This window comes from Oncorhynchus mykiss, chromosome 25 (genome assembly GCF_057628025.1).
Source record: "Oncorhynchus mykiss isolate SJ-2025 chromosome 25, ASM5762802v1, whole genome shotgun sequence".
Lineage (NCBI taxonomy): Eukaryota > Metazoa > Chordata > Actinopteri > Salmoniformes > Salmonidae > Oncorhynchus > Oncorhynchus mykiss.
In genome coordinates, this window is record NC_143046.1 from 56,798,676 (window position 1) to 57,375,391 (window position 576,716).

Below are 576,716 nucleotides of genomic sequence, written 5' to 3' on the forward strand. Positions count from 1 at the left end.
GCGCACCGAATCCTTGTCTGCCAGCCTGGGGTCGGCTGAGACCCTGTGTGACGATAATGTTCCTCAGATACCTCTGGATGTACGCAGGGACAGTAAGTCTTGCTCTTTATTCTTTTTCTGTGACAAGTGTTTTTTATGTATGATACTGGTTTCGTACAGCAAATTCATTTCACGTTCCTTACACATATCCCTTTCATTGTCTATCCTCTCTGTTTCTCCTTCCCATTTTTCTCTGCCTCCCCCAGCCCCAGTTCCTGCTCTAGCCCCCAGCCCCTCCTCTACCCCAGCCCCAGCAGACCCTCGCTCTCTGGGGGAAGATGAGCTGGTATTCACCCTGGGGTGTGAGGAGGGGCTGGATGTCCGGGGCCTGCTGGAGAGTGGCGGTCGTCCCACTAGCATCATTAGCTTCACCAGCGACTGTTCCGTCACCGCCCTGGCCTCGGGATCCCGCCCTGTCTCCATCATCAGCAGCATCAGCGATGACCTGGAGTGCTATGGAAACAACACTACTGTCATTGCTACGACCACCGGAATGGTCACAATGACAAGCGCCTCAGTTGCCGGGGTGATCGCCATGGCGGAAGTCAGCATGGCGAAGCTTCGCATGGAAGGAGAGGCGATGGCGGCGCTGCCTAGCTGCCGGTCGTCCATCTCATCATGGCTGAGTGAGCTGAGTGCTGGGAGTGACGGGGATCAGTCCCTGCACAGTTTCGGCCAGTCCTATGGACATGGGGAGGCTCTGGCCGAGCTAGACCCCCCACAGGTGCCTCTCTCTGGGGCAGAGGAGCAAGATGAGGTGTCCCTGGGTTCTAGAGGAAGGAAGACTCCTGACAGCGACGTAGTGTTGTGTGGAGATGAGAAAGGAACGGAGAAGGAGAAGAGCACCCTGACTAAAGAGAGGCTGAAGAGACTGTCTCCCTCCATGGGTAAGACCAACATCACCGTCTCCAACATCCAGACCCTGGGGGCCTCCAGCAACTTCATCTCCTTCAAGACCAACATCACAGTCCACCCCTGTGTGGCCGTCAAACCCATGGTTATACAGGAGCCCACTATACTGTCCTCCCCTACCAAGACTCACCTGTTGTCCAAGGACCCAGCCAAGCTTGCCCCAGCCCAAGCCCTGGTCCTGGCCTCCATGTCCAGCGATCTCAGCTTCGACGACCCCTGGATGAAGAGAGATGGAGGCGATGTGAGGCCTAAGGAGCTGGTGTGTGAGGTGAAGCCGGAGAAGAGGGTGGTGGAGCCACCAGTCAAGACAGACCCAGCTAAGACCCAGGCCTGGCCCCAGGGTGACAGGGCCAGCAGGGTGGACAGTGGCTACGGAGGGGACCGTTGCAGCTCCAGCAGCGGTGAGACCGTCTCCTCTCCAGACTCCTGTAAGAGGGTGGTGGACGGCTGTGAGATGGTGCTGGTCAGCTCTGGGGAGTGTCTGATGACTCCCGTCTACTCTGCCGACATCCTGCGCACCGCCAGTCTTCCCCGCGGCTGGCACCGGATCAACCGCCACGACGGCCTGGACGAAGACTCACTCCGCTACGGCGCTAATGGAGGAGGGGCAGGGGGGGAGTACCGGGGCCTAGGGATCACCACCTCCACCCCCTGTAGTCCGAGGGCAACACTGGACCGACGGGGGTCATCCGGGAGACAAGGCCTGTTCTCCCGCCAGAAAGGGATCCCACCGCTGCCACCAGTACGCAAGTCCAGTCTGGACCAGAAGAACCGGGCAGGAGGCCCCCTCAGCCCCCTGCACGCACCCATCCATGGCCTCTCCTTCCTGGGGAGCACCCCGGAGGACCTAGATGGACTTGGTGGAGGGAAACAGAAGGGGTCTAATGTGGAGAGCAGTAGGTTGTTCAGTGCTAAACTAGAGCAACTGGCTAACAGAACCAACTCTCTGGGGCGGTCCCATGGAGGTCACAGCTCTCTTGGCCCCCACTACGACTGCCTCTCCCTGGAGAGGGGAGAGAGCCTCAGCTCTCTGGGCTGGAAGGGGGCAACCGGAGGGGGGAGGGGGGACTGCAATATGCCCCATCCCGGACGTAGCATCCGCTGTGGCTCAGTGTCATCCTCCTCCCCTAACGGAAACGGTTCCGGTAACAGCCCCGGCAGTGCTCCCAAGTCGCCCAAGTCGAGCCAGTCAAAGATCTCAGCGGTCAGCAAGCTGCTGATGGCCAGCCCTAAGACCCGCAGCCTTTCGGCCTCCAGCACCAAGACACTTAGCTTCTCCACCAAGTCTCTTCCCCAGTCTGTCAACCGCAGCTCCAGCTTGCCTCCCAACGGCAAGACCCAGCCCCAGGGTCAGACCTCCAGCCAGGCCCTGGGACAAAACAAGGAACCCAGCTCTGGCTCCTGGGCCACCCAGTCTCTGAGTCGCAGCCGAGGGGGAGGCCTGGCCGCCAAGCTGCCTCTGAGAGCCGCCAACGGACGCATCTCCGAGCTGCTTCAGGGCAACGGAGGCTCTCGATCCACCAGTCACAACCGAGGAGGAGGCTCCGAAGCTGGGGAGGAGAGGGGTGCCGGAGGAAGTGGAGGTGGAGCAGGTGGTGGAGGGGCACAGGGAGAGGAGAGACCAGTGATGGTCCACACTCTGCCGTCTCCCTACAGTAAGATCACAGCCCCCAAGCGGCCCCAGCGCTGCAGCAGCGGCCATGCCAGTGACAACAGTAGTGTTCTGAGTGGGGAGCTGCCCCCGGCCATGGGGAAGACAGCCCTGTTCTACCACAGCGGGGCCAGCAGTGGCTACGAGAGCATGCTGAGGGACAGCGAGGCCACAGGAAGCACCTCCTCTGCCCAGGACTCTCTGAGCGAACATAGCTCAGCCACCAGCAGCAGCCGCCGTAGCCTCAAGAACAACAAGAAGAGGAACAACAACACAGGTCTGCCCCTTATGCTGCATCCCAGTGAGCACAATACATTTTTTCAACATCTTTTCAACCCAAAATACATACTTTCAACGTTATTTTAACGTATTTTGCTCACAGGGTTTCCCTTCCTTTGTGCTTAGTTTTCCTGGTCCATTTATACACTACACAAAACAGTACAGAAATGTATTTAAAGGGTAGCACTATAGATGTTCAATTACCTTTGTTCAACTAACTATAACCGTAGTCACGTAGCTTACATCCCTCATACTCAACCTCCAGTTCATGCTCTGTCCTGAGTAGAATAAAACCTTTGAATATGAAACAAGCCGTCAGGTAAGTAAGGTGACCAGCCAGGCAGTCAACCAGGCAGGCAAGGAGGGAGGCAGGCAACCAGGCAGGCAACCAGGCAGGCAAGGAGGGAGGCAGGCAACCAGGCAGGAAACCAGGCAGGCAAGGAGGGAGGCAGGCAACCAGGCAGTCAACCAGGCAGGCAAGGAGGGAGGCAGGCAACCAGGCAGGCAAGGAGGGAGGCAGGCAAGGAGGGAGGCAGGCAACCAGGCAGGCAGGCAACCAGGCAGGCAACCAGGCAGGCAACCAGTCAGGCAATCAGGCAGGAAACCAGGCAGGCAAGGAGGGAGGCAGGCAACCAGGCAGGCAAGGAGGGAGGCAGGCAAGCAAGCAGCCAGCCAGTCAGGGAGGCGTGTGATAGTGAAAGAATTCAAGAGTCATTCTCTTAAAGTCAGCCATGATGAATCTCCACATTAGGCTGTCACCTTCTCCCAGGATGAGCCTATGCTCCTCAGCCCCACTGCCCAGAACCAGCCCAGGCATGGTTAAAAACACTGATGAATGAACCCTCTATTCCAGATAACATGTTTGGTTAATAAACTGCCCCATTTCGATATGAATCGCAGCAGCAGCGAAATGTAGCTCACAAGACTTCCATTTATATATATAAAAAAACAAATTTGGAAATAAATAAATAAATCAGGTTTCAACCCCTCCTTTCTCCTCACCTCTCATCATATCCCCCTCCCTCCCTCTCCCCTCACCCCCGAGAGGTTGGTAGTGAGAGTGGTCTTGTTGGGCAGACAGATGGCCATTGTCAGGGAGTTCTGTGGGTGGCCTCAAGAAAGCAGTGCACTCTTTAACCCCTGTACCCTCTCCATTCCTCCCTCTCCTCTCCCTTATCCTCCCCCCCTCCCTTCTATGCTGGGACCCCTTTTCATCCCCCTTGCCACCCCCTACCTCTCCAAAGCTACCCTCCATTCCCTTTACTCTCCCTCTCCACTTACACTCCACTTGCCCTCCACCTCTCCCTCTTTCTCTCCCCCCTCCCGTCCAGAGAGGCAGTAAGAGGGAACAGTGATCAGGCTTATCTATGGCTGACTTGGAACCGCAGAACCCGGGCCAACACAGCCCGGCCTGTGGCTGCTCCAGCAGAGAGAGGGAGAGAGAGGAAGTGGGATGGAGGGAGAGAGAGAGAGAGAGAGGCTTGCTTGGGAAAAAACACTTTTTAATCAGGTTTCCAGTTGAGGGTCTCATGTTTGGTTGCTCTTTACTGTAATATTGGATTTTCCATTGCTTGGTTTCTCTCTCTCTCTCTCTACTGTGTCCTGATGCAGCAGGCAGTAATAAGGTACAAATGGGTGACTCGAAGGTGACTTAGAGCAGATCTGTCTTTGTGACCTTTCTGTTGCGCACGGAGACAAAGAGACAGACGGAACCTTATTAACGTCACCTCTCGCCTCCCCCCTCTCCCTTCACCCTGTCCCTGTGTGTGAATCTGATCAAAAAAACGTGTCTGCTGACATAGCTGCCAATTTCTATGCAAATGGAAAGTGTGTGTGCGTGTGCGTGTGCGTGAGCGTGTGCGTGTGTGTGTGCGTGCATTCCAGCACGCTGGTCAGATAAGAGGGACTGACCTGCTAGGCTTATCTCTCCACCCACCAAATGCTCTTCTCGCTCTCCACTCTTTTTCTGTTCTCTTCTCCTATCTCTTTCTCTGTTCTCTTCTCCTATCTCGTTCTCTGTTCTCTTCTCCTATCTCGTTCTCTGTTCTCTTCTATCTCTTTCTCTGTTCTCTTCTCCACTCTCTCTGTTCTCTCTCCCCTCTTTCTCTGTCCTCTCTCCCCTCTTTCTCTGTTCTCTCTCTCCCCTCTTTCTCTGTTCTCTCTCTCCCCTCTTTCTCTGTTCTCTCTCTCCCCTCTTTCTCTGTTCTCTCTCCCCTCTTTCTCTGTCCTCTCTCCCCTCTTTCTCTGTCCTCTCTCCCCTCTTTCTCTGTTCTCTCTCTCCCCTCTTTCTCTGTTCTCTCTCTCCCCTCTTTCTCTGTTCTCTGTTCTCCCCTCTTTCTCTGTTCTCTCTCTCCCCTCTCGTTCTCTGTTCTCTCTCTCCCCTCTCGTTCTGTTCTCTCTCTCCCCTCTCGTTCTCTGTTCTCTCTCTCCCCTCTCGTTCTCTGTTCTCTCTCCCCTCTCGTTCTCTGTTCTCTCTCTCCCCTCTCGTTCTCTGTTCTCTTCTCCCCTCTCTTTCTCTGTTCTCTCTCTGTTCTCTCTCCCCTCTTTCTCTGTTCACTCTCTCCTCTTTCTCTGTTCACTCTCTCCTCTCTTTCTCTGTTCTCTCTCTCTCCCCTCTCTTTCTCTGTTCACTCTCCCCCCTCTTTCTCTGTTCACTCTCCCCTCTCTTTCTCTGTTCTCTCTCTCCCCTCTCTTTCTCTGTTCTCTCTCTCCCCTCTCTTTCTCTGTTCACTCTCCCCCCTCTTTCTCTGTTCACTCTCCCCTCTCTTTCTCTGTTCTCTCTCTCCCCTCTCTTTCTCTGTTCTCTTCTCCCCTCTTTCTCTGTTCTCTCTCTCCCCTCTTTCTCTGTTCACTCTACCCTCTCTTTCTCTGTTCTCTCTCTCCCCTCTCTGTTCTCTTCTCCCCTATCTGTTCTCTTCTCCCCTCTTTCTCTGTTCTCTCTCTCCCCTCTCTTATCTTCTGTTCGGTTCTGCTGCGTTTTCTCCCTGTCTCTTCTCTCCTCTTTGCTGCTTTCCCCATCTCCCCTCTCAACCGTTCTGTTTTTTCTCTCCTCTCTCCCCCATCCTCCCCCAGGAACTCATGCTAAATACTGGATTGTTGTCGTTGCCAGAAGTCCTACTCACCCCCCCCCCCCCCCCCCAAAACCTAGGCCCCTCTCTCCAACCCCTACTCCAATGCTAGACCTAACCCCAGCTCCCACCCCAACGCCAGCCCCTGACAGAATGGCAGTGTAGGACTCTTGGCGCTGTCATAAGCTATCTGTCCTGGTTTGGTTATCAGCTATTTGCCCTGATGTTTACTCCTGCTGCCTTTGTCAAACTAAAGCCTACGTCCTTGTCAGCAGAACAGAAAACAACACGTCAGTATGCTGTTCTCCTGACCCAGTCACAGGTGTAGAGTTGCACTGGGGCTGCGTTTACACAAGCAGCCCAATTCTGATCTTTTGCCAAATATTGGACTTTTGAACAATCAGTTGAATAATTGGACAAAATTTCAGAATTAGGCTGACTGTGTAAACGCAGCCTACTGTATGTTTCTTATTTGTCCTGTAGGTGATAAGCAAGAGAGATAGATCCTACTGAATTCTACACATTCCAATGAATGTTTCTTAAAGGCAAACTCAACCCACAAAGGCTCTTTTGGTGTTTGTTTCATTAGTCTATTGTTGACACAGTACCAAAATGTTTTGCTTGTCAGCAATCAAGTGGCATACAGTACACTCTGAATGACCTAAAATTATAAATCCAATATTGGTGATTCACAGTCAGGAAACCCAATCTGTACTGTGCTAGTAGTCTAATAGTAGGACTACTATTGAAACAAATAAACTGAGTCGGACATTCACAGGTTTCAGATTTTCCCCAAAAAGTCACACTTTTTTCCAGAAAAACAACAAAATTGAATGTTCTAAGTCCATAACAGTGCTTAGACCACATCAGGAGATCACTTTGAGGTCTGGGCTTTTGGCTCTGTTATAAAAAAAAAGAAGATCTAATACATTTAGATTTTTGAGAGTAAGTACCCTTTAATTCAAGTGTGCAGGCACTTAGCACAATTGTTTGCTTAGCCATGTTTCTGTAGCACATGAGATGGAGTTTGAAAAAGAAATGGCCACTGGATTGACACAAATAATCATGATATCATTCTGACAGGTACTTTGTAGCTAGTTAACATTTAATAGAGAAGGTTTTTGGGAAAGCCTTTCCATCTACCAGAAGACGGTTAAGCCTATTATTAGCATTCCTATATTTTGCCTGTTCCTCAATTTTTTGAAACCTGAATGTTTTACTTCATATTCTGAGGCATGTCTTACCTTGCTTCAAAGTAGGATGGAATTAAGAATATATAGATATTTGGACGAGCAATGTCGGAGCGGCATAGTCTAAGGTACAGTAGAATAGAATAGTGTACGGTATATACTTATGAGATTAGTAATGCAAAATATGTAAACATTATTAAAGTGGCCAGTGATTTCAAGTCTATGTATATAAGGGCAGCAGCCGCTAAGGTGCTACTGATGGATATTTAACAGTCTGATGGCCTTGAGATAGAACCTGTACTGACCTCGCCTTTTAAAAAATGTTTTTTTATTTATTTAACCAGGTAGGCTAGTTGAGAACAAGTTCTCATTTACAAGTGCGACCTGGCCAAGATAAAGCATAGCAGTTCGACACATACAACAACACAGAGTTACACATGGAGTAAACAATAACCAAGTCAATAACACAGTAGGAAAAAAAAAGTCTATATACATTGTGTGCAAAAGATATGAGGAGGTAGACGAATAATTACAATTTAGCAGATTAACACTGGAGTGATAAATGATCAGATGGTCATGTGCAGGTAGAGATGCTGGTGTGCAAAAGAGCAGAAAAGTAAATAAATAAAAACAGTATGGGGATGAGGTAGGTAAATTGGGTGGGCTATTTACCAATGGACTATGTACAGCTGCAGCGATCGGTTAGCTGCTCAGATAGCAGATGTTTAAAGTTGGTGAGAGAGATAAGTCTCCAACCAGCGATTTTTGCAATTCGTTCCAGTCACAGGCAGCAGAGAACTGGAAGGAAAGGCGGCCAAATGAGGTGTTGGCTTTAGGGATGATCAGTGAGATGCTGGAGCACGTGCTACGGGTGGGTGTTGCCATCGTGACCAGTGAACTGAGATAAGGCGGAGCTTTACCTAGCATGGTCTTGTAGATGACCTGGAGCCAGTGGGTCTGGCGACGAATATGTAGCGAGGACCAGCCGACTAGAGCATACAGGTCGCAGTGGTGGGTGGTATAAGGTGCTTTAGTAACACAATGGATGGCACTGTGATAAACTGCATCCAGTTTGCTGAGTAGAGTAGGAAGCTATTTTGTAGATGACATCGCCGAAGTCGAGGATCGGTAGAATAGTCAGTTTTACTAGGGTAAGTTTGGCGGCGTGAGTGAAGGAGGCTTTGTTGCGGAACAGAAAGCTGACTCTAGATTTGATTTTAGATTGGAGATGTTTGATATGAGTCTGGAAAGAGAGTTTACAGTCTAGCCAGACACCTATGTACTTATAGATGTCCACATATTCTAGGTCGGAACCATCCAGGGTGGTGATGCTAGTCGGGCTTGCGGGTGCAGGCAGCGAACGGTTGAAAAGCATGCATTTGGTTTTACTAGCGTTTTAGAGGCCACGGAAGGAGTGTTGTATGGCATTGAAGCTCGTTTGGAGGTTAGATAGCACAGTGTCCAAGGAAGGGCCGGAAGTATACAGAATGGTGTCGTCTGCGTAGAGGTGGATCAGGGAATCGCCCGCAGCAAGAGCAACATCACTGATATATGCAGAGAAAAGACGCGGCCCGAGACTTGAACCCTGTGGCACCCCCATGGAGACTGCCAGAGGACCGGACAACATGCCCTCTGATTTGACACACTGAACTCTGTCTGCAAAGTAGTTGGTGAACCAGGCAAGGCAGTCATTAGAAAAACCGAGGCTACTGAATCTGCCGATAAGAATATGGTGATTGACAGAGTCGAAAGCCTTGGCCAGGTCAATGAAGACGGCGCACAGTACTGTCTTTTATCGATGGCGGTTATGATATCGTTTAGTATCTTGAGCGTGGCTGAGGTGCACCCGTGACCGGCTCGGAAACCAGATTGCACAGCGGTGAAGGTACGGTGGGATTCGAGATGGCCTTCTGGATGATAGCGGGGTGAATAGGTAGTGTCTCGGGTGGTTGTTGCCCTTGATGATCTTTTTGACCTTCCTGTGACATCGGGTGCTGTAGGTGTCCTGGAGGGTAGGTAGTTTGCCCCCTGGTGATGCATTGGGCAGACCACACCACCCTCTGGAGAGCCCTTCAGTTGCGGGCGGTGCAGTTGCCGTACCAGGCGGTGACACTCTCAATTGTGCATCTGTAAACGTTTGTGAGGGTTTTAGGTGTCAAGCCAGGTGCTGTTGCGCCTTCTTCACCTCACTGTCAGTGTGGGTGGACCATTTCACTTTGTCAGTGATGTGTACGACGAGGAACTTGAAGCTTTCCTCCTTCACCACTGCTGTCCTGTTGATGTGGATAGGGGGGTGCTCACTCTGCTGTTTCTTGAAGTCCACGATCAGAAGTATAAGTAGGGGTTAAGAAGTGAGTATACACAATGCCCAGTGAAAGTGGGTATACCGTGTATACCTGCGTATAGCCTCCACTACACCACTGGTTACATATCTTGAAAACATGATTTGCTGACTAGCAAAACATTTTGGAACTATGTCAACAATGGTCTAATGAAACTAATACCAAAATATTAGTTTTCCTTTATTGTGATATGTTTTTCAATGTTGAATTGTTCAACATTGTTGCTTTGGCAACACAATAATGTGAATAAAGCATATACATGGAAATTGAAATTGGAACAACAATACCAAAAAGTATTCTTCTCCCGGTGTCCCCATTAACTGTGTGCGTGCATGCGTCTGTGTCTTTTGCTGTGTGTGTGTGTGTGTGTCTTTCTCTGTATGTGTGCGTGTGTCCAGGTACCCAGCGTCGTCGTCTGATTCCCAGCCTGACCCTGGACTCGTCCTCTCTGATCAGGAAGCCCGCCATCAGCTCCAGCGTACGCTGGGTAGACGGCCCGCTAAGCCCCGCCCCCAGGGGAACCACAGAACCCTTCGAGATAAAGGTCTACAAGATAGACGACGTGGAGCGCCTGCAGAGGAGGAGAGAGAAAGGAAACAAGGTGAGAGAGAGGGATGGCGCCGAAGAGTTAAGATGGCGGGATGTCTAACGTTTTACATGCACCCAATTGCAATTGTGCTATTTTGTTAGTTTTTTTGCGTTGTTTGTAACTTTATTTTTTAATCTTATTTTGTACATAATGTTGCTTCTACCGTCTCTTATGACTGAAAATAACTGCTGGACATCAGAACTGGAATGACTCACCACCGACTGGAAGAAGCTTTCTCCTTTAACAAGTCCGGCAAGAAGGATATACTGCTCTCCCGGGAACAGGCCCAAATTCAAGTCATTTGCGTGAAGAAATGACGACGCAGATCGGGCTGCCTTCTGAGAATCCGTAGGCGAGCGAGTAAACTCCCACTGCCTTCCATTCTACTTGCTAACATGGAATCATTGGAAAATGAAATTGATGACCTACGATTACGATTATCCTACCAACGGGACATTAAGAACTGTAATATGTTTCACTGAGTCGTGGCTGAACGATGACACAGATAATATAGAGCTGGCTGGATTTTCCATGCACCGGCAGAACAGAGGTGCTACGTCTGGTAAGACGAGGGGTGGGGGTGTGTGTCTCAATAACAGCTGGTACGCCATGTCTAATATTAAAGAAGTTTCGAGGTATTGCTCGCCTGAGGTAGAGTACCTTATGATAAGCTGTAGACCACACTATTTAGCAAGGGAGTTCTCATCTATATTATTCGTAGCCGTCTATATACCATCACAGACCGATGCTGGCACTAAATAAATGCTCATCCAGAAGTTTAATGCAGGCATACTTAAATCAGTTTTACCATATTTTTACCAGCATGTCACATGTGCAACCAGAGAAAAAAAAACTCTAGACCACCTTTACTCCACACATAGAGATGCATACAAAGCTCTCCCCCACCCTCCATTTGGCAAATCTGACCATAATTCTATCCTCCTGATTAACTAAAGCAGGAAGTACCGGTGACTCGCTCAATACGGAAGTGGTCAGACGACGCAGATGCTATGCTACAGGACTGTTTTGCTAGCAGACTGGAATATGTTCCGGGATTCATCCAATGTCATTGAAGAGTATACCACTTCAGTCATCGGCTTCATCAATAAGTGCATCGACGACGTCGTCCCCACAGTGACCGTACGTACATATCCCAACCAGAAGCCATGGATTACAGGCAACATCTGCATCGAGCTAAATGCTAGAGCTGCCACTTTCAAGGAGTGGGACACTAATCCGTACGCTTATGAGAATCCCGCTATGCCATCAGACGAACCATCAAACAAGCAAAGCATCAATACATGATTTTAATTGAATCTTACTACACCGGCTCTGATGCTCGTCGGATGTGGCAGGGCTTAAAAACTATTACGGACTACAAAGGGAAACCCAGACGCGAGCTGCCCAGTGACGTGAGCCTACCAGACAAGCTAAATGCCTTCATGCTCACTTCGAGGCAAGCAACTCTAAGGCATGCACGAGAGCATCAGCTGTTCTGGATGACTGCATGACAATGCTCTCGGTAATCGATGTGAGCAAGACCTTTAAACAGGTCAACATTCACAAAGCTGCGGGGCGAGATGGATTACCAGGACGTGTATTCAAAGCAAGCACAGACCAACTGGCAAGTGTCTTCACTGACATTTTCAACCTCTCCCTCAATGAGTCTGTAATACCTATATGTTTCAAGCAAACCACCATAGTCCCTGTGCCTAAATGATTACCACCCCGTGGCATTCACATCGGTAGCCATGAAGTGTTTTGAAAGGCTGGTCATGGTTCACATCCTCCCGGATACCCTAGACCCACTCCAATTCGCATACAGCCCCAACAGATGCACAGATGATGCAATCTCAATCGCCACTGCCCTTTCCCACCTGGACAAAAGGAAAACTCAGCGTTCAACACCATAGTGCCCATGAAGCTCGTCACTAAGCTAAGGACCCTGGGACTAAATACCTCCCTCTGCAACTGGATCCTGGACTTTCTGATGAACGACCCCCAGGTGGTAAGGGTAAGGAACAACACGTCTGCCATGCTGATCCTCAACACTGGGGCCCCTCAGGGGTGTGTACTTAGTCCACTCCTGTACTCCCTGTTCACCCACGACTGCGTGTCCAAACACAACTCCAACCTCTCCCTCAATGTGAACAAGACGAAGGAGCTGATCGTGGACTACAGGAAAAGACGGGCCGAACAGGCCTCCATTAACAACAACGGGGCTGTATTGGAGTGGGTTGAGAGATTGGTCCACATCATGGTCCAATCACATCAAGACAGTCGTGAAGAGGGCATGACAAAAACCTTTCCCCCTCAGGAGACTGAAAAGATTTGGCATGGGACCCCAGATCCTCAAAAAGTTCTACAGCTGCACCATCAAGAGCATCCTGACCGGTTGCATCACCGCCTGGTATGGCAACTGCTCGGCATCTGACCGTAAGGCGCTACAGAGGGTAATGCGTATGGCCCAGTACATCACTGGGGTCAAGCTTCCTGCCAACCAGGACCTATATAATAGGTGGTGTCAGAGGAAGGCCCATAAAATTGTCAGAGACTCCAGTCACTCAAGTTATAGACTGGGTGACAAGTCTGGGGCAAGCGGTACCAGAGCGCCAAGTCTAGCACCAAAAGGCTCCTTAACAGCTTCTACCAGCATCCCCAAGCCATAAGACTGCTGAGCAATTCATCAAATGGCCACCGGACTATTAGATTGACCCCACTCCATTTGTTTTGTACACTGCTGCTACTTGCTGTTTATTATCTATGCATAGTCACTTCACCCCTACCTACATGTACATATTACCTCAACTAGCCTGTACCCCCGCACACTGACTCGGTACCGGTACCCCCAGTATATAGCTTCATTATTGTGTTACTTTTTACATTTATTTATTTTTTTACTACTTTAGTTTGTTTTGGTAAATATGTTGGTTAAGGGATTGTAAGTAAGCATTTCACAGTAAGGTCTACACTTGTTGTATTCGGCACATGTGACAAATAAAGTTTGATTTGGATGGATATGGTAAAGATGGATGGTGAGAGAGAGGTGGAGGAGAGGGAGCGAGAAAGGGAACACACAAAGGGGGAGGGGGAGAGAGAGAGTGAGAGAGAAGGATGATGAGCGAGATGATGATGTTGGTGGAGGAGGAAAGAAACATTTCAGAAAAATCTTGGAATGGAAAATGTATCCAGGACATTTAGGCCCGGATTAAATCTGATCACAGATCATGTGCTGTGTGTCTTTTAAAGGCAATTTCCAACTGAGCAGACATATGCAGCGTTTACCGTGAAGGCGAATGAAACATTACCTTTAAAAGCTGCATTGCTTATAACGCGCGACCAGATTGAATCACGGCCTTAGCTCAAAACACAGGAAGGTTTAACAACCTCATCTTCTTCTTGCTGTTAAATAGTTTCCTAGTAGTAGATTTAGAAGTAGTTGATTTTAGGAGTGACGTGGACTTGGTGCCAGGCCTTTCCTGTGGACTGTATTTATCTACCTGGCCAACATGGCACTCCTATCCTCTCACAACACTCTCTTTCCAGACCCACAGTCTGGCTGAACGCCTGAGACGCACTCAACTCAATGTCTCTCGCTCTCTCTCATACCCCTCCTCCCTCAATCCCTCTCTCTCTGACCCCTCCTCCCTCAATCCCTCTCTCTGACCCTCTCTCTCTCTCTCTTAACCATTCTCTCTGACCCTCTCTCTCTCTGACCCTCTCTCTCTCTGACCCTCTCTCTCTGACCCTCTCTCTCTCTGACACTCTCTCTCTCTGACACTCTTTCTTTCTCTCCCTCTCTCTCTGACCCTCTCTCTCTGACACTCTCTCTCTCTGACACTCTTTCTTTCTCTCCCTCTCTCTCTGACCCTATCTCTCTTTATTCAATTTTTATTTTATTTCTCTCTCTCACCTTTTCTTTCTTTCTTACTTCATTTCTTTCTTTAAAATCCCCCGACATCTCGCTCTCCTTTTCAATCTCTCCCTCTCTTCTTTCTCTCTCTCTCTCTTTCTCTCCCTTCTCCCCCTCTCCTCTCTGTGTCTCCATCAGGAGGTGGTTTATCTCAGTGCTAAGCTGAAGACCTTGGAGCACAGGCAGCAGCGGATCTCCGAGGTCCGAGCCAAGTACGACTGGCTGAAGAAAGAGCTGGAGCAGACCAAGCAGCACCTGATGTTGGAGCCAGAGAAATGGACCACTGAATGTAAGTTTATGCAAGTGTGTGTGTGTGATACTTGTACTGCAGTCACACACAAAACCTTGACACCTACAGTAATCTTGTTGATAATACCTTCTGTCTGGCTACACAGTCAAAGCCCCTACCTCGCTATAATATGGCTGTGGTGCACGCACGCACACACGCAAGCACGCACGCACACACACACACACACAATCTCCCCCTTGTCTCCAATATCAAATCTCTGTTCCATTGCTCAGACCTGTCAGACGGAGCATCATATAACACATAAGTACATCTCATAGCTGACATACCAGCTGATATTGATCCGTCTAATAAACTCATAAAGGCACATATGGCAGAGTTGGATTACACTCATAGCTGCTGGTGATATTTGTCAACAGAAGAAGTGGCACGCAATATTGGTTCAGTGCATTCGGAAAGTATTCAGACCCCTTCCCTTCTCCACATTTTGCTACGTTACAGCCTTAATCTAAAATAGGTGAAATATTTTCTTTCCCTCATCAATCTACACCTTTTCGCAGTGATTACAGCCTTGAGTCTTCTTATGACGCTACACGCTGCAGATCCTCTCAAGTTCTGTCAGGTTGGATGGGGAGGTTCACTGCACAGCTTTTCCCAGGTCTCTCAGAGATGTTTCTATTGGGTTCAAGTCCAGGCTCTGGCTGGGCCACTCAAGGACATTCAGAGACTTGGTTATGTGCTTAAGGTTGTTGTCCTGTTCATTCGCCCCAGTCTGAGGTCCTGAGCGCTCTGGAGCAGGTTTTCATCAAGGATCTCTCTGTACTTTGCTCCGTTCATCTTTCCCTCGATCCTGACTAGTTTATCAGTCCCTGCAGCTGAAAAACATCCCGACAGCATGATGCTGCCACCCCCATGCTTCACCGTAGGGATGGTGCCAGGTTTCCTTCAGAAGTGACACTTGGCATTCAGGCCAAAGAGTTCAATCTTGGTTTCATCAGACCAGAGAATCTTGTTTCTCATGGTCTGAGAGTCATTTAGGTGCCTTTTGGCAAACTCCAAGTGGACTGTCATGTGCCTTTTACTGAGGAGTGGCTTCTGCCAAGCCACTCTACCATAAAGGCCTGATTGGTGGAGTGCTGCAGAGATGGTTGTCCCTCTGGAAGGTTCTCCCATCTCCATAGAGGAACTCGGAACTCTGGAGCTCTGCCAGAGTGACCCGCATGTTCTTGGTCACCTCCCTGACCAAGGCCCTCTCCCCCGATTGCTAAGTATGGCCGGGTGGCCAGCTCTAGGAAGAGTCTTGGTGGTTCCAAACTTCTTCCATTCAAGAATGATGGAGTCCACTGTGTTATTGGGGACCTTCAAGGCTTCAGAATTGTTTTGGTACCCTTCCCCAGATCTGTGCCTTGCACAATCCTGTCTCGGAGCACTACGGACAATTCCTTCAACCTCATGGCTTGGTTTTTGCTCTGACATGCACTGTCAGCTGTGGGACCTTTTTATAGGTGTCCAAACAATTGAATTTACCACAGGTGGATTCCAATCAAGTTGTAGAAACATCAAGGATGATCAATGGAAACAGGATGCACCTGAGCAAAGGGTCTAAATAAGGTAAATAAGGTATTTCTGTTTTTTATTTTTTCGCTTTGTCATTATGGGGTATTGTGTGTAGATTGATGAGGGAAAAAAGGATTGAATAAATTTTAGAGTAAGGCTGTAACGTAACAAAATGTGGAAAAATGAAAGAGGTCGGAATACTTTCCACATGCACTGTAGATCTAGGAGCCTGGATCCTCTCCTCACATTTCAAGGCAGCATTAAGATATTGACTGACAGACCGAGCCCCGCTCAGGTAATACCTCCCATTCGTTCTATGCGTTATTGCCGCACTGCTGTCTATACTTCCAGGGGTATTGTCAGCTGTAATCTTGTACCCATTCATTTGAACTCCACTCTTAGATCTGCTATTGTTAGCTCAAAACAGAAGCCAACTGTGGTCTACTCACCCAGTGCTTTTGGTTCAAATGGGAATTCCACAAACTTGAATACCCCTCGGTTTTCAAATCAGGGCCTTGGCTTTTGCGCGATAGAAACCAAATCCCATGTAAGTCCGTTTATAGCATTTCATCATTGGTTACTCTGAGTTCCTCATATTGACATTGGCTGCGGCCTCAGGCCCTGTGGTGCTAACCTTGGAAAAGTAATTCCAATTTCTACTCATACTAATAGGGATAGACCGACCAAATGATGCAGTTCTATGCATTCTTATAGCCTTACCAACTATATCTATCATCAGACAGGGCCTGCAACCGCCTATTTAACGTAGATTGTTTGAGTTTCCATGTGACATTAAAAATCGTAAAGGACTTGGGTTGATACATCTGAACTTTAGGAGCTTACTTCCTAAACTGGATTACATCAAGATCTGGGCTATGCAGACGAATCCGGACATTCTGGTATTGACTAAAACTTGGCTCTCTGGGGACATTCTGGACTCTTTTTATTTAAAAAAATATATAATAAATAATATCTTTCCCTTGACAATTTTTTTGTTGTTACTATCTTTAAGACTTTTTGCACTCGAAAAGTTAACTAGTGTGTTGTCTTCTTTTACTAAATCAGAAGTTATTATCCTGGGTGACTTAAATTATGATTGGGAAATGCAAGCTTCAGACAATCTAAAAGATGTGTAATGATCTAAACCTGACCCAACTGGTGACTAAGCCTACACGGCCCAACCCAAAATAATCCCTCAAAGTGAACTCTAATTGAGCTTATTTTAACAAATACACCTAAGAAATATGTTCCTACTGTTGCCTTCACCCAAGACATTAGTGCCCATTGCGCAGTTGTTCGTGTTACAGATGTGAGAATAGAAAAATCTAAGCCTTGAGTCATCACAAAGAGGAACTTTAAAAACGTCAATGAACAGGCTTTATTTTAGTGACCTTCAGTTATCCCTGAAGTTGATTTAGCTTTGAGTCTTCAACACTATTGTGGATAATCATGTGCCCTTCAAAAAATGAAAGGTTAAAGGTAGATTTAATGCCTGGTACACTATGGAATTTTCAGAAGTCATTCATAAGAGAGGATACTTGGGTCAAGGCCAGGAACACAGGCTTAGGTCTGGGACTGGCAAGCTTTTAAGCAACTGAGGAATCATTGTGTAAGACAAACCAGAAAGGCTAAATCTGATTATTATGTAACCACTCTTTCGGGTTGTAATGGGAAACTGGCTAAATTCTGAAGGGCTCTACTTTCTCCTCTCTGCCACAACAAATTAATTCAGACACTTGCCTCATTACGGAAAAAAATGTCATCACTGATGCATTAAGCACCATTTTATTTCAGCGGACTATCGCTTTGAAAGAACGTCTAGCCTATTCAGAATGATATTGGGCTGGATGCTGATAGTGGAAATTAAATCAAATCACATTTTATTGGTCACATAAAATGTAGCGAAATGCATGTGCTTCTAGTTCCGACAGTGCAGCAATATCTAACATGTAATCTAACAATTCCACAACAACTACATAATACACACAAATCTAAGAATAATATATACAGTGCCTTGCGAAAGTATTTGGCCCCCTTGAACTTTGCGACCTTTTGCCACATTTCAGGCTTCAAACATAAAGATATAAAACTGTATTTTTTTGTGAAGAATCAACAACAAGTGGGACACAATCATGAAGTGGAATGACATTTATTGGATATTTCAAACTTTTTTAACAAATCAAAAACTGAAAAATTGGGCGTGCAAAATTATTCAGCCCCTTTACTTTCAGTGCAGCAAACTCTCTCCAGAAGTTCAGTGAGGATCTCTGAATGATCCAATGTTGACCTAAATGACTAATGATGATAAATACAATCCACCTGTGTGTAATCAAGTCTCCGTATAAATGCACCTGCACTGTGATAGTCTCAGAGGTCCGTTAAAAGCGCAGAGAGCATCATGAAGAACAAGGAACACACCAGGCAGGTCCGAGATACTGTTGTGAAGAAGTTTAAAGCCGGATTTGGATACAAAAAGATTTCCCAAGCTTTAAACATCCCAAGGAGCACTGGGCAAGCGATAATATTGAAATGGAAGGAGTATCAGACCACTGCAAATCTACCAAGACCTGGCCGTCCCTCTAAACTTTCAGCTCATACAAGGAGAAGACTGATCAGAGATGCAGCCAAGAGGCCCATGATCACTCTGGATGAACTGCAGAGATCTACAGCTGAGGTGGGAGACTCTGTCCATAGGACAACAATCAGTCGTATATTGCACAAATCTGGCCTTTATGGAAGAGTGGCAAGAAGAAAGCCATTTCTTAAAGATATCCATAAAAAGTGTTGTTTAAAGTTTGCCACAAGCCACCTGGGAGACACACCAAACATGTGGGAGAAGGTGCTCTGGTCAGATGAAACCAAAATTGAACTTTTTGGCAACAATGCAAAACGTTATGTTTGGCGTAAAAGCAACACAGCTCATCACACCATACCCACTGTCAAACATGGTGGTGGCAGCATCATGGTTTGGGCCTGCTTTTCTTCAGCAGGGACAGGGAAGATGGTTAAAATTGATGGGAAGATGGATGGAGCCAAATACAGGACCATTCTGGAAGAAAACCTGATGGAGTCTGCAAAAGACCTGAGACTGGGACGGAGATTTGTCTTCCAACAAAACAATGATCCAAAACATAAAGCAAAATCTACAATGGAATAGTTCAAAAATAAACATATCCAGGTGTTAGAATGGCCAAGTCAAAGTCCAGACCTGAATCCAATCGAGAATCTGTGGAAAGAACTGAAAACTGCTGTTCACAAATGCTCTCCATCCAACCTCACTGAGCTCGAGCTGTTTTGCATGGAGGAATGGGAAAAAATGTCAGTATCTCGATGTGCAAAACTGATAGAGACATACCCCAAGCGACTTACAGCTGTAATTGCAGCAAAAGGTGGCGCTACAAAGTATTAACTTAAGGGGGCTGAATAATTTTGCACGCCCAATTTTTCAGTTTTTGATTTGTTAAAAAAGTTTGAAATATCCAATAAATGTTGTTCCACTTCATGATTGTGTCCCACTTGTTGTTGATTCTTCACAACAAAATACAGTTTTATATCTTTATGTTTGAAGCCTGAAATGTGGCAAAAGGTCGCAAAGTTCAAGGGGGCCGAATACTTTCGCAAGGCACTGTACATATACATATATGGATAAGCAATGACAGAGCGGCATAGGCAAGATGCAATAGTTGGTATAAAATACAGTATATACATATGAGATAAGTAATGCAAGATATGTAAACATTATTAAAGTAGCATTATTAAAGTGACTAGTTATCCATTTATTAAAGTGGCCAATGATGTCAAGTCTGTATTCAAGCCAAATATCTTCAGCCTCCTGAAGTTGAAGAGGGGCTGTTGCGCCTTCTTCACCACACTGTCTGTGTGGGTGGACCATTTCAGTTTGTCTGTGATGTGTACGCCGAGGAACTTTCCACCTTCTCCACTGCTGTCCCGTAGATGTGGATAGGGGGTTCTCCCTCTGCTGTTTCCTGAAGTCCACGATTATCTCCTTTGTTTTGTTGACGATGAGTGAGAGGTTGTTTTGCTGACACTACACTCCGAGTGCCCTCACCTAATCCCTGTAGGTAATCAAGCCTACTACTGTCGTGTCGTCTGCAAATTTGATGAACAGGGAGTACAGGAAGGGGCTGAGCACGCACCATTGTGGGGCTCCAGTGTTGAGGATCAGCAAAGTAAGAGATGTTGGTACCTACCTTCACCACCTGGGGGAGGCCCATCAGGAAGACCAGGACCCAATTGCACAGGGTGCCGTGGAGACCCAGGGCCTCAAGCTTAATGATGAGCTTGGAGGATACTGTGGTGTTGAATGCTAAGCTATAGTCAATGAACAGCATTCTTACATAGGTATTCCTCTTGTCCAGATGGGATAGGGCAAATTGAAGTGGGTCTAGGGTGACAGGTAAGGTGTAGGTGATATGTCCCTTGACTAGCCTCTCAAAGCACTTCATGATGACAGAAGTGTGTGCTACGGGGCGATAGTCATTTAGTTCAGTTACCTTTTCCTTCTTGGGTACAGGAACAATGGTGGCCATCTTGAACAGGATGTACCCGTGCATCCTGGGATAGGGAGAGATTGAATATGTCCGTAAACACACCAGCCAGCTGGTCTGCGCATGCTCTGAGGACGCGACTAGGGATGCCGTCTGGGTCGGCAGCCTTGCGAGTGTTAACACGTTTAAATATCTTACTTACGTCGGCCAAGGAGAAGGAGAGCCCACAGTCCTTGGTAGCTGGCCGCGTCGGTGGCAGTGTTATCCTCAAAGCGGGCAAAGAAGATGTTCAGTTTGCCTGGAAGCAAGACGTTGGTGTCCGTGGCGTGGCTGGTTTTTCCTTTGTAGTCCGTGATTGTCTGTAGACCCTGCCACATATGTCTCGTGTCTGAGCCGTTGAATTGCGACTCCACTTTGTCTCTATACTGACATTTGGCTTGTTTGATTGCCTCGCGGAGGGAATAACTACACTGTTTTATTCGGCCATATTCCCAGTCACCTTTCCATGGTTAAATGTGTTGGTTTGTGCTTTCGGTTTTGCGCGAAGGCCGCCATCTATCCACGGTTTCTGGTTAGGGTAGGTTTTAATAGTCACAGTGGGTACAACATCTCCTATGCATTTCCTTATAACTTCACTCACCAAATACCTCAATATTATTATCTGAGGCTACCCGGAACATGTACCAGTGCGTGATCAAAATAATTTTTAAGCGTTGATTCCGATTGGTCAGACCAGCGTTGAATAGTTCTTAGCATGGGTACATCCTGTTTGAGTTTTTGCCTATAGGAAGGAAGGAAGGAGCAAAATTAAGTCGTGGTCAGATTTGCCGAAAGGAGGGCGGGGGAGGGCCTTGTATGCATCTCGGAAGTTAGAGTAGCAGTGTAGAGTTTTGCCAGTGTGAGTGCTGCAGTCAATATGCTGATATAATTGAAGCAGCCTTGTACTCAAATTTGCTTTGTCAAAATGCCCAGGTACAATGAATGCAACTTCAGGATATTTGGTTTCCATTTTGCATAAAGTCCAGTGAAGTTCCTTGAGGGCCGCCATGGTATTGGCTTGAGGGGGGTATACATGGCTTTGACAATGACCGAGGATAATTATCTTGGGAGATAATACGGTCGGCATTTGATTGTCAGGAATTCTAGGTCAGGTGAACAAAAGGACTTCAGTTTCTGTATGTTGTTACAATTACGCCATGAGTCGTTAGTCATGAAACATACACCCCCGCCCATCTTCTTCCCGGAAAGATGTTTATTCCTACCAGCACAACGTACAAAGAATCCAGGTGGCTGTACTGACTCCGACAGCATATCCCGAGAGAGCCATGTTTCTGTGAAACAGAGTATGTTACAATCCCTTAGGTCACTCTGAACATGGCAATTTACAGAAATTAAAGTCTTTGATAGCAATAGACAACAAGAAATCTACAGGGACCGACCAATTGGATCATGGTCTGCTTAAGTGTGCAGCGCCCATCATTGTTGTCTCAATAACCCACATTTTGTATGTAACATTATCAGGAAATATTCTAATAGTATGGAAAATCAGCTCGTGCTCCACGCCATAAGGGCTGTTAAAGTAGTGACCTTATTGCCTCATTTCAAGGCTTCCTTGTTAAGCTAAGATTCTTGAATCCTTGGTAAATGTACAACTTTGCTGTTTTTTTATCTGAGAAATGTATTTAGAATGTAAACCAATCAGGGTTTAGGCCTGGGCATAGCACTATTACAGTAGTCAATGCTTTAGACACAATAGTCACAGTGAGTCCAGCTGTGGTAAATTCAATTGATTGGACATGGTTTGGAAAGGCACACACCTGTCTATATAAGGTTCCACAGGTGACCAAGAACCCGATGGTCACTCTGACAGACCTCCAAAGTTCCTCTGTGGAGGAAATATATATATATATATATATATATACACATACACATACATATTTTGGGGAAATTGTTCAAATAAAAAACTGAATAACTGAAACATAATTAGTCAGACTATATATATATATATATATATATATATATATATATATATATATATATATATATATATATATATATATATATATACACACACACACATATATACACACACACACACATATATACACACACACACACACACACTGGGGCAAAAAAGGGGCAAAAAAGTATTTAGTCAGCCACCAATTGTGCGAGTTCTCCCACTTAAAAAGATGAGAGAGGCCTTTTCATCATAGGTACACTTCAACTATGACAGACAAAATGAGAAAAAAAAATCCAGAAAATCACATTGTAGGATTTTTTATGGATTTATTTGCAAATTATGGTGGAAAATAAGTATTTGGTCAATAACAAAAATGTATCTCAATACTTTGTTATATACCCTTTGTTGGCAATGACAGAGGTCAAATGTTTTCTGTAAGTCTTCACAAGGTTTTCACACACTGTTGCTGGTATTTTGGCCCATTCCTCCATGCAAATCTCCTCTAGAGCAGTGATGTTTTGGGGCTGTTGCTCGGCAACACGGACTTTCAACTCCCTCCAAAGATTTTCTATGGGGTTGAGATCTGGAGACTGGCTAGGCCACTCCAGGACCTTGAAATGCTTTTTACGAAGCCACTCCTTCGTTGCCCGGGCGGTGTGTTTGGGATCATTGTCATGCTGAAAGACCCAGCCACGTTTCATCTTCAATGCCCTTGCTGATGGAAGGAGGTTTTCACTCAAAATCTCACGATACATGGCCCCATTCATTCTTTCCTTTACACGGATCAGTCGTCCTGGTCCCTTTGCAGAAAAACAGCCCCAAAGCATGATGTTTCCACCCCCATGCTTCACAGTAGGTATGATGTTCTTTGGATGCAACTCCGCATTCTTTGTCCTCCAAACACGACGAGTTGAGTTTTTACCAAAAAGTTATATTTTGGTTTCATCTGACCATATGACATTCTCCCATTCTTCTTCTGGATCATCCAAATGCTCTCTAGCAAACTTCAGATGGGCCTGGACATGTACTGGCTTAAGCAGGGGGACACGTCTGGCACTGCAGGATTTGAGTCCCTGGCGGCGTAGTGTGTTACTGATGGTAGGCTTTGTTACTTTGGTCCCAGCTCTCTGCAGGTCATTCACTAGGTCCCCCCGTGTGGTTCTGGGATTTTTGCTCACCGTTCTTGTGATCATTTTGACCCTACGGGGTGAGATCTTGCGTGGAGCCCCAGATCGAGGGAGATTATCAGTGGTCCTAATAATTGCTCCCACAGTTGATTTCTTCAAACCAAGCTGCTTACCTATTGCAGATTCAGTCTTCCCAGCCTGGTGCAGGTCTACAATTTTGTTTCTGGTGTCCTTTGACAGCTCTTTGGTCTTGGCCATAGTGGAGTTTGGAGTGTGACTGTTTCAGGTTGTGGACAGGTGTCTTTTATACTGATAACAAGTTCAAACAGGTGCCATTAATACAGGTAACGAGTGGAGGACAGAGGAGCCTCTTAAAGAAGAAGTTACAGGTGTGTGAGAGCCAGAAATATTGCTTGTTTGTAGGTGACCAAATACTTATTTTCCACCATAATTTGCAAATAAATTCATTAAAAATCATATAATGTGATTTTCTGGATTTTTTTTATTCTCATTGAAGTGTACCTATGATGAAAATTACAGGCCTCTTTCATCTTTTTAAGTGGGAGAACTTGCACAATTGGTGGTTGACTAAATACTTTTTTGCCCCACTGTACATACACACACACACATATATATATATATATATATATATTTTCTTAATTCTTTATTTTATTTTCATATTGTATTATTCAGGGCACATTTAAACAAAAGACCTAGGTTTCAATATGTCCTCCCTGTTAAAGTAAAGGTTACATTTTCTTCTTATACAAAGATGCGGCTACAATGTGGATCAGATCAAATATGCATGCTTGTGCTTGTAAATAGTGTTTTTATGTACAGATGACAAAATTATGAAAATATATATTTTAGAAAGTGCCCATGTTGTACAGTATAATCTTGTAATTGTAATTTACCTGGAGCACCAGGTATAAACAAGGCTTCTGTCCCTGTCTCTATAACATGGGTTGTAACAAATGTCCTTCTTTCTGTCTCTGTCCGTCTCTCTGTTCCTGTCTCTGCCCCTGGTTGTAACATATTGTCTCTCTGTCCTCTCCCCATAGTTGACCTGCAGCAGACGTTTGAGGTGGACTCTCTGGAGTACCTGGAGGCTCTAGAGGTGATGACAGACAGACTGGAAACCAGGGTCAACTTCTGCAAGGCTCACCTCATGATGGTCACCTGCTTCGACGTCACCTGCTGCCGCAGGTAGACCCACGGACGGACCACACCTCCGCTAGGACTGTTAGGACTCAAGGGACTTGGAGCAGCTCGGATACAACAGCAGAGAGAGGGATGGAGCGGAGGGAGGGATTTCCTTGAGGAGGTGCAGAAGAACAAAGGCAGACACTAAAGATGAATATTTTTTTAAGCAGCGGGACAGGGAGCGAGGGAGAGAGAGGAAGAGAATTAAGAGGAGGAAGAGAGGGTGTTTTTTTTATTTTTAAATGAGGAGTATATCTCCCACCTGACAGGAAGAGCACTTTTACTGAGGAGTTGTTGGGGATGAAGTTTGTAAATAAAGTTGTGCTTGCTTTGAATAAGGACTGGCTGACAGACGGCTATAGACACGTAGGGAAAAAAAGAGAAAAGAACGACAGAAAAGAAAAGAAAACCAACCTTGTGTGTGAAAGACAAGTGCCTTGCGAACACTTCAAAATCGGAACCATTGCTCCTGTATTTGTGTACAGATGGTGCTAGCTGAAAAAAAGAAGAGATCTCAAAAGTAAAAAGAAGAAATAAGTTGTGGAAAGTAAAAACCACAGCTCCGTTTTACTCGGTGTTTCCTCCCCTGACTAGCTGTTCTCAGTGGCTTGTATTGTTCTGCACTAGTTAGGATTCAACTTTAGGAACTGCTACGTGTACGTTTTCTATACCTCTTTTAAAAAATTCTCTGAAGACAGTGACACCACACAGAGTGCTTTAGGGGATAGGAAATTATGTATAAGGACGGACAAGACCCGGGGAAGGGAGGTGGTGGTGGTGGTTTATCTTATGACCCATTGATTTCATTGTCATCCCTCAGGCTATGGTAACTGAAGTATTCAGTCGGGGGTTCAGGCCTAATACACACCCACCACCCACCCGTCCCCTAACGATGATCAAGAGGTGCAGAGAGACATCAGCTAGAAAGGAGGGGAGATGGAGGGATGAACAAAGGCTAAAAGAAAATGTTACCATTAGGGGAACATCATAATAACGACCATAGAAGGGGATGGGTGTGACCATGTGATTAATGGGTTAAAGGGACACTGCTCTATTCTACAGGTCAAAAAAATGGGGGACATTGAGTTTAAATATGAGTGTAGAGGAAAATGTCCCATTCACTCTGCTTGGTGCCACTGTCGTGGTGCATTCACTTTCATAATAGTTTGGTGCTTGAGACAGTTTCAGATCTAAATGTTTGTATACACATACATACATATATATACACATATACACACACATACATACATACATATATATATATATACACAGTTGGAGTTATTTTCACTCGTTTTTCAAACACTGCACAAATTTCTTGTTAACAAACTATAATTTTGGCAAGTCGGTTAGGAAAACTACTTTGTGCATGACACAAGTCATTTTTCCAACAGAAGTTTACATACCCTAAGTTGACTGTGCCTTTAAACAGCTTGGAAAATTCCAGAAAATTATGTCATGGCTTTAGAATCTTCTGATAGGCTAATTGACATAATTTGAGTCAATTGGAGGTGTACCTGTGGATGTATTTGAAGGCCTACTTTCAAACTCAGTGCGTCTTTGCTTTACATCATGGATGATTTCTTCTGTTATTCCCAACACCTCAGAAAAACAATTGTAGACCTCCACACGTCTGGTTCATCCAATTTCCAATCGCATGAAGGTACCACGTTCATCTGTACAAACAATAGTACGCAAGTATAAACACCATGGGACCACACAGCTGTCAAACCGCTCAGGAAGGAGACGCATTCTGTCTCCTAGAGATGAACGTACTTTGGTGCGAAAAGTGCAAATCAATCCCAGAACAACAGCAAAGGACCTTGTGAAGATGCTGGAGGAAACGGGTACATAAGTATCTATATCCACAGTAAAACGTGTCCTATATCAACAAAACCTGAAAGGCCGCTCAGCAAGGAAGAAGCCATTGCTCCAAAACCGCCATAAAAAAGCCAGACTACAGTTTGCAACTGCACATGGGGACAAAGATCATACTTGTTGGAGAAATGTCCTCTGGTCTGATGAAACAAAAATAGAACTGTTTGGCCATAATGACCATCATTATGTTTGGAGGAAAAAGGGGGAGGCTTGTATGCCGAAGAACACCATCTCAACCGTGAAGCACGGGGTTGGCAACATCATGTTGTGGGGTGCTTTGCTGCAGGAGGGACTGGTGCACTTCACAAAATAGATGGCAGAATGAGGGAGGAAAATTAGGTGGATTTACTGAAGCAACATCTCAAGACATCAGTCAGGAAGTTCAAGCTTGGTCGCAAATGGGTCTTCCAAATGGATAATGACCCCAAGCATACTTCCAAAGTTGTGGCAAAATGGCTAAAGGACAACAAAGTCAAGGTATTGGAGTGGCCATCACAGAGCCCTCACCTCAATCCTATAGAACATTTGTGGGCAGAACTGAAAAAGTGTGTGCGAGCAAGGAGGCCTACAAACCTGACTCAGTTACACCAGCTCTGTCAGGAGGGATGGGACAAAATTCACCCAACTTATTGTGGGAAGCTTGTGGAAGGCTACGCGGAACGTTTGACCCAAGTTAAACCATTTAAAGGCAATGCTACCAAATACTAATTGAGTGTATTTAAACTTCTGACCCACTGGGAATGTGATGAAAGAAATCAAAGCTGAAATAAATCATTCTCTCTACTATTATTCTGACATTTCACATTCTTAAAATAAACTGACCTAAAACAGGGTATTTTTACTAGGATTAAATGTCAGGAATTGTGAAAAACTGAATTTGACTTAGGTTGTATGTAAACTTCCGACTTCAACTGTATATATACACATATGTATGTGTGTGTATATATACACACATATGTATGTGTGTGTATATATACATATATGCAAATGTATGTGTATATATATATGTATGTATATATATATATATATATATATATATATATATATATATATATACACATACGTATGTGTGTGTATATATACATATATGCAAATGTATGTGTATATATACACATTTGTAATGTGTGTATTTACAATGGGGCAAAAAAGTATTTAGTCAGCCACCAATTGTGCATGTTATCCAACTTAAAAAGATGAGAGGCCTGTAATTTTCATCATAGGTACACTTCAACTATGACAGACAAAATGAGAAAAAAAATCCAGAAAATCACATTGTAGGATTTTTTATGAATTTATTTGCAAATTATGGTGGAAAATAAGTATTTGGTCACCTACACACAAGCAAGATTTCTGGCTCTCACAGACCTGTAACTTCTTCTTTAAGAGGCTCCTCTGTCCTCCACTCGTTACCTGTATTAATGGCACCTGTTTGAACTTGTTATCAGTATAAAAGACACCTGTCCACAACCTGAAACAGTCACACTCCAAACTCCACTATGTCCAAGACCAAAGAGCTGTCAAAGGACACCAGAAACAAAATTGTAGACCTGCACCAGGCTGGGAAGACTGAATCTGCAATAGGTAAGCAGCTTGGTTTGAATAAATCAACTGTGGGAGCAATTATTAGGAAATGGAAGACATACAAGACCACTGATAATCTCCCTCGATGTGGATCTCCACGCAAGATCTCACCCTGTGGGGTCAAAATGATCACAAGAACGGTGAGCAAAAATCCCAGAACCACACGGGGGGACCTAGTGAATGACCTGCAGAGAGCTGGGACCAAAGTAACAAAGCCTACCATCAGTAACACACTACGCCGCCAGGGACTCAAATCCTGCAGTGCCAGACGTGTCCCCCTTCTTAAGCCAGTACATGTCCAGGCCCGTCTGAAGTTTGCTAGAGAGCATTTGGATGATCCAGAAGAAGAATGGGAGAATGTCATATGGTCAGATAAAACCAAAATATAACTTTTTGGTAAAAACTCAACTCGTCGTGTTTGGAGGACAAAGAATGCGGAGTTGCATCCAAAGAACACCATACCTACTGTGAAGCATGGGGGTGGAAACATCATGCTTTGGGGCTGTTTTTCTGCAAAGGGACCAGGACGACTGATCCGTGTAAAGGAAAGAATGAATGGGGCCATGTATCGTGAGATTTTGAGTGAAAACCTCCTTCCATCAGCAAGGGCATTGAAGATGAAACGTGGCTGGGTCTTTCAGCATGACAATGATCCCAAACACACCGCCCGGGCAACGAAGGAGTGGCTTCGTAAGAAGCATTTTAAGGTCCTGGAGTGGCCTAGCCAGTCTCCAGATCTCAACCCCATAGAAAATCTTTGGAGGGAGTTGAAAGTCTGTATTGCCCAGCAACAGCCCCAAAACATCACTGCTCTAGAGGAGATCTGCATGGAGGAATGGGCCAAAATACCAGCAACAGTGTGTGAAAACCTTGTGAAGACTTACAGAAAACGTTTGACCTCTGTCATTGCCAACAAAGGGTATATAACAAAGTATTGAGAAACTTTTGTTATTGACCAAATACTTATTTTCCACCATAATTTGCAAATAAATTCATTCAAAATCCTACAATGTGATTTTCTGGATTTTTTCTCATTTTGTCTGTCATAGTTGAAGTGTACCTATGATGAAAATTACAGGCCTCTCTCATCTTTTTAAGTGGGAGAACTTGCACAATTGGTGGCTGACTAAATACTTTTTTGCCCCACTGTATATATATATATATATATATATACACATATATAGCCTGTTTCCTAAAAATAACTTTCAGACATAAATGCTTCTTCTTCATCTTACCATCATATTTAATGACGTAGTGTCCTTGGCTGTTTTGAAAGGCATTTATAAATAAAATGTATTATTTTTATTATCATCCTCATCATTCCCTCTCCCTCCCTTTCGTGAGAGGTCATGCCCCTTGCCCTTTCACCTCTCCCCTATGTCATGGTCATGAATGAAGGATCTTATTTATTTAACTCAGGAGGCATGCTGGAACAGAGAGGTGCTGGAACCGAGAGTTGCTTGTATTGTATAATGCATTATCCACACACCTTTTGGTCTGCAAAGTTACTATGCATTCAAAAAAAGACAAAATAATGTACATATGCTGAGCCCATTTCATATATAGATAGATTACAACATATACACTATTGTCTTTATTTGAGATTAGATTTTTTCTATTTTGGTTTGTTACTTCCTCCTTTGAGATGGGAATTGTACGATTTGATGGGGGTAGGAAGAAGTAGTCCCCTAATGGTTAAGATATGATTCAGGATAGGTAATCTGATCCTAGATCTGTTCCTAAGGGCAGCTTCTACCTGGAGCCTGTTGAAGATAGTACTCTCCAGAGTCACGTTCGGCTGCAACATTACAAAACCTGCGCGTAGAAACGTGTTGTGGATAAAAAAAGATGATTGTCTTGAAGGCTAGGGAATCGAGTCTGCTCTATTCGTAACATTTCTATCTGCGAAGTTTGAACATCTCACCTTCCTGAATACACCCTGGTCACGTCTGTGTTTGTCACCATGGAAACGTCCCACTCCGCTGTCATGGGGTCGGATGTGTTGTAAAGAGATCTATTCCTCTGGTTGCACAGTCTCTGAGAGGAGTGAGAGAGGTAGCCTACTGTAGATAGCAGGATTGGACACAACTTAATTTAGTCCATTTCGGGAAGGGAACAAATCCTCACTGAACAAAACAGCAGGCTTCAAATCTTGAAATGGTATTCAGCCAAAACGTCTCCTGAGAAGACGGAATAGAAATGGAATTTACCCGTAGTCCCATCCCGTGCTAGCTAGGCCTTACGGTGCTTTGGCTGGGCTAATTTGTGTGTGTGTTTTGAGAGAGACAGATGCACAGACCAGAGAGACAGACTATGGTTGTGTTCAGAAGGCACAAAACGGGGAGAAATAAACCAGTTTGAAATGGGAAATGAAAAAAGTTGGACCAACAATGTTTCTTCCTAATTGTGCCTGCTTGAACCCGACCCATGTCTGTTTGTAACTGTCAGAAAGGAACACTTCGAACAGAGAAACGGACTGAAGAATCTGACAGTGACGCAAGGATTGCTGTAAATAAAGGATTGTATTGGAGGAGATGAGTTGTCAATTTATTCTCTCAATTTCTTCTACACATCCACCCAGTTACCGTGCTCAACAATCCTCAGATTGAATATGAGTGTTAGTAAACCAACCATCGTCCCACAAAGCAATATGGGCACAATCATAATGTAGATAAGATCAGAACAAAGGACTTACTAAACGGGGCTAGTAAGAGTAATATTACGAACTGAGCATTTGAACCAATTTCTACCATAGATGGAACCCACTTAGTGAAACCAGGCTCCATCCACCCAGGTTTAGCTGCAGTGTCTGTCATGTAACAGATTGTCTACGTTGTAACACATCATTCCTTCTCAGGTCCTCCCCAGTGGCGGTATTAGCATACAACAGCAGAGAGCCATCCTTCTCTTTGCCTCTACATCTCACTGGGTGTTACTTCTACTGTGTGCGTGTAGGCCTACAATAGTCATTTATCTTGCCCAATGGAGGAGAAGCAGTATCAGTGCCTGCGACCGCGACCAAATGAGCCTTTTGTTGTCATTAGAATGTATTTGTAATATTAATGTCGCTCCGCAAGTACAATAACTTTGCCACTGACAGAGAGAGAGAGAGAAAGGCTACTAGGGTTCTATATTCTCAGCCCCTGGATGAAACGTTGCTCCTGACACCCTGCTTTGAACACCCACACGAGGGGAGAGGAGAGAAGGGGGGAGAGGCCTGTCCATGGGCGCATGAAAGGGGGTGAGGGGCCCAGGAGAGAGGAGAGAACAAATCCCATTGGTGGATGAAGAATAGGAGCTTTCCCTCCCTCTCTTTCCCTGTCTTACTGTATCCACAGTACTTCCCCATTGTCTTTACACATGGACACATCTGTAAATCTCAGCACCCTGACCCAACCCTTTGGTATAACTCACAAACATGGTAACGTGTGACTGTGGATGTTTCTCCTAAGGTATCTGTGTGTGTGTTCTCCCTCTCTCTCTCCCTTCTTCTCCCTCCGTCTGTCTCTGAAGTGGAAACCAACCAGTCCCTGATCATCTACTCTCCCACAGCTCGCAGCCATTTGATCCACGACGCAGTTCATTAACAGGATAGTCGTGCGATAAGATATGTTCAGACAAGGAAGAAAACGATTGAGGTTTTGTATCCGACTGTATCTCGCCATATCACTGTCTCTGATCAGCACTGAGGGAGGTTTACTGTGGGCTGGGAGACTCACTCTTCTGCCTCTTCCACAGGACCTGGATAGCAGGCTTTTAAATGGTAAGTAGCCTTTAAATGGGGGAAAGAAGCATTTACACCGCTGGAACACTGGTTTATACCAGTGTGTGAGAGAGAGCGAGAGAGAGAGAGAGAGAGAGAGATAAAAAGGGAAGAAAAATGTCCCTAGGAGAAAGATGCCTTGATAGGTGGAGAGGCAGACAGGCGGTGTAGAGAGGGATGGAGGGAGGGAGAGAAAGAAAGAGAGGGATGGGCGCGGGGGTGAAACATCTCTGATGTCCCTTTGATTATCTCTGGCTCTCCTGCTGGGCTCTCAGACGCCACTCATCACAGAGAGAGAAAGAGAGAGGGGGGAGGGAGGGCGAGAGAAAGGGGGAGGGCGGGAGAGAGTGACGGGAATAAAGAAAGCCAAGCCTATCAAAATGGAAGCTGAAGAGATGATCGTGAATCCAATCTGAGAGTAATAGATGATTTAGAAATGGTCTGTTCATTGTATAGTTCTCTGCAGAGAGAGGGGGGGGGGGGGGGGGGGGGGGTGATATCTAGTTCTCTCATTGTCCTCCACAGACAGACAGACAGACATTTCAGACTGACTGGGTTCGAACCAGAGTTTCCCCGCGTGCCACAAAACTGTTAGCCTGCAGAGCTAAAGCATATAGGCATCGACACCAATCGGTCACATATACAGTACACCTCAAGTCATATTAGCTAGACACGGCTGGATCAAATCGGAGTGTTGGACTAGTAACTGAAAGGTTGCAAGTTCAAATCCCCGAGCTGACAAGGTACAAATCTGTCGTTCTGCCCCTGAACAGGCAGTTAAACCCACTGTTCCTAGGCCGTCATTGAAAATAAGAATTTGTTCTTAACTGACTTTCCTAGTTAAATTAAGGTAAAATAAAATAAAAAATTCCATAAAAACCTGAGAGTTCATCTGTCAGTGGACAAATTGACGGTTATGCGAAAGCAATAATATGAGGGCGTGTGTTAGTGCCATTACCGGCACGCCGTGACGCAGTCGCTATAGGGCGGAGCCGAAGTCATCCTTTTGAGACTCAAATCACTAGAGAGACCTGGTAAGATGGCTGTGGAAGTAACACCATCACTAGGGTTGCACAATTCCAGTAATTTCCCCCAAATTCCCCGGTTCCCAGAAATCGCAGTTGAAGGATACCAGTAATCAGGAGAGAATAAGCAGGGAGTCAGGGAGCCTCCAACCGGAGGTTCAGGGAAAGATCATCCTTAACAAAGAGCCATACAAACCCCCAGCTAGAAGCTACATCAGGAACACCCGAGAGAGTGACCAATTAGAAATCATCCAAAGAGCCATACAAACCCCCCAGCTAGAAGCTACATCAGGAACACCCCGAGAGAGTGACCAATTAGAAATCATCCAAAGAGCCATACAAACCCCCCAGCTAGAAGCTACATCAGGAACACCCGAGAGAGTGACCAATTAGAAATCATCCAAAGAGCCATACAAACCCCCCAGCTAGAAGCTACATCAGGAACACCCGAGAGAGTGACCAATTAGAAATCATCCAAAGAGCCATACAAACCCCCCAGCTAGAAGCTACATCAGGAACACCCCGAGAGAGTGACCAATTAGAAATCATCCAAAGAGCCATACAAACCCCCCAGCTAGAAGCTACATCAGGAACACCCCGAGAGAGTGACCAATTAGAAATCATCCAAAGAGCCATACAAACCCCCCAGCTAGAAGCTACATCAGGAACACCCGAGAGAGTGACCAATTAGAAATCATCCAAAGAGCCATACAAACCCCCCAGCTAGAAGCTACATCAGGAACACCCCGAGAGAGTGACCAATTAGAAATCATCCAAAGAGCCATACAAACCCCCCAGCTAGAAGCTACATCAGGAACACCCCGAGAGAGTGACCAATTAGAAATCATCCAAAGAGCCATACAAACCCCCCAGCTAGAAGCTACATCAGGAACACCCCGAGAGAGTGACCAATTAGAAATCATCCAAAGAGCCATACAAACCCCCAGCTAGAAGCTACATCAGGAACACCCCGAGAGAGTGACCAATTAGAAATCATCCAAAGAGCCATACAAACCCCCCAGCTAGAAGCTACATCAGGAACACCCCGAGAGAGTGACCAATTAGAAATCATCCAAAGAGCCATACAAACCCCCCAGCTAGAAGCTACATCAGGAACACCCCGAGAGAGTGACCAATTAGAAATCATCCAAAGAGCCATACAAACCCCCAGCTAGAAGCTACATCAGGAACACCCCGAGAGAGTGACCAATTAGAAATCATCCAAAGAGCCATACAAACCCCCAGCTAGAAGCTACATCAGGAACACCCGAGAGAGTGACCAATTAGAAATCATCCAAAGAGCCATACAAACCCCCAGCTAAAAGCTACATCAGGAACACCCCAGAGTGACCAATTAGAAACGCCATCCACAGCTTAGACCGCACAGTCAGTCCATCAGCAGCCGAATGCCACGTTGTGTTCCCACTGTCACAGTGGGAAATACAGTCATCAGTGTACACAAGGTTTACCTAAGGTTTATGTAAGGTTTAACAGCGGAAGTAGATGGTTAGGACTAAGTGAGAGAGACATGCAGAGAGATGAGATGGTATAACTGATAGGCCACTGCTAAACACACACACACACACACACACACACACACACACACACACACACACACACACACACACACACACACACACACACACACACACACACACACACACACACACACACACACACACACACAAAAGCAGCGATGGTACAACTGATAGCCCTCTCTATTAAACCCACAAAGACAAGACTAGGGTTCTCCTGAACACAACAGTGCCTTCCATTCTCTGCTATAATCGCCCAACAAGCATACAGCACCGGGTTATGCCGACAGACACACACCCAGGGTGCTATTCCCTCCCAGCAGGTGACATCACTCTGCAGGATGCTATCTGAGGGAGGAGGGGGGCAGGAGCCCTAATCCATGTCTCTCTAGTCACAACGCTGGCCAGTTTTAGGGGGAGTTAACTAGCAAAACACTGTGTGGCCATATCCGGAGATAAGTGTGTACACACACACACACACACACACACACACACACACAAGTACACAGGAACCAGCTCAGACAAGGAGACAGATCTGAATCCAGCTCACACGCAGTTAAAGAGGTTGTTTCAGTGTGTTTAATGGGTTATGAAGAATGACAGGGAACAAAATGAAAACTAAAATGAAGCTCTAGAAATGATTCAATATCAACCAAATAACACTTCACCGTCCTTACACTAAAAACAGGTGCTACTTTCCGAACAGCCATGGGCTTCTCGAATCCCCTCGGGTGGCTAGGGCAGGTTGCTAGGCACGGTCCAACTCCGCCCGACACTCCTCCAACCTCCTGATGAGGTCAGAGGTCAGGGGGTGCTGGTTGCCGTGAGTAACCTTCATGATGTCATAGGCCTGCAGGGGAGACAGGAGAGAGCAGGGGTGTATTCAGTGATGTGTTCATTACCTTACCCGTACAAATATGTTGACTACAGCTGACATGACTCTCTACATGCTACCAGCCTGAAACTCATACTGTATCTGTTGTACAAAGTCTATCTAAACCAGGATTATTCCAATCTTACCCTACAAGGCCTGGAGTACGGCTGTTTTTCAGTTCCACCTGATAATTAATTGCACCCACCTGATGTCCTATGTCTAAATCAGTCCCTGATTAGACAGGAAGAAAGACAGCAGTGGAACTGGCTGGAGGTCTAGATTAGAGTGTGAGGGACCTAAATGTTCTGTAACGTTGCAACCCCCTGAACCGAGCCCTGAGATAGATGAGGGGAGACGGGGATAGGGCAGCCATAACAATGGTTCACTGCCCAGCTCACCAGTCTCAGTGTGTGCTGTGCGTCCCCCAGGTGAACCAGAAAGTGCTGGAGCTTGGCGACTCTCATCAGCTGGATGGCGTGGGCAGGGTGGGGGTCTGGGTAGTACTGCCTGGGGACAGAGGGGGGAGGGGTGATTAGTGGGGTGGGAGTACAGCCAGTTTGAAGAAGACGGCAACTTTCATATCAGCAAAATCTGAGCATTCGAACACGCCTGACTGGAGTGTCAGGTGGGCAGGTTTTGCAGTTCAGGGACGGTTCCATTAGTTCCACTTCGCAAGACAAGCTGACGTAAGTGTGGCTCTCAAGTATTTGGAGGAACACAAATACTATTTGAACCCAGGTCTGTCTCACAGTGCTCAAAGACAGTTATACTAGACAGACAGGAGAGAGTAGCGCTTCGTTTCCACTCCACTGTTCTTCTGTTAAGGAATCATTTTTCTTCCAGTGGTAAACGAGAAAGAGAAAGGGGTGCAGATAGAGGAGGAGGTTGGTAAAATGGAGAGAACACAAGAAGAGTGTTTTCTGGCATCAAAATATACCAAATGTGGTGCACTAACTGGTACACTATCTGGGTAAATATGACCATTGGTTTATCTCTGGAAATAAGCATTTACTTCGCTCGACTTTACACTCTTATCATAGAGCCGTGAGGGTTAGAACGGCACTATCATGTCATATATAAACACGCACAGAGAGATCATGTCAGACAGAGAGAGTGAGGGAGAGCGAGCGAGAGAGCGAGAGACTATACCAGTATTCCCCTCGAAGGTATGAGACATGATAATATCTATCGACATTTGGGATAGCTAATCAGGGGGCTGATTAAAACTGTACCCCAACAGCTTTTTAAATACACATGTCAAAACGTGTGTGTGTGTGTGTGTGTGTGTGTGTGTGTGAGTGAGTGAGTGAGTGAGTGAGTGAGTGAGTGAGTGAGTGAGTGAGTGAGTGAGAGAGAGAAGAGTGTGTCTGTGTGTCTGTGTTAAAGTGGAGCAGAGAGTGCCCTATCCAAATAGGTCAGAGAGCAGAGAGTGCCCTATCCAAATAGGTCAGAGAGCAGAGAGTGCCCTATCCAAATAGGTCAGAGAGCAGAGAGTGCCCTATCCAAATAGGTCAGAGAGCAGAGAGTGCCCTATCCAAATAGGTCAGAGAGCAGAGAGTGCCCTATCCAAATAGGTCAGAGAGCAGAGAGTGCCCTATCCAAATAGGTCAGAGAGCAGAGAGGGCCCTATCCAAATAGGTCAGAGAGCAGAGAGTGCCCTATCCAAATAGGTCAGAGAGCAGAGAGTGACCTATCCAAATAGGTCAGAGAGCAGAGCCTCATGCCCCTGGTTGAATTATGAAGAATCTACACTCCCACGGATAATACATACTCTTACAGAACACAAACTCACTTACAGAAAGGATACACACTCGTACGGGTAGTTTACACTAGGAAGCGATATCGCGCTGTGAAACAATGGAAGACATTCAATTCCAATGGCAGGAAAGCAAGAGAAGAGAAGTGGGCGGGGGACTGTTGAGTGATGCGAGCATGGGCGAGGGAGCTAAACAGGGCGGGACTAAAGTTGGGGAAAACTGAATTTTATTCAAATCCTCTGCGATATCGCCACTCGAGTGACCATTTTCCCAATAGCTTCCAACCACTACTGGATTGACTGACAATGGCTGTTGATATATAGCACTACCTAGCTTGCTTGCTAGCACCCACATGAGGCCGGGGCTAGTGTGGCTAGGCGAGTGCCGCTCGTATAGTGTAAACGCACTGTTAGAGAACACACACACACAGAGAATACACTCACTCTTAGAGAACACACACACACACACACATAGAGAATACACTCACTCTTAGAGAACACACTCTTAGAGAACACAGAGAATACACAGATAATACACACACTCTTAGAGAATACACACAGAAAACACACACACTCCTTGAGAATAGACACACACACACAGAATACACACACTCTTAGAGAATACGCACACACTAAGATATTACACATACAGAGAACACACACACAGATAATACACACACTAAGAGAATACACACAGAGAATACACAGTCTTTGAGAATACATCCACTCTTAGAGAATACACAGATAATACACACACTCTTAGAGAATACACACACACACAGAATACACAGAGAATACACACACTCTTAGAGATTACACGCAGGCTTAGAGAATACACACACTCTAAGAGAATGCACACAGAGAATACACACACACACACACAGAATACACACTGTCTTAGAGAATACACACACTCTAGAGAATACACACAGAGAATACACACACACACACAGAGAATACACACTCTTAGAGAATACACACACACAGAGAATACACACACAGAGAGAATACAGACACACAGAGAATACACACACACAGAGAATACTGACACACAGAGAATACACACACAGAGAGAGAATGCACACTGTAAGAGAATACACTTGCAACACTACACAACAGGTTTGTGTGGGGAACGGCTCTTGAACCCAAACCAACCAATGTTGTTGTTGTTTATGGTGAACAGACAAACGGTAGTTTATATGGACATCTTGAGACAGGAGAGCAGAGCGACACCAGATGCCATAGAATTGGGTAACTCCAAAACAGTCCCTTCCTCATGGTTTATTCACGTCAACTTGATTGCAGTTGAAAGTGTTGGTTTTACAACAGCGGTGGCCCACCTTTCTCCTGGAAAACCACTGGGTGCAGATTTTGCTCTAGCCCTCTTGGAGGAGGGTTGGCCACCCCTGAATTACACAATGTGTCACCGGGACAGATGGAAGCCACCTGACATTTATAGAAAAGTTCATCCAGAATCAAATGGACTATAGATCATTTGAGTGACATCTTTCTGATGAGTGCCAACCGAACGACAACAAATAAAGAGAGGCAGACAGTGGAACACTAAATGTCAACATTAAAGTAGGTTTTTCAGAGCCATATTATTTCTTATCACGTCCAGCCATGGGTTCATTAATATCACAGTAATTGGTGTACTGCTCAATAGGCCAAAAACACACAGAGTGCCGTGGAGCACTCACCACGCCTCAATGACTTATTGAGAGGAGCTCAGACACACAAGCTCACGCACGCACACACACACACACTTTCTCTGCCTCAAGCATTTATCAACAAAAACTGTTTGGCTATAACGCACTCAAGGAGAGAACTATCCAATTAAATCTCCAATTACAAGTCAATGCTGGGGTGGTTTCTCATATTACACACACACACACACACACACACACACACACACACACACGTTTTCTCAACTTTAACTTGGAACCAAATCTCTCTCTGGCAGAGGGAGACTGGGAGAGATCACACTGTGGAGAAATCTTTGGGAATGTTTGCAATTTGGGAGACAGAAGAAATGGGTTTAATTAAACAGTAATGACATGTATCTTTTGCTCAGGTGGAGCAGACACACACACATAACACACGCACACCGAGAAAAAAGAGGTCTGCATTAGAGAGTGAGCACAGAAACACAGACAGATAGATAGACAGACAGACATCACATGGCAAGTCAAGACTCCATCTAGCCCAAACCAAAGCTGTCTGATTTTACGAACCATCAGCAAGCCAACTAAAACAATCCACAAACATGTAAACAACTACACCAAAGACCAAACAACGTCTTAGATGCCCTAGAAAGACAAAGTACCTTCCATGAGAAACTACTTTTGTAAGAGATGAAGGCTGAACGTGGTGGTAGATCATTCTTAGGGGATTCTTCAAAAGAACTGGAATCATCCATTGGTCTCATCAAGATCCATTCAGGTAATTCAGCTAATTCCACTATTCAGATCAACCGCTCTATTGTAACTAATACAGCATGTAGAGTAGTGTATGGTTGATTTGGTTGATTTCTGGTTGATTTCCTCCCAGCATTCAAACATGTGTGCTAGATGACTGACTTTATCAGTAACATAAATGTCCTAAGGGTAAAGCCATGGTGTCATGTCTACATTTGTAAAACCTACTGCAGTCAATACTGTATGCAGGCAGGGTTGCCCACGCTGCTTAAGGCAGTGTGTGTGTGTGTATGTGTGTTTTTAAAAGTCAAATCAAATCCAGTTTAATTTATACAGCACAATAACTAGAGGCTGCCTCTCCATGCCTCTTGGTCCTAGGCTTTGGGATAGTTAAAAGGCCAGTGACAGAGGACCTGAGGAACCTACTGGGTACATAACTTAAAAGCATGTCTGACACGTATTGGGGTGCACAATCGTGGATTGATTTAAAAACCAATAGAATAATCATAAAATGTATTCTAAAACTGCAGAGACCTTAAGACCGATGTAATGTAATGTAATGCTCTCCGTCTGGTCTTGGTCCGTACCCGTGCTGCAGCATTCTGTATGTTTTGCAGTTGACCAATCGCTTTCTTTGGTAGACCAGACAGGAGAGCATTACCTGGTGTTTTATCTTTATTACCCGTGAATTCAAATGTGAGGCCAGATTCTCTGTCTATGCTTTGACTCCAACAATAAGTACCTTGGTCTTGTCTTGATTTAGCTGGAGGAAGTTGTGAGCCATCCACGTATTTAAATCACTAATACAGTCTAATCATGTATCAATCGAGCTAAAATCCTCGGGTGATACAGAAATGCAAAGTCGTGTATCGTCTGCGTAGTAGTGAAAATCTAATCCTGTGCTTTCTGATAATGCTGCCAAGGGGTAACACAGAGCCGTTGGACAATAAACAGTGCACTCAAAGATTTCAGACCCCTTGACTTTTTCCTCATTTTGCTACGTTACAGCCTTATTCAAAAAATTGATTGCATAGTTTTTTTCCTCATCAATCTACAAACAAAACCAATAATGACAAAGCAAAAACAGGTTTTTAGAAATTGTTGCTAATAAAAAAATATTAAAAAATATCACATTTACATAAGTATTCAGACCCTTTACTCAGTACTTTGTTGAAGCAGCTTTTGGCAGAGATTACAGCCTCGAGTCTTCTTGGTTATGATGCTACAAGCATGGCACACCTGTATTTGGGGAGTTTCTCCCATTCTTTTCTGCAGATCCTCTCAAGCTCTGTCAGGCTGAATGGGGAGAGTTGCTGCACAGCTATTTCCAGGTCTCTCCACAGATGTTAGATCGGGTTCAAGTCCGCTCTCTGGCTGGGCCACTCAAGGATATTCAGAAACTTGTCCCGAAGCCACTCCTGCGTTGTCGTGGCTGTGTGCTTAGAGTCGTTGTATTATTGGAAAGTGAACCTTCGGCCCAGTCTCAGGTCCTGAGCGCTTTGGAGCAGGTTTTCATCAAAGCTCTCTCTATACTTTGCATCGTTCATCTTTGCCTCAATTTTGACTAGTCTCCCAGTCCCTGCCGCTGAAAAACATCCCCACAGCATGATGCTGCCCCCACCATGCTTCACCGTAGGGATGGTGCCAGGTTTCCTCCAGACGTGACGCTTGGCATTCAGGCCAAAGAGTTCAATCTTGGTTTCACAAGACTAGGGAATCTGGTCTGAGAGTCTTTAGGTGCCCTTTGGCAAACTCCAAGTGGGCTGTCATGTGCCTTTTACTGAGGAGTGGCTTCTGTCTGGCCATTCTATCATAAAAGGCCTGATTGGTGGAGTGCTGCAGAAATGGTGTGTGACCATCGGGTGACCACCGGGTGACCATCGGTGACTATCGGGTTCTTGGTCACCTCCCTGACCAAAGTCCTTCTCCCCCGATTGCTGAGTTTGTCCGGGTGGCCAGCTCTAGGAAGAGTTTTGGTGGTTCCAAACTTCTTTATTTTAAGAATGATGGAGTCCACTGTGGTCTTGGGGACCTTAAATGCTTCAGAAATCTGTGCCTTGACACAATTCTGTCTCAGAGCTCTACGGACAATTCTTTCAATCTCATTGGATTGGTTTTTGCTCTGACATGAATTGTCAACTGTGGGACCTTATATATAGACAGGTGTGTGCTTTTAAAAATAATGTGAAATCAATTGAATTTACCACTGGTGGACTCCAATTAAGTTTTAGAAACATCTCAAGGATGATCAATGGGAACAGGATGTACCTGAGCTCAATATCTAGTCTCATTGCTAAAGGCTCTGATAACTTATGTAAATACGGTATTTCAGTTTTTAAAACATTTGCAAATATTTCTAAAAAACAGTTTTTGCTTTGTCATTATGGGGTATTGCGTGTAGATTGCTGAAGATTTGTATTTATTTAATCCATTTTAGAATGAGGCTATAACTTAACAAAATGTGGATAAAGTCAAGGGGTCTGAATATTTTCCCAATGCACTGAACAATACCGGATCCAAAATTGAACCTTGTGGAACGCCATGTTTTATGCATTTTCTCTGAATTGTGTTCACCAAGGGTTACAAAAAAACTCTCGACCGGTTAAATAGATCCAAAACCAACATAGAACTGGGCCTAGCCAGCCCACCTCTCTAGTCTGTCCAGAAGGACATTATGGTCAACATTCGAATTCAGCACTAAAATCCAAGAGTACAAGGACAAAGAGCCGTTCAGCATCTGTATTGGCACTAAGATCATTTACCACTAACTTAGCCTGTCTCTGTGCTGGGCACAAAAACGTTTTTAGTGCAGTGGGGAAAGTCCCTGTTAACAGGGAGTGATTAACAATAGCTTGCACTACTTCAGATATGGAATTCAATTTTTTAAAGAAGGTGGTGGGGATAGGTAGAGGCTTAAATTGTATTATCACTTTCCTGAGCATGTCTGTGTCAACCAGGGAAAATAAATCTATCGTGCATTTGTCTGGTAGGCTAGGGTACATATCATCAAACTTCTCATCAGGTCTTGCTTGACTGATACCCAGCCTAATGTTTGTTATCTTATCTCTAAAAATGGTAGGATTTATCAATCCATGGTTGAGAAGAGCGCTCTGGAATTATTCTGGATTATTAGTGACCCAGCTAGAAAAATTAGCCTGTCTGCCATTTCTAATTGTCTTGTTATAAATGCCAAGTTGCTCGCTCAGAAGATCATAATGGACCTGCAACTTTGACTTTCTCCACTTCTGCTCTGCCTTTCTCCAATTGTTCCTTAATTGATTCGTATCCACACTCATCCAAGGGGCACTCCATTTGGATGTGGCCTTATTAAACTTTACTGTAGCTATGGCATCAATGGTTGTCCTTAATTTTCTATGGAGTCTCTGGACCTACTCACTGTCACAGTCATACTCTGGACCTAGTTTTGTCCCATGGAATACATTTTGTGGATCTTAATGTTTTTCCTCATAATCCTGGACTATCGGACCACCATTTTATTACGTTTGCATCAAAAGTCGTGCTATAAATTCACAGACAACACAAAGATTCCTTGATGCCCTTCCAGACTCCCTCTGCCTACCCAAGGACGTCAGAGGACAAAAATCAGTAAACCACCTAACTGAGGAACTCAATTTAACCTTGCGCAATACCCTAGATGCAGTTGCACCGCTAAAAACTAAAAACATTTCTCATACGAAACTAGCTCCCTGATATACAGAAAACACCCGAGCTCTGAAGCAAGCATCCAGAAAATTGGAACGGAAATGGCCCCACACCAAACTGGAAGTCTTCCGACTAGCTTGGAAAGACAGTACCGTGCAGTATTGAAGAGCCCCCACTGCTGCTCGATCATCCTATTTTTTCAACTTAATTGAGGAAAATAAGAACAATCTGAAATGTCTTTTTGATACTGTCGCAAAGCTAACTAAAAAGCAGCATTCCCCAAGAGAGGATGGCTTTCACTTCAGCAGTAATAAATTCATGAACTTCTTTGAGGAAAATATCATGATTATTAGAAAGCAAATTATGGACTCCTCTTTAAATCTGCGTATTCCTTCAAAGCTCAGTTGTCCTGAGTCTGCACAACTCTGCCAGGACCTAGGATCAAGAGAGACACTCAAGTGTTTTAGTACTATATCTCTCGACACAATGATGAAAATAATCATGGCCTCTAAACCTTCAAGCTGCATACTGGACCCTAACTAAACTACTGAAAGAGCCGCTTCCTGTGCTTGGCCCTCCTATGTTGAACATAATAAACGTCTCTCTATCCACCGGATGTGTACCAAACTGACTAAAAGTGGCAGTAATAAAGCCTCTCTTGAAAAAGCCAAACCTTGACCCAGAAAATATAAAAACTATCGGCCTATATCGAATCTTCCATTCCTCTCAAAATATTTAGAAAAGGCTGTTGCGCAGCAACTCACTGCCTTCCTGAAGACAAACAATGTATACGAAATGCTTCTGTCTGGTTTTAGACCCCATCATAGCACTGAGACTGCACTTGTGAAGGTGGTAAATTACCTTTTAATGGCATCAGACCGAGGCTTTGCATCTGTCCTCGTGCTCCTAGACCTTAGTGCTGCTTTTGATACCATCGATCACCACATTCTTTTGGAGAGATTGGAAACCCAAATTGGTCTACATGGACAAGGTCTGGCTGGTTTAGATCTTATCTGTCGGAAAGACAGTTTGTCTCTGTGAATGGTTTGTCCTTTGACAAATCAAATGTACATTTCGGTGTTCCTCAAGGTTCCATTTTAGGACCACTATTGTTTTCACTATATATTTTTACCTCTTGTGGACGTCATTCGAAAACATAATGTTAACTTTCACTGCTATGCGGATGACACACAGCTCTACATTTCAATGAAATATGGTGAAGCCCCAAAATTGCCCTCGCTAGAAGTCTGTGTTTCAGACATAATGAAGTGGATGGCTGCAAACTTTCTACCTTTAAATTTGGACAAATCAGAGATGCTTGTTCTAGGTGCCAAGAATCAAAGAGATCTTCTGTTGACAATTAATCTTAATGGTTGTACAGTCGTCTCAAATAAAACTGTGAAGGACCTTGGCGTTACTCTGGACCCTGATCTCTCTTTTGACGAACATATCAAGACTGTTTCAAGGACAGCTTTTTTCCATCTACGTAACATTGCAAAAATCAGAAACTTTCTGTCCAAAAATAATGCATAAAAATTAATCCATGCTTTTGTTACTTCTAGGTTAGACTACTGCAATGCTCTACTTTCCGGCTACCCGGATAAAGCACTAAATAAACTTTAGTTAGTGCTAAATACGGCTTCTAGAATCCTGACTAGAACCCAAAAATGTGATCATATTACTCCAGTGCTAGCCTCCCTACACTGGCTTCCTGTTAAGTCAAGGGCTGGTTTCAAGGTTTTACTGCTAACCTACAAAGCATTACATAGGCTTGCTCCTACCTACCTCTCTGATTTGGTCCTGCCGTACATACCTACACGTACGCTATGGTCACAAGACACAGGCATCCTAATTGTCCCTAGAATTTCTAAGCAAACAGCAGGAGGCAGGGCTTTCTCCTATAGAGCTCCATTTTTATGGAATGGTCGGCCTACCCATGTGAGAGACGCAGACTCGGTCTCAACCTTTAAGTCTTTACTGAAGACTCATCTCTTCAGTGGGTCATATGATTGAGTGTAGTCTGGCCCAGGAGTGTGAAGGTGAATGTAAAGGCTCTGGAGCAACGAACCGCCCTTGCTGTCTCTGCCTGGCCGGTTCCCCTCTTTCCACTGGGATTCTCTGCCTATAACCCTATTACAGGGGCTGAGTCACTGGCTTACTGGTGCTCTTTCATGCCGTCACCTAGGAGGGGTGCGTCACTTGAGGGGGTTGAGTCACTGATGTGATCTTCCTGTCTGGGTTGGCGCCCCCCCCTGGGTTGTGCCGTGGCAAAGATCTTTGTGGGCTATACTCGGCCTTGTCTCAGGATGGTAAGTTAGGGGTTGAAGATATCCCTCTAGTGGTGTGGGGGCTGTGCTTTGGCAAAGTGGGTGGGGTTATATCCTTCCTGTTTGGCCCTGTTCAGGGGTATCATCGGATGGGGCCACAGTGTCTCCTGACCTCTCCTGTGCTGACTTGCTGCACCCTCGACAACTACTGTGATTATTATTTTTTGACCATGCTGGTCATTTATGAACATTTGAACATCTTGGCCATGTTCTGTTATAATCTCCACCCAGCACAGCCAGAAGAGGACTGGCCACCCCTCATAGCCTGGTTCCTCTCTAGGTTAATTCCTAGGTTTTCCTAGGTTTAAAACCTGTAGCAACTTCAGAGGTCAGATAGCGTTTCTTAATAATGCGTTCAGTATTAGCCTGTAGTATGGTTAAAAAGGTGGTAAAAAAAATCCACAGTGGTGATCAGATAAAGCAACATCAACAATAGAGGAGGCTTCAATATAAAGCCCCTTGGTAATAACCAGGTCCAGAATATGTCCGTGGTTATGGGTGGGCCCAGTAGAAAGCCCCTTGGTAATAATCAGGTCCAGAGTATGTCCGTGGTTATGGTTGGGCCCAGTAGAAAGCCCTTTGGTAATAACCAGGTCCAGAGTATGTCCATGGTTATGGGTGGGCCCAGTAGAAAGCCCCTTGGTAATAATCAGGTCCAGAATATGTCCGTGGTTATGGATGGGCCCAGTAGAAAGCCCCTTGGTAATAATCAGGTCCAGAGTATGTCCATGGTTATGGGTGGGCCCAGTAGAAAGCCCCTTGGTAATAATCAGGTCCAGAATATGTCCGTGGTTATGGATGGGCCCAGTAGAAAGCCCCTTGGTAATAACCAGGTCCAGAATATGTCCGTGGTTATGGGTGGGCCCAGTAGAAAGCCCCTTGGTAATAATCAGGTCCAGAGTATGTCCATGGTTATGGATGGGCCCAGTAGAAAGCCCCTTGGTAATAATCAGGTCCAGAGTATGTCCGTGGTTATGGTTGGGCCCAGTAGAAAGCCCCTTGGTAATAACCAGGTCCAGAGTATGTCCATGGTTATGGATGGGCCCAGTAGAAAGCCCTTTGGTAATAATCAGGTCCAGAATATGTCCATGGTTATGGATGGGCCCAGTAGAAAGCCCTTTGGTAATAATCAGGTCCAGAATATGTCCATGGTTATGGATGGGCCCAGTAGAAAGCCCTTTGGTAATAATCAGGTCCAGAATATGTCCATGGTTATGGATGGGCCCAGTAGAAAGCCCCTTGGTAATAATCAGGTCCAGAATATGTCCATGGTTATGGATGGGCCCAGTAGAAAGCCCCTTGGTAATAATCAGGTCCAGAATATGTCCATGGTTATGGATGGGCCCAGTAGAAAGCCCTTTGGTAATAATCAGGTCCAGAATATGTCCGTGGTTATGGTTGGGCCCAGTAGAAAGCCCTTTGGTAATAACCAGGTCCAGAGTATGTCCGTGGTTATGGATGGGCCCAGTAGAAAGCCCTTTGGTAATAACCAGGTCCAGAGTATGTCCGTGGTTATGGATGGGCCCAGTAGAAAGCCCCTTGGTAATAACCAGGTCCAGAGTATGTCCATGGTTATGGATGGGCCCAGTAGAAAGCCCCTTGGTAATAATCAGGTCCAGAGTATGTCCGTGGTTATGGTTGGGCCCAGTAGAAAGCCCTTTGGTAATAACCAGGTCCAGAGTATGTCAATGGTTATGGTTGGGCCCAGTAGAAAGCCCCATGGAAATAACCAGGTCCAGAGTATGTCCGTGGTTATGGGTGGGCCCAGTAGAAAGCCCCTTGGTAATAATCAGGTCCAGAGTATGTCCGTGGTTATGGGTGGGTCCAGTAACATGTTGGATAATGTCCACAGAGCTCAAAAAACTCATTACTTCAATGGAGTCAGTGTCTTTGTCAACATGAATACTAAAATCGCCCAACAATTTTATCATAGCTCAAGAACAATATTTCAGAGAAATCAGGAAAGAAAGTGGAGCAATGCTTTGTTGGTCTATACAGGGTTAGAGCCAGCACTGGTGGCTGACATTTAAACAGTATAGCATGATGCTCAAAAAAAGATGAGAGCATTAGTAAAAATAGAGGCTGTCCCTCCACCCCTTTTCCCATTTCTGTAGTCCGGGGGCGAGGCTTCAATAAGAGCAACACAACAGTCTGAAGACAGCCATGTTTCAATGAGAAACATGCAATCAACTTTGCGCTCAGTAAGGAGGTCATTCACAAGAAAGGTTTTACTAGTGATTGCTCTGACATTATAAGCGCCCTATTCATTGAGTGCGGGCCACTCTGCCCCTAGGGCATCTGCCTCAAGGTAACCAACGGAATAACAACCAAATTTTGAATACTAGAAACCACATTTTCTGACAGTCTCCAATCTATCAAAATGGTAGGAGATGGCCATTTGTATAAACTCACTAGAGTTAAAGGAACATAAATTAGGCTACTCACAATAACCATAGTGCCATTTCTACAGGAGTTGATATGCTTTCCAAGTCATCTGTTGCTTATTCTGACAGGGAGGACTGAATCACTACCAGACCCTGTCTGTCAGTCTGACAGGGAGGACTGAATCACTATCAGACCCTGTCTGTCAGTCTATCAGGGAGTACTGAATCACTACCAAATCCTGTCTGTCAGTCTGACAGGGAGGACTGAATCACTACCAGACCCTGTCTGTCAGTCTGACAGGGAGGACTGAATCACTACCAAACCCTGTCTGTCGGTCTGACAGAGAGGACTGAATCACTACCAGACCCTGTCTGTCAGTCTGACAGGGAGGACTGAATCACTACCAGACCCTGTCTGTCAGTCTCTAAAACAGGTTGTGATTTTGCTGGAAATAATCCCGGAGCCACTGCGGTTAGGGTGAATCCTGTCTCTTTAAAAAAACGCTGGTTGCTCCCACAGCAGATCAAAGTGGTCAACAAAAAGAGACATTCCTGTCGTTGCAAAGTTTCTCCAGGTACTCGTCTAGGGCAAAATGCTCTGAACCCCTTCGGTGGCACGGGAGGGGGGCCAGGGATAATTATTCTCTTCCCTGTGCCAGCGAGGATGTTTAAACCGACTCATCGACAGCTCTACTATAGGAGGCGTATTCCAACAGATTTGGTTTGCCAGGGTCACAGCAAGGTCGGTGCAGTTAGAAAACAGGTCATCCTCTTCTGGCAGCCGAGCTAACAGCTGGAGGATCTCTTCCCTGAGCTGCTTGATGGTGGTGCATTTTCCAGAATAACAGCACGATAAACTGGACAAGAAAACACATATCGATATGAGATTAACCACATGAGAAAACTCACACACACATATGGAATTGTGCTGTGTGTTGCCATGGTAAGTAAGGGGAGGGTGTGTGTTGGGGGATGTTCTCTCTCCTCCTCTACATTAGTGTTCCCCGGCATGATCATTACCAAGAACAAAGAGCTGTCTCTCCACTGGGACCACTTTACTGGAATATTAAATCACTCACACACACACACACACACACACACACACACACACACACACACACACACACACACACACACACACACACACACACACACACACAAACACACACACACAAAGCACGTGGCACACACATTCATGCCACGCAAACACACACATACTCCCTACTCAAAAGCGCTAGGGAATGCCAAGGATGCGGTTCGCTCGGTAAAGACACTCATTATTAATCTGCCTTTATAGACAAAAACAGAACGCTCTCTCTCTCCCTCTCACATGGATTTAGAGCTCTTGTCCGTCACACTCTGATGCCTGGCGTAATCAATCCCAGATCCCTCCTGCTGGACTCTGGGACCTGCTATAGATCCTGACGCCACTATGAGAGTTAGCCAATACTCTGATCAGCCTGATCAATGGCTTTGACCAGACCCTCATATCCCACCGCTGACACCAGTAACACATGGAAAGGTGAGACAAACCTCATAGAACACTGGTGAGAGGGGAGACAGTTGGAGGGAGAGAGAGAGAGACTTAGAGACACAGAGAGAGAGAGAAAGAAAGGAATTATGATTCCTTCCTTATATTCATCAACAGCTTGTATGTAAAACAGCCTCCCTCCCTCTCTCTCCTCTCCACCGAGCACGCTCCTGGGAGTCGAGTCTCTTTCCTGGCCCCTTCCTTACCTCTCTCCCCCACTCCTCACCCCCACTACTTTTAACAGCAGTGACAGAGGGTGCTACAGACTGTATGCCGTTACTCTCTGCCACACCTCGCTGGCATGCTGGCCATCACCCAGCACCAGGGCTGGAATTAACTTAATACATTACGTTTGAAAAAATCCAAATCATTTTTTTGAAAAATCCTCATAGAAAACATTGGGCACTGTTCAATTCATGCGTTTCAATGCACTTCCTGAAATGAACTGCCCCTTACTCTGCTGTACACTGCACTTCCAGCATGGCAGTTATTGTCTCTTTCTGCAGCTCCGATTTTGACAGAAGTGTATCATGAATCAAAGCTACACCCGTCCTAGCAACCTCTGGGACATTTTTACTGACTGCTCCTTTCCATTCAACTGTCTACAGTCGCTTACTGTGATCTGCTATGTAGCACAGAGCAGTCTTTCATAAGCAATAACACGCCCACTGATAGGTCTTCCACTGGCCTTCAACTTGCTGTTGTCTACTGTCTCCATGTTTTATTGGACTGTAGGTGTGTGTGATCATGTGTTGGTAACCTGTACAAGACCTGGCGAGAGAAATCCCCCTGGAGGGGAATATTCTATTCGACCTGTTCCTCTGTATTTTTTCATTCTCTCCCTCCCTCTTTCTTCAGAACCTCAAAGAACTCAGAGAGGGGAGGGTGTGTGTGTGTGTGTGTGTGTTTGTGTGTGTGTTGTGTGTGCGTGTTGTGTGTGCATGTTGCGTGTGAGGAGGAGGACGAGTGCATCGCCTGACTGCGACCCTCAGCTACTGGTTCACAGAAGGTTCCGGAGAGTATTCATCCAGAGTTCAAGTCTTCCATCCCTCTTTTTCTTTTCCTTTAACAGCCAAGTCGTAATAAAGAGAAGACCTCCATCCCTCACACGCACACGCACATACACACGCACACACTGTAGCTGTGAAACATACTGTAAGTAAAATACCCTGTCCATCTCCCTTTCTCTCCATAGCAGAGCAGTCTGTATTGGCATGTACTGGTGACATGTTCTATGCTTGGATATTGGCGTGAGGACATTTGTCATAGTATCAAAAATGAATTCACACCGGCCACTGCAGCGTGTTGGCTCAGTGTACTAAGGCTTGTAACCATGGGTGACACACACACACACCCCAAGCACAAGTACGTGCACAAGCACACACACATTGGCAGCTCATGACAACAAGCCCCGTATCCCCAGGTGACAGGTGTCAGCAGGTAAAACAGAGAGCAAATCACTGCAGAGTGTTGGAGAAACGACAGAGGAGATGGAGGAGAGGGAAAGAGAAGGAGAGAGGGGGAAGGCAGAGAGAGAGAAGTAATGAGATGAGAGGTGTTTTGACAATGGACAGAGGGTAAGAGGTAAGAGAGGATGGGAGAGAGAGAGACAGAGGGGAGAGAGATGGAAAGTGAGTGTGTTAGGGAAAATGAGAGTTAGGGTAGATGAGAGGGCTTTTGACAGAGGGTGAGAGGTCGTGTGAGTAACAAACAGCACAGCAGAGAACTGCAGAGGATGGAGTTACTTTACTTTACTGCACTCAGTCAGCCTACTGGTTTTCAAACCTCTCCTCGGGACCCCCATCCGTTCCCTGTAGTTGGTCTGTCCCAGAGCTAGCACACAACACCTGATTCCAATTGTCAACTAATCATTAAGCCATTGACTACAGCAGGTGAATAAAGCGAGCTAGTTCAGGGCTACAACAGAATGATGAAGCCTCTGGGTTTCCCTGGGGAGAGCTTTGAGAACCCCTACCCTATTCAGCCAGTGGAGGCTCCTCAGAGGAGGAAGGGGAGGACCATTCTCCTCAGCGAATTTCATGAAAATAACATTACAAAAATGTATCCTTTATAGATACAACTATACTAAATATATTCAGTTGAACAGTTTTTAAATGAAAACATTTCTTCAAAAATGAAGGAGAATCAAGAGAGAGAGAAAACTATCTATCTATTTTTTTCCCTTTCACTTACTTAGCTAGCGAAAACAGCTAGCTAGTTTAGCTTATTCAAACATCTGGCTCAAACAGAGAGGGATGCTATGATACCTAGTTGGCTATGGCTAGCCAACGCTGGAACTCCAAGTCAAGGTAAGCTTTTGGTTTTATTGATTTATTGCCACGGGACCCGCCAATGTAACTGCTTTACTGCTTGCTAACTGTACATTGTACTGCATGATTGTAGCGGGTTTACTAACGCGTTAGTTCTAGTAGCTATGTTGACTTGACGTTTGCTAATATGGTGACAACGATGTAGGTTGTGTGTAGCGGTTAGTGGTTATGATATGAAGGTTTGGCTTGGATGGGTTTTTTCACCAGGTCACAGACAGCTGATATGTTGTGCACTGAAGTCCAACAAACAAAAGGAAAATGTCAGAGGAGGATAGCGTGTAAATGCGGAAAGGAATTATCCAACGGTCAAAAGGATCATGCTGTTTATATGTGGCTGCTATGAAAGTTAACTGTGTTTGCGTGTGATCAGGGGTATATTCATTCTGCTGAAAACCTTATTTTTTTTAAACAGAAGCAAACAGAATGAAATGGGGATAAACCTAAATTTGTCCAATAGAAACTCTCGTTTGCAACTGTTGGACTAATGATTACACCCTAGATCAGCTAGATGCAGGCAAGATTGTGAAAGGCGTTAACGAATGTGTCAATGTTGATCACCTTACTCAAATTTATCTTGTCCTCTGCACCTACATTTTAAACGTTCATTCATAGGCTAGGTTGTAGCAACCTCATGATGGGTATAGGGAAAATGTGACTATCATGTAGTAGCCTAAACATATTGATGTTACATTGAGCTGGGTGAATGGAATATGAATGACAGTCATCCAATATGCTGTAATAGAAATAAAGGCCATGCTCACAAAAAAATGTATCGTCCTCCCTCATCTTAAACGGCACCGACCACCACAGTATTCAGCATACAGAAACCTACTGCAGTTAGCAGTCTGTGATCCACTGCAATACATGTGAAAAACACAACCAAACAGACAGAACTCTCAGACTAGAATTAAGTATGAAAGGCATACATTTTCATTGTCCCTCGGTATGTGATGATGTGTTGCGTGTATAGAGAGACCGTGAGATCCAAGAGGAAGTCAGTTTGGCCTTCAGTTGTCTTAGAGGAATTCAGGACACAGCTCGTGTGATCCTCGTCATCGAATCCTGCCAACAGAGACACACACACAGATATACACAACAGACATACATGCGCACAAGCCTGCCCGTCCGCACGCAAACAAAGGCACACACTGGGATCTACCGCAAACACACATCGGAAAACTCTGGGAAGTAGCTTTGTTGTTGCTAAACACAAGACTTCCGAACGCATCTCTCCCTCTCCCTCGCTCTGGGAAGACAGGATGACAAATGGAGGAGTGTGTTTGTTGATGTTTTCTGTGGCTTTACTCTGGTTGAGTTTCTCTTCCTGTAACTGTCCTATTAAAAATACAACAAAAAGCACCCTTCTCTTATTCCAAACGATTGGGCATTTGGAATATTCATAAACATTTGGAAGCACACATGGACCCACAAAGGCAAAACACACACACACACACACACACACACACACACACACACACACACACACACTAAAGATCCGTGGCACGGATTCATAGATTAATCGTTGGAGCCATGCATCCCACTGCCATCGATATAACAGGCACAACTTACAACATCTGATTCCAGAATTCTCAATGTAGTTATCTATTGTAACATTACATGGCACAGCCCCCCATCGGCTACAGTTGAACATATTGGGAGTTAGAAGTCCACAGATCCTGAGACGATGGCCTCCTCCACTCCATTGTGGTAGCCCCATGTGTGTTTGGGACAAGGGATGTGTGTGTACAGATGTAGGATCTTAATTTGATCACCCTGTCGCAGGAGCAGCCAGAATTCTTACGATTGACTTTGAAATTGGACGTCTGTCCGTGTCCTGGGGATGACGGAAAACGCTTTCAAAACCAGCCACTAGGGGCAACAGCGCGCTATTACCATGAAGTAGGCTTGGATTTTTTTGTAATCATATGACTCCGGATTCAAAGGTCACGTGTTCAATCCTAGTGGTAGACACTCATTTTGTATTTTTGGTTTTAACCCTATCCCAAACCTTAACCCTTAAACGTAAACATTCAGAATGAATGCCTGAACATAATGTTTTAACCCAAACTTCTAAATTTGACGTTTGGTGCAATTTTGAAATATGACTTTTAGAGAAAGGTAGATCAACATCCGAATCGGAGTAGTAGTTACATTAGTAAAACAGTGAATCTTGTTTTGCAGGAAAACTTTTCAGCAATTTAGAAAAGTAGTGTATTTGATGTTTAAAAAGGCTTCTGAAGACCAAAAATGTCCATCAATTATAAACCACAAAATATTTCAAATTTCCTGTTACTGCAGGATGGAGTTGAAGACCTATATATGTTTTCAATTGTGTGTGTGTGTGTGTGTGTGTGTGTGTGTGTGTATCTGGAGCCGTGTGAATGGTACAAGGAGCATTGCCCCTTTCCTAAGGTGTCGCCATGAGTCCAGTGCATTGTGGGAGCTCTCAGCTGTGAACTGAGTCTGAACCCACGGCCCAGTTAGATTTCTAATATGGGTGTCGGTCCGGGTGTGTGTGGTGTGTGTGTGCATCCGTGCATGCATGTGGGTCGGCAGGTAGCCTAGTGGTTAGAGCATTGGGCCAGTAACCCGAAAGGTTGCTAGATGGAATCCCCGAGCTGACAAGGTAAAAATCTGTCGTTCTGCCCCTGAACAAGGCAGTTAACCCACTGATCCTAGGCCGTCATGGTAAATAAGAATATGTTCGTAACTGACTTGCTTAGTTAAATTAAGTTTCAAATAAATAAATGTAAGTGTGTGTGTGGCACATCTAAACATAAGTGTGCCATTGTGAAGTGTAATTTCCATGAAGTCTATTAAGTAAGCTATTGTAATTGATGGACATTTTTGGTCTTCAGTAGCCTGCAAAACAAGATTGATAAAAAAAACAACCAAGAAACAGTGCACGTGTGGTTGGAAGTACAAAAAAAACAACATAACAAAACCTACTAATTATAAATGTTTAACCTCATTAATCAGTAATCACAAAACAAACAAAAAATGTTTTTGTTTAAATGTGTGTGTGCATGTGAGTGTTAGGCTATATGGAGGAGATTACTGAGTCGTTTGGTTCATCAGGCTGACCCCCCAGTCTTAACTTGAAGTTATTGAGGGATGATGATGTTTTGGCAATGTGAAGATAAGAATTCCAGAGTATGGTACCTCTACATCTGATAGAGAACGGACTATGTGAGCTGCGCCAGTGGTGAGTGGGACGGTTACCACAGTGACTTGTGTTATTTTCTGCAGATGGATTTCAGAATGAACCTGGAAGAATCCATTGAAGGGTTTAGGTAAACTGTTTGGGAGATATGAGTATGTGTAGATGAAAGTGCATAATTGGCGTACATTATTGTTGTAAATAGACAAGATATTGAGTTTCTTAAACAAAGGTGCAGACGGAGCCAGGAAATTTGAGGTGGCTATTCTTGCAAATGTATTTTTGTATGATGAGTCATTTGTGTAGGTAGGAGGCATATGTACTGGCCCACCCAGACAATATTACAGTAAATGAGATATGGGTCAATTAAACTATGGTATAGAGTTAGGAAGCAAACCTGGTGAACCAAACCACTAATCTTACAGGTGATACCAACCGATTTCATCACTTTGCTGCAGACAAATTGAATGTGATCTAGAACTCCGAGGAATCTAGTGGATGTGACTTGTTCCATTTTATTCCCACCAATTGAGATTCTGGCTCTTTTTTTTGTTTTTTTGTCTTATTCTTACCAGTAAACACAATAAAGTTAGATAAAAAAATTTTTTAGATTTAAAGATAATTTGTTCAGAAAATTTGGCCATGCCTGAGTTGGCTTCATTAATTAGTGAATCGAAATTCTTGTGTGATAAAATCTAATTGGTTTCATCAGCAAGGAGAAGGGGAAGTATGGTAGAAGACCCTTCAGCAAGGTCATTGATATAGATGAGGAATAACAAAGGTCCAAATATCCAACCCTGTGTCACGCCACAGGATGTCTTGGCTCTGGTAAATGAAGAGCCGTTAACAAATGATTCTCCGCCACAAACATAACTATGTAGCCGGTTATATGTGATCCTGATGTCATTGCATCTGAATGTATAAACTGTTTTTGTGTATTATATGTACGATCATGAAAACCGTAATAATACAATTTAGAAAGTCATATTTAATGATCAACACTTTGGATAAATCTAAAAAGATGCAAAATGAGTATTCATTGTTATTCAGGGATGTAAAGATTTGATCCACAAGTTGCAAGAGAGACATATCTGCGGGGCTGCGCAACAACTCACGACTCTAGGAGCTCTGAAAGGGAAGACTAAATAAATATTCCACCATAGATATTGACGCTTATACAACCCATTCCCATCACTTCAAATACCCCGATAAGAACCTCTACGAGGACATCCATTACGTACTAGGAAGAAGCACAGACAAAGGAAGGAGGTCCTACTCCTGAAGGAAGTGTACTGACCCACACACACAGCCCTGGACCTTGTAGTTGGCTGAGCAGAGGAATGCTCCAGTGGGTTGCTTTAACCACCTTCATTGACATATGTTAATTCATCCGGGACTGTTTAGCTCGTTAGGCCATAACGTAACACTCAGTCCACCCTGTAGTCCCCGCAGGGCACACGTGCGCGCACCCGCAGGGCACACGTGCGCGCACCCGCACACACGAGACACACACACACACACACACACGAGACACACACACACACACACACACGAGACACATAGGGTCACCTTCCGGTCAATGACATTTGACCACCAACTGACCCCATATGAATAATGGCCAAATCTTATCCCTCTCTCAGGTCTCTGCCCTATTCCCCATACAGTATAGAGCAGTACTTCCAGCCACAGACATAGAGAGACTAATGACAACTAGAGAGTCATTTGGGACACAGTCAATTCCCTGTACCGGCCTGAGGTGGCTAGGTTTGTCTTTTAGAATGGGGTCTACCTTCAGTCTACAGACAGTGGATATGTTAGTATTATTGCTCTATAGTCCAGGCCCCCACAGACTTGGCTTTTTCTGAAAATGGATCAGTAGAAAGGCTGTTGAGGCCTGGGTCTACACCCCTGGTTATACTACCTCTGCTCTAGATAGTAGAGTCTATTCCCTATTCGATTCGCTCATCAATGAGAGGTTCCATCCCTTAATAACACACACTGGGATGTTTTAAACAGCACTGCATGACTCAACCGTATCTAGACATTGGAACGTCGCAGACATCGCTTACTATAAGTCACCAGTAAACAAATAAGATAACGGTAAGCAGATGTAAAACGACCTGTAAAACTAGCAGCTCTTACTGGTCTGTTCATCTACAACTCCAAACATGACTTTCCACATCTTCTTCTTCATTCACACGCCTCACAATTACCCTAATCATTCTGGATCCTGCAGTTACATTTTAATCGTGGCATTAAAAAGGAGGTTCAAAGTGTAAGCGCTCTGTAAGTGCAATAAGCTCATGAATAATAAAACGCTGCGATGTTGATTTAATCACGGAGTGAATGATGCTACCACGGACCTGAAAAACAACAGCCTCAAATTATTTTATTGTTTGCGTAAAGCACATTGAGCGGTAAAGCAATTAAAATCATTTCGTTTACTTTTTTTTTCTTTCTCTCGGCGCTCTCCTCCGGTCTCGTTGTTCCATGAGGAAATGAAACGTAAACAAACGCCTCCGCGTTGTTAATCTGGTGCCGATAGCCAAAGGGTGTGAGAAAGGAAGAGGGGTGTGAAAAAGAGAAAGAGTGAAACATTTTATAAATGAACAGTTTTAAAAATGCTAAATTCCATTTCCTTGCCAAGGCAGTGGGATAAATTTGCCTAACTGTAAAACCACTACAGAGAAGTCTGGACTCTTCTTTTTCTATGGGGTGCAGATTATCTCTGTTTTATTTATTTCCTTCCTTCCCCTCTTCTCTCTATCTTACTCCATACACAGGTATAGGAGATGCCTGGGCGATGCTCCATCACTAAGATAATGTTCAGGAGAGCAGGTCCCGGTCTAGAGAACAGCTGGAATACAAGAGAGAGTGACAGAAATACGTCTGCTCCTCTAGAATCTCATACACACAGACACATTCCTCCGTTTTCAGTCAGAGAATAGCTTAGAGGCATGGGAGAGAGTGAGCGAGAAAGAGAGAGAGAGAAGGAAAGAGTGAGAGAGAAAGAGAGAGAGAGAGAAGCAGAGAGACCGACACAGACAGACAGAGAGAGATGGAGATGTATTCTTCTCTTTTTCTCTCCTTTTCAGGATATTAGGAATCAGTGAAGCTTAACCATTTGCCATTAGTGTGTGTTTGTGAATTGACATCTGCAGGAGTGTGGAGTCAATAAGCTCTGTGCCTAGTGTGTATTATTCTCTGGCCTACAGGGAAAACAGCCTTTCCTACTGACAGAAATTTGAATTTTACAAAGAAAGAAAGAAAGAAAGAAAGAGAGATGAAACCTCTTTGAAAAAGAGGGAGAACATTCCCTCAGTCTTTTCATCTCCTGTCATCTGAAAAGTCAATCCCAGAGGAGAGGGACAAAGAGAGGTGCAGGATATTCTCTTTCTTTTTTAAAAATTCTCTCACTTCAGCTCTCGCTCATTCTCTCTTTCAATCGTTCTCTGGCTCTTTTTCTCTCTTTCCACTGTACCACTCACAACCCCCTCTTTTCTTTGGATCTCAATCCATCTCCCATTTATCTTCCCCTCTTTCCTCCTCCTCTCTCTCTCCCCACCCTCCCCTGCGGTTAGTTATTGATGAAGTGATTTTCTGTGTTGCTGTATTTCTCTCCTGTGGAGATGTTTGCATACACTGTGTGTGTGTGTGTGTGTGTGTGTGTCCGTGATAGAGCCCTTATCCAGTCTGGGGCAAGCCACCAGAGTCCTGCCCTTCACACTGGATCAATTAGTCTCACAGTCAAAAACACACGCAGGCACACACACACACAGTCAAATCAAACTACCAATATCTTCTGTCTCTGATCGTGTTGATTGGTTATATTATGCAGAGTTAAATCATTATTGGCTGAGAGTGGGTGGAGCAGTCAACACAGGTCACGGTCACCGCACGCACGCGCACGCGCACACACACACACACACACACACACACACACACACACACACACACACACACACACACACACACACACAATGTGTAGTTGTAGCCTGAGGCAGAAAGACTGTTAACCACATCCATCATAAATAACAAACATCACAAACATAATGGAACGCTCTCGTACAGGAAACAGCTCCACTGCCACATACAGGAAATATGTACAGTGGGGCAAAAAAGTATTTAGTCAGCCACCAATTGTGCAAGTTCTCCCACTTAAAAAGATGAGAGCGGCCTGTGATTTTCATCATCGGTACACTGCAACTATGACAGACAAAATGAGAAGAAAAAAATCCAGAAAATCACATTGTAGGATTTTTAATGAATTTATTTGCAAATTCTGGAGGAAAATAAGTATTTGGTCACCTACAAACAAGCAAGATTTCTGGCTCTCACAGACCTTAAGAGGTTCCTCTGTCCCCCACTCATTACCTGTATTAATGGCACCTGTTTGAACTGTTATCAGTATAAAAGACACCTGTCCACAACCTCAAACAGTCACACTCCAAACTCCACTATGGCCAAGACCAAAGAGCTGTCAAAGGACACCAGAAACAAAATTGTAGACCTGCACCAGGCTGGGAAGACTGAATCTGCAATAGGTAAGCAGCTTGGTTTGAAGAAATCAACTGTGGGAGCAATTATTAGGAAATGGAAGACATACAAGACCACTGATCATCTCCCTCGATCTGGGGCTCCACGCAAGATCTCACCCCGTCGGGTCAAAATGATCACAAGTACGGTGAGCAAAAATCCCAGAACCAGCATGACAATGATCCCTTTCAGCATGACAATGATCCCAAACACACCGCCCGGGCAACGAAGGAGTGGCTTCGTAAGAAGCATTTCAAGGTCCTGGAGTGGCCTAGCCAGTCTCCAGATCTCAACTCCATAGAAAATCTTTGGAGGGAGTTGAAAGTCCGTGTTGCCCAGCAACAGGCCCAAAACATCACTGCTCTAGTGGAGATCTGCATGGAGGAATGGGCCAAAATACCAGCAACAGTGTGTGAAAACCTTGTGAAGACTTACAGAAAACGTTTGACCTCTGTCATTGCCAACAAAGGGTATATAACAAAGTATTGAGATAAACTTTTGTTATTGACCAAATACTCATTTTCCATTTCATTTTCATTTTCATAAAAAATCCTACAATGTGATTTTCTGGAGAAAAAAAATCTAATTTTGTCTTGTCATAGTTGAAGTGTACTTATGATGAAAATTATAGGCCTCTCTCGTCTTTTTAAGTGGGAGAACTTGCACAATTGGTGGCTGACTAAATACTTTTTTGCCCCACTGTACATACTGTATGTACTACTACTACCCATAATAGCAGGTCTGCGTGTGTGGAAAGTAAAGGGCTTCTTGCATGGTTTCTTCCTCAGAGGCAGTAGAGAAGGCTGGAAATGGCCATTCATATCCAAGCCTGAGGAGCATTCACAATAGTAGTACTGATTCTGGGAGACTCTCCTTTCTGCTATACAGTCTTACCTCTTCAGGTAGTTGCCTAGCAGTATGCCTACAAAATCAGCCAAAGAAACTGTTATACGGTTATTACCGTTTATGCCATCTGTTATGTAACCGTTTTAAGGCATTACCCAGCAAGCAAGGACTTTAGGTGACATTCCCATTAGGTCCTTTTAAGGGTTTCGGGGAAATGTTATCTCACGGACATTCTGTGAACGTTCTGGGAACCATAAAACATGACGTTAGCCTGGCGTTAATTTTGACGCACGGGACATTCAATGACCACAAGGGGACATTTCATAGGGCTGGGACGTTCAACGTTGTAATTGTACGAATAGCAAAAAAGTGTGCCCTGTTTTTGGTAAACCCTTGGGTGCATGTAAGTGTAAATGCAAATGTAAGCAAGGTTTGAAATGATTGTGTGTCAGTCAAACATTATATCTGTTTGGGCTTCTTGCGGTCAATTTTCTGTCAACAAATTATTCGTAATATGTTCCGGTCCCCGGTCCATCCGCTCAAAAAATAAATCGTCCCGCGGAATCTAGCTGATGATACCTGTCTTACTGTAGATATGGACTTCTAGTCCGCTCATGCATTCTCATTTTGACGCCAAACCTACCGCTGGGATCCCATGTGGCTCAGTTTGTTGAGCATGGTGCTTACAATGCCAGGGTTGCGGGTTCAATTCCCAAGGGGAACCAGTATGAAAAAAAGTACAAAAATGTATCCCATTCTACTGTCATGACATTGGCCTGGGGGGTAGGTTTATGACAGTCATAAATACCTCATCCTCACTCTACCATACTGAGGTTACATTTGCAAAACCCTTGGTTAACATAGAGATTCTGGGAACATCAGTAGGTGGGGGAAATGAACTATATTCTGGTAATCCGAACAATTGAACATATGTGGTGATACTTAATGAATATGATGTCAGTTCGGTTGTCATCTGAGACATTCTCATCAATGATAAGATGACAAACTCTACAGTGGAAAGTCTACACATCAGGGTTATCGGATTCACATGGAATTGTTGTTCAATTTAAATGTTTGAATATGAAATTATTTGTGAGAGATGTGGGCTTTCATAAGATAGGGCTGCTCAATCAGTGGCCCGCCCTGTGAAGGGACATGGGCTATAAAACTTTTCAAACACGCCCTCCTCTCCTTTCCTATATAAAACCTTGACGACAAGAGAACTTCCTGCTCCGGGGGTGTAGGACGACGGTCCTATGTCAGAATGGTTCAGATAATAACTACAGAACGAAGCCAAAATCAGGGTGAGCTTTGGTTGCGAATGGTATGAACTTTGAACTCTTATTCACTACAGAAGTGATACCTCTTAGCCGTTGAGTTAGCAACCGCAGCTGCAAACGTAGGTTAGGAAGGAACAGACAGAGTATACCTTCTACCACACAATGCCGTTACTACAACGTATCCAATTGACCACCAGAGACATTCTTCAAAGGACTCGGTTGGGCAACACGGCCTTCCATCTACCACCAACCTACCGAAGCGTAGCTCAGAGTAAATATTTATTGCATTTTCCAAGTGGCCGGTAATTTAGAATGCATAAGATACTGTATTTACGATAGCACAGCTTCTTCCCTTTGTTCCTCAGTCTTCCCGCTCTTTCACTCAAACCCAACCCCTTTTCTTTTGTGTAACAAGCGGTCATATCTGTTCCGCCCGCTAGGGACGTTTTCTTTTATGACGTAAATCGTAATCAAGTTATGATTAATTTTGTGTATGTGTAATTCTGTGTGATTAGTTAAGTATTTAGTAAATAAATAATTAAACTTTTCTTTTGATTACTGTCACCTTTCTTTTTGTAGCTGCTGCTTTTTTGGAATGATACTCGTTCTTTACAGAAGGTTCATTCACGGTAATTGATTTTAAGGGCTTTTTTGACATGGGGTTAATTCTGTGTAGCTTACTTTAGCTGATTCAAATTGTTAGCCAGGGTTCTTGCAGATAACCAAGAATTTACAACTTTCAGATGAGACTGAAGTAAGATGATGATTGATATTGACTGCTATTGATGTAAAATATTACTAGGTCTTTAAGACTTTATTCGGAAGATAACAGCTCTATAAATATTATTTTGTGGTGCCCGACTCTCTAGTTAATTACATTTGCAGGATTAGCTCAATCAGGTGATATTAATTGCGGATTAATATTTTATAGAATAGCATGTCATATCACTTAATCCGGCATAGCCAAAGACGCGACACTACTATAGGTCATTCTGGATAACATCGTCTGGTACTTGACTCAAATGTAAAAACAAATGGTGTGCGTGGCCATAGAGCTCTATTTTCACGTCATCCAACAACACTTAATGTAAAACGGCATTGGCACTTCAAATCAAATCAAACTTTATTTGCCACATGCGCCGAACACAACAAGTGTAGACTTTACTGTGAGACGCTTACTTACAATCCCTTAACCAACAGTGCAGTTCAAGAAATATAAAATATTTACCAAGTAGACTAAAATAAAAAGTCATAATAAAAGTAACACAATAAGAATAACGAGGCTACAAAAAGGGGGCACTGGTACCAAGTCTGAGAATACATGAGTAGAAAATAAGTCCATACCTAATGTAAAATATGCTGGTGGATCTTTGACGTTATGGGGCTATTTTTTTCCCACTTGTTTCCAAGGATGGTGAAGGATTCTGTATGGAAGAATGGTCTAAGATCACTAACAATGTGTTCTCAAACTCATAAAACATTTTAGAAAGAGGCTCGGTGCTGTTACCTCACAAGGTGAGGTATTGAAAGTTATTGAAAACAGGGATGTCAATCATTTTGACTCCTACTTTTTAGAAATAAAAAAATATTTTAACTAAATACGTTTCTCAGAGCAATTGTATCAGTTAGTATAAAATAATATAATTTCCCAATTTTTTTTGGAGCATGCAAGACCCAGTGTTTGATACTGTTGGTAGTTGAAGATATCCCTCTAGTGGTGTGGAGGCTGTGCTTTGGCAAAGTGGGTGGGGTTATATCCTTCCTGTTTGGCCCTGCCCGGGGGTGTCCTCGGATGGGGCCACAGTGTCTCTTGACCCCTCCTGTCTCAGCCTCCAGTATTTATGCTGCAGAAGTTTATGTGTCGGGGGGCTAGGGTCAGTTTGTTATATCTGGAGTACTTCTCCTGTCCTATTCGGTGTCCTGTGTGAATTTAAGTGTGCTCTCTCTAATTCTCTCTTTCTCTCTTTCTTTCTCTCTCTCGGAGGACCTGAGCCCTAGGACCATGCCTCAGGACTACCTGGCATGATGACTACTTGCTGTCCCCAGTCCACCTGGCCGTGCTGCTGCTCCAGTTTCAACTGTTCTGCCTTATTATTATTTTGACCTTTCTAGGGAGTTTTTCCTAGCCACCGTGCTTCTACACCTGCATTGCTTGCTGTTTGGGGTTTTAGGCTGGGTTTCTGTGTAGCACTTTGAGATATCAGCTGATGTACGAAGGGCTATATAAATAAATTTGATTTGATTAGATTTGAACTATTTATTTTATACAGTAATTTTTGCTAATCTTCATCAAGGGTGTCAATAATTATGGACGTCACTGTATATGGTTCTTCTGTAGGATTCAAGTAATAGAAATGGAATGTGGGTTTTAAGGTGAGGTACAGTACTGTAGGTGTGACACTGTTCAGCTAAAATAGTGTAAAAAATACAGTTGAAGTTGGAAGTTTACATACACTAGGTTGGAGTCATTAAAACTTGTTTTTTAACCACTCCACAAATGTATTGTTAACAAACTATAGTTTTAGCAAGTCGGTTAGGACATCTACTTTGTGCATGACACAAGTAATTTTTCCAACAATTGTTTACAGACAGATTATTTCACTTATAATTCACTGTATCACAATTCCAGTGGGTCAGAAGTTTACATACACTAAGTTGACTGTGCCTTTAAACAGCTTGGAATTCCAGAAAATTATGTCATGGCTTTAGAAGCTTCTGATAGGCTAATAGATATACTTTCAATCAATTGGAGGTGTACCTGTGGATGTATTTCAAGGCCTACCTTCAAAATCAGTGCCTCTTTGCTTGACATCATGGGACAATCAAAAGAAATCAGCCAAGACCTCAGAAAAAAATTGTAGACCTCCACAAGTCTGTTTCAAATGCCTGAAGGTACCACGTTCATCTGTACAAACAATAGTACGCAAGTATAAACACCATGGGACCACGCAGCCGTCATACCGCTCAGGAAGGAGATCTGTTCCGTCTCCTAGAGATGAATGTACTTTGGTGCGAAAAGTGCAAATCAATCCCAGAACAACAGCAAAGGAACTTGTGAAGATGCTGGAGGAAACAGGTACAAAAGTATCTATATCCACAGTAAAACAAGTCCTACAGTGCCTTGCGAAAGTATTCGGCCCCCTTGAACTTTGCGACCGGTTGCCACATTTCAGGCTTCAAACATAAAGATATAAAACTGTATTTTTTTGTGAAGAATCAACAACAAGTGGGACACAATCATGAAGTGGAACAACATTTATTGGATATTTCAAACTTTTTTAACAAATCAAAAACTGAAAAATTGGGCGTGCAAAATTATTCAGCCCCCTTAAGTTAATACTTTGTAGCGCCACCTTTTGCTGCGATTACAGCTGTAAGTCGCTTGGGGTATGTCTCTATCAGTTTTGCACATCGAGAGACTGACATTTTTTCCCATTCCTCCTTGCAAAACAGCTCGAGCTCAGTGAGGTTGGATGGAGAGCATTTGTGAACAGCAGTTTTCAGTTCTTTCCACAGATTCTCGATTGGATTCAGGTCTGGACTTTGACTTGGCCATTGTAACACCTGGATATGTTTATTTTTTAACCATTCCATTGTAGATTTTGCTTTATGTTTTGGATCAGTCTTGTTGGAAGACAAATCTCCGTCCCAGTCTCAGGTCTTTTGCAGACTCCATCAGGTTTTCTTCCAGAATGGTCCTGTATTTGGCTCCATCCATCTTCCCATCAATTTTAACCATCTTCCCTGTCCCTGCTGAAGAAAAGCAGGCCCAAACCATGATGCTGCCACCACCATGTTTGACAGTGGGGACGGTGTGTTGCTTTTACGCCAAACATAACGTTTTGCATTGTTGCCAAAAAGTTCAATTTTGGTTTCATCTGACCAGAGCACCTTCTTCCACATGTTTGGTGTGTCTCCCAGGTGGCTTGTGGCAAACTTTAACCGACACTTTTTATGGATATCTTAAGAAATGGCTTTCTTCTTGCCACTCTTCCATAAAGGCCAGATTTGTGCAATATACAACTGATTGTTGTTCTATGGACAGAGTCTCCCACCTCAGCTGTAGATCTCTGCAGTTCATCCAGAGTGATCATGGGCCTCTTTGCTGCATCTCTGATCAGTCTTCTCCTTGTATGAGCTGAAAGTTTAGAGGGACGGCCAGGTCTTGGTAGATTTGCAGTGGTCTGATACTCCTTCCATTTCAATATTATCGCTTGCACAGTGCTCCTTGGGATGTTTAAAGCTTGGGAAATCTTTTTGTATCCAAATCCGGCTTTAAACTTCTTCACAACAGTATCTCGGACCTGCCTGGTGTGTTCCTTGTTCTTCATGATGCTCTCTGCGCTTTTAACGGACCTCTGAGACTATCACAGTGCAGGTGCATTTATACGGAGACTTGATTACACACAGGTGGATTGTATTTATCATCATTAGTCATTTAGGTCAACATTGGATCATTCAGAGATCCTCACTGAACTTCTGGAGAGAGTTTGCTGCACTGAAAGTAAAGGGGCTGAATAATTTTGCACGCCCAATTTTTCAGTTTTTGATTTGTTAAAGTTTTAAATATCCAATAAATGTCGTTCCACTTCATGATTGTGTCCCACTTGTTGTTGATTCTTCACAAAAAAATACAGTTTTATATCTTTATGTTTGAAGCCTGAAATGTGGCAAAAGGTCGCAAAGTTTAAGGGGGCCGAATACTTTCGCAAGGCACTGTATATAACCTGAAAGGCTGCTAAGCAGGAAGAAGCCACTGCTCCAAAACCGCCATAAAAAAGCCAGACTATGGTTTGCAACTGCACATGAGGACAAAGATCATACTTTTTGGAGAAATGTCCTCTGGTCTAATGAAACAAAAATAGAACTGTTTGGCCATAATGACCATCGTTATGTTTGGAGGAAAAAGGGGGAGGCTTGCAAGCCGAAGAACACCATCCCAACCGTGAAGCACAGGGGTGGCAGCATCATGTTGCCTTGAAAGACATGAAGTAGCTTTTCAGACCTTTTGCCTCAGATTTGGCTTCGTTTGTCATGCTTCAGGTAGCAAGAAGCACATCTAGGGCCTTGATGATCGACGGTAAATGAGTTGCCACTGGTCGGACCACAGCACTACCTGCACTCCATCGTGTGACTGAAAGGCGGTTAAGACAGCAGCCAGTCTTTTACTTGAGAATGGCCCATCGCTCTGGGCTGGCACTGAACAGATTGTAAAGACGATTCACACAGCCAAAAAAGGTGGATACTTCTGGGCATGACTGAGCTGCATGTACACCCACAAGATTAAGAGTATGGGAGGTACAAGGTGAGTATGTGGCCAGTGGATTATTTTTCCAGTATGTGTGCTTGAACTCCCTTAACTTTCCCTGACATATTTGCACCAGTATCATAGCCTTGACCATGTCAGTCTGCTATGTCAATGACATGCCTTTCCAATGCACTCAAAATAATTTCAGAAATGTCACTGCCTGTCGTTCCAGCAAAGTCTTTAAATTCAAGAAAACGTTCAATTATTCCCCATTCACCTGCTCCCTGAACTTTATCTCTGTGTACATATCCCACCAATAATACATTTAGCTCAGCATGGGAAATGTCTGGAGGTACATCACAAATAACCGAGTAATAGATTGCATCTTCTCTGTCATAAAGTATTGAGTAATAGATTGCATCTTCTCTTTCATAAAGTATTGAGTAATAGATTGCATCTTCTCTGTCATAAAGTATTGAGTAATAGATTGCATCTTCTCTTTCATAAAGTATTGAGTAATAGATTGCATCTTCTCTGTCATTAAGTATTGAGTAATAGATTGCATCTTCTCTGTCATAAAGTATTGAGTAATAGATTGCATCTTCTCTTTCATAAAGTATTGAGTAATAGATTGCATCTTCTCTTTCATAAAGTACTGTTTTCAAAAACCCTTTGACCACATATTCCTATGAAGTCTCTCAGGGCTGAGGTAATGAGTCAGCCGTGCTCCATTCTTTTTGTCCCAGACTTTCTGTAAGTGCTCACGTAATAGCGGGTCATAATTTGACAACAGTTCCAGTAAGCCTAGGTAATGTCCATTATGCGCATCATCAAGACTGAGTGATTTCCCCCGGAATGGCAGATTCGTAGATGCTAAATACTCACATCCAAAATACTTTCTAGAAGTCTCTTTTTTTATACATTTCTGGCTGGATTTGTTTCTGCAGCTGACTGTCTATACCTGTAGCTGTTGTTACGGTTTGCTGCAGATATGTCCATTTCCAGAAACACTTATTGTGAGACACACCATCCTCATGCTCTGGTAGTTTGTCATACATTCTCCGCCATTTTCCTGATGATATCTTACAACCATCCTTACTATTCAGAGAACTGGATGATGGTGAACTTTGCACATGAGAAAAAAAGAACACATGGAATGCAATATAATGCCTTGATACTGTTGCTATAAATAAGCCAGTCTCTCTGCACCTTTTCTCTTCCGTTTGCTGACTTACTGTCAAATCAAATCAAAGTGTCTATGTCACGTGCGCTGACCTTACAGTGAAATGCTTACTTACAGATATCTACATGTACATACTACCTCAATCAGCCTGACTAACAGGTGCCTGTATATAGCCTCGCTACTGTTATTTTTCACTGTCTTTTTACTGTTGTTTTGTTGGCACACAATACAAATAGTCCGGGTAGCCATTTGATGACCTGTTCAGGAGTCTTATGGCTTGGGGATAAAAACTGTTGAGAAGCCTTTTTGTCCTAGACTTGGCACTCCAGTACTGCTTACCATGCGGTATCAGAGAGAACAGTCTACGACTGGGGAGGGATAGGTTGTTATTCTGGCACCACCCGGCCAGGTCTCTGACTTCCTCCCTATAGGCTGTCTCGTCATTGTTGGTGATCAGTTCTACCACTGTTGTGTCGTCTGCAAACTTAATGATGGTGTTGTAGTCATGCCTGGCCATGCAGTCTTGGGTGAACAGGGAGCACAGGAGAGGGCGGGGGGGCTCCAGGATCTGGGGTGGGCCGTCAGGAAGTCCAGGATCCAGTTGCAGAGGGAGGTGTTTAGTCCCAGGATCCATAGCTTAGTGATGAGCTTTGAGGGTACCATGGTGCTGAACGCTGAGCTATAGTCAATGAATAGCATTCTCACGTAGTTGTTCCTTTTGTTCAGTTGGGAAAGGGAAGTGCGGAGTGCAATAGAGATTGCGTCATCTGTGAGATTGCATTGTCCTGCAAATAGCTGGGGAATGGCTGCCTTCTGAGTCTGGGGGCATGATTTTATACAGTTCTGTCTCCTCAACACACCTGTTGGCTAGTCTGCGAACAATAGCTTCTCTTTCATGGTCTTGTACTTTCTCTGGCCACAGTGCTGGATCATCTAAAACCTCATCTTCCTCACTTCGAATCTGTCCATACTCTTCCTTTCCCTTATTACTTGCTTGTTCAGTCTCTTCTGTCACTCCTTCAATGGTACTGTTGCTGCTCTTTAAAACTTCTTAGGGCTGCAATCCCGTTAACGGGATGATATGACAACTGCCAGTGAAAGTGTAGGGCGCCAAATTCAAAACAACAGAAATCTCATAATTAAAATTCCTCAAACATACATGTATCTTATACCGTTTTAAAGGTAATCTTGCTGTTAATTTCAAATAGGCTTTACAGCGAAAGCACCACAAACAATTATGTTAGGTCACCACCCAGCCAAAGAGAGGAGTCACAAAAAGCACAAATAGAGATAAAATGAATCCCTAACCTTTGATGAGCTTCATCAGATGACACTCATAGGACTTTATGTTACACAATACATGTGTGTTTAGTTTGATAAAGTTCATATTTATATAAAAAAATCTGAGTTTACATATGTTCACTAGTACCAAAAACATCCAGTGATTTTGCATAGCCACATCGATTCAACAGAAATACTCATCATAAATGTAGATGATAATACAAGTTATACACATGGAATTATAAATATATCTCTCCTTAATGCAACCGCTGTGTCAGATTTCAAAAAAACTTTACGGAAAAAGCAAACCATGCAATAATCTGAGACGGCGCTAAGAACAATAATAAAATTAGCCGCCATGTTGGAGTCAACAGAAACCAGAAATCACATTATAGATATTCCCTTACCTTTGATGATCTTCATCAAAATGCACTCCCAGAAATCCCAGTTCCACAATAAATGCTTGATTTTTTCAATAATGTCCATTATTTATGTCCAAGTAGCTATTTTTGTTAGCGCGTTATGTACACATATCCAAACGCTCGTGCAGATTGAGCATTACTTCGGACAAAAATTTCAAAAAGTTATATTACAGGTCGAAGAATCATTTAAAAATAAGTATAGAATCAATCATTAGGGTGTTGTTATCATAAATCTTCAATAAAGTTCCAACCAGAGAATTCCTTTGTGTCTAGAGGAGCAATGGAACACAGGTCGATATCATGTGGAATGCACGTGATCAGGAAATGGCTCTCTGCCAGTAACCTGACTCATTCAGCTGTTATTCAGTCCCACAACACAGTAGAAGCATCATTCAAGTTTCTAAAGATGGTTGACATCTAGTGGAAGCCCTAGGATAGTGCAACTTCATTCATATCCCACTGTGAATTCAATACGGCCTGGGTTGAAACCTCAGATTTCTCACTTCCTGTTTGGATTTCTTCTCTGGTTTTTGCCTGTCATATGACTTCTGTTATACTCACAGACATCATTCAGAGTGTTTTCTATCCAATACTAATAATAATATGCATATATTAGCAACTGAGACTGAGGAGCAGGCCGTTTACTCTGGGCACCTTTCATCCAAGCTACTCAATACGGCCCCTGCAGCCATAAGAAGTTAACTCCTCTTCCTCTTCCCTGCTCTCCACTGCATCAGAGTCTGTCTGACAGCTTTCTGCTGAGATTCTGCCAACATGGGGCGCTCTGGGCACTAGGAAGTGAGTAAACAAAGGGAATTTTAGGTTAAATGTTCGCTCCTTCAAAAGGTTACGATTCTAAAAATCTACTACTGAAAGAAAACACTTTTGAATAGTATACATAACAAATAGAATACGCATTTAAGAGTGTCTAAGTCATCATGTGCCTAATTTTTCAATAAAAAATGGTCTAGTTATGCTGCTGCTGCTACAAAACAACTGCCTCACCTCCAAGGTCCGCTGTTTCAACTTCATGTAGTAGACACACGTTGGGATCTTTGTCTACAGCAGCAGTAGTAGTATTAGTAGTAGTAGTAGTAGTAGTAGTAGTAGTATCATCTACAGTATGGATAGGTAGGCTACATGTTAGGTTTTAATTTTAGTCTAGCTAGCTAACAAATATCACGCAAATATTGGGGAATACAGTTGTAATATCTAAATAATAGCTCATTTGTTAGCCATAGCTGGTAGTGGTAGCTCGTCATCATCATGTTAATAATTACTGCTCTGACCGAGCCAAGTGAGTCCATGTTATATTGGCTCGCTAGGCTACTCAATTCAGCAGGCCGTCTGCACCGACTTACATTTCAAATCCTTCAAATCCTCCTCTTTTTTTTCCAGAAAAAAACGTAGTGAGTCATTTTTTTCCAGAATATGTCTGTATCTGTCTCTGTTTCCTTTCTTTCTTTTTCTGGAAACCAGATTTTGTTTTTTGAGGGGGGCATAGTGGTCATCTCTCGTGAATTCTTAGGATACATGCCGGAGCAACTGTCAGATCAGGCTTATTTTTTTCCCTCCTCGTGGAGAATGGACCAAACCACGTGCATTAATGGGCCCTTGACCATGACAGAACGTTCTAAGAGTGTCTGATAACCGTCCTTGGGGATATCCTGGAACAAACATTCAGAGGACCAATGAAAAAGCGTTCTACTGAATGTCCTATAAAACATCCATGGGGAACCGGGGAACCAGACAAAAACCTCCATGCGACCATGATACAACATCCTGACGACTTAGGCGACCATTTCGTGATGTTCCGGGGATGTCCTAAAGACACATTTTTTTCTTGCAGGGAATGTAGCCATGACAGAGTTGAAGTGAGTTTAAGCGGAAACCCTCCACATCAGTAAGTGATTAAGAAGCACAGTTGCACAATACATTAGCTACTAGAGTACCACTACAGTTTATTATGCGTTGAGCATTAGGTAACATTGTCTGGCAGCGGCCACGTTATCTAAGGCTCAATTTATGAATAAACATTAGGAAGTGGAGGCAATGTTCCATTCACAGCCTTGAGCAGTAACAATGACGTTAGCAGCACAGAAGAGGCTACATGTACGGCACAGAAAACACACTGCTCGAAAATGATTCATTCAGCTTAATCACATGAAATGGTTTGCCCATTTTCTCCCGTAATCAAAGCCGATGAGCTTGAAAAACATAGATTTAATAGCAGAGACAATTACCCCAAATAAAAGGCAAATTATTCTCCAAAACTCTGAGACTGGTAGGGGTGTGTGGGGAAAGTAGTCATCAGAATAAGCAGGAGTGTGGAAATCAAATAGAGACGGTTTAAATTAGCATAACATGAGCTTGTTTAGTGTTAAGCATAGTTAACGCCTCACATCTAGTCCACCCGTTAGCCACTTAGCATTGCTAATGCTCCTGCTGCAGCCAAAACAGTAGGACCAAGCCTCACAGCTACACAGCTCTGGTGGAGAACATAACTTTGTTCAGTTAGAATGTAATAGAAATGAACTAAAGTTTCAGGACACTATAGAATTCTGGAACACATTATCTTAAACAACATTAGCATTGTAGCTAAGGCACAAAAGACAGTTTACACTAAAGATGATGGGACAAAGACAATATTCAAGAGATTTGAATGTTGGAGTATATTCAGTTGTAGCCGCAAACACTGGGGCATAAAATGGGGCATGAAATGTGGTTTAACCCATTTATGTTGCATAACATAGTGTTTTGTCAACAATTCAAATGACCTTATTTTTAGTCCAACATATGTTTTACTGACAGCAACTGCCTTCCTTTTTAACAATATATTTACATATTCCTACTCTTCAAGGTCTCTACTAACAGGAATGCTACAGAAGGATAGAACATACATATTCTGCTGTTCCTAATAGTTTTAGCAAATTCATGAAATTGAAAGAAAAGTCAATATATTATCAGAAAACTGAAATCGTCTTCCATCTTTCGCCCCCAGAAATGTTCATTAGCATTTCTGGTTCCATCCATTTCTTTCATCTGAGCTACACTGTGTGGTAAGTCTATTTCGTTTCATTGTATGTTTTCAGAACCAATCAATACTGTACCTCACAAGACTAGCTTAGATGCATGCGTCATTTCCAACATTTAAATACTTATTGTATGTAGAAGTTTCTAAATACACAAACGTGGGCCTTAAAAAAAAAAAAATCTGACCTCACTACTATGTGTGATATGGGTAGAGTCGCAGATTGTTTAGCTGTTTGGAGTTTGTGTAGGGTTGTCTAGACAAGAGATACACTCCACAAGTTACTAAAAGATGTTAAGAATCTATTTCAAAAGGGTACTTTGATAGGGCTCTGGTCAAAATAAGTACACTATATAGGGAATATGGTGCCATTTGGGATGCTGGGTAGGAATCAGTGACACGTTCAGGGGATGCCATGGTGACATTACCAGTGGGTGCCAAGGTTATTACTCCCAAGGTGTTGACATAGCAAAGATCCCAGGAGGATGTGGAGCTACCACAGAACAGATCAACATTCAGCTTAATCACATGAAATGTTTTGCCCATTTTCTCCAGTAATCATGGGATACAAAATGTATTTGTCAACATATGAAAACAAGGAACTCCTTACTGTAAAACTTTCTCTGCTAAATCTAACGAGGCCCTGCTGTAAATCAAGCAGACAACAACAGACGATCAACACCAATTCGCTAGGGATATTAGATCCAACGTGGATCCAGGTACAACGGTCTTCACTGGTAACAAATGAGACACAAAATATTCTGGACATTCCTCGCAAACACATTTGTCCCCCAGCACTTTGGCTGTTGTTGCATTGCATGCGCCATCACAACAGCTGTTTGTCACTTGGCTGACATTCAGAAAATTCCTTCCTGGATCAGATGATGATGATGATGATGTATCCCGGCGTAGTTAAACAGCTGTATTATGCATAAATATTGAAGAGCCACGTTAATGACACTATCGATTTAGGTTTGAAGTATCAAGGTAAGGTGACTCTTTCGGGTTAGAAGCATTTGATGTTTCAATCGCATTTATTATTTGGGATTTGTGTGACCATGAAAACTGTTTTCAACCCATAATATTAGGAGACACTAAATGTTACACAGTTACACTGCAGTTCTAAGATCTCTATACAAAAAACTGTCCGACAGCTAGATCCAGAATTCTTACAGGGTTGAAGTTCAATCTCTAATTGAACTGATTAATGCTTAATATATGATATAACGAACGCAGCCATAAATGCAAGGACGGAAAAGGTATGTTTTATGTCACACAATTTTGGACAAATCAGTCAAGACACCAACCACGATAAAGGGTTTTAAACATAGGTTTTAAACTCGAGAATTGTATTGACGATAGCTATGTTCCCGCCTTATATCTTAAGAATGTAATAACATTCTAAAAAAAAAATATTATTATCAATGACTTATCAACAGCTGTAACAAGTTGTCCAGTGTAGGAGATCCTCACGGGTACCCTAGTTTATAGAAAGACCCTTAATACTGTGTGTCATATGGTCTGATCATTATGATCAGGCTAAGTCACAGGTTGAGCAATGAAACGCCCCTGGGTCCTCAGCCCTAACGCAAACCCTTACCACCGACTGTTAACTGACATGCTTCACTTGTGAGCTTATTACTCACCCCAATGTAATGTCTGTGTTTGTTCCAGATCATTGTGCCCAGGGTCATGCGCCCATCTTCAACAAGGCCCTCTTCAACAAGACTTGAGAATAACCCTGAACCCTAACCCTATCCCCAACTCTAACCCAATCCTTCTAACCCTCGACCCCAAACCCTGTTTAATAAATATACTTTGCACTACAACTTACACTACATCTATTTCCCTCTGGACATGGAAACAAGATTAGGAACTCAAACAATCTTTAGTCTGTTACGTCCTCTGTGTAAAAATGATCAGATATTTTGTGGGCTAGCTACGTCTACTAGAATGTATTTTATATATATATATATATATATATATATATATATATATATATATATATATATATGCTAATGCCCTGGGCCCAGTTTTTTCAAATAATTTAATCCAGATCAAAATGATCCTGTGTTGTCTCAATCCTGTTCCCCCTTTTCATTTTATTTCCCCCCTTCATTTTTAGAAAGATAGAGAGAGAATACTTCAACCGAGTGTCATTGGATATAGCATGATCTTGGTTGTAGCATCTGATGTGATATGTTAGAGATTTGGTCAAAATATGCCAAGCTGCCAAAAGGCAGCTGCGTCTTTTGTGACTCCCACCAACACAGAAACAAACCAGCCCTGCGTATTGTTCCAGACTTGCCACACCAGTTGCCAACTAACAAAAGCACCGTCTGGCTTTTTCTTTTTTTTACACGTTTTCCCGAGAGCATCCGTACAGTCAGTATGCTTACAAATGACACAAAGAAAGATAAATAAAAGTGTGTGATCTCTGAGCAATCCGAAATCAGGCTCTGATGAAGGCAAGGCATCTGAAGCCGAAACGCAAGCCTGTCTGTTTGGTCCCGTGAAAACACAAAGATCAATGCAGACACAGAGCGCTCCCTTTTGGGATAGTCACATGTGGAAGTGTCCTGGGCTAAGGACAGCTTTTTTTGGATTATCAAGTGCGTCAGTCGATTGATTGATTCCCCTTTTTGTTCAAGCTGGGCTGAAGTGCGTTTGGATATGCTTTCATTGTATGAATTCCTCTGTGTGTTTAATGTCTGGTAGAGACTGAAACAGTGTAACCATGCAATACGGAGCAGAGTGTATCATGGGTCACTCGATGACATTGGCTACAACACACAGACTTACCACCTTTATTGACTTTACACAACATGTCATTTCTGACATTCACACACCCACCTGTAAGGCTCCAGGGTGATGGTGCCATAAGCCAGTGCTCTGTCCCATTGGGCCAGGTTGATGCAGGCGTCCAGGGCTAAGTCAGTCACCCTGAGACGGTACACATTACCATCAGGGACTGCGGGGACAGCGCCACCCATTGGAGCCAGCAGAGAACTACACTCTTGTAAGAGCTCTTCCCAGTCTGGAGACGGAGTTAAGGGTACACCAGGAGGAGAGGGAGGAGAGGGAGAAAGAGAGAGCGGGAGGAAAGGGAGAAAGAGAGAGCGGGAGGAGAGGGAGAAAGAGAGAGCGGGAGGAGAGGGAGAAAGAGAGAGCGGGAGGAGAGGGAGAAAGAGAGAGCGGGGGGAGAGGGAGAAAGAGAGAGCGGGAGGAGAGGGAGAAAGAGAGAGCGGGAGGAGAGGGAGAAAGAGAGAGTGGGAGGAGAGGGAGAAAGAGAGAGCGGGAGGAGAGGGAGAAAGAGAGAGCGGGAAGAGAGGGAGAAAGAGAGCGGGAGGAGAGGGAGAAAGAGAGAGCGGGAGGAGAGAGAGAAAGAGAGAGAGGGAGGAGGGGAAGGATGAGAGAGTGGGAGGAGAGGGAGAAAGAGAGAGCGGGAGAAAGAGAGAGCGGGAAGAGAGGGAGAAAGAGCACTAGAGTGACAGAGATAATTATGACTGGACTAAAATAGAGAGCATAAAATGGACAGATGAGATGTGGTGTGTGTGTGTACGCGTCTGTGTGTGTGTGCGAGCGCATATTTGTTTAATCATACATTTTAACGTTGTGACATATTGGTCATGGGTGATTCCTGTGTAAAGGATACCACCATGTGTCTGTAGGTTCTCCAACCTGGAGATGGCTTCTCTCAGGGGGGTCCAGGCCTCCTCCTCCCCACACAGCATCATAGGGTCCTGGCCATGGAGAGAGGAGGAGAGAGGGTCAGGGACCATATAGTTACAGTACATGCTATTAGCATCATGAGACAATTAGTGTTTGTATTTGTATTTATTAGGGATCCCCAGGGCAGCAGCTAGTCTTCCTGGGGTCCAAACACATTAAAACACTTACATTACATATAAAACAAAATATAAAACATTATTACACCACTACATCCCCACAATACACGATGTATAATACCAACATACAACGATATTACAATGTATATGTGTCTGTACTTGTGTGTCTCTTCACAGTCCCCGCTGTTCCATAAGGTGTATTTTGACCTGTTTTTTCCATCTGATTCTACTTCTTGCATCAGTTACCTGATGTGGAATAGAGTTCCATGTAGTCATGGCTCTATGTAGTACTGTGCACCTCCTATTCTGGACTTGGGGATTGTGAAGAGACCGCTGGTGGCATTTCTTGTGGGGTATGCATGGGTGTACAATGCTGTGGGTTATTAGTTTACACAGACAGCTCGTTACATTCAGCTTGTCAACACTTCTTACAAAAATAAGCAGTGATGACAATCTCTCTTCCACTTTGAGCCATGAGAGATTGAAACGCATATCATTAATGTTAGCTCTCCGTGTACTTTTAAGTGCCATGCCCTGTTCTGAACCAACTGCAATTTTCCTGCAAAGTCCCTCTTTGTGGCACCTGACCACACTACTGAACAGTAGTCAAGGTGCGACAAAACTAGGCCTGTAGGACCTGCCTTGTTGATAGTGTTGTTTAGATGGCAGAGCAGTTCTCCCCATCAACATGTTTTGACCATGACAGTCACCTCAACTTGCTCAATGTCCACATTATTCATTACGAGATGTAGTTGAGGTTTAGGGTTTAGTGAATGATTTGTCCCAAATACAATGCTTTTAGTTTTAGAAATATTTAGGACTAACTTATTCCTTGCCACCATACCGAAACTACCTGCAGCTCTTTGTTAAGTGTTGCAGTCATGTCAGTTCCTGTAGTAGCTAACGTGTATAGTGTTGAGTCATCCACATACATAGACACACTGGCTTTACACAAAACCAGTGGCAATTTGTTAATAAAGATTTAAAAAAGTAAGGGTCCTAAACAGCTACCCTGGGGAATTCCTGATTCTACCTGGACTTTGTTGGAAAGGCTTCCATTAAATAACACCCTCTGTGTTCTGTTATCTTTACTCTTTATCTACAATATATCAGGGGGTATAAAGCCATAACACATACGTTTTTCCAACAGCAGACTATGATCGAAAATGTCAAAAGCCGCACTGAAGTCTAACAAAACACTCATTCTATCATCAATTTCTCTCAGCCAATCATTAGTCATTTGTGTAAGTGCTGTGCTTGTTGAATGTCCTTCCCTATAAGCATGCTGAAAGTCTGTTGATCATTTGTTTACTGTAAAATAGCATTGTATCTGGTCAAACACAATTTTTCCAGAAGTTTACTAATGGTTGTTACCAGGCTGATTGTTTTTCTATTTGAGCCAGTAAAGGGGGCTTTACTATTCTTGGGTAGCGGAATGACTTTTTCTTCCCTCCAGGCCTGAGGGCACACACACTTTCTAGTGGGCTTAAATTGGAGACGTTGACGAAAGGCTAGCTGCTTATAAATGTCTTATAAACATAAACATGATCAAAACACTAAACACTCAGCGTGCTTCTTCAGAACTTTTGACTATATATAATCTATTACTATAAACTATTTACTACTATTTAAGAATGTCCAGATAGCAGTCCCCTGTGGCACTCAAGGTTGACAGACTTAGTAACATTTATTTTGTTTTGTTTTATGTGGTCAAATGGGTCTTGAAGGACAACATGAAAATGGAAAATGCTAAACAATTCTGCAAACAATTGTGGACTAATGGAAAACACTGGCTGTATGTTAACTTGGAGCCCATGTTTGGCTGAGAGCTCACGGCAGCTTGTCATCACCACCATACACTGCAGGCAGAACGCATCTTCGCCTATTTCTCTTCATCTTCCCTGTCTGTCTCTCTCTCCCTCTATCCTTCCCACTCTCTACTTCTTCCTCAAACCCGAGGCTGTCAGCAAGGTGTCAAAGAACCAGAACCACAATACTGACTGACTATCTGTGGTCACGGCGAACCCAAGCAATCTGCGTGTGTGGTGTGTTTAAAGCTGCTCTAGGCCTGCTAGTGTAAAGAGGACAATAACAGACACTGACAGCCACAGTCAGAACCGGGCACCGTGGAGCTGCTTCATATTAAATGATCATCTGGGTTTTAGAGCTCTTTCCATGGTATGGGGGTGACTCCCTACGTTATGGGGATGATGGCTGAGGCAGACTAACACTACAGTCTCAGTTGGACCAAATATTGAGAAGGTTTTGGTATTTGGGAATGGGGCACTGGCGGTCATGAAATGTTTAATTAATCATGTTCAGCATCTCCAGGTCTCCACGCATACAAGCCGCTGATGGGCGCCTATATAACATATACATTTTTTTTAAATTTAAGTTTCATAATATCCAGGATTTATTTTAGGCAGGTCTAAAGAAATATTATGATATGAAGAAAATGTATTTCAGAAGAACAGAATATGAGTTAGCCTACTGTATGGCTATGTTGAGTGTAAAAGTGACCATTTGAAACAGGTCCTATACTAGATTTAAAGTCATTTGGCAACTTCAGTTGTGAACAACACACACCTTAGAATGCCTTAGAAATCAAAACATACATGGGCTGCATGATGCCACTATAGGCTATTGATGATTTGACAAAGGCACAACAAAAAAATCTGGAACTAGGTTCCTTGCGTCGGGCTACACACCCTGTTCTCTCATCAAGTGATCATATTTTCACCCATCGGACTATAGGCAAATTACATTTTCTTTACTAATATGTAACATTGGTTTAGATTTAGATAGGTCCATTGTCAAATGGGCAGGAACAGAAGCATGGGAAGCATGTTATCTGTATGCACTCCTATAGCGAACGGAGGCCACTGCCCCTCTGGTTCATTTCCTACTTACGTAGGCTTTAAACCTCTTCACAACAGTATCTCGGACCTGCCTGGTGTGTTCCTTGTTCTTCATGATGCTCTCTGCGCTTTTGATGGACCTCTGAGACTATCACAGTGCAGGTGCATTTATACGGAGACTTGATTACACACAGGTGGATTGTATTTATCCTCATTAGTCATTTAGGTCAACATTGGATCATTCAGAGATCCTCACTGAACTTCTGGAGAGAGTTTGCTGCACTGAATGTAATAATAATAATTTTGCACTCCCAATTTTTCAGTTTTTGATTTGTTAAAAAAGTTTGAAATATCCAATAAATGTCGTTCCACTTCATGATTGTGTTCCACTTGTTGTTGATTCTTCACAAAAAAATACAGTTTTATATCTTTATGTTTGAAGCCTGAAATGTGGCAAAAGGTCGCAAAGTTCAAGGGGGCCGAATACTTTCGCAAGGCACTGTAAATACAGTATGTCGGCCTATGAATTATGACAACCAAATACAAATTCACCATACTTGTAGGCTAAATCTGAATTTGTTTAATTTAGGCTAGAGCAATTATGTACCCAAGACATTAAATCTGTATATTTTTTTGTGTCTTTCAGCTGTGTGTAATATGCGGTAGGCATTGTATAACAGCACATTCATTAATTTAATTCAGGTTTTCTTTTGGTTTTGGGTTCATATATAGGCCTATGTTTATGCATAAGCCCTAATATGCATATGGCTGTTTTGAATTATTCATCAACTTAGAAAGCGCTGCCCATTTCGCTGTGTTAAGGCTTTGAAACAGCATACACAATGACACGTTTTCCACTCAGTTTTCAAACTGTTTCTTCTTTCTTCCAATTGCTCCATCATAGTGAGGTGAGTTTTAAAAACGCAAACCGTTTTGATGATTTATTTTGCATTCATAGAGGCATCAATAGAGCCCTGACACCTGATAACCGGTAGTGAGTTTTGTACTACTAACACATGTCAGGAGTGCATGAGACAGGATCAGCTTGACTCAATGGTCATGTAGAATTTTACTGCGGTCCTGACTCATGACTGCCAGGGTCGCGGTAATATGGTCGCAACAGCCCTGCATGGGACTCATTTTACTGAAGTAATGATGTATTGTAAAAATGTTACCAAACTAGAGCCTGGCTGCAAACACACAAGACAGAGAAGGTAGTGCTGGGTACCTGCTAGCATACACTGAACAGTTAACAGACATACACACACACAGAGAGAAGGTAGTGCTGGGTACCTGCTAGCATACACTGAACAGTTAACAGACATACACACACACACAGAGAAGATAACAGAGGCGACAGCTAAAATCCCCAGGCCTGCTTCCCTGTTTTTGAACTGACATCGATGCGTGTCAGCTTTGCAATATTCATCACCCTGTGCTGTGCTGTGTGTGTCTTCTGAAAGTGTCATAGACGAATGCGGAAAGAGAGGGAGCTGCCAGAATGATCTTGTTCCTTTGTCTAGTTTGACAGACAGAAACAACAACAACTCATATGTGCGTTGATCCTCTGACTAGTTTTGAGTCCGTTACAATTGCCAGTGTTTAGTGAACCTTAACCCCAATGTGATATATATCACAGAGACCGGTGTTAAACCTAGGGCTGTTGCGGTGGCCATATTACTGCCACACACGCAGTCGTGACCGCAGTATAAGTGTAGTGTCCCAGGAAATCTCCTTTTAAGTACTCTGGACTTTGGTAGTACCCAACTTGCTAACTACCATCTGGTCCTAATGGCCTGGTACTCTGGGCTCTATTGTCCCTCTAACCACTCTGACATGAATGCAAATACAACAAAAATCACATCAAACACTTATTAGTTGAACAGCAGGTTGAAACAGTGGAAAACATGGCTGCTGTAGATGTTTCAAAAGGCTGCTCACTTTTACACTCATCCTAGCCATTTCATATGGGCCCTCTCCTCCATAATGGGAAAAATATCCTGTCCATTCTATTCAGCTAAGTTCAATTATATTCTTCTTACTATAAAAATCTATAATGTTAAATAATGGCACGGGACTTATAAGCATATCTTGTCTGCTAAATGAACTATGGAGAATAGCCAGATAACATACAGTAGGCCAACTCCTATTCTGATTTATTGTGACGGTGTATATTACATTGATTTATTAGACTTAAAAAAAAATGCAGGTGTTCCAAAGGCGTGCATCAGTGGTTTGTATGCTCGGAGGCCTGGAGATGCTCAACACGTTGATGTTAATTAACGGTCAATTACCGGGAGACCGGTGGTCTTTTGCATGACAATAACCGGCTGACAAAATGTCATGACCGCCACAGCCCTAGCCACACCTAATGAACTATTGACCATGGAAAGACAGAGGGAGGGAGAGAAAGAAAGAAAGAAAGAGAGAGAGAGATAGGGAGGAGAGACAAGTAGGGAGAAGGAACAAGGGATGGAGAGAGGCGAGAGAAAGTGAGGGAGACGGGACGAGAGAGATTGTGAAAGAGAGGGAGAAAGAGTGAAAGAGGATGCCGGTGATTGTCATTCTCTCAGGGAAGAACAATGGAAGTTGCTGATAATGATGTCTGCAGTGTGTGTGTCCTGCTGTGCGTGCGTTTGTGTGTGTGTGTGTGCGCGCGCGTGTGTGTGTGTGTGTGGTTTGCAGCCTGTCAGTGGGATTGGCGACATGAGAATGTGATCCGAGACAACACGTATGTTTCTCTACTGCTTTGGTCAGTGTGTGTGTATGTATGTGTGTGACAGGCTTTGGGGACAGATTACATTGGTGTTGACTCAGAAGAAATCCCATCATGCCTTGTGTCTTGAATGTTGTTAATTGCAGTGTCTGCCAAGTGGCAGCTTCTGAAGCCAAACATTATGCAAATCAAGGCTTTTAAGGTGTGTGTGTGTGTGTGTGTGTAGACGTATTATAGTGAGGCGTTGTTTTTTCTGTGCCTCCTACAATAAATCTGTGTGTGACAGCACTGTTGGCTACTGTTAGTGTTTCTCTGTGCAGGTGAACAATAGCTCACAAAGAGATCTGCCTGCAAGCCTTAGGCATCACATCACTACACACACACTCACGCTCGCACACACACACACTACAAAGACTGAGGAAGACAATACGAGTCAATCTCAAAAGCCAACTTTCCAGTAGATTGAAAAGCTTTTTCCTGATAGAAAAATGGGGAGAGGGTGAGAGATAGAAAGAACAAGAGAGAGAGATCAAGTGAGAAGGGGGGGGGGGGGGGGGGGGGGTAGAGAAGAAATGAGCGAGAGAAACAACTTGAGCAAATCAAATCACTATCCATCAACGAATACCCTGGAGATGCGTGTTCTTCTGATCCCTCACACCAGCTTCTACCAAGAGGACTGGCTGCAATGCATGGTGTTGCTGGTTCAAGCCCTGCTACAGCTGCTCCACTTCAATCGCTACACTGAGATAGATGATGAGATGGGTGGTCCTGTGTATGATTCAACGGGGCTCATTATAGAAAACACTGTTCAATCTTCTCCCCCCTGCCTTCTTCCTGTCCTCTTTCGCTCTCTCCATCTCCTCACTTCCATCGTTTTAATACCTCGACTCCATTGCACATCCCAGCCTAGTCTCCGTGGCCTGGAGATGGCCTTGGAGCATGAAATTATACTTCTTAATTACAGCCTTTCACGGATGGTGGGAGCGTGTGTGTGTGTGTGTGTGTGTGTGTGTGTGTGTGTGTGAGATCAAATCAAATCAAATTGTATTGGTCACATACACATGGTTAGCAGATGTTAATGTGAGTGTAGCGAAATGCTTGTGCTTCTAGTTCCGACCATGCAGTAATATATAACACAACAACTACCTTTTACACACAAGTGTAAAGGAATGAATAAGAATATTACATATAAATATATGGATGAGCGATGGCCAAACGGCATAGGCAAGATGCAGTAGATGGTATAGAGTACAGTATATACATATGAGATGCGCAATGTAGGGTATGTAAACATTATATAAAGTGGCATTGTTTAAAGTCACTAGTGATACATTTATTACATCCAATTTTTAATTATTAAAGTGGCTAGAGATTAGAGTCAGTATGTTGGCAGCAGCCACTCAATGTTAGTGATGGCTGTTTAACAGTCTGATGGCCTTGAGATAGAAGCTGTTTTTCAGTCTCTCGGTCCCAGCTTTGATGCACCTGCACTGACCTCACCTTCTGGATGATAGCGGGGTGAACAGGCAGTGGCTCGGGTGGTTGTTGTCCTTGACGATCTTTTTGGCCTTCCTGTGACATCGGGTGGTTTAGGTGTCCTGGAGGGCAGGTAGTTTGCACCATCTTCACCACACTGTCTGTGTGGGTGGACCATTTCAGTTTGTCCGTCGAGGAACTTCAAACTTTCCACCTTCTCCACTACTGTCCCGTAGATGTGGATAGGGGGGTGCTCCCTCTGCTGTTTCCTGAAGTCCACGATCATCTCCTTTGTTTTGTTGACGGGGCTGGTTTTCTTTTTGTAGTCCGTGATTGACTGTAGACCCTGCCACATACAGTGCCTTGCGAAAGTATTCGGCCCCCTTGAACTTTGCAACCTTTTGCCACATTTCAGGCTTCAAACATAAAGATATAAAACTGTATTTTTTTGTGAAGAATCAACAACAAGTGGGACACAATCATGAAGTGGAACGACATTTATTGGATATTTCAAACTTTTTTAACAAATCAAAAACTGAAAAATTGGGCGTGCAAAATTATTCAGCCCCCTTAAGTTAATACTTTGTAGCGCCACCTTTTGCTGCGATTACAGCTGTAAATCGCTTGGGGTATGTATGTCTCTATCAGTTTTGCACATCGAGAGACTGAATTTTTTTCCCATTCCTCCTTGCAAAACAGCTCGAGCTCAGTGAGGTTGGATGGAGAGCATTTGTGAACAGCAGTTTTCAGTTCTTTCCACAGATTCTCGATTGGATTCAGGTCTGGACTTTGACTTGGCCATTGTAACACCTGGATATGTTTATTTTTTAACCATTCCATTGTAGATTTTGCTTTATGTTTTGGATCATTGTCTTGTTGGAAGACAAATCTCCGTCCCAGTCTCAGGTCTTTTGCAGACTCCATCAGGTTTTCTTCCAGAATGGTCCTGTATATGGCTCCATCCATCTTCCCATCAATTTTAACCATCTTCCCTGTCCCTGCTGAAGAAAAGCAGGCCCAAACCATGATGCTGCCACCACCATGTTTGACAGTGGGGATGGTGTGTTGCTTTTACGCCAAACATAACGTTTTGCATTGTTGCCAAAAAGTTCAATTTTGGTTTCATCTGACCAGAACACCTTCTTCCACATGTTTGGTGTGTCTCCCAGGTGGCTTGTGGCAAACTTTAACCGACACTTTTTATGGATATCTTTAAGAAATTGCTTTCTTCTTGCCACTCTTCCATAAAGGCCAGATTTGTGCAATATACGACTGATTGTTGTCCTATGGACAGTCTCCCACCTCAGCTGTAGATCTCTGCAGTTCATCCAGAGTGATCATGGGCCTCTTGGCTGCATCTCTGATCAGTCTTCTCCTTGTATGAGCTGAAAGTTTAGAGGGACGGCCAGGTCTTGGTAGATTTGCAGTGGTCTGATACTCCTTCCATTTCAATATTATCGCTTGCACAGTGCTCCTTGGGATGTTCAAAGCTTGGGAAATCTTTTTGTATCCAAATCCGGCTTTAAACTTCTTCACAACAGTATCTCGGACCTGCCTGGTGTGTTCCTTGTTCTTCATGATGCTCTCTGCGCTTTTAACGGACCTCTGAGACTATCACAGTGCAGGTGCATTTATACGGAGACTTGATTACACACAGGTGGATTGTATTTATCATCATTAGTCATTTAGGTCAACATTGGATCAATCAGAGATCCTCACTGAACTTCTGGAGAGAGTTTGCTGCACTGAAAGTAAAGGGGCTGAATAATTTTGCACGCCCAATTTTTCAGTTTTTGATTTGTTAAAAAAGTTTGAAATATCCAATAAATGTCCTTCCACTTCATGATTGTGTCCCACTTGTTGTTGATTCTTCACAAAAAAATACAGTTTTATATCTTTATGTTTGAAGCCTGAAATGTGGCAAAAGGTCGCAAAGTTCAAGGGAGCCGAATACTTTCGCAAGGCACTGTACCTGTTGTGTCTGAGCCGTCGAATTGCGACTCTACTTTGTCTCTATACTGACACTTAGCTTGTTTGATTGCCTTGCGGAGGGAAAAGCTACACTGTTTGTATTCGGTCATGTTTCCGGTAGCCTTGTTCTGATTAAAAGCAGTGGTTCGCGCTTTCAGTTTTGCGCGAATGCTTTCATAAATCCATGGTTTCTAGTTGGGGAAGGTTTTAATAGTTGCCGTGAGTACAACATCACCGATGCACTTGCTAGTAAACTCGCTCACCGAATCAGCGTATACATCAATGTTGTTGTTCGACGCTATCCTGAAAATATCCCAGTCCACGTGATCGAAGCAATCTTGAAGCATGTAATCAGTTTGGTCGGACCAGCGTTGAACAGACCTGAGCACGGGTGTTTCCTGTTTTAGTTTCTGTCTATAGGCTGGGAGCAACAAAATTGAGTCGTGGTCAGATTTGCCGAAAGGAGGGCGAGGGAGAGCTTTGTATGCGTTGCGGAAGTTAGAGTAACAATGATCCAGAATTTTTCCAGCCCGGGTTGCGCATTCGATATGCTAATCAAATTTAGGGAGCCTTGTTTTCAGATTAGCCTTGTTAAAATCCCCAGCTACAATAAATGCAGCCTCAGGATATGTGGTTTCCAGTTCACATAGGTCAGAGAGGAAGAAATGAATACTTCTCTATGTCTTGCTGCTCCTTGGAGTGAGAATGATATTTTTCTTCTGAAAAGAAATGTCTTTATGTTCACATTCACACAAACACTTTATTATGCTGATAAAGTGTATGTGTTAATTACAGAGCAGAAAGCTGAACAGGCCGTGAAATTACAACTGACATACTGTTGATACTAGATCATTATCTGTTTATGAGAGAGCTGTGTGTGTGTGTGTGTGTGTGTGTGTGTGTGTGTGTGTGTGTGTGTGTGTGTACGCGTGCATGAGTGTACGTGTGTGCGTGTGAGAGAGAGAGAGCTGAATAAATGTCAGGTTAATCACATGTTCATTAATAGAGTGAAAATTGAAAGCAGCCAATCTAAAACGTCTAGAGAGCACTGACTCTGTGTCATAAGAAGCTGGTTCAAGTCCACAGCATGCCTCAGAGCTGACAGGTGGAGGGCAGAGGGGGAGAAGGGGGGGGTGGAGAGGGATGGTGGACGACTGACAGACTGAAAGATAAGGAGAGAGAGAAAGGGAGAATAAGACGGATGGAGATCGGTATTGAAGTAGAAAGTGGTGGATGTATTATTTTCCCTCTTCCCCTGATAAGGACGGGGAACTTAGAGACAGGTGGAGGGAGAGAGGGCGAGAAGAGGCAGAGCATGAAAGAGAGGGCGAGGAGAGTGGGGAAATAAGAAGGGACGACAGAGTGAGAGGAGGAGATGAGAAAGCTGCAGGTACACAGACACACGACAGGCTTCAGTGGTCACACCGAGACCATGCTGACACAGTGAACAGCGAGTGCGTTTGTGTGTGTGGCTGTAGTCTTACCATGTCTGCAGTGGTGCATCGTTGACACTGGCAGGTGAAATGGTACTGCTCCTCTAGCTGAGTCTGTCTGTCTCTGGTAGGAGCCAACGAACCAATGTAACTAATAGTCAACTATTTAGAGAGAGAGAGAGAGAGAGAGAGAGAGAGAGAGAGAATAGAGAGAGAGAGAGAGAGAGAGAGAATAGAGAAAGAGAGAATAGAGAGAGAGAATAGAGAGAGAGGGAGAATAGAGAAAGAGAATAGAGAGAGAGATAGAGAGAGAGAAAGATAATAGAGAGAGAGAGAATAGAGAGAGAGAATAGAGAGAGAGAGCGAGAGAGAGACAGAGAGAGAGAGAATAGAGAGAGAGATAGAGAGAGAGGGGAGAGGATAGAGAGAGAGAGAATAGAGAGAGAGAATAGAGAGAGAGAATAGAGAGAGAGAGATAATAGAGAGAGAGAGAGAGAGAGAGAGAGAGGGAGAGAGAGATAATAGAGAGAGGGAGAGAGAATAGAGAGAGAGGGAGAGAGAATAGAGAGAGAGAGAGAGAGAGAGAGAGAGCGAGAATAGAGAGAGAGAGAGAGAGATAGAATAGAGAGAGAGAGAAGAGAGAGAGAGACAGAGAGAGAGAGAATAGAGAGAGAGAGCGAGAGAGAATAGAGAGAGAGAATAGAGAGAGAGAGAGAATAGAGAGAATAGAGAGACAGAGAGAGAGAGACAGAGAGAGAGAGAATAGAGAGAGAGAGAGAGAGAGAGAGACAGAGAGAGAGAATAGAGAGAGAGAGAGAGAGAGAGAGAGAGAGAGAGAGAGAGAGAGAGAGAGAGGGAATAGAGAGAGGGAGAGAGAATAGAGAGAGAGAGCGAATAGAGAGAGAGAGAGAGAGAGAGAGAGAATAGAGAGAGAGAGAGGAGAGAGAGAGAATAGAGAGAGAGAGAGAGAATAGAGAGAGAGAGAGAGGAGAGAGAGAGAGAGAGAGAGAGAGAGAGAGAGGTCACCGTTTTTTTATTTGCATCCTGCCTCAAGTTGACTAAAATCACACACCGTACCTCCTCAGCAGGTCGCATGTCTCTGGCGGCTCGGAGGTGGAGTGTTTCCCCCTCAAACAGCATCACACAGCTGGGCCTGCAGTCATGGTTCAGCAACGACATACTGGAGACGGAGAGAGGAGGTTAGCGCGTGTGTGACAGAGTCCAAGAGATTGAGAAAGAGAGATTGAAGTGATGTCATTAACACACTCATCACAATGTTGGTTCTTCTCACAATCAGACAAACAGTCTTAGAGGGCCGTTTAGCACTCTGTGTGTGTGTGTGTGTGTGTGTGTGTGTGTGTGTGTGTGTGTGTGTGTGTGTGTGTGTGTGTGTGTGTGTGTATGAGAACCGGTTAAAGTGAGCATCAGTAATACTGTAGATAGGTTGGTTGTGTAGCAGGGCTGGTTTACATGCAGATATGATCTTTAAGTAATGCCACACAATCTCCCGTCCCCTCCTCTCCTCATCCCTCCCGTCCTCTCCTCTCTCCTCTCTTCAAGATGTTCTTATGGTTACTGTTCAGAGAAACTGGAACAAAGAGCTTTGAAAGTCACCCAAATAGCCTGCACCCCACACACACCCAATCACACCACGGTGATGTAACAAGAAATGACAAGGTGACAATGAAGTGACAGACAGCGATGAGGCGTGAGTGATGTGTCACGATGATCCGTTTTGACTGGTCTGTGTCATTGCTCCTCAACCCCGTCGCAGAGGTCCACCAGACAGCGCACACTTTTTGTTCAAGCCCTGCACGAACACACTGATGACCTCATCACAAAGCCCTTGATTAGCTAGATCAGTGTTTCGACTGTCAGGTGGTCCCCTAGTTGAAGGTTTGGGTAGCACTTCCGTCTGCCAATGCCTTCCTCTCTGCGTCTGGCCAGTGTTGACATTAGGCATCCGTGTTTACGTCTAAACAACACTTGGATGCTCTTACGTCTCTGTTTGGTCTTTTGTGAATCTATACACTCACACACTAATGCAGGCACACACACACACACACACACACACACACACACACACACACACACACACACACACACACACACACACACACACACACACACACACACACACACACACAGACTTAATGATAGGGTGTGTGTATCATTACACCTCTCCTAAAACATCCATTACCAACCAACCAGGACTGTGGGAAATGTAATGGTCTGTGTTTCTATACCTGTGTTGATCTGTTCAGTGGTACTAACTCCACCTCCTCCTGGGTTCATTACACATAGTGTAGAGGCTCTCCCGCGGTGTTTCTAATGTTTCTGCTAACCCTTTCTAACCACGAACCTAATCATTTACACCAACCATTCAGTATATTATAATCAAAACATGGGCTTTCTTTCTTTGAAGCTCGATCATTTGACAAAACAGGGTACTTGTCCTTTTAGATACTTATGGACCCTCCATCTTGATGCTAGAATCCTTAGTTGCTACATCCATTTCCGGGTGTACAAATTAATATTTACAAATGTATTCTGGCAGAATATAACTTATAAATGCCTCATGAGCGGAGCTCAACTGTCATACCCCATCAGAATCCCAAACATAAGCTTGTTTTTACTCCACATTGTTTACATTTACGTTGTCTACAAACAAACACTATACAGCCTCAAAACATTTTAGGGAAGTACATCTCTCCTTTCATGAACGATTTGTTTATGCATCTAGAATGCATGGGCATCCGATACAGGAACGATACGTCTAAGTTTGAAATGATTCGGTGTGATTCGGGTTTGATTAGAGCAACGAATTGATGCGATTCTGATAAACTGTTTTGTTGTTGTTGAATGAACACATTCATTTTCCATTTTAAATGAACATCTGCTGCTGAAGGGAAATCAGGAGCTGGGCCTCTGAGCTAGACCTGTCTGAAATTAAACTAGACCTGTCTGAAATTAAACTAGACCTGTCTGAAATTAAACTAGACCTGTCTGAAATTAAACTAGACCTGTCTGAAATTAAACTAGACCTGTCTGAAATTAAACTAGACCTGTCTGAAATTAAACTAGACCTGTCTGAAATTAAGATAGACCTGTCTGAAATTAAGATAGACCTGTCTGAAATCAAACTAGACCTGTCTGAAATTAAGATAGACCTGTCTGAAATTAAACTAGACCTGTCTGAAATTAAGCTAGACCTGTCTGAAATTAAACTAGACCTGTCTGAAATTAAGATAGACCTGTCTGAAATTAAGCTAGACCTGTCTGAAATTAAGATATGTTTTGAACTAGTACTATGTCCATATTTATATGGATCGATCCAAGATCGCATAGCAGTTCAGACGTCTTTTGTCCTCGTCTTGTCGTGTCCTGTATATATATATATTTACAACTTTTTTCACATACATTTTATTTTTATTTTCCATCAACTCATCTTCTAAACACTCTCCTGCAACCAGCCTCACCAATTTATATTTATAAAAAAGTATTATTTACCTCAGATCTGCAATCCTTCAGGAAGCTAGCCAGAAACTCCAGGAGGCTGGCCAGAAACTAGCCAGAAGCTAGCCAGGAGCTAGCCCAGAAGCTAATCAGAAGCTAACCACGGTTTGTGGTCATCGGCTGTCCTTTAGCTCGAAAATCTATCGAAAATCTATCGCCAGTTTTGTACGGCGCAGCGCGGCTCGGAACGGAACATACCGGACCAATTTTTCTCTCCATGTCCCTGGATTTCAACTGCTCTCTGGACATTCATACCCGGATCTCACAGCTAGCTAGCTGCTATCCGTGTGACAGTCGGCTTTCGTCGATTCCGGAGCAAACATCGATTGTTCCGGTGCTAGCCAGCTCCGTCAATCACGCCTGAGTTCCATCATTCACTCCTGGGCTGCAGTCACCTATCCGGACCCGTTTCACTGCCTACGCGGAGCCCCACCGGGCCTTCACAACCGGACTGCCGACGTTATCTACCTGAAGGAGATCCGGCTGGCTCCTCTGTCGCGACGTTACCGGAACGCCCATCTGCGGCCCGCTAACCGTTAGCTGTCTTTCCGGCTGCTATCTGAATAGACAATCGGACAATTTATTTATTTGAATTATTATGTTTTCTTCTCGGGCCTCTGTAACTATATCTATTGTTCTTATTTTTGTTGTTGTTGTGTGATTTGGATTAATCCCCTCTACCACACGGAACCCCACTAATCTACTGACCGAACGCAAGAGGTGGCTAACAACAGACTCCATCCTATGCTAGCTTGCTACCGGTTGGCTTGGCTAGCTGTCTAAATCGCCGTGACCCTAAACCAACCTCTCCACTCACTGGACCCTTTTGATCACTCGACTAAGCATGCCTCTCCTTAATGTCAATATGTCTTGTCCATTGCTGTTCTGGTTAGTGTTTATTGGCTTATTTCACTGTAGAGCCTCTAGTCCTGCTCACTATACCTTATCCAACCTATTAGTTCCACCACCCACACATGCAATGACATCTCCTGGTTTCAATGATGTTTCTAGAGACAATATCTCTCTCTTCATCACTCAATACCTAGGTTTACCTCCACTGTATTCACATCCTACCTTACCTTTGTCTGTACATTATACCTTGATGCTATTTTATCGCCCCCAGAAACCTCCTTTTACTCTCTGTTCCAGACGTTCTAGACGACCAATTCTTATTGCTTTTAGTCGCACCCTTATTCTACTCCTCCTATGTTCCTCTGGCGATGTAGAGGTGAATCCAGGCCCTGCAGTGCCTAGCTCCACTCCTATTCCCCAGGCGCTCTCTTTTGACGACTTCTGTAACCGTAATAGCCTTGGTTTCATGCATGTTAACATTAGAAGCCTCCTCCCTAAGTTTGTTCTATTCACTGCTTTAGCACACTCTGCCAACCCGGATGTTCTAGCTGTGTCTGAATCCTGGCTTAGGAAGACCACCAAAAATTCAGACATTTTAATTCCAAACTACAACATTTTCAGACAAGATAGAACTGCCAAAGGGGGCGGTGTTGCAATCTACTGCAAAGATAGCCTGCAGAGTTCTGTCCTACTATCCAGGTCTGTACCCAAACAATTTGAACTTCTACTTTTAAAAATCCACCTTTCTAAAAACAAGTCTCTCACCGTTGCCGCCTGCTATAGACCACCCTCTGCCCCCAGCTGTGCTCTGGACACCATATGTGAACTGATTGCCCCCCATCTATCTTCAGAGCTCGTGCTGCTAGGCGACCTAAACTGGAACATGCTTAACACCCCAGCCATCCTACAATCTAAACTTGATGCCCTCAATCTCACACAAATTATCAATGAACCTACCAGGTACCTCCCCAAAGCCTTAAACACGGGCACCCTCATAGATATCATCCTAACCAACTTCCCCTCTAAATACACCTCTGCTGTCTTCAACCAAGATCTCAGCGATCACTGCCTCATTGCCTGCATCCGTAATGGGTCAGCGGTCAAACGACCTCCTCTCATCACTGTAAAACGCTCCCTGAAACACTTCAGCGAGCAGGCCTTTCTAATCGACCTGGCCGGGGTATCCTGGAAGGATATTGACCTCATCCCGTCAGTAGAGGATGCCTGGATATTTTTTAAAAATGCCTTCCTAACCATCTTAAATAAACATGCCCCATTCAAGAAATTTAGAACCAGGAACAGATATAGCCCTTGGTTCTCCCCAGACCTGACTGCCCTTAATCAACACAAAAACGTCCTATGGCGTTCTGCATTAGCATCGAACAGCCCCCGTGATATGCAGCTGTTCAGGGAAGCTAGAAACCATTATACACAGGCAGTTAGAAAAGCCAAGGCTAGCTTTTTCAAGCAGAAATTTGCTTCTTGCAACACTAACTCAAAAAAGTTCTGGGACACTGTAAAGTCCATGGAGAATAAGAACACCTCCTCCCAGCTGCCCACTGCACTGAAGATAGGAAACACTGTCACCACTGATAAATCCACCATAATTGAAAATTTCAATAAGCATTTTTCTACTGCTGGCCATGCTTTCCACCTGGCTACTCCTACCCCTGTCAACAGCACTGCACCCCCAACAGCAACTCGCCCAAGCCTTCCCCATTTCTCCTTCTCCCAAATCCATTCAGCTGATGTTCTGAAAGAGCTGCAAAATCTGGACCCCTACAAATCAGCCGGGCTAGACAATCTGGACCCTTTCTTTCTAAAATTATCTGCCGAAATTGTTGCCACCCCTATTACTAGCCTGTTCAACCTCTCTTTCGTGTCGTCTGAGATTCCCAAAGATTGGAAAGCAGCTGCGGTCATCCCCCTCTTCAAAGGGGGGGACACTCTTGACCCAAACTGCTACAGACCTATATCTATCCTACCATGCCTTTCTAAGGTCTTCGAAAGCCAAGTCAACAAACAGATTACCGACCATTTTGAATCTCACCATACCTTCTCTGCTATGCAATCTGGTTTCAGAGCTGGTCATGGGTGCACCTCAGCCACGCTCAAGGTCCTAAACGATATCTTAACCGCCATCGATAAGAAACATTACTGTGCAGCCGTATTCATTGATCTGGCCAAGGCTTTCGACTCTGTCAATCACCACATCCTCATCGGCAGACTCAACAGCCTTGGTTTCTCAAATGATTGCCTCGCCTGGTTCACCAACTACTTCTCTGATAGAGTTCAGTGTGTCAAATCTGAGGGTCTGTTGTCCGGACCTCTGGCAGTCTCTATGGGGGTGCCACAGGGTTCAATTCTTGGACCGACTCTCTTCTCTGTATACATCAATGAGGTCGCTCTTGCTGCTGGTGAGTCTCTGATCCACCTCTACGCAGACGACACCATTCTGTATACTTCCGGCCCTTCTTTGGACACTGTGTTAACAACCCTCCAGGCAAGCTTCAATGCCATACAACTCTCCTTCCGTGGCCTCCAACTGCTCTTAAATACAAGTAAAACTAAATGCATGCTCTTCAACCGATCACTACCTGCACCTACCCGCCTGTCCAACATCACTACTCTGGACGGCTCTGACTTAGAATACGTGGACAACTACAAATACTTAGGTGTCTGGTTAGACTGTAAACTCTCCTTCCAGACCCATATCAAACATCTCCAATCCAAAGTTAAATCTAGAATTGGCTTCCTATTTCACAACAAAGCATCCTTCACTCATGCTGCCAAACATACCCTTGTAAAACTGACCATCCTACCAATCCTCGACTTTGGCGATGTAATTTACAAAATAGCCTCCAATACCCTACTCAACAAACTGGATGCAGTCTATCACAGTGCAATCCGTTTTGTCACCAAAGCCCCATATACTACCCACCATTGCGACCTGTACGCTCTCGTTGGCTGGCCCTCGCTTCATACTCGTCGCCAAACCCACTGGCTCCATGTCATCTACAAGACCCTGCTAGGTAAAGTCCCCCCTTATCTCAGCTCGCTGGTCACCATAGCATCTCCCACCTGTAGCACACGCTCCAGCAGGTATATCTCTCTAGTCACCCCCAAAACCAATTCTTTCTTTGGCCGTCTCTCTTTCCAGTTCTCTGCTGCCAATGACTGGAACGAACTACAAAAATCTCTGAAACTGGAAACACTTATCTCCCTCACTAGCTTTAAGCACCAACTGTCAGAGCAGCTCACAGATTACTGCACCTGTACATAGCCCACATATAATTTAGCCCTATCAACTACCTCTTTCCCAACTGTATTTAATTTATTTATTTATTTTGCTCCTTTGCACCCCATTATTTTTATTTCTACTTTGCACATTCTTCCATTGCAAAACTACCATTCCAGTGTTTTACTTGCTATATTGTATTTACCTTGCCACCAAGGCCTTTTTTTGCCTTTACCTCCCTTCTCACCTCATTTGCTCACATTGTATATAGACTTGTTTATACTTTATTATTGACTGTATGTTTGTTTTACTCCATGTGTAACTCTGTGTTGTTGTATCTGTCGAACTGCTTTGCTTTATCTTGGCCAGGTCGCAATTGTAAATGAGAACTTGTTCTCAACTTGCCTACCTGGTTAAATAAAGGTAAATAAATAAAATAAATAAATTTATATTTATAAATTAGCATGGCATTTAGCCAATTAATATAATGCAGCTTTGGATTTTACCCCAGTCTCGAAAGCTAATGTTTTAGACTGTTTGGAATTTTACGGAGAGCGTCTCCCGCTGCGACCAATTCATGCGAAATGATTGCTGTCCTTTATGAAATTAACCTGTTCATGTAAACATGACTAAATACACTGACTGTTTAAAGCAAAACTTCCAAAACTATTTATTTTGGTGAACCTGAACAATCTAAATAAAATCTGAATAATTGAAAACCCCAATCAGCAGTTAGATGTGAGTTGGGCCCCATTCCGGTAGGCTGTACAACTCCGGTAAAACCAGTGGTGTGTATTCATGTACGCCATGAATACAAATAAATATATAATAATAAAACATTTTTTTTTTTACATCTTTTGTCTCTCTGTGTTTCATCATTATCCTTCAGCTCACTAGAGGCTGAATCACAGGAGAAAGCAACCGAGCGAGGGAAACAGCGCCCCTCTGTTTCTCTACATGTAGGCCATCTCAAATCAAATCACATTTATTTGTCACATACACATGGTTAGCAGATGTTAATGCGAGTGTAGCGAAATGCTTGTGCTTCTAGTTCCGACAATGCAGTAATAACCAACGAGTAATCTAACCTAACAATTCCAAAACTACTACCTTATACACACAAGTGTAAAGGGATAAAGAATATGTACATAAAGATATATGAATGAGTGATGGTACAGAACGGCATAGGCAAGATGCAGTAGATGGTATCGAGTACAGTATATACAGTACATATGAGATGAGTATGTAAACAAAGTGGCATAGTTTAAAGTGGCTAGTGATACTAACTAGATGTATTACATAAAGATGCAGTAGATGATAGAGTACAGAAAATACATATACATATGAGATGAGTAATGTAGGGTATGTAAACATTATATTAAGAAGCATTGTATAAAGTGGCAAGTGATACATTTGACATCAATTCCCAATATTAAAGTGGCTGGAGTTGAGTCAGTGTGTTGGCAGCAGCCACTCAATGTTAGCGGTGGCTGTTTAACAGTCTGATGGCCTTGAGATAGAAGCTGTTTTTCAGTCTCTCGGTCCCTGCTTTGATGCACCTGTACTGACCTCGCCTTCTGGATGATAGCGGGGTGAACAGGCAGTGGCTCGGGTGGTTGTTTTCCTTTATGATCTTTGTGACCTTCCTGTGACATCGGGTGGTGTAGGTGTCCTGGAGGGCAGGTAGTTTGCCCCCAGTGATGCACTGTGCAGACCTCACTACCCTCTGGAGAGCCTTACGGTTGTGGGCGGAGCAGTTGCCGTACCAGGCGGTGATATAGCCCGACAGGATGCTCTCGATTGTGCATATGTAGAAGTTTGTGAGTGCTTTTGGTGACAAGCCAAATTTCTTCAGCCTCCTGTGTGGGTGGACCAATTCAGTTTGTCCGTGATGTGTATGCCAAGGAACTTAAAACTTACTACCCTCTCTACTACGGTCCCATTGATGTGGATAGGGGGGTGCTCCATCTGCTGTTTCCTGAAGTCCACAATCATCTCCTTTGTTTTGTTGACGTTGAGTGTGACTTCCGGTGCCAACAGAGATGGCCGCCTCGCTTCTCGTTCCTAGGAAACTATGCAGTATTTTGTTTTTTTATGTGTTATTTCTAACATTGGTACCCCAGGTCATCTTAGGTTTCATTATTTACAGTCGGGAGGAACTACTGAATATAAGAGCAACGTCAACTCACCATCAGTACGACCAGGAATATGACTTTCGCGAAGCGGATCCTGTGTTCTGCCTTCCACCCCAGGACAATTGAATGGATCCCAGCCTGCGACCCAAAACAACGACGTCGTAAAAGAAGCAAATGAAGCAGTCTTCTGGTCAGGCTCCGGAGACGGGCACATCGCGCACCACTCCCTAGCATACTACTCGCCAATGTCCAGTCACTTGACAACAAGGTTGATGAAATCCGAGCAAGAGTAGCATTCCAGAGAGACATCAGAGACTGTAAAGTTCTTTGCTTCACGGAAACATGGCTCACTCGAGAGACGCTAATGGAATCGGTGCATTCAGCTGGTTTCTTCACGCATCGCGTCGACAGAAACAAACATCTTTCTGGTAAGAAGAGGGGCGGGGGCGTATGCCTTATGATTAACGAGACGTGGTGTGATCACAACAACATACAGGAACTCAAGTCCTTCTGTTCACCTGACTTAGAATTCCTCACAATCAAATGTCGACCGCATTATCTACCAAGGGAATTCTCTTCGATTATAATCACAGCCGTATATATTCCCCCTCAAGCAGACACATCGATGGCCCTGAACCAACTTTATTTGACTCTTTGCAAACTGGAAACCACATATCCTGAGGCTGCATTCATTGTAGCTGGGGATTTTAACAAGGCTAATCTGAAAACAAGACTCCCTAAATTGTATCAGCATATCGATTGAGCAACCAGGGCTGGTAAAACCTTGGATCATTGCTATTCTAACTTCCGCGACGCATACCAGGCCCTCCCCCACCCTCCTTTCGGAAAAGATGACCACGACTCCATTTTGTTGCTCCCTGCCTACAGACAGAAACTAAAACAAGAAGCTCCAGGGCTCAGGTCTGTTCAACGCTGGTCCGACCAATCCGAATCCACGCTTCAAGACTGCTTCGATCACGTGGATTGGGATATGTTCCGCATTGCTTCCAACAACAACATTGACGAATACGCTGATTCGGTGAGCGAGTTCATTAGAAAGTGCATTGATGATGTCGTTCCCATAGCAACGATTAAAACATTCCCAAACCAGAAACCGTGGATTGATGGCAGCATTCGCGTGAAACTGAAAGCGCAAACCACTGCTTTGAACTAGGGCAAGGTGTCTGGTAACATGACCAAATACAAAGTGTAGCTATTCCCTCCGCAAGGCAATCAAACAAGCTAAGCGTCAGTATAGAGACAAAGTAGAGTCACAATTCAACGGCTCAGACACAAGAGGTATGTGGCAGGGTCTACAGACAATCACGGATTACAAAAAGAAAACCAGCCCCGTCACGGACCAGGATGTCTTGCTCCCAGGCAGACTAAATAACTTTTTTGCCCGCTTTGAGGACAATACAGTGCCACTGACACGGCCCGCAACCAAAACCTGCGGACTCTCCTTCACTTCAGCCGACGTGAGTAAAACATTTAAACGTGTTAACCCTCGCAAGGCTGCAGGCCCAGACGGCATCCCCAGCCGCGTCCTCAGAGCATGCGCAGACCAGCTGGCTGGTGTGTTTACGGACATATTCAATCAATCCTTATCCCAGTCTGCTGTTCCCACATGCCCCTGTTGTTCCCAATGTCCCTGTTCCCAAGAAAGGTAAGATAACTGAGCTAAACGACTACCGCCCCGTAGCACTCACTTCCGTCATCATGAAGTGCTTTGAGAGACTAGTCAAGGATCACCTCCACCCTACCTGACACCCTAGACCCACTACAATTTGCTTACCGCCCAAATAGGTCCACAGACGAGGCAATCTCAATCACACTGCACACTGCCCTAACCCATCTGGATCTATCTGATGCTGTCTGGTCCAAACGAGTATGACATTGTTGCCGTCCGTAGCATTGAAGGCAAGGGAAGACAGTTTGGATTTGGCGTCACTCCTATCAAATCCCATTGAGAGCATACGTCATTGACAGAAAAAACTTAAATTGTTGCATCTCGTTGTGTTGTTGTCCTCCGGTGACTAGCTGGCTAAAATAGCCCCTTTCCTAAATTGGCAATGGATGGAGATAGGGATTTGGACTCATGGTTTTACTTAATTCTCTGTACCGGCCAATGATTATAACGGTAATTCTGATCCAACCATTAATTCATACATTGTTGTGCCCCTGGCCTGAGAGGATGGAAGTTCAACATGTAGCTAGGAGTAGAAGGCTAATGTTAACTAACTAACGTTGCCCATGAATGGAAGTTAGGCTAGCGAGCAAGCATTTTAGCCAGGTAGACTAGGACAACAAAAACTAAAACTGTGTACTGTATGACAGTGTGTCATCAACATGAAAGAGAGGAGGATGGCATTCTCTACAAGTAGGGTGAGTCAACAGGTTTTTCCTACTTGCACAAAACGCGCGCACAAACACACACACACGCGCACACGCACGCGCACAAATCAGAACCATGGACAGCCACATCATATTTGGCTTACGTTGATTGGACTAAATTGTTATTGGTATCTTTTAGTTGTCACTCTATTAGACTAAGCAGAGGTGATTTGATGATGTTGAAATGGTGCTGGAATGGTGCTGAAATGGTGGAGGCATCTCCTGTTTTCTTTGCGACTTGCGTTAATTCTCTGTGGTTCTAAATCAATAGTTGTTTAGGGGTCCGAAAATGTGGGAAACATTAACTTGCTCGACCATGCTGCAGGTCATGCAACAGACTGTTACTGTACATGCAATATGTTTTGTTAACTCCACCAGAGAGAGGTTGCTATCTGGTTTTGTGATAAAACATAAAGTTGTGGTTCAATTTATTCTACCACTATCTTAATGTCTTGGCCTTTAGGCCTAACAAAGGCATCTGAATTAACAGGTTATAGAGCAAACAACGCAATTATCACAACACATAGGTTGTAATATGGATTTTTTGGGGGCGGGGGCTTGGCCTCCCCTGTTATTTAACCCACGCACCGCTACTGGGTAAAACACCATTTTCTACAGCGCATTTGGGAACAATTACCCAGCAAATTACATTTTCACTCAACAAGTAAAGCCTATGATTTGACATTGGGAATGCCATTTTACAAGCATCTGAATGCTGAAGGTGCAATATTTACGAATAGCCTATCAGAACAGGCCTCTCGTTTGCACACACAGCTGTGCTTCCCGCATTTTGGGCATCAGTGACTCATACAGTGCACTAAGAAAGTGTTCAGACCCCTTGACTTTTTCCACATTTTGTTACATTTCAACCTTATTGTCACGCCCCGACCTTAGAGAGCCTTTTTATTCTCTATTTTGGTTAGGTCAGGGTGTGACTAGGGTGGGTATTCTAATTTTGTTATTTCTAACAATCTTTGTCCCCATGTGCATTTGCAAACCGTAGTCTGGCTTTTTTATGGCCGTTTTGGAGCAGTGGCTTCTTCCTTGCTGAGCGGCCTTTCAGGTTATGTCGATATAGGACTCGTTTTACTGTGGATATAGATACTTGTGTACCTGGAAATTGCTCCCAAGGATGAACCAGACTTGTGGAGGTCTACAATTGTTTTTCTGAAGTCTTGGCTGATTTATTTAGATTTTTCCATGATGTTAAGCAAAGAGGTACTGAGTTTGAAGGTAGTCCTTGAAATACATCCACAGGTACACCTCCAATTGACTCAAATGATGTCAATTAGCCTATCAGAAGCTTCTAAAGCCATGACACCATTTTCTGGAATTTTCCAAGCTGTTTAAAGGCACAGCCAACTTAGTGTATATAAACTTCTGACTCACTGAAATTGTGATACAGTGAATTATACGTGAAACAATCTGTCTGTAAAGAATTGTTGGAAAAATTACTTGTGTCATGCATAAAGTAGATGTCCTAACCGACTTGCCAAAACTAAATTTTGTTAACAAGAAATGTGTGGAGTGGTTGAAAAAAAGAGTTTTAATAACTCCAAACTAAGTGTATGTAAACTTCCGACTTCAACTGTATATAAAATAAATATATCGGAAATATCAAATCAATTTTTATTTGTCACATGCGCCAAATACCTTACAGTGGAATACTTATGTTAACCAACAAAACCCTAACCAACAATGCTTTAAGAAGTTAAGAAAAAAATAAGTGTTAAGTAAAAAATAGATAAGAAGAAAATATAAAATAAAAGTAACAAATAATTAAAAAGCAGCAGTAAAATAACTAGTGAGGCTATATACAGGGTGTACCGGTACAGAGTCAATGTGGAGGCTATATACAGGGGGTACCGGTACAGAGTCAATGTGGAGGCTATATACAGGGGGTACCGGTACAGAGTCAATATGGAGGCTATATACAGGGTGTACCGGTACAGAGTCAATGTGGAGGCTATATACAGGGTGTACCGGTACAGAGTCAATGTGGAGGCTATATTCCGGGGGTACCGGTACAGAGTCAATGTGGAGGCTATATACAGGGTGTACCGGTACAGAGTCAATGTGGAGGCTATATACAGGGTGTACCGGTACAGGGTCAATGTGGAGGCTATATACAGGGTGTACCGGTACAGAGTCAATGTGGAGGCTATATTCCGGGGGTACCGGGTACAGAGTCAATGTGGAGGCTATATACAGGGTGTACCGGTAGAGAGTCAATGTGGAGGCTATATACAGAGTGTACAGGTACAGAGTCAATGTGCAGGGGAACCAGTTAGTTTAGGTAATTGAGGTAATATGTATATGTAGGTAGAGTTAAAGTGACTATGCATAGATTATAAACAGAGAGTAGCAGCAGAGTAAAAGAGGGGCCTGTAAAGCCCTTTGATTAGCTGTTCAGGAGTGTTATGACTTGGGGGTAGAAGCTGTTAAGAAGCTTTTTGGACCTCGACTTGGCGCTCCAGTACCGCTTGCTGTGCAGTAGCAGAGAGAACAGTCTATGACTAGGGTGGCTGGAGTCTCTGACAATCTTTTGGGCCTTCCTCTGACACCGCCTGATATAGAGATCCTGGGTGGCAGGAAGCTTGGCCATAGTAATGTACTGGGCCGTACGGACTACCCTCTGTAGTGCCTTGCGGTCGGAGGCCGAGCAGATGCCATACCAGGCAGTGATGCAACCAGTCAGGATGCTCTCGATGGTGTAGGTGCAGAAACATTTGAGGATCTGAGGACCCATGCCAAATCGTTTCAGTCTCCTGAGGGGGAATAGGCTTTGTCGTGCCTTCTTCACAACTGTCTTAGTGTGTTTGGACCATGACAGTTTGTTGGTGATGTGGACACCAAGGAACTTGAAGCTCTCAACCCACTACAGCCCTGTCAATGAGAATGGAGGTGTGCAGTTACATGCATATAAGTTCAATAGGCTACTGAACTAAAAGGGAGGATGCATCAATTCAGTCACAACAGATACGTATTTTCTGAATAAAACAATAGGAGTAAAAAACATTAGTGAACCTGCGATTTGGAATGTTTTGATTGGTTTTCTGATCAATGCATGCTTAATTTTAGATTGGTTTGGGCTCATATGTACTCATACCTTAAACATTTGCACAGGGAATCGTTCCATCCCTAATACATTTGATATCATGGATGGTCAGTCCTCGCATCCATGGAGCCGTCTATGAATTTCAGAGTGGTTACATTTCTCCAGCCCCATCCCTTAGTTGTTTTTTTTTTTAGCAAAATAGGGGCAGGGAGTTCGCTTTGTTATTGTTTCAATTAGGGATTCTAGCTTTAAATGAGATAATACATGTATTGTCAACAGCACTTGACACAGATAATTAGGCAGTGTGTGGTGTCAGCTATCGCTTGACTGCAGCAGTTCATTACTCTGCTTTCTATGAAGCGCTCCTTATCTTGTATCATATTCAGTGTGTGTGTGTGTGTGTGTGTGTGTGTGTCAGTAAGCCCGTGGCATTGTTCTATGTAAAGGCATGTGATGAATATCAATGAAAAATCTAACAGCGCAACTTCTTTTCAAATGGATATTCCGCATTAGCATATTAACTGGATTAATTAGCTAAACTTGATCAAACATGCTAATAATGACTCCATAGTACAGCCTACGTCCGATTATCTGTTGCAACGCAGTGCTGTAGAAACAATAGATCTGGTGTGTATGTGTGTGTGGGTGTGTGTGCCAACCTTCTCAAGATCAAGACTGATTCAATACTTTTTTGGTTTGCTAACTTTATCAGACCTCATAAGCAAACACAAAACACACCGGGGCACCCCAAAAATCTGAGGGGGCACAAAGTACATGTGGTTGGCTGAGAGGTGGTGTTTATTTTTCTCCATATCTAAGCATACCTTTTGACCTGCCTGTATCCTCCTGACTGGTTGTTCTTTTTTCTTTTTTTAAATAAACTAAATATGCATCTCTGGTAAAATCTGGATAAAAGATTTAAAGGAATGTGAATTTTATTCAGTATAATCAGTAAATGCTGGCTTTTCTAAAGCCTACCAACAGGCATGCCAGCTAAGATAAGTTATTTATACAAGCTAGCTACTACTCTATCTCCCTCACTAGCTTTAAGCACCAACTGTCAGAGCAGCTCACAGATTACTGCACCTGTACATAGCCCACCTATAATTTAGCCCAAACAACTACCTCTTTCCCTACTGTATTTAATTAATTAATTTATTTTGCTCCTTTGCACCCCATTATTTTTATTTCTACTTTGCACATTCTTCCACTGCAAATCTACCATTCCAGTGTTTTACTTGCTATATTGTATTTACTTTGCCACCATGACCTTTTTTGCCTTTACCTCCCTTCTCACCTCATTTGCTCGCATCGTAAATAGACTTGTTTATACTGTATTATTGACTGTATGTTTGTTTTACTCTATGTGTAACTCTGTGTCGTTGTATCTGTCGAACTGCTTTGCTTTATCTTGGCCAGGTCGCAATTGTAAATGAGAACTTGTTCTGAACTTGCCTAGCTGGTTAAATAAAGGTGAAATAAAATAAATAAAAAACTGAATTGATAGCCCGAAATGGCTTCTTGGTAGCAAGTTTAGCTAGCTGGGCAAGCTAAACCTCATAAAATGAGTTTGTGGCAAGTAATATTACAGAGAAATATATATATATAGTGCCTCCGTAAAGTATTCAAACCCCTCCACTTTTCCCACATTTTTGTTACAGCCTTATTTTCCTCCCCAATCTACACACAATTCCACATAATGACAAAGCAAAAACAGTTTTTTAGAAATTGTTGCTCCTTTATAAAAAAAATGTCAAACTAAAATATGACATTTACAAAAGTATTCAGACCCTTTACTCAGTACTAATGTCGAAACACCTTTGGCAGCTATTACAGCCTTGAGTCTTCTTGGGTATGACACTACAAACTAGGCACACCTGTATGTGGGGATTAGAGATTAGAGATGTTTGAAAGCGTTCAAGTCCGGGCTCTGGCTGGGCCAATCAAGGACATTCAGAGACTTCTCCCGAAGCCACTGCTGCGTAGTCTTGGCTGTGTGCTTAGGGTTATTGTCCTTTTGGAAGTTGAACCTTCGCCCCAAGTCTGGTTCATCCTTGGGAGCAATTTCCAAATGCCTGAAGGTACCATGTTCGTCTGTACAAACAATAGTACTCAAGTATAAACACCATGGGACCATGCAGCCGTCAAACCGCTCAGGAAGGAGATGCGTTCTGTCTCCTAGAGATGAATGTTCTTTGGTGTGAAAAGTGCAAATCAATCCCAGAACAGCAAAGTGAAGATGCTGGAGGAAATAGGTACAAAAGTATCTATATCCACAGTAAAACGAGTCCTATATCGACATAACCTGAAAGGCCGCTCAGCAAGGAAGAAGCCACTGCTCCAAAACCGCCATAAAAAAGCCAGCTTGTCAAGACCAAGTTATTGTAGAAAGTAACAGTAACATAGTAACATTGTAGCAGTAACATGCCAGCACATTACAGGGAATACTAGATTAAACAGGACCTAGATAATAAATAATTTAAAATAAATAGAAAGTGAATGTGAGAATAGAGGTAGAGACTTGTCAGGAGAAACCCCCTCTCTTCTGCAAACCGGTGGAAGCACTGTCCATTGCTAGGCAACCCAGAAATATCAATAGGCAGGGCATAGTCAAGTAGAAGCCCATCTTTTATGGATGTGACTCAGACAGACAGACAGACAGACAGACAGACAGACAGACAGACAGACAGACAGACAGACAGACAGACAGACAGACAGACAGACAGACAGACAGACAGACAGACAGACAGACAGACAGACAGACAGACAGACAGACAGACAGACAGACAGACAGACAGACAGACAGACAGACAGACAGACAGACAGACAGACAGACAGACAGACAGACAGACAGACAGACAGACAGACAGACAGACAGACAGACAGACAGACAGACAGACAGACACAGACACAGACACACAGACACAGACACAGACACACAGACACACAGACAGACACACAGACACACACACACACACACACACACACACACACACACACACACACACACACACACACACACACAGGTGTTAGCAGTGTAGGAAGGCCTGGCTAAGCCGTGCTAAACCCTCTCAGACCATCTGACAAGCTGCCTTAGCCAGATATACAACCAGGGTTAGAGACTACCTGCAGAACCCTCTGTGTGTGTGTGTGTATACGCAGTGTGTGTATGCAGTGTGTGTCTGTGATCTGTGTGTATGTGTACGCGATGTGTGTGTTTGTGGTGTATGTACGCAGTGTGTGTGTGTGTGTGTGTGTGTGTGTAGTCAGTATAACATGACGCGTTGCGACAGCCCTGATCCCTCATATTCATCAGACCTGAACAGTGGGATTAGCCTGAACCACGCTTCAGAATACCACTATGCTGTCCTGTGTGTGTGTGTGTGTGTGTGTGTGTGTGTGTGTGTGTGTGTAACTGCTTTAGAAAACCACTCCTCTCCTCCACTCAAACATAAGCCACGCCCAAGTCAGCATATTCTACAGTGCACGCATCCATGTGAGCACACTAGGGCTGTGCCCGACTAAAAAAAATCTTGGTCGATAGATAGTCGTCTGTTCTTTCGACCAATTGATTGCTCGAAAATGTTTAAACATGTATTTTTTCCATTTATAGACACACCCTATGTGTTTTAATAAAATCATTTATGTTCATTTAGCATGTCTGATGCTTTAAGCTTATGGTTTGATGCCTCAAGAGGGCGCCAGAGATTTAGATAACCAGAATAATTTTTTTTTAACCTGACCCAACTATTGTCCTCCCGCTCTCCTGCTGGCTTTCACAGATTCTGCCATTACTCTCCTGAAGTTGATGGTAATCTGCATGCCAGTTATGGTTTTTACACGCACATTTTCGTGAAAGAGTTTAATTTCCTTTGTAATAATGTCTTCATATCTCCAAATCGTTGCCATGCAGTCCAAATCTAAATGAAAATGATACAAACCTAAAAAAGTACCTTCTATTGCCATTGCCAACTATGTAAAAATAGCCTACATGAAGCCAAACACATGGCCTGTCTGCAATGAACTTGAAACAATGTATCCACTATTAAGTTGGGTTCAGCCCCGAAGCTTGCACTAGCGATTTTGCAACATTGCATAAAATATTCTCTAAGTCAAGCACTAATACGAAGCCTATTTAATGACGTTTCCACTGGATCAGAGCATGACATTTTTCCCATTCACGCTGAGTGGTTATTGAAAGGGAGAAAGCTGGAAAGATTTTTCAAATACATTGAGTAACTATTGTCATTCAAAATGGACGTAAAAACAGACTTTGTTTGCTTGTTGTGAAGAAAACATTACTCTGAGAAGCTCCACAGGTCATTAGCGACCTGATATACCGGATGTACCGCCCCCACCTACCGTCAACCAATCACGTCAATGTGGAGCTATACAGAGCCCTCCGCATTGTGACAACATTTGGGAGGCGAATGGCGCTGTGGTACAGCGCTGGATTTGGCCTCTGTATGCCTCTGCAGGCTCCGCAATTGCGTCACACCCTCTATATGAAGCCTCCAACCACATTTTAGAATCAAGCATGAATTTGCTTTTGGACTAGGCCTCCGCAATGGATTAGTTCACTGACAATAACACACACACCTATCACTTCTCTTTTTTTTCTCTCACAACCTTCTCCCCCTCTTCCTCTCTCCCTCCCCGTGGGACAGAATGCGCCTTCCTAGCGCCTGTGTCTGAACTACATAATTATCTGACATGTCAACACTGAAAAACATATAATTTAACAACCATTCATTCCTCTCACTGAGCGGTCAGTTGTCAGTCACGAAGCAGAGAGAGAGAGAGAGAGAGAGAGAGGTCTAGGGATGGAGAGCGCGAAAGAGGGTGACAGACAGAAAGAGAGAGACAGACAGAGAAAGAGAGAGACCGATGATGGAGAGACAGATTTGAGTATAAGGTCTTCATCCTAGAGACGAGGTAATTGAACAAGCTTTTAAATGATGCCCACCTGACCCAGATTGCGATTTATACATTTTTGGATTGCGTAAACAACAACCGTAATTGTGTAAAGGCAGAGGATTGAAGGGTTGTGTTCCAAACAAATCAACCAAAGGTGTGTTTGCTCTAGTTCCTCCACGGCACAGCTAGGAGAGCTCAAAAAAGCACCTTGTAGTTGAAGACTCTTCTTTGAGTCATACAAATGCATTGAAATGACATAGGAACAGGCACACTTTGGAGAAGTGTGTAGCCCCTTGGAAACACCTGTTTAAACCTCTCGTTTTTTTTTGTCTTATGTTGCACCTACCCCAAGAATATTATTATCCTGTTCCTGAATGTATCCAGAGTATTTTCAGATTTTGTTATCCACAAATGTGGCGAAAAGTACAGTAAATGTCAAATGCATATAAAATCAACAGTGTAATGTTTGGATTCAGTCTTGTGTCAGGTGAACTGTTGTGCCCTCACCTTTAGTCAAATATGTTTCCCATTATCTCCAAACTGTTCCCTTTCAACTGCTACCATGGTTATGCATATGCATTTCACGTGTTCTGCAAGAATTCAATAAGAATTCAATTTAGCTCCCCATCCATATAGGCCAATTCCCACAAGTGTAAGGGGTTAATGGTGATGCCTCCCCCATTAAGAGCCAATGATAGGCCCTAACACGTCAGGATCTAACCACTAAACACTGCTCTCTGGTAATTACATGGCTTTGTCAGGAAGCACTGTATGTTGCTGTGTGAGTGTGTGTGTGTCTGTCTTACCTGGGGTAGAGTCCCACTCCGATCTCTTGTAGCTCCCCGTCGCTGACGGTGAAACAATTACATGTTAGCTGCAGAAAAAGAACACGGAACAAATTAGTCACATGCCTACACCACGGTTCAGATACTGACAACACTCCCACGGCCACAGATTTGTTTTAAATAAAGAAAGAAACCCGATTGAAATGATCCCACTGCAATAAAACGAGACTAGGCGCTGCCTGGCTGTCATCCCTCATAACAGAAATAGGATATGTAGATCAAAGACAGAACAGATGGAGGTAATAGAAGAAATATAGAAATGTCTGCAGGTAGTGTCCAATCTCTCTCTCTTCATGCTGTCTGCCAAATAAGGAGAAAATGGCTCCGGGAGAGATTGTTTAAAGAGTGTGTCAGTGAGTTTATAATGAAGACACACTGCTGCCGTCCGGAGACAGACAAGAGTGAAGGAGCGGAGGGGAGTATGTCTGCTTGTGTCTTTAGAGACTCAAATACGAAGTGTGTGTGTGTGTGTGTGTGTGTGTCACCCAGAAACATATCCTGTTCATGTGTGTCTGCTGTCCATCTATGGATATGAACGTATATTCCTCCTCTGTCATTCCTTCAGGTCTGGTTCTTGTCTAACTCACTATCTGTTTCCTGTCTATCCGAACCAGTTCTGTGTTTCAAATTGTGTGTGTGTATTCGTGTGAGAGAAAGAACAAGCGCAAAAGAGAGAAGAGGGAAGAATGTCGACTTCAAACTTTAGAGAGACTCACAGACACGGTGCTTGATACTGCCAGTAACATGCTGTACTGAAGTTCCTGAGTCCTAATATCAGTAACATGCTGTACTGAAGTTCCTGAGTCCTAATATCAGTAACAAAGGCAAGTCTTTTCAAAGCCTAAAGACACAGACACAATGTTGATCTACATACTGAGCTGTTTGAAACACTGTTTCAAAGAAAAGACATTTGAAAAGGTGGGGAGACCAGACTGAGAGAAAACACATTTGAAAAGGGGGGAGACCAGACTGAGAGAAAACACATTTGAAAAGGGGGGAGACCAGACTAAGAGAAAACACATTTGAAAAGGGGGGAGACCAGACTGAGAGAAAACACATTTGAAAAGGGGGGAGACCAGACTGAGAGAAAACACATTTGAAAAGGGGGGAGACCAGACTGAGAGAAAAGACATCTGAAAAAAGGGGGAGACCAGACTGAGAGAAAATACATTTGAAAAGGGGGGAGACCAGACTGAGAGAAAATACATTTGAAAAGGTGGGAGACCAGACTGAGAGAAAAGACATTTGAAAAGGTGGGAGACCAGACTGAGAGAAAATACATTTGAAAAGTGGGGAGACCAGACTGAGAGAAAATACATTTGAAAAGGGGGGAGACCAGACTGAGAGAAAATACAGTTGAAAAGTGGGGAGACCAGACTGAGAGAAAATACATTTGAAAAGGTGGGGAGACCACACTGAGAGAAAATAGACTTGAAAAGGTGGAGAGACCAGACTGAGAGAAAATAGACTTGAAAAGGTGGAGAGACCAGACATAGAGAAAATAGACTTGAAAAGGTGGGGAGACCAGACATAGAAAATACATTTGAAAAGGGGGGAGACCAGATTGAGAGAAAACACATTTGAAAAGGGGGGAGACCAGACTGAGAGAAAACACATTTGAAAAGGGGGGAGACCAGACTGAGAGAAAACACATTTGAAAAGGGGGGAGACCAGACTGAGAGAAAATACATTTGAAAAGGGGGGAGACCAGACTGAGAGAAAACACATTTGAAAAGGGGGGAGACCAGACTGAGAGAAAACACATTTGAAAAGGGGGGAGACCAGACTGAGAGAAAACACATTTGAAAAGGGGGGAGACCAGACTGAGAGAAAACACATTTGAAAAGGTGGGAGACCAGACATAGAGAAGATAGACTTGAAAAGATGGGGAGACCAGACATAGAGAAAATACATTTGAAAAGGGGGGAGACCAGACTGAGAGAAAAGACATTTGAAAAGGGGGGGAGACCAGACTGAGAGAAAACACATTTGAAAAGGGGGGAGACCAGACTGAGAGAAAACACATTTGAAAAGGGGGAGACCAGATTGAGAGAAAATACATTTGAAAAGGTGGGAGACCAGACTGAGAGAAAACACATTTGAAAAGGGGGGAGACCAGACTGAGAGAAAACACATTTGAAAAGGGGGGAGACCAGACTGAGAGAAAACACATTTGAAAAGGTGGGGAGACCAGACAGAGAAAATAGACTTGAAAAGGTGGAGAGACCAGACTGAGAGAAAATAGACTTGAAAAGGTGGGGAGACCAGACATAGAGAAAATAGACTTGAAAAGGTGGGGAGACCAGACATAGAAAATACATTTGAAAAGGGGGGAGACCAGATAGAAAATACATTTGAAAAGGGGGGAGACCAGACATAGAAAATACATTTGAAAAGGGGGGAGACCAGACATAGAGAAAATAGACTTGAAAAGGTGGGGAGACCAGACATAGAGAAAATAGACTTGAAAAGGTGGGGAGACCAGACATAGAGAAAATAGACTTGAAAAGGTGGGGAGACCAGACATAGAAAATACATTTGAAAAGGGGGGAGACCAGACATAGAGAAAATAGACTTGAAAAGGTGGGGAGACCAGACATAGAAAATACATTTGAAAAGGGGGGAGACCAGACATAGAGAAAATAGACTTGAAAAGGTGGGGAGACCAGACATAGAGAAAATAGACTTGAAAAGATGGGGAGACCAGACATAGAAAATACATTTGAAAAGGGGGGAGACCAGACTGAGATAAAACACATTTGAAAAGGGGGGAGACCAGACATAGAGAAAATAGACTTGAAAAGGTGGGGAGAACAGACATAGAAAATACATTTGAAAAGGGGGAGACCAGACATAGAGAAAATAGACTTGAAAAGGTGGGGAGATCAGACATAGAGAAAATAGACTTGAAAAGATGGGGAGACCAGACACAGAGAAAATAGACTTGAAAAGGTGGGGAGACCAGACATAGAAAATACATTTGAAAAGGGGGGAGACCAGACTGAGAGAAAACACATTTGAAAAGGGGGGAGACCAGACTGAGAGAAAACACATTTGAAAAGGGGGGAGACCAGACTGAGAGAAAACACATTTGAAAAGGGGGGAGACCAGACTGAGAGAAAATACATTTGAAAAGGTGGGGAGAACAGACATAGAAAATACATTTGAAAGGGGGGGAGACCAGACATAGAGAAAATAGACTTGAAAAGGTGGGGAGACCAGACATAGAGAAAATAGACTTGAAAAGATGGGGAGACCAGACATAGAAAATACATTTGAAAAGGGGGGAGACCAGACTGAGAGAAAACACATTTGAAAAGGGGGGAGACCAGACTGAGAGAAAACACATTTGAAAAGGGGGGAGACCAGACATAGAGAAAATAGACTTGAAAAGGTGGGGAGACCAGACATAGAGAAAATAGACTTGAAAAGGTGGGGAGACCAGACATAGAAAATACATTTGAAAAGGGGGGAGACCAGACTGAGAGAAAACACATTTGAAAAGGGGGGAGACCAGACTGAGAGAAAACACATTTGAAAAGGGGGGAGACCAGACTGAGAGAAAATACATTTGAAAAGGTGGAGAGATGAAGAGAAATAGAGAAACTCAAAACACAATCAACACCTCTATTGTGTTGATCTGTGACTGAGAAAGCAATCAGTGCAAAAACAACAGTCAAAGCACTGGGTGTGTGTGTGTGTGTGTGTGTGTGTGTGTGTGTGTGTGTGTGTGTGTGTGTACACGTGTCTATTCTCTAAACAGGCCTATAGCTCCTCCTCAGGCATATATAAAAAAATATCAGTATCAATATTCATCTCAATGATCGGGCTCTCTGACAACGAAACCAGCTAGAAAACTACACGAGTCTCAATGATTCTGATGTGGTTCACTGATAAAAGCGACATGAGGTGTCATGGAAAAAGGAGTCCTTTATCAATCCCCCAGTTTGTCATCTAGTGCTCACTAGCTAGCTTACTCATAACAGCTACATAGACACATTGACCGGTTGTAGCGCTGTCGTACTAATGGACCAGGCCACATTGGCACGTTGACCCCGATATTCAATGCCATACCAAAATGTCTTACGGTTTAAGGCACACGCACACACAGTCGAGCTAAACCGATGGACAACAATCTTGGGTAGGAGTGTGTGCATACGAGATAGCGATATTTGGTCAATAACCAGATATCTGTCAAAACCTGTCAAAGTAGACAAGAGGCGACAAATAAAACACACACACACACACACACACACACACACACACACACACACACACACACACACACACACACACACACACACACACACTTTCCTGGGGCTGAGCTTTATTACAACCTCTGTAGTGCTGTCAATCACAGAAACACCCATAACTCACTATGCCACAGAAGACCCCCCCCCCCCCTCTCTCTCACACTCTCTCCCGTTCTCTATCTACCTCTGTGTTCACACATCTCTCTCTCTTTCTGGGACCTGGTCTCGTCTATCTTCCACTCAAAACCTGAGAGGTGAAATGCAGAAGAGGGGAAAATGAAGATGAGAGGAGAAGAAGAGGAGTGTACAAACAAACCCGGGGCCCCCATCATGCTCTACACGACAGAGCTGGGAGTTGGACTCCACCCCCGTCTCTCTCCATCCCTTTTCCTTCCCATTCCCTCCATCCTTCTCTCAGCTCTCTCCCGCTCTCCCTCCTAGCAGTGGAATACCGCAGACCTTCTCCACTGTGACTCGTAGAGTTTTCCTCTGATTGCAAATTACAAGAACTGAGCGTCCACTTCTGCGCTGCTCCCATCCTCATCTTTAACCAAAGCCCGTCCTCAGCCTGCCAGTGGAGCCTCAGTACAGTAATCCATACGTGACACAATGTAACCTTTAGTGAGACATTAGGCTTCGGGCCTGGTACCATTTCTATTCTCGGTCCCTTGTCGGTCTGTCTGTCATCCATTTTGATGCCTCAGCACACAAAGACAGAGAGGATGGAGTGTGTGGTTTTTGTTCTTTTACACACACACACACACACACACACACACACACACACACACACACACACGTTCTGTTCAATGTCAGTCTGCCTGTTGGTGAAGGTCTGTTATAATCCAAACAGAAAGTTTCACCTTATTAGGCAACATGAGCACTGTTAAACGACTACGGCAGAGGGAAGGAGGGAGGGAAATAGGGAAGGAGGGAGGATTTTAATTTTTTTTACAAACAATGGTATGGGCACTAAGCTAGTGTGCAGGTATGGAATGCTTCTCAGACTTTCCTCTCCCCTCGTCCTCTAATTCAGTCTCTCGCTATGTCTGTCATTCTCTGTCTCTCGTTCACCCACTTCCTCTCATTCAGTCTCCCTCCCTTTGTCTCTGGGCAGAGCCAGTCAGGCAGTACATAAAACATCTGCAGTCCTGGCTGGTGAACGATCCATGCATCCCAAATCAACACACGCACACACACACACACACTCTCTCTTTGCCATATTGACCATCTGCCACTAGATGTAAGAGAATGGGCAGTAGTTTTTCTCTTCTGGGTTTACACTCCAGCCACCTGTAGATGGTTACTGTCCTCCATGTTAGAATAAACACACTGTCCACACACATCCCCAAACCATAGCCTTATTTAGGACCAGAGCAACTGGGTCAAACAGCCTACGTGGAGACATCAGAGAGATCAACGGGGATATCTCCGGCTCTCTCTCCCACCTGTCTCTCTGGTCTGGTGAGACGGAGGTACGTCTGGCTCACGCCTGGTAGGAACGGATCACTGTAGAAATCACATCACACACACGCACAAACAAACACCTGTGCTGACACACACCGTGAGGAAGGTCAGTTCAGGAGTGATCTCCTCTGCAGGAACCCTGTGTGCATGTGTGTTTGTGTGTGTGTGTGCGTGCAAGCCAATAGGAACTAGTTCTGACTGAGTGAAAGAACACACACACACACACACACACACATACACACACGCACACACGCACACAACACCCCAGATGTCAGGGATTAAATAGAGAGCTGGTTCAGAAACGGCTGTGTTGACGGAAATACTAACTTTTAAAGAAACAAAATAAGTCCATAACATGACAGAGCTTGGCATTAAAACGTACAATCTGTGAGAGAGATGGGGAGAGATTGAGAAGGTGTAAGATAGAAAGAGAGAGAGGTATAGAAGACAGAGATACTATAGGCCAAGAGAGAAGAAAGAAAGACATATATATCTCTTTCTTTCTCTCTCTCGGAGGACCTGAGCCCTAGGACCATGCCCCAGGAATACCTGACATGATGACTCCTTGCTGTCCCCAGTCCACCTGGCTGTGCTGCTGCTCCAGTTTCAACTGACCTGAGCCCTAGGACTATGCCCCAGGAATACCTGACATGATGACTCCTTGCTGTCCCCAGTCCACCTGACTGTGCTGCTGCTCCAGTTTCAACTGTTCTGCCTTATTATTATTCAACCATGCTGGTCATTTATGAACATTTGAACATCTTGACCATGTTCTGTTATAATCTCCACCCGGCACAGCCAGAAGAGGACTGGCCACCCCACATAGCCTGGTTCCTCTCTAGGTTTCTTCCTAGGTTTTGGCCTTTCTAGGGAGTTTTTCCTAGCCACCGTGCTTCTACACCTGCATTGCTTGCTGTTTGGGGTTTTAGGCTGGGTTTCTGTACAGCACTTTGAGATATCAGCTGATGTACGAAGGGCTATATAAATAAATTTGATTTGATTTGATATTATAGGCCAAGAGAGAAGAAAAAATAAAGAAAGACAGAGATACTATAGGCTAAGAGAGAAGAAAGGAGAAAGACAGACAGAGATATTATAGGCTAAGAGAGAAGAAAGAAAGACAGAGATACTATAGGCTAAGAGAGAAGAAAAAAGAAAGACAGACAGAGATGGAGTAGTGAGTAGTCACTCCCCATCTGTCCCTCTTTCACTTTCTCTCTCCATCTCTCTACTTTCCACAGGGCAAATATAGCTATATTCTTACTGTAGAGTCCTTCAGTATAAATTACTTTTAAAATAGACAGGCAGGGTCGGAAATCACTCTGTTACACTTTGGCCCTGTGTGGGAGAGACGAGTCCAACTGTCACTTCACTGAAATTAATGGCTTCAGGGTAAGCAACTTTCTCCCTTCATATCTATAACTCTCTATGAGATGTGTGTGTGTGTGTTAGTGTGTATTATACTATAACTCCCTATAACTCTCTTAGCGCTGCTCTCAGATTTACCATCCCCTGCTACAGTCTGATAGAGTTTGCAGTGACAAGAGATTGGAATTTAAATGACAGAGAGGAGAGGGCAGGAGCTGCTGTTGAATACTAAGTGAGACAAGAGGTGTGTGTTGGTGCGTGCGTACGTGTGTTGGTGCGTGCGTGTGTGAAATGGAGAGATTAAATCTTACTTCGGGACAGCCAACACACACACACACACACACACACACACACACACACACACACAACAAGCAGCTCCCTGGGACACGAGGGGATGCAGCCACCATTTTAGCTTAAACAAGCGTGAAGGTAACAGAGTAAATGAAGAAGGGAAAGAGAGGAAGGGTGGGAGTGGGGGGGGGGGGGGGGGGGGGCGTTTTAGAGGTGTAAGCTCGTTAGTCTCCTCGTTAGGCATAAATGAGAGTGGGCCCGCTGAATTAAAGAGGTACACCCTGGGAAGATACAGGTGGAAAGGAGGAAGAGGAGATACATTTGTCTGAACAAACACCTGTCTCTCTCTCCAGGAGGGACTCATGGGGATTCATAGTCACAGCTGTTTCACTGACATGTCCTGAAAGAGTATTCATTTCTCAACCCCCGAAAAAAATCCTTGAGGTAAATTTGAATGGTGAAATAATTAAGTTTGAAAGTGAGCATATCTATTAACTACTGATCACTGGTGATCATTCTTTAGGCAATAACTTAAAACCTCGAGAAGTCTACACTGTTGGGAGGTGGGTTCTACTAAGAATAATAGTGATAACAAAACTATGAAATAACACATATGGAATCATGTACTAACCAAACAAGTGTTAAACAAATCAAAATATATTTTAGATTTGAGATTATTCCAAGTAGCCCCCATTTGCCTTGATAACTTTTGTTATTGACCAAATACTTATTTTCCACCATAATTTGCAAATAAATTCATAAAAAAATCCTACAATGTGATTTTCTGGATTTTTCTTTCTCATTTTGTCTGTCATAGTTGAAGTGTACCTATGATGAAAACTACAGGCCTCTCATCTGTTTAAGTGGGAGAACTTGCACAATTGGTGGCTGACTAAATACTTTTTTTGCCCCACTGTATATCGATAAAAAAAAACATTTGACACATATTTAACACTTGTTTTTTGTTTGCACAAAAGTATATCCATAATTTCATTTTTTTTTCTCACTGGTACTGGGTTACCTTCAGACGAGTCCAGTGACATCCAAAACAAGAGAACACCGTTGTGTTTGTGAGAGTCTCATCTTTCCATAGAGGGGTCATATTATTTTGTAGGCCAAACCGTTCGGACGCTACAGACAGATTCATCGGGATGTCTTCTGGTTTGACAAACAGCGCTGCAGCTCTGCCACTTTCCACCGCAAAAGGCCGACGGGCGGATTTATGGCCGATTGAGACGCAGCCCATATCTCTAGCTCAAACAGGATTGTGATGGGGATTTTTGCATTATGTTAATTCACTTAATCGACTCAAGTTAATTAACATTTTATGAGACGATACTCTTTGACCCAAATGGCATCCTATTCCCTACAGGGTGCAATTTGGGACATAACCACAGTATGTCTATGACAATGGCTCCATGCTGTCTCAGTAGTGAGAACTCAAACCACAGACAGATTTGCTTTGGGCCCCACGTGTTCTCATTATGTTTCTTATCAGTCACAAAGCAATGTTTTAATTAATGTTGTAATGTTATAAAAGTCATTACTGACAACGAACCTCTGATTCCCCTCAGAGAGCGAGGGAGAGATGTACCCGGAGAGAGAGGGAGAGCTGAAGAAAGAGATAGCTAGAGAGGCGGAAAGAGAGCGAGAGGTGAGAGAAAGAGATGAGGAAAAGAGATACACATTAACAGAGAGAGGGAGAGAGAGAGAGAGCGAGAGAGAGAGAGAGATAAAGAAGTGGAAGAGATACACCTAGACAGAGAACGAGAGTGAGCGAGCGAGAGCAAGGGAACAAGAGAGAGCGTAAATCTCCACAGTAGCTGCAGCAGTGGGAGAGGCGGAGTAATATCCCTTAAACGGTAATCCCTTTTACAGATGAGACCGTGTCACCATGCAGATTAGCTCATACACACACAGATCCATGCAGGGAGAGCCAGGATTGGCAGGCAGACAGGCAGGCCTGGGCCAGGGACAAGCCCAGGATCAGCTGCACTACGCTGGGGAGAGAGAGGTCTGAGCTGGGCCTGTCTGGAGGTCCTCTCGACATGACTGGTTATGGCTGGCAAGAAGAAAACAGGGACTGGAGGTCAGACAAGGCTAAAAGAAAGGCTGTACACACATATTTCTCTCTCAAACACACAAAAAGTCGGTCTCTTCCATGTCTCAGGAAATATTCCGCCACGCATTAAGAAAAAGGACGACAGAGCGAGCGAGAGAGAGAGCGAGAGAGAGAGAGAGAGAGAGAGAGAGAGAGAGAGAGAGAGAGAGAGAGAGAGAGAGAGAGAGGGGGAGAGGGAGGATGAGTGTGAAGTGATAGAAGGAGTGTTCCGGACAAGTCATGTCACTGTCACACCTAGAGTTGCTTCTCCTCACTCTCAGACACGCAGGTTCTAGAGGGCTGTTTAGCACTCACCGTGTGTTTGGTGTGTGTGTGTGTGTGTGGTGTGTGTGTGTTAAGCAGAACAGCCTGGGAGAAGGTACGAGATGAAGAGACGACGACAGAGATACACACACCAACACTGTAACAGATGGTTATTACCGTGGGGCTCAGGGGAGACAGATGAATACTGTCCCAACCTTCATCTCATCTTCCCTCTCTCACCATCCCATCCCCTCTCCCCTTCATCTATCCTTCTTTCCCCCCTATATCACCATCCCTTAGCCCACGCATATCGCACAGCTCTTCCCTGGCCTCTCCCCATGGCCTCCCCCATCCTCTCTCTCATGAGTAGCTGTGGATGAGAGGAAAATAACAAACCAGTGAATTATCACAGCCCCTGTACCACCCACTGTACCAGCCCCTGTACCACCAACTGTACCAGCCCCTGTACCACCAACTGTACCAGCCCCTGTACCAGCTACTGTACCAGCCCCTGTACCATCTACTGTACCAGCCCCTGTACCATCTACTGTACCACCCACTGTACCAGCCCCTGTACCACCCACTGTACCAGCCCCTGTACCACTCACTGTACCAGCCCCTGTACCACCAACTGTACCAGCTACTGTACCAGCCCCTGCAACACCCACTGTACCACCCACTGTACCAGCCCCTGTACCACCAACTGTACCAGCCCCTGTACCACTCACTGTACCAGCCCCTGTACCACCAACTGTACCAGCCCCTGTACCATCTACTGTACCAGCCCCTGTACCATCTACTGTACCACCCACTGTACCAGCCCCTGTACCACCCACTGTACCAGCCCCTGTACCACTCACTGTACCAGCCCCTGTACCACCAACTGTACCACCCACTGTACCAGCTACTGTACCACCCACTGTACCAGCCCCTGTACCAGCCACTGTACCAGCCCCTGTACCAGCTACTGTACCAGCCCCTGCAACACCCACTGTACCAGCTACTGTACCAGCCCCTGTACCACCCACTGTACCAGCCCCTGTACCACCCACTGTACCAGCCCCTGTACCAGCCCCTGTAACACCCACTGTACCAGCCCCTGTACCAGCCCCTGTACCACCCACTGTACCAGCCCCTGTACCAGCTACTGTACCAGCCCCTGTACCAGCTACTGTACCAGCCCCTGTACCAGCTACTGTACCAGCCCCTGTACCAGCTACTGTACCAGCCCCTGTACCAGCCCCTGTACCAGCTACTGTACCAGCCCCTGTACCACCCACTGTACCAGCTACTGTACCAGCTAATGTACCAGCCCCTGTACCAGCTACTGTACCAGCTACTGTACCATCCACTGTACCATCCACTGTACCAGCCCCTGTACCAGCTACTGTACCACCTACTGTACCAGCCCCTGTACCAGCCCCTGTACCAGCTACTGTACCAACCCCTGTACCACCCACTGTACCAGCCCCTGTACCAGCTACTGTACCACCCACCGAACCAGCTACTGTACCACCCACTGTACCAGCTCCTGTACCAGCCCCTGTACCACCCACTGTACCAGCTCCTGTACCACCCACTGTACCACTGTACCAGCCCCTAACCACCCACTGTACCAGCCCCTGTACCAGCCCCTGTACCAGCCCCTGTACCAGCTACAAAAGCCTCACTAGAAGACCACTACGGCACCCTCTCCTCCGGTGGCGTTGTTTTGGGTTGGCTTCTGGAATCAGTTCAAATGCCCTGAGAGGTGCAGATAAAGGATCCGCTTGGGAAAGTCGTATTCCTGGTCGTAGTGCTGGTTGTGCTGGTAAGTTGATGTGTCTCTGATGTCCAATAGTTCTGCCCGGTTGTATGTAATAACACTTAATGTTTTCTGGGCTAACAATGTAATAAATAAAACATAAAAAAACGAAATACTGCACAGTTTCCAAAGGACTACAAGAGAAGCTGCCATCTCTATCGGCGCCATCTTGTATCACGGTACCAGCTACTGTACCGGCTACTGTACCACCCACTGTACCACCCACTGTACCAGCCACCGACTACAGCTCAGCGTTCAACACCATATTACCCTCAAAGCTCATCACTAAGCTAAGGACCCTGGAACCCCCGACTGTGTGGCTAAGCACGACTCCAACACCATCAGTAAGTTTGCTGACAACACAACAGTGGTAGGCCTGATCACCACCAACGATGAGACAGCCTCTTGGGAGGATGTCAGAGGCCTGGCAGTGTGGTGCCAGGACAACGACCTCTCCCTCAATGTGAGCAAGACAAAGGAGATGATAGTGGACTACAGGAAAAAGGAGGGACGAACAGGCCTCCATTAACATCGACGGGGCTGTAGTGGAGCGTGACGAGAGTTAAGTTCCTTGGTGTCCACATCACCAACAAACTATCATGGAAGAGGGCACGACAACACCTTTTCCCCCTCAGGAGACTGAAAAGATTTGGCATGGGTCCCCAGATCCTCAAAAAGTTCTACAGCTGCACCATCGAGTGCATCTTGACCGGTTGCATCACCGCCTGATATGGAAACTGCTCGGCATCTGACCGTAAGGCGCTACAGAGGGTAGTGGCGTACAGCCCAGTACATCACTGGGGCCAAGCTTCCTGACATCCAGGACCTATATCCTAGGCAGTATCAGAGGAAGGCCCCAAAAATGGTCAAAGACTCCAGTCACCCAAGTCATAGACTGTTCCCTCTGCTACCGCACGGCAAACAGTTCCGGAGCGCCAAGTCTAGGACCAAAACGCTCCTTAACAGCTTCTACCCCCAAGCCATAAGACAGTTGAACAACTAAACTAATCAAATGTTTTTGTTTTTACACTGCTGCTACTCGCGGTTGATTATCTATGCAGTCACTTTACAAATGACCTGGACGAACCCTCGCACATTGACTCGGTACCGGTACCTCCTGTATATAGCCTCGTTATTGTTACGTACATTTCTTGATTAGATTTTGTAACTTTTAGTTGATTTGGTAAATATTTTCTTAACTCTATTTCTTAGACTGCATTGTTGGTTAAGGAAGGGCTTGTAAGTAAGAATTTCCCAGTAAGGTCTACGCCCGTTGTATTTGGCACGTGACAGATACAATTTGATTTGATTTATCTCTTGAATTGAGGTGTAATAGTTGACACACACACACACACACACACACCTCTGAGAAGGAGCACTGAATTCACTCTGAACCCACTGAACACGGAGAGAGGAGAGGGAAGGTGAGCCGCTTACAGCACACTATTCCCTAGGTGGTGCACTATTTCGGTCAGAGCTCTATGTGGCTCGGGTCAAAAGTAGAACAACGGTTTATGTAATAACTTTTACACATAATATAGTCCATGCAGTATATTTCATCACATATTCTTAGTTCCCAGATCAGATGATATTAAAACTATGGGTGGATCAAACTACATGTTTTCTATATTCCTGATGTGTAAGCTACACACGCTGCATTAGGCACATACTGTGCACACACATACTGTGCACACACATACTGTACATACACACACACACACACGCACACACACACACACACACACACAAACACACACACACACATACATACTGTACACACACACACACACACACACCAGACCCAACGAGCTCTCACAGAATTCTCACTGCAGAATTAAAATGGTTGTCCACAAACATCACAGTTCTAAGGTTAAGATTAGACATTCATTCTGAACGGGTTAAATTATGGGTTAAGGTTTGGGATAGGTTTCAAACAAAACAACAAGGTTAAGATTAGACATTCATTCTGAACGGGTTAAATTATGGGTTAAGGTTTGGGATAGGTTTCAAACAAAACAACAAGGTTAAGATTAGACATTCACTCCGAATGGTTAAGGTAAGGGATAATGGGATACTTCGTGATTTTGTAAATGAAGCACTTTATCTACTTCCCCAGAGTCAGATAAACTCACGGATACCATTTCCAAGATTTCCTCTTGGATCACTGAGATTAGGATCTGTACTAATCTATTTCATAATTATTATTGTGTTTTTTGATCAGATATTATGCATTTTACCACAATTTCCACAAAATTCTCATTACCGCAACAGTACCCCAAAAAGTTAGAAAATCAATTTCTAATATATTAAACATTGTTTCCATAATGAAAAGGCTAAACATAACACTGAAAAAAAATGTCCTGAGAAATTAATCTGGACACATTTTGGTAATGTGAATTATGGGGTGAAAATAAACAAAGTTCAGGTGAAAATGTAAAATGTATTTAAAACAAGACACTTTTTAGTCCTCAGAATGACAGTTGATTTTTGCAGATGCATCATGGTTTTGTAACTCAATTTGCTACAGACATGTTTAAAACTGGTTTCATGAGAATCACCCGCCCACACACACGCCCACACACCCGCCCACACACACACACACACACACACACACACACACACACACACAGTGTACATTAGCCACAGGCTGAGAATTGTAATGGAACAGGAGATTGCTTCCTTGTCGTTAATGACTCATTTCCATTTTGGGTTATAGCCAGCTGACAGGGTTATAGCGTGTGTGTGCATGCGTGCGTGCGTGTATTCGAGGTTGTGTGCCTGTGTGCATGCGTGTCTGAAATAGCCAATCATTTGTCAGGGGCCAAAGCCATCTTGCGATTTTGTTTAGTTGGCAGATTTTCTTTCGATTAGCCTGTGTATCCAATCTCTCCGTAGCATGTACAGTTCCTTCAGTATTCACACCACCTGATCTTTTCAATATTTTGTTGTGTTAGAACCTGAATTTAAAATGAGATGAATTTAGATTTTGTGTCACTGTCTTACACACAGAATGTTTTACAAATTAACTAAAAATGAAAAGCTGAAATGTCAATAAGTATTCAACCCTTTTGTTATGGCAAGCCTATATAAGTTCAGGAGTGAAAATATGCTTAACGAGTCACATAAGTTGCATGGACTCACTCTGTGTGTAATAATAGTGTTTAACATGATTTTTGAATGACTACCTAATCTCTGTACCCCACACATACAGATATTTGTAAGGTCCCTCAGACGAGCAGTGAATTTCAAACACAGATTCAACCACAAAGACCGTTGAGGTTCTCCAATACCTCACAAAGAAGGGCTCCTTTTGGTAGATGGGTAAAAAAAAGCAGACCTCGAATATCCCTTTGAGCATGTTGAAGATATTCAATATACTTTGGATGGTGTATCAATACACCCAGTCACTACAAAGATACAGGCATCCTTCCTAACTCAGTTGCCAGGGAGGAAGAAAAGCGCTCTGGGATTTCAGTGAGAAGCCAATGGACATTAAAACAGTTACAGTTGCAGAGTTTAATGGCTGTGATAGTAGAAAACTGAGGATGGATCAACCACATTGTAGTTACTCCAAAATACTAACCTAATGGACAGAGTGAAAAGAAGGAAGCCTGTACAGAATAAAAATATTCTAAAACCTGCATCATGTTTGCAACAAGGCACTAAAGTAATAATACAAAAAATGTGGCAAAGCAATCCAACATATTATTGAGTATCGCTTTCCATATTTTCAAGCATAGTGGTGCATCATGTTATGGGTATGCTTGTAATCGTTAAGGACGGGGGAGCTTTTCAGGATAAAAAATAAATGGAATGGAGCTAAGCACAGGCAGAACACTAGAAGAAAACCTGGTCAGTGTGCTTTCCACCAGACACTGGGAGATGAATTAATCTTCCAGCAGGACAATAGCCTAAAACACAAGGCCAAATATACTGTACACTGGAGTTGCTTACCAAGATGCCATTGAATGTTCCTGAGTGGCCTAGTCACAGTTTTTACTTAAATCGGCTTGAATGATCAACGACCAACTTTACAGAACTTGAAGTATTATAAAAAATTAAAAAAAATTAAGAAATATTGTACAATCCAGGTTTGCAAAGCTCTTAGAGACTTACCCAGAAAGACTCACAGCTGTAATCGCTGCCAAAGGTGATTCTAACATGTTTTAGAATCACATAAGTGAATACTTAGGTCAATTTGATATTTCTGTATTTAATTTTCAATACATATGCAAATATTTCTAAAAAACCTGCTTTAACTGTCATTATGGGCTATTGTGCGTAGATGGGTGAGAGAAAACATATACAGTGCCTTGCGAAAGTATTCGGCCCCCTTGAACTTTGCGACCTTTTGCCACATTTCAGGCTTCAAACATAAAGATATAAAACTGTATTTTTTTGTGAAGAATCAACAACAAGTGGGACACAATCATGAAGTGGAACGACATTTATTGGATATTTCAAACTTTTTTAACAAATCAAAAACTGAAAAATTGGGCGTGCAAAATTATTCAGCCCCTTTACTTTCAGTGCAGCAAACTCTCTCCAGAAGTTCAGTGAGGATCTCTGAATGATCCAATGTTGACCTAAATGACTAATGATGATAAATACAATCCACCTGTGTGTAATCAAGTCTCCGTATAAATGCACCTGCACTCTGATAGTCTCAGAGGTCCGTTATAAGCGCAGAGAGCATCATGAAGAACAAGGAACGCACCAGGCAGGTCCGAGATACTGTTGTGAAGAAGTTTAAAGCCGGATTTGGATACAAAAGGATTTCCCAAGCTTTAAACATCCCAAGGAGCACTGTGCAAGCGATAATATTGAAATGGAAGGAGTATCAGACCACTGCAAATCTACCAAGACCTGGCCGTCCCTCTAAACTTTCAGCTCATACAAGGAGAAGACTGATCAGAGATGCAGCCAAGAGGCCCATGATCACTCTGGATGAACTGCAGAGATCTACAGCTGAGGTGGGAGACTCTGTCCATAGGACAACAATCAGTCGTATATTGCACAAATCTGGCCTTTATGGAAGAGTGGCAAGAAGAAAGCCATTTCTTAAAGATATCCATAAAAAGTGTTGTTTAAAGTTTGCCACAAGCCACCTGGGAGACACACCAAACATGTGGAAGAAGGTGCTCTGGTCAGATGAAACCAAAATTGAACTTTTTGGCAACAATGCAAAACGTTATGTTTGGCGTAAAAGCAACACAGCTGAACACACCATCCCCACTGTCAAACATGGTGGTGGCAGCATCATGGTTTGGGCCTGCTTTTCTTCAGCAGGGACAGGGAAGATGGTTAAAATTGATGGGAAGATGGATGGAGCCAAATACAGGACCATTCTGGAAGAAAACCTGATGGAGTCTGCAAAAGACCTGAGACTGGGACGGAGATTTGTCTTCCAACAAGACAATGATCCAAAACATAAAGCAAAATCTACAATGGAATGGTTCAAAAATAAACATATCCAGGTGTTAGAATAGCCAAGTTAAAGTCCAGACCTGAATCCAATCGAGAATCTGTGGAAAGAACTGAAAACTGCTGTTCACAAATGCTCTCCATCCAACCTCACTGAGCTCGAGCTGTTTTGCAAGGAGGAATGGGAAAAAAATTCAGTCTCTCGATGTGCAAAACTGATAGAGACATACCCCAAGCAACTTACAGCTGTAATCGCAGCAAAAGGTGGCGCTACAAAGTATTAACTTAAGGGGGCTGAATAATTTTGCACGCCCAATTTTTCAGTTTTTGATTTGTTAAAAAAGCTTGAAATATCCAATAAATGTCGTTCCACTTCATGATTGTGTCCCACTTGTTGTTGATTCTTCACAAAAAAATACAGTTTTATATCTTTATGTTTGAAGCCTGAAATGTGGCAAAAGGTTGCAAAGTTCAAAGGGGCCGAATACTTTCGCAAGGCACTGTATTTAATCCATTTTGAATTCAGGCTGTAACAACAAAATGTAGAATAAGTCAAGGGGTGTGAATACTTTCTGAAGGCACTGTATGTACACACACACTCATTCTATTTGTTCTGTACGGGTCACTGTTACTGTATCCTCTGATTGGTTTGGTCAGCAGTAGTACTTTATCGGTCAGATTCAATGAAGTGATCGGTTCATGATGATCCTGAACTGCAGAATCTGACTACATGCAAATATAACTGTAAAGCACATAACCACAAACCTCACCTGTTTCTGAAAGCAAGTTAACAGGTCGTTTTGCATGTAGTACAGTTCACTGTTATTATTATTTACATAGAAATACAGTAGAACACGCATCAACTGTCAGGGGGAGAGTATGGCTGACTGCAGAGTAGAGCACGAGAACGCTGAGCTTGGAAAGAAGTGTGGAGGAAAAGATGGAGGTCAGGGAGGAGGACGGGGGTGACAGGAGTGCTAGTCAGACGCTAGGTGAAGGCAGAACAGCAGACGATAAGAAGCATACTACGAGCAGATCATTGAGTGCGTGTGTGGTGACCGTTAAATCCACTATCAGCCTCCTGCTGTCATCCCACCATGCAGTGCACTGTGACCTTTACCCTCCCTCTTTGTGGCACATCGACACGGCACTGATGTTCAACACGTGGGCCTGACACACACACACACTCCTGCAGTCTCATTGCCCCTCTACTCTACCGCTGACTGAGCGCGTTCACAGCTGGGCAGGCCACATTCCATCTGGTCATCTGACCCTACGGCTGACCCACCACACACACACACATTTCAAACCCTCACCACAAAGGCAAAAGAAAGCACCTAAATTCCAGTCAAATACTGGGCTAATTCTCTTTCACTTCCAGTGGTGGAAAGGACAGAGAAAGGAGAGGAGAGGAGAAGAAAATAACAGAGAGGAAACTGAAGGCCCCCTTCGTGAGATGAGATGAAGAGGTGAAGGAGAGAATGGGGGGGGATGAGAGAAGGGATGAGAGGTGTTAATGTAGAGTTTGTCTGTGTTTTCTGTTCTGTATAAGAGCTGTGTGTGTGTGTGTGTGTGTGTGTAAAGAGAACAGGCCCAAGGGCAGTGTCCCGTTAATATTGGTCACCCATCTGATTGACAGGCTGAAGGCAGGGGGGGGGGGGGGGGTAAATGTGGGTGGACCAGAATCAGAGAGATTAGTTTGAAAAGATAAGAAACGTGAGATACATTCTTAGGTAGGTTGTGTGTGTGTGTAACCGTCTGGCCTATCTGTCAGGTGTCGTAATGAAGTAACAAGACAGCCAGACAAAATGTTCATGCACACGCACACATACAGACAGCCATTTATCTCATCATGGCCCTTATCTTGTATCTCATAAACCCATAACACTGTCCAGTCCAGTCTAGTTTAATCTTGTCTATGTCTGTCTGTCGGTAAGTGTGTGTGTGTGTAGTTTCAGACTGTTTGGAGTTAGGTTTTTAAGTAGGCCACAGATGTTGATATTGAGTGAGAGAGTGCAGATGTTTCTGCTTCAAACAAAGGAGCACAGTGTTTGTGTGACGAGAAGAGACACAGAGTGCAGTGTTTTGTCGGCAGGGCGTCTCTGATCAGATGATATGATTGACTGCTGGAGCGTGACCAGTGTTCGTTCGCTCGCTCACTCGCTCACTCACTCACTCACTCACAACACAACACAACACAACACAACACACACAAACTCCTTGGCCTTTCTCCTGCTCTCTCCTACTCTCCTCAACTCCTGTCATGTTCTCCCTTCTTTTCACATCCTTTCTTTCTCCTCACCTCCTCCATTCACCCCCTCTTCTCCCCTCCCCTCATTCCCTTTCATTCCTCCTTTCCTCACCTATTCCTCCCGCTAACCACTCCTCTTCTCCCAACTCCTCATACCAGTGTGTCTTTATGAGGTCAGATCATTGATCCACCGGCTGTGGAGGTTACGGTCGAAGTAATGAATGATGTTCTGCAGTGGTCATTTCATTTAACCTGGCGGGGCCATGGGAGAGATGAAGGCAGATTTACACACTGAGAAGCTGAGTAGGATTTATGTTGCCTCTCCTTTAAGTCAACCACCCTAACCCTATTACACTGCTCTGTTCTTTACCCCTGTCCCTCCCTCGCTTTACCCCCGTCCCACCCTCTCTTTACCCCCGTCCCTCCCTCTCTTTACCCCCGTCCCTCCCTCTCTTTACCCCTGTCCCTCCCTCTCTTTACCCCCGTCCCTCCCTCTCTTTACCCACGTCCCTCCCTCTCTTTACCCCCGTCCCTCCCTCTCTTTACCTCCGTCCCACCCTCTCTTTACCCCCGTCCCACCCTCTCTTTACCCCCGTCCCTACCTCTCTTTACCCCTGTCCCTCCCTCTCTTTACCCCCGTCCCTCCCTCTCTTTACCCCCGTCCCTCCCTCTCTTTACCTCCGTCCCACCCTCTCTTTACCCCCGTCCCTGCCTCTCTTTACCCCCGTCCCTCCCTCTCTTTACCCCCGTCCCACCCTCTCTTTACCCCTGTCCCTCCCTCTCTTTATCCCTGTCCCTCCCTCTCTTTACCTCTGTCTCACCCTCTCTTTACCCCTGTCCCGCCCTCTCTTTACCCCTGTCCCGCCCTCTCTTTAACCCTGTCCCTCCCCCGCCTGAAGAAGAGTAATCAGACATCAGAGAGACATGGAACTATCCCTGGTGGATCCGTCACTCATCCTGGGAAGTTCTCTTCCTCTCAAATTTCGAAAGTAAACTATGAGATCTTGTTGCTCTCGCACACACAAACTCTCTGCTTTATGCATATCAGTTCCTGAGCACAATATTTTTTTTATGTTCCATAAAATTTGAATTCCAAATGTATCTGTGTTCAGAAGCATGTGAATGTGCTACAGTTTGATGAGAACAAATGAACAATATGAAAAGAAAACAGCTAAAAACAACAATAACAGACAGACAGACAGTGTATCTAACTATCGATCTACAGTGGTCGGTGCTTTAAAAGTTGGAGCGTACTGCAGCACAGCTTGCATGGTGCTTCTGTGGCACGTTATTATTTAAGTGTCACTCAATGTAACCATTAAAGCTAGTTAGTGCTAGTTTGACTACCAGAGGGCATCTATGAGAAGCATTTGATAGCCTTCAATAGTGGCTGTCCTAAAGAATTTCAATACCTTTTTGTTAAAGAACATATTCATTTGATTAATATTAACAGTGTTTCTATTCCAAGAAAAATTAACCTCTAGCGTCGAGCAATCCCGTATCCGGGAGCGTAATCATAGCCTCAAGCTCATTACCATAACGCAACGTTTCCTATTCATGAAAATCGCAAATGAAATGAAATAAATATATTGAAACACAAGCTTAGCCTTTTGTTAACAACACTCATCTCAGATTTTCAAAATATGCTTTAACCAAAGCTACACAAGCATTTGTGTAAGAGTACTGATAGCCTAGCATAGCATTAAGCCTAGCATTCAGCAGGCAACATTTTCACAAAAACAAGAAAAGCATTCAAATAAAATCATTTACCTTTGAAGAACTTCGGATGTTTTCAATGACGAGACTCTCAGTTAGATAGCAAATGTTCATTTTTTCCAAAAATATTATTTGTGTAAGAGAAATAGCTCCGTTTTGTTCATCACGTTTGGCTAAGAAAAAAAAACGAAAATGCAGTCAACACAACGCCAAACTTTTTTCCAAATTAGCTCCATAATATCGACAGAAACATGGCAAACGTTGTTTAGAATCAATCCTCATGGTGTTTTTCACAATTCTATTCGATGAAAAATCATTCCTGGCAGTCGGTTTCTCATCAAAGGCAAACGGAAAAATACTGCAGCTGGAGATTACGCAATAATTGCGACGGAGGACACCAAGCGACCACCTGGTAGATGTAGTCTCTTATGGTCAATCTTCCAATGATATGCCTACAAATACGTCACAATGCTGCAGACACCTTGGGAAAACGTAGAAAACGTAAGCTGACTCCTAGCTCCTCCACAGCCATATAAGGAGTCATTGGAATGATGCGGTTTCAAAAAATGCGGCACTTCCTGATTGGATTTTTATCTGGGTTTCGCCTGTAAAATCAGTTCTGTGGCACTCACAGACAATATCTTTGCAGTTTTGGAAACATCAGAGTGTTTTCTTTCCAAAGCTGTCAATTATATGCATAGTCGAGCATCTTTTCGTGACAAAATATCTCGTTTTTCATCCAAAAATTAAAAGAGCGCCCCCTATATCGAAGAAGTTAAAAACCCTCAGGGTTTCTGTTAGGATGGAATGGAAAATAGGGCACTGTACAACGTGACGGTCGGGAGTAGGCTACAGTACTAAGAGCATAACATTTCCACACCCTACATGTATAATTGTAGTCTAACCAATACCCAAATGGAGATTCAGTGAAAATAAAAATCTCATTGATTTATCAAGACCAGTCCCTATGCTTGTCTCAGAGCAGCGTGAAATGGTGCTAAAATAGATGACAACAGCGGGTAGGCTATGGCTTCAAATCCTATTGCTTCTAACTTCAATATGCTCTTTAAATAAATAAGACCTACACCACTTTTAACAGCACATTACTCAACACTAGTGAGGCTCATGTCGCCTATGGTAGGCCTACTGTATATCAAAAAATATAATTATTGGCGTTATTATTGGCCGGCACGGGTATCAAACCTGCATCTGCAGCAACACATTTTGCACTGCGATGCAGTGTCTTGGACCGCTGTGCCATTCGGGAAGGCCCCATCCACAAAGTATCAAAATACAGAGAGGTGTTGGTAAAGGTATATTGTCCTGCTAATAGCCCATAATGGGCTATTATAATACTGTATATGGTGTCCAGGTTAGGTTGTTTAGTCTTTTCTGGTGGATTAAACTGAAATTGCAACCAATCAAGGCCGGTTGTGATACAGTCATTCTAACTAAGAAATACATTCGATGATAGAACTCTCCCCCTACCCTCCATCTAGGCAAGTCTATTGTCCAGCTAATAGCCATAATGGCGCTGTACAATGTGTCTGTGTGTGTTTGAAAGAGTATTTTCCAGTAAGCAACTATTTGCTTACCTTCATTAGACAACTTTGTTCCAATATTTCTGTAAATCCGTGATATTTATTCCCATAGTAATTCATTATGGATCCATAACTAAATAAACATCTGCATTTTGAAAGAGAATTTGTATCATTATTTTATTAACGAAAGCATAAAGACGCTGATGAAGAAACACAGTAATGTACTGTATATGCTTTAACATTTGGATAATAAAGCATTTTGAAGATATAAGCCACCTGCATTTGTTTAATAGGCTACTGTGCAGTCTGACAAGTAAACATAGCCTCCAGTACATACTGTAGTAAACATGGGAAAGAGCCTAATTCCTTACATAAGGGGGAGCAGGCCAAGTCCAGACTTTCTCAGTGACCTCAAGTACTCATTAACTCCGTCTTTAATACTTTTTCGGGTTGCATCAGTCATGGACAGAAACTTCTGAGACACAGTATTAATGATGAACACCCGGAGGTTCACTGGTAAGTCACATTAACCTTGGTTAAGTTCTGTAGTCAGAAGAGGAATGGAAATGTCAGGGTGAACCGATGACCTCGCCAGGTATGTTGACTCTGCCTGTCGGAGGCGGAGTTCCAGAGCTCACAGGTGTGCCTGGAATGGATGGTGACTCCGTCTCGTTCCTCGCTCTGAACCAAGGCATCAGCTGTCGCCCGTATCTCCGCCCTCAGATAATGTTTCTCTTTCTGCTGGTCTGCCTTCAATGACTCGATCTCAGTCTTCAAAGTTTGAATCTGATCCATGTGCACCTGCATCAGACGAGCAGAATGTTACCTCCCTTGAGCCCCCATCGATTACAGCGGCCTATGATAGGAAAGGTAGATCAATTAAGAATTAAAAGTGACTCCAACACACAAATGATAGATAAACAATGGTAACTGTGTTAAGGGCAGAGTTTGGGGCGGGGTGAGGAGTACTGGAAAGGTGTGACTTTCAGCTTACAATAGGCCATAAGTATACAGCAGATCGCCGATTGTCCTCACTTTGATTATGCTGCTATTCGAGCAACAAGTGTTTGAAAACCTGTTTTCAAAATGCCACCAGCTGTCCATCACTACTGGTAAATAAAATGTAATATTTAATAATATCTGCCCCCTGAATATCTGCCCCCATATCTAAGGGGCATTTTTCACATCATTATTAGTTATATTGTTTTAGTTTGAACGTGCAGACTGGCACTGAGAATGGCAGGAATGTTTCCCTAGTCAGCGCCATTATTAGTGCAATGCCCCTTAAAGTGCTGCTCTGTGCTACCCAGTGGGGTGGGGGTCCACCCCCCCTTCCCCATGGACTAGGTCCGTCTTCTGTGAACCGCTCTGTGGCCCATCCCGTGCCCCCTGCCCTCGTGCCATGAACCTTGCACGCCCACCGCTATTTCAGTGGATACAGCTGGAGAACTGCAAGGCAATCCCATTGTGCGCCACTCAGGAACCATGACTAATATGACCAATATATATTGTCCTGCTTATAACAGGGTTAATAATATATATGTGAGAATATCCAAGGTGCTTTTATATCATTCTAAATTAATAATAATAATAATAAATCGCTTTGTTTAAAAAAAAAAGGCCATTCTTGAACATGGGGTGAGACATTGTTACTAATTTGTAAATAAAGCCAGTTAGTTATTTAGAATAATTTTGTTTTTGTTTTTAGAGGGAGAGAAACCAAAAACCTACATTCATCTCATGGGTCTCCCAGTCGAGACCGGCACGCGTATTGAACCAGCATCTGTAGCAACACAGTCTGCACTGCGATGCGGTGTCTTAGACCACTGCGCCACTCAGGCGCTGTACAACGTGACCGGTCGGGAGTAGGCTACAGTAAGAGCAAAATAATCCTAACATTTCCACATCCTAATTGTAGTCTAGGTTTCTCTTAGAATAAAACCTTAGTGTAACAACAACTTTCGCAAGTAATACTGAAGTCGTGCACAATTATCCGTTTCTATTTAGGTTTATGTCGCCCATTCATTGTCAGTTAGAGACACATTAGCGCCTTGGGACCGAAAAGCCCAATCAGTGCTCTAACTCCCCCTTGCGGTGGTCTGGAGCAATGAGGTGGTGACGCAGGGTACCGTACTAAACCACAAATGTCCTCTAAATCAAGTCACTGTATCTTAAACTGTCTTGACATGAGAGTCCAACTCTTTTTCTCTCTCTCTCTTTCTTCATCCATCCAATACTATCTGACATGAGATAGAGCGAGTGAGAGAGACTTGGGCTCAGTGACACTCGTCAGGTGTCAATCACAGACTCAGTTGACAAGCTAGCTTCAAACACACAAACATGACGCAACTCATTAGCTGCAACAATCTGATAAGACACCTCAGAGCTCAAAAAGGTGTGTGTGTGTGTGTGTGTGTGTGTGTGTGTGTGTGTCTGAGTGAGTGAGTGTCCACTAATGAAGACACGATTGATTTAACGTTTAGGGTGGAAAAGAGGGAAAGAAAAAAATGGGAGAGGAAGAGAGGGCTGGAGGGAGAGAAGAAAAAGTCAACAAAAGCAATAAAATCAGTAAGAGTAAAAGCCAGAGTGGGAACCAAATGCGGAAAATGGGTAATAATAAATAAATGCGTAAAATGGGTAATACATTTGAATTATTCAATTATTTATTGATATAATATAAAGAGGCCATTTAATTTAGTGGCAGTTTAGTGTTAAACTCTCAGGCGATGGTCACGCATGAGCACAAACTGGGCCCTGACACAAACGCACATGGTTTTTGGCACTTGAACGCAGGCTCGTGCTGGTGCCAATATGGAGCCAGGATGAGCATCTAAGCAGAAATTTCCCTGAAGGCTTTCCTCGACACACACACACACAAACAAACACACACAGTCTGTCGAGTAAACCAGCACCGCGCAACATTCTATCATTTAAGTCCCTGTGTTCTCACACACAGACACACACACACACACACACACACACACACACACACACAATCTCTGGTGGAATCACACCGTTAGAAAGACGTTACGCAGCTTTAACAGAGATATTCAATCTACATCGGTGTCACAGTGGGGGAACAGCGGGTGTCACAGACACACAATATCTCAGATGGAATCACACCGTTCTAGAGATGTTACGCTGCTTCAACAGAGAGATTCAAGCTACATCACATTGGGGGAACACACACACACACACACACACAGAAGGGTAATATATCATTGAATGGCAGAAGGCTGAAGGGTTTGGCTTGAAGGATTATAACATCACCCAACGCTATTACACATTACATTTCTCTTCCATCCCACTCAACTTCCTCCCTCCTCCACCCCTCACTCTACTTCCTCCCTCCTCCACCCCTCTCTCTACTTCCTCCCTCCTCCACCCCTCTCTCTACTTCATCCCTCCTCCACCCCTCTCTCTACTTCCTCCCTCCTCCACCCCTCTCTCTACTTCCTCCACCCCTCCACCCCTCTCTCTACTTCCTCCCTCCTCCACCCCTCTCTCTACTTCCTCCCTCCTCCACCCCTCTCTCTACTTCCTCCATCCCTCTCTCTATTTCCTCCCTCCTCCACCTGTCCATCCCACTCGCCTGCTGAGTGATTTGCAGGGGGTTGTGAATGGGAACGGGGAGGGTGGAGGGATGAATAGAACCCCAGTAGTAGTGTTAATGGTTCTGATGGCAATAGTGGGCTGGTGTGGTGTGGAGGGCTTCCAGCTTCCAAAGCATTACTTGACTGGCAAGGATCACTAAACAATCCTCAGCCATATACCGAGTCCTGATTTGTATTTTTTTCAACAACCCCCTCCACCCCACACCCACACCCACCCACCCACAAACAAAGATAGGATCTGAGGTAGCAGACGTGTTGTCAATGGTTGTTATGATCTGAGCAGTGTATTAGCAGCAGTAACAGTAAAACAGTAGACTGGTAGCAATATTATTGGAGAAACGCTATCGGAGGCTCTGCCATTAAAACCTAATGGTCTGAGCTTCTGGACCAGGCCAGGGTCATGAAACTGGCCTTCTGTAGACTACTCTCCTATTTCACTGGGGTCACACACACACACTAACTAGACCTCACAGTCTCACTACAGAATTAAACGTTGGTCCAACTGGACAGGGTTATAACACCACACCAGCCCACCATAGCCACTAAAGTTAAATGGAATCGAAACAGGCAACCTTCTGATTCAGAGTCATTAGGCCGATCCACAAAGCCCTGGCAAAACCCAAGCCTACTTGATGGTAATAGTGCTCACTTTTGCCCCTAGTAACCGGTTTTGAACAATTCCCAACATCCTCAGGACATGGATAGGCATCCAATTTCGAAGTCACTCTTGAGCGATCTACCCACGCATGCACACGCACACACACACACACACATACACGGTGATAGACAAAACATTTGACCTGTTTCCCCTAAGGGAATATCTCTAAATGCAGTGCTACAACCTCAACATATGCACATGTGTGTGTGTGTGTGTGGTCAGAACATGCATTTTCAAGCTCCTCTGATGTGCGACTCACTTTGCGGATGAGGTGAAGTGGATTATGGGATTTAGAGTTGACAGATGTCAGCTGATTATCATAATCCTCCTGTTACATAAAAACAAGAAAATAGTATAGCAGACAAACACACACACTCACTCAGACACACACACACACACACACACACACAGAGACTGACTGTGACTCATCCTCAGGCAACCGTAACTGGAGAAGGCAAAATAACATACACGCACTCAGAGAGTGGTCACAGAAAGCTTTGAGAAAGCCACTCACGTCACAACACAATCACCTACAGCACACACAGCAAAGGTTTGTGTGTGTGCATGTGTTTGTCTGCTATAGTCTTTTCATGTTTTTATGTAACAAGAGGATTACAATAATCAGATGACATCTGTCAACTCCAAATCCCATAATCCACTTCACCTCATCAGGGAAGTGAGTCGCACATCAGAGCAGCTTGAAAATGGATGATCTGACCACACACACACACAACCTGGAAATAGGTTGAAAGTTGTACCTCGGGGCTGTGTGTGTGTGTATAGGCAGACTGCTCAAGAGTGACTTCGAAAGTGTGTGTGTGTGTGTGTGTGTGTGTGGTGGGTTACAGCCGTATTCTAAAATGTATTAAACAGTGTTTTCCCCTCAATCTACACACAATACCCCATAACGACAAAGTAAAAACATGTTATTAGAAATGTTTGCAAATGTATAAAAATAAAAACCAGAAATATAAAATTTACATAAGTATTCAGACCCTTTACTCAGTACTTTGTTGAAGCACCTTTGGCAGCGATTACAGCCTTGAGTATGACGCTACAAGCTTGGCACACCTGCATTTGGGGAGTTTCTCCCATTCTTCTCTGCAGATCCTATCAAGCTCTGTCAGGTTGGAAGGGGAGCGTCACTGCACGACTATTTTCAGGTCTCCAGAGATGTTCGACCGGGTTCAAGTCCAGGCTCTGGCTGGGCTGCTCAAGAGCATTCAGCGAATTATCCCGAAGCCACTCCTGTGTTGTCTTGGCTGTGTGCTTAGGGTCGTTGTCCTGTTGGAAGGTGAACCAGTCTGAGGTCCTGAGCGCTCTGGAGCAGGTTTTCATCAAGGATCTCTCTGTACTTTGCTGCATTCATCTTTTCCCAGATGCTGACCAGTCTCCCAGTCCCTGCCACTGAAAAACATCCCCACAGCATGATGCTGCCAACACCACGCTTCACCGTAGGTGTGGTGCCAGGTTTCCTCCAGATGTGACGCTTGGTATTCAGGTCAAAGAGTTTAATCTCGGTTTCATCAGACAAGAGAACATTGTTTCTCATGACCTGAGAGTCTTTAGATGCCTTTTGGCAAACTCCAAGCGTGCTGTCATGTGCCTTTTTTTAGGAGTGGCTTCTATCTGGCCACTCTACCATAAAGGCCTGATTGGTGGAGTGCTGCAGAGATGAGAGAACCTTCCAGAAGGACAACCATCTCTAAAGAGGAACTCTGGAGTTCTGTCAGAGTCAGATTCTTGGTCACCTCCCACCTCCCGCACCAGCCTGCTCTAGGAAGAGTCTTGATGGTTCCAAACTTCTTCCATTTGAGAATGATGGAGGCCAGTGTTATTGGGGACCTTCAATGCTGCAGAAATGTTTTGGTACCCTTCCCCAGATCTGTGCCTCAACACAATCCTGTCTCTGAGCTCTACGGACAATTCCTTCGACCTCATGGCTTGGTTTTTGCTCTGACATGTACTGTCAACTGTGGGACCTGTGTGCCTTTCCAAATCATGTCCAATCAATTGAATTTACCACAGGTGGACTCTAATCAAGTTGTAGAAATATCTCAAGGATGATCAATGGAAACAGGATGCACCTGAGCTCAATTTCGAGTCTCATAGAAAAAGGTTGATAATAAAAAAAGGTATTTCTGTTTTTCATTTGTAATAAATTTGGACAAATGTCGACAAAAGTGTTTTCGCGTCGTCATTATGGGGTATTGTGTGTAGATTGATGAGGATTTATTTTATTTTATCCATTTTTAGGTGTAATGTAACAAAATGTGGAAAAAGTCCAGGGGTCTGAATACTTTCCAAATGCACTGTATGTTCACTATAAGATGTAGTGCTGAGCGATTAACCAACATTTGTTATTTTTCAGTTTTTAAACATTTCCTTTTTTATTTGGTGAGCTCAATGCGCAATGCGTTAAGATGCAGTTAAAATAAGATCCAGCCTGAACTATGCGATGTAGTAGGGCGTTGTTTCCAACAGGCTAATATTCAACATAATTTAGCGCATACATTGATGTAATTAACTACAATGACCATAATCCTTTGCTCATATACCGGTTTCTTTTTAGGCCTGCTACTGAAGAGAGAAGAATGCGCGATCATGAGGTGATATAGAGTTCAGCTGTTGCTTCACGAGGGCATCTCTATCTGAAAATATATGATCCAAGTGATTGATAGTTGGTATTCAGCAGTCATAAAGGTATGACTTAAGACCTACAAAACTGGGATTTTGTCAGACAGCAGCTCTATAGAGATGAGATAAGGAATTAAATATTAAAACAAATGTAATATGCACTAAAACTAAAGTATTTTATTAAAGTAATGTGAATAAATTATGATTAATACGTGGGCAGTCACTACCATCTTGGGACTTCTGTAAATTGTTTTATTCTGTGTTGTTACAGAATTCAACCCACATAATGCATTTAATGTTATTTAAAATAATCGAAAAAATTAATAAAATAATGATTTTTTTTATTTTTATAATCGAACCTAAACCGAACCGACCTCAAAAAGCACCAGTCATTCAGCACTAAGATGAGAACATTAGTCACACATACAGTACGCTGGGTCCTTCCTTACGCATGGCTACATTCTAATAAAGCTAATATAGGACTCCATTAGAACAGCCCATCTACCCCCTAGGAAACATATCACACAATTAGAAACATTTAAGACAGTAATACATAATATAAATCACTCAATCAGAGTGAGGCCCTCCAATAACAGATCTCTCCATTTAAGGCAGATGGATGGATGGATTCTCCCACTTCCTCTCTCTCCTTCCATATTTCATACGGCACCCTTCCCTCCCTATTTCCCTGCCTCTTCCTCTTCCGCAGCCCCCTCCCGATCTCACCTTCTTCCCTCTCCCCGCCACATCCCTCTCTGCCTCAACCCGTCCCCATCTCTCTCTGCCACCCTAGCCAGTTCTATCCATCTCTCCTTCCCTCTCTCCCTTCATCTCTCCCTCCAGCTCTCTGCTGCAGAGGCAGTAGAGTAGAGAGGTGATGTGGAGGTCAGAGCTCGCACTTTGAACATTTATGGCTGAACCATAGCATGGAATACAATACCAGTAGAATGAGAGGGGGAGCGGGAGAGAGAGCGGGAGAGCGGGAGAGAGAGAGAGAGAGTCCTTGCTTTGTGTTAGGGAGACTGTTGCCGAAGGGAACAGTGAGGAGGCAGACAGGAGAGTAGAGTGCTCACCATTTACAATGTGTTGAAGGTCCAGGATTCACAAAGACAACGTGCACCATTTACAATGTGTTGAAGGTCCAGGATTCACAAAGACAACGTGCACCATTTACAATGTGTTGAAGGTCCAGGATTCACAAAGACAACGTGCACCATTTACAGTGTGTTGAAGGTCCAGGATTCACAAAGACAACGTGCACCATTTACAGTGTGTTGAAGGTCCAGGATTCACAAAGACAACGTGCACCATTTACAGTGTGTTGAAGGTCCAGGATTCACAAAGACAACGTGCACCATTTACAGTGTGTTGAAGGTCCAGGATTCACAAAGACAACGTGCACCATTTACAGTGTGTTGAAGGTCCAGGATTCACAAAGACAACGTGCACCATTTACAGTGTGTTGAAGGTCCAGGATTCACAAAGACAACGTGCACCATTTACAGTGTGTTGAAGGTCCAGGATTCACAAAGACAACGTGCACCATTTACAGTGTGTTGAAGGTCCAGGATTCACAAAGACAACGTGCACCATTTACAGTGTGTTGAAGGTCCAGGATTCACAAAGACAACGTGCACCATTTACAATGTGTTGAAGGTCCAGGATTCACAAAGACAACATGCACCATTTACAGTGTGTTGAAGGTCCAGGATTCACAAAGACAACGTGCACCATTTACAATGTGTTGAAGGTCCAGGATTCACAAAGACAACGTGCACCATTTACAATGTGTTGAAGGTCCAGGATTCACAAAGACAACGTGCACCATTTACAGTGTGTTGAAGGTCCAGGATTCACAAAGACAACGTGCACCATTTACAGTGTGTTGAAGGTCCAGGATTCACAAAGACAACGTGCACCATTTACAATGTGTTGAAGGTCCAGGATTCACAAAGACAACGTGCACCATTTACAATGTGTTGAAGGTCCAGGATTCACAAAGACAACGTGCACCATTTACAATGTGTTGAAGGTCCAGGATTCACAAAGACAACGTGCACCATTTACAATGTGTTGAAGGTCCAGGATTCACAAAGACAACGTGCACCATTTACAGTGTGTTGAAGGTCCAGGATTCACAAAGACAACGTGCACCATTTACAATGTGTTGAAGGTCCAGGATTCACAAAGACAACATGCACCATTTACAATGTGTTGAAGGTCCAGGATTCACAAAGACAACGTGCACCATTTACAATGTGTTGAAGGTCCAGGATTCACAAAGACAACGTGCACCATTTACAATGTGTTGAAGGTCCAGGATTCACAAAGACAACGTGCACCATTTACAATGTGTTGAAGGTCCAGGATTCACAAAGACAACGTGCACCATTTACAATGTGTTGAAGGTCCAGGATTCACAAAGACAACGTGCACCATTTACAATGTGTTGAAGGTCCAGGATTCACAAAGACAACGTGCACCATTTACAATGTGTTGAAGGTCCAGGATTCACAAAGACAACGTGCACCATTTACAATGTGTTGAAGGTCCAGGATTCACAAAGACAACGTGCACCATTTACAGTGTGTTGAAGGTCCAGGATTCACAAAGACAACGTGCACCATTTACAATGTGTTGAAGGTCCAGGATTCACAAAGACAACGTGCACCATTTACAGTGTGTTGAAGGTCCAGGATTCACAAAGACAACGTGCACCATTTACAGTGTGTTGAAGGTCCAGGATTCACAAAGACAACGTGCACCATTTACAGTGTGTTGAAGGTCCAGGATTCACAAAGACAACGTGCACCATTTACAGTGTGTTGAAGGTCCAGGATTCACAAAGACAACGTGCACCATTTACAGTGTGTTGAAGGTCCAGGATTCACAAAGACAATGTGCACCATTTACAATGTGTTGAAGGTCCAGGATTCACAAAGACAACGTGCACCATTTACAGTGTGTTGAAGGTCCAGGATTCACAAAGACAATGTGCACCATTTACAATGTGTTGAAGGTCCAGGATTCACAAAGACAACGTGCACCATTTACAATGTGTTGAAGGTCCAGGATTCACAAAGACAACGTGCACCATTTACAATGTGTTGAAGGTCCAGGATTCACAAAGACAACGTGCACCATTTACAATGTGTTGAAGGTCCAGGATTCACAAAGACAACGTGCACCATTTACAATGTGTTGAAGGTCCAGGATTCACAAAGACAACGTGCACCATTTACAGTGTGTTGAAGGTCCAGGATTCACAAAGACAACGTGCACCATTTACAGTGTGTTGAAGGTCCAGGATTCACAAAGACAACGTGCACCATTTACAATGTGTTGAAGGTCCAGGATTCACAAAGACAACGTGCACCATTTACAGTGTGTTGAAGGTCCAGGATTCACAAAGACAACGTGCACCATTTACAGTGTGTTGAAGGTCCAGGATTCACAAAGACAACGTGCACCATTTACAAATATATACAAAATAAAGAAAGGCTAGAATCAAAATGTCGACATGACTCAATATTTTAGTCAAGGCCTTAGCTCTGGCCTGGCATACCCTCTCTGTCCCCAGCCAAATGGCAAATGACTGGTTCTTATACCCTACAGAAACCACCTGACAGGAAGCATATCCAGAATCCGCCTATCAATAATTAATGTAACCAATAATAGAAATAAATGCACATACACAGGCAATACAATAGTAATGAATGTGCACATTTCATTAATAGCATGAAACCTTGTCAAAAGGACTACAAGTTAGACAATACAAATGATCTGGTGCCGTGCGCCGTGACACTGGGTAAACGTGCGCGTCTCCAAAACCCTCGGTTTGTCAGCTGACACCCAAACCAGGAGGCGCCAGAACCCTCCTCGACACAAGAGACAAAAGTGAGGACTCTTAAAATTACTCACACAAACCTTTACAATTATAAGGCATAGCATTTCGTAAGCAACCTCGGACATCTTTACATTGTCAATAACAAAAAAAAAATGGAGGTAAACTTCCACTGCTCACACAGACAAATGCCCCTGCGTAATGATAAACAGAGAATGCAGGGTTCCTCAGGCATGATCTACAATCAAAGTGCTCCAGGTATTAATAAATTAAAAAAATATAATAATACAATTACGTTTATAGGTGACGGGCTCACAGCTTCATCACAGTATGACACAAATCAATTCTAAAAGCTTTAATAAAAGAAAGGTGTTGTGTTTCATTTGAAACCAGCATAACTTTAAGTAAAAGCTGAACATTTTAATCAACGTCAACGTCAACGTGAAGTCCGAGAGATGAGAGGAATGGACAATTTGAAAGATTCACCACAAAGCCTGTTGAACTTCCATCACAAGAGGACAGAATGCCTTGGGAGGATGTATGTGAACGCAAGCATGTGTGTGTGAGGGCAGACATTTGTGCCCTTGTACAGTTAGTATGTGTGTCTACAAATGTGTGTGTCCTAGTGCGTGTGTGTAGAAATGCCCTATGATTTAAAGCCCTCTGTTTCCTGGTGATATAGTGCTGCCTGAGGCCATGGAAATTACCCTCATCCATCTCCTACAGCTGCTAGTGCCACTGGCCTGGCCATGGCTCCAGCTCGACACAATATGGCCGCCATGAAAATTACCCCCATCCATCGACCCATTGTTGCTACTGCTCTGGCTGCAGCTCAACACACAATATGGCCACAGCACTAATTGGCCAATAGAATGACTATTAAATATAGATGCTATTCACCCCCTCATCTTAGTAGAGGTACAGTGCCTTCAGAAAATATTCTTATGCCTTAACATATTGCACATTTTGTTGTGTTAAAGCCTGAATTAAAAAAAAACATAATGACAAAGTGAAAACGTGTTTAGATATTTTTGCAAATTTATTGAAAATGTAATACGGAAATATCAAATTTACATAAGTATTCACACCCGGAAGCCCGGAAGCGATTGTAGCTATGAGTATTTTTGGGTAAGTCTTCGAGTTTTGCACACCTGGATTGTACAATATTTACACATCATTTTTGTAATTCTTCAAGCTCTGTCAAATTGGTTGTTGATCATTGCTAGACAGCCATTTTCTAGCCAATTTGAGTAAAAACTGTAACTAGGCCACACAGGAACATTCAATGTCATCTTGGTAAGCAACTCCAGTGTATATTTGGCTTTGTGTTTTACGTTATTGTCCTGCTGACAGGTGAATTTGTCTCCCAGTGTCTGTTGGAAAGAAGACTGAACCAAGTTTTCCTCTAGGATTTTGCCTATTCTATTTCATTTTATCCTAATAAACTGCCTTGTCCTTGCCGATGACAAGCATACCCATAACATGATGGAGCCACCATCATGCTTGAAAATATGAAGAGTGGTACTCGGTAATGTATTGTGGTGGATTTGCCCCAAACATAATGCTTTGTATTCAGGACCCAAAGTTTGCCGTTTTTGCAGTTTTACTTTAGTGTCTTATTGCAAACAGGACACATGTTTTGGAATATTTTTTATTCTGTACAGACTTCCTTCTTTTCACTCTTTTATTTAGGTTAGTATTGTGGCGTAACTACAATGCTGTTGATCCATCCTCAGTTTTCTCCTACCACAGCCTATCACAGTTTTCATCCTCTCTGGCAACTGAGTTAGGAAGGATGCCTGTATCTTTGTAGTGACTGGGTGTATTGATACACCATCAAAAGTGTAATTAAATAACTTCACCATGCTCAAAGGGATATTCGAGGTCTGCTTTTTTAAAAACCATTTACCAAAAGGTGCCCTTCTTTGCGAGGCATTGGAAAACCTCCCTGATCTTTGTGGTTGAATGTGTGCTTTAAATTCACTGCTCCACTGAGGGACCTTACGTATGTGTGGGGTACAGAGATGAAGTAGTCATTCACAAATCATGTTAACCATTATTAATGCAAACAGTGTGGCTTGTTAAGCACATTTGTACTCCTCAACTGCATGTGTGTATGTGTTGTGTTGCTGCAGTAACATCCAAAATAGACAGAACCACACAGGGCCAATACAATTAAAGTGACATTAGCATGACAGAGAAGTATTGGTGTGTCAGAGAGCAATTAGAGAGTACCTTAACATAGGCAGATGACGGTGTGTGTGTGGCTGAGTGCTTGTCAGAGAAGGGGATTATTTTTAACACATACAGATGAGGACAATTACACGGTGCAGCGTCAGCACAAAATGGCCACCTCATTCGCTCGCCTCACAAAGATATACACTGAGTGTAGAAATCATTAGGAGCACCTGCTCTTTCCATGGCAGGATGACTAGTTGAATCCAGGGGAAAGCTATGATTCCGTGTTGATGTCACCTGTTAAATCCACTTCAATATCAGTGTAGCTGAAGGGGAGGAGACAGGTTAAAAAAAATGAATTTAAGCCTTGGAGACAATTGAGACATGGATTGTGTATGTGTGTCATTCAGAGGGTGAAAGGGCAAGACAAAAGAGATTTAAGTGCCTTTGAAAGGGGTGTGGTAGTAGGTGCCAGGCACAACGGTTTGAGTGTGTCAAGGACATCTAGCCAACTTGACACAACAGTGGGAAGTATTGGAGTCAACATGGGCCAGCATCCCTGTGGAACGCTTTTGACACCTTGTGTAGTCCATGCCTGACGATTTTAGGCTTTTCTGAGAGTAAAAGGGGGCGCAAGTCAATATTAGGAAGGTATTCCGAATGTTTTGTACACTTCAGTGTACATCAGGTAGTCATCCCTAATGATTCCCTCATACTCCTGCATATCGGCTCGGTACTGGTACCCTGTGTAAATAGCCAAGTTATCATTACTCATTGTATATTTATTATTTATTTGTCTATTTTCTGCATTTTTGGGAAGGGTCCGTAAGTAAACATTTCATTGTTAGTCCACACCTGTTGTTTACGAAGCACATGACGAATAACATTTTATTTGATTTACCCTCACATAGATATAGATCAGATAGAGTCCTCCTTTAACCTCACATCGATATACAGGTAACTGCCAAAATATAGAAACACCAACATAAAGTGTCTTAATAGGGCGTTGGGCCGTCACAAGCCGCCAGAACAGCTTCAATGCACCTTGGAATAGATTCCGTCTGGAACTCTATTGTAGGGATGCGACACCATTCTTCCACAAGAAATTCCATAATTTGGTGTTTTTTTTTTAATAATGGTTGTCGTGACGTGACTATCAATAATGTGATGACATGCTATTTATCGAATAATTACCTACTACATTTAATTATTACTTGATTAAATTAATCATGAAACAATTAATTCATTGGTAATTTGAGGCACCACGGGAAAAGATTATTTAACGAGTAACTCAAGAATATTTCGATGTCATACCAGTCATCAATCAATAATTTCCTCATATCGGTCTCATACTGAACGTTGCATAATCCTTGGAAATCTGCACGAACACTAGCCTAAGTGATGAATCAGCGATACACAAAAATTGGATTAATTATTTATTTACTAACTAACTAAATAATAACACACAATTACATAAACACACGATATAGGTTATATTGATACTAACATAATGCAATGAAAAGTCCCTAATGGACTAACCTGATATGATGGATTTTTACACAATGGAAAGTTTGGTGGGGAAAGACAAAGAGCGGGAGAGACAAAGATTGGACTTGTCGTACGTACATGTGGAAGCAGTCCTCATGGGAATATGAATACTTTGCACATAAACAACCGCTCAGTCAAAAACAATTGCAATGTATTTTTTATGCGTCTTTGTCTCCTCTCTGTTGAACTCGATCAGTCATGGGAAGTGGTTCAATGTAAGTCTCTGGTATCCACCAGAAGTCACAATGTCCTTCTTAGTTGTAGGCTTCTTTCGTTCTGAAGTGTCCTTAGAATGGATACATCAGGGGTGTTCAGAGGGATCTGTGTTTCCCTATGTTCGTTAGATAGATACCTCAGAGAAACCTATGATGGTCTTGGTCAACTGTCCTAGACTACGTTACATGCAGAGCTGCAGGCGGTGCACGTTTTAGCCTGGTCTTCCCCTTCATCACTCGTCGAGAGTTTCAGAGGGTCTTACCATTTTCTGGTCTTGCAGTTTTAACCATTTCCAGCTGTGTAGCCACCGCTCCATGCTGTCTGATCTAATATGTTAATTCTTCAGCGAGTCCTTTTAAGCACTCTGGTCAGAAAGGCGGTTCCATCATGTTGACACAATGTCTGTGCTCACGTGGGCGTGGTTACTGACTTGGCCCAGGTTTATATGAAAAGCCAAGTATCTCATTTTGACGGCTAAAATCACATTTTTGTCTTTTCAAAAGTATTCTTATACTTTATCATTTATTTTATACAACATTTAGATGCAAACCTGATCACTAGGACGTGTACAATTACAGTTCTTGTTATACAGCCTTTCTGATACATTTGAATGACATCACAAAATATAGATACATTTTCCATATTACATCTGTCATAATTCCCAACATTTGGATATTGAAATATATTGTCCCAATGTTTGATTGTTTGATGTTTGAAGTTTTGTAAAAGTCTCTCTCTGTTGTAACAAAGGGATTTTTAACTTCTCCATACTGCAGTTGCAATAGAGAGAAAGTTTACGACCGGTTGTTTAGTCACAAAACCAGGCCAACTCCCCAAGGGGAGAGAGAGAGAGTTTGGCTATCTGTCAGCCATTGTCCTAGCTGATCCAGCACCTTTGATCCTCACCAAGGAGAAAGAGTCATGACATAGTGAAAAACACTGTCTCAGGCACCCTTACAGAATTCTCCCATAAGTGTTCAATTGGGTTGAGATCTGGTGAAAGACAGACACAGTACACACACACACACACACACATTCACTTTTAAACCCTCTATGCTCCTATGAGTCCCCTCTTTCAAAGTCACTGAGATCTCTTCTTCTGGCCATGGTAGCCAAAATAATGGGCATCTGGGCATTTTTATACATGACCCCACCCATAACCATGATGGGATGTTAATTGCTTAAAGGTCCAATGCAGCCACTTTTATCTCAATATCAAACCATTTCTGGCAATAAATAAGTACCTTACAGTGACTGTTTCAATCAAAATGGTCAAAAAGAAACTAAATAGCTTCTTAGCAAGAGCAATAACTTAAGCAAGAATTTTGCTAGGGCTGTCTGGGAGTGGTCTGAGTGGGGAGGGGAACATTGAAAACTCGCTGTTATTGGCAGACGTTTGTCCTATTAACTAATTTACTGCCTGGTGATGACACCAGGAAGGCCAAGACTCCATCCCACCAAAACAGGCTGACAATTCAGGCAGTCTTTTCAAACAGAATTATCATAATTTTCACAATTTCGTAGTATTATTCCAACCTCATACTGTGGAAATTATATAAAACACAGGCATATCACGTTTTTTGACTGCACTGGGCCTTTAACTTAGGAACAACACCGGTGTGGAAGCACCTGCTTTCAATATACATTGTATTCCTCATTTACTCAAGTGTTTCCTTTATTTTGGCAGCAACCTGTACATCAGATAAAACGAAGGTCAATAAGCCACTAGCATTAAGATCTACTTAAATCCTGGAGTTTGTTTGTGACTAAACAAGTACAGATCCATGTTCGTAACCAAAACCCTTTTCAGCTACATTTTAGCAAGGGCTTCAAATCTGAGAGCCAGAGTTGGTCCCAGTGATCTTATCCTACTCCGGGCCCCTAGTTCAACAGTCCTGCTGGGATTTGGTTTCTCCTGGGTACTTGATGTGATTGATTGGCCAGAGTGGTGTCCCTGAAGGAAATCCGTCCCCATTTAAAAGGCCAAGTGAAAATAAGCAGGACGGTGGACTTGGAGAACTGGATCCTGGGAGCCTGGGCGTGCATGAGGGTAAGGGAATATAAACAATATCATATGTACATTTCTCTGTAACTGCTGGGCAGATTGATAACTGGAAGTTTAACAGTTACTATTTGAATCCGCAAATGATTGTCGATATGTATGTGTGGGTGGGTTTGTGGGTGGGTTTGTATCTGCAAGCATGAAGTCAAACTGTATTTTATGTGGGTCTCTGTGTGTGGGAGGGAACAGTGTGTGTTTTGTGTAAATAATTCAGGACTGGATGCCGCAGCGTGTGGAGTGTGTGTGTTCTGCAGGGTGAAATATTTATCCTCATATAATAACACCATCAGGGGGGTGACCCTTCTGTTCCTCTGTCAGCACACACACACACACACACACACACACACACACACACGCCGGTGCCTGCAAGCGTGCATGCGGACACACACACAAATCAATCTCTGCATAACTATGAGTGAACGATAACTCAAGTACAACACCATCTTCCAGCAAAAATAACCAACCGGTCACCACCATCCTCAGTCAGTGAATACTATACATATCAGGGGGCAATATCATGTTTATAATATGGTCATCTATTATACTGAACAACACATTTTATGCAACATGTAAAGTGATGGTCCCATGTTCCATGCGCACAAAAAAAAGCTTATTTCTCTCAAATTTTGTGTACACATTTGTTTACATCCCTGTTAGTGAGCATTTCTCCTTTGCCAAGATAATCCATCCACCTGACAGGTGTGGCATATCAAGAAGCTGATTAAACAGCATGGTCATTACACAGGTGCACCTTGTGCTGGGGACAATACAAGTCCACTCTAAAATGTGCAGTTTGTCACACACCTCAATTCCACAGATGTATGAAGTTGAGGGAGTGTGCAATTGGATTCTGACTGCAGGAATGTACACCAGAGCTGTTGCCAGAGAATTGAATGTTAATTTCTCTACCATAAGCAACGTCGTTTTTGAGAATTTGGCAGTGCGTCCGACCTGCCTCACAACCGCAGACCACATGTAACAACGCCAGCCCAGGACCTCCACATCCGTTTTTTTCAGCTGCAGGATCATCTGAGGGAGGGGAGGGAGTGCTGAGGAGTATTTCTGTCAGTAATAAAGCCCTTTTGTGGGGAAAAACTCATTCTGATTGGCTGTGCCTGGCTCCACAGTGTGTGTGGGCCTGGGAGGGCACAGGCCCACCCACTTGGGAGCCGGGCCCACACACACACGACTGCACTCCTGCCCAGACAGACTAGGGCCAAATGAATTTATTTCAATTTACTGATTTCCTTATATGAACTGTAACTCAGTAAAAGCTTTGAAATGTTTGCATTTATATTTTTGTTCAGTGTAGTAGTTGTATTCAATGCACATAACATCCAAAGCACAAAAATCAAGTTAGTATATGATGACCATGCCAGAATCAAACCCTTAATGGACCTCCAACAATCAATGTAGCCAATAGAACAAGTTCAAACCAAGAAGTTAACAAAAAGCTCTAAAACAACGAGTCATCAGTGACACAGTAGTTGTGTTATTGTGTGATTTTCTCTAAAGGGACACTCTCTCATATATCATTCATAGCATCCAAGTTGTTTACTAAACCGAGTAGTCTATGAGTTGTTTACAAAACGAAGCAGCCTATTGAGTTTAGCTGTAAATAGAACAAAACACACTTTTATTTATCTACAGACAGAGGAGACTGACTGACCCATATTAGCTAACAAACACACTCTCCCCTGAGCATTCTTGCTTAAAGCTTTTATAGAACAGATATTTAGAGAAATATTATGACCAAGATTCTGTTTTAATGTCAGTCTGACACCACACAGAGACAGTAGCAGATGGAGAGAGAGGGGAGAGGGATAGATAGCAACGGGGGCATTGTCATGCTGCACGTCACTTCCTGTTGAACGCGGAACGAGGAAGAGCTCGGTTTTGTTTGTTTGAAAATGTTGTTGTTTGAAAGTGTATTGGAAAGTTCTTGGTAGCTATCAAGCTTCTTAGTTTGGATCCCGCGACGCAGTTGGCATTAGTTGCTGGGAATGCTTGCCATTTTCCAGTGATCCTGTCGACCAAGAACGGGTCTAAGGAGCTATTTGGCATCGCAGCTAACCTAGCTGCTAGCTAGCTGCATATCAAGCTAGCAGGGTTTTCTTGAACGCAGCCCACGACGCGGTTAGCCATTATGGCTGGGATCACGGATTGTTCCGGATTTGTGGCTGTCTAGATCCCTGCTGTTTGTTGTTTTCAATTTTCCCCATGACTTGCCCTGTCTGGAACTGCGAGAAGTAACAGTGTGACCTACTTTGCTACCATGACAAAGACCAAAGCTGGTGGGAGTACCGTTGAGGACAGTGGTGTCTATCACACTTGAAGGATCTATCACACGTGAAGGAACGAACAAAAAGAGACCTCCCAGCAGTTGTTAAAACAACAAGAAAATAGCTTCAAGAGTTGTCCAAATACTTGTGGATTCTACTAATAAAAGAATGGACGACCTGACCAGAGGTCCAGGACCTGAAGAACAGTTTGCAGTTCTCCCAGGGTCAGTTCGATGAGTTGAAACAGGAGAACAGCAAGATGACAGTAATCTGTAAGTCATTGAGAGAGGACATCGGTTCTGTGTGTGAATCCATGATAACAATGACAGATAAATCCGACTATCTCAAGGGACAATCAAGGCGGAACAACATGGTTGTGGACAGAATTGTAGAATCTCCACATGAGTCTGAGGATAAAGTGAGGGAAATGATCTCTGAGAAATTGAAGATGGACCACAGGAAGATTGAGGTGGAGCACACCAACAGGACTGGAAAACCCACCACCGGCCCAGGTGATAGTGGTCAAGTTCCTGAGGTTCAAGGACAAGGTAGCTGTTCTGGGAAGAGCCAAGAACTTGAGAGGAGCGTATATCTTCCTCAACAAGGAATATCCCAAAGCTGTGCGCTAGAAGAGGGAAGAACTTATCCCAGCCATGAAAGCTGCCAGAGCGCGTTCGGACATTGCTTACATCTGCTATGACAGGCTCATTGTCCACCCTCCCTCCCTCAAGCCTGGAAGGGATGAGAAAGCCAAGCCTATGGGTTCGTAGCTTCAACCCCACAGCACACACACCAATTTTTGTATTTATTTTTTTACCTTTATTTAACATGGCAAGGCAGTTAAGAACTAAATCTTATTTTCAATGACGGCCTAGGAACAGTGGGTTAAACTCCTTGTTCAGGGGCAAAACAACAGATTTTTACCTTGTCAGCTCCGGGATTCGATCTTGGAACCTTTCGGTTACCAGTCCAACGCTCTTACCACTAGGCTACCTGAACTGCTGAATGTATATTTATTTCCTCTTGCTTTGTTTTCTCTTTTTCATTATTATGTCTCTCTCTGATAAGCTACCCAGGAAAGGGCTGAAAATAGCCCATATTAATACATGTAGCCTAAAAATAAGGGTAATGATATCAATAACTTGCTAACATCAGATAACATTCATATATTAGCCATTACTGAGACTCACTTGGGTAATTAATTTGATGATACGGCAGTAGCAATACAAGGATATAACATCTATAGAAGAGACAGAAATGCTTATGGGGAAGGTGTTGCTGTATATATTCAGAGCCATATCCCTGTAATGCTTAGAGAAGATCTCATGTCAAGTGTTATTGAAGTGTTGTGGCTGCAGGTTCAGCTGCCTCATCTAAAGCCTTTTCTTTTTGGGTGTTGCTATATACCAAGTGCTAACAGTCAGTATCTAAATAATGTGTGTGAAATGCTTGATTGTGTATGTGATGTAAACAGAGAGGTATACCTTCTTGGGGACCTGAATATTGACTGGCTTTCATCAAGCTGTCCGCTCAAGAGGAAGCGTCTTACTGTAACCAGTGCCTGAAATCTGGTTCAGGTTATTAATCAACCTACCAGGGTGTTTACAAATACTACAGGAACAAGATCTTCCACATGTCAATCACATTTTTACTAATGATACAGAACTTTGTTCTGGGGCTGTATCTGTACCCATTGGATGCAGTGATCACAATATAGTAGCTATATACAAGAAAGCCAAAGTTCCAATAGTTGGGCCTAAAATAGTGTATAAGATATCATACAAAAGATTTAGCTATGATTCTTATGTGGATGACGTAAAACATATTTGTTGGTCTGATGTGATTAATGAGGGGCATCCAGACACTGCACTTGATTAATTTATTAAATTGCTTCTTCCAATTATTGATAAACAAGCATCTGTTAAGGAACTGACTGTTAGAACTGTTAAGGCTCCATGGATTGATGAGGAATTGAAAAACTGTATGGTTGAAAGAGACGGGGCAAAAGGAGTGGCTAATAAGTCTTGCTGCACATCTGACTGTTTTACTTACTGCAAATTGAGAAATGATATGACTAAACTCAACAAAAAGAAGAAGAAACTTCATTATGAAGCCAAGATCAATGATATGAAGAATGATGGAAAAAAAACTTGAGTACTTTAAAGGAAATTATGGGCAGAAAGACAAATTCATCTCCATTTTATCAAATCAGATGGCTTATTCATCACAAAACCATTTGATGTTGCCAACGATTGCTTCATTGGCAAAGTGAGAAAACTTAGGCAGGAAATGTCAACAACGAACAGTGAGCAATTGTATTCATGCATAAAAAAAACAAATAATGAAAGAAAAGCATTGCAAGTTTGAGTTTTGTAAAGTTAGTGTGGGAGAGGTGGAAAAATTATTGTTATCGATCAATAATGGCAAACCCCCTGGCATTGACAACTTAGATGGAAAGCTACTGAGGATGGTAGCTGACTCTATAGCCACTCCTATCTGTCATCTTTTTAATCTGAGCCTAAAGGAAAGTCTTTGTCCTCAGGCCTGGAGGGAAGCAAAAGTAATTACGCTACCCAAGAGTGGAAAAGCGGCCTTTACTGGTTCTAACAGCAGGCCTATAAGCTTTCTGCCAGCTCTTAGCAAACTGTTGAAATAAATTGTGTTTTTTAATTTTATTTTTATTTCACCTTTATTTAACCAGGTAGGCTAGTTTAGAACAAGTTCTCATTTACAACTACTACCTGGCCAAGATAAAGCATAGCAGTGTGAACAGACAACAACACAGGCAGGGCAGGATGGATATAGGTCTGTAGCAGTTTGGGTCCAGGGTGTCTCCCCCTTTGAAGAGGGGGATGACTGCAGCAGCTTTCCAATCCTTGGGAAGTTACACATGGAGTAAACAATAAACAAGTCAATAACACAGTAGAAAAATAAAAAAAGAGTCTATATACATTGTGTGCAAAAGGCATGAGGAGGTAGGCGGATAATTACAATTTAGCAGATTAACACTGGAGTGAAATTATCAAATGGTCATGTGCAGGTAGAGATACTGGTGTGCAAAAGAGCAGAAAAGTAAATAAATAAAAACAGTATGGGGATGAGGTAGGTAAATTGGGTGAGCTATTTACCGATGAACTATGTACAGCTGCAGCGATCGTTAGCTGCTCAGATAGCAGATGTTTAAAGTTGGTGAGGGAGATAAGTCTCCAACTTCAGCGATTTTTGCAATTCGTTCCAGTCACAGGCAGCAGAGAACTGGAAGGAAAGACGGCCAAATGAGGTGTTGGCTTTAGGTATGGTCAGTGAGATGCACCTGCTGGAGCGCGTGCTACGGGTGGGTGTTGCCATCGTGATCAGTGAACCGAGATAAGGCGGAGCTTTACCTAGCATGGACTTGTAGATGACCTGGAGCCAGTGGGTCTGGTGACGAATATGTAGCGAGGACCAGCCGACTAGAGAATACAGGTCGCAGTGGTGGGTGGTATAAGGTGCTTTAGTAACAAAACGGATGGCACTGTGATAAACTGCATGCAGTTTGCTGAATAGAGTATTGGAAGCTATTTTGTAGATGACATCCCCGAAGTCGAGGATCGGTAGGATAGTCAGTTTTACTAGGGTAAGTTTGGCGGCGTGAGTGAAGGAGGCTTTGTTGCGGAATAGAAAGCCGACTCTAGATTTGATTTTAGATTGGAGATGTTTGATATGAGTCTGGAAGGAGAGTTTACAGTCTAGCCAGACACCTAGGTACTTATAGATGTCTACATATTCTAGGTCGGCACCATCCAGGGTGGTGATGCTAGTCGGGCGTGCGGGTGCAGGCAGCGAACGGTTGAAAAGCATGCATTTGGTTTTACTAGCGTTTAAGAGCAGTTGGAGGCCACGGAAGGAGTGTTGTATGGCATTGAAGCTCGTTTGGAGGTTAGATAGCACAGTGTCCAAGGAAGGGCCAGAAGTATACAGAATGGTGTCGTCTGCGTAGAGGTGGATCAGGGAATCGCCCGCAGCAAGAGCAACATCATTGATATATACAGAGAAAAGAGTCGGCCCGAGAATTGAACCCTGTGGCACCCCCATAGAGACTGCCAGAGGACCGGACAACATGCCCTCTGATTTGACACACTGAACTCTGTCTGCAAAGTAGTTGGTGAACCAGGCAAGGCAGTCATTAGAAAAACCGAGGCTACTGAGTCTGCCGATAAGAATATGGTGATTGACAGAGTCGAAAGCCTTGGCCAGGTCAATGAAGATGGCGCACAGTACTGTCTTTTATTGATGGTGGTTATGATATTATTTAGTACCTTGAGCGTGGCTGAGGTGCACCCGTGACCGGCTCGGAAACCAGATTGCACAGCGGAGAAGGTACGGTGTGATTCGAGATGGTCAGTGATCCGTTTTGTCGAAGACCTTAGATAGGCAGGGCAGGATGGATATAGGTCTGTAGCAGTTTGGGTCCAGGGTGTCTCCCCCTTTGAAGAGGGGGATGACTGCAGCAGCTTTCCAATCCTTGGGAATCTCAGACGATATGAAAGAGGTTGAACAGGCTGGTAATAGGGGTTGCGACAATGGCGGCGGATAGTTTCAGAAATAGAGGGTCCAGATTGTCAAGCCCAGCTGATTTGTACGGGTCCAGGTTTTGCAGCTCTTTCAGAACATCTGCTATCTGGATTTGGGTAAAGGAGAAGCTGGGGAGGCTTGGGCGAGTAGCTGCGGGGGGGGGGGGGGGGGGGAGCTGTTGGTCGAGGTAGGAGCAGCCAGGAGGAAGGCATGACCAGCCGTTGAGAAATGCTTGTTGAAGTTATCGATTATCATGGATTTATCAGTGGTGACCGTGTTACCTAGCCTCAGTGCAGTGGGCAGCTGGGAGGAGGTGCTCTTGTTCTCCATGGACTTTACAGTGTCCCAGAACTTTTTTGAGTTAGAGCTACAGGATGCAAATTTCTGCTTAAAAAAGCTGGCCTTTGCTTGACTGACTGCGTGTATTGGTACCTGACTTCCCTGAACAGTTGCATATCGCGGGGACTATTCGACGCTATTGCAGTCCGCCACAGGATGTTTTTATGCTGGTCGAGGGCAGTCAGGTCTGGAGTGAACCAAGGGCTATATCTGTTCTTAGTTCTGCATTTTTTGAACGGAGCATGCTTATCTAAGATGGTGAGAAAGTTACTTTTAAAGATTGACCAGGCATCCTCAACTGACGGGATGAGGTCAATATCCTTCCAGGATACCCGGGCCAGGTCGATTAGAAAGGCCTGCTCGCAGAAATGTTTTAGGGAGCATTTGACAGTGATGAGGGGTGGTCGTTTGACTGCGGACCCGTAGCGGATGTAGGCAATGAGGCAGTGATCGCTGAGATCCTGATTGAAGACAGCGGAGGTGTATTTGGAGGGCCAGTTGGTCAGGATAACGTCTATGAGGGTGCCATTATTTACAGATTTAGGGTTGTACCTGGTGGGTTCCTTGATGATTTGTGTGAGATTGAGGGCATTAGATTGTAGGACTGCCGGGGTGTTAAGCATATCCCAGTTTAGGTCACCTAACAGAACAACTCTGAAGCTAGATGGGGGGCGATCAATTCACAAATTATTTACAGATTTAGGGTTGTACTTGGTGGGTTCCTTGATGATTTGTGTGAGATTGAGGGCATTAGATTGTAGGACTGCCGGGGTGGGGGGGGGGGGGGGGGCGGTAGCAGGCGGCAACAATGAGAGACTTATTTCTTTAGAGAGTAATTTTTAAAATTAGTATTTCAAACTGTTTGGGTATGGACCTGGAAAGTATGATATTACTTTGCAGGCTATCTCTGCAGTAGACTGCAACTCCTCCCCCTTCTATCTTTTTTTTTTTTTGAATTTTACCCCTTTTTCTCCCCAATTTCGTAGTATCCAATTGTTGTAGTAGCTACTATCTTGTCTCATCGCTACAACTCCCGTACGGGCTCGGGAGAGACGAAGGTTGAAAGTCATGCGTCCTCCGATACACAACCAACCAAGCCGCTGCTTCTTTAACACAGCGCACATCCAACCCGGAAGCCAGCCGAGGAAACACCGTGCACCTGGCCACCTTGGCTAGCGTACACTGCGCCCAGCCCGACACAGGAGTCGCTGGTGCGCGATGAGACAAGGACACCCCTACCGACCAAGCCCTCCCTAACCCGGGCGACGCTAGGCCAATTGTGCGTCGCCCCACGGACCTCCCGGTCGCGGCCGGTTACGACAGAGCCTGGGCGCGAACCCAGGACTCTGATGGCACAGCTGGCGCTGCAGTACAGCGCCCTTAACCACTGCGCCACCCGGGAGGACTGGCAGTTCTATCTTGACGGAAAATGTTATAGTTGGGTATGGAAATCTCCAAATGTTTGGTGGCCTTCCTAAGCCAGGATTCAGACACGGCAAGGACATCAGGGTTGGCAGAGTGTGCTAAAGCAGTGAGTAAAACAACCTTAGGGAGGAGGCTTCTGATGTTGACATGCATGAAACCAAGGCTTTTTCGATAACTGAAGTCAACAAATGAGGGTGCCTGGGGACATGCAGGGCCTGGGTTTACCTACACATCACCCGCGGAATAAAGGAGGAGTAGTATGAGAGTGCGGCTAAAGGCTATCAAAACTGGTCGCCTAGAGCGTTGGGGACAAAGAATAAAAGGAGCAGATTTCTGGGCATGGTAGAATATATTTAGGGCATAATGCACAGACAGGGGTATGGTGGGGTACGGGTACAGCGGAGGTAAGCCCAGGCACTGGGTGATGATAAGAGAGGTTGTATCTCTGGACATGCTGGTTGTAAATTGGTGAGGTCACCGCATGTGTGGGAGGTGGGACAAAGGAGGTATCAGAGGTATGAAGAGTGGAACTAGGGGGTCCATTGTAAACTAAAACAATGATAACTAACCTGAACAACAGTATACAAGGCATATTGACATTTGAGAGAGACATACAGCGAGGCATAAAGTAATCGCAGGTGTTGATTGGGAGAGCTAGCTAAAACAACAGGTGAGGTAGCTAATCAGCTAACACAACAACAGCAGGTAAAATAGGCAGAGAGGGTCGGATTAACTACACACAGAGCCTGAGTTCGCGTCTGGTGCCGACAGATAAAAAAGAAATAACAGAATGGAGTACCGTGATTAATAGACAATCCAGCAGGCATCAGCTATGTGGCCAAGTGATCATAGTGTCCAGAGGGCAGCAGTAGATGGAACAGGGGAGCCGCCACTACGCTAGCACTCGGGCGACACGGCGTTTAAAGTTAGTAGCGTCTGCTCCGACGGAGGTCGGATGAAGGCACAGTGGATGGAGTATTCGTCGGCAGACCAGTCGTGGTGGTGCGGCAGGGCGCCGTGTCGACAGAGAATCCAAGCCAGATGGCGAAAGAGGTATTGTACAATTTAGTTTGCTAGCCGGGAGATGCGCCTGGCTCACGGCTAACTGGTGCTAGCTTTGTGGCAGTGGCGTTAGCCACTATAGCCAATTGGTAGCAGCAGTGAACCGGTGCCAAGGTCCAGAGTTTACAGCAAGGATCCGGTGGAGTATTGGGCTCTAGCCGTGTATGAGTGGGGTTCGGGTGAACAGCTGAGTAGGCCGTGAGGTGGGCCTCAGGGATAGCTTCGATACTGGATGCCATGGGGAGTGCAAACTAGCTGTGAGCTAGCTAGCTGCAAGCTGTGAGCTTGCTAGCTGCAAGCTAGCCGTGAAGATCAGAAGTAATGGTCCAGGGATTACGGCAGGAATCCGGCATTGTTGTGGAGAGACAGTCCGATACTGGTAGACTGGCGAGTATTATCCAGGCTAAAAACAGGGCTGGTATCTGTGCAGAAGGTAAAAGCCGCTAGCAGTGGCTAACAATGACTAATAAATAGCTTGTAGCTAATTAGATGGTTAGCTTCTGGAGGTTCTAGAATGTGGTCTAAAGTTTTAAAAAAATTGAAAATAATAGCGATACCGTATCTCATTGGGTGAGGCAGGTTACCCGGAAGGTATAATCGAATAAAAAATCGAAAGGAGATTGAAAATAAAGTTGAAATATAAATACGAAAAATACACAAGACACGAACAAAACACGTCTTCACTGCTACGCCATCTTGACCAAATACAATGTTATTTCTCTGTAAACAAATTTAACAACAGACTTTCAGCATGCTTATAGAGAAGGGCACTCAATATGTACTGCACTGACACAAATTACTGATGATTGGTTGAAATAAATTGATAAGAAGATTGTGGGAGCTGTGGTGTTCAGTGCAGCCTTTGATATTATTGACCATAACCTATTGTTGAAAAAAGGTATGTGTTACGGGCATTTCAACCTCTGCCATATCATGGATTCAGAGCTATCACTCTAATAGAACTCAAAGGGTTTTCTTTAATGGAAGCTTCTCTAATGTCAAACATGTGAAGTGTGGTGTACCACAGGGCAGCTCTCTAGGCCCTCTACTGTTTTCTATTTTTACCAATGACCTACCACTGGCATTAAACAAAGCATGTGTGTCCATGTATGCTGATGACTCAACCATATACGCATCAGCAACCACAGCTAATGAAGTCACTGAAACCCTTACAAAGAGTTGCAGTCTGATTTGGAATGGGTGGCCAGTAATAAACTGGTCCTGAACATCTCTAAAACTAAGAGCATTGTATTTGGTACAAATCATTCCTGAAGTGCTAGACCTCAGCTGAATCTGTTAATGAACGGTGTGGCTATTGAACAAGTTGAGGAGACTAAATTACTTGGCGTTACCTTAGATTGTAAACTGTCATGGTCAAAACATTTAGATTCAATGTTCGTAAAGGTGGGGACAGGTCTAGCCGTAATAAAGAGAGGCCCTAGTTTTGTCTGATCTTGATTATTGTCCAGTCGTGTGGTCCAGTGCTGCAAAAGAAAAAGGAAAGACCTAGTTAAGCTGCAGCTGGCCCAGAACAGAGCGGCATTTGCTCTAAATTGTATTCAGAGGGCTAAATACTATGCATGCCAATCTCTCTTGGCTAAGAGCTGAGGAGAGACTGACTGCATCACTTCTTGTTTCTAGAAAAAACATTAAGGCGTTGAAATCCCAGATTGTTTGCATAATCAACTGACACACAGCTCTGACACACGCACGTATGCCACTAGGGGTCTTTTCACAGTCCCCAAATCCAGAACAAATTCAAGACAGTGTACAGTATTATATAGAGCCATTATTGCATGGAACTTCTTTCCATCTCATATTGCTCGAATAAACAGCAAACCTGGTTTTAAAAAACAGATAAAGCAACACCTCACGGAACAACGCCTCTCCCCTATTGGACCTAGATAGTTTGTGTGTGTATGTATTGATATGTAGGTTACTTGTGCCTTTTGCATTTGTATTTTTTATCTATGTAGTTCTATCCTTGAGCTGTTGACATAATACTGAACATTCATAGACATGTTTCATGTTTTGTGTGGACCCCAGGAAGAGTAGCTGCAGCTTTTGCCACAGCTAACAGGGATCCTAATAAAATACCAAATACCAAAGAGTGAGAGAGGAGAGGGAGAGAAAGAAAGAGGATGGGGGCAGGGAGATATGGATATAGACACATAACTATTGTCTTTTGTAACCAGAGAAAAAGGCTTGGAGTCACAGTGGAGAAGGTCTGAGGGTATTCCACTACTAGCAGGAGCCTGTGTGTGACTATCACCCTCGTTCAGAAGGATGGTCAATGCCTGTGCTCCTACATGGCATCTGGCTAGTATCATACCTGAAATAGAGGGATGGAGACTGAAAACGATAGAGAGAGACAGAGAACCAGTTGCCCAGCAACAGTCATCAAAGCTTGCAGTCTCACCTCGGCCACCTCGATGACTCCCAGAACATCAAAAGAGATCCTGTGACCCCCCCCCCCCATCTCCTTCCTACACGAGAGAGAGAGAGAGATCAGTTCCAGTGTTTCTGTTCTAAGAGAGGGATTGGGGAGGTTTAAGGTAGTGACACCGCAGCTGAACTAGTCACAGCAAGGTCACCACGACAAGCTTTCATCTTTTCATTCTACCTCTACTCCTCCTCTGCCTTTCGTGTTCTCAGTCATTAGCACCAGTAAGTGTGTGTGTGTTCCTTCCCTCACCAGCTCTGAGAGCACCTGAACATCATATCAGCAAATACCTCCACCCATCCCTGACACCCGACCTTTTCCACTGTACCTCTGAAGAACAGCCTGTCATGTTGACTGTGTATAGGATCAATACACCCCCCCTACACACACACACAAACACTAGTGATGATTACACCATTAGACACAGGAGAAATACCACAGGACATGTCTTCTTCAGTTGTCTGATGCTAACGGCTAACTGCTAACAACGAGGCTGGCATGTCACCACTAATATTAGCAACACGGCAGCCTAGCCACCCTAATGATGTATCAATATTACTCGACTTCAGATTCAACAAAATATACATTTGTTTTGAGAACAAGCTTGTGAACATTAAGTAGGATTTAGGAAAATACACTAGCATCTCAGAGAAGCATCCCTGCTTTTAATGAACTGACAAGTACACTACAGTACACGCACCATAAAAACATGGGTCATGTTTTAATTAGTTGTAATCCCACAGTACCTTCACTGTGGCACACTGCCCTTCTATAGATGTCTTAGAGGCTGTTTGGGTAACCACACACACAGGTCTCACTACACATTTACAGTTCAGGGAATTTCTTTTTTTAAATACACAGAGCTTTGAAAGTATTCAGACCACTTGACTTTTTTCACATTTTGTTACATTAGTCTTGTTCTAAAATAGATTAAATAAATACAAATGATCAATCTACACACAATAACCCATAATGACAAAGCAAAAACTTTTTCTTTTTTTTCTCCCCACAAATGAAAAACAGAAATACGTTATTTACATAAATATTAAGACCCTTTGCTTTGAGACTCAAAATTGAGCTCAGGTGCATCCGGTTTCCATTGATCATCCATGAGATGTTTCTCCAACTTGATTGGAGTCCACCTGTGGTAAATTCAGTTGATTGGACATGTTTTGGAAAGGCACACACCTGTCTATATAAGGTCCCACAGTTGACAGTGCATGTCAGAGCAAAAACCAAGCCATTAGGTCGAAGAAAGACAGGATTGTGTCGAGGCACAGATCTGGGGAAAGGTACCAAAAATGTCTGCAGCTTTGAAGGTCCCCAAGAGCACAGTGGCCTCCATCATTCTTAAATGGAAGAAGTTTGGAACCACCAAGACAAGGGATGCACCGGTATTACATTTTTGACCGATATCCAATATTTTCCTTGCCCCCCCCAAAAAACAGATACCGATAACCAATGTTTAAAATGTTTGCGGCCTTTTAAGCATTCTACTACAGTTGAATAGCTAACACACACACGGACACAGCAGTCTAAGGCACTGCATCTCAGTGCAAGAGGCATCACTACAGTCCCTAGTTCGAATCCAGTCGGTATCACATCCAGCCGTGATTGGGAGTCCCATAGGGCGGTGCACAATTGGCCCAGCGTTGACCAGGTTTGGCCAGTGTAAGCCGTCATTGTAAACAATAATTTGTTCTTAACTGACTTGCCTAGTTGAATAAAGGTTACACACACACACCACACTGACCAAAAAGTTATTTTGTTGGCATTTACAGTGCCTTGCGAAAGTATTCGGCCCCCTTGAACTTTGCGACCTTTTGCCACATTTCAGACTTCAAACATAAAGATATAAAACTGTATTTTTTTGTGAAGAATCAACAACAAGTGGGACACAATCATGAAGTGGAACGACATTTATTGGATATTTCAAACTTTTTTAACAAATCAAAAACTGAAAAATTGGGCATGCAAAATTATTCAGCCCTCTTAAGTTAATACTTTGTAGCGCCACCTTTTGCTGCGATTACAGCTGTAAGTCGCTTGGGGTATGTCTATCAGTTTTGCACATCGAGAGACTGACATTTTTTCCCATTCCTCTTTGCAAAACAGCTCGAGCTCAGTGAGGTTGGATGGAGAGCATTTGTGAACAGCAGTTTTCAGTTCTTTCCACAGATTCTCGATTGGATTCAAGTCTGGACTTTGACTTGGCCATTCTAACACCTGGATATGTTTATTTTTGAACCATTCCATTGTAGATTTTGCTTTATGTTTTGGATCATTGTCTTGTTGGAAGACAAATCTCCGTCCCAGTCTCAGGTCTTTTGCAGACTCCATCAGGTTTTCTTCAAGAATGGTCCTGTATTTGGCTCCATCCATCTTCCCATTAATTTTAACCATCTTCCCTGTCCCTGCTGAAGAAAAGCAGGCCCAAACCATGACGCTGCCACCACCATGTTTGACAGTGGGGTTTATCTCAATTAAGTTTATCTCAATACTTTGTTATATACACTTTGTTGGCAATGACAGACGTCAAACGTTTTCTGTAAGTCTTCACAAGGTTTTCACACACTGTTGCTGGTATTTTGGCCCATTCCTCCATGCAGATCTCCTCTAGAGCAGTGATGTTTTGGGGCTGTTGCTGGGCAACACGGACTTTCAACTCCCTCCAAAGATTTTCTATGGGGTTGAGATCTGGAGACTGGCTAGGCCACTCCAGGACCTTGAAATGCTTCTTACGAAGCCACTCCTTCGTTGCCCGGGCGGTGTGTTTGGGATCATTGTCATGCTGAAAGACCCAGCCACGTTTCATCGTCAATGCCCTTGCTGATGGAAGGAGGTTTTTACTCAAAATCTCACGATACATGGCCCCATTCATTCTTTCCTTTACACGGATCAGTCGTCCTGGTCCCTTTGCAGAAAAACAGCCCCAAAGCATGATGTTTCCACCCCCATGCTTCATAGTAGGTATGGTGTTCTATGGATGCAACTCAGCATTCTTTGTCTTCCAAACACGATGAGTTGAGTTTTTACCAAAAAGTTATATTTTGGTTTCATCTGACCATATGACATTCTCCCAATCTTCTTCTGGATCTTCCAAATGCTCTCTAGCAAACTTCAGATGGGCCTGGACATGTACTGGCTTAAGCAGGGGATACGTCTTGCACTGCAGGATTTGAGTCCCTGGCGGCATAGTGTGTTACTGATGGCAGGCTGTGTTTCTTTGGTCCCAGCTCTCTGCAGGTCATTCACTAGGTCCCCCTCATGTGGTTCTGGGATTTTTGCTCACCGTTATTGTGATCATTTTGACCCCACGGGGTGAGATCTTGTGTGGAGCCCCAGATCGAGGGAGATTATCAGTGGTCTTGTATGTCTTCCGTTTCCTAATAATTGCTCCCACAGTTGATTTCTTCAAACCAAGCTGCTTACCTATTGCAGATTCAGTCTTCCCAGTCTGGTGCAGGTCTACAATTTTGTTTCTGGTGTCCTTTGACAGCTCTTTGGTCTTGGCGATAGTGGAGTTTGGAGTGTGACTGTTTCAGGTTGTGGACAGGTGTCTTTTATACTGATAACAAGTTCAAACAGGTGCCATTAATACAGGTAACGAGTGAAGGACAGAGGAGCCTCTTAAAGAAGAAGTTACAGGTCTGTGAGAGCCAGAAATCTTGCTTGTTTGTAGGTGACCAAATACTTATTTTCCACCATAATTTGCAAATAAATTCATAAAAAAATCCTACAATGTTTTTCAGGATTTTTTCCCCCTCATTTTGTCTGTCATAGTTGAAGTGTACCTATGATGAAAATTACAGGCCTCTCATCTTTTTAAGTGGGAGAACTTGCACAATTGGTGGCTGACTAAATACTTTTTTGCCCCACTGTACACCAGGTACAAACAAACAAAGGTGTACTAAAATGTGTTGTTTTACAGGGTCAGCCATAGTAGTACGGCACTGCTGGAGCAAATTAGGGTTAAGTGACTTGATCAAGGGCACATTCAGATTAATAAAAAAAATAAAAAACATGGATACATAGTAAAACGAAATACACAGACACAGAGCCTCCTTGTCCCCGGCCCTCCTCCCAGATATGGGTCCAGGGCACCTTGAGAAAGAATCAATGAGATGTGACGCACACACACACCAGCTGCACAGGTCACCCTGACTAACCCTGCCACACTGTGAAATGGGGTGCATAACAACCCAACGTGTACCTGATTGTGGTGTGTGTGGTGTGTGTGTGTCACATCTCATTGATTTTTTCTCAAGGTGCCCTGGACCCATATCTGGGAGAAGGGCTGGGACAAGGAGGCGGTGTGTCTCTCTGTGTGTATTAGGTAGGGGTTAAGGTTACGTTTAAGGTTAGGGTTAAGGAAAATAGGATCTGGGAGCAATACGGCCACAACTCCAGTCAGCCTATGAGAAAGCAAGGTGAGACGATAACCATATTGTAGGTAGGGGCTAGGGGATAGAGTGGGAGGAGAGAGGGAAAATACATGGGTTGGAAATGGAGGGAAAAGAGAGGGAAGATACAGACAGGAGTTGGAAATGGAGGGAGGAGAGAGAATATCGCTTCTGTTTATCTCTAACGACAGATCACTAACGAACAGAAAAGATCTGACGTGATGTCATCAAGCTCTGATGTGATCCTCATCAGAGACAGATTCTTTCCATCACTCTCCTTCAGACAGGAGTTGGAAATGGAGGGAAGAGAGAGACCATCACTTCTATTTAACTCTAATGACAAATCACTAATGAACAGACAAGCTCTGATGTGATGTCATCAAGCTCCGATGTGATCCTCATCAGAGACAGATCAAAAGGAGGGAGGAGGGGAAGGAGGGAGAGAGAGGAGGAAGATATGGTGAAGGAGGGTAATGGGGAAAAATAAGGGCAGAGAGGCCCTTCCCAGTTTAAAACAGCTGAGTGAACTGCAATGGTTTGGATGTGACTGACTAGAGGGAGCAAAGCCTCATTTAAAACTCACACACATTTACTATCACAGCTGTTCTCGTGGTGTGTATATATATATATATATATACATATATATATATATATATATATATATATATATATATATATACATATACATATATATATATATATATATACATATATATATATATATATATATATATATATATATATGACTCTGATGATATATACAGTACCAGTCAAAAGTTTGAACATATTCACTAATTCAAGGGTTTTTCTTTATTTGACTATTTTCTAAATAGTAGAATAATAGTAAAGACATCAGCACTTTTAAATAACACATGTGAAATCATGTAGTGACCAAAAAAAGTGTTAAACAAATCAAAATACATTTAGATTCTTCAAAGTAGCCACCCTTTGTCTTGATAACAACTTTGCACACTCTTGGCATTCTCTCAACCAGCTTCATGAGGAATGCTTTCCAACAGTCTTGAAGGAGTTGAGTGTTCGCTGCTTGTCCTTCCCTCCGTGGTCCAACTCATTCCAAACCATCTTAAATGGGGTTGACGTCAGGTGATTGTGGAGGCCAGGTCATCTGATGCAGCACTCCATCACTCTCCTTCTTGGTCAAATAGCCCTTAAACAACCTGGAGGTGTGTTGGGTCACTGGCCTGTTGAAAAACAAATGATAGTGGGACTAAGGGCAAACCAGATGGCATATCACTGCGGAATGCAGTGGTACCCATGCTGGTTAAGTGTGCCTTGAATTCAAAATAACTCACCTACACTTCATCACACCTCCTCCTCCATGCTTAACGGTGGGAACCACACCTGTGGAGATCATTTCTTCGCAGCAATTCGACCATGAAGGCTTGATTTACGCAGTCTCCTCTGAACAGTTGATGTTGAGATGTGTCTGTTACTTAAACTCTGTGACGCATTTATTTGGGCTGCAATCTGAGGTGCAGTTAACTCAAATGAACTTATCTGCAGCTGTGTCTTCTTTTCCTGTGGCGGTCCTCCTGAGAGCCAGTTTCATCATAGCACTTGATGGTTTTTGCGACCGCACTTGAAGAAACTTTCAAAGTTCTTGACATTTTCAGGAATGACTGACCTTCATGTCTTAAAGTAATGGACTGTCATTTCTCTTTGCTTATTTGAGTTGTTCTTGCCATAATATGGACTTGGTCTTTTACCAAATAGGGCTATCTTCTGTTTACCACCCCTACATTGTCAAAACTGATTGGCTCAAACACATTAAGGGAAAGAAATTCCACAAATGTATTTAACAATGCACAACTGTTAATTGAAATGCATTCCAGGTGACAACCTGATGAAGCAACCTTGTCAGCTCGGGTATTCGAACCAGCAACCTTTCGGTTACTGGCCCAACGATCTAACCGCTAGGCTACCTGAGTAGGGCACCACTCTCACTGTGGCACACTGCCCTTCTATGGATCTTATAGCAGGGGTGGGCAATTCCAGTCCCAAGGGCCTGATTGGTGTCACAGTTTTTCCCCAGCTAACACACCTGACCCCAATGATCACAGAATCATGATCTTCGGGTTAGAATGCAATTTGATTGCTGTGTTTGCAAGGGGTGGAGAAGTGTGACACCAAATCAGGCCCTCAAGGAGTTGCCCAACCCTGTCTGGGTAATAATCACACACACACTTTGGGTGGCATACAGTAGTCTTAATTAAATTGCTCTAATTAGAACAGATGAAGACATTCCTCCAAGCAGATAGACAGACCAAAAAACTGTGTACTAGTGTACTGCACAGGCTGACAGTTTCTCTCAGAGTTGTGTCTGTGAGAACCCCCGCCTCCGTGTGTGTGTGTGTGGTAGCCGTACACATACTGTACGGGTGTGAAAATAAACACCGCCTGCTGTAGAGATGGTGACTGTCCAGAGGCTACCTTTCAGCTTCAAAGAGTCTCTCTCTCTCTGGTTGAAGGTTGAAGGGCAGCAACACTAGTCAGCTAAAACGAGGCCAACCACAGGTGACTGTGTGTACAGTGTGCTTTTTCTGCTCAGTGGAGCTCACACACACCAGCTGCACAGGTCACCCTGCCTAACCCTGCCACCCTGTGAAATGAGGTGAATAACAACCCAATGTGTACCTGATTGTGGTGCGTCAGTGTGTGTGCGCGCAATATGGCCACAATTCCAGTCAGCCTATGAGAAAGCAACGTGAGACAGTAACCATATTGTAGGTAGGGGCTAGGGGATAGAGTGGGAAGAGAGAGGGAGGAGAGGGTTGGAAATGGAAGGAGGAGAGCGGGAGGAGAGGGTTGGAAATGGAAGGAGGAGAGCGGGAGGAGAGGGTTGGAAATGGAAGGAGGAGAGCGGGAGGAGAGGGTTGGAAAAGGAAGGAGGAGAGCGGGAGGAGAGGGTTGGAAATGGAAGGAGGAGAGCGGGAGGAGAGGGTTGGAAATGGAGGGAGGAAAAGGAGAGGGTAAGCAGAGAGGAACTTTCCCTTCTGAGACTATCGCTTCTGTTTAGTGCTAACGCCAGATCAATAACGAACAGACAAGCTCTGATGTGATGTCAGAGACAGATCAAAAGGAGGGAGGACGAGGGGAGGGAGAGAGAGAGGTAGGGATGGGGAAGGAGGGTAATGGGGAAAAAGAAGGGCAGAAAGAGGCCCTTCCCAGTTTGAAACATCAGAGTGAACTGCAATGGCTTTGGATGTGACTGACTAGAGGGAGAAAGGTGAGGAGAAAGAGAGGTGTCACCTTCTGTTTCGGTCTCTCTGTCCCCAAACAAAGAAAAGCCTCATTTAAAACTCACACACATCGACCATTACAGCTGTGCTCACGGTATGTGTGTGTTTGTGTGTCGGTGAGGGTAGGGTACCACTGTCTGTAGGCTCTCACTGTGGCACACTGCCCTTCTATAGATGTCTTAGAGGATGTCTGGATAATCACACACACAGTGCCCCAGTTTGGGTGACATTCAATCGTCTTAAATTGGTCTAATTAAGAACAGATGAAGACTACAGAAGATAGACAGACCAAAAACGGTGTACTCGTGTACTGCTCTGGCTGACACGGTGTTGGGTTGCAGTGTTAGAGGTGTGTGTGTGTCTGTGTGTTCGTGAGCGTGTAACTCCAAGAAATGAAAGCAGGATAGTAGAAACCCTTATTGGTGTTCTTTGGGGGTTTGAAGTCTTCCTTTTGCTTTTATTCGTCCCTCCCCTAGTACCCCCTCCCTGAAAGGTACAGAAATAGCTTGTGTTATTTTACCTGAGAAGCTAAGGTTTGTCCTTGACTTGGAAGGACTAAACAGCAGTGTTTTCGTGTGTGTGTGTACGCGCGCGTCGCCCTGGATACAGTTAAAAAAATAAAAAAAAAATTAAAAAAGCCTTGTGAAACATTCAAACTACATTCAAGACACAGACAGGCAGATAGAAGTATAGATATAGAGACAAAAAACAAACAGATAAGACAGAAACACAAAGCCTAGAGCAGAGACACAGCATCTGCATATCACCCCTATCGATCACAGTGTCCAGAGTGTGCACACGTACACATTGCACCGACCAGGACCTAGAGACAAGTCGCGGAGTCAATTCATTTTCCCCACTTCCGAGTGTAATTACTCTGTGTGTAGCCACTGTTTCAGGACTAGGGCATGCGTGATTACCCAGAGGACTGAGAAATTTCTCTCTCTCACACACACACACACACACACACACCTCTAACTCTGCATCCCCTAACATGGATGCGAAAAGTGCTGACAAGAAAAATCAAGCCTGGCTGAGGGAAAGATCAACACACACACACACACACGAGGGAAATGTTTATTCCAGATAAGAGATATTCTACATTGGAATTACTGCTCATCAATGAGAGCGCCAACGAGCAGGAGATAGAAAGATGGAGACTTTATTTAAGTTCTAAAAAGCAAAGAGAGAAAAAAAAAAGACTTCCTCAATGTCTTTGATGGACAGATCTCCATGGAAACACTGGTCATGGACCAATGAGTGGGCGGGAAGTTGGACTCAAGACCGAAACACTTGAAAAGGAGTTGCGACGGGAGAGAGGGGGAGGGAAGGAGGGTTGTGACGTGACCTTCAGAGAGGAAGAAAGAGTTGTTAGTCTAAATATGAAGGAGTACAGAGAGAAAGGGAGGAGGGAGAGATCCCCCCGCTCTCTCCATTCATGCATGTGCACACACACACACACACGGTACTGAATAACAGTCCTTCTAATCATGATAACCTAATTATTATAAGACTGAAGAGAGGAACAGCAGGAAGAGAATGGGAGAGAAAGAGGGAGAGTGAGAGAAAGAGAAAAAGAGGGGGGTGAGATAGGAAGAGAGAAAGAGGGTGAGAGAAAGTGTTCTGTTGCCGTGGAGATGGAAGAAAGGAGAGAGAAAGAGATATATATATATATATATATATCGGCCACTCAGGAGGACAAATTGTTTGACGCAACGGAAAACAGCGGACGTGTGCAGATTCTACAACTGGGGAGCTTTCTCTCTGTGTGTGTGTGTGTGTGTGTGTGTGTGTGTGTGTGTGTGTGTGTGTGTGTGTGTGTGTGTGTGTATATATATATATATATATATATATATATATATATATATATATATACACACACACACACACACACATTACCGTTCAAAAGTTTGGGGTCCCTTAGAAATGTCCTTGTTTTTGAAAGAAAAAAAATGTGCTTGTCTATTAAAATAACATCAAAATGATCAAACACGGTGTACAGTCGTGGCCAAAAGTTTTGAGAATAACACAAATATTAATTTCCAAAGTTTTCTGCTTCAGTGTCTTTAGATATTTTTGTCAGATGTTACTATGAAATACTGAAGTATAATTACAAGCGTTTCATAAGTGTCAAAGGCTTTTATTGACAATTACATGAAGATGCAAAGAGTCAATATTTGCATTGTTGACCCTTCTTTTTCAAGACCTCTGCATTCCGCCCTGGCATAATGTCAATTAACTTCTGGGCCACATCCTGACTGATGGCAGCCCATTCTTGCATAATCATGCTTGGAATTTGTCAGAATTTGTGGGTTTTTGTTTGTCCACCCGCCTCTTGAGGATTGACCACAAGTTCTCAATGTGATTAAGGTCTGGGGAGTTTCCTGGCTTAGGACCCAAAATATCAAAATGTTGTTCCCAGAGCCACTTAGTTATCACTTTTGCCTTATGGCAAGGTGCTCCATCATGCTGGAAAAGGCATTGTTCGTCACCAAACTGTTCCTGGATGGTTGTGAGAAGTTGCTCTCAGAGGATGTGTTGGCACCATTCTTTATTCATGGTTGTGTTTTTAGGCAAAATTGTGAGTGAGCCCACTCCCTTGGCTGAGAAGCAACCCCACACATGAATGGTCTCAGGATGTTTTACTGTTGGCATGACACAGGACTGATGGTAGCGCTCACCTTGTCTTCTCCGGACAAGCTTTTTTCCGGATGCCCTAAACAATCGGAAAGGGGATTCATCAGAGAAAATGACTTGACCCCAGTCCTCAGCAGTCCAATCCCTGTACCTTTTGCAGAATATCATTCTGTCCCTGATGTTTTTCCTCTAGAGAAGTGGCTTCTTTGCTGCCCTTCTTGACACCAGGCCATCCTCCAAAAGTATTCTCCTCACTGTGTGTGCAGATGCACTCACACCTGCCTGCTGCCATTCCTGAGCAAGCTCTGTACTGATGGTGCCCCGATCCCGCAGCTGAATCAACTTTAGGAGACGGTCCTGGTGCTTGCTGTACTTTCTTGAGTGCCCTGAAGCCTTCTTCACAACAATTGAACCGCTCTCCTTGAAGTTGATGATCCGGTAAATGGTGGATTTAGGTGCAATCTTACTGGCAGCAATATCCTTGCCTGTGAAGCCCTTTTCGTGCAAAACAATGATAATGGCATGTGATTCCTTGCAGGTAACCATGGTTGACAGAGGAAGAACAATGATTCCAAGCACCACCCTCCTTTTGAAGCTTCCAGTCTGTTATTCAAACACAATCAGCATGACAGAGTGATCTCCAGCCTTGTCCTCGTCAACACTCAAGCCTGTGTTAACGAGAGAATCACTGACATGATGTCAGCTGGTCCTTTTGTTGCTGGGCTGAAATGCAGTGGAAATATATTTTGGGGATTCAGTTCATTTGCATGGCAAATAGGGACTTTGCAATTAATTGCAATTCATCTGATCACTCTTCATAATATTCTGGAGTATATGCAAATTGCCATCATACAAACTGAGGCAGCAGACTTTGTGAAAATTAAATTTGTGTCATTCTCAAAACTTTTGGCCACGACTGTACACATTGTATTTACATGTTGTAAATGACTATTGTAGCTGGAAACGGCAGATTTTTAATGGAATATCTACATAGGTACATTATCAGCAACCATCACTCCTGTGATCCAATGTGTTAGCTAATCCAAGTTTATCGTTTTTAAAAGGCTAACTGATCATTTGAAAAAATTGTGCAATTATGTTAGCACAGCTGAAAATTATTTTGCTGATTAAAGAAGCAATAAAACTGGCCGTCTTTAGACTAGTTGAGTATCTGGAGCGTCAGCAATTGTGGGTTCGATTGCAGGCTCAAATTGGCCAGAAACAAAGAACTTTCTTCTGAAACTCATCAGTCTATTCTTGTTCGGAGAAATGAAGGCTATTCCATGCGAGAAATTGCCAAGAAACTGAAGATCTCGTACAACGCTTCACAGAACAGCACAAACTGGCTCTAACCAGCATAGAAAGAGGAGTGGGAGGCCCCGGTGCACAACTAAGCAAGAGGACAAGTACATTAGAGTGTCTAGTTTGAGAAACAGATGCCTCAAAAGTCCTCAACTGGCAGCTTCATTAAATAGTACCCGCAAAACACGAATCTCAATGTCAACAGTGAAGAGGCGAGTCCGGGATGCTGGCCTTCTAGGCAGAGTTGCAAAGAAAAGATGAGATTGGGGAAAGATTGGGGGGGGGGGGGGAAAGTGTTGTGGACAGACGAATCGAAGTTTGAGGTGTTCGGATCACAAAGAAGAACATTCGTGAGATGCAGAAAAAATGAAAAGATGCTGGAGGAGTGCTTGACACCATCTGTCAAGCATGGTGGAGGCAATGTGATGTTCTGGGGGTGATTTGATGGTGGTAAAGTGGGACATTTGTACAGGGTAAAAGGGATCTTGAAGAAGGAAGGCTTTCACTCCATTTCGCAACGCCATGCCATACCCTGTGGACGACGCTTAATTGGAGCCAATTTCCTCCTACAACAGGACAATGACCCAAAGCACAACTCCAAACTATGCAATAACTATTTAGGGAAGAAGCAGTCAGCTGGTATTCTGTCTATAATGGAGTGGCCAGCATAGTCACCGGATCTCAACCCTATTGAGCTGTTGTGGGAGTAGCTTGACCGTATGGTGCGTAAGAAGTGCCCATCAAGCCAATCCAACTTGTGGGAGGTACTTCAGGAAGCATGTCGTGAAATCTCTTCAGATTACAACAAATTGACAACTGGAATGCCAAAGGTCTGCAATTGCTGCAAATGGAGGATTCTTTGACAAAAGCAAAAGGACAAAATTATTATTTAAATTAAAAATCAATATTTATAACCTTGTCAATGTCTATATTTCCTATTCATTTTGCAACTCATTTCATGTATGTTTTCATGGAAAACAAGGAGATTTCTAAGTGACCACAACTTTTTAACAGTAGTGTAGATTTGTGATTACTCGATTTAAAAAGATCTTGGTCAACCAAACAATTGACAAATGGGATCAGCTCTAGTAAGTAGGTGTGTGTGTGTCCTTGATGCCGTGGTAAAGTTTGAGAAGTTCAAATAGGTCATTTGTATTTGGCTAAGGTGTATGTAAACTTCCGACTTCGTACGTACGTTTACATACACATGAGCCAAATACAAATTCCTGACATTTAATCATAGTAAAAATACCCTGTCTTAGGTCAGTTAGGATCACCACTTTATTTTAACAATGTGAAATGTCAGAATAATAATAATTTCTTTCATGACATTCCCAGTGAGTCAGAAGTTTATATCTACCAAATACTAATTGAGTGTCATTGCCTTTAAAATGGTAGCCTTCCACAAGTTTCCCACAATAAGTTGGGTGAATTTTGGCACATTCCTTCTGACAGAGCTGGTGTAACTGAGTCAGGTTTGTAGGCCTCCTTGCTCGCACACACTTTCAGTTCTGCCCACAAATTTTCTATAGGATTGAGGTCAGGGCTTTGTGATGGCCACTCCAATACCTTGACACTGTTGTCCTTAAGCCACTTGCCACAAATTTGGAAGTATGCTTGGGGTCATTGTCCATTTGGAAGACCCATTTGTGACCAAGCTTTAACTGATGTCTTGAGATGTTGCTTCAATATATCCACATAATTGTCCTGCCTCATGTTGCCATTGATTTTTTAAAGTGCACCAGCCCTCCTGCAGCAAAGCACCCCTGCAACATGATGCTGCCACCCCCGTGCTTCACGGTTGGGATGGTGTTCTTCAGCTTGCAAGCGTCCCCTCTTTTCCGCCAAACATAATTAGGGTCATTATGGCCAAACAGTTCTATTTTTGTTTTATCAGACCAGAGGCCATTTCTCCAAAAAGTACGATCTTTGTCCCCATGTGCAGTTGCAAACCGTAGTCTGGCTTTTGTTAATGGCGGTTTTGGAGCCGTGGCTTCGTCCTTGCTGAGCGGCCTTTCAGGTTTCGTTGATATAGGGCTCGTTTTACTGTGGATAGAGATACTTTTGTTCCTGTTTCCTCCAGCATCAAGGTCCGTTGCTGTTGTTCTGGGATTGATTTTCACTTTTCACACCAAAGTAGGTTCATCTCTAGGAGACACAACGTGAACCAGACTTGTGGAGGTCTACAATTTTTTTCCTGAGGTCTGGGCTTATTTCTTCTGTTATTCCCATGATGTCAAGCAAAGAGGCACTGAGTTTGAAGGTAGGTCTTGAAATACATCCACAGGTACACTTGCAAATGACTCAAATTGTGTCAATTAGCCTATCAGAACCTTCTAAAGTTATGACATCATTTTCTGGAACTTTCCAATTTGTTTAAAGGCACAGTCAACTTACTGTTTGTAAACTTCTGACCCACTGGAATTGTGATACAGTGAATTATAAGTTAAATAATTTGTCTGTAAACAATTGTTGGAAAAATGACTTGTGTCATGCACAAAGTAGATGTCCTAACAGACTTGCCAAAACTATAGTTTGTTAACAAGACATTTGTGGAGTGGTTGAAAAACGTATGTGTATATAAAGTGTATGTAAACTTCTGACTTAAACTGTACATATTTTATTATAATAATTTTTTTTTTTTTTTTTACATACATTTTTTAAATAATATACCTACAAATATATATTTTATTTTTTCCAGCTTCACTCCCTAAACCTGCACCTGAGAGAGTTTAAAGTTTGAATAGCAACAGCAGGACTCCACTACTGTGGCCAGAAGCTACCTCTCTCTCAACTTAATTGGATCCTAGTTTGGTCACCATTTGGGGAAGTTGCTAAAACCTCAAGACAAGTGACTGTTGAAGTAAGGAATTTGTTAACTTGAAGAGATTTGAGATTTGGGGAAAGTGAATTCCATATGATGCCCCAACCGGTGTTGTTCCTGAAACCTTGACTCTACCAGTGGGTACTATAGTCAGTGTCGAGTTGATCCATCAGATGGTCTAATGGGAGGTCATATGATGGGAAAGTCCATTAAAGTCTACAGTTTCTCCTGTCTCCCCAGGGCATCTCTCCATGGTCCTCCAGTAAAACTCTGAGCTGCTTGTTTCGGCCATGCTCTATGCCGTTCTGCGATCCCCCTCACCTGGCATTTCCATTCCTACCAACGACCCCAGACACACTGGGAAAGACATCTGTAGATTCACTCTGGGAGAAAGGGGAGAAGGCTGGAAAATCCTGATTATATCCCCTTATTTATGGATTGGATGGATTTTGTCAGAGAGGAAAAGGTCTGCGCCTACCACAAATTTCTCACTTCGCTAAGTCCGCCGTATTATACACGGTTATCCGTTACTCTTTTCTTGTATGGTAATTAGCAGAGAAAACATGATCCCTATTTTAAGATGCCAGCAATTTGAAAAACCAAAAAAGTAGATTGTGCTGATTTACTGGCACATTGAACCATGTCGCGCGCCGTAGTTTCAAAACTCAGCGGATAGTGTTACAACAATGACGTCATATCTGAATTCTGCCATCTTGCTGCACGTTCGCCATTGACCCTCTGTTGAGCGAACAGGCCTGACACCTTTGTTTAACCAGGTAGGTTTACTCAGAACATTTAACTGAAAAATAGCTAAATGTGTTGCCAGTTCTAGACAGTAGGCACTGTAAGTAGGCACTTCTCTCAGAGCAGTAACTAGAGAGGTTAAGGTTCATTTAGAAACATGCACACACTGTGGAAGTGAAAAGAACAAGCATAAAGAAATAGGCAGACACACACGCACACACACACACAAACAAACAAACAAACAAACACATCAACTAGCCCTCATTAGCATCGCTGATCAGCCCTGGGTCATTAGCGAGGCTGGTGAGAGGAAGCTCAGCGGCATGGACGACCATAAAAGGAAAACGAACACATAGAAATGCTACGCCACGGTAACCGAACGCCGCTTCACTCAGTTGACTTCTTTCCAACCGCCTCAAGAGTGTTTTAACCACAACCAGACAAACAACCACAGATTCCCCATCAATCAACTATAGTTTGGCTCCAATGAATGTATTCTCCATACAGTACATGAAAACACACACGGTGAGTGTGTTTGGCTCTATTCCCAGTATGAAACACCATGTCCTTCACAGGGCCGCATGGGTTCTCGTTTTGGCCTCTGACAAGACCAGGAAGTGATAGAAGATAGAATAGAGAAACAAGCCATGGAGCAGAGCTCCAGCACCAGGAACCTTCCATATTGATAGAGCCAACCCAGAATGAATAGAATATCAGCATTGAAGTAGCTTTGTCAGATCTCAAAACAACTTTGTTTTTATCTAACAACGTGTTGGATTACAGTGATCCAAATACAGATAGACGTCCCACTGAGTCTGTGTCGATAACTCCAAAGGGGAGTCATTCGCATTCCTCATCCTGCCTGTGTGCGGTTTTACAGATGTCTGTCAGGTTGAAGGTTTATGACACAAGCATGCGCACACGCACGCACACACACACACAGATGTGCATGCTAATAATACATCCTCTCCCTGCAAGCCTGCCTCAGACCAAAGGACAGCAATTACTGTAAATGTTGGAGTGAGAGAAAAGCGAAGAGCAATATAGAGGGAATAGCTTGGTTGTCACTGCTAGAGCCAATTTCTATTAAAACATCCCTCTACCCACCATCATTTCTAACAAATAAGCAGGGACACACACACACCCCTACAGTACATCTCTTCTCCTCAAACCCTCCACCCTCCCCTCCTCCACATGAATTCTTCAGTCTAGTAAACACTATAACAAATGGGACTACATTCCATTTCAGCAGAGTAACAGCATGGAAGGGGGTAGGCTGTTCTGATACATTAACATTATTTCACACACACGCACCACGACAGTAAGTCAATACAACTAATGTGTTCCTCCATCTGTGTCTTAAACCATATGTCTGCCGACACACTGGTCCTGTAATCATTACACTAATATGTGGATAAACTAATTAGCAGAGGATCCATGGTAGTGTCTGGGTGGGATGACTGGCATGGGCTGGGGCAGAACATGCTAGTGAGATAACGCTACACACACACACACACTACTGTGACACACAGGGCAGGATTAAGACATTTCTGACTCCAGCTGATAGAGTATAATTACAGTGCTGCATATTCTCTCCTCCATTCATCCGTTCTCTCCTTCCCTCCATTGTCTGGCTGACACCCATAATGACTCCCTCCTCGGTTTCGCATTTCTTTCCCTTTGTTACTAAACTACTGTCAGGATCATATTATGTATTTTATTGTACACATGTATATAATACATATATTTGTATAATTGAGGAGACCCTCGTATCCAGAGCGACTTACAGTTTGTGCATTCAATTTAAGATAGCATAGGGATGACGTGGCAGGCCGGCGGGCGGGGGGGGGTCAAGTGCAAGTGCTGGTTCAGGTTTCGAGTTGAGGACGAGGATTATTTAAGATACTGTTTGAAGAGGTAGGGTTTCAGACGTTTTCAGATGATGGACAGGGACTCTGCTGTCCTAGCTTCAGGTGGAAGCTTGTTCCACCATTTGAGTGCCAGGACAGAGAAGAGCTTGGACTGGGCTGAGCAGGAGCGGACCTTCTGTAGGGGTGAGAGGTCCAAAAGACCTGAGGTTGCTGGGATGTAGGGTTTGAGCAAAGCCTGAAGGTAGGCAGGGGAAGTTCCTCTTGCTGTTCCATAGGTAAGCAACATGGTCTTGTAGTGGAGGCAAGCTTCAACTGGAAGCCAGTGGAGTGTGTGGAGGAGCGGGGTAACATAAAAGAAATTGGGAATTTTGAAAACCATGCAGGCTGCAGCGTTCTGGATAATTTGCAGGGGTTTGATGGCACAAGCAGGGAGCCCAGCCAACAGCGAGTTGCAGTAGTCCAGACAGGAGAGGATAATGCCTGGATTAAGTCCTACGCCCTATCCTGTGTGAGGTAGGGTTGTACTCTACCAATGCCGTAGAGCATAAACCTGCAGGAATGAGTAACTGCTTTGATGTTTGCAGAGAACAACAGGGTGTTGTCAGGGAAGACGCCAAGGTTCTTTGCACTCTGTGAGGGCGACACTGTGGAGTTGTCAACCGTGATGGAGAGGTCTTTGAGCGGGCAGACCTTCCCCGGGAGGAAGAGCAGCATGGTCTGGTCGAGGTTGAGCTTGAGGTGGTGGGCCGACAGTTGAGATACTGTATTTGCCAGGCACACAGAGATGCGTGTCACCACTTGGGTGTCAGAAGGGGGAAGGAGAAAAGTAGTTGAGTGTCATCCACATAGCGATGATAGGAGAGACCATGTGAGGATATAACGGTGCCAAGTGACTTGGGGTATAGAGAGAAGAAGAGAGGGCCTAAAACCGATCCCTGTGGGACACTAGTAGCAGCAGAGATGCCCAGCCCTGAGAGGGTGGAGAGGAGGATCTGATGGTTCACAGTGTTTAAGGCAGTAGATAGATCTAGGAGGATGAGAACAGAGGATAGAGAATCAGCTTTGGAAGTGCAGAGAGCCTCCGTGACACAGAGAAGAGCAGTCTCGGTTGAGTGACCCATCTTGAAGCCTGGTTAGGGTCAAGAACATCATTCTGAGAGAATTCCACATGGGTTGTGCGCGTGGGGTACACTAAATTAAAATGGATGCAGCCAAGGGGTGGGGAGCATCTGTAAAGCCTACAGGGAGATGAATTTGCATGGAAAAAGGAATGGGGTGGTGAAATAATTTTCTGACATGGACAAAGGAACTCAAAGGGTGTGATGATATTAATTTAAAAACATGTCGATCTGAATGTGCAAATAATCAGGAATGATTCGCAAGGAAGGTGGATCCTTTTGAATATGAAAGTGGACGAAAAAGAGATTTGGCTCATTAATCTATATGGTCCAAATTAGGATGATCCATACTTCTTCGAAAACATTTATACCAATTTATTGAACTTACAGGCAACAAATGATCTAATCATTACGGTAGGAGACTATAACAGTGTTTTGTACCTCATCACCGTGCCCTTAAGGAAATCACAAATATTATGGACACATTAGAAATAGTGGATATTTGGAGACTAAAAAACCCCCGACCTAGTGAGATATACATGGAGGAGTCTTAATCAAGCTAGTCGTCTTGACTACTTTCTTGTCTCTTTCATCAAAGGTTAATAGGAGACAGAATGCGATCGGATCATCATCTAATTGGCATTCACATAACTCTTATAGAGTTTCCACGTGGACGGGGATATTGGAAATTTAATCAAAGTTTACTGGAGGACAGCTTATTTTTAACTAAGACAAAATCATTTATAACTGAATTTTTCCAGTATAATACAGGTTCAGCAAATCCCCTTATTGTTTGGGATACCTTTAAATGTACCTTCGGGTGTCATTCAATTCAATATTCATCAATAATAAAAAAGCAGTTGCTGGCTAAAGAAACCAGACTAACAAGGGAAATCCATGAACTAATAGTACAGGTAGATAGCACAGAGATACAAAATAAGTTAGAGGAAAAACAAAAAGAACTTGAGGAACTTATTCAAGAACGATGTAATGTAATCTATTACAAAAATAAAGCAAACTGGATGGAATATGGAGAAAAATGCACACAATTCTTCCTGAATCTCCAATACAGGAACAAAAATAATTTGAAGAAACTCGTTACTGAAGACAGAGTCATCTATGATTCTCTGAATGATATTTTAGAAGAGGAAGCTAATTATTTTAGGCAGATGTTCTCTTTTCCGTCTCATCCTCTCCCACTGAATGAAGATTACGGTAAGGAATTCTTTCCATATAATATTAAAAAAATGGAAAATTTACAAATGTACAGAAAGAATAGTGCGAAGGCCAAATTACAGAGGAAAAACTTTGAGGCTATTAAATCCTTTCAGTCTGGAAAAACCCCAGGGCTTGATGGCATACCGGTAGAGGTACAGTGCCTTGCGAAAGTATTCGGCCCCCTTGAACTTTGCGACCTTTTGCCACATTTCAGGCTTCAAACAAAGATATAAAACTGTAACAAGTGGGACACAATCATGAAGTGGAACGACATTTATTGGATATTTCAAACTTTTTTAACAGATCAAAAACTGAAAAATTGGGCGTGCAAAATTATTCAGCACCTTTACTTTCACTGCAGCAAACTCTCTCCAGAAGTTCGGTGAGGATCTCTGAATGATCCAATGTTGACCTAAATGACTAATGAGGATAAATACAATCCACCTGTGTGTAATCAAGTCTCCGTATAAATGCACCTGCACTGTGATAGTCTCAGAGGTCCGTTAAAAGCGCAGAGAGCATCATGAAGAACAAGGAACACACCAGGCAGGTCCGAGATACTGTTGTGAAGAAGTTTAAAGACGGATTTGGATACAAAAAGATTTCCCAAGCTTTAAACATCCCAAGGAGCACTGTGCAAGCGATAATATTGAAATGGAAGGAGTATCAGACCACTGCAAATCTACCAAGACCTGGCCGTCCCTCTAAACTTTCAGCTCATACAAGGAGAAGACTGATCAGAGATGCAGCCAAGAGGCCCATGATCACTCTGGATGAACTGCAGAGATCTACAGCTGAGGTGGGAGACTCTGTCCATAGGACAACAATATTGCACAAATCTGGCCTTTATGGAAGAGTGGCAAGAAGAAAGCCATTTCTGAAAGATATCCATAAAAAGTGTTGTTTAAAGTTTGCCACAAGCCACCTGGGAGACACACCAAACATGTGGAAGAAGGTGCTCTGGTCAGATGAAACCAAAATTGAACTTTTTGGCAACAATGAAAATCGTTATGTTTGGCGTAAAAGCAACACAGCTGAACACACCATCCCCACTGTCAAACATTGTGGTGGCAGCATCATGGTTTGGGCCTGCTTTTCTTCAGCAGGGACAGGGAAGATGGTTAAAATTGATGGGAAGATGGATGGAGCCAAATACAGGACCATTCTGGAAGAAAACCTGATGGAGTCTGCAAAAGACATGAGACTGGGACGGAGATTTGTCTTCCAACAAGACAATGATCCAAAACATAAAGCAAAATCTACAATGGAATGGTTCAAAAATAAACATATCCAGGTGTTAGAATGGCCAAGTCAAAGTCCAGACCTGAATCCAATCGAGAATCTGTGGAAAGAACTGAAAACTGCTGTTCACAAATGCTCTCCATCCAACCTCACTGAGCTCGAGCTGTTTTGCAAGGAGGAATGGGAAAAAATGTCAGTCTCTCGATGTGCAAAACTGATAGAGACATACCCCAAGCGACTTACAGCTGTAATTGCAGCAAAAGGTGGCGCTACAAAGTATTAACTTAAGGGGGCTGACATATCCAATAAATGTCGTTCCACTTCATGATTGTGTCCCACTTGTTGTTGATTCTTCACAAAAAATACAATTTTATATCTTTATGTTTGAAGCCTGAAATGTGGCAAAAGGTCGCAAAGTTCAAGGGGGCCGAATACTTTCGCAAGGCACTGTATATCAAGTATTTTTTTGATATACTAAAAGCTCCATTGTTAGATTGTTTTAACTACTCCTATAGAAATGGTAGTCTGTCAGGTACTCAGCAGGAAGGTCTGATTTCTCTATTATTAAAACATGGCAAATATAAAGACTGTCTATCTAAAAAACTGGTGGCCCCTTCCACTTCAATGTTGTGATGCAAAAATACTAGCAAAATGCATAGCGCTCAGAATTAATAGGGTTTGACCAGGTATTGTTCATCCTGATCAGACAGGTTTTTTTACATGGACAATAATATACGACAACTACTAGAAATAATAGAACATCATGAAACATATAAGAAACAAGGAATGGTATTTATAGCATTTGATAAAGTAAGACTGGATTTTATTTATAAAAGGTCTGGATTTTTAGAATTTCAGTAATTCTCTTTTAAAATGGGTAGAAAATGTGTATAGCAACCCCAGGTGAAAAATAGTAAATAACGGCTACTTCTCAGAGAGTTTTGAATTGTCAAGAGGAGTTAAACAATGCCGATGACTCAAGTTTTATGTTAAGTCCGCAAGCTAGATCCCTGCAATGTCTCATTAAAGATTCATCATTAAAGATTCTCATTAAAGATTTTCTGTATTCTCTGGACTAAAACCTAATTATGATAAGTGTAGGTATTGGATCCTTAACAAAAATACAACTTTTACAGCTTACCTACAAAATAGGCTGATGGTGAAGTAGACGTACTCGGTATTCAAATCACAAAATATATAAATAAGCTTTCCCCAATGAATTTCAATAGAAAACTTGTAAAAATAGACAAGATCCTGCAACCATGGAGAGGTAAATACCTGTCTATTTATAGAAAAATGGCCCTGATTAACTCCTTAGTCATATCTCAGTTTACTCACTTACTTATGGCGCTGCCTACTCCTGATGATTTGTTTTTTCAAATCATATGAGCAAAAAATATGTAGCTTTATCTGGGACGCTAAACCAGACAAAATAAAATGAGCCTATCTATATAGTGAATTTGAACTGGGTGGGTTGAGTTTATTAAATATTAAAGCACTAAACCTCTCTGAAAGCTTCACTCATTCAAAAGGTTTATTTGAACCCTAAATGGTTCTCAAGTAGATTAATAAGAAAAGCTCATCCATTGTTTAAAAATTGCCTTTTTGCCTTTGTGCAGACTGCCATGTCTCATTTTTATTTATTGAAAAATGACACTTTGAAAAAAAGTATCTGCCTTTTTCAAACGAGCATTGCAGAGCTGGATACAATTTCAATTTCATCCCCCTGAAAAGATAGAACAAATGTTACAACAAATATTATGGCTGAACTAAAATGTGCTGGTTGATAAAAGACCTGTATTAATGGGATAGATGTTTGAAAAGGGTATTTTGTTCTTAAATGATATTGTAAATTGTAATGGTAGAGTTATGTTCTTCATGGAGTTATCAGAATTGTACGGGAATATATAAAACATAATAAAAGTACATTTGAATGACACTAAGTGGCAGTGTTTTTACAACTAATGCCGGTTTGCCTGAGGCTGATGCCGTGCAGGTGTTTGTAGTCATGCACACACACACACACACACACACACACACACACACACACACACACACACACTCACATTCAAATAAACACATACAAGAACACACACGTAATAGTGCCAGACATGCACACAAACACAAAGTAGGCATTGCTGTTATGATTTCAGTTGTCCTAGATGACCTTTTGTGTGTGTTTTTTTTTGCATATATTTTATATCACTATCATGCACATGCACCCTCACACAAGGATGGCTCTGCTGCAGAAAGACTGATACATGTTTGATAGTGTCTTGATGCGGTAGTGTTTGTCCTTCATGTTCTAATACTTTGTTACCCCTTCCTTGGGTTTTTCTGTAATAAATAATACAATTTAAAAAGCCTACAGGGAGAGGTGCAAATACAGTGCCTTGGGAAAGTATTCGGCCCCCTTGAACTTTGCGACCTTTTGCCACATTTCAGGCTTCAAACATAAAGATATAAAACTGTATTTTTTTGTGAAGAATCAACAAGTGGGACATAATCATGAAGTGGAACGACATTTATTGGATATTTCAAACTTTTTTAACAAATCAAAAACTGAAAAATTGGGCGTGCAAAATTATTCAGCCCCCTTAAGTTAATACTTTGTAGTATTAACTTGGGGTATATCTCTATGTCTCTATCAGTTTTGCACATCGAGAGACTGACATTTTTTCCCATTCCTCCTTGCAAAACAGCTCGAGCTCAGTGAGGTTGGATGGAGAGCATTTGTGAACAGCAGTTTTCAGTTCTTTCCACAGATTCTCGATTGGATTCAGGTCTGGACTTTGACTTGGCCATTCTAACACCTGGATATGTTTATTTTTGAACCATTCCATTGTAGATTTTGCTTTATGTTTTGGATCATTGTCTTGTTGGAAGACAAATCTCCGTCCCAGTCTCAGGTCTTTTGCAGACTCCATCAGGTTTTCTTCCAGAATGGTCCTGTATTTGGCTCCATCCATCTTCCCATCAATTTTAACCATCTTCCCTGTCCCTGCTGAAGAAAAGCAGGCCCAAACCATGATGATGCTGCCACCACCATGTTTGACAGTGGGGATGGTGTGTTCAGCTGTGTTGCTTTTACGCCAAACATAACGTTTTGCATTGTTGCCAAAAAGTTCCATTTTGGTTTCATCTGACCAGAGCACCTTCTTCCACATGTTTGGTGTGTCTCCCAGGTGGCTTGTGGCAAACTTTAAACAACACTTTTTATGGATATCTTTAAGAAATGGCTTTCTTCTTGCCACTCTTCCATAAAGGCCAGATTTGTGCAATATACGACTGATTGTTGTCCTATGGAAAGAGTCTCCCACCTCAGCTGTAGATCTCTGCAGTTCATCCAGAGTGATCATGGGCCTCTTGGCTGCATCTCTGATCAGTCTTCTCCTTGTATGAGCTGAATGTTTAGAGGGACGGCCAGGTCTTGGTAGATTTGCAGTGGTCTGATACTCCTTCCATTTCAATATTATCGCTTGCACAGTGCTCCTTGGGATGTTTAAAGCTTGGGAAATCTTTTTGTATCCAAATCCGCCTTTAAACTTCTTCACAACAGTATCTCGGACCTGCCTGGTGTGTTCCTTGTTCTTCATGATGCTCTCTGCGCTTTTAACGGACCTCTGAGACTATCACAGTGCAGGTGCATTTATACGGAGACTTGATTACACACAGGTGGATTGTATTTATCATCATTAGTCATTTAGGTCAACATTGGATCATTCAGAGATCCTCACTGAACTTCTGGAGAGAGTTTGCTGCACTGAAAGTAAAGGGGCTGAATAATTTTGCACGCCCAATTTTTCAGTTTTTGATTTGTTAAAAAAGTTTGAAATATCCAATAAATGTCGTTCCACTTCATGATTGTGTCCCACTTGTTGTTCATTCTTCACAAAAAAATACAGTTTTACATCTTTATGTTTGAAGCCTGAAATGTGGCAAAAGGTCGCAAAGTTCAAGGGGGCCGAATACTTTCACAAGGCACTGTATGACAGATAGGAGTGTCTATTAACTCAGCTACCAGCCTCAGAAGCTATCCATCTAAGTTGTCAATTGTCAATATTGATCAATATATAATTTTTCCACCTCTCATATGGAATCATGTAGTAACAAAAAAGTGTTAAACAAATCTAAATATATTTGCCTTGATGACAGCTTTGCACACTCTTGGCATTCTCTCAACCAGCTTCGCCTGTAAAGCTTTTCCAACAGTCTTGAAGGAGTTCCCTCATATGCTGATGTAACGGATGTGAAACGGCTAGCTTAGTTAGCGTGGGCGCTAAATAGCGTTTCAATCAGTGACGTCACTTGCTCTGAGACCTTGAAGTAGTAGTTCCCCTTGCTCTGCAAGGGCCGCGGCTTTTGTGGAGCGATGGGTAACGATGCTTCGAGGGTGACTGTTGATGTGTGCAGAAGGTCCCTAGTTCGCGCCCGGGTATGGGCGAGGGGACGGTTTAAAATTATACTGTTACATTGATGCTGTTGACCCGGATTACTGGTTGCTGCGGAAAAAGGAGGAAGGTCAAAAGGGGGGTGAGTGTAACGGATGTGAAACGGCTAGCTTAGTTAGCGTGGGCGCTAAATAGCGTTTCAATCAGTGACGTCACTTGCTCTGAGACCTTGAAGTAGTAGTTCCCCTTGCTCTGCAAGGGCCGCGGCTTTTGTGGAGCGATGGGTAACGATGCTTCGAGGGTGACTGTTGATGTGTGCAGAAGGTCCCTGGTTCGCGCCCGGGTATGGGCGAGGGGACGGTCTAAAATTATACTGTTACACTGAGCACTTGTTGGCTGCATCCCAAACCATCTCAATGGGTTGAGGTCGGGTGATTGTGGCGGCAAGGTCATCTGATGCAGCGCTCCATCACTCTGCTTCTTGTTCAAATAGCCATTACACAGCCTGGAGGTGTGTTGAGTCATTGTCCTGTTGAAATGATAGTCCCACTAAGCGCAAACCAGATGGGATGGAGTATCGCTGCAGAATGCTGTGGTAGCCATGCTGGTTAAGTGTGCCTTGAATTCTAAATAAATCACAGACAGTGTCACCAGCAAAGCACCCCCACACCATCACACCACCACCTCCATGCTTCATGGTGGGAACCACAAGTGGAAATCATCAGTTTACCTACTCTGTCTTTTACAAGGACACGCCGGTTGGTACCAAAAATCTCAAATTTGATCTCATCAGACCAAAGGACTGATTTTCACCGGTCTAATGTCCATTGCTCATGTTCCTTGGCCCAAGCAAGTCTCTTCTCCTTTAGTAGTAGTTTTTTTGCAATTGAACCATAAAGGCCTGATTCACGCCGTGAACAGTTGATGTTGAGATGTGTCTGTGACTTGAATGCTGTGAAGCATTTATTTGGCTGCAATTTCTGAGGCTGGTAACTCTAATGAACTTATACTCTGCAGCAGAGGTAACTCTGGGTCTTCCTTTCCTGTGGCGGTCCTCATGACAGCCAGTTTCATCATGGCGCTTTATGGTTTTTACAACTGCACTTGAAGAAACTTTCAAAGTTCTTGAAATTCTCCGGATTGACTGATCTTCATGTCTTAAAGTAATGATAGACTGTCGTTTCTCTTTGCTTATTTGAGCTGTTCTTGCCATAATATGGACTTGGTCTTTTACCAAATATGGCTATCTTCTGTTTACCACCCCTACCTTGTCAAAACACAACTGATTGGCTCAAACACATTAAGGAGGAAAGACATTCCACAAAATTAATTTCACATGGCACACCTGTTAATTGAAATGCATTCCAGGTGACTACCTCATGAAGAGGGTTGAGAGAATGCCAAGAGATGATGCAAAGCTGTCATCAAGGCAAAGAGTGACTACTCTGAAGAACTGAAACATAAAATATATTTTTGATTTGTTTAACACTTTTTTGGTTACTACATGATTCCATGTGTTATTTCATAGTTGAGGTCTTCACTATTATTTTACAAATGTAGACAATAGTAAAAAATAAAGACAAACCCTGGAATGAGGAGGTGTGTCCAAACTTTTGACTGGTACTGTAGATCACTGCATCCAATTAAACAGGTCTAGATCTTAAGAACAGTTATTCAGTGTTAGAAAAATGTGATGAATACATCAATACATCTTGTTCCTGTAGTGTTTGTAAACACCCAGGTAGGTTGATTAATAACCTGAACCAGATTACCAAAGCCCCATATACTACCCACCACTGCGACCTGTATGCTCTCGTTGGCTGGCCCTCGCTTCATATTTGTCGCCAAACCCACTGGCTCCAGGTCATCTAGAAATCTCTGCTAGGTAAAGCCCCGCCTTATCTCAGCTCACTGGTCACCATAGCAGCACGCGCTCCAGCAGGTATATTTCACTGGTCATCCCCAAAGCCAATTCCTCCTTTGGCCGGTTTTCCTTCCAGTTCTCTGCTGCCAATGACTGGAACGAATTATCACTGAAGCTGGAGACTTATATCTCCCTCACTAACTTTAAGCATCAGCTGTCAGAGCAGCTTGCCGATCATTGCACCTGTAGACAGCACATCTGTAAATAGCCCACCCATCTACCTCATCCCCATATCGTTATTTATTTTTTGCTCCTTTCTCTACTTGCAGATTCATCTTCTGCACATCTATCACTCCAGTGTTAATGCTAAATTGTAATTATTTCGCCACTATGGCCTATTTATTGCCTTACCTCCCTAATCTTGCTACATTTGCACACACTGTATATAGATTTTTCTACTGTATTATTGACTGTACGTTTGTTTATCCCATGTGTAACTCTGTGTTGTTTGTGTCGCACTGCCTTCCTTTATCTTGGCCAAGTCACAGTTGTAAATGAGAACTTGTTCTCAACTGGCCTACCTGGTTAAATAAAGGTGAAATAAATTTTAAAAATACAAAATTACAGGCACTGGTTACAGAGAGAAGCTTCCTCTTGAGAGGACAGCTTGATGAAAGCCAGTCAATATTCAGGTCCCCAAGAAGGTAGACCTCTCTGGTTACATCACATACACTATCAAGCATTTCACATACATTATTTAGATACTGACTGTTAGCACTTGGTATATAGCAACACCCAAAAAGAAAAGGCTTTAGATGAGGCAGCTGAACCTGCAACCACAACACTTCAACTTGGCATGAGATCTTCTCTAAGCATTACAGGGATATGGCTCTGAATATATACAGCAACACCTTCCCCATAAGCATTTCTGTCTCTTCTATAGATGTTATATCCTTGTATTGCTACTGCCGTATCAAAGGAATTGAGTCTCAAATGGCTAATATATTAATGTTAGCAAGTTATTGACTTCATGAACCTTATTTCTAAGACAACCTATATTAATATGGGCTATTTTCATCCCTTTCCTGTGTAGCTGATCAGAGATGGACATAATATGGAAAGACATAATATGGAAAAGGATGGTGCTGAAAGAGTCTGTATACCTCTCTACTCTCCTCTATTCCACAGTATCTCCCCCTCATCCCTCGCTCACTAAATCTGTGCCTCCATCCCTCCAGAGAGGGAGAGAGAGGTAGAGATATTTACACAGAGCAATAGCGAGAGGAAGAGAAAGAGCGAGAGAAAGAGCAAGGGGGGGAGTGATAGAAGTAGAGAGCGACAGATATAGAAAGTGGGAGTTCAGGAGATAGGAGGAGAGGCTCTATGTCGTTCACTGGGTTACATGCCGACCGTTGTGCGAGCGCGCGTCGGTGTGTAAAATGGTTCCCAGTCCAGGGGGAGGTGAAGCAGCATAACAATAAGGCATGTTGACGGGAAGTTCAAGGGGAAGCAATAAAACATAGCATGGCCAGATGTAATCTGACCCTGCTTATTGCACCACAGCAGAGCACAGACACACCAACACGCTCTCACAGCCTCACCTCAGAGTCCGACGTTTGGCCATAAACATCACAATTCGAAAGTTTAGGCATTAATTCTGAACAGTTAAGGTTTGGGATAGTGTTAAAAAATAAATATATACACTGCTCAAAAAAATAAAGGGAACACTAAAATAACACATCCTAGATCTGAATGAATGAAATATTTTTATTAAATACTTTTTTCTTTACATAGTTGACAACAAAACCACACAAAAATGATCAATGGAAATCAAATTTATCAACTCATGGAGGTCTGGATATGGAGTCACACTCAAAATTAAAGTGGAAAACCACACTACAGGCTGAACCAACTTTGATGTAATGTCCTTAAAACAAGTCAAAATGAGGCTCAGTAGTGTGTGGCCTCCACGTGCCTGTATGACCTCCCTACAACGCCTGGGCATGCTCCTGATGAGGTGGCGGATGGTCTCCTGAGGGATCTCCTCCCAGACCTGGACTAAAGCATCCGCCAACTCCTGGACAGTCTGTGGTGCAACGTGGCGTCGGTGGATGGAGCGAGACATGATGTCCCAGATGTGCTCAATTGGATTCAGGTCTGGGGACCGGGCGGGCCAGTCCATAGCATCAATGCCTTCCTCTTGCAGGAACTGCTGACACACTGAGGTCTAGCATTGTCTTGCATTATGAGGAACCCAGGGCAAACCGCACCAGCATATGGTCTCACAAGGGGTCTGAGGATCTCATCTCGGTAACTATTGGTAGTCAGGCTACCTCTGGCGAGCACATGGAGGGCTGTGCGGCCCCCCAAAGAAATGCCACCTCACACCATGACTGACCCACCGCCAAACCGGTCATGCTGGAGGATGTTGCAGGCAGCAGAAAGTTCTCCACGGCGTCTCCAGACTCTTGTCACATGTGCTCAGTGTGAACCTGCTTTCATCTGTGAAGAGCACAGGGCGCCAGTGGCGAATTTGCCAATCTTGGTGTTCTCTGGCAAATGCCAAATGTCCTGCACGGTGTTGGGCTGTAAGCACAACCCCAACCTGTGGACGTCGGGCACTCATACTACCCTCATGGAGTCTGTTTGACCGTTTGAGCAGACACATGCACATTTGTGGCCTGCTGGAGGTCTTTGTGCAGGGCTCTGGCAGTGCTCCTCCTGCTCCTCCTTGCACAAAGGCAGAGGTAGCGGTCCTGCTGCTGGGTTGTTGCCCTCCTATGGCCTCCTCCACGTCTCCTGATGTACTGGCCTGTCTCCTGGTAGCGCCTCCATGCTCTGGACACTACGCTGACAGACACAGCAAGCCTTCTTGCCACAGCTCGCATTGATGTGCCATCCTGGATGAGCTGCACTACCTGAGCCACTTGTGTGGGTTGTAGACTCCGTCTCATGCTACCACTAGAGTGGAAGCACCGCCAGCATTCAAAAGTGACCAAAACATCAGCCAGGAAGCATAGGAACTGAGAAGTGGTCTGTGGTTATCACCTGCAGAACCACTCCTTTATTGGGGGTGTCTTGCTAATTGCCTATAATTTCCACCTGTTGTCTATTCCATTTGCACAACAGCATGTGAAATTTATTGTTAATCAGTGTTGCTTCCTAAGTGGACAGTTTGATTTCACAGAAGTGTGATTGACTTGGAGTTACATTGTGTTTTAAGCACTGGGATCGAACACAACCCATCCCTGCTCCCAACACCCTAGCAAACCACAAGCCTATTTGATGGTAACAGGCTGGAATGGCATCGCATTTCTTGAGCGATCTGCCTGGACACACACCCACACACACTGCCATTGAAATCCTTGGGTGGACTGCATACACGTTTTTTGGGGAAGCCCAGGTCCCCAATTGTTTTATTTGTACTTTTCGGGATGGAAGAACGCTATCAATGTAAACTTAAACAACTAAAAACAGATAGGAAGTGTGTAGAAAAGATAGAGGACATTCACTACTTGGCCAAAAGTAAACTTGTCAGAAGCCGAGCAGCTGCTGCCATACCAGGCAGTGATGCAACTAGTCAGGATGCTCTCGATGGTGCAGCTGTAGAACCTTTTGAGGACCTGAGGACCCATGCCAAATGTTTTCGGATGTGTTGTTACCTACCCTTACCACCTGGGGGCGGGCCATCAGGCAGTCCAGGATCCAGTTGCAGAGGGAGATGTCTAGTCCCAGGGTCTTTAGCTTATTATTGAGCTTTGTATGCTCTGTATGCTCGATCGTTAAGATTTCCCTTCACTGGAACGAAGGGGCCTAACCCAAACCATGAAAAACAGCCCCAGACATCCTCCATCAAAATGTACAGTTACCATGATGCAAATCGGGCAGGTAGCGTTCTCCTGGCATCCGCCAAATCCAAATGCGTCTGTCGGACTGACGGATGGTGAAGTGTGATTCATCACTCCAGAGAACACGTTTCAACTGCTCCAGAGTCCAATGGCGGCGAGCTTTACACCACTCCAGCCGACGCTTGCCATTGTGCATGGTGATCTTATTCTTGTTTGCAGCTGTTCAGCCATGGAAACCCATTTCATGAAGCTCTCGACAAACAGTTCTTGTGCTGCCGTTGCTTCCAGAGGAAGTTAGGAACTCGGTAGTGAGTGATGCAACAGAGGACAGATGAGTTTTACCCTCTAAGCACTTCAGTGGTCCCGTTCTGTTAGTTTGTGTAGCCTACCACTGCGTGGCTGAGCCATTGTCACATCCAGACGTTTCCACTCCACAATAATAGCCCTTACAGTTGACCGGGGCAGCTCTAGCAGGGCATACATTTGACGATCTGCCTCGTTGGAAATGTCACTGAGCTCTTCAGTAAGCCCATTCTACTGGCAATGTTTGTCTATGGAGATTGCATGGCTGTCTGCACAATTGTATACAACTGTCAGCAAAGGGTATGGCTGAACTAGACAAATCTACTAACTTCGAAGGGGTGTCCATACTTTTTTTATATATAGTGCACATATATTTTTTATAAACTTTGCCAGTTGAGAACAAGTTCTCATTTACAACTGTGACCTGGCCAATATAAAGGAAAGCAGTGCGACAAAAGCAAAAGAGTTACACATAACAAACGTACAGTCAATAACACAATAGAAAAAACTATGTACAGTGTGTGCAAATGTAGCAAGATTAGGGAGGTAAGGCAATAAATAGGCCATAGAGGCAAAATAATTACAATTTAGCATTAACACTGGAGTGATAGATGTGCAGAAGATGAATCTGCAAGTAGAGAAAGGAGCAAAAAATAAATAACGATATGGGGATGAGGTAGATGGGTGGGCTATTTACAGATGTGCTGTCTACAGGTGCAATGATCGGCAAGCTGCTCTGACAGCTGATGCTTAAAGTTAGTGAGGGAGATATAAGTCTCCAGCTTCAGTGATAATTCGTTCCAGTCATTGGCAGCAGAGAACTGGAAGGAAAACCGGCCAAAGGAGGAATTGGCTTTGGGCATGACCAGTGAAATATACCTGCTGGAGCGTATGCTATGGGTGGATGTTGCTACGGTGCCCAGGGAGTTGAGATAAGGCGGGGCTTTACCTAGCAGAGACTTATAGATGACCTGGAGCCAGTGGGTTTGGCGACGAATATGTAGTGAGGGCCAGTCAACGAGAGCATACAGGCCGCAGTGGTGGGCAGTATATGGGGCTTTGGTGACAAAACGGATGGCACTGTGATAGACTGACTCCAGTATGCTGAGTAGAGTGTTGGAGGCTATTTTGTAAATGACATCGCCGAAGTCAAGGATCGGTAGGATAGTCAGTTTTACGATGGTATGTTTGGCAGCATGAGTGAATTAGGCTTTGTTGCAAAATAGGAAGCCGATTCTAAATTAAATTTTGAATTGGAGATGCTTAATGTGAGTCTGGAAGGAGAGTTTACAGTCTCACCAGACACCTAGGTATTTGTAGTTGTCCACATATTCTAAGTCAGAACCATCCAGAGTAGTGATAGTCGGGCAGGCAGGTGCGGGCAGCAGTCGGATGAAAAGCATGCATTTAGTTTTACTACATTTAAAAACAGTTGGAGGCCACAGAAGGAGTGTTGTACAGCATTGAAGCTCGTCTGGAGGTTATTTAACAAGGTGTCCAAAGAAGGGCCAGAAGTATACAGAATGGTGTCGTCTGCGTAGAGGTGGAACAGAGAATCATCAGCAGCAAGACTGACATCATTGACATACAGAGAAAAGAGTCGGTCCGAGAATTGAACCCTGTGGCACCCACATAGAGACTGCCAGAGGTCCAGAGACAACAGGCCCTCCGATTTAACACACTGAACTTGATCTGAGAAGTATTTTGTGAACCAGGCGAGGCAGTCATTTGAGAAACCAAAGCTATTGAGTCTGCCAATAAGAATGTGGTGATTGAGTCGAAAGCATTGGCCAGGTCGATGAAGACAGCTCCACAGTCTTTCATCGATGGCGGTTATGATATTGTTTAGGACCTTGAGCGTGGCTGAGGTGCACCCATGACCAGCTCGGAAACCAGATTGCATAGTGGAGAAGGTACGGTCTAGAGTGTTTCCCCCTTTGAAGAGGGAGATGACCGCGGCAGCTTTCCAATCTTTGGGGATCTCAGGCGATAGAGGTTGAACAGGCTAGTAATAGGGGTTGCAACAATTTCAGCAGATACTTTTAGAAAGAGAGGGTCCAGATTGTCTAGCCCATCTGATTTGTAGGGATCCAGATTTCGCAGCTCTTTCAGAACATCCGCTTTTTGGATTTGGATGAATGAAGGAGAAGCCGGGGGGGGGGCAAGTTTGCTGTTGGACGGGGTAAGGGTAGCCAGGTGGAAAGCATGGTCAGCCTTATAATTTTTTTAATTATCGATTATCGTAGGTTTATTGGTGGTGATAGTGTTTCTTAGCCTCAGTGCAGTGGGCAGCTGGGAGGTGGTGCTTTTATTCTCCATGGTCTTTAGTGTCCCAAAACTTTCTGGAATTAGTGCTACAGGATGCAAATTCTGTTTGAAAAAGCTAGCCTTAGCTTTCCTAACTGACTAAACTGTGAGAACTAACAATCAATCAAATATAAAAACTAGACAGTCACAGAGAATTGAAAATTCACAAAATATTGAATTTAGCAGTTTTGATTTTGTTATTATGTTTGAGCAAAAGAACACCATTAGCCATGGAAAAATGTATAGAATTGCAGTAAATTAGCATTAAAACTGCTAATAAATCTCTCAGCTCCATGGAGAAATTTGTACAATTCCAGGAAATTTGCTTAAAAAGGCAAAACAAAAAATTATCTACACCACCATTATGGGGGCCTCTAAAATACAGCCACGCAGACTGGCCAACGTCAGCATGCGTAACTACTCAACCAAAGTCAATACTTTGTAGAGTCACCTTTTGCAGCAATTAACGCTGCAAGTCTCTTGGAGTATGTCTCTATAAGCTTGGCACATCTAGCCACTGGGATTTTTGCCCATTCTTCAAGGCAAAACTGCTCCATCTCCTTCAAATTGGATGGGTTCCGCTGGTGTACTGCAATCTTTAAGTTATACCACAGATTCTCAATTGGATTGAGGTCTGGGCTTTGACTGTGCCATTCCAAGACATTTAAATGTTTCCCCTTAAACCACTCAAGTGTTGCTTTAGCAGTATGCTTAGGGTCATTGTCCTGCTGGAAGGTGAACCTACATCCCAGTCTCAAATCTCTGGAAGACTGAAACAGGTTTCCCTCAATAATTTCCCTGTATTTAGCGCCATCCATCATTCTGACCAGTTTCTCAGTCCCTGCCGATGAAAAACATCCCCACAGCATGATGCTGCCACCACCATGCTTCACTGTGGGGATGGGTATTCTCGGGGTGATGAGAGGTGTTGGGTTTGCGCCAGACATAGCATTTTCCTTGATGCAGCTCCTTCAGGGTTAACTTTGGTCTCTTTGTCGTCTCTGATTAATGCCCCCCCGTGCCTGGTCCGTGAGTTTTGGTGGGTGGCCCTCTCTTGGCAGGTTTGTTGTGGTGCCATATTCTTTAAATGTTTGAATAACGGATTTCAAAAAAAGTTTTGAATATTTTTGTATAGCCCAACCCTGATCTGTACTTCTCCACAACTTTGTCCCTGACCTGTTTGGAGAGCTCCTTGGTCTTCATGGTGCCGCTTGCTTGATGGTGCCCCTTGCTTAGTGGTCTTACAGACTCTGGGGCCTTTCAGAACAGGTGTATGTATACTGAGATCATTTGACAGATCATGTGACACTTAAATAAAGTCCACCTGTGTGCAATCTAACTAATTATGTAACTTCTGAAGGTATGCGGTGGCACCAGAACTTATTTAGGGGCTTCATAGCAAAGGGGGTGAATGCATATGCACGTATCACTTTTCTGTTTTTTTTCTTTTTTTTTTCTTTTTTTAAACGTATTTTAAAAAATTTCACTTCACCAATTTGGACTATTTTATGCATGTCCATTACATGAAATCCAAATAAAAATCCATTCAAATTGCAGGTTGTAAAGCAACAAAATAGGACGCCAAGGGGGATGAATACTTTTGCAAGGCACTGAACATTACAATGATGAGGCTTAATTTTAAATGGGCAGTAGGACATGGGTAAGGGAAGGTAGTATTGTTAAGATGAAGAATGATTAACTAGTGCTCACACACACAAACACACCAAATAAGGCTCTCTGCAACTGAGTGGAATCTTAAATGGGGCATTTTACAGCTAAAACCCACTAGCCTTTCACCAGAGCCTTCTACCACCCACCCACACACACACACACCTTCAGCTCATATAAAGTGCCTATACACGGAACATTCCAAAAACATGGTACCTAATCATATCTTTAAAACATGTTTTCTTAGCCCTCCTTCCCTCTTGCCCCATCCACCTATGCATTATTCATCTACTCTACCCATTCCAGCAGGAGAGAGAGAAAAAGAGACAAATGGGGGGAGAGAGAGAAGAGAGTTAAAACAAGAGAGTGGGCTCATACCTGAGAACACAGTGCCCCCTGTTAGTGGCATAGAGAATGGCAGGCTGCATTACAATACATGTGAAACCACAGAGATATAGGTTACTAGTACAAGGTCACCGTAACACTGATGTCATGCCTCTTCAACCTCAGGAGGCTAAAGAAATGTGGCTTGTCACCTAAAACCCTCACAGATTTTTACAGATGCACAATTAAAAGCATCCCGTCGGGCTGTATCACGGCCTGGTATGGCAACTGCACCGCACGCAACCGCAGGGGTCTCCAGAGGGTGGTGCAGTCTGCCCAACGCATTACCGGGGGCAAACTACCCGCCCTCCTGGACACCTACAGCACCCAAAGTCACAGAAAGGCCAAAAAGATCATCAAGGACATCAACCACCCAAGCCATTGCCTGTTCACCCCGCTATCATCCAGAAGGCGAGGTCAGTACAGGTGCATCAATGCTGGGACCGAGAGACTGAAAAACAGCTTCTATCTCAAGGCCATCAGACTGTTAAACAGCCATCACTAGCACATTAGAGGTTGCTGCCTATAGGTATAGACTAGAAATCACTGGACACTTTAAGGAATGGAACACTAGTCACTTTAATAATGTTTACATCTGGCATTACTCAGCTCATATGTATATACTGTATTCTATACTATTCTACGTTATCTTAGTCACTTAATAATGTTTACATCTGGCATTACTCATCTCATATGTTAATACTGTATTCTATACTATTCTACGTTATCTTAGTCACTTAAAAATGTTTACATATCTGGCATTACTCATCTCATATGTATATACTGTTCTCTATACTTCTCCAGTAATCTTAGTCCGTTCCGCTCTGACATTGCTCATTCATATACGTATATAGTCTTAATTCATTCCTACATAGATTTGTGTGTGTGTGTGTGTGTGTGTGCGTGCGCGCGCTAGGTCAGTGGGGCGAGAAGGAGAGGTTGATGGGACAGCGGAGGTGCATAATTTCCTCTCCCACAGGAAGTCACTGTGGAACAATGCACATCGCCTTGGTCCCGATGTGTGTGTGTGTGTGTGTGTGTGTGTATGTGCAAACTACTACCTACGGCCCTCAGCTCTCTTGAACGTTTTCAGTGTCTCTTCATAGAGAGGATTTAATATCAGTGAATTATCATGGTCATAAGCCTAGCATTGGCTACAACTACATAATAATATGATGGTGTATTGCATTCATGTTACATTCAGCTACTATCAGGTGAAGTTTCCCTCCCTATACCGAGGTGCTACCTAGCACCTGGGATCAATTGACAGGGAGGCCAGGGAGCAGTGTTGCTCAGCCTGCGGTCCGGGGCCACTACCGGTCCCTAGGATAATGCTGAGCGGTCCCTGAGATAGTCAGAAGCCTGACACTCGTTTAATTGGATCTATAGTGTTAGATGTAATATAAACCCAAGGAGGAAGGGCCATAGCTTGCCTGTTCCTTGCCCAGAAAAGACCATGGCAGTCCCTGGAATAAAAAAAAGGTTAAGAAACACTGCCATGGAATACTGGACAAACCATAATAAACTATGAGAATTAGTGGTAATTCCATGGAGCTGAAACAGTGTAGTATTCCATCCAACAGCCATCATTCCCAGGTGCTGTGGTTCTCTCCCACTGTCAACTCCACGTTCCCATAATGGGATTATCAGGAATACTGTGTGTGCTATGTGTCTATACCAGTATATGATTTTGGTGGTCTGCCGTATGGCCATTGACCTCAATGACCTCAAGGGTAATTATGAGTGTGTCTGCACTGGCCCTCCCTCAGGCAGCCACACCCACACACAATATTATTATTGAATGACCAAAAGCAATATTCAGCCTGGGGGAAGAGAGAGATGAAAGGAGGGAAAAGTGAAAGGGAGTGAGTGATGAGGAGGAGTGTCTCAGACCTGATGCCAACATATGTCACACGTATGTTCAAAGGGCAAAGTGCAAAAGGCCAGACACCACGCGCACATACACACACACACACATCTGAGTGGGTGGTCTCTCTCCCCGACTCTCCAGCTCTCTTTTACTCCCGGGGTAGATGGATACAGACCTGTCATTTTCTGTCTGCCACTTCATCGCTCTCTCCATCCATCTCTGGTTCACCCTCGCCAAGTATGAGATATCAGTTATTGACCAAAACCAAAATAAGTCTGAGCTGTATGTTCATCCAGTCAGCACCCCATTGCATAGGGTAATTTACTCAGTTATTCTTCAGAAACTAAAAGAAACCAAGCAAGTCAAACAAGAGCTGAAAGATTCCAACAGTAACAGAACCTTACAGAAGAATATATTCTATCTGTGCTCATGAATGCATGAGGAGTATTCTGTTTCAATAACTCTCTCACACATACAATCTCCTTCTCTCCCGCTCCCTTTCTCCAGGGTGACAACCAACCCTCGCTCCGCAACTTTAATTAAACGAATCGATACTCCTCTCTCCATCGCTCTTTTCCTCCCTCGGAATGTTAGAGGTCCCATCGGAGCATTCCTGTTTAAAAATCAGGGTTTTCCAGTTCTCATCTCCACAGACACTTTTTCTATCCCACACTAATTGGGAATTCCTCCTCCACACCAGTCAAGGCCGAGGATAATTTTGACTTAATAACGAATAAATAAATACAATAATAGTGAAAACACACACAAAACACCCACTTATCCCAGAGTGTGTGCATGTGTTATCCCAGGGCCGGTGTGAATCCTGTTTGATATTGAACTATTCGTTCGGGGAAGAGACTACACTAAGTGGAGAAACAGCCCACTCACTCATTTGTAATGGAGATTATACCTTCCTTCCATGACGCCTCAGCCTAATCAGACCAGTTCTGTCCGCCTGTCGGTCTGTACCGCTCTCCCTTTTGCATTATGTACTATAGGATGTGGAGTTCCACAGAAGGACTCACTGTAGAGAGCGTCTTTGTCTCTCTCTGACACACACAGTTTATGTTTGCTATTTGAACAGTGATGGTTATCAGAACCAGGTCTTGGTGTGAGATGGTTTATAAAGACAGAGATGGGCCCAGGAGGCTAGCTAGCCATGTAATGTAAAACAGCTGTTGCTTTTTATAACAGTTCATCTCTCTCACACACACACACACAAATGTACATTCACACAACAGTTGTTTGTGCGTCCCTGACAAGACCATCACCTTAACTAACCTCCTCTCTGGTTCCAATTCTAGTCTGGGATAACACACAAAATTCTAACAAATCACGCAACTGTAAATAAAGAATTTAAACAAGACATTCATTTAAATGCGCTCACTCACACACACAACAAAAAAACACACACACACACACAACACACACACACACACACACACACCTGACTAGAGAAGTACATGAGTGGAGAGCAGCTGCAAGTTGAAGACCTGGGAGGAGTGAGTTCCGGTTTCATGCTGAGAAACACAACGAGATCATCAGGAATACCAGGAACAACACACTAACTGTGTACAAAAACATACAAATCAGAGGGGCGTATTACGACACGGGATAGAGGAGTTTGACGAGCTAGCTTTGGTAAATTCTGAGTTCAACTCGGAATACCCGTTGACACAAAAGTGGATCACCTTTTAGCCAGTGTCATGGCTGTCTTGTGAGGATCACATTGGGTCAGATCAGTTTGGCAATGGCTGACAGTAACCAGACCTTCTCTCACCCGCAGAGGGGAGGAGAGACCTGGTGTGTGGATTTTGACACCTCACCCGGTCGTAATTAAGCAGGAGAGGACTCTTGCTCTACGCTCCGATATTGCCTAAAGGAATGTCTTGTCTCCAGACTTTTGCCCACCCAAAGCTATAATGTCCAAAAAAGTAGATAATGGAACAATAATTCTAACAAAGAATGTCCTGAATGGTCAGTGGGGAGTTATAGAAATCTGATGTCACATTGTTTTTAAATTTTGTGATGTCATTAAAAACTGTATGGACAAAATACTAAATTGAAAAGGATACCCCCTTTACCTGTCAAGTTTCCATCCAATGCGTTGTGCATAGGATATGAAAAAATGCTGAAAAATTTTTGTTATGATATTAATGTGATTTTAGGAGTCATAAGAGAACTTCCAATCATATCCTTTGCACATTAAGTTGCCACGCCCCGAGTGAGGTCAGAAAACGTGTTAGACGGAAGGAGACGTCCTCTTTGGCCAGTGTGCATAAAAAGCCTTGGTAACGAAATTAACTTTAGACCAGAAAAGTGTGCCGCAATAGCTACATGTCTGAAATGGTTGGAACTTTGAACCTCAACATGAGGTGAAGAAATAAACTCACCTTTCTTTAGAACAGGAAAGACGTGGTCTAAATCCTGACTATCAACACGAGGAGGAAGAGGCGTAAAACTCCCCTCTCAGACAATCGCTGGTACCTCAAACTCTTCAAACCATCCCATCCTACTACGAGTCTCAAACCATCGCAGTACACTACTCTCCTCACCGCACTGGAACCATCATCACGACTGGCTTATCTTCAAATAAGCAGCTTCAGGAGCGAATGGAAGAGTGAACTCTGTAGTTCTGTTCAGGACTACACAACGGACAAGAGCACCCACACGTAAATACATTTATGATTTCTTATTTCCAATGGGCAGCGGTTCGTGTGCAAACTATATGATTGTGAAAATAGTTACAGAATGTATCCCCGATACGTGTCCCTTTCTCAATCCCCATGTCGTTGGGTAAAATGCCATAGTGTCAGTCCGCTAGGGACCTTTGTCTCATGTAAAGGTTGTATGTTTATTCTGTGTTATTATTTAGTTAGCTAGTAAATAAATAATTAAAACCAATTGGTGCAGTACTAAATCATGCTGTGGTTTTTGCAGATGCATGTGGCTATGACTGTCAGAATGAGGATATGATAAGATTTATAGGATGACTGTTTATCGATGTAATAGACCTTAGAGTTTAATTCAGATGGTGACTCTTTAAAACAACCTCTTCCGTGGTGCCCCAAATCCTAATGAGTTAAGTGTTACATGATTAATTTCAATTGGATAACAATTAAACATCGTTAGTGGATTAAATAATTAATGAATGTAAAGTCACGACACCAGGTAAATTTCTATGGTAACGAATCCTTCGAATGTAACCTGCTCTGGGGCAGGCTAACTTCACTTTATCCTAAAAATAAGAGTCTGAGCCTTGAGTTGAGGACCAATCAAATCAGATTCCCTCCCTCTCGCAAAGAGTGCATCATAATTTCCTTCATTCTCCGGACCATTTGAGGAAGACGATTGATTAAACATTTTATTAATCAAATTACTGTGTTAGTAATATTCTATTTTTTAATCATACTTAGTGGACTGTTTATTAGGTACACCACCCCGTTAATGAAAATGGTTAAAGCAGGCTGACAGGCATCAAGGCATTCAGTTACTGTTCGATTCAACGATAGAATTGGCAAAATGAGTGACCTAAGCGGCTTTGAGCGTGGTATGATAGTCGGTGCCATGCGCGCTGGTTCCAATATCTCAGAAACGGCAGGTCTCCTAGGCTTTTCAAGCACGACAGTATCTATGGTTTACCGAGAATGGTGCGACAAACAAAAAACATCCAGTCAGCAGCAGTCCTGTGGGCGAAAACAGCTCATTGATGAGAGGTAAAAAAGGAGAATGGCAAGAATCGTGCAATCTAATAGGCGGGCCACAAACAGGAAAATAACGACGCAATAAAAACAGTGGTGCGCAGAACGTTATCTCGGAACACACAACTCGTGCCCGCGGACGGGCTATTGCAGCAGACGACCACACCGGGTTCCACTCCTATCAGCTAAACACAAGAAGCAGCTCCAGTGGGCACATAATCACCAACACTGGACAATTGAGGAGTGGAAAAACATTGCCTGCTCCGACGAATCCCGATTCCAGTTGGGTCATGCTGATGGCAGAATCAGGATTTGGGCCCATGGCCCCATCCTGCCTGGTCTCAACAGTACAGGCTGGTGGCAGTGGGGAATGGTTTCCTGTTGCTCGTTAGACTCCTTGATACCAATTGAGCAATGTTTCCATGCACCAAATAATTCAGTCTGTTCTGGAGGCAAAAGGGGTTCTGACCCAGTTCTAGATGTACCTAATAAACTGTCCTTCCTAATAGCGTTTTTTACCCCCTTTTGCTCTCAGAACAGCCTCAATTCACATGACACATTTTTTTTTATTAAAGTGAAACACATCCCATTCATCACTAAAGAGAGCCCTTCTTTCCAAGGGACTAGCTAGGTGTGTGTGTTGGTGTGTATGTGTGTTATCCCAGGGGCAGTGTGAATCCTGTCTGATATTAAAAATGTCATTCAGCTATTTTTGTCTGCCTGTCTGTCTGTCAGTCCAGCAGTCTGACGGTCTCATTGTCCGTCGGTCCATCCCCGTCTGTCCACCCCACCCCCTTCCTCTCTCCCCTTAACTCACCTTCTCTGTCCAGGAAATCTGGACTTGGACTGATTTGCATTATGTAGATGTGGAGTTCCACAGAAGGATTCACTTTAGAGAGCATCTGTCTCTCTCTGACACACGAGTGACGCACACACACACACGTGTTTATGTTTGCTATTTGAACAGTGATGGTTATCAGAACCAGGTCTTGGTGTGAGATGGTTTATAAAGACAGAGATGGGCCCAGGAGGCTAGCTAGCCATGTAATGTAAAACAGCTGTTACTTTTTACAACAGTTCATCTCACACACAAACGTATACTCATGCGACACACACACCTGATTAAGAGACAGAAACAGCCTAGAGAAGTACATGAGTGGAAAGCAGCTGCAGGTTGAAGACCTGGGAGGAGTGAGGTCCGGTTTCATGCTGAGAAACACATTGAGATCATCAGGAATACCAGGAACAACACACTTTTACTGTCTACAAACACACACCATTTACACATCAGGCCTGCTGGGAATCTTTTAGACATATGTGAAGGTATGACCAGCCCACCAACAGCGCAGAGAAACAGGCTGCAGTGAGAGAGACTGGGTACTATAGTGTGGGCCCTGCCTCTTCACTACTCCATCTTGTTTCACATCATTGGGACAACACATCGTTCTATGTCTGTCTGTCTCGCATGCATGCAAGCCACACACAAACACACAGCTGCAGTGATCTACCTTGGCCAGCAGGCTGAGGGGGTCCACAGCAGGTAGTTCCTGCATGATGTTGGGGACTTCCTGTTGGATGTAGAGCTGGAGCATGGAGCTCAGCTGAGAAAGACCCTCCCTCCTCTCCTCTCCCATATCACACAGGTCTGTATAGGAGAAAGAGCGGTCAGTGGAGCCTCACGAGCACAGTGACACGGCCGGTCTTTGTTTTCGCATTATTCATATTTCCTGCTAAGTAATCAACATGTAAGTATGAAGAAAAAAAAAGAAATCTACGCTATATTTGTTGCTGAGAGGAAGACCGGTAACGATCCACACAGACAAAGAGAGGTGCGCACAACATTGGCTATCCTATAAGTAACTACTACAAATGACACTTGATTTACAGAAATAAATATGACCTGATTCAGAATGGTGTCAACAGTATATCAAGAAAAGATCAATGTATTGGGCAGATCAATATTCCGTGCTATAGTGATGTGTTGAAGTATATTACAAAATGTTTATACTTATGCGGGCCTCATTATCATGAAAAGAATGAAGTAATGTCAAATAAATACAATCAATCCCCACATCAGAAACGATCAAAATGTCTGTTGACTATTCTCTATGGTCCAACTCCAGTACCTCCAGTACCCCCAGTACCCCCCAACATCACACATTTTTATTGTAGCCCCCAGACAAGCACACCTGATTCAACTTGTACATTAATCATCAAGCCCTCAATGAGTTGAATCAGGTGAGTTTGTCAGAGGCTACAACAAAAATGAGTGCTGTTGGGGGTTCTCAAGGAGCAGAGTTGGGAAACACCGGTCTAACAGGTTTCTGTTCAGTGACGTTTAAGTCCCTGCTACTGTGTTGTTTGTGGTGGGTAAATGAATATACGTGGCTCACCAGTCTACTGTAAACTCTACAGTCTGGGATAAAACAATTGAACGCTCATATATTTTGGAACACTTGAAAACATAAAATACACAAAGAATATATGATATACACATGAGACGATCAACAACCCAAAACTGACGAGCTGCAGTTCGTTGATCACAGTTTAATACACAGAACACACATAAAATCAGGCCTATATGAAATGTACTTCAGCTATGGATATCACATGAGATTCTATATAGAAGACAAGATGCACAACACAAATGACACTCAGAACTTCTCACAAACTTGTACTCTAAAATAGAAATGGAGCATACGTCATACCCAATGACTCCTCAGATATGGTATTCTGTGCTGGGGAAAAAACCTGGAATACTTAAGATCTCCTGAACATGAATAGTCACTCAAAGAGTTTTCGAAGCGACCATTGATTTCATATTGTACTGTGTTGCTCTGCCTGCTATCTATGTGGCTAGCTATACTCTGTTACGTCGGAGCTACTAACGTGGCTCCTGTTATATTTGTCATCCATCTTCTCATCTCAGATCTCATCTGGGTCTTCAATCAGGGCTGTGCATTTCATAACCAGGGGACAACCGTTAGGATTTACTCAAACATTCTACGTACATTTCTTTCTCTTATTCTTTGTCAACATTTTCTTGATGATGTGCATCCCCCTGGAGCGATATGTGATGAAAGCGCTGTGGTACCAGAGTAATCGCTCCATTAGGAAATCCAACTGACTCTCCATTGCTGCGTGGGTGCTCTCCGTCACCGTGACATTACTGAAAATGCTTGAAGTGCTTTCGGAAAGTAATCAGACCCCTTGACTTTTTCCATATTTAGTTACATTACAGCCATATCATCTACAACTGATTAAATTGTTTTTTTTCACTCATCAATCTGCACACAATACACCATAATGTCAAAGCAAAAACAGGTTTGTAGAAATGCATTACAAATACAAAACTGAAATATCACATTGACATAAGTATTCAGACCCTTTACTCTGTACTTTGTTGAAGCACCTTTGGCAGCGATTACGGCCTCGAGTCTTCTTGGGTATGACGCTACAAGCTCGGCACACCTGTATTTGGTGGGTGTTTCTCCCATTCTTCTCTGCAGTTCCTCTCAAGCTCTGTCAGGTTGGATGGGGAGCATTGCTGCACAGCCATTTTCAGGTCTCTCCAGAGATGTTCGATCGAGTTCAAGTCTGGCTGTGTGCTTAGGGTTGTTGTCCTGTTGTTGTCAACAGGTTGTTGTCCTGTAGTCTCCCAGTCCCTGCCGCTGAAAATCATCCCCACAGCATGATGCTGCCACCACCATGCTTCACCGTAGGGATGGTGCCAGGTTTCCTCCAGACATGACGCTTGGCATTCAGGCCAACGAGTTCAATCTTGGTTTCATCAGACCAGACAATATCGTTTCTCATGTACTGGTTCCTTTAGGTGCCTTTTGGCAAACTCCAAGCGGGCTGTCATGTGCCTTTTACTGAGGAGTGGCTTCCGTCTGTCCACTCTACCATAAAGGCCTGATTGGTGGAGTGCTGCAGAGATGGTTGTCACCTCCCTGACCAAGGCCCTCTCCCCCGATTGGTAGTTTGGCCGGGCGGCCAGCTCAGGAAGAGTCTTGGTGGTTCCAAACTTCTTCCATTTAAGAATGATGGAGGAGGCCACTGTGTTCTTGGGGACCTTCAATGCTGCAGAAATGTTTTGTACCCTTCCCCAGATCTGTGCCTCGACACAATCCTGTTTCGGAGCTCTACAGACAATTCCTTCGACCTCCTCGCTTGGTTTTTGCTCTGACATGCACTGTAAGCACTAGAGCTCATTTTCGAGTCTCATCGCAAAGGGTCTGAATACTTACGTAAATAAGGTATTTCTGTTTGTATTTGTAATACATTTGCAAACATTTCTAAAAACCTGTTTTCGCTTTGTCATTATGGGATATTGATGGGCTATTGTGTGTAGATTGATGAGGAAAACCACATACATTTTAGAATAAGGCTGTAACGAAACTAAATGTGGAAAAAGAGAAGGGGTCTGAATACCTTCCGAATGCACTGTAACTGCACTTGTGTTGACGGATGTGTAATTGTATCTGCTGCTTTCGAATTGCATTTGTTCTAATGTGTAATTGTAAATGTACAGTGTTGTATTGAGACTGACCATGTTGATGTATTGTTCCTAGGGCACCCTTGTAAAATGAGACCCTGATCTCAATGGGTTTCCCCTGGTTAAATAAATTGTGGGGGAACAAAATGAAAAGAAAAATCTTCAAAAAACCATAATCTAGTGGTGGTGCCTATTATTTTCCTTCCCTTTCCCTTCCTAGTGGTTTCCACAGTAGGTACTTGGAGGGGTCTCTCTGCCGCCATCTTAGTTTCTGATAATTACAAGTGAAATAACCTGGGTCCATTAATACTGGTTACGGTCACCGACACCATACTGTTTCTACCATATACAGTATCTGCATGTTAGTCGACCAACATAGTCAAAACAGAGACTTCATGATCACCGTTATAATGAGAAGAATGCTTTGGTCACATCTGAGCTGCCTTGTTGACCGCTTCCTGTACATTTCATGAGGAGTGATGCTCTGGTTATATTCCCATGTTGTGGGAAGCTGCTAGCTAGACTAAGAGACTGGAAGAGAGCCACAGGTTTTAGCCAGACAGATATAAATATCTTGTCTAATATCCCCATTATGTCTGACACTGTCCTTATCATATCTAATGTCCCCATTATGTCTTTCACTGACCAAACTATGTCTGAAACGGTGTCTGGTACCGTCTCAACTAGGTATGATGTCCCCAATATGTCTGACAATGTCCCTGTGTCTAATACTGTCCCCACTTTGTCTGTCACGTCTAACCAACACCTGGTCCTGTAGCTGACGTTGTGTACTTAATCTGAGACCTGGGGACAACATGTAAACACCACCTGCAGATGCACGGCCATGCCAGGCTAGAAAGGACTTCTCCTGCTGTCTGAGTTGATGTTTGTGTTTGGAGGATATTGTGATTGACTCTGTATCTTTCCATAAGTATTTTTGTTGTTTTGTTAGAAGAGAAAGGCAAAACAAGTATTGAATGTCACTTTTGTAGGGGAGGTGGGAGAGACTTACGTGACTCATGCTCCTCTAAAGAACACAGCCCTGGAGAAGTCTGCGATGGACTCAACTAAAGGAAGAGAAGAGGGAGAGAGAGGGGGAGGAGGGAGAGAGATGTAGGAAGTAGAAATGGTGGAAAAACAAAGAGGAAAATGGATAAAAGACGAAGAAGTGTAAAACTAGACGAGATCAATTATTTATCACGAGAACCGTCTAAAAACGAAACAACCTTTCTCATCCAGGTCTGTTAACCCTAGTAAAGGGTTGGGCTCAATTCCATCTTCATTTTCTGTGAGGATTTTTCAACTTCTGAAATGAGTTTCAAATCACTTCCTGAAATGACTGGATTGAAAAACGGATTGACCAGACAATTCAGAACATTGAACCAATCGTTGAGCGAGTCAGGGGAGGCGTACCAATCTAAAGATGATCCTGGCTGCCAGACGGACAGAGTCAGTGGGGATTCTGGGATGGAGGCTGCGGAGACATTTACACTCCCTCTTATGGTCCGACCATGCCTGTTTCTGGAGAGAAAACACATCATTTAAAAAATATTTGATTTGTATTCATATGGGTAGAAAAGATATAGGAATAGGACCAGTACAAACTGAAAAGGCGTCGAGAGAATTGGAAAAAAAACTGAAGGGAATGAATTCTTGAAAATAAAAGTTAAGGCAACGTGAAGTGGAAGAGAGGGGAAAAATTGTGTGCACTTTACAAACACACACAGGCAGATGTGCATAGTGTGCATGTGTGTATGGCTGTGTGCGTGCATGCGTGTGCGAGTGAGTGGGTTGGGAAGTCAGAGGCGTTTGTTAGCTGGAAATCAGAGGTGAATGGTGACGTGTCATATCAGAGAGGAGCGGAGGAGGCTACACTAGGGTTAGGGGTTACCCTATCAGTATAAGGTCACAGTTGGGGGGATTAAAAGCACAAGTCAAATTTCGATAGGACCTTGTGTGCAATTGACCAATAAAGTGACCTTAAATGTAAAGGTTAGCGTCGATGTGAAAGAAAGATGGCTAAAAGGTGAATATATCGTGTTGGCTTGAGATCTGTGCATGTCCGATTCTAATTTACACAGAAGCAGTGTTTGCACTATACAAGACTTCTGTTGATTTCAATTTTGGTGCAACAGGGGCTGGATGTTGCTTTGCACCATGCCTGGAAATACTCTAGGGGAAACACTGCCCAGAAGGATGAGATAGATGAGCACACACACATTTGTCACAAACGCACACCTGTTGTGTAATGGAAACCAGTTTATATGGGGAGCAGCAGTGGACAGCATTGTGTCATTCATTTCATTAGGTGACATCATGTGCTGATGTAGGAATTAGGTCAGTCTCAGATGTTACACTGCACACACACACACATCCCTAGGTCTATTGTTCCCCTACAATATGGTTATCTTCCCTTTCTTTAGGTACTTGAATGAGTGGAAACAGCAATGGACAAAATGAGAGAACTTCTAGTTGGGCTGCTTACCTGGCAGGTGACGTCACAATACCGCGCTACCTTACACTGAGAACATCTCAGGAGGGTTTCACGCCTAAAGAGACAGAAAGAGCGTGGGAGACAGAGAGAGAGAGAGACAGGGGAGGGGAGAGGTAGACCGAGAGAGAGAAACAACATTAACTCACAGTTGATTTGGGGAGTTTTTCCTCTGAGGCAGTGCCCCACATACAGTGCCTTCAGAAAGTATTCGTCACTCCCCTTGACTTTTTCCACATTGTTGGGGTACAGCCTGAATTTTAAATTGAGATTTGTCGTCACAGGCATACACTGAGAATGTGACATACAATAATGTCAAAGTGGAATTGTTTGACATTATTACAAATTCATTAAAAAAATAAAAGCTTAAGTAACTATGCAAATGTTTACTCATGAACTTGAGGCTTTCCATAACAAAATGGGTGAAATACTATTGACTCAAGACGTCAATAGTACTAAACCCCTTTGTTATGGCAAGCCTAAATAATGTCTTGCAAAGGCGAACCTATTGAATATCTATACACTCAGTCACTACAAAGATAAAGGCGTCCTTCCTAACTCAGTTGCCAGAGAGGAAGGAAACCACAACGAGGTCAATGGTGATTTTAAAACAGTTTGCGTTTAATGGCTGTGATAAGAGATAACTGAGGATGGATCAAAAACATTGTATTTACTATACTATACTAACTATACTATACTAATGTACAATACTAACCTAAATGACAGAGTGAAAATAAGAAATCCTGTACAGAATAAATCAATATTCCAAAACACGCATCCTGTTTGCAACAAGGCCCGAAAGTAATACTGCAAAAAATGTGGCAAAGCAATTAACTTTTTGTTCTGAATAAAAAAAGTGTTGTTTGGGGCAAAACCAATACTACATATTGCAGAGTACCACCATATTTATTGAGTACCTCCATATTTTCAATCATAGTGGTGGCTGCATCATGTTATGTGTATGCTTGTAATCGTTGGGGAGTTTTTCAGGATAAAAACAAACAAAAAAGGAAATGGAATGGAGCTAAGCACAGGAAAAATCCTGGAGGAAAACCTGGTTCAGTCTGCTTTCCACCAGACACTGGGAAATTAATTCACCCTTCAGCTGGACAATAACCTAAAACATAAAGCCAAATCAACACTGGAGTTGCTTACCAAGAAGAGGGTGAATGTTCCTGAGAGGCCGAGTTACAGTTTTCAATAAAATCTGTTTGAAAATCTATGGCAATATCTGAAAGTGGTTGTCTGGCAATGATAAACAACCAATTTGACAGAGCTTGAAGAATTTTGAAAATAATAATGGGCAAATCCAGGTGTGGAATCGAGAAATATTAGTGTTGTATTTGACATTATTTTTTTATATATTTTTTTTTACAAATGTTAGAATTGTTCTTCCACTTATTTGTTCTTCCACAGTATTTTCTTTAGATTGATTTAATTGTCATATTTTTTTGTCAACAATTTTAATTCCAACTTCCAACAACAAAATGCCAAAAGGTCAAGGGTTGTGAATACCCTCTGAAAGCACTGTATCTCAGATACCCAGATCATGAAATATGGTGTCTTCAAATGAAGAATCTGTGCCGTTGGGGGTAACTCGAGGACCGGAGTTGGGAAACACTGCCCTAAATGACACCCTATAACCTAGTCCTAGATAATACACTACCTTTGACCTGGGACACATTAGGGGTGGTAAGTGGCCACAGTAGTGCACCAAAGGTAATAGGGTAGCATTTGAGACACAGGTTTTGTTTCTGAACCTGAAGAGGATCCACTGAAACCAGTCACTGGTGTACAGTATGCCCCCAAGACATAACTTGAATGGCATGACTAACCACACTTTCATCAGCAGTATGTATCAAGCAGTAAGTGTGTGTGTGTGTCTACTTAACATATTTCTTCAAATCTCTCAGTCTCCTGAATTGTGTGTGCATGATGTCTGACAACGGATAGACACGACCCCTGGGTATATCTGGTTAATAGCTTGCTCCAGTCAAATCAACATGACTCGCTCAATGTTCTGTGTTCAGCATTTCTACGTCGGTCTGTGCCTGAGGCTTGTGTGCCTGTGTGTGTGTGTGTGTGTGTGTGTGCACATGTTTTATTTTCTCCCTTTGTAAAGTAATTCCAACAGAAAGCTGCAGGTCCTACAATCCAAACATATGTAATCTAATCATGAAGTATTATGAGTGGTCCTTATGATTTTGCCACTGACGCATGAGAATGTGACATTAAGGACGTAATCTTAGCTCACATTACTAGGCTGCACACACACAAGCACACACACTGCTGGCAGCGGCCTGCTTCCTCTCAGCATGAAAGACATTGAGTGTTTCCTATCCATTCATTTGTCAGAATGGTTCAAATACTTTGCAGTTGTTTTTGGCTCTCGGAGACGCAGCTAACACACTTACCCTCCCTATTCCCTAATAACCTCCTCCTAACACGCACACACACACACACACACACACACACACAACTATATATGGGGGTCAGAACCACTTAAAATCTTCCAACAGGCATTTCCTGGGTCTGTTTCTATAACATGCAGAGAGATAAGGGAAGTCAGAGGAGAGAATGATGAAAAGCTACAGACTTGACTGTAAAAAACATTCAATGGTCTGTGAAGTCTATAAGAGTGATTCTTCATGAAACCAGGAAAAAAAAGACATGGCATATTTATGACATTGTTGCCTCCTTTAAGACTCCATAATGTTTAATCCGTAGGTGCTACAAAGTAAACATTGGTGTCATATGAAGCTTTACCACTTTCTCTGTGATATGAGTAGTATTTTAACTTGAATAACAATTTTCTTACATTTATTTGTGCATATAAAAAAGAAACATGAATATTGAAAATAAAACAATGTAGATTTGGCAAATGTTTGTATATATTGTTGAATATAATATACTCTAGGGGAATGTCACAGTTCCAGAGGGGGATCTCTGCCAGTTTTAAAGTTTAGGCCCATTTTAAACAGAGAAACAGGACTCCAACGGGCCACGCACCTCTTCCCGTGGTTATACCGTATTTCCAGAACTGACATGCCACATACCAATTTCAACAACATGCTCGTTACTGTGGTTCCAAATGTTGAATAGGTTTTTAAAAAAAATATCTATATATTATTTTTTATTTTTTTTTTACCTTTTCAACATAAACACACACACACACACACACACACACACACGGGGTGAATCATATATTAAAATATACAAATCGCTTTAATTAAAAAGCACTCTGTTTTATGAAAGAAAAAAAAGTTGTGTACAAGACCGTGTACATACCAGAATTAGGGGGCAAACAAACTACTCATCCCACACAGCACTGCGGTTTGTATTGTCCAATCCCAGAACATATACAAGTCACGTGACCACTGGCATTCTTGAAACATGGCGGTTGTTTAAAATTTCTAATTAGCTTGCTAAGTAACCGTACACAGTAGCATCAAAGATACTGATAACTAAAGGTTTCCCCTTTTGTCTGTGCTAGCTTTAGTCTTCTCTACTAGGCGGAAAACAACCACTAGAAAGCTTGTGATGTTTATTAACATAATATAAGGATACTTCTATTTTTTATGAATCGAACACGCATACACACGACACTGCTGTGCTGCTGACTGCTCATTTTATAGAGAATGCATTTCACACTTCTCTTCGTCCCGAAAATAAACCATGACATCTGTTAACGAACATATATGACGGCACTCGCGATAGCACCGTCACAGACGCAAACTGAACTTGTCGTGTGCGTTAGAACAGACCCAGGATCTGTTTCTGTGGCGGCAGAAACACTTAGGCTCATGGTTAGTGTAGTTTTTGGTGCTAATTTGAAACCAGAAATTGACAGTAAAAACACGACTTCAACACAGAGGTTGAAACAATCATAACCGATGGGCACTACATGAACATACGAATTGTTTTGCAATATTAGGAGAAAATAGAACGTCTACGTTGCGCAGTAATATTGCTAATATTTAATATCACCACGGTTTATGAAGATTGAGAACACAGTTACAGAACCACTCCTTGGAGCCCTATTGGCATAGTAGGCCATCTAACCAATCACAGCCCTCCTTTTACTTGTATCATTGTTTGTCCTGCAAATTTCCAGCAGAGGGCGACCATTTTGAATCCATTTTCACATTCACTCTGTTGGTAATGCTTACAAATTGGATCATAACTCTAAAAGTAGCAGAGACCCCACTCTGGGACTTTGATATGCCCATAAAGAATATTATGTTAAACAAAAAATTGAAAAATATCCAAATCAAACATTTCCTATTTTTTAAATCATGTTTATATTTTTATATAAATAAATGAATGTAAGAAAATTGTTAGAAATCCAAATACGACTCATATCACAGAGAAAGTGCTAATACTTCATATGAGACCAATGTTTGCTTTGTAGCACCTACAAAGCAAAGTCTTAAAGGAGGCCTGGGTAGGCCACAATGTCATAAATATGATGAACTATTTCTCAATGATGCTTTTAGATAAAAATTTCACAAAGACGTCAACAATCTTTCCTACTAAGGACCATTTTAGAGATTACATCTTGTGAAATACCCCCAAAATCATAGTATTTTTTTGTCCTGGTGGTGGTTTTGTGAAGAATCAAGTCAAAGCTAGGAGCTGAAACATACACCAGAGACTACTCCAGTATCCTGATCAGATACATAGTAAATCAAACAGAATGATAAAACCTACAGCCTTCCAGTTGCATTTCAGATACAGCAGTGGGCTATCTCATGCCATGGCTCTGTTTATTATTCAGTTCACCCATGAACGCTTTCCCCAACACAACTTTTACAGGACTTGAACTACTTTTATCTCTATTTATCTTGGGCAGGATATAGGCTCTGTGTAATGACATCACTCAGAGCATTTTCCTTAACAGCTTGGACTGGACTTCCTCTGGATAAGGACCTGGCAAACACTGGGATTTATACCTTGTGTGTGTGTGTGTGTGTGTGTGCGCGCATGCGTGCCTGCGTCCTTGGCCAGTACTGCTTTTGTTCAAAGATGACCAATAACATTATCGATGTAGAATGACAGAGAAACAGAGACAGAGCGAGAAGCATCTGTTAATGATATGCCGGACATGCAGATAGCTAATCGTTCTGAGATCCTATGGCGAGAAAGAGAGCCAGTCAGAGAAAGATGGACATCTACACTAACCATGGGGTTCTCTCAACACACACACACACGAGAACAAAGAGCCTTCATCTCAGTCCTGTAATTACTGGGCCTGGCTACAGGTTGTGGAATAAACCAGTGCACGCACACACAAGGAATGCTGGGATACATTTGGAACCATCAGATCAACAGTGAGTGTGAATAATCCGGTCTGCTCTACTGACCTCATATGCTTTCACACATACATACCATGTAGACACCCCGACAGACTCACACTATTGTGTTGACCTCAATCAGTCTACTTTCTCTGTAAATATCAGTATTACAGTACACAGATTGACTACTGCTGTTATTGGGTTAATTCATTGGCCTGGTCCTGTTAAGACCTATTTTATTGAGTCGATTAGATCTCTGTTATGTTCTCTTTCTCCAGTTCAAGGCAAGGACTACTGTAGATATGTCCATCTTCGGGGTCTGTACCCAAAATGTGCATCTTCTCCTCTCATCTGAATCTTTATTTTTCTCCCCCCCCACCACATCTCATGACTTTCATCTCTCTCTCTCTCTAGGTCATTTTGTTACCAAACTTCGTATCTGCACCGTTCTTCAAGTAAATGTGTTTTTGCTAAATGTTCTGTGGAAATAGTTCAACTATATGCGCAAGGACTACATTTATCTTTGCAATCATTGGTTTTTGTTTGGTATACATTTTAAAGGGAAAAATCACAACAACAAAAAAAGCCCCTGCCTGTCCCTCTCTCCCTCTCTCGTCTGAGCGTATTTTAGTTGACTTAGCAGGTGATGACGTTCCGCTTGAGAGAATCCGTATCCTGGCACCTAATCAATATTCATGACTATGTTAAAGTGAGTTTATTAAGAAAAGTTGACAAGCAATATAGAATTAAAGTACCTTTCTCTCTCTCTCTCTCTCTCTCTCTTACTCTCATCAGATGGAATACTGGTACTGTACATGATGAATGAAGATGGAAGTGTCCTTTGATGGAAGTGTGTGCATGGTAATTCATTTCCTCAGTAAGCTGTATAGCGATGGTTCAGTGTTAGGTAGTAATTAGCGGGGCCCTTTTCCACGGGCTGCCCATCGTGCCTGACTGATTTTCTCATTTCCAGGCCTCTGATCTGACAAGTCTGTGTGTGCATGCGCAAGGTTTAAGATGGTATATAGCAGGTTGTAATGCCTGGAGCATTCTAATGTAAGCTGCTGTGTGACCAAAGCCCACATTTGATCTTCTGACCAGGGACACGGCAGGATAGAAGAGGCCGTCTTGGGAAAAGAGAGGCTTTGGACGGTAGGCTTGAGCGATGTACAGTTGATATCGTTTACCGGGGTATTGTGAAATAGCGATAGATGAAGACTCGGAGGCTGCAGGGGTGCATGCTACTTATAAAGTTCAATCTAAGATGTGTCCAATAAACGGAATCCAGATCAGGGTTCCAGCTATACATTTGGTTTGCTAACGTGCTATTTAAAAAGTGTGCAGATCAAGCTTCTTGGTTACAGCAGAGACATTCAATCCCCTCCTGGATCAAGATCCCGGTTGACTAAATTGTTTTGTGTATAAAAAAATATATAAAAAATCGTTTTCACCCCCCTTCTCAAATAGGGCCCCTTGCGTGCACTTCCGGTAATACCGTACAGAAACGGTATGATGGTATGAAAATGTGGACAAAGACCAACCCTACTCGACACACAAATGATTATTATTAAGGCCACAACAAATAATGTATTGTCAATCCTTCTATACCACGAAAACTCTAGGTTTGATGGCGACAGAAGATAAACTTTTCAAACACAGTGAAACAGGTACTTGCCTAAATAAACGCACATTTTGTTTTCCATTTCGCTATAGCGGACAAGACCGTGGTGTCCGAGTGATAATGTCACTATGATGCTAATCAAGATTTGACTAGATTCTAACCGCTACAGCTGCACTGGTCAATAAAAATCACATATGACCTATATGACCACATATATTTGAACGTCTAAAACTTTACCACGGCATCGATGACACACACACACACACCTACTTACTAGAGCTGACCCCATTTGTCAATTGTTTGGTTGACCAATATCTTTTTAAATCGAGTAATCACAAATCTACACTACTGTTAAAAAGTTGTGGTCACTTAGAAATCTCCTTGTTTTCCATGAAAACATACATGAAATGAGTTGCAAAATGAATAGGAAATATAGTGAAGACATTGACAAGGTTATAAATAATGATTTTTAATTTAAACAATAATTGTGTCCTTTGCCTTCGTCAAAGAATCCTCCATTTGCAGAAATTACAGCCTTGCAGATCTTTGGCATTCTAGTTGTCAATTTGTTGAGGTAATCTGAAGAGATTTCACCCCATGCTTCCTGAAGCATCTCCCACAAGTTGGATTGGCTTGATAGGCACTTCTTACGTACCATATGGTCAAGCTCAATAGTGTTGAGATCCGGTGACTGTGCGGGCCACTCCATTATAGACAGAATACCAGCTGACTGCTTCTTCCCTAAATGGTTGCATAGTTTGGAGCTGTGCTTTTGGTCGTTGTCCTGTTGTAGGAGGGAATTGGCTCCAATTAAGCGCTGTCCACAGCGATGCAAAATGGAGTTGCAAAATGGAGTTACAGCGTTCCTTCAAGATCCCTGTACAAATCTCCCACTTCACCACCACCAAAGCACCCCCAGACCATCACATTGTCTCCACCATGCTTGACAGATGGCGCCAAGCACTCCTCCAGCATCTTTACATTTTTTCTGCGTCTCACGAATGTTCTTCTTTGTGATCCGAACACCTCAAACTTAGATTTGTCTGTCCGTAACACTTTTTTTCCAATCTTCCTCTGTCCAGGGTCTGTGTTCTTTAGCCCATCTTAATCTTTTATTTTTATTGGCCAGTCTGAGATATGTCTTTTTCTTTTCAACTCTGCCTAGAAGGCCAGTGTCCCGGAGTCACCTCTTCACTGTTGAGACTGGTGTTTTGCGGGTACTATTTAATGAAGCTGTCAGTTGAGGACTGGTGAGACGTCTGTTTCTCAAACTAGACACTCTAATGTACTTGTCCTCTTGCTCAGTTGTGCACCGGGGCCTCCCACTCCTCTTTCAATTCTGGTTAGAGCCAGTTTCCGCTGTTCTGTGAAGGGAGTAGTACACAGCGTTGTACGAGACCTTCAGTTTCTTGCCAATTTCTCGCATTTCTCGCCTTCATTTCTCAGAACAAGAAAAGACGGACGAGTTTCCGAAGAAATGTCTTTGTTTCTGGCCATTTTGAGCCTGTAATCGAACCCACAAATGCTGATGTCCCAGATACTCAACTAGTCTAAAGAAGGCCCGTTTTATTGCTTCTTTAAAATCAGAACAACAGTTTTCAGCTGTGCTAACATAATTGCAAAAGGGTTTTCTAATGATCAATTAGCCTTTTAAAAACGATAAACTTGGATTAGCTAACACAACGTGCTATTGGAACACAGGAGTGACACGGAACCCAAACGGGCTGCATGAGTGCGCCATCGTGCATAAATGTATTTTGTCCCCCTACACCAAACACGATCATGACACACAGGTTGAAATATCAAAAACTCTGAACCAATTACATTAATTTGGGGACAGGTCGAAAAGCATTAAACATTTCTGTAAATGTAGCTAGTTAGCTTGCACTTAATGACTAATTTGTCCTATTTAGCTAGCTTGCTGTTGCTACCTAATTTGTCTTGGGATATAAACATTGAGTTGTTATTTTACCTGAAATGCTTGGTCCTCTACTCCGACAATTAATCCACACATTAAACGGTCAACCAAATCGTTTCTAGTCATTTTGCCTCCTTCCAGGCCTTTTCATGTTTGAACTTATATGGTGATTGGCATCTAAACCTTCATAGTATTACTACACCAACCGGCAACACAGTTCGTCTTTCAATCACCCACGTGGACATAACCAATGAGGAGATGGCACGTGGGTACCTGCTTCTATAAACCAATGAGGTGATGGGAGAGGCGGGACTTGCAGCGCGATCTGCGTCAGAAATAGGAATGACTTCTATTTTATCCCTTAGCAATGCAGACACTCGTTGACATGCGAGAGCAGTGTGGGTGCAATAATTGAGTAACATAGATTCATAAACTTATTTTGCAACGCTCACGAGTGGTGTGGTTAGCCTGTGACAGTTGCTGATAACGGGCCTCTGTACGCCTATGTCAATATTCCATAACAAATCTGCCATTTCCAGCTACAATAGTCATTTACAACATTAACGTCTACAATGTATTTCTGATCAATTTGATGTTCTTTTAAAATGGACAATTTTGGGGGGATTTTCTTTCAAAAACAAGGACATTTCTTAGTGACCCCAAACTTTTGAACGGTAGTGTATCTTTTATTTTAAAGCACATGAGACACCTGTCTGACTCACGCCTTGTAGACTATATTGATTTCTGGCTCGTATTTAGTAGTTGTGTTTTCATTTTTAATAGCAGTGCTTAAAGCACCAGACAAGCTTAGTAGCCTACATATAATTGATTTTATTCAAACATAGGGTGTGTCTATATGGGAAAAAAAACACGTTTCAAAATTTCTAAACAATCAATGGTTCGAAAGAACAGACAACTCTCGGTCAGCCAAGATTATTTTTTTGGGATGGGGAAAGCCCTACTACTTACACACACGGATCGACCCAGGCTGTAAAAGAGAGATGTTGCGCTAAATGCTATGGTGCTGAGCTCATGGTTTCGTGTGAATGGGTGTGTTGTTTAGGATGTTTTAACTCTCTAATTTGACTCATTTAAAAGTCAAACCTAATAGCCATTGTAATGGTGGTGACTAATTCATCTGGTGGTCTCTTTGAACAGTGTGTGTGTGTGTGTGTTTCCCATAAGCAACAACAGACTCATTGTCAGCCGGCTACTTTTCCACTTCATTAACTAGGCTTCTTTTCAATTAAAAGTTTCAATTCGTAAGTCAGAAAGGTCTGTATATCCTTCTCCCGCTAGAACAAACGATAGACTCTACGCATCTTCTAGTGACCTATTGATAGGACAGGCGCGCGCGCTGTGGTCGGCTGCGGTCAAATTTATTTTCACGGATGAGGGAGAGAGAGCATGAGGAGTTTCATGTGAGTGAATTAGCACGTCCCATGTAAATGGTAACGATGAGTTGAAATCCACTTAAATTTGTTTTGTGGCACATTCATTTCATTTTCTTCTGCGTGTTTCATAGGCCTATATAGCCAGCCACGGAGTCGGGGCACATTGGCTATTTATTGTCGAACTGACTGAAAAAGGTCTACCTGCTATATCCCTTTGCTATTCATACAACGTAGTCATACAGCCATGGTATAGCTCCTGATAATATAGGCCTAGACATTATCCAAAACAACAACTAACACCACACTGTATTCATCATACATTTGCAGTCATTCTAATTGCAAAGACATGTCTTTCTACTCAAAACCACAACTCATTTGACCGATCTGAGAGGTGACGTTGCTAAAGTATTCAATAACTTAGCTATGCATTTCGGATGGAATGAAGGCATTAGATTTTACCTGGAGGGAGACAGAGAGACAGCGAGAGAGAGAAAAGAGGATGGAGAGGAATGCTGACAAGCCTGTCAACAAATCCCCCTGTTCTCATCTCGACTTTGCGTTGGAGATTTTCTGTGAACATTGCATCTTTCCCCTCTTATCTAAAGTAGGTATTTGTATGCTTCAGGACAGACTGCATACAGTCAGCTCTTTTCCTCATATCGGAGGATTATTAAATCGGTCTGTGTGGCGCGCGTGTGAAGAATAATTTGCTCTAGTAAACTATTCCTGAGCGATTCCACACCTGCGTAGCCAAAAACCATATCACATTGTTCTGGCAATTATTATCAATATGACCCAAAGTTAGAAATTAGACCCACATCTCGTGCTTGTAATTAGGCCAGGCGTTGTCTCTGCCAGGAGATGTTGCTGTGATTTTAGTTTAATGTGGGTCTAAATTCTAACATTAGGTCATATTGATAATAATCACACACACAAGTAACCACTGATAACACAGCTAAACACTCCCTTTGAACTGTCAGACATACCAATCACTATGATCATAAACACACAAACACACTTTCTCTCCTTCTATCCCCCCTCCCTCTTCTCTCCTGTGACTGGAGGAACTGCAAATTATTTGTTTGTTTGTTGACCTGTGGCTAGCAAGACAACGCTGTGTTGAGTGTGTGTGTGTGTGTGTGTGTGTTTGTCAACTGCACCCCTAGCGATTAGCTCTCATTAAAAACAAACAGCAGAGAGAGATCAGCCAGGCAGCAATTACCTCCAGCTTTGATGTGGCTTTAATTCCTTTAAAAACGCCCCTCTGGCTAGTTTAAATCACAGACACACGCTTGCACATTTACAGACCAACATAGGCCTTTACTTAGGAAGATAAGAGTCTCAGGGGGGGGGGGGGGGGGTTACTGGTCACGCAAGCTGACACCATCATCACACTCACACACTATAACTCCACGACTACAGATCCTTTTGGGACAGTAATGGAGAACATGTTGGACAGAGGAGGGGTTGGGTGTTGGGGTGTCTGAAACAATGTGTAAAGTACTTCAGATAGGCCTAACCTAGTCAATAGAAATACCTGGTACAAAACAGTCTAGCAGCACTGGTGTATAGTATAGCTATGTAGATCACTGTGTGTAGAAGCTAAGAGAGACAGACAGGTTTATCGGAGTGCATAGTGTGCGACAAGAACTTGAGCATATGGGTCATTCCACCTCAAAAAACACAATAAAAGAGGATTTACACCCACCATCTCAGATTGTTCTGAAATTGTTTCTGTTAGTAAAAACAGATAAAATTAGCATTACAGCAACATTATTGTGGTTGTAATATGATTTGATCTCTAAGAAATTAAGCTAATTGAATGCACCCAAATTGCCAATTTTAAATTTATAGGATTCATATAATATAGTAACTAACATCCGATTTGTACCAAACTTGACCAAAATAGTCAAAAGCCACACCCAAACCCCTAGGCCAATCCCACCCCAACAAGTATATAAACTCTGCAAAAACAGAAACGCCCCTTTTTCAGGACCCTGTCTTTCAAAGGTGATTAGTAAAAATCCAAATAACTTCACATATCTTCATTGTAAAGGGTTTATTAAACACTGTTTCCCATGCTTGTTCAATGAACCATAAACAATTAATGAACATGCACCTGTGGAACGGTCGTTAAGACACTAACATCTTACAGACGGTAGGCAATTATGGTCACAGTTATGAAAACTTAGGACACTAGAGGCCTTTCTACTGACTCAAAAACACCAAAAGAAAGATGCCCAGGGTCCCTGCTCAGCTGCGTGAACATGCCTTATGCATACTGCAATGAGGCATGAGGACTGCAGATGTGGCCAGGGCAATAAATTGCAATGTCTGTACTGTGAGACGCCTAAGACAGCACTACAGGGAGACAGGACGGACAGTGGCAGACCACGTGTAACACCTGCACAGGATCGGTACATCCGAACATCACACCTGCAGGACAGGTACAGGATGGCAACAACAACTGCCCGAGTTGTCCATCAGTGCGCAGGCTGTCCGCAATAGGCTGAGAGAGGCTAGACTGAGGGCTTGTAGGCCTGTTGTAAGGCAGGTCCTCACCAGACATCACCGGCAACAACATTGCCTATTGCCTACCGTCGCTGGACCAGACAAGGACTGGCAAAAAGTGCTCTTCACTGACGGGTCGCGGTTGTCTCACCAGGGGTGATGGTTGGATTCACGTTTGTCATCTTAGGAATGAGCATTACACCGAGGCCTGTACTCTGGAGCGGGATTGATTTGGAGGTGGAGGGTCCATCATGGTCTGGGGCGGTGTGTCACAGCATCTTTGGATTGAGCTTGTTGTCATTGCAGGCAATCTCAACGCTGTTCGTTACAGGGAAGACATCCTCCACCCTCATGTGGTACCCTTCCTGCAGGCTCATCCTGTCATGACCCTCCAGCATGACAATGCCACCAGCCATACTCCTCGTTCTGTGCGTGATTTCCTGAAAGACAGAAATATCAGTGTTCTGCCATGGCCAGCGAAGAGCCCGGATCTCAATCCCATTGAGCAAGTCTAGGACCTGTTGGATCGGAGGGTGAGGGCTAGGGCTATTCCTCCCCAGAAATGTCCGGGAACTTGCAGGTGCCGTGGTAGAAAAGTGGGGTAACATCTCACAGCAACAATTGGCAAATCTGGTGCAGTCCATGAGGAGAAGCACTGCAGTACTTATGCAGCTGGTGGCCACACCAGATACTGACTGTTACTTTTGATTTTGACCCCCCCTTTGTTCAGGGACACATTATTCCATTTCTGTTAGTCACATGTCTGTGGAACTTGTTCAGTTTATGTCTCAGTTTTTGAATCTTATCTTCATACAAATATTTACACGTTAAGTTTGCTGAAAATAAACGCAGTTGACGTTCCTTTTTTTGCTGAGTTTAGTATCAGTTGCCTATGTTTGACAAGTAATATGGCGCTGCGGCTTAGGGTATTGTTTCTTCATTCTATGTAATGAATTCCCAGTGAATTTAGTAATGTTATTTTCCCATATTCAGAGAAATTAGCCATTGACGTTTAGGTTTATGTCCCAACCTACATATTACATATTACCAGGTTCTGACAACTATAAATCACCGTTGCAGGTAATATATTTTTTAAATTATCACCCCCCCTTTTCCCTCCTATAATTCACACCCATGTCCGCCCGCTTACAGAGAGAAGGTACGCATCTCAGTGAAAATGTCCTACTTGTCTAAATTGAATATGAGATCTGTCAACATAAAGCGTGAAAGCTCTGAAAAGGCCAGAGATGTCCAATAAAATATGACTGAACCAAACACGCAGGAAAATATTTCAATGAAAATACCTATAGACTTTTCTACACTAAGGGGGATGAATATTAATCAGTGGGTTTCCTGTTTGTTTATCTCTATGCCATCTGGACACACACTCTCTCTCTCTCTTTTGGACTAGCAGTATCTAATAGATGGAGCAGACAGAATGGAGGTGGGAGGTGATGATGTCATGATGAGCAGAGGGGACAGGGGTCGGCTTAGACAAGCTTTTGTTTTGGTTCTCAAACATTTCCGCCTGCATTCCGTTGTGGATGTGAGCATAATAAACCACTTTGCTCTCAGGTCAGTGGCTCATCATTTCGGACACACACACTTGCTGTGAGTGAGTGAGTGAGTGAGTGTGTAACTGAATGCTGGGGTAAAGTCATTTCTTAAAGTGATGGGTGTTCAGTGTTAAGCAGCTAACAACATCAATAAGACCCCATAAACACGTCAACAACACACACACAGGGGCGCCTGAGCAATGTTGCAAATGGAGAAGCTGCATCCCCACTTACAAAATAGGGCTGCAAAGTATTATGATCCATTGGATAATTTGTCCTTTTTAATGATTAGAAATATTTTGAGCTACTCTGTATTAACAGAGATATGTCCATTTTATACAGTACCAGTCAAAGGTTTGGAAACACCTACTCATTCAAGGGTTTTTCTTTATTTTTACTATTTTCTACATTGTAGAATAATAGTGAAGGCATCAAAACTATAAATAACACATATGGAATCATGTAGTGACCAAAAGTGTTAAACAAATCAAAATATATTTTATATTTGAGATTCTTCAAAGTAGATACCGTTTGCCTTGATGACAGCTTTGCACACTCTTGGCATTCTCTCAATCAGCTTCACCTATACAAGCATTTCGCTATATCCGCAATAACATCTGCTAAAACACGTGTATGTGACAAATAAAATTGGATTTGACCTGGAATGCTTTTCCAACAGCCTTGAAGGAGTTCCCACATATGCTGAGCACTTGTTGGCTGCTTTTCCTTCACTCTGCGGTCCAACTCATCCCAAACCATCTCAATTGGGTTGAGGTCGAGTGATTGTGGAGGCTAGGTCATCTGATGCAGCACTCCATCACTCTCCTTCTTGGTCAAATAGCCCTTACACAGCATGGAGGTGTGTTGGGTCATTGTCCTGTTGAAAAACAAATGATAGTCCCACTAAATCAGATGGGATGGCGTATCGCTGCAGAATGCTGTGGTAGCCATGCTGGTTAAGTGTGCCTTGAATTCTAAATAAATCACAGACAGTGTCACCAGCAAAGCACCCCCACACCATCACCTCCATGCTTCACGGTGGGAACCACACATGTGGAAATCATCCGTTCACCTACTCTGTCTTTTACAAGGACACGCCGGTTGGTACCAAAAATCTCAAATTTGATCTCATCAGACCAAAGGACTGATTTCCACCGGTCTAATGTCCATTGCTCATGTTTCTTGGCCCAAGCAAGTCTCTTCTTATTGGTGTCCTTTAGTAGTGGTTTCTTTGCAGCAATTCAACCATTAAGGCATTCACGCAGTCTCCTCTGACCAGTTGATGTTGAGATGTGTCTGTTACTTGATCTCTGAAGCATTTATTTAGGCTGCAATTTCTGAGGCTGATAACTCTAATGAACTTATCATCTGCAGCAGAGGTCTCTCTGTGTCTTCCTTTCCTGTGGCGGTCCTCATGAAAGCCAGTTTCATCATAGTCCTTGATGGTTTTTGCAACTGCACTTAAAGAAACTTTCAAAGGTCTTGAAATGTTCCAGATTAATTGACCTTCATGTCTTAAAGTAACAATGGACTGTTGTTTCTCTTTGTTTTTCCCATAATATGGACTTGGTTTTTACCAAATAGGGCTATCTTCTGTATACCACCCCTACAGTACCTTGTCACAACACAACTGATTGGCTCAAATGGATTAAGGAAAGAAATTCCAGAAATGAACAAGGCACACCTATTCATTGAAATGCATTCCAGGTGACTACCTCATGAAGCTGGTTGAGAGAATGCCAAGCGTGTGCAAAGCTGTCATCAAGCCACAGGGTGGCTACTTTGAAGAATCTCAAATCTCAAATATATTTGGATATCGTCACTATTATTCAACCATGTAGAAAATAGTAAAAAATAAAGAAAAACCCTGGAATGAGTTTGTCTCCAAACTTTTGACTGGTACATTTTACAACCCCTCCTCCGTAACCTCAAGATAAAGGATTTTGCCCACTGGAAAGTTTTGCTTCTCTCCTGTGCACCACAGCTTTAGTTCCGTGCAGTTAGAAAGACAGTTGCACCACAGTTTTAGTTCCGTGCAGTTAGAAAGACAGTTGCACCACAGATATAGTTCCGTGCAGTTAGAAAGACAGTTGCACCACAGCTTTAGTTCCGTGCAGTTAGAAAGACAGTTGCACCACAGCTTTAGTTCCGTGCAGTTAGAAAGACAGTTGCACCACAGATATAGTTCCGTGCAGTTAGAAAGACAGTTGCACCACAGATATAGTTCCGTGCAGTTAGAAAGACAGTTGTACCACAGCTTTAGTTCCGTGCAGTTAGAAAGACAGTTGTACCACAGCTTTAGTTCCGTGCAGTTAGAAAGACAGTTGTACCACAGCTTTAGTTCCGTGCAGTTAGAAAGACATAGTTGCACCACAGCTTTAGTTCCGTGCAGTTAGAAAGACAGTTGCACCACAGATATAGTTCCGTGCAGTTAGAAAGACAGTTGCACCACAGATATAGTTCCGTGCAGTTAGAAAGACAGTTGCACCACAGATATAGTTCCGTGCAGTTAGAAAGACAGTTGCACCACTGATGTACAAATGAAAAGGCACCTGCAAAATAACATGTTTTATCTATTTTGTTGTGCTGTTAAAATGTGTATCATGTCCGATGTCAGGGAGTTGTTTCATATTATTTGAGCTGTGAGTCATTTCACTTTTCCTTTAAAAAAATATATGTTGATGAGCACAGGCATGTAACAGTTGGCCTAATGTATTATTTGTAAGATCCCCCAGCTGAGCAGTGAAATTCAACCACATTTTCAACCACAAAGACCAGAGGTTTTCCAATGGTCCGCAAATTAAGGGCACCTATTGGTAGATGGGTAAAAAATAAAAAAGACACTAAATATCCCTTTGAGCATAGTGTAGTTATTAATTACACTTTGGATGGTGTATCAACACAACCAGTCACTACAAAAATACAGGCTTCCTTCCTAACTCAGTTGCCGGAGAGGAAGGAAACAGTTCAGGGATCCAATTGTGATTTTAAAACAGTTACAGAGTTTAATGGCTGTGATAGGAGAAAACTGAGGATGGATCAACCACATTGTAGTTACTCCACAACAGTAACCTAATTGACAGAGGGAAAAGAAGGGAGCCTGTACAGAATAGAAATATTCCAAAACATGCATCCTGTTTGCAATATGTCACTAAAGTAAAACTGCAAAAAAAACAGCAAAGAAATTAACTTGATGTCCTGAATAGAAAGTGTTATGTTTGGGGCAAAACCAACACAACACATTACTGAGTACCACTCTTCATGTTTTCAAGCATGGTGGTAGGTGCATCATGTTATGGGTATGCTTGTCATCGGCAAGGACTAGGGAGTTTGAGGGAAAAATAAATGGAATAGCGCAGACCACAGGCAAAATCCTAGAGGAAAACTTGGTTCAGTCCTCTTTCCCAACAGACACTGGGAGACACATTCACCTGTCAACAGGACAATAACCTAAAACACAAAGCCAAATATACACTGGAGTTGCTTACCAAGATGACATTGAATGTTCCTGAGTGCTCTAGTTACAGTTTTGACTTAAATTGTCTTGAACATATATGGCAAGACCTGAAAGTGGTTGTCTGGCAATGATCAACAACCAATTTGACAGCGCTTGAAGAATAATGTGCAAATATTATACAATCCAGGTGTGCAAAGCTCTCAGAGACTTACCCAGAAAGACTCACAGCTGTAATCACTGCCAAATGTGATTCTAACATGTTTTACTCAGGGGGTTGAATAATTATCTAATTAAGATATATTAGTGTTTAATTTTCCATGAATAAAAAAAAAAGTTGGAATTGTTCTTCCACTTTGACAGAATATTGTGTAGATAATTGACAAAAAAATATCAAATCTATTTTAATCCCACTTTGTAACAACAACATGTGGAAAAGGTCAAGGGGTGTGAATACTCTGAAGGCACTGTATGAGGATTCAGGCCTAGGATTGATATGCAAACATTGCAATTAGCAAATTACCCAGTTGGCCAATGTCTCTATTAAAAATATATAATTTACAATTGGGTTCTTAGTGAAGATCTTTATGGAAGTGTGCTCTCTGAGATGAGTGAGAACTAGCCCCTTATCATACATAATTAACTCGATCACCTGTAAATCTCATAGCCTACTGCTACAATAGATTCCGATACACAAAGATTGTCTAGAGCTGAAGAAAATGGAAAAGCAACACTGCCATCTAGCGTCCAGTTTGAGTACATCAGCAAAGCTCACGTCAGCCCAGTGGTAGTGTATCAACGTTGTTGTACTGTTGTAGTTGATTCTACACTCCGTTTCGTTGGAAATTAATAATAAGAGCCGTTTATGGCTGTGTTGGTGAGCTATAAAAAGGCATTTAGCTATCTGTTAATTATATAGCAGTATCTGACAACAACCCGACCAACAAGGGTCCAGAACGCAATAACGAAGAAATTGTACGTAGGCACGGATAGAGGGTCAGTTTATCCTCCACAAATCCTATTGGGTAAAACGCAAAAACTTACTTTAGATAAGTGTCAAGTCAGAACGAAAAGGTCAACAGCTTACCGTGAGAAGCAGCTGTGACAGAAGTATTTGGCGCATGTGTTGGACACGCAGTATGCTAGAGGTTCCGCCGTATACAGGAGTTCACCTGCGTGTATTTCGTGTGTCGCTCGTAAACCATTCCCTTTCCCTGCAGAGGCAAAACGTTCGAACTTTGACGCCATCCCGATCTCGCACGCATGTGGAACTGGGGAAATTGTGTTTACATCCGCAAATGGCCGTCAGACCAAAGATGGTGGATAAATTAAGATGTCTTACTCATGCCGTTTACCATTGAAAAATGGTCATGGTTCCGGTCTGCTTAGAAGCGGGGTGTTTTCGCCTGTTTGACTGGAAATGAAAAAAAATACATACATTATATATATATATATACACACACACACACATATTTCTCGTATCACTTTCACCAAACTGAGAACACCAATAATTGCGAAATCAAATATTAATTTGGTTTCGCCTAAAACGTGTATTGTCTGCGCAACTGCGGTGCAGCTGTTCAAGGCTGACTCTAATGGCTGTCCCCTAAAAGAGTGTCGTTCAGAAAGAAGTGTTTTGTATTTGGTCTCTGGCTTTTGTATCTGGGTTTATCAGACTATTGTGAATGATTAACAACTTACAAACGTAATAACAACTTAACAGCTGTATGACTAACTTAATGGAACTTTATAACAGTATACAATTGTCAGACCAGTCCCCACAATAAGGTTTATTATTATCAGAGAGAAACAGGTGTTTAAAAGTACCCACCACACAGTAATCCCTCCAGACTGTAAAGACAAATCTAAACCACGATGACAAACGTGAAAAAATGAATCTACGATACCCACAACAAGCCAAAACTAGAGAAACAACAGAAAAAGACATGCACATAAAGATTAGATTTGATCGTTTGTTTTCTCTCCCCCTACATTGTGCAGCTATATAAATACTTCAGATTCCAAGAGTAAGATAGTCATCTGAACCAGCCAGAGGACGAGTGAAAATAACATTTAAATTAAAACAAGGCTGCATCTCAATAGTCTACAGTGGCTTCCTGTCCTCGTCTCCATCCCATCTGCACACCTATGAATTAAAACAAGGCCGCATCTCAATAGTCTACAGTGGCTTCCTGTCCTCGTCTCCATCCCATCTGCACACCTATGAATTAAAACAAGGCTGCATCTCAATAGTCTACAGTGGCTTCCTGTCCTCGTCTCCACTCCATCTGCACACCTCTGAAAGTACAAGAGACTAAAGTCAATCTCCTGGCATTCTTCCAAGCTAATTAATGAATCTACAGTTTATTGTGCATTTTACAACAGATCTGAATATGATTATATTTTGCTGTTGGTTTCACCGGTCTTGTGTTTTCAGATCAGAGTAAACGAGGTGAGGGAGGAGGGTCAACGGGGAGTGGGAGGAGAGTAGACGAGGAGAGGGAGTAGACGAGGAGAGGGAGGAGAGTAGACAAGGAGAGGGAGGAGAGTAGACGAGGAAAGGGAGGAGAGTAGACGATGAGAGGGAGGAGAGTAGACGATGAGAGGGAGGAGAGTAGACGATGAGAGGGAGGAGAGTAGACGATGAGAGGGAGGAGAGTAGACGATGAGAGGGAGGAGAGTAGACGATGAGAGGGAGGAGAGTAGATGAGGAGAGGAAGGAGAGTAGGTGAGAAGAGGGAGGAGTGGAAGGAGAGTAGACGAGGAGAGGGAGGAGAGTAGACGAGAAGGAGGAGGAGAGTAGACAAGGAGAGGGAGGAGAGTAGACGAGGAGAGGGAGGAGAGTAGACGAGAAGGGGGAGGAGATTAGACGAGGAGAGGGAGGAGAGTAGACGAGGAGAGTGAGGAGAGTAGACGAGGAGAGGGAGGAGAGTAGACGAGGAGAGGGAGGAGAGTAGACAAGGAGAGGAAGGAGAGTAGGTGAGAAGAGGGAGGAGTGGAAGGAGAGTAGACGAGGAGAGGGAGGAGAGTAGACGAGGAGAGGGAGGAGAGTAGACGAGGAGAGGGAGGAGAGTAGACGAGGAGAGGAAGGAGAGTAGGTGAGAAGAGGGAGGAGTGGAAGGAGAGTAGACAAGGAGAGGAAGGCACTTGACATTTGGGATGTAGCCTGAGAGTCACTGCCCAGCCTGCGCCATCAAATCATCCACGTCTACAGAACTTTTCCTAACGAAACTAAGACACACTGACTTTGTGCATTTCCACCAACTGTCACAAAAAAAATATAACAGCTCATTGATTAAATAGACTAGAAGTCCAAAAAATAAGAAAAAAAGCACAAATAAAAAATTTACATGGAAAAGAAATAAATTGAGTCCATTGATCGCAGGAGGTAATGAACTGTAGTAAGACTGATCATGACAATCCCACGATTGATGCCCATAATTATTTGACAATAAAGATAAATATATAGATATGCCTGAGCAGGCCTCCGGAGTGGTGCAGTGGTCTAAGGCACTGCAGTGCTAGCTGTGCCTCTAGAGATTCTGGGTTCGAGTCCCGGCTCTGTCGCAGCCGGCACACAATTGCCTCAGCGTCGTCCGGGTTAGGGGAGGGTTTGGCCGGCAGGGATGTCCTTGTCCCATCGCGCACTAGCGACTCCCGTGGCAGGCCGGGTGTAGTGCACGCTGACACAGTCGGCAGGTGTACTGTGTTTCCTCCGACACATTGGTGCGGCTGGCATCCGGGTTAAGCGGGAATTGGTTGGATTGTGCGTCCTTCGCCTCTCCCGAATACGTACGGGAGTTGCAGCGATGAAACAAGACTGTAACTACCAATTGGATACCACGAAATTGGGGAGGGAAAGGGTTTACTTTTTTTTTTTTTTTTTTAAGAACGAAATAAATAAAACAACATTCTTTAACGCACATGATTACAGACATGTATTGCTTTCTTGTCTGTGTTGCATATATCTCTGTCTGACACACACTAAGGGTCATCAAGGGGCCAACGCTACAATCAGGCTGAACAGAAGGGGTAGCAGATTCCCCTATCCACTGATACAGGGTCAGATATTTCATCCCCCTCCTGGTTGAGGATGCGGTTAAGATATGATCTTAGATCTGTGATTCGGGGCAACTTCTATCCTCAGCCCAAAGAAACACCTACAACATAAAAATACTCAATAGTGAGGAACGTAAAGAAAAGTCAAATCTGGTTCATTACAACAAAACATTCATTATTAGAAGATTATTTTAAAGACATTATTTAATGTTTCTGACCACAGCAGAATTGTTCATATTTTTGAGGTGTAGATGAGATTAAAAATGGCGGCAGTAAACAAAGAGCTGTGCCGGTTTCTGAAATGGCTACACAAGCACTTCCTGTCTGCGCAGGTGAGCAGTTCTGTCCATGCCTGAAGGACCCAGAGGACAGGTCCATGTAGTAGTGAGCAGGTTCAAGGTCAGTGGTAATGAATATTATCCATTCCTCTGGGCTGACTTCGAGTCAGTCCACGTCCAGTAGTGTACATTTGACGTCTATGGGTGGTCCAGTATACTACAGGTCCTAGGTCAGTCCTACCAGGCAGCACTGCAGATGTCTTAGGGAACTTTTAGTGTGGATGCAGCCTACCAGTACCACACAGACATCGTTCAATCACTCTCTCCCGCCACACAAACATCGTTCAATCACTCTCTCCCACACAAACACACTAACTGGCCAGCCAGTAAAGACAGAAAGACTGACACAGAGAGAGAGAGAGAGAGAGAGAGAGAGCGAGAGAGAGAGAGCAAGAGAGAGAGAGAGAGAAAGACTCACAGAGAGAGGAGAGAGAGAGAGAGAGATTAAAACAGGGCAGGACATAAAGAGAGGCGAGTATCCACTCTGCAAAACGAGGAAGTTTTCCTCCTCTGTCCCCTTCTTCTCCCCCTCTCCTTTCCTTCCCTCCCCCTATTTCTCTTCTCCTCCCCCTCTCTTCTCCTCTCCTCTTGGGGGTCAGCTAAGACGCGGGGGTTAGCCAGTTTTGGAGCTGATCCATCCCACGATGCAGCTGTGCGAGGTAGAAGTCAGCGTTACGGGAGAAGTCGGTGCAGACAGTGGACTGGGCATCGCCCAGGGCACAGTAGAGGGCGGTGCCTCCCAGGCTGATCACCACGGTGACCAGGCAAAGCAGGAAGAGGAGCAGGCAGGAGTCTCCGCCCACCTCGTCTGCAGGAGGGAAAAGGAAACACGTTTAGATGTTTATTCTATTTTATCTGACCTTTATTGAACTATTTCTTGTCTGGAGAAGGGAGAGGACAGAGGGAAGAAGGGAGAGGACAGAGGGAAGAAGGGAGAGGACAGAGGGAAGAAGGGAGAGGACAGAGGGAAGAAGGGAGAGGACAGAGGGAAGAAGGGAGAGGACAGAGGGAAGAAGGGAGAGGACAGAGGGAAGAAGGGAGAGGACAGAGGGAAGAAGGGAGAGGACAGAGGGAAGAAGGGAGAGGACAGAGGGAAGAAGGGAGAGGACAGAGGGTGACATGGTAGGAATGCAGACAGACACACATAGCAGTATAATACTGTATGTGCACAAACATACACATGCAATTGATCATAACCATTGTTGGGTATACATATACTCACTCACACTCACACACACACACTTACCGTGGTCAAAGCCGTCGTCAGGTACTTTGAAACGGACCCTGCGTTTAGCAGGGCGTTTGTGTTTGAGTGGTGCCGAGAAGGGAGCCACACACACATCCTCCACACACACACTCCTCCTCTTCAGTATGGACACAAGGCCAGGGACAGGGGTCATCTGGAGGTCAGCGGGACATGGTCAAAAGGTCAGGGCCAGGTCAACTGATTAACATGCACATACTGTACACAATAAACACATACACATTACATATATATCAATACACACACATACAGTACACCATGCAGTACACACACACACACACACACACACACACACACACACACACACACACACACACACACACACACACACACACACACACACAAAGGTAGTAATAGACATAGTATCCCCACTAGGTGTCAGCGTACACTGCCCTCTCATGTCAACCTCAAACCTCTGAGAAACTGGGTGTTTGAGTTGTAAGCCGACTGCAGACGAAGCCGACTGCAAACAAAGCCGACTGCAAACGAAGCCGACTGCAAACACAGCCGACTGCAGACGAAGCCGACTGCAAACGCAGCCGACTGCAGACGAAGCCGACTGCAAACGAAGCCGACTGCAAACGCAGCCGACTGCAGACGAAGCCGACTGCAGACGAAGCCGACTGCAGACGAAGCCGACTGCAGACGAAGCCGACTGCAGACGAAGCCGACTGCAGACGAAGCCGACGAAGCCGACTGCAGACGAAGCCGACTGCAGACGAAGCCGACTGCAGACGAAGCCGACTGCAGACGAAGCCGACTGCAGACGAAGCCGACTGCAAACGAAGCCGACTGCAAACGAAGCCGACTGCAAACGAAGCCGACTGCAAACGAAGCCGACTGCAGACGAAGCCGACTGCAGACGAAGCCGACTGCAGACGAAGCCGACTGCAGACGAAGCCGACTGCAGACGAAAGTCAGCGAGTGAAGTCGACGGAGGCACATATGTGACAGCCGAAAGTCAGACTCTGTAGTGGTTTTCCAACAGTAAGTCTCAGATCCACATGGCAGTGTCAACATAGCTGCTATTGTTCATAAAATATTTTCTGAATAAATGTAGAAATACAATTTTCTATACCCCTATATCACACACTCACAAACTGAAAACATTAAGTGTGAACAATTCATTGGTTAGAGAGAGGTCTCATATCAGTTTCATTTGTAGCTTTAGAATTGAGAAACAACTACAGCGACTTGAAGACGACTTCATCAAGAAAACTGCATGACCTTTGATCTCAGGGTTCGTGTAAAGTTCACGCAGTCGACGTGTAAGCGCAAGTCAGACAATTGTTATCCCCATAACGCAACACACTTTGAAAGGCAGATTACCAACGATGGTCACCGACTAGACAAAGTAGATCCGCTTGACCACGCCCTATGTCTTAGGTGCTGGTGACCGCTGGTGTCATCTTATCAAGTGACATCGGCTGATGCCATCATATCATCTCATCCAGTGACGTCACCTGGTGACATCACCTCCTTTCTGAACAATCAGCTAGAGAGGCTCAGGTTCACAACATTCGCTTGATCGGTTTCACCCTTCAGTCACACTCTTGTCAGGCCTGACAGAAGAGAGAGGGAGAGAGGTGAAAACAGAAGATGGAGGAGAGTGGGAACGGGGGGGGGGGGGGGGGGGGGGGGGGAGCATGCCGCTTGCACCGCCAGGGTTGTGGGTTCAATTCCTGGGGCCACCCGTAAGTCGCTTTGGATAAAAGCGTCTGCTAAATGGCATATAAAGATGAGAGAGAGAGAGAAGAAGAGAACGATGAAAAGCCCCTCCAGTTTTAATGAGGTTATTATTGTAGCTGTTCAGAGATCAACTCTACTCTCACCTAAACCATTATGTACAGAGCTCTTCAGTTGTTTGTCATAGTGGCCCAGACCTGACTGGTGGGCATTCCATTCCAATACGGCCACCGCATCGCCAAAGAGGTTTAAATGGCCAAAGTAGGCTTGTGAATCGCGTGCACCCACCCCCTCCTCACCCTCAGTGTGACTCCACGACGTAGGCTTGTGAATCGCGTGCACCCACCCCCTCCTCACCCTCAGTGTGACTCCACGACGTAGGCTTGTGAATCGCGTGCACCCACCCCCTCCTCACCCTCAGTGTGACTCCACGACGTAGCCTTGTGAATCGCGTGCACCCACCCCCTCCTCACCCTCAGTGTGACTCCACGACGTAGGCTTGTGAATCGCGTGCACCCACCCCCTCCTCACCCTCAGTGTGACTCCACGACGTAGGCTTGTGAATCGCGTGCACCCACCCCCTCCTCACCCTCAGTGTGACTCCACGACGTAGCCTTGTGAATCGCGTGCACCCACCCCCTCCTCACCCTCAGTGTGACTCCACGACGTAGGCTTGTGAATCGCGTGCACCCACCCCCTCCTCACCCTCAGTGTGACTCCACGACGTAGGCTTGTGAATCGCGTGCACCCACCCCCTCCTCACCCTCAGTGTGACTCCACGACGTAGCCTTGTGAATCGCGTGCACCCACCCCCTCCTCACCCTCAGTGTGACTCCACGACGTAGCCTTGTGAATCGCGTGCACCCACCCCCTCCTCACCCTCAGTGTGACTCCACGACGTAGGCTTGTGAATCGCGTGCACCCACCCCCTCCTCACCCTCAGTGTGACTCCACGACGTAGGCTTGTGAATCGCGTGCACCCACCCCCTCCTCACCCTCAGTGTGACTCCACGACGTAGGCTTGTGAATCGCGTGCACCCACCCCCTCCTCACCCTCAGTGTGACTCCACGACGGCCTCGTTCCTCTCCCTCGCCAGAAACATACGCAATCGATTACACACCTACACTAAAACGGGCACACCTCTCTCTCCCCACACACACACACACAGCTCCATATTTGGCATCCAAGGGCTAATTATGACCTAACATTGTCTGCTTGCTAATTACTGACTCTTACACAAATGTAGGCTTGTAAATGTAGGCTTGTAAATGTAGGCTTGTAAATGTAGGCTTGTAAATGTAGACTTGTAAATGTAGACTTGTAAATGTAGACTTGTAAATGTAGACTTGTAAATGTAGGCTTATAAATGTGCCCATTTGGGGATCCAATACTATTTCTGTTTGTCTTAATTAAACTGTTTTCTTGAAAATGTGCATGTGAAAATCATAAGGTGTCAGAATCTTCGAAGGCCAGCAGCAGTCGGCAGCGGGAAGGGGAGGAAGTAGGTTTGACTCTTCTGGTTATATTGATCTCTGGCTCCCTAGTTGGTCATTTGTGTGTCTTCAGTTTTATTTCAGTGCTTAAAGCATCAGACAAAGTAGCCTACATATAGTTGATTTGATTCAAACATAGGGTATATCTAAATATGGGGACAGCCCTAATTTGTTTATAGTTTTTGGTTTATTATTATTTAAATTTTATTTAACCTTTTTTTTAACTAGGCAAGTCAGTTAAGAACAAATTCCTATTTACAATGACGGCCTACCCCGGGCCAAACCCGGACGACGCTGGGCCAATTGTGCACCGCCCTACGGGACTCCCAATCAAGGTATGCTGATAGCTCCTGATATGCGCCCCATTCTCTGTGGTTGAGAACAGGGTGTTTCTGCACTTTGTGAAAGTGCTTGAGCCACGTTAAGAACTTCGCTCTTCCACCCATTTCAGGAAACGGGTGGAACCCGCTCTATATAAGCAAAACAAAAGCAGAAGTTTTCATTAATTGGCCAATGCACCTTGTGTTGCGCTTTACTTAACAGTGACAGCCCATCACATTTTCCCAGAGTGAGAGATGTCCCGTGCCATTGACACACTCATGGTGCGTTCGTAACCAAGTGAGAAGTGTGAATTTACCACATACGACTGGGAGAGATCCAATCGAACGGCCCCTTAAACTGGTAATTACTAGTAGGAAACTCGTGTATCATCCTTGAGCGCCGATGTTGATTACTGAGGTCACCTACGAAGAAAATGGTTTCTATAACAGCACTTTCATCAGTTAAATGTAACAAAACAGTACTTATAATAAGCAATATATTAAAGTGGTTTTTGAACTCTAGAATGTGTTTACAAGGTTGACAGCTGGTTGGCCATTAGCTAATCAGTGTTTCTCAACAATTGAAATCACATAAATGTATCCAACTGGTATTTGACTTCACAACTGGTAAATTCCAACCTCCCACATGGTTACAATCGCAGCATCAGAGTAGAAACTTGAAAGGCCCAACATAAATATCCAGTCACCAGGCAATGCAAGGAACATTGTGAATGCTGAACATTCTGAAAGGCATTTCATTTTCCAGCTATACCAAAACCGAACCGTGACTGCAATATGCACCGAACTGCAATATGTACCAAAACTGTGCAATACATCTCTCTGTAAGTGTCAACGTGTGTTTGTGTGTGTGTCATAAAACTTCAGTCCACACACAGTCTCTCCCACTCACCTCCTCCACTGTAATGCGTTTGGCCAGGTCGTCCAGAGAAGCCACCCGGTCTCTGATAGTCTCCACCATGTCCACTCCAAACATATCATACTCCTCCTCGCGCAGCTGGGCCTCCTCGCGCAGCTGGGCCTCCTCGCGCAGCTGGGCCTCCTCGCGCAGCTGGGCCTCCTCGCGCAGCTGGGCCTCCTCGCGCAGCTGGGCCTCCTCCAGTGTGAGCTGCTCCTTCACTGCTAAGGCTGAGATCTCCTCTAGAGGAGCTTTTAAACAATCAACACCATCTCTCTTCTCCTCTTTCTCCTCTTCCTTTAATGCCAAGGCCTCCTCTGCCTCTTCCACCTCCTCCTGTTTTTCCTCTCCTCCCTGCTGCTCCTCATGCTTGGGTTGGCTCATTTCCCCATCCGTAGGGCGGTCCGGCGTAGTGCAACCCTCCTGAGTGGTGTGTTCCATCTCACTCTCCGTCTGCTGACCCGTTCCTTCGCTCCGAGAGTCTGTGAATTCAGCCCTCCCAATCCCCTGGGAGTCTCTGCAGTCCTGTGCCACACCCAGAGCTGCACAGTCATTGGAGCTGAGGCTGTCCTTCAGGGCTCCGGCTGATTTGATTGGGTTGATGCTCTGGGAGAGGGTGGAGTCTGTTCCTCTCTGGTCCTCCTCCATCCCCAACAAACACTCAAATAACCGAACTAGGAGAGCAAGAGACAGAGACACAGAGAGAGGAAGACAGAGACACAGTGAGAGAGGAAGACAGAGACACAGAGAGAGAGGAAGACAGAGACACAGAGAGAGAAAGGGAGAGAGAGAGAGAGAGAGAGAGACATACAGAGGGAAGAAATGTTACAATAGACATAACACTACAACAGCCCTTGACCCCGCCCCCCCTCCCCACAACCCTTTACCTTCTCTACCCAGGCTCTCCCTTTAGAGTCCTGTAGACATCAACAACCTCCCAGTAACACTGGTCTCCAGCAGAGTCCACTGTCTAATCTACATTAAAAAGAGGGAATCACTGTTCCTCAATATCCTCAAAAACACCTCCCAGATCTCCTAACTCAATTATTCACAACACTCTCCTCTTTTACCCTTTAGCTGCTGTTTTATAGGGAACTTGATGTCAACGGAACACATATCCTGTCTACTCTCTCATCCACTACAGAGACACATGCACACACACACATCACTGTTAAACACAAACAGAAACAGACTGAGGACAAGGTGTCCCTCGGGTCCAAATATTTATTCAATGTGAGATTATTTATCAGATAAGTGTCATTTAACAGGGGAGACAGAGTTATACTCTCCTCACAGAGACAGAGTTATACTCTCCTCTCAGAGACATAGTTGTACTCTCCTCTCAGAGACAGAGTTGTACTCTCCTCTCAGAGACAGAGTTGTACTCTCCTCTCAGAGACAGAGTTGTACTCTCCTCTCAGAGACAGAGTTGTACTCTCCTCTCAGAGACAGAGTTGTACTCTCCTCTCAGAGACAGAGTTGTACTCTCCTCGCAGAGACAGAGTTATACTCTCCTCGCAGAGACAGAGTTATACTCTCCTCGCAGAGACAGAGTTATACTCTCCTCTCAGAGACAGAGTTATACTCTCCTCTCAGAGACAGAGTTGTACTCTCCTCTCAGAGACAGAGTTATACTCTCCTCTCAGAGACAGAGTTGTACTCTCCTCTCAGAGACAGAGTTATACTCTCCTCTCAGAGACAGAGTTATACTCTCCTCTCAGAGACAGAGTTATACTCTCCTCTCAGAGACAGAGTTATACTCTCCTCTCAGAGACAGAGTTATACTCTCCTCGCAGAGACAGAGTTATACTCTCCTCTCAGAGAGAGTTATACTCTCCTCTCAGAGACAGAGTTATACTCTCCTCTCAGAGACAGAGTTATACTCTCCTCACAGAGACAGAGTTATACTCTCCTCTCAGAGACAGAGTTATACTCTCCTCTCAGAGACAGAGTTATACTCTCCTCTCAGAGACAGAGTTGTACTCTCCACTCAGAGACAGAGTTATACTCTCCTCTCAGAGACAGAGTTATACTCTCCTCTCAGAGACAGAGTTATACTCTCCTCACAGAGACAGAGTTATACTCTCCTCACAGAGACAGAGTTATACTCTCCTCTCAGAGACAGAGTTATACTCTCCTCGCAGAGACAGAGTTATACTCTCCTCTCAGAGACAGAGTTATACTCTCCTCACAGAGACAGAGTTGTACTCTCCTCTCAGAGACAGAGTTATACTCTCCTCTCAGAGACAGAGTTATACTCTCCTCACAGAGACAGAGTTATACTCTCCTCACAGAGACAGTTATACTCTCCTCTCAGAGACAGTTATACTCTCTCCTCACAGAGACAGAGTTATACTCTCCTCTCAGAGACAGTTATACTCTCCTCTCAGAGACAGTTATACTCTCTCCTCACAGAGACAGAGTTATACTCTCCTCTCAGAGACAGAGTTATACTCTCCTCACAGAGACAGAGTTATACTCTCCTCTCAGAGACAGTTATACTCTCCTCTCAGAGACAGTTATACTCTCCTCACAGAGACAGAGTTATACTCTCCTCACAGAGACAGAGTTATACTCTCCTCTCAGAGACAGTTATACTCTCCTCTCAGAGACAGAGTTATACTCTCCTCTCAGAGACAGTTATACTCTCCTCTCAGAGACAGTTATACTCTCCTCTCAGAGACAGTTATACTCTCCTCACAGAGACAGAGTTATACTCTCCTCACAGAGACAGAGTTATACTCTCCTCTCAGAGACAGAGTTATACTCTCCTCTCAGAGACAGAGTTGTACTCTCCTCACAGAGACAGAGTTATACTCTCCACTCAGAGACAGAGTTATACTCTCCTCGCAGAGACAGAGTTATACTCTCCTCTCAGAGACAGAGTTATACTCTCCTCTCAGACAGAGTTATACTCTCCTCTCAGAGACAGAGTTATACTCTCCTCGCAGAGACAGAGTTATACTCTCCTCTCAGAGACAGAGTTATACTCTCCTCTCAGAGACAGAGTTATACTCTCCTCTCAGAGACAGAGTTATACTCTCCTCTCAGAGACAGAGTTGTACTCTCCTCTCAGAGACAGAGTTATACTCTCCTCTCAGAGACAGAGTTATACTCTCCTCTCAGAGACAGAGTTATACTCTCCTCTCAGAGACAGAGTTATACTCTCCTCTCAGAGACAGAGTTATACTCTCCTCTCAGAGACAGAGTTATACTCTCCTCTCAGAGACAGAGTTATACTCTCCTCTCAGAGACAGAGTTATACTCTCCTCTCAGAGACAGAGGTATACTCTCCTCTCAGAGACAGAGTTATACTCTCCTCACATAGACAGAGTTATACTCTCCTCAAAGAGACAGAGTTATACTCTCCTCTCAGAGACAGAGTTATACTCTCCTCTCAGAGACAGAGTTGTACTCTCCTCTCAGAGACAGAGTTGTACTCTCCTCTCAGAGACAGAGTTATACTCTCCTCACGCCTCCGGAACACTGACACTGAGAGCGCCCTAACTTAACATACTGTCATCTCAGTGTGTGTGTGTAGTCACGCCTCGGTTGTGAAAGTGAAACCAGGCCATGGCAGAACACAGTGCACTGTGTCTTTGTGCACAGGCAACACACACCTTAGACTATGTGCGCGTGTGTGTGTGTGTGTGTGTGTGTGTGTGTGTGTGTGTGTGTGTGTGTGTGTGTGTATACAGTTAGGTAACACACACCCATGGCTCCCCGGAGCTCTGCTTCAGTTCATCAATAACCCAAGTCCCAGACCAGGGGACTTCTCCTAACACACACAACATGATGGAATGTATCTAAGGTGTTTCCAGGTAACAGGCTGGGGGGAGGGAAGAGAGAGCAAGAGAAAGAGAGAGAGAGAGAGAGAAAGGGAGCGGGCTAGAGAGAGAGAGAGAGAGCGAGCTAGAGAGAGAGAGCGAGCTAGAGAGAGAGAGCGAGCTAGAGAGCGAGCTAGAGAGAGAGCGAGCTAGAGAGCGAGCTAGAGAGAGAGCGAGCTAGAGAGAGAGCGAGCTAGAGAGAGAGAGCGAGCTAGAGAGAGAGAGCGAGCTAGAGAGCGAGCTAGAGAGAGAGCTAGAGAGAGAGAGAGAGCTAGAGAGAGAGAGCGAGCTAGAGAGCAAGCAAGAGAGTGAGCTAGAGAGAGAGAGAGAGCTAGAGAGAGAGAGCGAGCTAGAGAGAGAGAGAGAGCTAGAGAGAGCGAGGGCAAGAGAAAGATAGAAAGAAAGAGAGATAGATAGAGAGAGCAGAGGAGGGGAAGAGTTCTAAATGTCCTCTTTAATAATTGACAGGTCAGCTGCCTGTCTCCGGAAGCACTAGGCAGACCGGCTCACGTCTCAAAACATTGCAGAGCGACAGACATACAGTAATCCTGCACTGATAAACTCCTGCTTCCTCAACCACACACACACTTACCTGAGCGGCATGCAGGCAGTCTGTCCTCACCACGAACAGGACTCTCCAGCACAGAGTCCACAGTCTCACACACGCACAAACAGAGGGGAGAGCAGAGTGAATACAGCATCAACAAATGACCGAGCAAAGTTCTGAATACTGTGTAATGCTAGACAGAGGGTCTCTACAATGCCATCATGTCAATCAAGCACAGAGTATCTCTTACCTTCTCTTCTCCAGGACTGGGTCTGAGAGAGAGAGAGAGAGAGAGAGAGCGTGAGAGAGTGAGAGAGAGAGAGAGAGAGAGAGATGGAGGGGGTGCAAAGGCAGTTAGTGCTGTCACTTTCGTCCTCCGTGATTGAAGGAAGGTCTCTGCCTAGCTAAGGCTAAGATAGGTGGCCCTGCTCTCTCCCAGGGAATCTAATATTAGAGCCGCACATTTCCCTAGCTATTTCAGCATGTGTGTGTGCCGTGTGTGTGTGTGTGCGTCTGAAACTCTAGCACCGCTGTAGCTCAAATTACTGAAAGTGCAGCAACAGCAAAGGGCCATATGTTTAAACCATCACGCTGTATGTGTACACACACACACACACACACACACACACACACACACACCACACACACCACACACACACACCACACACACACACACACACACACACACACACACACACACACACACACACACACACACCACCTCGGAGAGAGCACAGGTGTTTCAATGTACATCACTGCACAGCTTCTCAAGGTTTCCCATTAATTAGAAAATGAGTTAAAAAGGTGGTCTTTCCTTGTTAAACTGCAACCTTTTCCTGTGCTGAGCTGTAAAGGAACACATCTAAAACACCCACTTCACAGACACACACACACACACACAACTGGACACACGCATGCGCTCACACGGACACACAGGTGCAGCCTCACCGTTGGTGTGTCGTGCAGATGTGTGTGAGTATGTCCAGCTGCTGTGCAGTCAGATCAGTCTCACTGTTCCTCTCCCCCCGACCGTCTGCCCTGCACCGCCTCTCTGGAACAGCAGAAGGGTCGAGGAGGAGAGGCGCACGACACGGCACAAACACACCCAAAGAGAGAGGGGAGCGAGAGAAGGATTGAGGGTGAGAGAAAGGGTGGGATGCATAATGAGACTTCCAATGGCTGAACAGAGAGAGCGAGAGAGACAGAGAGAGAGAGAGAGAGAGAGAGAGAGAGAGAGAGAGAGAAAGAGAGAGAGAGAGAGAGAAAGAGAGAAAGAGACAGAGACAGGGCGAGAGAGAGAGAGCGAGAGAGACAGAGAGCGAGAGAGACAGAGCGAGACAGAGCGAGAGAGACAGAGAGAGAGAGAGAGAGAGAGAGAGAAAGAGAGAGAGAGAGAGAAAGAGAGAAAGAGACAGAGACAGGGCGAGAGAGAGAGAGCGAGAGAGACAGAGAGCGAGAGAGACAGAGCGAGACAAAGCGAGAGAGAGAGAGTGAGACAGAGATAGAGAGACAGAGCGAGAGAGAGACAGAGCGAGAGAGACAGAGCGAGAGAGACAGAGCGAGAGAGACAGAGCGAGAGAGACAGAGCGAGAGAGAGACAGAGCGAGAGAGACAGAGCGAGAGAGAGACAGAGCGAGAGAGACAGAGCGAGAGAGACAGAGCGAGAGAGACAGAGCGAGAGAGAGAGTTACCCCACTGTTCCTGCAGTGCTGTCAGGTTGTTTAGTAGTCGCTGGTGGTAGAGTCTCTCTAGCTGAACACACCACACTGCTCGCTCATCTGGTCCACGCAGGGTTAAGAAAACACACACACCCCCCTACATCCTTCAGTGATCCAGTCAGTGTTTGATTTGTTTAATTATTATTTTCTATTTCACTAGGCAAGTCAGTTAAGAACAAATTCTTATTTACAATGACGGCCTAGGAACAGCGGGTTAAACTGCCTTGTTCAGGGGCAGAACGACAGTTTTTTAACCTTGTCAGCTCGGGGATTCGATCCAGCAACCTTTCGGTTACTAGTCCAACCACTAGGCTACCTGGCGCCCCAGACACAGTGAAAGCTGGGGAGGGGGGTGAACGGGAGTACTCTCTACTATTAAGGAGAAGTCCACACAGGGTTTAAAGCACCTACTGTCCTGTATAGGGACTGTAGCTGGCTCGGGATGGGTCCCACACAGAGCAGTGTACTGGAGAGATCCCACGTGTTACAGAGGGATTGTGTTAGCCACCGTCATCCATAAACATGAGTCCTCCTCTCTTTCAACAGGCACTGAGGCGCTCTGTATAAAGCCCACAGCTTTGCTGAAACAAGCCACACACACACACACACACACACACACACACACACACACACACACACACACACACACACACCGTCTGTAGTGGTCGTGGCTGAATGAAGACTAAAACAAAGAGGACAATGATAAGATCAAATCCAAACAGTGCAGCTGGAATGTCGTGGAATCTTTCAACTAGAACACAGTCTTCACCTGAGAGTTAGAATGAACCGGAGAGCACTGTAATTTCACTGGAAAGACATGAGACATGAGCTGACTGATAAGGATACAATCTTCCTAGACTTAGGAGGACATAACACACCTGTTCAGTACCTCTCTCACACACACACACACAAAGTAATAAGGATACAATCTTCCTGGAGGACAAAGGCCTCGGCTACCTGAAGAGATGGAGGCAGAGTGGAAAGGGTTAAAGGACAACATTCATTTACATTCTAGTCACCCAGAGCAACTAAAGAGTTTATTCCGCCAAGAAAGACAAATGCCACCATCAATAGTTAAAACATCTTACAGGCCTAATACTGAATGACACTTAAAACTACATCTCGTATAACTTTGACCCCCAGACAGAACATGCCCAGGTAGCATGAGACGTTTACCTGAATCGCAACACTGATACCCCAAAAACCCCTACTTAAGAAGAGTGAAGAAGATAAACACACACAAACAAAGTGGAGAAGCACGAGAAACACGGCTAGTCCCCGCGAGCACAGCGGAAAACACAGGAACTAAATGGAGAGTCTTTCAATTCCTCCTTGATCACAGCTGCATTTGTAGTTTCCAAAGTTCCCCCAGTAGCTAGCGGGAGGTAAGACGAGCTCCACAACGGGCCTGACGCAGCAGCAGCGATGTGTCCGTGGGTGCCTGTTTAACAAACGGACTCTTGCGACTGCTTTTATTTTTATCGTTCTCCTGCTGACTGAAGAGGACAAAAACGGGACAGAGAGAGAGAGAGAGAGAGAGGAACAGAGAGAGAGAGAGAACAGCCCCGTGTGTGAAAGTTTGTCAGAGAGAGAGAGAGAGAAGGGGAGACAGAGAGAGAGAGAGAGAGAGAGAGAGAGAGAGAGAGAGAGGGGGAGGAACAGAGAGAGAGAACAGCCCCGTGTTTGAAACTTCGTCAGAGAGAGAGACAGAGAGAAGGGGAGACAGAAAGAGAGAGAGAGAGAGAGAGAGAGAGGAACAGAGAGAGAGAGAGAACAGCCCCGTGTGTGAAAGTTTGTCAGAGAGAGAGACAGAGAGACAGAGAGAAGCGGAGACAGAAAGAGAGAGAGAGAGAGAGAGAGAGAATAGGAGCGTTTGTAAGTGAAAGATAGAGCAGGAGCGAGGTAATAACCCACTGGCCTCTCTTGCACGCTCTTTCACACAGACTCTATCCCTCTCTCTCTCTCTCTCTCGCTCTCCATTGTTGCAAGCTTCCCTACATTTACATAAATATGAATTGCTCACTTCGCTTGCTTGTGGTGGGTGTTTAAGAGAGAGAGCGACAGGGAGGGGGAGAGAGAGAGAGGGAGAAATAGAGAGCGAATGAGGGAGGCAGTGAGAGAGAAAGGAAATAGGCTTTAACCATTCTGCTGCCTTGCTGTCCTGAGGCATTGGGCTATTTTTAAGGCAGTCTAAACAGTTAAACTGTTTAAAAAGTTTCACCACATTACAGCAGTGCAAATGTGCTATTTTTACCCCTAAAAAACAGATGCTCTGACGGAGGTCGGCTGACCGAAAGCACAGTTACAATTAAATAAATTAGCATCTGACTGGTAGTGTGCAGAGACTTCTTTATGTTGCCCCCTAAGACAAGAGAAAAGTAGACTTACTCGTGTGCTAAATGTTTTCATAGGAAGTTTAACAGTATCAAATGTAATCTCTTCCTAGAGAGCTCCCCCTTAAAACTCAACCAGGGGAGACATAACAAACTCTCATTCTATCCTTACAAGGGCTGGCTCAGGTTGGTCAGAACTCCCGGGGTTGCTAAGCGCTATCTGGCTAGCGACCAATCAGATTAGGGAGGTGAACAGATGCGAGTTGGTTACTCTAGAGGTTTGTTCAGTGAGGTGAAACATTCAGAGCGTTTCAGAAAGAAAATTAATAGAGCTGACACGATTCCTTGTTCTACCCAACAGATAACCATGGCCCAATCCCACATGACCTCCTAGACAAGGGTTCCCCAACTGGTGTCCCGCGGTCCGAGTTTGTCCTGCGGGGTGATTTTATTCGGACCCCCAAGTTTGTGTTTGGGGACATAAAAGGCTGTAAAAACACCAGCAAATCAGCTCCAAGTGATTAAAATTTTGGAAATCTGTTCCAAAGTATTCCAACGTATAATAGAGAGAGAGATGTGATCGTATACCAGCGTGTCGCGACCCTGAAAACGGGGTCGAGGGTCGCGAGAGAAAGCCAAATGAAATGAATAAAAGGGCACTTGGTTGATAGAAGCGGGTTTATGTCAGTAACCCCTGGTAGCTGCTAGATGAGGTTGTAATAAACAGAGTGGTTTCGGTTTTCCTCCTACACATGTGACTGTCTTTTGAACTGTTTGAGCTACAAAATATTATGACCTCCTCAATGAAAGCTACTACTCTCAGGAACACTTATGCGTCTTCTACACACAAGACCAGGCACTAAATCAGATTGGGGGGGAGGGGGGGGGACATCAGTAGCTAGGTTTCCATCTAATTTGCAAATGATTTTCATGCAAATATTCTCAAATCTGCATAAAATAATATGCGAATTTTCCCACCAAAGATGTTTCCATCAAACTGACTTTTTACGGATAAAAGGCTATGCATGATGACGTAGGGCACACAAAAATGACCTTTACTGTTAAATTCCCATGCACCGAATGAAAAATACAAGTAAATGGATTTCTGTCGCGTTTTCAACTCTACTGATTGTTTTGTCACAAAACCGGTTGCGTTATGTAGCAAAATGTGCCCACTCTGGTCTTGGAACATGCGCTCTAGCCAACCGCTGACAGATACGGTGTGGGTAGGCTACCTACATTATATTTGTCAAACGGCAGCCAAGCATCAATCTTCACGTCACCAGAATAAGACGCTAAATATTTACTGGAAAGTAGCATCAAGCTCATCACCTTGCACTTTCACCACCCTGTGAAGTTCATCATAACTTATTTCATCAGTAGCTTAATAAACTGCATGCTTTCCCGAGTCGTAGTGGGAGGACCACACAACATATCATCGCGTGACTCCAAGTTTACTTCAATATGATTGATGGTTATAATATCAATATTTGCACATAAAGGAGTTTCTATCGCCATTTCTCGCATAATTAATTTTACCAACACAAAATGGGTCCCACCAATGTCGAACGGTCAAATTGTCTGTCGGCATTTATAAAATTTGTTCGGGCATTTCATGTCTCCACCAGCCCGGTCGTTGACTTTTTTTTTCATGTGTCGGTTAATTCATCCGCATTAAATGGTTGGATGGGAACATGGTTAGTGATGATGTTCTCTTCTACACAAAAGAGCATACAACATGATTGATTGATGAGCTTCTGAACTTCCCAATACCTTTCTGATGCATTTCAGTCACATCAAACCATACTTCCTTCAGATTGAAATACTGTCAAAAGGACTGTCAGACTGATTTGTAATAGCCCAATATTTATTTATTTATTTATTATTACATCTCTTTCTTCACATGGTGGGGTTGCAAAAGTTTTCCATAAAATGGGGTTGCGGGCCACAACGGTTTGGGAACCCCTGTTATAAACAAACATAAGCAAGGTTTGAAATGAGGTTTTAGTCAAATATTATATCCGTTTGGGCTTATTGGGCGGCCAATTTGCGGTCTACAAATTATTTGTAATTATGTTCCAGCCCCCTGACCATCCACTCAAGAAAGAAAATCAGCCGGAGCTGAATCTAGTTGATGATCCCCGCCCTAGACCCCATGCGCTTGTGGAGGTCTGACAAGATTTGATTGGTATAAGCCAAGCCTTTCCAAAGTCTAAAACAGTGTGTCTCCCTTCAGAGAACATTAAGGTAACCAAGCCCCCACCTCTCTCACTGAATGAAATTATTTTTTTTAAGAGACATTCATTCCCTTCTGTTGTAAAACAAATAGTTGCAATGAAACTGTTAAAACAACTTTTTCAGTTTTGGACACTGCTTCCTGATTGTAGGCATTAGTCTCCCACTCCTACATTTGGGCTTAAATCATGCTCTGTACGACTTAAACAAGCAACTGACTTAGTAGAAGCATGTAATCCATAAAAGTGCTTTCAGAATATCCAGGTATCCATTTTTGTTTCTAATGCAAAGTATGTCATTGCCCTTTTAAGACGCCGTTGCCCCTTTAAAAACTATGTTGCCCAGTTGCACATCCTAAGCCATGGTGGAAAACCAGGTTGGAATTGCATTTTTGTTTTCTTTTTTAAACACCACAAGTGCCATTTTAAGAGTGTACCCTCCCCATCCAACCTGACAGAGGTGGGGGAGGATCCGCAAAGAAGAACGGGAGAAACACCCCAAATACAGGTGTGCCAAGCTTGTAGCGTCATACCCAAGACGACTCGAGTAATCTCTGACAAAGGTGCTTCAACAAAGTACTGAGTAATACTTATGGAAATTTGATATTTCTGTTTGTTTTTCTATTTTGCACAAATTTCTAAGCCTGCTTTTGCTTTGTCTTTATGCGGTGTTGTGTGTAGAGTTACGAGTGAAACAATTTAATACATTTTACAATAAGGCTGTAATGTAACAAAATGTGAAAAAAGTCAAGGGGTCTGAATTTTTTTCCAGAATGCACTGTAATATTTACACATTTTTAGAGAACCCTAATACAGTTTGATTTGGCTTTCCTTTTACGCGTCCTCTGAAACTCTCTGCCGCCCCTTTGGGGAGGTGCGCATCACTTTGAAAGCCTGCAGGATGGTGAAACTTTCACCTAGCCTATCAGAGGGAAAGTTGGAGCTATTACCATATTGATTGCCCAGCAAAGCCTCTCAGATCTGTGCATAGGGTCCAAGGGTCCATTTGGGATTAGGACCTGTCTGGTCTGAACAATACGTTTCTATCTGAACTTTGTGTAACGTTGCACCTTCCTGAACACGCCCCAGGATGTGTTTGAAGAAGGTAGGGAGTAGACAGAGAGGCTGAGGTGATGATCAGATATGACAACAGTGCCCCCTACTGGTGGAGATGGGAATATACACTTTGCACTTCACTTCATGTAGAGTTCTGTGGTGAAGCTGTGTATCACAATGACAGGGATTCTACCACGCCCAGTCACACCTGACAGCCCTGTAATGGCTGTGTGGCTGTGTGTGTGTGTGTGTGTGTGTGTGTGTGTTCAGTCAGTCTGGTAAACAGAATCACAGCTCACCACACGTAGAGGGAACCACGCCTGGCTGTCAGAGGAACGTTCACTTGAGAACAGCGCAGGCAGGTAGAAATACCATATATAGAATGGAGAGGGAGGGGCACACACCTGATGGAGGTACTGAGGCAGGTGGGAGTGATCTCCCCGTTCCCCTAACTCCTTTAAGGTAGCCAGGAGGGCAGGGCTAGGGATAGGCTCTGCAGTGGAGGTGGTAGGTCCTCTGGTAGAAATGGTGGGTCCTGTGGTGCAGGTGGGGCCTGTGGTGCAGGTGGTAGGTCCTGTGGTGCAGGTGGTAGGTCCTGTGGTGCAGGTGGTAGGTCCTGTGGTGCAGGTGGTAGGTCCTGTGGTGCAGGTGGGGCCTGTGGTGGGGCCTGGGGTGGAAATGGTGGGTCCTGTGGTGCAGGTGCGGCCTGTGGTGGAGGTGGTGGGGCCTGTGGTGGAAATTGTGGGTCCTGTGGTGCAGGTGGGGCCTGTGGTGGAGGTGGTAGGTTCTGTGGTGCAGGTGGGACTTGTGGTGGAGGTGGTAGGTTCTGTGGTGCAGGTGGGGCCTGTGGTGGAGGTGGTAGGTCCTGTGGTGTAGGTGGGGCTTGAGGTGGTAGGTTCTGAACTGGAGGTAGTGGGTCCTGTGGTGGAGGTGTGTGTCTCGCCCGCAGGGTCACTGTAGCAGGGTTCGTCTGGACTTGTTGCTTGGGAGCTGATGGGATCTGTAGTCTCTGGAGACACAGAGGGCCGGAGCGCTACCGGACTGCCTACAGAGTGAGAGAGAGAAAAGAGAGAGCACTGCACATCAAACATTAACGTTAAACTGTTATAAAAGTCTGAAACCAGATAGAGTAGCAGTGAAAAGCGAGATTGAGCAAATCCTCTACCTACTTCAGCTTGGCATTAACGACTACACACACTCTCGCTAAGTACTTTCAATTTGTGTTTCTGTGCTGTGGAAGCCATACGGCCCATTTGAGCAATTCCACGTCCTGACAAGTCAATAAATCCTTTATGATCCCATGGTGGGAAATGCATTTGGTAGCTGGGGACATAACATACATAGTATAATGCATCATTGAGCACTTGAACCGACACACACACAAACGAGGTCTTGCCCAGAGAGTGTGTGTATTGGGACAGTTCAGACACCATACACAAACGAGGTCTTGCTCAGAGAGTGTGTGTATTGGGACAGTTCACACACCATACACAAACGAGGTCTTGCCCAGAGTGTGTGTGTATTGGGACAGTTCAGACACCATACACAAACGAGGTCTTGCCCAGAGTGTGTGTGTATTGGGACAGTTCAGACACCATACACAAACGAGGTCTTGCTCAGAGAGTGTGTGTATTGGGACAGTTCACACACCATACACAAACGAGGTCTTGCTCAGAGAGTGTGTGTATTGGGACAGTTCAGACACCATACACAAACGAGGTCTTGCCCAGAGAGTGTGTGTATTGGGACAGTTCAGACACCATACACAAACGAGGTCTTGCTCAGAGAGTGTGTGTATTGGGACAGTTCAGAGACCATACACAAAAGACAATGAGATGGACAGTAAAAAATAACTAAGCTTCAGATCCTCAAACTCATCTCAACCACTTTATTTTCCTGCGGTCTTCCCTCCTCCTCTCCTTTCTTCTCCCCGACTTTCTACTAATCTCTTCTATCTCTCCACCTCTTCTTTTCCTTCTGTTCCCCTCCTTGCTGTACCCTTTCTCCTTTACCTCTCCCCCTCTCCGACTGTAGCTGATGTGGTTGCTCGGACATCACCGGGTGTGATTAATTGGGTGAGACCCGGTCTGTATGCTACAAATCTGATCCGCTGACCGGTTAACAGGGTTAGCACGCACGCACGCACGCAAGTCCAGCCAATTAACTAACCCAGACCTTCAACCATGGCCACAAGCACACACAGTTTAATGAATAGAATTGACTGGTCCTCTGCCTCCTCCTGATCAATGGTACCCAACCAAATAACTGAAAATAAGTAAAGGTGATATATTTCTAGAAACCCCTAAATATATTTTGATATCTATAAACCAAGCTGTCTCAGTGTGTGTGTGTGTGTGTGTGTGTGTCACCTTACCTGTGTCTGAGAAGGAACAGTCAGTCATAGGAGTGTCGGGGGATTGGCCGTGAGTCACGCTGCTGTCCTCCTCTTCTTCCACAATCACATCATCCTCATCCCAGTCTTCCTCTCCCTTCACCGTTCTACCTTCCTCCTCCTCTTCCTCCACATTGTTGTTTAAAGAGTTCTGTTGGATGAAGTCTCGTCCAACCGTCTGACCATCCTCTAGTTGAGTCTGCGTCCGGTTCTGGTTTTGGTTCTGATTTGGTTCCGAGGGGTCTGATTGGTTGCGGTGGAGGTCAACCCCACCCTCAGACAACACTGGCCCCTCCCTCTCACACTGACCTGGGAGCAGATAAAGAGAGATTAGACAAGAGCTTCTGTTGTTGTCATTACACACGGCAGGAGATTCTAATCTGCTCCGTAGGCGCTCATGACGACCTGAGAGAATTAAGGTATAAGCAATACGGGTTTAGCTCCATCTTACCATTCAGATATACTTTCACCATGGCTGAGTCCCAATTCTTCACCCTTCTTCCAGAATGTGCATTTGCACACTTTCATGCATGGGTTTTTACAATGGTAGAAACTCCGTCCGGTCAACACTAATCCCAAGCTTTTAAATCAATGACCGGCAGGAAAAATGTGGAGAATTGGGACGTAGCACATATTTCACCTCTCTCTCCCCCTGCCTCCACTAATAATAATAATAATACATTGAATTTGTAACAGGCTTTTCATTGAAAGCCAATCTCAATTTGCTGCAGTGAGTGAATGAAAATAAGTCGTAGACAGAATAAGGGCACAACAAGACCGGGCAACTGACACAAAAGAACACAACTGATGCTACAAGGAACAAGGACAACAAGGCTATAACACAGCTATTACTAACAGAAGGCCTTCCTAAAGAGAAGGGTTTAAGGCCCGTTTTAAAGGAGCCCAGAGTCTGTGGTGCCTTCAGGTGGACTGGGATTGCATTGGGGGTGGGGGGGGGTTAGGTGGGGGGTGGGGGGGGTCGAGCAGAAAGACAGATCTTCCATGGAGCGGAGCTTAGTCCTGGGGGTGTGGAAGAGCAGGCTATTGCTCAATCTGAGGTTGCGGGCGGGGCTATGGGATACGAGAAGATATTTGAGGTATGGAGGGGCCATGGATGTACTGGAATGTCAGCAGGAGTTTTTTAAAATTCAATTCTGAATGAGAAGGGGATCCCTCTTCTATTACTTCCCAGTCACCCTCATCCAATGGTCTCCCCTACCTCTTCCCTTCCTCTCTCTCCTCCTTACCATCTTCCATGGGTCTTCTCCTCCGTGACCTCTCAGCATGAAGGTCAGCAACTCCCCCTGCCACGCTTACCAGACACAGCCCTCCTACTGACGAGAGAGAGAGAGAGAGAGAAAGAGAAAGAGAGAGAGAGAGAGAGAGTGTAAGGCAATAGAAAACAAGTCTAACGTCATTCCTACAAGTGTCAAACCATGAATATTTACACACACACACACTCCTCTATTTAGGCCTAAAAGTGCCTCCGTGGAGTAGTGTTGTCCTGGTTCTCTCCAGCAGAAGGCTAATTGCTCCTGTTAGGTCTTAGTGACTATTAGGTCAAAAAGAGAGCACTTATCCCTATGGTCCCCCTTCAGAGCACCGTAGGGTTAGGCCCATAGAAATAGACTTCATAGAATGGACGTTTCCCCTGAGAATTACAGTACATGGAACATGGAGAATTTAACAGAGCAGCAAGGCAGGTGTGGTGGTTTATGCAACGCCTACCTCTATATATGTGTGTGTGTGTGTGTGGGGGGGGGGGGGGGGGGGGGGGGGGGGGGGCATGTTGATGCCAGCTGAACTTGGCAACTGTTATTGTTAACCCCTACTTGCAATCTCGCTCTGTTACTCTTGCCCCCCCCCCCACCCCCCTTTCTATCCAGAGCTCGCCCTCTCCCTTTTCACTCTCTCCGTCTTCCTTTCCCCTCCCCGTCTCCATCATCACGTCTCTCTTTGTCTTTGTCTTTGTTCTCTTCCAGGGTGTCCATAAATAATGAAGTACATAGACAGGGGGGGGGGGGGGATACACACACGGGTCTACCAGGCAGTAGCTTAGTCCATCTCACGTGAGAGAAGAATGGGTTAAAAAACAGCAACATACACAAACACATTTATCAATCCAGAGCCAACTCAACTGACAAAAACACACAAGTAACAACATGCACAGTCTAGCACTCACAATTAGGCAAATTCACACACAGGGAGTACGTTCCAGAAAAACTAGCCTAACTGCACACAGCAACACACACACTATGCAGCAGAGAAATAGAGGGCTGTTCAGGTGACTCATCTGAATCTAATAAGAGCCCCTCCATGTCATCTCTACAGCTGTGTGTATCTGAGGGCCTACCTGGAGGATATTAGATAGTGACATATGTGTTCCTCTCATCGAATGAAACTACTACACTGTTCTCACCCAGGGGTCAGGGTCTTCCCTCTGACACATTCAATCACTTTGCTAACGTGACGTATGTACCTAGCTGCCAGATGAGGATGGTGACAAACATCATACGGTCATTAAATCAGATGTTTTTGTGTAGTCAGAACCTCTGGGCACGACACTTAGCTACCAATCAGTCAGATAAGATAATAATAAACACATATTGGGAAAATTGGCGTTGTCACTAAGGTTACAATACTGTTCCTGCAAATGCGAGCTAATGTTACGCCGATGCGATACGCTGGAGCTGCTTTTAGCTCGTGTGGTGTCAGTGATTCGTTTTCTTCACTGGCTTGTCAATGGGTTTGATTAACTGGCTAGCATAGCAAGTTAACAGCTAGCCTAACGTTACCTACCTACCGCTGTCTGTTTTGCTGCTTGAAGCTAACGCTACTGTGCCTACTGGCTAGCAAGGTCCTGTGTTTTGTCAAAATCGATATGTATTATGATTTTATTTCTTTAAATGATACCCGAATACATGCGTACTATGAATGTTTAACACACGGTTGGATCATGTTGATCTAGCTGTCACCTAGCTAATTTACACATCTGGCTGGCTGTCAAGCTAACGTTAGCGCTTTTACATCTGGCTTTTGCGGCGCGCTGTGATGCAAGTTGTCGCCTTCTAGTACACGGCAATAACTGGTGGTACTTACGATGTAATTAATATCGTGTCTTGTATCCAGTACGCAGGGTGCTGAACCGAACATTGACCGACTGATGTTGCAGATTTCTCTTCCTGAGACCGATCCAAACAAAATGACGTAACTGTCGTACGGTAATGAGGAAACCTTCAAAATAAACGCCCACATTTCAAAACATTGCAATATGGATAACGCATTCAACTGATACATAATTTGAATCAATGGTCACTTTTATTGTACCAACAAGAACATGCAATAAGTAGTTTATGATAATGAATTTAAAAAATATGGTTGAATTATTATTTTTTTAAACCAATAATGAAAAAATACTGGTTGACACTGGTATGTTGAGAACATTGGGCTGGAGAGAGAGAACTTTTCAACCTGTCTCAGCTAACGTTAAAGAGGGGTGGGAAATACTCAGTAGGGTCTCTACCAAATATGGTTAGTTTTGGAGGGGGACTGTGTCGCACGACGGGCTGCGGCACCTTCACTCTGTACCGCATAATGCAAGACACTGTAATAGACTGTACGTGGGATACTTACAGTATTGTATTCCAACTATTTTCTTAAACCCACTCTGGTCGCAATCTCTCCAAAGGATCGCCTCTTGGATTTGGGTTTTGGACTGATTCGTGGATCATAGCCCATCTCTCCAAATTGTCATTTGTGAGAAAAAACATGTGGTTATTACTTGACCTTTGTCTTATTATAAACTTAAATGTTTAGCATTCCACTTCCAAACATAAAAAGCACTCTTAACCATGAAAATGCAGTAAATATGCAGCAGTACTCATTGGACCAGCACTCCATATATTATGTAAATAAGGTATTTCTGTTTTTTATTTGTAATAAATTTGCAGAAATGTCTGAAAACCTGTTTTTGTTTTTTTTCGCTTTGTCATTATGGGGTATTATGTGTAGATTGATAAGGACATTTTTTTTTTAAATCCATTTTAGAATAAGGCTGTAACATAACAAAATGTGGGAAAAGTCAAGGGGTCTGAATACTTTCCGAATGCACTGTAATCTGTGCCCAGTAGTCCTTTTTTGGCATTTATCTCAGAATGACAGATTATTGAGCTCAATCTGTAGTTCAACCTCTCATTGCCAACTGTTGGAAGATCGATAAAGCGAGACGGGGATACAGGGTTTCGCATTACAGTGGTGATTTTTGACCTTACAAGAGAAACATAAAGTACATAAGTATTCAGACGCTTTGCCATGATGCTTGAAATTGAGATCAGGTGCATCCTATCACTCTTGGCATGTTTCTACAACTTGATTGGAGTAACTCTGTGATAAATTAAATTGATTGGACATGAGCAATTGGGGGAGAAGGGCCTTGGTCAGGGAGGTGACCAAGAATCTGATGGTAACGCTGACAGAGCTCCAGAGTTCCTCTGTGGAAATGGGAGAACATTCCAGAAGGACCACAATCTCTGCAGCACTCCACTAATCATGCCTTTATGGTACGGTAGCCAGACAGAAGCCAGTTCTCTGTAAAAGGCACAGGACAGCGCGCTTGGAGTTTGCCAAAAGGCATCTAAAGGACTTTCAGACCATGAGAAACAAGATTCTCTAGTCTGTTGAAACAAAGATTGAACTCTTTGGCCTGAATGCCAAGCACCACGTTTGGAGGAAACCTGGAACCATCCCTGGTGTTGGCAGCATCATGCTGTGGGGATGTTTTTCAGCGGCAGGGTCTGGGAGACTAGTCAGGATCGAGGGAAAGATGAATGGAGCAAAGTACAGAGAGATCTTTGATGAAAACCTGCTCCAGATTGCTCAGGACCTCAGACTGAGGCGAAGGTTCACCTTCCAACAGGACAACGACCCTAAGCACAACGCCAAGACAACGCAAGAGTGGCTTTAGGACAAGTCTCTGAATGTCATTGAGTGGCCCAGCCAGAGCCCGGACTTGAACCCCATCGAACATCTCTGGAGAGACCTGAAAATAGCTGTGCAGCGACGCTCCCCATCCAATCTGACAGAGCTTGTGAGGATCTGCAGAAAAGAATGTGAGAAACTCCCCAAATACAGGTGTGCCAAGCTTGTAGCGTCATACCCAAGAAGACTCAAGGCTGTAATCACTGCCTAAGGTGCTTCAACAAAGTACTGAGGAAAGGGTCATGAATACTTATGGAAATGTATATTTCAGTTTTTTATTTTTAATACATTTGCAAACATTACTTACACGTTACTTACAACCTCATGCTAATCACATTAGCCTACATTAGCTCAACCTTCCCGCAGGGGACCCTAAGAAAGACACAATTCTTCTGTACTCTGACAAATGCACAAAGACTGACTCATCTGTGTCGAAAACTCTTCCATCTCCACTTACTAAGGAGGATTATAAAATATTAAGCAATGAGGACAAGTGGTTCAATGACCGAATAATTGCCGGGTGCAATTATCTTTTGAAGTCACACCTTAGGTAAAAATGTGTGTTAATGTCACCTGTGTCTTTTGCGAGTCAGGGTTTACAGAGTCTGCTTTGTGACAGCAAAGGGGTTATGCCAAATGTGCCTGTACAGGTGCACAATTGGTGGCGTGTTGATCATGTGATAGCGCCTGTGAAATTAAAGTCACATGGGACAGTTATAGCTGTGCAACATATACTGTAGTTAGTAGAACTAAATGCATTACATTAAATCTTACACTTATCGATTCCTTATGCCAATATGAAAGACAATTAAAGGATAGACAACTTCCACTTCAGAAATACCTGGCATTGCAGTATCTGGCAAGATTTGTGGTGGATGTGACACTAAACTATGAATTTTCTCATCCATTTTAGAAAACAGTCAGACGGTAGTAGTTGTGGTGTTTTTATGTGTGCTTATTCTCTGAAGCAGCCTTCTTAGAGGGCCATGTGAAAACGCTTTGTAAAAATGGCATGCGAGAGTATGTTTCACTGTGTATCAGTTATCAGAGAGAAAATAACAAATACATTTAAAACTGAACAGAAAATGGCCTTTATTGACCTTTTGATAATCAGCAAGTCTGATTAGCAAGTTATGTATCGTCTTCCAATCTTGTCTCTATTATTGGGTTTGAAAACATGCTTAATAGAACTTAACAGTATACTGCTAACCTTGATAGAAAAGCAACACATAGAGGCCTATAACCTGTAATGAATGTCCTCCATTGTTGTTCTGAAAGCTTGATTATTAACTAGATAATAAGCCTTGACAGTGTACTGCTAACCTTGATAGGTAAGAAGCCGATATCCATTGCTGTTCAGAAAGTGTGATTATACTGTGTCCTAATAGACTGGTTAATATCCATTACATTTAACTTGAAAAATAATTTAGATTTTTGTTTTGATCAACAACAAAAAAAGTGTGGCTTTTTTGTGTTTTTGTTGTTGTTGTTGAGTGTGTTTTGATTTCAGCAACATGGATAGTACCAGTCCATTTACAGCTGTGTTGCTGGATATGTACGACATAGTCCCCCACCAAAACTACACATATTTGGTTAGTAGAGACCCTAATGAATATTTCCCACCCCACTTTAGCTGAGAAAGGTAAGCCCATATACATCAAATCAAATCAAAATCAAATCAAATTTATTTATGTAGCCCTTCGTACATCAGCTGATATCTCAAAGTGCTGTACAGAAACCCAGCCTAAAACCCCAAACAGCAAGCAATGCAGGTGTAGAAGCACGGTGGCTAGGAAAAACTCCCTAGAAAGGCCAAAACCTAGGAAGAAACCTAGAGAGGAACCAGGCTATGTGGGGTGGCCAGTCCTCTTCTAGCTGTGCCGGGTGGAGATTATAACAGAACATGGCCAAGATGTTCAAATGTTCATAAATTACCAGCATGGTCGAATAATAATAAGGCAGAACAGTTGAAACTGGAGCAGCAGCACGGTCAGGTGGACTGGGGACAGCAAGGAGTCATCATGTCAGGTAGTCCTGGGGCATGGTCCTAGGGCTCAGGTCAGTTGAAACTGGAGCAGCAGCACGGCCAGGTGGACTGGGGACAGCAAGGAGTCATCATGTCAGGTAGTCCTGGGGCATGGTCCTAGGGCTCAGGTCCTCCGAGAGAGAGAAAGAAAGAGAGAAGGAGAGAATTAGAGAACGCACACTTAGATTCACACAGGACACCGAATAGGACAGGAGAAGTACTCCAGATATAACAAACTGACCCTAGCCTCCCGACACATAAACTACTGCAGCATAAATACTGGAGTCTGAGACAGGAGGGGTCAGGAGACACTGTATGGGAAAGGGGGATACCTAGTTAGTTGTACAACTGAATGCCTTCAACTGAAATGTGTCTTCTGCATTTAACCCAACCCCTCTGAATCAGATGCGGGGGGCTGCCATAATCGACATCCACGTCTTCGGCGCCCGGGGAACAGCACAGTCTATTACAATGTATTGCATTAGGCGCTATAGAGGGGGCAGAGTGAAAAGCCAGCAGCAGGCCACGTGACACAGTTCACCTCCAAAACGAAACATATTTTCTTAGTAGAGACCCTACTGAGTATTTCCCACCCCACTTTAGCTGAGACGGATAGAGAAGTTCTCTCTGCAAGCCAATAAGTATCCCATATACCTTGTATTGAATTGCAGTGATTGGAGTGGGTGGAGTAAGGAGTCACCAGAACATTTTATTTAAGATCCACTGTGCAAAAATCGCTCCAGCTTTTCCTGGCTGCTAAATAAGCAAGTGTAGTGTGGAGAGTCATTGTACCATCTAAACCGCGGTGAAATATATTTTCTATAACCAAAAATATTGTATTTTCAGCTGTTTGAAGTTGGTGTACTTAGAACCAACCGATCTACAGCTTCTTAGGCATGCTTTCAATGACAGATCAATAAATCCTATTTCTATGTGAATTTGTTCAGGTAGCTCAAAAAGTTTACATATTGCAGCTTTTAACCAGTTGCACAGCAGAAGATACCCATTTAAGTTTAGCAGACTATTGAATAAGTACGATAATATACATTTGCATTTGATAAAACGTCTATATCTTTAAACATAGCCTTCACAATAGCTTTCAACATGCCATTACTTGTGTAATGTTTAAAATAAATGCTGGTATAAATAATACAACATAAAAAATGTAATTCATCAAATTAACCATTAACTTTTTCAAAAGTGGTTGCAATGCTGTGAAAAAACAGTTGTACTGCACAAGTGCAAAAAAAATAGATATTCACAAAGTTTAGCATGTCTTTGCAGGTGGAGTCTTATAACAAAAAAATATTCTGTGATCATACTGCTAGCATAATATCCTGCTGCTAGGAAAACAGTTCAATTGTTAAAAAAAATCTTTGGTAATACTGCCTGGAGATTCCCAATCAGAGCTTCCCTGTCTGTGCTGTCCAAACAAGTTTCGCATAGCTTTTTATAGGTGGTTTGGGGCCATCATGCAGTCATGGTGTGTAGGTACAAATAAGGTGAGGTCAAGCATCAGAGATGTGTGGGCATTTCGCAGGTGAAATTTCATATTCATATTTTTTTGTGTTCTCCAGAGAAAAACACTTTCTTTACTGCATGAATAAATGGTTTCGGTCAATAGTTCCTTTTTCCTTGAAACATCATCGGAGTTGCACACCAAATCACAGTCATGACTATAGCTCAGCATTCAACACCATAGTAACCTCCAAGCTTATCATTACGCTCGAGGCCCTGGGTCTGAACCTCTCCCTGTGCAACTGGGTCCTGGACATCCTGACGGGCCTCCCCCAGGGGGTGAAGGTAGAAAACAACACCTCCACTTCGCTGATCCTCAACACTGGGGCCCTACAAGGGTGTGTGCTCAGCCCCCTCCTGTACTCCCTGTTCACTCATGACTGTGTGGTCAAGCACACCTCCAACTCAATCATCAAGTTTGCAGACGACACAACAGTAGTCAGCTTGATTACCAACAACGATGAGACAGCCTACAGGAAAGAGTGCTCTGGGAGTGTGGTGCCAGGAAAATACCCTCTCACTCAATGTCAACAAAACAAAGGAGATGATCGTGGACTTGAGGAAACAGCAGAGGGAGCACCCCCCTTTCCACATCTACAGGACCGCATTGGAGAAGGTGGAAAGCTTTAAATTCCTCGGCGTACACATCACTGACAAACTGAAATGGTCCACCCACACAGACAGTGTGGTGAAGAAGGTGCAACAGTGCCTCTTCAACCTCAGGAGGCTGAAGAAATCTGGCTTGTTACCTAAAGCCCACAAACTTTTACAGGTGCACAATTGAGAGCATCCTGTCGGGCTGTATCACAGCCTGGTACGGCAACTGCACCGCCAGCAACCACAGGGGTCTCCAGAGGGTGGTGCGGTCTGCCCAACGCATCACCGGGGGCAAACTACCTGCCCTCCAGGACACCTACAGCACCTGATTTCACAGGAAGGTCACAAAGATCATCAAGGACAACAACCACCCGAGCCACTGCCTGTTTAACCTGCTATCATCCAGAAGGCGAGGTCAGTACAGGTTCATCAAATCTGGGACTGAGAGACTGAAAAACAGCTTCTATCTCAAGGCCATCAGACTGTTAAATAGCCATCACTAGCACATTAGAGGCTGCTGCCTAGATACATAGACTTGAACTCACTGGCCACTTTAATGGAACACTAGTCACTTTAATAATGTTTACATATCTTGCATTACTCATCTCATATGTGTATATTGTATTCTATACTATTCTACTGTACCTCAGTCTATGCCGCTATCCGTTATCAAGGTAAGATCCAAGTGCAGACTGAAGTAACAGTGTTTATTGTTACAGGGGCAGGCAAATGACAGGTCAAGGCAGGCAGGGGTCGATAATCCAGAGGCGTCTGTCAGTCAGGAGCCGCCCGTCAGTCAGGAGCTGCCAGAGCCGTCAGTCAGGAGCTGCCAGAGCCGTCCGTCAGCCAGGAGCTGCCAGAGCCGCCCGCCTGTCCTGAGCTGCCAGAGCCGCCCGTCTGTCCTGAGCTGCCAGAGCCGCCCATCAGTCAGGAGCTGCCAGAGCCGTCCGTCAGTCAGGAGCCGCCCGTCAGTCAGAAGCTGCCAGAACCGTCCGTCAGCCAGGAGCTGCCAGAGCCGTCCGTCAGCCAGGAGCTACCAGAGCCGTTCGTCAGCCAGGAGCTGCAAGAGCCGTTCGTCAGCCAGGAGCTGCCAGAGTCTCCCGTTTGTCCTGAGCTGCCAGAGTCTCCCGTTTGTCCTGAGCTGCCAGTCTCCCGTCTGTCCTGAGCTGCCAGAGTCTCCCATTTGTTCTGAGCTGCCAGTCTCCCGTCTGTCCTGAGCTGCCAGAGTCTCCCGTTTGTCCTGAGCTGCCAGAGTCTCCCGTTGGATCCAGCACTGCCAGAGTCTCCCGTCTGTCCTGAGCTGCCAGAGTCTCCCGTTTGTCCTGAGCTGCCAGTCTCCCGTCTATCCTGAGCTGCCAGAGTCTCCCGTTTGTCCTGAGCTGCCAGTCTTCCGTCTGTCCTGAGCTGCCAGAGTCTCCAGTCCGTCCTGAGCTGCCAGAGTCTCCCGTCTGTCCTGAGCTGCCAGTCTCCCGTCTGTCCTGAGCTGCCAGAGTCTCCCGTCTGTCCTGAGCTGCCAGAGTCTCCCGTCTGTCCTGAGCTGCCAGAGTCTCCCGTCTGTCCTGAGCTGCCAGAGCCACCCGTCTGTCCTGAGCTGCCAGAGCCACCCGTCTGTCCTGAGCTGCCAGAGCCGTCCGTCAGCCAGGAGCTGCCAGAGTCTACCGTTTGTCCTGAGCTGCCAGTCTCCCGTCTGTCCTGAGCTGCCAGAGTCTCCCATTTGTCCTGAGCTGCCAGTCTCCCGTCTGTCCTGAGCTGCCAGAGTCTCCCGTCTGCCCAGCACTGCCAGAGTCTCCCGTTTGTCCTGAGCTGCCAGAGTCTCCCGTTTGTCCTGAGCTGCCAGAGTCTCCCGTCTGTCCTGAGCTGCCAGAGTCTCCCGTTTGTCCTGAGCTGCCAGTCTCCCGTCTGTCCTGAGCTGCCAGAGCCGCCCATCTGTCCTGAGGTGCCAGAGCCGCCCGTCTGTCCTGAGCTGCCAGAGCCGCCCGTCAGTCAGGAGCTGCCAGAGCCGTCCGTCAGTCAGGAGCCGCCCGTCAGTCAGGAGCTGCCAGAGCCGTCAGTCAGGAGCTGCCAGAGCCGTAACGTCAGCCAGGAGCTGCCAGAGCCGCCCGCCTGTCCTGAGCTGCCAGAGCCGCCCGTCTGTCCTGAGCTGCCAGAGCCACCCGTCAGTCAGGAGCTGCCAGAGCCGTCCGTCAGCCAGGAGCTGCCAGAGCCGTTCGTCAGCCAGGAGCTGCCAGAGCCGTCCGTCAGCCAGGAGCTGCCAGAGCCGTTCGTCAGCCAGGAGCTGCCAGAGTCTCCTGTTTGTCCTGAGCTGCCAGTCTCCCGTCTGTCCTGAGCTGCCAGAGTCTCCCATTTGTCCTGAGCTGCCAGTCTCCCGTCTGTCCTGAGCTGCCAGAGTCTCCCGTTTGTCCTGAGCTGCCAGAGTCTCCCGTCTGTCCTGAGCTGCCAGAGTCTCCCGTTTGTCCTGAGGTGCCAGAGCCGCCCGTCTGTCCTGAGCTGCCAGAGCCGTCAGTCAGGAGCTGCCAGAGCCGTCCGTCAGTCAGGAGCCGCCCGTCTGTCAGGAGCTGCCAGAGCCGTCAGTCAGGAACTGCCAGAGCCGTCCGTCATCCAGGAGCTGCCAGAGCCGCCCGCCTGTCCTGAGCTGCCAGAGCCGCCCGTCTGTCCTGAGCTGCCAGAGCCGCCCGTCAGTCAGGAGCTGCCAGAGCCGTCCGTCAGTCAGGAGCTGCCCGTCAGTCAGGAGCTGCCAGAGACGTCCGTCAGCCAGGAGCTGCCAGAGCCGTCCGTCAGCCAGGAGCTGCCAGAGCCGTTTGTAAGCCAGGAGCTGCCAGAGCCGTCCGTCAGCCAGGAGCTGCCAGAGCCGTTCGTCAGCCAGGAGCTGCCAGAGTCTCCCGTTTGTCCTGAGCTGCCAGTCTCCCGTCTGTCCTGAGCTGCCAGAGTCTCCCATTTGTCCTGAGCTGCCAGTCTCCCGTCTGAGAGCCGTCCATCAGTCAGGAGCCGCCCGTCAGTCAGGAGCTGCCAGAGCCGTCAGTCAGGAGCTGCCAGAGCCATAACGTCAGCCAGGAGCTGCCAGAGCCGCCCGCCTGTCCTGAGCTGCCAGAGCCGCCCGTCTGTCCTGAGCTGCCAGAGCCGCCCGTCAGTCAGGAGCTGCCAGAGCCGTCCGTCAGCCAGGAGCTGCCAGAGCCGTCCGTCAGCCAGGAGCTGCCAGAGCCGTTCGTCAGCCAGGAGCTGCCAGAGCCATTCGTCAGCCAGGAGCTGCCAGAGCCATTCGTCAGCCAGGAGCTGCCAGAGTCTCCCGTTTGTCTTGAGCTGCCAGAGTCTCCCGTTTGTCCTGAGCTGCCAGTCTCCCGTCTGTCCTGAGCTGCCAGAGTCTCCCATTTGTCCTGAGCTGCCAGTCTCCCGTCTGTCCTGAGCTGCCAGAGTCTCCCGTTTGTCCTGAGCTGCCAGTCTCCCGTCTGTCCTGAGCTGCCAGAGTCTCCCGTCTGTCCAGAGCTGCCAGAATCTCCCGTCTGTCCTGAGCTGCCAGTCTCCCATCTGTCCTGAGCTGCCAGAGCCGCCCGTCTGTCCTGAGCTGCCAGAGCCGCCCGTCAGTCAGGAGCTGCCAGAGCCGTTCGTCAGCCAGGAGCTGCCAGAGCCGTCCGTCAGCCAGGAGCTGCCAGAGCCGTCCGTCAGCCAGGAGCTGCCAGAGCCGTCCGTCAGCCAGGAGCTGCCCGAGCCGTCCGTTAGTCAAGAGCTGCCAGAGCCGCCCGTTAGTCAGGAGCTGCCAGAATCGCCCGTCTCGCCGGCGCTGCCGGAATCGCCCTTCACTCCGGAGCTGCCGGAGTCACCCGCCTGTCCTTTGCTGCCGGAATCTCCCGTTTCCCCATAAGAGGAAAGATCATACAAAATGAAACACTTCAACAAAGAAAACCCATCCCACTTGTTCAACCACAGGCCACTCCAAAATACATCCCTACACAGGCTCAGGGGCTTCTGATGTCGGAACATTCACCGACAGGATTTCTTGCAAGGCCTCGGCTGTGAAATCACAAAGACCCCAAAAACGTTCAGCTGCATTCACAATAATTCCAATTTTCTTAGACTTCTACTCCACTTGTGCTGTACAGTTTATGACCATTGCAATAAATAATACAAAGTCCACCTTTTTAACTACCCGTGTTTCTTCCCCGCCGCTCATTCCTTCCATTCTTCTCACCGCCTCCAGATGGGAGACATGCTGGACACTCCTTAACCTTGCCACCTCATTGTCCTTCACACTAACAGGGCATTCCATGAATTCAGGCGCATGTTCACCTCCACAGTTGCAACATTTCACTTCATCTGTCATATGATACTCTTTCTTTCTGCACACGCTTGACACATTACCAAATCTTTTACATTTATGACACTGAAGGGGTTTGTGCACAAAAGCTCTTACAGGGCATCTCATGAATTCTAACTGTATTTGAGAAGGGAGAAACTCTTCATCAAAGAACAGTAGCATGGATGAAGTTCACCGTCCACCATACAGGTCAGTCAACATGCACCAACCACTCCATCGATGTCTTTAGTAATATCCTCTGCCTTTATTTCTTCCACCACACTAGAAATAACCCCCTAGAGAGGCGCCCTGTTATGAAAATCAATACAGGAAACATTACACTCCGATATCTTTTTGAGTCTTAAAACACGCTTCTTCTGCTCCGCAGACACAATTTTTTTTGTTTAAATAAGACCACTATTTGTGACTAACACCGAATCAACACTTTACTCCGACACATTCCGTATTTTCCTTCATTACACGGATTTCCCAAGCAGCATTGATCCAAAACACTCACTCTGACCACGGGTCTCGTGGTTTCCTATTTTCCACCACAGCTTTACTTCTCTTGTTTCCCTTATTCTTCATCATGGTAACCGACTCATTCTCACTTTCTGCACTATTAGCTTCACCCGAGTCACTAGCAGTTTCAAACAAAACTTAAGTTTCCACCAGAGCATGTGGGCGGAGTTGAGTGGTTGGAAATCCTGCTAATCCATAAGCGCTCCTTCATGTCTTCTTCTTCGATGATGCTTAACAGCAGTTGGCATCCAATATGTTGCATTACTGCCACCTACTAGACTGGAGTACAACTCCAAAATAACACCACCCTACGCCACTATTTAAATCTATTTAGTCCTACATCATGCCAACAACCTGAAAGGATGGGACATCACCACTTAACACACCCTGTCTCTCTGCTGAGAGTTACAGGGTGTCTCGCACACCCAAATACCTCTCTGCTGCTGCCCCCAGAACCTACATTTTCTGTGACTTACGTTCCATCCCTGCAGAACAGTTGATAACCATTGCTATAAATGCTAAAAATCCAACCTTTCTGAAACATATATCACTTGTTGGCCTATCCCTCTGTACTGGTACAGATCTACTACTCACACCACTCCTCTTCCGGATCCTTCTCCCATGACCCATCTTCCTCTACTGTCTTCACTGCCTCAGCATATGACAACTTCTGCAATACTCTAACACCGAACCCAGCCATCGTGTGCTATCGTGCATAAATGTATTTTGTCCCCCTACACCAAACACGATCACGACATGCAGGTTAAAATATCAAAACAAATTCTGAACCAATGACATTAATTTGGGGACAGGTCGAAAAGCATTAAACATGTATGGCAATTTAGCTAGTTAGCGTGCACTTGCTAGCTAATTTGTCATATTTAGCTAGCTTGCTGTTGCTAGCTAATTTGTCTTGGGATATAAACATTGAGTTGTTGTTTTACCTGAAATGCACAAGGTCTTCTACTCCAACAATTAATCCACACATAAAACGGCCAACCAAAACGTTTCTAGTCATCTCTCCTCCTTCCAGGCTTTTTCATCTTTGAATTTATATGGTGATTGGCATCTACACTTTTACCTCGACAACCGTCAAAACATTTAGTCTTTCAATCACCCATGTGGGTATAACCAATGAGGAAGTGGCACCTGGGTACCTGCTTCTATAAACCAATGAGGAGATGGGAGAGGCAGGACTTTCAGCGCGATCTGCGTCAGAAATAGGAATGACTCCTACTTTAGCCCTTGGCATCGCAGACGCTCGTTGACGAGCGTGAGGAGTGTGGGTGCAATAATTGAATAGCATGGATTTCTAAATGTACGCTCGCGCACACGATGTGTCTGGTCTGGTCAGCATGTAACCCTGGAAACCTTAACCTGCCTCTCTTGCACGGGACATTTCTGATCCCCAGTTCCATGGCACCCCTACAGTTAACACATACCATTTCTTTGTCTCATGCCCTTCTGCACACTATTCACACCTAGGAACCTCCCTCCTACACACTGCTGCCACATGTCCATAAGCTTGACACCTGTAACAACGTAATGTATTCGGTACAAAAGCTCGTCCAGGATAATTTCAATTAAAACAATGCCCAATGGAGCCTTTTTGAATACAGCCAACAGCAATGAGACAACATTTTAGTAACAGAGTCTCCATTTGATCGGCCAGAAGGCACTTGTAAAAATCATTTTAAAGAATTCCAAGACGGTTGTTGTGGAAATTGCATGAAATGTTATAATGCTTGTATTGCATTATAATGGTTGTTTTATTCGACAGAATAGAGTGTTCTGTTAACTATTGTTTGTGTGTTCTACTGAGTTGTTTGTGTGTTCTCCTCTGTCAGTGAGATTGCACTGACAGAGGATATTTCCGACGTCTTTTGGTGATAAAACCTAAAGAGCATTCCAGATAACATGAGGTAATGTTTTTGGTATACCGTACCAGGGTGAGACGGTTCCAGTTTGGAGTAGGAGGACCAGACACTGGTCTATACAATGAAAACTGTTGACACAGCAGTAACTGTCTGCTATCTATTATAGATACCTTTCATACATATCTTAACCTTGTGACCATTCTATGTATCTGTTGTTCGTCATGTAGGTTGCGAGAGGGTGTATCTTTGTTATAAAAGATCTCAGTAGCCATTGTGTTGTCACTTTCAATGGTTCATTAGAAATGGTGCATCATTGAAAGTTATTGCTATTGCAAAGCTCTTATTATTAAAGATGTAGTTTAAGTATAACTCTGGTGTGTGAAGTTTGTCTCTCTCCTCATTTGGTAATACAGAAATTAACCACCACACTGTTCATTGAAGAACACACCTGCACATCGCCACTTTAAGTGAGTATGTTCGAAATGGAGTTATCCCACGTGGACTACGTTGGAAAAAAAGAGCCTTCACTTGGCCAACGCACTGAAGAGTTTTATGAACGATGGTGCGTTATACTAAACATATGTTCATTAGACCTGACAACTTAGAAATAATATTACCGAGATTGCAACCTCAGTTGAAAATTCACAGCAAGCAACACGAGACAAGCTTAATGACCCTATCAAACTGGATGATGTCATTAAGAGTAACGCTGACCTTCAGACTAAGATTACGGCCGACCTGAAGGAGATGAAAATCAAGAAGTATAAACGTGATTTGGAAGAAAAGAACAACGGACTAATATACCTCTGGCGAGATCCTGAGCACAAGAAACCACAAAACCGGAAGAGACAAGCCGATGACAGACGCAGAGTTCCTCTGTCAAACCAACTATCCACAGACAGCGCTAACTCTGGCTTCTCTACCAACGGTGAGTTATTTCTACAACAGAGTGCGGGGACGCCGGGGACAACACCCCCAGCACATAATCCCCGGCGCATACGTCAGGGGAAGGAGAAATCCACTACCATCCCGCGACACCTAACAATTGAGATCCAGGACGGGCTCCCAGTCCAACAGGAGCTAAATGTCTTCAATTTATAAAGTAAGACCCTGACATCCGCTCACCTTAGCGTTCTCAATAAGGAGTTATCATTTGTACCCACTGCATACATTATTAATGACTTTGACGTCCAGATAGATCTATTCAAGTTTTTCCGGAATCTGCGAATGCATGAGTTCTTTGATAAGAGTGAAATTTACTCCACTTGAAATGCCATCCTCAGTGAGATGTATACATAGGTCTACCACACTAATCAATAGACTTACCTGTCGTACCATGAGTCAAGGGGGAGATGGAGCCATTAACCCAGCTGAGATTCCTGAGAACTCTGAGAGAACCACATTTAGAGCAAAAAGTTCATTCGTACCTCCCCCCAAACGCAATGCATCCATAGAAACCTTCTGTAGGATTGTTGAAAATGATGTAGGTGACCTACTGAAATACAAACAGAAACACAAATCCTATGATAACCTGAGTAGAGATGAGAGAATGGCTCTTAAGGACTTAAAGTCAGCTCCTTCGATTATCATAAAAATATGTGACAAAGGAGGAGGAATTTAGATACAAAACAAATGTGACTATGTGAATGAATGTCGCCAACAACTATCTAAAGGTGACTTCTATCAAAAACTGAATTATGACCTTACCCTAGAATTCCAGCATAATATCTCATCCACAGTGGAAAGCTGTTTGGAATCAGTACAAATCACCCAAAAATAAGTGTGAAATTTCCTAAGATACCAAATTTCTGTACAGTCACTAAATTACACAAACAAGTGTCTCCTCCCCCAGGTAGACCCATTGAAGCAGCAAAAGACTCTGTGACATCAACATTTCTAAGTTTGTGGATTACCACATTAAACCGATGGTTGAGAATCTCCCATCTTATGTCAAAGACACTAGTCACATGATCTCATTGATAGAGGGCTTAGGAAGGATACCAGAGGGCACCCTGCTGGCCACTTTTGATGTGGAGAGCTTGTACACTAACATCCCACACACTGGAGGCTTGCAGGTGCTGCATTACTTCCTTCAGCAAAGATACTCTACCCTTGCTCCATGCAATGACTGCATCTTACAATTTTACTGAACTGCTATTATCCAATAACTATTTTGTCTTTGAGTCAGACTTTTCCCTTCAAATTTGGGGTGTAGCCATGGGCTCCCCCTTTTCCCACAACTATGCAAACCTGTGTGTGGAACTATTTGAGGAAGCACTCCTTTACAAAACAGAGACACGTCCTCTACTTTCTAAAATCCTCCTATGGAAGAGATACATGTACATAGATGATGTCTTTGTGCTCTGGGAAGGAAGTCAGCAGGAACTAAATTAATTCCAAACTCTACGAAACGGGAGCTCTGAACACCTCAAATTCACCATGCAGACTGATGAAAGAAAAATCAAATACTAATGATGCATTACACACAGACTTATACACAAAGCCCACAGACCACAATACCTTACTACAGTATGTGCATCCCCTTCCCCTCAAGAATGGTCTACCTTATAGCCAGTTATGCAGGGTAAACAAATCTGTGGCCACCAGACAGATCTTTGACAGCAAAGCTAAAGAAATGACAGAACAATTCAAAATGAGAGGCTACAAGGACTAAACTTTTGATGCTGCAATGATGAAAATACCTCAAAAACCAAGAGAGGAATTACTAAAAACTCAAAAAGCACTGGCATATTCTGAAATCAGACAAAACAAAATCGTACACGTCTTCAAGGAACCCCCACTGGTGGTCTATAAGCATGGTCGCAATATTGGCGATAGCTTGGTGAGATCTGACCTACCCCCTGAGCCCACTCAGACACTCTTGACACCCATTCCAAATGGGAACTACAAATGTGGCTCATGCGCACAGTGCAATAGCACTATAAAAACATCCTTCTTCAGACACCCAGGCAGAAAAATCCCTGTTAGGGGTATCATCTCATGCAAGACCAAGGGAGTAATCTATCTCATCACCTGTTCATGTGGAAATTTGCACCATTCAGTAATATCACAATTTAACCAATTGTTTTTTATGTATTGAAACCAAATCATATGGATTTGAATGAAAAGTATTGAAATGAACATGAAAAGGTGAATGTCGGAAGCAAACACCACTTCAAATAGGTCACATGCCATATTAAACAGCATAACAAATTATAATTGAATAGAGACATTGTGATTTTATGATCGTAATCAGATCGAAATGATTATGTTATTGTCACAACTTATTATGTATTAATCAGATGTTAAAAATATTCTTGAATTTGTAGTGTAGGCCAATTAATTGTGCTAATATTATATACTAATAATGTTCTGGCCCGCCAACTATTAGCTCAGTAAAAAAAATGGGGCTAGTTGACGAACCCTGGCCTATTGTATAGATATTAGAACGAAAATGAACTAAATACTTAAGAGATTATATGTGTTGTTTATAAATACTTAGCTACACACTTAGTTATCTACCCACCTCATTCCTTTCTTTTACTATTTGTATGTAGTAAGTACACCATCATGTTTTTGGGATGTGTTTTTTCAGATTCCACAATCATTCTTTAGTTGTAGACACTACATTACAAACATAGGCACAGACACATGCATACACACACGATAACATACGCACTATACACATACACATGGATTTTGTGTTGTAGATGTGGAGTAGGGGCCTGAGGGCACACATTGGGATGTGAAATCTGTGATTGTATTGTAATGTTTTTAAAATGGTCTAACTGCCTTAATTTTGCTGGACACCAGGAAGAGTGGCGGCGGCTAATGAGGATCCATAACACATACAAATACATAACCACACTCCCTCTCTTCCTCTTGGTCCTCATCTTTGTAAGTCACCTTGATTTAGCACCTGTGTGTTTTATACGTTTCTTTATGAAAATAATTGTCGAACTCCATGACAGTAGGTAAAGCAAGAGGCTATAGCAGCACACAAGTAGACTTCAAATGCATGCTGGGGCGGGCATGCTTTGAGCTCGTGAAGTGAAAGCTGCTGGAGCGGGCGGGAAGGCAGACGCTCCAGCCTTTAGGAATCTCGCACCATGCGCCAGTCAAATTGGGCACGCTCCGCTCCAGATCAGTTCCACCCACATACTCTGGTTTCCACCATCTTCTCCTGAGGGGAAGCCCTCACCTCGTGTAAAAACTGGGCATACCTGATCTCAGACATAGCCATGATTGGTTTGTCCTGGTGTGGATCTGATTTTCATCTAGGGACAGCGTACATCTTTCCTGAATGCTGTAAAAAGGCAGGGACATAGAGGGGGTTCGATTAATCTTGCACGGGCGCCAGTCTGGGCGTGTTTTGCACCGGCTGAAAGTTGATTGCTTTCGATTTGGAACTGGGCTGCCTCCCGGGTGTGAGTCAAGGGTCAGTGCTATCCGGGAATCTTGGAACGTCCCTACCCTAAACCTTAACCCAGATAAAAGCGTCTGCTAAAATGGCATATACTATTATTATTATACTTAACAAAAATATAAATGCAATATGTGACAATTTCAAAGATTTTACTAATTATCACTTCACATAAGGCAATTGAAATAAATAAATTAGGCCCTAATCTATAGATTTCACATGGCTGGGAATACAGATATGCATCTGTTGGTCACAAATAAGTAAGTAAGGGCGTGTGACCGCCACTTGCCTTATGCAGCGCGACACATCCCCTCTGCATAGAGTTGATTGTGGCCTGTGGAATGTTGTCCCACTCCTCTTCAATGGCTGTGCGACGTTGGCGGGAACTGGAACATGGTGCCGTACACGTCGATCCAGATCATCTCAAACATGATCAATGGGTGAAATGTCTGGTGAGTATGCAGGTCAAGGAAGAATTGAGACATTTTCAGCATCCAGGAATTGGGTACAGATCCTGAGACATAAATTGATGGCAGCAGGTCAATGGCACAACAATGGGCCTCAGCATCTCATCACAGTATCTCTGTATTGAAATTGCCATCGATAAAAGGCAATTGTGTTCATTGTCTGTAGTTTATGCCTGCCCAAACCATAATCCCACTGCCACCATGGGGCACTCTGTTCACAACGTTCAATGTTGACATCAGCAAACCATTCAGGGCAGGTCCACATTTTTAGCAAAAATAAATAAATTAAATAAACGTTATTTTGGGCTTGCCTGTTTTGCTTGTTATTTTGGCATTAATATGTGTCACATATCAGTTATAAACCATGTACATATATATCATTAAGTTAATACAAACATGGTCTATTTTTTGTTTTCTTGAGTAAGGCAGCTCCAAAATGCAGGTGTTGCAGCCTAGCTCAGTGCTTTCTGTGGTGCAAGCCAGCAGAAAATACGGAGTGTTGCACCGTGATTGGCTCAGTGTTCTGTCGCTCATGGGGACACTACGTCACCGCCAAGTCTAAGGGTAGAGCTAGAGAATTCTAGCCCCTTGGGTGCTGCCATAGAGTTACATTAGAAGTGCCCATCTAAAAAGGCTCAAGGTCATTGGCTACAGATAAAATGATAAACATTCATTATTGGCTATGCTGTCAATGAAACATGATTTGTGCCACGCTCAAAACAGCTGTTAACTCGGAACTATAACCTGTTTTAGAGAAATGTTCCCATTGAATATTGTTAGAGCTTTCATTTTTTATGTGCCCCCTTTATTTATCCTACGCTTCTGACTTGGTGTACAGGGAGAACACTGTCAGAACGGCCCATGTTCTGAATTCTGTCGATGGTACATTTCAAAAGTGCTAAACAAAATAGTTGTATTAACTACATCAATCCTAGCTCGCTCATTAATGTCTTAATTTAAATTACGGATTGCCTCTTATGCGCTTGTCGTCCGCTTATGTCATAGTTTGAACATCTCAATTGTCATTAGAAATCATATTTGTTTAAGCAAGTCAGACATATCAGCTATGTTTTTTTAAAAGGCAGTAAATGAGGCTGAATTAACTTTTTCGCTGCCAGACAAGGCTCCTCTGATAGCCAGGTGTAGCAGTGATAATATGTTAATATGTGTCACATATCAGTTATAAACCATGTACATATATATCATTAAGTTAATACAAACATGGTCTATTTTTTGTTTTCTTGAGTAAGGCAGCTCCAAAATGCAGGTGTTGCAGCCTAGCTCAGTGCTTTCTGTGGTGCAAGCCAGCAGAAAATACGGAGTGTTGCACCGTGATTGGCTCAGTGTTCTGTCGCTCATGGGGACACTACGTCACCGCCAAGTCTAAGGGTAGAGCTAGAGAATTCTAGCCCCTTGGGTGCTGCCATAGAGTTACATTAGAAGTGCCCATCTAAAAAGGCTCAAGGTCATTGGCTACAGATAAAATGATAAACATTCATTATTGGCTATGCTGTCAATGAAACATGATTTGTGCCACGCTCAAAACAGCTGTTAACTCGGAACTATAACCTGTTTTAGAGAAATGTTCCCATTGAATATTGTTAGAGCTTTCATTTTTTATGTGCCCCCTTTATTTATCCTACGCTTCTGACTTGGTGTACAGGGAGAACACTGTCAGAACGGCCCATGTTCTGAATTCTGTCGATGGTACATTTCAAAAGTGCTAAACAAAATAGTTGTATTAACTACATCAATCCTAGCTCGCTCATTAATGTCTTAATTTAAATTACGGATTGCCTCTTATGCGCTTGTCGTCCGCTTATGTCATAGTTTGAACATCTCAATTGTCATTAGAAATCATATTTGTTTAAGCAAGTCAGACATATCAGCTATGTTTTTTTAAAAGGCAGTAAATGAGGCTGAATTAACTTTTTCGCTGCCAGACAAGGCTCCTCTGAAAGCCAGGTGTAGCAGTGATAATATGTTGGACTTCTTTTGGGACAGCTTTATGTAGGCCCTAACAGTTTGTGGGCACCGTTTGTCACCGTTATAATGCAATCAATGTATTGTTTAGTGTTGTATTGTGTTGTGGCTTTGCTGGCATGCATCCCACTTATTTGGTTTGCCCCATCAAGATTTACATGCTAAAATCACCACTGCATAAACACGATCTGCGGTTGTGAGGCTGATTGGATGAAATGCCAAGTTCTCTAAAACGGAGTTGGAGGCGGCTTATGGTAGAGAAAAGAACATGCAATTCTCTGGTAACAGCTCTGGTGAATATTCCTTCAATCAGCATGCCAACTGCACACTCTCTCAAAACTTCAGACATCTGTGGCATGGTGTTGCATGACAAAACTGCACACTCTAGAGTGGCCTTAGCGCAAGGTGCACCTATATAATGATCATGCTGTTTAGTCAGTTTCTTGATATGCCACAACTGTCAGGTGCATGGATTATCTTGGCAAATGAGAAATGCAATCTTACAGGGATGTAAACACATTTGTGCACAGAATTTGAGCAAAATAATATTTTTGTGCATATGGAAGATTTCTGGGATCTTTTAATTCAGCTTATGAAACATGGGACCAACAATTTGCATGTTGCGTTCATATTTTTGTTCAGTGTATATTATACCTAACCCTTACTTTAACCATTTTACATTTCAACTTCAATAGGGTAAGGACGTCCCAAGGATTCCGGATAACATTGACCATGAGCCAGGTGCCCTGCTCTGTCAGACGTCTCAAAACAAAAGTGACATAATTAAGCATAAAGTAGTATTCTGTTTTCCCATGCAAAAGTGGTTGCTTTTGATACAAACTCTTTATCTGCCTTCCCAATTAAAACGATTTATAAAATGCAAAGATTTATTTCATGGAAAAGAGATGTTGTATGTTTCCAGACGATGCATCATGATGCCTTGTGACAAAAGGAACAAGATGCGCAGATTACTTTTCGATTCAGAAGGGCGCTCCTCCTTCCCCACTTTCACCCGATGACGTGACAGGCTTTTATCCGGTTCAACTCAGGCCAGTGTAAAATAACTCCCAGATTGATTGAGCATGCATTTCTTGACCCTTGTTGATTTCGAAACTAGCGGTTTATGTAATTAGCTAGGTTTCCATCCAATTGACGCCAGATTTTCAAGCGAATATTCAAAAATCTGCATAAAAACAATATTCACATTTTCCCACCAGAGATGTTTCTATCAAATTGGCTTGTTGCAGATAAAAGGATTTGCGTTATGAAGTAGTGCACATAAAATACTGTGTGTGTGTGTGTATATATATATATATATATATATAGTACCAGTCAAAAGTTTGGACACACCTACTCATTCAAGGATTTTTCTTTATTTTTACTATTAGCTACATTGTAGAATAATAGTGAAGACATCAAAATTATTAAATAACACATATGGAATCATGTAGCAACAAAAAAAAGGTTAAACAAATCAAAATAGATTTTAGATTTTAGATTCTTCCAAGTAGCTACCCTTTGCCTTGTGAACAGCTTTGCACATGCTTGGCATTCTCTCAACCAGCTTCACCTGGAATACTTTTCCAACAGTCTTGAAGGAGTTCCCATGTATGCTGAGCACTTGTTGGCTGCTTTTCCTTCACTCTGTGGTCCAACTCATCCCAAACCATCTCATTTGGGTTGAGGTCCGGTAATTGTGGAGGCCAGGTCATATGATGCAGCACTCAATTACTCTCCTTGGTCAAATAGCCCTTACACAGCCTGTAGGTGTGTTTTTGGTCTCAAATTTGGACTCATCAGACCAAAAGACATTTCCACTGGTCTAATGTCCATAGCTCATGTTTCTTGGCCCAAGCTAGTATCTTCTTATTATTGGTGTCCTTTAGTAGTGGTTTCTTTTCAGCAATGCAAGCACGAAGGTCTGATTTACGCAGTCTCCTCTGAACAGTTGATGTTGAGATGTGTCTGTTACTTGAACTCTGTGAAGCATTTATTTGGGCTGCAGTCTGAGGTGTAGTCAACTCTAATGAACTTGTCCTCTGCAGCAGAGGTAACTCTGGGTCTTCCATTCCTGTGGCGGTCCTCATCAGAGGCAGTTTCATAATAGCGCTTGATGGTTTTTGCGACTGCACTTGAAGAAACTTTCAAAGTTCTTCAAATTTCCGCATTGACTGACCTATATGTCTTAAAGTAATGATGGACTGTCGTTTCTCTTTGCTTATTTGAGCTGTTCTTGCCATAATATGGACTTGGTCTTTTACGAAATAGGGCTTCTTCTGTTTACCACCCCTACCTTGTCACAACACAACTGATTGGCTCAAACGCATTTAGAGGGAAAGAACTTCCACAAATGAACTTTTAACAAGGTACACCTGTTACTTGAAATGCATTGAAATGCTGGTTGAGAGAATGCCAAGAGTGTGCAAAGCTGTCATCAAGGCTACTTTGAAGAATCTCAAATATTTGTTTAACACTTTTTTGGTTACAACATGATTCCATATGTGTTATTTCATAGTTTTGATGTCTTCACTATTATTCTACAATGTAGGAAATAGTAACAAAAATAAAGAAAACCCTTGAATCAGTAGGTGTGTCCAAACTTTTGACTGGTACTGTGTATATGTATATACATATGTTTTTTTCTTATGATTTTTCAGGGGGTGCTACAGCACCCTCAGCACCCCTACTTCCCGCAGCTATGCTTACCTGCAAGAAGGATGATTAGAAAAAGTCATTTTTTGGCAAGCTCTGTTCCCTTTATTTTTAATTACCCACGCTGTGCTGCAGTGACTTCATTCACAAGGCAATGAATAATATTGTCAGTCATCAGACTATTGTGAATTGAATATAGTCCTTAGGCATCATCTATTATTATAGGCCTATGTGTAAAATTACAGTCGTTTTTATATAAGAAATAACGTATTTTCTTAAAACTGCTTATAACACAGCTATCTATTAATCTCTCCTCATTCGTCTTTCAAATACCCATGTGGGGTTGTATGCTCCTGAAAACCAATGAGTAGATGTGAGAGGCGGTTCTTTTCAGCGCGTCGAGCTTCTCAAATAAAACCAAGTTCTATTTTAGAGCTTGGTTATACAGATTCTCGTGCTCGAGCGGTGCGGGTGAAATGATTTAATAACATAAATGTCTACATTTATTTTGCAATGCCCGTGCAATCAACGTGGCTGGTGTGGTTATGCACTACGCTTTTCCGTGCGGTAACTATACCACACAGGGCAATATAGTCTACCAGTCTAACTGTCTATCCTGCCCTCTATCCACCATTCTTCATAGTGACAATAGTGGTAGGTGGATCATTTGTCCAGATCTGCAATATGCTAACTAGCAATCATACCACACATAAAATCATTCAAAGCTGCACCAATTTTCAATATAAGTGGAGAGCCATTGGGCATCAGTGAAGCTCCCCTACTGATCTTGTTTAGGGATAATACAATTATCCTACCTAGACTAGCCTACAACTCCACATTGCAATGAATAATTGCATTACTGTTTTTAAGAGTACAACATTCTACTCTAGGCTGTAAACTGCAGTGAAAATGTATTTTGAATAAGGATGCAAAAGCCCTGTGATTTTGATATTTAATTCCATTCATTGCATTTGGATCAGTTGTAGGTCTACTCTGAACAGTTTATAAGGTATGAAAAGGCACAGTAGCATGCCAGTCTGGCTGCATTTTAAGTTCTGATACTGAGATGTGCTTTCTGTTGCGGATCAGCATTCTCCCATGTCATCCCATAAGAATGTTCAGGAAAGCTTAAAATGCACTCTGCCTGCTCTCTGATCCAAGCGGCTGGCTATTCCTCGTGCACCTAGAACCCATAACTCTTCAATAGCCTATAGCCTAAATATTTGTTAATTTAACTTTTTTTAATGTATTACCTTTAATATATACATTATATATACCTTGTATATGTGGCTTAAACACAACCAGTCACAATGTTTTTATCTGATTAGGCTACTTGCTCACTTTCATCCAAAATATAATTCCAGCATCCAAATTGTGCAGATTGTGATGTTGAAAAAGCAAACCATGATGTTGAAGTGCCGAAGTCTGTTTAGTTAATTGGTTGTGGTGCATTGGCACAGAAACTTGGTGGACAATTCCTTGAATATATGTTATATAATTATAAATATAGCATCAAGATGTTGAAAATCTGATTTCCACCTAGCTGATCATTGTCTGCAGCCGGCTCTGATCATAGTGTAGGTCGAATGAAACAGGCAGGGAGAGCTGTTAGCTTGTCAGTCGACACTGAACCTTCTGGTATGTAGACCTGCACGTCATCTTCTGTGCCACAGAAGCAGCTGTCCCTCATTACTACACCTGCTTAATTTTTTGAGCCGACTTCTCCGTCTGACAGAGGGCGCACCTGACTATCGCGCAGGAGGCAGCATGGTTCCAAATGGAATGCATCCAACTTTCAGCCGGAGCAAAACACGCCTACACGGGCGCCCGGGCGAGATTAATCGAACCCCCGTGCTGTCAAGCGATGATTCAAAATAAAGACAGATTGACAGCATAGACATCCAATTGTAAACCAAAACGTTTACAACCACACCTATATTTCAGATATCAGCGTTTCAATTGGTTATGTCATTTAATATGTTAATGACATCAAATAACATAACAGATAACAAATACAAAAAGCTGTATTTAAACCAACGTAAATTAAACGCTTTGTTTGTGCATGCAGACCATTTGCATCAGCGGTGTTTAGGTTTCATATCTTTATCAGTGCGGTCAAAGTCCGGCGACAGAGCATCATCATCAGACTACGGAAGTGACAGCTTTGCTATCTGTCATTTATATTAGCACGCTCCTTGCATTTCGCTCATTCCCATACCCTCTCGCGTCTTTGCGTTTCCCTGAGTATAACTAGTTGTAACTATGGCGAATGTGGATATCTCCTCTAGCAGACCCTATCACATTGTTATTTTTGGTGCTTCGGGTTTCACCGGGCAGTTTGTGGTTGAAGAGGTGGCCAGGACCGTATCGGAGGGGCCGAATGGGACGCTGAAATGGGCTGTGGCTGGGAGAAGCAGACAGAAACTGGACAAAGTTATAGAGCAGGCCGCCGGAACCCTTGGTATGTATCAATCAAATGTATTTATAAAGCCATTTTTACATCAGCAGATGTCACAAAGTGCTATGCAGAGACTCCACCTAAAACACCAAACAGCAAGCAATGCAGGTGTAGAAAGAAGCACGTTGGCTAGGAAACACTTCCTAGAAAGGCAGGAACCTAGGAAGAAACATAGAGAGGAACCAGGCTCTGAGGGGTGGCCAGTCTTCTTCTGGCAGGGCTGGGTGTAGATTATAAGAGTACATGGCCATTTAAGGCCAGATTGTTCTTCAAAGTGTTCAAACGTTCATAGATGACCAGCAGGGTCAAATAATAATCACAGTGGTTGTAGTGGGTGCAACAGGGCAGTACCTCAGGAGTAATTGTAATTTGGCTTTTCATAGCCGAGCATTCAGAGGTCAAGATAGCAGGTGCAGTAGAGAGTGGAAAACAGCAGGTCTGGGACAAGGTAGCATGTCCGGTGAACATGTCAGGGTTCCCTAGCCGCAGGCAGAACAGTTGAAACTGAAGCAGCAGCATGACCAGGTGGACTGGGGACAGCCAGGAGTCATCAGGCCAGGTAGTCCTGAGGCATGATCCTAGGGCTCCGGTCCTCTGGGAGGGGAGGGAGAAAGAATTAGAGGGAGCATACTTAAATTCACACAGGACACCAGATAAGACAGGATAATTCCACAATATATAACAGACTGACCCTAGCCCCCCTTCACATAGACTATTGCAGCATAGATACTGGAGACTGAGACGGGTGGGTCGGGGGACACTGTGGCCCTGTCCGACGATACCCCCGGACAGGGCCAACCAAGCAGGATATAACCCCACCCACTTTGCCAAAGCACAGCCCTCACACCACTGGAGGGATATCAACTGACCACCAATTTACTACCCTGAGACAAGGCTGAGTATAGCCAACGAAGATCTCCTCCTCCGCCCGAGGGGTAGGGGAAGCAAAACCAGAAAAGAAAGGTCACGTCTGTGACTCAACCCACTTAAGTGACGCACCCCTCCTAGGGACGGCATGGAAGAGCACTAGTAAGACAGTGACTCAGCCCCTGTAATAGGGTCAGAGGCAGAGAATCCCAGTGGAGAGAAGAGCCAGCCAGACAGAGACAGCAAGGGCAGTTCGTCGTTCCTGTGCCTTGCCGTTCACCTTCGCACCCCTGGGCCAGACCACACTCAATCATAGGACCTATTGAAGAGATGAGTTTTCAGTAAGGACTTAAGAGACTGAGTCTGCGTCTCTCACAAGGATAGGCAGACCATTCCATAAAAATTGAGCTCTATAGGAGAAAGCCCTTCCTCCAGCTGTTTGCTTAGAAATTCTAGGGACAATAAGGTCTTTTAGAATTCATATCTAAATCAGTGCGCTCAAAGTCTGGCGACCGAGCATCGTCATCAGACTGGCTTCATTGACATTGCCCTAAACTAGCTAATACAATTTATATTACACACATTAATTTGGTCACGCTGGATGCTAACTAGAGAGTAATCGCAGTTAACTCAGATCTAAAGTTTCCCGTAAATATGTTTACACTGTCCACGAGAGATTAACCAGAGATGACCTTTGGCCTAGTTAGTTGATTGACACCATTGTGTATTGTAATCGGATTTTCCAGGGGGATTCAAGGAAGCTTTCTTGACAGCTCGGTGTCATCGTGTCTACACTGAGTTTACTGTGTGTCATGCCAGACAGGACACTCACCTGGACTAATTTAAAACCTAGTCACTGTGTTGTATCAGTTATCATACAACCAAGTGTTTTGACCAAGGATCTTCTGCACTTGCATTGCGCTTACTGCCATAGGCTTGCAAAAAAAAAGAAGTATACATCTCAATTGCACAGACAAAAGGAATGTCTGTCAATAGTAGTTGTTGTGGTAGCTGGGAATATGTTGTCAGACCAGATATCTCACACTCTACAAAGTTGCAGCACTCAATACATTCAGTATTCATTTTAAATTGGAGAGTGGTTGGCTTGCCAGAAAAGGGATAGCCTAGGTTCTGCTAGGGTTGGCATCAGGGAGAATGGAGCTGTGCTTTGTTCCTTCTGCCCTCCTGGGATAGCCCTCACCAACAGCTGTTTGAACATGCCCCTGCAGCGCAATGGCCTCTATACAAACCCACCCCCTGGCCTCTCAATGGTTACCCTGCCCAACGGTGACAGTCTACATGCCCCCCATCACATGGCCAGGTTGACATTTCAGACACAATTTCTGGCCTGGTTTAGATCTTAGCTGTCAGAAAGATATCAGTTTGTCTCTGTGAATGGTTTGTCCTCTGACAAATCAACTGTAAATTTCGGTGTTCCTCAAGGTTCCGTTTTAGGACCACTTGTTTTCACTATATATTTTACCTCTTGGGGATGTTATTCGAAAACATAATGTTAACTTTCACTGCTATGCGGATGACACACAGCTGTACATTTCAATGAAACATGGTGAAGCCCCAAAATTGCCCTTGCTAGAAGCATGTGTTTCAGACATAAGGAAGTGGATGGCTGCAAACTTTCTACTTTTAAACTCAGACAAAACAGAGATGCTTGTTCTAGGTCCCATGAAGAAACAAAGACATCTTCTGTTGAATCTGACAATTAATCTTAATGGTTGTACAGTCGTCTCAAATAAAACTGTGAAGGACCTCGGCGTTACTCTGGACCCCGATCTCTCTTTTGAAGAACATATCAAGACCATTTCAAGGACAGCTTTTTTCCATCTACGTAACATTGCAAAAATCAGAAACTTTCTGTCCAAAAATGATGCAGAAAAATTAATCCATGCTTTTGTCACTTCTAGGTTAGACTACTGCAATGCTCTACTTTCCGGCTACCCGGATAAAGCACTAAATATACTTCAGTTAGTGCTAAATACGGCTGCTAGAATCCTGACTAGAACCAAAAAATTTGATCATATTACTCCAGTGCTAGCCTCTCTACACTGGCTTCCTGTCAAAGCAAGGGCTGATTTCAAGGTTTTACTGCTAACCTACAAAGCATTACATGGGCTTGCTCCTACCTATCTCTCTGATTTGGTCCTGCCGTACATACCTACACGTACGCTACGGTCACAAGACGCAGGCCTCCTAATTGTCCCTAGAATTTCTAAGCAAACAGCTGGAGGCAGGGCTTTCTCCTATAGAGCTCCATTTTTATGGAACGGTCTGCCTACCCATGTGAGAGACGCAAACTCGGTCTCAACCTTTAAGTCTTTACTGAAGACTCATCTCTTCAGTGGGTCATATGATTGAGTGTAGTCTGGCCCAGGAGTGGGAAGGTGAACGGAAAGGTTCTGGAGCAACGAACCGCCCTTGCTGTCTCTGCCTGGCCGGTTCCCCTCTTTCCACTGGGATTCTCTGCCTCTAACCCTATTACAGGGGCTGAGTCACTGGCTTACTGGGGCTCTCTCATGCCGTCCCTGGAGGGGGTGCGTCACCTGAGTGGGTTGATTCACTGATGTGGTCATCCTGTCTGGGTTGCACCCCCCCCCCCCCCTTGGGTTGTGCCGTGGCGGAGGTCTTTGTGGGCTATACTCAGCCTTGTCTCAGGATGGTAAGTTGGTGGTTGAAGAAATCCCTCTAGTGGTGTGGGGGCTGTGCTTTGGCAAAGTGGGTGTGGTTATATCCTTCCTGTTTGGCCCTGTCCGGGGGTGTCCTCGGATGGGGCCACAGTGTCTCCTGACCCCTCATGTCTCAGCCTCCAGTATTTATGCTGCAGTAGTTTATGTGTCGGGGGGGCTAGGGTCAGTTTGTTATATCTGGAGTACTTCTCCTGTCCTATTCGGTGTCCTGTGTGAATCTAAGTGTGCATTCTCTAATTCTCTCTTTCTTTCTCTCTCTCGGAGGACCTGAGCCCTAGGACCATGCCCCAGGACTACCTGACATGATGACTCCTTGCTGTCCCCAGTCCACCTGACCGTGCTGCTGCTCCAGTTTCAACTGTTCTGCCTTATTATTATTCGACCATGCTGGTCATTTATGAACATTTTGAACATCTTGGCCATGTTCTGTTATAATCTCCACCCGGCACAGCCAGAAGAGGACTGGCCACCCCACATAGCCTGGTTCCTCTCTAGGTTTCTTCCTAGGTTTTGGCCTTTCTAGGGAGTTTTTCCTAGCCACCGTGCTTCTACACCTGCATTGCTTGCTGTTTGGGGTTTTAGGCTGGGTTTCTGTACAGCACTTTGAGATATCAGCTGATGTACAAAGGGCTATATAAATACATTTGATTTGATTTGACAATTGTCATGGGTTAGGCGATATTTTCTAAATATATTAAATTTGCAGGTACGTTAGAGAGCTTGTTTGGGATATGCAAGAGACGTAGTGTACTTTGTCATGTGTGTACAATATGACTTATTTGATAGCCATTCATCCTTCTATGGCCCATGTTTTGCCTCCATCATTGAGGTTTCAATAGGGCAGTGTTTTCCTTCCATCATTGAGGTTTCAATAGGGCAGTGTTTTCCTATCTGTTATGGCTACGGCACAGAGTTCAACGTGTGCCTAACTTACAACAGTCCATGTTTAGTCAGGACCTCCAGGGGGTAATGTGCCATGTGCATTATAACATGTTAACTTATTCAGGGGGCTGATGCAACGCATTGTGGGGCCGGGACGAAAGCAGTATCGCTATTCTCATTGGTGTCGTGGCAAGGAAACAAGACTCAAAGCGGAATATAACTTCTTTAGGAATGTTGGAAAGCAACATTATCTTGTAATACAGTATTTTACATACAGCAGGTTTTTAAAGGACAAAGGAGTTTGGTCTGCTTCGTGTTCTCATTTCTGCCATGGAAAAAATATTGCGATATAGGCATTGTCCCGGCCCGACAAAGCAGCACAGAAAAGAGAACAAACGGTGTCTTGTTGATGCTCCCCAAATGTACTTTTTTGAACCAGAATACAAATATAGCAGCTTTTAGTACTTTTATCTTTTATCTGGTCTACATTTGAAGGCAACAGTGACACGGAGGCTTGGGGAACACGGATAGCAATGTCTGTTTCCCCCCCAAGCTAAAGGATAGGCTACGTGCACACACACACACACACATACAGAATTCAGTTCAGGGGTCTGACAAACTTTTTGGTCACTGGGCTTTTTAAACCAGGTTGTTCATGTATCATCATAGTTAGTTAAAGTTTCAAGTTGTATTAGTCGTATGTACGGGATACACATAGTATACACCTTCCAACGACATTCTGACTGGCCGGTTCCTTCCTGACAATGCAGCAACAGTAAGAAATTATACAAGATAAGAATAGGAACATGAAGTAAATGGCTCAGTAGAATAGAATAAACATTTTAGCATAAGTATTGTTAGGTTCTTATTTTTCAGAGTAAATATCTCACGGACACGGGAGAAGCTTTAACCAAGTTGAATTCTTCCCAAAGGTTCTGTACAGCTGTTTTCAGACACCAAAAACATTTCTCTCCATCACGGTTGCATACATCCTACTTAAGACACGCCTTCTCTCCAATCCTTACATCTTATGAAGAAAGAGGGTAACAGGGATACCAAACCCTTATTACTCCCTTAAGGGAATCTGTCCTCACCTCCTGACCTCAGCCCCGCCTTCATCTAATCCACAGATGTCCACCTGTCTCCCCTGTATCAACACGGTGCTCTGCTCCCGTCCCCCAACACATTCCACAGCTATCTGTCTTTCTACAGAGGCCCGGTCTCTTTCTCCTTTGATTCTATGCCTCTTTCCTATCATTTATTTAATATCTCAATGTTCAAAATGTCGAATCCAACAGTATAATACAGGAAGCCACAATTAATTTTTATTTGCATGTTTTGGGGAAGCATTTAGTAATCAATCATAAGAGTCTGGTAGCAGCAATTGTATGTGTGCATGTGTGAGTGAGTGCTTGTGTGCTAAGGTGTGGAGTCAGAGCAGGTGCTCAGTCCAGTGAACGTGTTCAGCAGTCTGATGGCTTGTAGATAGTAACTGTCTCTGAGCCTGTTGGTATCAGACCTCATGCTCTGATACAGTCTGCCTGACGGTAAGGGAGTAAACAGCTTGTGGCTGGTGTGTGTGGGGTCCTTGATGATGCTGCAGGTTCCCAGTGATGTACTGGGCCATCTTCACCACCCACTGGAGGGCCTTGCGGTCGTGGACGGAGCTGTTCCCGTACCAGGCCATGACGCAACCGGTCAGGACGGTGTTGATGGTGCAGTGGTAGTATTTGGAGAGGACCCGGGGTGGCAATGCTGAATTTCTTCAGCCGCCTTAAGAAGTAGAGACGCTGTTGCGCCCACCGGTGGTGGTGTTGGTCTGTGACAAGTCCTCAGTGATTTAGTTAAACACATAATGAGGTGTGGTGTATTGGTAAGTAGTTGTTTATAATATAAAGGTGAAATGACTGAGTCCTCTGCTATGTTATTAGGTAAGCCGGAGCTGAGGACTGCAGTGGAGGTCATCGTGGCTGATGTGGGAGAGCCTGACTCTCTGGCTGCCATGTGCAAACAGGCTGTCATTGTTCTCAACTGTGTGGGGCCAGTAAGTACTAACTGTAGAGATGCAACACACACACACACATTTTAAGTACTGTAGACACACACACTGTGTAAGCACTGCAAAGACACAATGAGTCTGTCATAAGTAAGCAGTATTTCAGTGCTGCCTCTATCGTTGTGTTCGTATGTAAGACTGTCTTGATATCAGACCTGATTACCACTCTTGCTCTCCTGTTGTGCCATGGGGCTGCAGATAGTGGCTTGATAGCAGTAAGGCCATAACCTCACAGCTTGTGAAACACCTGCAATGATGATGATGGCTATCAACAGTGCACCTTGTACACATACACACACACACATCCATTACAGTGAAGGACACTCTACTGGTGTGTACTAGATATAGCTATCTACCATTGCCTCCCCCGCCTCTTCTTCTGTGGGGTTTATGGGGTTGGTATCCAATGTTATGGTATCCAATGTTACGCCATTTACTGTACTGGAGCGCCCTTTGCCTCACATGTACAGTGGGGCAAAAGTATTTAGTCAGCCACCAATTGTGCAAGTTCTCCCACTTAAAAAGATAAGAGAGGCCTGTAATTTTCATCATAGGTACACTTCAACTATGACAGACAAAATGAGAAAAAAATCCAGAAAATCATATTGTAGGATTTTTAATGAATTTATTTGCAAATTATGGTGGAAAATAAACTTTTGTTATTGACCAAATACTTATCTCAATACTTTGTTATATACCCTTTGTTGGCAATGACAGAGGTCAAACGTTTTCTGTAAGTCTTCACAAGGTTTTCACACACTGTTGCTGGTATTTTGGCCCATTCCTCCATGCAGATCTCCTCTAGAGCAGTGATGTTTTGGGGCTGTTGCTGGGCAACACGGACTTTCAACTCCCTCCAAAGATTTTCTACGGGGTTGAGATCTGGAGACCTTGAAATGCTTCTTTCGAAGCCACTCTTTCGTTGCCCGGGCGGTGTGTTTGGGATCATTGTCATGCTGAAAGACCCAGCCACATTTCATCTTCAATGCCCTTGCTGATGGAAGGATGTTTTCACTCAAAATCTCACGATACATGGCCCCATTCATTCTTTCCTTTACACGGATCAGTCGTCCTGGTCCCTTTGCAGAAAAACAGCCCCAAAGCATGATGTTTCCTCCCCCATGCTTCATAGTAGGTATGGTGTTCTTTGGATGCAACTCAGCATTCTTTGTCCTTCAAACATGACGAGTTGAGTTTTTACCAAAAAGTTCTATTTTGGTTTCATCTGACCATATGACATTCTCCCAATCTTCTTATGGATCATCCAAATGCTCTCTAGCAAACTTCAGACGGGCCTGGACATGTACTGGCTTAAGCAGGGGGACACGTCTGGCTCTGCAGGATTTGAGTCCCTGGCGGCGTAGTGTGTTACTGATGGTAGGCTTTTACTTTGGTCCCAGCTCTCTGCAGGTCATTCACTAGGTCCCCCCGTGTGGTTCTGGGATTTTTGCTCACCGCGCTCACTTGTGATCATTTTGACCCCACGGGGTGAGATCTTGCGTGGAGCCCCAGATCGAGGGAGATTATCAGTGGTCTTGTATGTCTTCCATTTCCTAATAATTGCTCCCACAGTTGATTTCTTCAAACAAAGCTGCTTACCTATTGCAGATTGTCTCCCAGCCTGTTGCAGGTCTACAATTTTGTTTCTGGTGTCCTTTGACAGCTCTTTGGTCTTGGCCATAGTGGAGTTTGGAGTGTGACTGTTTGAGGTTGTGGACAGGTGTCTTTTATTCTGATACCAAGTTCAAACAGGTGCCATTAATACAGGTAACGAGTGGAGGACAGAGGAGCCTCTTCAAGAAGAAGTTACAGGTCTGTGAGAGGCAGAAATCTTGCTTGTTTGTAGGTGACCAAATACTTATTTTCCACTAATTTGCAAATAAATTCATTAAAAATCCTACAATGTGATTTTCTGGATTTTCTTTTCTCATTTTGTCTGTCATAGTTGAAGTGTACCTATGATGAAAATTACAGGCCTCATCTTTTTAAGTGGGAGAACTTGCACAATTGGTGGCTGACTAAATACTTTTTTGCCCCACTGTATATACTGGAGTCATAGCTTAATATTAGAAGTATAAGGAGGGTTTCCTGCATATGCAGGAATGCCCTGAATTGCGGGCTGCAGTTGCATTCTCGCTCTGTCGACTCCTTACCTTCTCCAAACACTTTCAACTCTCTCCTGGGGTGTGTTCAGGAGAGTACAATTTCATGTCTGAAGTGTAAAACTACTAATGACAACAATTCATGCCTTCTGGGAATGCTACAAAATTCTAAAGTTATGGGCGAAGTTGGAAAGATGGTTGTCAGAGCTATTGTAATGTAAATATACTTTTAATTTGTCTATTTCAAGACATGGCACATGAGGGTGCAGTGAGATATCCTATGGGTTGGACAATACTCGTCTCGTAGATGTATCTTTCAAAAAATGTATACCCAAACTGGAAATCAGCCAATCCTCCATCTTTCACACAATGGAAAGGTCAAATCCTTTATTGTCTAAAAAATGTTAGCGCGTGGGCGACGGCGAGAAACCAAATCATGCAGTTTGAGGCCATGTGACAGAAAGTTATATGAAGGCGATGGTGGTGCGGGCTTGAGAGGGTGTGATGTTTCATGATGTAGTCGTTTGTATCTGTATGTTTTGTTTTGTGTTGTTTATAAATAAATAAAATAAAGAGGGTGCGACGTTAGATGACGTTTCTATAGAAATGTATTGTTCAGAGCGGACAGGTCTCAATCCCAAATGGACCCCTGGACCCTATGCACAGACCTGAGTGGATTTTACAGGGCAATCAATATGGTAATAGCTCCACCTTTCCCTCTGATCGACTAGGTGAAAGTTTCACCATATTCATTATATCAGAGGTTTTCAAAATATGGCATGACTCCCCAGAGGGGCACCAGAGTTTCAAGGTAGGTGTGAAAGGAGAGCCAAAACAAACTGTATTCGGGTCACACTAGATTAGTCAGTCTGCGGTGGAGGTCATCGTGGCTGATGTGGAAGAGCCTGACTCTCTGCCATGTGCAAAAAGGCTGTCATTGTTCTCAACTGTGTGGGGCCAGTAAGTACTGACTGTAGAGCCCTCCACGGGCATGCATTTTAAACCCGAGCCCTGCCCATGCCTGTGACATTCAGGCCCTACCCTACCTAGGCCCGATTGCTTCTTCCCAATTTAAAGCCCTGCCTGAAGTCAGAAATAACTTCCTCCTTTAGTAAATCCATTAGCTGCTCCTCTGTCAGTCACTCGCTCCCTGCTACAGGCATCTCGCTCTGCATGCACTATGCTCATGGCGCTAGCTAGTTAGCACACGTATCCATAGAAACCGCTCCTCTTGACTGCCCTGCTCAATAGCTGCTTTTTAAGTAAACCCCTGCAGTCAACGTGCAATAGCATTTTCCTTCACAGAAAACACATTCTGCAGAAAATAGCTTCATTTTCATCAGATGACAAAGTGCAAAGCTATTTAGCTGGCAGCCACACAGGTAAATTAGCTTACAATGAAAAAGCTAAGTATTTTTTGAAAAACAATACATGGACATCATATTTCTAATGCTTAGCATAGAAACAATGTAGCCAGCTACATTTCCTATTGTTTTGCTTAAAGATGCAATATGCAGAAACCGCTCAGCCATTTCCTGGTTGCTAAAATTCTAATAGTTTGCCTAATTTCAGATTGTGACAAAAACAAGCAATCATTGTGTAGAGAATCATTGTACCATCTAAACAGCTGTGAAATATATTTCCCATAACCAAATGTTGTATTTTAAGCTGGTGTACAAAACTGAATGTAAAAGACCCAAAGCTAAACTTAAGAACGGGCAGCATAGAAATAGCGCACATTGAACAGATCTACCGTTTCTTAGACTTGCTTCCAATGAGGATGCCAGATTCATTTTTAAACTCACTTTTTTTAATGTGAATTTGGTCAGGTCGCCTAAAAATGTACATATTGTAGCTTTTTAAAGTTGATCTTGCATTTTACCAGAAAAAAAGTAGGCTGGCTACCTCTACAAAAGTCGGGAGTGCTGTCTGTTTATAAACTCAGCAAAAAAAGTAACGTCCTCTCACTGTCAACTGCGTTTATTTTCAGCAAACAACATGTTGTAAATATTTGTATGAACATAAAATTCAACAACTGAGACACAAACTGAACAAGTTCCACAGACTTGAATGTTTCCCTGAACAAAGGGTGGGTCAAAATCAAAAATAACAGTCAGTATCTAGTGTGGCCACCAGCTGCATTAAGTACTGCAGTGCATCTCCTTCTCATGGACTGCACCAGATTTGCCAGTTCTTGCTGTGAGATGTTACCCCAATCTTCCACCAAGGCACCTGCAAGTTCCTGGGCATTTCTGGGGGGGAATGGCCCTAGCCCTCCGATCCAACGGGTCCCAGAAGTGCTCAATGGATTGAGATCCGGGCTCTTCACTGGCCATGGCAGAACACTGACATTCCTGTCTTGCAGGAAATCACGCACAGAACGAGCAGTATGGCTGGTGGCATTGTCATGCTGGAGGGTCATGTCAGGATGAGCCTGCAGGAAGGGTACCACATGAGGGAGGAGGATGTCTTTCCCTGTAACCCACAGCATTGAGATTGCCTGTAATGACAACAAGCTCAGTCCGATGATGCTGCAACACACCGCCCCAGACCATGACGGACCCTCCACCTCCAAATCGAACCCACTCCAGAGTACAGTGTAACGCTGATTCCTTCAACGATAAACGCGAATCCGACCATCATCCCTGGTGAGACAAAGCCGCGACTACCCAGTGAAGAGCACTTTTTGCCAGTCCTGTCTGGTCCAGCGACGGTGGGTTTGTGCCCATAGGCGACGTTGTTGCCGGTGATGTCTGGTGAGGACCTGCCTTACAACAGGCATTTAAGCCCTCAGTCCAGCCTATTGAGGACAGTCTGAGCACTGATGGAGGGATTGTGCGTTCCTGGTGTAACTCAGGTGGCAGTTGCCATCCTGTACCTGTCCCGCAGGTGTGATGTTCGGATGTACCGATCCTGTGCAGGTGTTGTTACACGTGGTCTGCCACTGCAAGGGCGATCAGCTGTCCGTCCTGTCTCCCTGTAGTGCTGTCTTAGGCGTCTCACAGTACGTTCATTGCAATTTATGGCCCTGGCCACATCTGCAGTCCTCATGCCTCTTGGCAGCATGCCTAAAGCACATTCACGCAGATGAGCAGGGACCCTGGGCATCTTTCTTTTGGTGTTTTTCAGAGTCAGTAGAAAGGCCTCTTTTTAATGTCCTAAGTTTTCATAACTGTGACCTTAATTGCTTACTGTCTGTAAGCTGTTAGTGTCTTAATGACCGTTCCACAGATGCATGTTTATTAATTGTTTATGGTTCATTGAACAAGCATGGGAAACAGTGTTTAAACCCTTTACAATGAAGATATGTGAAGTTATTTGGATTTTTACGAATTATCCTTGGAAGACAGGGTCCTGAAAAAGGGATTTTTGTTTTAGAGTTTAGAATGCCCGTTCATGATATCTCATCTGAGTGGAGAAGTGCAACTTAAGCACACAATTAGTCTGATGAAGAGCATAAATTACAACAGAAAGCATTTTAGATATGCTTTTACAAAACGCAGCAACATATTTCTTAAAAATGTATTTACTATAGTAGTTCATCTTAAGTGGCTGAAATTCATAAGGTGACGGTGCATCATATTGTGTTAGCTTTCTGCTGTGTTTAGGAAGTCAAAGCCCTTTGGATGAGTTATCTGTACAGCTGTTATCTTTTGATTTCCTTTTTTTCTCCTCTTCGTTCTTTGCCTGTCTGCTCCTCCCCCATCTTTTCTGAGCAGAGCAGGCAGGCCGGTTGCCCTAGCGACTCCAGGCTCCACACAGACGCAGCATGTACACATGCTGCTCCAGAGCCATTACTGTTTTTCCTTCAGACAAGCATGTGTCAACTTTGTTCATTTGCTCAATTTCTCTAGTTCACATTCGCTTGTAAATTACATTCTGTAGCACCTAGTTATACATGTACAACTTTATGAGCTGGATTGCCTGTCTATGCAATTAGTTTTATTTTTGTTCTCGTTCACATATTTAGCTAGCAGCCTCCATGGAAATTTGCTATTACTTGTGCTAAATTTGTTAGCGTTCTGGATAATGGATGCCCGAAGGGCTTTTTTTGGCGTTTTTTTTGGGCACCCCCTTGTGTACTAAGCCAGTAATACCGTAAATCCCGGGATGAGAGAAGGACGATATGGTAATCTGGATACTGCCCAACCCTAGAGAGCAGTGAACTGTTAAATAGTTTTCGTCACTAAACTCCGACAAAACTCAAGGAACATTTTTATTTTCTGTGAAATAATCTCTCCTGTCTTATATTTGACGAGGTTGAAGCAGATTTGACTGTTTTTATATATTTAATTTGAACTTTATTTACCTTGGCAAGTCAGTTATTAAGAACAAAGTCTTACTTACAATGACGGCCTTCCGGGGAACAGTGGGTTAACTGCCTTGTTCAGGGGCAGAACGACAGATTTTTACGTTGTCAGCTCGGGGATTCGATCCAACAACCTTTCGGTTACTGGCCCAATGCTTTAAACATTAGGCTACCTGCCGACCCACTGTGCAAATGGCTCGGCTTCAAAATGTTAGTGATCAATTTAATGATACCCGAGCCCTACCAGTACGTTAGTTATTGACGAAAAAACGTCGGGCTTGGGTTGGGTAGCAGAGCTGACTGTGGAGATGCAATACACTACAGCAGTCACACACACCCACAGACATCTGGTAAATACTGTAGACATACACACTGTGTAAGTACTGCAGAGACACAATGAGTCTGTCATAAGTTATATCAGATCTGATCACCGCTCTGCTCTCATCTACCGTTATGTTCGTATCTAAGACTGTCTTGATATCAGACCTGATCACCACTCTGCTCTCCTGTTGTGCCATGGGGCTGCAGATAGTGGCCTGATATCAGTAAGGTCATAACCTCACAGCTTGTGAAACACCTGCCATGATGATGATGGCTATCACCAGTGCACCTTGTGTACACACACACACACACACACACAGCCATTACAGGGCTGTCAGGTGTGACTGGGTGTGGTAGAATCCCTGTCATTGTGATACACAGCTTCACCACAGAACTCTGCGTGAAGTGCAAAGTGTCTATTCCCATCTTCAACAGTAGGGGGCACTGTTGTCATGTCTGATCATCACCTCAGCCTCTCTTTTTTGTGACTTTCTCAAATCATCAGTAGCCTATAGTGGCACCATGCAGCCCATGTATGTTTTGATTTCTAAGGCATTCTAAGGTGTGTATTATTCACAACTGAAGTTGCCAAATAACTCTAAACCTAGCGTATTAGACCTGTTTCAAATGGTCACTTACACTCAACATGCTCACTCGCCCAGAATGGGAAAAATATCATTCATATTTTATTCAGCAAAGTTCAATTATCCTCTTCTTACTTTAAAATCCTGTAATATAAAATAATGGCACGAGACTTAAAAGCGTATCTTGTCAGCTTAATGAACAAGCCTTCAGCCTATGGCATGGAGAATAGCCAGATAACAGAGTAGGCCAACTCACATTTTCTTCATATCCAAATGTTTCTTTAGACATGACTAAAATAAATAATGGATTTACTGTGATGTTGCGTTTTTATATTTTTGTATAATACACCAATTTCAAAAGATTTTGCTGAGTTACAGTTCATATAAGGAAATAAGTCAATTTAAATAAATATATTATGCCCTAATCTATGGTGCAGCCATGGGTGGGCCTGGTAGGGAATAGACCCACCCACTGTAGAGTCAGGCCAGGCAATCAGAATTTGTTTTTCTCAACAAAAGGGCTTCAATACAGACAGAAATAATCCTCAGCACCCCCCTTCCCCCTCCTAAAATGATCCCGCAGGTGAAGAAGTCGAATTTGGAGGACCTGGTAACACATGGTCTGAGGTTGTGAGTCCGGTTGGACCAACGGCTAAATTCTCTAAAACGATGCTGGAGGCAGCTTATGTTAGAGAAATGAACATTCAATTCTCTGGCAACAGCTTTGGTGGACAATTGAATGCTGCCTCAACTTGAGACATCTGTGGCATTGTGTTGCGTGAAAAAACACCACATTTTTAGTGGCCTTTTATTGGGCCCAGCACAAGGTGCACCTGTGTAATGATCATGCTTCTTGATATTCCACACCTGTCAGGTGGATGGATTATCTTGACAAAGGATAAAATACTCACCCGCAGGGATGTAAACAAATTTGTGCACAAAATTTAAGAGGAATAAGCTTTTTGTGTATATGGAACATTTCTGGGATCTTTTATTTCAGCACTTTAAATGTTGTATTCATATTTTTGGTCAGTGTAAATTAAAGTATTACTTTTTTTAAATGTAGATGTTCCAAAGGCGTACATCAATGGCTTGTAGGCCTGGAGATGTTAAACTTGTTCATGTTAATTAATGGTCAATTACCATGAGACTGGCAGTCTCTTGCATGACGATAACCGGCTGACAGAATGTCATGACCGCCACAGCCCTAGGTGCGCCTCCCCAGGGGGGCACCAGAGCGTTTCAGGGGAGGTTTGAAAGGAAAGCCGAACCGAGAACTGTATTCGGTTCACGCTAGATTAGCCAGTCCAGAGAAAAGCGATAGCTGTGAGTGCAACACACAGTGGCAAGGTCCAGCAGTGACCAGACATTGAACATGACATGAAGTCATAATGACTTCTAAAGGCCTTCATACAAAATGTATAAATAAATGATACTGGAGTAGAAATTATACTGTAGTGACACAAGCGCCTTGGTGAAGGGATTTTGTTTATGTGTTTGTGTGTAGTACAGGTTCTGGGGCGAGCCTGTGGTAAAGGCATGCGTGGAAAATGGGGCACACTGCATTGACATCTGTGGAGAACCCCAGGTAAGTGAACAACACACTCACAAGGCTTCAAGCCCTAATTGACCCTGATCCCTACACTACATCACTCCTGTAGAGCTGACAGGACTTGATAGTTGGAAGCAATATCTCACACACCACTTGGTGTAATGGGATGCCTGCTGGATGCCATGCTGTTCTGTATTACTTGTGTGTGTAGTTCCTAGAGAGTATCCAGTTGAACTACGACAGTCAGGCAGCTGATAAAGGAGTGTACATTGTGGGGGCTTGTGGCTTCGACTCCATACCTGCAGACATGGGAGTCCTCTACACCAGGGACCAGTTCAAAGGTGTGTATGTGTGTTCTCTCCCTCAGGGTTTTTATACAAATATTTTAGGGGGTAGATCAGCTTTAATATTGCAGATAGATGGTAGCTTCCATCAATGTAATTATATGCATGATTTCCAATCCCCCATATATATTTTTTTGTATACAAGACCAGTCAAAGGTTTGGACACCTACTCATTCCAGGGTTTTTCTTTGTTTTACTATTGTCTACATTGTAGAATAATAGTGACGACATCAAAATTATGAATTAACACATGGAATCATGTAGCAACCAAAAAAGTGTGAAACAAATATCAATATATTTCAGATTCTTCAAAGTAGCCACCCTTTGCCTTGATGACAGCTTTGCACACCCTTGGCATTGTCTCAACCAGCTTCGTGAGGTAGTCACCTGGAATGCATTTCAATTAACAGGTGTGCCTTGTTAAAAGTTAATTTGTGAAATGTCTTTCCTTAATGCGTTTGAGCCAATCAGTTGTGTTGTGACAAGGTAGGGGTGGTAAACAGAAGTAGCCCTATTTGGTAAAAGACGAAGTCCATATTGTGGCATGAACAGCTCAAATAAGCAAAGAGAAACAACAGTCCATCATTACTTTAAGACATGAAGGTCAGTCAACCTGGAAAATTTGAAAGTTTCTTCAAGTGCGGTCGCAAAAACCATCAAGCGCTATGATGAAACTGGCTCTGATGAGGACCGCCACAGGAAAGGAAGACCCAGAGTTACCTCTGCTGCAGAGGATTAGTTCATTGAGTTACCAGCTTTAGAAATTGCAGCCCAAATAAATGCTTCAGAGTTCAAGTAACAGACACATCTCAACATCAACTGTTCAGATGAGACTGCATGAACCAGGCCTTTGTGGTTGATTTGCTGCAAAGAAACCACTACTAAAGGACACCAATAAGAAGAAGCGACTTACTTGGGCCAAGAAACACGAGCAATGGACATTAGACCAGTAGAAATCCATCCAAATGTTAGATTTTTGGTTCCAACCACCGTGTCTTTGTGAGACGCAGAGTAGGTGAACGGATGATCTCTGCATGTGTGGTTCCCACTGTGAAGCATGGAGGTGGTGGTGTGGGGGTGCTTTGCTGGTGACACTGTCTGTGATTTATTTAGAATTCAAGGCACACTTAACCAGCATGGCTACCACAGCATTTTGCAGCGATACGCCATCCCATCTGGTTTGCACTGAGTGGGACCATCATTTGTTTTTCTGAAGGATAATGACCCAAAACCCACCTCCAGGCTGTGTAAGGGCGATTTTACAGAGGAGAGTGATGGAGTGCTGCATCGGATGACCTGGTCTCCACAATCACCTGACCTCAACCAAATTGAGATGATTTGGGATGAGTTGGACCACAGAATGAAGGAAAAACAGCAGGAAAGTACTCTGCATATGTGGTAACTCCTTCAAGACTGTTGGAAAAGTATTCCTCATGAAGCTGGTTGAGAGAATGCCAGTGTGCAAAACTGTCAAGGCAAAAGATCTAAAAAAAAAAAGAATATTTGATTTTGTTTCTTTTTTTGCTTACTACATGATTCCATATGTGTTATTTCATGGTTTTGATTTCTTCACTATTATTCTACAATGTAAAAAGAAAAACCATTGAATGAGTAGGCTTGCAAACTTTTGACTGTGTATATAGATATATCTATACACACACACACACACAGTTGAAGTCGGAAGTTTACATACACTTAGGTTGGAGTCATTAAAACTTGTTTTTCAACCACTCCACAAATTTCTTGTTAACAAACTATAGTTTTGGCAAGTCGGTTAGGACATCTACTTTGCATGTCACAAGTCATTTTTCCAACAATTGTTTACAGACAGATTATTTCACTTATAGTTCACTGTATCACATTTCCAGTGGGTCAGAAGTTTACATACACTAAGTTGTGTCATGGCTTTAGAAGCTTCTGATAGGCTAATTGACATAATTTGAGTCAGAGGTGTATTTCAAGGCCTACCTTCAAACTCCGTGCCTCTTTGCTTGACATCATGGGAAAATCAAAAGAAATCAGCCAAGACCTCAGAAATCAAAATTGTAGACCTCCACAAGTCTGGTTCATCCTTGGGAGCAATTTCCAAACGCCTGAATGTACCACGTTTATCTGTACAAACAATAGTATGCAAATATAAACACCATTGGACCACGCAGCCGTCTTACCGCTCAGGAAGGAGCCGCGTTCTGTCTCCTAGAGATTAAAGTACTTTGGTGTGAAAAGTGCAAATCAATCCCAGAACAACAGCAAAGGACCTTGTGAAGATGCTGGAGGAAACGAGTAAACGAGTATCCACAGTAAACGAGTCCTACATCGACATAACCTGAAAGGCCGCTCAGCAAGGAAGAAGCCACTGCTCCAAAACAGGCATAAAGCCAGACTATGGTTTGCAACTGCACGTGGATGGAGCGAGACATGATGTTCCAGATGTGCTCAATTGGATTCAGGTCTGGGGAACGGGCGGGCCAGTCCATAGCATCAATGTCTTCCTCTTGCAGGAACTGCTGACACACTCCAGCCACATGAGGTCCTGCATTGTCTTGCTTTAGGAGGAACCCAGGGCCAACCGCACCAGCATATGGTCTCACAAGGGGTCTGAGGATCTCATCTCGGTACCTAATGGCAGTCAGTCTACCTCTGGCGAGCACATGGAGGGCTGTGCGGCCCCCCCCCCCCCCCAAAGAAATGCCACCCCACACCATGACTGACCCACCGCCAAACCGGTCATGTTGGAGAATGTTGCAGGCAGCAGAACGTTCTCCACGGCATCTCCAGACTCTGTCACGTGCTCAGTGTGAACCTACTTTCATCTGTGAAGAGCACAGGGCGCCAGTGGCGAATTTGCCAATCTTGGTGTTCTCTGGCAAATGCCAAACGTCCTGCACGGTGTTGGGCTGTAAGCACAACCCACACCTGTGGACGTCGGGCCCTCATACCACCCTCATGGAGTCTGTTTCTGACCGTTTGAGCAGACACATGCACATTTGTGGCCTGCTGGAGGTCATGTTGCACGGCTCTGGCAGTGCTCCTCCTGCTCCTCCTTGCACAAAGGCGGAGATAGTGGTCCTGCTGCTAGGTTGTTGCCCTCCTATGGCTTCCTCCACGTCTCCTGATGTACTGGCCTGTCTCCTGGTAGCGCCTCCATGCTCTGGACACTACGCTGACAGACACAGCAAACCTTCTTGCCACAGCTCGCAATGATGTGTCATCCTGGATGAGCTGCACTACCTGAGCCACTTGTGTGGGTTGTAGACTCCATCTCATTCTACCACTAGAGTGAAAGCACCGCCAGCATTCAAAAGTGACCAAAACATCAGCCAGGAAGCATAGGAACTGAGAGGTGGTCTGTGGTTCCTACCTGCAGAACCACTCCTTTATTGGGGGTGTCTTGCTAAATGCCTATAATTTCAACCTGTTGTCTATTCCATTTGCACAACAGCATGTGAAATGTATTGTCAATCAGTGTTGCTTCCTAAGTGGACAGTTTGATTTCACAGAAGTGTGATTGACTTGGAGTTACATTGTGCTGTTTAAGTGTTCCCTTTATTTTTTGAGCAGTGTATAATACCAAGTTTACATACACCTTTTACGTACAGTTTTTCACAATTCCTGACATTTTAATCCTAGTAAAAATTCCCTGTCTTTGGTCAGTTAGATCACCACTTTATTTTAAGAATATGAAATGTCAGAATAATAGTAGAGTGATTTATTTCAGCTTTTATTTATTTCATCACATTCCCAGTTGGTCAGAAGTTTAAATACACTCAATTAGTATTTGGTAGCATTGCCTTTAAATTGTTTAACTTGGATCAAACAAACGTTTTAGGTAGCCTTCCACAATCTTCCCACACTAAGTTGGGTGAATTTTGGCCCACTCCTCCTGACAGAGCTGGTGTAACTGAGTCAGGTTTGTAGGCCTCCTTGCTCGCACATGATTTTTCAGTTCTGCCCACAAATGTTCTATGGGATTGAAGTTAGGGCTTTGTGATGGCTACTCCAATACCTTGACTTTGTTGTCCTTAAGCCATTTTGCCACAACTTTGGAAGTATGCTTGGGGTCATTGTACATTTGGAAGACCCATTTGCGACCAAGCTTTAACTTCCTGACTGATGTCTTGAGATGTTGCTTCACTATATCCATGTAATTTTCCATCCCATGATGCCATCTATTTTGTGACGTGCAGCAAAGCACCCCCACAACATAATGCTGCCACCCCCGTGCTTCACGGTTGGGATGGTGTTCTTCGGCTTGCAAGCCTCCCACCTTTGGTTGCAAGAATTTTGCATAATTTAAATTGAAAAATTCAATGTTTTGAATCTGCCGTCATTTTGCGTGCCTGTTCATAAACCATGTGCCATGGAATCGGTACATTGCAAATCTCTTCACAACTATTTTACAATCTATACATCTCCCTGAGGTTAGTTTACTTCAGCTGTTTATGTATGTTTGTGCTCTCCTTTGGGTGTGTGTGTGTCACAGTTGTGTTTTTCTCTTATCACAGGGACACTCACTGCTCTAGAGAGCTTCCTGACAGCCAGCACAGGACCCGAGGTAAGACTCCATTACCCATAAACCCACACACTGCCCTAGCCTCATTTGTCCTGTCAACAGTAAATCATTGTAATCCCTGCCTCATCCTTGTAAGAATCTGTTTTTAAAAATTTGTTGGTACTTCATTCTCTCTCTGTCTCCGTCTCAGGGTGGTTCTCTCAATGACGGGACATGGAAGTCTGCCATCTATGGTTTAGCTGACAGCGGGAAGCTGCGGAGCCTCAGGAAGAAGTTTGGACATAAACCTCTTCCTGTGGTGGGCTCAAAGATCAAACGCAGGTACAGGGAGCTGTGTGTGTTTGTGCTTGCACGTGTGTTTATTTGATATTAACTTTACATTGTGTGTGTGTGTAGGAGTGCCCTGTTCTACAGCAATGAGGTTCAGCAGTATGTAGTTCCGTTCATGGGAACCGACCCCTCGGTGGTGAAGAGAACTCAACGCTTTCTGCTGGAGGAACACCAGGAAACACCTGTAGGTCTCTTTCTCACACACACACAAACACACACAGAGCGAGAGAGCAGTGTGTGTTCTTGTGCAATTTTGCACAGTGCAATTTTAGTGGGATGTGGCTCTGTCTAAACTTGAGAAATAGAATATGGCCTAATAAATCTTGGGTGTCTGTGTGTGCATCACAGCTAGGGTATGGGGTGATGACTTGTATGTATTTAATGTAATAGTGTTGGATCCAAATGTTATTACAAGAGATAATTGAGTACATTTAGTTGATGTAAGCCTTATTTATGTTAAAACGTCTTCAGGATCGGACCCTTTGTTTCAATTTCCGTCTAAACTGACATACCCAAATCTAACTGCCTGTAGTTCAGGACCTGAAGCAAGGATATGCATATTCTTGATACCATTTCAAAGGAAACACTTTGAAGTTTGTGGAAATGAATAATTGTGCCGAATTGGTCAATTGATACATCGTCAACTACATAACTATAGAGAACATACAAAAAATGCTATTCTAATACATTATTTTATGTTTACACACTCCCAGGAATGTCAAACATGATGGATCATTAGCTTCCCTACAGAAAATACACTAACCTTCACACATCTAGATGGCCGGGCGGTGTGGGTGTGGAGCCAGAGACAGCAGTGGGTTCAAGCTGTAGACCCCAGTTCCTACATTTGAATATTCAAATATTATTTTTTCAAACAAAACTACACTACACTTTATCTCTGGGACCCTCAAGATGACAAATCAGAGCAAGATTACTGAATGTAAGGACATTATTTACCTTCAGAGGTGAATATATCAAACCAGTTGCCGTAATAAATGTGTTGTTGTGCACTATCCTCAAACAATAGCATGGTATTATTTTTCTGTAATAGCTACTGTAAATTGGACAGTGCAGTTAGAGTAACAATTGAAGCGTTCTGCCCATGTAAGACATGTCTATGTCCTGGAAAGTTGGCAGTTGTTTACAACGGCATTCAAGTCAAAGAAAGACACGCTCTGGTACGAATAACAAAGTATTTTTTTAAACCTCCCGCTTTGGGCTCTGTGTCATACATACATAATCTTAGGTGTAAAGTCCTCTGTTTAGGGGACCTGCGTGGTTCTGTAACCAGTTACGACTGAGCGATAGCCCTGGTTCCCACAGACACGGTAGTATATTTTTTTTGCACCTGTGTGACGTAGGATGTGAAATCTGAAACAACTTGAAGCTGGGATGTCCCTCCTACCATTTCATTCCCTTTTCCGACTCCAGCAACTCCTTGCTGAGCCCTGCGTCACAGCTACTGACAAAGCACATGCCTGCAATCCTTACATCGTAGCACAGCAGGGGAGAGTGGTTTCATCACTATAGCACATTGAGATCGATTTGTAGTCATTCATCTAAAATAATCCATAGATTTTAAACACTTTGTTTGTCATAGATGGACAAGATTATTATGAGATGAAATGCGAGTTCCTAACGAGTTCAGGAAGCCAAGCTACAGCTCTGTGACGTTCATAGCGATGGGGGCAGATATTTTGATTGAGAAATCTTTCGAATATATGCAATTTTTTTCTAACACTGAACATGCAAGTATGTATTTCACAGTTATGAGGAAGGTTACATCTTATAGTTAGTGCTTTTATAATTTGATAATTCTATATTTAGAATACATGTCATTTCAAGCCTTATTCATACATTTTTGTTCAATAGGAAATACGTCATGTACAGTAAAATATTTGTACTGTGTACTTGAGCTTATGTTCAAGTGACTACACCTCAGCAATTTAACTATGTTTACCTGAAAGGTGAGATTTTAACCATTCATGGAGTATACAGCATTACTAGTTGTCTCAAATGATATAGTTACATTTAAGAGGATAATCTATGAGCAGAATGACTGTTTCACCTCAATTAGCCATGAATTCCCTAGGTTTGAAAGTGACTTTTCTTGAAGCTATGCCATGCCCAGGCCCCTTGCAATTCAAATTCTAGCTAATGAGCTTCAGCCCCCCTTTCTCGCTCACTCTCTCTGGGCAATCCGCAAATTTAGTGTGATGTGGCTCTCATGTCCAAACCCATTTGAGAAATGGACCTGTTTGGCCTTTTGTGTGACCCCAGGTCCAGTATGGTGCGTATGCAGGAGTAGGAGGTGTGGCCAACATTGTCAAGATGCTATTCGCTGGGATAATGTTCTGGTTCCTGGTCAAATTCAGCTTTGGACGAGACCTGTTGATTAAGGTGAACAAGGACACACACACACACATGAATATATATACACACACACACACAATGAAAATCTCAAACCTCTCTCACTACCTCTTTTTTTCCCCTCTTCTCTGTCTTTAGTATCCAGAGTTTTTCTCCTTTGGTTTCTTCTCCAAGGATGGACCGACAAGAAAGCAGGTACCGTTTTATGAATATCTCTTGTTTGCAAAATTGCCAGTGATTGGTGTGTTTGAGTGTCACTCAGATGGATGGTTGGTCCTTCTAGTCAGTGATTGGTGTGTTTCTGTGTCACTTAGATGGAGGGTTCGTCCTTCAAGTTTGCCTTCTACGGAGAAGGTTACACTGAGGGACAGGACCCCAGCCAGGGACGACCCAATGCTAAGATCCGCACACTAGTCCAAGGACCAGGTACTTGAACATACACAAACGCACTAGTCCAACCCCTCCTCCACGTAATTTTCCGCTGCTGGGGTTAACACGATGCTTCTCTCCCTGTTTCAGAGGTGGGCTACGTAGCCACGCCCATCGCCATGGTACAGGCCGCTATCACCATCCTGAACGAGCCCACAGCCCTCCCCAAGAAGTGAGTTCACGCACACAGGGTAGTGTTTGTGCGGCTATTGTATTACATCTGATGCATGTTATCTCAACCTCCTCTCTCTTTAGGGGAGGTGTGTACACCCCAGGAGCAACCTTTGCCAAAACTAAGTTGGTGGAGCGTCTCAACAAGCATGGCATCCAGTTCTCTGTCATCTAATGTGTGACCCCTGACCCCCATGTCATCAGCACTTATCACTAGATGGTCATGCTGCAAAGTGAAACTTGACTAGCGGCAACTTTGCAACATGGCCCAATAATGAAGACCTTCTGCTTGTCTGTGACTAGTTTTTAAAGAGACAGTTTCCTTGTCAAATAATGGTGCCCCCACTTTAACTCGCCAACGATTGTGCAGTTTGTCATGACTCAGTAGATTAATGCCTGTGAGTGCCTGTTTCTCTCAAAAAAGCTTGACTGCATTATGATGCTTCTGTCCTTCCTCTGATCAATACTTTCCAAGCACTGTCTGAAACCTACCTTACTTCAAGAGGATCAGAAATTCCTCATTTGAACGATTGTGTGCTGTAATCAAATATAGTTTAGCAGGATCTGTTTAAGGAATGATCAACAAAGTAGTGCTTGCTGCTTGTTAAATGGTTGTTTGGGTACCACATACACACAAAGCTGGGATGATTCTTCCCACAACTTTGCAGCGTCTTCTGTGATTCACTGAGCGTGTGTTGGACGGGTTCTGTTCTCCTAGGGCTGTAGGTCTTCTCTACTTGTCTGAATAAAACCCAACACTACTGAAATAAACTAGCCTCGTGTCTGATTCCTCACTTCCTCACTGACCAGTCAGTTTAGTTTCACAGAGGTCCCGGTCTGACAACTCTAAAGGGGGGATTAAATCCGTATTGCAGAAGATCTGCAATAAAAAATGACGGTAATTTCAGATTGAGCCGACGTGCAGCGTTTGCCGTGAATGCAGTCTCCGCAAACGCGGGAACATTGGCTTTATTTTGGCTCTACAGTTAATATTTGATGTAGTTGGCTCAGGACTATTTCAAGTGTTGAGGTATATTGAAATGTGAAGCAGTGTTGGACGTAGGTCCATTTAAATACTTGAATGTGCATACAGGATATTGGAAGGCTGGAAATGGTTAGAGTCTGGGAAAGAAGAGACCAGACGTCCGAATTGAAAATGGTTAACAATCTTTATTACAATCATCACCCTTCGGTTGTGCCATTCAGATTCAATCGGGTGATTACCGGCATAAAAGGGCCATTATGGCATACTGGTAAAACATGAGCCTATCCTAATTAAAACAAAGATGGAAAGAAAACAGGCGAATACACCATTTATCATTACGGCATGAAAAATTAGCAAATGAACTTAAATGGGTGGTATAGCTTCAGTTCGGTGTGGTTTGAGGTAAACGGTCAAATGACTGGCTGGGACAGAGGGATACATCAATCAACTCTGGCTATAAGTGTGTCTGTCATTACACTTGTGTTAATTGCCTCCATCAAAGGGCGGGTGCACTGTTTTAGACACAGGAATAATTGTTTGGTTGACAAACATGCCCAGGTATAGCCTACTTAAGTGATTCGTTTGACAATCATAAACATGCCTGGTTGTGTTACTGCACCATTAAAAGGTAGTACGCCTTTACTATTAGGCTCTTGATCTTCAGAAGTACCAGAATCTGCAATACTGCATATTTATATTTCGGGGAACGTACCCAATATGAATTATTTTGCATATGTGATCTTTGAATATGGCGCATTTACCTCCAGTATAAAGTATATTATACAGGCATACAGTTGGGACTCTACTGCTCTTGTCAAGGCTATCCATGGTTGGGATTTTGATCACTTGACTCCATTAATGGTTTAAGTTCCATGATCTCTCATACACTGTGTGTGTTTTCTTGATGCTCTTTCAAGTTGGATGCGAATGTGAAACCCCTCCCACCGTCAGAGCAATGGTAGGGCTTCTCTCCTGTCTGTGCTCTACGATGAAGAGTAAGATATTGTGACGTGTTGAAGTGTTTCCCGCCAGCAGGACAGGAGTATTGCTTCTCTCCAGTATGCACCTTCTCGTGTTGTTTGACATTTCCTAATTGAGAGAATCCCAACCCACACTCAGTGCAGTGGTATGGTTTCTCTCCCGTATGAACTCGCTTGTGTACTACTAATACACTTAATGTTGCAAAACACATCCCACACTCGGAGCAATGATAGGGCTTCTCTCCGGTGTGTATTTTCTGATGTGATCTTAAACCTGAAGCTTGGGCGAAACACTTCCCCCAGTCAGAGCAGTGATATGGCTTCTCTCCAGTGTGTATCCTCTGGTGTGTTCATGGAGATACATTTCTTCCCACAGTCAGGGCAGTAGTGGGGTTTTTCTCCTGTGTACATGCTGGTGTCTTTTTAGGTTACTGAGCTGAGAGAATGATTTCCCACAGTCAGGACAGTGATAAGGATTTTCTCCTGTGTGCAACCGCTTGTGTGCTGCTAAGGAATTGCGGTGTGCAAATTTCTTGTCAGAGTAAGAACAGTGATAAGGTTTTTCTCCAGTGTGTATGCACCTGTGACTGATTAGGCTTCCTGAGGTAACACACCTTTTCCCACAGTCAGAGCAGCCATACCTCTTCTCTCCTGTAACATCTGATGTGATTTAAGAGCACTCATTGCTCTGAAATTTTTCCCACATTCAGTGCAGTGATGATGTTTCTCCCCAGTATGTATCTGCTGGTGTCTTGTTAAATGTGCTAATCAAGAAAATCTATGCCCACAGTCAGAACAGTAATATGGTTTCTCTCCAGAATGTACTCTCTGATGCTTCGCCATATTTCCTGCTTGAGAGAAGCTCTTATTGCAGTCAGAGCAGTGGTAAGGTTTTTCTCCCATATGAACTCTGTGTATTTTTAATCCAGTTGATGTTTTGAAACTCTTTCCACAGTCAGAGCAGGGGTAAGGGCTGTCTCCTGTATGTATACGCTTGTGTACATGCAGGCCTGATAAACCACTGAATCTCTTCCCACACTGGGAGCAGGGGTATGGCTTCTCTCCTGAATGTACAAGCTCGTGTCTTTTCAGGAATGATAAACATACACATTTCTTCCCACATTGAGAGCAGTTGATCGGTTTCTTGGCTTTGGTTTTTTGATGTTTGGCTTCTCCTGAGGCAGAGTGAGGGTTGGGTCTTTCTTCTGTAGAAATGAGAGACTGGGGTAACACAATAGACAACAGCCACACATACCAACCAAACACTTGCACAGGATTTCAGCAAAAACCTGGGTTTATGAAATGGCTATGAATCCATTTGTAATTCCAGAATTGTGGCTGAATATTGTGGTATGTTGCATATTTGAAAATATCCTTAAAGCCAATGTTCCCTCTAAGCTGCGCGTAGCTCCCGGGACTGCAGCGCAGAAGAAATATCAGCCCGTGCAGAGAAGAACAAGATTGAACTTCATTCAACTTTCTAGAGTTTACCCCTTAGTTAACGTTTCCCTTTACTGTGGGAATTGTGATCGAATCAACGCAATATGAGCCACTTTCAATGCAACATACCGAAACAAAACTTGATGCAAAAGATTATGTTGTAGGCAGAACGCATCGGAGTAGGATTATATTGCATTGAGACACACACCGGTGTGGCATAAGCGGAGCTGCAGAAGACCTATATGCAAATAAACCATTTCCATATACGCATCTGTGCCGTTCATTTTGAACTGGACTGTGTTTACCACAGTAGCCTACTTGACCATTGTCTGAAACGAACTCAAAGCAGATACAGCCTCAGTGTTTCAATTAAACACACTGGAAGTTGCACAGAGTTTTCACAGCGTTCAAGTTTGCACTCAGCAGACCTGAAATTTGCTCAGTGCTGAAGAAAAGTAGAGGGAACATTGCACAGAGCTCTAATAAAACATGCTCTTACTCTGAGAAATCCAATCCCTGATGTCCATTGTTTTCCTGCAGTTTGTCAGGCTTACAGACGGCTTCTTGGGGGGGAGGAAAGGAGTGCTGGACTCCACTGTTAGTCAGAACCCAGTTCGGCTTCTCTGGGCTCTGACTGGTGTTCTGTATCCTACAATTACAAAACACACCACTAGGCTACAGGCCACACTCATATCATATTTTTCAAAAACAAGCATATTCCATTAATTGAAACTTTGACTTTTAGGTATAAGATATCTAAATGCATGATAATGTTTTGCATTTATTTAAAGATGTCTTATTGGCCCATTCTCTTCAGAGGACAAATAATTTTGTTTTACATTTGTTTTTTCCAGACACTTTGTTACATAGATTATTCATACATTTCACACACATGGTACTTCAATACACAGTGTTACATGATAAAATATTGTTGGAGTTACACATTAAATAGATTCAGACATACGGTATACATGATCTGGTGTTTTCGGTCCTAACTGTTACAGTTCATTAGTTTTTAAACCCACCCCTCAGCTTCTCGCAGCCCATCCCACCTATATCTGTAGACCACCCTCTCTTGATTTCCATGTGCCATGTATTTTAACTGTGCTGTCTTACATGAATTCTGAACCTTTTCCAATCTCAAAAGTATCCACATTCTAAATTAAAAGATAGATTTATGTACCATCAACACCAAATGTTGACTGGGTTTATTTTTCCCAGGATGTAGAGTCTGGTTGGTTTATGAATAATAACCTGTATCTTCCTGTAGTCTGTCAAGATCACAGACAGCCTCTTGAGAGGGAAGGAGCGCTTGTCTTCTCTATCCTAAAATAACAAACACACATCGTTACATTTAAGATATGAATATTGAAATAAAAATGTATTTGGTTCTCTCTCGGCTTAGGGTATAGTGGCAGGTTTAGGTATGATAGACTAGTTGAGATTATTTACTTTCGTGATCAAACCAGTCTCACTCATTGACGAATACATACACTCAATTGAATGCTTTAAAAGGTCCCTAGGATAAATGTGTCAATTCTGGTTGCATTAAGTCATTAACTATCTTTGCTAAGATGGGTAACTGTCAAATGTAGCATAAATATAAAGATTAAAGAGTCTGGTCTCGGTTATCTGCAATTGCTACATTTCTGTCAGAATTGTATATATAAGCACTGATTATTGAAAAATATAACTGATAAATGCTTAGTTCCGCTGTGTAGACTGAAATATATCTGCAAGCAGCAATGTACGGGGTTCACAACTTGACAAAAGACGAGATGAGTTGGATAACAAAGCAAGAACTATCATGTACAGTACCGGTCAAAAGTTTACACACCTACCCATTCCAGGGTTTATTTTTACTATTTTCTACATTGTCGAATAATAGTGAAGACATCAAAACTATGAAATGACACATATGGAATCATGTACTTGTTGGCTGCTTTTGCCTGGTACTGTATCGTCCTTAATGTGCAATTAGTGAAAGCATTATAAGATTAAATATTATTTTAGCATTAGCATATGTGCCTCTGTAGGTACAGTGCGGAAATATTTGAATACAGTGAGGCAATATTTGAAATATTTAGCATTAGCGTTACATATGCACAGAATGAGTTAATAGTTTCCTTGTTTTTGAGATCTCAATAACATATTTAGTGTGGTTCATCTTAGGGATGTCGTGATAGCGATGACAAGTTGATAGGCACTGTGGAGTGAATTTAGTGGTTTAAATGGACACGTAAAATCTGATTATTTTTTGGATTGGTCAATAAAATCAGCCATCTTTTGACCAATCCATTCGCCTTTCCCAAACTAAGTTATTAAGACATGTACCATGGGCATACATTTTAAATGTGGTGTCATTTGGTCCTGTGGTTCATTAGAATAAGATTTATTTATTTTTTTTGCATAAAAGCATATGTGCTAACATGCATCTACTGGTATAGTGGCCATCAATGCATCAACAAGATTTTCTCAAACACTTTAGGGACTATTGTAATGAGTCCATGAGAAGATTTGATTCTTTTAAACGGCGTTATAGTCCAAAAAGTGAATTGTTAATAGTTTCCTTATTTTTTTTTAAATGCCAAACTTAACATAGCGTCAAAGGCATTGCAATGATGAACTATGATAAACTGTATCTAATGTCTTTAATGAAGTGGCAGCTGCGTTCATATTGATCAAGGATGGGCAACTTTGATGGGAGTGGGGGCCACGAAAAAAAATGTAACTCATGAGAGGCCGCAGGCCTGGGGCGGCAGGGTAGCCTAGTGGTTAGAGCGTTGGACTAGTAACCGAAAGGTTGCAAGGTCGAATTCCCGAGCTGACAAGGTAAAAATCTGTCGATCTACCCCTGAACAAGACAGTTAAACCTATGGCTGGGGGTAGTTGAGTAGCTTGGATGAATAAGGTGCCCAGAGTAAACTGCCTGCTACTCAGGCCCAGAAGCTAAGATATGCATATTATTAGTAGATTTGGATAAAACAACACTGAAGTTTCTAAAATTGTTTGAATGATGTCTGTGAGTATAACATAACTCATATGGCAGGCAAAAACCAGAGAAAAAATCAGACCAGGAAGTGGGAAATCTGAGGTTTGTAGGTTTGCCTATCCAATATACAGTGTCTATGGGCTTCCAGTATACAGTGTCTAAGGCTTCCACTAGATGTCAACAGTCTTTAGAACCTTGTTTGATGCTTCTACTGTGAAAGATGGAGGAATGAAAGCTGATTGAGTCAGGGGTCTGGCAGAGTGCCACGAGCTCACTCAGGCGCGCCCCCGTGAGAGTTAGCTGCATTTCTACAGACAAAGGAATTCTCGGGTTGAAACATTATTTAAGATTTATGTTTAAAACATCCTAAAGATTGATTCTATACATCGTTTGACATGTTTCTACGAACTGTAATGGATTTTTAAAACTTTTTGTCTGGCCCACGCGTCATGAATTTGGATTTTGGAACTAAACGCGTGAACAAAAAGGAGGTATTTGGGCATAAATTATGGACTTTATCGAACAAAACAAACATTTATTGTGGTACTGGGATTCCTGGGAGTGCATTATGATGAAGATCATCAAAGGTAAGTGAATATCTATAATGCTATTTCTGACTTCTGTTGACTCCAGAACATGGCATACCATACCTGGTATGGCTTATTTTTGTGTCTGAGTGCTGTACTCAGATTATTGCACGGTGTGCTTTTTCCATGAAGTTTTTTTGAAATCTGACACAGCGGTTGCAATAAGGAGAAGTTTATCTAAAGTTCCATGTAAAACACTTGTATATTTTATCAATGTTTTATGAGTATTTCTGTAAATTTGATTTGGCTCTCTGCAAAATCACCGGGTGTTTTGGAATCAAAACACTACTGAGCGTAACGCGCCAATGTAAACTGAGATTTTTGGATATAAATATGAACTTTATCGAACAAAACCTACAGTGGAGCAAAAAAGTATTTAGTCAGCCACCAATTGTGCAAGTTCTCCCAGGCCTGTAATTTTCATCATAGGTACACTTCAACTATGACAGACAAAATGAGACAAAGCCTACCATCAGTAACACACTACGCCGCCAGGGACTCAAATCCTGCAGTGCCAGACTGCTTAAGCAGGGGGACACATGTCCAGGCCCGTCTGAAGTTTGCTAGAGAGCATTTGGATGATCCAGAAGAAGATTGGAAGAATGTCATATGGTCAGAGGAAACCAAAAATATAACTTTTTGGTAAAAACTCAACTCGTCGTGTTTGGAGGACAAAGAATGCGGAGTTGCATCCAAAGGACACCATACCTACTGTGAAGCATGGAGGTGGAAACATCATGCTTTGGGGCTGTTTTTCTGCAAAGGGACCAGGATGACTGATCCGTGTAAAGGAAAGAATGGGGCCATGTATCGTGATATTTTGAGTGAAAACATCCTTCCATCAGCAAGGGCATTGAAGATGAAACGTGGCTGGGTCTTTCAGCATGACAATGATCCCAAACACACCACCCGGGCAACGAAGGAGTGAAAAAAAAGGCTTTGTTTCTTGGCTTACGCTTGGCGTCATTCTACTGTGCATTCAGAACCCTTGACTTTTTTCACATTTTGTTAGCCTTAATTTAAAATAGATTAATTAAATAAAACAGCAATCTACACGGCGTAGGATACCCTGGACCAAAACTGCATACCGGCGACCAGACACGCTGAGCAGGCACCATACGCCCTGGCTCGATGCCCACATTCGCATGACACTCTCGGGGGGCTGTCCTATAGCGCACTGGGCTATGGGCACGTACTGGCGACACCGTGCGCTTAACCGCATAACACGGTGCCTGACCAGTAACGCGCTGCTTATAATAAGCACGAGGAGTGAGCTCAGGTCTGCTACCTGGCTTAGCCCCACACCTCGTGTGCCCCCCAAATCTTTTGGGGGGAGGCTGCCTCTAGTACCTGTCGCGCTGCGGTGCTGCCTCATATCGCCGCCGCTCAGCTTTCGCTGCCTCCAGCTCTGCTTTGGGGCGGCGATATTCCCCAGCCTGTGCCCAGGGTCCTTCTCTGTTCAAAATCTCCCATGTCCAGGAGTCCTGTGATGCTGGCCGCTGTTGCTGCTGCCTTCGTCGCTGTCTTTTACCACGCCGCTTGGTCCTTGGTTGGTGGGTGTTTCTGTAAGGGTTTTCCTCCTCTTCATCTGAAGAGGAGAGGCGAGAAGGATCGGAGGACCAATATGCGGCGTGGTAAGTGTCCATGGTTCTTTTAATAAGAAAATCGCAACATGAACACAACTGATACAAAAACAATAAACGTAGAATGACCGAAAACAGTACCGTGTGGTGAAAAGCACAGACACGGAAACAAACACCCACAAACAAACAGTGAAACCCAGGCTACCTAAGTATGATTCTCAATCAGAGACAACTAATGACACCTGCCTCTGATTGAGAACCATACTAGGCCGAAACATACAAATCCCCAAATCATAGAAAAACAAACAGACTGCCCACCCCAACTCACACCCTGACCATACTAAATAATGACAAAACAATGGAAATAAAGGTCAGAACGTGACAATACAACTTAATTGGAGTCCACCTGTGGCAAATTAGTTGACAGTGCATGTCAGAGCAAAGAGCAAAAACCAAACCATGAGATTGAAGGAATTGTCTATAGAGCTCCGAGACAGGATTGTGTCGAGGGCACAGATCTGGGGAAGGGTACCAAAAAAGAATATTCTGCATTGAAGGTCCCCAAGAACACCATGGACTCCATCATTCTTAAATTGAAGAAATTTGGAACCACCAAGACTCTTGCTAGAGCTGGCAATCCGACCAAACTGAGCAATTGGTGGAGAAGGGCCTTGGTCAGGGAGGTGACCAAGAACCCGATGGTCACTCTGACAGAGCTCTGGAGTTCCTCTGTAGAGATGGGAGAACATTCCAAAAGGACAACCATCTCTGCACCACTATACCAATCAGGCCTTTATGGTACAGTGGCCAGACGGAAGCCACTCCTCAGTAAAAGGCACATGACAGCCCGCTTGCAGTTTGCCAAAAGGCACCTAAAGACTTTGACAATGAGAAACAAGATTCTCTCGTCTGATGAAACCAAGATTAAACCCTTTGGCCTGAATGCCAAGCATCATATCTGGAGGAAACCTTGCACCAGTCCTACAGTGAAGCATGGTGGTGGCAGCATCATGCTGTGGGGATGTTTTTCAGTGGCAGGGACTGGGAAACTCACCAGGATCGAGGAAAAGATGGATGGGGCAAAGTACAAAGAGATCCTTGATGAAAACCTGCTTCAGGGCACTCAGGACCTCAGACTGGGTGCGAAGGTTCACCTTCCAACACGACAACGAACCTAAGCACACAGCCAAGACACACAGCCAAGACACACAGCCAACGCAGGAGACAAGTCTTAGGAGACAAGAGCGTGCAAAGCTGTCATCAAGGCAAAGGATGGCTATTTGAAGAATCTCAAATATTAAATATATTTTGATTTAACATGTTTTTGGTTATTACATGATTCCGTATGTGTTATTTTGTGGTTTGGATGTCTTCACTATTATTCTATAATGTAGAAACTAGTAAATAATAAAGTAAAACCCTTGAATAAGTAGGTGTTCTAAGACTTTGACCGGTACTGTATGTGTGAAATTTGTTTTGATTTAGAATGGACCGTTATCATGCACCTGTCTGGAAACAGGGAAAAAATACATGTCATCTATGCACTTAGTGAATGGAGAACCCTATTCCTGTGGTTCATTTTCATGCCAGCAAGGTAGGACATACTCCATGTTGTAAAGATAAACAATGTGCTTAATTATGGAAAGTTGAGAAATATAGTAGGCCTAGCCTATAGAAAGCTGATGGGACCCTCCTATTTTTAACAGAAGTCATCACTCTGTTTAGTCCACAATTGCATAGCCTATAGAAATGTCGTGCAACTTGAGCTCATAGGCTCTCATGAAGTGTTTGATTAGATTTTCAATTACATTTGGATTGATGTCAGAGTGATTTAGAGGGACAATAGAGTGCTGAGCACCAGGCAGTTATCAAGTGTGGTAGGCTACTAATTACCATCAGCAGCATCCGAGCTTAGAGAAGCCTAATTACCATGACTAAATGGTCACGTGGAATGTGGTGTGTGAGTGATGATCTATTATTTAAGTGTGTAATATTACTCTCTCAATGTATAACATTCCACTCAATGTATACCAAAGTAACAAAAATTGAACGTTTCGTACTGCAACAGTTATGAAAGACAATGACATCCAATTTTTAGGCAATTATTAATATTATGTGTTACATAGTGTGCATCTGTAAAAACTTTATGTAATAGATCCTCTCTCTCTCTCTCTCTCTGGCTTTGAAAAAGACAAGACTGTCAAAGCTGTTGAAGGATGAGGACCAAGGTGCAGCGTGGTGAGTGTACATTTTCTTTATTTTAAGCAAAATGACGCCAAACAATACAATAAACACTACAAAAACAAACCATGAAGCTCACAAGCAAAGTGCTCTAAACAGAGACAACCTCCCACACACACAGGTGGGAAAAGGGTACTTAAGTATGGTTCCCAATCAGAGACAACAATAGACAGCTCTCCCTGATTGAGAACCATACCCGGCCAAACACAAAGAAATAGAAAACATAGAACACAAAACATAGAATGCCCACCCCAACTCACGCCCTGACCAAACCAAAACAGAGACATAAAAAGGATCTCTAAGGTCAGGGCGTGACAAAGACATGACATTGACTCCTGTTGATCATTTTCCCACTCTACAGCCACCCTGGTTATTATATGACCATGATGGTTATCTACGAAGGTTGGAACATCTTGAATAGCAATAAGGGGCACATGTACTCTTAAATGTCCACTCAGCATAGCCCTCGGAGCATGGTTCCTCTCTAGTTTTAATCCTAGGTTTTTGACTTCTAGGGAGTGTTTCCTAGACTGTGCCTCGGCATATGCAGTGATGGGTCTTAGATTTTTAGGCTGGGTATTGTGGTGGAATATTGACTCAGAAATACAACACTCTTACTAGAACTTGTGAATTCAAAATAGACTTTATTACAAACGTAACAAAGCCGAGCCCCTCCATGGAAAATACCAAATTCTCATATCACAAAGTCCTGCCTTTATAGTATTCTGTCTCTGCATAACGTATAAAGTCCCCTCCCTCTATATGAAAATAGCTTCCCTTGACCTTTCTCCATCATTATCTTTCCATCTCAGTTCTTGATTGTTAACGCCCACATTTGACAGCTGTGTAGGTTATAATGGCAGAGGGACCCTGGTCCTATATGTTCCATTCCTTATATAGCCATTCTGTCTTAGCTCTTCAAAGTGGACAGTCTAAATACTGCCTGCTAATATTGGAGTCATGCACTAGATGACATCATTTCTGCATCTGGCCAATGCTTGATGTTTTCTCAGCATAGCAGCTGCACCTAGTTACATTGAATAATCTCCCACAGTATCTGTAAAACACTTTGGGACAACTGCTGATGCAAAAACAATGAATTTTAATAAATACAGGAAACTAGCAATTGCCGTACCAAGCAGTGATGCAACCAGTCAGGAAACTAAAAAGATTTGGCATGGGTCCTGAGATCCTCAAAAAGTTCTACAGCTGCAACATAGAGAGCATCCTGACTGGTTACATGGTACGGCAATTTCTCGGCCTCCGACCGCAAGGCACTACAGAGGGTAGTGCGTACGGCCCAGTACATCACTGGGGCAAAGCTGCCTGCCACCCAGGACCTCTACACCAGGCGTGTCAGAGGATGGCCTTAAAAATGGTCAAAGACCCCAGCCACCCCAGTCATAGACTGTTCTCTCTACTACCGCATGGCAAGCGGTACCGGAGTGCCAAGTCTAGGACAAAAAAGGCTTCTCAACAGTTTTTACCCCCAAGCCATAAGACTCCTGAACAGGTAATCAAATGGCTACCCGGACTATTTGCATTGTGTGCCCCCCCCCCAACCCCTCTTTTACGCTGCTGCTACTCTCTGTTTATCATATATGCACAGTCAGTTTAACTATACATTCATGGACATATGTACATGCTACCTCAATTGGCCCGACCAACCAGTGCTCCCGCACATTGGCTAACTGGGCTATCTGCATTGTGTCCCGCCACCCACCACCCGCCAACCCCTCTTTACGCTACTGATACTCTCTGTTCATCATGTATGCATATTTACATGTACATTCTACCTCAATCAGCCTGACTAACCGGTGTCTGTATGTAGCCTCGCTACTTTTATAGCCTCGCTACTGTATTTTTCACTGTCTTCTTACTGTTGTTTTTATTTCTTAACCTACCTATTGTTCACCTAATACCTTTTTTTTGCACTATTGGTTAGAGCCTGTAAGTAAGCATTTCACTGCGGTATTCGGCGCATGTGACAAATATACTTTGATTTGATTCATGCTGTTCTGTGCTGATGGCTGTTGGAGAGGGCAGCGGCAGCTGAGTGAGATGGGGCCTTTTATGGCCCTGCCTCTGGGAGCCTGTCTGCTTGTGACATGATGAGAGAGTGAGAGGGCCTTCCTGTAAGATATTTTGTGCTACAAACATACTTCTATTTGAAGAGGGTTTTTGACCATTCAGGGACCTACTATCAAACAGTCATGAAATCATCAAAAATGATTGTCTACACAAAATAATGTAAATTTGGTTAAAAAAAAACATTTTTTTTGCCAAGTTATATGCATGAAAATAAAGATGCTTTAAAATATGTGACATTTTGGAGAGATTTTTGGACAGTATAGGGGCCTCCTAGGCCTTGTTATGGATACATGTCTATTTAGATAGGTTGGTATAAGATATCTGCTCCATTTTTGGGTCCCATGTTGACAAGATGTTGGGGAATCACTGGAGGGAAATATTGACCAACTGAGCATCTCAGTTTACATCTCAATAAACACAATAGGTGTTTTGTTACATTTCAGTATTCTGTGAAATATTTAAAGTGTCATATTGGGATGCAAACTCAAAAATGTAAACTCTATCTGACATGTTACTGTTTTCTTATTTTTAAGCCCCTGACCATGTGTGTGAGGTGTATACAGGATGTACATAAATGGGCATAAACACGTGGCACAGAAAATAAAATATTGACATTTAGGAATTGAAAATGCATCTAAATATATTTTGTTGTGTCTTTTTTTGTTTCTAATATTTTTTATTAAACACACAAGAATGGTGTATAGGTGGTATACAAGACAGGTATACAATTCTTATCTAAACATAAAAGAGCATACAGGAACAACAAGACCCAGAGTTCTGGGTGCAGAACAAATAATACAAAACACGACATACAAAACAAGGACACGTAGAAAGAAAGAGGGAAGATGTCCCCCCTACCCCCCCCCCCCCCCTTATTCCCCCAAACCCCCCCCCCCCCTCCCAACTTTGGGGGTTGGTTAATCCGTTTAGGGACTCAGATACTCCCAGGATTATCAGAAGCGGGTCTGGATCTATTGAAGTCTCCAAAACTTCAGAGAGGATCCCAAAAATTCCACTCCAATAACCATGCAAGCTAGAGCATAGGGCAAAGCAGTGGAGTAGTGTACCCTGCGTAGCCTGACCCCCCCCCCCAACTGCTCGGGTGGCAGGGCCAGCACATGCTGCCCAAAGGTAGATTAAAATATTACAATTGAGAGTGCGTTAATAAGTACAAATTCACAGCGCCGACTCGTCCAAGTAGGAGAGGAAAGGCTGCCAGATTTGATCAAATGTTGATAATTTATTGTTCAGAATATATCTAATTCTTTCTAAGTGTACAGTGTTTGCCAATTCACTGAGCCATAATTTGGTAGAGGGCGCTTCCCTCCTCTTCCAAAACAACAAGATTTGTTTTTTTGCCGAGATGAGACCGTACGAGATTAGTTGTTTTTGGGGGTTGGTTAATCCGTTTAGGGACTCAGATACTCCCAGGATTATCGGAAGCGGGTCTGGATCTATTGAAGTCTCCAAAACTTCAGAGAGGATCCCAAAAATTCCACTCCAATAACCATGCAAGCTAGAGCATAGGGCAAAGCAGTGGAGTAGTGTACCCTGCGTAGCCTGACATTTATCACATGTATGGGATGTGTCAGGAAATATCCTATGCAGTTTAATTTTGGAATAGTGTAATCTGTGTAAAACCTTGAATTGTATGAGACGATGTCTGGAATTAATGGAGCATGTGTGGATATACTCCAAGCTCTCTTCCCAGTCTGCCATCGAGATGTCAGTCCCTAGTTCTTCCTCCCATTTTGCCTTGATGGCATCAGTGGAAGGTGTGCTAACAGATTGAAAAGCATCATATAGACGCGATATCAGTTTATCGGAGGTGGGGCATATTTTTATGCATCCGTCAAACATGGAAGGTTTGGCATTCCCAAATGTTGGGAGGTGTTTCCTAACGTAGTCTCTAATTTGTAGGTATCTGAAAAAATTACTTCTGGGAAGGTTATAAGTTTCCCTCAGCAACTCAAAGGAAGCAAAGGTCCCTTCTATGTATAAATCCCCTATGGTACTTATCCCCAACTCTCCCCATCGCTCAAAGGTGTTATCAAGGTTAGAAGGGGCAAAGGAGGGATTCCTGGCGACAGGGAGCATGAATGACATTGGTCTAAGCTCAAAGTGGACTTTCATTTGCTTCCAGATTCGGACTGTGCTATGTATAATAGGATTGTTACAATAAAGTGACATCTCCAGATTGACAGGCGACAAAATCACAGCGCCTATAGAGAAGGGGTGACACTCCTCACGCTCCATACTAAGCCAGCTGGATGCCGGAAGTACGTCATCCAGCAGAAACGTAACAATGCGGAGGTTAGCGGCCCAGTAATAAAATATAAAATTTGGGAGAGACAATCCTCCTTCCATCTTGGATTTGCAGAGGTGTTTTTTACCTATTCTGTGTGTTTTATAATCCCAGATGAAAGGATTGATAATTGAGTCCAGTTGTTTATGAAAGGATTTAGGTATGAATACTGGGATGTTCTGATATAGGTAGAGCAGTTGTGGGAGGAAGACCATTTTAATGGCATTAATTCTTCCGAGGAGAGAAATTGGGAGAGTTCTCCAAAATAGTATGTTTGCTTTGAGTTTTTGTATCAGAGAGGGGAAATTATCTTTAAATAGTAAGGAGTATTGTTTGGTAACTACAATTCCTAGGTAGGTACATTTTTCTGAAGATAACTTAAATGGGAGATGTTCTAGCCAGGAGGCATTTTGCGACCGTATGGGCATTAATTCACTCTTGTTCCAATTTATTCTGTATCCCGAGAAGGTACCAAACAAATTGATCACATCAAGAATAGCTGGGATACTAGCCTGGGGTTCTGTTACATAGAGGAGGATGTCATCTGTGTATAGGGAGATTTTATTTAGAGTATCTTTAGTATTATAGCCGTGTATTGCTGCATGAGATCTAATCGTCTGAGCGAGCGGTTCGATAATTAGGGCGAAGAGCATAGGCGACAGTGCACAACCCTGCCTTGTCCCCCTGTTGAGGTTAAATCGGGGCGACAATGATTGGTTAGTGAGTATTCTGGCACAGGGGTTCCTATATAAAAGCTGGATCCAATTTATGAACCTATCTCCAATATTACATTTCTGTAGGACCTTGAATAGATAGGGCCACTCAACTTGGTCAAAGGCCTTTTCGGCGTCAAGAGATATGACGGCAAGGTCCACGTTGGGTAACCTCTGAGAATACATAATATTGAAGAGGCGCCTGAGATTGAAGAATGAGTTTCTGTTAGGGATAAAGCCGGTCTGATCCGAATGGACCAATTTGCCAATTAAAGTGCTAAGCCTGTTAGCCAGAGTTTTTGCTAAAATCTTTTGGTCTGTATTAAGGAGAGATATTGGTCTGTATGACCCTACCTCTTCTGGATCTTTACCCTTCTTATGTATAACTGTAATGAACGCTTCGTCCAAAGTAGAAGGGAGAGCTCCATCCTCATTGGCCTGAACCAACATTTTGTGCAGATAGGGAGAGAGCATGTTGCTGAATGTTTTATAGAATTCACCAGGGTATCCATCTGGGCCCGGGGTCTTGCCACTCTTTAGAGATTTAATTGTTTCTCGAATTTCATCAAGAGATATTTCCTTATTCAGGAAGTTAGAATCGTCCTGGTTCAGGGCAGGGAGATTACAGTCCTCCAAAAATGTTTGCATAATTAAGGGGTTAGGATCCGCTTTAGATGTATATAGAGTCTCATAAAACTGCCGGAATCTGTCATTGATGTCTTTGGGGGAAGAGAGTAATTCCCCAGATGCAGATTTAACCCTGTGAATCATTCGGTCACTCACATTTTTTCGAAGTTGTCTGGCAAGTAATTTGTGTGGTTTGTCACCAAACTCAAAATATTTTTGCTTGGCATAGAGAAAAGATTTAGCAATTTTAGCTGAGAGAATCTGATTATATTCAAATTTTAAAGAGGTAATTTTTTTATGTTTCTCCATAGATGGGTGGCTAGCATTCTCCCTATCCAGTAAGTGAATTTGTCCCTCCAGTTCTTCCAGTTTTCCTCTGTTTTGCCTACTCCTGGCAGCCTGAAAGGAGATGATACAGCCTCTCAGATAAGCCTTCAGTGTTTTCCACAATAATGCTGGGGAGGTCTCTGTGTTGTCATTGGTATCAAAGAAATATGTAATTTGGTCTTTAAGATATTCACAGAATGTTGGTTCTGTGAGGAGCTGAGGATTCAACCTCCAGACCCTCTCGTTTGGTACAATGTCACCCAATCTCAGGGAGAAGGTGAGTGGACTGTGGTCCGAGATTATAATATCATGATACCTCACATTACAGGTATAGGGGAGTAGTCTAGCATCCAACAAAAAGTAGTCAATTCGAGTGTAAACCTTGTGAACATGAGAGTAAAAGGAGTATTCCCTACCCGTAGGGTTATTGATCCTCCATATATCAAATACGTTTGAATTTTTTATGTAGGTATTCAAGAATTTGCTTGAATAGGAGGTAGGGGTTCGCCGGGTAGAGGATCTATCCAAATATTGGTCTAGCACACAGTTAAGGTCCCCTCCAATGACCAGGTTAGTATGGGAGATATCTGGAATCAGGGCGAGGACTCTTTTGAAAAAAGAGGGGTTGTCAATGTTTGGTCCATAGATATTTAGTAGAGTTACTGAGGTAGAGTGGATTTCTCCTATTGCGATCACATACCGACCCTCTTTATCCGCAATAGTGGTTTTATGTAGAAAGGGAATTCCTTTCCGTACCAGAATCGCTGTGCCTCTCGTTTTGGCAGAGAAGTTAGAGTGATGCACTTGCCCCACCCACCTACACTTAAGTCTGCTATGAGAGTTATTCTTCAGATGGGTTTCTTGCAAAAATATAATATCAGACGAGAGTGCTTTCAAGTGGGCTAGGACCTTGCCCCTCTTAATTGGTTCGTTTAAACCCTTGACATTCCAGGAAGTGAATGTAAGCCCCGCCCTCCTCTCGTTTGTAGTTCCTATGGTGGCCTGCATACCATGTAACTTGATAAAAAGGTAAGAAAGCGCACCAAACCATCACGATCAGCATATGTAGCACCTACACCTGAGCAGTATCCAACCCACCCCTCCCCCCCTGCAAGCACCTTTACTTCCCACCCTGTTCCCCTAATTTCCCCAACACTTACCCCCCCCCCCCCATCAACCCACATTTAACAGGCATGTACAAACAGGAGAAAGAAAAAGGATAAATAAAAATAATAAACACATTGTCTGGCCGATGCCAAAAAAGCACGGCGCGACCTCGAACAAGAGGTAAAACAAAAATAAAATCCCAACTATACGTTCACCTCTCACTATCCTAGAACTTCTACTAACATATGAACTGAGGAGGCTCCCGCGAGTTAAGTGTTCAGTTAACATCTAATAAACCTAAACAGAATAAGTTGCAACTTAAACATATTGCGCATTTAAGCGTCATCCTGGGTCAATCCCAGAGATAAGCAAGATATAGCCTCAAGATGATATTGGTAAGCACTGCCGGTCAAAAAATAAACCACCCGCAACCGACATAGTCAGCCGTACCTTTACATACTGTGGGTCAGGAGATCGGAACAAGGATTTGTTAAATTAAACGTTCCCCCCATAAACAAAACATGTTTAAATAAAAATATATACATTATATATATACACACATACATACACACACACATATACATATATATATATATATATACATACATATACATACATATACATACATATACACACATACATACACACACACATATATATATACATATACATACATACATACACATACATACATGTAGATACACATATGTATTTATACATATATATACATACACACACACACACACACAGACATACATATACACACATACATATACACACATACATAAACACATACATATACATACACACATACATACACACACATACATACATACATATAGATACACATACGTGTATATATACATATATATACATACACACACACACACACACACACACACACACACACACACACACACACATACATACATATACATGTATGTATACATACCCACGCAAAAAAAATCATATATAAAAATATATATTTAAAGAATATGTATGTATACATCCATATGCACATATACACATACAAACATTCATACCCCAGAATAACAGTCTACACTGATTTAAAATATACACATACATAATACTAAAATGCTAAGAGAAAATAGTAATAAAGTACAAATAGTAATTATATGTACGCACACCTACACAGACATAAGCACTACAGAGGGCTGGTGGGACTCTAGTCGGGAGAGAGGCCCACGGCCAGACAAAGGCAGAACGGCACAAAACATCAACCTGCTAACCAGGTGTCTGCCCCCTCCCAACCATCACCCCCAGTCCCCTGCAAGCAATAAATAAATGGTATGGTAGTAAGAATAATGTAAGGATTGTAAAATAAATAACGAAACAAAACAAAAGTGGGGGAATATAAGTATATCCGTCCGAAGGTGTCAGTGATCAAACCTGGAAGTAAAAAATATGCATCGCTCTGAGCACAGCCGGGATGAAAGTGAATGTAACGTTCATTGAGAGCTCTGACCGCCATCCATTGGTCTGCTCAGCGTCTTACATGTTCGGTAGCCCTTGTTGAGCCCGTTTAATACGTTTTCACCCAATATGGTATAGTATGGATTCGAGTCCATGAGCAGACCCTAACACGCAATAACAAGGCACTCTAACCTGTACGGGGGATTGGTGTATATCCCCGGATAAACTTCTCTGCGTCCAAAACCGAGGAGAGCCAAATCTTCTCACCGGAAGGCGGGGTAATTCTTAGTCTTGCAGGGAAGAGTAAGGCTGGGCGAAGATGGAGTTTGTAGAGTTTGGTCATGACATCTCTGTAGTCGGCGCGATGCTTTGCCACATCGGGCGCATAATCCTCATAGACACGGAATGGATGCCCTTTATGTGACAGGTTGCCCCTCATTCGAGCTTCACGCAGGATAAGATCCTTGGTCTTGAAACTGTGACAACAGATGATTTTACTGGGCGAGGACGTTTGCCCGGTCCAGGCACTGGGACAAGGGAGCGATGTGCGCGGTCCAGCTGGGGATCCGAATCCAAAACATCCGATCCCATTGCATCCTTCAATAGCTTGGCGAAGAAGTCGGTGGGGCGAGAGCCCGCCTCTACCCCCTCTGCCAGACCAACAACGCGAAGGTTATTACGTCTGGATCGGCCCTCCAGGTCCACCACTTTCACAGAAAGCGTCTGCACAGTATCCTGCAATGACGTACATAGCTTCTCTAACTCGTCGATCCTACCAGCGTTGAATTCAGAAGCTTTCTCAAGGTCCACAATACTCTGGCCATGCGAAGCGACCGTTCGAATGATGCTCTCGATTTTGGTGTCCAGTTCAGCAATAGTGGCCTTAAGATCCTCAGCTATAGCAACACGTAGCTCCCCCAAAGCCCGGGTAAGTTCTGTAAGTGTCACGTTGTTGCATGTGCCTCCCGCCATGTCTGTCTCGTTGTTTAGTGGGGAGTAGGCCTCCGCTGTGGATTTATTGTCCTTTGGTCGCTTATTACTCGGCATTTTCATATAGAAAGTTACAATCTTGTATTAGAAAGAAACGTTTGTTGTAAAAAGTGCCATAAAGTAGGTTAAATTAGATTATTTCGCAAAAAAGTTGCAGGAGCCTCTCACGCACAACCCTTCACTCGCCCCCCCCCCCTCACTCGCCCCCCCCCGTTGTGTCTTTTTTTAACCTTTATTAACAAGGCAAGGTTAATTAAGAACAAATTCTTATTTTCAATGATGGCCTAGGAACAGTGCAGAACTGAAAGCAGAACGACAGATTTGTACCTTGTCAACTCGGGGGTTTGAACTTGCAACCTTCAGGTTACTAGTCCAACCACTAGGCTACCCTGCCGCCGTCTATGAAATACATAAATAAAATGTTTTTGTTTTGTTTAAATATGTGTATAAAATATACTTTCCTGTACAGTAAGTAAATGTAAGAAATCCAGAAAGCATGAAAAAATGTTTTTGTAATGTCTAAAATAAAATATAATAATATAATATTGTCTGTACAGTAAGTAACGTAAATGCAGAAGCAATAAGAATTGTAAATGATGATAGAACACATCAAATTCATGTGAACATGAGGACACAAAGGAGATATTTAATTAAAAGATCATATTTTAATACATTTTTAATGCTGAAAAAATCTATGTATGGCAAATCCAATTTGGGAAAATGGCCTGTTGGACAAAAATGAAAAATAGTTAACATCCTTGCTACTTCAGCCATTTGCTATGTTAAAGTCAAATCACAGTTAATGATGAATGGATACAATTTGGAAGGATTTTCCAGAGTCATACCTCAGTAGTGTAGAGTGTCAGGTGGCACAACCATTGGTGCCATGAGGTCAAAGTGTGAAGGAGGGAGCAAGCCAGAGAGCTGTCTAGGAAGCAGTCCAGCCCCATGGCTTGGAGGCTTTGAGTTGGTCCCATCATTGTAATGCATTGTGGGGTATCTGCTGCCCCATAGACCTGCTTGCAGTGGGAAAGGTGTTAGCGAGGAGACCACCAGGGACATCTATGATTCGCTGACACAGTCTTGGTTAGACCACATGTCTTCTAAAGCAATATTCACCTGCTTTCATAGAGTAGGGATTCACTCCTTTGGGGACACTGCCAGTGTTCCCCTGATATCCATGTGTTCCCATCGGTGGAGGTGGTGGTACACACTTGTTCTGTAAAACACATCAACACATTTTCCAAATTGTTGGTAATATTAGCACAGTTGAAATACAATGGTTGTTCACTGTTTTTAATTTAATTGAATTTAAGTGTGTACTTCAGCCTTGGGCTCAGTTTTGTTAACCCATCTGTGCAGAATTGGATCCCAGACAATCTGAGGAAGAAGAGATTAGCAATGTGAAGCAAGCCACAATTTATTTTTATTTTTTAAATCCACTCAATTGTCTCTACATAGAATATAGTGTTAATAACCAGTTCCTTACAGATCTGTCTTTGTCCTCAGGTAGATGAACCTCCTTCTTATTAGCTCTTCCACTCCCAAAGACCCAGCTGAGCCAGCCTCCACTGTTATTGTGAACAGCAGGGGTCTCGGGCTCAGCCACCGGCCGGGTGCCAGTCTGGAACTGAGGGTTGGCATCGGAGTGTTCCGGCTTGGTGATGGACATCATAGCAGGATGCTCAACATATCTAAGTCGGACATCTGTAATAAGTGGGAGAAGTCAGGCCACTCTACTCATGTCACCATACAGAACAATTACTAGCTGACAGGTAGGAAGGTCTTGCTCTGATACTCTGTTTACAACCCAATCTTAACCTACACGCAGTCACAGGGATTACTGTGTAATTTCTAGTAATTTCTTTACTAATTAGGTAAGGTTAAGTGACCTCTTCTCTTGGAATAGAAATCCACAGGTGGAGTACACGCTCCACCATCCCATTTCCGCAGTGGTGCCAACATGGGGATGATGGAAGGTGGTTGTGGATGAATGTTTTCATTCTTCACAGGGACACTGGCTGTGAGGAGGATCTCCTCCCTCTCTTCAGGGATGAGGCCTGATGCTCGGAAGATCCCCTCCCTCTGTGCAGGGACACTGGCTGTTTGGAGGATACCCTCCCTCTGTGATGGGATGAGGCCTGATGCTCGGAGGATCTCCTCCCTCTGTGCAGGGACACTGGCTGTTTGGAGGATACCCTCCCTCTGTGATGGGATGAGGCCTGATGCTCGGAAGATCCCCTCCCTCTGTGCAGGGACACTGGCTGTTTGGAGGATACCCTCCCTCTGTGGCGGGATGAGGCCTGATGCTCGGAAGATCCCCTCCCTCTGTGCAGGGACACTGGCTGTTTGGAGGATCTCCTCCCTCTGTGCAGGGACACTGGCTGTTTGGAGGATACCCTCCCTCTGTGATGGGATGAGGCCTGATGCTCGGAGGATCTCCTCCCTCTCAGCAGGGACACTGGCCTTTGGGACGATCCCCTCCCTGTGCGCAGGGACACTGACCATTGGGACGATTCCCTTCCTCTGCGCAGTGACACTGGCCATCAGGTGGATCAACTCCTTTTGTGCAGGAATGAGGCCTGATGCTCTGAGGATCTTCTTCTTCGGCACAGTGATAGAAGCTGCTGGAAGAATCCCCTCCCTCTGTTCAGTGATGCTGGCTGCTGAGAGAATCCCATCCCTCTGTGCTGGGACACTGGCTGTTCGGACATTCCCCTCCCTCTGTGGCGGGATGAGGCCTGATGCTCGGAGGATCTCCAACCTCTCAGCAGGGACACTAGCCTTTGGGACGATCCCCTCCCTGTGCGCAGGGACGCTGACCATTGGGACGATTCCCTTCCTCTGCGCAGTGACACTGGCCATCAGGTGGATCAACTCCTTTTGTGCAGAAATGAGGCCTGATGCTCGGAGGATCTTCTCCTTTCGCACAGTGACAGTAGCTGCAGTAGCTGCTGGAAGAATCCCCTCCCTCTGTGCAGGGACACTGGCTGTGAGGTGGATGTCCTCCCTCTCTTCAGGGATGAGGCCTGATGCTCGGAAGATCTCCTCCCTCTGCACAGTGATGTTAGCTGCTGGGAGAATCCCCTCCCTCTGTGCAGGGACACTGGCTGTGAGGCGGATGTCCTCCCTCTCTTCAGGGATGAGGCCTGATGCTCGGAAGATCTCCTCCCTCTGCACAGTGATGTTAGCTGCTGGGAGAATCCCCTCCCTCTGTGCAGGGACACTGGCTGTTTGGAGGATACCCTCCCTCTGTGATGGGATGAGGCCTGATGCTCGGAGCATTTCCTCCCTCTGTGACGGGATGAGGCCTGATGCTCGAAGGATCTCCTCCCTCTGCACAGCAACTTCGGCTGCTGTGATGATCTGCAGGTATAAATAGAGCATAAATTAATTCCCTAAAAAATCAACCACTTAGAATCTATAACATCATTACACTGAGTGTATTAAACATTAAGAACACCTTCTCTTTCAGTGACATAGACAAATCAGGTGAAAGCTATAATCCCTTATTGATGTGAATTGTTAAATCTTCTTCTCAGTGTAGATGAGGGGGGGGGGGGCAGGTTAAAGAATGATTTTTAGACAATTGAGACATGGATTGTGTATGTGTGTCATTCAGAGGGTGAATGGGCAAGACCAAAGATTTAAGTCCCTTTGAACAGAGTATGGTAGTATGTGCCAGGTGCACCGGTTTGGGTCAAGAACTGCAATGCTGTTGGGTTTTTCAGCTCAACAGTTTTCCCTGAGTATCAACAATGGTCCACCACCAAAGGGGGGAAACTCAATAGGAAGGTGTTGTTAATGTTTTGTTCACTCAGTGTAGATCAATCCCTAGCATATACTTCCATTTGCATGTGTACTGATACTGTAAATACACATATTATATTAATGTTATCTACAATATATTATAATACCGTAAGTCTCCCTGCTGCAGGGGCATTTCCTCCTACAATTTTGAGCTGATTTTCTTCACTTTAGCAATATTTTGTATCTTTGTTAATTTTAATTGTAATTGTGTTTGGAAAGGTACTGTTACCACAGGAGATGATGCTATCACAAAGCATTTGATGTAAGTATGTAGGACAATTACCCATAATGCTCACTGACTGAACATTCAAAATTACCATGGCAATTATTGACGCATTCACATGCTTTCGGAAACTTGGAACCTCAGAGTTAAAATGAATGTAAGTTATTAGCGTAGAGCTTCCTACTGGTTGATTCTGATACTTCACAAGTGGGAAACCTGAAATCCTCATTCCATAACGAGTTAGCGAGTCAGAGAGTCAGAAATGTCCAAATTTTCTAGTTCCGACTTGAAGGGCCTTCTATGATGTAGGGCAGGTCAGTAACCAAATTATTTGACTGTCCCCAGTCGCACACAGACTTTTATGGTCACACAAGTTGCCACTCATTCAAAATGAGTAGCCTAACAATTATTTACGTGGCCCCAGGTACATTTGCAACCAAATTATTTTTGTGTGAGAAATCAATAATAGTTGCACACATAGGGTAACAGTGAGCAATGAGCAAGATAAGCATAGACGGGAAGTTGACAATAGATTATTATTAGTGTAAATAAACTGTATTTCTATGGTTGCAGTCCTCAAAGATTGAATTGCATTGAATTGAATTAATCAGATCCAATGATTTACCGCCCGTAGGGTGGGGTACCGCTAGTCATCATTATTATAATCACCATCTCAATCATTATCACCATACCATCATAGACTTATTCTTCTGTATCTGAGACTCATCTGACACTACCTTAGATATGGCAGTCTGCAACTCAATACACTGCCCCTGCATGGTGTTCAGCGTCCCCTGCATGTGGTTAATCGACTGCTTAACATCGTTCAGCAGGATCTGAATCTCAAGCCTGCAGGAAATCAGGTGGTTCAACATACTGAGATGACGAGAGGCTTCAGACCATGCCCATTGGACCATCTTTAGGATTCTTTCTCACTTAACACCAATCGTATTAGGAATGTAACTTTGTGCAGAAGATGTTACTATAGTGTTATTTAGAAGAAAAAAAGTGTACTTTGTCAGGCGCCAAAAGGGTGACGGCATGTCTCCCTGCTCCAGTGAGCTCTGCTGACAGGTCTTGCTCACTGTTGGGAGGAACGGGAGCCAAATTAGAGGAAAAATATCTATGGTTGTTCAGCAATGAAACATTCATGGCATAATGGGGATTGTTCTTCCCTGTGAAAATAATAAAAACAGCTGGTGTTTACTTTCTCACTTTTAGATAATGTAATACAATCTTTGAACCCATCAGAAGTGTAGTGCTTACCTCCATGAAAATGTTGGTCCCTGTTATTTTGGGCGGCATTGTCCCAATGTTGACCACTAGTTCCAACTTGTGATGAGAAGGTCTTGATGAAACGATCAAGTCAACATTTTGTTAGACATTTCAGAGATAGCATTAACAGTTGTACATGAGACAGTGCTTCCAGATATTGAGGTATCTTCCTTCTGAGGTATGTAAAAAAAATCTGGTGTGTGAGTACTCACATGAAAGGTATCCATGATTCTTGGTCAGAAGCTGGAATTATTGCTACACAGCTTTCAGGCGACTTTATGTCTTGGGCCTGGATGAATCATTGAAATACAAGTAATAATGTGAATTTGTGATGCATAATTGCCAATGTAATTTGGAATATTCCATCAAAGTTATTTTTTTGACAGTCAAAACAACTAACTCTTACGATTAATCACTTGACTTGAGTAATTTGAGTTAACGGAAATAGCTACTTTATATTCTGACCTAGACACTGATTTGTGCAATGCCTAATGCATAAACTATGCGTGTTATTGGCTCATCATAGTATATAGCCGAGGGTCTCATAGTCCAAAAACAGCATTGGCCATTGGACTGCTCAGTCAAAACAACACATTTACGATTAATCACTTGACTGGAGTAACTTGAGTTCGGGAAACTAAAACATTAAAAGTAGTCTATAGCTTGACGCATATTCTTACCTTGGACAAGCTATCCAAAAGGCCTAACCAGTCTTGCTTGAAGATACCGTTAGGCAGATAAAAGCGCGGTACGGTTTGAGACACGGTATTGTGAATCTGTCACACTGATATAAAAGCACGTTTTCATTTATGATTTACACTGTAGAATGACCTGCAAGCCAATCAGAATCGAGTTTTAAACTACACGGTGGGTTCCATGGAACGTCACAAACATAATTGTCCACTTGCGTCACAGATTAAAGTCACTGAACATGGGTTTAATAGCTATATTGGCTATATGTACAGTAAATGCACATCGTATTGAATTGAGATTACACCGACTGCACCACTGAAACTATTTAGCCTAATCCTTTGAGGATCATATGTCAAATGTCAGAATCATGGCACATGAAAACATAATTAAATTGACTGCAGATTATACAATTCACTGTGACACAATATCCATGTAATTTCAATTAAATTACGTTGAACCAACGTGGAATAAACATTGAATTGATTTATGTGCCCATTGGGAAGTGATCAAATCGAAATGATTGAATACATACAGTATTACAAAGAAAGACATACAAAAATAGCATCGAAAGGCTCGAAAAAGTCTAATTTCCCTGGGCCACCCAAAATAAAAAATGTATGTACGCATTTCGTCTGCTTTCAAATCTCTAACTCTCACACATATTTACAATCTCGCGATGTTTATTTCTGACGCTTTCACGTTGCGGGATTTCGTGAAGTAATTGATGCGCAGGAGAGCTTCATGAAATCAGCGACATTAACGGTTCCAAATCGAGCAAAAAGCTTCAAATTAAAAGTCCATCGTTCACAAATTGTGGCAAATTTTCTGTTTCAAGATGCGTTCTGTTAAGTTTCTCTGATCTCTGAAAAGTAATTTAGGTTTTCAATATTCTTTATTAAATAATATCTGTAATAATAGTTTAATTTCTATTCCACTTGATGGCACTATCCCCTATGCTACTCCCTGTCAGGGGTCTGAGGATTCTGAAACAAAATAGTTTAGGCTCTTGAAACGCATCAGTGCGTTGGTAGATGTGCTGTACATTGTTATAAACACTTATTACACTGCTATAGACTTATTATCAATGTCACTCCCTGTTATGAACACATATTACATTATAAATGATGATCCTGTGTAGAGCATGCCGATCCCACCACCAGGGTTGTGGGTTCGATTCCCGGGGAAACCCATACGTAAAATGTATGTGCAAATGACTGTAAGTCGCTTTGAATGAAAGCATCTGCTAAATGTCATATATTATGATTACATTGTTTAAACAACAGACCTACAATGTGAAAGTCTATTGCTTTTTCAAATGAATATTTGTGTTGGAACTTGACATCAGTTGGAAAGGCAGCACATGTATCTGTTGAATTACTACCTGATTCAAAAGTTGTGGACAGAAATGTGGGTATACTATAATACAAGTTAAAATAAAATAATGACAAGCACATCTTGTTCTTTTTGAATTCAGGTTTTATTAAGTCAGGGTAGCTTGGTGATCATGGCTACGTGTAACAGCATTGAGGTCCCCTCTGGAAACAGAACTGAATTGAGTATTACTAAACCAATATACCCTCAACTATACAGACACACAGCAATGTAGTGCTGCTGACCTGGGTTCCAGACCCACTAGGGGAGTCACCCTGCAGACCCACTAAGGGGCGGCACGTAGCCTCAAGTTTAGATCATTGGGCCAGTTACCGAAAGATTGCTGGCTCAAATACCGGAGCCGACAAAGTGAGAAAATAAGGCACTTGTGGGTGTCTCAGAGGGAGTTGGGATATGCAAAAAAACAACAATTGTGTGTAAGTTAAAATGCTCCATATTCTTGTCAATGCAGGTTCGTAGTGTTGTAATACTGTTGTAATACTGTAGCTACTATTTGACTGGAGTTGGGTCTTGATAGGACAGACTGAGTAAGGAGTAGTAAAGCCCCTGCCAACCAGGACCTCTCAACCCTCCTGTTCTAAATTCTCTGTGAACTTCCTGACCTTGAACAAGACCTCCATGTTGACTGTGGGTTGCGTGGTGGATAGTGAGCACAGCACGTCAGACTGGAGGGCAGAGGGACACACACAGAAGACAAACAAAATCATGAGCATGGTTCAGAAATTACACAAATGTGAGAGTCAGTTTGAAATGCCTGGATGTGTATGTTGAAACAGCATGTTCCAGTATGTTTGTGAGCAGTGAATGTGAGTGGGTCTGTGCTGTGAATGTGTGTTTCTCACCATGCAGATGATGGGCTCCAGCAGCTTGTCGCTAGGCACATCCATCCAGGTCAATTCAAATCAAATCAAATGTATTTATATAGCCCTTCGTACATCAGCTGATATCTCAAAGTGCTGTACAGAAACCCGGCCTAAAACCCCAAACAGCAAGCAATGCAGGTGTAGAAGCACGGTGGCTAGGAAAAACTCCCTAGAAAGGCCAAAACCTAGGAAGAAACCTAGAGAGGAACCAGGCTATGTGGGGTGGCCAGTCCTCTCCTGGCTGTGCCGGGTGGAGATTATAACAGAACATGGCCAAGATGTTCAAATGTTCATAAATGACCAGCATGGTCGAATAATAATAAGGCAGAACAGTTGAAACTGGAGCAGCAGCACAGTCAGGTGGACTGGGGACAGCAAGGAGTCATCATGTCAGGTAAGGTCCTCCGAGAGAGAGAAAGAAAGAGAGAAAGAGAGAATTAGAGAACGCACACTTAGATTCACACAGGACACCGAATAGGACAGGAGAAGTACTCCAGATATAACAAACTGACCCCAGCCCCCCGACACATAAACTACTGCAGCATAAATACTGGAGGCTGAGACAGGAGGGGTCAGGAGACACTGTGGCCCCATCCGAGGACACCCCGGACAGGGCCAAACAGGAAGGATATAACCCCACCCACTTTGCCAAAGCACAGCCCCCACACCACTAGAGGGATATCTTCAACCACCAACTTACCATCCTGAGACAAGGCTGAGTATAGCCCACAAAGACCTCCGCAAGGGCGGAAGGGCGGTTCGTTGATCCAGAGCCTTTCCGTTCACCCTCCCACTCCTGGGCCAAACTACACTCAATAATATGACCCACTGAAGAGATGAGTCTTCAGTAGAGACTTAAAGGTTGAGACCGAGTTTGCGTCTCTGACATGGGTAGGCAGACCGTTCCATAAAAATTGAGCTCTATAGGAGAAAGCCCTGCCTCCAGCTGTTTGCTTAGAATTTCTAGGGACAATTAGGAGGCCTGCGTCTTGTGACCGTAGCGTACGTGTAAGTATGTACGGCAGGACCAAATCAGAGAGATAGGTAGGAGCAAGCCCATGTAATGCTTTGTAGGTTAGCAGTAAAACCTTGAAATCAGCCCTTGCTTTGACAGGAAGCCAGTGTAGAGAGGCTAGCACTGGAGTAATATGATCAAATTTGTTGGTTCTAGTCAGGATTCAGCAGCCGTATTTAGCACTAACTGAAGTTTATTTAGTGCTTTATCCGGGTAGCCGGGAAGTAGAGCATTGCAGTAGTCTAACCTAGAAGTGACAAAAGCATGGATTAATTTTTCTGCATCATTTTTGGACAGAAAGTTTCTGATTTTTGCAATGTTACGTAGATGGAAAAAAGCTGTCCTTGAAATGGTCTTGATATGTTCTTCAAAAGAGAGATCAGGGTCCAGAGTAACGCAGAGGTCCTTCACAGTTTTATTTGAGACGACTGTACAACCATTAAGATTAATTGTCAGATTCAACAGAAGATCTCTTTGTTTCTTGGGCCCTAGAACAAGCATCTCTGTTTTGTCCGAGTTTAAAAGTAAAAAGTTTGCAGCCATCCACTTCCTTATGTCTGAAACACATTCTTCTAGCAAGGGCAATTTTGGGGCTTCACCATGTTTCATTGAAATGTACAGCTGTGTGTCATCCGCATAGCAGTGAAAGTTAACATTATGTTTTCGAATAACATCCCCAAGAGGTAAAATATATAGTAAATACAATAGTGGTCCTAAAACGGAACCTTGAGGAACACCGAAATTTACAGTTGATTTGTCAGAGGACAAACATTTCACAGAGACAAACTGATATCTTTCCGACAGATAAGATCTAAACCAGGCCAGAACTTGTACGTGTAGACCAATTTGGGTTTCCAATCTCTCCAAAATAATTTGGTGATCGATGGTATCAAAAGCAGCACTAAGGTCTAGGAGCACGAGGACAGACGCAGAGCCTCGGTCCGATGCCATTAAAATGTAATTTACCACCTTCACAAGTGCCGTCTCAGTGCTATGATGGGGTCTAAAACCAGACTGAAGCATTTCATATACATTGTTTGTCTTCAGGAAGGCAGTGAGTTGTTGCGCAACAGCCTTTTCTAAAATTTTTGAGAGGAATGGAAGATTCGATATAGGCCGATAGTTTTTTATATTTTCTGGGTCAAGGTTTGGCTTTTTCAAGAGAGGCTTTATTACTGCCACTTTTAGTGAGTTTGGTACACATCCGGTGGATAGAGAGTCGTTTATTATGTTCAACATAGGAGGGCCAAGCACAGGAAGCAGCTCTTTCAGTAGTTTAGTTGGAATAGGGTCCAGTATGCAGCTTGAAGGTTTAGAGGCCATGATTATTTTCATCATTGTGTCAAGAGATATAGTACTAAAACACTTGAGCGTCTCTCTTGATCCTAGATCCTAGGTCAATTCTATGGCTGCCGGGTCACCTGGCGAGCACGGGGTCAGAAGGTCATCCACCATCAACTGACTGGTGGCACAGGATGTCCCTCGCACCTAGAGTACCATCACAAACAACAAAATATCTTAACATCTCCTAAATTGTAGAGAAAGAGATACACCTTTAGTGTGCTGTACAAGAGTGGACTTCAATAGAGTTACCATACAGTATTAGTAGAAACGTTTTAAATAAATCACAAATGACTGAAATTACAGTATAGACAGAGATATAGTCCTATGTGTTCATCTTATTATATTTCTACAATGCCAAAACAGTGTGTGTTATTTGTAACGAAACTGTCCCTGTTTGTAAATAATTAACTCTGAGACGTCCGTAGGGATCTGAGCATGGTACTTTCAAGTTATGCCTACCTTTCCACCCCAGACCGAGTAGGCCTACTGACGTAGAAAAATGTAAGCTTCAACTGCTGGCGAATCTTCTTCCTTGGCTTAACCCAACGAGAGGTCACAAGTGTTTCCCTAAAAGCTGTCTGGGTTTAAATGTATTTTATTGTACAGAATGTGAATAGCTTAATCAATTGATAGTGTCAGATTTGATTATTTCCAATGCAAATGAAACAACAATATCCCCATATGCATCAGAGTCACGTCTTTCCCAGTTATTCCTATTTTACATCTTGTTTCTAGCATTAAGAATCGCGGACCAAAGTGTTATTATAGATAACTGTATATAATCACATCTGTTTCATTTTCCTCAAAATATTAAACTAATAGTGGGTAGGCCTGTACTTTTTGCCCTTTTCTTTAAGAAAAGGTAGGCCTATGGCATAGCCTCTCATACACACTAACTTCAAGTCTTAACAGACACAGAGGTGGGCTATTTAAAGAGTGCATGGCGGGTGGAGGAATTGACTAACATATCTATGGATATAGCAGCCTATAGCCTAATTTCATCAGTCAAACCGGTAGGCCTGCCTCTTATTTCTTAAATAGGAAGAAATAGGCTCCAACACATATCCCTAATTAAAATGAAGACGTTTAAAATGAATGATGTTTACTCCAATTTGCCTACTTTCAGCACCATGAGCTGTCCATTTCCAATTGTTTGTGCCGTGGCTGCTGCTTCAAGTTTCAGCACCACAATGTAAGTTACTCGAATCTGACTTCTTGTGAGGTCAATAACTCTGATAAACCTTTTTTGATATCCTCAGAGGACCGTTATTAGCATGTTTTAACCACTCCTTCATTATTACTGAAACACGATTCAAAGTGGTAAATATAAAGATCCAGTCCATAAAAAAATTGGAGGCCCCTTAAACTTCAGTGTTGTGATGCAAAAATGCTAGCAAAATGTATAGCGCATAGAATTAAAAAGGTATTGTCGGACATTATTCATTCTAATCAGACAGGTTTTTTACATGGACAATATATTGGAGATCATATAAAGCAAGTACTGCAACCAATAGAACACTATGAAAAATCAGGGAAACCAGGCCTGCTATTCATAGCTGACTTTTAAAAGGCTTTTCATAAAGTACGACTGGAGTTTATATATTAATGCCTGGAACATTTCAATTTTGGACAATCTCTTATAAAATGGGTTAAAATCATTTATAGTAACCCTAGGTGTAAAATAGTTGTACGGATGTATGCTGAGAGTCTGGAAGCAAGTTCAGGGAATGAATACATTTAATTAATAAATAAATGAACAAAACAAGGAACACAAACAGCGCACTGACATGAAACAGCAACAATGACTAATGGGGGTAGAAACCAAAGGGAGGGACATATAAAGCGCAGGTAATCAAGGAGGTGATGGAGTCCAGGTGAGTGTCATAATGCGTGTAAGGCTGGTGACAGGTGTGCGCCATAACGAACAGCCTGGTGACCTAGAGGCCGGAGAGGGAGCACATGTGACAATAGTAAATAATGGCTACTTCTCATAAAAGAAGGTTGTCCACTATCGGCATATCTATTTATTATGGCCATCGAAAAGTTAGCTATTAAAATCCGATCCTACAATAATATCAAGGGATTAGAAATCCCACCACCTGCCAACCCCTCTTTACACTGCTGCTACTCTCTGTTCATCATATATGCATAGTCACTTTAACCATATTTACATGTACATTCTACCTCAATCAGCCTGACTAACCGGTGTCTGTATGTAGCCTCGCTAGTTTTATAGCCTCGCTACTGTATTTTTCACTGTCTTCTTACTGTTGTTTTTATTTCTTAACCTACCTATTGTTCACCTAATACCTTTTTTTTGCACTATTGGTTAGAGCCTGTAAGTAAGCATTTCACTGCGGTATTCGGCGCATGTGACAAATATACTTTGATTTGATTCATGCTGTTCTGTGCTGATGGCTGTTGGAGAGGGCAGCGGCAGCTGAGTGAGATGGGGCCTTTTATGGCCCTGCCTCTGGGAGCCTGTCTGCTTGTGACATGATGAGAGAGTGAGAGGGCCTTCCTGTAAGATATTTTGTGCTACAAACATACTTCTATTTGAAGAGGGTTTTTGACCATTCAGGGACCTACTATCAAACAGTCATGAAATCATCAAAAATGATTGTCTACACAAAATAATGTGAATGTGGTCACCCCAAATTTTTTTTGCCAAGTTATATGCATGAAAATAAAGATGCTTTAAAATATGTGACATTTTGGAGAGATCTTTGGACAGTATAGGGGCCTCCTAGGCCTTGTTATGGATACATGTCTATTTAGATAGGTTGGTATAAGATATCTGCTCCATTTTTGGGTCCCATGTTGACAAGATGTTGGGGAATCACTGGAGGGAAATATTGACCAACTGAGCATCTCAGTTTACATCTCAATAAACACAATAGGTGTTTTGTTACATTTCAGTATTCTGTGAAATATTTAAAGTGTCATATTGGGATGCAAACTCAAAAATGTAAACTCTATCTGACATGTTACTGTTTTCTTATTTTTAAGCCCCTGACCATGTGTGTGAGGTGTATACAGGATGTACATAAATGGGCATAAACACGTGGCACAGAAAATAAAATATTGACATTTAGGAATTGAAAATGCATCTAAATATATTTAGTTTGTTTCAAATATTTTTTATTAAACACACACAAGAATGGTGTATAGGTGGTATACAAGACAGGTATACAATTCTTATCTAAACATAAAAGAGCATACAGGAACAACAAGACCCAGAGTTCTGGGTGCAGAACAAATAATACAAAACACGACATACAAAACAAGGACACGTAGAAAGAAAGAGGGAAGATGTCCCCCCTACCCCCCCCCCCCCTTATTCCCCCAACCCCCCCCCCCCCCCTCCCAACTTTGGGGGTTGGTTAATCCGTTTAGGGACTCAGATACTCCCAGGATTATCAGAAGCGGGTCTGGATCTATTGAAGTCTCCAAAACTTCAGAGAGGATCCCAAAAATTCCACTCCAATAACCATGCAAGCTAGAGCATAGGGCAAAGCAGTGGAGTAGTGTACCCTGCGTAGCCTGACCCCCCCCCCCAACTGCTCGGGTGGCAGGGCCAGCACATGCTGCCCAAAGGTAGATTAAAATATTACAATTGAGAGTGCGTTAATAAGTACAAATTCACAGCGCCGACTCGTCCAAGTAGGAGAGGAAAGGCTGCCAGATTTGATCAAATGTTGATAATTTATTGTTCAGAATATATCTAATTCTTTCTAAGTGTACAGTGTTTGCCAATTCACTGAGCCATAATTTGGTAGAGGGCGCTTCCCTCCTCTTCCAAAACAACAAGATTTGTTTTTTTGCCGAGATGAGACCGTACGAGATTAGTTGTTTTTGGGGGTTGGTTAATCCGTTTAGGGACTCAGATACTCCCAGGATTATCGGAAGCGGGTCTGGATCTATTGAAGTCTCCAAAACTTCAGAGAGGATCCCAAAAATTCCACTCCAATAACCATGCAAGCTAGAGCATAGGGCAAAGCAGTGGAGTAGTGTACCCTGCGTAGCCTGACATTTATCACATGTATGGGATGTGTCAGGAAATATCCTATGCAGTTTAATTTTGGAATAGTGTAATCTGTGTAAAACCTTGAATTGTATGAGACGATGTCTGGAATTAATGGAGCATGTGTGGATATACTCCAAGCTCTCTTCCCAGTCTGCCATCGAGATGTCAGTCCCTAGTTCTTCCTCCCATTTTGCCTTGATGGCATCAGTGGAAGGTGTGCTAACAGATTGAAAAGCATCATATAGACGCGATATCAGTTTATCGGAGGTGGGGCATATTTTTATGCATCCGTCAAACATGGAAGGTTTGGCATTCCCAAATGTTGGGAGGTGTTTCCTAACGTAGTCTCTAATTTGTAGGTATCTGAAAAAATTACTTCTGGGAAGGTTATAAGTTTCCCTCAGCAACTCAAAGGAAGCAAAGGTCCCTTCTATGTATAAATCCCCTATGGTACTTATCCCCAACTCTCCCCATCGCTCAAAGGTGTTATCAAGGTTAGAAGGGGCAAAGGAGGGATTCCTGGCGACAGGGAGCATGAATGACATTGGTCTAAGCTCAAAGTGGACTTTCATTTGCTTCCAGATTCGGACTGTGCTATGTATAATAGGATTGTTACAATAAAGTGACATCTCCAGATTGACAGGCGACAAAATCACAGCGCCTATAGAGAAGGGGTGACACTCCTCACGCTCCATACTAAGCCAGCTGGATGCCGGAAGTACGTCATCCAGCAGAAACGTAACAATGCGGAGGTTAGCGGCCCAGTAATAAAATATAAAATTTGGGAGAGACAATCCTCCTTCCATCTTGGATTTGCAGAGGTGTTTTTTACCTATTCTGTGTGTTTTATAATCCCAGATGAAAGGATTGATAATTGAGTCCAGTTGTTTATGAAAGGATTTAGGTATGAATACTGGGATGTTCTGATATAGGTAGAGCAGTTGTGGGAGGAAGACCATTTTAATGGCATTAATTCTTCCGAGGAGAGAAATTGGGAGAGTTCTCCAAAATAGTATGTTTGCTTTGAGTTTTTGTATCAGAGAGGGGAAATTATCTTTAAATAGTAAGGAGTATTGTTTGGTAACTACAATTCCTAGTAGGTACATTTTTCTGAAGATAACTTAAATGGGAGATGTTCTAGCCAGGAGGCATTTTGCGACCGTATGGGCATTAATTCACTCTTGTTCCAATTTATTCTGTATCCCGAGAAGGTACCAAACAAATTGATCACATCAAGAATAGCTGGGATACTAGCCTGGGGTTCTGTTACATAGAGGAGGATGTCATCTGTGTATAGGGAGATTTTATTTAGAGTATCTTTAGTATTATAGCCGTGTATTGCTGCATGAGATCTAATCGTCTGAGCGAGCGGTTCGATAATTAGGGCGAAGAGCATAGGCGACAGTGCACAACCCTGCCTTGTCCCCCTGTTGAGGTTAAATCGGGGCGACAATGATTGGTTAGTGAGTATTCTGGCACAGGGGTTCCTATATAAAAGCTGGATCCAATTTATGAACCTATCTCCAATATTACATTTCTGTAGGACCTTGAATAGATAGGGCCACTCAACTTGGTCAAAGGCCTTTTCGGCGTCAAGAGATATGACGGCAAGGTCCACGTTGGGTAACCTCTGAGAATACATAATATTGAAGAGGCGCCTGAGATTGAAGAATGAGTTTCTGTTAGGGATAAAGCCGGTCTGATCCGAATGGACCAATTTGCCAATTAAAGTGCTAAGCCTGTTAGCCAGAGTTTTTGCTAAAATCTTTTGGTCTGTATTAAGGAGAGATATTGGTCTGTATGACCCTACCTCTTCTGGATCTTTACCCTTCTTATGTATAACTGTAATGAACGCTTCGTCCAAAGTAGAAGGGAGAGCTCCATCCTCATTGGCCTGAACCAACATTTTGTGCAGATAGGGAGAGAGCATGTTGCTGAATGTTTTATAGAATTCACCAGGGTATCCATCTGGGCCCGGGGTCTTGCCACTCTTTAGAGATTTAATTGTTTCTCGAATTTCATCAAGAGATATTTCCTTATTCAGGAAGTTAGAATCGTCCTGGTTCAGGGCAGGGAGATTACAGTCCTCCAAAAATGTTTGCATAATTAAGGGGTTAGGATCCGCTTTAGATGTATATAGAGTCTCATAAAACTGCCGGAATCTGTCATTGATGTCTTTGGGGGAAGAGAGTAATTCCCCAGATGCAGATTTAACCCTGTGAATCATTCGGTCACTCACATTTTTTCGAAGTTGTCTGGCAAGTAATTTGTGTGGTTTGTCACCAAACTCAAAATATTTTTGCTTGGCATAGAGAAAAGATTTAGCAATTTTAGCTGAGAGAATCTGATTATATTCAAATTTTAAAGAGGTAATTTTTTTATGTTTCTCCATAGATGGGTGGCTAGCATTCTCCCTATCCAGTAAGTGAATTTGTCCCTCCAGTTCTTCCAGTTTTCCTCTGTTTTGCCTACTCCTGGCAGCCTGAAAGGAGATGATACAGCCTCTCAGATAAGCCTTCAGTGTTTTCCACAATAATGCTGGGGAGGTCTCTGTGTTGTCATTGGTATCAAAGAAATATGTAATTTGGTCTTTAAGATATTCACAGAATGTTGGTTCTGTGAGGAGCTGAGGATTCAACCTCCAGACCCTCTCGTTTGGTACAATGTCACCCAATCTCAGGGAGAAGGTGAGTGGACTGTGGTCCGAGATTATAATATCATGATACCTCACATTACAGGTATAGGGGAGTAGTCTAGCATCCAACAAAAAGTAGTCAATTCGAGTGTAAACCTTGTGAACATGAGAGTAAAAGGAGTATTCCCTACCCGTAGGGTTATTGATCCTCCATATATCAAATACGTTTGAATTTTTTATGTAGGTATTCAAGAATTTGCTTGAATAGGAGGTAGGGGTTCGCCGGGTAGAGGATCTATCCAAATATTGGTCTAGCACACAGTTAAGGTCCCCTCCAATGACCAGGTTAGTATGGGAGATATCTGGAATCAGGGCGAGGACTCTTTTGAAAAAAGAGGGGTTGTCAATGTTTGGTCCATAGATATTTAGTAGAGTTACTGAGGTAGAGTGGATTTCTCCTATTGCGATCACATACCGACCCTCTTTATCCGCAATAGTGGTTTTATGTAGAAAGGGAATTCCTTTCCGTACCAGAATCGCTGTGCCTCTCGTTTTGGCAGAGAAGTTAGAGTGATGCACTTGCCCCACCCACCTACACTTAAGTCTGCTATGAGAGTTATTCTTCAGATGGGTTTCTTGCAAAAATATAATATCAGACGAGAGTGCTTTCAAGTGGGCTAGGACCTTGCCCCTCTTAATTGGTTCGTTTAAACCCTTGACATTCCAGGAAGTGAATGTAAGCCCCGCCCTCCTCTCGTTTGTAGTTCCTATGGTGGCCTGCATACCATGTAACTTGATAAAAAGGTAAGAAAGCGCACCAAACCATCACGATCAGCATATGTAGCACCTACACCTGAGCAGTATCCAACCCACCCCTCCCCCCCTGCAAGCACCTTTACTTCCCACCCTGTTCCCCTAATTTCCCCAACACTTACCCCCCCCCCCCATCAACCCACATTTAACAGGCATGTACAAACAGGAGAAAGAAAAAGGATAAATAAAAATAATAAACACATTGTCTGGCCGATGCCAAAAAAGCACGGCGCGACCTCGAACAAGAGGTAAAACAAAAATAAAATCCCAACTATACGTTCACCTCTCACTATCCTAGAACTTCTACTAACATATGAACTGAGGAGGCTCCCGCGAGTTAAGTGTTCAGTTAACATCTAATAAACCTAAACAGAATAAGTTGCAACTTAAACATATTGCGCATTTAAGCGTCATCCTGGGTCAATCCCAGAGATAAGCAAGATATAGCCTCAAGATGATATTGGTAAGCACTGCCGGTCAAAAAATAAACCACCCGCAACCGACATAGTCAGCCGTACCTTTACATACTGTGGGTCAGGAGATCGGAACAAGGATTTGTTAAATTAAACGTTCCCCCCATAAACAAAACATGTTTAAATAAAAATATATACATTATATATATACACACATACATACACACACACATATACATATATATATACATACATATACATACATATACATACATATACACACATACATACACACACACATACACATATATATATACATATACATACATACATACACATACATACATACATGTAGATACACATATGTATTTATACATATATATACATACACACACACACACACACAGACATACATATACACACATACATATACACACATACATAAACACATACATATACATACACACATACATACACACACATACATACATACATATAGATACACATACGTGTATATATACATATATATACATACACACACACACACACACACACACACACACACACACACACATACATACATATACATGTATGTATACATACCCACGCAAAAAAAATCATATATAAAAATATATATTTAAAGAATATGTATGTATACATCCATATGCACATATACACATACAAACATTCATACCCCAGAATAACAGTCTACACTGATTTAAAATATACACATACATAATACTAAAATGCTAAGAGAAAATAGTAATAAAGTACAAATAGTAATTATATGTACGCACACCTACACAGACATAAGCACTACAGAGGGCTGGTGGGACTCTAGTCGGGAGAGAGGCCCACGGCCAGACAAAGGCAGAACGGCACAAAACATCAACCTGCTAACCAGGTGTCTGCCCCCTCCCAACCATCACCCCCAGTCCCCTGCAAGCAATAAATAAATGGTATGGTAGTAAGAATAATGTAAGGATTGTAAAATAAATAACGAAACAAAACAAAAGTGGGGGAATATAAGTATATCCGTCCGAAGGTGTCAGTGATCAAACCTGGAAGTAAAAAATATGCATCGCTCTGAGCACAGCCGGGATGAAAGTGAATGTAACGTTCATTGAGAGCTCTGACCGCCATCCATTGGTCTGCTCAGCGTCTTACATGTTCGGTAGCCCTTGTTGAGCCCGTTTAATACGTTTTCACCCAATATGGTATAGTATGGATTCGAGTCCATGAGCAGACCCTAACACGCAATAACAAGGCACTCTAACCTGTACGGGGGATTGGTGTATATCCCCGGATAAACTTCTCTGCGTCCAAAACCGAGGAGAGCCAAATCTTCTCACCGGAAGGCGGGGTAATTCTTAGTCTTGCAGGGAAGAGTAAGGCTGGGCGAAGATGGAGTTTGTAGAGTTTGGTCATGACATCTCTGTAGTCGGCGCGATGCTTTGCCACATCGGGCGCATAATCCTCATAGACACGGAATGGATGCCCTTTATGTGACAGGTTGCCCCTCATTCGAGCTTCACGCAGGATAAGATCCTTGGTCTTGAAACTGTGACAACAGATGATTTTACTGGGCGAGGACGTTTGCCCGGTCCAGGCACTGGGACAAGGGAGCGATGTGCGCGGTCCAGCTGGGGATCCGAATCCAAAACATCCGATCCCATTGCATCCTTCAATAGCTTGGCGAAGAAGTCGGTGGGGCGAGAGCCCGCCTCTACCCCCTCTGCCAGACCAACAACGCGAAGGTTATTACGTCTGGATCGGCCCTCCAGGTCCACCACTTTCACAGAAAGCGTCTGCACAGTATCCTGCAATGACGTACATAGCTTCTCTAACTCGTCGATCCTACCAGCGTTGAATTCAGAAGCTTTCTCAAGGTCCACAATACTCTGGCCATGCGAAGCGACCGTTCGAATGATGCTCTCGATTTTGGTGTCCAGTTCAGCAATAGTGGCCTTAAGATCCTCAGCTATAGCAACACGTAGCTCCCCCAAAGCCCGGGTAAGTTCTGTAAGTGTCACGTTGTTGCATGTGCCTCCCGCCATGTCTGTCTCGTTGTTTAGTGGGGAGTAGGCCTCCGCTGTGGATTTATTGTCCTTTGGTCGCTTATTACTCGGCATTTTCATATAGAAAGTTACAATCTTGTATTAGAAAGAAACGTTTGTTGTAAAAAGTGCCATAAAGTAGGTTAAATTAGATTATTTCGCAAAAAAGTTGCAGGAGCCTCTCACGCACAACCCTTCACTCGCCCCCCCCCCTCACTCGCCCCCCCCGTTGTGTCTTTTTTTAACCTTTATTAACAAGGCAAGGTTAATTAAGAACAAATTCTTATTTTCAATGATGGCCTAGGAACAGTGCAGAACTGAAAGCAGAACGACAGATTTGTACCTTGTCAACTCGGGGGTTTGAACTTGCAACCTTCAGGTTACTAGTCCAACCACTAGGCTACCCTGCCGCCGTCTATGAAATACATAAATAAAATGTTTTTGTTTTGTTTAAATATGTGTATAAAATATACTTTCCTGTACAGTAAGTAAATGTAAGAAATCCAGAAAGCATGAAAAAATGTTTTTGTAATGTCTAAAATAAAATATAATAATATAATATTGTCTGTACAGTAAGTAACGTAAATGCAGAAGCAATAAGAATTGTAAATGATGATAGAACACATCAAATTCATGTGAACATGAGGACACAAAGGAGATATTTAATTAAAAGATCATATTTTAATACATTTTTAATGCTGAAAAAATCTATGTATGGCAAATCCAATTTGGGAAAATGGCCTGTTGGACAAAAATGAAAAATAGTTAACATCCTTGCTACTTCAGCCATTTGCTATGTTAAAGTCAAATCACAGTTAATGATGAATGGATACAATTTGGAAGGATTTTCCAGAGTCATACCTCAGTAGTGTAGAGTGTCAGGTGGCACAACCATTGGTGCCATGAGGTCAAAGTGTGAAGGAGGGAGCAAGCCAGAGAGCTGTCTAGGAAGCAGTCCAGCCCCATGGCTTGGAGGCTTTGAGTTGGTCCCATCATTGTAATGCATTGTGGGGTATCTGCTGCCCCATAGACCTGCTGGCAGTGGGAAAGGTGTTAGCGAGGAGACCACCAGGGACATCTATGATTGGCTGACACAGTCTTGGTTAGACCACATGTATTCTAAAGCAATATTCACCTGCTTTCATAGAGTAGGGATTCACTCCTTTGGGGACACTGCCAGTGTTCCCCTGATATCCATGTGTCCCCATCGGTGGAGGTGGTGGTACACACTTGTTCTGTAAAACACATCAACACATTTTCCAAATTGTTGGTAATATTAGCACAGTTGAAATACAATGGTTGTTCACTGTTTTTAATTTAATTGAATTTAAGTGTGTACTTCAGCCTTGGGCTCAGTTTTGTTAACCCATCTGTGCAGAGTTGGATCCCAGACAATCTGAGGAAGAAGAGATTAGCAATGTGAAGCAAGCCACAATTTATTTTATTTTTTAAATCCACTCAATTGTCTCTACATAGAATATAGTGTTAATAACCAGTTCCTTACAGATCTGTCTTTGTCCTCAGGTAGATGAACCTCCTTCTTATTAGCTCTTCCACTCCCAAAGACCCAGCTCAGCCAGCCTCCACTGTTATTGTGAACAGCAGGGGTCTCGGGCTCAGCCACCGGCCGGGTGCCAGTCTGGAACTGAGGGTTGGCATCGGAGTGTTCCGGCTTGGTGATGGACATCATAGCAGGATGCTCCACATATCTAAGTCGGACATCTGTAATAAGTGGGAGAAGTCAGGCCACTCTGCTCATGTCACCATACAGAACAATTACTGGCTGACAGGTAGGAACGTCTTGCTCTGATACTCTGTTTACAACCCAATCTTAACCTACACGCAGTCACAGGGATTACTGGGAGGTTACTCCAGGACTCTGCCACCGCATTGTTTTGGTTGCAAAATGAACAATTCCCTGCATATTATGTGAGGGCTTACAAATGTGACCAATCACCAAACTATTTCTGCATAAAATAGTCACATCACAATATTATCGCATAGAACTGACAATTACCACAGTACAAAAAGAGTGCTCGCAATTTCAACCAATCACCGCACATTTACTGCATAATATGGTTCAATCAAGCGACACATCAACACAGTTTTTTCCCTTGTCAGTGCATTTTTGCAACAAATTGGACAAAACAATTGCATATTGCAATGCAAAATGTCATAATTGTCGCTGCAAAATCTAGCATATTTATCCGCAAATATGAAAAAAATCCATGTGAAATCCTGGAGAGATTCACTGGAGTATGAAAATGTATAGACTCACTACTGTCAGTCGCTCTGGATAACAGTGTCTGCTAAATGACTCAAATGTAAAAGTACAATGGAGCTAAACATTTTTATGTAGAAAATGCATGAAAGTATTACAGCTATACACTCACATGAGCCATACATTTGATCTATCACAACTTATTCTCGCAATAGTAATTTCTTTACTAATTAGGTAAGGTTAAGTGACCTCTTCTCTTGGAATAGAAATCCACAGGTGGAGTACACGCTCCACCATCCCATTTCCGCAGTGGTGCCAACATGGGGATGATGGAAGGTGGTTGTGGATGAATGTTTTCATTCTTCACAGGGACACTGGCTGTGAGGAGGATCTCCTCCCTCTCTTCAGGGATGAGGCCTGATGCTCGGAAGATCCCCTCCCTCTGTGCAGGGACACTGGCTGTTTGGAGGATACCTTCCCTCTGTGATGGGATGAGGCCTGATGCTCGGAGGATCTCCTCTCTCTGTGTAGGGACACTGGCTGTTTGGAGGATACCCTCCCTCTGTGATGGGATGAGGCCTGATGCTCGGAGGATCTCCTCTCTCTGTGCAGGGACACTGGCTGTTTGGAGGATACCCTCCCTTGGTGGCGGGATGAGGCCTGATGCTCGGAGGATCTCCAACCTCTCAGCAGGGACACTAGCCTTTGGGACGATCCCCTCCCTGTGCGCAGGGACGCTGACCATTGGGACGATTCCCTTCCTCTGCGCAGTGACACTGGCCATCAGGTGGATCAACTCCTTTTGTGCAGGAATGAGGCCTGATGCTCTGAGGATCTTCTTCTTCGGCACAGTGATAGAAGCTGCTGGAAGAATCCCCTCCCTCTGTTCAGTGATGCTGGCTGCTGAGAGAATCCCATCCCTCTGTGCTGGGACACTGGCTGTTCGGACATTCCCCTCCCTCTGTGGCGGGATGAGGCCTGATGCTCGGAGGATCTCCAACCTCTCAGCAGGGACACTAGCCTTTGGGACGATCCCCTCCCTGTGCGCAGGGACGCTGACCATTGGGACGATTCCTTTCCTCTGCGCAGTGACACTGGCCATCAGGTGGATCAACTCCTTTTGTGCAGAAATGAGGCCTGATGCTCGGAGGATCTTCTCCTTTCGCACAGTGACAGTAGCTGCAGTAGCTGCTGGAAGAATCACCTCCCTCTGTGCAGGGACACTGGCTGTGAGGCGGATGTCCTCCCTCTCTTCAGGGATGAGGCCTGATGCTCGGAAGATCTCCTCCCTCTGCACAGTGATGTTAGCTGCTGGGAGAATCCCCTCCCTCTGTGCAGGGACACTGGCTGTTTGGAGGATACCCTCCCTCTGTGACAGGATGAGGCCTGATGCTCGGAGCATTTCCTCCCTCTGTGACGGGATGAGGCCTGATGCTCGGAGGATCTCCTCCCTCTGCACAGTGATGTTAGCTGCTGGAAGAATCCCCTCCCTCTGTGCAGGAACACTGGCTGTTTGGAGGATACCCTCCCTCTGTGACAGGATGAGGCCTGATGCTCGGAGCATTTCCTCCCTCTGTGACGGGATGAGGCCTGATGCTCGGAGGATCTCCTCCCTCTGCACAGCAACTTCGGCTGCTGTGATGATCTGCAGGTATAAATAGAGCATAAATTAATTCCCTATGAAATCAACCACTTAGAATCTATAACATCATTACACTGAGTGTATTAAACATTAAGAACACCTTCTCTTTCAGTGACATAGACAAATCAGGTGAAAGCTATAATCCCTTATTGATGTGAATTGTTAAATCTTCTTCTCAGTGTAGATGAAGGGGGGGGGGGGGGGCAGGTTAAAGAATGATTTTTAGACAATTGAGACATGGATTGTGTATGTGTGTCATTCAGAGGGTGAATGGGCAAGACCAAAGATTTAAGTCCCTTTGAACAGAGTATGGTAGTATGTGCCAGGTGCACCGGTTTGGGTCAAGAACTGCAATGCTGTTGGGTTTTTCAGCTCAACAGTTTTCCCTGAGTATCAACAATGGTCCACCACCAAAGGGGGGAAACTCAATAGGAAGGTGTTGTTAATGTTTTGTTCACTCAGTGTAGATCAATCCCTAGCATATACTTCCATTTGCATGTGTACTGATACTGTAAATACACAAATTATATTAATGTTATCTACAATATATTATAATACCGTAAGTCTCCCTGCTGCAGGGGCATTTCCTCCTACAATTTTGAGCTGATTTTCTTCACTTTAGCAATATTTTGTATCTTTGTTAATTTTAATTGTAATTGTGTTTGGAAAGGTACTGTTACTACAGGAGATGATGCTATCATAAAGCATTTGATGTAAGTATGTAGGACAATTACCCATAATGCTCACTGACTGAACATTCAAAATTACCATGGCAATTATTGACGCATTCACATGCTTTCGGAAACTTGGAACCTCAGAGTTAAAATGAATGTAAGTTATTAGCGTAGAGCTTGCTACTGGTTGATTCTGATACTTCACAAGTGGGAAACCTGAAATCCTCATTCCATAACGAGTTAGTGAGTCAGAGAGTCAGAAATGTCCGAATTTTCTAGTTCCGACTTGAAGGGCCTTCTATGATGTAGGGCAGGTCAGTAACCAAATTATTTTACTGTCCCCAGTCGCACACAGACTTTTATGGTCACACAAGTTGCCACTCATTCAAAATGAGTAGCCTAACAATTATTTACGTGGCCCCAGGTACATTTGCAACCAAATTATTTTTGTGTGAGAAATCAATAATAGTTGCACACATAGGGTAACAGTGAGCAATGAGCAAGATAAGCATAGATGGGAAGTTGACAATAGCTTATTATTAGTGTAAATAAACTGTATTTCTATGGTTGCAGTCCTCAAAGATTGAATTGCATTGAATTGAATTAATCAGATCCAATGATTTACCGCCCGTAGGGTGGGGTACCGCTAGTCATCATTATTATAATCACCATCTCAATCATTATCACCATACCATCATAGACTTATTCTTCTGTATCTGAGACTCATCTGACACTACCTTAGATATGGCAGTCTGCAACTCAATACACTGCCCCTGCATGGTGTTCAGCGTCCCCTGCATGTGGTTAATCGACTGCTTAACATCGTTCAGCAGGATCTGAATCTCAAGCCTGCAGAAAATCAGGTGGTTCAACATACTGAGATGACGAGAGGCTTCAGACCATGCCCATTGGACCATCTTTAGGATTCTTTCTCACTTAACACCAATCGTATTAGGAATGTAACTTTGTGCAGAAGATGTTACTATAGTGTTATTTAGAAGAAAAAAAGTGTACTTTGTCAGGTGCCAAAAGGGTGACGGCATGTCTCCCTGCTCCAGTGAGCTCTGCTGACAGGTCTTGCTCACTGTTGGAGGAACGGGAGCCAAATTAGGGGACAAATATCGATGGTTGTTCAACAATGAAACATTCATGGCATAATGGGGATTGTTCTTCCCTGTGAAAAGAATAAAAACAGCTGGGATTTACTTTCTCACTTTTAGATAATGTAATACAATCTTTAAACCCATCAGAAGTGTAGTGCTTACCTCCATGAAAATGTTGGTCCCTGTTATTTTGGGCGGCATTGTCCCAATGTTGACCACTAGTTCCAACTTGTGATGAGAAGGTCTTGATGAAACGATCAAGTCAACATTTTGTTAGACATTTCAGAGATAGCATTAACAGTTGTACATGAGACAGTGCTTCCAGATATTGAGGTATCTTCCTTCTGAGGTATGTAAAAAAAATCTGGTGTGTGAGTACTCACATGAAAGGTATCCATGATTCTTGGTCAGAAGCTGGAATTATTGCTACACAGCTTTCAGGCGACTTTATGTCTTGGGCCTGGATGAATCATTGAAATACAAGTAATAATGTGAATTTGTGATGCATAATTGCCATTGTAATTTGGAATATTCCATCAAAGTTATTTTTTTGACAGTCAAAACAACTAACTCTTACGATTAATCACTTGACTTGAGTAATTTGAGTTAACGGAAATAGCTACTTTATATTCTGACCTAGACACTGACTTGTGCAATGCCTAATGCATAAACTATGCGTGTTATTGGCTCATCATAGTATATAGCCGAGGGTCTCATAGTCCAAAAACAGCATTGGCCATTGGACTGCTCAGTCAAAACAACAAATTTACGATGAATCACTTGACTGGAGTAACTTGAGTTCGGGAAACTAAAACATTAAAAGTAGGCTATAGCTTGACGCATATTCTTACCTTGGACAAGCTATCCAAAAGGCCTAACCAGTCTTGCTTGAAGATACCGTTAGGCAGATAAAAGCGCGGTACGGTTTGAGACACGGTATTGTGAATCTGTCACACTGATATAAAAGCACGTTTTCATTTATGATTTACACTGTAGAATGACCTGCAAGCCAATCAGAATCGAGTTTTAAACTACACCGTGGGTTCCATGGAACGTCACAAACATAATTGTCCACTTGCGTCACAGATTAAAGTCACTGAACATGGGTTTAATAGCTATATTGGCTTTATGTACAGTAAATGCACATCGTATTGAATTGAGATTACACCAACTGCACCACTGAAACTATTTAGCCTAATCCTTTGAGGATCATATGTCAAATGTCAGAATCATGGCACATGAAAACATAATGAAATTGACTGCAGATTATACAATTCACTGTGACACAATATCCATGTAATTTCAATTAAATTACGTTGAACCAACGTGGAATAAACATTGAATTGATTTATGTGCCCATTGGGAAGTGATCAAATCGAAATGATTGAATACATACAGTATTACAAAGAAAGAGATACGAAAATAGCTTCGAAAGGCTCGAAAAAGTCTAATTTCCCTGGGCCACCCAAAAGAAAAATGTATGTACGCATTACTGTAAATCGTTTTGGATGAAAGCGTCTGCTTTCAAATCTGTGACTCTCACACATATTTACAATCTCGCGATCTTTTTTTCTGGCGCTTTCACGTTGCGGGATTTCGTGAAGTAATTGATGCGCAGGAGAGCTTCATGAAATCAGCGACATTAACGGTTCCAAATCGAGCAAAAAGCTTCAATTTAAAAGTCCATCGTTCACAAATTGTGGCATATTTTCTGTTTCAAGATGCGTTCTGTTAAGTTTCTCTGATCTCAGTAATTTAGGTTTTCAATATTCTTATATTCTTAATATTCTAATTTAGGTTTTCAATATTCTACTCCCTGTCAGGGGTCTGAGGATTCTGAAACAAAATAGTGTAGGCTCTTGAAACGCATCGGTGCGTTGGTAGATGTGCTGTACATTGTTATAAACACTTATTACACTGCTATAGACTTATTATCAATGTCACTCCCTGTTATAAACACATATTACAGTATAAATGATGATCCTGTGTAGAGCATGCCGATCCCACCACCAGGGTTGTGGGTTCGATTCCCGGGGAAACCCATACGTAAAATGTATGTGCAAATGACTGTAAGTCGCTTTGAATGAAAGCATCTGCTAAATGTAATATATTATGATTACATTGTTTAAACAACAGACCTGCAATGTGAAAGTATATTGCTTTTTCAAATGAATATTTGTGTTGGAACTTGACATCAGTTGGAAAGGCAGCACATGTATCTGTTGAATTACTACCTGATTCAAAAGTTGTGGACAGAAATGTGGGTATACTATAATACAAGTAAAAAATAAAATAATGACAAGCACATCTTGTTCCTTTTTGAATTCAGGTTTTATTAAGTCAGGGTAGCTTGGTGATCATGGCTACGTGTAACAGCATTGAGATCCCCTCTGGAAACAGAACTGAATTGAGTATTACTAAACCAATATACCCTCAACTATACAGACACACAGCAATGTAGTGCTGCTGACCTGGGTTCCAGACCCACTAGGGGAGTCACCCTGCAGACCCACTAAGGGGCGGCACGTAGCCTCAAGTTTAGATCATTGGGCCAGTTACCGAAAGATTGCTGGCTTAAATACCGGAGCCGACAAAGTGAGAAAATAAGGCACTTGTGGGTGTCTCAGAGGGAGTTGGGATATGCAAAAAAACAACAATTGTGTGTAAGTTAAAATGCTCCATCATTCTTGTCAATGCAGGTTCGTAGTGTTGTAATACTGTTGTAATACTGTAGCTACTATTTGACTGGAGTTGGGTCTTGATAGGAGAGACTGAGTAAGGAGTAGTAAAGCCCCTGCCAACCAGGACCTCTCAACCCTCCTGTTCTAAATCCTCTGTGAACTTCCTGACCTTGAACAAGACCTCCATGTTGACTGTGGGTTGCGTGGTGGATAGTGAGCACAGCACGTCAGACTGGAGGGCAGAGGGACACACACAGAAGACAAACAAAATCATGAGCATGGTTCAGAAATTACACAAATGTGAGAGTCAGTTTGAAATGCCTGGATGTGTATGTTGAAACAGCATGTTCCAGTATGTTTGTGAGCAGTGAATGTGAGTGGGTCTGTGCTTTGAATGTGTGTTTCTCACCATGCAGATGATGGGCTCCAGCAGCTTGTCGCTAGGCACATCCATCCAGGTCAATTCTATGGCAGCCGGGTCACCTGGCGAGCACGCGGTCAGAAGGTCATCCACCATCAACTGACTGGTGGCACAGGATGTCCCTCGCACCTAGAGTACCATCACAAACAACAACATATCTTAAAATCTCCTAAATTGTAGAGAAAGAGATACACCTTTAATGTGCTGTACAAGAGTGGACTTCAATAGTTACCATACAGTATTAGTAGAAACGTTTTAAATAAATCACAAATGACTGAAATGACAGTATAGACAGAGAGATACAATGCCAAAACAGTGTGTGTTATTTGCAAGGAAACTGTCCCTGTTTGTAAATAATTAACATCTGAGCATGGTACTTTCAAGTTAGGCCTACCTTTCCACCCCAGACCGAGTAGGCCTACTGACGCAGAAAAATGTAAGCTTCAACTGCTGGCTAATCTTCTTCCTTGGCTTAACCCAACGAGAGGTCACAAGTGTTTCCCTAAAAGCTGTCTGGGTTTAAATGTATTTTATTGTACAGAATGTGAATAGCTTAATCAATTGATAGTGTCAGATTCGATTATATCCAAAGCAAATGAAACAACAATATCCCCATATGCATCAGAGTCACGTCTTTCCCTGTTATTCCTATTTTACATCTTGTTTCTAGCATTAAGAATCGCGGACCAAAGTGTTGTTATAGATAACTGTATATAATCACATCTGTTTCATTTTCCTCAAAATATTAAACTAATAGTGGGTAGGCCTGTACTTTTTGCCCTTTTCTTTAAGAAAAGGTAGGCCTATGGCATACCCTCTCATACACACTAACTTCAAGTCTTAACAGACACAGAGGTGGGCTATTTAAAGAGTGCATGACGGGTGGAGGAATTGACTAACATATCTATGGATATAGCAGCCTATAGCCTAATTTCATCAGTCAAACCGGTAGGCCTGCCTCTTATTTCTTAAACAGGAAGAAATAGGCTCCAACACATATCCCTAATTAAAATGAAGACGTTTAAAATGAATGATGTTTACTCCAATTTGCCTACTTTCAGCACCATGAGCTGTCCATTTCCGATTGTTTGTGCCGTGGCGGCAGCTTCAAGTTTCAGCACCACAATGTAAGTTACTTGAATCTGATTTCTTCTGAGGTCAATAACTCTGATAAACCTTTTTTGATATCCTCAGAGGACCGTTATTATCATGTTTTAACCACTCCTTCATTATTACTGAAACACGATTCAAAGTGGTAAATATAAAGATCCAGTCCATAAAAAAATTGGAGGCCCCTTACACTTCAGTGTTGTGATGCAAAAATGCTAGCAAAATGTATAGCGCATAGAATTAAAAAGGTATTGTTGGACATTATTCATTCTAATCAGACAGGTTTTTTACATGGACAATATATTGGAGATCATATACAGCAAGTACTGCAACCAATAGAACACTATGAAAAATCAGGGAAACCAGGCCTGCTATTCATAGCTGACTTTTAAAAGGCTTTTCATAAAGTACGACTGGAGTTTATATATTAATGCCTGGAACATTTCAATTTTGGACAATCTCTTATAAAATGGGTTAAAATCATGTATAGTAACCCTAGGTGAAAAATAGTTGTACGGATGTACGCTGAGAGTCGGGAAGCAAGTTCAGGGAATGAATACATTTAATTAATAAATAAATGAACAAAACAAGGAACACAAACAGCGCACTGACATGAAACAGCAACAATGACTAATGGGGGTAGAAACCAAAGGGAGGGACATATAAAGGGCAGGTAATCAAGGAGGTGATGGAGTCCAGGTGAGTGTCAAAATGCGTGTAAGGCTGGTGACAGGTGTGCGCCATAACGAACAGCCTGGTGACCTAGAGGCCGGAGAGGGAGCACATGTGACAATAGTAAATAATGGCTACTTCTCATAAAAGAAGGTTGTCCACTATCGGCATATCTACAGTGCCTTGCGAAAGTATTCGGCCCCCTTGAACTTTGCGACCTTTTGCCACATTTCAGCCTTCAAACATAAAGATATAAAACTGTATTTTTTGTGAAGAATCAACAACAAGTGGGACACAACCATGAAGTGGAACGACATTTATTGGATATTTCAAACTTTTTTAACAAATCAAAAACTGAAAAATTGGGCGTGCAAAATTATTCAGCCCCTTTACTTTCAGTGCAGCAAACTCTCTCCAGAAGTTCAGTGAGGATCTCTGAATGATCCAATGTTGACCTAAATGACTAATGATGATAAATACAATCCACCTGTGTGTAATCAAGTCTCCGTATAAATGCACCTGCACTGTGATAGTCTCAGAGGTCCGTTAAAAGCGCAGAGAGCATCATGAAGAACAAGGAACACACCAGGCAGGTCCGAGATACTGTTGTGAAGAAGTTTAAAGACGGATTTGGATACAAAAATATTTCCCAATCTTTAAACATCCCAAGGAGCACTGTGCAAGCGATAATATTGAAATGGAAGGAGTATCAGACCACTGCAAATCTACCAAGACCTGGCCGTCCCTCTAAACTTTCAGCTCATACAAGGAGAAGACTGATCAGAGATGCAGCCAAGAGGCCCATGATCACTCTGGATGAACTGCAGAGATCTACAGCTGAGGTGGGAGACTCTGTCCATAGGACAACAATCAGTCGTATATTGCACAAATCTGGCCTTTATGGAAGAGTTGCAAGAAGAAAGCCATTTCTTAAAGATATCCATAAAAAGTGTTGTTTAAAGTTTGCCACAAGCCACCTGGGAGACACACCAAACATGTGGAAGAAGGTGCTCTGGTCAGATGAAACCAAAATTGAACTTTTTGGCAACAATGCAAAACGTTATGTTTGGCGTAAAAGCAACACAGCTGAACACACCATCCCCACTGTCAAACATGGTGGTGGCAGCATCATGGTTTGGGCCTGCTTTTCTTCAGCAGGGACAGGGAAGATGGTTAAAATTGATGGGAAGATGGATGGAGCCAAATCTGGAAGAAAACCTGATGGAGTCTGCAAAAGACCTGAGACTGGGACGGAGATTTGTCTTCCAACAAGACAATGATCCAAAACATAAAGCAAAATCTACAATGGAATGGTTCAAAAATAAACATATCCAGGTGTTAGAATGGCCAAGTCAAAGTCCAGACCTAAATCCAATCGAGAATCTGTGGAAAGAACTGAAAACTGCTGTTCACAAATGCTCTCCATCCAACCTCACTGAGCTCGAGCTGTTTTGCAAGGAGGAATGGGAAAATATGTCAGTCTCTCGATGTGCAAAACTGATAGAGATACCCCAAGCGACTTACAGCTGTAATCGCAGCAAAAGGTGGCGCTACAAAGTATTAACTTAAGGGGGCTGAATAATTTTGCACGCCCAATATTTCAGTTTTTGATTTGTTAAAAAAGTTTGAAATATTTAATAAATGACGTTCCACTTCATGATTGTGTCCCACTTGTTGTTGATTCTTCACAAAAAAATACAGTTTTATATCTTTATGTTTGAAGCCTGAAATGTGGCAAAAGGTCGCAAAGTTCAAGGGGGCCGAATACTTTCGCAAGGCACTGTATTTATTATGGCCATCGAAAAGTTAGCTATTAAAATCCGATCCTACAATAATATCAAGGGATTAGAAATCCCACCACCTGCCAACCCCTCTTTACACTGCTGCTACTCTCTGTTCATCATATATGCATAGTCACTTTAACCATATTTACATGTACATTCTACCTCAATCAGCCTGACTAACCGGTGTCTGTATGTAGCCTCGCTAGTTTTATAGCCTCACTACTGTATTTTTCACTGTCTTCTTACTGTTGTTTTTATTTCTTAACCTACCTATTGTTCACCTAATACCTTTTTTTTGCACTATTGGTTAGAGCCTGTAAGTAAGCATTTCACTGCGGTATTCGGCGCATGTGACAAATATACTTTGATTTGATTCATGCTGTTCTGTGCTGATGGCTGTTGGAGAGGGCAGCGGCAGCTGAGTGAGATGGGGCCTTTTATGGCCCTGCCTCTGGGAGCCTGTCTGCTTGTGACATGATGAGAGAGTGAGAGGGCCTTCCTGTAAGATATTTTGTGCTACAAACATACTTCTATTTGAAGAGGGTTTTTGACCATTCAGGGACCTACTATCAAACAGTCATGAAATCATCAAAAATGATTGTCTACACAAAAGAATGTGAATGTGGTCACCCCAAATTTTTTTTGCCAAGTTATATGCATGAAAATAAAGATGCTTTAAAATATGTGACATTTTGGAGAGATCTTTGGACAGTATAGGGGCCTCCTAGGCCTTGTTATGGATACATGTCTATTTAGATAGGTTGGTATAAGATATCTGCTCCATTTTTGGGTCCCATGTTGACAAGATGTTGGGGAATCACTGGAGGGAAATATTGACCAACTGAGCATCTCAGTTTACATCTCAATAAACACAATAGGTGTTTTGTTACATTTCAGTATTCTGTGAAATATTTAAAGTGTCATATTGGGATGCAAACTCAAAAATGTAAACTCTATCTGACATGTTACTGTTTTCTTATTTTTAAGCCCCTGACCATGTGTGTGAGGTGTATACAGGATGTACATAAATGGGCATAAACACGTGGCACAGAAAATAAAATATTGACATTTAGGAATTGAAAATGCATCTAAATATATTTTGTTGTGTCTTTTTTTGTTTCTAATATTTTTTATTAAACACACAAGAATGGTGTATAGGTGGTATACAAGACAGGTATACAATTCTTATCTAAACATAAAAGAGCATACAGGAACAACAAGACCCAGAGTTCTGGGTGCAGAACAAATAATACAAAACACGACATACAAAACAAGGACACGTAGAAAGAAAGAGGGAAGATGTCCCCCCCCCCCCCCCCCCCCCCCCCAACTGTTCGGGTGGCAGGGCCAGCACATGCTGCCCAAAGGTAGATTAAAATATTACAATTGAGAGTGCGTTAATAAGTACAAATTCACAGCGCCGACTCGTCCAAGTAGGAGAGGAAAGGCTGCCAGATTTGATCAAATGTTGATAATTTATTGTTCAGAATATATCTAATTCTTTCTAAGTGTACAGTATTTGCCAATTCACTGAGCCATAATTTGGTAGAGGGCGCTTCCCTCCTCTTCCAAAACAACAAGATTAGTTTTTTTGCCGAGATGAGACCGTACGAGATTAGTTGTTTTTGGGGGTTGGTTAATCCGTTTAGGGACTCAGTCTCCAAAACTTCAGAGGATCCCAAAAATTCCACTCCAATAACCATGCAAGCTAGAGCATAGGGCAAAGCAGTGGAGTAGTGTACCCTGCGTAGCCTGACATTTATCACATGTATGGGATGTGTCAGGAAATATCCTATGCAGTTTAGTTTTGGAATAGTGTAATCTGTGTAAAACCTTGAATTATATGAGACGATGTCTGGAATTAATGGAGCATGTGTGGATATACTCCAAGCTCTCTTCCCAGTCTGCCACCGAGATGTCAGTCCCTAGTTCTTCCTCCCATTTTGCCTTGATGGCATCAGTGGAAGGTGTGCTAACAGATTGAAAAGCATCATATAGACGCGATATCAGTTTATCGGAGGTGGGGCATATTTTTATGCATCCGTCAAACATGGAAGGTTTGGCATTCCCAAATGTTGGGAGGTGTTTCCTAACGTAGTCTCTAATTTGTAGGTATCTGAAAAAATTACTTCTGGGAAGGTTATAAGTTTCCCTCAGCAACTCAAAGGAAGCAAAGGTCCCTTCTATGTATAAATCCCCTATGGTACTTATCCCCAACTCTCCCCATCGCTCAAAGGTGTTATCAAGGTTAGAAGGGGCAAAGGAGGGATTCCTGGCGACAGGGAGCATGAATGACATTGGTCTAAGCTCAAAGTGGACTTTCATTTGCTTCCAGATTCGGACTGTGCTATGTATGATAGGATTGTTACAATAAAGTGACATCTCCAGATTGACAGGCGACAAAATCACAGCGCCAATAGAGAAGGGGTGACACTCCTCACGCTCCATACTAAGCCAGCTGGATGCCGGAAGTACGTCATCCAGCAGAAACGTAACAATGCGGAGGTTAGCGGCCCAGTAATAAAATATAAAATTTGGGAGAGACAATCCTCCTTCCATCTTGGATTTACAGAGGTGTTTTTTACCTATCCTGTGTGTTTTATAATCCCAGATGAAAGGATTGATAATTGAGTCCAGTTGTTTGTTTTTTTTTGCGACCGTATGGGCATTAATTCACTCTTGTTCTAATTTATTCTGTATCCCGAGAAGGTACCAAACAAATTGATCACATCAAGAATAGCTGGGATACTAGCCTGGGGTTCTGTTACATAGAGGAGGATGTCATCTGCGTATAGGGAGATCTTATTTATAGTATCTTTAGTATTATAGCCGTGTATTGCTGCATGAGATCTAATCGTCTGAGCGAGCGGTTCGATAATTAGGGTGAAGAGCATAGGCGACAGTGCACAACCCTGCCTTGTCCCCCTGTTGAGGTTAAATCGGGTCGACAATGATTGGTTAGTGAGTATTCTGGCACAGGGGTTCCTATATAAAAGCTGGATCCAATTTATGAACCTATCTCCAATATTACATTTCTGTAGGACCTTGAATAGATAGGGCCACTCAACTTGGTCAAAGGCCTTTTCAGCGTCAAGAGATATGACGGCAAGGTCCACGTTGGGTAACCTCTGAGAATACATAATATTGAAGAGGCGCCTGAGATTGAAGAATGAGTTTCTGTTAGGGATAAAGCCGGTCTGATCCGAATGGACCAATTTGCCAATTAAAGTGCTAAGCCTGTTAGCCAGAGTTTTTGCTAAAATCTTTTGGTCTGTATTAAGGAGAGATATTGGTCTGTATGACCCTACCTCTTCTGGATCTTTACCCTTCTTATGTATAACTGTAATGAACGCTTCGCCCAATTTTTCAGTTTTTGATTTGTTAAAAAAGTTTGAAATATCCAATAAATGTCGTTCCACTTCATGATTGTGTCCCACTTGTTGTTGATTCTTCACAAAAAAATACAGTTTTATATCTTCATGTTTGAAGCCTGAAATGTGGCAAAAGGTCGCAAAGTTCAAGGGGGCCGAATACTTTCGCAAGGCACTGTACATACATACACACATACATACATACATATAGATACACATACGTATATATACATATATATACATACACACACACACACACACACACATATACATACATATACATGTATGTATACATACCCACACAAAAAAATCATATATAAAAATATATATTTAAAGAATATGTATATACATCCATATGCACATATACACATACAAACATTCATACCCCAGAATAACAGTCTACACTGATTTAAAATATACACATACATAATACTAAAATGCTAAGAGAAAATAGTAATAAAGTACAAATAGTAATTATATGTACGCACACCTACACAGACATAAGCACTACAGAGGGCTGGTGGGACTCTAGTCGGGAGAGAGAGGCCCACGGCCAGAGAAAGGCAGAACGGCACAAAACATCAACCTGCTAACCAGGTGTCTGCCCCCTCCCAACCATCACCCCCAGTCCCCTGCAAGCAATAAATAAATGGTATGGTAGTAAGAATAATGTAAGGATTGTAAAATAAATAACGAAACAAAACAAAAGTGGGGGAATATAAGTATATCCGTCCGAAGGTGTCAGTGATCAAACCTGGAAGTAAAAAATATGCATCGCTCTGAGCACAGCCGGGATGAAAGTGAATGTAACGTTCATTGAGAGCTCTGACCGCCATCCATTGGTCTGCTCAGCGTCTTACATGTTCGGTAGCCCTTGTTGAGCCCGTTTAATACGTTTTCACCCAATATGGTATAGTATGGATTCGAGTCCATGAGCAGACCCTAACACGCAATAACAAGGCACTCTAACCTGTACGGGGGATTGGTGTATATCCCCGGATAAACTTCTCTGCGTCCAAAACCGAGGAGAGCCAAATCTTCTCACCGGAAGGCGGGGTAATTTTTAGTCTTGCAGGGAAGAGTAAGGCTGGGCGAAGATGGAGTTTGTAGAGTTTGGTCATGACATCTCTGTAGTCGGCGCGATACTTTGCCACATCGGGCGCATAATCCTCATAGACACGGAATGGATGCTCTTTATGTGACAGGTTGCCCCTCATTCGAGCTTCACGCAGGATAAGATCCTTGGTCTTGAAACTGTGACAACAGATGATTTTACTGGGCGAGGACGTTTGCCCGGTCCAGGCACTGGGACAAGGGAGCGATGTGCGCGGTCCAGCTGGGGATCCGAATCCAAAACATCCGATCCCATTGCATCCTTCAATAGCTTGGCGAAGAAGTCGGTGGGGCGAGAGCCCGCCTCTACCCCCTCTGCCAGACCAACAACGCGAAGGTTATTACGTCTGGATCGGCCCTCCAGGTCCACCACTTTTCACAGAAAGCGTCTGCACAGTATCCTGCAATGACGTGCATAGCTTCTCTAACTCGTCGATCCTACCAGCGTTGAATTCAGAAGCTTTCTCAAGGTCCACAATACTCTGGCCATGCGAAGCGACCGTTCGAATGATGCTCTCGATTTTGGTGTCCAGTTCAGCAATTAAGATCCTTAAGATCCTCAGCTATAGCAACACGTAGCTCCCCCAAAGCCCGGGTAAGTTCTGTAAGTGTCACGTTGTGCCTCCCGCCATGTCTGTCTCGTTGTTTAGTGGGGAGTAGGCCTCCGCTGTGGATTTATTGTCCTTTGGTCGCTTATTACTCGGCATTTTCATATAGAAAGTTACCTTGTATTAGAAATAAACGTTTGTTGTAAAAAGTGCCATAAAGTAGGTTAAATTAGATTATTTCGCAAAAAAGTTGCAGGAGCCTCTCACGCACAGCCGTTCACTCCAACATGCTAGCTCCGCCCCCCCGTTGTGTCTTTTTTTAACAAGGCAAGGTTAATTAAGAACAAATTCTTATTTTCAATGATGGCCTAGGAACAGTGCAGAACTGAGAGCAGAACGACAGATTTGTACCTTGTCAACTTGGGGGTTTGAACTTGCAACCTTCAGGTTACTAGTCCAACGCTCTAACCACTAGGCTACCCTGCCGCCATCTATGTAATACATAAATAAAATGTTTTTGTTTTGTTTAAATATGTGTATAAAATATACTTTCCTGTACAGTAAGTAAATGTAAGAAATCCAGAAAGCATGAAAAAATGTTTTTGTAATGTCTAAAATAAAATATATGCATATAATATTTATTTGTCTGTACAGTAAGTAACGTAAATGCAGAAGCAATAAGAATTGTAAATGATGATAGAACACATCAAATTCATGTGAACATGAGGACACAAAGGAGATATTTAATTAATAGATCATATTTTAATACATTTTTAATGCTGAAAAAAATCAATGTATGGCAAATTCAATTTGGGAAAATGGCCTGTTGGACAAAAATGAAAAATAGTTAACATCCTTGCTACTTCAGCCATTTGCTATGTTAAAGTCAAATCACAGTTAATGATGAATGGATACAATTTGGAAAGATTTTCCAGAGTCATACCTCAGTAGTGTAGAGTGTCAGGTGGCACAACCATTGGTGCCATGAGGTCAAAGTGTGAAGGAGGGAGCAAGCCAGAGAGCTGTCTAGGAAGCAGTCCAGCCCCATGGCTTGGAGGCTTTGAGTTGGTCCCATCATTGTAATGCATTGTGGGGTATCTGCTGCCCCATAGACCTGCTGGCAGTGGGAAAGGTGTTAGCGAGGAGACCACCAGGGACATCTATGATTGGCTGACACAGTCTTGGTTAAACCACATGTATTCTAAAGCAATATTCACCTGCTTTCATAGAGTAGGGATTCACTCCTTTGGGGACACTGCCAGTGTTCCCCTGATATCCATGTGTCCCCATCGGTGGAGGTGGTGGTACACACTTGTTCTGTAAAACACATCAACACATTTTCCAAATTGTTGGTAATATTAGCACAGTTGAAATACAATGGTTGTTCACTGTTTTTAATTGAATTTAATTTAAGTGTGTACTTCAGCCTTGGGCTCAGTTTTGTTAACCCATCTGTGCAGAGTTGGATCCCAGACAATCTGAGGAAGAAGAGATTAGCAATGTGAAGCAAGCCACAATTTATTTTTATTTTTTAAATCCACTCAATTGTCTCTACATAGAATATAGTGTTAATAACCAGTTCCTTACAGATCTGTCTTTGTCCTCAGGTAGATGAACCTCCTTCTTGTTAGCTCTTCCACTCCCAAAGACCCAGCTGAGCCAGCCTCCACTGTTATTGTGAACAGCAGGGGTCTCGGGCTCAGCCACCGGCCGGGTGCCAGTCTGGAACTGAGGGTTGGCATCGGAGTGTTCCGGCTTGGTGATGGACATCATAGCAGGATGCTCAACATATCTAAGTCGGACATCTGTAATAAGTGGGAGAAGTCAGGCCACTCTGCTCATGTCACCATACAGAACAATTACTAGCTGACAGGTAGGAACGTCTTGCTCTGATACTCTGTTTACAACCCAATCTTAACCTACATGCAGTCACAGGGATTACTGGGAGGTTACTCCAGGACTCTGCCACCGCATTGTTTTGGTTGCAAAATTAACAATTCCCTGCATATTATGTGAGGGCTTACAAATGTGACCAATCACCAAACTATTTCTGCATAAAATAGTCACATCACAATATTATCGCATAGAACTGACAATTACCACAGTACAAAAAGAGGGCTCGCAATTTCAACCAATCACCGCACATTTACTGCATAATATGGTTCAATCAAGCGACACATCAACACAGTTTTTTCCCTTGTCAGTGCATTTTTGCAACAAATTGGACAAAACAATTGCATATTGCAATGCAAAATGTCATAATTGTCGCTGCAAAATCTAGCATATTTATCCGCAAATATGAAAAAAATCCATGTGAAATCCTGGAGAGATTCACTGGAGTATGAAAATGTATAGACTCACTACTGTACGTCGCTCTGGATAACAGTGTCTGCTAAATGACTCAAATGTAAAAGTACAATGGAGCTAAAAATTTTTATGTAGAAAATGCATGAAAGTATTACAGCTATACACTCACATGAGCCATACATTTGATCTATCACAACTTATTCTCACAATAGTAATTTCTTTACTAATTAGGTAAGGTTAAGTGACCTCTTCTCTTGGAATAGAAATCCACAGGTGGAGTACACGCTCCACCATCCCATTTCCGCAGTGGTGCCAACATGGGGATGATGGAAGGTGGTTGTGGATGAATGTTTTCATTCTTCACAGGGACACTGGCTGTGAGGAGGATCTCCTCCCTCTCTTCAGGGATGAGGCCTGATGCTCGGAAGATCCCCTCCCTCTGTGCAGGGACACTGGCTGTTTGGAGGATACCCTCCCTTGGTGGCGGGATGAGGCCTGATGCTCGGAAGATCCCCTCCCTCTGTGCAGGGACACTGGCTGTTTGGATAATACCCATCAGGTGGATCAACTCCTTTTGTGCAGAAATGAGGCCTGATGCTCGGAGGATCTTCTCCTTTCGCACAGTGACAGTAGCTGCAGTAGCTGCTGGAAGAATCCCCTCCCTCTGTGCAGGGACACTGGCTGTGAGGCGGATGTCCTCCCTCTCTTCAGGGATGAGGCCTGATGCTCGGAAGATCTCCTCCCTCTGCACAGTGATGTTAGCTGCTGGGAGAATCCCCTTCCTCTGTGAAGGGACACTGGCTGTTTGGAGGATACCCTCCCTCTGTGACAGGATGAGGCCTGATGCTCGGAGCATTTCCTCCCTCTGTGACGGGATGAGGCCTGATGCTCGGAGGATCTCCTCCCTCTGCACAGCAAATTCGGCTGCTGTGGTGATCTGCAGGTATAAATAGAGCATAAATTAATTCCCTAAAAAATCAACCACTTGGAATCTATAACATCATTACACTGAGTGTATTAAACATTAAGAACACCTTCTCTTTCAGTGACATAGACAAAGCAGGTGAAAGCTATAATCCCTTATTGATGTGAATTGTTAAATCTTTTTCTCAGTGTAGATGAAGGGGGGGGGGGGGGGGGGGGGGGCAGGTTAAAGAATGATTTTTAGACAATTGAGACATGGATTGTGTATGTGTGTCATTCAGAGGGTGAATGGGCAAGACCAAAGATTTAAGTCCCTTTGAACAGAGTATGGTAGTATGTGCCAGGTGCACCGGTTTGGGTCAAGAACTGCAATGCTGTTGGGTTTTTCAGCTCAACAGTTTTCCCTGAGTATCAACAATGGTCCACCACCAAAGGGGGGAAACTCAATAGGAAGGTGTTGTTAATGTTTTGTTCACTCAGTGTAGATCAATCCCTAGCATATACTTCCATTTGCATGTGTACTGATACTGTAAATACACAAATTATATTAATGTTATCTACAATATATTATAATACCGTAAGTCTCCCTGCTGCAGGGGCATTTCCTCCTACAATTTTGAGCTGATTTTCTTCACTTTAGCAATATTTTGTATCTTTGTTAATTTTAATTGTAATTGTGTTTGGAAAGGTACTGTTACTACAGGAGATGATGCTATCATAAAGCATTTGATGTAAGTATGTAGGACAATTACCCATAATGCTCACTGACTGAACATTCAAAATTACCATGGCAATTATTGACGCATTCACATGCTTTCGGAAACTTGGAACCTCAGAGTTAAAATGAATGTAAGTTATTAGCGTAGAGCTTCCTACTGGTTGATTCTGATACTTCACAAGTGGGAAACCTGAAATCCTCATTCCATAACGAGTTAGCGAGTCAGAGAGTCAGAAATGTCTGAATTTTCTAGTTCCGACTTGAAGGGCCTTCTATGATGTAGGGCAGGTCAGTAACCAAATGGGCTCCAGCAGCTTGTCGCTAGGCACATCCATCCAGGTCAATTCTATGGCCGCCGGGTCACCTGGCGAGCACGGGGTCAGAATGTCATCCACCATCAACTGACTGGTGGCACAGGATGTCCCTCGCACCTAGAGTACCATCACAAACAACAAAATATCTTAAAATCTCCTAAATTGTAGAGAAAGAGATACACCTTTAATGTGCTGTACAAGAGTGGACTTCAATAGTTACCATACAGTATTAGTAGAAACGTTTTAAATAAATCACAAATGACTGAAATGACAGTATAGACAGAGAGATACAATGCCAAAACAGTGTGTGTTATTTGCAAGGAAACTGTCCCTGTTTGTAAATAATTAACATCTGAGCATGGTACTTTCAAGTTAGGCCTACCTTTCCACCCCAGACCGAGTAGGCCTACTGACGCAGAAAAATGTAAGCTTCAACTGCTGGCTAATCTTCTTCCTTGGCTTAACCCAACGAGAGGTCACAAGTGTTTCCCTAAAAGCTGTCTGGGTTTAAATGTATTTTATTGTACAGAATGTGAATAGCTTAATCAATTGATAGTGTCAGATTCGATTATATCCAAAGCAAATGAAACAACAATATCCCCATATGCATCAGAGTCACGTCTTTCCCAGTTATTCCTATTTTACAGCTTGTTTCTAGCATTAAGAATCGCGGACCAAAGTGTTGTTATAGATAACTGTATATAATCACATCTGTTTAATTTTCCTCAAAATATTAAACTAATAGTGGGTAGCACTGTACTTTTTGCCCTTTTCTTTAAGAAAAGGTAGGCCTATGGCATACCCTCTCATACACACTAACTTCAAGTCTTAACAGACACAGAGGTGGGCTATTTAAAGAGTGCATGGCGGGTGGAGGAATTGACTAACATATCTATGGATATAGCAGCCTATAGCCTAATTTCATCAGTCAAACCGGTAGGCCTGCCTCTTATTTCTTAAATAGGAAGAAATAGGCTCCAACACATATCCCTAATTAAAATGAAGACGTTTAAAATGAATGATGTTTACTCCAATTTGCCTACTTTCAGCACCATGAGCTGTCCATTTCCGATTGATTGTGCCGTGGCGGCACCTTCAAGTTTCAGCACCATAAGTTACCGTAAGTTACTTGAATCTGACTTCTTGTGAGGTCAATAACTCTGATAAACCTCTTTTGATATCCTCAGAGGACCGTTATTAGCATGTTTTAACCACTCCTTCATTATTACTGAAACACGATTCAAAGTGGTAAATATAAAGATCCAGTCCATAAAAAAATTGGAGGCCCCTTAAACTTCAGTGTTGTGATGCAAAAATGCTAGCAAAATGTATAGCGCATAAAATTAAAAAGGTATTGTCGGACATTATTAATTCTAATCAGACAGGTTTTTTACATGGACAATATATTGGAGATCATATACAGCAAGTACTGCAACCAATAGAACACTATGAAGAATCAGGGAAACCAGGCCTGCTATTCATAGCTGACTTTTAAAAGGCTTTTCATAAAGTACGACTGGAGTTTATATATTAATGCCTGGAACATTTCAATTTTGGACAATCTCTTATAAAATGGGTTAAAATCATGTATAGTAACCCTATGTGAAAAATAGTTGTACGGATGTACTCTGAGAGTCGGGAAGCAAGTTCAGGGAATGAATACATTTAATTAATAAATAAATGAACAAAACAAGGAACACAAACAGCGCACTGACATGAAACAGCAACAATGACTAATGGGGGTAGAAACCAAAGGGAGGGACATATAAAGGGCAGGTAATCAAGGAGGTGATGGAGTCCAGGTGAGTGTCATAATGCGTGTAAGGCTGGTGACAGGTGTGCGCCATAACGAACAGCCTGGTGACCTAGAGGCCGGAGAGGGAGCACATGTGACAATAGTAAATAATGGCTACTTCTCATAAAAGAAGGTTGTCCACTATCGGCATATCTATTTATTATGGCCATCGAAAAGTTAGCTATTAAAATCCGATCCTACAATAATATCAAGGGATTAGAAATCCCACCACCTGCCAACCCCTCTTTACACTGCTGCTACTCTCTGTTCATCATATATGCATAGTCACTTTAACCATATTTACATGTACATTCTACCTCAATCAGCCTGACTAACCGGTGTCTGTATGTAGCCTCGCTAGTTTTATAGCCTCACTACTGTATTTTTCACTGTCTTCTTACTGTTGTTTTTATTTCTTAACCTACCTATTGTTCACCTAATACCTTTTTTTTGCACTATTGGTTAGAGCCTGTAAGTAAGCATTTCACTGCGGTATTCGGCGCATGTGACAAATATACTTTGATTTGATTCATGCTGTTCTGTGCTGATGGCTGTTGGAGAGGGCAGCGGCAGCTGAGTGAGATGGGGCCTTTTATGGCCCTGCCTCTGGGAGCCTGTCTGCTTGTGACATGATGAGAGAGTGAGAGGGCCTTCCTGTAAGATATTTTGTGCTACAAACATACTTCTATTTGAAGAGGGTTTTTGACCATTCAGGGACCTACTATCAAACAGTCATGAAATCATCAAAAATGATTGTCTACACAAAAGAATGTGAATGTGGTCACCCCAAATTTTTTTTGCCAAGTTATATGCATGAAAATAAAGATGCTTTAAAATATGTGACATTTTGGAGAGATCTTTGGACAGTATAGGGGCCTCCTAGGCCTTGTTATGGATACATGTCTATTTAGATAGGTTGGTATAAGATATCTGCTCCATTTTTGGGTCCCATGTTGACAAGATGTTGGGGAATCACTGGAGGGAAATATTGACCAACTGAGCATCTCAGTGTACATCTCAATAAACACAATAGGTGTTTTGTTACATTTCAGTATTCTGTGAAATATTTAAAGTGTCATATTGGGATGCAAACTCAAAAATGTAAACTCTATCTGACATGTTACTGTTTTCTTATTTTTTAAGCCCCTGACCATGTGTGTGAGGTGTATACAGGATGTACATAAATGGGCATAAACACGTGGCACAGAAAATAAAATATTGACATTTAGGAATTGAAAATGCATCTAAATATATTTAGTTTGTTTCAAATATTTTTTATTAAACACACACAAGAATGGTGTATAGGTGGTATACAAGACAGGTATACAATTCTTATCTAAACATAAAAGAGCATACAGGAACAACAAGACCCAGAGTTCTGGGTGCAGAACAAATAATACAAAACACGACATACAAAACAAGGACACGTAGAAAGAAAGAGGGAAGATGTCCCCCCTACCCCCCCCCCCCCCTTATTCCCCCAAACCCCCCCCCCCCCTCCCAACTTTGGGGGTTGGTTAATCCGTTTAGGGACTCAGATACTCCCAGGATTATCAGAAGCGGGTCTGGATCTATTGAAGTCTCCAAAACTTCAGAGAGGATCCCAAAAATTCCACTCCAATAACCATGCAAGCTAGAGCATAGGGCAAAGCAGTGGAGTAGTGTACCCTGCGTAGCCTGACCCCCCCCCCCAACTGCTCGGGTGGCAGGGCCAGCACATGCTGCCCAAAGGTAGATTAAAATATTACAATTGAGAGTGCGTTAATAAGTACAAATTCACAGCGCCGACTCGTCCAAGTAGGAGAGGAAAGGCTGCCAGATTTGATCAAATGTTGATAATTTATTGTTCAGAATATATCTAATTCTTTCTAAGTGTACAGTGTTTGCCAATTCACTGAGCCATAATTTGGTAGAGGGCGCTTCCCTCCTCTTCCAAAACAACAAGATTTGTTTTTTTGCCGAGATGAGACCGTACGAGATTAGTTGTTTTTGGGGGTTGGTTAATCCGTTTAGGGACTCAGATACTCCCAGGATTATCGGAAGCGGGTCTGGATCTATTGAAGTCTCCAAAACTTCAGAGAGGATCCCAAAAATTCCACTCCAATAACCATGCAAGCTAGAGCATAGGGCAAAGCAGTGGAGTAGTGTACCCTGCGTAGCCTGACATTTATCACATGTATGGGATGTGTCAGGAAATATCCTATGCAGTTTAATTTTGGAATAGTGTAATCTGTGTAAAACCTTGAATTGTATGAGACGATGTCTGGAATTAATGGAGCATGTGTGGATATACTCCAAGCTCTCTTCCCAGTCTGCCATCGAGATGTCAGTCCCTAGTTCTTCCTCCCATTTTGCCTTGATGGCATCAGTGGAAGGTGTGCTAACAGATTGAAAAGCATCATATAGACGCGATATCAGTTTATCGGAGGTGGGGCATATTTTTATGCATCCGTCAAACATGGAAGGTTTGGCATTCCCAAATGTTGGGAGGTGTTTCCTAACGTAGTCTCTAATTTGTAGGTATCTGAAAAAATTACTTCTGGGAAGGTTATAAGTTTCCCTCAGCAACTCAAAGGAAGCAAAGGTCCCTTCTATGTATAAATCCCCTATGGTACTTATCCCCAACTCTCCCCATCGCTCAAAGGTGTTATCAAGGTTAGAAGGGGCAAAGGAGGGATTCCTGGCGACAGGGAGCATGAATGACATTGGTCTAAGCTCAAAGTGGACTTTCATTTGCTTCCAGATTCGGACTGTGCTATGTATAATAGGATTGTTACAATAAAGTGACATCTCCAGATTGACAGGCGACAAAATCACAGCGCCTATAGAGAAGGGGTGACACTCCTCACGCTCCATACTAAGCCAGCTGGATGCCGGAAGTACGTCATCCAGCAGAAACGTAACAATGCGGAGGTTAGCGGCCCAGTAATAAAATATAAAATTTGGGAGAGACAATCCTCCTTCCATCTTGGATTTGCAGAGGTGTTTTTTACCTATTCTGTGTGTTTTATAATCCCAGATGAAAGGATTGATAATTGAGTCCAGTTGTTTATGAAAGGATTTAGGTATGAATACTGGGATGTTCTGATATAGGTAGAGCAGTTGTGGGAGGAAGACCATTTTAATGGCATTAATTCTTCCGAGGAGAGAAATTGGGAGAGTTCTCCAAAATAGTATGTTTGCTTTGAGTTTTTGTATCAGAGAGGGGAAATTATCTTTAAATAGTAAGGAGTATTGTTTGGTAACTACAATTCCTAGGTAGGTACATTTTTCTGAAGATAACTTAAATGGGAGATGTTCTAGCCAGGAGGCATTTTGCGACCGTATGGGCATTAATTCACTCTTGTTCCAATTTATTCTGTATCCCGAGAAGGTACCAAACAAATTGATCACATCAAGAATAGCTGGGATACTAGCCTGGGGTTCTGTTACATAGAGGAGGATGTCATCTGTGTATAGGGAGATTTTATTTAGAGTATCTTTAGTATTATAGCCGTGTATTGCTGCATGAGATCTAATCGTCTGAGCGAGCGGTTCGATAATTAGGGCGAAGAGCATAGGCGACAGTGCACAACCCTGCCTTGTCCCCCTGTTGAGGTTAAATCGGGGCGACAATGATTGGTTAGTGAGTATTCTGGCACAGGGGTTCCTATATAAAAGCTGGATCCAATTTATGAACCTATCTCCAATATTACATTTCTGTAGGACCTTGAATAGATAGGGCCACTCAACTTGGTCAAAGGCCTTTTCGGCGTCAAGAGATATGACGGCAAGGTCCACGTTGGGTAACCTCTGAGAATACATAATATTGAAGAGGCGCCTGAGATTGAAGAATGAGTTTCTGTTAGGGATAAAGCCGGTCTGATCCGAATGGACCAATTTGCCAATTAAAGTGCTAAGCCTGTTAGCCAGAGTTTTTGCTAAAATCTTTTGGTCTGTATTAAGGAGAGATATTGGTCTGTATGACCCTACCTCTTCTGGATCTTTACCCTTCTTATGTATAACTGTAATGAACGCTTCGTCCAAAGTAGAAGGGAGAGCTCCATCCTCATTGGCCTGAACCAACATTTTGTGCAGATAGGGAGAGAGCATGTTGCTGAATGTTTTATAGAATTCACCAGGGTATCCATCTGGGCCCGGGGTCTTGCCACTCTTTAGAGATTTAATTGTTTCTCGAATTTCATCAAGAGATATTTCCTTATTCAGGAAGTTAGAATCGTCCTGGTTCAGGGCAGGGAGATTACAGTCCTCCAAAAATGTTTGCATAATTAAGGGGTTAGGATCCGCTTTAGATGTATATAGAGTCTCATAAAACTGCCGGAATCTGTCATTGATGTCTTTGGGGGAAGAGAGTAATTCCCCAGATGCAGATTTAACCCTGTGAATCATTCGGTCACTCACATTTTTTCGAAGTTGTCTGGCAAGTAATTTGTGTGGTTTGTCACCAAACTCAAAATATTTTTGCTTGGCATAGAGAAAAGATTTAGCAATTTTAGCTGAGAGAATCTGATTATATTCAAATTTTAAAGAGGTAATTTTTTTATGTTTCTCCATAGATGGGTGGCTAGCATTCTCCCTATCCAGTAAGTGAATTTGTCCCTCCAGTTCTTCCAGTTTTCCTCTGTTTTGCCTACTCCTGGCAGCCTGAAAGGAGATGATACAGCCTCTCAGATAAGCCTTCAGTGTTTTCCACAATAATGCTGGGGAGGTCTCTGTGTTGTCATTGGTATCAAAGAAATATGTAATTTGGTCTTTAAGATATTCACAGAATGTTGGTTCTGTGAGGAGCTGAGGATTCAACCTCCAGACCCTCTCGTTTGGTACAATGTCACCCAATCTCAGGGAGAAGGTGAGTGGACTGTGGTCCGAGATTATAATATCATGATACCTCACATTACAGGTATAGGGGAGTAGTCTAGCATCCAACAAAAAGTAGTCAATTCGAGTGTAAACCTTGTGAACATGAGAGTAAAAGGAGTATTCCCTACCCGTAGGGTTATTGATCCTCCATATATCAAATACGTTTGAATTTTTTATGTAGGTATTCAAGAATTTGCTTGAATAGGAGGTAGGGGTTCGCCGGGTAGAGGATCTATCCAAATATTGGTCTAGCACACAGTTAAGGTCCCCTCCAATGACCAGGTTAGTATGGGAGATATCTGGAATCAGGGCGAGGACTCTTTTGAAAAAAGAGGGGTTGTCAATGTTTGGTCCATAGATATTTAGTAGAGTTACTGAGGTAGAGTGGATTTCTCCTATTGCGATCACATACCGACCCTCTTTATCCGCAATAGTGGTTTTATGTAGAAAGGGAATTCCTTTCCGTACCAGAATCGCTGTGCCTCTCGTTTTGGCAGAGAAGTTAGAGTGATGCACTTGCCCCACCCACCTACACTTAAGTCTGCTATGAGAGTTATTCTTCAGATGGGTTTCTTGCAAAAATATAATATCAGACGAGAGTGCTTTCAAGTGGGCTAGGACCTTGCCCCTCTTAATTGGTTCGTTTAAACCCTTGACATTCCAGGAAGTGAATGTAAGCCCCGCCCTCCTCTCGTTTGTAGTTCCTATGGTGGCCTGCATACCATGTAACTTGATAAAAAGGTAAGAAAGCGCACCAAACCATCACGATCAGCATATGTAGCACCTACACCTGAGCAGTATCCAACCCACCCCTCCCCCCCTGCAAGCACCTTTACTTCCCACCCTGTTCCCCTAATTTCCCCAACACTTACCCCCCCCCCCCCATCAACCCACATTTAACAGGCATGTACAAACAGGAGAAAGAAAAAGGATAAATAAAAATAATAAACACATTGTCTGGCCGATGCCAAAAAAGCACGGCGCGACCTCGAACAAGAGGTAAAACAAAAATAAAATCCCAACTATACGTTCACCTCTCACTATCCTAGAACTTCTACTAACATATGAACTGAGGAGGCTCCCGCGAGTTAAGTGTTCAGTTAACATCTAATAAACCTAAACAGAATAAGTTGCAACTTAAACATATTGCGCATTTAAGCGTCATCCTGGGTCAATCCCAGAGATAAGCAAGATATAGCCTCAAGATGATATTGGTAAGCACTGCCGGTCAAAAAATAAACCACCCGCAACCGACATAGTCAGCCGTACCTTTACATACTGTGGGTCAGGAGATCGGAACAAGGATTTGTTAAATTAAACGTTCCCCCCATAAACAAAACATGTTTAAATAAAAATATATACATTATATATATACACACATACATACACACACACATATACATATATATATATATATATACATACATATACATACATATACATACATATACACACATACATACACACACACATATATATATACATATACATACATACATACACATACATACATGTAGATACACATATGTATTTATACATATATATACATACACACACACACACACACAGACATACATATACACACATACATATACACACATACATAAACACATACATATACATACACACATACATACACACACATACATACATACATATAGATACACATACGTGTATATATACATATATATACATACACACACACACACACACACACACACACACACACACACACACACACACATACATACATATACATGTATGTATACATACCCACGCAAAAAAAATCATATATAAAAATATATATTTAAAGAATATGTATGTATACATCCATATGCACATATACACATACAAACATTCATACCCCAGAATAACAGTCTACACTGATTTAAAATATACACATACATAATACTAAAATGCTAAGAGAAAATAGTAATAAAGTACAAATAGTAATTATATGTACGCACACCTACACAGACATAAGCACTACAGAGGGCTGGTGGGACTCTAGTCGGGAGAGAGGCCCACGGCCAGACAAAGGCAGAACGGCACAAAACATCAACCTGCTAACCAGGTGTCTGCCCCCTCCCAACCATCACCCCCAGTCCCCTGCAAGCAATAAATAAATGGTATGGTAGTAAGAATAATGTAAGGATTGTAAAATAAATAACGAAACAAAACAAAAGTGGGGGAATATAAGTATATCCGTCCGAAGGTGTCAGTGATCAAACCTGGAAGTAAAAAATATGCATCGCTCTGAGCACAGCCGGGATGAAAGTGAATGTAACGTTCATTGAGAGCTCTGACCGCCATCCATTGGTCTGCTCAGCGTCTTACATGTTCGGTAGCCCTTGTTGAGCCCGTTTAATACGTTTTCACCCAATATGGTATAGTATGGATTCGAGTCCATGAGCAGACCCTAACACGCAATAACAAGGCACTCTAACCTGTACGGGGGATTGGTGTATATCCCCGGATAAACTTCTCTGCGTCCAAAACCGAGGAGAGCCAAATCTTCTCACCGGAAGGCGGGGTAATTCTTAGTCTTGCAGGGAAGAGTAAGGCTGGGCGAAGATGGAGTTTGTAGAGTTTGGTCATGACATCTCTGTAGTCGGCGCGATGCTTTGCCACATCGGGCGCATAATCCTCATAGACACGGAATGGATGCCCTTTATGTGACAGGTTGCCCCTCATTCGAGCTTCACGCAGGATAAGATCCTTGGTCTTGAAACTGTGACAACAGATGATTTTACTGGGCGAGGACGTTTGCCCGGTCCAGGCACTGGGACAAGGGAGCGATGTGCGCGGTCCAGCTGGGGATCCGAATCCAAAACATCCGATCCCATTGCATCCTTCAATAGCTTGGCGAAGAAGTCGGTGGGGCGAGAGCCCGCCTCTACCCCCTCTGCCAGACCAACAACGCGAAGGTTATTACGTCTGGATCGGCCCTCCAGGTCCACCACTTTCACAGAAAGCGTCTGCACAGTATCCTGCAATGACGTACATAGCTTCTCTAACTCGTCGATCCTACCAGCGTTGAATTCAGAAGCTTTCTCAAGGTCCACAATACTCTGGCCATGCGAAGCGACCGTTCGAATGATGCTCTCGATTTTGGTGTCCAGTTCAGCAATTAAGATCCTTAAGATCCTCAGCTATAGCAACACGTAGCTCCCCCAAAGCCCGGGTAAGTTCTGTAAGTGTCACGTTGTTGCATGTGCCTCCCGCCATGTCTGTCTCGTTGTTTAGTGGGGAGTAGGCCTCCGCTGTGGATTTATTGTCCTTTGGTCGCTTATTACTCGGCATTTTCATATAGAAAGTTACAATCTTGTATTAGAAAGAAACGTTTGTTGTAAAAAGTGCCATAAAGTAGGTTAAATTAGATTATTTCGCAAAAAAGTTGCAGGAGCCTCTCACGCACAACCCTTCACTCGCCCCCCCCCCCTCACTCGCCCCCCCCCCGTTGTGTCTTTTTTTAACCTTTATTAACAAGGCAAGGTTAATTAAGAACAAATTCTTATTTTCAATGATGGCCTAGGAACAGTGCAGAACTGAAAGCAGAACGACAGATTTGTACCTTGTCAACTCGGGGGTTTGAACTTGCAACCTTCAGGTTACTAGTCCAACCACTAGGCTACCCTGCCGCCGTCTATGAAATACATAAATAAAATGTTTTTGTTTTGTTTAAATATGTGTATAAAATATACTTTCCTGTACAGTAAGTAAATGTAAGAAATCCAGAAAGCATGAAAAAATGTTTTTGTAATGTCTAAAATAAAATATAATAATATAATATTGTCTGTACAGTAAGTAACGTAAATGCAGAAGCAATAAGAATTGTAAATGATGATAGAACACATCAAATTCATGTGAACATGAGGACACAAAGGAGATATTTAATTAAAAGATCATATTTTAATACATTTTTAATGCTGAAAAAATCTATGTATGGCAAATCCAATTTGGGAAAATGGCCTGTTGGACAAAAATGAAAAATAGTTAACATCCTTGCTACTTCAGCCATTTGCTATGTTAAAGTCAAATCACAGTTAATGATGAATGGATACAATTTGGAAGGATTTTCCAGAGTCATACCTCAGTAGTGTAGAGTGTCAGGTGGCACAACCATTGGTGCCATGAGGTCAAAGTGTGAAGGAGGGAGCAAGCCAGAGAGCTGTCTAGGAAGCAGTCCAGCCCCATGGCTTGGAGGCTTTGAGTTGGTCCCATCATTGTAATGCATTGTGGGGTATCTGCTGCCCCATAGACCTGCTGGCAGTGGGAAAGGTGTTAGCGAGGAGACCACCAGGGACATCTATGATTGGCTGACACAGTCTTGGTTAGACCACATGTATTCTAAAGCAATATTCACCTGCTTTCATAGAGTAGGGATTCACTCCTTTGGGGACACTGCCAGTGTTCCCCTGATATCCATGTGTCCCCATCGGTGGAGGTGGTGGTACACACTTGTTCTGTAAAACACATCAACACATTTTCCAAATTGTTGGTAATATCAGCACAGTTGAAATACAATGGTTGTTCACTGTTTTTAATTTAATTGAATTTAAGTGTGTACTTCAGCCTTGGGCTCAGTTTTGTTAACCCATCTGTGCAGAGTTGGATCCCAGACAATCTGAGGAAGAAGAGATTAGCAATGTGAAGCAAGCCACAATTTATTTTATTTTTTAAATCCACTCAATTGTCTCTACATAGAATATAGTGTTAATAACCAGTTCCTTACAGATCTGTCTTTGTCCTCAGGTAGATGAACCTCCTTCTTATTAGCTCTTCCACTCCCAAAGACCCAGCTCAGCCAGCCTCCACTGTTATTGTGAACAGCAGGGGTCTCGGGCTCAGCCACCGGCCGGGTGCCAGTCTGGAACTGAGGGTTGGCATCGGAGTGTTCCGGCTTGGTGATGGACATCATAGCAGGATGCTCCACATATCTAAGTCGGACATCTGTAATAAGTGGGAGAAGTCAGGCCACTCTGCTCATGTCACCATACAGAACAATTACTGGCTGACAGGTAGGAACGTCTTGCTCTGATACTCTGTTTACAACCCAATCTTAACCTACACGCAGTCACAGGGATTACTGGGAGGTTACTCCAGGACTCTGCCACCGCATTGTTTTGGTTGCAAAATGAACAATTCCCTGCATATTATGTGAGGGCTTACAAATGTGACCAATCACCAAACTATTTCTGCATAAAATAGTCACATCACAATATTATCGCATAGAACTGACAATTACCACAGTACAAAAAGAGTGCTCGCAATTTCAACCAATCACCGCACATTTACTGCATAATATGGTTCAATCAAGCGACACATCAACACAGTTTTTTCCCTTGTCAGTGCATTTTTGCAACAAATTGGACAAAACAATTGCATATTGCAATGCAAAATGTCATAATTGTCGCTGCAAAATCTAGCATATTTATCCGCAAATATGAAAAAAATCCATGTGAAATCCTGGAGAGATTCACTGGAGTATGAAAATGTATAGACTCACTACTGTCAGTCGCTCTGGATAACAGTGTCTGCTAAATGACTCAAATGTAAAAGTACAATGGAGCTAAACATTTTTATGTAGAAAATGCATGAAAGTATTACAGCTATACACTCACATGAGCCATACATTTGATCTATCACAACTTATTCTCGCAATAGTAATTTCTTTACTAATTAGGTAAGGTTAAGTGACCTCTTCTCTTGGAATAGAAATCCACAGGTGGAGTACACGCTCCACCATCCCATTTCCGCAGTGGTGCCAACATGGGGATGATGGAAGGTGGTTGTGGATGAATGTTTTCATTCTTCACAGGGACACTGGCTGTGAGGAGGATCTCCTCCCTCTCTTCAGGGATGAGGCCTGATGCTCGGAAGATCCCCTCCCTCTGTGCAGGGACACTGGCTGTTTGGAGGATACCTTCCCTCTGTGATGGGATGAGGCCTGATGCTCGGAGGATCTCCTCTCTCTGTGTAGGGACACTGGCTGTTTGGAGGATACCCTCCCTCTGTGATGGGATGAGGCCTGATGCTCGGAGGATCTCCTCTCTCTGTGCAGGGACACTGGCTGTTTGGAGGATACCCTCCCTTGGTGGCGGGATGAGGCCTGATGCTCGGAGGATCTCCAACCTCTCAGCAGGGACACTAGCCTTTGGGACGATCCCCTCCCTGTGCGCAGGGACGCTGACCATTGGGACGATTCCCTTCCTCTGCGCAGTGACACTGGCCATCAGGTGGATCAACTCCTTTTGTGCAGGAATGAGGCCTGATGCTCTGAGGATCTTCTTCTTCGGCACAGTGATAGAAGCTGCTGGAAGAATCCCCTCCCTCTGTTCAGTGATGCTGGCTGCTGAGAGAATCCCATCCCTCTGTGCTGGGACACTGGCTGTTCGGACATTCCCCTCCCTCTGTGGCGGGATGAGGCCTGATGCTCGGAGGATCTCCAACCTCTCAGCAGGGACACTAGCCTTTGGGACGATCCCCTCCCTGTGCGCAGGGACGCTGACCATTGGGACGATTCCTTTCCTCTGCGCAGTGACACTGGCCATCAGGTGGATCAACTCCTTTTGTGCAGAAATGAGGCCTGATGCTCGGAGGATCTTCTCCTTTCGCACAGTGACAGTAGCTGCAGTAGCTGCTGGAAGAATCACCTCCCTCTGTGCAGGGACACTGGCTGTGAGGCGGATGTCCTCCCTCTCTTCAGGGATGAGGCCTGATGCTCGGAAGATCTCCTCCCTCTGCACAGTGATGTTAGCTGCTGGGAGAATCCCCTCCCTCTGTGCAGGGACACTGGCTGTTTGGAGGATACCCTCCCTCTGTGACAGGATGAGGCCTGATGCTCGGAGCATTTCCTCCCTCTGTGACGGGATGAGGCCTGATGCTCGGAGGATCTCCTCCCTCTGCACAGTGATGTTAGCTGCTGGAAGAATCCCCTCCCTCTGTGCAGGAACACTGGCTGTTTGGAGGATACCCTCCCTCTGTGACAGGATGAGGCCTGATGCTCGGAGCATTTCCTCCCTCTGTGACGGGATGAGGCCTGATGCTCGGAGGATCTCCTCCCTCTGCACAGCAACTTCGGCTGCTGTGATGATCTGCAGGTATAAATAGAGCATAAATTAATTCCCTATGAAATCAACCACTTAGAATCTATAACATCATTACACTGAGTGTATTAAACATTAAGAACACCTTCTCTTTCAGTGACATAGACAAATCAGGTGAAAGCTATAATCCCTTATTGATGTGAATTGTTAAATCTTCTTCTCAGTGTAGATGAAGGGGGGGGGGGGGGGGCAGGTTAAAGAATGATTTTTAGACAATTGAGACATGGATTGTGTATGTGTGTCATTCAGAGGGTGAATGGGCAAGACCAAAGATTTAAGTCCCTTTGAACAGAGTATGGTAGTATGTGCCAGGTGCACCGGTTTGGGTCAAGAACTGCAATGCTGTTGGGTTTTTCAGCTCAACAGTTTTCCCTGAGTATCAACAATGGTCCACCACCAAAGGGGGGAAACTCAATAGGAAGGTGTTGTTAATGTTTTGTTCACTCAGTGTAGATCAATCCCTAGCATATACTTCCATTTGCATGTGTACTGATACTGTAAATACACAAATTATATTAATGTTATCTACAATATATTATAATACCGTAAGTCTCCCTGCTGCAGGGGCATTTCCTCCTACAATTTTGAGCTGATTTTCTTCACTTTAGCAATATTTTGTATCTTTGTTAATTTTAATTGTAATTGTGTTTGGAAAGGTACTGTTACTACAGGAGATGATGCTATCATAAAGCATTTGATGTAAGTATGTAGGACAATTACCCATAATGCTCACTGACTGAACATTCAAAATTACCATGGCAATTATTGACGCATTCACATGCTTTCGGAAACTTGGAACCTCAGAGTTAAAATGAATGTAAGTTATTAGCGTAGAGCTTGCTACTGGTTGATTCTGATACTTCACAAGTGGGAAACCTGAAATCCTCATTCCATAACGAGTTAGTGAGTCAGAGAGTCAGAAATGTCCGAATTTTCTAGTTCCGACTTGAAGGGCCTTCTATGATGTAGGGCAGGTCAGTAACCAAATTATTTTACTGTCCCCAGTCGCACACAGACTTTTATGGTCACACAAGTTGCCACTCATTCAAAATGAGTAGCCTAACAATTATTTACGTGGCCCCAGGTACATTTGCAACCAAATTATTTTTGTGTGAGAAATCAATAATAGTTGCACACGTAGGGTAACAGTGAGCAATGAGCAAGATAAGCATAGATGGGAAGTTGACAATAGCTTATTATTAGTGTAAATAAACTGTATTTCTATGGTTGCAGTCCTCAAAGATTGAATTGCATTGAATTGAATTAATCAGATCCAATGATTTACCGCCCGTAGGGTGGGGTACCGCTAGTCATCATTATTATAATCACCATCTCAATCATTATCACCATACCATCATAGACTTATTCTTCTGTATCTGAGACTCATCTGACACTACCTTAGATATGGCAGTCTGCAACTCAATACACTGCCCCTGCATGGTGTTCAGCGTCCCCTGCATGTGGTTAATCGACTGCTTAACATCGTTCAGCAGGATCTGAATCTCAAGCCTGCAGAAAATCAGGTGGTTCAACATACTGAGATGACGAGAGGCTTCAGACCATGCCCATTGGACCATCTTTAGGATTCTTTCTCACTTAACACCAATCGTATTAGGAATGTAACTTTGTGCAGAAGATGTTACTATAGTGTTATTTAGAAGAAAAAAAGTGTACTTTGTCAGGCGCCAAAAGGGTGACGGCATGTCTCCCTGCTCCAGTGAGCTCTGCTGACAGGTCTTGCTCACTGTTGGGAGGAACGGGAGCCAAATTAGAGGAAAAATATCTATGGTTGTTCAGCAATGAAACATTCATGGCATAATGGGGATTGTTCTTCCCTGTGAAAATAATAAAAACAGCTGGTGTTTACTTTCTCACTTTTAGATAATGTAATACAATCTTTGAACCCATCAGAAGTGTAGTGCTTACCTCCATGAAAATGTTGGTCCCTGTTATTTTGGGCGGCATTGTCCCAATGTTGACCACTAGTTCCAACTTGTGATGAGAAGGTCTTGATGAAACGATCAAGTCAACATTTTGTTAGACATTTCAGAGATAGCATTAACAGTTGTACATGAGACAGTGCTTCCAGATATTGAGGTATCTTCCTTCTGAGGTATGTAAAAAAAATCTGGTGTGTGAGTACTCACATGAAAGGTATCCATGATTCTTGGTCAGAAGCTGGAATTATTGCTACACAGCTTTCAGGCGACTTTATGTCTTGGGCCTGGATGAATCATTGAAATACAAGTAATAATGTGAATTTGTGATGCATAATTGCCAATGTAATTTGGAATATTCCATCAAAGTTATTTTTTTGACAGTCAAAACAACTAACTCTTACGATTAATCACTTGACTTGAGTAATTTGAGTTAACGGAAATAGCTACTTTATATTCTGACCTAGACACTGATTTGTGCAATGCCTAATGCATAAACTATGCGTGTTATTGGCTCATCATAGTATATAGCCGAGGGTCTCATAGTCCAAAAACAGCATTGGCCATTGGACTGCTCAGTCAAAACAACACATTTACGATTAATCACTTGACTGGAGTAACTTGAGTTCGGGAAACTAAAACATTAAAAGTAGTCTATAGCTTGACGCATATTCTTACCTTGGACAAGCTATCCAAAAGGCCTAACCAGTCTTGCTTGAAGATACCGTTAGGCAGATAAAAGCGCGGTACGGTTTGAGACACGGTATTGTGAATCTGTCACACTGATATAAAAGCACGTTTTCATTTATGATTTACACTGTAGAATGACCTGCAAGCCAATCAGAATCGAGTTTTAAACTACACGGTGGGTTCCATGGAACGTCACAAACATAATTGTCCACTTGCGTCACAGATTAAAGTCACTGAACATGGGTTTAATAGCTATATTGGCTATATGTACAGTAAATGCACATCGTATTGAATTGAGATTACACCGACTGCACCACTGAAACTATTTAGCCTAATCCTTTGAGGATCATATGTCAAATGTCAGAATCATGGCACATGAAAACATAATTAAATTGACTGCAGATTATACAATTCACTGTGACACAATATCCATGTAATTTCAATTAAATTACGTTGAACCAACGTGGAATAAACATTGAATTGATTTATGTGCCCATTGGGAAGTGATCAAATCGAAATGATTGAATACATACAGTATTACAAAGAAAGACATACAAAAATAGCATCGAAAGGCTCGAAAAAGTCTAATTTCCCTGGGCCACCCAAAATAAAAAATGTATGTACGCATTTCGTCTGCTTTCAAATCTCTAACTCTCACACATATTTACAATCTCGCGATGTTTATTTCTGACGCTTTCACGTTGCGGGATTTCGTGAAGTAATTGATGCGCAGGAGAGCTTCATGAAATCAGCGACATTAACGGTTCCAAATCGAGCAAAAAGCTTCAAATTAAAAGTCCATCGTTCACAAATTGTGGCAAATTTTCTGTTTCAAGATGCGTTCTGTTAAGTTTCTCTGATCTCTGAAAAGTAATTTAGGTTTTCAATATTCTTTATTAAATAATATCTGTAATAATAGTTTAATTTCTATTCCACTTGATGGCACTATCCCCTATGCTACTCCCTGTCAGGGGTCTGAGGATTCTGAAACAAAATAGTTTAGGCTCTTGAAACGCATCAGTGCGTTGGTAGATGTGCTGTACATTGTTATAAACACTTATTACACTGCTATAGACTTATTATCAATGTCACTCCCTGTTATGAACACATATTACATTATAAATGATGATCCTGTGTAGAGCATGCCGATCCCACCACCAGGGTTGTGGGTTCGATTCCCGGGGAAACCCATACGTAAAATGTATGTGCAAATGACTGTAAGTCGCTTTGAATGAAAGCATCTGCTAAATGTCATATATTATGATTACATTGTTTAAACAACAGACCTACAATGTGAAAGTCTATTGCTTTTTCAAATGAATATTTGTGTTGGAACTTGACATCAGTTGGAAAGGCAGCACATGTATCTGTTGAATTACTACCTGATTCAAAAGTTGTGGACAGAAATGTGGGTATACTATAATACAAGTTAAAATAAAATAATGACAAGCACATCTTGTTCTTTTTGAATTCAGGTTTTATTAAGTCAGGGTAGCTTGGTGATCATGGCTACGTGTAACAGCATTGAGGTCCCCTCTGGAAACAGAACTGAATTGAGTATTACTAAACCAATATACCCTCAACTATACAGACACACAGCAATGTAGTGCTGCTGACCTGGGTTCCAGACCCACTAGGGGAGTCACCCTGCAGACCCACTAAGGGGCGGCACGTAGCCTCAAGTTTAGATCATTGGGCCAGTTACCGAAAGATTGCTGGCTCAAATACCGGAGCCGACAAAGTGAGAAAATAAGGCACTTGTGGGTGTCTCAGAGGGAGTTGGGATATGCAAAAAAACAACAATTGTGTGTAAGTTAAAATGCTCCATATTCTTGTCAATGCAGGTTCGTAGTGTTGTAATACTGTTGTAATACTGTAGCTACTATTTGACTGGAGTTGGGTCTTGATAGGACAGACTGAGTAAGGAGTAGTAAAGCCCCTGCCAACCAGGACCTCTCAACCCTCCTGTTCTAAATTCTCTGTGAACTTCCTGACCTTGAACAAGACCTCCATGTTGACTGTGGGTTGCGTGGTGGATAGTGAGCACAGCACGTCAGACTGGAGGGCAGAGGGACACACACAGAAGACAAACAAAATCATGAGCATGGTTCAGAAATTACACAAATGTGAGAGTCAGTTTGAAATGCCTGGATGTGTATGTTGAAACAGCATGTTCCAGTATGTTTGTGAGCAGTGAATGTGAGTGGGTCTGTGCTGTGAATGTGTGTTTCTCACCATGCAGATGATGGGCTCCAGCAGCTTGTCGCTAGGCACATCCATCCAGGTCAATTCTATGGCAGCCGGGTCACCTGGCGAGCACGCGGTCAGAAGGTCATCCACCATCAACTGACTGGTGGCACAGGATGTCCCTCGCACCTAGAGTACCATCACAAACAACAACATATCTTAAAATCTCCTAAATTGTAGAGAAAGAGATACACCTTTAATGTGCTGTACAAGAGTGGACTTCAATAGTTACCATACAGTATTAGTAGAAACGTTTTAAATAAATCACAAATGACTGAAAGGACAGTATAGACAGAGAGATAGTCCTATGTGTTCATCTTATTATATTTCTACAATGCCAAAACAGTGTGTGTTATTTGCAAGGAAACTGTCCCTGTTTGTAAATAATTAACATCTGAGCATGGTACTTTCAAGTTAGGCCTACCTTTCCACCCCAGACCGAGTAGGCCTACTGACGCAGAAAAATGTAAGCTTCAACTGCTGGCTAATCTTCTTCCTTGGCTTAACCCAACGAGAGGTCACAAGTGTTTCCCTAAAAGCTGTCTGGGTTTAAATGTATTTTATTGTACAGAATGTGAATAGCTTAATCAATTGATAGTGTCAGATTCGATTATATCCAAAGCAAATTAAACAACAATATCCCCATATGCATCAGAGTCACGTCTTTCCCAGTTATTCCTATTTTACATCTTGTTTCTAGCATTAAGAATCGCGGACCAAAGCGTTGTTATAGATAACTGTATATAGTCACATCTGTTTCATTTTCCTCAAAATATTAAACTAATAGTGGGTAGGCCTGTACTTTTTGCCCTTTTCTTTAAGAAAAGGTAGGCCTATGGCATAGCCTCTCATACACACTAACTTCAAGTCTTAACAGACACAGAGGTGGGCTATTTAACCTTTCTGATCTCCCCATCCCGGATCCGGGTTCGTGAATACAGACTCAAGCTCATTACCATAACGCAACGTTAACTATTCATGAAAATCGCAAATGAAATGAAATAAATATGCCATCTCTCAAGCTTAGCCTTTTGTTAACAACACTGTCATCTCAGATTTTCAAAATATGCTTCTCAACCATTGCAAAACAAGCATTTGTGTAACAGTATTGATGGCTAACGTAGCATTTAGCATTAACATTCAGCTGGCAACATTTACACAAAAAAACAGAAAAGCATTCAAAAAAATCATTTACCTTTGAAGAACTTCAGATGTTTTCAATGAGGAGACTCTCAGATAGCAAATGTTCAGTTTTTCCTGAAAGATTATTTGTTTAGGACAAATCGCTCCGTTTTCTGCGTCACGTTTAGCTATGAAAAAACCCCTGTATCCAGGATTGTGTAAATCTATCAGCAAGCTCATTAGCATAACACAACGTTAACTATTTATGAAAATCGCAAATGAAATGAAATAAATATGCCATCTCTCAAGCTTAGCCTTTTGTAAACAACACTGTCATCTCAGATTTTCAAAATATGCTTCTCAACCATAGGAAAACAATCATTTGTGTAAAAGTAGCTAGCTAGAGTTAGCATTTCGCGTTAGCATTTAGCGTTAGCATTAGCGTTAGCATCCAGCACGCAACATTAACAAAAACATAAAAGCCTTCAAATAAAATCATTTACCTTTGAAGAACTTCTGATGTTTTCAATGAGGATACTCTCAGTTAGATAGCAGATGCTCAGTTTTTCCAAAAAGATTCCTTGTGTATTAGAAATAGCTCCGTTTTATACATCACATTTGGCTACCAAAAAAAATCCATAAATTCAGTCCTCAAAACGCAAACTTTTTTCCAAATTAACTCCATAATATCGACTGAAAACATGGCAAACGTTTTTTAGAATCAAGCCTCAAGGTGTTTTTCACATATCTCTTCATTGATACATCGTTCTTGGATACATGCTTTCTCTCCTGAATCCCAGGAGAAAATGACCGCACCTGAAGATTACGCACAAATTTAGACAAAGGACACCGGGCGGACCTCTGGAAAATGTAGTCTCTTATGGCCAATCTTCCAATGATATGCCTACAAATACGTCACAATGCTGCTAAGACCTTGGGCGAACGACAGAAAGTGTAGGCTCGTTCCTTGCGCAATCACAGCCATATAAGGAGAGAATGGAAAACAGAGCTTCAGAAATTCTGCTAATTCCTGGGTGATGCATCATCTTGGTTTCGCCTGTAGAATGAGTTCTGGGGCACTTACAGACAAAATCTTTGCAGATTCTGAAACTTCAGAGTGTTTTCTTTCCAAAACTGTCAAGAATATGCATAGTCGAGCATCTTTTCGTGACAAAATATCGCGCTTAAAACGGGAACGTTTTTTATCCAAAAATGAAATAGCGCCCCTAGAGCTCTAACTGGTTAAAGAGTGCATGGCGGGTGGAGGAATTGACTAACATACCTATGGATATAGCAGCCGATAGCCTAATTTCATCAGTCAAACCGGTAGGCCTGCCTCTTATTTCTTAAATAGGAAGAAATAGGCTCCAACACATATCCCTAATTAAAATGAAGACGTTTAAAATGAATGATGTTTACTCCAATTTGCCTACTTTCAGCACCATGAGCTGTCCATTTCCAATTGTTTGTGCCGTGGCTGCTGCTTCAAGTTTCAGCACCACAATGTAAGTTACTTGAATCTGACTTCTTGTGAGGTCAATAACTCTGATAAACCTTTTTTGATATCCTCAGAGGACCGTTATTATCATGTTTTAACCACTCCTTCATTATTACTGAAACACGATTCAAAGTGGTAAATATAAAGATCCAGTCCATAAAAAAATTGGAGGCCCCTTAAACTTCAGTGTTGTGATGCAAAAATGCTAGCAAAATGTATAGCGCATAGAATTAAAAAGGTATTGTCGGACATTATTCATTCTAATCAGACAGGTTTTTTACATGGACAATATATTGGAGATCATATAAAGCAAGTACTGCAACCAATAGAACACTATGAAAAATCAGGGAAACCAGGCCTGCTATTCATAGCTGACTTTTAAAAGGCTTTTCATAAAGTACGACTGGAGTTTATATATTAATGCCTGGAACATTTCAATTTTGGACAATCTCTTATAAAATGGGTTAAAATCATGTATAGTAACCCTAGGTGTAAAATAGTTGTACGGATGTACTCTGAGAGTCTGGAAGCAAGTTCAGGGAATGAATACATTTAATTAATAAATAAATGAACAAAACAAGGAACACAAACAGCGCACTGGCATGAAACAGCAACAATGACTAATGGGGGTAGAAACCAAAGGGAGGGACATATAAAGGGCAGGTAATCAAGGAGGTGATGGAGTCCAGGTGAGTGTCATAATGCGTGTAAGGCTGGTGACAGGTGTGCGCCATAACGAACAGCCTGGTGACCTAGAGGCCGGAGAGGGAGCACATGTGACAATAGTAAATAATGGCTACTTCTCATAAAAGAAGGTTGTCCACTATCGGCATATCTATTTATTATGGCCATCGAAAAGTTAGCTATTAAAATCCGATCCTACAATAATATCAAGGGATTAGAAATCCCACCACCTGCCAACCCCTCTTTACACTGCTGCTACTCTCTGTTCATCATATATGCATAGTCACTTTAACCATATTTACATGTACATTCTACCTCAATCAGCCTGACTAACCGGTGTCTGTATGTAGCCTCGCTAGTTTTATAGCCTCGCTACTGTATTTTTCACTGTCTTCTTACTGTTGTTTTTATTTCTTAACCTACCTATTGTTCACCTAATACCTTTTTTTGCACTATTGGTTAGAGCCTGTAAGTAAGCATTTCACTGCGGTATTCGGCGCATGTGACAAATAAACTTTGATTTGATTCATGCTGTTCTGTGCTGATGGCTGTTGGAGAGGGCAGCGGCAGCTGAGTAAGATGGGGCCTTTAATGGCCATACCTCTGGGAGCCTGTCTGCTTGTGACATGATGAGAGAGTGAGAGGGCCTTCCTGTAAGATATTTTGTGCTACAAACATACTTCAATTTGAAGAGGTTTTTGACCATTCAGGGACCTACTATCAAACAGTCATGAAATCATAAAAAATGATTGTCTACACAAAATAATGTGAATTTGGTCCCCCCAATTTTTTTTTGCCAAGTTATATGCATGAAAATAAAGATGCTTTAAAATATGTGACATTTTGGAGAGATTTTTGGACAGTATAGGGGCCTCCTAGGCTTTGTTATGGATACATGTCTATTTAGATAGGTTGGTATAAGATATCTGCTCCATTTTTGGGTCCCATGTTGACAAGATGTTGGGGAATCACTGGAGGGAAATATTGACCAACTGAGCATCTCAGTGTACATCTCAATAAACACAATAGGTGTTTTGTTACATTTCAGTATTCTGTGAAATATTTAAAGTATCATATTGGGATGCAAACTCAAAAATGTAAACTCTATCTGACATGTTACTGTTTTCTTATTTTTTAAGCCCCTGACCATGTGTGTGAGGTGTATACAGGATGTACATAAATGGGCATAAACACGTGGCACAGAAAATAAAATATTGACATTTAGGAATTGAAAATGCATCTAAATATATTTCGTTGTGTCTTTTTTTGTTTCTAATATTTTTTATTAAACACACAAGAATGGTGTATAGGTGGTATACAAGACAGGTATACAATTCTTATCTAAACATAAAAGAGCATACAGGAACAACAAGACCCAGAGTTCTGGGTGCAGAACAAATAATACAAAACACGACATACAAAACAAGGACACGTAGAAAGAAAGAGGGAAGATGTCCCCCCTATCCCCCCCCCCCCCCTTATTCTCCCCCCCCCCCTCCCAACTGCTCGGGTGGCAGGGCCAGCACATGCTGCCCAAAGGTAGATTAAAATATTACAATTGAGAGTGCGTTAATAAGTACAAATTCACAGCGCCGACTCGTCCAAGTAGGAGAGGAAAGGCTGCCAGATTTGATCAAATGTTGATAATTTATTGTTCAGAATATATCTAATTCTTTCTAAGTGTACAGTATTTGCCAATTCACTGAGCCATAATTTGGTAGAGGGCGCTTCCCTCCTCTTCCAAAACAACAAGATTAGTTTTTTTGCCGAGATGAGACCGTACGAGATTAGTTGTTTTTGGGGGTTGGTTAATCCGTTTAGGGACTCAGTCTCCAAAACTTCAGAGAGGATCCCAAAAATTCCACTCCAATAACCATGCAAGCTAGAGCATAGGGCAAAGCAGTGGAGTAGTGTACCCTGCGTAGCCTGACATTTATCACATGTATGGGATGTGTCAGGAAATATCCTATGCAGTTTAGTTTTGGAATAGTGTAATCTGTGTAAAACCTTGAATTGTATGAGACGATGTCTGGAATTAATGGAGCATGTGTGGATATACTCCAAGCTCTCTTCCCAGTCTGCCACCGAGATGTCAGTCCCTAGTTCTTCCTCCCATTTTGCCTTGATGGCATCAGTGGAAGGTGTGCTAACAGATTGAAAAGCATCATATAGACGCGATATCAGTTTATCGGAGGTGGGGTATATTTTTATGCATCCGTCAAACATGGAAGGTTTGGCATTCCCAAATGTTGGGAGGTGTTTCCTAACGTAGTCTCTAATTTGTAGGTATCTGAAAAAATTACTTCTGGGAAGGTTATAAGTTTCCCTCAGCAACTCAAAGGAAGCAAAGGTCCCTTCTATGTATAAATCCCCTATGGTACTTATCCCCAACTCTCCCCATCGCTCAAAGGTGTTATCAAGGTTAGAAGGGGCAAAGGAGGGATTCCTGGCGACAGGGAGCATGAATGACATTGGTCTAAGCTCAAAGTGGACTTTCATTTGCTTCCAGATTCGGACTGTGCTATGTATGATAGGATTGTTACAATAAAGTGACATCTCCAGATTGACAGGCGACAAAATCACAGCGCCAATAGAGAAGGGGTGACACTCCTCACGCTCCATACTAAGCCAGCTGGATGCCGGAAGTACGTCATCCAGCAGAAACGTAACAATGCGGAGGTTAGCGGCCCAGTAATAAAATATAAAATTTGGGAGAGACAATCCTCCTTCCATCTTGGATTTACAGAGGTGTTTTTTACCTATCCTGTGTGTTTTATAATCCCAGATGAAAGGATTGATAATTGAGTCCAGTTGTTTGTTTTTTTTTGCGACCGTATGGGCATTAATTCACTCTTGTTCCAATTTATTCTGTATCCCGAGAAGGTACCAAACAAATTGATCACATCAAGAATAGCTGGGATACTAGCCTGGGGTTCTGTTACATAGAGGAGGATGTCATCTGCGTATAGGGAGATCTTATTTATAGTATCTTTAGTATTATAGCCGTGTATTGCTGCATGAGATCTAATCGTCTGAGCGAGCGGTTCGATAATTAGGGCGAAGAGCATAGGCGACAGTGCACAACCCTGCCTTGTCCCCCTGTTGAGGTTAAATCGGGGCGACAATGATTGGTTAGTGAGTATTCTGGCACAGGGGTTCCTATATAAAAGCTGGATCCAATTTATGAACCTATCTCCAATATTACATTTCTGTAGGACCTTGAATAGATAGGGCCACTCAACTTGGTCAAAGGCCTTTTCGGCGTCAAGAGATATGACGGCAAGGTCCACGTTGGGTAACCTCTGAGAATACATAATATTGAAGAGGCGCCTGAGATTGAAGAATGAGTTTCTGTTAGGGATAAAGCCGGTCTGATCCGAATGGACCAATTTGCCAATTAAAGTGCTAAGCCTGTTAGCCAGAGTTTTTGCTAAAATCTTTTGGTCTGTATTAAGGAGAGATATTGGTCTGTATGACCCTACCTCTTCTGGATCTTTACCCTTCTTATGTATAACTGTAATGAACGCTTCGCCCAATTTTTCAGTTTTTGATTTGTTAAAAAAGTTTGAAATATCCAATAAATGTCGTTCCACTTCATGATTGTGTCCCACTTGTTGTTGATTCTTCACAACAAAATACAGTTTTATATCTTCATGTTTGAAGCCTGAAATGTGGCAAAAGGTCGCAAAGTTCAAGGGGGCCGAATACTTTCGCAAGGCACTGTACATACATACACACATACATACATACATATAGATACACATACGTATATATACATATATATACATACACACACACACACACACACATATACATACATATACATGTATGTATACATACCCACACAAAAAAATCATATATAAAAATATATATTTAAAGAATATGTATATACATCCATATGCACATATACACATACAAACATTCATACCCCAGAATAACAATCTACACTGATTTAAAATATACACATACATAATACTAAAATGCTAAGAGAAAATAGTAATAAAGTACAAATAGTAATTATATGTACGCACACCTACACAGACATAAGCACTACAGAGGGCTGGTGGGACTCTAGTCGGGAGAGAGAGGCCCACGGCCAGAGAAAGGCAGAACGGCACAAAACATCAACCTGCTAACCAGGTGTCTGCCCCCTCCCAACCATCACCCCCAGTCCCCTGCATGCAATAAATAAATGGTATGGTAGTAAGAATAATGTAAGGATTGTAAAATAAATAACGAAACAAAACAAAAGTGGGGGAATATAAGTATATCCGTCCGAAGGTGTCAGTGATCAAACCTGGAAGTAAAAAATATGCATCGCTCTGAGCACAGCCGGGATGAAAGTGAATGTAACGTAACGTTCATTGAGAGCTCTGACCGCCATCCATTGGTCTGCTCAGCGTCTTACATGTTCGGTAGCCCTTGTTGAGCCCGTTTAATACGTTTTCACCCAATATGGTATAGTATGGATTCGAGTCCATGAGCAGACCCTAACACGCAATAACAAGGCACTCTAACCTGTACGGGGGATTGGTGTATATCCCCGGATAAACTTCTCTGCGTCCAAAACCGAGGAGAGCCAAATCTTCTCACCGGAAGGCGGGGTAATTCTTAGTCTTGCAGGGAAGAGTAAGGCTGGGCGAAGATGGAGTTTGTAGAGTTTGGTCATGACATCTCTGTAGTCGGCGCGATGCTTTGCCACATCGGGCGCATAATCCTCATAGACACGGAATGGATGCCCTTTATGTGACAGGTTGCCCCTCATTCGAGCTTCACGCAGGATAAGATCCTTGGTCTTGAAACTGTGACAACAGATGATTTTACTGGGCGAGGACGTTTGCCCGGTCCAGGCACTGGGACAAGGGAGCGATGTGCGCGGTCCAGCTGGGGATCCGAATCCAAAACATCCGATCCCATTGCATCCTTCAATAGCTTGGCGAAGAAGTCGGTGGGGCGAGAGCCCGCCTCTACCCCCTCTGCCAGACCAACAACGCGAAGGTTATTACGTCTGGATCGGCCCTCCAGGTCCACCACTTTCACAGAAAGCGTCTGCACAGTATCCTGCAATGACGTGCATAGCTTATCTAACTCGTCGATCCTACCAGCGTTGAATTCAGAAGCTTTCTCAAGGTCCACAATACTCTGGCCATGCGAAGCGACCGTTCGAATGATGCTCTCGATTTTGGTGTCCAGTTCAGCAATAGAGGCCTTAAAGCAATAGAGGCCTCAGCTATAGCAACACGTAGCTCCCCCAAAGCCCGGGTAAGTTCTGTAAGTGTCACGTTGTGCCTCCCGCCATGTCTGTCTCGTTGTTTAGTGGGGAGTAGGCCTCCGCTGTGGATTTATTGTCCTTTGGTCGCTTATTACTCGGCATTTTCATATAGAAAGTTACCTTGTATTAGAAATAAACGTTTGTTGTAAAAAGTGCCATAAAGTAGGTTAAATTAGATTATTTCGCAAAAAAGTTGCAGGAGCCTCTCACGCACAGGCGTTCACTCCAACATGCTAGCGCCGCCCCCCCGTTGTGTCTTTTTTTAACAAGGCAAGGTTAATTAAGAACAAATTCTTATTTTCAATGATGGCCTAGGAACAGTGCAGAACTGAGAGCAGAACGACAGATTTGTACCTTGTCAACTTGGGGGTTTGAACTTGCAACCTTCAGGTTACTAGTCCAACGCTCTAACCACTAGGCTACCCTGCCGCCATCTATGTAATACATAAATAAAATGTTTTTGTTTTGTTTAAATATGTGTATAAAATATACTTTCCTGTACAGTAAGTAAATGTAAGAAATCCAGAAAGCATGAAAAAATGTTTTTGTAATGTCTAAAATAAAATATATGCATATAATATTTATTTGTCTGTACAGTAAGTAACGTAAATGCAGAAGCAATAAGAATTGTAAATGATGATAGAACACATCAAATTCATGTGAACATGAGGACACAAAGGAGATATTTAATTAATAGATCATATTTTAATACATTTTTAATGCTGAAAAAAATCAATGTATGGCAAATTCAATTTGGGAAAATGGCCTGTTGGACAAAAATGAAAAATAGTTAACATCCTTGCTACTTCAGCCATTTGCTATGTTAAAGTCAAATCACAGTTAATGATGAATGGATACAATTTGGAAAGATTTTCCAGAGTCATACCTCAGTAGTGTAGAGTGTCAGGTGGCACAACCATTGGTGCCATGAGGTCAAAGTGTGAAGGAGGGAGCAAGCCAGAGAGCTGTCTAGGAAGCAGTCCAGCCCCATGGCTTGGAGGCTTTGAGTTGGTCCCATCATTGTAATGCATTGTGGGGTATCTGCTGCCCCATAGACCTGCTGGCAGTGGGAAAGGTGTTAGCGAGGAGACCACCAGGGACATCTATGATTGGCTGACACAGTCTTGGTTAAACCACATGTATTCTAAAGCAATATTCACCTGCTTTCATAGAGTAGGGATTCACTCCTTTGGGGACACTGCCAGTGTTCCCCTGATATCCATGTGTCCCCATCGGTGGAGGTGGTGGTACACACTTGTTCTGTAAAACACATCAACACATTTTCCAAATTGTTGGTAATATTAGCACAGTTGAAATACAATGGTTGTTCACTGTTTTTAATTGAATTTAATTTAAGTGTGTACTTCAGCCTTGGGCTCAGTTTTGTTAACCCATCTGTGCAGAGTTGGATCCCAGACAATCTGAGGAAGAAGAGATTAGCAATGTGAAGCAAGCCACAATTTATTTTTATTTTTTAAATCCACTCAATTGTCTCTACATAGAATATAGTGTTAATAACCAGTTCCTTACAGATCTGTCTTTGTCCTCAGGTAGATGAACCTCCTTCTTGTTAGCTCTTCCACTCCCAAAGACCCAGCTGAGCCAGCCTCCACTGTTATTGTGAACAGCAGGGGTCTCGGGCTCAGCCACCGGCCGGGTGCCAGTCTGGAACTGAGGGTTGGCATCGGAGTGTTCCGGCTTGGTGATGGACATCATAGCAGGATGCTCAACATATCTAAGTCGGACATCTGTAATAAGTGGGAGAAGTCAGGCCACTCTGCTCATGTCACCATACAGAACAATTACTAGCTGACAGGTAGGAACGTCTTGCTCTGATACTCTGTTTACAACCCAATCTTAACCTACATGCAGTCACAGGGATTACTGGGAGGTTACTCCAGGACTCTGCCACCGCATTGTTTTGGTTGCAAAATTAACAATTCCCTGCATATTATGTGAGGGCTTACAAATGTGACCAATCACCAAACTATTTCTGCATAAAATAGTCACATCACAATATTATCGCATAGAACTGACAATTACCACAGTACAAAAAGAGGGCTCGCAATTTCAACCAATCACCGCACATTTACTGCATAATATGGTTCAATCAAGCGACACATCAACACAGTTTTTTCCCTTGTCAGTGCATTTTTGCAACAAATTGGACAAAACAATTGCATATTGCAATGCAAAATGTCATAATTGTCGCTGCAAAATCTAGCATATTTATCCGCAAATATGAAAAAAATCCATGTGAAATCCTGGAGAGATTCACTGGAGTATGAAAATGTATAGACTCACTACTGTACGTCGCTCTGGATAACAGTGTCTGCTAAATGACTCAAATGTAAAAGTACAATGGAGCTAAAAATTTTTATGTAGAAAATGCATGAAAGTATTACAGTTATACACTCACATGAGCCATACATTTGATCTATCACAACTTATTCTCACAATAGTAATTTCTTTACTAATTAGGTAAGGTTAAGTGACCTCTTCTCTTGGAATAGAAATCCACAGGTGGAGTACACGCTCCACCATCCCATTTCCACAGTGGTGCCAACATGGGGATGATGGAAGGTGGTTGTGGATGAATGTTTTCATTCTTCACAGGGACACTGGCTGTGAGGAGGATCTCCTCCCTCTCTTCAGGGATGAGGCCTGATGCTCGGAAGATCCCCTCCCTCTGTGCAGGGACACTGGCTGTTTGGAGGATACCCTCCCTCTGTGATGGGATGAGGCCTGATGCTCGGAGGATCTCCTCCCTCTGTGCAGGGACACTGGCTGTTTGGAGAATACCCTCCCTCTGTGATGGGATGAGGCCTGATGCTCGGAGGATCTCCTCCCTCTGTGCAGGGACACTGGCTGTTTGGAGGATCTCCTCCCTCAGTGGCGGGATGAGGCCTGATGCTCGGAAGATCCCCTCCCTCTGTGCAGGGACACTGGCTGTTTGGAGAATACCCTTCCTCTGTGATGGGATGAGGCCTGATGCTCGGAGGATCTCCTCCCTCTTTGCAGGGACACTGGCTGTTTGGAGGATACCCTCCCTCTGTGGCGGGATGAGGCCTGATGCTCAGAGGATCTCCTCCCTCTGTGCAGGGACACTGGCTGTTTGGAGAATACCCTCCCTCTGTGATGGGATGAGGCCTGATGCTCGGAAGATCCCCTCCCTCTGTGCAGGGACACTGGCTGTTTGGAGGATACCCTCCCTCTGTGATGGGATGAGGCCTGATGCTCGGAGGATCTCCTCCCTCTGTTCAGTGATGCTGGCTGCTGAGAGAATCCCATCCCTCTGTGCTGGGACACTGGCTGTTCGGACATTCCCCTCCCTCTGTGGCGGGATGAGGCCTGATGCTCGGAGGATCTCCTCCCTCTCAGCAGGGACACTGGCCTTTGGGACGATCCCCTCCCTGTGCGCAGGGACGCTGACCATTGGAACGATTCCCTTCCTCTGCGCAGTGACACTGGCCATCAGGTGGATCAACTCCTTTTGTGCAGGTATGAGGCCTGATGCTCTGAGGATCTTCTTCTTCGGCACAGTGATAGAAGCTGCTGGAAGAATTCCCTCCCTCTGTTCAGTGATGCTGGCTGCTGAGAGAATCCCACCCCTCTGTGCTGGGACACTGGCTGTTCGGACATTCCCCTCCCTCTGTGGCGGGATGAGGCCTGATGCTCGGAGGATCTCCAACCTCTCAGCAGGGACACTAGCCTTTTGGACGATCCCCTCCTTGTGCGCAGGGACGCTGACCATTGGGACGATTCCCTTCCTCTGCGCAGTGACACTGGCCATCAGGTGGATCAACTCCTTTTGTGCAGAAATGAGGCCTGATGCTCGGAGGATCTTCTCCTTTCGCACAGTGACAGTAGCTGCAGTAGCTGCTGGAAGAATCCCCTCCCTCTGTGCAGGGACACTGGCTGTGAGGCGGATGTCCTCCCTCTCTTCAGGGATGAGGCCTGATGCTCGGAAGATCTCCTCCCTCTGCACAGTGATGTTAGCTGCTGGGAGAATCCCCTTCCTCTGTGAAGGGACACTGGCTGTTTGGAGGATACCCTCCCTCTGTGACAGGATGAGGCCTGATGCTCGGAGCATTTCCTCCCTCTGTGACGGGATGAGGCCTGATGCTCGGAGGATCTCCTCCCTCTGCACAGCAAATTCGGCTGCTGTGGTGATCTGCAGGTATAAATAGAGCATAAATTAATTCCCTAAAAAATCAACCACTTGGAATCTATAACATCATTACACTGAGTGTATTAAACATTAAGAACACCTTCTCTTTCAGTGACATAGACAAAGCAGGTGAAAGCTATAATCCCTTATTGATGTGAATTGTTAAATCTTCTTCTCAGTGTAGATGAAGGGGGGGGGGGGGGGGCAGGTTAAATAATGATTTTTAGACAATTGAGACATGGATTGTGTATGTGTGTCATTCAGAGGGTGAATGGGCAAGACCAAAGATTTAAGTCCCTTTGAACAGAGTATGGTAGTATGTGCCAGGTGCACCGGTTTGGGTCAAGAACTGCAATGCTGTTGGGTTTTTCAGCTCAACAGTTTTCCCTGAGTATCAACAATGGTCCACCACCAAAGGGGGGAAACTCAATAGGAAGGTGTTGTTAATGTTTTGTTCACTCAGTGTAGATCAATCCCTAGCATATACTTCCATTTGCATGTGTACTGATACTGATAATGTTATCTACAATATATTATAATACTGTAAGTCTCCCTGCTGCAGGGGCATTTCCTCCTACAATTTTGAGCTGATTTTCTTCACTTTAGCAATATTTTGTATCTTTGTTAATTTTAATTGTAATTGTGTTTGGAAAGGTACTGTTACTACAGGAGATGATGCTATCATAAAGCATTTGATGTAAGTATGTAGGACAATTACCCATAATGCTCACTGACTGAACATTCAAAATTACCATGGCAATTATTGACGCATTCACATGCTTTCGGAAACTTGGAACCTCAAGAGTTAAAATGAATGTAAGTTATTAGCGTAGAGCTTCCTACTGGTTGATTCTGATACTTCACAAGTGGGAAACCTGAAATCCTCATTCCATAACGAGTTAGCGAGTCAGAGAGTCAGAAATGTCTGAATTTTCTAGTTCCGACTTGAAGGGCCTTCTATGATGTAGGGCAGGTCAGTCACCAAATGGGCTCCAGCAGCTTGTCGCTAGGCACATCCATCCAGGTCAATTCTATGGCCGCCGGGTCACCTGGCGAGCACGGGGTCAGAATGTCATCCACCATCAACTGACTGGTGGCACAGGATGTCCCTCGCACCTAGAGTACCATCACAAACAACAAAATATCTTAAAATCTCCTAAATTGTAGAGAAAGAGATACACCTTTAATGTGCTGTACAAGAGTGGACTTCAATAGTTACCATACAGTATTAGTAGAAACGTTTTAAATAAATCACAAATGACTGAAATGACAGTATAGACAGAGAGATACAATGCCAAAACAGTGTGTGTTATTTGCAAGGAAACTGTCCCTGTTTGTAAATAATTAACATCTGAGCATGGTACTTTCAAGTTAGGCCTACCTTTCCACCCCAGACCGAGTAGGCCTACTGACGCAGAAAAATGTAAGCTTAAACTGCTGGCTAATCTTCTTCCTTGGCTTAACCCAACGAGAGGTCACAAGTGTTTCCCTAAAAGCTGTCTGGGTTTAAATGTATTTTATTGTACAGAATGTGAATAGCTTAATCAATTGATAGTGTCAGATTCGATTATATCCAAAGCAAATTAAACAACAATATCCCCATATGCATCAGAGTCACGTCTTTCCCAGTTATTCCTATTTTACAGCTTGTTTCTAGCATTAAGAATCGCGGACCAAAGTGTTGTTATAGATAACTGTATATAATCACATCTGTTTCATTTTCCTCAAAATATTAAACTAATAGTGGGTAGGCCTGTACTTTTTGCCCTTTTCTTTAAGAAAAGGTAGGCCTATGGCATACCCTCTCATACACACTAACTTCAAGTCTTAACAGACACAGAGGTGGGCTATTTAAAGAGTGCATGGCGGGTGGAGGAATTGACTAACATACCTATGGATATAGCAGCCTATAGCCTAATTTCATCAGTCAAACCGGTAGGCCTGCCTCTTATTTCTTAAATAGGAAGAAATAGGCTCCAACACATATCCCTAATTAAAATGAAGACGTTTAAAATGAATGATGTTTACTCCAATTTGCCTACTTTCAGCACCATGAGCTGTCCATTTCCGATTGATTGTGCCGTGGCGGCAGCTTCAAGTTTCAGCACCATAAGTTACCGTAAGTTACTTGAATCTGACTTCTTGTGAGGTCAATAACTCTGATAAACCTTTTTTGATATCCTCAGAGGACCGTTATTATCATGTTTTAACCACTCCTTCATTATTACTGAAACACGATTCAAAGTGGTAAATATAAAGATCCAGTCCATAAAAAAATTGGAGGCCCCTTACACTTCAGTGTTGTGATGCAAAAATGCTAGCAAAATGTATAGCGCATAGAATTAAAAAGGTGTTGTCGGACATTATTCATTCTAATCAGACAGGTTTTTTACATGGACAATATATTGGAGATCATATAAAGCAAGTACTGCAACCAATAGAACACTATGAAAAATCAGGGAAACCAGGCCTGCTATTCATAGCTGACTTTTAAAAGGCTTTTCATAAAGTACGACTGGAGTTTATATATTAATGCCTGGAACATTTCAATTTTGGACAATCTCTTATAAAATGGGTTAAAATCATGTATAGTAACCCTAGGTGAAAAATAGTTGTACGGATGTACGCTGAGAGTCGGGAAGCAAGTTCAGGGAATGAATACATTTAATTAATAAATAAATGAACAAAACAAGGAACACAAACAGCGCACTGACATGAAACAGCAACAATGACTAATGGGGGTAGAAACCAAAGGGAGGGACATATAAAGGGCAGGTAATCAAGGAGGTGATGGAGTCCAGGTGAGTGTCATAATGCGTGTAAGGCTGGTGACAGGTGTGCGCCATAACGAACAGCCTGGTGACCTAGAGGCCGGAGAGGGAGCACATGTGACAATAGTAAATAATGGCTACTTCTCATAAAAGAAGGTTGTCCACTATCGGCATATCTATTTATTATGGCCATCGAAAAGTTAGCTATTAAAATCCGATCCTACAATAATATCAAGGGATTAGAAATCCCACCACCTGCCAACCCCTCTTTACACTGCTGCTACTCTCTGTTCATCATATATGCATAGTCACTTTAACCATATTTACATGTACATTCTACCTCAATCAGCCTGACTAACCGGTGTCTGTATGTAGCCTCGCTAGTTTTATAGCCTCGCTACTGTATTTTTCACTGTCTTCTTACTGTTGTTTTTATTTCTTAACCTACCTATTGTTCACCTAATACCTTTTTTTTGCACTATTGGTTAGAGCCTGTAAGTAAGCATTTCACTGCGGTATTCGGTGCATGTGACAAATAAACTTTGATTTGATTCATGCTGTTCTGTGCTGATGGCTGTTGGAGAGGGCAGCGGCAGCTGAGTGAGATGGGGCCTTTTATGGCCCTGCCTCTGGGAGCCTGTCTGCTTGTGACATGATGAGAGAGTGAGAGGGCCTTCCTGTAAGATATTTTGTGCTACAAACATACTTCAATTTGAAGAGGTTTTTGACCATTCAGGGACCTACTATCAAACAGTCATGAAATCATAAAAAATGATTGTCTACACAAAATAATGTGAATTTGGTCCCCCCAATTTTTTTTTGCCAAGTTATATGCATGAAAATAAAGATGCTTTAAAATATGTGACATTTTGGAGAGATTTTTGGACAGTATAGGGGCCTCCTAGGCCTTGTTATGGATACATGTCTATTGAGATAGGTTGGTATAAGATATCTGCTCCATTTTTGGGTCCCATGTTGACAAGATGTTGGGGAATCACTGGAGGGAAATATTGACCAACAGCATCTCAGTGTACATCTCAATAAACACAATAGGTGTTTTGTTACATTTCAGTATTCTGTGAAATATTTAAAGTGTCATATTGGGATGCAAACTCAAAAATGTAAACTCTATCTGACATGTTACTGTTTTCTTATTTTTTAAGCCCCTGACCATGTGTGTGAGGTGTATACAGGATGTACATAAATGGGCATAAACACGTGGCACAGAAAATAAAATATTGACATTTAGGAATTGAAAATGCATCTAAATATATTTCGTTTGTTTCAAATATTTTTTATTAAACACACACAAGAATGGTGTATACAATTCTTATCTAAACATAAAAGAGCATACAGGAACAACAAGACCCAGAGTTCTGGGTGCAGAACAAATAATACAAAACACGACATACAAAACAAGGACACGTAGAAAGAAAGAGGGAAGATGTCCCCCCTATCCCCCCCCCCTTATTCCCCCAAACCCCCCCCCCCCCCCCCTCCCAACTTTGGGGGTTGGTTAATCCGTTTAGGGACTCAGATACTCCCAGGATTATCAGAAGCGGGTCTGGATCTATTGAAGTCTCCAAAACTTCAGAGAGGATCCCAAAAATTCCACTCCAATAACCATGCAAGCTAGAGCATAGGGCAAAGCAGTGGAGTAGTGTACCCTGCGTAGCCTGACATTTATCACATGTATGGGATGTGTCAGGAAATATCCTATGCAGTTTAATTTTGGAATAGTGTAATCTGTGTAAAACCTTGAATTGTATGAGACGATGTCTGGAATTAATGGAGCATGTGTGGATATACTCCAAGCTCTCTTCCCAGTCTGCCACCGAGATGTCAGTCCCTAGTTCTTCCTCCCATTTTGCCTTGATGGCATCAGTGGAAGGTGTGCTAACAGATTGAAAAGCATCATATAGACGCGATATCAGTTTATCGGAGGTGGGGCATATTTTTATGCATCCGTCAAACATGGAAGGTTTGGCATTCCCAAATGTTGGGAGGTGTTTCCTAACGTAGTCTCTAATTTGTAGGTATCTGAAAAAATTACTTCTGGGAAGGTTATAAGTTTCCCTCAGCAACTCAAAGGAAGCAAAGGTCCCTTCTATGTATAAATCCCCTATGGTACTTATCCCCAACTCTCCCCATCGCTCAAAGGTGTTATCAAGGTTAGAAGGGGCAAAGGAGGGATTCCTGGCGACAGGGAGCATGAATGACATTGGTCTAAGCTCAAAGTGGACTTTCATTTGCTTCCAGATTCGGACTGTGCTATGTATAATAGGATTGTTACAATAAAGTGACATCTCCAGATTGACAGGCGACAAAATCACAGCGCCAATAGAGAAGGGGTGACACTCCTCACGCTCCATACTAAGCCAGCTGGATGCCGGAAGTACGTCTTCCAGCAGAAACGTAACAATGCGGAGGTTAGCGGCCCAGTAATAAAATATAAAATTTGGGAGAGACAATCCTCCTTCCATCTTGGATTTGCAGAGGTGTTTTTTACCTATCCTGTGTGTTTTATAATCCCAGATGAAAGGATTGATAATTGAGTCCAGTTGTTTATGAAAGGATTTAGGTATGAATACTGGGATGTTCTGATATAGGTAGAGCAGTTGTGGGAGGAAGACCATTTTAATGGCATTAATTCTTCCGAGGAGAGAAATTGGGAGAGTTCTCCAAAATAGTATGTTTGCTTTGAGTTTTTGTATCAGAGAGGGGAAATTATCTTTAAATAGTAAGGAGTATTGTTTGGTAACTACAATTCCTAGGTAGGTACATTTTTCTGAAGATAACTTAAATGGGAGATGTTCTAGCCAGGAGGCATTTTGCGACCGTATGGGCATTAATTCACTCTTGTTCCAATTTATTCTGTATCCCGAGAAGGTACCAAACAAATTGATCACATCAAGAATAGCTGGGATACTAGCCTGGGGTTCTGTTACATAGAGGAGGATGTCATCTGCGTATAGGGAGATCTTATTTAGAGTATCTTTAGTATTATAGCCGTGTATTGCTGCATGAGATCTAATCGTCTGAGCGAGCGGTTCGATAATTAGGGCGAAGAGCATAGGCGACAGTGCACAACCCTACCTTGTCCCCCTGTTGAGGTTAAATCGGGGCGACAATGATTGGTTAGTGAGTATTCTGGCACAGGGGTTCCTATATAAAAGCTGGATCCAAATTATGAACCTATCTCCAATATTAAATTTCTGTAGGACCTTGAATAGATAGGGCCACTCAACTTGGTCAAAGGCCTTTTCGGCGTCAAGAGATATGACGGCAAGGTCCACGTTGGGTAACCTCTGAGAATACATAATATTGAAGAGGCGCCTGAGATTGAAGAATGAGTTTCTGTTAGGGATAAAGCCGGTCTGATCCGAATGGACCAATTTGCCAATTAAAGTGCTAAGCCAGTTAGCCAGAGTTTTTGCTAAAATCTTTTGGTCTGTATTAAGGAGAGATATTGGTCTGTATGACCCTACCTCTTCTGGATCTTTACCCTTCTTATGTATAACTGTAATGAACGCTTCGTCCAAAGTAGAAGGCCTGAACCAACATTTTGTGCAGATAGGGAGAGAGCATGTTGCTGAATGTTTTATAGAATTCACCAGGGTATCCATCTGGGCCCGGGGTCTTGCCACTCTTTAGAGATTTAATTGTTTCTCGAATTTCATCAAGAGATATTTCCTTATTCAGGAAGTTAGAATCGTCCTGGTTCAGGGTAGGGAGATTACAGTCCTCCAAAAATGTTTGCATAATTAAGGGGTTAGGATCCGCTTTAGATTTGTGTGGTTTGTCACCAAACTCAAAATATTTTTGCTTGGCATAGAGAAAAGATTTAGCAATTTTAGCTGAGAGAATCTGATTATATTCAAATTTTAAAGAGGTAATTTTTTTATGTTTCTCCATAGATGGGTGGCTAGCATTCTCCCTATCCAGTAAGTGAATTTGTCCCTCCAGTTCTTCCAGTTTTCCTCTGTTTTGCCTACTCCTGGCAGCCTGAAAGGAGATGATACAGCCTCTCAGATTAGCCTTCAGTGTTTCCCACAATAATGCTGGGGAGGTCTCTGTGTTGTCATTGGTATCAAAGAAATATGTAATTTGGTCTTTAAGATATTCACAGAATGTTGGTTCTGTGAGGAGCTGAGGATTCAACCTCCAGACCCTCTCGTTTGGTACAATGTCACCCAATCTCAGGGAGAAGGTGAGTGGACTGTGGTCCGAGATTATAATATCATGATACCTCACATTACAGGTATAGGGGAGTAGTCTAGCATCCAACAAAAAGTAGTCAATTCGAGTGTAAACCTTGTGAACATGAGAGTAAAAGGAGTATTCCCTACCCGTAGGGTTATTGATCCTCCATATATCAAATACGTTTGAATTTTTTATGTAGGTATTCAAGAATTTGCTTGAATAGGAGGTAGGGGTTCGCCGGGTAGAGGATCTATCCAAATATTGGTCTAGCACACAGTTAAGGTCCCCTCCAATGACCAGGTTAGTATGGGAGATATCTGGAATCAGGGCAAATACTCTTTTGAAAAAAGAGGGGTTGTCAATGTTTGGCCCATAGATATTTAGTAGAGTTACTGAGGTAGAGTGGATTTCTCCTATTGCGATCACATACCGACCCTCTTTATCCGCAATAGTGGTTTTATGTAGAAAGGGAATTCCTTTCCGTACCAGAATCGCTGTGCCTCTCGTTTTGGCAGAGAAGTTAGAGTGATGCACTTGCCCCACCCACCTACACTTAAGTCTGCTATGAGAGTTATTCTTCAGATGGGTTTCTTGCAAAAATATAATATCAGACGAGAGTGCTTTCAAGTGGGCTAGGACCTTGCCCCTCTTAATTGGTTCGTTTAAACCCTTGACATTCCAGGAAGTGAATGTAAGCCCCGCCCTCCTCTCGTTTGTAGTTCCTATGGTGGCCTGCATACCATGTAACTTGATAAAAAGGTAAGAAAGCGCACCAAACCATCACGATCAGCATATGTAGCACCTACACCCGAGCAGTATCCAACCCACCCCTCCCCCCCTGCAAGCACCTTTACTTCCCACCCTGTTCCCCTAATTTCCCCAACACTTACCCCCCCCATCAACCCACATTTAACAGGCATGTACAAACAGGAGAAAAAAAAAAGGATAAATAAAAATAATAAACACATTGTCTGGCCGATGCCAAAAAAGCACGGCGCGACCTCGAACAAGAGGTAAAACAAAAATAAAATCCCAACTATACGTTCACCTCTCACTATCCTAGAACTTCTACTAACATATGAACTGAGGAGGCTCCCGCGAGTTAAGTGTTCAGTTAACATCTAATAAACCTAAACAGAATAAGTTGCAACTTAAACAAATTGCGCATTTAAGCGTCATCCTGGGTCAATCCCAGAGATAAGCAAGATATAGCCTCAAGATTATATTGCTAAGCACTGCCGGTCAAAACATAAACCATCCGCAACCGACATAGTCAGCCCTACCTTTACATACTGTGGGTCAGGAGATCGGAACAAGGATTTGTTAAATTAAACGTTCCCCCCATAAACAAAACATGTTTAAATAAAAATACATTATATATATACACACATACATACACACACACACATACATATATATATATACATATACATACATACATACATACATACATACATATACACACATACATAAACACATACATATACATACACACATACATACACACACATACATACATACATATAGATACACATACGTATATATACATATATATACATACACACACACACACACACACACACACATACATATACATGTATGTATACATACCCACACAAAAAAATCATATATAAAAATATATATTTAAAGAATATGTATATACATCCATATGTACATATACACATACAAACATTCATACCCCAGAATAACAATCTACACTGATTTAAAATATACACATACATAATACTAAAATGCTAAGAGAAAATAGTAATAAAGTACAAATAGTAATTATATGTACGCACACCTACACAGACATAAGCACTACAGAGGGCTGGTGGGACTCTAGTCGGGAGAGAGAGGCCCACGGCCAGAGAAAGGCAGAACGGCACAAAACATCAACCTGCTAACCAGGTGTCTGCCCCCTCCCAACCATCACCCCCCAGTCCCCTGCAAGCAATAAATAAATGGTATGGTAGTAAGAATAATGTAAGGATTGTAAAATAAATAACGAAACAAAACAAAAGTGGGAGAATATAAGTATATCCGTCCGAAGGTGTCAGTGATCAAACCTGGAAGTAAAAAATATGCATCGCTCTGAGCACAGCCGGGATGAAAGTGAATGTAACGTTCATTGAGAGCTCTGACCGCCATCCATTGGTCTGCTCAGCGTCTTACATGTTCGGTAGCCCTTGTTGAGCCCGTTTAATACGTTTTCACCCAATATGGTATAGTATGGATTCGAGTCCATGAGCAGACCCTAACACGCAATAACAAGGCACTCTAACCTGTACGGGGGATTGGTGTATATCCCCGGATAAACTTCTCTGCGTCCAAAACCGAGGAGAGCCAAATCTTCTCACCGGAAGGCGGGGTAATTCTTAGTCTTGCAGGGAAGAGTAAGGCTGGGCGAAGATGGAGTTTGTAGAGTTTGGTCATGACATCTCTGTAGTCGGCGCGATACTTTGCCACATCGGGCGCATAATCCTCATAGACACGGAATGGATGCCCTTTATGTGACAGGTTGCCCCTCATTCGAGCTTCACGCAGGATAAGATCCTTGGTCTTGAAACTGTGACAACAGATGATTACTGGGCGAGGACGTTTGCCCGGTCCAGGCACTGGGACAAGGGAGCGATGTGCGCGGTCCAGCTGGGGATCCGAATCCAAAACATCCGATCCCATTGCATCCTTCAATAGCTTGGCAAAGAAGTCGGTGGGGCGAGAGCCCGCCTCTACCCCCTCTGCCAGACCAACAACGCGAAGGTTATTACGTCTGGATCGGCCCTCCAGGTCCACCACTTTCACAGAAAGCCTCTGCACAGTATCCTGCAATGACGTGCATAGCTTATCTAACTCGTCGATCCTACCAGCGTTGAATTCAGAAGCTTTCTCAAGGTCCACAATACTCTGGCCATGCGAAGCGGCCGTTCGAATGATGCTCTCGATTTTGGTGTCCAGTTCAGCAATAGTGGCCTTAAGATCCTCAGCTATAGCAACACGTAGCTCCCCCAAAGCCCGGGTAAGTTCTGTAAGTGTCACGTTGTTGCATGTGCCTCCCGCCATGTCTGTCTCGTTGTTTAGTGGGGAGTAGGCCTCCGCTGTGGATTTATTGTCCTTTGGTCGCTTATTACTCGGCATTTTCATATAGAAAGTTACAATCTTGTATTAGAAAGAAACGTTTGTTGTAAAAAGTGCCATAAAGTAGGTTAAATTAGATTATTTCGCAAAAAAGTTGCAGGAGCCTCTCACGCACAGCCGTTCACTACAACATGCTAGCTCCGCTCCCCCGGTGTGTCTTTTTTTAACCTTTATTTAACAAGGTAAGTCAGTTAATTAAGAACAAATTCTTATTTTCTTATTTTCCGCCGTCTACGGAATACATAAATAAAATGTTTTTGTTTTGTTTAAATATGTGTATAAAATATACTTTCCTGTACAGTAAGTAAATGTAAGAAATCCAGAAAGCATGAAATTTTTTTTTTGTAATGTCTAAAATAAAATATATGCATATAATATTTATTTGTCTGTACAGTAAGTAACGTAAATGCAGAAGCAATAAGAATTGTAAATGATGATAGAACACATCAAATTCATGTGAACATGAGGACACAAAGGAGATATTTAATTAAAAGATCATATTTTAATACATTTTTAATGCTGAAAAAATCTATGTATGGCAAATCCAATTTGGGAAAATGGCCTGTTGGACAAAAATGAAAAATAGTTAACATCCTTGCTACTTCAGCCATTTGCTATGTTAAAGACAAATCACAGTTAATGATGAATGGATACAATTTGGAAGGATTTTCCAGAGTCATACCTCAGTAGTGTAAAGTGTCAGGTGGCACAACCATTGGTGCCATGAGGTCAAAGTGTGAAGGAGGGAGCAAGCCAGAGAGCTGTCTAGGAAGCAGTCCAGCCCCATGGCTTGGAGGCTTTGAGTTGGTCCCATCATTGCAATGCATTGTGGGGTATCTGCTGCCCCATAGACCTGCTGGCAGTGGGAAAGGTGTTAGCGAGGAGACCACCAGGGACATCTATGATTCGCTGACACAGTCTTGGTTAGACCACATGTCTTCTAAAGCAATATTCACCTGCTTTCATAGAGTAGGGATTCACTCCTTTGGGGACACTGCCAGTGTTCCCCTGATATCCATGTGTCCCCATCGGTGGAGGTGGTGGTACACACTTGTTCTGTAAAACACATCAACACATTTTCCAAATTGTTGGTAATATTAGCACAGTTGAAATACAATGGTTGTTCACTGTTTTTAATTGAATTTAATTTAAGTGTGTACTTCAGCCTTGGGCTCAGTTTTGTTAACCCATCTGTGCAGAGTTGGATCCCAGACAATCTGAGGAAGAAGAGATTAGCAATGTGAAGCAAGCCACAATTTAGTTTTATTTTTTAAATCCACTCAATTGTCTCTACATAGAATATAGTGTTAATAACCAGTTCCTTACAGATCTGTCTTTGTCCTCAGGTAGATGAACCTCCTTCTTGTTAGCTCTTCCACTCCCAAAGACCCAGCTGAGCCAGCCTCCACTGTTATTGTGAACAGCAGGGGTCTCGGGCTCAGCCACCGGCCGGGTGCCAGTCTGGAACTGAGGGTTGGCATCGGAGTGTTCCGGCTTGGTGATGGACATCATAGCAGGATGCTCAACATATCTAAGTCGGACATCTGTAATAAGTGGGAGAAGTCAGGCCACTCTGCTCATGTCACCATACAGAACAATTACTAGCTGACAGGTAGGAACGTCTTGCTCTGATACTCTGTTTACAACCCAATCTTAACCTACATGCAGTCACAGGGATTACTGGGAGGTTACTCCAGGACTCTGCCACCGCATTGTTTTGGTTGCAAAATGAACAATTCCCTGCATATTATGTGAGGGCTTACAAATGTGACCAATCACCAAACTATTTCTGCATAAAATAGTCACATCACAATATTATCACATAGAACTGACAATTACCACAGTACAAAAAGAGGGCTCGCAATTTCAACCAATCACCGCACATTTACTGCATAATATGGTTCAATCAAGTGACACATCAACACAGTTTTTTCCCTTGTCAGTGCATTTTTGCAACAAATTGGACAAAACAATTGCATATTGCAATGCAAAATGTCATAATTGTCGCTGCAAAATCTAGCATATTTATCCGCAAATATGAAAAAAATCCATGTGAAATCCTGGAGAGATTCACTGGAGTATGAAAATGTATAGACTCACTACTGTACGTCGCTCTGGATAACAGTGTCTGCTAAATGACTCAAATGTAAAAGTACAATGGAGCTAAACATTTTTATGTAGAAAATGCATGAAAGTATTACAGTTATACACTCACATGAGCCATACATTTGATCTATCACAACTTATTCTCACAATAGTAATTTCTTTACTAATTAGGTAAGGTTAAGTGACCTCTTCTCTTGGAATAGAAATCCACAGGTGGAGTACACGCTCCACCATCCCATTTCCACAGTGGTGCCAACATGGGGATGATGGAAGGTGGTTGTGGATGAATGTTTTCATTCTTCACAGGGACACTGGCTGTGAGGAGGATCTCCTCCCTCTCTTCAGGGATGAGGCCTGATGCTCGGAAGATCCCCTCCCTCTGTGCAGGGACACTGGCTGTTTGGAGGATACCCTCCCTTGGTGGCGGGATGAGGCCTGATGCTCGGAAGATCCCCTCCCTCTGTGCAGGGACACTGGCTGTTTGGATAATACCCTCCCTCTGTGATGGGATGAGGCCTGATGCTCGGAGGATCTCCTCCCTCTGTGCAGGGACACTGGCTGTTTGGAGGATACCCTCCCTCTGTGATGGGATGAGGCCTGATGCTCGGAGGATCTCCTCCCTCTGTTCAGTGATGCTGGCTGCTGAGAGAATCCCATCCCTCTGTGCTGGGACACTGGCTGTTCGGACATTCCCCTCCCTCTGTGGCGGGATGAGGCCTGATGCTCGGAGGATCTCCTCCCTCTCAGCAGGGACACTGGCCTTTGGGACGATCCCCTCCCTGTGCGCAGGGACGCTGACCATTGGAACGATTCCCTTCCTCTGCGCAGTGACACTGGCCATCAGGTGGATCAACTCCTTTTGTGCAGGTATGAGGCCTGATGCTCTGAGGATCTTCTTCTTCGGCACAGTGATAGAAGCTGCTGGAAGAATTCCCTCCCTCTGTTCAGTGATGCTGGCTGCTGAGAGAATCCCACCCCTCTGTGCTGGGACACTGGCTGTTCGGACATTCCCCTCCCTCTGTGGCGGGATGAGGCCTGATGCTCGGAGGATCTCCAACCTCTCAGCAGGGACACTAGCCTTTTGGACGATCCCCTCCTTGTGCGCAGGGACGCTGACCATTGGGACGATTCCCTTCCTCTGCGCAGTGACACTGGCCATCAGGTGGATCAACTCCTTTTGTGCAGAAATGAGGCCTGATGCTCGGAGGATCTTCTCCTTTCGCACAGTGACAGTAGCTGCAGTAGCTGCTGGAAGAATCCCCTCCCTCTGTGCAGGGACACTGGCTGTGAGGCGGATGTCCTCCCTCTCTTCAGGGATGAGGCCTGATGCTCGGAAGATCTCCTCCCTCTGCACAGTGATGTTAGCTGCTGGGAGAATCCCCTTCCTCTGTGCAGGGACACTGGCTGTTTGGAGGATACCCTCCCTCTGTGACAGGATGAGGCCTGATGCTCGGAGCATTTCCTCCCTCTGTGACGGGATGAGGCCTGATGCTCGGAGGATCTCCTCCCTCTGCACAGCAAATTCGGCTGCTGTGGTGATCTGCAGGTATAAATAGAGCATAAATTAATTCCCTAAAAAATCAACCACTTGGAATCTATAACATCATTACACTGAGTGTATTAAACATTAAGAACACCTTCTCTTTCAGTGACATAGACAAATCAGGTGAAAGCTATAATCCCTTATTGATGTGAATTGTTAAATCTTCTTCTCAGTGTAGATGAAGGGGGGGGGGGGGGGGGCAGGTTAAAGAATGATTTTTAGACAATTGAGACATGGATTGTGTATGTGTGTCATCATTCAGAGGGTGAATGGGCAAGACCAAAGATTTAAGTCCCTTTGAACAGAGTATGGTAGTATGTGCCAGGTGCACCGGTTTGGGTCAAGAACTGCAATGCTGTTGGGTTTTTCAGCTCAACAGTTTTCCCTGAGTATCAACAATGGTCCACCACCAAAGGGGGGAAACTCAATAGGAAGGTGTTGTTAATGTTTTGTTCACTCAGTGTAGATCAATCCCTAGCATATACTTCCATTTGCATGTGTACTGATACTGTAAATACACAAATTATATTAATGTTATCTACAATATATTATAATACCGTAAGTCTCCCTGCTGCAGGGGCATTTCCTCCTACAATTTTGAGCTGATTTTCTTCACTTTAGCAATATTTTGTATCTTTGTTAATTTTAATTGTAATTGTGTTTGGAAAGGTACTGTTACTACAGGAGATGATGCTATCATAAAGCATTTGATGTAAGTATGTAGGACAATTACCCATAATGCTCACTGACTGAACATTCAAAATTACCATGGCAATTATTGACGCATTCACATGCTTTCGGAAACTTGGAACCTCAGAGTTAAAATTAATGTAAGTTATTAGCGTAGGATTTCCTACTGGTTGATTCTGATACTTCACAAGTGGGAAACCTGAAATCCTCATTACATAACGAGTTAGCGAGTCAGAGAGTCAGAAATGTCAGAATTTTCTAGTTCCGACTTGAAGGGCCTTCTATGATGTAGGGCAGGTCAGTAACCAAATGATTTTACTGTCCCCAGTCGCACACAGACTTTTATGGTCACACAAGTTGCCACTCATTCAAAATGAGTAGCCTAACAATTATTTACGTGGCCCCAGGTACATTTGCAACCAAATTATTTTTGTGTGAGAAATCAATAATAGTTGCACACATAGGGTAACAGTGAGCAATGAGCAAGATAAGCATAGACGGGAAGTTGACAATAGCTTATTATTAGTGTAAATAAATTGTATTTCTATGGTTGCAGTCCTCAAAGATTGAATTGCATTGAATTGAATTAATCAGATCCAATGATTTACCGCCCGTAGGGTGGGGTACCGCTAGTCATCATTATTATAATCACCATCTCAATCATTATCACCATACCATCATAGACTTATTCTTCTGTATCTGAGACTCATCTGACACTACCTTAGATATGGCAGTCTGCAACTCAATACACTGCCCCTGCATGGTGTTCAGCGTCCCCTGCATGTGGTTAATCGATTGCTTAACATCGTTCAGCAGGATCTGAATCTCAAGCCTGCAAGAAATCAAGTGGTTCAACATACTGAGATGACGAGAGGCTTCAGACCATGCCCATTGGACCATCTTTAGGATTCTTTCTCACTTAACACCAATCTTATTAGGAATGTAACTTTGTGCAGAAGACGTTACTATAGTGTTATTTAGAAGAAAAAAAGTGTACTTTGTCAGGTGCCAAAAGGGTGACATGTCTCCCTGTTCCAGTGAGCTCTGCTGGCAGGTCTTGCTCACTGTTGGGAGGAACGGGAGCCAAATTAGAGGAAAAATATCTATGGTTGTTCAGCAATGAAACATTCATGGCATAATGGGGATTGTTCTTCCCTGTGAAAATAATAAAAACAGCTGGGGTTTACTTTCTCACTTTTAGATAATGTAATACAATCTTTAAACCCATCAGAAGTGTAGTGCTTACCTCCATGAAAATGTTGGTCCCTGTTATTTTGGGCGGCATTGTCCCAATGTTGACCACTAGTTCCAACTTGTGATGAGAAGGTCTTGATGAAACGATCAAGTCAACATTTTGTTAGACATTTCAGAGATAGCATTAACAGTTGTACATGAGACAGTGCTTCCAGATATTGAGGTATCTTCATTCTGAGGTATGTAAAAAAAATCTGGTGTGTGAGTACTCACATGAAAGGTATCCATGATTCTTGGTCAGAAGCTGGAATTATTGCTACACAGCTTTCAGGCGACTTTATGTCTTGGGCCTGGATGAATCATTGAAATACAAGTAATAATGTGAATTTGTGATGCATAATTGCCATTGTACTTTGGAATATTCCATCAAAGTAATTTTTTTGACAGTCAAAACAACTAACTCTTACGATTAATCACTTGACTTGAGTAATTTGAGTTAACGGAAATAGCTACTTTATATTCTGACCTAGACACTGACTTGTGCAATGCCTAATGCATAAACTATGCGTGTTATTGGCTCATCATAGTATATAGCCGAGGGTCCCATAGTCCAAAAACAGCATTGGCCATTGGACTGCTCAGTCAAAACAACAAATTTACGATTAATCACTTGACTGGAGTAACTTGAGTTCGGGAAACTAAAACATTAAAAGTAGGCTATAGTTTGACGCATATTCTTACCTTGGACAAGCTATCCAAAAGGCCTAACCAGTCTTGCTTGAAGATACCGTTAGGCAGATAAAAGCGCGGTACGGTTTGAGACACGGTATTGTGAATCTGTCACACTGATATAAAAGCACGTTTTCATTTATGATTTACACTGTAGAATGACCTGCAAGCCAATCAGAATCGAGTTTTAAACTACACCGTGGGTTCCATGGAACGTCACAAACATAATTGTCCACTTGCGTCACAGATTAAAGTCATTGAACATGGGTTTAATAGCTATATTGGCTATATGTACAGTAAATGCACATCGTATTGAATTGAGATTACACCGACTGCACCACTGAAACTATTTAGCCTAATCCTTTGAGGATCATATGTCAAATGTCAGAATCATGGCACATGAAAACATAATGAAATTGACTGCAGATTATACAATTCACTGTGACACAATATCCATGTAATTTCAATTAAATTACGTTGAACCAACGTGGAATAAACATTGAATTGATTTATGTGCCCATTGGGAAGTGATCAAATCGAAATGATTGAATACATACAGTATTACAAAGAAAGAGATACAAAAATAGCATCGAAAGGCTCGAAAAAGTCTAATTTCCCTGGGCCACCCAAAAGAAAAAATGTATGTACGCATTACTGTAAATCGTTTTGGATGAAAGCGTCTGCTTTCAAATCTCTGACTCTCACACATATTTACAATCTCGCGATGTTTATTTCTGGCGCTTTCACGTTGCGGGATTTCGTGAAGTAATTGATGCGCAGGAGAGCTTCATGAAATCAGCGACATTAACGGTTCCAAATCGAGCAAAAAGCTTCAAATTAAAAGTCCATCGTTCACAAATTGTGGCATATTTTCTCTTTCAAGATGCGTTCTGTTAAGTTTCTCTGATCTCTGAAAAGTAATTTAGGTTTTCAATATTCTTTATTAAATAATATCTGGAATAATAGTTTAATTTCCATTCCACTAGATGGCACTATCCCCTATGCTACTCCCTGTCAGGGGTCTGAGGATTCTGAAACAAAATAGTGTAGGCTCTTGAAACGCATCGGTGTGTTGGTAGATGTGCTGTACATTGTTATAAACACTTATTACACTGCTATAGACTTATTATCAATGTCACTCCCTGTTATGAACACATATTACATTATAAATGATGATCCTGTGTAGAGCATGCCGATCCCACCACCAGGGTTGTGGGTTCGATTCCCGGGGAAACCCATACGTAAAATGTATGTGCAAATGACTGTAAGTCGCTTTGAATGAAAGCATCTGCTAAATGTCATATATTATGATTACATTGTTTAAACAACAGACCTACAATGTGAAAGTCTATTGCTTTTTCAAATGAATATTTGTGTTGGAACTTGACATCAGTTGGAAAGGCAGCACATGTATCTGTTGAATTACTACCTGATTCAAAAGTTGTGGACAGAAATGTGGGTATACTATAATACAAGTTAAAATAAAATAATGACAAGCACATCTTGTTCTTTTTGAATTCAGGTTTTATTAAGTCAGGGTAGCTTGGTGATCATGGCTACGTGTAACAGCATTGAGGTCCCCTCTGGAAACAGAACTGAATTGAGTATTACTAAACCAATATACCCTCAACTATACAGACACACAGCAATGTAGTGCTGCTGACCTGGGTTCCAGACCCACTAGGGGAGTCACCCTGCAGACCCACTAAGGGGCGGCACGTAGCCTCAAGTTTAGATCATTGGGCCAGTTACCGAAAGATTGCTGGCTCAAATACCGGAGCCGACAAAGTGAGAAAATAAGGCACTTGTGGGTGTCTCAGAGGGAGTTGGGATATGCAAAAAAACAACAATTGTGTGTAAGTTAAAATGCTCCATATTCTTGTCAATGCAGGTTCGTAGTGTTGTAATACTGTTGTAATACTGTAGCTACTATTTGACTGGAGTTGGGTCTTGATAGGACAGACTGAGTAAGGAGTAGTAAAGCCCCTGCCAACCAGGACCTCTCAACCCTCCTGTTCTAAATTCTCTGTGAACTTCCTGACCTTGAACAAGACCTCCATGTTGACTGTGGGTTGCGTGGTGGATAGTGAGCACAGCACGTCAGACTGGAGGGCAGAGGGACACACACAGAAGACAAACAAAATCATGAGCATGGTTCAGAAATTACACAAATGTGAGAGTCAGTTTGAAATGCCTGGATGTGTATGTTGAAACAGCATGTTCCAGTATGTTTGTGAGCAGTGAATGTGAGTGGGTCTGTGCTGTGAATGTGTGTTTCTCACCATGCAGATGATGGGCTCCAGCAGCTTGTCGCTAGGCACATCCATCCAGGTCAATTCAAATCAAATCAAATGTATTTATATAGCCCTTCGTACATCAGCTGATATCTCAAAGTGCTGTACAGAAACCCGGCCTAAAACCCCAAACAGCAAGCAATGCAGGTGTAGAAGCACGGTGGCTAGGAAAAACTCCCTAGAAAGGCCAAAACCTAGGAAGAAACCTAGAGAGGAACCAGGCTATGTGGGGTGGCCAGTCCTCTCCTGGCTGTGCCGGGTGGAGATTATAACAGAACATGGCCAAGATGTTCAAATGTTCATAAATGACCAGCATGGTCGAATAATAATAAGGCAGAACAGTTGAAACTGGAGCAGCAGCACAGTCAGGTGGACTGGGGACAGCAAGGAGTCATCATGTCAGGTAAGGTCCTCCGAGAGAGAGAAAGAAAGAGAGAAAGAGAGAATTAGAGAACGCACACTTAGATTCACACAGGACACCGAATAGGACAGGAGAAGTACTCCAGATATAACAAACTGACCCCAGCCCCCCGACACATAAACTACTGCAGCATAAATACTGGAGGCTGAGACAGGAGGGGTCAGGAGACACTGTGGCCCCATCCGAGGACACCCCGGACAGGGCCAAACAGGAAGGATATAACCCCACCCACTTTGCCAAAGCACAGCCCCCACACCACTAGAGGGATATCTTCAACCACCAACTTACCATCCTGAGACAAGGCTGAGTATAGCCCACAAAGACCTCCGCAAGGGCGGAAGGGCGGTTCGTTGATCCAGAGCCTTTCCGTTCACCCTCCCACTCCTGGGCCAAACTACACTCAATAATATGACCCACTGAAGAGATGAGTCTTCAGTAGAGACTTAAAGGTTGAGACCGAGTTTGCGTCTCTGACATGGGTAGGCAGACCGTTCCATAAAAATTGAGCTCTATAGGAGAAAGCCCTGCCTCCAGCTGTTTGCTTAGAATTTCTAGGGACAATTAGGAGGCCTGCGTCTTGTGACCGTAGCGTACGTGTAAGTATGTACGGCAGGACCAAATCAGAGAGATAGGTAGGAGCAAGCCCATGTAATGCTTTGTAGGTTAGCAGTAAAACCTTGAAATCAGCCCTTGCTTTGACAGGAAGCCAGTGTAGAGAGGCTAGCACTGGAGTAATATGATCAAATTTGTTGGTTCTAGTCAGGATTCAGCAGCCGTATTTAGCACTAACTGAAGTTTATTTAGTGCTTTATCCGGGTAGCCGGGAAGTAGAGCATTGCAGTAGTCTAACCTAGAAGTGACAAAAGCATGGATTAATTTTTCTGCATCATTTTTGGACAGAAAGTTTCTGATTTTTGCAATGTTACGTAGATGGAAAAAAGCTGTCCTTGAAATGGTCTTGATATGTTCTTCAAAAGAGAGATCAGGGTCCAGAGTAACGCAGAGGTCCTTCACAGTTTTATTTGAGACGACTGTACAACCATTAAGATTAATTGTCAGATTCAACAGAAGATCTCTTTGTTTCTTGGGCCCTAGAACAAGCATCTCTGTTTTGTCCGAGTTTAAAAGTAAAAAGTTTGCAGCCATCCACTTCCTTATGTCTGAAACACATTCTTCTAGCAAGGGCAATTTTGGGGCTTCACCATGTTTCATTGAAATGTACAGCTGTGTGTCATCCGCATAGCAGTGAAAGTTAACATTATGTTTTCGAATAACATCCCCAAGAGGTAAAATATATAGTAAATACAATAGTGGTCCTAAAACGGAACCTTGAGGAACACCGAAATTTACAGTTGATTTGTCAGAGGACAAACATTTCACAGAGACAAACTGATATCTTTCCGACAGATAAGATCTAAACCAGGCCAGAACTTGTACGTGTAGACCAATTTGGGTTTCCAATCTCTCCAAAATAATTTGGTGATCGATGGTATCAAAAGCAGCACTAAGGTCTAGGAGCACGAGGACAGACGCAGAGCCTCGGTCCGATGCCATTAAAATGTAATTTACCACCTTCACAAGTGCCGTCTCAGTGCTATGATGGGGTCTAAAACCAGACTGAAGCATTTCATATACATTGTTTGTCTTCAGGAAGGCAGTGAGTTGTTGCGCAACAGCCTTTTCTAAAATTTTTGAGAGGAATGGAAGATTCGATATAGGCCGATAGTTTTTTATATTTTCTGGGTCAAGGTTTGGCTTTTTCAAGAGAGGCTTTATTACTGCCACTTTTAGTGAGTTTGGTACACATCCGGTGGATAGAGAGTCGTTTATTATGTTCAACATAGGAGGGCCAAGCACAGGAAGCAGCTCTTTCAGTAGTTTAGTTGGAATAGGGTCCAGTATGCAGCTTGAAGGTTTAGAGGCCATGATTATTTTCATCATTGTGTCAAGAGATATAGTACTAAAACACTTGAGCGTCTCTCTTGATCCTAGATCCTAGGTCAATTCTATGGCTGCCGGGTCACCTGGCGAGCACGGGGTCAGAAGGTCATCCACCATCAACTGACTGGTGGCACAGGATGTCCCTCGCACCTAGAGTACCATCACAAACAACAAAATATCTTAACATCTCCTAAATTGTAGAGAAAGAGATACACCTTTAGTGTGCTGTACAAGAGTGGACTTCAATAGAGTTACCATACAGTATTAGTAGAAACGTTTTAAATAAATCACAAATGACTGAAATTACAGTATAGACAGAGATATAGTCCTATGTGTTCATCTTATTATATTTCTACAATGCCAAAACAGTGTGTGTTATTTGTAACGAAACTGTCCCTGTTTGTAAATAATTAACTCTGAGACGTCCGTAGGGATCTGAGCATGGTACTTTCAAGTTATGCCTACCTTTCCACCCCAGACCGAGTAGGCCTACTGACGTAGAAAAATGTAAGCTTCAACTGCTGGCGAATCTTCTTCCTTGGCTTAACCCAACGAGAGGTCACAAGTGTTTCCCTAAAAGCTGTCTGGGTTTAAATGTATTTTATTGTACAGAATGTGAATAGCTTAATCAATTGATAGTGTCAGATTTGATTATTTCCAATGCAAATGAAACAACAATATCCCCATATGCATCAGAGTCACGTCTTTCCCAGTTATTCCTATTTTACATCTTGTTTCTAGCATTAAGAATCGCGGACCAAAGTGTTATTATAGATAACTGTATATAATCACATCTGTTTCATTTTCCTCAAAATATTAAACTAATAGTGGGTAGGCCTGTACTTTTTGCCCTTTTCTTTAAGAAAAGGTAGGCCTATGGCATAGCCTCTCATACACACTAACTTCAAGTCTTAACAGACACAGAGGTGGGCTATTTAAAGAGTGCATGGCGGGTGGAGGAATTGACTAACATATCTATGGATATAGCAGCCTATAGCCTAATTTCATCAGTCAAACCGGTAGGCCTGCCTCTTATTTCTTAAATAGGAAGAAATAGGCTCCAACACATATCCCTAATTAAAATGAAGACGTTTAAAATGAATGATGTTTACTCCAATTTGCCTACTTTCAGCACCATGAGCTGTCCATTTCCAATTGTTTGTGCCATGGCTGCTGCTTCAAGTTTCAGCACCACAATGTAAGTTACTCGAATCTGACTTCTTGTGAGGTCAATAACTCTGATAAACCTTTTTTGATATCCTCAGAGGACCGTTATTAGCATGTTTTAACCACTCCTTCATTATTACTGAAACACGATTCAAAGTGGTAAATATAAAGATCCAGTCCATAAAAAAATTGGAGGCCCCTTAAACTTCAGTGTTGTGATGCAAAAATGCTAGCAAAATGTATAGCGCATAGAATTAAAAAGGTATTGTCGGACATTATTCATTCTAATCAGACAGGTTTTTTACATGGACAATATATTGGAGATCATATAAAGCAAGTACTGCAACCAATAGAACACTATGAAAAATCAGGGAAACCAGGCCTGCTATTCATAGCTGACTTTTAAAAGGCTTTTCATAAAGTACGACTGGAGTTTATATATTAATGCCTGGAACATTTCAATTTTGGACAATCTCTTATAAAATGGGTTAAAATCATTTATAGTAACCCTAGGTGTAAAATAGTTGTACGGATGTATGCTGAGAGTCTGGAAGCAAGTTCAGGGAATGAATACATTTAATTAATAAATAAATGAACAAAACAAGGAACACAAACAGCGCACTGACATGAAACAGCAACAATGACTAATGGGGGTAGAAACCAAAGGGAGGGACATATAAAGCGCAGGTAATCAAGGAGGTGATGGAGTCCAGGTGAGTGTCATAATGCGTGTAAGGCTGGTGACAGGTGTGCGCCATAACGAACAGCCTGGTGACCTAGAGGCCGGAGAGGGAGCACATGTGACAATAGTAAATAATGGCTACTTCTCATAAAAGAAGGTTGTCCACTATCGGCATATCTATTTATTATGGCCATCGAAAAGTTAGCTATTAAAATCCGATCCTACAATAATATCAAGGGATTAGAAATCCCACCACCTGCCAACCCCTCTTTACACTGCTGCTACTCTCTGTTCATCATATATGCATAGTCACTTTAACCATATTTACATGTACATTCTACCTCAATCAGCCTGACTAACCGGTGTCTGTATGTAGCCTCGCTAGTTTTATAGCCTCGCTACTGTATTTTTCACTGTCTTCTTACTGTTGTTTTTATTTCTTAACCTACCTATTGTTCACCTAATACCTTTTTTTTGCACTATTGGTTAGAGCCTGTAAGTAAGCATTTCACTGCGGTATTCGGCGCATGTGACAAATATACTTTGATTTGATTCATGCTGTTCTGTGCTGATGGCTGTTGGAGAGGGCAGCGGCAGCTGAGTGAGATGGGGCCTTTTATGGCCCTGCCTCTGGGAGCCTGTCTGCTTGTGACATGATGAGAGAGTGAGAGGGCCTTCCTGTAAGATATTTTGTGCTACAAACATACTTCTATTTGAAGAGGGTTTTTGACCATTCAGGGACCTACTATCAAACAGTCATGAAATCATCAAAAATGATTGTCTACACAAAATAATGTGAATGTGGTCACCCCAAATTTTTTTTGCCAAGTTATATGCATGAAAATAAAGATGCTTTAAAATATGTGACATTTTGGAGAGATCTTTGGACAGTATAGGGGCCTCCTAGGCCTTGTTATGGATACATGTCTATTTAGATAGGTTGGTATAAGATATCTGCTCCATTTTTGGGTCCCATGTTGACAAGATGTTGGGGAATCACTGGAGGGAAATATTGACCAACTGAGCATCTCAGTTTACATCTCAATAAACACAATAGGTGTTTTGTTACATTTCAGTATTCTGTGAAATATTTAAAGTGTCATATTGGGATGCAAACTCAAAAATGTAAACTCTATCTGACATGTTACTGTTTTCTTATTTTTAAGCCCCTGACCATGTGTGTGAGGTGTATACAGGATGTACATAAATGGGCATAAACACGTGGCACAGAAAATAAAATATTGACATTTAGGAATTGAAAATGCATCTAAATATATTTAGTTTGTTTCAAATATTTTTTATTAAACACACACAAGAATGGTGTATAGGTGGTATACAAGACAGGTATACAATTCTTATCTAAACATAAAAGAGCATACAGGAACAACAAGACCCAGAGTTCTGGGTGCAGAACAAATAATACAAAACACGACATACAAAACAAGGACACGTAGAAAGAAAGAGGGAAGATGTCCCCCCTACCCCCCCCCCCCCCTTATTCCCCCAAACCCCCCCCCCCCTCCCAACTTTGGGGGTTGGTTAATCCGTTTAGGGACTCAGATACTCCCAGGATTATCAGAAGCGGGTCTGGATCTATTGAAGTCTCCAAAACTTCAGAGAGGATCCCAAAAATTCCACTCCAATAACCATGCAAGCTAGAGCATAGGGCAAAGCAGTGGAGTAGTGTACCCTGCGTAGCCTGACCCCCCCCCCCAACTGCTCGGGTGGCAGGGCCAGCACATGCTGCCCAAAGGTAGATTAAAATATTACAATTGAGAGTGCGTTAATAAGTACAAATTCACAGCGCCGACTCGTCCAAGTAGGAGAGGAAAGGCTGCCAGATTTGATCAAATGTTGATAATTTATTGTTCAGAATATATCTAATTCTTTCTAAGTGTACAGTGTTTGCCAATTCACTGAGCCATAATTTGGTAGAGGGCGCTTCCCTCCTCTTCCAAAACAACAAGATTTGTTTTTTTGCCGAGATGAGACCGTACGAGATTAGTTGTTTTTGGGGGTTGGTTAATCCGTTTAGGGACTCAGATACTCCCAGGATTATCGGAAGCGGGTCTGGATCTATTGAAGTCTCCAAAACTTCAGAGAGGATCCCAAAAATTCCACTCCAATAACCATGCAAGCTAGAGCATAGGGCAAAGCAGTGGAGTAGTGTACCCTGCGTAGCCTGACATTTATCACATGTATGGGATGTGTCAGGAAATATCCTATGCAGTTTAATTTTGGAATAGTGTAATCTGTGTAAAACCTTGAATTGTATGAGACGATGTCTGGAATTAATGGAGCATGTGTGGATATACTCCAAGCTCTCTTCCCAGTCTGCCATCGAGATGTCAGTCCCTAGTTCTTCCTCCCATTTTGCCTTGATGGCATCAGTGGAAGGTGTGCTAACAGATTGAAAAGCATCATATAGACGCGATATCAGTTTATCGGAGGTGGGGCATATTTTTATGCATCCGTCAAACATGGAAGGTTTGGCATTCCCAAATGTTGGGAGGTGTTTCCTAACGTAGTCTCTAATTTGTAGGTATCTGAAAAAATTACTTCTGGGAAGGTTATAAGTTTCCCTCAGCAACTCAAAGGAAGCAAAGGTCCCTTCTATGTATAAATCCCCTATGGTACTTATCCCCAACTCTCCCCATCGCTCAAAGGTGTTATCAAGGTTAGAAGGGGCAAAGGAGGGATTCCTGGCGACAGGGAGCATGAATGACATTGGTCTAAGCTCAAAGTGGACTTTCATTTGCTTCCAGATTCGGACTGTGCTATGTATAATAGGATTGTTACAATAAAGTGACATCTCCAGATTGACAGGCGACAAAATCACAGCGCCTATAGAGAAGGGGTGACACTCCTCACGCTCCATACTAAGCCAGCTGGATGCCGGAAGTACGTCATCCAGCAGAAACGTAACAATGCGGAGGTTAGCGGCCCAGTAATAAAATATAAAATTTGGGAGAGACAATCCTCCTTCCATCTTGGATTTGCAGAGGTGTTTTTTACCTATTCTGTGTGTTTTATAATCCCAGATGAAAGGATTGATAATTGAGTCCAGTTGTTTATGAAAGGATTTAGGTATGAATACTGGGATGTTCTGATATAGGTAGAGCAGTTGTGGGAGGAAGACCATTTTAATGGCATTAATTCTTCCGAGGAGAGAAATTGGGAGAGTTCTCCAAAATAGTATGTTTGCTTTGAGTTTTTGTATCAGAGAGGGGAAATTATCTTTAAATAGTAAGGAGTATTGTTTGGTAACTACAATTCCTAGTAGGTACATTTTTCTGAAGATAACTTAAATGGGAGATGTTCTAGCCAGGAGGCATTTTGCGACCGTATGGGCATTAATTCACTCTTGTTCCAATTTATTCTGTATCCCGAGAAGGTACCAAACAAATTGATCACATCAAGAATAGCTGGGATACTAGCCTGGGGTTCTGTTACATAGAGGAGGATGTCATCTGTGTATAGGGAGATTTTATTTAGAGTATCTTTAGTATTATAGCCGTGTATTGCTGCATGAGATCTAATCGTCTGAGCGAGCGGTTCGATAATTAGGGCGAAGAGCATAGGCGACAGTGCACAACCCTGCCTTGTCCCCCTGTTGAGGTTAAATCGGGGCGACAATGATTGGTTAGTGAGTATTCTGGCACAGGGGTTCCTATATAAAAGCTGGATCCAATTTATGAACCTATCTCCAATATTACATTTCTGTAGGACCTTGAATAGATAGGGCCACTCAACTTGGTCAAAGGCCTTTTCGGCGTCAAGAGATATGACGGCAAGGTCCACGTTGGGTAACCTCTGAGAATACATAATATTGAAGAGGCGCCTGAGATTGAAGAATGAGTTTCTGTTAGGGATAAAGCCGGTCTGATCCGAATGGACCAATTTGCCAATTAAAGTGCTAAGCCTGTTAGCCAGAGTTTTTGCTAAAATCTTTTGGTCTGTATTAAGGAGAGATATTGGTCTGTATGACCCTACCTCTTCTGGATCTTTACCCTTCTTATGTATAACTGTAATGAACGCTTCGTCCAAAGTAGAAGGGAGAGCTCCATCCTCATTGGCCTGAACCAACATTTTGTGCAGATAGGGAGAGAGCATGTTGCTGAATGTTTTATAGAATTCACCAGGGTATCCATCTGGGCCCGGGGTCTTGCCACTCTTTAGAGATTTAATTGTTTCTCGAATTTCATCAAGAGATATTTCCTTATTCAGGAAGTTAGAATCGTCCTGGTTCAGGGCAGGGAGATTACAGTCCTCCAAAAATGTTTGCATAATTAAGGGGTTAGGATCCGCTTTAGATGTATATAGTCTCATAAAACTGCCGGAATCTGTCATTGATGTCTTTGGGGGAAGAGAGTAATTCCCCAGATGCAGATTTAACCCTGTGAATCATTCGGTCACTCACATTTTTTCGAAGTTGTCTGGCAAGTAATTTGTGTGGTTTGTCACCAAACTCAAAATATTTTTGCTTGGCATAGAGAAAAGATTTAGCAATTTTAGCTGAGAGAATCTGATTATATTCAAATTTTAAAGAGGTAATTTTTTTATGTTTCTCCATAGATGGGTGGCTAGCATTCTCCCTATCCAGTAAGTGAATTTGTCCCTCCAGTTCTTCCAGTTTTCCTCTGTTTTGCCTACTCCTGGCAGCCTGAAAGGAGATGATACAGCCTCTCAGATAAGCCTTCAGTGTTTTCCACAATAATGCTGGGGAGGTCTCTGTGTTGTCATTGGTATCAAAGAAATATGTAATTTGGTCTTTAAGATATTCACAGAATGTTGGTTCTGTGAGGAGCTGAGGATTCAACCTCCAGACCCTCTCGTTTGGTACAATGTCACCCAATCTCAGGGAGAAGGTGAGTGGACTGTGGTCCGAGATTATAATATCATGATACCTCACATTACAGGTATAGGGGAGTAGTCTAGCATCCAACAAAAAGTAGTCAATTCGAGTGTAAACCTTGTGAACATGAGAGTAAAAGGAGTATTCCCTACCCGTAGGGTTATTGATCCTCCATATATCAAATACGTTTGAATTTTTTATGTAGGTATTCAAGAATTTGCTTGAATAGGAGGTAGGGGTTCGCCGGGTAGAGGATCTATCCAAATATTGGTCTAGCACACAGTTAAGGTCCCCTCCAATGACCAGGTTAGTATGGGAGATATCTGGAATCAGGGCGAGGACTCTTTTGAAAAAAGAGGGGTTGTCAATGTTTGGTCCATAGATATTTAGTAGAGTTACTGAGGTAGAGTGGATTTCTCCTATTGCGATCACATACCGACCCTCTTTATCCGCAATAGTGGTTTTATGTAGAAAGGGAATTCCTTTCCGTACCAGAATCGCTGTGCCTCTCGTTTTGGCAGAGAAGTTAGAGTGATGCACTTGCCCCACCCACCTACACTTAAGTCTGCTATGAGAGTTATTCTTCAGATGGGTTTCTTGCAAAAATATAATATCAGACGAGAGTGCTTTCAAGTGGGCTAGGACCTTGCCCCTCTTAATTGGTTCGTTTAAACCCTTGACATTCCAGGAAGTGAATGTAAGCCCCGCCCTCCTCTCGTTTGTAGTTCCTATGGTGGCCTGCATACCATGTAACTTGATAAAAAGGTAAGAAAGCGCACCAAACCATCACGATCAGCATATGTAGCACCTACACCTGAGCAGTATCCAACCCACCCCTCCCCCCCTGCAAGCACCTTTACTTCCCACCCTGTTCCCCTAATTTCCCCAACACTTACCCCCCCCCCCCCATCAACCCACATTTAACAGGCATGTACAAACAGGAGAAAGAAAAAGGATAAATAAAAATAATAAACACATTGTCTGGCCGATGCCAAAAAAGCACGGCGCGACCTCGAACAAGAGGTAAAACAAAAATAAAATCCCAACTATACGTTCACCTCTCACTATCCTAGAACTTCTACTAACATATGAACTGAGGAGGCTCCCGCGAGTTAAGTGTTCAGTTAACATCTAATAAACCTAAACAGAATAAGTTGCAACTTAAACATATTGCGCATTTAAGCGTCATCCTGGGTCAATCCCAGAGATAAGCAAGATATAGCCTCAAGATGATATTGGTAAGCACTGCCGGTCAAAAAATAAACCACCCGCAACCGACATAGTCAGCCGTACCTTTACATACTGTGGGTCAGGAGATCGGAACAAGGATTTGTTAAATTAAACGTTCCCCCCATAAACAAAACATGTTTAAATAAAAATATATACATTATATATATACACACATACATACACACACAAATATACATATATATATATATATACATACATATACATACATATACATACATATACACACATACATACACACACACATACACATATATATATACATATACATACATACATACACATACATACATACATGTAGATACACATATGTATTTATACATATATATACATACACACACACACACACACAGACATACATATACACACATACATATACACACATACATAAACACATACATATACATACACACATACATACACACACATACATACATACATATAGATACACATACGTGTATATATACATATATATACATACACACACACACACACACACACACACACACACACACACACACACACATACATACATATACATGTATGTATACATACCCACGCAAAAAAAATCATATATAAAAATATATATTTAAAGAATATGTATGTATACATCCATATGCACATATACACATACAAACATTCATACCCCAGAATAACAGTCTACACTGATTTAAAATATACACATACATAATACTAAAATGCTAAGAGAAAATAGTAATAAAGTACAAATAGTAATTATATGTACGCACACCTACACAGACATAAGCACTACAGAGGGCTGGTGGGACTCTAGTCGGGAGAGAGGCCCACGGCCAGACAAAGGCAGAACGGCACAAAACATCAACCTGCTAACCAGGTGTCTGCCCCCTCCCAACCATCACCCCCAGTCCCCTGCAAGCAATAAATAAATGGTATGGTAGTAAGAATAATGTAAGGATTGTAAAATAAATAACGAAACAAAACAAAAGTGGGGGAATATAAGTATATCCGTCCGAAGGTGTCAGTGATCAAACCTGGAAGTAAAAAATATGCATCGCTCTGAGCACAGCCGGGATGAAAGTGAATGTAACGTTCATTGAGAGCTCTGACCGCCATCCATTGGTCTGCTCAGCGTCTTACATGTTCGGTAGCCCTTGTTGAGCCCGTTTAATACGTTTTCACCCAATATGGTATAGTATGGATTCGAGTCCATGAGCAGACCCTAACACGCAATAACAAGGCACTCTAACCTGTACGGGGGATTGGTGTATATCCCCGGATAAACTTCTCTGCGTCCAAAACCGAGGAGAGCCAAATCTTCTCACCGGAAGGCGGGGTAATTCTTAGTCTTGCAGGGAAGAGTAAGGCTGGGCGAAGATGGAGTTTGTAGAGTTTGGTCATGACATCTCTGTAGTCGGCGCGATGCTTTGCCACATCGGGCGCATAATCCTCATAGACACGGAATGGATGCCCTTTATGTGACAGGTTGCCCCTCATTCGAGCTTCACGCAGGATAAGATCCTTGGTCTTGAAACTGTGACAACAGATGATTTTACTGGGCGAGGACGTTTGCCCGGTCCAGGCACTGGGACAAGGGAGCGATGTGCGCGGTCCAGCTGGGGATCCGAATCCAAAACATCCGATCCCATTGCATCCTTCAATAGCTTGGCGAAGAAGTCGGTGGGGCGAGAGCCCGCCTCTACCCCCTCTGCCAGACCAACAACGCGAAGGTTATTACGTCTGGATCGGCCCTCCAGGTCCACCACTTTCACAGAAAGCGTCTGCACAGTATCCTGCAATGACGTACATAGCTTCTCTAACTCGTCGATCCTACCAGCGTTGAATTCAGAAGCTTTCTCAAGGTCCACAATACTCTGGCCATGCGAAGCGACCGTTCGAATGATGCTCTCGATTTTGGTGTCCAGTTCAGCAATAGTGGCCTTAAGATCCTCAGCTATAGCAACACGTAGCTCCCCCAAAGCCCGGGTAAGTTCTGTAAGTGTCACGTTGTTGCATGTGCCTCCCGCCATGTCTGTCTCGTTGTTTAGTGGGGAGTAGGCCTCCGCTGTGGATTTATTGTCCTTTGGTCGCTTATTACTCGGCATTTTCATATAGAAAGTTACAATCTTGTATTAGAAAGAAACGTTTGTTGTAAAAAGTGCCATAAAGTAGGTTAAATTAGATTATTTCGCAAAAAAGTTGCAGGAGCCTCTCACGCACAACCCTTCACTCGCCCCCCCGTTGTGTCTTTTTTTAACCTTTATTAACAAGGCAAGGTTAATTAAGAACAAATTCTTATTTTCAATGATGGCCTAGGAACAGTGCAGAACTGAAAGCAGAACGACAGATTTGTACCTTGTCAACTCGGGGGTTTGAACTTGCAACCTTCAGGTTACTAGTCCAACCACTAGGCTACCCTGCCGCCGTCTATGAAATACATAAATAAAATGTTTTTGTTTTGTTTAAATATGTGTATAAAATATACTTTCCTGTACAGTAAGTAAATGTAAGAAATCCAGAAAGCATGAAAAAATGTTTTTGTAATGTCTAAAATAAAATATAATAATATAATATTGTCTGTACAGTAAGTAACGTAAATGCAGAAGCAATAAGAATTGTAAATGATGATAGAACACATCAAATTCATGTGAACATGAGGACACAAAGGAGATATTTAATTAAAAGATCATATTTTAATACATTTTTAATGCTGAAAAAATCTATGTATGGCAAATCCAATTTGGGAAAATGGCCTGTTGGACAAAAATGAAAAATAGTTAACATCCTTGCTACTTCAGCCATTTGCTATGTTAAAGTCAAATCACAGTTAATGATGAATGGATACAATTTGGAAGGATTTTCCAGAGTCATACCTCAGTAGTGTAGAGTGTCAGGTGGCACAACCATTGGTGCCATGAGGTCAAAGTGTGAAGGAGGGAGCAAGCCAGAGAGCTGTCTAGGAAGCAGTCCAGCCCCATGGCTTGGAGGCTTTGAGTTGGTCCCATCATTGTAATGCATTGTGGGGTATCTGCTGCCCCATAGACCTGCTGGCAGTGGGAAAGGTGTTAGCGAGGAGACCACCAGGGACATCTATGATTGGCTGACACAGTCTTGGTTAGACCACATGTATTCTAAAGCAATATTCACCTGCTTTCATAGAGTAGGGATTCACTCCTTTGGGGACACTGCCAGTGTTCCCCTGATATCCATGTGTCCCCATCGGTGGAGGTGGTGGTACACACTTGTTCTGTAAAACACATCAACACATTTTCCAAATTGTTGGTAATATCAGCACAGTTGAAATACAATGGTTGTTCACTGTTTTTAATTTAATTGAATTTAAGTGTGTACTTCAGCCTTGGGCTCAGTTTTGTTAACCCATCTGTGCAGAGTTGGATCCCAGACAATCTGAGGAAGAAGAGATTAGCAATGTGAAGCAAGCCACAATTTATTTTATTTTTTAAATCCACTCAATTGTCTCTACATAGAATATAGTGTTAATAACCAGTTCCTTACAGATCTGTCTTTGTCCTCAGGTAGATGAACCTCCTTCTTATTAGCTCTTCCACTCCCAAAGACCCAGCTCAGCCAGCCTCCACTGTTATTGTGAACAGCAGGGGTCTCGGGCTCAGCCACCGGCCGGGTGCCAGTCTGGAACTGAGGGTTGGCATCGGAGTGTTCCGGCTTGGTGATGGACATCATAGCAGGATGCTCCACATATCTAAGTCGGACATCTGTAATAAGTGGGAGAAGTCAGGCCACTCTGCTCATGTCACCATACAGAACAATTACTGGCTGACAGGTAGGAACGTCTTGCTCTGATACTCTGTTTACAACCCAATCTTAACCTACACGCAGTCACAGGGATTACTGGGAGGTTACTCCAGGACTCTGCCACCGCATTGTTTTGGTTGCAAAATGAACAATTCCCTGCATATTATGTGAGGGCTTACAAATGTGACCAATCACCAAACTATTTCTGCATAAAATAGTCACATCACAATATTATCGCATAGAACTGACAATTACCACAGTACAAAAAGAGTGCTCGCAATTTCAACCAATCACCGCACATTTACTGCATAATATGGTTCAATCAAGCGACACATCAACACAGTTTTTTCCCTTGTCAGTGCATTTTTGCAACAAATTGGACAAAACAATTGCATATTGCAATGCAAAATGTCATAATTGTCGCTGCAAAATCTAGCATATTTATCCGCAAATATGAAAAAAATCCATGTGAAATCCTGGAGAGATTCACTGGAGTATGAAAATGTATAGACTCACTACTGTCAGTCGCTCTGGATAACAGTGTCTGCTAAATGACTCAAATGTAAAAGTACAATGGAGCTAAACATTTTTATGTAGAAAATGCATGAAAGTATTACAGCTATACACTCACATGAGCCATACATTTGATCTATCACAACTTATTCTCGCAATAGTAATTTCTTTACTAATTAGGTAAGGTTAAGTGACCTCTTCTCTTGGAATAGAAATCCACAGGTGGAGTACACGCTCCACCATCCCATTTCCGCAGTGGTGCCAACATGGGGATGATGGAAGGTGGTTGTGGATGAATGTTTTCATTCTTCACAGGGACACTGGCTGTGAGGAGGATCTCCTCCCTCTCTTCAGGGATGAGGCCTGATGCTCGGAAGATCCCCTCCCTCTGTGCAGGGACACTGGCTGTTTGGAGGATACCTTCCCTCTGTGATGGGATGAGGCCTGATGCTCGGAGGATCTCCTCTCTCTGTGTAGGGACACTGGCTGTTTGGAGGATACCCTCCCTCTGTGATGGGATGAGGCCTGATGCTCGGAGGATCTCCTCTCTCTGTGCAGGGACACTGGCTGTTTGGAGGATACCCTCCCTTGGTGGCGGGATGAGGCCTGATGCTCGGAGGATCTCCAACCTCTCAGCAGGGACACTAGCCTTTGGGACGATCCCCTCCCTGTGCGCAGGGACGCTGACCATTGGGACGATTCCCTTCCTCTGCGCAGTGACACTGGCCATCAGGTGGATCAACTCCTTTTGTGCAGGAATGAGGCCTGATGCTCTGAGGATCTTCTTCTTCGGCACAGTGATAGAAGCTGCTGGAAGAATCCCCTCCCTCTGTTCAGTGATGCTGGCTGCTGAGAGAATCCCATCCCTCTGTGCTGGGACACTGGCTGTTCGGACATTCCCCTCCCTCTGTGGCGGGATGAGGCCTGATGCTCGGAGGATCTCCAACCTCTCAGCAGGGACACTAGCCTTTGGGACGATCCCCTCCCTGTGCGCAGGGACGCTGACCATTGGGACGATTCCTTTCCTCTGCGCAGTGACACTGGCCATCAGGTGGATCAACTCCTTTTGTGCAGAAATGAGGCCTGATGCTCGGAGGATCTTCTCCTTTCGCACAGTGACAGTAGCTGCAGTAGCTGCTGGAAGAATCACCTCCCTCTGTGCAGGGACACTGGCTGTGAGGCGGATGTCCTCCCTCTCTTCAGGGATGAGGCCTGATGCTCGGAAGATCTCCTCCCTCTGCACAGTGATGTTAGCTGCTGGGAGAATCCCCTCCCTCTGTGCAGGGACACTGGCTGTTTGGAGGATACCCTCCCTCTGTGACAGGATGAGGCCTGATGCTCGGAGCATTTCCTCCCTCTGTGACGGGATGAGGCCTGATGCTCGGAGGATCTCCTCCCTCTGCACAGTGATGTTAGCTGCTGGAAGAATCCCCTCCCTCTGTGCAGGAACACTGGCTGTTTGGAGGATACCCTCCCTCTGTGACAGGATGAGGCCTGATGCTCGGAGCATTTCCTCCCTCTGTGACGGGATGAGGCCTGATGCTCGGAGGATCTCCTCCCTCTGCACAGCAACTTCGGCTGCTGTGATGATCTGCAGGTATAAATAGAGCATAAATTAATTCCCTATGAAATCAACCACTTAGAATCTATAACATCATTACACTGAGTGTATTAAACATTAAGAACACCTTCTCTTTCAGTGACATAGACAAATCAGGTGAAAGCTATAATCCCTTATTGATGTGAATTGTTAAATCTTCTTCTCAGTGTAGATGAAGGGGGGGGGGGGGGGCAGGTTAAAGAATGATTTTTAGACAATTGAGACATGGATTGTGTATGTGTGTCATTCAGAGGGTGAATGGGCAAGACCAAAGATTTAAGTCCCTTTGAACAGAGTATGGTAGTATGTGCCAGGTGCACCGGTTTGGGTCAAGAACTGCAATGCTGTTGGGTTTTTCAGCTCAACAGTTTTCCCTGAGTATCAACAATGGTCCACCACCAAAGGGGGGAAACTCAATAGGAAGGTGTTGTTAATGTTTTGTTCACTCAGTGTAGATCAATCCCTAGCATATACTTCCATTTGCATGTGTACTGATACTGTAAATACACAAATTATATTAATGTTATCTACAATATATTATAATACCGTAAGTCTCCCTGCTGCAGGGGCATTTCCTCCTACAATTTTGAGCTGATTTTCTTCACTTTAGCAATATTTTGTATCTTTGTTAATTTTAATTGTAATTGTGTTTGGAAAGGTACTGTTACTACAGGAGATGATGCTATCATAAAGCATTTGATGTAAGTATGTAGGACAATTACCCATAATGCTCACTGACTGAACATTCAAAATTACCATGGCAATTATTGACGCATTCACATGCTTTCGGAAACTTGGAACCTCAGAGTTAAAATGAATGTAAGTTATTAGCGTAGAGCTTGCTACTGGTTGATTCTGATACTTCACAAGTGGGAAACCTGAAATCCTCATTCCATAACGAGTTAGTGAGTCAGAGAGTCAGAAATGTCCGAATTTTCTAGTTCCGACTTGAAGGGCCTTCTATGATGTAGGGCAGGTCAGTAACCAAATTATTTTACTGTCCCCAGTCGCACACAGACTTTTATGGTCACACAAGTTGCCACTCATTCAAAATGAGTAGCCTAACAATTATTTACGTGGCCCCAGGTACATTTGCAACCAAATTATTTTTGTGTGAGAAATCAATAATAGTTGCACACGTAGGGTAACAGTGAGCAATGAGCAAGATAAGCATAGATGGGAAGTTGACAATAGCTTATTATTAGTGTAAATAAACTGTATTTCTATGGTTGCAGTCCTCAAAGATTGAATTGCATTGAATTGAATTAATCAGATCCAATGATTTACCGCCCGTAGGGTGGGGTACCGCTAGTCATCATTATTATAATCACCATCTCAATCATTATCACCATACCATCATAGACTTATTCTTCTGTATCTGAGACTCATCTGACACTACCTTAGATATGGCAGTCTGCAACTCAATACACTGCCCCTGCATGGTGTTCAGCGTCCCCTGCATGTGGTTAATCGACTGCTTAACATCGTTCAGCAGGATCTGAATCTCAAGCCTGCAGAAAATCAGGTGGTTCAACATACTGAGATGACGAGAGGCTTCAGACCATGCCCATTGGACCATCTTTAGGATTCTTTCTCACTTAACACCAATCGTATTAGGAATGTAACTTTGTGCAGAAGATGTTACTATAGTGTTATTTAGAAGAAAAAAAGTGTACTTTGTCAGGTGCCAAAAGGGTGACGGCATGTCTCCCTGCTCCAGTGAGCTCTGCTGACAGGTCTTGCTCACTGTTGGAGGAACGGGAGCCAAATTAGGGGACAAATATCGATGGTTGTTCAACAATGAAACATTCATGGCATAATGGGGATTGTTCTTCCCTGTGAAAAGAATAAAAACAGCTGGGATTTACTTTCTCACTTTTAGATAATGTAATACAATCTTTAAACCCATCAGAAGTGTAGTGCTTACCTCCATGAAAATGTTGGTCCCTGTTATTTTGGGCGGCATTGTCCCAATGTTGACCACTAGTTCCAACTTGTGATGAGAAGGTCTTGATGAAACGATCAAGTCAACATTTTGTTAGACATTTCAGAGATAGCATTAACAGTTGTACATGAGACAGTGCTTCCAGATATTGAGGTATCTTCCTTCTGAGGTATGTAAAAAAAATCTGGTGTGTGAGTACTCACATGAAAGGTATCCATGATTCTTGGTCAGAAGCTGGAATTATTGCTACACAGCTTTCAGGCGACTTTATGTCTTGGGCCTGGATGAATCATTGAAATACAAGTAATAATGTGAATTTGTGATGCATAATTGCCATTGTAATTTGGAATATTCCATCAAAGTTATTTTTTTGACAGTCAAAACAACTAACTCTTACGATTAATCACTTGACTTGAGTAATTTGAGTTAACGGAAATAGCTACTTTATATTCTGACCTAGACACTGACTTGTGCAATGCCTAATGCATAAACTATGCGTGTTATTGGCTCATCATAGTATATAGCCGAGGGTCTCATAGTCCAAAAACAGCATTGGCCATTGGACTGCTCAGTCAAAACAACAAATTTACGATGAATCACTTGACTGGAGTAACTTGAGTTCGGGAAACTAAAACATTAAAAGTAGGCTATAGCTTGACGCATATTCTTACCTTGGACAAGCTATCCAAAAGGCCTAACCAGTCTTGCTTGAAGATACCGTTAGGCAGATAAAAGCGCGGTACGGTTTGAGACACGGTATTGTGAATCTGTCACACTGATATAAAAGCACGTTTTCATTTATGATTTACACTGTAGAATGACCTGCAAGCCAATCAGAATCGAGTTTTAAACTACACCGTGGGTTCCATGGAACGTCACAAACATAATTGTCCACTTGCGTCACAGATTAAAGTCACTGAACATGGGTTTAATAGCTATATTGGCTTTATGTACAGTAAATGCACATCGTATTGAATTGAGATTACACCAACTGCACCACTGAAACTATTTAGCCTAATCCTTTGAGGATCATATGTCAAATGTCAGAATCATGGCACATGAAAACATAATGAAATTGACTGCAGATTATACAATTCACTGTGACACAATATCCATGTAATTTCAATTAAATTACGTTGAACCAACGTGGAATAAACATTGAATTGATTTATGTGCCCATTGGGAAGTGATCAAATCGAAATGATTGAATACATACAGTATTACAAAGAAAGAGATACGAAAATAGCTTCGAAAGGCTCGAAAAAGTCTAATTTCCCTGGGCCACCCAAAAGAAAAATGTATGTACGCATTACTGTAAATCGTTTTGGATGAAAGCGTCTGCTTTCAAATCTGTGACTCTCACACATATTTACAATCTCGCGATCTTTTTTTCTGGCGCTTTCACGTTGCGGGATTTCGTGAAGTAATTGATGCGCAGGAGAGCTTCATGAAATCAGCGACATTAACGGTTCCAAATCGAGCAAAAAGCTTCAATTTAAAAGTCCATCGTTCACAAATTGTGGCATATTTTCTGTTTCAAGATGCGTTCTGTTAAGTTTCTCTGATCTCAGTAATTTAGGTTTTCAATATTCTTATATTCTTAATATTCTAATTTAGGTTTTCAATATTCTACTCCCTGTCAGGGGTCTGAGGATTCTGAAACAAAATAGTGTAGGCTCTTGAAACGCATCGGTGCGTTGGTAGATGTGCTGTACATTGTTATAAACACTTATTACACTGCTATAGACTTATTATCAATGTCACTCCCTGTTATAAACACATATTACAGTATAAATGATGATCCTGTGTAGAGCATGCCGATCCCACCACCAGGGTTGTGGGTTCGATTCCCGGGGAAACCCATACGTAAAATGTATGTGCAAATGACTGTAAGTCGCTTTGAATGAAAGCATCTGCTAAATGTAATATATTATGATTACATTGTTTAAACAACAGACCTGCAATGTGAAAGTATATTGCTTTTTCAAATGAATATTTGTGTTGGAACTTGACATCAGTTGGAAAGGCAGCACATGTATCTGTTGAATTACTACCTGATTCAAAAGTTGTGGACAGAAATGTGGGTATACTATAATACAAGTAAAAAATAAAATAATGACAAGCACATCTTGTTCCTTTTTGAATTCAGGTTTTATTAAGTCAGGGTAGCTTGGTGATCATGGCTACGTGTAACAGCATTGAGATCCCCTCTGGAAACAGAACTGAATTGAGTATTACTAAACCAATATACCCTCAACTATACAGACACACAGCAATGTAGTGCTGCTGACCTGGGTTCCAGACCCACTAGGGGAGTCACCCTGCAGACCCACTAAGGGGCGGCACGTAGCCTCAAGTTTAGATCATTGGGCCAGTTACCGAAAGATTGCTGGCTTAAATACCGGAGCCGACAAAGTGAGAAAATAAGGCACTTGTGGGTGTCTCAGAGGGAGTTGGGATATGCAAAAAAACAACAATTGTGTGTAAGTTAAAATGCTCCATCATTCTTGTCAATGCAGGTTCGTAGTGTTGTAATACTGTTGTAATACTGTAGCTACTATTTGACTGGAGTTGGGTCTTGATAGGACAGACTGAGTAAGGAGTAGTAAAGCCCCTGCCAACCAGGAGCTCTCAACCCTCCTGTTCTAAATCCTCTGTGAACTTCCTGACCTTGAACAAGACCTCCATGTTGACTGTGGGTTGCGTGGTGGATAGTGAGCACAGCACGTCAGACTGGAGGGCAGAGGGACACACACAGAAGACAAACAAAATCATGAGCATGGTTCAGAAATTACACAAATGTGAGAGTCAGTTTGAAATGCCTGGATGTGTATGTTGAAACAGCATGTTCCAGTATGTTTGTGAGCAGTGAATGTGAGTGGGTCTGTGCTTTGAATGTGTGTTTCTCACCATGCAGATGATGGGCTCCAGCAGCTTGTCGCTAGGCACATCCATCCAGGTCAATTCTATGGCAGCCGGGTCACCTGGCGAGCACGCGGTCAGAAGGTCATCCACCATCAACTGACTGGTGGCACAGGATGTCCCTCGCACCTAGAGTACCATCACAAACAACAACATATCTTAAAATCTCCTAAATTGTAGAGAAAGAGATACACCTTTAATGTGCTGTACAAGAGTGGACTTCAATAGTTACCATACAGTATTAGTAGAAACGTTTTAAATAAATCACAAATGACTGAAATGACAGTATAGACAGAGAGATAGTCCTATGTGTTCATCTTATTATATTTCTACAATGCCAAAACAGTGTGTGTTATTTGCAACGAAACTGTCCCTGTTTGTAAATAATTAACTCTGAGACGTCCGTAGGGATCTGAGCATGGTACTTTCAAGTTAGGCCTACCTTTCCACCCCAGACCGAGTAGGCCTACTGACGCAGAAAAATGTAAGCTTCAACTGCTGGCTAATCTTCTTCCTTGGCTTAACCCAACGAGAGGTCACAAGTGTTTCCCTAAAAGCTGTCTGGGTTTAAATGTATTTTATTGTACAGAATGTGAATAGCTTAATCAATTGATAGTGTCAGATTCGATTATATCCAAAGCAAATGAAACAACAATATCCCCATATGCATCAGAGTCACGTCTTTCCCTGTTATTCCTATTTTACATCTTGTTTCTAGCATTAAGAATCGCGGACCAAAGTGTTGTTATAGATAACTGTATATAATCACATCTGTTTCATTTTCCTCAAAATATTAAACTAATAGTGGGTAGGCCTGTACTTTTTGCCCTTTTCTTTAAGAAAAGGTAGGCCTATGGCATACCCTCTCATACACACTAACTTCAAGTCTTAACAGACACAGAGGTGGGCTATTTAAAGAGTGCATGACGGGTGGAGGAATTGACTAACATATCTATGGATATAGCAGCCTATAGCCTAATTTCATCAGTCAAACCGGTAGGCCTGCCTCTTATTTCTTAAACAGGAAGAAATAGGCTCCAACACATATCCCTAATTAAAATGAAGACGTTTAAAATGAATGATGTTTACTCCAATTTGCCTACTTTCAGCACCATGAGCTGTCCATTTCCGATTGTTTGTGCCGTGGCGGCAGCTTCAAGTTTCAGCACCACAATGTAAGTTACTTGAATCTGATTTCTTCTGAGGTCAATAACTCTGATAAACCTTTTTTGATATCCTCAGAGGACCGTTATTATCATGTTTTAACCACTCCTTCATTATTACTGAAACACGATTCAAAGTGGTAAATATAAAGATCCAGTCCATAAAAAAATTGGAGGCCCCTTACACTTCAGTGTTGTGATGCAAAAATGCTAGCAAAATGTATAGCGCATAGAATTAAAAAGGTATTGTTGGACATTATTCATTCTAATCAGACAGGTTTTTTACATGGACAATATATTGGAGATCATATACAGCAAGTACTGCAACCAATAGAACACTATGAAAAATCAGGGAAACCAGGCCTGCTATTCATAGCTGACTTTTAAAAGGCTTTTCATAAAGTACGACTGGAGTTTATATATTAATGCCTGGAACATTTCAATTTTGGACAATCTCTTATAAAATGGGTTAAAATCATGTATAGTAACCCTAGGTGAAAAATAGTTGTACGGATGTACGCTGAGAGTCGGGAAGCAAGTTCAGGGAATGAATACATTTAATTAATAAATAAATGAACAAAACAAGGAACACAAACAGCGCACTGACATGAAACAGCAACAATGACTAATGGGGGTAGAAACCAAAGGGAGGGACATATAAAGGGCAGGTAATCAAGGAGGTGATGGAGTCCAGGTGAGTGTCAAAATGCGTGTAAGGCTGGTGACAGGTGTGCGCCATAACGAACAGCCTGGTGACCTAGAGGCCGGAGAGGGAGCACATGTGACAATAGTAAATAATGGCTACTTCTCATAAAAGAAGGTTGTCCACTATCGGCATATCTACAGTGCCTTGCGAAAGTATTCGGCCCCCTTGAACTTTGCGACCTTTTGCCACATTTCAGCCTTCAAACATAAAGATATAAAACTGTATTTTTTGTGAAGAATCAACAACAAGTGGGACACAACCATGAAGTGGAACGACATTTATTGGATATTTCAAACTTTTTTAACAAATCAAAAACTGAAAAATTGGGCGTGCAAAATTATTCAGCCCCTTTACTTTCAGTGCAGCAAACTCTCTCCAGAAGTTCAGTGAGGATCTCTGAATGATCCAATGTTGACCTAAATGACTAATGATGATAAATACAATCCACCTGTGTGTAATCAAGTCTCCGTATAAATGCACCTGCACTGTGATAGTCTCAGAGGTCCGTTAAAAGCGCAGAGAGCATCATGAAGAACAAGGAACACACCAGGCAGGTCCGAGATACTGTTGTGAAGAAGTTTAAAGACGGATTTGGATACAAAAATATTTCCCAATCTTTAAACATCCCAAGGAGCACTGTGCAAGCGATAATATTGAAATGGAAGGAGTATCAGACCACTGCAAATCTACCAAGACCTGGCCGTCCCTCTAAACTTTCAGCTCATACAAGGAGAAGACTGATCAGAGATGCAGCCAAGAGGCCCATGATCACTCTGGATGAACTGCAGAGATCTACAGCTGAGGTGGGAGACTCTGTCCATAGGACAACAATCAGTCGTATATTGCACAAATCTGGCCTTTATGGAAGAGTTGCAAGAAGAAAGCCATTTCTTAAAGATATCCATAAAAAGTGTTGTTTAAAGTTTGCCACAAGCCACCTGGGAGACACACCAAACATGTGGAAGAAGGTGCTCTGGTCAGATGAAACCAAAATTGAACTTTTTGGCAACAATGCAAAACGTTATGTTTGGCGTAAAAGCAACACAGCTGAACACACCATCCCCACTGTCAAACATGGTGGTGGCAGCATCATGGTTTGGGCCTGCTTTTCTTCAGCAGGGACAGGGAAGATGGTTAAAATTGATGGGAAGATGGATGGAGCCAAATCTGGAAGAAAACCTGATGGAGTCTGCAAAAGACCTGAGACTGGGACGGAGATTTGTCTTCCAACAAGACAATGATCCAAAACATAAAGCAAAATCTACAATGGAATGGTTCAAAAATAAACATATCCAGGTGTTAGAATGGCCAAGTCAAAGTCCAGACCTAAATCCAATCGAGAATCTGTGGAAAGAACTGAAAACTGCTGTTCACAAATGCTCTCCATCCAACCTCACTGAGCTCGAGCTGTTTTGCAAGGAGGAATGGGAAAATATGTCAGTCTCTCGATGTGCAAAACTGATAGAGATACCCCAAGCGACTTACAGCTGTAATCGCAGCAAAAGGTGGCGCTACAAAGTATTAACTTAAGGGGGCTGAATAATTTTGCACGCCCAATATTTCAGTTTTTGATTTGTTAAAAAAGTTTGAAATATTTAATAAATGACGTTCCACTTCATGATTGTGTCCCACTTGTTGTTGATTCTTCACAAAAAAATACAGTTTTATATCTTTATGTTTGAAGCCTGAAATGTGGCAAAAGGTCGCAAAGTTCAAGGGGGCCGAATACTTTCGCAAGGCACTGTATTTATTATGGCCATCGAAAAGTTAGCTATTAAAATCCGATCCTACAATAATATCAAGGGATTAGAAATCCCACCACCTGCCAACCCCTCTTTACACTGCTGCTACTCTCTGTTCATCATATATGCATAGTCACTTTAACCATATTTACATGTACATTCTACCTCAATCAGCCTGACTAACCGGTGTCTGTATGTAGCCTCGCTAGTTTTATAGCCTCACTACTGTATTTTTCACTGTCTTCTTACTGTTGTTTTTATTTCTTAACCTACCTATTGTTCACCTAATACCTTTTTTTTGCACTATTGGTTAGAGCCTGTAAGTAAGCATTTCACTGCGGTATTCGGCGCATGTGACAAATATACTTTGATTTGATTCATGCTGTTCTGTGCTGATGGCTGTTGGAGAGGGCAGCGGCAGCTGAGTGAGATGGGGCCTTTTATGGCCCTGCCTCTGGGAGCCTGTCTGCTTGTGACATGATGAGAGAGTGAGAGGGCCTTCCTGTAAGATATTTTGTGCTACAAACATACTTCTATTTGAAGAGGGTTTTTGACCATTCAGGGACCTACTATCAAACAGTCATGAAATCATCAAAAATGATTGTCTACACAAAAGAATGTGAATGTGGTCACCCCAATTTTTTTTTGCCAAGTTATATGCATGAAAATAAAGATGCTTTAAAATATGTGACATTTTGGAGAGATCTTTGGACAGTATAGGGGCCTCCTAGGCCTTGTTATGGATACATGTCTATTTAGATAGGTTGGTATAAGATATCTGCTCCATTTTTGGGTCCCATGTTGACAAGATGTTGGGGAATCACTGGAGGGAAATATTGACCAACTGAGCATCTCAGTTTACATCTCAATAAACACAATAGGTGTTTTGTTACATTTCAGTATTCTGTGAAATATTTAAAGTGTCATATTGGGATGCAAACTCAAAAATGTAAACTCTATCTGACATGTTACTGTTTTCTTATTTTTAAGCCCCTGACCATGTGTGTGAGGTGTATACAGGATGTACATAAATGGGCATAAACACGTGGCACAGAAAATAAAATATTGACATTTAGGAATTGAAAATGCATCTAAATATATTTTGTTGTGTCTTTTTTTGTTTCTAATATTTTTTATTAAACACACAAGAATGGTGTATAGGTGGTATACAAGACAGGTATACAATTCTTATCTAAACATAAAAGAGCATACAGGAACAACAAGACCCAGAGTTCTGGGTGCAGAACAAATAATACAAAACACGACATACAAAACAAGGACACGTAGAAAGAAAGAGGGAAGATGTCCCCCCCCCCCCCCCCCCCCCCAACTGTTCGGGTGGCAGGGCCAGCACATGCTGCCCAAAGGTAGATTAAAATATTACAATTGAGAGTGCGTTAATAAGTACAAATTCACAGCGCCGACTCGTCCAAGTAGGAGAGGAAAGGCTGCCAGATTTGATCAAATGTTGATAATTTATTGTTCAGAATATATCTAATTCTTTCTAAGTGTACAGTATTTGCCAATTCACTGAGCCATAATTTGGTAGAGGGCGCTTCCCTCCTCTTCCAAAACAACAAGATTAGTTTTTTTGCCGAGATGAGACCGTACGAGATTAGTTGTTTTTGGGGGTTGGTTAATCCGTTTAGGGACTCAGTCTCCAAAACTTCAGAGGATCCCAAAAATTCCACTCCAATAACCATGCAAGCTAGAGCATAGGGCAAAGCAGTGGAGTAGTGTACCCTGCGTAGCCTGACATTTATCACATGTATGGGATGTGTCAGGAAATATCCTATGCAGTTTAGTTTTGGAATAGTGTAATCTGTGTAAAACCTTGAATTATATGAGACGATGTCTGGAATTAATGGAGCATGTGTGGATATACTCCAAGCTCTCTTCCCAGTCTGCCACCGAGATGTCAGTCCCTAGTTCTTCCTCCCATTTTGCCTTGATGGCATCAGTGGAAGGTGTGCTAACAGATTGAAAAGCATCATATAGACGCGATATCAGTTTATCGGAGGTGGGGCATATTTTTATGCATCCGTCAAACATGGAAGGTTTGGCATTCCCAAATGTTGGGAGGTGTTTCCTAACGTAGTCTCTAATTTGTAGGTATCTGAAAAAATTACTTCTGGGAAGGTTATAAGTTTCCCTCAGCAACTCAAAGGAAGCAAAGGTCCCTTCTATGTATAAATCCCCTATGGTACTTATCCCCAACTCTCCCCATCGCTCAAAGGTGTTATCAAGGTTAGAAGGGGCAAAGGAGGGATTCCTGGCGACAGGGAGCATGAATGACATTGGTCTAAGCTCAAAGTGGACTTTCATTTGCTTCCAGATTCGGACTGTGCTATGTATGATAGGATTGTTACAATAAAGTGACATCTCCAGATTGACAGGCGACAAAATCACAGCGCCAATAGAGAAGGGGTGACACTCCTCACGCTCCATACTAAGCCAGCTGGATGCCGGAAGTACGTCATCCAGCAGAAACGTAACAATGCGGAGGTTAGCGGCCCAGTAATAAAATATAAAATTTGGGAGAGACAATCCTCCTTCCATCTTGGATTTACAGAGGTGTTTTTTACCTATCCTGTGTGTTTTATAATCCCAGATGAAAGGATTGATAATTGAGTCCAGTTGTTTGTTTTTTTTTGCGACCGTATGGGCATTAATTCACTCTTGTTCTAATTTATTCTGTATCCCGAGAAGGTACCAAACAAATTGATCACATCAAGAATAGCTGGGATACTAGCCTGGGGTTCTGTTACATAGAGGAGGATGTCATCTGCGTATAGGGAGATCTTATTTATAGTATCTTTAGTATTATAGCCGTGTATTGCTGCATGAGATCTAATCGTCTGAGCGAGCGGTTCGATAATTAGGGTGAAGAGCATAGGCGACAGTGCACAACCCTGCCTTGTCCCCCTGTTGAGGTTAAATCGGGTCGACAATGATTGGTTAGTGAGTATTCTGGCACAGGGGTTCCTATATAAAAGCTGGATCCAATTTATGAACCTATCTCCAATATTACATTTCTGTAGGACCTTGAATAGATAGGGCCACTCAACTTGGTCAAAGGCCTTTTCAGCGTCAAGAGATATGACGGCAAGGTCCACGTTGGGTAACCTCTGAGAATACATAATATTGAAGAGGCGCCTGAGATTGAAGAATGAGTTTCTGTTAGGGATAAAGCCGGTCTGATCCGAATGGACCAATTTGCCAATTAAAGTGCTAAGCCTGTTAGCCAGAGTTTTTGCTAAAATCTTTTGGTCTGTATTAAGGAGAGATATTGGTCTGTATGACCCTACCTCTTCTGGATCTTTACCCTTCTTATGTATAACTGTAATGAACGCTTCGCCCAATTTTTCAGTTTTTGATTTGTTAAAAAAGTTTGAAATATCCAATAAATGTCGTTCCACTTCATGATTGTGTCCCACTTGTTGTTGATTCTTCACAAAAAAATACAGTTTTATATCTTCATGTTTGAAGCCTGAAATGTGGCAAAAGGTCGCAAAGTTCAAGGGGGCCGAATACTTTCGCAAGGCACTGTACATACATACACACATACATACATACATATAGATACACATACGTATATATACATATATATACATACACACACACACACACACACACATATACATACATATACATGTATGTATACATACCCACACAAAAAAATCATATATAAAAATATATATTTAAAGAATATGTATATACATCCATATGCACATATACACATACAAACATTCATACCCCAGAATAACAGTCTACACTGATTTAAAATATACACATACATAATACTAAAATGCTAAGAGAAAATAGTAATAAAGTACAAATAGTAATTATATGTACGCACACCTACACAGACATAAGCACTACAGAGGGCTGGTGGGACTCTAGTCGGGAGAGAGAGGCCCACGGCCAGAGAAAGGCAGAACGGCACAAAACATCAACCTGCTAACCAGGTGTCTGCCCCCTCCCAACCATCACCCCCAGTCCCCTGCAAGCAATAAATAAATGGTATGGTAGTAAGAATAATGTAAGGATTGTAAAATAAATAACGAAACAAAACAAAAGTGGGGGAATATAAGTATATCCGTCCGAAGGTGTCAGTGATCAAACCTGGAAGTAAAAAATATGCATCGCTCTGAGCACAGCCGGGATGAAAGTGAATGTAACGTTCATTGAGAGCTCTGACCGCCATCCATTGGTCTGCTCAGCGTCTTACATGTTCGGTAGCCCTTGTTGAGCCCGTTTAATACGTTTTCACCCAATATGGTATAGTATGGATTCGAGTCCATGAGCAGACCCTAACACGCAATAACAAGGCACTCTAACCTGTACGGGGGATTGGTGTATATCCCCGGATAAACTTCTCTGCGTCCAAAACCGAGGAGAGCCAAATCTTCTCACCGGAAGGCGGGGTAATTTTTAGTCTTGCAGGGAAGAGTAAGGCTGGGCGAAGATGGAGTTTGTAGAGTTTGGTCATGACATCTCTGTAGTCGGCGCGATACTTTGCCACATCGGGCGCATAATCCTCATAGACACGGAATGGATGCTCTTTATGTGACAGGTTGCCCCTCATTCGAGCTTCACGCAGGATAAGATCCTTGGTCTTGAAACTGTGACAACAGATGATTTTACTGGGCGAGGACGTTTGCCCGGTCCAGGCACTGGGACAAGGGAGCGATGTGCGCGGTCCAGCTGGGGATCCGAATCCAAAACATCCGATCCCATTGCATCCTTCAATAGCTTGGCGAAGAAGTCGGTGGGGCGAGAGCCCGCCTCTACCCCCTCTGCCAGACCAACAACGCGAAGGTTATTACGTCTGGATCGGCCCTCCAGGTCCACCACTTTTCACAGAAAGCGTCTGCACAGTATCCTGCAATGACGTGCATAGCTTCTCTAACTCGTCGATCCTACCAGCGTTGAATTCAGAAGCTTTCTCAAGGTCCACAATACTCTGGCCATGCGAAGCGACCGTTCGAATGATGCTCTCGATTTTGGTGTCCAGTTCAGCAATAGAGGCCTTAAGATCCTCAGCTATAGCAACACGTAGCTCCCCCAAAGCCCGGGTAAGTTCTGTAAGTGTCACGTTGTGCCTCCCGCCATGTCTGTCTCGTTGTTTAGTGGGGAGTAGGCCTCCGCTGTGGATTTATTGTCCTTTGGTCGCTTATTACTCGGCATTTTCATATAGAAAGTTACCTTGTATTAGAAATAAACGTTTGTTGTAAAAAGTGCCATAAAGTAGGTTAAATTAGATTATTTCGCAAAAAAGTTGCAGGAGCCTCTCACGCACAGCCGTTCACTCCAACATGCTAGCTCCGCCCCCCCGTTGTGTCTTTTTTTAACAAGGCAAGGTTAATTAAGAACAAATTCTTATTTTCAATGATGGCCTATGAACAGTGCAGAACTGAGAGCAGAACGACAGATTTGTACCTTGTCAACTTGGGGGTTTGAACTTGCAACCTTCAGGTTACTAGTCCAACGCTCTAACCACTAGGCTACCCTGCCGCCATCTATGTAATACATAAATAAAATGTTTTTGTTTTGTTTAAATATGTGTATAAAATATACTTTCCTGTACAGTAAGTAAATGTAAGAAATCCAGAAAGCATGAAAAAATGTTTTTGTAATGTCTAAAATAAAATATATGCATATAATATTTATTTGTCTGTACAGTAAGTAACGTAAATGCAGAAGCAATAAGAATTGTAAATGATGATAGAACACATCAAATTCATGTGAACATGAGGACACAAAGGAGATATTTAATTAATAGATCATATTTTAATACATTTTTAATGCTGAAAAAAATCAATGTATGGCAAATTCAATTTGGGAAAATGGCCTGTTGGACAAAAATGAAAAATAGTTAACATCCTTGCTACTTCAGCCATTTGCTATGTTAAAGTCAAATCACAGTTAATGATGAATGGATACAATTTGGAAAGATTTTCCAGAGTCATACCTCAGTAGTGTAGAGTGTCAGGTGGCACAACCATTGGTGCCATGAGGTCAAAGTGTGAAGGAGGGAGCAAGCCAGAGAGCTGTCTAGGAAGCAGTCCAGCCCCATGGCTTGGAGGCTTTGAGTTGGTCCCATCATTGTAATGCATTGTGGGGTATCTGCTGCCCCATAGACCTGCTGGCAGTGGGAAAGGTGTTAGCGAGGAGACCACCAGGGACATCTATGATTGGCTGACACAGTCTTGGTTAAACCACATGTATTCTAAAGCAATATTCACCTGCTTTCATAGAGTAGGGATTCACTCCTTTGGGGACACTGCCAGTGTTCCCCTGATATCCATGTGTCCCCATCGGTGGAGGTGGTGGTACACACTTGTTCTGTAAAACACATCAACACATTTTCCAAATTGTTGGTAATATTAGCACAGTTGAAATACAATGGTTGTTCACTGTTTTTAATTGAATTTAATTTAAGTGTGTACTTCAGCCTTGGGCTCAGTTTTGTTAACCCATCTGTGCAGAGTTGGATCCCAGACAATCTGAGGAAGAAGAGATTAGCAATGTGAAGCAAGCCACAATTTATTTTTATTTTTTAAATCCACTCAATTGTCTCTACATAGAATATAGTGTTAATAACCAGTTCCTTACAGATCTGTCTTTGTCCTCAGGTAGATGAACCTCCTTCTTGTTAGCTCTTCCACTCCCAAAGACCCAGCTGAGCCAGCCTCCACTGTTATTGTGAACAGCAGGGGTCTCGGGCTCAGCCACCGGCCGGGTGCCAGTCTGGAACTGAGGGTTGGCATCGGAGTGTTCCGGCTTGGTGATGGACATCATAGCAGGATGCTCAACATATCTAAGTCGGACATCTGTAATAAGTGGGAGAAGTCAGGCCACTCTGCTCATGTCACCATACAGAACAATTACTAGCTGACAGGTAGGAACGTCTTGCTCTGATACTCTGTTTACAACCCAATCTTAACCTACATGCAGTCACAGGGATTACTGGGAGGTTACTCCAGGACTCTGCCACCGCATTGTTTTGGTTGCAAAATTAACAATTCCCTGCATATTATGTGAGGGCTTACAAATGTGACCAATCACCAAACTATTTCTGCATAAAATAGTCACATCACAATATTATCGCATAGAACTGACAATTACCACAGTACAAAAAGAGGGCTCGCAATTTCAACCAATCACCGCACATTTACTGCATAATATGGTTCAATCAAGCGACACATCAACACAGTTTTTTCCCTTGTCAGTGCATTTTTGCAACAAATTGGACAAAACAATTGCATATTGCAATGCAAAATGTCATAATTGTCGCTGCAAAATCTAGCATATTTATCCGCAAATATGAAAAAAATCCATGTGAAATCCTGGAGAGATTCACTGGAGTATGAAAATGTATAGACTCACTACTGTACGTCGCTCTGGATAACAGTGTCTGCTAAATGACTCAAATGTAAAAGTACAATGGAGCTAAAAAATTTTATGTAGAAAATGCATGAAAGTATTACAGCTATACACTCACATGAGCCATACATTTGATCTATCACAACTTATTCTCACAATAGTAATTTCTTTACTAATTAGGTAAGGTTAAGTGACCTCTTCTCTTGGAATAGAAATCCACAGGTGGAGTACACGCTCCACCATCCCATTTCCGCAGTGGTGCCAACATGGGGATGATGGAAGGTGGTTGTGGATGAATGTTTTCATTCTTCACAGGGACACTGGCTGTGAGGAGGATCTCCTCCCTCTCTTCAGGGATGAGGCCTGATGCTCGGAAGATCCCCTCCCTCTGTGCAGGGACACTGGCTGTTTGGAGGATACCCTCCCTTGGTGGCGGGATGAGGCCTGATGCTCGGAAGATCCCCTCCCTCTGTGCAGGGACACTGGCTGTTTGGATAATACCCATCAGGTGGATCAACTCCTTTTGTGCAGAAATGAGGCCTGATGCTCGGAGGATCTTCTCCTTTCGCACAGTGACAGTAGCTGCAGTAGCTGCTGGAAGAATCCCCTCCCTCTGTGCAGGGACACTGGCTGTGAGGCGGATGTCCTCCCTCTCTTCAGGGATGAGGCCTGATGCTCGGAAGATCTCCTCCCTCTGCACAGTGATGTTAGCTGCTGGGAGAATCCCCTTCCTCTGTGAAGGGACACTGGCTGTTTGGAGGATACCCTCCCTCTGTGACAGGATGAGGCCTGATGCTCGGAGCATTTCCTCCCTCTGTGACGGGATGAGGCCTGATGCTCGGAGGATCTCCTCCCTCTGCACAGCAAATTCGGCTGCTGTGGTGATCTGCAGGTATAAATAGAGCATAAATTAATTCCCTAAAAAATCAACCACTTGGAATCTATAACATCATTACACTGAGTGTATTAAACATTAAGAACACCTTCTCTTTCAGTGACATAGACAAAGCAGGTGAAAGCTATAATCCCTTATTGATGTGAATTGTTAAATCTTTTTCTCAGTGTAGATGAAGGGGGGGGGGGGGGGGGGGGGCAGGTTAAAGAATGATTTTTAGACAATTGAGACATGGATTGTGTATGTGTGTCATTCAGAGGGTGAATGGGCAAGACCAAAGATTTAAGTCCCTTTGAACAGAGTATGGTAGTATGTGCCAGGTGCACCGGTTTGGGTCAAGAACTGCAATGCTGTTGGGTTTTTCAGCTCAACAGTTTTCCCTGAGTATCAACAATGGTCCACCACCAAAGGGGGGAAACTCAATAGGAAGGTGTTGTTAATGTTTTGTTCACTCAGTGTAGATCAATCCCTAGCATATACTTCCATTTGCATGTGTACTGATACTGTAAATACACAAATTATATTAATGTTATCTACAATATATTATAATACCGTAAGTCTCCCTGCTGCAGGGGCATTTCCTCCTACAATTTTGAGCTGATTTTCTTCACTTTAGCAATATTTTGTATCTTTGTTAATTTTAATTGTAATTGTGTTTGGAAAGGTACTGTTACTACAGGAGATGATGCTATCATAAAGCATTTGATGTAAGTATGTAGGACAATTACCCATAATGCTCACTGACTGAACATTCAAAATTACCATGGCAATTATTGACGCATTCACATGCTTTCGGAAACTTGGAACCTCAGAGTTAAAATGAATGTAAGTTATTAGCGTAGAGCTTCCTACTGGTTGATTCTGATACTTCACAAGTGGGAAACCTGAAATCCTCATTCCATAACGAGTTAGCGAGTCAGAGAGTCAGAAATGTCTGAATTTTCTAGTTCCGACTTGAAGGGCCTTCTATGATGTAGGGCAGGTCAGTAACCAAATGGGCTCCAGCAGCTTGTCGCTAGGCACATCCATCCAGGTCAATTCTATGGCCGCCGGGTCACCTGGCGAGCACGGGGTCAGAATGTCATCCACCATCAACTGACTGGTGGCACAGGATGTCCCTCGCACCTAGAGTACCATCACAAACAACAAAATATCTTAAAATCTCCTAAATTGTAGAGAAAGAGATACACCTTTAATGTGCTGTACAAGAGTGGACTTCAATAGTTACCATACAGTATTAGTAGAAACGTTTTAAATAAATCACAAATGACTGAAATGACAGTATAGACAGAGAGATACAATGCCAAAACAGTGTGTGTTATTTGCAAGGAAACTGTCCCTGTTTGTAAATAATTAACATCTGAGCATGGTACTTTCAAGTTAGGCCTACCTTTCCACCCCAGACCGAGTAGGCCTACTGACGCAGAAAAATGTAAGCTTCAACTGCTGGCTAATCTTCTTCCTTGGCTTAACCCAACGAGAGGTCACAAGTGTTTCCCTAAAAGCTGTCTGGGTTTAAATGTATTTTATTGTACAGAATGTGAATAGCTTAATCAATTGATAGTGTCAGATTCGATTATATCCAAAGCAAATGAAACAACAATATCCCCATATGCATCAGAGTCACGTCTTTCCCAGTTATTCCTATTTTACAGCTTGTTTCTAGCATTAAGAATCGCGGACCAAAGTGTTGTTATAGATAACTGTATATAATCACATCTGTTTAATTTTCCTCAAAATATTAAACTAATAGTGGGTAGCACTGTACTTTTTGCCCTTTTCTTTAAGAAAAGGTAGGCCTATGGCATACCCTCTCATACACACTAACTTCAAGTCTTAACAGACACAGAGGTGGGCTATTTAAAGAGTGCATGGCGGGTGGAGGAATTGACTAACATATCTATGGATATAGCAGCCTATAGCCTAATTTCATCAGTCAAACCGGTAGGCCTGCCTCTTATTTCTTAAATAGGAAGAAATAGGCTCCAACACATATCCCTAATTAAAATGAAGACGTTTAAAATGAATGATGTTTACTCCAATTTGCCTACTTTCAGCACCATGAGCTGTCCATTTCCGATTGATTGTGCCGTGGCGGCACCTTCAAGTTTCAGCACCATAAGTTACCGTAAGTTACTTGAATCTGACTTCTTGTGAGGTCAATAACTCTGATAAACCTCTTTTGATATCCTCAGAGGACCGTTATTAGCATGTTTTAACCACTCCTTCATTATTACTGAAACACGATTCAAAGTGGTAAATATAAAGATCCAGTCCATAAAAAAATTGGAGGCCCCTTAAACTTCAGTGTTGTGATGCAAAAATGCTAGCAAAATGTATAGCGCATAGAATTAAAAAGGTATTGTCGGACATTATTAATTCTAATCAGACAGGTTTTTTACATGGACAATATATTGGAGATCATATACAGCAAGTACTGCAACCAATAGAACACTATGAAAAATCAGGGAAACCAGGCCTGCTATTCATAGCTGACTTTTAAAAGGCTTTTCATAAAGTACGACTGGAGTTTATATATTAATGCCTGGAACATTTCAATTTTGGACAATCTCTTATAAAATGGGTTAAAATCATGTATAGTAACCCTATGTGAAAAATAGTTGTACGGATGTACTCTGAGAGTCGGGAAGCAAGTTCAGGGAATGAATACATTTAATTAATAAATAAATGAACAAAACAAGGAACACAAACAGCGCACTGACATGAAACAGCAACAATGACTAATGGGGGTAGAAACCAAAGGGAGGGACATATAAAGGGCAGGTAATCAAGGAGGTGATGGAGTCCAGGTGAGTGTCATAATGCGTGTAAGGCTGGTGACAGGTGTGCGCCATAACGAACAGCCTGGTGACCTAGAGGCCGGAGAGGGAGCACATGTGACAATAGTAAATAATGGCTACTTCTCATAAAAGAAGGTTGTCCACTATCGGCATATCTATTTATTATGGCCATCGAAAAGTTAGCTATTAAAATCCGATCCTACAATAATATCAAGGGATTAGAAATCCCACCACCTGCCAACCCCTCTTTACACTGCTGCTACTCTCTGTTCATCATATATGCATAGTCACTTTAACCATATTTACATGTACATTCTACCTCAATCAGCCTGACTAACCGGTGTCTGTATGTAGCCTCGCTAGTTTTATAGCCTCACTACTGTATTTTTCACTGTCTTCTTACTGTTGTTTTTATTTCTTAACCTACCTATTGTTCACCTAATACCTTTTTTTTGCACTATTGGTTAGAGCCTGTAAGTAAGCATTTCACTGCGGTATTCGGCGCATGTGACAAATATACTTTGATTTGATTCATGCTGTTCTGTGCTGATGGCTGTTGGAGAGGGCAGCGGCAGCTGAGTGAGATGGGGCCTTTTATGGCCCTGCCTCTGGGAGCCTGTCTGCTTGTGACATGATGAGAGAGTGAGAGGGCCTTCCTGTAAGATATTTTGTGCTACAAACATACTTCTATTTGAAGAGGGTTTTTGACCATTCAGGGACCTACTATCAAACAGTCATGAAATCATCAAAAATGATTGTCTACACAAAAGAATGTAAATTTGGTTAAAAAAAAACATTTTTTTTGCCAAGTTATATGCATGAAAATAAAGATGCTTTAAAATATGTGACATTTTGGAGAGATCTTTGGACAGTATAGGGGCCTCCTAGGCCTTGTTATGGATACATGTCTATTTAGATAGGTTGGTATAAGATATCTGCTCCATTTTTGGGTCCCATGTTGACAAGATGTTGGGGAATCACTGGAGGGAAATATTGACCAACTGAGCATCTCAGTTTACATCTCAATAAACACAATAGGTGTTTTGTTACATTTCAGTATTCTGTGAAATATTTAAAGTGTCATATTGGGATGCAAACTCAAAAATGTAAACTCTATCTGACATGTTACTGTTTTCTTATTTTTAAGCCCCTGACCATGTGTGTGAGGTGTATACAGGATGTACATAAATGGGCATAAACACGTGGCACAGAAAATAAAATATTGACATTTAGGAATTGAAAATGCATCTAAATATATTTTGTTGTGTCTTTTTTTGTTTCTAATATTTTTTATTAAACACACAAGAATGGTGTATAGGTGGTATACAAGACAGGTATACAATTCTTATCTAAACATAAAAGAGCATACAGGAACAACAAGACCCAGAGTTCTGGGTGCAGAACAAATAATACAAAACACGACATACAAAACAAGGACACGTAGAAAGAAAGAGGGAAGATGTCCCCCCTATCCCCCCCCCCCCCCAACTGTTCGGGTGGCAGGGCCAGCACATGCTGCCCAAAGGTAGATTAAAATATTACAATTGAGAGTGCGTTAATAAGTACAAATTCACAGCGCCGACTCGTCCAAGTAGGAGAGGAAAGGCTGCCAGATTTGATCAAATGTTGATAATTTATTGTTCAGAATATATCTAATTCTTTCTAAGTGTACAGTATTTGCCAATTCACTGAGCCATAATTTGGTAGAGGGCGCTTCCCTCCTCTTCCAAAACAACAAGATTAGTTTTTTTGCCGAGATGAGACCGTACGAGATTAGTTGTTTTTGGGGGTTGGTTAATCCGTTTAGGGACTCAGTCTCCAAAACTTCAGAGAGGATCCCAAAAATTCCACTCCAATAACCATGCAAGCTAGAGCATAGGGCAAAGCAGTGGAGTAGTGTACCCTGCGTAGCCTGACATTTATCACATGTATGGGATGTGTCAGGAAATATCCTATGCAGTTTAGTTTTGGAATAGTGTAATCTGTGTAAAACCTTGAATTATATGAGACGATGTCTGGAATTAATGGAGCATGTGTGGATATACTCCAAGCTCTCTTCCCAGTCTGCCACCGAGATGTCAGTCCCTAGTTCTTCCTCCCATTTTGCCTTGATGGCATCAGTGGAAGGTGTGCTAACAGATTGAAAAGCATCATATAGACGCAATATCAGTTTATCGGAGGTGGGGCATATTTTTATGCATCCGTCAAACATGGAAGGTTTGGCATTCCCAAATGTTGGGAGGTGTTTCCTAACGTAGTCTCTAATTTGTAGGTATCTGAAAAAATTACTTCTGGGAAGGTTATAAGTTTCCCTCAGCAACTCAAAGGAAGCAAAGGTCCCTTCTATGTATAAATCCCCTATGGTACTTATCCCCAACTCTCCCCATCGCTCAAAGGTGTTATCAAGGTTAGAAGGGGCAAAGGAGGGATTCCTGGCGACAGGGAGCATGAATATCATTGGTCTAAGCTCAAAGTGGACTTTCATTTGCTTCCAGATTCGGACTGTGCTATGTATGATAGGATTGTTACAATAAAGTGACATCTCCAGATTGACAGGCGACAAAATCACAGCGCCAATAGAGAAGGGGTGACACTCCTCACGCTCCATACTAAGCCAGCTGGATGCCGGAAGTACGTCATCCAGCAGAAACGTAACAATGCGGAGGTTAGCGGCCCAGTAATAAAATATAAAATTTGGGAGAGACAATCCTCCTTCCATCTTGGATTTACAGAGGTGTTTTTTACCTATCCTGTGTGTTTTATAATCCCAGATGAAAGGATTGATAATTGAGTCCAGTTGTTTTTTTTTTTTTGCGACCGTATGGGCATTAATTCACTCTTGTTCTAATTTATTCTGTATCCCGAGAAGGTACCAAACAAATTGATCACATCAAGAATAGCTGGGATACTAGCCTGGGGTTCTGTTACATAGAGGAGGATGTCATCTGCGTATAGGGAGATCTTATTTATAGTATCTTTAGTATTATAGCCGTGTATTGCTGCATGAGATCTAATCGTCTGAGCGAGCGGTTCGATAATTAGGGTGAAGAGCATAGGCGACAGTGCACAACCCTGCCTTGTCCCCCTGTTGAGGTTAAATCGGGTCGACAATGATTGGTTAGTGAGTATTCTGGCACAGGGGTTCCTATATAAAAGCTGGATCCAATTTATGAACCTATCTCCAATATTACATTTCTGTAGGACCTTGAATAGATAGGGCCACTCAACTTGGTCAAAGGCCTTTTCGGCGTCAAGAGATATGACGGCAAGGTCCACGTTGGGTAACCTCTGAGAATACATAATATTGAAGAGGCGCCTGAGATTGAAGAATGAGTTTCTGTTAGGGATAAAGCCGGTCTGATCCGAATGGACCAATTTGCCAATTAAAGTGCTAAGCCTGTTAGCCAGAGTTTTTGCTAAAATCTTTTGGTCTGTATTAAGGAGAGATATTGGTCTGTATGACCCTACCTCTTCTGGATCTTTACCCTTCTTATGTATAACTGTAATGAACGCTTCGCCCAATTTTTCAGTTTTTGATTTGTTAAAAAAGTTTGAAATATCCAATAAATGTCGTTCCACTTCATGATTGTGTCCCACTTGTTGTTGATTCTTCACAAAAAAATACAGTTTTATATCTTCATGTTTGAAGCCTGAAATGTGGCAAAAGGTCGCAAAGTTCAAGGGGGCCGAATACTTTCGCAAGGCACTGTACATACATACACACATACATACATACATATAGATACACATACGTATATATACATATATATACATACACACACACACACACACACACATATACATACATATACATGTATGTATACATACCCACACAAAAAAATCATATATAAAAATATATATTTAAAGAATATGTATATACATCCATATGCACATATACACATACAAACATTCATACCCCAGAATAACAGTCTACACTGATTTAAAATATACACATACATAATACTAAAATGCTAAGAGAAAATAGTAATAAAGTACAAATAGTAATTATATGTACGCACACCTACACAGACATAAGCACTACAGAGGGCTGGTGGGACTCTAGTCGGGAGAGAGAGGCCCACGGCCAGAGAAAGGCAGAACGGCACAAAACATCAACCTGCTAACCAGGTGTCTGCCCCCTCCCAACCATCACCCCCAGTCCCCTGCAAGCAATAAATAAATGGTATGGTAGTAAGAATAATGTAAGGATTGTAAAATAAATAACGAAACAAAACAAAAGTGGGGGAATATAAGTATATCCGTCCGAAGGTGTCAGTGATCAAACCTGGAAGTAAAAAATATGCATCGCTCTGAGCACAGCCGGGATGAAAGTGAATGTAACGTTCATTGAGAGCTCTGACCGCCATCCATTGGTCTGCTCAGCGTCTTACATGTTCGGTAGCCCTTGTTGAGCCCGTTTAATACGTTTTCACCCAATATGGTATAGTATGGATTCGAGTCCATGAGCAGACCCTAACACGCAATAACAAGGCACTCTAACCTGTACGGGGGATTGGTGTATATCCCCGGATAAACTTCTCTGCGTCCAAAACCGAGGAGAGCCAAATCTTCTCACCGGAAGGCGGGGTAATTCTTAGTCTTGCAGGGAAGAGTAAGGCTGGGCGAAGATGGAGTTTGTAGAGTTTGGTCATGACATCTCTGTAGTCGGCGCGATACTTTGCCACATCGGGCGCATAATCCTCATAGACACGGAATGGATGCTCTTTATGTGACAGGTTGCCCCTCATTCGAGCTTCACGCAGGATAAGATCCTTGGTCTTGAAACTGTGACAACAGATGATTTTACTGGGCGAGGACGTTTGCCCGGTCCAGGCACTGGGACAAGGGAGCGATGTGCGCGGTCCAGCTGGGGATCCGAATCCAAAACATCCGATCCCATTGCATCCTTCAATAGCTTGGCGAAGAAGTCGGTGGGGCGAGAGCCCGCCTCTACCCCCTCTGCCAGACCAACAACGCGAAGGTTATTACGTCTGGATCGGCCCTCCAGGTCCACCACTTTTCACAGAAAGCGTCTGCACAGTATCCTGCAATGACGTGCATAGCTTCTCTAACTCGTCGATCCTACCAGCGTTGAATTCAGAAGCTTTCTCAAGGTCCACAATACTCTGGCCATGCGAAGCGACCGTTCGAATGATGCTCTCGATTTTGGTGTCCAGTTCAGCAATTAAGATCCTTAAGATCCTCAGCTATAGCAACACGTAGCTCCCCCAAAGCCCGGGTAAGTTCTGTAAGTGTCACGTTGTGCCTCCCGCCATGTCTGTCTCGTTGTTTAGTGGGGAGTAGGCCTCCGCTGTGGATTTATTGTCCTTTGGTCGCTTATTACTCGGCATTTTCATATAGAAAGTTACCTTGTATTAGAAATAAACGTTTGTTGTAAAAAGTGCCATAAAGTAGGTTAAATTAGATTATTTCGCAAAAAAGTTGCAGGAGCCTCTCACGCACAGCCGTTCACTCCAACATGCTAGCTCCGCCCCCCCGTTGTGTCTTTTTTTAACAAGGCAAGGTTAATTAAGAACAAATTCTTATTTTCAATGATGGCCTAGGAACAGTGCAGAACTGAGAGCAGAACGACAGATTTGTACCTTGTCAACTTGGGGGTTTGAACTTGCAACCTTCAGGTTACTAGTCCAACGCTCTAACCACTAGGCTACCCTGCCGCCATCTATGTAATACATAAATAAAATGTTTTTGTTTTGTTTAAATATGTGTATAAAATATACTTTCCTGTACAGTAAGTAAATGTAAGAAATCCAGAAAGCATGAAAAAATGTTTTTGTAATGTCTAAAATAAAATATATGCATATAATATTTATTTGTCTGTACAGTAAGTAACGTAAATGCAGAAGCAATAAGAATTGTAAATGATGATAGAACACATCAAATTCATGTGAACATGAGGACACAAAGGAGATATTTAATTAATAGATCATATTTTAATACATTTTTAATGCTGAAAAAAATCAATGTATGGCAAATTCAATTTGGGAAAATGGCCTGTTGGACAAAAATGAAAAATAGTTAACATCCTTGCTACTTCAGCCATTTGCTATGTTAAAGTCAAATCACAGTTAATGATGAATGGATACAATTTGGAAAGATTTTCCAGAGTCATACCTCAGTAGTGTAGAGTGTCAGGTGGCACAACCATTGGTGCCATGAGGTCAAAGTGTGAAGGAGGGAGCAAGCCAGAGAGCTGTCTAGGAAGCAGTCCAGCCCCATGGCTTGGAGGCTTTGAGTTGGTCCCATCATTGTAATGCATTGTGGGGTATCTGCTGCCCCATAGACCTGCTGGCAGTGGGAAAGGTGTTAGCGAGGAGACCACCAGGGACATCTATGATTGGCTGACACAGTCTTGGTTAAACCACATGTATTCTAAAGCAATATTCACCTGCTTTCATAGAGTAGGGATTCACTCCTTTGGGGACACTGCCAGTGTTCCCCTGATATCCATGTGTCCCCATCGGTGGAGGTGGTGGTACACACTTGTTCTGTAAAACACATCAACACATTTTCCAAATTGTTGGTAATATTAGCACAGTTGAAATACAATGGTTGTTCACTGTTTTTAATTGAATTTAATTTAAGTGTGTACTTCAGCCTTGGGCTCAGTTTTGTTAACCCATCTGTGCAGAGTTGGATCCCAGACAATCTGAGGAAGAAGAGATTAGCAATGTGAAGCAAGCCACAATTTATTTTTATTTTTTAAATCCACTCAATTGTCTCTACATAGAATATAGTGTTAATAACCAGTTCCTTACAGATCTGTCTTTGTCCTCAGGTAGATGAACCTCCTTCTTGTTAGCTCTTCCACTCCCAAAGACCCAGCTGAGCCAGCCTCCACTGTTATTGTGAACAGCAGGGGTCTCGGGCTCAGCCACCGGCCGGGTGCCAGTCTGGAACTGAGGGTTGGCATCGGAGTGTTCCGGCTTGGTGATGGACATCATAGCAGGATGCTCAACATATCTAAGTCGGACATCTGTAATAAGTGGGAGAAGTCAGGCCACTCTGCTCATGTCACCATACAGAACAATTACTAGCTGACAGGTAGGAACGTCTTGCTCTGATACTCTGTTTACAACCCAATCTTAACCTACATGCAGTCACAGGGATTACTGGGAGGTTACTCCAGGACTCTGCCACCGCATTGTTTTGGTTGCAAAATTAACAATTCCCTGCATATTATGTGAGGGCTTACAAATGTGACCAATCACCAAACTATTTCTGCATAAAATAGTCACATCACAATATTATCGCATAGAACTGACAATTACCACAGTACAAAAAGAGGGCTCGCAATTTCAACCAATCACCGCACATTTACTGCATAATATGGTTCAATCAAGCGACACATCAACACAGTTTTTTCCCTTGTCAGTGCATTTTTGCAACAAATTGGACAAAACAATTGCATATTGCAATGCAAAATGTCATAATTGTCGCTGCAAAATCTAGCATATTTATCCGCAAATATGAAAAAAATCCATGTGAAATCCTGGAGAGATTCACTGGAGTATGAAAATGTATAGACTCACTACTGTACGTCGCTCTGGATAACAGTGTCTGCTAAATGACTCAAATGTAAAAGTACAATGGAGCTAAAAATTTTTATGTAGAAAATGCATGAAAGTATTACAGCTATACACTCACATGAGCCATACATTTGATCTATCACAACTTATTCTCACAATAGTAATTTCTTTACTAATTAGGTAAGGTTAAGTGACCTCTTCTCTTGGAATAGAAATCCACAGGTGGAGTACACGCTCCACCATCCCATTTCCGCAGTGGTGCCAACATGGGGATGATGGAAGGTGGTTGTGGATGAATGTTTTCATTCTTCACAGGGACACTGGCTGTGAGGAGGATCTCCTCCCTCTCTTCAGGGATGAGGCCTGATGCTCGGAAGATCCCCTCCCTCTGTGCAGGGACACTGGCTGTTTGGAGGATACCCTCCCTTGGTGGCGGGATGAGGCCTGATGCTCGGAAGATCCCCTCCCTCTGTGCAGGGACACTGGCTGTTTGGATAATACCCATCAGGTGGATCAACTCCTTTTGTGCAGAAATGAGGCCTGATGCTCGGAGGATCTTCTCCTTTCGCACAGTGACAGTAGCTGCAGTAGCTGCTGGAAGAATCCCCTCCCTCTGTGCAGGGACACTGGCTGTGAGGCGGATGTCCTCCCTCTCTTCAGGGATGAGGCCTGATGCTCGGAAGATCTCCTCCCTCTGCACAGTGATGTTAGCTGCTGGGAGAATCCCCTTCCTCTGTGAAGGGACACTGGCTGTTTGGAGGATACCCTCCCTCTGTGACAGGATGAGGCCTGATGCTCGGAGCATTTCCTCCCTCTGTGACGGGATGAGGCCTGATGCTCGGAGGATCTCCTCCCTCTGCACAGCAAATTCGGCTGCTGTGGTGATCTGCAGGTATAAATAGAGCATAAATTAATTCCCTAAAAAATCAACCACTTGGAATCTATAACATCATTACACTGAGTGTATTAAACATTAAGAACACCTTCTCTTTCAGTGACATAGACAAAGCAGGTGAAAGCTATAATCCCTTATTGATGTGAATTGTTAAATCTTTTTCTCAGTGTAGATGAAGGGGGGGGGGGGGGGGGGGGGGGGGGGGCAGGTTAAAGAATGATTTTTAGACAATTGAGACATGGATTGTGTATGTGTGTCATTCAGAGGGTGAATGGGCAAGACCAAAGATTTAAGTCCCTTTGAACAGAGTATGGTAGTATGTGCCAGGTGCACCGGTTTGGGTCAAGAACTGCAATGCTGTTGGGTTTTTCAGCTCAACAGTTTTCCCTGAGTATCAACAATGGTCCACCACCAAAGGGGGGAAACTCAATAGGAAGGTGTTGTTAATGTTTTGTTCACTCAGTGTAGATCAATCCCTAGCATATACTTCCATTTGCATGTGTACTGATACTGTAAATACACAAATTATATTAATGTTATCTACAATATATTATAATACCGTAAGTCTCCCTGCTGCAGGGGCATTTCCTCCTACAATTTTGAGCTGATTTTCTTCACTTTAGCAATATTTTGTATCTTTGTTAATTTTAATTGTAATTGTGTTTGGAAAGGTACTGTTACTACAGGAGATGATGCTATCATAAAGCATTTGATGTAAGTATGTAGGACAATTACCCATAATGCTCACTGACTGAACATTCAAAATTACCATGGCAATTATTGACGCATTCACATGCTTTCGGAAACTTGGAACCTCAGAGTTAAAATGAATGTAAGTTATTAGCGTAGAGCTTCCTACTGGTTGATTCTGATACTTCACAAGTGGGAAACCTGAAATCCTCATTCCATAACGAGTTAGCGAGTCAGAGAGTCAGAAATGTCTGAATTTTCTAGTTCCGACTTGAAGGGCCTTCTATGATGTAGGGCAGGTCAGTAACCAAATGGGCTCCAGCAGCTTGTCGCTAGGCACATCCATCCAGGTCAATTCTATGGCCGCCGGGTCACCTGGCGAGCACGGGGTCAGAATGTCATCCACCATCAACTGACTGGTGGCACAGGATGTCCCTCGCACCTAGAGTACCATCACAAACAACAAAATATCTTAAAATCTCCTAAATTGTAGAGAAAGAGATACACCTTTAATGTGCTGTACAAGAGTGGACTTCAATAGTTACCATACAGTATTAGTAGAAACGTTTTAAATAAATCACAAATGACTGAAATGACAGTATAGACAGAGAGATACAATGCCAAAACAGTGTGTGTTATTTGCAAGGAAACTGTCCCTGTTTGTAAATAATTAACATCTGAGCATGGTACTTTCAAGTTAGGCCTACCTTTCCACCCCAGACCGAGTAGGCCTACTGACGCAGAAAAATGTAAGCTTCAACTGCTGGCTAATCTTCTTCCTTGGCTTAACCCAACGAGAGGTCACAAGTGTTTCCCTAAAAGCTGTCTGGGTTTAAATGTATTTTATTGTACAGAATGTGAATAGCTTAATCAATTGATAGTGTCAGATTCGATTATATCCAAAGCAAATGAAACAACAATATCCCCATATGCATCAGAGTCACGTCTTTCCCAGTTATTCCTATTTTACAGCTTGTTTCTAGCATTAAGAATCGCGGACCAAAGTGTTGTTATAGATAACTGTATATAATCACATCTGTTTAATTTTCCTCAAAATATTAAACTAATAGTGGGTAGCACTGTACTTTTTGCCCTTTTCTTTAAGAAAAGGTAGGCCTATGGCATACCCTCTCATACACACTAACTTCAAGTCTTAACAGACACAGAGGTGGGCTATTTAAAGAGTGCATGGCGGGTGGAGGAATTGACTAACATATCTATGGATATAGCAGCCTATAGCCTAATTTCATCAGTCAAACCGGTAGGCCTGCCTCTTATTTCTTAAATAGGAAGAAATAGGCTCCAACACATATCCCTAATTAAAATGAAGACGTTTAAAATGAATGATGTTTACTCCAATTTGCCTACTTTCAGCACCATGAGCTGTCCATTTCCGATTGATTGTGCCGTGGCGGCACCTTCAAGTTTCAGCACCATAAGTTACCGTAAGTTACTTGAATCTGACTTCTTGTGAGGTCAATAACTCTGATAAACCTCTTTTGATATCCTCAGAGGACCGTTATTAGCATGTTTTAACCACTCCTTCATTATTACTGAAACACGATTCAAAGTGGTAAATATAAAGATCCAGTCCATAAAAAAATTGGAGGCCCCTTAAACTTCAGTGTTGTGATGCAAAAATGCTAGCAAAATGTATAGCGCATAGAATTAAAAAGGTATTGTCGGACATTATTAATTCTAATCAGACAGGTTTTTTACATGGACAATATATTGGAGATCATATACAGCAAGTACTGCAACCAATAGAACACTATGAAGAATCAGGGAAACCAGGCCTGCTATTCATAGCTGACTTTTAAAAGGCTTTTCATAAAGTACGACTGGAGTTTATATATTAATGCCTGGAACATTTCAATTTTGGACAATCTCTTATAAAATGGGTTAAAATCATGTATAGTAACCCTATGTGAAAAATAGTTGTACGGATGTACTCTGAGAGTCGGGAAGCAAGTTCAGGGAATGAATACATTTAATTAATAAATAAATGAACAAAACAAGGAACACAAACAGCGCACTGACATGAAACAGCAACAATGACTAATGGGGGTAGAAACCAAAGGGAGGGACATATAAAGGGCAGGTAATCAAGGAGGTGATGGAGTCCAGGTGAGTGTCATAATGCGTGTAAGGCTGGTGACAGGTGTGCGCCATAACGAACAGCCTGGTGACCTAGAGGCCGGAGAGGGAGCACATGTGACAATAGTAAATAATGGCTACTTCTCATAAAAGAAGGTTGTCCACTATCGGCATATCTATTTATTATGGCCATCGAAAAGTTAGCTATTAAAATCCGATCCTACAATAATATCAAGGGATTAGAAATCCCACCACCTGCCAACCCCTCTTTACACTGCTGCTACTCTCTGTTCATCATATATGCATAGTCACTTTAACCATATTTACATGTACATTCTACCTCAATCAGCCTGACTAACCGGTGTCTGTATGTAGCCTCGCTAGTTTTATAGCCTCACTACTGTATTTTTCACTGTCTTCTTACTGTTGTTTTTATTTCTTAACCTACCTATTGTTCACCTAATACCTTTTTTTTGCACTATTGGTTAGAGCCTGTAAGTAAGCATTTCACTGCGGTATTCGGCGCATGTGACAAATATACTTTGATTTGATTCATGCTGTTCTGTGCTGATGGCTGTTGGAGAGGGCAGCGGCAGCTGAGTGAGATGGGGCCTTTTATGGCCCTGCCTCTGGGAGCCTGTCTGCTTGTGACATGATGAGAGAGTGAGAGGGCCTTCCTGTAAGATATTTTGTGCTACAAACATACTTCTATTTGAAGAGGGTTTTTGACCATTCAGGGACCTACTATCAAACAGTCATGAAATCATCAAAAATGATTGTCTACACAAAAGAATGTGAATGTGGTCACCCCAAATTTTTTTTGCCAAGTTATATGCATGAAAATAAAGATGCTTTAAAATATGTGACATTTTGGAGAGATCTTTGGACAGTATAGGGGCCTCCTAGGCCTTGTTATGGATACATGTCTATTTAGATAGGTTGGTATAAGATATCTGCTCCATTTTTGGGTCCCATGTTGACAAGATGTTGGGGAATCACTGGAGGGAAATATTGACCAACTGAGCATCTCAGTTTACATCTCAATAAACACAATAGGTGTTTTGTTACATTTCAGTATTCTGTGAAATATTTAAAGTGTCATATTGGGATGCAAACTCAAAAATGTAAACTCTATCTGACATGTTACTGTTTTCTTATTTTTAAGCCCCTGACCATGTGTGTGAGGTGTATACAGGATGTACATAAATGGGCATAAACACGTGGCACAGAAAATAAAATATTGACATTTAGGAATTGAAAATGCATCTAAATATATTTAGTTTGTTTCAAATATTTTTTATTAAACACACACAAGAATGGTGTATAGGTGGTATACAAGACAGGTATACAATTCTTATCTAAACATAAAAGAGCATACAGGAACAACAAGACCCAGAGTTCTGGGTGCAGAACAAATAATACAAAACACGACATACAAAACAAGGACACGTAGAAAGAAAGAGGGAAGATGTCCCCCCTACCCCCCCCCCCCCTTATTCCCCCAAACCCCCCCCCCCCCCTCCCAACTTTGGGGGTTGGTTAATCCGTTTAGGGACTCAGATACTCCCAGGATTATCAGAAGCGGGTCTGGATCTATTGAAGTCTCCAAAACTTCAGAGAGGATCCCAAAAATTCCACTCCAATAACCATGCAAGCTAGAGCATAGGGCAAAGCAGTGGAGTAGTGTACCCTGCGTAGCCTGACCCCCCCCCCCCCCCAACTGCTCGGGTGGCAGGGCCAGCACATGCTGCCCAAAGGTAGATTAAAATATTACAATTGAGAGTGCGTTAATAAGTACAAATTCACAGCGCCGACTCGTCCAAGTAGGAGAGGAAAGGCTGCCAGATTTGATCAAATGTTGATAATTTATTGTTCAGAATATATCTAATTCTTTCTAAGTGTACAGTGTTTGCCAATTCACTGAGCCATAATTTGGTAGAGGGCGCTTCCCTCCTCTTCCAAAACAACAAGATTTGTTTTTTTGCCGAGATGAGACCGTACGAGATTAGTTGTTTTTGGGGGTTGGTTAATCCGTTTAGGGACTCAGATACTCCCAGGATTATCGGAAGCGGGTCTGGATCTATTGAAGTCTCCAAAACTTCAGAGAGGATCCCAAAAATTCCACTCCAATAACCATGCAAGCTAGAGCATAGGGCAAAGCAGTGGAGTAGTGTACCCTGCGTAGCCTGACATTTATCACATGTATGGGATGTGTCAGGAAATATCCTATGCAGTTTAATTTTGGAATAGTGTAATCTGTGTAAAACCTTGAATTGTATGAGACGATGTCTGGAATTAATGGAGCATGTGTGGATATACTCCAAGCTCTCTTCCCAGTCTGCCATCGAGATGTCAGTCCCTAGTTCTTCCTCCCATTTTGCCTTGATGGCATCAGTGGAAGGTGTGCTAACAGATTGAAAAGCATCATATAGACGCGATATCAGTTTATCGGAGGTGGGGCATATTTTTATGCATCCGTCAAACATGGAAGGTTTGGCATTCCCAAATGTTGGGAGGTGTTTCCTAACGTAGTCTCTAATTTGTAGGTATCTGAAAAAATTACTTCTGGGAAGGTTATAAGTTTCCCTCAGCAACTCAAAGGAAGCAAAGGTCCCTTCTATGTATAAATCCCCTATGGTACTTATCCCCAACTCTCCCCATCGCTCAAAGGTGTTATCAAGGTTAGAAGGGGCAAAGGAGGGATTCCTGGCGACAGGGAGCATGAATGACATTGGTCTAAGCTCAAAGTGGACTTTCATTTGCTTCCAGATTCGGACTGTGCTATGTATAATAGGATTGTTACAATAAAGTGACATCTCCAGATTGACAGGCGACAAAATCACAGCGCCTATAGAGAAGGGGTGACACTCCTCACGCTCCATACTAAGCCAGCTGGATGCCGGAAGTACGTCATCCAGCAGAAACGTAACAATGCGGAGGTTAGCGGCCCAGTAATAAAATATAAAATTTGGGAGAGACAATCCTCCTTCCATCTTGGATTTGCAGAGGTGTTTTTTACCTATTCTGTGTGTTTTATAATCCCAGATGAAAGGATTGATAATTGAGTCCAGTTGTTTATGAAAGGATTTAGGTATGAATACTGGGATGTTCTGATATAGGTAGAGCAGTTGTGGGAGGAAGACCATTTTAATGGCATTAATTCTTCCGAGGAGAGAAATTGGGAGAGTTCTCCAAAATAGTATGTTTGCTTTGAGTTTTTGTATCAGAGAGGGGAAATTATCTTTAAATAGTAAGGAGTATTGTTTGGTAACTACAATTCCTAGGTAGGTACATTTTTCTGAAGATAACTTAAATGGGAGATGTTCTAGCCAGGAGGCATTTTGCGACCGTATGGGCATTAATTCACTCTTGTTCCAATTTATTCTGTATCCCGAGAAGGTACCAAACAAATTGATCACATCAAGAATAGCTGGGATACTAGCCTGGGGTTCTGTTACATAGAGGAGGATGTCATCTGTGTATAGGGAGATTTTATTTAGAGTATCTTTAGTATTATAGCCGTGTATTGCTGCATGAGATCTAATCGTCTGAGCGAGCGGTTCGATAATTAGGGCGAAGAGCATAGGCGACAGTGCACAACCCTGCCTTGTCCCCCTGTTGAGGTTAAATCGGGGCGACAATGATTGGTTAGTGAGTATTCTGGCACAGGGGTTCCTATATAAAAGCTGGATCCAATTTATGAACCTATCTCCAATATTACATTTCTGTAGGACCTTGAATAGATAGGGCCACTCAACTTGGTCAAAGGCCTTTTCGGCGTCAAGAGATATGACGGCAAGGTCCACGTTGGGTAACCTCTGAGAATACATAATATTGAAGAGGCGCCTGAGATTGAAGAATGAGTTTCTGTTAGGGATAAAGCCGGTCTGATCCGAATGGACCAATTTGCCAATTAAAGTGCTAAGCCTGTTAGCCAGAGTTTTTGCTAAAATCTTTTGGTCTGTATTAAGGAGAGATATTGGTCTGTATGACCCTACCTCTTCTGGATCTTTACCCTTCTTATGTATAACTGTAATGAACGCTTCGTCCAAAGTAGAAGGGAGAGCTCCATCCTCATTGGCCTGAACCAACATTTTGTGCAGATAGGGAGAGAGCATGTTGCTGAATGTTTTATAGAATTCACCAGGGTATCCATCTGGGCCCGGGGTCTTGCCACTCTTTAGAGATTTAATTGTTTCTCGAATTTCATCAAGAGATATTTCCTTATTCAGGAAGTTAGAATCGTCCTGGTTCAGGGCAGGGAGATTACAGTCCTCCAAAAATGTTTGCATAATTAAGGGGTTAGGATCCGCTTTAGATGTATATAGAGTCTCATAAAACTGCCGGAATCTGTCATTGATGTCTTTGGGGGAAGAGAGTAATTCCCCAGATGCAGATTTAACCCTGTGAATCATTCGGTCACTCACATTTTTTCGAAGTTGTCTGGCAAGTAATTTGTGTGGTTTGTCACCAAACTCAAAATATTTTTGCTTGGCATAGAGAAAAGATTTAGCAATTTTAGCTGAGAGAATCTGATTATATTCAAATTTTAAAGAGGTAATTTTTTTATGTTTCTCCATAGATGGGTGGCTAGCATTCTCCCTATCCAGTAAGTGAATTTGTCCCTCCAGTTCTTCCAGTTTTCCTCTGTTTTGCCTACTCCTGGCAGCCTGAAAGGAGATGATACAGCCTCTCAGATAAGCCTTCAGTGTTTTCCACAATAATGCTGGGGAGGTCTCTGTGTTGTCATTGGTATCAAAGAAATATGTAATTTGGTCTTTAAGATATTCACAGAATGTTGGTTCTGTGAGGAGCTGAGGATTCAACCTCCAGACCCTCTCGTTTGGTACAATGTCACCCAATCTCAGGGAGAAGGTGAGTGGACTGTGGTCCGAGATTATAATATCATGATACCTCACATTACAGGTATAGGGGAGTAGTCTAGCATCCAACAAAAAGTAGTCAATTCGAGTGTAAACCTTGTGAACATGAGAGCAAAAGGAGTATTCCCTACCCGTAGGGTTATTGATCCTCCATATATCAAATACGTTTGAATTTTTTATGTAGGTATTCAAGAATTTGCTTGAATAGGAGGTAGGGGTTCGCCGGGTAGAGGATCTATCCAAATATTGGTCTAGCACACAGTTAAGGTCCCCTCCAATGACCAGGTTAGTATGGGAGATATCTGGAATCAGGGCGAGGACTCTTTTGAAAAAAGAGGGGTTGTCAATGTTTGGTCCATAGATATTTAGTAGAGTTACTGAGGTAGAGTGGATTTCTCCTATTGCGATCACATACCGACCCTCTTTATCCGCAATAGTGGTTTTATGTAGAAAGGGAATTCCTTTCCGTACCAGAATCGCTGTGCCTCTCGTTTTGGCAGAGAAGTTAGAGTGATGCACTTGCCCCACCCACCTACACTTAAGTCTGCTATGAGAGTTATTCTTCAGATGGGTTTCTTGCAAAAATATAATATCAGACGAGAGTGCTTTCAAGTGGGCTAGGACCTTGCCCCTCTTAATTGGTTCGTTTAAACCCTTGACATTCCAGGAAGTGAATGTAAGCCCCGCCCTCCTCTCGTTTGTAGTTCCTATGGTGGCCTGCATACCATGTAACTTGATAAAAAGGTAAGAAAGCGCACCAAACCATCACGATCAGCATATGTAGCACCTACACCTGAGCAGTATCCAACCCACCCCTCCCCCCCTGCAAGCACCTTTACTTCCCACCCTGTTCCCCTAATTTCCCCAACACTTACCCCCCCCCCCCCCATCAACCCACATTTAACAGGCATGTACAAACAGGAGAAAGAAAAAGGATAAATAAAAATAATAAACACATTGTCTGGCCGATGCCAAAAAAGCACGGCGCGACCTCGAACAAGAGGTAAAACAAAAATAAAATCCCAACTATACGTTCACCTCTCACTATCCTAGAACTTCTACTAACATATGAACTGAGGAGGCTCCCGCGAGTTAAGTGTTCAGTTAACATCTAATAAACCTAAACAGAATAAGTTGCAACTTAAACATATTGCGCATTTAAGCGTCATCCTGGGTCAATCCCAGAGATAAGCAAGATATAGCCTCAAGATGATATTGGTAAGCACTGCCGGTCAAAAAATAAACCACCCGCAACCGACATAGTCAGCCGTACCTTTACATACTGTGGGTCAGGAGATCGGAACAAGGATTTGTTAAATTAAACGTTCCCCCCATAAACAAAACATGTTTAAATAAAAATATATACATTATATATATACACACATACATACACACACACATATACATATATATATATATATATACATACATATACATACATATACATACATATACACACATACATACACACACACATACACATATATATATACATATACATACATACATACACATACATACATGTAGATACACATATGTATTTATACATATATATACATACACACACACACACACACAGACATACATATACACACATACATATACACACATACATAAACACATACATATACATACACACATACATACACACACATACATACATACATATAGATACACATACGTGTATATATACATATATATACATACACACACACACACACACACACACACACACACACACACACACACACATACATACATATACATGTATGTATACATACCCACGCAAAAAAAATCATATATAAAAATATATATTTAAAGAATATGTATGTATACATCCATATGCACATATACACATACAAACATTCATACCCCAGAATAACAGTCTACACTGATTTAAAATATACACATACATAATACTAAAATGCTAAGAGAAAATAGTAATAAAGTACAAATAGTAATTATATGTACGCACACCTACACAGACATAAGCACTACAGAGGGCTGGTGGGACTCTAGTCGGGAGAGAGGCCCACGGCCAGACAAAGGCAGAACGGCACAAAACATCAACCTGCTAACCAGGTGTCTGCCCCCTCCCAACCATCACCCCCAGTCCCCTGCAAGCAATAAATAAATGGTATGGTAGTAAGAATAATGTAAGGATTGTAAAATAAATAACGAAACAAAACAAAAGTGGGGGAATATAAGTATATCCGTCCGAAGGTGTCAGTGATCAAACCTGGAAGTAAAAAATATGCATCGCTCTGAGCACAGCCGGGATGAAAGTGAATGTAACGTTCATTGAGAGCTCTGACCGCCATCCATTGGTCTGCTCAGCGTCTTACATGTTCGGTAGCCCTTGTTGAGCCCGTTTAATACGTTTTCACCCAATATGGTATAGTATGGATTCGAGTCCATGAGCAGACCCTAACACGCAATAACAAGGCACTCTAACCTGTACGGGGGATTGGTGTATATCCCCGGATAAACTTCTCTGCGTCCAAAACCGAGGAGAGCCAAATCTTCTCACCGGAAGGCGGGGTAATTCTTAGTCTTGCAGGGAAGAGTAAGGCTGGGCGAAGATGGAGTTTGTAGAGTTTGGTCATGACATCTCTGTAGTCGGCGCGATGCTTTGCCACATCGGGCGCATAATCCTCATAGACACGGAATGGATGCCCTTTATGTGACAGGTTGCCCCTCATTCGAGCTTCACGCAGGATAAGATCCTTGGTCTTGAAACTGTGACAACAGATGATTTTACTGGGCGAGGACGTTTGCCCGGTCCAGGCACTGGGACAAGGGAGCGATGTGCGCGGTCCAGCTGGGGATCCGAATCCAAAACATCCGATCCCATTGCATCCTTCAATAGCTTGGCGAAGAAGTCGGTGGGGCGAGAGCCCGCCTCTACCCCCTCTGCCAGACCAACAACGCGAAGGTTATTACGTCTGGATCGGCCCTCCAGGTCCACCACTTTCACAGAAAGCGTCTGCACAGTATCCTGCAATGACGTACATAGCTTCTCTAACTCGTCGATCCTACCAGCGTTGAATTCAGAAGCTTTCTCAAGGTCCACAATACTCTGGCCATGCGAAGCGACCGTTCGAATGATGCTCTCGATTTTGGTGTCCAGTTCAGCAATAGTGGCCTTAAGATCCTCAGCTATAGCAACACGTAGCTCCCCCAAAGCCCGGGTAAGTTCTGTAAGTGTCACGTTGTTGCATGTGCCTCCCGCCATGTCTGTCTCGTTGTTTAGTGGGGAGTAGGCCTCCGCTGTGGATTTATTGTCCTTTGGTCGCTTATTACTCGGCATTTTCATATAGAAAGTTACAATCTTGTATTAGAAAGAAACGTTTGTTGTAAAAAGTGCCATAAAGTAGGTTAAATTAGATTATTTCGCAAAAAAGTTGCAGGAGCCTCTCACGCACAACCCTTCACTCGCCCCCCCCCCCCCCGTTGTGTCTTTTTTTAACCTTTATTAACAAGGCAAGGTTAATTAAGAACAAATTCTTATTTTCAATGATGGCCTAGGAACAGTGCAGAACTGAAAGCAGAACGACAGATTTGTACCTTGTCAACTCGGGGGTTTGAACTTGCAACCTTCAGGTTACTAGTCCAACCACTAGGCTACCCTGCCGCCGTCTATGAAATACATAAATAAAATGTTTTTGTTTTGTTTAAATATGTGTATAAAATATACTTTCCTGTACAGTAAGTAAATGTAAGAAATCCAGAAAGCATGAAAAAATGTTTTTGTAATGTCTAAAATAAAATATAATAATATAATATTGTCTGTACAGTAAGTAACGTAAATGCAGAAGCAATAAGAATTGTAAATGATGATAGAACACATCAAATTCATGTGAACATGAGGACACAAAGGAGATATTTAATTAAAAGATCATATTTTAATACATTTTTAATGCTGAAAAAATCTATGTATGGCAAATCCAATTTGGGAAAATGGCCTGTTGGACAAAAATGAAAAATAGTTAACATCCTTGCTACTTCAGCCATTTGCTATGTTAAAGTCAAATCACAGTTAATGATGAATGGATACAATTTGGAAGGATTTTCCAGAGTCATACCTCAGTAGTGTAGAGTGTCAGGTGGCACAACCATTGGTGCCATGAGGTCAAAGTGTGAAGGAGGGAGCAAGCCAGAGAGCTGTCTAGGAAGCAGTCCAGCCCCATGGCTTGGAGGCTTTGAGTTGGTCCCATCATTGTAATGCATTGTGGGGTATCTGCTGCCCCATAGACCTGCTGGCAGTGGGAAAGGTGTTAGCGAGGAGACCACCAGGGACATCTATGATTCGCTGACACAGTCTTGGTTAGACCACATGTCTTCTAAAGCAATATTCACCTGCTTTCATAGAGTAGGGATTCACTCCTTTGGGGACACTGCCAGTGTTCCCCTGATATCCATGTGTTCCCATCGGTGGAGGTGGTGGTACACACTTGTTCTGTAAAACACATCAACACATTTTCCAAATTGTTGGTAATATTAGCACAGTTGAAATACAATGGTTGTTCACTGTTTTTAATTTAATTGAATTTAAGTGTGTACTTCAGCCTTGGGCTCAGTTTTGTTAACCCATCTGTGCAGAATTGGATCCCAGACAATCTGAGGAAGAAGAGATTAGCAATGTGAAGCAAGCCACAATTTATTTTTATTTTTTAAATCCACTCAATTGTCTCTACATAGAATATAGTGTTAATAACCAGTTCCTTACAGATCTGTCTTTGTCCTCAGGTAGATGAACCTCCTTCTTATTAGCTCTTCCACTCCCAAAGACCCAGCTGAGCCAGCCTCCACTGTTATTGTGAACAGCAGGGGTCTCGGGCTCAGCCACCGGCCGGGTGCCAGTCTGGAACTGAGGGTTGGCATCGGAGTGTTCCGGCTTGGTGATGGACATCATAGCAGGATGCTCAACATATCTAAGTCGGACATCTGTAATAAGTGGGAGAAGTCAGGCCACTCTACTCATGTCACCATACAGAACAATTACTAGCTGACAGGTAGGAAGGTCTTGCTCTGATACTCTGTTTACAACCCAATCTTAACCTACACGCAGTCACAGGGATTACTGTGTAATTTCTAGTAATTTCTTTACTAATTAGGTAAGGTTAAGTGACCTCTTCTCTTGGAATAGAAATCCACAGGTGGAGTACACGCTCCACCATCCCATTTCCGCAGTGGTGCCAACATGGGGATGATGGAAGGTGGTTGTGGATGAATGTTTTCATTCTTCACAGGGACACTGGCTGTGAGGAGGATCTCCTCCCTCTCTTCAGGGATGAGGCCTGATGCTCGGAAGATCCCCTCCCTCTGTGCAGGGACACTGGCTGTTTGGAGGATACCCTCCCTCTGTGATGGGATGAGGCCTGATGCTCGGAGGATCTCCTCCCTCTGTGCAGGGACACTGGCTGTTTGGAGGATACCCTCCCTCTGTGATGGGATGAGGCCTGATGCTCGGAAGATCCCCTCCCTCTGTGCAGGGACACTGGCTGTTTGGAGGATACCCTCCCTCTGTGGCGGGATGAGGCCTGATGCTCGGAAGATCCCCTCCCTCTGTGCAGGGACACTGGCTGTTTGGAGGATCTCCTCCCTCTGTGCAGGGACACTGGCTGTTTGGAGGATACCCTCCCTCTGTGATGGGATGAGGCCTGATGCTCGGAGGATCTCCTCCCTCTCAGCAGGGACACTGGCCTTTGGGACGATCCCCTCCCTGTGCGCAGGGACACTGACCATTGGGACGATTCCCTTCCTCTGCGCAGTGACACTGGCCATCAGGTGGATCAACTCCTTTTGTGCAGGAATGAGGCCTGATGCTCTGAGGATCTTCTTCTTCGGCACAGTGATAGAAGCTGCTGGAAGAATCCCCTCCCTCTGTTCAGTGATGCTGGCTGCTGAGAGAATCCCATCCCTCTGTGCTGGGACACTGGCTGTTCGGACATTCCCCTCCCTCTGTGGCGGGATGAGGCCTGATGCTCGGAGGATCTCCAACCTCTCAGCAGGGACACTAGCCTTTGGGACGATCCCCTCCCTGTGCGCAGGGACGCTGACCATTGGGACGATTCCCTTCCTCTGCGCAGTGACACTGGCCATCAGGTGGATCAACTCCTTTTGTGCAGAAATGAGGCCTGATGCTCGGAGGATCTTCTCCTTTCGCACAGTGACAGTAGCTGCAGTAGCTGCTGGAAGAATCCCCTCCCTCTGTGCAGGGACACTGGCTGTGAGGTGGATGTCCTCCCTCTCTTCAGGGATGAGGCCTGATGCTCGGAAGATCTCCTCCCTCTGCACAGTGATGTTAGCTGCTGGGAGAATCCCCTCCCTCTGTGCAGGGACACTGGCTGTGAGGCGGATGTCCTCCCTCTCTTCAGGGATGAGGCCTGATGCTCGGAAGATCTCCTCCCTCTGCACAGTGATGTTAGCTGCTGGGAGAATCCCCTCCCTCTGTGCAGGGACACTGGCTGTTTGGAGGATACCCTCCCTCTGTGATGGGATGAGGCCTGATGCTCGGAGCATTTCCTCCCTCTGTGACGGGATGAGGCCTGATGCTCGAAGGATCTCCTCCCTCTGCACAGCAACTTCGGCTGCTGTGATGATCTGCAGGTATAAATAGAGCATAAATTAATTCCCTAAAAAATCAACCACTTAGAATCTATAACATCATTACACTGAGTGTATTAAACATTAAGAACACCTTCTCTTTCAGTGACATAGACAAATCAGGTGAAAGCTATAATCCCTTATTGATGTGAATTGTTAAATCTTCTTCTCAGTGTAGATGAGGGGGGGGGGGGGGGGGGGGGGGGCAGGTTAAAGAATGATTTTTAGACAATTGAGACATGGATTGTGTATGTGTGTCATTCAGAGGGTGAATGGGCAAGACCAAAGATTTAAGTCCCTTTGAACAGAGTATGGTAGTATGTGCCAGGTGCACCGGTTTGGGTCAAGAACTGCAATGCTGTTGGGTTTTTCAGCTCAACAGTTTTCCCTGAGTATCAACAATGGTCCACCACCAAAGGGGGGAAACTCAATAGGAAGGTGTTGTTAATGTTTTGTTCACTCAGTGTAGATCAATCCCTAGCATATACTTCCATTTGCATGTGTACTGATACTGTAAATACACATATTATATTAATGTTATCTACAATATATTATAATACCGTAAGTCTCCCTGCTGCAGGGGCATTTCCTCCTACAATTTTGAGCTGATTTTCTTCACTTTAGCAATATTTTGTATCTTTGTTAATTTTAATTGTAATTGTGTTTGGAAAGGTACTGTTACCACAGGAGATGATGCTATCACAAAGCATTTGATGTAAGTATGTAGGACAATTACCCATAATGCTCACTGACTGAACATTCAAAATTACCATGGCAATTATTGACGCATTCACATGCTTTCGGAAACTTGGAACCTCAGAGTTAAAATGAATGTAAGTTATTAGCGTAGAGCTTCCTACTGGTTGATTCTGATACTTCACAAGTGGGAAACCTGAAATCCTCATTCCATAACGAGTTAGCGAGTCAGAGAGTCAGAAATGTCCAAATTTTCTAGTTCCGACTTGAAGGGCCTTCTATGATGTAGGGCAGGTCAGTAACCAAATTATTTGACTGTCCCCAGTCGCACACAGACTTTTATGGTCACACAAGTTGCCACTCATTCAAAATGAGTAGCCTAACAATTATTTACGTGGCCCCAGGTACATTTGCAACCAAATTATTTTTGTGTGAGAAATCAATAATAGTTGCACACATAGGGTAACAGTGAGCAATGAGCAAGATAAGCATAGACGGGAAGTTGACAATAGATTATTATTAGTGTAAATAAACTGTATTTCTATGGTTGCAGTCCTCAAAGATTGAATTGCATTGAATTGAATTAATCAGATCCAATGATTTACCGCCCGTAGGGTGGGGTACCGCTAGTCATCATTATTATAATCACCATCTCAATCATTATCACCATACCATCATAGACTTATTCTTCTGTATCTGAGACTCATCTGACACTACCTTAGATATGGCAGTCTGCAACTCAATACACTGCCCCTGCATGGTGTTCAGCGTCCCCTGCATGTGGTTAATCGACTGCTTAACATCGTTCAGCAGGATCTGAATCTCAAGCCTGCAGGAAATCAGGTGGTTCAACATACTGAGATGACGAGAGGCTTCAGACCATGCCCATTGGACCATCTTTAGGATTCTTTCTCACTTAACACCAATCGTATTAGGAATGTAACTTTGTGCAGAAGATGTTACTATAGTGTTATTTAGAAGAAAAAAAGTGTACTTTGTCAGGCGCCAAAAGGGTGACGGCATGTCTCCCTGCTCCAGTGAGCTCTGCTGACAGGTCTTGCTCACTGTTGGGAGGAACGGGAGCCAAATTAGAGGAAAAATATCTATGGTTGTTCAGCAATGAAACATTCATGGCATAATGGGGATTGTTCTTCCCTGTGAAAATAATAAAAACAGCTGGTGTTTACTTTCTCACTTTTAGATAATGTAATACAATCTTTGAACCCATCAGAAGTGTAGTGCTTACCTCCATGAAAATGTTGGTCCCTGTTATTTTGGGCGGCATTGTCCCAATGTTGACCACTAGTTCCAACTTGTGATGAGAAGGTCTTGATGAAACGATCAAGTCAACATTTTGTTAGACATTTCAGAGATAGCATTAACAGTTGTACATGAGACAGTGCTTCCAGATATTGAGGTATCTTCCTTCTGAGGTATGTAAAAAAAATCTGGTGTGTGAGTACTCACATGAAAGGTATCCATGATTCTTGGTCAGAAGCTGGAATTATTGCTACACAGCTTTCAGGCGACTTTATGTCTTGGGCCTGGATGAATCATTGAAATACAAGTAATAATGTGAATTTGTGATGCATAATTGCCAATGTAATTTGGAATATTCCATCAAAGTTATTTTTTTGACAGTCAAAACAACTAACTCTTACGATTAATCACTTGACTTGAGTAATTTGAGTTAACGGAAATAGCTACTTTATATTCTGACCTAGACACTGATTTGTGCAATGCCTAATGCATAAACTATGCGTGTTATTGGCTCATCATAGTATATAGCCGAGGGTCTCATAGTCCAAAAACAGCATTGGCCATTGGACTGCTCAGTCAAAACAACACATTTACGATTAATCACTTGACTGGAGTAACTTGAGTTCGGGAAACTAAAACATTAAAAGTAGTCTATAGCTTGACGCATATTCTTACCTTGGACAAGCTATCCAAAAGGCCTAACCAGTCTTGCTTGAAGATACCGTTAGGCAGATAAAAGCGCGGTACGGTTTGAGACACGGTATTGTGAATCTGTCACACTGATATAAAAGCACGTTTTCATTTATGATTTACACTGTAGAATGACCTGCAAGCCAATCAGAATCGAGTTTTAAACTACACGGTGGGTTCCATGGAACGTCACAAACATAATTGTCCACTTGCGTCACAGATTAAAGTCACTGAACATGGGTTTAATAGCTATATTGGCTATATGTACAGTAAATGCACATCGTATTGAATTGAGATTACACCGACTGCACCACTGAAACTATTTAGCCTAATCCTTTGAGGATCATATGTCAAATGTCAGAATCATGGCACATGAAAACATAATTAAATTGACTGCAGATTATACAATTCACTGTGACACAATATCCATGTAATTTCAATTAAATTACGTTGAACCAACGTGGAATAAACATTGAATTGATTTATGTGCCCATTGGGAAGTGATCAAATCGAAATGATTGAATACATACAGTATTACAAAGAAAGACATACAAAAATAGCATCGAAAGGCTCGAAAAAGTCTAATTTCCCTGGGCCACCCAAAATAAAAAATGTATGTACGCATTTCGTCTGCTTTCAAATCTCTAACTCTCACACATATTTACAATCTCGCGATGTTTATTTCTGACGCTTTCACGTTGCGGGATTTCGTGAAGTAATTGATGCGCAGGAGAGCTTCATGAAATCAGCGACATTAACGGTTCCAAATCGAGCAAAAAGCTTCAAATTAAAAGTCCATCGTTCACAAATTGTGGCAAATTTTCTGTTTCAAGATGCGTTCTGTTAAGTTTCTCTGATCTCTGAAAAGTAATTTAGGTTTTCAATATTCTTTATTAAATAATATCTGTAATAATAGTTTAATTTCTATTCCACTTGATGGCACTATCCCCTATGCTACTCCCTGTCAGGGGTCTGAGGATTCTGAAACAAAATAGTTTAGGCTCTTGAAACGCATCAGTGCGTTGGTAGATGTGCTGTACATTGTTATAAACACTTATTACACTGCTATAGACTTATTATCAATGTCACTCCCTGTTATGAACACATATTACATTATAAATGATGATCCTGTGTAGAGCATGCCGATCCCACCACCAGGGTTGTGGGTTCGATTCCCGGGGAAACCCATACGTAAAATGTATGTGCAAATGACTGTAAGTCGCTTTGAATGAAAGCATCTGCTAAATGTCATATATTATGATTACATTGTTTAAACAACAGACCTACAATGTGAAAGTCTATTGCTTTTTCAAATGAATATTTGTGTTGGAACTTGACATCAGTTGGAAAGGCAGCACATGTATCTGTTGAATTACTACCTGATTCAAAAGTTGTGGACAGAAATGTGGGTATACTATAATACAAGTTAAAATAAAATAATGACAAGCACATCTTGTTCTTTTTGAATTCAGGTTTTATTAAGTCAGGGTAGCTTGGTGATCATGGCTACGTGTAACAGCATTGAGGTCCCCTCTGGAAACAGAACTGAATTGAGTATTACTAAACCAATATACCCTCAACTATACAGACACACAGCAATGTAGTGCTGCTGACCTGGGTTCCAGACCCACTAGGGGAGTCACCCTGCAGACCCACTAAGGGGCGGCACGTAGCCTCAAGTTTAGATCATTGGGCCAGTTACCGAAAGATTGCTGGCTCAAATACCGGAGCCGACAAAGTGAGAAAATAAGGCACTTGTGGGTGTCTCAGAGGGAGTTGGGATATGCAAAAAAACAACAATTGTGTGTAAGTTAAAATGCTCCATATTCTTGTCAATGCAGGTTCGTAGTGTTGTAATACTGTTGTAATACTGTAGCTACTATTTGACTGGAGTTGGGTCTTGATAGGACAGACTGAGTAAGGAGTAGTAAAGCCCCTGCCAACCAGGACCTCTCAACCCTCCTGTTCTAAATTCTCTGTGAACTTTCTGACCTTGAACAAGACCTCCATGTTGACTGTGGGTTGCGTGGTGGATAGTGAGCACAGCACGTCAGACTGGAGGGCAGAGGGACACACACAGAAGACAAACAAAATCATGAGCATGGTTCAGAAATTACACAAATGTGAGAGTCAGTTTGAAATGCCTGGATGTGTATGTTGAAACAGCATGTTCCAGTATGTTTGTGAGCAGTGAATGTGAGTGGGTCTGTGCTGTGAATGTGTGTTTCTCACCATGCAGATGATGGGCTCCAGCAGCTTGTCGCTAGGCACATCCATCCAGGTCAATTCAAATCAAATCAAATGTATTTATATAGCCCTTCGTACATCAGCTGATATCTCAAAGTGCTGTACAGAAACCCGGCCTAAAACCCCAAACAGCAAGCAATGCAGGTGTAGAAGCACGGTGGCTAGGAAAAACTCCCTAGAAAGGCCAAAACCTAGGAAGAAACCTAGAGAGGAACCAGGCTATGTGGGGTGGCCAGTCCTCTCCTGGCTGTGCCGGGTGGAGATTATAACAGAACATGGCCAAGATGTTCAAATGTTCATAAATGACCAGCATGGTCGAATAATAATAAGGCAGAACAGTTGAAACTGGAGCAGCAGCACAGTCAGGTGGACTGGGGACAGCAAGGAGTCATCATGTCAGGTAAGGTCCTCCGAGAGAGAGAAAGAAAGAGAGAAAGAGAGAATTAGAGAACGCACACTTAGATTCACACAGGACACCGAATAGGACAGGAGAAGTACTCCAGATATAACAAACTGACCCCAGCCCCCCGACACATAAACTACTGCAGCATAAATACTGGAGGCTGAGACAGGAGGGGTCAGGAGACACTGTGGCCCCATCCGAGGACACCCCGGACAGGGCCAAACAGGAAGGATATAACCCCACCCACTTTGCCAAAGCACAGCCCCCACACCACTAGAGGGATATCTTCAACCACCAACTTACCATCCTGAGACAAGGCTGAGTATAGCCCACAAAGACCTCCGCAAGGGCGGAAGGGCGGTTCGTTGATCCAGAGCCTTTCCGTTCACCCTCCCACTCCTGGGCCAAACTACACTCAATAATATGACCCACTGAAGAGATGAGTCTTCAGTAGAGACTTAAAGGTTGAGACCGAGTTTGCGTCTCTGACATGGGTAGGCAGACCGTTCCATAAAAATTGAGCTCTATAGGAGAAAGCCCTGCCTCCAGCTGTTTGCTTAGAATTTCTAGGGACAATTAGGAGGCCTGCGTCTTGTGACCGTAGCGTACGTGTAAGTATGTACGGCAGGACCAAATCAGAGAGATAGGTAGGAGCAAGCCCATGTAATGCTTTGTAGGTTAGCAGTAAAACCTTGAAATCAGCCCTTGCTTTGACAGGAAGCCAGTGTAGAGAGGCTAGCACTGGAGTAATATGATCAAATTTGTTGGTTCTAGTCAGGATTCAGCAGCCGTATTTAGCACTAACTGAAGTTTATTTAGTGCTTTATCCGGGTAGCCGGGAAGTAGAGCATTGCAGTAGTCTAACCTAGAAGTGACAAAAGCATGGATTAATTTTTCTGCATCATTTTTGGACAGAAAGTTTCTGATTTTTGCAATGTTACGTAGATGGAAAAAAGCTGTCCTTGAAATGGTCTTGATATGTTCTTCAAAAGAGAGATCAGGGTCCAGAGTAACGCAGAGGTCCTTCACAGTTTTATTTGAGACGACTGTACAACCATTAAGATTAATTGTCAGATTCAACAGAAGATCTCTTTGTTTCTTGGGCCCTAGAACAAGCATCTCTGTTTTGTCCGAGTTTAAAAGTAAAAAGTTTGCAGCCATCCACTTCCTTATGTCTGAAACACATTCTTCTAGCAAGGGCAATTTTGGGGCTTCACCATGTTTCATTGAAATGTACAGCTGTGTGTCATCCGCATAGCAGTGAAAGTTAACATTATGTTTTCGAATAACATCCCCAAGAGGTAAAATATATAGTAAATACAATAGTGGTCCTAAAACGGAACCTTGAGGAACACCGAAATTTACAGTTGATTTGTCAGAGGACAAACATTTCACAGAGACAAACTGATATCTTTCCGACAGATAAGATCTAAACCAGGCCAGAACTTGTACGTGTAGACCAATTTGGGTTTCCAATCTCTCCAAAATAATTTGGTGATCGATGGTATCAAAAGCAGCACTAAGGTCTAGGAGCACGAGGACAGACGCAGAGCCTCGGTCCGATGCCATTAAAATGTAATTTACCACCTTCACAAGTGCCGTCTCAGTGCTATGATGGGGTCTAAAACCAGACTGAAGCATTTCATATACATTGTTTGTCTTCAGGAAGGCAGTGAGTTGTTGCGCAACAGCCTTTTCTAAAATTTTTGAGAGGAATGGAAGATTCGATATAGGCCGATAGTTTTTTATATTTTCTGGGTCAAGGTTTGGCTTTTTCAAGAGAGGCTTTATTACTGCCACTTTTAGTGAGTTTGGTACACATCCGGTGGATAGAGAGTCGTTTATTATGTTCAACATAGGAGGGCCAAGCACAGGAAGCAGCTCTTTCAGTAGTTTAGTTGGAATAGGGTCCAGTATGCAGCTTGAAGGTTTAGAGGCCATGATTATTTTCATCATTGTGTCAAGAGATATAGTACTAAAACACTTGAGCGTCTCTCTTGATCCTAGATCCTAGGTCAATTCTATGGCTGCCGGGTCACCTGGCGAGCACGGGGTCAGAAGGTCATCCACCATCAACTGACTGGTGGCACAGGATGTCCCTCGCACCTAGAGTACCATCACAAACAACAAAATATCTTAACATCTCCTAAATTGTAGAGAAAGAGATACACCTTTAGTGTGCTGTACAAGAGTGGACTTCAATAGAGTTACCATACAGTATTAGTAGAAACGTTTTAAATAAATCACAAATGACTGAAATTACAGTATAGACAGAGATATAGTCCTATGTGTTCATCTTATTATATTTCTACAATGCCAAAACAGTGTGTGTTATTTGTAACGAAACTGTCCCTGTTTGTAAATAATTAACTCTGAGACGTCCGTAGGGATCTGAGCATGGTACTTTCAAGTTATGCCTACCTTTCCACCCCAGACCGAGTAGGCCTACTGACGTAGAAAAATGTAAGCTTCAACTGCTGGCGAATCTTCTTCCTTGGCTTAACCCAACGAGAGGTCACAAGTGTTTCCCTAAAAGCTGTCTGGGTTTAAATGTATTTTATTGTACAGAATGTGAATAGCTTAATCAATTGATAGTGTCAGATTTGATTATTTCCAATGCAAATGAAACAACAATATCCCCATATGCATCAGAGTCACGTCTTTCCCAGTTATTCCTATTTTACATCTTGTTTCTAGCATTAAGAATCGCGGACCAAAGTGTTATTATAGATAACTGTATATAATCACATCTGTTTCATTTTCCTCAAAATATTAAACTAATAGTGGGTAGGCCTGTACTTTTTGCCCTTTTCTTTAAGAAAAGGTAGGCCTATGGCATAGCCTCTCATACACACTAACTTCAAGTCTTAACAGACACAGAGGTGGGCTATTTAAAGAGTGCATGGCGGGTGGAGGAATTGACTAACATATCTATGGATATAGCAGCCTATAGCCTAATTTCATCAGTCAAACCGGTAGGCCTGCCTCTTATTTCTTAAATAGGAAGAAATAGGCTCCAACACATATCCCTAATTAAAATGAAGACGTTTAAAATGAATGATGTTTACTCCAATTTGCCTACTTTCAGCACCATGAGCTGTCCATTTCCAATTGTTTGTGCCGTGGCTGCTGCTTCAAGTTTCAGCACCACAATGTAAGTTACTCGAATCTGACTTCTTGTGAGGTCAATAACTCTGATAAACCTTTTTTGATATCCTCAGAGGACCGTTATTAGCATGTTTTAACCACTCCTTCATTATTACTGAAACACGATTCAAAGTGGTAAATATAAAGATCCAGTCCATAAAAAAATTGGAGGCCCCTTAAACTTCAGTGTTGTGATGCAAAAATGCTAGCAAAATGTATAGCGCATAGAATTAAAAAGGTATTGTCGGACATTATTCATTCTAATCAGACAGGTTTTTTACATGGACAATATATTGGAGATCATATAAAGCAAGTACTGCAACCAATAGAACACTATGAAAAATCAGGGAAACCAGGCCTGCTATTCATAGCTGACTTTTAAAAGGCTTTTCATAAAGTACGACTGGAGTTTATATATTAATGCCTGGAACATTTCAATTTTGGACAATCTCTTATAAAATGGGTTAAAATCATTTATAGTAACCCTAGGTGTAAAATAGTTGTACGGATGTATGCTGAGAGTCTGGAAGCAAGTTCAGGGAATGAATACATTTAATTAATAAATAAATGAACAAAACAAGGAACACAAACAGCGCACTGACATGAAACAGCAACAATGACTAATGGGGGTAGAAACCAAAGGGAGGGACATATAAAGCGCAGGTAATCAAGGAGGTGATGGAGTCCAGGTGAGTGTCATAATGCGTGTAAGGCTGGTGACAGGTGTGCGCCATAACGAACAGCCTGGTGACCTAGAGGCCGGAGAGGGAGCACATGTGACAATAGTAAATAATGGCTACTTCTCATAAAAGAAGGTTGTCCACTATCGGCATATCTATTTATTATGGCCATCGAAAAGTTAGCTATTAAAATCCGATCCTACAATAATATCAAGGGATTAGAAATCCCACCACCTGCCAACCCCTCTTTACACTGCTGCTACTCTCTGTTCATCATATATGCATAGTCACTTTAACCATATTTACATGTACATTCTACCTCAATCAGCCTGACTAACCGGTGTCTGTATGTAGCCTCGCTAGTTTTATAGCCTCGCTACTGTATTTTTCACTGTCTTCTTACTGTTGTTTTTATTTCTTAACCTACCTATTGTTCACCTAATACCTTTTTTTTGCACTATTGGTTAGAGCCTGTAAGTAAGCATTTCACTGCGGTATTCGGCGCATGTGACAAATATACTTTGATTTGATTCATGCTGTTCTGTGCTGATGGCTGTTGGAGAGGGCAGCGGCAGCTGAGTGAGATGGGGCCTTTTATGGCCCTGCCTCTGGGAGCCTGTCTGCTTGTGACATGATGAGAGAGTGAGAGGGCCTTCCTGTAAGATATTTTGTGCTACAAACATACTTCTATTTGAAGAGGGTTTTTGACCATTCAGGGACCTACTATCAAACAGTCATGAAATCATCAAAAATGATTGTCTACACAAAATAATGTGAATGTGGTCACCCCAAATTTTTTTTGCCAAGTTATATGCATGAAAATAAAGATGCTTTAAAATATGTGACATTTTGGAGAGATCTTTGGACAGTATAGGGGCCTCCTAGGCCTTGTTATGGATACATGTCTATTTAGATAGGTTGGTATAAGATATCTGCTCCATTTTTGGGTCCCATGTTGACAAGATGTTGGGGAATCACTGGAGGGAAATATTGACCAACTGAGCATCTCAGTTTACATCTCAATAAACACAATAGGTGTTTTGTTACATTTCAGTATTCTGTGAAATATTTAAAGTGTCATATTGGGATGCAAACTCAAAAATGTAAACTCTATCTGACATGTTACTGTTTTCTTATTTTTAAGCCCCTGACCATGTGTGTGAGGTGTATACAGGATGTACATAAATGGGCATAAACACGTGGCACAGAAAATAAAATATTGACATTTAGGAATTGAAAATGCATCTAAATATATTTAGTTTGTTTCAAATATTTTTTATTAAACACACACAAGAATGGTGTATAGGTGGTATACAAGACAGGTATACAATTCTTATCTAAACATAAAAGAGCATACAGGAACAACAAGACCCAGAGTTCTGGGTGCAGAACAAATAATACAAAACACGACATACAAAACAAGGACACGTAGAAAGAAAGAGGGAAGATGTCCCCCCTACCCCCCCCCCCCCTTATTCCCCCAACCCCCCCCCCCCCCCCCCTCCCAACTTTGGGGGTTGGTTAATCCGTTTAGGGACTCAGATACTCCCAGGATTATCAGAAGCGGGTCTGGATCTATTGAAGTCTCCAAAACTTCAGAGAGGATCCCAAAAATTCCACTCCAATAACCATGCAAGCTAGAGCATAGGGCAAAGCAGTGGAGTAGTGTACCCTGCGTAGCCTGACCCCCCCCCCCAACTGCTCGGGTGGCAGGGCCAGCACATGCTGCCCAAAGGTAGATTAAAATATTACAATTGAGAGTGCGTTAATAAGTACAAATTCACAGCGCCGACTCGTCCAAGTAGGAGAGGAAAGGCTGCCAGATTTGATCAAATGTTGATAATTTATTGTTCAGAATATATCTAATTCTTTCTAAGTGTACAGTGTTTGCCAATTCACTGAGCCATAATTTGGTAGAGGGCGCTTCCCTCCTCTTCCAAAACAACAAGATTTGTTTTTTTGCCGAGATGAGACCGTACGAGATTAGTTGTTTTTGGGGGTTGGTTAATCCGTTTAGGGACTCAGATACTCCCAGGATTATCGGAAGCGGGTCTGGATCTATTGAAGTCTCCAAAACTTCAGAGAGGATCCCAAAAATTCCACTCCAATAACCATGCAAGCTAGAGCATAGGGCAAAGCAGTGGAGTAGTGTACCCTGCGTAGCCTGACATTTATCACATGTATGGGATGTGTCAGGAAATATCCTATGCAGTTTAATTTTGGAATAGTGTAATCTGTGTAAAACCTTGAATTGTATGAGACGATGTCTGGAATTAATGGAGCATGTGTGGATATACTCCAAGCTCTCTTCCCAGTCTGCCATCGAGATGTCAGTCCCTAGTTCTTCCTCCCATTTTGCCTTGATGGCATCAGTGGAAGGTGTGCTAACAGATTGAAAAGCATCATATAGACGCGATATCTGTTTATCGGAGGTGGGGCATATTTTTATGCATCCGTCAAACATGGAAGGTTTGGCATTCCCAAATGTTGGGAGGTGTTTCCTAACGTAGTCTCTAATTTGTAGGTATCTGAAAAAATTACTTCTGGGAAGGTTATAAGTTTCCCTCAGCAACTCAAAGGAAGCAAAGGTCCCTTCTATGTATAAATCCCCTATGGTACTTATCCCCAACTCTCCCCATCGCTCAAAGGTGTTATCAAGGTTAGAAGGGGCAAAGGAGGGATTCCTGGCGACAGGGAGCATGAATGACATTGGTCTAAGCTCAAAGTGGACTTTCATTTGCTTCCAGATTCGGACTGTGCTATGTATAATAGGATTGTTACAATAAAGTGACATCTCCAGATTGACAGGCGACAAAATCACAGCGCCTATAGAGAAGGGGTGACACTCCTCACGCTCCATACTAAGCCAGCTGGATGCCGGAAGTACGTCATCCAGCAGAAACGTAACAATGCGGAGGTTAGCGGCCCAGTAATAAAATATAAAATTTGGGAGAGACAATCCTCCTTCCATCTTGGATTTGCAGAGGTGTTTTTTACCTATTCTGTGTGTTTTATAATCCCAGATGAAAGGATTGATAATTGAGTCCAGTTGTTTATGAAAGGATTTAGGTATGAATACTGGGATGTTCTGATATAGGTAGAGCAGTTGTGGGAGGAAGACCATTTTAATGGCATTAATTCTTCCGAGGAGAGAAATTGGGAGAGTTCTCCAAAATAGTATGTTTGCTTTGAGTTTTTGTATCAGAGAGGGGAAATTATCTTTAAATAGTAAGGAGTATTGTTTGGTAACTACAATTCCTAGTAGGTACATTTTTCTGAAGATAACTTAAATGGGAGATGTTCTAGCCAGGAGGCATTTTGCGACCGTATGGGCATTAATTCACTCTTGTTCCAATTTATTCTGTATCCCGAGAAGGTACCAAACAAATTGATCACATCAAGAATAGCTGGGATACTAGCCTGGGGTTCTGTTACATAGAGGAGGATGTCATCTGTGTATAGGGAGATTTTATTTAGAGTATCTTTAGTATTATAGCCGTGTATTGCTGCATGAGATCTAATCGTCTGAGCGAGCGGTTCGATAATTAGGGCGAAGAGCATAGGCGACAGTGCACAACCCTGCCTTGTCCCCCTGTTGAGGTTAAATCGGGGCGACAATGATTGGTTAGTGAGTATTCTGGCACAGGGGTTCCTATATAAAAGCTGGATCCAATTTATGAACCTATCTCCAATATTACATTTCTGTAGGACCTTGAATAGATAGGGCCACTCAACTTGGTCAAAGGCCTTTTCGGCGTCAAGAGATATGACGGCAAGGTCCACGTTGGGTAACCTCTGAGAATACATAATATTGAAGAGGCGCCTGAGATTGAAGAATGAGTTTCTGTTAGGGATAAAGCCGGTCTGATCCGAATGGACCAATTTGCCAATTAAAGTGCTAAGCCTGTTAGCCAGAGTTTTTGCTAAAATCTTTTGGTCTGTATTAAGGAGAGATATTGGTCTGTATGACCCTACCTCTTCTGGATCTTTACCCTTCTTATGTATAACTGTAATGAACGCTTCGTCCAAAGTAGAAGGGAGAGCTCCATCCTCATTGGCCTGAACCAACATTTTGTGCAGATAGGGAGAGAGCATGTTGCTGAATGTTTTATAGAATTCACCAGGGTATCCATCTGGGCCCGGGGTCTTGCCACTCTTTAGAGATTTAATTGTTTCTCGAATTTCATCAAGAGATATTTCCTTATTCAGGAAGTTAGAATCGTCCTGGTTCAGGGCAGGGAGATTACAGTCCTCCAAAAATGTTTGCATAATTAAGGGGTTAGGATCCGCTTTAGATGTATATAGAGTCTCATAAAACTGCCGGAATCTGTCATTGATGTCTTTGGGGGAAGAGAGTAATTCCCCAGATGCAGATTTAACCCTGTGAATCATTCGGTCACTCACATTTTTTCGAAGTTGTCTGGCAAGTAATTTGTGTGGTTTGTCACCAAACTCAAAATATTTTTGCTTGGCATAGAGAAAAGATTTAGCAATTTTAGCTGAGAGAATCTGATTATATTCAAATTTTAAAGAGGTAATTTTTTTATGTTTCTCCATAGATGGGTGGCTAGCATTCTCCCTATCCAGTAAGTGAATTTGTCCCTCCAGTTCTTCCAGTTTTCCTCTGTTTTGCCTACTCCTGGCAGCCTGAAAGGAGATGATACAGCCTCTCAGATAAGCCTTCAGTGTTTTCCACAATAATGCTGGGGAGGTCTCTGTGTTGTCATTGGTATCAAAGAAATATGTAATTTGGTCTTTAAGATATTCACAGAATGTTGGTTCTGTGAGGAGCTGAGGATTCAACCTCCAGACCCTCTCGTTTGGTACAATGTCACCCAATCTCAGGGAGAAGGTGAGTGGACTGTGGTCCGAGATTATAATATCATGATACCTCACATTACAGGTATAGGGGAGTAGTCTAGCATCCAACAAAAAGTAGTCAATTCGAGTGTAAACCTTGTGAACATGAGAGTAAAAGGAGTATTCCCTACCCGTAGGGTTATTGATCCTCCATATATCAAATACGTTTGAATTTTTTATGTAGGTATTCAAGAATTTGCTTGAATAGGAGGTAGGGGTTCGCCGGGTAGAGGATCTATCCAAATATTGGTCTAGCACACAGTTAAGGTCCCCTCCAATGACCAGGTTAGTATGGGAGATATCTGGAATCAGGGCGAGGACTCTTTTGAAAAAAGAGGGGTTGTCAATGTTTGGTCCATAGATATTTAGTAGAGTTACTGAGGTAGAGTGGATTTCTCCTATTGCGATCACATACCGACCCTCTTTATCCGCAATAGTGGTTTTATGTAGAAAGGGAATTCCTTTCCGTACCAGAATCGCTGTGCCTCTCGTTTTGGCAGAGAAGTTAGAGTGATGCACTTGCCCCACCCACCTACACTTAAGTCTGCTATGAGAGTTATTCTTCAGATGGGTTTCTTGCAAAAATATAATATCAGACGAGAGTGCTTTCAAGTGGGCTAGGACCTTGCCCCTCTTAATTGGTTCGTTTAAACCCTTGACATTCCAGGAAGTGAATGTAAGCCCCGCCCTCCTCTCGTTTGTAGTTCCTATGGTGGCCTGCATACCATGTAACTTGATAAAAAGGTAAGAAAGCGCACCAAACCATCACGATCAGCATATGTAGCACCTACACCTGAGCAGTATCCAACCCACCCCTCCCCCCCTGCAAGCACCTTTACTTCCCACCCTGTTCCCCTAATTTCCCCAACACTTACCCCCCCCCCCCCCATCAACCCACATTTAACAGGCATGTACAAACAGGAGAAAGAAAAAGGATAAATAAAAATAATAAACACATTGTCTGGCCGATGCCAAAAAAGCACGGCGCGACCTCGAACAAGAGGTAAAACAAAAATAAAATCCCAACTATACGTTCACCTCTCACTATCCTAGAACTTCTACTAACATATGAACTGAGGAGGCTCCCGCGAGTTAAGTGTTCAGTTAACATCTAATAAACCTAAACAGAATAAGTTGCAACTTAAACATATTGCGCATTTAAGCGTCATCCTGGGTCAATCCCAGAGATAAGCAAGATATAGCCTCAAGATGATATTGGTAAGCACTGCCGGTCAAAAAATAAACCACCCGCAACCGACATAGTCAGCCGTACCTTTACATACTGTGGGTCAGGAGATCGGAACAAGGATTTGTTAAATTAAACGTTCCCCCCATAAACAAAACATGTTTAAATAAAAATATATACATTATATATATACACACATACATACACACACACATATACATATATATATATATATACATACATATACATACATATACATACATATACACACATACATACACACACACATACACATATATATATACATATACATACATACATACACATACATACATACATGTAGATACACATATGTATTTATACATATATATACATACACACACACACACACACAGACATACATATACACACATACATATACACACATACATAAACACATACATATACATACACACATACATACACACACATACATACATACATATAGATACACATACGTGTATATATACATATATATACATACACACACACACACACACACACACACACACACACACACACACACATACATACATATACATGTATGTATACATACCCACGCAAAAAAAATCATATATAAAAATATATATTTAAAGAATATGTATGTATACATCCATATGCACATATACACATACAAACATTCATACCCCAGAATAACAGTCTACACTGATTTAAAATATACACATACATAATACTAAAATGCTAAGAGAAAATAGTAATAAAGTACAAATAGTAATTATATGTACGCACACCTACACAGACATAAGCACTACAGAGGGCTGGTGGGACTCTAGTCGGGAGAGAGGCCCACGGCCAGACAAAGGCAGAACGGCACAAAACATCAACCTGCTAACCAGGTGTCTGCCCCCTCCCAACCATCACCCCCAGTCCCCTGCAAGCAATAAATAAATGGTATGGTAGTAAGAATAATGTAAGGATTGTAAAATAAATAACGAAACAAAACAAAAGTGGGGGAATATAAGTATATCCGTCCGAAGGTGTCAGTGATCAAACCTGGAAGTAAAAAATATGCATCGCTCTGAGCACAGCCGGGATGAAAGTGAATGTAACGTTCATTGAGAGCTCTGACCGCCATCCATTGGTCTGCTCAGCGTCTTACATGTTCGGTAGCCCTTGTTGAGCCCGTTTAATACGTTTTCACCCAATATGGTATAGTATGGATTCGAGTCCATGAGCAGACCCTAACACGCAATAACAAGGCACTCTAACCTGTACGGGGGATTGGTGTATATCCCCGGATAAACTTCTCTGCGTCCAAAACCGAGGAGAGCCAAATCTTCTCACCGGAAGGCGGGGTAATTCTTAGTCTTGCAGGGAAGAGTAAGGCTGGGCGAAGATGGAGTTTGTAGAGTTTGGTCATGACATCTCTGTAGTCGGCGCGATGCTTTGCCACATCGGGCGCATAATCCTCATAGACACGGAATGGATGCCCTTTATGTGACAGGTTGCCCCTCATTCGAGCTTCACGCAGGATAAGATCCTTGGTCTTGAAACTGTGACAACAGATGATTTTACTGGGCGAGGACGTTTGCCCGGTCCAGGCACTGGGACAAGGGAGCGATGTGCGCGGTCCAGCTGGGGATCCGAATCCAAAACATCCGATCCCATTGCATCCTTCAATAGCTTGGCGAAGAAGTCGGTGGGGCGAGAGCCCGCCTCTACCCCCTCTGCCAGACCAACAACGCGAAGGTTATTACGTCTGGATCGGCCCTCCAGGTCCACCACTTTCACAGAAAGCGTCTGCACAGTATCCTGCAATGACGTACATAGCTTCTCTAACTCGTCGATCCTACCAGCGTTGAATTCAGAAGCTTTCTCAAGGTCCACAATACTCTGGCCATGCGAAGCGACCGTTCGAATGATGCTCTCGATTTTGGTGTCCAGTTCAGCAATAGTGGCCTTAAGATCCTCAGCTATAGCAACACGTAGCTCCCCCAAAGCCCGGGTAAGTTCTGTAAGTGTCACGTTGTTGCATGTGCCTCCCGCCATGTCTGTCTCGTTGTTTAGTGGGGAGTAGGCCTCCGCTGTGGATTTATTGTCCTTTGGTCGCTTATTACTCGGCATTTTCATATAGAAAGTTACAATCTTGTATTAGAAAGAAACGTTTGTTGTAAAAAGTGCCATAAAGTAGGTTAAATTAGATTATTTCGCAAAAAAGTTGCAGGAGCCTCTCACGCACAACCCTTCACTCGCCCCCCCCGTTGTGTCTTTTTTTAACCTTTATTAACAAGGCAAGGTTAATTAAGAACAAATTCTTATTTTCAATGATGGCCTAGGAACAGTGCAGAACTGAAAGCAGAACGACAGATTTGTACCTTGTCAACTCGGGGGTTTGAACTTGCAACCTTCAGGTTACTAGTCCAACCACTAGGCTACCCTGCCGCCGTCTATGAAATACATAAATAAAATGTTTTTGTTTTGTTTAAATATGTGTATAAAATATACTTTCCTGTACAGTAAGTAAATGTAAGAAATCCAGAAAGCATGAAAAAATGTTTTTGTAATGTCTAAAATAAAATATAATAATATAATATTGTCTGTACAGTAAGTAACGTAAATGCAGAAGCAATAAGAATTGTAAATGATGATAGAACACATCAAATTCATGTGAACATGAGGACACAAAGGAGATATTTAATTAAAAGATCATATTTTAATACATTTTTAATGCTGAAAAAATCTATGTATGGCAAATCCAATTTGGGAAAATGGCCTGTTGGACAAAAATGAAAAATAGTTAACATCCTTGCTACTTCAGCCATTTGCTATGTTAAAGTCAAATCACAGTTAATGATGAATGGATACAATTTGGAAGGATTTTCCAGAGTCATACCTCAGTAGTGTAGAGTGTCAGGTGGCACAACCATTGGTGCCATGAGGTCAAAGTGTGAAGGAGGGAGCAAGCCAGAGAGCTGTCTAGGAAGCAGTCCAGCCCCATGGCTTGGAGGCTTTGAGTTGGTCCCATCATTGTAATGCATTGTGGGGTATCTGCTGCCCCATAGACCTGCTGGCAGTGGGAAAGGTGTTAGCGAGGAGACCACCAGGGACATCTATGATTGGCTGACACAGTCTTGGTTAGACCACATGTATTCTAAAGCAATATTCACCTGCTTTCATAGAGTAGGGATTCACTCCTTTGGGGACACTGCCAGTGTTCCCCTGATATCCATGTGTCCCCATCGGTGGAGGTGGTGGTACACACTTGTTCTGTAAAACACATCAACACATTTTCCAAATTGTTGGTAATATCAGCACAGTTGAAATACAATGGTTGTTCACTGTTTTTAATTTAATTGAATTTAAGTGTGTACTTCAGCCTTGGGCTCAGTTTTGTTAACCCATCTGTGCAGAGTTGGATCCCAGACAATCTGAGGAAGAAGAGATTAGCAATGTGAAGCAAGCCACAATTTATTTTATTTTTTAAATCCACTCAATTGTCTCTACATAGAATATAGTGTTAATAACCAGTTCCTTACAGATCTGTCTTTGTCCTCAGGTAGATGAACCTCCTTCTTATTAGCTCTTCCACTCCCAAAGACCCAGCTCAGCCAGCCTCCACTGTTATTGTGAACAGCAGGGGTCTCGGGCTCAGCCACCGGCCGGGTGCCAGTCTGGAACTGAGGGTTGGCATCGGAGTGTTCCGGCTTGGTGATGGACATCATAGCAGGATGCTCCACATATCTAAGTCGGACATCTGTAATAAGTGGGAGAAGTCAGGCCACTCTGCTCATGTCACCATACAGAACAATTACTGGCTGACAGGTAGGAACGTCTTGCTCTGATACTCTGTTTACAACCCAATCTTAACCTACACGCAGTCACAGGGATTACTGGGAGGTTACTCCAGGACTCTGCCACCGCATTGTTTTGGTTGCAAAATGAACAATTCCCTGCATATTATGTGAGGGCTTACAAATGTGACCAATCACCAAACTATTTCTGCATAAAATAGTCACATCACAATATTATCGCATAGAACTGACAATTACCACAGTACAAAAAGAGTGCTCGCAATTTCAACCAATCACCGCACATTTACTGCATAATATGGTTCAATCAAGCGACACATCAACACAGTTTTTTCCCTTGTCAGTGCATTTTTGCAACAAATTGGACAAAACAATTGCATATTGCAATGCAAAATGTCATAATTGTCGCTGCAAAATCTAGCATATTTATCCGCAAATATGAAAAAAATCCATGTGAAATCCTGGAGAGATTCACTGGAGTATGAAAATGTATAGACTCACTACTGTCAGTCGCTCTGGATAACAGTGTCTGCTAAATGACTCAAATGTAAAAGTACAATGGAGCTAAACATTTTTATGTAGAAAATGCATGAAAGTATTACAGCTATACACTCACATGAGCCATACATTTGATCTATCACAACTTATTCTCGCAATAGTAATTTCTTTACTAATTAGGTAAGGTTAAGTGACCTCTTCTCTTGGAATAGAAATCCACAGGTGGAGTACACGCTCCACCATCCCATTTCCGCAGTGGTGCCAACATGGGGATGATGGAAGGTGGTTGTGGATGAATGTTTTCATTCTTCACAGGGACACTGGCTGTGAGGAGGATCTCCTCCCTCTCTTCAGGGATGAGGCCTGATGCTCGGAAGATCCCCTCCCTCTGTGCAGGGACACTGGCTGTTTGGAGGATACCTTCCCTCTGTGATGGGATGAGGCCTGATGCTCGGAGGATCTCCTCTCTCTGTGTAGGGACACTGGCTGTTTGGAGGATACCCTCCCTCTGTGATGGGATGAGGCCTGATGCTCGGAGGATCTCCTCTCTCTGTGCAGGGACACTGGCTGTTTGGAGGATACCCTCCCTTGGTGGCGGGATGAGGCCTGATGCTCGGAGGATCTCCAACCTCTCAGCAGGGACACTAGCCTTTGGGACGATCCCCTCCCTGTGCGCAGGGACGCTGACCATTGGGACGATTCCCTTCCTCTGCGCAGTGACACTGGCCATCAGGTGGATCAACTCCTTTTGTGCAGGAATGAGGCCTGATGCTCTGAGGATCTTCTTCTTCGGCACAGTGATAGAAGCTGCTGGAAGAATCCCCTCCCTCTGTTCAGTGATGCTGGCTGCTGAGAGAATCCCATCCCTCTGTGCTGGGACACTGGCTGTTCGGACATTCCCCTCCCTCTGTGGCGGGATGAGGCCTGATGCTCGGAGGATCTCCAACCTCTCAGCAGGGACACTAGCCTTTGGGACGATCCCCTCCCTGTGCGCAGGGACGCTGACCATTGGGACGATTCCTTTCCTCTGCGCAGTGACACTGGCCATCAGGTGGATCAACTCCTTTTGTGCAGAAATGAGGCCTGATGCTCGGAGGATCTTCTCCTTTCGCACAGTGACAGTAGCTGCAGTAGCTGCTGGAAGAATCACCTCCCTCTGTGCAGGGACACTGGCTGTGAGGCGGATGTCCTCCCTCTCTTCAGGGATGAGGCCTGATGCTCGGAAGATCTCCTCCCTCTGCACAGTGATGTTAGCTGCTGGGAGAATCCCCTCCCTCTGTGCAGGGACACTGGCTGTTTGGAGGATACCCTCCCTCTGTGACAGGATGAGGCCTGATGCTCGGAGCATTTCCTCCCTCTGTGACGGGATGAGGCCTGATGCTCGGAGGATCTCCTCCCTCTGCACAGTGATGTTAGCTGCTGGAAGAATCCCCTCCCTCTGTGCAGGAACACTGGCTGTTTGGAGGATACCCTCCCTCTGTGACAGGATGAGGCCTGATGCTCGGAGCATTTCCTCCCTCTGTGACGGGATGAGGCCTGATGCTCGGAGGATCTCCTCCCTCTGCACAGCAACTTCGGCTGCTGTGATGATCTGCAGGTATAAATAGAGCATAAATTAATTCCCTATGAAATCAACCACTTAGAATCTATAACATCATTACACTGAGTGTATTAAACATTAAGAACACCTTCTCTTTCAGTGACATAGACAAATCAGGTGAAAGCTATAATCCCTTATTGATGTGAATTGTTAAATCTTCTTCTCAGTGTAGATGAAGGGGGGGGGGGGGGGGCAGGTTAAAGAATGATTTTTAGACAATTGAGACATGGATTGTGTATGTGTGTCATTCAGAGGGTGAATGGGCAAGACCAAAGATTTAAGTCCCTTTGAACAGAGTATGGTAGTATGTGCCAGGTGCACCGGTTTGGGTCAAGAACTGCAATGCTGTTGGGTTTTTCAGCTCAACAGTTTTCCCTGAGTATCAACAATGGTCCACCACCAAAGGGGGGAAACTCAATAGGAAGGTGTTGTTAATGTTTTGTTCACTCAGTGTAGATCAATCCCTAGCATATACTTCCATTTGCATGTGTACTGATACTGTAAATACACAAATTATATTAATGTTATCTACAATATATTATAATACCGTAAGTCTCCCTGCTGCAGGGGCATTTCCTCCTACAATTTTGAGCTGATTTTCTTCACTTTAGCAATATTTTGTATCTTTGTTAATTTTAATTGTAATTGTGTTTGGAAAGGTACTGTTACTACAGGAGATGATGCTATCATAAAGCATTTGATGTAAGTATGTAGGACAATTACCCATAATGCTCACTGACTGAACATTCAAAATTACCATGGCAATTATTGACGCATTCACATGCTTTCGGAAACTTGGAACCTCAGAGTTAAAATGAATGTAAGTTATTAGCGTAGAGCTTGCTACTGGTTGATTCTGATACTTCACAAGTGGGAAACCTGAAATCCTCATTCCATAACGAGTTAGTGAGTCAGAGAGTCAGAAATGTCCGAATTTTCTAGTTCCGACTTGAAGGGCCTTCTATGATGTAGGGCAGGTCAGTAACCAAATTATTTTACTGTCCCCAGTCGCACACAGACTTTTATGGTCACACAAGTTGCCACTCATTCAAAATGAGTAGCCTAACAATTATTTACGTGGCCCCAGGTACATTTGCAACCAAATTATTTTTGTGTGAGAAATCAATAATAGTTGCACACGTAGGGTAACAGTGAGCAATGAGCAAGATAAGCATAGATGGGAAGTTGACAATAGCTTATTATTAGTGTAAATAAACTGTATTTCTATGGTTGCAGTCCTCAAAGATTGAATTGCATTGAATTGAATTAATCAGATCCAATGATTTACCGCCCGTAGGGTGGGGTACCGCTAGTCATCATTATTATAATCACCATCTCAATCATTATCACCATACCATCATAGACTTATTCTTCTGTATCTGAGACTCATCTGACACTACCTTAGATATGGCAGTCTGCAACTCAATACACTGCCCCTGCATGGTGTTCAGCGTCCCCTGCATGTGGTTAATCGACTGCTTAACATCGTTCAGCAGGATCTGAATCTCAAGCCTGCAGAAAATCAGGTGGTTCAACATACTGAGATGACGAGAGGCTTCAGACCATGCCCATTGGACCATCTTTAGGATTCTTTCTCACTTAACACCAATCGTATTAGGAATGTAACTTTGTGCAGAAGATGTTACTATAGTGTTATTTAGAAGAAAAAAAGTGTACTTTGTCAGGTGCCAAAAGGGTGACGGCATGTCTCCCTGCTCCAGTGAGCTCTGCTGACAGGTCTTGCTCACTGTTGGAGGAACGGGAGCCAAATTAGGGGACAAATATCGATGGTTGTTCAACAATGAAACATTCATGGCATAATGGGGATTGTTCTTCCCTGTGAAAAGAATAAAAACAGCTGGGATTTACTTTCTCACTTTTAGATAATGTAATACAATCTTTAAACCCATCAGAAGTGTAGTGCTTACCTCCATGAAAATGTTGGTCCCTGTTATTTTGGGCGGCATTGTCCCAATGTTGACCACTAGTTCCAACTTGTGATGAGAAGGTCTTGATGAAACGATCAAGTCAACATTTTGTTAGACATTTCAGAGATAGCATTAACAGTTGTACATGAGACAGTGCTTCCAGATATTGAGGTATCTTCCTTCTGAGGTATGTAAAAAAAATCTGGTGTGTGAGTACTCACATGAAAGGTATCCATGATTCTTGGTCAGAAGCTGGAATTATTGCTACACAGCTTTCAGGCGACTTTATGTCTTGGGCCTGGATGAATCATTGAAATACAAGTAATAATGTGAATTTGTGATGCATAATTGCCATTGTAATTTGGAATATTCCATCAAAGTTATTTTTTTGACAGTCAAAACAACTAACTCTTACGATTAATCACTTGACTTGAGTAATTTGAGTTAACGGAAATAGCTACTTTATATTCTGACCTAGACACTGACTTGTGCAATGCCTAATGCATAAACTATGCGTGTTATTGGCTCATCATAGTATATAGCCGAGGGTCTCATAGTCCAAAAACAGCATTGGCCATTGGACTGCTCAGTCAAAACAACAAATTTACGATGAATCACTTGACTGGAGTAACTTGAGTTCGGGAAACTAAAACATTAAAAGTAGGCTATAGCTTGACGCATATTCTTACCTTGGACAAGCTATCCAAAAGGCCTAACCAGTCTTGCTTGAAGATACCGTTAGGCAGATAAAAGCGCGGTACGGTTTGAGACACGGTATTGTGAATCTGTCACACTGATATAAAAGCACGTTTTCATTTATGATTTACACTGTAGAATGACCTGCAAGCCAATCAGAATCGAGTTTTAAACTACACCGTGGGTTCCATGGAACGTCACAAACATAATTGTCCACTTGCGTCACAGATTAAAGTCACTGAACATGGGTTTAATAGCTATATTGGCTTTATGTACAGTAAATGCACATCGTATTGAATTGAGATTACACCAACTGCACCACTGAAACTATTTAGCCTAATCCTTTGAGGATCATATGTCAAATGTCAGAATCATGGCACATGAAAACATAATGAAATTGACTGCAGATTATACAATTCACTGTGACACAATATCCATGTAATTTCAATTAAATTACGTTGAACCAACGTGGAATAAACATTGAATTGATTTATGTGCCCATTGGGAAGTGATCAAATCGAAATGATTGAATACATACAGTATTACAAAGAAAGAGATACGAAAATAGCTTCGAAAGGCTCGAAAAAGTCTAATTTCCCTGGGCCACCCAAAAGAAAAATGTATGTACGCATTACTGTAAATCGTTTTGGATGAAAGCGTCTGCTTTCAAATCTGTGACTCTCACACATATTTACAATCTCGCGATCTTTTTTTCTGGCGCTTTCACGTTGCGGGATTTCGTGAAGTAATTGATGCGCAGGAGAGCTTCATGAAATCAGCGACATTAACGGTTCCAAATCGAGCAAAAAGCTTCAATTTAAAAGTCCATCGTTCACAAATTGTGGCATATTTTCTGTTTCAAGATGCGTTCTGTTAAGTTTCTCTGATCTCAGTAATTTAGGTTTTCAATATTCTTATATTCTTAATATTCTAATTTAGGTTTTCAATATTCTACTCCCTGTCAGGGGTCTGAGGATTCTGAAACAAAATAGTGTAGGCTCTTGAAACGCATCGGTGCGTTGGTAGATGTGCTGTACATTGTTATAAACACTTATTACACTGCTATAGACTTATTATCAATGTCACTCCCTGTTATAAACACATATTACAGTATAAATGATGATCCTGTGTAGAGCATGCCGATCCCACCACCAGGGTTGTGGGTTCGATTCCCGGGGAAACCCATACGTAAAATGTATGTGCAAATGACTGTAAGTCGCTTTGAATGAAAGCATCTGCTAAATGTAATATATTATGATTACATTGTTTAAACAACAGACCTGCAATGTGAAAGTATATTGCTTTTTCAAATGAATATTTGTGTTGGAACTTGACATCAGTTGGAAAGGCAGCACATGTATCTGTTGAATTACTACCTGATTCAAAAGTTGTGGACAGAAATGTGGGTATACTATAATACAAGTAAAAAATAAAATAATGACAAGCACATCTTGTTCCTTTTTGAATTCAGGTTTTATTAAGTCAGGGTAGCTTGGTGATCATGGCTACGTGTAACAGCATTGAGATCCCCTCTGGAAACAGAACTGAATTGAGTATTACTAAACCAATATACCCTCAACTATACAGACACACAGCAATGTAGTGCTGCTGACCTGGGTTCCAGACCCACTAGGGGAGTCACCCTGCAGACCCACTAAGGGGCGGCACGTAGCCTCAAGTTTAGATCATTGGGCCAGTTACCGAAAGATTGCTGGCTTAAATACCGGAGCCGACAAAGTGAGAAAATAAGGCACTTGTGGGTGTCTCAGAGGGAGTTGGGATATGCAAAAAAACAACAATTGTGTGTAAGTTAAAATGCTCCATCATTCTTGTCAATGCAGGTTCGTAGTGTTGTAATACTGTTGTAATACTGTAGCTACTATTTGACTGGAGTTGGGTCTTGATAGGAGAGACTGAGTAAGGAGTAGTAAAGCCCCTGCCAACCAGGAGCTCTCAACCCTCCTGTTCTAAATCCTCTGTGAACTTCCTGACCTTGAACAAGACCTCCATGTTGACTGTGGGTTGCGTGGTGGATAGTGAGCACAGCACGTCAGACTGGAGGGCAGAGGGACACACACAGAAGACAAACAAAATCATGAGCATGGTTCAGAAATTACACAAATGTGAGAGTCAGTTTGAAATGCCTGGATGTGTATGTTGAAACAGCATGTTCCAGTATGTTTGTGAGCAGTGAATGTGAGTGGGTCTGTGCTTTGAATGTGTGTTTCTCACCATGCAGATGATGGGCTCCAGCAGCTTGTCGCTAGGCACATCCATCCAGGTCAATTCTATGGCAGCCGGGTCACCTGGCGAGCACGCGGTCAGAAGGTCATCCACCATCAACTGACTGGTGGCACAGGATGTCCCTCGCACCTAGAGTACCATCACAAACAACAACATATCTTAAAATCTCCTAAATTGTAGAGAAAGAGATACACCTTTAATGTGCTGTACAAGAGTGGACTTCAATAGTTACCATACAGTATTAGTAGAAACGTTTTAAATAAATCACAAATGACTGAAATGACAGTATAGACAGAGAGATAGTCCTATGTGTTCATCTTATTATATTTCTACAATGCCAAAACAGTGTGTGTTATTTGCAACGAAACTGTCCCTGTTTGTAAATAATTAACTCTGAGACGTCCGTAGGGATCTGAGCATGGTACTTTCAAGTTAGGCCTACCTTTCCACCCCAGACCGAGTAGGCCTACTGACGCAGAAAAATGTAAGCTTCAACTGCTGGCTAATCTTCTTCCTTGGCTTAACCCAACGAGAGGTCACAAGTGTTTCCCTAAAAGCTGTCTGGGTTTAAATGTATTTTATTGTACAGAATGTGAATAGCTTAATCAATTGATAGTGTCAGATTCGATTATATCCAAAGCAAATGAAACAACAATATCCCCATATGCATCAGAGTCACGTCTTTCCCTGTTATTCCTATTTTACATCTTGTTTCTAGCATTAAGAATCGCGGACCAAAGTGTTGTTATAGATAACTGTATATAATCACATCTGTTTCATTTTCCTCAAAATATTAAACTAATAGTGGGTAGGCCTGTACTTTTTGCCCTTTTCTTTAAGAAAAGGTAGGCCTATGGCATACCCTCTCATACACACTAACTTCAAGTCTTAACAGACACAGAGGTGGGCTATTTAAAGAGTGCATGACGGGTGGAGGAATTGACTAACATATCTATGGATATAGCAGCCTATAGCCTAATTTCATCAGTCAAACCGGTAGGCCTGCCTCTTATTTCTTAAACAGGAAGAAATAGGCTCCAACACATATCCCTAATTAAAATGAAGACGTTTAAAATGAATGATGTTTACTCCAATTTGCCTACTTTCAGCACCATGAGCTGTCCATTTCCGATTGTTTGTGCCGTGGCGGCAGCTTCAAGTTTCAGCACCACAATGTAAGTTACTTGAATCTGATTTCTTCTGAGGTCAATAACTCTGATAAACCTTTTTTGATATCCTCAGAGGACCGTTATTATCATGTTTTAACCACTCCTTCATTATTACTGAAACACGATTCAAAGTGGTAAATATAAAGATCCAGTCCATAAAAAAATTGGAGGCCCCTTACACTTCAGTGTTGTGATGCAAAAATGCTAGCAAAATGTATAGCGCATAGAATTAAAAAGGTATTGTTGGACATTATTCATTCTAATCAGACAGGTTTTTTACATGGACAATATATTGGAGATCATATACAGCAAGTACTGCAACCAATAGAACACTATGAAAAATCAGGGAAACCAGGCCTGCTATTCATAGCTGACTTTTAAAAGGCTTTTCATAAAGTACGACTGGAGTTTATATATTAATGCCTGGAACATTTCAATTTTGGACAATCTCTTATAAAATGGGTTAAAATCATGTATAGTAACCCTAGGTGAAAAATAGTTGTACGGATGTACGCTGAGAGTCGGGAAGCAAGTTCAGGGAATGAATACATTTAATTAATAAATAAATGAACAAAACAAGGAACACAAACAGCGCACTGACATGAAACAGCAACAATGACTAATGGGGGTAGAAACCAAAGGGAGGGACATATAAAGGGCAGGTAATCAAGGAGGTGATGGAGTCCAGGTGAGTGTCAAAATGCGTGTAAGGCTGGTGACAGGTGTGCGCCATAACGAACAGCCTGGTGACCTAGAGGCCGGAGAGGGAGCACATGTGACAATAGTAAATAATGGCTACTTCTCATAAAAGAAGGTTGTCCACTATCGGCATATCTACAGTGCCTTGCGAAAGTATTCGGCCCCCTTGAACTTTGCGACCTTTTGCCACATTTCAGCCTTCAAACATAAAGATATAAAACTGTATTTTTTGTGAAGAATCAACAACAAGTGGGACACAACCATGAAGTGGAACGACATTTATTGGATATTTCAAACTTTTTTAACAAATCAAAAACTGAAAAATTGGGCGTGCAAAATTATTCAGCCCCTTTACTTTCAGTGCAGCAAACTCTCTCCAGAAGTTCAGTGAGGATCTCTGAATGATCCAATGTTGACCTAAATGACTAATGATGATAAATACAATCCACCTGTGTGTAATCAAGTCTCCGTATAAATGCACCTGCACTGTGATAGTCTCAGAGGTCCGTTAAAAGCGCAGAGAGCATCATGAAGAACAAGGAACACACCAGGCAGGTCCGAGATACTGTTGTGAAGAAGTTTAAAGACGGATTTGGATACAAAAATATTTCCCAATCTTTAAACATCCCAAGGAGCACTGTGCAAGCGATAATATTGAAATGGAAGGAGTATCAGACCACTGCAAATCTACCAAGACCTGGCCGTCCCTCTAAACTTTCAGCTCATACAAGGAGAAGACTGATCAGAGATGCAGCCAAGAGGCCCATGATCACTCTGGATGAACTGCAGAGATCTACAGCTGAGGTGGGAGACTCTGTCCATAGGACAACAATCAGTCGTATATTGCACAAATCTGGCCTTTATGGAAGAGTTGCAAGAAGAAAGCCATTTCTTAAAGATATCCATAAAAAGTGTTGTTTAAAGTTTGCCACAAGCCACCTGGGAGACACACCAAACATGTGGAAGAAGGTGCTCTGGTCAGATGAAACCAAAATTGAACTTTTTGGCAACAATGCAAAACGTTATGTTTGGCGTAAAAGCAACACAGCTGAACACACCATCCCCACTGTCAAACATGGTGGTGGCAGCATCATGGTTTGGGCCTGCTTTTCTTCAGCAGGGACAGGGAAGATGGTTAAAATTGATGGGAAGATGGATGGAGCCAAATCTGGAAGAAAACCTGATGGAGTCTGCAAAAGACCTGAGACTGGGACGGAGATTTGTCTTCCAACAAGACAATGATCCAAAACATAAAGCAAAATCTACAATGGAATGGTTCAAAAATAAACATATCCAGGTGTTAGAATGGCCAAGTCAAAGTCCAGACCTAAATCCAATCGAGAATCTGTGGAAAGAACTGAAAACTGCTGTTCACAAATGCTCTCCATCCAACCTCACTGAGCTCGAGCTGTTTTGCAAGGAGGAATGGGAAAATATGTCAGTCTCTCGATGTGCAAAACTGATAGAGATACCCCAAGCGACTTACAGCTGTAATCGCAGCAAAAGGTGGCGCTACAAAGTATTAACTTAAGGGGGCTGAATAATTTTGCACGCCCAATATTTCAGTTTTTGATTTGTTAAAAAAGTTTGAAATATTTAATAAATGACGTTCCACTTCATGATTGTGTCCCACTTGTTGTTGATTCTTCACAAAAAAATACAGTTTTATATCTTTATGTTTGAAGCCTGAAATGTGGCAAAAGGTCGCAAAGTTCAAGGGGGCCGAATACTTTCGCAAGGCACTGTATTTATTATGGCCATCGAAAAGTTAGCTATTAAAATCCGATCCTACAATAATATCAAGGGATTAGAAATCCCACCACCTGCCAACCCCTCTTTACACTGCTGCTACTCTCTGTTCATCATATATGCATAGTCACTTTAACCATATTTACATGTACATTCTACCTCAATCAGCCTGACTAACCGGTGTCTGTATGTAGCCTCGCTAGTTTTATAGCCTCACTACTGTATTTTTCACTGTCTTCTTACTGTTGTTTTTATTTCTTAACCTACCTATTGTTCACCTAATACCTTTTTTTTGCACTATTGGTTAGAGCCTGTAAGTAAGCATTTCACTGCGGTATTCGGCGCATGTGACAAATATACTTTGATTTGATTCATGCTGTTCTGTGCTGATGGCTGTTGGAGAGGGCAGCGGCAGCTGAGTGAGATGGGGCCTTTTATGGCCCTGCCTCTGGGAGCCTGTCTGCTTGTGACATGATGAGAGAGTGAGAGGGCCTTCCTGTAAGATATTTTGTGCTACAAACATACTTCTATTTGAAGAGGGTTTTTGACCATTCAGGGACCTACTATCAAACAGTCATGAAATCATCAAAAATGATTGTCTACACAAAAGAATGTGAATGTGGTCACCCCAAATTTTTTTTGCCAAGTTATATGCATGAAAATAAAGATGCTTTAAAATATGTGACATTTTGGAGAGATCTTTGGACAGTATAGGGGCCTCCTAGGCCTTGTTATGGATACATGTCTATTTAGATAGGTTGGTATAAGATATCTGCTCCATTTTTGGGTCCCATGTTGACAAGATGTTGGGGAATCACTGGAGGGAAATATTGACCAACTGAGCATCTCAGTTTACATCTCAATAAACACAATAGGTGTTTTGTTACATTTCAGTATTCTGTGAAATATTTAAAGTGTCATATTGGGATGCAAACTCAAAAATGTAAACTCTATCTGACATGTTACTGTTTTCTTATTTTTAAGCCCCTGACCATGTGTGTGAGGTGTATACAGGATGTACATAAATGGGCATAAACACGTGGCACAGAAAATAAAATATTGACATTTAGGAATTGAAAATGCATCTAAATATATTTTGTTGTGTCTTTTTTTGTTTCTAATATTTTTTATTAAACACACAAGAATGGTGTATAGGTGGTATACAAGACAGGTATACAATTCTTATCTAAACATAAAAGAGCATACAGGAACAACAAGACCCAGAGTTCTGGGTGCAGAACAAATAATACAAAACACGACATACAAAACAAGGACACGTAGAAAGAAAGAGGGAAGATGTCCCCCCCCCCCCCCCCCCCCCCCCCCCAACTGTTCGGGTGGCAGGGCCAGCACATGCTGCCCAAAGGTAGATTAAAATATTACAATTGAGAGTGCGTTAATAAGTACAAATTCACAGCGCCGACTCGTCCAAGTAGGAGAGGAAAGGCTGCCAGATTTGATCAAATGTTGATAATTTATTGTTCAGAATATATCTAATTCTTTCTAAGTGTACAGTATTTGCCAATTCACTGAGCCATAATTTGGTAGAGGGCGCTTCCCTCCTCTTCCAAAACAACAAGATTAGTTTTTTTGCCGAGATGAGACCGTACGAGATTAGTTGTTTTTGGGGGTTGGTTAATCCGTTTAGGGACTCAGTCTCCAAAACTTCAGAGGATCCCAAAAATTCCACTCCAATAACCATGCAAGCTAGAGCATAGGGCAAAGCAGTGGAGTAGTGTACCCTGCGTAGCCTGACATTTATCACATGTATGGGATGTGTCAGGAAATATCCTATGCAGTTTAGTTTTGGAATAGTGTAATCTGTGTAAAACCTTGAATTATATGAGACGATGTCTGGAATTAATGGAGCATGTGTGGATATACTCCAAGCTCTCTTCCCAGTCTGCCACCGAGATGTCAGTCCCTAGTTCTTCCTCCCATTTTGCCTTGATGGCATCAGTGGAAGGTGTGCTAACAGATTGAAAAGCATCATATAGACGCGATATCAGTTTATCGGAGGTGGGGCATATTTTTATGCATCCGTCAAACATGGAAGGTTTGGCATTCCCAAATGTTGGGAGGTGTTTCCTAACGTAGTCTCTAATTTGTAGGTATCTGAAAAAATTACTTCTGGGAAGGTTATAAGTTTCCCTCAGCAACTCAAAGGAAGCAAAGGTCCCTTCTATGTATAAATCCCCTATGGTACTTATCCCCAACTCTCCCCATCGCTCAAAGGTGTTATCAAGGTTAGAAGGGGCAAAGGAGGGATTCCTGGCGACAGGGAGCATGAATGACATTGGTCTAAGCTCAAAGTGGACTTTCATTTGCTTCCAGATTCGGACTGTGCTATGTATGATAGGATTGTTACAATAAAGTGACATCTCCAGATTGACAGGCGACAAAATCACAGCGCCAATAGAGAAGGGGTGACACTCCTCACGCTCCATACTAAGCCAGCTGGATGCCGGAAGTACGTCATCCAGCAGAAACGTAACAATGCGGAGGTTAGCGGCCCAGTAATAAAATATAAAATTTGGGAGAGACAATCCTCCTTCCATCTTGGATTTACAGAGGTGTTTTTTACCTATCCTGTGTGTTTTATAATCCCAGATGAAAGGATTGATAATTGAGTCCAGTTGTTTGTTTTTTTTTGCGACCGTATGGGCATTAATTCACTCTTGTTCTAATTTATTCTGTATCCCGAGAAGGTACCAAACAAATTGATCACATCAAGAATAGCTGGGATACTAGCCTGGGGTTCTGTTACATAGAGGAGGATGTCATCTGCGTATAGGGAGATCTTATTTATAGTATCTTTAGTATTATAGCCGTGTATTGCTGCATGAGATCTAATCGTCTGAGCGAGCGGTTCGATAATTAGGGTGAAGAGCATAGGCGACAGTGCACAACCCTGCCTTGTCCCCCTGTTGAGGTTAAATCGGGTCGACAATGATTGGTTAGTGAGTATTCTGGCACAGGGGTTCCTATATAAAAGCTGGATCCAATTTATGAACCTATCTCCAATATTACATTTCTGTAGGACCTTGAATAGATAGGGCCACTCAACTTGGTCAAAGGCCTTTTCAGCGTCAAGAGATATGACGGCAAGGTCCACGTTGGGTAACCTCTGAGAATACATAATATTGAAGAGGCGCCTGAGATTGAAGAATGAGTTTCTGTTAGGGATAAAGCCGGTCTGATCCGAATGGACCAATTTGCCAATTAAAGTGCTAAGCCTGTTAGCCAGAGTTTTTGCTAAAATCTTTTGGTCTGTATTAAGGAGAGATATTGGTCTGTATGACCCTACCTCTTCTGGATCTTTACCCTTCTTATGTATAACTGTAATGAACGCTTCGCCCAATTTTTCAGTTTTTGATTTGTTAAAAAAGTTTGAAATATCCAATAAATGTCGTTCCACTTCATGATTGTGTCCCACTTGTTGTTGATTCTTCACAAAAAAATACAGTTTTATATCTTCATGTTTGAAGCCTGAAATGTGGCAAAAGGTCGCAAAGTTCAAGGGGGCCGAATACTTTCGCAAGGCACTGTACATACATACACACATACATACATACATATAGATACACATACGTATATATACATATATATACATACACACACACACACACACACACATATACATACATATACATGTATGTATACATACCCACACAAAAAAATCATATATAAAAATATATATTTAAAGAATATGTATATACATCCATATGCACATATACACATACAAACATTCATACCCCAGAATAACAGTCTACACTGATTTAAAATATACACATACATAATACTAAAATGCTAAGAGAAAATAGTAATAAAGTACAAATAGTAATTATATGTACGCACACCTACACAGACATAAGCACTACAGAGGGCTGGTGGGACTCTAGTCGGGAGAGAGAGGCCCACGGCCAGAGAAAGGCAGAACGGCACAAAACATCAACCTGCTAACCAGGTGTCTGCCCCCTCCCAACCATCACCCCCAGTCCCCTGCAAGCAATAAATAAATGGTATGGTAGTAAGAATAATGTAAGGATTGTAAAATAAATAACGAAACAAAACAAAAGTGGGGGAATATAAGTATATCCGTCCGAAGGTGTCAGTGATCAAACCTGGAAGTAAAAAATATGCATCGCTCTGAGCACAGCCGGGATGAAAGTGAATGTAACGTTCATTGAGAGCTCTGACCGCCATCCATTGGTCTGCTCAGCGTCTTACATGTTCGGTAGCCCTTGTTGAGCCCGTTTAATACGTTTTCACCCAATATGGTATAGTATGGATTCGAGTCCATGAGCAGACCCTAACACGCAATAACAAGGCACTCTAACCTGTACGGGGGATTGGTGTATATCCCCGGATAAACTTCTCTGCGTCCAAAACCGAGGAGAGCCAAATCTTCTCACCGGAAGGCGGGGTAATTTTTAGTCTTGCAGGGAAGAGTAAGGCTGGGCGAAGATGGAGTTTGTAGAGTTTGGTCATGACATCTCTGTAGTCGGCGCGATACTTTGCCACATCGGGCGCATAATCCTCATAGACACGGAATGGATGCTCTTTATGTGACAGGTTGCCCCTCATTCGAGCTTCACGCAGGATAAGATCCTTGGTCTTGAAACTGTGACAACAGATGATTTTACTGGGCGAGGACGTTTGCCCGGTCCAGGCACTGGGACAAGGGAGCGATGTGCGCGGTCCAGCTGGGGATCCGAATCCAAAACATCCGATCCCATTGCATCCTTCAATAGCTTGGCGAAGAAGTCGGTGGGGCGAGAGCCCGCCTCTACCCCCTCTGCCAGACCAACAACGCGAAGGTTATTACGTCTGGATCGGCCCTCCAGGTCCACCACTTTTCACAGAAAGCGTCTGCACAGTATCCTGCAATGACGTGCATAGCTTCTCTAACTCGTCGATCCTACCAGCGTTGAATTCAGAAGCTTTCTCAAGGTCCACAATACTCTGGCCATGCGAAGCGACCGTTCGAATGATGCTCTCGATTTTGGTGTCCAGTTCAGCAATAGAGGCCTTAAGATCCTCAGCTATAGCAACACGTAGCTCCCCCAAAGCCCGGGTAAGTTCTGTAAGTGTCACGTTGTGCCTCCCGCCATGTCTGTCTCGTTGTTTAGTGGGGAGTAGGCCTCCGCTGTGGATTTATTGTCCTTTGGTCGCTTATTACTCGGCATTTTCATATAGAAAGTTACCTTGTATTAGAAATAAACGTTTGTTGTAAAAAGTGCCATAAAGTAGGTTAAATTAGATTATTTCGCAAAAAAGTTGCAGGAGCCTCTCACGCACAGCCGTTCACTCCAACATGCTAGCTCCGCCCCCCCGTTGTGTCTTTTTTTAACAAGGCAAGGTTAATTAAGAACAAATTCTTATTTTCAATGATGGCCTATGAACAGTGCAGAACTGAGAGCAGAACGACAGATTTGTACCTTGTCAACTTGGGGGTTTGAACTTGCAACCTTCAGGTTACTAGTCCAACGCTCTAACCACTAGGCTACCCTGCCGCCATCTATGTAATACATAAATAAAATGTTTTTGTTTTGTTTAAATATGTGTATAAAATATACTTTCCTGTACAGTAAGTAAATGTAAGAAATCCAGAAAGCATGAAAAAATGTTTTTGTAATGTCTAAAATAAAATATATGCATATAATATTTATTTGTCTGTACAGTAAGTAACGTAAATGCAGAAGCAATAAGAATTGTAAATGATGATAGAACACATCAAATTCATGTGAACATGAGGACACAAAGGAGATATTTAATTAATAGATCATATTTTAATACATTTTTAATGCTGAAAAAAATCAATGTATGGCAAATTCAATTTGGGAAAATGGCCTGTTGGACAAAAATGAAAAATAGTTAACATCCTTGCTACTTCAGCCATTTGCTATGTTAAAGTCAAATCACAGTTAATGATGAATGGATACAATTTGGAAAGATTTTCCAGAGTCATACCTCAGTAGTGTAGAGTGTCAGGTGGCACAACCATTGGTGCCATGAGGTCAAAGTGTGAAGGAGGGAGCAAGCCAGAGAGCTGTCTAGGAAGCAGTCCAGCCCCATGGCTTGGAGGCTTTGAGTTGGTCCCATCATTGTAATGCATTGTGGGGTATCTGCTGCCCCATAGACCTGCTGGCAGTGGGAAAGGTGTTAGCGAGGAGACCACCAGGGACATCTATGATTGGCTGACACAGTCTTGGTTAAACCACATGTATTCTAAAGCAATATTCACCTGCTTTCATAGAGTAGGGATTCACTCCTTTGGGGACACTGCCAGTGTTCCCCTGATATCCATGTGTCCCCATCGGTGGAGGTGGTGGTACACACTTGTTCTGTAAAACACATCAACACATTTTCCAAATTGTTGGTAATATTAGCACAGTTGAAATACAATGGTTGTTCACTGTTTTTAATTGAATTTAATTTAAGTGTGTACTTCAGCCTTGGGCTCAGTTTTGTTAACCCATCTGTGCAGAGTTGGATCCCAGACAATCTGAGGAAGAAGAGATTAGCAATGTGAAGCAAGCCACAATTTATTTTTATTTTTTAAATCCACTCAATTGTCTCTACATAGAATATAGTGTTAATAACCAGTTCCTTACAGATCTGTCTTTGTCCTCAGGTAGATGAACCTCCTTCTTGTTAGCTCTTCCACTCCCAAAGACCCAGCTGAGCCAGCCTCCACTGTTATTGTGAACAGCAGGGGTCTCGGGCTCAGCCACCGGCCGGGTGCCAGTCTGGAACTGAGGGTTGGCATCGGAGTGTTCCGGCTTGGTGATGGACATCATAGCAGGATGCTCAACATATCTAAGTCGGACATCTGTAATAAGTGGGAGAAGTCAGGCCACTCTGCTCATGTCACCATACAGAACAATTACTAGCTGACAGGTAGGAACGTCTTGCTCTGATACTCTGTTTACAACCCAATCTTAACCTACATGCAGTCACAGGGATTACTGGGAGGTTACTCCAGGACTCTGCCACCGCATTGTTTTGGTTGCAAAATTAACAATTCCCTGCATATTATGTGAGGGCTTACAAATGTGACCAATCACCAAACTATTTCTGCATAAAATAGTCACATCACAATATTATCGCATAGAACTGACAATTACCACAGTACAAAAAGAGTGCTCGCAATTTCAACCAATCACCGCACATTTACTGCATAATATGGTTCAATCAAGCGACACATCAACACAGTTTTTTCCCTTGTCAGTGCATTTTTGCAACAAATTGGACAAAACAATTGCATATTGCAATGCAAAATGTCATAATTGTCGCTGCAAAATCTAGCATATTTATCCGCAAATATGAAAAAAATCCATGTGAAATCCTGGAGAGATTCACTGGAGTATGAAAATGTATAGACTCACTACTGTACGTCGCTCTGGATAACAGTGTCTGCTAAATGACTCAAATGTAAAAGTACAATGGAGCTAAAAATTTTTATGTAGAAAATGCATGAAAGTATTACAGCTATACACTCACATGAGCCATACATTTGATCTATCACAACTTATTCTCACAATAGTAATTTCTTTACTAATTAGGTAAGGTTAAGTGACCTCTTCTCTTGGAATAGAAATCCACAGGTGGAGTACACGCTCCACCATCCCATTTCCGCAGTGGTGCCAACATGGGGATGATGGAAGGTGGTTGTGGATGAATGTTTTCATTCTTCACAGGGACACTGGCTGTGAGGAGGATCTCCTCCCTCTCTTCAGGGATGAGGCCTGATGCTCGGAAGATCCCCTCCCTCTGTGCAGGGACACTGGCTGTTTGGAGGATACCCTCCCTTGGTGGCGGGATGAGGCCTGATGCTCGGAAGATCCCCTCCCTCTGTGCAGGGACACTGGCTGTTTGGATAATACCCATCAGGTGGATCAACTCCTTTTGTGCAGAAATGAGGCCTGATGCTCGGAGGATCTTCTCCTTTCGCACAGTGACAGTAGCTGCAGTAGCTGCTGGAAGAATCCCCTCCCTCTGTGCAGGGACACTGGCTGTGAGGCGGATGTCCTCCCTCTCTTCAGGGATGAGGCCTGATGCTCGGAAGATCTCCTCCCTCTGCACAGTGATGTTAGCTGCTGGGAGAATCCCCTTCCTCTGTGAAGGGACACTGGCTGTTTGGAGGATACCCTCCCTCTGTGACAGGATGAGGCCTGATGCTCGGAGCATTTCCTCCCTCTGTGACGGGATGAGGCCTGATGCTCGGAGGATCTCCTCCCTCTGCACAGCAAATTCGGCTGCTGTGGTGATCTGCAGGTATAAATAGAGCATAAATTAATTCCCTAAAAAATCAACCACTTGGAATCTATAACATCATTACACTGAGTGTATTAAACATTAAGAACACCTTCTCTTTCAGTGACATAGACAAAGCAGGTGAAAGCTATAATCCCTTATTGATGTGAATTGTTAAATCTTTTTCTCAGTGTAGATGAAGGGGGGGGGGGGGGGGGGGGGCAGGTTAAAGAATGATTTTTAGACAATTGAGACATGGATTGTGTATGTGTGTCATTCAGAGGGTGAATGGGCAAGACCAAAGATTTAAGTCCCTTTGAACAGAGTATGGTAGTATGTGCCAGGTGCACCGGTTTGGGTCAAGAACTGCAATGCTGTTGGGTTTTTCAGCTCAACAGTTTTCCCTGAGTATCAACAATGGTCCACCACCAAAGGGGGGAAACTCAATAGGAAGGTGTTGTTAATGTTTTGTTCACTCAGTGTAGATCAATCCCTAGCATATACTTCCATTTGCATGTGTACTGATACTGTAAATACACAAATTATATTAATGTTATCTACAATATATTATAATACCGTAAGTCTCCCTGCTGCAGGGGCATTTCCTCCTACAATTTTGAGCTGATTTTCTTCACTTTAGCAATATTTTGTATCTTTGTTAATTTTAATTGTAATTGTGTTTGGAAAGGTACTGTTACTACAGGAGATGATGCTATCATAAAGCATTTGATGTAAGTATGTAGGACAATTACCCATAATGCTCACTGACTGAACATTCAAAATTACCATGGCAATTATTGACGCATTCACATGCTTTCGGAAACTTGGAACCTCAGAGTTAAAATGAATGTAAGTTATTAGCGTAGAGCTTCCTACTGGTTGATTCTGATACTTCACAAGTGGGAAACCTGAAATCCTCATTCCATAACGAGTTAGCGAGTCAGAGAGTCAGAAATGTCTGAATTTTCTAGTTCCGACTTGAAGGGCCTTCTATGATGTAGGGCAGGTCAGTAACCAAATGGGCTCCAGCAGCTTGTCGCTAGGCACATCCATCCAGGTCAATTCTATGGCCGCCGGGTCACCTGGCGAGCACGGGGTCAGAATGTCATCCACCATCAACTGACTGGTGGCACAGGATGTCCCTCGCACCTAGAGTACCATCACAAACAACAAAATATCTTAAAATCTCCTAAATTGTAGAGAAAGAGATACACCTTTAATGTGCTGTACAAGAGTGGACTTCAATAGTTACCATACAGTATTAGTAGAAACGTTTTAAATAAATCACAAATGACTGAAATGACAGTATAGACAGAGAGATACAATGCCAAAACAGTGTGTGTTATTTGCAAGGAAACTGTCCCTGTTTGTAAATAATTAACATCTGAGCATGGTACTTTCAAGTTAGGCCTACCTTTCCACCCCAGACCGAGTAGGCCTACTGACGCAGAAAAATGTAAGCTTCAACTGCTGGCTAATCTTCTTCCTTGGCTTAACCCAACGAGAGGTCACAAGTGTTTCCCTAAAAGCTGTCTGGGTTTAAATGTATTTTATTGTACAGAATGTGAATAGCTTAATCAATTGATAGTGTCAGATTCGATTATATCCAAAGCAAATGAAACAACAATATCCCCATATGCATCAGAGTCACGTCTTTCCCAGTTATTCCTATTTTACAGCTTGTTTCTAGCATTAAGAATCGCGGACCAAAGTGTTGTTATAGATAACTGTATATAATCACATCTGTTTAATTTTCCTCAAAATATTAAACTAATAGTGGGTAGCACTGTACTTTTTGCCCTTTTCTTTAAGAAAAGGTAGGCCTATGGCATACCCTCTCATACACACTAACTTCAAGTCTTAACAGACACAGAGGTGGGCTATTTAAAGAGTGCATGGCGGGTGGAGGAATTGACTAACATATCTATGGATATAGCAGCCTATAGCCTAATTTCATCAGTCAAACCGGTAGGCCTGCCTCTTATTTCTTAAATAGGAAGAAATAGGCTCCAACACATATCCCTAATTAAAATTAAGACGTTTAAAATGAATGATGTTTACTCCAATTTGCCTACTTTCAGCACCATGAGCTGTCCATTTCCGATTGATTGTGCCGTGGCGGCACCTTCAAGTTTCAGCACCATAAGTTACCGTAAGTTACTTGAATCTGACTTCTTGTGAGGTCAATAACTCTGATAAACCTCTTTTGATATCCTCAGAGGACCGTTATTAGCATGTTTTAACCACTCCTTCATTATTACTGAAACACGATTCAAAGTGGTAAATATAAAGATCCAGTCCATAAAAAAATTGGAGGCCCCTTAAACTTCAGTGTTGTGATGCAAAAATGCTAGCAAAATGTATAGCGCATAGAATTAAAAAGGTATTGTCGGACATTATTAATTCTAATCAGACAGGTTTTTTACATGGACAATATATTGGAGATCATATACAGCAAGTACTGCAACCAATAGAACACTATGAAAAATCAGGGAAACCAGGCCTGCTATTCATAGCTGACTTTTAAAAGGCTTTTCATAAAGTACGACTGGAGTTTATATATTAATGCCTGGAACATTTCAATTTTGGACAATCTCTTATAAAATGGGTTAAAATCATGTATAGTAACCCTATGTGAAAAATAGTTGTACGGATGTACTCTGAGAGTCGGGAAGCAAGTTCAGGGAATGAATACATTTAATTAATAAATAAATGAACAAAACAAGGAACACAAACAGCGCACTGACATGAAACAGCAACAATGACTAATGGGGGTAGAAACCAAAGGGAGGGACATATAAAGGGCAGGTAATCAAGGAGGTGATGGAGTCCAGGTGAGTGTCATAATGCGTGTAAGGCTGGTGACAGGTGTGCGCCATAACGAACAGCCTGGTGACCTAGAGGCCGGAGAGGGAGCACATGTGACAATAGTAAATAATGGCTACTTCTCATAAAAGAAGGTTGTCCACTATCGGCATATCTATTTATTATGGCCATCGAAAAGTTAGCTATTAAAATCCGATCCTACAATAATATCAAGGGATTAGAAATCCCACCACCTGCCAACCCCTCTTTACACTGCTGCTACTCTCTGTTCATCATATATGCATAGTCACTTTAACCATATTTACATGTACATTCTACCTCAATCAGCCTGACTAACCGGTGTCTGTATGTAGCCTCGCTAGTTTTATAGCCTCACTACTGTATTTTTCACTGTCTTCTTACTGTTGTTTTTATTTCTTAACCTACCTATTGTTCACCTAATACCTTTTTTTTGCACTATTGGTTAGAGCCTGTAAGTAAGCATTTCACTGCGGTATTCGGCGCATGTGACAAATATACTTTGATTTGATTCATGCTGTTCTGTGCTGATGGCTGTTGGAGAGGGCAGCGGCAGCTGAGTGAGATGGGGCCTTTTATGGCCCTGCCTCTGGGAGCCTGTCTGCTTGTGACATGATGAGAGAGTGAGAGGGCCTTCCTGTAAGATATTTTGTGCTACAAACATACTTCTATTTGAAGAGGGTTTTTGACCATTCAGGGACCTACTATCAAACAGTCATGAAATCATCAAAAATGATTGTCTACACAAAAGAATGTAAATTTGGTTAAAAAAAAACATTTTTTTTGCCAAGTTATATGCATGAAAATAAAGATGCTTTAAAATATGTGACATTTTGGAGAGATCTTTGGACAGTATAGGGGCCTCCTAGGCCTTGTTATGGATACATGTCTATTTAGATAGGTTGGTATAAGATATCTGCTCCATTTTTGGGTCCCATGTTGACAAGATGTTGGGGAATCACTGGAGGGAAATATTGACCAACTGAGCATCTCAGTTTACATCTCAATAAACACAATAGGTGTTTTGTTACATTTCAGTATTCTGTGAAATATTTAAAGTGTCATATTGGGATGCAAACTCAAAAATGTAAACTCTATCTGACATGTTACTGTTTTCTTATTTTTAAGCCCCTGACCATGTGTGTGAGGTGTATACAGGATGTACATAAATGGGCATAAACACGTGGCACAGAAAATAAAATATTGACATTTAGGAATTGAAAATGCATCTAAATATATTTTGTTGTGTCTTTTTTTGTTTCTAATATTTTTTATTAAACACACAAGAATGGTGTATAGGTGGTATACAAGACAGGTATACAATTCTTATCTAAACATAAAAGAGCATACAGGAACAACAAGACCCAGAGTTCTGGGTGCAGAACAAATAATACAAAACACGACATACAAAACAAGGACACGTAGAAAGAAAGAGGGAAGATGTCCCCCCTATCCCCCCCCCCCCAACTGTTCGGGTGGCAGGGCCAGCACATGCTGCCCAAAGGTAGATTAAAATATTACAATTGAGAGTGCGTTAATAAGTACAAATTCACAGCGCCGACTCGTCCAAGTAGGAGAGGAAAGGCTGCCAGATTTGATCAAATGTTGATAATTTATTGTTCAGAATATATCTAATTCTTTCTAAGTGTACAGTATTTGCCAATTCACTGAGCCATAATTTGGTAGAGGGCGCTTCCCTCCTCTTCCAAAACAACAAGATTAGTTTTTTTGCCGAGATGAGACCGTACGAGATTAGTTGTTTTTGGGGGTTGGTTAATCCGTTTAGGGACTCAGTCTCCAAAACTTCAGAGAGGATCCCAAAAATTCCACTCCAATAACCATGCAAGCTAGAGCATAGGGCAAAGCAGTGGAGTAGTGTACCCTGCGTAGCCTGACATTTATCACATGTATGGGATGTGTCAGGAAATATCCTATGCAGTTTAGTTTTGGAATAGTGTAATCTGTGTAAAACCTTGAATTATATGAGACGATGTCTGGAATTAATGGAGCATGTGTGGATATACTCCAAGCTCTCTTCCCAGTCTGCCACCGAGATGTCAGTCCCTAGTTCTTCCTCCCATTTTGCCTTGATGGCATCAGTGGAAGGTGTGCTAACAGATTGAAAAGCATCATATAGACGCGATATCAGTTTATCGGAGGTGGGGCATATTTTTATGCATCCGTCAAACATGGAAGGTTTGGCATTCCCAAATGTTGGGAGGTGTTTCCTAACGTAGTCTCTAATTTGTAGGTATCTGAAAAAATTACTTCTGGGAAGGTTATAAGTTTCCCTCAGCAACTCAAAGGAAGCAAAGGTCCCTTCTATGTATAAATCCCCTATGGTACTTATCCCCAACTCTCCCCATCGCTCAAAGGTGTTATCAAGGTTAGAAGGGGCAAAGGAGGGATTCCTGGCGACAGGGAGCATGAATGACATTGGTCTAAGCTCAAAGTGGACTTTCATTTGCTTCCAGATTCGGACTGTGCTATGTATGATAGGATTGTTACAATAAAGTGACATCTCCAGATTGACAGGCGACAAAATCACAGCGCCAATAGAGAAGGGGTGACACTCCTCACGCTCCATACTAAGCCAGCTGGATGCCGGAAGTACGTCATCCAGCAGAAACGTAACAATGCGGAGGTTAGCGGCCCAGTAATAAAATATAAAATTTGGGAGAGACAATCCTCCTTCCATCTTGGATTTACAGAGGTGTTTTTTACCTATCCTGTGTGTTTTATAATCCCAGATGAAAGGATTGATAATTGAGTCCAGTTGTTTGTTTTTTTTTGCGACCGTATGGGCATTAATTCACTCTTGTTCTAATTTATTCTGTATCCCGAGAAGGTACCAAACAAATTGATCACATCAAGAATAGCTGGGATACTAGCCTGGGGTTCTGTTACATAGAGGAGGATGTCATCTGCGTATAGGGAGATCTTATTTATAGTATCTTTAGTATTATAGCCGTGTATTGCTGCATGAGATCTAATCGTCTGAGCGAGCGGTTCGATAATTAGGGTGAAGAGCATAGGCGACAGTGCACAACCCTGCCTTGTCCCCCTGTTGAGGTTAAATCGGGTCGACAATGATTGGTTAGTGAGTATTCTGGCACAGGGGTTCCTATATAAAAGCTGGATCCAATTTATGAACCTATCTCCAATATTACATTTCTGTAGGACCTTGAATAGATAGGGCCACTCAACTTGGTCAAAGGCCTTTTCGGCGTCAAGAGATATGACGGCAAGGTCCACGTTGGGTAACCTCTGAGAAGACATAATATTGAAGAGGCGCCTGAGATTGAAGAATGAGTTTCTGTTAGGGATAAAGCCGGTCTGATCCGAATGGACCAATTTGCCAATTAAAGTGCTAAGCCTGTTAGCCAGAGTTTTTGCTAAAATCTTTTGGTCTGTATTAAGGAGAGATATTGGTCTGTATGACCCTACCTCTTCTGGATCTTTACCCTTCTTATGTATAACTGTAATGAACGCTTCGCCCAATTTTTCAGTTTTTGATTTGTTAAAAAAGTTTGAAATATCCAATAAATGTCGTTCCACTTCATGATTGTGTCCCACTTGTTGTTGATTCTTCACAAAAAAATACAGTTTTATATCTTCATGTTTGAAGCCTGAAATGTGGCAAAAGGTCGCAAAGTTCAAGGGGGCCGAATACTTTCGCAAGGCACTGTACATACATACACACATACATACATACATATAGATACACATACGTATATATACATATATATACATACACACACACACACACACACACATATACATACATATACATGTATGTATACATACCCACACAAAAAAATCATATATAAAAATATATATTTAAAGAATATGTATATACATCCATATGCACATATACACATACAAACATTCATACCCCAGAATAACAGTCTACACTGATTTAAAATATACACATACATAATACTAAAATGCTAAGAGAAAATAGTAATAAAGTACAAATAGTAATTATATGTACGCACACCTACACAGACATAAGCACTACAGAGGGCTGGTGGGACTCTAGTCGGGAGAGAGAGGCCCACGGCCAGAGAAAGGCAGAACGGCACAAAACATCAACCTGCTAACCAGGTGTCTGCCCCCTCCCAACCATCACCCCCAGTCCCCTGCAAGCAATAAATAAATGGTATGGTAGTAAGAATAATGTAAGGATTGTAAAATAAATAACGAAACAAAACAAAAGTGGGGGAATATAAGTATATCCGTCCGAAGGTGTCAGTGATCAAACCTGGAAGTAAAAAATATGCATCGCTCTGAGCACAGCCGGGATGAAAGTGAATGTAACGTTCATTGAGAGCTCTGACCGCCATCCATTGGTCTGCTCAGCGTCTTACATGTTCGGTAGCCCTTGTTGAGCCCGTTTAATACGTTTTCACCCAATATGGTATAGTATGGATTCGAGTCCATGAGCAGACCCTAACACGCAATAACAAGGCACTCTAACCTGTACGGGGGATTGGTGTATATCCCCGGATAAACTTCTCTGCGTCCAAAACCGAGGAGAGCCAAATCTTCTCACCGGAAGGCGGGGTAATTCTTAGTCTTGCAGGGAAGAGTAAGGCTGGGCGAAGATGGAGTTTGTAGAGTTTGGTCATGACATCTCTGTAGTCGGCGCGATACTTTGCCACATCGGGCGCATAATCCTCATAGACACGGAATGGATGCTCTTTATGTGACAGGTTGCCCCTCATTCGAGCTTCACGCAGGATAAGATCCTTGGTCTTGAAACTGTGACAACAGATGATTTTACTGGGCGAGGACGTTTGCCCGGTCCAGGCACTGGGACAAGGGAGCGATGTGCGCGGTCCAGCTGGGGATCCGAATCCAAAACATCCGATCCCATTGCATCCTTCAATAGCTTGGCGAAGAAGTCGGTGGGGCGAGAGCCCGCCTCTACCCCCTCTGCCAGACCAACAACGCGAAGGTTATTACGTCTGGATCGGCCCTCCAGGTCCACCACTTTTCACAGAAAGCGTCTGCACAGTATCCTGCAATGACGTGCATAGCTTCTCTAACTCGTCGATCCTACCAGCGTTGAATTCAGAAGCTTTCTCAAGGTCCACAATACTCTGGCCATGCGAAGCGACCGTTCGAATGATGCTCTCGATTTTGGTGTCCAGTTCAGCAATTAAGATCCTTATTAAGATCCTCAGCTATAGCAACACGTAGCTCCCCCAAAGCCCGGGTAAGTTCTGTAAGTGTCACGTTGTGCCTCCCGCCATGTCTGTCTCGTTGTTTAGTGGGGAGTAGGCCTCCGCTGTGGATTTATTGTCCTTTGGTCGCTTATTACTCGGCATTTTCATATAGAAAGTTACCTTGTATTAGAAATAAACGTTTGTTGTAAAAAGTGCCATAAAGTAGGTTAAATTAGATTATTTCGCAAAAAAGTTGCAGGAGCCTCTCACGCACAGCCGTTCACTCCAACATGCTAGCTCCGCCCCCCCGTTGTGTCTTTTTTTAACAAGGCAAGGTTAATTAAGAACAAATTCTTATTTTCAATGATGGCCTAGGAACAGTGCAGAACTGAGAGCAGAACGACAGATTTGTACCTTGTCAACTTGGGGGTTTGAACTTGCAACCTTCAGGTTACTAGTCCAACGCTCTAACCACTAGGCTACCCTGCCGCCATCTATGTAATACATAAATAAAATGTTTTTGTTTTGTTTAAATATGTGTATAAAATATACTTTCCTGTACAGTAAGTAAATGTAAGAAATCCAGAAAGCATGAAAAAATGTTTTTGTAATGTCTAAAATAAAATATATGCATATAATATTTATTTGTCTGTACAGTAAGTAACGTAAATGCAGAAGCAATAAGAATTGTAAATGATGATAGAACACATCAAATTCATGTGAACATGAGGACACAAAGGAGATATTTAATTAATAGATCATATTTTAATACATTTTTAATGCTGAAAAAAATCAATGTATGGCAAATTCAATTTGGGAAAATGGCCTGTTGGACAAAAATGAAAAATAGTTAACATCCTTGCTACTTCAGCCATTTGCTATGTTAAAGTCAAATCACAGTTAATGATGAATGGATACAATTTGGAAAGATTTTCCAGAGTCATACCTCAGTAGTGTAGAGTGTCAGGTGGCACAACCATTGGTGCCATGAGGTCAAAGTGTGAAGGAGGGAGCAAGCCAGAGAGCTGTCTAGGAAGCAGTCCAGCCCCATGGCTTGGAGGCTTTGAGTTGGTCCCATCATTGTAATGCATTGTGGGGTATCTGCTGCCCCATAGACCTGCTGGCAGTGGGAAAGGTGTTAGCGAGGAGACCACCAGGGACATCTATGATTGGCTGACACAGTCTTGGTTAAACCACATGTATTCTAAAGCAATATTCACCTGCTTTCATAGAGTAGGGATTCACTCCTTTGGGGACACTGCCAGTGTTCCCCTGATATCCATGTGTCCCCATCGGTGGAGGTGGTGGTACACACTTGTTCTGTAAAACACATCAACACATTTTCCAAATTGTTGGTAATATTAGCACAGTTGAAATACAATGGTTGTTCACTGTTTTTAATTGAATTTAATTTAAGTGTGTACTTCAGCCTTGGGCTCAGTTTTGTTAACCCATCTGTGCAGAGTTGGATCCCAGACAATCTGAGGAAGAAGAGATTAGCAATGTGAAGCAAGCCACAATTTATTTTTATTTTTTAAATCCACTCAATTGTCTCTACATAGAATATAGTGTTAATAACCAGTTCCTTACAGATCTGTCTTTGTCCTCAGGTAGATGAACCTCCTTCTTGTTAGCTCTTCCACTCCCAAAGACCCAGCTGAGCCAGCCTCCACTGTTATTGTGAACAGCAGGGGTCTCGGGCTCAGCCACCGGCCGGGTGCCAGTCTGGAACTGAGGGTTGGCATCGGAGTGTTCCGGCTTGGTGATGGACATCATAGCAGGATGCTCAACATATCTAAGTCGGACATCTGTAATAAGTGGGAGAAGTCAGGCCACTCTGCTCATGTCACCATACAGAACAATTACTAGCTGACAGGTAGGAACGTCTTGCTCTGATACTCTGTTTACAACCCAATCTTAACCTACATGCAGTCACAGGGATTACTGGGAGGTTACTCCAGGACTCTGCCACCGCATTGTTTTGGTTGCAAAATGAACAATTCCCTGCATATTATGTGAGGGCTTACAAATGTGACCAATCACCAAACTATTTCTGCATAAAATAGTCACATCACAATATTATCGCATAGAACTGACAATTACCACAGTACAAAAAGAGGGCTCGCAATTTCAACCAATCACCGCACATTTACTGCATAATATGGTTCAATCAAGCGACACATCAACACAGTTTTTTCCCTTGTCAGTGCATTTTTGCAACAAATTGGACAAAACAATTGCATATTGCAATGCAAAATGTCATAATTGTCGCTGCAAAATCTAGCATATTTATCCGCAAATATGAAAAAAATCCATGTGAAATCCTGGAGAGATTCACTGGAGTATGAAAATGTATAGACTCACTACTGTACGTCGCTCTGGATAACAGTGTCTGCTAAATGACTCAAATGTAAAAGTACAATGGAGCTAAAAAATTTTATGTAGAAAATGCATGAAAGTATTACAGCTATACACTCACATGAGCCATACATTTGATCTATCACAACTTATTCTCACAATAGTAATTTCTTTACTAATTAGGTAAGGTTAAGTGACCTCTTCTCTTGGAATAGAAATCCACAGGTGGAGTACACGCTCCACCATCCCATTTCCGCAGTGGTGCCAACATGGGGATGATGGAAGGTGGTTGTGGATGAATGTTTTCATTCTTCACAGGGACACTGGCTGTGAGGAGGATCTCCTCCCTCTCTTCAGGGATGAGGCCTGATGCTCGGAAGATCCCCTCCCTCTGTGCAGGGACACTGGCTGTTTGGAGGATACCCTCCCTTGGTGGCGGGATGAGGCCTGATGCTCGGAAGATCCCCTCCCTCTGTGCAGGGACACTGGCTGTTTGGATAATACCCATCAGGTGGATCAACTCCTTTTGTGCAGAAATGAGGCCTGATGCTCGGAGGATCTTCTCCTTTCGCACAGTGACAGTAGCTGCAGTAGCTGCTGGAAGAATCCCCTCCCTCTGTGCAGGGACACTGGCTGTGAGGCGGATGTCCTCCCTCTCTTCAGGGATGAGGCCTGATGCTCGGAAGATCTCCTCCCTCTGCACAGTGATGTTAGCTGCTGGGAGAATCCCCTTCCTCTGTGAAGGGACACTGGCTGTTTGGAGGATACCCTCCCTCTGTGACAGGATGAGGCCTGATGCTCGGAGCATTTCCTCCCTCTGTGACGGGATGAGGCCTGATGCTCGGAGGATCTCCTCCCTCTGCACAGCAAATTCGGCTGCTGTGGTGATCTGCAGGTATAAATAGAGCATAAATTAATTCCCTAAAAAATCAACCACTTGGAATCTATAACATCATTACACTGAGTGTATTAAACATTAAGAACACCTTCTCTTTCAGTGACATAGACAAAGCAGGTGAAAGCTATAATCCCTTATTGATGTGAATTGTTAAATCTTTTTCTCAGTGTAGATGAAGGGGGGGGGGGGGGGGGGGGGCAGGTTAAAGAATGATTTTTAGACAATTGAGACATGGATTGTGTATGTGTGTCATTCAGAGGGTGAATGGGCAAGACCAAAGATTTAAGTCCCTTTGAACAGAGTATGGTAGTATGTGCCAGGTGCACCGGTTTGGGTCAAGAACTGCAATGCTGTTGGGTTTTTCAGCTCAACAGTTTTCCCTGAGTATCAACAATGGTCCACCACCAAAGGGGGGAAACTCAATAGGAAGGTGTTGTTAATGTTTTGTTCACTCAGTGTAGATCAATCCCTAGCATATACTTTCATTTGCATGTGTACTGATACTGTAAATACACAAATTATATTAATGTTATCTACAATATATTATAATACCGTAAGTCTCCCTGCTGCAGGGGCATTTCCTCCTACAATTTTGAGCTGATTTTCTTCACTTTAGCAATATTTTGTATCTTTGTTAATTTTAATTGTAATTGTGTTTGGAAAGGTACTGTTACTACAGGAGATGATGCTATCATAAAGCATTTGATGTAAGTATGTAGGACAATTACCCATAATGCTCACTGACTGAACATTCAAAATTACCATGGCAATTATTGACGCATTCACATGCTTTCGGAAACTTGGAACCTCAGAGTTAAAATGAATGTAAGTTATTAGCGTAGAGCTTCCTACTGGTTGATTCTGATACTTCACAAGTGGGAAACCTGAAATCCTCATTCCATAACGAGTTAGCGAGTCAGAGAGTCAGAAATGTCTGAATTTTCTAGTTCCGACTTGAAGGGCCTTCTATGATGTAGGGCAGGTCAGTAACCAAATGGGCTCCAGCAGCTTGTCGCTAGGCACATCCATCCAGGTCAATTCTATGGCCGCCGGGTCACCTGGCGAGCACGGGGTCAGAATGTCATCCACCATCAACTGACTGGTGGCACAGGATGTCCCTCGCACCTAGAGTACCATCACAAACAACAAAATATCTTAAAATCTCCTAAATTGTAGAGAAAGAGATACACCTTTAATGTGCTGTACAAGAGTGGACTTCAATAGTTACCATACAGTATTAGTAGAAACGTTTTAAATAAATCACAAATGACTGAAATGACAGTATAGACAGAGAGATACAATGCCAAAACAGTGTGTGTTATTTGCAAGGAAACTGTCCCTGTTTGTAAATAATTAACATCTGAGCATGGTACTTTCAAGTTAGGCCTACCTTTCCACCCCAGACCGAGTAGGCCTACTGACGCAGAAAAATGTAAGCTTCAACTGCTGGCTAATCTTCTTCCTTGGCTTAACCCAACGAGAGGTCACAAGTGTTTCCCTAAAAGCTGTCTGGGTTTAAATGTATTTTATTGTACAGAATGTGAATAGCTTAATCAATTGATAGTGTCAGATTCGATTATATCCAAAGCAAATGAAACAACAATATCCCCATATGCATCAGAGTCACGTCTTTCCCAGTTATTCCTATTTTACAGCTTGTTTCTAGCATTAAGAATCGCGGACCAAAGTGTTGTTATAGATAACTGTATATAATCACATCTGTTTAATTTTCCTCAAAATATTAAACTAATAGTGGGTAGCACTGTACTTTTTGCCCTTTTCTTTAAGAAAAGGTAGGCCTATGGCATACCCTCTCATACACACTAACTTCAAGTCTTAACAGACACAGAGGTGGGCTATTTAAAGAGTGCATGGCGGGTGGAGGAATTGACTAACATATCTATGGATATAGCAGCCTATAGCCTAATTTCATCAGTCAAACCGGTAGGCCTGCCTCTTATTTCTTAAATAGGAAGAAATAGGCTCCAACACATATCCCTAATTAAAATGAAGACGTTTAAAATGAATGATGTTTACTCCAATTTGCCTACTTTCAGCACCATGAGCTGTCCATTTCCGATTGATTGTGCCGTGGCGGCACCTTCAAGTTTCAGCACCATAAGTTACCGTAAGTTACTTGAATCTGACTTCTTGTGAGGTCAATAACTCTGATAAACCTCTTTTGATATCCTCAGAGGACCGTTATTAGCATGTTTTAACCACTCCTTCATTATTACTGAAACACGATTCAAAGTGGTAAATATAAAGATCCAGTCCATAAAAAAATTGGAGGCCCCTTAAACTTCAGTGTTGTGATGCAAAAATGCTAGCAAAATGTATAGCGCATAGAATTAAAAAGGTATTGTCGGACATTATTAATTCTAATCAGACAGGTTTTTTACATGGACAATATATTGGAGATCATATACAGCAAGTACTGCAACCAATAGAACACTATGAAGAATCAGGGAAACCAGGCCTGCTATTCATAGCTGACTTTTAAAAGGCTTTTCATAAAGTACGACTGGAGTTTATATATTAATGCCTGGAACATTTCAATTTTGGACAATCTCTTATAAAATGGGTTAAAATCATGTATAGTAACCCTATGTGAAAAATAGTTGTACGGATGTACTCTGAGAGTCGGGAAGCAAGTTCAGGGAATGAATACATTTAATTAATAAATAAATGAACAAAACAAGGAACACAAACAGCGCACTGACATGAAACAGCAACAATGACTAATGGGGGTAGAAACCAAAGGGAGGGACATATAAAGGGCAGGTAATCAAGGAGGTGATGGAGTCCAGGTGAGTGTCATAATGCGTGTAAGGCTGGTGACAGGTGTGCGCCATAACGAACAGCCTGGTGACCTAGAGGCCGGAGAGGGAGCACATGTGACAATAGTAAATAATGGCTACTTCTCATAAAAGAAGGTTGTCCACTATCGGCATATCTATTTATTATGGCCATCGAAAAGTTAGCTATTAAAATCCGATCCTACAATAATATCAAGGGATTAGAAATCCCACCACCTGCCAACCCCTCTTTACACTGCTGCTACTCTCTGTTCATCATATATGCATAGTCACTTTAACCATATTTACATGTACATTCTACCTCAATCAGCCTGACTAACCGGTGTCTGTATGTAGCCTCGCTAGTTTTATAGCCTCACTACTGTATTTTTCACTGTCTTCTTACTGTTGTTTTTATTTCTTAACCTACCTATTGTTCACCTAATACCTTTTTTTTGCACTATTGGTTAGAGCCTGTAAGTAAGCATTTCACTGCGGTATTCGGCGCATGTGACAAATATACTTTGATTTGATTCATGCTGTTCTGTGCTGATGGCTGTTGGAGAGGGCAGCGGCAGCTGAGTGAGATGGGGCCTTTTATGGCCCTGCCTCTGGGAGCCTGTCTGCTTGTGACATGATGAGAGAGTGAGAGGGCCTTCCTGTAAGATATTTTGTGCTACAAACATACTTCTATTTGAAGAGGGTTTTTGACCATTCAGGGACCTACTATCAAACAGTCATGAAATCATCAAAAATGATTGTCTACACAAAAGAATGTGAATGTGGTCACCCCAAATTTTTTTTGCCAAGTTATATGCATGAAAATAAAGATGCTTTAAAATATGTGACATTTTGGAGAGATCTTTGGACAGTATAGGGGCCTCCTAGGCCTTGTTATGGATACATGTCTATTTAGATAGGTTGGTATAAGATATCTGCTCCATTTTTGGGTCCCATGTTGACAAGATGTTGGGGAATCACTGGAGGGAAATATTGACCAACTGAGCATCTCAGTTTACATCTCAATAAACACAATAGGTGTTTTGTTACATTTCAGTATTCTGTGAAATATTTAAAGTGTCATATTGGGATGCAAACTCAAAAATGTAAACTCTATCTGACATGTTACTGTTTTCTTATTTTTAAGCCCCTGACCATGTGTGTGAGGTGTATACAGGATGTACATAAATGGGCATAAACACGTGGCACAGAAAATAAAATATTGACATTTAGGAATTGAAAATGCATCTAAATATATTTAGTTTGTTTCAAATATTTTTTATTAAACACACACAAGAATGGTGTATAGGTGGTATACAAGACAGGTATACAATTCTTATCTAAACATAAAAGAGCATACAGGAACAACAAGACCCAGAGTTCTGGGTGCAGAACAAATAATACAAAACACGACATACAAAACAAGGACACGTAGAAAGAAAGAGGGAAGATGTCCCCCCTACCCCCCCCCCCCCTTATTCCCCCAAACCCCCCCCCCCCTCCCAACTTTGGGGGTTGGTTAATCCGTTTAGGGACTCAGATACTCCCAGGATTATCAGAAGCGGGTCTGGATCTATTGAAGTCTCCAAAACTTCAGAGAGGATCCCAAAAATTCCACTCCAATAACCATGCAAGCTAGAGCATAGGGCAAAGCAGTGGAGTAGTGTACCCTGCGTAGCCTGACCCCCCCCCCCAACTGCTCGGGTGGCAGGGCCAGCACATGCTGCCCAAAGGTAGATTAAAATATTACAATTGAGAGTGCGTTAATAAGTACAAATTCACAGCGCCGACTCGTCCAAGTAGGAGAGGAAAGGCTGCCAGATTTGATCAAATGTTGATAATTTATTGTTCAGAATATATCTAATTCTTTCTAAGTGTACAGTGTTTGCCAATTCACTGAGCCATAATTTGGTAGAGGGCGCTTCCCTCCTCTTCCAAAACAACAAGATTTGTTTTTTTGCCGAGATGAGACCGTACGAGATTAGTTGTTTTTGGGGGTTGGTTAATCCGTTTAGGGACTCAGATACTCCCAGGATTATCGGAAGCGGGTCTGGATCTATTGAAGTCTCCAAAACTTCAGAGAGGATCCCAAAAATTCCACTCCAATAACCATGCAAGCTAGAGCATAGGGCAAAGCAGTGGAGTAGTGTACCCTGCGTAGCCTGACATTTATCACATGTATGGGATGTGTCAGGAAATATCCTATGCAGTTTAATTTTGGAATAGTGTAATCTGTGTAAAACCTTGAATTGTATGAGACGATGTCTGGAATTAATGGAGCATGTGTGGATATACTCCAAGCTCTCTTCCCAGTCTGCCATCGAGATGTCAGTCCCTAGTTCTTCCTCCCATTTTGCCTTGATGGCATCAGTGGAAGGTGTGCTAACAGATTGAAAAGCATCATATAGACGCGATATCAGTTTATCGGAGGTGGGGCATATTTTTATGCATCCGTCAAACATGGAAGGTTTGGCATTCCCAAATGTTGGGAGGTGTTTCCTAACGTAGTCTCTAATTTGTAGGTATCTGAAAAAATTACTTCTGGGAAGGTTATAAGTTTCCCTCAGCAACTCAAAGGAAGCAAAGGTCCCTTCTATGTATAAATCCCCTATGGTACTTATCCCCAACTCTCCCCATCGCTCAAAGGTGTTATCAAGGTTAGAAGGGGCAAAGGAGGGATTCCTGGCGACAGGGAGCATGAATGACATTGGTCTAAGCTCAAAGTGGACTTTCATTTGCTTCCAGATTCGGACTGTGCTATGTATAATAGGATTGTTACAATAAAGTGACATCTCCAGATTGACAGGCGACAAAATCACAGCGCCTATAGAGAAGGGGTGACACTCCTCACGCTCCATACTAAGCCAGCTGGATGCCGGAAGTACGTCATCCAGCAGAAACGTAACAATGCGGAGGTTAGCGGCCCAGTAATAAAATATAAAATTTGGGAGAGACAATCCTCCTTCCATCTTGGATTTGCAGAGGTGTTTTTTACCTATTCTGTGTGTTTTATAATCCCAGATGAAAGGATTGATAATTGAGTCCAGTTGTTTATGAAAGGATTTAGGTATGAATACTGGGATGTTCTGATATAGGTAGAGCAGTTGTGGGAGGAAGACCATTTTAATGGCATTAATTCTTCCGAGGAGAGAAATTGGGAGAGTTCTCCAAAATAGTATGTTTGCTTTGAGTTTTTGTATCAGAGAGGGGAAATTATCTTTAAATAGTAAGGAGTATTGTTTGGTAACTACAATTCCTAGGTAGGTACATTTTTCTGAAGATAACTTAAATGGGAGATGTTCTAGCCAGGAGGCATTTTGCGACCGTATGGGCATTAATTCACTCTTGTTCCAATTTATTCTGTATCCCGAGAAGGTACCAAACAAATTGATCACATCAAGAATAGCTGGGATACTAGCCTGGGGTTCTGTTACATAGAGGAGGATGTCATCTGTCTAGAGGGAGATTTTATTTAGAGTATCTTTAGTATTATAGCCGTGTATTGCTGCATGAGATCTAATCGTCTGAGCGAGCGGTTCGATAATTAGGGCGAAGAGCATAGGCGACAGTGCACAACCCTGCCTTGTCCCCCTGTTGAGGTTAAATCGGGGCGACAATGATTGGTTAGTGAGTATTCTGGCACAGGGGTTCCTATATAAAAGCTGGATCCAATTTATGAACCTATCTCCAATATTACATTTCTGTAGGACCTTGAATAGATAGGGCCACTCAACTTGGTCAAAGGCCTTTTCGGCGTCAAGAGATATGACGGCAAGGTCCACGTTGGGTAACCTCTGAGAATACATAATATTGAAGAGGCGCCTGAGATTGAAGAATGAGTTTCTGTTAGGGATAAAGCCGGTCTGATCCGAATGGACCAATTTGCCAATTAAAGTGCTAAGCCTGTTAGCCAGAGTTTTTGCTAAAATCTTTTGGTCTGTATTAAGGAGAGATATTGGTCTGTATGACCCTACCTCTTCTGGATCTTTACCCTTCTTATGTATAACTGTAATGAACGCTTCGTCCAAAGTAGAAGGGAGAGCTCCATCCTCATTGGCCTGAACCAACATTTTGTGCAGATAGGGAGAGAGCATGTTGCTGAATGTTTTATAGAATTCACCAGGGTATCCATCTGGGCCCGGGGTCTTGCCACTCTTTAGAGATTTAATTGTTTCTCGAATTTCATCAAGAGATATTTCCTTATTCAGGAAGTTAGAATCGTCCTGGTTCAGGGCAGGGAGATTACAGTCCTCCAAAAATGTTTGCATAATTAAGGGGTTAGGATCCGCTTTAGATGTATATAGAGTCTCATAAAACTGCCGGAATCTGTCATTGATGTCTTTGGGGGAAGAGAGTAATTCCCCAGATGCAGATTTAACCCTGTGAATCATTCGGTCACTCACATTTTTTCGAAGTTGTCTGGCAAGTAATTTGTGTGGTTTGTCACCAAACTCAAAATATTTTTGCTTGGCATAGAGAAAAGATTTAGCAATTTTAGCTGAGAGAATCTGATTATATTCAAATTTTAAAGAGGTAATTTTTTTATGTTTCTCCATAGATGGGTGGCTAGCATTCTCCCTATCCAGTAAGTGAATTTGTCCCTCCAGTTCTTCCAGTTTTCCTCTGTTTTGCCTACTCCTGGCAGCCTGAAAGGAGATGATACAGCCTCTCAGATAAGCCTTCAGTGTTTTCCACAATAATGCTGGGGAGGTCTCTGTGTTGTCATTGGTATCAAAGAAATATGTAATTTGGTCTTTAAGATATTCACAGAATGTTGGTTCTGTGAGGAGCTGAGGATTCAACCTCCAGACCCTCTCGTTTGGTACAATGTCACCCAATCTCAGGGAGAAGGTGAGTGGACTGTGGTCCGAGATTATAATATCATGATACCTCACATTACAGGTATAGGGGAGTAGTCTAGCATCCAACAAAAAGTAGTCAATTCGAGTGTAAACCTTGTGAACATGAGAGTAAAAGGAGTATTCCCTACCCGTAGGGTTATGGATCCTCCATATATCAAATACGTTTGAATTTTTTATGTAGGTATTCAAGAATTTGCTTGAATAGGAGGTAGGGGTTCGCCGGGTAGAGGATCTATCCAAATATTGGTCTAGCACACAGTTAAGGTCCCCTCCAATGACCAGGTTAGTATGGGAGATATCTGGAATCAGGGCGAGGACTCTTTTGAAAAAAGAGGGGTTGTCAATGTTTGGTCCATAGATATTTAGTAGAGTTACTGAGGTAGAGTGGATTTCTCCTATTGCGATCACATACCGACCCTCTTTATCCGCAATAGTGGTTTTATGTAGAAAGGGAATTCCTTTCCGTACCAGAATCGCTGTGCCTCTCGTTTTGGCAGAGAAGTTAGAGTGATGCACTTGCCCCACCCACCTACACTTAAGTCTGCTATGAGAGTTATTCTTCAGATGGGTTTCTTGCAAAAATATAATATCAGACGAGAGTGCTTTCAAGTGGGCTAGGACCTTGCCCCTCTTAATTGGTTCGTTTAAACCCTTGACATTCCAGGAAGTGAATGTAAGCCCCGCCCTCCTCTCGTTTGTAGTTCCTATGGTGGCCTGCATACCATGTAACTTGATAAAAAGGTAAGAAAGCGCACCAAACCATCACGATCAGCATATGTAGCACCTACACCTGAGCAGTATCCAACCCACCCCTCCCCCCCTGCAAGCACCTTTACTTCCCACCCTGTTCCCCTAATTTCCCCAACACTTACCCCCCCCCCCCCATCAACCCACATTTAACAGGCATGTACAAACAGGAGAAAGAAAAAGGATAAATAAAAATAATAAACACATTGTCTGGCCGATGCCAAAAAAGCACGGCGCGACCTCGAACAAGAGGTAAAACAAAAATAAAATCCCAACTATACGTTCACCTCTCACTATCCTAGAACTTCTACTAACATATGAACTGAGGAGGCTCCCGCGAGTTAAGTGTTCAGTTAACATCTAATAAACCTAAACAGAATAAGTTGCAACTTAAACATATTGCGCATTTAAGCGTCATCCTGGGTCAATCCCAGAGATAAGCAAGATATAGCCTCAAGATGATATTGGTAAGCACTGCCGGTCAAAAAATAAACCACCCGCAACCGACATAGTCAGCCGTACCTTTACATACTGTGGGTCAGGAGATCGGAACAAGGATTTGTTAAATTAAACGTTCCCCCCATAAACAAAACATGTTTAAATAAAAATATATACATTATATATATACACACATACATACACACACACATATACATATATATATATATATACATACATATACATACATATACATACATATACACACATACATACACACACACATACACATATATATATACATATACATACATACATACACATACATACATGTAGATACACATATGTATTTATACATATATATACATACACACACACACACACACAGACATACATATACACACATACATATACACACATACATAAACACATACATATACATACACACATACATACACACACATACATACATACATATAGATACACATACGTGTATATATACATATATATACATACACACACACACACACACACACACACACACACACACACACACACACATACATACATATACATGTATGTATACATACCCACGCAAAAAAAATCATATATAAAAATATATATTTAAAGAATATGTATGTATACATCCATATGCACATATACACATACAAACATTCATACCCCAGAATAACAGTCTACACTGATTTAAAATATACACATACATAATACTAAAATGCTAAGAGAAAATAGTAATAAAGTACAAATAGTAATTATATGTACGCACACCTACACAGACATAAGCACTACAGAGGGCTGGTGGGACTCTAGTCGGGAGAGAGGCCCACGGCCAGACAAAGGCAGAACGGCACAAAACATCAACCTGCTAACCAGGTGTCTGCCCCCTCCCAACCATCACCCCCAGTCCCCTGCAAGCAATAAATAAATGGTATGGTAGTAAGAATAATGTAAGGATTGTAAAATAAATAACGAAACAAAACAAAAGTGGGGGAATATAAGTATATCCGTCCGAAGGTGTCAGTGATCAAACCTGGAAGTAAAAAATATGCATCGCTCTGAGCACAGCCGGGATGAAAGTGAATGTAACGTTCATTGAGAGCTCTGACCGCCATCCATTGGTCTGCTCAGCGTCTTACATGTTCGGTAGCCCTTGTTGAGCCCGTTTAATACGTTTTCACCCAATATGGTATAGTATGGATTCGAGTCCATGAGCAGACCCTAACACGCAATAACAAGGCACTCTAACCTGTACGGGGGATTGGTGTATATCCCCGGATAAACTTCTCTGCGTCCAAAACCGAGGAGAGCCAAATCTTCTCACCGGAAGGCGGGGTAATTCTTAGTCTTGCAGGGAAGAGTAAGGCTGGGCGAAGATGGAGTTTGTAGAGTTTGGTCATGACATCTCTGTAGTCGGCGCGATGCTTTGCCACATCGGGCGCATAATCCTCATAGACACGGAATGGATGCCCTTTATGTGACAGGTTGCCCCTCATTCGAGCTTCACGCAGGATAAGATCCTTGGTCTTGAAACTGTGACAACAGATGATTTTACTGGGCGAGGACGTTTGCCCGGTCCAGGCACTGGGACAAGGGAGCGATGTGCGCGGTCCAGCTGGGGATCCGAATCCAAAACATCCGATCCCATTGCATCCTTCAATAGCTTGGCGAAGAAGTCGGTGGGGCGAGAGCCCGCCTCTACCCCCTCTGCCAGACCAACAACGCGAAGGTTATTACGTCTGGATCGGCCCTCCAGGTCCACCACTTTCACAGAAAGCGTCTGCACAGTATCCTGCAATGACGTACATAGCTTCTCTAACTCGTCGATCCTGCCAGCGTTGAATTCAGAAGCTTTCTCAAGGTCCACAATACTCTGGCCATGCGAAGCGACCGTTCGAATGATGCTCTCGATTTTGGTGTCCAGTTCAGCAATAGTGGCCTTAAGATCCTCAGCTATAGCAACACGTAGCTCCCCCAAAGCCCGGGTAAGTTCTGTAAGTGTCACGTTGTTGCATGTGCCTCCCGCCATGTCTGTCTCGTTGTTTAGTGGGGAGTAGGCCTCCGCTGTGGATTTATTGTCCTTTGGTCGCTTATTACTCGGCATTTTCATATAGAAAGTTACAATCTTGTATTAGAAAGAAACGTTTGTTGTAAAAAGTGCCATAAAGTAGGTTAAATTAGATTATTTCGCAAAAAAGTTGCAGGAGCCTCTCACGCACAACCCTTCACTCGCCCCCCCCCCCCTCACTCGCCCCCCCCCCGTTGTGTCTTTTTTTAACCTTTATTAACAAGGCAAGGTTAATTAAGAACAAATTCTTATTTTCAATGATGGCCTAGGAACAGTGCAGAACTGAAAGCAGAACGACAGATTTGTACCTTGTCAACTCGGGGGTTTGAACTTGCAACCTTCAGGTTACTAGTCCAACCACTAGGCTACCCTGCCGCCGTCTATGAAATACATAAATAAAATGTTTTTGTTTTGTTTAAATATGTGTATAAAATATACTTTCCTGTACAGTAAGTAAATGTAAGAAATCCAGAAAGCATGAAAAAATGTTTTTGTAATGTCTAAAATAAAATATAATAATATAATATTGTCTGTACAGTAAGTAACGTAAATGCAGAAGCAATAAGAATTGTAAATGATGATAGAACACATCAAATTCATGTGAACATGAGGACACAAAGGAGATATTTAATTAAAAGATCATATTTTAATACATTTTTAATGCTGAAAAAATCTATGTATGGCAAATCCAATTTGGGAAAATGGCCTGTTGGACAAAAATGAAAAATAGTTAACATCCTTGCTACTTCAGCCATTTGCTATGTTAAAGTCAAATCACAGTTAATGATGAATGGATACAATTTGGAAGGATTTTCCAGAGTCATACCTCAGTAGTGTAGAGTGTCAGGTGGCACAACCATTGGTGCCATGAGGTCAAAGTGTGAAGGAGGGAGCAAGCCAGAGAGCTGTCTAGGAAGCAGTCCAGCCCCATGGCTTGGAGGCTTTGAGTTGGTCCCATCATTGTAATGCATTGTGGGGTATCTGCTGCCCCATAGACCTGCTGGCAGTGGGAAAGGTGTTAGCGAGGAGACCACCAGGGACATCTATGATTGGCTGACACAGTCTTGGTTAGACCACATGTATTCTAAAGCAATATTCACCTGCTTTCATAGAGTAGGGATTCACTCCTTTGGGGACACTGCCAGTGTTCCCCTGATATCCATGTGTCCCCATCGGTGGAGGTGGTGGTACACACTTGTTCTGTAAAACACATCAACACATTTTCCAAATTGTTGGTAATATCAGCACAGTTGAAATACAATGGTTGTTCACTGTTTTTAATTTAATTGAATTTAAGTGTGTACTTCAGCCTTGGGCTCAGTTTTGTTAACCCATCTGTGCAGAGTTGGATCCCAGACAATCTGAGGAAGAAGAGATTAGCAATGTGAAGCAAGCCACAATTTATTTTATTTTTTAAATCCACTCAATTGTCTCTACATAGAATATAGTGTTAATAACCAGTTCCTTACAGATCTGTCTTTGTCCTCAGGTAGATGAACCTCCTTCTTATTAGCTCTTCCACTCCCAAAGACCCAGCTCAGCCAGCCTCCACTGTTATTGTGAACAGCAGGGGTCTCGGGCTCAGCCACCGGCCGGGTGCCAGTCTGGAACTGAGGGTTGGCATCGGAGTGTTCCGGCTTGGTGATGGACATCATAGCAGGATGCTCCACATATCTAAGTCGGACATCTGTAATAAGTGGGAGAAGTCAGGCCACTCTGCTCATGTCACCATACAGAACAATTACTGGCTGACAGGTAGGAACGTCTTGCTCTGATACTCTGTTTACAACCCAATCTTAACCTACACGCAGTCACAGGGATTACTGGGAGGTTACTCCAGGACTCTGCCACCGCATTGTTTTGGTTGCAAAATGAACAATTCCCTGCATATTATGTGAGGGCTTACAAATGTGACCAATCACCAAACTATTTCTGCATAAAATAGTCACATCACAATATTATCGCATAGAACTGACAATTACCACAGTACAAAAAGAGTGCTCGCAATTTCAACCAATCACCGCACATTTACTGCATAATATGGTTCAATCAAGCGACACATCAACACAGTTTTTTCCCTTGTCAGTGCATTTTTGCAACAAATTGGACAAAACAATTGCATATTGCAATGCAAAATGTCATAATTGTCGCTGCAAAATCTAGCATATTTATCCGCAAATATGAAAAAAATCCATGTGAAATCCTGGAGAGATTCACTGGAGTATGAAAATGTATAGACTCACTACTGTCAGTCGCTCTGGATAACAGTGTCTGCTAAATGACTCAAATGTAAAAGTACAATGGAGCTAAACATTTTTATGTAGAAAATGCATGAAAGTATTACAGCTATACACTCACATGAGCCATACATTTGATCTATCACAACTTATTCTCGCAATAGTAATTTCTTTACTAATTAGGTAAGGTTAAGTGACCTCTTCTCTTGGAATAGAAATCCACAGGTGGAGTACACGCTCCACCATCCCATTTCCGCAGTGGTGCCAACATGGGGATGATGGAAGGTGGTTGTGGATGAATGTTTTCATTCTTCACAGGGACACTGGCTGTGAGGAGGATCTCCTCCCTCTCTTCAGGGATGAGGCCTGATGCTCGGAAGATCCCCTCCCTCTGTGCAGGGACACTGGCTGTTTGGAGGATACCTTCCCTCTGTGATGGGATGAGGCCTGATGCTCGGAGGATCTCCTCTCTCTGTGTAGGGACACTGGCTGTTTGGAGGATACCCTCCCTCTGTGATGGGATGAGGCCTGATGCTCGGAGGATCTCCTCTCTCTGTGCAGGGACACTGGCTGTTTGGAGGATACCCTCCCTTGGTGGCGGGATGAGGCCTGATGCTCGGAGGATCTCCAACCTCTCAGCAGGGACACTAGCCTTTGGGACGATCCCCTCCCTGTGCGCAGGGACGCTGACCATTGGGACGATTCCCTTCCTCTGCGCAGTGACACTGGCCATCAGGTGGATCAACTCCTTTTGTGCAGGAATGAGGCCTGATGCTCTGAGGATCTTCTTCTTCGGCACAGTGATAGAAGCTGCTGGAAGAATCCCCTCCCTCTGTTCAGTGATGCTGGCTGCTGAGAGAATCCCATCCCTCTGTGCTGGGACACTGGCTGTTCGGACATTCCCCTCCCTCTGTGGCGGGATGAGGCCTGATGCTCGGAGGATCTCCAACCTCTCAGCAGGGACACTAGCCTTTGGGACGATCCCCTCCCTGTGCGCAGGGACGCTGACCATTGGGACGATTCCTTTCCTCTGCGCAGTGACACTGGCCATCAGGTGGATCAACTCCTTTTGTGCAGAAATGAGGCCTGATGCTCGGAGGATCTTCTCCTTTCGCACAGTGACAGTAGCTGCAGTAGCTGCTGGAAGAATCACCTCCCTCTGTGCAGGGACACTGGCTGTGAGGCGGATGTCCTCCCTCTCTTCAGGGATGAGGCCTGATGCTCGGAAGATCTCCTCCCTCTGCACAGTGATGTTAGCTGCTGGGAGAATCCCCTCCCTCTGTGCAGGGACACTGGCTGTTTGGAGGATACCCTCCCTCTGTGACAGGATGAGGCCTGATGCTCGGAGCATTTCCTCCCTCTGTGACGGGATGAGGCCTGATGCTCGGAGGATCTCCTCCCTCTGCACAGTGATGTTAGCTGCTGGAAGAATCCCCTCCCTCTGTGCAGGAACACTGGCTGTTTGGAGGATACCCTCCCTCTGTGACAGGATGAGGCCTGATGCTCGGAGCATTTCCTCCCTCTGTGACGGGATGAGGCCTGATGCTCGGAGGATCTCCTCCCTCTGCACAGCAACTTCGGCTGCTGTGATGATCTGCAGGTATAAATAGAGCATAAATTAATTCCCTATGAAATCAACCACTTAGAATCTATAACATCATTACACTGAGTGTATTAAACATTAAGAACACCTTCTCTTTCAGTGACATAGACAAATCAGGTGAAAGCTATAATCCCTTATTGATGTGAATTGTTAAATCTTCTTCTCAGTGTAGATGAAGGGGGGGGGGGGGGGGGCAGGTTAAAGAATGATTTTTAGACAATTGAGACATGGATTGTGTATGTGTGTCATTCAGAGGGTGAATGGGCAAGACCAAAGATTTAAGTCCCTTTGAACAGAGTATGGTAGTATGTGCCAGGTGCACCGGTTTGGGTCAAGAACTGCAATGCTGTTGGGTTTTTCAGCTCAACAGTTTTCCCTGAGTATCAACAATGGTCCACCACCAAAGGGGGGAAACTCAATAGGAAGGTGTTGTTAATGTTTTGTTCACTCAGTGTAGATCAATCCCTAGCATATACTTCCATTTGCATGTGTACTGATACTGTAAATACACAAATTATATTAATGTTATCTACAATATATTATAATACCGTAAGTCTCCCTGCTGCAGGGGCATTTCCTCCTACAATTTTGAGCTGATTTTCTTCACTTTAGCAATATTTTGTATCTTTGTTAATTTTAATTGTAATTGTGTTTGGAAAGGTACTGTTACTACAGGAGATGATGCTATCATAAAGCATTTGATGTAAGTATGTAGGACAATTACCCATAATGCTCACTGACTGAACATTCAAAATTACCATGGCAATTATTGACGCATTCACATGCTTTCGGAAACTTGGAACCTCAGAGTTAAAATGAATGTAAGTTATTAGCGTAGAGCTTGCTACTGGTTGATTCTGATACTTCACAAGTGGGAAACCTGAAATCCTCATTCCATAACGAGTTAGTGAGTCAGAGAGTCAGAAATGTCCGAATTTTCTAGTTCCGACTTGAAGGGCCTTCTATGATGTAGGGCAGGTCAGTAACCAAATTATTTTACTGTCCCCAGTCGCACACAGACTTTTATGGTCACACAAGTTGCCACTCATTCAAAATGAGTAGCCTAACAATTATTTACGTGGCCCCAGGTACATTTGCAACCAAATTATTTTTGTGTGAGAAATCAATAATAGTTGCACACGTAGGGTAACAGTGAGCAATGAGCAAGATAAGCATAGATGGGAAGTTGACAATAGCTTATTATTAGTGTAAATAAACTGTATTTCTATGGTTGCAGTCCTCAAAGATTGAATTGCATTGAATTGAATTAATCAGATCCAATGATTTACCGCCCGTAGGGTGGGGTACCGCTAGTCATCATTATTATAATCACCATCTCAATCATTATCACCATACCATCATAGACTTATTCTTCTGTATCTGAGACTCATCTGACACTACCTTAGATATGGCAGTCTGCAACTCAATACACTGCCCCTGCATGGTGTTCAGCGTCCCCTGCATGTGGTTAATCGACTGCTTAACATCGTTCAGCAGGATCTGAATCTCAAGCCTGCAGAAAATCAGGTGGTTCAACATACTGAGATGACGAGAGGCTTCAGACCATGCCCATTGGACCATCTTTAGGATTCTTTCTCACTTAACACCAATCGTATTAGGAATGTAACTTTGTGCAGAAGATGTTACTATAGTGTTATTTAGAAGAAAAAAAGTGTACTTTGTCAGGTGCCAAAAGGGTGACGGCATGTCTCCCTGCTCCAGTGAGCTCTGCTGACAGGTCTTGCTCACTGTTGGAGGAACGGGAGCCAAATTAGGGGACAAATATCGATGGTTGTTCAACAATGAAACATTCATGGCATAATGGGGATTGTTCTTCCCTGTGAAAAGAATAAAAACAGCTGGGATTTACTTTCTCACTTTTAGATAATGTAATACAATCTTTAAACCCATCAGAAGTGTAGTGCTTACCTCCATGAAAATGTTGGTCCCTGTTATTTTGGGCGGCATTGTCCCAATGTTGACCACTAGTTCCAACTTGTGATGAGAAGGTCTTGATGAAACGATCAAGTCAACATTTTGTTAGACATTTCAGAGATAGCATTAACAGTTGTACATGAGACAGTGCTTCCAGATATTGAGGTATCTTCCTTCTGAGGTATGTAAAAAAAATCTGGTGTGTGAGTACTCACATGAAAGGTATCCATGATTCTTGGTCAGAAGCTGGAATTATTGCTACACAGCTTTCAGGCGACTTTATGTCTTGGGCCTGGATGAATCATTGAAATACAAGTAATAATGTGAATTTGTGATGCATAATTGCCATTGTAATTTGGAATATTCCATCAAAGTTATTTTTTTGACAGTCAAAACAACTAACTCTTACGATTAATCACTTGACTTGAGTAATTTGAGTTAACGGAAATAGCTACTTTATATTCTGACCTAGACACTGACTTGTGCAATGCCTAATGCATAAACTATGCGTGTTATTGGCTCATCATAGTATATAGCCGAGGGTCTCATAGTCCAAAAACAGCATTGGCCATTGGACTGCTCAGTCAAAACAACAAATTTACGATGAATCACTTGACTGGAGTAACTTGAGTTCGGGAAACTAAAACATTAAAAGTAGGCTATAGCTTGACGCATATTCTTACCTTGGACAAGCTATCCAAAAGGCCTAACCAGTCTTGCTTGAAGATACCGTTAGGCAGATAAAAGCGCGGTACGGTTTGAGACACGGTATTGTGAATCTGTCACACTGATATAAAAGCACGTTTTCATTTATGATTTACACTGTAGAATGACCTGCAAGCCAATCAGAATCGAGTTTTAAACTACACCGTGGGTTCCATGGAACGTCACAAACATAATTGTCCACTTGCGTCACAGATTAAAGTCACTGAACATGGGTTTAATAGCTATATTGGCTTTATGTACAGTAAATGCACATCGTATTGAATTGAGATTACACCAACTGCACCACTGAAACTATTTAGCCTAATCCTTTGAGGATCATATGTCAAATGTCAGAATCATGGCACATGAAAACATAATGAAATTGACTGCAGATTATACAATTCACTGTGACACAATATCCATGTAATTTCAATTAAATTACGTTGAACCAACGTGGAATAAACATTGAATTGATTTATGTGCCCATTGGGAAGTGATCAAATCGAAATGATTGAATACATACAGTATTACAAAGAAAGAGATACGAAAATAGCTTCGAAAGGCTCGAAAAAGTCTAATTTCCCTGGGCCACCCAAAAGAAAAATGTATGTACGCATTACTGTAAATCGTTTTGGATGAAAGCGTCTGCTTTCAAATCTGTGACTCTCACACATATTTACAATCTCGCGATCTTTTTTTCTGGCGCTTTCACGTTGCGGGATTTCGTGAAGTAATTGATGCGCAGGAGAGCTTCATGAAATCAGCGACATTAACGGTTCCAAATCGAGCAAAAAGCTTCAATTTAAAAGTCCATCGTTCACAAATTGTGGCATATTTTCTGTTTCAAGATGCGTTCTGTTAAGTTTCTCTGATCTCAGTAATTTAGGTTTTCAATATTCTTATATTCTTAATATTCTAATTTAGGTTTTCAATATTCTACTCCCTGTCAGGGGTCTGAGGATTCTGAAACAAAATAGTGTAGGCTCTTGAAACGCATCGGTGCGTTGGTAGATGTGCTGTACATTGTTATAAACACTTATTACACTGCTATAGACTTATTATCAATGTCACTCCCTGTTATAAACACATATTACAGTATAAATGATGATCCTGTGTAGAGCATGCCGATCCCACCACCAGGGTTGTGGGTTCGATTCCCGGGGAAACCCATACGTAAAATGTATGTGCAAATGACTGTAAGTCGCTTTGAATGAAAGCATCTGCTAAATGTAATATATTATGATTACATTGTTTAAACAACAGACCTGCAATGTGAAAGTATATTGCTTTTTCAAATGAATATTTGTGTTGGAACTTGACATCAGTTGGAAAGGCAGCACATGTATCTGTTGAATTACTACCTGATTCAAAAGTTGTGGACAGAAATGTGGGTATACTATAATACAAGTAAAAAATAAAATAATGACAAGCACATCTTGTTCCTTTTTGAATTCAGGTTTTATTAAGTCAGGGTAGCTTGGTGATCATGGCTACGTGTAACAGCATTGAGATCCCCTCTGGAAACAGAACTGAATTGAGTATTACTAAACCAATATACCCTCAACTATACAGACACACAGCAATGTAGTGCTGCTGACCTGGGTTCCAGACCCACTAGGGGAGTCACCCTGCAGACCCACTAAGGGGCGGCACGTAGCCTCAAGTTTAGATCATTGGGCCAGTTACCGAAAGATTGCTGGCTTAAATACCGGAGCCGACAAAGTGAGAAAATAAGGCACTTGTGGGTGTCTCAGAGGGAGTTGGGATATGCAAAAAAACAACAATTGTGTGTAAGTTAAAATGCTCCATCATTCTTGTCAATGCAGGTTCGTAGTGTTGTAATACTGTTGTAATACTGTAGCTACTATTTGACTGGAGTTGGGTCTTGATAGGAGAGACTGAGTAAGGAGTAGTAAAGCCCCTGCCAACCAGGAGCTCTCAACCCTCCTGTTCTAAATCCTCTGTGAACTTCCTGACCTTGAACAAGACCTCCATGTTGACTGTGGGTTGCGTGGTGGATAGTGAGCACAGCACGTCAGACTGGAGGGCAGAGGGACACACACAGAAGACAAACAAAATCATGAGCATGGTTCAGAAATTACACAAATGTGAGAGTCAGTTTGAAATGCCTGGATGTGTATGTTGAAACAGCATGTTCCAGTATGTTTGTGAGCAGTGAATGTGAGTGGGTCTGTGCTTTGAATGTGTGTTTCTCACCATGCAGATGATGGGCTCCAGCAGCTTGTCGCTAGGCACATCCATCCAGGTCAATTCTATGGCAGCCGGGTCACCTGGCGAGCACGCGGTCAGAAGGTCATCCACCATCAACTGACTGGTGGCACAGGATGTCCCTCGCACCTAGAGTACCATCACAAACAACAACATATCTTAAAATCTCCTAAATTGTAGAGAAAGAGATACACCTTTAATGTGCTGTACAAGAGTGGACTTCAATAGTTACCATACAGTATTAGTAGAAACGTTTTAAATAAATCACAAATGACTGAAATGACAGTATAGACAGAGAGATAGTCCTATGTGTTCATCTTATTATATTTCTACAATGCCAAAACAGTGTGTGTTATTTGCAACGAAACTGTCCCTGTTTGTAAATAATTAACTCTGAGACGTCCGTAGGGATCTGAGCATGGTACTTTCAAGTTAGGCCTACCTTTCCACCCCAGACCGAGTAGGCCTACTGACGCAGAAAAATGTAAGCTTCAACTGCTGGCTAATCTTCTTCCTTGGCTTAACCCAACGAGAGGTCACAAGTGTTTCCCTAAAAGCTGTCTGGGTTTAAATGTATTTTATTGTACAGAATGTGAATAGCTTAATCAATTGATAGTGTCAGATTCGATTATATCCAAAGCAAATGAAACAACAATATCCCCATATGCATCAGAGTCACGTCTTTCCCTGTTATTCCTATTTTACATCTTGTTTCTAGCATTAAGAATCGCGGACCAAAGTGTTGTTATAGATAACTGTATATAATCACATCTGTTTCATTTTCCTCAAAATATTAAACTAATAGTGGGTAGGCCTGTACTTTTTGCCCTTTTCTTTAAGAAAAGGTAGGCCTATGGCATACCCTCTCATACACACTAACTTCAAGTCTTAACAGACACAGAGGTGGGCTATTTAAAGAGTGCATGGCGGGTGGAGGAATTGACTAACATATCTATGGATATAGCAGCCTATAGCCTAATTTCATCAGTCAAACCGGTAGGCCTGCCTCTTATTTCTTAAACAGGAAGAAATAGGCTCCAACACATATCCCTAATTAAAATGAAGACGTTTAAAATGAATGATGTTTACTCCAATTTGCCTACTTTCAGCACCATGAGCTGTCCATTTCCGATTGTTTGTGCCGTGGCGGCAGCTTCAAGTTTCAGCACCACAATGTAAGTTACTTGAATCTGATTTCTTCTGAGGTCAATAACTCTGATAAACCTTTTTTGATATCCTCAGAGGACCGTTATTATCATGTTTTAACCACTCCTTCATTATTACTGAAACACGATTCAAAGTGGTAAATATAAAGATCCAGTCCATAAAAAAATTGGAGGCCCCTTACACTTCAGTGTTGTGATGCAAAAATGCTAGCAAAATGTATAGCGCATAGAATTAAAAAGGTATTGTTGGACATTATTCATTCTAATCAGACAGGTTTTTTACATGGACAATATATTGGAGATCATATACAGCAAGTACTGCAACCAATAGAACACTATGAAAAATCAGGGAAACCAGGCCTGCTATTCATAGCTGACTTTTAAAAGGCTTTTCATAAAGTACGACTGGAGTTTATATATTAATGCCTGGAACATTTCAATTTTGGACAATCTCTTATAAAATGGGTTAAAATCATGTATAGTAACCCTAGGTGAAAAATAGTTGTACGGATGTACGCTGAGAGTCGGGAAGCAAGTTCAGGGAATGAATACATTTAATTAATAAATAAATGAACAAAACAAGGAACACAAACAGCGCACTGACATGAAACAGCAACAATGACTAATGGGGGTAGAAACCAAAGGGAGGGACATATAAAGGGCAGGTAATCAAGGAGGTGATGGAGTCCAGGTGAGTGTCAAAATGCGTGTAAGGCTGGTGACAGGTGTGCGCCATAACGAACAGCCTGGTGACCTAGAGGCCGGAGAGGGAGCACATGTGACAATAGTAAATAATGGCTACTTCTCATAAAAGAAGGTTGTCCACTATCGGCATATCTACAGTGCCTTGCGAAAGTATTCGGCCCCCTTGAACTTTGCGACCTTTTGCCACATTTCAGCCTTCAAACATAAAGATATAAAACTGTATTTTTTGTGAAGAATCAACAACAAGTGGGACACAACCATGAAGTGGAACGACATTTATTGGATATTTCAAACTTTTTTAACAAATCAAAAACTGAAAAATTGGGCGTGCAAAATTATTCAGCCCCTTTACTTTCAGTGCAGCAAACTCTCTCCAGAAGTTCAGTGAGGATCTCTGAATGATCCAATGTTGACCTAAATGACTAATGATGATAAATACAATCCACCTGTGTGTAATCAAGTCTCCGTATAAATGCACCTGCACTGTGATAGTCTCAGAGGTCCGTTAAAAGCGCAGAGAGCATCATGAAGAACAAGGAACACACCAGGCAGGTCCGAGATACTGTTGTGAAGAAGTTTAAAGACGGATTTGGATACAAAAATATTTCCCAATCTTTAAACATCCCAAGGAGCACTGTGCAAGCGATAATATTGAAATGGAAGGAGTATCAGACCACTGCAAATCTACCAAGACCTGGCCGTCCCTCTAAACTTTCAGCTCATACAAGGAGAAGACTGATCAGAGATGCAGCCAAGAGGCCCATGATCACTCTGGATGAACTGCAGAGATCTACAGCTGAGGTGGGAGACTCTGTCCATAGGACAACAATCAGTCGTATATTGCACAAATCTGGCCTTTATGGAAGAGTTGCAAGAAGAAAGCCATTTCTTAAAGATATCCATAAAAAGTGTTGTTTAAAGTTTGCCACAAGCCACCTGGGAGACACACCAAACATGTGGAAGAAGGTGCTCTGGTCAGATGAAACCAAAATTGAACTTTTTGGCAACAATGCAAAACGTTATGTTTGGCGTAAAAGCAACACAGCTGAACACACCATCCCCACTGTCAAACATGGTGGTGGCAGCATCATGGTTTGGGCCTGCTTTTCTTCAGCAGGGACAGGGAAGATGGTTAAAATTGATGGGAAGATGGATGGAGCCAAATCTGGAAGAAAACCTGATGGAGTCTGCAAAAGACCTGAGACTGGGACGGAGATTTGTCTTCCAACAAGACAATGATCCAAAACATAAAGCAAAATCTACAATGGAATGGTTCAAAAATAAACATATCCAGGTGTTAGAATGGCCAAGTCAAAGTCCAGACCTAAATCCAATCGAGAATCTGTGGAAAGAACTGAAAACTGCTGTTCACAAATGCTCTCCATCCAACCTCACTGAGCTCGAGCTGTTTTGCAAGGAGGAATGGGAAAATATGTCAGTCTCTCGATGTGCAAAACTGATAGAGATACCCCAAGCGACTTACAGCTGTAATCGCAGCAAAAGGTGGCGCTACAAAGTATTAACTTAAGGGGGCTGAATAATTTTGCACGCCCAATATTTCAGTTTTTGATTTGTTAAAAAAGTTTGAAATATTTAATAAATGACGTTCCACTTCATGATTGTGTCCCACTTGTTGTTGATTCTTCACAAAAAAATACAGTTTTATATCTTTATGTTTGAAGCCTGAAATGTGGCAAAAGGTCGCAAAGTTCAAGGGGGCCGAATACTTTCGCAAGGCACTGTATTTATTATGGCCATCGAAAAGTTAGCTATTAAAATCCGATCCTACAATAATATCAAGGGATTAGAAATCCCACCACCTGCCAACCCCTCTTTACACTGCTGCTACTCTCTGTTCATCATATATGCATAGTCACTTTAACCATATTTACATGTACATTCTACCTCAATCAGCCTGACTAACCGGTGTCTGTATGTAGCCTCGCTAGTTTTATAGCCTCACTACTGTATTTTTCACTGTCTTCTTACTGTTGTTTTTATTTCTTAACCTACCTATTGTTCACCTAATACCTTTTTTTTGCACTATTGGTTAGAGCCTGTAAGTAAGCATTTCACTGCGGTATTCGGCGCATGTGACAAATATACTTTGATTTGATTCATGCTGTTCTGTGCTGATGGCTGTTGGAGAGGGCAGCGGCAGCTGAGTGAGATGGGGCCTTTTATGGCCCTGCCTCTGGGAGCCTGTCTGCTTGTGACATGATGAGAGAGTGAGAGGGCCTTCCTGTAAGATATTTTGTGCTACAAACATACTTCTATTTGAAGAGGGTTTTTGACCATTCAGGGACCTACTATCAAACAGTCATGAAATCATCAAAAATGATTGTCTACACAAAAGAATGTGAATGTGGTCACCCCAAATTTTTTTTGCCAAGTTATATGCATGAAAATAAAGATGCTTTAAAATATGTGACATTTTGGAGAGATCTTTGGACAGTATAGGGGCCTCCTAGGCCTTGTTATGGATACATGTCTATTTAGATAGGTTGGTATAAGATATCTGCTCCATTTTTGGGTCCCATGTTGACAAGATGTTGGGGAATCACTGGAGGGAAATATTGACCAACTGAGCATCTCAGTGTACATCTCAATAAACACAATAGGTGTTTTGTTACATTTCAGTATTCTGTGAAATATTTAAAGTGTCATATTGGGATGCAAACTCAAAAATGTAAACTCTATCTGACATGTTACTGTTTTCTTATTTTTTAAGCCCCTGACCATGTGTGTGAGGTGTATACAGGATGTACATAAATGGGCATAAACACGTGGCACAGAAAATAAAATATTGACATTTAGGAATTGAAAATGCATCTAAATATATTTAGTTTGTTTCAAATATTTTTTATTAAACACACACAAGAATGGTGTATAGGTGGTATACAAGACAGGTATACAATTCTTATCTAAACATAAAAGAGCATACAGGAACAACAAGACCCAGAGTTCTGGGTGCAGAACAAATAATACAAAACACGACATACAAAACAAGGACACGTAGAAAGAAAGAGGGAAGATGTCCCCCCTACCCCCCCCCCCCCTTATTCCCCCAAACCCCCCCCCCCCTCCCAACTTTGGGGGTTGGTTAATCCGTTTAGGGACTCAGATACTCCCAGGATTATCAGAAGCGGGTCTGGATCTATTGAAGTCTCCAAAACTTCAGAGAGGATCCCAAAAATTCCACTCCAATAACCATGCAAGCTAGAGCATAGGGCAAAGCAGTGGAGTAGTGTACCCTGCGTAGCCTGACCCCCCCCCCCAACTGCTCGGGTGGCAGGGCCAGCACATGCTGCCCAAAGGTAGATTAAAATATTACAATTGAGAGTGCGTTAATAAGTACAAATTCACAGCGCCGACTCGTCCAAGTAGGAGAGGAAAGGCTGCCAGATTTGATCAAATGTTGATAATTTATTGTTCAGAATATATCTAATTCTTTCTAAGTGTACAGTGTTTGCCAATTCACTGAGCCATAATTTGGTAGAGGGCGCTTCCCTCCTCTTCCAAAACAACAAGATTTGTTTTTTTGCCGAGATGAGACCGTACGAGATTAGTTGTTTTTGGGGGTTGGTTAATCCGTTTAGGGACTCAGATACTCCCAGGATTATCGGAAGCGGGTCTGGATCTATTGAAGTCTCCAAAACTTCAGAGAGGATCCCAAAAATTCCACTCCAATAACCATGCAAGCTAGAGCATAGGGCAAAGCAGTGGAGTAGTGTACCCTGCGTAGCCTGACATTTATCACATGTATGGGATGTGTCAGGAAATATCCTATGCAGTTTAATTTTGGAATAGTGTAATCTGTGTAAAACCTTGAATTGTATGAGACGATGTCTGGAATTAATGGAGCATGTGTGGATATACTCCAAGCTCTCTTCCCAGTCTGCCATCGAGATGTCAGTCCCTAGTTCTTCCTCCCATTTTGCCTTGATGGCATCAGTGGAAGGTGTGCTAACAGATTGAAAAGCATCATATAGACGCGATATCAGTTTATCGGAGGTGGGGCATATTTTTATGCATCCGTCAAACATGGAAGGTTTGGCATTCCCAAATGTTGGGAGGTGTTTCCTAACGTAGTCTCTAATTTGTAGGTATCTGAAAAAATTACTTCTGGGAAGGTTATAAGTTTCCCTCAGCAACTCAAAGGAAGCAAAGGTCCCTTCTATGTATAAATCCCCTATGGTACTTATCCCCAACTCTCCCCATCGCTCAAAGGTGTTATCAAGGTTAGAAGGGGCAAAGGAGGGATTCCTGGCGACAGGGAGCATGAATGACATTGGTCTAAGCTCAAAGTGGACTTTCATTTGCTTCCAGATTCGGACTGTGCTATGTATAATAGGATTGTTACAATAAAGTGACATCTCCAGATTGACAGGCGACAAAATCACAGCGCCTATAGAGAAGGGGTGACACTCCTCACGCTCCATACTAAGCCAGCTGGATGCCGGAAGTACGTCATCCAGCAGAAACGTAACAATGCGGAGGTTAGCGGCCCAGTAATAAAATATAAAATTTGGGAGAGACAATCCTCCTTCCATCTTGGATTTGCAGAGGTGTTTTTTACCTATTCTGTGTGTTTTATAATCCCAGATGAAAGGATTGATAATTGAGTCCAGTTGTTTATGAAAGGATTTAGGTATGAATACTGGGATGTTCTGATATAGGTAGAGCAGTTGTGGGAGGAAGACCATTTTAATGGCATTAATTCTTCCGAGGAGAGAAATTGGGAGAGTTCTCCAAAATAGTATGTTTGCTTTGAGTTTTTGTATCAGAGAGGGGAAATTATCTTTAAATAGTAAGGAGTATTGTTTGGTAACTACAATTCCTAGGTAGGTACATTTTTCTGAAGATAACTTAAATGGGAGATGTTCTAGCCAGGAGGCATTTTGCGACCGTATGGGCATTAATTCACTCTTGTTCCAATTTATTCTGTATCCCGAGAAGGTACCAAACAAATTGATCACATCAAGAATAGCTGGGATACTAGCCTGGGGTTCTGTTACATAGAGGAGGATGTCATCTGTGTATAGGGAGATTTTATTTAGAGTATCTTTAGTATTATAGCCGTGTATTGCTGCATGAGATCTAATCGTCTGAGCGAGCGGTTCGATAATTAGGGCGAAGAGCATAGGCGACAGTGCACAACCCTGCCTTGTCCCCCTGTTGAGGTTAAATCGGGGCGACAATGATTGGTTAGTGAGTATTCTGGCACAGGGGTTCCTATATAAAAGCTGGATCCAATTTATGAACCTATCTCCAATATTACATTTCTGTAGGACCTTGAATAGATAGGGCCACTCAACTTGGTCAAAGGCCTTTTCGGCGTCAAGAGATATGACGGCAAGGTCCACGTTGGGTAACCTCTGAGAATACATAATATTGAAGAGGCGCCTGAGATTGAAGAATGAGTTTCTGTTAGGGATAAAGCCGGTCTGATCCGAATGGACCAATTTGCCAATTAAAGTGCTAAGCCTGTTAGCCAGAGTTTTTGCTAAAATCTTTTGGTCTGTATTAAGGAGAGATATTGGTCTGTATGACCCTACCTCTTCTGGATCTTTACCCTTCTTATGTATAACTGTAATGAACGCTTCGTCCAAAGTAGAAGGGAGAGCTCCATCCTCATTGGCCTGAACCAACATTTTGTGCAGATAGGGAGAGAGCATGTTGCTGAATGTTTTATAGAATTCACCAGGGTATCCATCTGGGCCCGGGGTCTTGCCACTCTTTAGAGATTTAATTGTTTCTCGAATTTCATCAAGAGATATTTCCTTATTCAGGAAGTTAGAATCGTCCTGGTTCAGGGCAGGGAGATTACAGTCCTCCAAAAATGTTTGCATAATTAAGGGGTTAGGATCCGCTTTAGATGTATATAGTCTCATAAAACTGCCGGAATCTGTCATTGATGTCTTTGGGGGAAGAGAGTAATTCCCCAGATGCAGATTTAACCCTGTGAATCATTCGGTCACTCACATTTTTTCGAAGTTGTCTGGCAAGTAATTTGTGTGGTTTGTCACCAAACTCAAAATATTTTTGCTTGGCATAGAGAAAAGATTTAGCAATTTTAGCTGAGAGAATCTGATTATATTCAAATTTTAAAGAGGTAATTTTTTTATGTTTCTCCATAGATGGGTGGCTAGCATTCTCCCTATCCAGTAAGTGAATTTGTCCCTCCAGTTCTTCCAGTTTTCCTCTGTTTTGCCTACTCCTGGCAGCCTGAAAGGAGATGATACAGCCTCTCAGATAAGCCTTCAGTGTTTTCCACAATAATGCTGGGGAGGTCTCTGTGTTGTCATTGGTATCAAAGAAATATGTAATTTGGTCTTTAAGATATTCACAGAATGTTGGTTCTGTGAGGAGCTGAGGATTCAACCTCCAGACCCTCTCGTTTGGTACAATGTCACCCAATCTCAGGGAGAAGGTGAGTGGACTGTGGTCCGAGATTATAATATCATGATACCTCACATTACAGGTATAGGGGAGTAGTCTAGCATCCAACAAAAAGTAGTCAATTCGAGTGTAAACCTTGTGAACATGAGAGTAAAAGGAGTATTCCCTACCCGTAGGGTTATGGATCCTCCATATATCAAATACGTTTGAATTTTTTATGTAGGTATTCAAGAATTTGCTTGAATAGGAGGTAGGGGTTCGCCGGGTAGAGGATCTATCCAAATATTGGTCTAGCACACAGTTAAGGTCCCCTCCAATGACCAGGTTAGTATGGGAGATATCTGGAATCAGGGCGAGGACTCTTTTGAAAAAAGAGGGGTTGTCAATGTTTGGTCCATAGATATTTAGTAGAGTTACTGAGGTAGAGTGGATTTCTCCTATTGCGATCACATACCGACCCTCTTTATCCGCAATAGTGGTTTTATGTAGAAAGGGAATTCCTTTCCGTACCAGAATCGCTGTGCCTCTCGTTTTGGCAGAGAAGTTAGAGTGATGCACTTGCCCCACCCACCTACACTTAAGTCTGCTATGAGAGTTATTCTTCAGATGGGTTTCTTGCAAAAATATAATATCAGACGAGAGTGCTTTCAAGTGGGCTAGGACCTTGCCCCTCTTAATTGGTTCGTTTAAACCCTTGACATTCCAGGAAGTGAATGTAAGCCCCGCCCTCCTCTCGTTTGTAGTTCCTATGGTGGCCTGCATACCATGTAACTTGATAAAAAGGTAAGAAAGCGCACCAAACCATCACGATCAGCATATGTAGCACCTACACCTGAGCAGTATCCAACCCACCCCTCCCCCCCTGCAAGCACCTTTACTTCCCACCCTGTTCCCCTAATTTCCCCAACACTTACCCCCCCCCCCCCATCAACCCACATTTAACAGGCATGTACAAACAGGAGAAAGAAAAAGGATAAATAAAAATAATAAACACATTGTCTGGCCGATGCCAAAAAAGCACGGCGCGACCTCGAACAAGAGGTAAAACAAAAATAAAATCCCAACTATACGTTCACCTCTCACTATCCTAGAACTTCTACTAACATATGAACTGAGGAGGCTCCCGCGAGTTAAGTGTTCAGTTAACATCTAATAAACCTAAACAGAATAAGTTGCAACTTAAACATATTGCGCATTTAAGCGTCATCCTGGGTCAATCCCAGAGATAAGCAAGATATAGCCTCAAGATGATATTGGTAAGCACTGCCGGTCAAAAAATAAACCACCCGCAACCGACATAGTCAGCCGTACCTTTACATACTGTGGGTCAGGAGATCGGAACAAGGATTTGTTAAATTAAACGTTCCCCCCATAAACAAAACATGTTTAAATAAAAATATATACATTATATATATACACACATACATACACACACACATATACATATATATATATATATACATACATATACATACATATACATACATATACACACATACATACACACACACATACACATATATATATACATATACATACATACATACACATACATACATGTAGATACACATATGTATTTATACATATATATACATACACACACACACACACACAGACATACATATACACACATACATATACACACATACATAAACACATACATATACATACACACATACATACACACACATACATACATACATATAGATACACATACGTGTATATATACATATATATACATACACACACACACACACACACACACACACACACACACACACACACATACATACATATACATGTATGTATACATACCCACGCAAAAAAAATCATATATAAAAATATATATTTAAAGAATATGTATGTATACATCCATATGCACATATACACATACAAACATTCATACCCCAGAATAACAGTCTACACTGATTTAAAATATACACATACATAATACTAAAATGCTAAGAGAAAATAGTAATAAAGTACAAATAGTAATTATATGTACGCACACCTACACAGACATAAGCACTACAGAGGGCTGGTGGGACTCTAGTCGGGAGAGAGGCCCACGGCCAGACAAAGGCAGAACGGCACAAAACATCAACCTGCTAACCAGGTGTCTGCCCCCTCCCAACCATCACCCCCAGTCCCCTGCAAGCAATAAATAAATGGTATGGTAGTAAGAATAATGTAAGGATTGTAAAATAAATAACGAAACAAAACAAAAGTGGGGGAATATAAGTATATCCGTCCGAAGGTGTCAGTGATCAAACCTGGAAGTAAAAAATATGCATCGCTCTGAGCACAGCCGGGATGAAAGTGAATGTAACGTTCATTGAGAGCTCTGACCGCCATCCATTGGTCTGCTCAGCGTCTTACATGTTCGGTAGCCCTTGTTGAGCCCGTTTAATACGTTTTCACCCAATATGGTATAGTATGGATTCGAGTCCATGAGCAGACCCTAACACGCAATAACAAGGCACTCTAACCTGTACGGGGGATTGGTGTATATCCCCGGATAAACTTCTCTGCGTCCAAAACCGAGGAGAGCCAAATCTTCTCACCGGAAGGCGGGGTAATTCTTAGTCTTGCAGGGAAGAGTAAGGCTGGGCGAAGATGGAGTTTGTAGAGTTTGGTCATGACATCTCTGTAGTCGGCGCGATGCTTTGCCACATCGGGCGCATAATCCTCATAGACACGGAATGGATGCCCTTTATGTGACAGGTTGCCCCTCATTCGAGCTTCACGCAGGATAAGATCCTTGGTCTTGAAACTGTGACAACAGATGATTTTACTGGGCGAGGACGTTTGCCCGGTCCAGGCACTGGGACAAGGGAGCGATGTGCGCGGTCCAGCTGGGGATCCGAATCCAAAACATCCGATCCCATTGCATCCTTCAATAGCTTGGCGAAGAAGTCGGTGGGGCGAGAGCCCGCCTCTACCCCCTCTGCCAGACCAACAACGCGAAGGTTATTACGTCTGGATCGGCCCTCCAGGTCCACCACTTTCACAGAAAGCGTCTGCACAGTATCCTGCAATGACGTACATAGCTTCTCTAACTCGTCGATCCTACCAGCGTTGAATTCAGAAGCTTTCTCAAGGTCCACAATACTCTGGCCATGCGAAGCGACCGTTCGAATGATGCTCTCGATTTTGGTGTCCAGTTCAGCAATAGTGGCCTTAAGATCCTCAGCTATAGCAACACGTAGCTCCCCCAAAGCCCGGGTAAGTTCTGTAAGTGTCACGTTGTTGCATGTGCCTCCCGCCATGTCTGTCTCGTTGTTTAGTGGGGAGTAGGCCTCCGCTGTGGATTTATTGTCCTTTGGTCGCTTATTACTCGGCATTTTCATATAGAAAGTTACAATCTTGTATTAGAAAGAAACGTTTGTTGTAAAAAGTGCCATAAAGTAGGTTAAATTAGATTATTTCGCAAAAAAGTTGCAGGAGCCTCTCACGCACAACCCTTCACTCGCCCCCCCCCCCCCCGTTGTGTCTTTTTTTAACCTTTATTAACAAGGCAAGGTTAATTAAGAACAAATTCTTATTTTCAATGATGGCCTAGGAACAGTGCAGAACTGAAAGCAGAACGACAGATTTGTACCTTGTCAACTCGGGGGTTTGAACTTGCAACCTTCAGGTTACTAGTCCAACCACTAGGCTACCCTGCCGCCGTCTATGAAATACATAAATAAAATGTTTTTGTTTTGTTTAAATATGTGTATAAAATATACTTTCCTGTACAGTAAGTAAATGTAAGAAATCCAGAAAGCATGAAAAAATGTTTTTGTAATGTCTAAAATAAAATATAATAATATAATATTGTCTGTACAGTAAGTAACGTAAATGCAGAAGCAATAAGAATTGTAAATGATGATAGAACACATCAAATTCATGTGAACATGAGGACACAAAGGAGATATTTAATTAAAAGATCATATTTTAATACATTTTTAATGCTGAAAAAATCTATGTATGGCAAATCCAATTTGGGAAAATGGCCTGTTGGACAAAAATGAAAAATAGTTAACATCCTTGCTACTTCAGCCATTTGCTATGTTAAAGTCAAATCACAGTTAATGATGAATGGATACAATTTGGAAGGATTTTCCAGAGTCATACCTCAGTAGTGTAGAGTGTCAGGTGGCACAACCATTGGTGCCATGAGGTCAAAGTGTGAAGGAGGGAGCAAGCCAGAGAGCTGTCTAGGAAGCAGTCCAGCCCCATGGCTTGGAGGCTTTGAGTTGGTCCCATCATTGTAATGCATTGTGGGGTATCTGCTGCCCCATAGACCTGCTGGCAGTGGGAAAGGTGTTAGCGAGGAGACCACCAGGGACATCTATGATTCGCTGACACAGTCTTGGTTAGACCACATGTCTTCTAAAGCAATATTCACCTGCTTTCATAGAGTAGGGATTCACTCCTTTGGGGACACTGCCAGTGTTCCCCTGATATCCATGTGTTCCCATCGGTGGAGGTGGTGGTACACACTTGTTCTGTAAAACACATCAACACATTTTCCAAATTGTTGGTAATATTAGCACAGTTGAAATACAATGGTTGTTCACTGTTTTTAATTTAATTGAATTTAAGTGTGTACTTCAGCCTTGGGCTCAGTTTTGTTAACCCATCTGTGCAGAATTGGATCCCAGACAATCTGAGGAAGAAGAGATTAGCAATGTGAAGCAAGCCACAATTTATTTTTATTTTTTAAATCCACTCAATTGTCTCTACATAGAATATAGTGTTAATAACCAGTTCCTTACAGATCTGTCTTTGTCCTCAGGTAGATGAACCTCCTTCTTATTAGCTCTTCCACTCCCAAAGACCCAGCTGAGCCAGCCTCCACTGTTATTGTGAACAGCAGGGGTCTCGGGCTCAGCCACCGGCCGGGTGCCAGTCTGGAACTGAGGGTTGGCATCGGAGTGTTCCGGCTTGGTGATGGACATCATAGCAGGATGCTCAACATATCTAAGTCGGACATCTGTAATAAGTGGGAGAAGTCAGGCCACTCTACTCATGTCACCATACAGAACAATTACTAGCTGACAGGTAGGAAGGTCTTGCTCTGATACTCTGTTTACAACCCAATCTTAACCTACACGCAGTCACAGGGATTACTGTGTAATTTCTAGTAATTTCTTTACTAATTAGGTAAGGTTAAGTGACCTCTTCTCTTGGAATAGAAATCCACAGGTGGAGTACACGCTCCACCATCCCATTTCCGCAGTGGTGCCAACATGGGGATGATGGAAGGTGGTTGTGGATGAATGTTTTCATTCTTCACAGGGACACTGGCTGTGAGGAGGATCTCCTCCCTCTCTTCAGGGATGAGGCCTGATGCTCGGAAGATCCCCTCCCTCTGTGCAGGGACACTGGCTGTTTGGAGGATACCCTCCCTCTGTGATGGGATGAGGCCTGATGCTCGGAGGATCTCCTCCCTCTGTGCAGGGACACTGGCTGTTTGGAGGATACCCTCCCTCTGTGATGGGATGAGGCCTGATGCTCGGAAGATCCCCTCCCTCTGTGCAGGGACACTGGCTGTTTGGAGGATACCCTCCCTCTGTGGCGGGATGAGGCCTGATGCTCGGAAGATCCCCTCCCTCTGTGCAGGGACACTGGCTGTTTGGAGGATCTCCTCCCTCTGTGCAGGGACACTGGCTGTTTGGAGGATACCCTCCCTCTGTGATGGGATGAGGCCTGATGCTCGGAGGATCTCCTCCCTCTCAGCAGGGACACTGGCCTTTGGGACGATCCCCTCCCTGTGCGCAGGGACACTGACCATTGGGACGATTCCCTTCCTCTGCGCAGTGACACTGGCCATCAGGTGGATCAACTCCTTTTGTGCAGGAATGAGGCCTGATGCTCTGAGGATCTTCTTCTTCGGCACAGTGATAGAAGCTGCTGGAAGAATCCCCTCCCTCTGTTCAGTGATGCTGGCTGCTGAGAGAATCCCATCCCTCTGTGCTGGGACACTGGCTGTTCGGACATTCCCCTCCCTCTGTGGCGGGATGAGGCCTGATGCTCGGAGGATCTCCAACCTCTCAGCAGGGACACTAGCCTTTGGGACGATCCCCTCCCTGTGCGCAGGGACGCTGACCATTGGGACGATTCCCTTCCTCTGCGCAGTGACACTGGCCATCAGGTGGATCAACTCCTTTTGTGCAGAAATGAGGCCTGATGCTCGGAGGATCTTCTCCTTTCGCACAGTGACAGTAGCTGCAGTAGCTGCTGGAAGAATCCCCTCCCTCTGTGCAGGGACACTGGCTGTGAGGTGGATGTCCTCCCTCTCTTCAGGGATGAGGCCTGATGCTCGGAAGATCTCCTCCCTCTGCACAGTGATGTTAGCTGCTGGGAGAATCCCCTCCCTCTGTGCAGGGACACTGGCTGTGAGGCGGATGTCCTCCCTCTCTTCAGGGATGAGGCCTGATGCTCGGAAGATCTCCTCCCTCTGCACAGTGATGTTAGCTGCTGGGAGAATCCCCTCCCTCTGTGCAGGGACACTGGCTGTTTGGAGGATACCCTCCCTCTGTGATGGGATGAGGCCTGATGCTCGGAGCATTTCCTCCCTCTGTGACGGGATGAGGCCTGATGCTCGAAGGATCTCCTCCCTCTGCACAGCAACTTCGGCTGCTGTGATGATCTGCAGGTATAAATAGAGCATAAATTAATTCCCTAAAAAATCAACCACTTAGAATCTATAACATCATTACACTGAGTGTATTAAACATTAAGAACACCTTCTCTTTCAGTGACATAGACAAATCAGGTGAAAGCTATAATCCCTTATTGATGTGAATTGTTAAATCTTCTTCTCAGTGTAGATGAGGGGGGGGGGGGGGGGGGGGGCAGGTTAAAGAATGATTTTTAGACAATTGAGACATGGATTGTGTATGTGTGTCATTCAGAGGGTGAATGGGCAAGACCAAAGATTTAAGTCCCTTTGAACAGAGTATGGTAGTATGTGCCAGGTGCACCGGTTTGGGTCAAGAACTGCAATGCTGTTGGGTTTTTCAGCTCAACAGTTTTCCCTGAGTATCAACAATGGTCCACCACCAAAGGGGGGAAACTCAATAGGAAGGTGTTGTTAATGTTTTGTTCACTCAGTGTAGATCAATCCCTAGCATATACTTCCATTTGCATGTGTACTGATACTGTAAATACACATATTATATTAATGTTATCTACAATATATTATAATACCGTAAGTCTCCCTGCTGCAGGGGCATTTCCTCCTACAATTTTGAGCTGATTTTCTTCACTTTAGCAATATTTTGTATCTTTGTTAATTTTAATTGTAATTGTGTTTGGAAAGGTACTGTTACCACAGGAGATGATGCTATCACAAAGCATTTGATGTAAGTATGTAGGACAATTACCCATAATGCTCACTGACTGAACATTCAAAATTACCATGGCAATTATTGACGCATTCACATGCTTTCGGAAACTTGGAACCTCAGAGTTAAAATGAATGTAAGTTATTAGCGTAGAGCTTCCTACTGGTTGATTCTGATACTTCACAAGTGGGAAACCTGAAATCCTCATTCCATAACGAGTTAGCGAGTCAGAGAGTCAGAAATGTCCAAATTTTCTAGTTCCGACTTGAAGGGCCTTCTATGATGTAGGGCAGGTCAGTAACCAAATTATTTGACTGTCCCCAGTCGCACACAGACTTTTATGGTCACACAAGTTGCCACTCATTCAAAATGAGTAGCCTAACAATTATTTACGTGGCCCCAGGTACATTTGCAACCAAATTATTTTTGTGTGAGAAATCAATAATAGTTGCACACATAGGGTAACAGTGAGCAATGAGCAAGATAAGCATAGACGGGAAGTTGACAATAGATTATTATTAGTGTAAATAAACTGTATTTCTATGGTTGCAGTCCTCAAAGATTGAATTGCATTGAATTGAATTAATCAGATCCAATGATTTACCGCCCGTAGGGTGGGGTACCGCTAGTCATCATTATTATAATCACCATCTCAATCATTATCACCATACCATCATAGACTTATTCTTCTGTATCTGAGACTCATCTGACACTACCTTAGATATGGCAGTCTGCAACTCAATACACTGCCCCTGCATGGTGTTCAGCGTCCCCTGCATGTGGTTAATCGACTGCTTAACATCGTTCAGCAGGATCTGAATCTCAAGCCTGCAGGAAATCAGGTGGTTCAACATACTGAGATGACGAGAGGCTTCAGACCATGCCCATTGGACCATCTTTAGGATTCTTTCTCACTTAACACCAATCGTATTAGGAATGTAACTTTGTGCAGAAGATGTTACTATAGTGTTATTTAGAAGAAAAAAAGTGTACTTTGTCAGGCGCCAAAAGGGTGACGGCATGTCTCCCTGCTCCAGTGAGCTCTGCTGACAGGTCTTGCTCACTGTTGGGAGGAACGGGAGCCAAATTAGAGGAAAAATATCTATGGTTGTTCAGCAATGAAACATTCATGGCATAATGGGGATTGTTCTTCCCTGTGAAAATAATAAAAACAGCTGGTGTTTACTTTCTCACTTTTAGATAATGTAATACAATCTTTGAACCCATCAGAAGTGTAGTGCTTACCTCCATGAAAATGTTGGTCCCTGTTATTTTGGGCGGCATTGTCCCAATGTTGACCACTAGTTCCAACTTGTGATGAGAAGGTCTTGATGAAACGATCAAGTCAACATTTTGTTAGACATTTCAGAGATAGCATTAACAGTTGTACATGAGACAGTGCTTCCAGATATTGAGGTATCTTCCTTCTGAGGTATGTAAAAAAAATCTGGTGTGTGAGTACTCACATGAAAGGTATCCATGATTCTTGGTCAGAAGCTGGAATTATTGCTACACAGCTTTCAGGCGACTTTATGTCTTGGGCCTGGATGAATCATTGAAATACAAGTAATAATGTGAATTTGTGATGCATAATTGCCAATGTAATTTGGAATATTCCATCAAAGTTATTTTTTTGACAGTCAAAACAACTAACTCTTACGATTAATCACTTGACTTGAGTAATTTGAGTTAACGGAAATAGCTACTTTATATTCTGACCTAGACACTGATTTGTGCAATGCCTAATGCATAAACTATGCGTGTTATTGGCTCATCATAGTATATAGCCGAGGGTCTCATAGTCCAAAAACAGCATTGGCCATTGGACTGCTCAGTCAAAACAACACATTTACGATTAATCACTTGACTGGAGTAACTTGAGTTCGGGAAACTAAAACATTAAAAGTAGTCTATAGCTTGACGCATATTCTTACCTTGGACAAGCTATCCAAAAGGCCTAACCAGTCTTGCTTGAAGATACCGTTAGGCAGATAAAAGCGCGGTACGGTTTGAGACACGGTATTGTGAATCTGTCACACTGATATAAAAGCACGTTTTCATTTATGATTTACACTGTAGAATGACCTGCAAGCCAATCAGAATCGAGTTTTAAACTACACGGTGGGTTCCATGGAACGTCACAAACATAATTGTCCACTTGCGTCACAGATTAAAGTCACTGAACATGGGTTTAATAGCTATATTGGCTATATGTACAGTAAATGCACATCGTATTGAATTGAGATTACACCGACTGCACCACTGAAACTATTTAGCCTAATCCTTTGAGGATCATATGTCAAATGTCAGAATCATGGCACATGAAAACATAATTAAATTGACTGCAGATTATACAATTCACTGTGACACAATATCCATGTAATTTCAATTAAATTACGTTGAACCAACGTGGAATAAACATTGAATTGATTTATGTGCCCATTGGGAAGTGATCAAATCGAAATGATTGAATACATACAGTATTACAAAGAAAGACATACAAAAATAGCATCGAAAGGCTCGAAAAAGTCTAATTTCCCTGGGCCACCCAAAATAAAAAATGTATGTACGCATTTCGTCTGCTTTCAAATCTCTAACTCTCACACATATTTACAATCTCGCGATGTTTATTTCTGACGCTTTCACGTTGCGGGATTTCGTGAAGTAATTGATGCGCAGGAGAGCTTCATGAAATCAGCGACATTAACGGTTCCAAATCGAGCAAAAAGCTTCAAATTAAAAGTCCATCGTTCACAAATTGTGGCAAATTTTCTGTTTCAAGATGCGTTCTGTTAAGTTTCTCTGATCTCTGAAAAGTAATTTAGGTTTTCAATATTCTTTATTAAATAATATCTGTAATAATAGTTTAATTTCTATTCCACTTGATGGCACTATCCCCTATGCTACTCCCTGTCAGGGGTCTGAGGATTCTGAAACAAAATAGTTTAGGCTCTTGAAACGCATCAGTGCGTTGGTAGATGTGCTGTACATTGTTATAAACACTTATTACACTGCTATAGACTTATTATCAATGTCACTCCCTGTTATGAACACATATTACATTATAAATGATGATCCTGTGTAGAGCATGCCGATCCCACCACCAGGGTTGTGGGTTCGATTCCCGGGGAAACCCATACGTAAAATGTATGTGCAAATGACTGTAAGTCGCTTTGAATGAAAGCATCTGCTAAATGTCATATATTATGATTACATTGTTTAAACAACAGACCTACAATGTGAAAGTCTATTGCTTTTTCAAATGAATATTTGTGTTGGAACTTGACATCAGTTGGAAAGGCAGCACATGTATCTGTTGAATTACTACCTGATTCAAAAGTTGTGGACAGAAATGTGGGTATACTATAATACAAGTTAAAATAAAATAATGACAAGCACATCTTGTTCTTTTTGAATTCAGGTTTTATTAAGTCAGGGTAGCTTGGTGATCATGGCTACGTGTAACAGCATTGAGGTCCCCTCTGGAAACAGAACTGAATTGAGTATTACTAAACCAATATACCCTCAACTATACAGACACACAGCAATGTAGTGCTGCTGACCTGGGTTCCAGACCCACTAGGGGAGTCACCCTGCAGACCCACTAAGGGGCGGCACGTAGCCTCAAGTTTAGATCATTGGGCCAGTTACCGAAAGATTGCTGGCTCAAATACCGGAGCCGACAAAGTGAGAAAATAAGGCACTTGTGGGTGTCTCAGAGGGAGTTGGGATATGCAAAAAAACAACAATTGTGTGTAAGTTAAAATGCTCCATATTCTTGTCAATGCAGGTTCGTAGTGTTGTAATACTGTTGTAATACTGTAGCTACTATTTGACTGGAGTTGGGTCTTGATAGGACAGACTGAGTAAGGAGTAGTAAAGCCCCTGCCAACCAGGACCTCTCAACCCTCCTGTTCTAAATTCTCTGTGAACTTCCTGACCTTGAACAAGACCTCCATGTTGACTGTGGGTTGCGTGGTGGATAGTGAGCACAGCACGTCAGACTGGAGGGCAGAGGGACACACACAGAAGACAAACAAAATCATGAGCATGGTTCAGAAATTACACAAATGTGAGAGTCAGTTTGAAATGCCTGGATGTGTATGTTGAAACAGCATGTTCCAGTATGTTTGTGAGCAGTGAATGTGAGTGGGTCTGTGCTGTGAATGTGTGTTTCTCACCATGCAGATGATGGGCTCCAGCAGCTTGTCGCTAGGCACATCCATCCAGGTCAATTCTATGGCAGCCGGGTCACCTGGCGAGCACGCGGTCAGAAGGTCATCCACCATCAACTGACTGGTGGCACAGGATGTCCCTCGCACCTAGAGTACCATCACAAACAACAACATATCTTAAAATCTCCTAAATTGTAGAGAAAGAGATACACCTTTAATGTGCTGTACAAGAGTGGACTTCAATAGTTACCATACAGTATTAGTAGAAACGTTTTAAATAAATCACAAATGACTGAAAGGACAGTATAGACAGAGAGATAGTCCTATGTGTTCATCTTATTATATTTCTACAATGCCAAAACAGTGTGTGTTATTTGCAAGGAAACTGTCCCTGTTTGTAAATAATTAACATCTGAGCATGGTACTTTCAAGTTAGGCCTACCTTTCCACCCCAGACCGAGTAGGCCTACTGACGCAGAAAAATGTAAGCTTCAACTGCTGGCTAATCTTCTTCCTTGGCTTAACCCAACGAGAGGTCACAAGTGTTTCCCTAAAAGCTGTCTGGGTTTAAATGTATTTTATTGTACAGAATGTGAATAGCTTAATCAATTGATAGTGTCAGATTCGATTATATCCAAAGCAAATTAAACAACAATATCCCCATATGCATCAGAGTCACGTCTTTCCCAGTTATTCCTATTTTACATCTTGTTTCTAGCATTAAGAATCGCGGACCAAAGCGTTGTTATAGATAACTGTATATAGTCACATCTGTTTCATTTTCCTCAAAATATTAAACTAATAGTGGGTAGGCCTGTACTTTTTGCCCTTTTCTTTAAGAAAAGGTAGGCCTATGGCATAGCCTCTCATACACACTAACTTCAAGTCTTAACAGACACAGAGGTGGGCTATTTAAAGAGTGCATGGCGGGTGGAGGAATTGACTAACATACCTATGGATATAGCAGCCGATAGCCTAATTTCATCAGTCAAACCGGTAGGCCTGCCTCTTATTTCTTAAATAGGAAGAAATAGGCTCCAACACATATCCCTAATTAAAATGAAGACGTTTAAAATGAATGATGTTTACTCCAATTTGCCTACTTTCAGCACCATGAGCTGTCCATTTCCAATTGTTTGTGCCGTGGCTGCTGCTTCAAGTTTCAGCACCACAATGTAAGTTACTTGAATCTGACTTCTTGTGAGGTCAATAACTCTGATAAACCTTTTTTGATATCCTCAGAGGACCGTTATTATCATGTTTTAACCACTCCTTCATTATTACTGAAACACGATTCAAAGTGGTAAATATAAAGATCCAGTCCATAAAAAAATTGGAGGCCCCTTAAACTTCAGTGTTGTGATGCAAAAATGCTAGCAAAATGTATAGCGCATAGAATTAAAAAGGTATTGTCGGACATTATTCATTCTAATCAGACAGGTTTTTTACATGGACAATATATTGGAGATCATATACAGCAAGTACTGCAACCAATAGAACACTATGAAAAATCAGGGAAACCAGGCCTGCTATTCATAGCTGACTTTTAAAAGGCTTTTCATAAAGTACGACTGGAGTTTATATATTAATGCCTGGAACATTTCAATTTTGGACAATCTCTTATAAAATGGGTTAAAATCATGTATAGTAACCCTAGGTGTAAAATAGTTGTACGGATGTACTCTGAGAGTCTGGAAGCAAGTTCAGGGAATGAATACATTTAATTAATAAATAAATGAACAAAACAAGGAACACAAACAGCGCACTGGCATGAAACAGCAACAATGACTAATGGGGGTAGAAACCAAAGGGAGGGACATATAAAGGGCAGGTAATCAAGGAGGTGATGGAGTCCAGGTGAGTGTCATAATGCGTGTAAGGCTGGTGACAGGTGTGCGCCATAACGAACAGCCTGGTGACCTAGAGGCCGGAGAGGGAGCACATGTGACAATAGTAAATAATGGCTACTTCTCATAAAAGAAGGTTGTCCACTATCGGCATATCTATTTATTATGGCCATCGAAAAGTTAGCTATTAAAATCCGATCCTACAATAATATCAAGGGATTAGAAATCCCACCACCTGCCAACCCCTCTTTACACTGCTGCTACTCTCTGTTCATCATATATGCATAGTCACTTTAACCATATTTACATGTACATTCTACCTCAATCAGCCTGACTAACCGGTGTCTGTATGTAGCCTCGCTAGTTTTATAGCCTCGCTACTGTATTTTTCACTGTCTTCTTACTGTTGTTTTTATTTCTTAACCTACCTATTGTTCACCTAATACCTTTTTTTGCACTATTGGTTAGAGCCTGTAAGTAAGCATTTCACTGCGGTATTCGGCGCATGTGACAAATAAACTTTGATTTGATTCATGCTGTTCTGTGCTGATGGCTGTTGGAGAGGGCAGCGGCAGCTGAGTAAGATGGGGCCTTTAATGGCCATACCTCTGGGAGCCTGTCTGCTTGTGACATGATGAGAGAGTGAGAGGGCCTTCCTGTAAGATATTTTGTGCTACAAACATACTTCAATTTGAAGAGGTTTTTGACCATTCAGGGACCTACTATCAAACAGTCATGAAATCATAAAAAATGATTGTCTACACAAAATAATGTGAATTTGGTCCCCCCAATTTTTTTTTGCCAAGTTATATGCATGAAAATAAAGATGCTTTAAAATATGTGACATTTTGGAGAGATTTTTGGACAGTATAGGGGCCTCCTAGGCTTTGTTATGGATACATGTCTATTTAGATAGGTTGGTATAAGATATCTGCTCCATTTTTGGGTCCCATGTTGACAAGATGTTGGGGAATCACTGGAGGGAAATATTGACCAACTGAGCATCTCAGTGTACATCTCAATAAACACAATAGGTGTTTTGTTACATTTCAGTATTCTGTGAAATATTTAAAGTATCATATTGGGATGCAAACTCAAAAATGTAAACTCTATCTGACATGTTACTGTTTTCTTATTTTTTAAGCCCCTGACCATGTGTGTGAGGTGTATACAGGATGTACATAAATGGGCATAAACACGTGGCACAGAAAATAAAATATTGACATTTAGGAATTGAAAATGCATCTAAATATATTTCGTTGTGTCTTTTTTTGTTTCTAATATTTTTTATTAAACACACAAGAATGGTGTATAGGTGGTATACAAGACAGGTATACAATTCTTATCTAAACATAAAAGAGCATACAGGAACAACAAGACCCAGAGTTCTGGGTGCAGAACAAATAATACAAAACACGACATACAAAACAAGGACACGTAGAAAGAAAGAGGGAAGATGTCCCCCCTATCCCCCCCCCCCCCTTATTCTCCCCCCCCCCCTCCCAACTGCTCGGGTGGCAGGGCCAGCACATGCTGCCCAAAGGTAGATTAAAATATTACAATTGAGAGTGCGTTAATAAGTACAAATTCACAGCGCCGACTCGTCCAAGTAGGAGAGGAAAGGCTGCCAGATTTGATCAAATGTTGATAATTTATTGTTCAGAATATATCTAATTCTTTCTAAGTGTACAGTATTTGCCAATTCACTGAGCCATAATTTGGTAGAGGGCGCTTCCCTCCTCTTCCAAAACAACAAGATTAGTTTTTTTGCCGAGATGAGACCGTACGAGATTAGTTGTTTTTGGGGGTTGGTTAATCCGTTTAGGGACTCAGTCTCCAAAACTTCAGAGAGGATCCCAAAAATTCCACTCCAATAACCATGCAAGCTAGAGCATAGGGCAAAGCAGTGGAGTAGTGTACCCTGCGTAGCCTGACATTTATCACATGTATGGGATGTGTCAGGAAATATCCTATGCAGTTTAGTTTTGGAATAGTGTAATCTGTGTAAAACCTTGAATTGTATGAGACGATGTCTGGAATTAATGGAGCATGTGTGGATATACTCCAAGCTCTCTTCCCAGTCTGCCACCGAGATGTCAGTCCCTAGTTCTTCCTCCCATTTTGCCTTGATGGCATCAGTGGAAGGTGTGCTAACAGATTGAAAAGCATCATATAGACGCGATATCAGTTTATCGGAGGTGGGGTATATTTTTATGCATCCGTCAAACATGGAAGGTTTGGCATTCCCAAATGTTGGGAGGTGTTTCCTAACGTAGTCTCTAATTTGTAGGTATCTGAAAAAATTACTTCTGGGAAGGTTATAAGTTTCCCTCAGCAACTCAAAGGAAGCAAAGGTCCCTTCTATGTATAAATCCCCTATGGTACTTATCCCCAACTCTCCCCATCGCTCAAAGGTGTTATCAAGGTTAGAAGGGGCAAAGGAGGGATTCCTGGCGACAGGGAGCATGAATGACATTGGTCTAAGCTCAAAGTGGACTTTCATTTGCTTCCAGATTCGGACTGTGCTATGTATGATAGGATTGTTACAATAAAGTGACATCTCCAGATTGACAGGCGACAAAATCACAGCGCCAATAGAGAAGGGGTGACACTCCTCACGCTCCATACTAAGCCAGCTGGATGCCGGAAGTACGTCATCCAGCAGAAACGTAACAATGCGGAGGTTAGCGGCCCAGTAATAAAATATAAAATTTGGGAGAGACAATCCTCCTTCCATCTTGGATTTACAGAGGTGTTTTTTACCTATCCTGTGTGTTTTATAATCCCAGATGAAAGGATTGATAATTGAGTCCAGTTGTTTGTTTTTTTTTGCGACCGTATGGGCATTAATTCACTCTTGTTCCAATTTATTCTGTATCCCGAGAAGGTACCAAACAAATTGATCACATCAAGAATAGCTGGGATACTAGCCTGGGGTTCTGTTACATAGAGGAGGATGTCATCTGCGTATAGGGAGATCTTATTTATAGTATCTTTAGTATTATAGCCGTGTATTGCTGCATGAGATCTAATCGTCTGAGCGAGCGGTTCGATAATTAGGGCGAAGAGCATAGGCGACAGTGCACAACCCTGCCTTGTCCCCCTGTTGAGGTTAAATCGGGGCGACAATGATTGGTTAGTGAGTATTCTGGCACAGGGGTTCCTATATAAAAGCTGGATCCAATTTATGAACCTATCTCCAATATTACATTTCTGTAGGACCTTGAATAGATAGGGCCACTCAACTTGGTCAAAGGCCTTTTCGGCGTCAAGAGATATGACGGCAAGGTCCACGTTGGGTAACCTCTGAGAATACATAATATTGAAGAGGCGCCTGAGATTGAAGAATGAGTTTCTGTTAGGGATAAAGCCGGTCTGATCCGAATGGACCAATTTGCCAATTAAAGTGCTAAGCCTGTTAGCCAGAGTTTTTGCTAAAATCTTTTGGTCTGTATTAAGGAGAGATATTGGTCTGTATGACCCTACCTCTTCTGGATCTTTACCCTTCTTATGTATAACTGTAATGAACGCTTCGCCCAATTTTTCAGTTTTTGATTTGTTAAAAAAGTTTGAAATATCCAATAAATGTCGTTCCACTTCATGATTGTGTCCCACTTGTTGTTGATTCTTCACAACAAAATACAGTTTTATATCTTCATGTTTGAAGCCTGAAATGTGGCAAAAGGTCGCAAAGTTCAAGGGGGCCGAATACTTTCGCAAGGCACTGTACATACATACACACATACATACATACATATAGATACACATACGTATATATACATATATATACATACACACACACACACACACACATATACATACATATACATGTATGTATACATACCCACACAAAAAAATCATATATAAAAATATATATTTAAAGAATATGTATATACATCCATATGCACATATACACATACAAACATTCATACCCCAGAATAACAATCTACACTGATTTAAAATATACACATACATAATACTAAAATGCTAAGAGAAAATAGTAATAAAGTACAAATAGTAATTATATGTACGCACACCTACACAGACATAAGCACTACAGAGGGCTGGTGGGACTCTAGTCGGGAGAGAGAGGCCCACGGCCAGAGAAAGGCAGAACGGCACAAAACATCAACCTGCTAACCAGGTGTCTGCCCCCTCCCAACCATCACCCCCAGTCCCCTGCATGCAATAAATAAATGGTATGGTAGTAAGAATAATGTAAGGATTGTAAAATAAATAACGAAACAAAACAAAAGTGGGGGAATATAAGTATATCCGTCCGAAGGTGTCAGTGATCAAACCTGGAAGTAAAAAATATGCATCGCTCTGAGCACAGCCGGGATGAAAGTGAATGTAACGTAACGTTCATTGAGAGCTCTGACCGCCATCCATTGGTCTGCTCAGCGTCTTACATGTTCGGTAGCCCTTGTTGAGCCCGTTTAATACGTTTTCACCCAATATGGTATAGTATGGATTCGAGTCCATGAGCAGACCCTAACACGCAATAACAAGGCACTCTAACCTGTACGGGGGATTGGTGTATATCCCCGGATAAACTTCTCTGCGTCCAAAACCGAGGAGAGCCAAATCTTCTCACCGGAAGGCGGGGTAATTCTTAGTCTTGCAGGGAAGAGTAAGGCTGGGCGAAGATGGAGTTTGTAGAGTTTGGTCATGACATCTCTGTAGTCGGCGCGATGCTTTGCCACATCGGGCGCATAATCCTCATAGACACGGAATGGATGCCCTTTATGTGACAGGTTGCCCCTCATTCGAGCTTCACGCAGGATAAGATCCTTGGTCTTGAAACTGTGACAACAGATGATTTTACTGGGCGAGGACGTTTGCCCGGTCCAGGCACTGGGACAAGGGAGCGATGTGCGCGGTCCAGCTGGGGATCCGAATCCAAAACATCCGATCCCATTGCATCCTTCAATAGCTTGGCGAAGAAGTCGGTGGGGCGAGAGCCCGCCTCTACCCCCTCTGCCAGACCAACAACGCGAAGGTTATTACGTCTGGATCGGCCCTCCAGGTCCACCACTTTCACAGAAAGCGTCTGCACAGTATCCTGCAATGACGTGCATAGCTTATCTAACTCGTCGATCCTACCAGCGTTGAATTCAGAAGCTTTCTCAAGGTCCACAATACTCTGGCCATGCGAAGCGACCGTTCGAATGATGCTCTCGATTTTGGTGTCCAGTTCAGCAATAGAGGCCTTAAAGCAATAGAGGCCTCAGCTATAGCAACACGTAGCTCCCCCAAAGCCCGGGTAAGTTCTGTAAGTGTCACGTTGTGCCTCCCGCCATGTCTGTCTCGTTGTTTAGTGGGGAGTAGGCCTCCGCTGTGGATTTATTGTCCTTTGGTCGCTTATTACTCGGCATTTTCATATAGAAAGTTACCTTGTATTAGAAAGAAACGTTTGTTGTAAAAAGTGCCATAAAGTAGGTTAAATTAGATTATTTCGCAAAAAAGTTGCAGGAGCCTCTCACGCACAGGCGTTCACTCCAACATGCTAGCGCCGCCCCCCCGTTGTGTCTTTTTTTAACAAGGCAAGGTTAATTAAGAACAAATTCTTATTTTCAATGATGGCCTAGGAACAGTGCAGAACTGAGAGCAGAACGACAGATTTGTACCTTGTCAACTCGGGGGTTTGAACTTGCAACCTTCAGGTTACTAGTCCAACGCTCTAACCACTAGGCTACCCTGCCGCCATCTATGTAATACATAAATAAAATGTTTTTGTTTTGTTTAAATATGTGTATAAAATATACTTTCCTGTACAGTAAGTAAATGTAAGAAATCCAGAAAGCATGAAAAAATGTTTTTGTAATGTCTAAAATAAAATATATGCATATAATATTTATTTGTCTGTACAGTAAGTAACGTAAATGCAGAAGCAATAAGAATTGTAAATGATGATAGAACACATCAAATTCATGTGAACATGAGGACACAAAGGAGATATTTAATTAATAGATCATATTTTAATACATTTTTAATGCTGAAAAAAATCAATGTATGGCAAATTCAATTTGGGAAAATGGCCTGTTGGACAAAAATGAAAAATAGTTAACATCCTTGCTACTTCAGCCATTTGCTATGTTAAAGTCAAATCACAGTTAATGATGAATGGATACAATTTGGAAAGATTTTCCAGAGTCATACCTCAGTAGTGTAGAGTGTCAGGTGGCACAACCATTGGTGCCATGAGGTCAAAGTGTGAAGGAGGGAGCAAGCCAGAGAGCTGTCTAGGAAGCAGTCCAGCCCCATGGCTTGGAGGCTTTGAGTTGGTCCCATCATTGTAATGCATTGTGGGGTATCTGCTGCCCCATAGACCTGCTGGCAGTGGGAAAGGTGTTAGCGAGGAGACCACCAGGGACATCTATGATTGGCTGACACAGTCTTGGTTAAACCACATGTATTCTAAAGCAATATTCACCTGCTTTCATAGAGTAGGGATTCACTCCTTTGGGGACACTGCCAGTGTTCCCCTGATATCCATGTGTCCCCATCGGTGGAGGTGGTGGTACACACTTGTTCTGTAAAACACATCAACACATTTTCCAAATTGTTGGTAATATTAGCACAGTTGAAATACAATGGTTGTTCACTGTTTTTAATTGAATTTAATTTAAGTGTGTACTTCAGCCTTGGGCTCAGTTTTGTTAACCCATCTGTGCAGAGTTGGATCCCAGACAATCTGAGGAAGAAGAGATTAGCAATGTGAAGCAAGCCACAATTTATTTTTATTTTTTAAATCCACTCAATTGTCTCTACATAGAATATAGTGTTAATAACCAGTTCCTTACAGATCTGTCTTTGTCCTCAGGTAGATGAACCTCCTTCTTGTTAGCTCTTCCACTCCCAAAGACCCAGCTGAGCCAGCCTCCACTGTTATTGTGAACAGCAGGGGTCTCGGGCTCAGCCACCGGCCGGGTGCCAGTCTGGAACTGAGGGTTGGCATCGGAGTGTTCCGGCTTGGTGATGGACATCATAGCAGGATGCTCAACATATCTAAGTCGGACATCTGTAATAAGTGGGAGAAGTCAGGCCACTCTGCTCATGTCACCATACAGAACAATTACTAGCTGACAGGTAGGAACGTCTTGCTCTGATACTCTGTTTACAACCCAATCTTAACCTACATGCAGTCACAGGGATTACTGGGAGGTTACTCCAGGACTCTGCCACCGCATTGTTTTGGTTGCAAAATTAACAATTCCCTGCATATTATGTGAGGGCTTACAAATGTGACCAATCACCAAACTATTTCTGCATAAAATAGTCACATCACAATATTATCGCATAGAACTGACAATTACCACAGTACAAAAAGAGGGCTCGCAATTTCAACCAATCACCGCACATTTACTGCATAATATGGTTCAATCAAGCGACACATCAACACAGTTTTTTCCCTTGTCAGTGCATTTTTGCAACAAATTGGACAAAACAATTGCATATTGCAATGCAAAATGTCATAATTGTCGCTGCAAAATCTAGCATATTTATCCGCAAATATGAAAAAAATCCATGTGAAATCCTGGAGAGATTCACTGGAGTATGAAAATGTATAGACTCACTACTGTACGTCGCTCTGGATAACAGTGTCTGCTAAATGACTCAAATGTAAAAGTACAATGGAGCTAAACATTTTTATGTAGAAAATGCATGAAAGTATTACAGTTATACACTCACATGAGCCATACATTTGATCTATCACAACTTATTCTCACAATAGTAATTTCTTTACTAATTAGGTAAGGTTAAGTGACCTCTTCTCTTGGAATAGAAATCCACAGGTGGAGTACACGCTCCACCATCCCATTTCCACAGTGGTGCCAACATGGGGATGATGGAAGGTGGTTGTGGATGAATGTTTTCATTCTTCACAGGGACACTGGCTGTGAGGAGGATCTCCTCCCTCTCTTCAGGGATGAGGCCTGATGCTCGGAAGATCCCCTCCCTCTGTGCAGGGACACTGGCTGTTTGGAGGATACCCTCCCTCTGTGATGGGATGAGGCCTGATGCTCGGAGGATCTCCTCCCTCTGTGCAGGGACACTGGCTGTTTGGAGAATACCCTCCCTCTGTGATGGGATGAGGCCTGATGCTCGGAGGATCTCCTCCCTCTGTGCAGGGACACTGGCTGTTTGGAGGATCTCCTCCCTCAGTGGCGGGATGAGGCCTGATGCTCGGAAGATCCCCTCCCTCTGTGCAGGGACACTGGCTGTTTGGAGAATACCCTTCCTCTGTGATGGGATGAGGCCTGATGCTCGGAGGATCTCCTCCCTCTTTGCAGGGACACTGGCTGTTTGGAGGATACCCTCCCTCTGTGGCGGGATGAGGCCTGATGCTCAGAGGATCTCCTCCCTCTGTGCAGGGACACTGGCTGTTTGGAGAATACCCTCCCTCTGTGATGGGATGAGGCCTGATGCTCGGAAGATCCCCTCCCTCTGTGCAGGGACACTGGCTGTTTGGAGGATACCCTCCCTCTGTGATGGGATGAGGCCTGATGCTCGGAGGATCTCCTCCCTCTGTTCAGTGATGCTGGCTGCTGAGAGAATCCCATCCCTCTGTGCTGGGACACTGGCTGTTCGGACATTCCCCTCCCTCTGTGGCGGGATGAGGCCTGATGCTCGGAGGATCTCCTCCCTCTCAGCAGGGACACTGGCCTTTGGGACGATCCCCTCCCTGTGCGCAGGGACGCTGACCATTGGAACGATTCCCTTCCTCTGCGCAGTGACACTGGCCATCAGGTGGATCAACTCCTTTTGTGCAGGTATGAGGCCTGATGCTCTGAGGATCTTCTTCTTCGGCACAGTGATAGAAGCTGCTGGAAGAATTCCCTCCCTCTGTTCAGTGATGCTGGCTGCTGAGAGAATCCCACCCCTCTGTGCTGGGACACTGGCTGTTCGGACATTCCCCTCCCTCTGTGGCGGGATGAGGCCTGATGCTCGGAGGATCTCCAACCTCTCAGCAGGGACACTAGCCTTTTGGACGATCCCCTCCTTGTGCGCAGGGACGCTGACCATTGGGACGATTCCCTTCCTCTGCGCAGTGACACTGGCCATCAGGTGGATCAACTCCTTTTGTGCAGAAATGAGGCCTGATGCTCGGAGGATCTTCTCCTTTCGCACAGTGACAGTAGCTGCAGTAGCTGCTGGAAGAATCCCCTCCCTCTGTGCAGGGACACTGGCTGTGAGGCGGATGTCCTCCCTCTCTTCAGGGATGAGGCCTGATGCTCGGAAGATCTCCTCCCTCTGCACAGTGATGTTAGCTGCTGGGAGAATCCCCTTCCTCTGTGAAGGGACACTGGCTGTTTGGAGGATACCCTCCCTCTGTGACAGGATGAGGCCTGATGCTCGGAGCATTTCCTCCCTCTGTGACGGGATGAGGCCTGATGCTCGGAGGATCTCCTCCCTCTGCACAGCAAATTCGGCTGCTGTGGTGATCTGCAGGTATAAATAGAGCATAAATTAATTCCCTAAAAAATCAACCACTTGGAATCTATAACATCATTACACTGAGTGTATTAAACATTAAGAACACCTTCTCTTTCAGTGACATAGACAAAGCAGGTGAAAGCTATAATCCCTTATTGATGTGAATTGTTAAATCTTCTTCTCAGTGTAGATGAAGGGGGGGGGGGGGGCAGGTTAAATAATGATTTTTAGACAATTGAGACATGGATTGTGTATGTGTGTCATTCAGAGGGTGAATGGGCAAGACCAAAGATTTAAGTCCCTTTGAACAGAGTATGGTAGTATGTGCCAGGTGCACCGGTTTGGGTCAAGAACTGCAATGCTGTTGGGTTTTTCAGCTCAACAGTTTTCCCTGAGTATCAACAATGGTCCACCACCAAAGGGGGGAAACTCAATAGGAAGGTGTTGTTAATGTTTTGTTCACTCAGTGTAGATCAATCCCTAGCATATACTTCCATTTGCATGTGTACTGATACTGATAATGTTATCTACAATATATTATAATACTGTAAGTCTCCCTGCTGCAGGGGCATTTCCTCCTACAATTTTGAGCTGATTTTCTTCACTTTAGCAATATTTTGTATCTTTGTTAATTTTAATTGTAATTGTGTTTGGAAAGGTACTGTTACTACAGGAGATGATGCTATCATAAAGCATTTGATGTAAGTATGTAGGACAATTACCCATAATGCTCACTGACTGAACATTCAAAATTACCATGGCAATTATTGACGCATTCACATGCTTTCGGAAACTTGGAACCTCAAGAGTTAAAATGAATGTAAGTTATTAGCGTAGAGCTTCCTACTGGTTGATTCTGATACTTCACAAGTGGGAAACCTGAAATCCTCATTCCATAACGAGTTAGCGAGTCAGAGAGTCAGAAATGTCTGAATTTTCTAGTTCCGACTTGAAGGGCCTTCTATGATGTAGGGCAGGTCAGTCACCAAATGGGCTCCAGCAGCTTGTCGCTAGGCACATCCATCCAGGTCAATTCTATGGCCGCCGGGTCACCTGGCGAGCACGGGGTCAGAATGTCATCCACCATCAACTGACTGGTGGCACAGGATGTCCCTCGCACCTAGAGTACCATCACAAACAACAAAATATCTTAAAATCTCCTAAATTGTAGAGAAAGAGATACACCTTTAATGTGCTGTACAAGAGTGGACTTCAATAGTTACCATACAGTATTAGTAGAAACGTTTTAAATAAATCACAAATGACTGAAATGACAGTATAGACAGAGAGATACAATGCCAAAACAGTGTGTGTTATTTGCAAGGAAACTGTCCCTGTTTGTAAATAATTAACATCTGAGCATGGTACTTTCAAGTTAGGCCTACCTTTCCACCCCAGACCGAGTAGGCCTACTGACGCAGAAAAATGTAAGCTTAAACTGCTGGCTAATCTTCTTCCTTGGCTTAACCCAACGAGAGGTCACAAGTGTTTCCCTAAAAGCTGTCTGGGTTTAAATGTATTTTATTGTACAGAATGTGAATAGCTTAATCAATTGATAGTGTCAGATTCGATTATATCCAAAGCAAATTAAACAACAATATCCCCATATGCATCAGAGTCACGTCTTTCCCAGTTATTCCTATTTTACAGCTTGTTTCTAGCATTAAGAATCGCGGACCAAAGTGTTGTTATAGATAACTGTATATAATCACATCTGTTTCATTTTCCTCAAAATATTAAACTAATAGTGGGTAGGCCTGTACTTTTTGCCCTTTTCTTTAAGAAAAGGTAGGCCTATGGCATACCCTCTCATACACACTAACTTCAAGTCTTAACAGACACAGAGGTGGGCTATTTAAAGAGTGCATGGCGGGTGGAGGAATTGACTAACATACCTATGGATATAGCAGCCTATAGCCTAATTTCATCAGTCAAACCGGTAGGCCTGCCTCTTATTTCTTAAATAGGAAGAAATAGGCTCCAACACATATCCCTAATTAAAATGAAGACGTTTAAAATGAATGATGTTTACTCCAATTTGCCTACTTTCAGCACCATGAGCTGTCCATTTCCGATTGATTGTGCCGTGGCGGCAGCTTCAAGTTTCAGCACCATAAGTTACCGTAAGTTACTTGAATCTGACTTCTTGTGAGGTCAATAACTCTGATAAACCTTTTTTGATATCCTCAGAGGACCGTTATTATCATGTTTTAACCACTCCTTCATTATTACTGAAACACGATTCAAAGTGGTAAATATAAAGATCCAGTCCATAAAAAAATTGGAGGCCCCTTACACTTCAGTGTTGTGATGCAAAAATGCTAGCAAAATGTATAGCGCATAGAATTAAAAAGGTGTTGTCGGACATTATTCATTCTAATCAGACAGGTTTTTTACATGGACAATATATTGGAGATCATATAAAGCAAGTACTGCAACCAATAGAACACTATGAAAAATCAGGGAAACCAGGCCTGCTATTCATAGCTGACTTTTAAAAGGCTTTTCATAAAGTACGACTGGAGTTTATATATTAATGCCTGGAACATTTCAATTTTGGACAATCTCTTATAAAATGGGTTAAAATCATGTATAGTAACCCTAGGTGAAAAATTGTTGTACGGATGTACGCTGAGAGTCGGGAAGCAAGTTCAGGGAATGAATACATTTAATTAATAAATAAATGAACAAAACAAGGAACACAAACAGCGCACTGACATGAAACAGCAACAATGACTAATGGGGGTAGAAACCAAAGGGAGGGACATATAAAGGGCAGGTAATCAAGGAGGTGATGGAGTCCAGGTGAGTGTCATAATGCGTGTAAGGCTGGTGACAGGTGTGCGCCATAACGAACAGCCTGGTGACCTAGAGGCCGGAGAGGGAGCACATGTGACAATAGTAAATAATGGCTACTTCTCATAAAAGAAGGTTGTCCACTATCGGCATATCTATTTATTATGGCCATCGAAAAGTTAGCTATTAAAATCCGATCCTACAATAATATCAAGGGATTAGAAATCCCACCACCTGCCAACCCCTCTTTACACTGCTGCTACTCTCTGTTCATCATATATGCATAGTCACTTTAACCATATTTACATGTACATTCTACCTCAATCAGCCTGACTAACCGGTGTCTGTATGTAGCCTCGCTAGTTTTATAGCCTCGCTACTGTATTTTTCACTGTCTTCTTACTGTTGTTTTTATTTCTTAACCTACCTATTGTTCACCTAATACCTTTTTTTTGCACTATTGGTTAGAGCCTGTAAGTAAGCATTTCACTGCGGTATTCGGTGCATGTGACAAATAAACTTTGATTTGATTCATGCTGTTCTGTGCTGATGGCTGTTGGAGAGGGCAGCGGCAGCTGAGTGAGATGGGGCCTTTTATGGCCCTGCCTCTGGGAGCCTGTCTGCTTGTGACATGATGAGAGAGTGAGAGGGCCTTCCTGTAAGATATTTTGTGCTACAAACATACTTCAATTTGAAGAGGTTTTTGACCATTCAGGGACCTACTATCAAACAGTCATGAAATCATAAAAAATGATTGTCTACACAAAATAATGTGAATTTGGTCCCCCCAATTTTTTTTTGCCAAGTTATATGCATGAAAATAAAGATGCTTTAAAATATGTGACATTTTGGAGAGATTTTTGGACAGTATAGGGGCCTCCTAGGCCTTGTTATGGATACATGTCTATTGAGATAGGTTGGTATAAGATATCTGCTCCATTTTTGGGTCCCATGTTGACAAGATGTTGGGGAATCACTGGAGGGAAATATTGACCAACAGCATCTCAGTGTACATCTCAATAAACACAATAGGTGTTTTGTTACATTTCAGTATTCTGTGAAATATTTAAAGTGTCATATTGGGATGCAAACTCAAAAATGTAAACTCTATCTGACATGTTACTGTTTTCTTATTTTTTAAGCCCCTGACCATGTGTGTGAGGTGTATACAGGATGTACATAAATGGGCATAAACACGTGGCACAGAAAATAAAATATTGACATTTAGGAATTGAAAATGCATCTAAATATATTTCGTTTGTTTCAAATATTTTTTATTAAACACACACAAGAATGGTGTATACAATTCTTATCTAAACATAAAAGAGCATACAGGAACAACAAGACCCAGAGTTCTGGGTGCAGAACAAATAATACAAAACACGACATACAAAACAAGGACACGTAGAAAGAAAGAGGGAAGATGTCCCCCCTATCCCCCCCCCCTTATTCCCCCAAACCCCCCCCCCCCCCCCAACTTTGGGGGTTGGTTAATCCGTTTAGGGACTCAGATACTCCCAGGATTATCAGAAGCGGGTCTGGATCTATTGAAGTCTCCAAAACTTCAGAGAGGATCCCAAAAATTCCACTCCAATAACCATGCAAGCTAGAGCATAGGGCAAAGCAGTGGAGTAGTGTACCCTGCGTAGCCTGACATTTATCACATGTATGGGATGTGTCAGGAAATATCCTATGCAGTTTAATTTTGGAATAGTGTAATCTGTGTAAAACCTTGAATTGTATGAGACGATGTCTGGAATTAATGGAGCATGTGTGGATATACTCCAAGCTCTCTTCCCAGTCTGCCACCGAGATGTCAGTCCCTAGTTCTTCCTCCCATTTTGCCTTGATGGCATCAGTGGAAGGTGTGCTAACAGATTGAAAAGCATCATATAGACGCGATATCAGTTTATCGGAGGTGGGGCATATTTTTATGCATCCGTCAAACATGGAAGGTTTGGCATTCCCAAATGTTGGGAGGTGTTTCCTAACGTAGTCTCTAATTTGTAGGTATCTGAAAAAATTACTTCTGGGAAGGTTATAAGTTTCCCTCAGCAACTCAAAGGAAGCAAAGGTCCCTTCTATGTATAAATCCCCTATGGTACTTATCCCCAACTCTCCCCATCGCTCAAAGGTGTTATCAAGGTTAGAAGGGGCAAAGGAGGGATTCCTGGCGACAGGGAGCATGAATGACATTGGTCTAAGCTCAAAGTGGACTTTCATTTGCTTCCAGATTCGGACTGTGCTATGTATAATAGGATTGTTACAATAAAGTGACATCTCCAGATTGACAGGCGACAAAATCACAGCGCCAATAGAGAAGGGGTGACACTCCTCACGCTCCATACTAAGCCAGCTGGATGCCGGAAGTACGTCTTCCAGCAGAAACGTAACAATGCGGAGGTTAGCGGCCCAGTAATAAAATATAAAATTTGGGAGAGACAATCCTCCTTCCATCTTGGATTTGCAGAGGTGTTTTTTACCTATCCTGTGTGTTTTATAATCCCAGATGAAAGGATTGATAATTGAGTCCAGTTGTTTATGAAAGGATTTAGGTATGAATACTGGGATGTTCTGATATAGGTAGAGCAGTTGTGGGAGGAAGA

At 42.9% G+C, this 576,716-nt stretch overlaps 15 protein-coding genes, 5 long non-coding RNA genes and 1 pseudogene across 27 annotated transcripts in view; 2 read left to right on the forward strand and 19 right to left on the reverse strand.

The window, feature by feature from the left end:
• Positions 1-24,997, forward strand: part of LOC110505332 (kinesin-like protein KIF26B) — a 168,834-nt gene extending 143,837 nt beyond the window's left edge. For both annotated transcript variants that reach the window (XM_021584512.3, XM_036962480.2), the window contains exons 15-19: positions 1-92; positions 246-2,879; positions 9,880-10,082; positions 14,122-14,272; positions 24,447-24,997. The exon at positions 1-92 is cut by the window's left edge and continues 170 nt beyond it. In XM_021584512.3, coding sequence (XP_021440187.3) covers positions 1-92; positions 246-2,879; positions 9,880-10,082; positions 14,122-14,272; positions 24,447-24,595 — 3,229 coding nt within the window. In that variant the 3' untranslated portion in view covers positions 24,596-24,997. The remainder of the gene's footprint in view (positions 93-245; positions 2,880-9,879; positions 10,083-14,121; positions 14,273-24,446) is intronic.
• A 9,935-nt stretch (positions 24,998-34,932) lies between these two features.
• Positions 34,933-226,322, reverse strand: smyd3 (SET and MYND domain containing 3). 3 transcript variants are annotated; one of them, XM_036962694.2, is made up of 12 exons: positions 226,012-226,322; positions 207,171-207,234; positions 206,099-206,206; positions 205,698-205,752; positions 201,696-201,832; positions 107,855-107,922; positions 88,016-88,118; positions 86,990-87,100; positions 76,292-76,379; positions 75,490-75,673; positions 35,640-35,748; positions 34,933-35,217 (listed from the first exon to the last, which is right to left on the reverse strand). In XM_036962694.2, exons 1-12 carry the CDS (start codon positions 226,170-226,172, stop codon positions 35,116-35,118), a joined length of 1,290 nt encoding a protein of 429 aa, XP_036818589.2. In that variant the 5' UTR covers positions 226,173-226,322; the 3' UTR covers positions 34,933-35,115. The 3 variants fall into 3 exon arrangements, with proteins under 3 accessions (XP_036818589.2, XP_090076734.1, XP_090076735.1); XM_090220608.1 differs by having other exon boundaries at positions 205,698-205,991; positions 226,012-226,290; XM_090220609.1 differs by lacking the exons at positions 34,933-35,217; positions 35,640-35,748; positions 75,490-75,673; ... (2 more) ...; positions 88,016-88,118; positions 107,855-107,922 and adding an exon at positions 130,521-131,171 and having other exon boundaries at positions 226,012-226,290.
• A 2,450-nt stretch (positions 226,323-228,772) lies between these two features.
• LOC110505336 (consortin) lies at positions 228,773-252,273 on the reverse strand. Of its 2 annotated transcripts, none has more exons than XM_090220607.1 (12): positions 252,208-252,273; positions 250,356-250,439; positions 249,091-249,417; positions 247,121-247,761; positions 242,020-242,050; positions 241,067-241,153; positions 240,324-240,426; positions 239,626-239,647; positions 239,421-239,484; positions 234,996-235,675; positions 230,568-230,721; positions 228,773-230,129 (listed from the first exon to the last, which is right to left on the reverse strand). In XM_090220607.1, exons 2-12 carry the CDS (start codon positions 250,363-250,365, stop codon positions 229,921-229,923), a joined length of 2,328 nt encoding a protein of 775 aa, XP_090076733.1. In that variant the 5' UTR covers positions 250,366-250,439; positions 252,208-252,273; the 3' UTR covers positions 228,773-229,920. The 2 variants fall into 2 exon arrangements, with proteins under 2 accessions (XP_090076733.1, XP_036818152.2); XM_036962257.2 differs by having other exon boundaries at positions 250,356-250,442; positions 252,208-252,270.
• A 24,130-nt stretch (positions 252,274-276,403) lies between these two features.
• LOC110505337 (saccharopine dehydrogenase-like oxidoreductase) lies at positions 276,404-301,199 on the forward strand. Of its 2 annotated transcripts, XM_021584516.3 has the most exons (12): positions 276,404-276,899; positions 283,279-283,391; positions 292,227-292,307; positions 292,483-292,612; positions 297,121-297,170; positions 297,319-297,449; positions 297,525-297,642; positions 299,739-299,858; positions 299,967-300,023; positions 300,143-300,254; positions 300,348-300,429; positions 300,513-301,199. In XM_021584516.3, exons 1-12 carry the CDS (start codon positions 276,701-276,703, stop codon positions 300,601-300,603), a joined length of 1,284 nt encoding a protein of 427 aa, XP_021440191.3. In that variant the 5' UTR covers positions 276,404-276,700; the 3' UTR covers positions 300,604-301,199. The 2 variants fall into 2 exon arrangements, with proteins under 2 accessions (XP_021440191.3, XP_090076736.1); XM_090220610.1 differs by lacking the exons at positions 276,404-276,899; positions 283,279-283,391 and adding an exon at positions 286,365-286,465.
• Positions 301,200-321,490: 20,291 nt separating this feature from the next.
• On the reverse strand, positions 321,491-347,490 carry LOC110505352 (uncharacterized). Its single transcript, XM_090219298.1, has 11 exons — positions 347,193-347,490; positions 343,861-347,011; positions 342,895-343,112; positions 342,526-342,625; positions 340,917-341,425; positions 340,611-340,809; positions 322,723-324,207; positions 322,320-322,537; positions 322,154-322,210; positions 321,950-322,049; positions 321,491-321,849 (listed from the first exon to the last, which is right to left on the reverse strand). The coding sequence occupies exons 2-11, from the start codon at positions 345,275-345,277 to the stop codon at positions 321,677-321,679; spliced, it is 4,476 nt and encodes a 1,491-aa protein (XP_090075424.1). The 5' UTR covers positions 345,278-347,011; positions 347,193-347,490; the 3' UTR covers positions 321,491-321,676.
• Positions 347,491-349,346: 1,856 nt separating this feature from the next.
• LOC149972056 (uncharacterized) lies at positions 349,347-350,263 on the reverse strand. Its single transcript, XR_016491892.1, has 2 exons — positions 350,121-350,263; positions 349,347-349,943 (listed from the first exon to the last, which is right to left on the reverse strand). It is a non-coding gene; the product is annotated as an uncharacterized LOC149972056 (long non-coding RNA).
• A 10,911-nt stretch (positions 350,264-361,174) lies between these two features.
• On the reverse strand, positions 361,175-378,986 carry LOC149972057 (uncharacterized). Its single transcript, XM_090219299.1, has 7 exons — positions 378,905-378,986; positions 378,684-378,765; positions 375,350-378,501; positions 374,384-374,601; positions 372,402-372,800; positions 362,977-363,110; positions 361,175-361,987 (listed from the first exon to the last, which is right to left on the reverse strand). The coding sequence occupies exons 3-7, from the start codon at positions 376,764-376,766 to the stop codon at positions 361,261-361,263; spliced, it is 2,895 nt and encodes a 964-aa protein (XP_090075425.1). The 5' UTR covers positions 376,767-378,501; positions 378,684-378,765; positions 378,905-378,986; the 3' UTR covers positions 361,175-361,260.
• Positions 378,987-390,873: 11,887 nt separating this feature from the next.
• On the reverse strand, positions 390,874-408,255 carry LOC118944217 (uncharacterized). The gene is given in 4 exon segments (XM_090220612.1): positions 390,874-391,267; positions 392,704-394,371; positions 403,422-403,427; positions 406,882-408,255. Coding segments are annotated over 4 exon segments (3,123 nt in total). The 5' UTR covers positions 408,158-408,255; the 3' UTR covers positions 390,874-391,094.
• A 19,540-nt stretch (positions 408,256-427,795) lies between these two features.
• On the reverse strand, positions 427,796-429,238 carry LOC149972058 (uncharacterized). The gene has a single exon (XM_090219301.1). The coding sequence runs from the start codon at positions 429,236-429,238 to the stop codon at positions 427,799-427,801; it is 1,440 nt and encodes a 479-aa protein (XP_090075427.1). The 3' UTR covers positions 427,796-427,798.
• Positions 429,239-429,413: 175 nt separating this feature from the next.
• On the reverse strand, positions 429,414-432,151 carry LOC118944137 (uncharacterized). The gene is made up of 3 exons (XR_016491893.1): positions 431,375-432,151; positions 431,154-431,235; positions 429,414-430,972 (listed from the first exon to the last, which is right to left on the reverse strand). It is a non-coding gene; the product is annotated as an uncharacterized LOC118944137 (long non-coding RNA).
• A 1,156-nt stretch (positions 432,152-433,307) lies between these two features.
• On the reverse strand, positions 433,308-434,181 carry LOC149972059 (uncharacterized). The gene is made up of 2 exons (XR_016491894.1): positions 434,082-434,181; positions 433,308-433,904 (listed from the first exon to the last, which is right to left on the reverse strand). It is a non-coding gene; the product is annotated as an uncharacterized LOC149972059 (long non-coding RNA).
• A 9,296-nt stretch (positions 434,182-443,477) lies between these two features.
• LOC118960282 (uncharacterized) lies at positions 443,478-457,430 on the reverse strand. Its single transcript, XM_090219302.1, has 9 exons — positions 456,535-457,430; positions 455,569-455,786; positions 455,199-455,298; positions 453,597-453,748; positions 445,289-445,979; positions 444,323-444,540; positions 444,157-444,213; positions 443,953-444,052; positions 443,478-443,852 (listed from the first exon to the last, which is right to left on the reverse strand). The coding sequence occupies exons 1-9, from the start codon at positions 457,244-457,246 to the stop codon at positions 443,680-443,682; spliced, it is 2,421 nt and encodes an 806-aa protein (XP_090075428.1). The 5' UTR covers positions 457,247-457,430; the 3' UTR covers positions 443,478-443,679.
• Positions 457,431-468,990: 11,560 nt separating this feature from the next.
• LOC110505340 (uncharacterized) lies at positions 468,991-475,602 on the reverse strand. The gene is made up of 7 exons (XM_090220613.1): positions 473,456-475,602; positions 472,927-473,273; positions 470,037-471,510; positions 469,634-469,851; positions 469,468-469,524; positions 469,264-469,363; positions 468,991-469,163 (listed from the first exon to the last, which is right to left on the reverse strand). Exons 2-7 carry the CDS (start codon positions 473,104-473,106, stop codon positions 468,991-468,993), a joined length of 2,202 nt encoding a protein of 733 aa, XP_090076739.1. The 5' UTR covers positions 473,107-473,273; positions 473,456-475,602.
• A 15,556-nt stretch (positions 475,603-491,158) lies between these two features.
• Positions 491,159-494,818, reverse strand: LOC149972060 (uncharacterized). Of its 2 annotated transcripts, XR_016491895.1 has the most exons (3): positions 494,739-494,818; positions 494,518-494,599; positions 493,240-494,336 (listed from the first exon to the last, which is right to left on the reverse strand). XR_016491895.1 is itself a non-coding variant. In XM_090220614.1 (2 exons), exon 2 carries the CDS (start codon positions 492,599-492,601, stop codon positions 491,162-491,164), a length of 1,440 nt encoding a protein of 479 aa, XP_090076740.1. In that variant the 5' UTR covers positions 492,602-494,336; positions 494,518-494,815; the 3' UTR covers positions 491,159-491,161. The 2 variants fall into 2 exon arrangements, 1 of the variants encoding a protein (XP_090076740.1); XM_090220614.1 differs by having other exon boundaries at positions 491,159-494,336; positions 494,518-494,815.
• A 12,028-nt stretch (positions 494,819-506,846) lies between these two features.
• LOC110505341 (uncharacterized) lies at positions 506,847-509,451 on the reverse strand. Its single transcript, XM_090220615.1, has 5 exons — positions 508,658-509,451; positions 507,692-507,909; positions 507,526-507,582; positions 507,322-507,421; positions 506,847-507,221 (listed from the first exon to the last, which is right to left on the reverse strand). The coding sequence occupies exons 1-5, from the start codon at positions 509,367-509,369 to the stop codon at positions 507,049-507,051; spliced, it is 1,260 nt and encodes a 419-aa protein (XP_090076741.1). The 5' UTR covers positions 509,370-509,451; the 3' UTR covers positions 506,847-507,048.
• A 10,384-nt stretch (positions 509,452-519,835) lies between these two features.
• Positions 519,836-520,698, reverse strand: LOC149972061 (uncharacterized). Its single transcript, XM_090220616.1, has one exon. The coding sequence runs from the start codon at positions 520,614-520,616 to the stop codon at positions 519,882-519,884; it is 735 nt and encodes a 244-aa protein (XP_090076742.1). The 5' UTR covers positions 520,617-520,698; the 3' UTR covers positions 519,836-519,881.
• A 13,243-nt stretch (positions 520,699-533,941) lies between these two features.
• LOC149972062 (uncharacterized) lies at positions 533,942-535,384 on the reverse strand. The gene has a single exon (XM_090219303.1). It carries the CDS (start codon positions 535,382-535,384, stop codon positions 533,945-533,947), a length of 1,440 nt encoding a protein of 479 aa, XP_090075429.1. The 3' UTR covers positions 533,942-533,944.
• A 1,146-nt stretch (positions 535,385-536,530) lies between these two features.
• Positions 536,531-538,299, reverse strand: LOC149972063 (uncharacterized). Its single transcript, XR_016491896.1, has 3 exons — positions 537,523-538,299; positions 537,302-537,383; positions 536,531-537,120 (listed from the first exon to the last, which is right to left on the reverse strand). It is a non-coding gene; the product is annotated as an uncharacterized LOC149972063 (long non-coding RNA).
• A 1,156-nt stretch (positions 538,300-539,455) lies between these two features.
• On the reverse strand, positions 539,456-540,739 carry LOC149972064 (uncharacterized). Its single transcript, XR_016491897.1, has 2 exons — positions 540,230-540,739; positions 539,456-540,052 (listed from the first exon to the last, which is right to left on the reverse strand). It is a non-coding gene; the product is annotated as an uncharacterized LOC149972064 (long non-coding RNA).
• Positions 540,740-552,634: 11,895 nt separating this feature from the next.
• LOC149972065 (uncharacterized) lies at positions 552,635-557,399 on the reverse strand. The gene is made up of 8 exons (XM_090220617.1): positions 557,318-557,399; positions 557,097-557,178; positions 556,568-556,914; positions 553,681-555,154; positions 553,278-553,495; positions 553,112-553,168; positions 552,908-553,007; positions 552,635-552,807 (listed from the first exon to the last, which is right to left on the reverse strand). Exons 3-8 carry the CDS (start codon positions 556,745-556,747, stop codon positions 552,635-552,637), a joined length of 2,202 nt encoding a protein of 733 aa, XP_090076743.1. The 5' UTR covers positions 556,748-556,914; positions 557,097-557,178; positions 557,318-557,399.
• A 10,443-nt stretch (positions 557,400-567,842) lies between these two features.
• LOC149972066 (uncharacterized) lies at positions 567,843-571,426 on the reverse strand (annotated as a pseudogene). The gene is made up of 2 exons (XR_016491898.1): positions 569,646-571,426; positions 567,843-568,209 (listed from the first exon to the last, which is right to left on the reverse strand). The product of XR_016491898.1 is annotated as an uncharacterized LOC149972066 (transcript).
• Positions 571,427-576,716: the final 5,290 nt, after the last annotated feature.

Excerpts from the sequence above, each read along its gene's own strand:
- LOC149972057 (XM_090219299.1), bottom strand. The coding sequence starts at position 376,766 with ATGCTCTATTTATACCTGCAGATCATCACAGCAGCCGAAGTTGCTGTG. Across the intron at positions 374,602-375,349 it reads TTTCTATTCCAAGAGAAGAG|ATGTCCGACTTAGATATGTG; the intron begins GTCACTTAACCT and ends CACTTATTACAG. Across the intron at positions 361,988-362,976 it reads AAGCTGCTGGAGCCCATTTG|TTTATACCTGCAGATCACCA; the intron begins GTTACTGACCTG and ends ATTTATGCTCTA.
- LOC118960282 (XM_090219302.1), bottom strand. The coding sequence starts at position 457,246 with ATGCTCTATTTATACCTGCAGATCACCACAGCAGCCGAATTTGCTGTG. Across the intron at positions 455,787-456,534 it reads TTTCTATTCCAAGAGAAGAG|ATGTCCGACTTAGATATGTT; the intron begins GTCACTTAACCT and ends CACTTATTACAG. Across the intron at positions 453,749-455,198 it reads TCCCTACTCTATGAAAGCAG|AGGGGGTAGAGGCGGGCTCT; the intron begins GTGAATATTGCT and ends TTGGTCTGGCAG.
- LOC149972061 (XM_090220616.1), bottom strand. The coding sequence starts at position 520,616 with ATGCTCTATTTATACCTGCAGATCACCACAGCAGCCGAATTTGCTGTG.
- LOC149972060 (XM_090220614.1), bottom strand. The coding sequence starts at position 492,601 with ATGCTCTATTTATACCTGCAGATCATCACAGCAGCCGAAGTTGCTGTG.
- LOC110505341 (XM_090220615.1), bottom strand. The coding sequence starts at position 509,369 with ATGCTCTATTTATACCTGCAGATCACCACAGCAGCCGAATTTGCTGTG. Across the intron at positions 507,910-508,657 it reads TTTCTATTCCAAGAGAAGAG|ATGTCCGACTTAGATATGTT; the intron begins GTCACTTAACCT and ends CACTTATTACAG. Across the intron at positions 507,222-507,321 it reads TCCCTACTCTATGAAAGCAG|CAGGTCTATGGGGCAGCAGA; the intron begins GTGAATATTGCT and ends TCCCACTGCCAG.
- LOC110505337 (XM_021584516.3), top strand. The coding sequence starts at position 276,701 with ATGGCGAATGTGGATATCTCCTCTAGCAGACCCTATCACATTGTTATT. Across the intron at positions 283,392-292,226 it reads TTCTCAACTGTGTGGGGCCA|TACAGGTTCTGGGGCGAGCC; the intron begins GTAAGTACTAAC and ends GTTTGTGTGTAG. Across the intron at positions 292,613-297,120 it reads CACCAGGGACCAGTTCAAAG|GGACACTCACTGCTCTAGAG; the intron begins GTGTGTATGTGT and ends CTCTTATCACAG.
- LOC149972058 (XM_090219301.1), bottom strand. The coding sequence starts at position 429,238 with ATGCTCTATTTATACCTGCAGATCATCACAGCAGCCGAAGTTGCTGTG.
- LOC149972065 (XM_090220617.1), bottom strand. The coding sequence starts at position 556,747 with ATGGTCCAATGGGCATGGTCTGAAGCCTCTCGTCATCTCAGTATGTTG. Across the intron at positions 553,496-553,680 it reads TTTCTATTCCAAGAGAAGAG|ATGTCCGACTTAGATATGTT; the intron begins GTCACTTAACCT and ends CACTTATTACAG. Across the intron at positions 553,169-553,277 it reads CTGAGGACAAAGACAGATCT|ATTGTCTGGGATCCAATTCT; the intron begins GTAAGGAACTGG and ends CTTCTTCCTCAG.
- LOC110505340 (XM_090220613.1), bottom strand. The coding sequence starts at position 473,106 with ATGGTCCAATGGGCATGGTCTGAAGCCTCTCGTCATCTCAGTATGTTG. Across the intron at positions 471,511-472,926 it reads TGCAGACTGCCATATCTAAG|ATCATCACAGCAGCCGAAGT; the intron begins GTAGTGTCAGAT and ends TTATACCTGCAG. Across the intron at positions 469,364-469,467 it reads AAACTGAGCCCAAGGCTGAA|AACAAGTGTGTACCACCACC; the intron begins GTACACACTTAA and ends TGTGTTTTACAG.
- smyd3 (XM_036962694.2), bottom strand. The coding sequence starts at position 226,172 with ATGGCGTCAAAGTTCGAACGTTTTGCCTCTGCAGGGAAAGGGAATGGT. Across the intron at positions 207,235-226,011 it reads TGTCACAGCTGCTTCTCACG|GCGTGAAACCCTCCTGAGAT; the intron begins GTAAGCTGTTGA and ends CTGTCTCTTTAG. Across the intron at positions 35,749-75,489 it reads ATCACCCTGGAGCCTTACAG|GCAGTACTACCCAGACCCCC; the intron begins GTGGGTGTGTGA and ends CTCTGTCCCCAG.
- LOC149972062 (XM_090219303.1), bottom strand. The coding sequence starts at position 535,384 with ATGCTCTATTTATACCTGCAGATCATCACAGCAGCCGAAGTTGCTGTG.
- LOC110505352 (XM_090219298.1), bottom strand. The coding sequence starts at position 345,277 with ATGCTCTATTTATACCTGCAGATCATCACAGCAGCCGAAGTTGCTGTG. Across the intron at positions 324,208-340,610 it reads TACACCAATCCCCCGTACAG|TATACCTGCAGATCATCACA; the intron begins GTTAGAGTGCCT and ends TTATGCTCTATT. Across the intron at positions 321,850-321,949 it reads TCCCTACTCTATGAAAGCAG|CAGGTCTATGGGGCAGCAGA; the intron begins GTGAATATTGCT and ends TCCCACTGCAAG.
- LOC110505336 (XM_090220607.1), bottom strand. Across the intron at positions 240,427-241,066 it reads AGCACTGCAGGAACAGTGGG|AGAGGCGGTGCAGGGCAGAC; the intron begins GTAACTCTCTCT and ends CTGCTGTTCCAG. Across the intron at positions 239,648-240,323 it reads ATCTGCACGACACACCAACG|ACCCAGTCCTGGAGAAGAGA; the intron begins GTGAGGCTGCAC and ends TCTCTCTCTCAG.